We start from the raw sequence: 457,500 nt of genomic DNA, 5'->3' as shown, positions 1-457,500 counted from the left end.
AGGTGTTCGGAGTGTATCTGGAGAAGGACAGTGGAGCCGTGGAGCCTGGGAAGGGCTGGAGCAGCAGCAGGAGAGTCTGGAGAACTTCTGAGGGAGCTCTAGGGGGCTCAGCCTGGAGGAGAGGAGGCTCAGGGGGGACCTTCTGGCTCCGCACAACTCCCTGACAAGAGAGGGCAGCCAGGTGGGGCCTGGCTCTGCTCCCAGGGAACAGGGACAGGACAAGGGGAAATGGCCTCAGGCTGCACCAGGGGAGGTTTGTGTTGGACATCAGGAGGAATTTTTCCATGGAAAGGGTGGTCAGGTATTGGAAGGGGCTGCCAGGGATGTTTGGTGTCCCCATCCCTGGAGGTGTTCAGTCCTGAATGTGGCACTCAGAGCTCTGATGGGAATCGGTCCCAGCTTGGACTTGATGGTCTCTCAGGGATTTTCCAACATCAGGGATTCCACAGTTCTGTGGAACAAGTGGCAGACCTGATGGTGCTTGACAATGCTTGAGCACTCTTTCCATGAACAAATCCCGCCTGGTATCCATCCTGGACCTCTGCTGGCACAGCCTGAAGCTGTTTCCTCCTGTCCTGGTGTTCCCTGGGAGCAGAGCCCAGCCCCACCCGGCCCCACTCTCCCGTCAGGGAGGTGTGGGGTGAAAAGATCCCTCCTGAGCCTCCTTTTCTCCAGGTCCAGCCCTTTCCCAGCCCCCTCAGGACTTCTCCAGAGCCTTCTCCTGCTGCTCCAGCCCTTCCCCAGCTCTGGCCACGCTGCAGCCCCTCAATGTCCCTGTGGCCTCACGCTTTCCCGCCCTTTTTCTCCCCTCACGCTTTCCCGCCCTTTTTCTCCCCTCACGCTTTCCCGCCCTTTTTCTCCCCTCACGCTTTCCCGCCCTTTTTCTCCCCTCACGCTTCCCGCCCTTTTTGTCCCCTCACGCTTCCCGCCCTTTTTCTCCCCTCACGCTTCCCGCCCTTTTTGTCCCCTCACGCTTCCCGCCCTTTTTCTCCCCTCACGCTTTCCCGCCCTTTTTCTCCCCTCACACTTTCCACTCTTTTCTCCCCTCACATTTCCTGCTCTTTTCCCCTCCCATTTCCCACCCTTTTCCCCTCACCTTTCCTGCTGTTTCCTCCCATCATGTTTCCCACCCTTTTTGTCCCTCACATTTCCAGCAGCCCAGAGCTGCACCCAGTGCTGGGGAGGCCTCGGCAGTGCACAGGGGGGACAATCCCTGTCCCCATGGCTGGAACAGCCCAGGTGCCATCCTGGGCACACGTCCAGCCGCTGGCACCAGCACCCCCAGGGCTTTTCCCAGCTTTCCAGCCCCTCTTCCCCCAACCTGGAATGTTCCCTGGGGTTGTTGTGACCCAAATGCAGAACCCAACACTTGGCCTCGTCAAACTCAAGCACCTGAGTGAGTTTCCCTCTCCTCCAACCCTCCTCCGTCTTTCCTTGCACCTTCCCTTGAATCCCACGAGCTGGGAGCCATCCCTGCCTGGATTGCAGTCCAGGTGAGGGGTGTGGGCACAGGCTGGGGCCTCCCTCGTGCCGGTCAGCACCGGGATTCTCCTGGGCTTGTGGATCCAGGGGTTCCTGGGAAGGGCAGTTCCAATCCGGGAGCACGAGCTGTCTGTGTGCCGCAGGCTGAGTCACCACTGCTTCCCGGAGAATTTCTCTTCCCGGAGAATTTCGGGGATGATTGAGTGTGGGCAGGCCCAGCCCACTCGTCAGAGCAGCTCCGTTAAGATTTTTTAATGAAGTTTTAAAATTTTTGCTTTTGCTTTGACATATTTTTTCTTTGAGGAATTAATTTCTCCTGAGCTGAGTTTAGACACAAAATCCACTTTGTTTGGGAAGGTGTTATCCTGGAAGCTGACCTCTTTTGGGGAGGCTTCAGGCAGGAAATTCCATGAGGAAATGGGATCCTGTGCTGCCTGCTTCCCTGTGTTCAAAGAACCAGAAGCTTTGAGCCCAATCCTGTTGGGATTTGACCCTGGATGGGGAAAAAGTGGGGAGCATGGAAGAGGAAGGTCCAGAATGTTGGGAATGCTGTGTTTGTGTCCTGCCTCTGTGACTGGCTTGGTTTCTCCAGCCTCAGCCTGCTATTTAAATGTCTGTATCCCAAATTTTTGGGGTTTTCGTTTCCCAGCTCTCCCCTAGGTTGGCATCAGACAGGGACAGGGGATTTGTGGAATCAGTTGCTCTCCTTAGCACTGCCTGGATGGACATGAACTGCTCACACTGAGGGTATTCAAGGCATGATCCCAACAGCACAGAGCTTCCCAGAACAAGGAAAAATCTGAAATTCCCACTGGGATGTGGCTGGAAGGGTTCAGCAGCAGATTTGCTGGGCTGTTGAGATCAACTCCCTTTTACCAGGGAATTTTGGAATCCCAGGATGTTTTGGCTTGGGAGGGTCCTTAAAGCTCATCTAATTCCAAACCCTTGTCATCCTTGTGGGTATTCCCAGCTTCTGAACAATCTGGGGATGGATTCTGTGTAGATTCTGGATTGCAGGAGTCTTGTCTTGCCACTAGTGGGAGCATTGGGAGCTTCTCCTCCATCTCCTCACTGACCAGCACCTTTTGGGGAGTTTTGGTGTCCTGTCAGAGTCTCCTCACAGTAGCTGCTGCCATGTCTTCCCTGTGTTTATTTTCATGTTTGTTGGGAAAACTCAAAAATATTTATGGAAGGCCTCTTAAGTGCAGAGTTGTTAGTTTTTTAATTACCTACACATGACACAATTTTATTTTTCCTTGTAAAAACTCACTCTGTATCTTCTTATTAGTGGCAGTTTTCCGTCTCACAAGTCCTTGGGAAGCCAGGATCGTTGCTCACGAGGAAGCAGGGAAAAATCCGTGTCTTTCTGGAGCTATTTTTGAAGCTGAGAGAGGAGGGGAGAACGCAGCCATCTGGCAAAGTTTTGCTGCAAAACCTGGAAAGCCCATTTTTTCCTTCAGAGCATCCCGGTGGCAAACTGGGATAAAGGGGCTGTACCTTTGACTGAGGGTAATTAATAATTAATAGGGAATGAGAAGTGTTTTGTACAGGTGGAAGAAGCTGTTAATGATCTTCCTACATCCTTTCTGTGTTCTAATTCCCACCACAAACATACAGGTGACACCTACACTGTTCAGAGAGTTGGATATTTTAGGGTAGCACAAAGTTGGGTTGGTTTGAGGTTTTTTTAGGATGGAGGAAGGATGATGGAATCTTGAGACAACAGTTTTCTGCTTGTTGCCTGGCTGGGAGTGCTGTTTGTGTGATGATACTTGAATGGTTTTGATAGCTATATTGTATATTTATATATTTTTGTATATTATCTATATTTAGATATAATTTGGGGTAGAAGAATTGGGATAGTTGTGGTGTTATGGGTGATGAATGGAAGTGCCTGGGTTGCTGGCAGCTGGATTTGGGGTATTACCCACCTCCATCCTTCCTCCTGCTGGGGCTCATTTTTTGGGACTCTGCCTCCTTGCAGGGCTCTGATCCAGGAGAGGATCCAGCCCGGAATGCTGCTGCTGTGTTAACAATAATTGGGTGAAATTCCCAGTTAAAAGGGAATGTGAACACCTGTGCTGGGGTCAGGGTGTGGAGCGATCCCAGGCTGCTGGCACCCCTCGTGCTCCCGTTCCTGCCACCCCTCTCCTTCCCTCCATTCCTCTGGAGCGGCGCATGGTCTATTTTTAAATCTTGCTGGGCTCTGTATTGCGGCATTTCTCTTCCTGAATTATTTATCAGGGATTGGAGCTGAATGGAGCGTGCTACGTTTTCCCTGCTTGCTGCTGCCCACGTGTCTGTCTTGAGCCATTGACAGATTTGGTTCATGTCAAACCACGCCAGGCCCGGCTCAGAGAGGGGCAGGAGGGGTCGAGGGGTCACAGGCCAGGCCTGGACCCTCTGCATCTGTGGGTGTTTGGTGCTGGGGCAGACAGGGTGGCCATGATAATGAATCCACAGCTGAGCCAGGTTTGAAAGGAAAGGCCCTTTTTAAAATAGAGAATGGAATTAAAATTCTTTGGACTGCATGCAGAACGGCTGCAGCCATTCACCTTGGCGCACGTGCCGAGGAAAACACTGAATGGGAGCGTGGGCATGGAGGACTCGGGAAGGTCCTTGAGTCTCTGTGTGGTTCTGTGGTGTCTGTCTGAGTGTTCCGTGTCCTCGCTGATCCCTGCACTCCTCTGCTGGCGGGTACCTGGCAGCACCTGACGTTGAGTCACACCAGGCAGCCTCTCCATCTCCAGCTCCTCCCTGCAGTCCGCGTGTTCCTCGTGTCCTTGGGAGCAGATGCTGTCTGGAGCGTGGCTCTACCTGTGCATCCCAGTAATTAATGCTGGGAATGGCAGCTGCTGGATCCTGAGCAAGGTCAGGTCCAGCCTAAAGAATATCTCAGATCCAGCTCCTTGAGGATTTTCCTCTCCCTTGTCCCTGTGGTGCTGTGGGGGCTGAGGCTGAGACCTGAGGCTGTCCCAGATTTGGGGCTTTCTCCCTTTCCAAGGGGACAGGGAGTTCTCTGTGTGGATACATAGATGCATGGAATTCCCTTGGCAAAGCTCTTCTCCCTTTCCAGCCACTGTCTGTCTCTGGGAGATCCCAGTCCTGGCTGCTAGTGGGGACTTGCACCAGTGCCACCCCACTGGTTTAGTGTCGCAAGTCCTGACTTTTCCCTCTTCTGATGGAATTTATCCACTTCCTAATTGCCACGTCTCCTCTCCATGGGAGCTGGGCTGGCAGGCAGAGACTGGGCTCATCCACACGTGTCTGCCAGGGAAGGAGGGAATGTCTTCTTGCTTTTCCCTTTGTTTCCTCCTTGCTGTGGCTGTTGGGCACTGGCAGCCTCCCTGCCAGCCAGGAGCACCAGCAATACCTGGAACTGCTGCATCTTTCCCGTCCTCGCTTTCCCTGACCCAGTTTCACTGTGTGGCTGCAATTCCAGAGCTGAGGGCTCTCAATTTGAGAGGCAGGAACTGCTCCGTGGGGTTTTGTCCAGGCTGCTGGGGCTGATTCATTCTCCATCCTCTTCCTCATCCTCCTTCCACCCAGGATTTGCTGTCTCCCATGTAGGAGAGAGATGCAGCTCAGGAAATCCTCTCGCACACACTGTGCTCCGTGAGGATGTAACACTGCTGGGTTGCAGTGATGGACAGGGATTTTGGGAAGAGCTGGATGAGCCTGCAGGAGGCTGCACCTGTGCTGTCTGGGGCAGGTGCTCATGTCCTGGGGCTGGAGGCTTTCACATTCCAAAATCTGCTGATCCACCTGCCCATATGCCAGAGATCAGGTCTGCAGACTCTCACAGAGCTGCTTTTCTTCCTCCTTTAACTGCAAACACTGAGGCCTCGACAGAGGGTCTGAAGCTGATGGGATGTTCTTTGAAAATAGGGAGATCTGGAAGAAGGGGAGCAGCATTCCCAGTTTTCTCCTTGTACAGCCGCTGCAGGGCTCCAGCACCCATCCTTAGTGATCCTGAGGCTGCCTCTGACCACAGGATGCTCCTTAGCAAAATAAAGCTGTGGTCTCACTGGTTTTGTGGGAATTTGAAGGCTCTGTTTGGAGCAGTGATCCTTGCCCTGGGAATGCTTCCTCTGCCTCTTTCTGTCACTTCTTGGAAAATGTCTCCTGGAGCTGCTTCAGAGCTCAGAACTGCAGGTTTCACACTCCAGGGGCCTATTCCTGGGTGCCAGGAGTAACCAACCCCCAAATGGATTAAAAAATGGATTCAGAAGGGGGTAAAAGCTGGGACTGAGCTGTTGGGCTGATGCCTGGATCCTGCTGGTGGGGCTGCCACAGGGAGTCACTCTGAGCACGCGCTGCCGGCCACGGCTCCAGCCCGGCTCCCGCTGAGCAACCCCGGGGCTGCTGCAGCCGCAGTCGCTGCCTCTGGAGCTCCTGTGCAGCGGCAGAACCTGAGCTCAGCTGCAGCTCCTCATCCTCCTTAGACTGAGCTCAGCTGCAGCTCCTCATCCTCCTTAGACTGAGCTCAGCTGCAGCTCCTCATCCTCCTTAGACTGAGCTCAGCTGCAGCTCCTCATCCTCCTTAGACTGAGCTCAGCTGCAGCTCCTCATCCTCCTTAGACTGAGCTCAGCTGCAGCTCCTCATCCTCCTTAGACTGAGCTCAGCTGCGGCTCCTCATCCTCCTTAGACTGAGCTCAGCTGAGGCCCCTCATCCTCCTTAGACTGAGCTCAGCTGAGGCCCCTCATCCTCCTTAGACTGAGCTCAGCTGAGACTGCTCATCCTTCTCCCTCTGAGCTCAGCTGAGGCCCCTCATCCTCCTTAGACTGAGCTCAGCTGCAGCTCCTCATCCTCCTTAGACTGAGCTCATCTGCGGCTCCTCATCCTCCTTAGACTGAGCTCAGCTGCAGCCCCTCATCCTCCTTAGACTGAGCTCAGCTGCAGCCCCTCATCCTCCTTAGACTGAGCTCAGCTGCAGCCCCTCATCCTCCTTAGACTGAGCTCAGCTGCAGCCCCTCATCCTCCTTAGACTGAGCTCAGCTGCAGCCCCTCATCCTCCTTAGACTGAGCTCAGCTGCAGCTCCTCATCCTCCTTAGACTGAGCTCATCTGTGGCTCCTCATCCTCCTTAGACTGAGCTCAGTTGAGGCCCCTCATCCTCCTTAGACTGAGCTCAGCTGAGGCCACTCACCCTCCTTAGACTCAGTTCAGCTGAGGCCCCTCACCCTCCTTAGACTCAGCTGAAGCCCCTTGTCCTCCTCACCCTGCTCAGACAGTGGTGCTCGTTTCTCAAAGAGCCTGTGAGGTCATGGTTTGGTTTTCTTGTCCAGGTACCTTCATTGTAAAAGTTCTTTGCAGAATTGAGAGGAAAAAAACTTGAAGTGGCAGACATAAAAAGAACTTGGATCCTTTGGATCTGACTTCCTTGCATTTTCTGATGGGAAAATCTTGTGCAACATCCCTGGAGCCTTTGCATTCCAAGGCGTGGATTGATCAAGACCTTTGACAACACTGCAATAGCATTGCAGGTGACTTTTGTCTTCTTATCCTTCAAAATTCCTTTTTCTCCCATTTTCCATCCATGGGATGTGGAGAGGAGACTTCAATTGCCAGGTCTGGGGTGGAAAATCCCTTTCTGGGGAAAATTTAAACAAGTGAAAGGTTTCAAACTTCTCTGGGGCTGCTTGCATTTTTTGTTTTCTGTCTCTCCATATTTAATCATCAATAAATGAGCAAGAAAAATAAATAACTGAATTGAAATGAAGCCATTAACAAAGCAACCCCTCAGAAAAGCTCTGGCAGCAGTGACAGGAGCGGAGCAAGGCTGGCTGTGACCTACCTGGACAGGTTTGAGGTGTTTTGCTGGGTGTTTTCCATGCATGTGAATCCTTCTGGAGGCTGCTGATGCCTTGGGTGGTATTTGCTATCCCTTTTTTTATGCAGTCATGGGATATTCTGAGTTGGAAGGGATCCTGAAGGATCATTGATCCCAGCTCGTGGCTCTGTACAGACACCCCTGTGCATCCCTGGCAGCGCTGTCCAAAAGCTCTTGGAGCTGTGGCAGCCTCAGGGCCAGGACCATTCCCTGGGGAGTCTGGGCAGTTCCAGCACCGTCTGGGGGAAGAGCCTTTCCATGATCTCCGGCCTGACACAGCTCCAGCCATTCCCTGGGGTCCTGCCCTGATCACAGAGAGCAGAAATTGAAGCTGCAGCCCCTGAGGAATCTCCCCTCAGTCTCCCCCAGCTGAACAAGCCGAGTGCCCTCAGCTGCTCCTTGTGCAACTCCTCCAGACCTTTCCCCATTCCTGTGTCCCTCCTTTGAAGGCTCTCCATTATCTTCAGACCTTTTTCACATTGTGGTGCTCAAACTGCCCCCAGGACTGGAGGTGAGGCTGCCCCAGCCCAGAGCAGAATGAGACAATCCCCTCCCTCACTGTCCAGTGATGCTGGACCTGCTGCCCCCAGGACCTGCTGCCCCTCCTGGCTGCAGGACACGCTGCTGGCTCAAATCCATCTCCCCATCCATGAGAACCCCCAGGTCCCTTCCCGTGTGGCTCCGGGGCTGGCAGGGGACGGATGCTGCGTCTTTAGCGGCGTCTCGGGCTGCGCGGAGGCAGCTCCATTGAAGATTTGCAGGAGAGCAGGAGGGGGGTGTGGATGTGGCTATTGGCAGAGCTGTGCTGACATCCCTGGGAACAGCTGGGATCTGCTCCGCTGCCGAGCCGCTTGTCAGAGCCCCGAGCTCGCCGGAGCAGCCGCAAAGATCGCGAGCGGTTTTTATTTTTTATTCGGGAGAGCTGGCGGGGGCTTCCCAGGAGCAAGATTATCCTGGCAGAATTCCTCTTGAACTGGTCACGGCCATGGAGTCTCCGCTGAAATCGGGAAACAGCTGACGTGCTCAGAGTGCAGAACCACCACGGTGAGTTTATTTTTAGAATGAGGTTTTAATTATTTGGGGCTTGAGAAAAGAAAGATTGATCAGACTTTTCCCCTCCCTGGTGCAAAATGCGGCGTAAATGTGGGTGAATATTTCAAGGATGGGGACCTGGCAGTGTCCCTCTCCTGTTGGTAAGCGCCAGGATTTTTGCTGCTGGATGGGGTTAATTTAAAATGGAGCTGAATTAAATGAATATGTGGCTCTGGGATCCCAGTCAGGACTTGGGAGCGTGAGATGAGCTCTCCTCTTCCTCTCTTTGTGCTGCCGGGGATGCACCTACAGAGAGAGAGGGAATCCCCGGTCGGCATCCTGTGCTCTGCCATGTCATTAAGGAGTTCCCCTGACAGCATCATGGAATCTCCTTGTGCTCCAAGCGTCTGCAGTTTGCTCCTGGGTACTTCCCGTTCTTTTGCAAAGGCAGAACCTTCCCAGCTCTTCTCTTGGGTTATATTTTAATGGATTTACTTGTTTGGAGCTGGCTAGTTGATGGGGAATGTTGGCTACTCAGTTGGCTCTGTGCCATGTGACGTTTTCGGGGTGGCTTATGCAATTTGGTGTTCAGTAGGACAGTGCTTGATACATTAACCCCATTTTTAAATTAATTTAAATTTAAAAAAAATTAAATTTAAATTTTATATTAATTTAAACCCCTCGCTAAATTTGGTTTAGTGGAGTCAGGAGGTTGGATTGACTTTTTCCCCTCCTCACACGTATCCATCGTCCAGTTTTACCTAACACCCAAGAAGTTGTGCTCTCTTCATTACAGATTTAGTACTGGGAGCTGGGGTTTTTTGGGATTGAGGTGTGGTTGTTATACTTTGGGATCTCAGCATCACTCTGTCTGCTCCTCAGACTCCACACTCAATTCCAACTTCTGCTGGCTGCCAAGAAATAAAGTTGAGTTTTTTCTTCGAATCATTATTTCTCCTTTTTTTTTTTCCTAAGTTAAAATCCATTTCTGGGTCCCACCTGGAGAACACCCAATGTGATGAGTGGCTCTGTGTCCTCTGCCAGCGTGGGGAAAAGCAGGAGCAGCAGCTGGACAGCAGGAGGAGGGATACAGAAAACATTCCTGCCTTTTGCCTTTCTCCTGTGGAGGTTTTCTGGGAGCTGGGGTGCTTTGGGGCCGATAAACAAAGTTTGGGGATGTGCTTTACCAGCCAGGTCAGCTGAGGGAATTCCTTGTTCCCTCATTCAGATTTTTTTTAATGCTGCTACTCCTGCCTGGCACAGGCTCAGCACAGGAGCAGGTGCCAGCAGGAGAAGAGTTTTCCATGTTTTCCTGGTTGGTACCTCTGGTGCAGGTGCCTCATTACGGATGGGCTCAGATAGAAGGAATTCTACTTGGGGTTCTCTAAAAAAATCAGGAGCTGTCCCAGGGATTTCCGCTGAACCATGGAAGGGTTAACAGAATTCCCTGCTCAATGCTGTCCTATTGCATCCTGACACTGTGGAAAGTAGGTGGATAATTCCTTGTTCGCTTTTCAGGAAACCCCTGTGGTGGACAGCCCTCATTAATTGTTGCTGGGAAACTGCTTTGACGTCACTGGAGCAGTTCCCTGCTCTTTGGATGAATACAGGAATAGCTCGTGATGAGGAAGTGGGAAGTGGTGTGAAATGGAGCAGGGAGCTCTGACAGGGGATTCTCAGCCTGGATTTCTTTCCTCTCTCCTGTAGTTCTGCCCAGGAACCCTCAGGAACTGTCCACAAACCTTCAGTGCTGCATTGGGAGCAGCATTTCCCTCTCCAGGAAGCCCTTCGTTCTCCAGGGCTGTGCCACTGGTGATCATTCACTTTTTAACAGCTTTGGGGTTCTTTTGGTGTTGGTTTTGGGTTTTTTCCTCCCCCACATTTTGGAAAGGAGGGGTGAGAAGGTCGTTGCCTAAAGCAGCTCCCAGAAATCAAAGGAAAAGAGAGCAGCAGGGTCTCTGGTTCCTTTCTTTCTAACATCAAATCATTAATGTCCCTTTTCCTACCTGAGGGGAGAGCAGGGCTGAGAGTGGCCCTTGATGCTGGGAGCTCCAGGTTTGAACAACTTGGAATTAAAATGGTTTAATCCCACTTATCCTTAGGGAAATGTTCCTTAGGACTTTAAATCCTGGGGTGTTTGTGCAGTTGGTTCCTTTCTCCCAGTGTTAACCTGCCAGTGTCTGGGAGATGTGGCACAGGATAACTGCAGCAGGAATTCTGTGTTTCCTTTTCCACACATGGAAATTAGATTTAAGCAAAGTTTTCCCACCCAGGTCAGAGTATTTAAGAGATTTTTATAACCAGAAGCACTGGAGAACAGCTGGGGCTGTGGCTCAGGTGTGCCCAGGTGAGACATGAGAAAGCTCAAAAGGGGAGGAAAGTGAAAGAAAGGATCTGAATATGGAATCATGGAATGGTTTGGGTGGGAAGAGTCCTTAAAGTTCATCTTGTTCCACCTCCTTGCTATGGAGGGACACCACCCACTAAACCAGGCTGCTCTGACCTGGCCTTGAACACTTTCAGGGATCCAGGGGCAGCCACAGCTTCTCTGGGCACCCTGTGCCAGGGCCTCCCCACCCTCACAGGGAGGAATTTCTTCCTAAAATAAGAAATATCAATGTTTATAAAACTTTTATCCACCTTTATGCAATTCCTGGGTATCACATGCAAATTATTTTGGTAGGCCTGGTCACACTCCTGGAGTAGAGTGAGAACAAGTTGACAGCTCTCCTGAGTTTAGTCCTTGCCTTGATGGAGGGAGGTAACAAAATGTCAGAGTATTTTATTCCCCCTGAAATGTTGTTGTGCTTTGAGATGTTTTTCACAAGGAAACCTCCTGATTCTCCAGAATTCCCTTTGACTCACCTGCATTTCCTGTCTCCTTGTTCATATAAGGTTATTTCTCCCCTTTTCACCTAGAGTCGAACCCTTCCATCTGCATCATAATTTCAGAATTTGATGTCATGTGGGGGTGGAGATTAGGATTTAAAGCAATGACTAAGCACGGGCACTGTGCAGGCAGAGACGTCCGGCCTCCTGTGGGGAATCTTGCTGAGTTTTGTAGGAGCTGGAAGGGAGGGAGGAATTCAATCCCTCTCCAGCTGATAATAAGGAATAGGGAGAGAATTCAGAAGAGGAGGCTTTGGAGTTTGAGTGTTGCTGGTTTTGGGGTTTCTCACTGAACCAGGTGCTTGTCCCAGTGGGAGCTGTTACCTGACTGGGAGCAGGAGGGAAGGGGAGCGAGCTCCAAAGGTGCTTTACCTGTCGGAGTTCTGGCCGAGCCTGCAGACTCTCCCTGGGGTGCTGGTGCAGCAATGTTTTGCCTGAGTGGAGCTCAGGATGGAGCTGTTTCAGGAGCTTTTATCATATTAACACATCCTTCCATCCCTCTTGTTGCACCCAGCAGCTGCCCCTGTCTGCCGGGATTGTCCCAGCTGCTCTTCCCTGGATGAGGAGGAGCCACTGGGACAATCCCTGGGCAGGGAGAGGACCCGGCAGAGCCCGAGGGGCTTCGTGCCTGGAACGGCAGCCCCCTCCCCACCCCACCGCCTCCACTTTTCCCTGTGCGGAGCCTTTTCCGCAGCCTCTGCCGCGCTGGGGAGGGGGGACCTGAGTCACCCCCGGCCCGTTGCTCCTGGCGACAGGCCCCGGTTGCCATGGAGCTCAGCTCCCCATTGGCTGCCGGGCCGCCAATGAGCGAATTGCTCGCCAGAGCATCACCGGTACCCAGCGGGAGGGCGGTGATGGGTGCTGGGTGCTGCTGCCCCCAGACAGGGCAGAGGGGGACGCTGGGGGAATCGTGGCATGATTTGGGCTGGGAGGGCTCATAAAGGCGCTTGTGTGGCAGCTCTGCCAGGGACACGGCCCTGTTGAATGGCCCATGGAGCCAGTCTGGGACAGCCAAAGCAGAGCTGGTTAATAACGAAGGGAAATGGAGGGAAGGGAGGCAGGAGCCTTGTCTTGGAAGCCAGGTGGGAATGCTGAAGCACTGGCACTGGTTCCTGTGGCCATGGCTTGGGCAGGTGCTGGGAAGGTGAAGCCCACCTGGAATCCCGGAATGTCCTCATTTGCAAGGCGCCCCAAGGATCACTGAGTCCAACTCCCAACCCTGCACAAGATATCCCAGCAATCCCACTCTGCTCCTGAGAGTGTTGCCCGAACATTCCTGGAGCTCTGGCAGCTTTGGGGCTGTGCCCATTCCCTGGGGAGCCTGGTCAGTGCCCCACCGCCCTCTGGAGGAAAACATTTTCCTGATATCCAACCTAAACCTCCCCTGACACAGCTCTAGCCATTCCCTCGAGTCCTGGGTCGCCAGAGAACAGAGACTGGTGCTCATGAGGAAGCTGCAGGTTGGGATGAACAATCCAAGTGTCCACAGCTGCTCCTTCCAGATCCTTCTCTATCTCCATGTCCTTCTTTTGGATGCCCCCCATAGCTTTAGATCCTCTTATACTGTGGCACCCAAAACTGCCCCCACAGGACTGGAGGTGAGGCTGTCCCAGAGCAGGACAATGCCCTCCTTCACCTCCTGTTTCCTTAGCCCTGAAACCTGAGAGGGAGAGGCTGAGGCACCTCACATCCCTCCATGCCCACCTCACATCCCTCCATGCCCACCTCACATCCCTCCATGCCCACCTCACATCCCTCCATGCCCACCTCACATCCCTCCATGCCCACCTCACATCCCTCCATGCCCACCTCACATCCCTCCATCCCGCTGCAGCACCGGAGTCGTGTGTGGGCAGCTGCACCCAGCAGCCATATGTCTCCTTTGCACCCTCATTTAGCTCAGGAGCAGGTCTGTTCCCTGAGAAACAAGGCCAGGAAGAGAGTTTATTTAGCAGGAGCTTCCTGCCTTTTCCAGATCTGCTGCCAGATCCATCTGAACTGGAAATGCAGAACTTTCTTGCTTTTATTCCCTGCCCAACCAGGAGCTGCTGCTGCATTCCCGGGGCTCAGCAGCTGCAAACTGCGGGTGGCAAGAAGGCAGCAGAGGTGGAATTCCATGTTCCTTTCTGGAGTGAGGAGGAGGATTTAAATGTGTCCCGACTCCCTGGCCCTTGGCCAGCATTCCCAGTATGCCCAGTCACTGCTGTCACTGGCCCAGTTGCTTTGCCAATCCCCATCCCCAAACCAAAACAGCAACACCTCCCCCACCTCCTCCCTTCCACCTTCTCCCACCTTTGCTCTATCCTCTTTCCTGACACAGATTTGGTGTAATTCTTTCTCTCTCCCGAGGCCCAGCTCAGTCCCACCCGCCCCTGAGTCCTCTGAACTTCCACACTCTCCACAAGTCCCGTCTGTCACCGTCACTCGTGTCTGCCACCCCCTCGCTGCATCCCACGGCTGCCCGAGGGAGCGGGGCTGATTCATTCATCCCGCAAGGAATCCTCCTCTGGAAAGCAGCAGTGCACAGATCTTCCCCGGATTCTCCGTGCAGGGAAATGTCCTGGAGGCTGCCTGGTGGGGAAGGAAGCTGTAACAGGAGGGGGCAGCTGATAAATGTCAGTTCTGTGGTGCTCTGAGTTGTCTTTTCTGGGAAATCTGATCATATTCCCCGTGTGATGCTGAAGTTACATGGCAGCATGTCGGGAAAAGATCCTGTTATCCTTCTTAAATTTGGCTGAGGTGTTTGGCTTGGGGGGGAAAAGCTTGTTGGAGGGTGGGTGGTGCAAAGCTGTACAAAACCTGCTCCTTTATTTGAGTGTCATGTGTGCAGTTCCGGTGCTGCCTCCTCCCTCCCTTCCCCAAATCTGCTCCAGATCCTCTTGGAATGTTTAAGCCCCCAGCTTGGGCATGAGGTTGGAGCAGTTTCCTACAGTGTGGAGTGTTTTGGGGTGAGGGGAGGCAGAGTTTACCACCTTCACACCCTGCACAATCCTCCCACGAATGAGGCGCATCAGGCACAGTGTTCCCTTTTCCCTTCCTGACCTAAATCCTGGAGCAGCGTGGGATTCCCTCGTGTGGGGCTCGTCACCCTGTGCAGCATCCCTGGGAACAGCACTGCTGGATCTCAGCCCACTGGGGTGAGGACAGCCCCCTGCAGCTGGAGGATGGATGCTTTTTCCCATGAATTTTCTGGGATATTTCCCACCCACTCAAGGTGCTGCTTAGCCTTGAGTTCAGTAGCTTTTCCCTTTCCTGGTTGTCCCATTTGTGGCTCTGGACTGGCAGCAGCCTCACTCATGGCCAGCCTTGAGCAGGTGGTGATGGAATACAGGAAGCTGAGGTGGCCAAGCTGCCTCCCTGTGTCAGTCCTGTGCCATTGTCCCACTGGATCTGGCATTTTCCAGCCACCCCTGGCACCTGCCCTCCATGTCTTAACAAATTCGTTAAATCCCCCGTAAGAATCCATGGAATGGAGGCAGTTCACTGCATTCTCCTGCTTTCTGTGTCTGGAACCGATTCCAGTAACTTCATAAATTTCAAATACACATTTTGTGTTCAGCAGCTCCACAAATTAAAGGGGAATAGTCCAGGATTATAAGCTGTTTCTGTGCAGAGTCAGGAGTCAATAAATCTCCACAAATTTTGACTCTGTTTCAGCCACATTCTGCCAAAGGAATAGAAAATGAGATGTTGAACATGTGTTTTCTGGTACGAGGTGTTTTGTTTGAGCCTCGCTCTGATTTAGGCTCCCCTTTTTGAAAATTTGTCTCTCCAAAGGCATTTCCTGGTACCACATCCCTCCACAACCACGTGGAGCTGGTTTAGTCCTTGCTCAGACTCTGAGACCTGCTCTGAGCAACTGGAATCATAAAATCATGGAATGGTTTGGGTTGGGAGGGACCTTAAAGCTCATCCAGTTCCACCCCTGCCATGGGCAGGGACACCTTCCAATAGCCCAGGGTTCTCCAAGCCCTGTCCAGCCTGGCCTGGGACACTTCCAGGGATCCAGGGAGCCACAGCTTCCTCACAGGGAGGAATTCCTTCCCAATATCCCACCTATCCTGCCCTCTCTGGCAGTGGGAAGCCATTCCTGGCACTCCAGTTCCTGATGAGCTGTAGGGGCAGGGCTGGTGTTTTCATTCAAGGGAATCAGTTTGGAATTAATACTTAATTTGATGAGCAGGCCCTGGCTGAGGTACTCAGCACAGCAAATCACAGGCACTGCGCTGTCCAGGCTCCACTCTAATCCAGAGGTGCTTCCAGGGGCTCCATGGGCTGCCTATTTCTTGCTAATCAAAGAGAAGCAATTAAATGCAACTTTATCAGGAATTTTTGTCTTAATGTGTAATTTGAGTCCCACTTGTCATGAAGTATCTGATCAGAAGGAGATATTAGAGTTACCTTATCTCTCAGAGCATGTTTTTAGTACAAGGCTATTTTCTCACTGAAGATTTGACTGATTACAAAAAGAACTGGGCTGGGATTTGGGGAAATGCAGATTTTTGGTGGTGGTTTGCCCTGGGGCAGAGCACAGCTCTGGCTGTTGGAATTTATTTCACCTGTGTGATATTTGCCAGTTTAGAGCTGCCCTCAGTCTTTTCTCTCTCCATCACTCACGTGCCTCAGGACCTCTGTTCTACCTCAGGGACCTTGTCCAGCCCTGGTGGCTCCAAAATCCTGGTGAGAGCCACGGAGCTCCTGCCAGGTGGGCTCAAACTGGGGCTGCACCCAGGGCTTGAGTGGCTGGGCTTGATGTGAGTGCTTGGTTTGGGATCTGTGCATGAGGTGGGTTCCAAGGAAGTTCCAACCTGCGTGTGCAAGAATTTGTGTCCAGAGAGAAGCTCTGTGCACCCCCTGAGCTGTGGTGTCCCTTGTCCTGCAGGTGCCCGTCGCTGAGTCGGAGGGCTCTGAAGATGTCCAACAGCAACACGGCACAGGAGTCCCTGGAAATTATGAAGGAATCGGAAAAAAAGGTGGTTGAGGAATCTGTGAACAAAACCAAATATGTATCCAGGTCACCAAGCAAGGAGGAAGTGGAGAAGGATGGGGGGGAGGAGGTCAGTGTGCGCCAGGAATCTCAGGTGAGTGTGGGCAGGGAGAGCTGGGCCCTCGCCTGCTGGTTCCCATCCCTTCCCAAAGGATCCAGAGCTTGTGCCCCCTTTTCCACAGGGACACCACGCTGTGCAGGCTGTTCCCTGCCTCTTCAGCCAGATCTGTCCTGGCCAGAGTGATTGAAATATTCCCTGAGCCTGGGAGTGGAATAACTGAAATATTCCCTGGGGGACACTCGTGCTCCATCCCCAGGTTCTGGTGCCAGGGCTGTCACCTCCCTCTTACTCCTTTCTTTGATCTAAGGATGAGTTAATGACTTCATGTCAAGTGAAGGCATCCAGGGAGAGCTTGGTTTCAGGAATGCTGCTTGACTATTGCTTCGCTTCAGTTAAAAATAGGACGGGAATGTTTTGGGATTTCATTTCAATAAATGAAGAAAACCTCTGTGCAAGCATCGTTTGCAGGTGCTGGGACTCATTCCTGCTGCTCTGCTCTCCTGCCACCTGTGCTTGTGGCTCCTGGTGGAGCTTGATGCAGTTCCCACTCTCAGCTGCCTGCTGGATGCTGCTGCCATTCCAGCTGTGGGCTGGCACATCTGCCAGATGTGCTCACAGCTGCACGGGCAGACCCGGAGCTGTGCAGGGAGAGCCTGGCTGGGCACTTTGGAATGGAGTGGGGGAGATTTCTGAGTTTGGTGGCTCCCCAGACAGGGAGAGTTCTGTCATGATCCCCTTTTGTGTCCCAGGAATGGCAGAAAACTTCCAGGTTAAGCTTTTTGCCTTCCCTTTTCTCTCTCCACAGAAGCGAACGTCGGGTCACGGACACGCCAGGAAAAGAGCCAAGGTAGGAGCTCTGCTGCCATCCCAATTTCCCATCCAGATGTTCTGAATCCTGATCCCAGCCTTAGGATGCTGCCCCCGAGCCTTTCCTGTCTCTGGAAGCCACATGCAGCAGATGATGGTTCAGGACAGGGATTTCCACATGCTGGAGCTCCAGCGCTCCTTTCTAACAGGATAAAGGCTGGAACTGCTTTCTCTGGAAGTCAGGGAGGGCAGGGAATTTCCCTTCTAAAATTTGATTCAAAGGCTGAAGGAATAAAATAAGTCATTGTTCAGGGATTCCAAGTCATTGCATATCTCTGTACATTGAGGAGAATATCCCTCTTTTTGAACAGTTTAATTGGGAATGGCTGCACAAGTGCCTTGGGAGTGCAGCTGCAGGAATTCAAGTGAGTTTTTTGAGCTTTTTCAGTGAGTTTTGGCTGAGGTGTTGTAACCACTCCCTTTTTTTTACCTTTTCCAGTCTAACTCAAAGCTTAAACTGGTCAGGAGTTTGGCTGTGTGTGAGGAATCCTCGGGCCCCTTCGTGGATGGGCTGCTGGAGTCTCAGGTAAGCCCAGAATGAGACAAATTTAGGAGTGTGGAAGCCCAGGAAATCCATGTTTCGCTAGAAATGATCCATGTCTTTCTCTCCTGTGCCTTGGGGAGCCAAGAAATTCCCACAAGAGCTGGCTGAGACCTTCCCGTGGTGCTTTTCTCAGCCACCGGCATCTCCAGCCATGGCTTTGGCTCAGGGGATGTCTGAGGGACTCCATCCTCTTTTGTTTCACCCCAGGACATCATCCAGCTGCACGTGAGCTGCCCCTCTGACAAGGAAGAGGAGAAATCCACCAAAGATGGGGTGGAGAAAGAAGAAAAAGACAAGAATAAGGAAAAAACACCAAGGAAGATGCTCTCTCGAGGTCAGGTGCTGGTTTAAACTGGGCAGGTGCTGCTCACCTGCTCTGGGAATTCTCTGGAAGTGGGGCAGGTGTTGGACAGGTGCTTGGTTGTCTCTGCTGCTCTGCAGGACTGTGGGGTTGACAACATCAGGGAATCCTGGAATGGTTTGGGTGGGAAGTGAGCTTGAAGCTCATCCAGTCCACCCCTGCCATGGGCAGGGACACCTTCTACAATCCCAGGATGCTCCAAGCCCCCTCCAGCCTGGCCTTGGGCACTTCCAGGGATCCAGGGGCAGCCACAGCTTCTCTGGGCACCCTGTGCCAGGGCCTCCCCACCCTCACAGGGAGGAATTCCTTCCCAATCTCCCATCCAGCCCTGCCCTGTGGCAGTAGGGAGCTGTTCCCTGTGTCCTGTCCCTCCATCCCTTGTCCCAAGTCCCTCTCCAGCTCTCCTGGAGCTCCATTAGGCACTGGAGGGGGCACCAGGGTCTCCCTTGATTCTTCTCTTCTTCAGGTTGACCCACACTCATCCCATCCCACCCCCTGCCTGGGCAGGGACACCTTCCACTAGCTCAGGTTGCTCCAAGCCCTGTCCAGCCTGGCCTTGGGCACTGCCAGGGATGGATCCACATCCTTCCAGATCAGAGCATGGAGAAAGGGAGGGGTTCTCCAGGCTGACACATTCCAAACAGACTTTTTAAAGCCATAAAAATGGCTAAAAGAGACACATTGGATCTGGGGAATAAATTCCACCAAAATCTCTGTAGGGAAGCTCGGCACTGGTGCTGATTTGGTTTCACTGGTTTATTCTGCAATTATTTTTAAATTCAAAAGGGTGTGGGAAGAGGGGAAACACAGGCCAGCAGGGAATCCCAGAGCCTGCATGACTGAAGGATTGTAAGGCAGAAATTGCTTGGACCAAAGTGTGGAATATACACCTGCAAGGACGTGCTGTGACAGCAAGGAGTGTCCGGAGTGTGGTGCCAGGGGTGGTTTTGGGACCAAGGTGTCCTTCCACAAACCCAGCCCATCTCCCTCTCTGTGACATCTTCCTAACAGGGTCTTGGAGTGCCTTGTGTGCTGGTCCTGCTGTCCTGGGAAAAGGGGCCTTAATCCCTGGGTTAGACTGGGAAATGTGGGAACATCATCCTCAGGCACACAGAGACACAACCCTTCTCCTCCTTCTCCTCCTTCTCCTCCTTCTCCTCCTTCTCCTCCTTCTCCTCCTTCTCCTCCTTCTCCTCCTTCTCCTCCTTCTCCTCCTTCTCCTCCTTCTCCTCCTTCTCCTCCTTCTCCTCCTTCTCCTCCTTCTCCTCCTTCTCCTCCTTCTCCTCCTTCTCCTCCTTCTCCTCCTTCTCCTCCTTCTCCTCCTTCTCCTCCTTCTCCTCCTTCTCCTCCTTCTCCTCCTTCTCCTCCTTCTCCTCCTTCTCCTCCTTCTCCTCCTTCTCCTCCTTCTCCTCCTTCTCCTCCTTCTCCTCCTTCTCCTCCTTCTCCTCCTTCTCCTCCTTCTCCTCCTTCTCCTCCTTCTCTTCTCCTCCTTCTCCTCCTTCTCCTCCTTCTCCTCCTTCTCCTCCTTCTCCTCCTTCTCCTCCTTCTCCTCCTTCTCCTCCTTCTCCTCCTTCTCCTCCTTCTCCTCCTTCTCCTCCTTCTCCTCCTTCTCCTCCTTCTCCTCCTTCTCCTCCTTCTCCTCCTTCTCCTCCTTCTCCTCCTTCTCCTCCTTCTCCTCCTTCTCCTCCTTCTCCTCCTTCTCCTCCTTCTCCTCCTTCTCCTCCTTCTCCTCCTTCTCCTCCTTCTCCTCCTTCTCCTCCTTCTCCTCCTTCTCCTCCTTCTCCTCCTTCTCCTCCTTCTCCTCCTTCTCCTCCTTCTCCTCCTTCTCCTCCTTCTCCTCCTTCTCCTCCTTCTCCTCCTTCTCCTCCTTCTCCTCCTTCTCCTCCTTCTCCTCCCTTCCCCCTGTGCTGTCTCAGTGGTTTGTTAATTTGTTCTGCTGCCATTGTTGTTTTTTTCAGATTCCAGCCAGGAATATACAGACTCCACTGGAATAGATTTGCATGAATTTTTAGTAAATACACTGAAAAAAAACCCACGGTAGGTCCTGGTCAGTAAAACAACTCCCTGAGGGGTCTGTGTGTCCCTGTCTGTGGGTATTCCTGTATCCTAGGGGGTTACAGTACCTGCAAGTGTTCTTGGTTTTTCCTCTTTGGAATTCCAAGAGTTACCAGAGCTGGGACAATGTAGAAACTAAAAGTACGACTGTAATTTCATATCCTGTTTCATTCCAAACATGGAATTGTCTGTGATGGAGAGAGAGAAGGACAAATAATCTGTTTGAATGCAAAGAAATAATTCTGATTGCTTTAAACCCTTTTCTATAAATGGTTGTCAAGTGTCAGCCTGTGAAGGAGCTGCTGCAGGAATAATCAGTGGGATTGAGGGACTGGCTGGCAAAGGAATAGCAAAATTGGAGTCTCCAGCAGTGGAGCTTCCAGCAGAGCAGGGATTCAGGCTTTCCAGAGCCAAGCACTGTTAGCAAAACAACCTTAAAGTGGAAAAAATCTGGTGTTCAGTTTAGTATATTTGAAAAGCAGGGAGTTTTTAGCCCATTCTGTTAACACCTGAAATCAGGTGTCACCTGCTCCTGTGGCTTTTTCTGCTGCAGGAGAGCTGGGAGCAGGAAAGGCTGTTCCACTGTCCCTAAAGTGACCTTTTTCTTTCTTTTTTCCTGACAGGGACAGAATGATGCTGCTCAAGTTGGAACAGGAGATTCTGGAGTTCATTAGCGATAACAAGTAAGTGATCATCGAGTTTGTGTCGAGCAAAAGAGATTTGTGTGGAGAGTTTAGGAATTTGGGCTCCCAGGGGAGAAGGGACACGCTGGTGAGGAGGCTGTTCTCTTGTACATCCTGATGTGACTGACTGCTTGGAGCTCCAACCCTGTGTCCCTCTTGCCAGCAATCAGTTCAAGAAGTTCCCCCAGATGACCTCGTACCACCGGATGCTGCTCCACCGGGTCGCGGCCTATTTCGGGATGGATCACAACGTGGATCAGACTGGGAAGGCTGTGATCATCAACAAGACCAGTAACACACGAATGTGAGTTCCCTTCCCTTCCCTGAACTTCCCTTCCCTTCCCTGAACTTCCCTTCCCTTCCCTGAACTTCCCTTCCCTTCCCTGAACTTCCCTTCCCTGAACTTCCCTTCCCTGAACTTCCCTTCCCTGAACTTCCCTTCCCTGGACTTCCCTTTCCTTCCCTGAACTTTCCTTTCCTTCCCTGAAGTTCCTTTTCCTTCCTTGAGCTTCACTTCCCTTTCCTTCCCTGAACTTCCCTTTCCTTCCCTGAACTTCCCTTTCCTTCCCTGAACTTCCCTTCCCTTCCCTGAACTTCCCTTTCCTTCCCTGAACTTCCCTTTCCTTCCCTGAACTTCCCTTCCCTTCCCTGAACTTCCCTTTCCTTCCCTGAACTTCCCTTCCCTAAACTTCCCTTCCCTGAACGTTCTCTGTTTCCCTTCCCCTTTTTCCCTTCCCCACAGCCCAGGAATGCTCTGTAGCAGGATGGGTTCCACACCACATTTTATTTTTTGCCTCATAAGAAGGGGGAGATCCCTCTCTAGAAATATCAGGAACATGGAATGAAGGAACAGGGAGGAACCTTTTCCTTCCAGCCCTTGCTGCCTCTCCATAGTTCCTGGAGAAGGGACAGGAGCTCTTGTTGCTTTTAGCCAGAGCTGAAATTTCACACGACAAATATCCTGGCGTGTTCTGGGCCTGTTTTTTCCCTCCTAACAAGGGCTGGTTTTCTTGCAGCCCTGAGCAGAGGTTCTCTGAGCACATCAAGGATGAGAAGAACGCAGAGTTCCCGCAGAGGTTTATCCTAAAACGGGATGACACCAGCATGGATCGGGACGATAACCAGGTGAGGGGTGGCAGTGGGGCCTTTGGGAAGATGTGACTGGTCACAAGACAAGAACAGCTCTAAAATTCTCTTGTATTTCCTGAGGTAACACTTAATAGGAGCTCCCACCCCACCCAAGCAGCAGCATCTGAATTTCATGAAAACTTTTCTAAATATTATGGAAATGGATGAAGAATTTGTATGGGTTCTATGGGTGTATGTGTCCATATCCTGAAATCAGCTGGGGGCTAGGCCAGGTTTTAACGTGGAGGCTTTTTCCAAGGTTTCTTTGGGAATATCCCTCAGCTGAGTGTTGCTTTCCCTTCTTTTTTCCTGGGGCTTGCAGCAAGTCATGCCCTTTCCCAGGGATCTCGGGGTCTTGTAGCTCCCATCTTCATAGAAACATGGAATGATTTGGGTTGGAAAAGACCTTAAAGCTCATCCATTTCCACCCTTCTGCCATGGGCAGGGACACCTTCCACTATCCCAGGTTGCTCCAAGTCCCCTCCAGCCTGGCCTTGGACACTGCCAGGGCTGGGGCAGCCACTGTTTCTCTGAGCAGCCTGTGCCAGGGCCTGCCCACCCTCACAGGGGGGAATTTGTTCCCATCTGAGCCCCGAGTCACATCACCCCAGCTCTGTGCTGTGGGACCTGTTCCTGAATTCCAGTCGGGGTGAGAAGCTGGTCATTGCAGTCAGTGCCAGTTTTTGGTTTCCCTGTGTGGCGCTCAGGGGTGCGGCTGCGCTCGCAGCACGGAATCCACGTGGGAGCAGGAGCATCAGCACATGCTCCAAAGGGTGACCTTTAGCTCTTCCCCCTGGGACCAGACTGCTGGTGATATTCCTGATCAGCTCAGGCAGGCTGGTTGTGCTTGGGAATGTCCAGGGATGAACATCCTGGCACCTCTGGGAGGTTCGTCCCTGGACTCAGATGTCCCAAAGGTAGGTCCAAAGGCAGAGGTTGGATCACTGCATCCAGACACCACATAAAGCACATCCTACCCAAAATTCCCAGCAGCTGACTGCTCCCGCTGGCAACTGCTGACCCCTGAGCTGTGTTTGTCCCTTCAGATCAGACTCCCCTTGCAGGATGGGAGAAGGAGCAAATCCATAGAAGAGCGAGAGGAGGAATATCAGCGGGTCAGGGAGCGGATATTTGCACGAGAGGTAAGTTTGGATCACTCACCTGCCAGGATCCTCCTGGAGCTTTGGGGCAGAAGGTGGCCTTGAATAAGCCAAGAGGTCAGATATTGTCGTTGCCTTTTCTACCAATTTCCCAGAATTTTGGTGATGTGCCATTGGATGAATTCCAGCTGGATGAATTCCAGCTCCCAGCAAAGATGTCTGAGATACTGGGGTGGAGGAGCCACACCTGCAGCCTCCAATCTGCTCCTTCCCTAAAATTTAGGGAGGAATGGATGCAGTCCTGTTCCTTGTTACCCAGACTATTCTAAGTTTATGCAGTGGCATTTTTGGGGTGATCAGAAAACCATTTCCTGTCCCAAAGGGAGCAGCAGCTGCATTTCCCAGTTTCCTTCCAGTGTTGCAGCTTCCACCTCCTGACCCAGCAGTGCAGGGCTCTGCCTTTCCAGGAGGAATTTAGGCCTTCCTAGGAGGAATTTGGGCATTCCCAGGAATTGGCAGGGTGTTTATTGTCTGTCTCATGAAGTGTCCAGCTTGGTTATGGCTTCCTGAAATCCCTGCTCTGTGCTTGGAGCAGTGTCCCACATTCACATCTGGCTCAGAGGCTGCTCCAGAGGCACTCCCAGCTGGAATCCCATGCTGCATTTAGGACATAAAACCCCTTTGTATGCCTGGCCTTGACTGTCACATGGACAAAGATGCCATCAAAGCTGCCTCAGTGGAGGAGGGAGCTGAGGACTCAGATTTGAGAGATCTCAGGGTCACAGGGATCAGAAAAGGGCTTGGATGGAGATCCACAGGGAGCTGGTGTGCAGGAGGCTCAACACCACACCTCAACACACTCTGTGTCCCAGCCCCACCCTTTGGAATCACCTGGATTTGTTCTTTCAGAGTTACTAAGTCTCCCTTTTCTTTCCAGTCTGGCCAGAACGGATACCTCACGGACAGCAGGTGAGTGCTGCCCTGCAGCCCCTGGAGGTGTCTCCAAAGCCCTGCATGACTCTAAAATGGTTCTTTTTCCTCATCTGACTCTCCACAGAATGCTTTGCTTGTAGCTCTCACAGACAGAGGCAGATTTGTAGAGATCTCTGTGTGATTTATTTTGTGCCACGTCCTGCTGAATCCCCCTGTGCACAGCTGCTCCTGGAGTTACTGAAGGTGTTTTCTTTGCAACATCAATTTCAAGTCCTTTTTTGGCTGATTCATCAATTAAAAAAGAGGGTGGGAATGGCAGAGAGGAATTCCAGCAGTTTTCAAACCATTCCACCTCTTGTTCCCCAGAAGGATAGGAAATCCCTGCCCTTACAGTGCCAGAATAGCATTAGGATCAGGCAGGGTTGTCCCTAATCCCTGATTATCAAGGTTGGATGGCTTAATGGTGACACTGAAGTGTCTCAGGCTCCATCTCAGCCACAGGAGCTGCTGAGGGCACTGGGAACATGTTTGAGCAGCATTTTCTTGTTAAGCAGTTTTCCCATGGATGAAAGGGCTGGAGTGAGGCTGATGAGTCACCGGGCACAGCCCCGGCTGCTGAGGTGTGGGGACAAAGAATGGGATGAAAAGGGACAAAACCTCATCCCTGCTGTGCTCTGCTCTCCCAGCCAAAGCTCTGGAGATGGGGCAGCTCTGTGTGGGACAGGACAGGAGGATCTGAGCCAGGCAGGAGCAGCTTTGTCCCTCTCCTTGGGCTGTCACCTGCCTCACCAGGCTGTCCTGGAAAATGCAGTGTCCTCAGCACCGTCACAGGGGCTGTGTCCTGGGGTCTGCCTGTGTCAGGGCTCTTCAGGACAGCAAGGACAGTTCTCATATCTGTGGGGTTGGAGAAGAACTCCCCCAGAATGGAGCACAAACCCCGTTGCTGCTGCAGCTTTGGGAGCTGAGCTGCAGCCAGGGCTATGCCAAGAGCTTCCCTGCCTGTGGTGCCCAGGCCCTGAGGAGCTCGGATAATCTGCTCTGGGGTTCCAATGGGTGAGAGAGGGGAGAGGGCCTCAGGAGGATTTTGAGCTCTCTAGGGATGTAACCATTGTGCTGCTTTTCCAAGAGATGCATTTTTGGCCCCCACATGCTGCCAGCAGCCCAGGACATCACCTCAGGAGTTCCTTCCAAGCTTCTTTTTTCTGAGCCAGCTCAGCAGCTCTTTCTCACCATCCCTCCCCAGGGAAAGCCCAGGAACCCGTTCCCAGCCCTCTGCCCTTAACTGGGCTGATAAACCAGGCTCACTGCTTGGGGTGATGTGCTGATATCCCATAAAGTCCTGCTGTGGCCAGAGCTGGCCTAGGCTAAGGGAGGCACAGCTCTGGGAGCAGCAATATTCCGAAATCCTGGGATGGTTTGGATTGCAAGGGACTTTAAAACTCATCCCTTTCCACCTCCCTGCCTTGGCCAGAGACACCTTCCCCTATCCCAGATTGCTCCAAGCCCTGTCTGACCTGGCCTTGGATGCTTCCAGGGATGGGACAGCCACAACTTTGGGTGACCAGGCCCAGCTGGGCAGAAATCCTCAGCAGGGTTGGAGTGGGACATGGTCTCCAAGATCTCCATCAGCCTTGTCTCCAGGCCTTTAAAAGCTCCCTGTTCAGAGACAGGGAGATCTTCAGCACAGGACCTTTTTCTGACCCTGCTGGGGTCTCTCCCAGGCTGAGGAAGGGGCCAGGAGCTGGCTGTCACCACAGTGGCTGGGTCAGCACAAAAAGCTGTGCCTTGGCGAGATTTTTGCTGTCAGACTCTCCCCACACCCCCCAAAAAGGTCCCAAACCCAGATGCTGACTATCCCCAGCACCCTGCCCTGGGTGCAGCACCAGCAGCTCTGCCACTGTCCCTTCACCAGAGCCCAGTTTGACTCCTCTGCTCACTGCAGGGGCAACCGGGACGGGCTGAGCCGGGCCTCGGGCAGCCGCCAGAGCAGCACCGAGAGCGAGATCAAATCCCTGGAGCCGCGGCCCTGGAGCAGCACGGACTCGGACGGCTCCATCCGCAACCTGCGGCCACCTGTCACCAAAGCCAGCAGCTTCAGTGGCATCTCCATCCTGACCCGGGGGGACAGCGTCGGCAGCAGCAAGGGCAGCACAGCCAGCAGGACGTCACGGGCAGGTACCGTGCTGCTTCCAGGCAGGTGCCAAAGGACACCTGAATGGGAGATTTGGGGCTGAGGAACTTGGAGCTCTTTCCCTGCCAAAGGACACCTGGCAGAGAGTTTTGGGGCTGAGGAACTTGGAGCTCTTTCCCTGCCAAAGGACACCTGGCAGAGAGTTTTGGGGCTGAGGAACTTGGAGCTCTTTCCCTGCCAAAGGACACCTGGCAGATGGTTTTGGGTTGGGGAGATGGGGCTTGTGTTGCTCTGGTTAAAACAGGACATGGGTGGCACCAGAATTTTGGTACCCTGGCGTGGATGTGCCATCTGGTTGTGTCACCTGGTTCATCACCCACTTCTTCAGAACTCACCATCACCTCTCCCATCCCTTCAGCAGAGTTACCTGAGGCCAGAGTTTGCTCCCAGCCCCTGCAGCTCAAACTCCCAGTTTGCGTTGTTTTCTCTCTTCTCAAGTTGCGTTGCCATTCCCTTCTGCTCCCAAAATCTCTCCCCACCCTGAGGATCCTCAGGATGAACCTCCTGGCATTGTCTTGCTTTCCAAGGAGGAGGGCCAGGAAAAGTGTCACCCATTAGTCTCATCAGACATGCAGTTACCTTGTCAAGGACTCTCTAATTGGGATCTGCCTGTGATGTTCTCTCAGTGATTCACTGAAGTGCTGGGAGTAAACAGCAGGCTTGAGCTCCAGAGCTGCTGGCAGCCAAGGGGAATTTGGCTGAAGCCAAAGGGAATTGGGATCCTTAATGTCTCTGCTGCTTCAGCTCAGTCCCTCCTTGTCCATCCAGGTACCACAAAGCACGGGACGTTCCCCTGGGGTGTCACAGGGATCCTGTTCTGGCAGCAGCTTCCCAAGGGATGTGTGTGCTGGGTGGGCACATCCTCCCCTCAGTCAGGGAGGAGCAGAATCCTTTCTTTTCAACCTTGGCTGATACACCCAAAAGGTGTTTGTGGAGGAGGCAGCCCAGGTTTTGCTCCCATTTAATCGCAGCTGAGGAGCTGTGGGGTAGCTGTGTGGTATCAGTGGGCAGAACCTGGTGTTTTCCCACTGGTCAGTCCCAAACCCTTGGGAACCGTCACTTTTGTGGGCAGGAAAGGCACATTGGTGTCTGTAGGCAGGAACAAGAAGCCTTTCAGGGCTGGATTCCAGCTGCCAGCCTGCCTTTGAAACCACACCTTCATCTCCCAGTTTAGAGGTGCCCACGGTGCCTCCTGGGATCCTGTTCCCATCCCCAGCCCTGTGCTCACTCTGGGAGTTGCAGCCACCTCCAGGATTGATTCATGGAGTGCTGGGAGCACTTGAAGATCTGTCCCAGCATGTGCTGAGCAGAGTGAGAGAGAAGCTGCTTTTTGGCTCTTCCTGTAATTTTCCCTCCAGGTCCCTCCTGGGATCAGAACAGTTGCTTTCCAGGCTTTATGTAATGGCAAGTGATTAGAAACATCTTGGGAGAAAGACAAAAAAAAAATGCAAAGGAATTATCACTTGAGGGGAAAAAACACCAAGCCCACCTTCTTCCATATCCTCATGTTTATTCCATGGGGGTGGAAGTGCTTAGGACTCAGGGGCTCTTTTCCCATCCAGCAGCTGGCAGTGGAATATTCCCTCCTTTGCAGTGTGTAGCTGCTGTCAGAGCTCCTCAGCAGAATCCCTGGAGATCAGCTGTGGAAATGTGGGAGATCAGAGGCAGAATTGGTTAAACAGCAGCTACTGGGCATTGAGCAATAGTTGCACAACCCTTTTATTTCTGGAAGTAAGACCGGAATACTGAGGAGACACTTCCCAGCTGGGTGCCAGCAGTGTGGATCGTGCTCCTTCCCAGCCTTTTCTGCCATGGGAAGGGATTGGCTGCCATCTCCCAGCCTTTTCCTGGCAGAAAAGGGGCTCTGTGAGCCTGTGGAATGGGATCCCCCCACTCCCCTCTGCTCTGGGCAGGTCATGACAGTGTTGGTGTCCAGGTGGGGCTGGGAGCAGCTCTCCAGCTCCTTCCCACAGACTCTCATGGCCCTGAGCTGGCGCAGATGTTTTTGGGATCCCTGGTGAAGAGCCTCCACCAGGCAGGTGCTGCTGTTGGCAGCCAGATTCCTCTTCCTTTGTGTGAGGCAGAGGAGAAGATCCCAGGATCAGCTTTGGAGGGTCAGTGTGAGCACCTGGCCAGGGAGAAGAGGGAGCTACAACCCAGGGAGCTACAACCCACTGGAGTGTCAGCACCTCGCTTTGCCGTGAGCGGAGACAAACTGTGCCTGTTGTCCCCACGGAAGCTCCAGCGGTGACAGGAATCCCCCTTGCCCTCCCCTCTTCTCCTGGATCCCAGCCCTCCATGCCTGTCTCTGTTCCAGGTTTGGTGCTAGGTGCCCCTGAGGCCTGCAGCCAGTCCCCATCCTCGCAGCCCAGCCGTGGCCTCCTGCCCTGCACGGCCCCGCAGCCGCCCCCGCAGCCGCCCCCGGCAGCCCCCGGCCTCCCCCCATCCCAGCAGCAGCCGGCCATGAGCAGCCCCATGATGTCCCAGGTGAGTCCCACAGGGCACAGCTAGCGGGGAGGCAGGGCCAGAACAATCCCGGGGTGCTCTGGGCTCACGCTTGGCTTTGGGGGTCCCCACACTCGCTGTCCCTCTGTGGCAGAGCAGGAGAAGGTTGGGCTTTGGTGTTCCTGAGTGGTTCTGGGGGATATCCCACCTTTCCAGCTCTGCTGGCCAGCAGCCCCCTGGAAAAGGGGCTGTAGCCCTTGGATGAGTGGCAGTCTGGAAGCAGTTCCCCTCAGGACCATCCTGAATGTGTGTTGGATTTGAGCTCCCCAGGACTGAGCTGTAGTCCTGGGGGAAGGCAAGCCTGGAGCAACGCTGGGTGTGTTCTCCAGACCGTCCCTCCCTGAGTTAAAGCTGAGGGATGTTCCATGTCCCACAGCCTGCTGGGCTGTTTCCAGGGCTTGGAACCCTCCGTGACATTCCTGTGTCCTCGTTCTGCTCCTGAGGCTGTGACCAACCTCATCCCAGCCTTGTCCTGCTGCAGGAGTGGGGATGGGGTGGGAGCCATCCCAGTGCGGGGTTTGGGGTGAAAATTGTGATGGTGTGGGGGCATCCATGGCACCTTCCTGTCCCACGTTGGTGCTGGATCTCAGCCTGCCCAGGGATCCTTTGGCATCACTTTGTTGTTACACTGGAGGGGTTCAAGATGCAACAGGGCAGGGAAGTTGCTGGATAATCAGACCAAGGCTCCCTTTCCCATGAAAAGTTGGGCCAGGTGTTCTGAGGTTCCTCCTTTTAATCTGGGCCATTCTATGACTCTCAGTTTTTTCACTAGACTGCACTGAGAGAAAGGAAGAACCTTCTGGAAAAGCTTTTACTGCAGGTACAGGAGCAGCTGCTTGCTGGCTGTTCCCAGCTGCAGGAGAGGGGGGAGCTGGTAGTTCTTGGGCCCTGGAGTGGCTCCAGGGTTGTGGATCTGTTTGTGGAGGATTCTGAGACTTGAGGGATGAGCTGTCGTCCTGGGGCTGGAATAGCAGAGTGCCTGGGTGGGATCTCATGCAGGATCACTGGATTGTGTTGGGGTTTCAGTTTGTATCTTTGACTGTCTCATCCAAGGGTTTAGATCCTGGAAAAACTGATTTCAGGTGTTTGATGGTGAAGGGTCTGGAGATGCACCATCCCCATGTCCCTTCTATGTCACCAAAGGTCAAATCAAAGGATCAAACCCCCCATCCAGCACTGACTGTCCCTGGGTCAGTGCCCAAAGCACAGTGTGTGGGTTTTAGTGACGGGCTGTCATAAAGCAGGTGACAAAGCAGGGGTCCCTGTGGAAGGTGGGTGTACAGGAGTGGCCAAGGAGCACTTGGAATGCTGGAAACAGGAGAGACACGTGCTGGGAGATGTGGCTCTCCTGCTGCTGCTGGCCCTGGTGAACTCGTGTCACTCTTCCTGCCAGGCAAGAGCTGCTTTGGGGCAGGTCATGCCTCCCCAGCTCTGCAGAGCCTCTGGCTGGCTGTGTCTGATGGGATGGATGCTGCCCTGGAATGGTTTCTGTGCTTCCCAACCCCCTGCAACGCCCCTCTGTGTTTGCAGTTGGCTCACTTGACTAACCTTGTTGTTCCTTCTTTCTCTCCTTCCTTTTCCTTCCTTTTCCTTCCTTTTCCTTCCTTTTCCTTCCTTTTCCTTCCTTTTCCTTCCTTTTCCTTCCTTTTCCTTCCTTTTCCTTCCTTTTCCTTCCTTTTCCTTCCTTTTCCTTCCTTTTCCTTCCTTTTCCTTCCTTTTCCTTCCTGCCTGCCTTCCTGCCTGCCTTCCTTCCCTCCCTTTCCTTGCCCCGGATCTCTCTCCATTCCCTTCTCCGCTGGTCGTAGCCGGTCCCGGCGCTGCAGCCTGTTCCGTACTCTCCAAGCTCCTGCCCCCAAGTCCTCTTGCCAGTCTCTCCACCCCAGCAGTACAACCTGGTATAAACCCCAGTTCCTCTTCTGCACTGTCTGTTGTGCTCTGTGCTGTGTTTGTGTTGTGTGAGCTTGTGCTGATCAGGTATGTCCCGGACACCGACCCCCCTGGGGGTTGGGATTCACGGAGCTCTGCGATGCCTGAGGCCGTGGGAGCACCGCTGCTGGAGTGGTGGTCTTGGAAAGAGCCTGGGAAGAGCAAATTCTGAGCCCAGAGCTCCCCAGCAATGCTTGTGCTCAGTGCTGGGGTCTGTGGCTGCCCCATGGGCTCAGCCAAGCCCTCTGTGTTGTCTCCAGGGGGATCTTTTGGGAATGGTGTCCCCCGTGGGATGTGGCTGCTGGGCTGGAGTCACCCCTGCCTGCGTGGGACCCCACGTGTCCCCAACATCTGCTGAGCATTTGGCCCCCTCAGCTCGCATGTCCCCCTGTCCCGCTCTGGGTCTGTGGCTCGTGTGTGGGGGCCTTTTTGGGGGAGCTTCTCCCGGAGCAGAGAGAAGGGGTCTGCATTTACCAGCAGAGCTGTGTCCTACCTGCTGTTGTCCCACGTTCCGTCCTCCTCCATCCTTCCCCTTATCCCACTCCAGGCCGACGAGCTCAGCAGCCCCTTTGGGCAGATCAGCCTCAGCCGACAGGGCTCGACAGAAGCCCCGGATCCTTCCTCGGCGATGTTCCAGTCATCCCTCATTTCCCAGCACCCTCAGCAGACAGGATTCATCATGGCAACCCCTGGGCAGCCCATTCCCACCTCCAGCTACTCGGCCTCAGGGCACACGGCCCCCACTCAGCAGGTGCTGCAGCCCCAGGGCTACATTCAGCCTCCCCAGCAAGTAAGGACACGAGGGGACATCCCCAGAGCTGGCAGGCCTGGGGCTGCTGGGGAGTGGGTCCCTCTTTTTCTGCTGCTAGTTGGTGATGGATCCACCCACAGGGTTCCAGGCTCTGGATCTCACACTCCCCTGTTAGGCACAGGATGATCCCCTCAGAGCCCACGAGGCTCTTTCCTGCAACCCCCCCAGGCCACTCCTGGCTCTCAGCAGTGGGGGAGGGATAGTGGCCGGACTCAGGGCTGACACCTCTAAGCTCTCTTTGGGGTCCTGCAGGGCTTTATGACCTCTAGGATTGTCCCCTGAGCTGTGAGGAGAGTTGTGCCTACTGTGCTCTTGCACTGTGTGCTGGGAAAGGCTTGGATGAGGAGGCTGGGAGGCGCGGGAAGGGGCCGCGGTTCCCCGAGGAGCCATCAGCTGGCCAGAGCCAAAGCCCTGGGTGGTTCCCTTCGGCAGAAACCAGGCCAGGTGAGAGAGAAAACTGGTCCTGGGGGACCAGCTTTCTTGGTCCTGCTCCCTCCTGTGTTCTCACCACTGCGTTTTCTTGCCCCGATAGATTCAGGTTTCTTACTACTCCCCCGGGCAGTACCCGAACTCCAGCCAGCAATACCGACCCCTCAGTCACCCAGTGGCCTACAGCTCCCAGCGCCCCCAGCAGCTCCCCCAGCAGTCCCAGCAGCCAGGTAAGGGGGTGTAAAGGGGGGAAGGGGCAGCTTTCCCTTTCCAGCTGCTTTTGTTTGCTCCAGAGATCTCCTCTGTGCTGTCTGGGGCCAGGTCGCTCTTCCCTGTCTCCCACTCTTTGCTGGAACTGCCTCTTAGCTGGGAAGTTGGGGTGCCTCTGTCTGCAGAGGCTGTTGTGTCCTTCCCCTCCCTCTCCTCTGAGCTTGCTGGGGGAGGGGATGAGGTGGATTTAAGCCCCACTGAGGGGCTGCCAGGGGAATTTAAAGCCAGGAGCTTCCCTTGGGTGTGTTTATGTCTGCTCTAAGGGAAGCCCTTTCCCCACTCTTCAGCAGGAGGTGGGGACAGAGGCAGGATTTGATTCCCTTAATCCTAAATCTGGGGCTGTTTCCTGTGTCCAACTGGGAAGCTGCTCCATTGAACCCCTGTTCTGGCAGGTTTACAGCCAATGATGTCCAACCAGCAGCAAACATACCAAGGTGTGGTGGGGGTGCAGCAGGCGCAGCCCCCCGGGCTCCTCAACAGCCAGAGGAACAACATGGGGGGCCAGATGCAGAGCGTGATGGGGGTGCAGCAGGCACAGCCCCCTGGGCTCCTCAGCAGCCAGAGGAGTGGGATGGGGAGCCAGATGCAAGGTCTGATGGTCCAGTACACGCCGCTGCCTTCGTACCAGGTGGGCATCTGCTGCTCCCCAGGGTGGGGTGCTGGGAGGGGGCCTGGGCTGGGCAGGATGTGCCTCAGGGATGGAGCCAAAGGTGGGGATTTGCTCACAGGGCTTGCCTGCCAGCCTGGGGAGGGCACATCCATGTGGGGATCTGTGGAACACATCTGGAGGAGGAGGACTGGGAGAATCTCTGGGAGGGGCTGTGCCTGGCTGAGGTTGCTCTGGGCTGTAAGAAAAAAACACCTGGAATCTGTTTACTTTGCTGGTGTCTCCTTGGGCCAATTTCCCCTGCTCTGTTACCTGTTACCTGCTGCTTTCCTCCCTGCCCAGGTTCCCATGGCCAGTGAGTCCCAGAACGTGGTCCAGCAGCCCTTCCAGCAGCCAGTGCTTGTGCCAGCCAGCCAGTCTGTGCAGGGGGGGCTCCAGGCTGGAGGGGTCCCCATCTACTACAGTGTCATCCCCACTGCCCAGCAGAATGGCACCAGGTAAAGCTCTGGTGGCTCTGGCCTGCCTGGGGGAGAAAGGGGTGCTGTGCCCACAGTGGGGGCTTTGGGGGTGTCCTGTCAAGGGCAGGAGTCAGCCTTGATCCTTGCTGGTCCCTTCCAACTTGGGAGAGTTCATGATTCTCTGTGGTGGTTCCATGGTGATCCTGCTGTGAGCACGGAGCACCCTGCTCCTGTGGCTGGAGGTGGGTGGGTACCACAAGTGCTGCTCCTCCCTGAGCTTGGCCATTCCTGGCTCCCTCGGTCAGGACTTCCTGAGCACCAGCATGGTGTGCCCAGCCCTCTCCAGAGGCTCCTTGTGTGTTCAGCCATCCCAGTAAAGAGGGAGCTGGGAATAACCTGTGCAGGTGCCCCAGCTCTTCCTCCCCATCCCCATCCTCACCTGAGCCCTCTCTGCTCCGCAGCCCGTCCGTGGGGTTCCTGCAGCCTCCTGGCTCTGAGCAGTACCAGATGCCGCAGTCCCCGGCGCCCTGCAGCCCCCCCCAGATGCAGCAGCAGTATTCAGGTACGGGGGGCCACGGGCAGGGCTGGCTTCGACTCCGTGGGTGGGATCGGGTTTGGATCACGGGCTGAGAGCTGCCCCTTCCCAGCCAAGTCTGGCAGCTTCTGTGCAAGGGGATTCCTTAGACTGGGAGTGCCACAGGGAATGAGCAGGATGTGGCTCGTGCCTGGCATCTCCCTGCTGTGGTGGGAGCTGGGTGGGCTGTGGATTGGTGGGAGCAGGAAGAAGTGCAGGTGGGGAGGCTGGGGATTCCTGCTCCCTGGCACAGCTGCTGGGAGTGAGCTGGGAATTGGTGAGCTGATGCAGAAGCTGAACTGGGATGATGGAGGTCTGGACCTGGTGAGCTGCAGGACTTGAGCTGGGATGCTGGGGTTTTGTTCCTCGATTTGTGCTTGTAGCCTTTGCCTAGAGTTTTGTGGAGATGCTCAGAGCAGTTACTGAGCTGCCGTCTGTCAGCTTGGCCCCTGTGCTCCGATTTCTCCTGAATTAAACATCATCACTCCCAGATGTAACCTTTGCTGTTAGAGAGGAATCCCCAGAGGGTCCTGGTGGGGTTTTTTGCAGCTTGAGAAAGTCACGTGTGGCACAGGAGAGTCCAGAGTGGGATTGTGGGGAAGGGACAGGCCCTCCTGTGTCCCACAGCAGCAGAGCCTGGGCCATACACGCCTGTGTCTGTCCCCAGGGGTGTCCCCATCAGGCCCTGGTGTGGTGGTGATGCAGCTGAATGTCCCCAACGGCCCCCAGGCCCCCCAAAACCCCCCCGTGGTGCAGTGGAGCCACTGTAAGTACTACAGCCTGGAGCAGCGGGGGCAGAAGCCAGGAGACCTCTACAACCCTGACACCAGTGCTCAGGTACTGGGGGGACTGGGAGGGACGGGGAGGAGGCAGCTCAGCCCTGGGGTGGGCTGGGTGACAGCTGGGGGGTCCCACGGGGGTGTGGGAGCGGTCACAAGCACTGGGGGTGTCTGACACTGTCCCTCCCCCAGGCCAGCACCCAGCTGAACAGCCCCATCACGTCCCCCACCCAGTCCCCGACGCCGTCGCCCGTCACCAACCTCAACAGTGTGTGCACGGGGCTGAGCCCCCTCCCTGTCCTCACACAGTTCCCTCGGCCCATGGGCCCAGCACAAGGTAAGGGGAAGGCATGTGGGGGCAGCCCAGGGCTGGGAATGCTGTGAGGTTTCCTGGGATCCCCACAAATTCATGCTCCTTGTGCAGGTGATGGGAGGTACTCGCTGCTGGGCCAACCTCTGCAGTACAACCTGTCCCTGTGTCCCCCGCCGCTGCTCCACAACCAGCCCAGCTACACAGGACACCAGGTACAGCCGGGCCAGGTGTCCCTTCCCCGGCCCCTCTGTGGGCACTGTGAAGCCACAGTGTCCCCTGTGGTGACACGGTTCCCTTTGTCTCCTTCAAGGGGCAGACTGGAATGAAACACGGAAACCGGAGCAAGAGACAGGCCCTTAAATCAGCGTCCACCGACCTGGGGACAAGTGACGTAGGCAAGTGACCCCCTCGAGTTCCTTTGCCCTCTGATGTCCCCACAAACAGATGTTGGAGACTCCAGGTGCCATCCCTGCCCACAGCAGCATCCCACAGAACCCCGTGCTGGTTTTGGAGAGTGGTTCCTGCCAGTCCCTCCTCCCCACACCCACAAACACCAACCCCCAGCCCAGGTGAGTCCAGGCTGGGGGTGCAGCAGATCCAGCCCTCTGTGCCCGAGGGAGGTGGGTGAACAGGGAGTAAAACCTCTGAGGAGAAGGACACCTGGGTGTATTCCTGCCTCCCAGAGAGTGGAAATGATGGAGCAGGTGGAGCTGGAAGAACTGGGATTTTATTCCTCTTTATCAGCAGAAAGTGAGTGTCCAGACTCTTAGATGTCATTCCCACCACTGCTTTCCCAAGTCACTCTTCCCACCCATGCTTCCCTTTCCCATGGGGCCTGCAGCTTCAGAGCCTCATCTTTGATTTGGGATCTCCCAGGGTGGCTGCAAGGGCTGAGGGTTCCAGTGAATCATTTCTCTCCACCCATGTCCAGGATGTCTCCACTGGGTCCTTGGGAAGGGAGGGACCCACAGCTTGGATGGAGCAGCCCTCACTGACCCTCTGGAGACCTCAGGCTTGTCCCCCATGTCACCTCAGTGTCACCACCATCACCAGCTGGTTGTAGGGGCCCTTTAAGAGCTGCCTGCCCCCCTCCTGCCCCTGGCATGGTCTGTACGTGCCACGTTAATATTAGCAAAGAATCCCTGCAGCAGCTCTGCTAAGCCCAGAGCCAGGGCTGGAGCCAGGAGCTGCAGAGGGGTTCGGGTACCACCAGGCAGGAGCTGGGAGCTGCAGAGAGATTTGGGGACCACCTGGCAGGGATAGGAGAGAGCCAGGAGCTGCAGAGGGATGTGGGGACCACGGGGGCAGGAGCAGAGGTCAGAGCCAGGAGCTGCAGAGGGATTCATGTACCACAGGGCTGGAGCTGGGAGCTGCAGAGGGATTTGGGGACCACCAGGCCAGGGCCAGGAGCTGCAGAGGGATTTGGGGACCACCAGGCAGGACACACCCAGTGTCACCATCCTCCATGGGTGCAGCCATTCTCCCTCCCAGAGTCAGGGTGGGAGCGTGGGGTTGGTTCCCAGTCCTGGTACCTGAGGCTTGGGGTAGGAAAACGGGGCAGAACCCCCTGGGAAAGCCTGAAGTGTCCAGCTATCCAAAGGACACCAGGAGGACTTGGTGGGGAATACTGCTACGCTGGGAAATAACACTGGGAAATAACACTGGGAAATAACACTGGGAAATAACCTGCATCTCCTCCTGAGCAGAGCCAGCGTGTGGGCACAGGAAGGGATTGGGATGGGGCATTCCAGGGAGCAGGTAGGGGAGCTTTGGAGGGAAGTGCCTGGCTTAGAGGAGTAGACTCCTGCTGTGGGTGCAGCCTGGCACTGCACAGAGTTCCTGGGCCCAGGAGGGGTCGGTGCTCCAGCCCGGAGCCGGGGAGGCTCACGGGGCACCGGGCACCGGCCGGTGACAGCGGCTCCTTCCCTGCAGTGCTGGGCCGGGTGCTGGAGGTGACAGACCTGCCCGAGGGCATCACACGGACAGAGGCCGACAAGCTCTTCACCCAGCTCGCCATGGCCGGTGCCAAAATCCAGTGGCTCAAAGAGACTCAGGGGCGCCGCGGGGACGGAGGCGGCGGGGACAACAGCGGGACTCCGGAGAACGGCAGGCACAGTGACCTCGCTGCCTTATACACCATCGTGGCCGTGTTCCCCAGCCCCCTGGCTGCCCAAAACGCCTCCCTCCGCCTCAACAACTCCCTCAGCCGCTTCAAACTGCGCGTGGCCAAAAAGAACTACGACCTGCGGGTGCTGGAGCGGGCGAGCTCCCAGTAGGGCTCCCGTGGGCACCGGCCACTCCCCTGGGCCTCTTCTCCTCCTGCCCTCCCTTCCTCTGGCCCTCCTTCCTTGATATATTTATATGAACATAATTAAGAGACAAGAAGTTGATTTTTTTTTTTTTTTTTTTAATTATTATTTTTGGAGTGACGCCCGTGCCCGCCCCCCTCCCCTGTGTCTATGGTTTTGTTTAAGCACTGTGTTGGACCGCACATACAGGTGTTGATTGGTATGTTCACTGCACATTTTATTTAATCGGATTATTATTTTGCGGGGGGGAATTTTTGGTTTTATTTTATTTGGGGGGGGTTGTTTTTAAATAAAAAAAAAAAAGGAGAATTGTTCATCACTCGAATGTAACTTCCCGTTCTCTACCAGGGCTGGGGGCTCTGTGCTGCCTGAGTGGGGTGAGGGGACAGCAGAAGGGACAATCCTGCCCAGTCCTGCCCCCGAGCTTGGCATCTCCAAGGGCATCCCATGGGGTGCCAAAGTGGGGATCCGAGGCTGGGATCAGAGCATTTGGATTGGGGCCGGACTCCCCTGACAGATGTTCATGGCCTCTTCTCCCAGCTGCCAGCCCCATCCAGCTGTGGAATTCCAGGGCAGGAATGAGGGTGTGGAGCAGCCCCAGCTGTGTGCCCTGCTGGGAAACACATTCCAGGAGCAGCACCTGGAGCTGGCAGGTGCAGGTGGGGACAGGATTTGGGGTGGCACAGCCAGAGCCTCTGGCAGCAGTGGGCTGCTCCCAACCTTCCTGAGCAGGTGCAGCCGGACAGGTAAGAGCTGCCAGGAAGGGAGGGAGGGCTCCAACCCCAGGCTTGTGCCAGCTCCCACCTCGCTGCCATCCACAGCCAGGCAGGGACCCGAGGGACCCATTAACTCCAAGGCCCTGTCCCTGGCCACGGGCAGCAGTGGGATCCCAGCTCCCACCATCCCAGCAGAGCCTGCACCAGCAGGATTTGGTGCCAGAGGGTGCGAGGCAGCCACTCCACCCCATGAGAGACCCCACTGCCGCTCCTCTGCCCACCGAGCCCCCAGCAGCCCCCAGCGTGCCCAGCTCCTGGAACCCTCAGCGTGCCCAATTCCTGGAGCGCTCGCTGTGCCCGGTTCCTTCTTTGTCCCAGGCCAGGCTGGGGGGGCCCCTGGCACGCCCAGCAACCCACCAACGCAAATAGCCGGTGGCTCCTCCGCCCGCTGCCGCCCGGCGCACGCTGGGGCTCCAATTTCCCGGCGTCAGCCCCCGGCACCGCTCAGCTGTCGTCCCCCTGTGTCCTGTCACTCCGCTGGCCTCGGCACCGGGGCGGCTGCCGCCCTCCCCGAGCGCCCACCACGGAGGGCTGGGGGCTCTGCGGCCAAAGGGGCCCCGGGACCGGCCGCACTTCGGGGGCTTCTTCAGCGCACGGAGACTGCTCCAAGCACAGGGTGAGTGCCCCGCGTGTGCCCCCCTCCCTTGGCGTGGCCGTGCCCACCCTGGGCACCCCCGCTGCTGCAGGGCCTCGGGGTGCCCCATTCCCGCAGTGCCCCTCGCCCCAGCGCTCCCCGTTCCCATTGCTGCTTCCCGGTGCTTTTCCTGGGGGCTGGAGGGGCTTGGGACGTGGGTATCACCAAAAATAGTGAGGTTTGGGTGGAAGCCCTGCGGGGAGGGCTGTCAAAGGCGGCACCGGGATGGTTTGGGGGATGCGGGAGCAGGTCCTGCCCCCGTGGCAGCCGAAAGCCGGATGATGCCCATCGGTGTCCCCCGTGCGCTCATCTGAGGGGCCGAGAGCGGCACCGTTTGCAGTTTGACGGTGAGATGGAGATGTCCCGGCTAAGGTGGGCACGTGCGGAGAGCCCAGGGGCTGGATCCCAGCACTTGGCACCACATCCCTGGGTCAGCGGATGTGCCACGCTCTGGGCTGGGCACCGACCTCCTCCAGCCTGGCCCTGGGGCTCTCCGAGGCAGAACCAGCCCTGGCCGGGGCAGGGGCTGCAGGACGGGCAGTGGGAGCGGCCCCTGGCAGAACCAGCCCTCGCCAGGACCGGGGCTGCTGCACGGGCAGGGGAAGGGGAGACACTGCCCACCCAGCAGCGTCTGACCCCTTCAGCCCCTGCCGTGCTCCTGCAGCTGAACTGCCCCAGCCAACGCCATCTGTGTCTCTTCCCCTCGCAGCATGACGGAGAAGGAAGTGCCGGAGTCACCAGCTTCACCCGCTTCAGGTGGGAAAGCCAAGAGCCGGGTAAGTGGGTGCCCACAGGGCAGTTTGGGTGGGTGGGGGAAGCCCCCTCTCTATCATCACCCTGCCGCAGCCCCAGGAAGCTTTGGGAGGCCTGGGGTACCTGGTGGGACCCTGATCCAGCCGGGTGTGGGTGGGCATTTCCCTGGCGCCCCCACATCCATGAGGTGCTCAGGAATCACAGTTTCCTCTTTTGTGGAGACTTCACGGGACTGGGAGGAGGGTCCCCATCTTCAGAGCATTCCTTGGAGTCTCCTCCCGCTTGTGGGGGGGTCTCTGGGGGGAGGAGCCGGGGGTGTCTCCCCTCCTGCCTCCCCCACACCGCCACACACCGTCCGTCCTCTCCTGCCCCAGCAGCTGCAGAAGCTGAAGCAACTTTTCCAGCGAAAGCCCAAGGAGGAGCCGGCGCCGGAGCCACAGCCCAATGGGGAGCTGGTCAGCCCCTCGGGGGGACCCATCTACTACATCTATGAGGATGAAGAAGAGGAGGAAGAGGAAGAGGAGCCCGAGCCCCCTCCCGAACCCGAGAAACTTGTTAATGACAAACCCCACAAGTTCAAAGATCATTACTTCAAAAAGCCCAAATTCTGTGACGTTTGTGCCCGCATGATCGTCCGTGAGTCCTGAGGGGGCTGGGGACCACGGGCAGGGCTGGGGGCCACGGGTAGGGCTGGGGGCCAAGGCTGCCCAGGGCTCTGTCCCGGCCGTTTCACAGCTGCAGTGTCACATTCCCTCTCCTTTCCACCCTCCCCCCACTCCCCGACTGCCAGTCAACAACAAATTTGGCCTGAGGTGCAAGAACTGCAAAACCAACATCCACCACCACTGCCAGTCCTACGTGGAGATGCAGCGTTGCTTCGGCAAGATCGTGAGTGTCACCCCCCGGCTGCAGTCCCCAGGTCGGGCACCCCCGGCAGGACACAGGTGCCACCCCCCGCTGTCATTTCCTGGCTCTGAGGGGAACCTCGTCACCCCCGTCTCGGGGTGCCCCCAGCTCTGACAGGGGGGTCCGGGGGGTGGCTGATGCTCCGACCCCTCCTCTCTCCTCGCAGCCTCCCGGCTTCCGCCGAGCCTACAGCTCCCCCCTGTACAGTGACCAGCAGTACGCGGGCACCAAGGACCAGCTCGGTAATTCCCTCGTGTCCTTGATCCCCACCCCGGAGTGTCCCAACCCCTCGTGTCCCATCGCGACCCCCCCTCACCATTCCCCTGCCCCCCGCAGCAAACAGGAGCGACCCGGTGTTCGAGACGCTGCGGACGGGCGTCATCATGGCCAACAAGGAGCGCAAGAAGGGGCAGGACGACAAGAAGAACGTGAGTGTGGGGTCGGGCTCTCATCAAATTCCTGCTGGTGCGGTGCCAGCACCCCACTAACCCCAAAGCCCCCCATTCTGCACCCTCTGAGAGATCTCTCTGCCTTCCAGCCCCTGGCTGCGATGATGGACGAGGAGCCGGAGGCCACGAAGCCGGTGGGGAGCAAAGCTGAGGGTGGTGAGCGCGGGGCTGAGGGTTGGAGGGCCCAGCCCATGGGACAGGGAGGGAGCTGTGTTTGGGGGTGTCACCAGGGTGGGTTTGCCCTGCAGAAAGAGGGTCCCCAGTTCATGATGTGCCCACCCTGGGGCTCTCGCTGCATCCCCACGTTGGCTGAGGAGACCCTCAGGAGGCGCCACCAGGAGAGGTGTGACCCCTCCTCCCGTTCCCAGGTGCCTCTGAAGGGGACAAGAAGGCTGAGAAGAGCCCAACAGATGACAAGGTACTCATCATCCTCACCCTGCATCCCAAAGCCTTGAGCAGAGCCTGTGGGATCTTCCTGCTGGGATCCTCAGGGCTGTCTGCAGCCTCTGGGACTGCAAACCTCACTGTGTCCCCCAGAGCAAGAAGCCGCAGCCAGGGGGGTTCCTGCAGTCCCACTATTTCGTGGCGCTTTATCGCTTCAAAGCCCTGGAGAAGGATGACCTGGACTTCCCGTGAGTTCCCAGCCTCATCCTGGGCTCTTTCCCAAGGCTTTTGGGGTTCGGCTTGTTGTGGTTCTGTGGGTTTCCCAAGGCTGAGCTGCTCTGTGCAGGACCTGCCTGTCCCTGAGCCCACCGGCTGTGTATGTCGTGTGTCAAATATGGGGCTCGAGGAGCTGATTCTGAAGGAAAAGGGATTTTCCTTGGGGTGTCCCATGGCTGGGGGTACTGCCCCCCTCAGAGAGCCCCTCCTTCCCTTCCAGGCCGGGGGAGAAGATCACGGTGGTCGATGATTCCAACGAGGAGTGGTGGCGGGTAAGGCCGGAGCGCTGCGGGAGGGAGAGCTCGGTTGGGAACCCAAACCTGACGGGTGGGAATCCAGCCTGGCGAGGGGAGGGGGTAACTGCGACCCCCGGAGCGGCTCCAATCCCCCCTTGCACTCCCCCACCGCCTCCTTCCAGGGGAAGATCGGTGAGAAAGTCGGGTATTTCCCTCCCAACTTCATCATCCGGGTGCGGGCAGGCGAGCGGGTGCACAAGGTGACGCGTTCCTTCGTGGGCAACCGGGAGATCGGGCAGATCACTCTCAAGAAGGATCAGGTGAGACGGGACCCCCTCCAAGCCCCCCATCAGCACCCGGGGACCCCCTCCAAGCTCCCCATCAACACCCGGGGACCCCCTCCAAGCCCCCCATCACAGCTGCACCCCACGACCAACATCCCCATCCCCCCGCTTCTCACCTCCCCCAGCCCCTTGGATCAGAGCCCCGACCCCTTCACAGCTGGGGTTCCCCCTGCTCTGGGGGGGTCCCGGGGGTCTCACCGGATCCTCTGTCACCCACAGATCGTGGTGCAGAAAGGGGAGGAGGTGAACGGTTACGTCAAAGTCTTCACCGGCCGCAAAGTGGGGCTGTTCCCCGTGGACTTCCTGGAGGAGATCTGAGGGGGGCTGCGGGGGGAGACCCCTGGGATGGGGCGGAGAGACTCTGGCTGCGGGGTGGGGATGGGGACAGGGACGGAGAGAACGGCTGCAGGGCAGGGATGGGGTCGGGGACGCCCTCGGGATGGGGAATAGAAGGACCCCGGGATTGGGATAAGGGGCCCTGGCTGCGGGACAGGTATGGGGTCAGGGGAGGGCACCCCCATTCCTGCTGCCTCCAGCAATGGGGTCCCTGGGGTGTCTCCCAGGAGCGGGGCAGGATGGGGGGACAGGAGGTGCCCCAAGGGAGGTTTTGGTGCCTCCAGAGACACTGGATGCAAGCAGGGGGCACCCCCAGACTTGCTGTGGAGCCCCCCCCGACCGAGTGGGGGGACACCGGGTGCCGCGGGGAGGGTCGGGGGGGTCCTCCCCGCTGCTCCCGGGTTTTGGCAATACATGGCTGTGCCCACCCCCCACTCTCCGGTGTGGATTTAATGGGGTGGGGGCACTCCGGGGGGTCACTGTGGGGGCATCGACGACCCCTTGGGAGGTGCCACTGTTGGGGTGCCAGTGGGGGGATCACTGGGAGGGAGGTGGGGTTGTCACTGTGGTCACTGTGGGGGTGCTGGTGGCCCCCGATGGAGGTGTCACTGGTCACTGTGGGGGTGCTGGTGGCCCCCGATGGAGGTGTCACTGGTCACTGTGGGGGTGCTGGTGGCCCCCGATGGAGGTGTCACTGGTCACTGTGGGGGTACCGGTGGCCCCCGATGGAGGTGTCACTGGTCACTGTGGGGGTACCGGTGGCCCCCGATGGAGGTGTCACTGGTCACTGTGGGGGTGCCGGTGCCCCCCCGCGGGGGCTCAGCGGGCCCGGGCGGTGGGAGGGGATGGGGCGGAACCAGGACCCCCCCCCGTCCCGTCGCTCGGGGGGGCGGGGCTGGCGCGGGGCCCGGCGAGGTCCCAATAGGGGCGGAGGGTGACAGGTGCCGGTGCCGGGGACAGGACGAGACCTTGGAGCGCGGCGGGGGCGGGCGCAGAGCCAGGAACAGCCGCTCGAAGCGGGGGCTGCGCCCCGTGACGTCATGCCCCCGTGACGTCAGCGGTAACCACGGCGACGGGCGGGCGGGGTGGGCGGGGCCTGAGGAATGGGTGTGGCCCGGCTTCCCCGGCTCCGCCGCTAGGGGGCGCTGTCGACACGTCGCGCGCCCGCCCGTATGCAAAAATATGTAAATGAGGCGAGGAGGCAGCGGCGCCCCCTGGCGGGCGGCTCTGGGGGCAGCCCCATCCCGGTACCGGAATTGGGGGAGGGGGAACGGGGAGGGGGGTGCGGAGGGGTCCCCGTATTCCCCCCACTCCGTGGGGCCGGGACCGGGGAGGGGCGGCCGGGGGGGTAATGAGGGGTACAGGGAACTCCGGGGTGGGGGGGAGGGAAGCAGGTGTGTGACCCCCACACTGGGGGTCTCCCCCCATTCCCAGCACCCCGAGTACCGGAGCTGCTGCTCCGAGAACGATGGAAATGAGGAGGCGCCAAGTGGGGTGAGAGGGGGGCAATCCTCGGGACTGACCTCCCTCCCTCCTCCCCTCCTGTCACACAGCTTTAAATGCCGAACCATTAAAATTTTCCACCTCATTTGCGGCTCCTCACACGGTTAATTTTCCCGGGATTGTCTATTTATTTATTTGCGGAGCCCTGCGGGAGGGGGGGGAAAGGCGGGGGGGGGGGAGCAGCTGATTTGCTGCATCTGGGCGGTGGGGAGGGAAAGGGGGGGAACCACCCTGGGAAGGGGGGAGGGCTCTGGCTAATTTAACAGCTGAAGAGAACAACTTAATTAGAGTCAGCTGGAAAATTGGGTAGAACACCTTCTATCAGCCTCCCACCCCCCAGCCCCTTTCCCTGCTGGCTCCTGGTGGGATGCCAGGGTGGGATGCATTTTGGGATGCAGTTTAGGGTACGTTTTGGGAGGGAGGGAGAGCTGGCCCCAGCCAAGCAGCAGCCCTTCATTACAGCCAGGAGCTAATTGGATTGATCAGCAATTAATAGGGAATTAAGAGGTGAAGCGGCCCCCCCCAACCCCTCCATGTGCATCCCCCTCCTCACATCCCAGCTCCCGCTGCTTCCCGGGTGGATGTGGGGGGCAGGCAGAGGTGGGGAGTCACTGGCACCCGGCGGATGAACTGAGGAGAGGGCTGGGATGGGATTTTCCACCTCCCGTATTATGTCTGCTGAGCACTTTTGGGTTTGTTTTTTCTTATTTTCCCTTGGTTTTCCCATTCCTGGTGCTCCCAACCTGGTTTGTGACCTGGCTGCCCTTCCCCAGCGCGGTGTCACTCGGCATCTCCCTGCTCCTCCTCAGGTGAAGGGGTTGTTCCCCATCCCACCCCGTGGAATACACAGGGATTCAGCTGGAGGAACCCCCCTGACCTCCAGATTAATCACCTCCATTTCTCTCCGAATCCCATGAAAGGTCAGGAGTCTGCGAGGCTCAGGAATTAATTGAAATCCCACCGGTCTCGTGCCAGATCCATACATCATCCCGGGGGAGCAGCTCCGGGATGCGAGGGTGGGGGCACCCCCTCCTGCACCCCCTTCCTGCTGCGCACGGAGGACAGGGAGCAGCAGATGCAGCGCTCGGAGCTTGTTCTCCATCTCCAGGCAGGGAAATAAATGGATTAAAGTAAACTAAAGCGTCTGCGCTCCCCACCTGCCCCCCCGGCCATAAATCAGCATAAATGCAATTTCCATATTCATGGTATTTATCCAATAACTGTCCTGTCCCAGATTAAACGCGCCCCGGGGAGCGCCGAGGCTCCTTATCTGTGCCGGGGGGCTGGGGATGGGGGGGTTCTGCTCCTCATCCTCTTCCTAAGGGGCTGGAGAGGGGTGGGATCCTCATCCTGTCCCTGAGGGGCAGGAGGGAGCAGTGGGGGGGGGTTCTGCTCCTCATCCTCCTCCACGGGGGATCGAGATCCCGGAGGGTCCTGGGAAAGGGGCTCGGAGTGGGGGGCCCAAGGCTCGGCAGCGCTCCTGTCCCACTCCCTTTTTCCCTGGTTTTTTCCCCCTTTTCTATCTGTTCCTTTCCCCCTCTCCATCCTCTTCCTCTCCCCCAGGTGCTGTCGGGGACCCGGACCCCCTGTGCCCCCCCCCGGCCGTGCTCCTGTCCCGGGGGGAACACGGGGAGCTCCGAGAGCAGGAGCGGGGCTGGGGGGCAGCTGCCCCTCCCGGGGGTCCCCAGTGGCTGTGCCGGGGCTGGGGACACACGGCCACGTCTCCCACTGTGACAGCTCCTTGTCAGCCCTAATGACCCGAGCCCGGCAGGGCCGCAGGGCTCGGAGCTCGTTACGGGGGATTTAATGAGGGCAGGAGCAGCCACCGCCTCTGTCTGTTTGTTTCCACGGGCTGTCCCCTCCATGGCAGAGCAGCGAGTCCCCCGGAGCCCCCCGAAAACCCCTACAGCTCCCCCCAGCCCCTCAGAGCCCCCTGAAGCCCCCCACAATCCCCCCCCCCCCAGCCCCTTCTCTCTGCCCCCAGCTGATTCGGGGAGATGGGCAGCACCCCCCTCGCCCCTCTCAGGCTGCTCCAACCCCCGCGTGGGGGGGCAGAGGAGTTTGGGGGTTCTGGGGCTGCGGTTTAGGGGTGAGAGGCACTAGGAGAGGCAGATTTTGGGGGGCATCAGAGCCAGGGGCTAAGGGGGCTGCAGCCAGGGCCGGGGGCTGGTTCTGGGGTCCCCCACATGGCACAGCACCGAGCCTCTCACAGCCCCCCAGCCCTCCACAGCCCCTCAGACCCCTACTCAGATTTGGGGGGTGCCGGGGTCGGGGTCTGTGCCAGCTGCAGAGGGGCCAGCCTGGCTGTACCCCAAATCCTGGGCACGGCTCTCAGCAGTTCCAGGGCTGGGGGAGGGGCTTTTTTTGGGGGGGGTGGGTGACCCGTTCTGAGCCTGGGGGGTCTCGTCTGCAGCGCCTCTGCTCTGAGGCTGCCGCGTCCTTCTTGGCTCCACAAGAACTGCGCGAGCAGGAGCCTGCGGGCAGCGGGGATTTGTTAAATATTTGGCAAAGAGGAAGGCAAGAGCAGAATCTGAAATAAATGGCGGGGGGGGGAAGCGTTGTGAGCCCGCCCCGCTGCAGAGCGGGGCAGACCCCAGGAGTGGGCGCATCCTGCTGGGACCCCCGTGCAGACCCCACCCCTGCAGTTCCAGGGAGGGCGGCAGAGAGGGGTCCCCGAGGACCCCCGGTCCCTACTCCACTCTCAGCTGAGCAAAGCAGCCCTGGACCCCCGAGCGGTCGAGCTCTCTGGGTGGTGAGACCCCCGCCCTTGTCCCCCCCGGCACCTCTGTGTGCCTGCAGTGGCCCGGGGCCACCCCTCGGGCTCTAATGGAGGCAGGGACGAGTTTTGGGGCAGCTTGGGGTTCTGGGGAGCAGGGGGGAGACCTGGGGGGGTCCTGGGGATGGATAGAGCACCTGGAGCAATCCCTGCCCTCCTGCTGTCCCCCCACTGACTCCTGGGGACCAGCGGGGAGACCTGGAGGGTCCTGGGGAGGGACGAAGCATCTGGATCGATTCGTGCCTTCCTGCTGCCCCCGCTCCCGGCTCCTGACCCCCCCCGGCTGTGGGATCTGTCCTCTCAAACCCTTGACAGAGGATGAACCCCCCAAAGCCTGGCTGGGGCGCGCGGCCGCCACAGCCTCTGTCCCCACAGCCCCTGTGAGGTGAACTAAATCCATCCTAATTAGCGCTGATTTGCATGGGGAAATGAAAATTAATCTAGCTTGGCTTTATTGGAATTAGTGATTCCAGTTGGGCACATCAGGCAGTGGCAGACGTCTGGAGGGGCTGAGGGGCTGCTCCCCCTTCTCCCCCCTCCATCCTGCTTTGGGGTCCCTCTGTGGTGACGCAGGGGAGCATCTCTGGCCACCCCACACCCCCTCCCAGTGCCCCCAGTTGTGGGATCCAGCAAAAAGCCCTTTTTTTCCAGCAGATGTCACATCCCACAGGTGGGACGTGAGCAGGGATGACACCAGCGCAGGCACCGCTGGGGCGGGGGGCGCTGCAGGGACCCGGGGGTGTCACATTTGGGGTGGGGGGTGTCATGTGCATCCCTGGATTTCCACACCCTGCCAGCCTATTCCTGGGCATCTCCACTCGCGTGTTGGCACGTGGGTACCCACTCAGTGCCCTGAGCGCTCCGTGCAGGAGCAGATTCCCACTCCGCAGAGGGGGAAGCCCCGGCCGTGCCGCCTCCCGAACCCTCTGGCCCCGCTGCCTCCCAGCGCCGGCGCTCCGGGCCCGGGGGTGGCACCGGTGCTCATTGGTATGGGGTCCGTGATGAGGCGGCGTGCTCAATTCTCATCCCGCTCATCAAAAATTAACGAGGAGAAAACAGCTGGGCAGGAGCGGGGTCCGGCGGGCGGGTGGGGGTGGCACAGTGTGACCGGGGCGGGCACGGGATGAGGCTCTGCGCGTGGAACTTCACAGATGCCTTCGCCTTGGGGCCCCCCTCCAGCCCCAAAGCGGCCGCGTCCCTCTGGGATGGGGTCTCCATCCGAGGACACAGTCCTTGGGCAGGTTGTCCCCTGTCCCATCACCACCACCTCGGGGACACCTGGCCGTGTTCCCCTACCCCATCACCGCCACCTTGGGCACATCTTTGTGTGTTCCCCTGCCCCATCACCGCCTCGGGGACATCTCTGTGTGTTCCCCTACCCCATCACCGCCTCGGGGACATCTCTGTGTGTTCCCCTACCCCATCACCACCACCTCGGGCACATCTTTGTGTGTCCCCCTGCCCCATCACCACCACCTCGGGGACATCTCTGTGTGTTCCCCTGCCTGCGTGACCCCCCCAGCCTCCCCTCGGGATTTCATCCCGGCTGACAGGAGCGAGACCTGCGGCTCCTGCGGCTGCATTTGCAAGTCAACCAGGGGCTGAAGGAGCGGTGGCGGCGCTGGCAGGGGCCACCTGTCTTGTCTACCTGGGGACAGCGACGGGGGACGCCCAGGGGAGGGGGGATGGGGCTGGTTTTCCCCCCGTGTTTTCCCTGGCTGAGGGGGAGGGTTTTGCTTGTCTGGGGGGCTGTTTCCCCCTCCTCGCAGGCTGTAAACACTCAATTAAGCGAGAGCCGCGGTCCTGCCTTCCCTGTCGCTGCGGGTAATTATGTCGGTTTTTCGGTGTCAGGCGCGGCGGGGAATCACGATTCCAGCTAATTGGAGCAGCAATCCCAGCCCAGACCCTTCGGCAGCTGCTGGTGCTGCCGCTTGACAGCGGCCCGGGGCCCCCCCGGATGGGAGCCCGCAGCACGCCTGGAGCCACCTGTACCCCGCATCCAGCCCTGTCCCTGGATTCCAGCTGTTCCCTGGATTCCATCTTCCCTCTGGATCCCACCTGTACCCCGGATCCAACCCGTCCCCTGGATCCCACTTGCCCCTGGATTCCACCCAATTCTCTTCCTGAAGCCCCCTCCCCTGGATTCCGATTGTCCCTTGGGTTCCCCCCTCGAGCTCGCTGTCCCCACCCTTCGGTGCTGCGGGACTGGCTGAAATACCTGCTGGGTGCTGTCCTCTGCTCTGCTCCGTGGTGGCCTTGGATCCCCCTCCCACGATTTTTCAGGGATCCTTTTGGGCTCCCCGGTCCCCCCAGATACCTCCGGGGGCTGAGCCCGCCCGGCAGCTGAGGTGTGCAGGACTGGGGAGCCTTTGAGGATCCAGGGAAGGATCTGCAGAGAGACGGGAGCTGCCCAGCAGGGTGGGCCCTGCCAGAACCGGGGTCTGCTGGGGGAACCCGGATTTGGGGGTGGGGGAGGACCCGCCGCCGCCCATCCCAGGGGAGCCACACCGGGAGCTCAGCGTCTGCCATTGATTTCTTATTATGGAGTTCAGGAAGAAAAATGAGGTGCTGGGGCTGCGGAGCCGCCACTGTGATTTGTTGCCTTCTTGGCGTGTCCTGGCGGGGATGGGAATTGATTTTGGAGGCTCTGGAATCAGTCAGCAGGGCTGGGGAGGGGGAAATGTGGGGGCTGGAGAGGGGACAGCTGCACGGCCCCCAGGATGGGGGAGATGGGAACCCCCGGACCTGCTCCTGGTGCTCCCCACGCTGTGCTGGGGGTGGCGGCTTCCAGAGGGGTGGGGGGACAGACCCCTTTGTCCAGGAGGAAAGAAAGAGAAGGACTGAAGGAGAGAGAACAGCAGGAGAATGAGAAGGAGCAGAAGAAAAAAGAGAAGAAAAAAGAGGAGAAAGAGAAAGAAAGAAGGAGAAGGAGAAGGAGAAGGAGGAGAAGGGCACGGTGGAAGGCACAGGCCCCAGCCATGTCCCGCGCTGCCGAGTGCCCCCGCAGCCCCTTCCCGGTCCCTTCCCGGTCCCTTCCCGGTCCCTGGCCGGTCCCTGGCCGGTCCCTGGCCGGTGCCGGTGCCCCCGGGCCGAGCCCCGGCGCCGCCACCAGAGGGCACCGCAGGCCTCCCGCAGGCCCCGGGGCGGCCCCGAGCGGGACCGGGCGGGACCGGGCCGAGACCCCCGGGAGCGGCCCCGCCCCGTGCACGGGAATCCCTGCTGTGAGTGTCTGATACAGATGTGAGTGTGTGATACAGATGTGTGTGTCTGATACAGATGTGAGTGTGTGATACAGATGTGTGTGTCTGATACAGATGTGAGTGTGTGATACAGATGTGAGTGTGTCTGATACAGATGTGTCTGATACAGATGTGTGTGTCTGATACAGATGTGTGTGTGTGATACAGATGTGTGTGTCTGATACAGATGTGTGTGTCTGATACAGATGTGAGTGTCTGATAGAGATGTGAGTGTGTGATACAGATGTGTGTGTGTCTGATACAGATGTGAGTGTGTGATACAGATGTGAGTGTCTGATACAGATGTGAGTGTCTGATACAGATGTGAGTGTGTGATACAGATGTGAGTGTCTGATACAGATGTGAGTGTGTCTGATACAGATGTGAGTGTCTGATACAGATGTGTGTGTCTGATACAGATGTGAGTGTGTGATACAGATGTGTGTGATACAGATGTGTGTGTCTGATACAGATGTGAGTGTGTGATACAGATGTGTGTGTGTCTGATACAGATGTGAGTGTCTGATACAGATGTGTGTGTCTGATACAGATGTGAGTGTCTGATACAGATGTGTGTGTCTGATACAGATGTGTGTGTCTGATACAGATGTGAGTGTGTGATACAGATGTGTGTGTGTCTGATACAGATGTGAGTGTGTGATACAGATGTGTGTGTGTGTGCAGGTGTGTGTGACCCCGCCTGTGCACGTGTGTCTCACCTCTGTGCAGGTGTGTGTGATGAATTCATGCATGTCCCAGCCGTGTTTGTGTGTGTGTCTGAACCGTGTGTGTGTGTGTGTGTGTGTGTGTGTGTGTGTGTGTGTGTGTGTGTGTGTGTGTCCCAGGTGTGTGTGTGTGTGTGTGTGTGTCTCGTGTGTGTGTGTGTGTGTGTGTGTGTGTCTCAGGGGTGTGTGTGTGTGTGTGTGTGTGTGTGTGTGTGTGTGTGTCTGAACCGTGTGTGTGTGTGTGTGTGTCTCAGGGGTGTGTGTGTGTGTGTGTGTGTGTGTGTGTGTGTGTGTGTCCCAGGTGTGTGTGTGTGTGTGTGTGTGTGTGTGTGTGTGTGTCCCAGGTGTGTGTGTGTGTGTGTGTGTGTGTGTGTGTCCCAGGTGTGTGTGTGTGTGTGTGTGTCCCAGGTGTGTGTGTGTGTCCCAGGTGTGTGTGTCTCAGGTGTGTGTGTGTGTGTGTGTCCCTGGTGTGTGTGTGTGTCCCAGGTGTGTGTGTGTGTGTGTGTGTGTGTGTGTGTGTGTGTGTGTCCCAGGTGTGTGTGTGTGTGTGTGTGTGTGTGTGTCCCAGGTGTGTGTGTCTCAGGTGTGTGTGTGTGTGTGTGTCCCTGGTGTGTGTGTGTGTCCCAGGTGTGTGTGTGTGTGTGTGTGTGTGTGTGTGTGTGTGTGTGTGTGTCCCAGGTGTGTGTGTGTGTGTCCCAGGTGTGTGTGTGTCCCAGGTGTGTGTGTGTCCCAGGTGTGTGTGTGTGTCCCAGGTGTGTGTGTGTGTGTGTGTGTGTGTGTCCCAGGTGTGTGTGTGTGTGTGTGTCCCAGGTGTGTGTGTGTGTGTGTGTGTGTGTGTGTGTGTGTGTCCCAGGTGTGTGTGTGTGTGTGTGTGTGTGTGTGTGTGTGTCCCAGGTGTGTGTGTGTCCCAGGTGTGTGTGTGTGTGTGTGTGTGTGTGTCCCAGGTGTGTGTGTGTCCCAGGTGTGTGTGTGTGTGTGTGTGTGTGTGTCCCAGGTGTGTGTGTCTCAGGTGTGTGTGTGTGTGTGTGTGTGTGTCCCTGGTGTGTGTGTGTGTCCCAGGTGTGGGTGTGTGTGTGTGTGTGTCCCAGGTGTGTGTGTGTCTCAGGTGTGTGTGTGTGTGTGTGTGTGTGTGTGTGTGTGTCCCAGGTGTGTATGTGTGTCCCAGGTATGTGTGTGTGTGTGTGTGTGTGTCCCAGGTGTGTGTGTGTGTCCCAGGTGTGGGTGTGTGTGTGTGTGTGTCCCAGGTGTGTGTGTGTGTGTGTGTGTCCCAGGTGTGGGTGTGTGTCCCATCCATGTGTCCGTGCCCCAGCCATGTGTCCCTGCCACGTGTATCCATGTCTCAGCTCTGTCTGTGTGTGTCCCTGTTGTGTGTCCATGTCCCAGCTGTGTCCCATCCATGTCCCATCCATGTCCCATCCATGTCCCCTTCATGTCCCATCCATGTCCCATCCATGTCCCATCCATGTCCCCTTCATGTCCCATCCATGTCCCATCCATGTCCCAGCCGTGTCCCATCCATGTCCCATCCATGTCCCATCCATGTCCCATCCATGTCCCATCCATGTCCCCTTCATGTCCCATCCATGTCCCATCCATGTCCCAGCCGTGTCCCATCCATGTCCCATCCATGTCCCAGCCGTGTCCCATCCATGTCCCATCCATGTCCCATCCATGTCCCCTTCATGTCCCATCCATGTCCCAGCCATGTCCCATCCATGTCCCATCCATGTCCCCTTCATGTCCCATCCATGTCCCAGCCATGTCCCATCCATGTCCCATCCATGTCCCCTTCATGTCCCATCCATGTCCCAGCCATGTCCCATCCATGTCCCAGCCGTGTCCCAGCCGTGTCCCAGCCGTGTCCCAGCCATGTGCTCCTCTGTGTCCCCACCGGTGTCTTTGTCACGATGAAGGACGAGGCCATTCTGTTTATTAAATTGTAGCGCGGCGCGGCGCAGCCCTCGGAGCCGCTGACCCCGGTTATTTATAACGCGGGCGGGGAAATCGCAGCCCCGGGCTGGGGCTTTTCTGTGGAGAATTATGGAAAAGAGAATCGATAGTGCGGGCTGGGGCCGAGGTGGTGGGGAATTGTGGGGTCAGATCCAGGAATCGCTTCACTGCCGCAGCTGAGCTGAGCTGGGCTGAACCCCACGGCTCCCCAGGACCACACCCAGCACCCAGGATCTCCCCTGGCTCCCCAAGACCCCCTCGGCAGCTGCGGGGAGGCTCTGGCAGCAACACTGGGGGATGTCGGGGTATGGGGGGAGTCAGGGTTTGGGGTTTTCGAGGTCTGGGGGGGTCAGGGTGTGGGGGTATCAAGGTCTGGGGGGAGTCAGACTGTGGGGTTGTCAGTGTTTGGGGCTATTGAGGTCTGGGGATGTCAGGGTATGGGGGTACCATGGTCTGGGGCTATTGAGGTCTGGGGGGATCAGGGTATGGGGGGATCGGGATCTGGGGGTATCAAAGTCTGGGGGCAGTCACGGTGTGGGGCTGTCAGTGTTTGGGGGTTTTGGGGTCTGAGGGTCAGAGTCTGGGGTCTCTCAGTGTTTGGGGGTATCAGGGTTTGGGGTCAGGGTGTGGGGCTGTCAGTGTTTGGGGGTTTTGGGGTCTGAGGGTCAGAGTCTGGGGTCTCTCAGTGTTTGGGGGTATCAGGGTTTGGGGTCAGGGTGTGGGGCTGTCAGTGTTTGGGGGTATCGGGGTTTGGGGGGTCAGGGTGTGGGGCTGTCAGTGTTTGGGGGTATCGGGGTTTGGGGTCAGGGTGTGGGGCTGTCAGTGTTTGGGGGTATCGGGGTTTGGGGGGTCAGGGTGTGGGGCCGTCAGTGTTTGGGGGTATCGGGGTTTGGGGTCAGGGTGTGGGGCTGTCAGTGTTTGGGGGTATCAGGGTTTGGGGTCAGGGTGTGGGGCTGTCAGTGTTTGGGGGTATCGGGGTTTGGGGTCAGGGTGTGGGGCTGTCAGTGTTTGGGGGTATCAGGGTTTGGGGTCAGGGTGTGGGGCTGTCAGTGTTTGGGGGTATCGGGGTCTGGAGGTCTCAGAGTTTTGGGGTCTCAGGGTGTGGGGGTGTCCGGATCCGGGGGTGATCCCCCTCCCGGCGCCGCTGTGGGTCGGAGCTGGGCTCTCCCGGTGCTCCTCGTGCCGCCCGTGATTAATGGGGGGAATTAGGCCGATAATGGCTCTTAAACGCCGGTGCCGGTTGCAGGCGCCGCGCCCCGATGGCTGATGGATGGTGCCGGGCCCTGGGTGGGCGCGATCGGAGCCGAGTCACGATCGGGGTGGGAGTGAGGAGTGGGTTGTGACGTCATGCGGCAAAGTGACGTCACTGGGATGCGTGACGTCACACACCGGCTCAGGCGCGCTGGTCTGGAGCGGCCGGCGCTGCTCCCCCATTATCGGGCTGCGCAAATCGTCACGCCATGTCGCGATAGTGCTGCCGTGTGGTGCCCGTTCGCGTCCCTCGGAGTCCCCGGGATCCATCCCCTGCTCCAGGGCTGATCCCGGAGCGCAGCTCTGGCGGTTTTGGAACCCATCCCGTTAATTCTCCATTTAATTATCGGCTCTTTGGTTATTGTTTGTTTGCTTTACTCGGGATGAATTTTTTATGCCGGTTTCCATCAGGCCACGCCAAAATCCCGTGGGATTTACGGCTCTGGAGGGAGCGGAGCCGGATCAGGGGAGGGCCCGTGAGCAGAGAGTGGTGACTCCTGGGGGCTCCGGGGGCTCTGGGGGTCCCCAGGGGATGCGGGGACTGGAAGGGTCTGGAGAGGTTGTGACCTTGTCCTGTGGGATGTGTGGAGCTGGGATGGCGGCCTTGGACTCGTTCCGTGTGGATCTGGAGGGATCTGGAAGGGCTGGAATTTGAGCCGAGGGCTGTGCGGATCTGTGGATCTGTGATGTGAGGGGTCTGGGGGATGTGAGGATCGGGAGGGGGCTGGGGGAGCTGGAATTTCACCCAAGGGTTGTGTGGATCGGGAAAGGTCTGGAGCAGCCGTGAACTTGTGGCTGTGAACCGTGGGCAGGAGCGTTCTGGGGCCGTTGTGACACATCCCGTGGGATGTGCGGAGCTGGGATGGGAACAAGGGGGCTGCGGATTTATCCCGTGGGATGCACGGATCAGGACGGGGCTGGGAGGGCTCCGTGATCCATGGATTGCGCCTGGGAGGGGTTTTGGGAGGGGCTGTGGATTTGATCCATGAAATGTGCGGATCGGGAGGGGTCTGGGGGGGGCCGTGAACTTTTCCCATTGGATGTGTGGATCTGGAGGGATACGGAGGGGGGATGCTGTGGACTTTTCCCATTGGATGTGTGGATCTGGAGGGAGCCGGGGGGGCTCTGTGGTGCTGGGGGGGGCTCAGCCGAGGCCGGGAGCCGGAGGAAGCGTGTGCTCAGGTGCAGGCACGTTCATCCCGAGCCACAGCATCTCCCATTAATGAAGCACTTCATCACAGCTCCGTGCCAGGGGGGGCACCCAATTCCAGGTGATAAATTCCCGGCGACGGCCCTCGCTCGCTCGCAGCAGCCGTGATTCTCCTTCATCTTGAATAATATTTTTGGAGCGGTTGTAAAATAACCCAACGCAGCAGCTGCCAGCGGAGCCGCGGGCTCCAAACCTCCCACCCCCGGTCCCCCCCGGTCCCCCCCGGTCCCCCCAGCCCCCCCGATGTCACCTGTGTGTGTGTGGCTCACGTGTGCGGCCACGCGGATGCCGAGCGGGTGTGGCTGTGGCTTGTGCGGCTCGGTGAGAGCGCAGGGAGGTGCAGCTGAGCCCCCCAGAACCTCGGGGTGCCCCCCAGGCTGCTCCCTTGGAAATCTGATTTTTGTGGTCGTGGTCACCCTTGTGCCACTCAGATCTCTTAAGTCCTTCCCTGGGTCTCTGAATTTTGGGGTGAGGATACCCCCAGACCCTTGGGTGCCACCCTGAATCCCTGATTTTGTAGTGAAAGTCTACCCAGACCCTCTCCTGAACTCCTGGATTTTGGGGTGAGGGTCCCACCCAGATTCCTGTGTGCCCCACCTCAGACAGCTGGGTTCCCCCTGAACCCCTGAATTTTGGGGTAAGGGTCATCCCCAGACCCCTGGCCCCACCTTAAGACGCCTGAGTCTCTCCCAGACCGCTGAATTTTGGGGAGAGAGGTGATTTCCAGACCTCTGAGTCCCCTCCGGAGCCCTGAATTTGGGGGGGGGAGGATTCCTTCCCGGACCCCCAGCTCCCCCAGACGGGTTCCCATGCACTGAACGGGCAGAGCTCCCTGGTGTGGGTGGTGGAGCTGCCCAGATGTGCACATCTGTACACACATGTTCCCACATGTTCACACGTCCTGGGCTGCTGTGATTCCTTCCTTTCTGGGAAGGATTTGAGTGTTCTTCCCCCAAAATGCTGACCCCACTTGTGCCAGGCTGGAGAAGAAGCTCCGGTGGCACTTCCGTGCTGGTGGTTGTGGTGTCACCCTCGGGGGGCTGGGGCCCACCTTGGAGCCCCCCCAGTTCCCCATCACGGCTGCTCCCGAGGGCTCCTGGCACCCCCCCGGAACAGGAAAACACCGCACGGAATTAAACTCTTAATTACAGTCATTAATGAGCGTGGAGGCAGCTGGGCTCCGCGGGCAGGGAATCCCGCAGCATCCCAGGGGAGCTCCTGCAGGGAATGGGGGGTGCAGGGTGTCCCAAAGTAGAGCTGGGGGCGACAGCACCGGGGCTCCCCAAACCCTCCGGGTCAGCGATCCAGCCCTTCCAGGGTGTTCCTGTGCACACATCCCATGGATCCCTCTCGTACCCCCCCGTGCCCCCCTGGGCAGAGGAAGGTGATGAAGGACACGCGGGCAGTGCCCAGGGCAGGATGCTCCGTCTCGGGGAGTGGCGCTTAATCAATCACATTAAATCTCTAATTATATCACCCGGGGCCTTGGATGCGCCTCAGCCTTCTCTCGTGTCCAGGGTCTCCCGAGAAATTCCTCCCCTTTGTCCCTTAGCTGGAAGAGGAAAGGGTGGGCGGCACCGTGGTGGGGGGGACCCCACGCATGGCTGAGAGAGGGGAGCATCCCTGGGGGACTCCAAGGACCCCCAAAGTGGGGGTTCAGGGCTGTGCTGTCTCTCTCTGCTGCCATAGCATGACCCCCCACCCCCGCTGGGTCCCTGCTGCCCCTCTGGCCGCCCGCTCCATCCCTCTCGCGGTCCTTTGTTGGGTACTAATAGCCGGTTTCCATATGCACGGCAGCATCTGTTCCTGCCAGGGAGATTTGCATCGCTAAATGTAAATTGGGTGTTCTATCATTTATCATAAACGGGAGGGCGGGTGGGGTGGGGGGAGGCGAACCTCGGCCAAGTTGTCATCGGGAATCACACGGCTCATCCTTCGCCCCGGCACCAAAGTGCGGAGCCACCTGTGATGGGGCTGCGCGTGGAGGGACCGGGCTGGCCCCGCGTGGGGAGGGACGGCGAGGCCGTGTGGGGACATCGGGGGTCGCACCCAGCTCTCACCAGTCCCCCTGATATCAGGGTCATCCCGGGGGAGGCTGGAAGGAGTGGAGGGCGCCGGGGTTCAGGATTTGGTTTCCAGTCTCCCTCTCCCTTCCCACTGGCCGTGTCCCCGGGCCGGGATGTCCCGACCCGCCCCGTCCCTCCCAGCCCTGCCGCAGACGCCTCCCTCTCCTCCTGCCCACCCCTCCATCCTCGGCCGGACCTCGGAACCTCCGTCACCGCCGGACCGATCCCACCCTGGCCATGAAGGGTCCCCTGCGTGGAGGAATGTTCTCCCGGCATGTCAAACGGCACCCCGGAGTGAGTCACCCAGCCCCCCTTTCCTCCAGGGACCCCCTGTCCCCCCCTGCCCTCTCCCCCCGCTCCCAGGGACCCCGCGCAGCCCCCATCCCTCAGGCTTGTCCTTGCCCATCTCTCGCCACGTGCCCGGAGCCCCTGGGCTTCCTCACCTCTTTATCCCTCCATCCCATCATCCCACTCCCCATTCCTCCTGTTCCGTGCCTTTCATCAGCCTTCTCTTCCTCCCACTTCCCAAAACTCTCCTCAGCCCCCAGTCCCTCGTTATTCCGGCTTCCCCTTCCCGCTCTCACAGCGGCCCCGGGTGAGCCAGGGGTTCCGAGGATCCCCATCCCTCCTTTACCAAGGAAAGGTGACACCACACTGTGCTTCCCACCCCGTTACCTCCATCCAGCACTGGAGAGGGGCCAGGCTCCTTCACCGAGCCCGGCTGGGGCACCTCAACCCTCACCCACATCCGAGGGGACCTTCCCCGTGTCCCTCCCCACCCCCTACACCCATCTGGGGGCATCTTGGTCAGGGTGGATGGAAATGAAGCCCCCTCCCCACTCACCTCAGCAGCCCCAGAGCTGTCCCTGTTACCCCCCAAAATGTCAAGCTGAGGGGTTTGGGTAAAAAATGCCTCAACCCCGGGGCTGGGCACTGCCAGGGGGGTGCCAGCACCGTGGGCACAGGCGGTTGGGACCCCCAGGATGCTTCCCATGTCCTGGGATGGGCAACACAGGCCGAGGCTCCTGCGTCATCCTCACTGCAGAATGGGGAGTTTTGGGGTGTCTCTGTTCCTGCCACGGTTTCCCCAGCTGAGGAGCTGTGAGTGACTTGGGGGGCACAAAGAAGAGCCCAAACTGGAGGTGTAAAGGCATGGGGAGGGGGGCAGAGTGTTTGTACAGCTGGGTTGCTGCTGGCAGAGGTTGTTGGGGCAATTTTTGTGGTGTTACCCACCCTGTGTGGCGTCATCCATCCATCCATCCATCCATCCATCCATCCATCCATCCATCCATCCATCCATCATCCATCCCTGTCCATCATCCATCCATCCATCCATCCCTGTCCATCATCCATCCATCCATCCATAAATCCATCCATCCATCCATCCATCCATAAATCCATCCATCCATCATCCATCCATCTATCCATCCATCATCCATCATCCATCATCCATCCCTGTCCATCATCCATCCATCCATCCATCCATCCATCCATCCATCCATCCATCCATCCACCCACCCATCCCATGCTCTCAGCCGCGTCGTTGCCGGGCAGGTGTAGCCGCACTTTCCCCCAGCAATGGCTCCTCCTCGGCAGCGTGCCCGGCTGCCTGGCAGTGATGGATGTCCCAGGCTCACGATGCAGCACCGAGGCCGTGAGGCACAGCAGCTCTGGCAGGACCAGAACCCGCTGGCACGGCTCGGTAGGCACCGAGCGGGCACCGGGCAGAGCCTGGCACCGCTCCCCACCGCCCACACACCCCGTGCCTGGGGGAAATCGGGCTCCACCGCTGGCACCTGCGGCTTGGCAGCCTCCTCCTGCCCCTAATTCTTCCCAGCCATTAATTACCCAGACGGTGTCGGCAGCAGATGGTGAGACGGCCCCGCTGCCCCGAATCCTCTCCAGCAGCCACAGCAATTCCCGGCGCTGCGGCGGCTTCTTGATTCGCCAGCGCTTGGGCAGCGGCTGCTGCCAGCTCCTGCCGGCACTCGGTGCCAAGGAGCATCATCCGCTGATGGCCCTGACCTCCCGGATGGGCGCTGGCATCTGCCGGGCGCCCCATCACTCCAGCCTGGCTTGAGCTGGAGCTGGGCCATACTGGGAGCACTGGGAGAGGACGGCGGGGGGCCGGTGGGGAGCAAAGGCTGGGCAGGGGGACACATCTGTGTTCCCCCCCTTCCCGTGCATGGATGTGCTTGGCAGAGAGCAGATGGGTTGGACTGACCCTTTCCATCGTATTTCCCACTCGTGCCCCCCCCGCCCAGTGTCATCGCAGTGGGGAAACTGAGTCACGGAGCGGTGGGCGTTCGCTTCGGGGGCAGTTCCTCCGAGCTGAGGCTGCCGAGCAGAGCTGCGAGCGGAGCCAGGTGCTCGGCGCGGATCCATCGGCACCGCTCCCGTTAATGGGCAGGACGCGGCTCCCTCCAGGGGCACGGGCTGGCGCCGCTCTCATTTCGCTCCCCGCGTCCTCCCCGGCGCGGGGGCCGCGGCAATTTGGGGGAGGTCAAAGCCGCCTCGGCTCGGCTCCGATTGAGGCCGCGTCGCTCCGGGCACTGGGGGATTGGCAGCGAGAGCGGAGATGAGGAGATGGAGCCGCGCTGCGATGGGCGAGGAGCGGGGGGAGAGGGGAGTCGCTAGCAGGATGGATGTGGCGGGGCTGGGGTCACTGAGTGCACCCCAGGAGCCGCTCTGGACCTCCGGCTGCTCAGCCCCAGCGTGTCCCAGTTCATCCCAGTAACACGAACAGAGCCTCCTTGTCTCGTGCTCTGTCAGGAGATGGTGCAGGGGAGGGGGTGCAGAGCCTGGGGGGCTGTGGGGGACAGGGACTCTGTCCGGGGTCACAGCGTGGCTCGGGGACAAACCTTGCCCAGGGCCGAGTACCTCAGGGAGGAGCCACGAGTGGAGTCACTGGGAACACTGGGAATGCTGGAAATGGGGTGCTCAGCACCGAATCCTTCAGGAATGAACCATGAGCTGAGGTTCACTCGGACCAGGGGCACTGGCAACACCGGGAATGGGGTGCCCAGGACCAAATCCTCCAGGGAGGAGCCTGAAACTGAGGTTCAGCCCAGAGAGGGAACACTGGGAATGCCGGGAATGGGGTCCCCAGGTCCTCAGCAGCACCAGCACTGGGCAGCCACAGGCGGAGGAGAAGCGATTTCTCATTCCAAATCCAATTCCTCTCCAACACGAGCCGATTTTTCTCTCCCTCTTTTAATTCAGTCACTCAAGCTGACAGCTACACTGTGTACCGCAGCCCGGCTACAGGATTGCTCTGCCATATTCCCCCTGTAAATCTCCCGGCGTGTCAGCTCTCCCTTTCACTCTCCAGTCCGCCTGATAAATATTCATTTTATTGGGGTATTTTTCATTTCTCTCTCTCTCTCTCTCTCTCTCTCTGCAGCTCGTTCCCCTCATTGGCTTCATCAGCGTGGGCCTGGGCAGCGCAGTCCTGTACCTGCTGCGGCTGGCCCTGTACAGCCCAGATGTCAGGTACGGCTTGAGGTGCCCTGGGCACCCCCAGGCTCTCACCCCACACCCCCAGAGCTTGGGGGGACCAGCCCAGGTGTGGTTCCAGGTGCTGGGGTGTCCAGGCACACCTTCAAGGTGAATGATGGGGGAAAATGTGGGTGCAGAGGTGCTCAGAGGACAGGAGGGAATTTGGGGGGTTGTATCCCCTCTCCTTGGGTTGGGGGGATAGGAGAAGGGCCCCTCCAGTGCTCTTAGCCAGGTAAGAGCTGAATGTGGCTGATGGGCAAGGGCGTGGGGAGAGTGGGACTGAGGGGAATGGGAAATGGTGGGATGGATGGATGATGGATGGATGGATGATGGATGGATGATGGATGGATGATGGATGGATGATGGATGGATGATGGATGGATGATGGATGGATGATGGATGATGGACGGATGATGGATGGATGGATGATGGATGGATGATGGATGGATGATGGATGGATGATGGATAGATGATGGATGGATGGATGGATAATGGATGGATGGATGATGGATGGATGATGGATGGATGGATGGATGATGGATGGATGATGGATGGATGGATGGATGGATGGATGATGGATGGATGATGGATGGATGGATGATGGATGGATGGATGGATGGATGATGGATGGATGGATGATGGATGATGGATGATGGATGATGGATGGATGGATGGATGATGGATGGATGGATGATGGATGGATGATGGATGGATGATGGATGGATGGATGGACGGATGATGGATGGATGGATGGATGGATGGATGATGGATGATGGATGGATGATGGATGGATGGATGATGGATGATGGATGGATGGATGGATGGATGGATGTATGGATGATGGATGGATGATGGAGGGATGGATGGATGGATGGATGATGGATGGATGATGGATGATGGATGATGGATGGATGATGGATGGATGGATGATGGATGGATGGATGATGGATGGATGATGGATGGATGGATGGATGGATGGATGATGGATGGATGGATGGATGGATGGATGGATGGATGGATGATGGATGGATGGATGATGGATGGATGGATGGATGATGGATGGATGGATGGATGATGGATGGATGGATGGATGGATGGATGGATGGATGGATGATGGATGGATGATGGATGGATGGATGATGGATGGATGGATGGATGATGGATGGATGATGGATGGATGGATGGATGGATGGATGGATGGATGGATGGATGGATGATGGATGGATAATGGATGGATGATGGATGGATGGATGATGGATGGATGGATGGATGATGGATGGATGGATGATGGATGGATGGATGGATGATGGATGGATGGATGGATGGATGATGGATGATGGATGATGGATGGATGGATGATGGATGATGGATGGATGGATGATGGATGGATGGATGGATGATGGATGGATGGATGATGGATGGATGGATGATGGATGGATGGATGGATGATGGATGGATGGATGGATGGATGGATGGATGGATGGATGGATGGATGATGGATGGATGGATGATGGATGGATGATGGATGGATGGATGGATGGATGATGGATGGATGGATGATGGATGGATGGATGATGGATGGATGGATGGATGGATGATGGATGGATGGATGATGGATGGATGATGGATGGATGATGGATGGATGATGGATGGATGATGGATGGATGATGGATGGATGGATGGATGGATGGATGGATGGATGGATGGATGGATGATGGATGGATGGATGATGGATGGATGGATGGATGGATGATGGATGGATGATGGATGATGGATGGATGGATGATGGATGATGGATGGATGGATGATGGATGGATGATGGATGATGGATGGATGGATGATGGATGGATGATGGATGGATGGATGGATGGATGGATGGATGGATGGATGGAAAGGCAGCTGTGGAATCACAAAGGATGGATGGACAGGACAGCTCCACATGCTGGGGTGACCAGGCTGGTTTTTCCACATCCCCCACTGCCCCCCAGCTCATTTGTAATTGTTTGCTCCTAAAACCACCCATGGAATTAATCTGGCACCAGATGAGCTCAGCCCCACAATTAGCAGATCCAGACACCTTGGCTTGGAGGGTGGGAGCGCAGGGAGGGGCATTTGGGAGGGAAACCCAGCCCCCCACCCCCATCCCCCAAACACATGAACACCTTTAAACAGCTCCAGGGGGGCTGTGTTTGCAGCACAGCCCCCCCTCCATCCCCCGACACACACAAACATCCTCCCAGATGGAAAATTCTGCTCTTGGCCAGCACCAGCGGATGGGGGGACAGGAGAAGGGGGGGCAGCATAAACTGCTCTCTCCAGGGACCCCATCCCACGGCTCCTCTGGCCTCCCACAGCCCCTCCCGGGACAGGGATGTGTCCTTGGGGAAGGGTTCAAGGAGAACTGGGGATGGTGATGTTGGGGCTGGGGGCACGCTGGGGGTGGGGAGGGGTCTCTCCTCCGCTCCTTCCAGGTGCTGATGTCCCTGTCACCCCTCGCAGCTGGGACCGGAAGAATAATCCTGAACCCTGGAATAAGCTGAGCCCCACAGACCAGTATAAAGTGAGCACTGGGTGAACTGGGAGGGCTGGCAGCATGGGGGGAGGGGGAGGCAGCCCCATTTAGGGCAGAACACTGAGTTTATTCCAGGAAGGGGAAAGGGGGGATCAGTCCTGGAGCCCCTCAAATCCTTGTGCTGGAATTTGGGGAAGGGGCACAGTGAGACACCAAGGCCAGGCTGCAGTGACACTGGAGAAGGCCACGACCCCCCCTGACCTCCCTCCCTTCTCCAGTTTCTGGCAGTTTCCACTGACTACAAGAACCTCAAGAAGGACCGTCCCAGCTTCTGAGCCACCTCTGGGACGTGCTGCCGTGGAGGGGGAGACCCCTGCCCCAAGAAGGCCCCTGACAGCCCCCACCCCCAGGTCCCACTGCTTCCCCAGCACCCCCAAACCGCGTGATTGTGTCCCACCCCCCCAAAAAACCACATCCCTGTGGGTGCCCCCATGCCCCTCACCCTCGCCTGCATTAAACTCGTAGCACAGGAATAAATTATGGGGGGGCGCAGCAAACTGGATTCTTTATGGTTTCCCAGAGCCATGAATGCAGATTTTATCACCCCCCCGGGAGGGCTGTAAGCAGGACAAGCCCTCGGGTGCTGTTTCCGCTCTCTCACGCTCCACCATCCCCTCCTGAGTCCCTCTGGAGAGGGGAAGAGCTGGGAGGGGTGGAGGGGTCACAGCCACACGTGTGAGCCACGTCCTGGATGTGTCTGCAGTACGTGACACGGGGCAGGGTCCGGCTGGTGCCCATCTGGGCAGGAAGGGGGTGAGAAAGGATCCCAGGCTATCCCTCCCCGCTGTACCCCACGTGTTCTGGGGCTCAGCATCACCCCCTGCCCTCAGAGCCCACTGGGGGAAGCACCAGGATGGGGACACTGAGGCACGAGAACCCCGGGTCTCCTGGCACGGTGCTGAGGGGCTCCAGGGACCCATCCCCAACATCCCTCTGTCCCCCAGCACAGCACCCACACACCTCCAGGCTCTGCCCCTGCTTTTATTAGCAACCCCTCCCCATAGAAAAGTGCAAGATGAGGCTGGAACAAGCGGTGCCCCCCACCCCAAGCAGGGTCTGGGGGTTCTCTGTACCCTAACACTGAGAGCAGGGCGGGCGCGCGCCGCCCCCACCCTGGGGACGCAGCCCCCAAAGGTGATATCGAGGAAGAAGGAGAGGGGGAAAGGCAGAAGAGGGTGGGCCCCAGCCTCTCCTTGTCCCCCCCAGTGACCCCAGCCTGGCAGGAGTGGCGTCCCCCCCTCAGTGGTCGCTGAAGCCGGGCATGGGGAAGGCACGAGCGAAGGTCTCGACGCGCTGGCGAAGGTCGCTCAGGCGCCCCTGCGTCTCCGGGTCCTGCAGCAGGAAGGTCTTGAAGTCCTGGAGCTTACCTGGGGGTGGGGAGGAGCAGGTGAGGAGGGTGAGGATCCATGGCAGCCCCATCCCTTCCCAGGCACCCACAGCAGGGCTGGCACCAGTCTGGGGAGCAGGGCTGGCACCTCAAGGGGAGAGGGGCTGAGGGGCACCCAGGAAGGGGGAAATGGGGAGAGAAGGGTCCCCAACACTCACTGGTTTTGCTCTTGACGTCCAGGGCCAGGGCGATGCCCTCGTCAATGAACTCCACGACCTTCTGGAAATCCTCCTCGCGGAAGTGGCGGGAGGTCAGAGCGGGGGCACCTGGGGATGGAGCCCATCAGGGACAGAAACACTGTGGGGGCACCAGCCCCACAAGGAGCTCCCTGAGTCCCAGCCCTCCAAGGAACTCCCTGAATCCCAGCCCCACAAGGAACTCCCTGAGTCCGAGCCCCACACAGAGCTCCCTGAGTCCCAGCTCCTCTCCACATCACCCCAAGTTCTGGTCCCCATGGGGTCCTGCCCCCTTTCCCAGCCAAAACAAGCTCTGAATTCCCCTTCCCTCAGAGAAGGGTGAAACACAGTGGGGTTCTGTGGGGTGCAAACCTGGGGACTCCCACCCCAGGGATGGAGCCTTGCCAGGGCCTGTCCCTCACCAAGGCGCAGTCCCCCGGGTGTCAGCGCGCTCCTGTCCCCCGGGCACGTGTTCTTGTTGGCGGTGATGGACACGAGCTCCAGCACCCGCTCTGCCCTCGCCCCGTCGATGCCCTTGGGCCGCAGGTCCACCAGCACCAGGTGGTTGTCGGTGCCACCTGGGGAGCAAAGGACAAGGGTGAGGAACCCTGAGCACCCCCAGACCCCTCTGCCTCCCCCATCCTGCTCTGCACTGCTGCCTCAGTTCCGCCTCACCCCCACTCCTCTACCCCCCGATCCTCCTCCACTGCTGCCCCGAGAGCGAGCGGAGCCGCTTGTCCCCGCCACGGCTCACCCCTGCCCACCCCAGCCGGAGCTTTACCTGACACCAGGGTGTACCCACACTGCAGCAGCGCCTGTGCCATGGCCTTGGCGTTCCTCAGCACCTGCTGGCAGTACTCCCGGAAAGCCGGGGAGCCGGCCTGGGATGGGGAACACCCCATCAGCACAGGGGGGACAGCTCACCCCCCCGCCCCAAGCCCCCCACCCCGGCACAGACCTGTTTGAGGGCCACGGCCACGGCAGCAATGGCGTGGTTGTGGGGTCCCCCTTGCAGGGAGGGGAACACGGAGAAGTTGATCCTGTCCTCCAGGTCGTAGAGGGTCTCCTTGCCCGTCTTCTTATCCACGGAGCGCACGCCCTTGCGGTAGAAGATCAATCCCGACCTGGTGGCGAGAGACGCCGTCACCTCTCCTCCCCGGGGGCCACCGCCCCCCGTGGGCTCCGCAGACGCGTCCCCCGTGCCCGGGGGTCTCACCTGGCGCCACGCAGGGTCTTGTGCGTGGTGCTGGTGACCACGTCCGCGTGCTCGAAGGGCGATGGGATGGCCTTGGCGGCCACCAGCCCGCTGATGTGCGCCATGTCCGCCAGCAGGTACGCCTTGACCTCCTCGCACACCTGGGGACACCGCGGTCACCTGCTGGTCCCGGGCCCCCGCCCCAGGCCCCAGACCCCTCCCCACGCACCCTCTTGATGCGGGCGTAGTCGATGAGCCGGGCGTAGGCGCTGGTGCCCGCGATGATGAGCCGGGGACGGAAGAGCCGCGCTGTCACCTCCAGCTGGGCGTAGTCGATCAGTCCTGTGGTGGGCTGGGAGGGACAGACAGACGGACAGGTCAGTCCAGGGACAGACTGGTCAGTCCAGGGACAGATGGACAGACAGACTGGTCAGTCCAGGGACAGACTGGTCAGTCCAGGGACACACAGACAGGTCAGTCCAGGGACAGATGGACAGACGGACAGGTCAGTCCAGGGACAGACTGGTCAGTCCAGGGACAGACGGACAGACAGACAGGTCAGGCCAGGGACAGACGGACAGACAGACTGGTCAGTCCAGGGACAGATGGACAGACGGACAGGTCAGGCCAGGGACAGACTGGTCAGTCCAGGGACACACAGACAGGTCAGTCCAAGGACAGATGGACAGACAGACAGGTCAGGCCAGGGACAGACTGGTCAGTCCAGGGACACACAGACAGGTCAGTCCAGGGACAGACGGACAGACAGACAGGTCAGGCCAGGGACAGACGGACAGACAGACAGGTCAGTCCAGGGACAGATGGACAGACAGACTGGTCAGTCCAGGGACACAGACAGACAGGTCAGTCCAGGGACAGATGGACAGACAGACAGGTCAGTCCAGGGACAGATGGACAGGTCAGTCCAGGGACAGACAGACACACAGATTGGTCAATTAGTCCACGGACAGACAGACAGCTCGGTCAGTCATTCCAGGATGAATGTCCAAGTCCAGATGGACAGACAGACAGGTCAGTGAGTTCAGAGAAAGACAGACAGCCCAGTCAGTCCAGGGACAGACAGACAGATTGGTCAGTCAGTCCAGGGACAGACAGATTGGTCAGTCTAGGGACAGACAGACAGACAGATTGGTCAGTCAGTCCAAGGACAGACAGATTGGTCAGTCTAGGGACAGACAGACAGACAGATTGGTCAGTCAGTCCAAGGACAGACAGATTGGTCAGTCTAGGGACAGACAGACACACAGATTGGTCAGTCAGTCCAGGGACAGAAAGCTCGGTCAGTCATTCCAGGATGAATGTCCATGTCCAGATGGACAGACAGACAGCCCCATCAGCTAGCCCAGGGATTGGCAGACAGACAGATCATGGTCAGCTGTGAGGGATGGACACAGCCTGGTCAGTCAGCCCAGGGGCTGGTTGCAAGGGACAGACAGACAGACAGCCCAGTCAGCCCAGGAACAGACAGACAAATAGACCTTGGTCAGTCAGCCCTGGAGACAGACGGCTGGACAGACAGCTCAGTCAGTCCAGCAAAGACAGATGGACAGACAGCCCCATGGCCAGCTGTGAGGGATGGATGAACAGTCAGACAGAGCTCCATCAGTCAGCCCAGGGACAGACAGACAGAGCTCCATCAGTCAGCCCAGGGACAGACAGACAGAGCTCCATCAGTCAGCCCAGGGACAGACAGACAGGTCAGTCGGCCCCAGGGATGGCTGTGAGGGATGGACAGACAGGAGAGTTTGGTCAGTTAGTCATGGTCAGCCAGCTTGGTCATCCTGGGAAGGGACAAATGGATGGACAGACGGACAGCTTGCGGAGGAATCCCTCTGTCCCCTGCCCTGCTGAGCCCTGAGCATCTCCCTTGGCACTGGGATGTGCTGGGACACGGAGGGGAGGGAGGGCAGGGGTTTGACAGAGCAGCTCGGACACCTCGGGGACACCTTGGGGACACCTTGGGGACACCCTGGGGCTCATCCCTCACCCACACACCCTCCCTCTCCCCGGATCCTGCCCCCCAGCTCACATCAAGCTTGTAGGGCATCGACTCGAAGAAGATGGAGGTGGCCGAGATCCTCTTGACGTCGGTCATGTACCCGTGCGTGAGGCTGGGGGGAAGGCACGGGGTGAGGCCGGGACCCCCGGGGGGCAGCGGGCCCCACGTTCCCCCCACAGCTCCCCACGTACTGGCCCCCATCGGGCAGGTCCAGCCCCATCAGGCGGTCGTGAGGCTGCAGCAGGGCCGTGTAGGCGGCGAAGTTGGCCGGGGAGCCCGAGTAGGGCTGGACGTTGACGCCCCAGCGCGCCGGGTCCAGGTCGAACGCTTCCAGCGCCCGCCGCTCGCACAGCAGCTCGATCTGATCCACCACCTCGGCCCCCCCGTAGTACCTGGGGACACGGGACGGGGTCAGCAGGGGCTCCCCGCTGCCATCCCCGCCATGGGAGACTCCCACTGGGAGCACCCGGGGCTCTCCTGGATGTTTCCTGCAGCTGAATCCCAGCTGAACCCCCCCAGCGCCCCCCCAGCCCACTCCCCACTTTACCTCTTCCCAGGATACCCCTCCGAGTATTTGTTGTTGAGGCAGGAGCCCAGGGCTTCCAGTGCTGCCCGGCTGCAGAAATTCTGGGGGGAAAAGGTGGATGGGAATCGGAACAACCCAACCCCCCTAAGCAGGAGCTCCCCCCAGGCCCGACCCCTGCCCGAGCCCCCCGGCCCCTCACCTCAGAGGCGATGAGCTCCAGCCCCCGGCACTGCCGATCCTTCTCCTTCTGCACCAGGCTCCACATTTCGGGGTCGCTCTCGGCCAGGCTCTCCTGCCCCGTCCAGCCAGGGACGTGCCCGGGGGCGGCGGCGGCAGCGGGGCCGTGCTGTGCCCGCCGGCTGCCGGTGCCCACCCGGCCCCCCCATCGCTGCAGGGTCTGCACAGACAGGGGGGGACACGCTGGGACCCCTGGAGCCCCTCTAGCCCACCCCAGGACCTGCAGGTGACGGTGGCAGGCACGACACCCCCATGTTCTGTCTCCAGCCACTGGTGTCACCCCACCAGGTGGGGGCATGGGGACCCCAAAGACCCCCACAGGGCACATGGAGACTCCTCCATGGTCCCCATAAAGCACATGGGGACCCCCCAAGCTCCACACAGGGCACATGGTGACCCCTCCAAGGTTCCCACAGGGCACAAGGGGACCCCCAAGACACATGGCTACCCCCCAAAGCTCTCCACAGGGTATCTGGGGACCCCACAAGCCACATGGGGATCTTCCCAAGACCCCCACAGGGTACATGAAGACCCCCTCAAAGTCCCCACAAGGCACACAAGGACCCCCGAAGACACTTGGGGAGTCTCCAGTGCCCCATAAGGCACAGAGGGATCCCCCCAAGCTCAGGTATGCAGCTGGATTCTCACTGCTGGGACCCCCCCTCATATACGTGCAGCTGCCGGGGGGGGGGGGTGGCTGTGGGGGGACACCCGTGCACAAACAGGGGGGGCCCCAGCGCCCCCCTCACCCCGGTGCTGGATGATGTAACCGGCAGCACCCCATTGCATCACCCGCGGGGCCGCGGGCACCGGGCAGGGGCCAAGGCCGGTGGCGGCGGCTGTCCCGGCCCCGGGGACTTTGGGACGGACGCAAAGTCCGCGGGGTGGGGAGCGGGGGGAGCCGGGCTGGGGTGGGGGACACACGACACCGGGATGGGGGTCCCGGTGCCCAGCCGGGGGCGAGGAGAAGCGGGATGGAGTTGAGACCCCCGGGGGCGATGGAGGTTGGAGGAAGGGGTGCACGGGGGGGCACCGGGACACCCCCAACCCCCGCCAGCGAGGACCGGGAGCTCTCATTGGGGACCGGGAGATCCCACCGGGGACCGGGACATGCCGGGGACCGACTGCCCTGCGAACACCGGGGGCTGCAGCACACTGTGGGCACCGGGACCCCTGCGAGCACCGAAAGCTCCCCGGGGACCGGGACCCCTCTGGGCTCCGGGACACCCCCTCCGGGCACCGGGGCCCCAGTGGGTGTCCCCCCGGGGTACCTGGACTGTCCCCCGGGCACCGGGACCCTCGTGAGCACCGGGAGACACCAAGGGCCGGAGCGCCCGGCGCGCACCGGGGGATGCGGGAAGCGGGGGTCCTTACCGGGGATCCTTACCGGGGATCCCTACCGGGAACCGGGGACCCCACCCCCGGGCACCGGGCACCGGGCCCCTCTCCCAGCCCCGAGGCTCACCCTGCCCAGGCGGAGCGGCCACATCTCGGTCCGCGCTGCACGTGGGTCCCAGCCGGGACCCAGCCCCGGACCCGGTCCCGCTCCCGGCCCCCGCCTGGCCCCGCCCCCCCGCGCGCCCAGCGGGGAGGGCGGACCCACCGGAGCCGCGGGGCCGACGGGAAACGGGAGGTCCGAGACCTCCCCCACCCCCCCAGCCGGGGTCAGCCCGACCCCTGCACCCCCATATCCCCGATCCTGGGGTCCCCCGCCCCTGCACCCCCCCATATCCCCGATCCTGGGGTCCCCCGTCCCTGCACCCCCCCTATCCCTAATCCCGGGGGTCTCGCCTCCTCCCTCTCTCCCCATTCCCCGCTCCGGGCGGGATCATCAAACTCATTTTTTCTTTTTTCCCAGGTTTTTCTTTATTTTCCACTTTTTTTCCATTTTAATTTTCTTTAAAAAAAAAAAAAAAAAAGATGAAGAAGCCCCTCCCCGAGAGGAGGGGGCAGCCCCCCGGGACCCCCCCCATGGCATCCCTAACCCCCGCCTGGCACATCATCACGGCGTTGGGTGGGGGGGGGCTGCACACCTGCGGGGGTCCCCGGTGGGGGTGAGGGGTTCATGGGGGGCGGGGGGGCTCGGATGTGGCACCGGAGCGTGGCCAGTGGAGGGGAGGGGGCTTCAGAATAGCTGGGTGTGGCCTTGCACACGCGTGGTTCGTGTGTGTCACACGCGCACGTGGGGAGGATGAGGAGAGACCAAAACCCCGCAGGGTGAGGACTGAGCCTCCCCCCAGAGCACCCTGACCCCCCCCCCAGAGCACCCTGACCCCCCCCCAGAGCAATCTGACCCCCCTCACAGCACCCTGACCCCACTCCGTGTCACCCCAGAGGTGACATCGCATGGGGCTGTGCCCCCCAGTGCAGCGACCCCCGCCCAGCCTCCAGCATGGGGGGGCTCCGTGCCTGCACCCCCCCAGCTGCAGTGAGGGGGTCTCGGTGGGTGGGGGGCCGGGACCCCCAGCACCAGTTGTACCCGATGAGGAGCCGGGTGGGGCAGTGATGGAGTTTCAGTGGGTGGGGAGGGGTCTCAGTGGGTGGGGGTCCAGGATTCCCAGCACAGGCAGTGCTGCAGTGATGGGGTCTCAGTGGGTGAGGGGGTGGGGACCCCCAGGAACGGGTGTACCCCAGAATGGGGGGCTGCAGTGATGGGGTCTCAGTGGGTGAGGGGACCCCCAGGAACGGGTGTACCCCAGTGATGGGTCTCAGGACCCCCAGCACCGGCTCTACCCCAGTGATGGAATGTCACTGGGGGGGAACTGGGACCCCCAGCACCGGCTCTGCCCCACTATGGGGTACTCAGTGATGGGGTCTCAGTGGGTGGGTGGGACCCCCAGAACTGGGTGTACCCCACTGTGGCGCAGGGATGCTGCAGGGACGGGATGTCATTGGGTGGGGTCCAGGACCCCCAGCACCGGCTGTCCCCCAGCCCAGCATGGAGATGCTCCAGTGATGAAGAGGGAGCCGGTGTGGGGGTGACACAAGCCCCCAAGTGACAACGGGGCGCTGCAACCCCCCCGTTCCCCCACCCATCCCCTGCTCCACTGCCATCAGCCGAAGTAGGGGTTGTCGTGCTGGAAGTTGTAGTCGGGACAGACCTTCTGCACCAGCTTGTAGTCGATGCTGAGGAAGGAGATGAAGATGCAGATGACCTTGAAGGGCTTGGCGCAGAGCCAGGCCGCGTGGCTCTGCGTGTGCTCGGTGAAGCACACCTTGGACGGGTCGTACAGGCACGGTTTGTTCTTCCGAGCCCGGTTCGTCTTCTCGTACTCCACGTGGCAATTGAGCGCCTTGGCCGGGCGCCCCTCGGGGAGGGTGCTCTGCTGGGGAGGGGGCGGTGGTCGCGGCAGTGCTGGGGGGCCGGGCACCAGCACCTCGAAACCCACCGCCTTGGAGGGGGGCACGATGCTGACCGAGACGTTGCCCAGGCTGGAGGAGTTGTGTCGGAAGTAAACGCTGAAGGTGCCGTTGATGTGATCGACGATTTTCCCCGTCACCAGGAGGCTGAACTTGAGAGTCTTGATGTTGAAGTAGAAGTCGCCCCAACCAAAAATCTTCTTGGTGCGGCTCGATTTGAGGATGGGCTTGCGGTGGGCGCGGGGGCTCAGCAGCTCCCCCGCCGTCTGGTTCTTCTGCCAGTCCCAGGGGCTCCGTCCGGTGCCCGCCGGTGTCCCCGCGCCCCGGGGCGGCTCTGCCGGAATGAGCCGCCCGGGGTCGAGCACCGGGGGCTTCAGAGTGCCGTAGGGGACATCCTTGAGGAGGCCGGAGGTGCCCATCTCCAGGTACCCCAAGGTCTTGGCGACGTGACCGCCAGCACACACCGTCTGGGGGAGAGAGGGCAGAGAGCTGTGTCTGTGCCCTTCCTCATCCCTCTGCCTGCATCCTCCCGCCTGCATCCTCCTCATCCTCCTGCCTGCACCCTCCTCATCCTCTACCTAGTCCCCCCTCCTCATCCTCCTGCCTGCACCCTCCTCATCCTCCTGCCTACACCCTCCTCATCCTCCTGCCTGCACCCTCCTCATCCTCCTGCCTGCACCCTCCTCATCCTCCTGCCTGCACCCTCCTCATCCTCCTGCCTGCACCAGCCGGGTCGGGACCAGCCCCTTCCCAAGTCTCCCCCAGTCACTGGGATGGACACCAGTGAGCAGAGCCAGCTGCCAGCCCTAGCCTGGGACCCCAACTCTGACGTGTCCCCTGTCCCTCATCCCCCTGCCCACCTGCCCCCTGCGCCCCCATCCCTCATCCTACGGCTCCCGGGGTGCCCTCTGTGCCCTCCTGCCCTGCCAGCTGCTCCGGCATGCGGGATGCTGCTCCAGCAGCCCCGGCCTCGTCAATCACTGTCGCCCTGAGCTGGCAGGTGCTTGGCTGCTCAGGCAGTTTCTGCTCTGGATGACCTGGATCCCGGGGGGAACGAGGGAGGGAGAGTGGGGCAGCAGAGGCTCCAGCTGGAGGGGCTGGGGGGAGCGTGAGGGGCTGTGCTCTCATGGGAAGCTGAGGCAGGCCCAGGGAACGGCTCCTGTCATTGCTGGGGGCTCATCCTGGCATCACTCACCCTACAGAATGGCTTGATGCCATTTCCTGCTTGGGAATGATCCCCATGGGGAATGACGGGGGTCCCATGAGCCCCCTCAGAGAGGGGTGAGCCTCCCATGCCCCCTCCCCCATGGCCGGGCAGGTCTCAGTGCAGGGTGTCCCTGCAGAGATGGAGCAGCACCATGGGGGGAGCCCAGCCAGGGACCCCCACACTCTGCTGAGCCAGGGGCTCCATCTGATCCATCCCTGGATCCCCCGGAGCTGTGCCGGGCTGAGCTCCTAAATCTGCTCTGCTTGTGCTGCACCAGAGAGAGGAACCCTGGGCAGGGCACGCAGCCCCTCCGTGCCCGTGGGAAAGGGATTTGGGGTGTTTCAGCCCATCATGGGGGGGCCAGGGTGTGCAGTGCAGAGCTGCAGCTCAGCACCCACCCCTGCAGCCCCCAGCCCGGCCAGCCCCCCGCTCCCCCCGGCTCTTTCCGAGCGCGGCTGCTGCCTTCGCCCTTATCTATATTTCAACGCAGCTTCAAAGCCGGGCGCCTTCGCCAGCCGGAGAGGGGGGGGGCAGGACCGGGATGAGATAACGAGGGGAGCGGGGCACCCCTCAGCTGAGAGAGCTGCATTTTTGGGAGAGGGATGGTGTCTGCATCCCAGCTCTGCTCCGTCTCTCCATCCATCAAACCTGGGACCCCTCACACCGCGCTCTGGGGAAGCTAAGGGGCACCAGTGACCCCTCGACTGGGAGCCCCCCAAATCCTTCTGCACCCACGGCGAGGGGCTGGGGGCTGCAGCCCATGAGGAACACGCAAAGCAGCGCATCCTGCTGAGCCCCCACCACCGGGAAGGATTTCTGGAGGTTTCCGAGCTCTGCGCTGGATTTCCATCTCAGCCAGGGCTGGGAGCCAAGGCCGGTCCCCAGCAGTGCCGCAGGTGCCTGTGCCCTCCTCCCCTGCCTCAGTTTCTCTTCCCAATCCCCCCACGCCGTGATCCCGTGCAGGGATGAGGGGGCTGTGATGTGATCGGATTGGAGCAGGCTGTGATGGGAATCGCGGGAGGGACAGGGAAGGGACAGGGATGGGCAGGCGGTGGGGAGGGGACGCAGTGGGAGCAGATGGGGACAGAGACTGGCAGCGCCCGCTGTGCCCTTGGGGGCTGCGGATCCCCAGGCCAGGCTGGTGCGGGACAGAGCCAGGGGCTGGGGGGAACAGGCCGGGCACGGACAGAGCAAACATCCCCCATCCCTGCAGGAACAGAGGTGCCCCAGCCCCCGCGGGCGAGGGGCCAGATTGGCAGCCCCCCAACCCTTCCAGTCCCTCGGCAGGAGCTGCTGGGGGAGCGAGGGATGAAAGGGAATTGCAGAGCAGGGCAGCGGCTGCGATGCAGCCAAGGGCGATCGATTGCGGCACCAGCGCAGCCCCGGAGCGCGGGGGTCCCTCTCTGCCCGCAGCCCCCGCTGAGCCCAGGCCGGCCGGGGGGCTCGGAGCCTGCGGGCTCGGGATGAGCCAGGGACGCTTCAACCACGCCAGAGCCGAGGGGAGACAAGGTCACCCCCCTGCGCCCTGGCAGCGCTGTCGGCATTCAGGGCAGGTCCCGTACACCTCGCGTTAAATATTAATGCTCCCGCTGTGCCGTCGGGGTGCAGCCGCACGCACGTGCCCCTGAACCTCCGGGACATGCGGTGGGGGTCCCAGTGCCGTCCCCCTCCCACGCTGCTCTCCCCAGGAGCTGCGGGCAGTGCCGGGCAGGGCCGTGCCTGGCTCTGTGCTGTGAGGGGCTCTGCTACCGCGCACAGGAGACCCGAGATGGTGGTTTGTCACACGCACTGCTGTATCTACACATCCCTGCTGCTCCCCTCCTCATCCTCTTGCCTGTGACCCCCTCCTCATCCCCTTCTTGTGCTTCTCCTCATCCTCATCATGATCCCTGTGGTGTCATTCCATGGTTTAGCTGCTCTCAAGCCCCTCGTGTGCCCTTCTGTGCCCGTGTGGGGCTGCCATGAGGCCACAGGCACCGTCTGCCACCCCCCGCGAGCACACGGAGCCAGGCAAGGATGCGGGAAGGGCTTGAGGCAGCTGCAGAGGGACCTGGAAGGCTCTCGGTGCCGGCATCAATTTGGTTTGTCAGGCCCGGCGGTGATGGCCACTCACATCCCATTTGCTGTTGGGGCCAAGCGCCGTCAGCTGCTCCCCCGAGACCCTCGGTCACCTTGGTGGAGGGGAGCGGAGCAGTGGGGGGGTCCTGGCTGCCCCGGTGTGGGCTGGGATGGGCTCCAGCACCCCGAGAGCGGGGCTGGGAATGATGGGGTTCGAGCTCAAGGCAGAGCAGCCCTGCCAGCACTGGGTGGGGGAGCAGAGCACCCCACAGCAGCCCCCAACAAAGGCCTCATCTCCACCACCAGCCTGTCCCAGGCTTGTCCCCATCTCTGCTGCCAACCTGCTTCAATTCCTGAGGCCAGCCTGTCCCTGTCCCCATGGCCAGTCTGTCTCCATGACCACCATCAGCTTGTTCCTGTCCCTACCACCAGCCTGTCCCCATTGACACCATCAGCCTGTGCTCACCCCTACCACCACCCTGTCCCAATCCCCAACTCCTGTCCCCATCCCCATTCCCTGTCCCCATCTCCATCCCCTGTCCCCATCCCCATCCCCTGTCCTCATCCCCATCCCCATCCCTGTCCCCATCCCCTGTCCCCTGTCCCCATTCCCTGTCCCTATCCCCTTTCCCATCCTGTCCCCACACCTTGGCGGGGTCCCCAGGCAGCACAGACACTGCTCCCCTGCTCGGGGGTCTCCTGCTCTCCCCATGGGCGCAGAGTCAACCCAGCCTCTCCCCTGTCACCCCGACGCCTTCGTTAGCACGAGGAGATTAATTGGAGGTGGTGAGCGACAATCCCCGCGGGCCCGCTCCCCCCGGCACGCGCAGCCCGGGGCGCCGTGGCATTTCCAAAGGTTAGCAGCAAACAAGGTGCCTCTGACAGCTCCCATTTATCTCCCGGCGCCGCGCGGGTGCTAATGCGGTACCGGGAGGGACCCGGCGTGCCCAGGCGTGTCCGAGCGGCTGCGCGTGGGAGAGAGAGCACGGACAGCTCCGGAGCGGCTCTTCCTGAGCCTCCGGGTGAACGTGTGCGCCCATGGGTGCCGCGGGTGTGCGCCCGTGGGTGCCGCGGGTGTGAGCCCGTGGGTGCCGCGGGTGTGAGCCCGTGGGTGCCGCGGGTGTGTGCCCGTGGGTGCTGCGGGTGTGAGCCCATGGATGCCGCGGGTGTGCGCCCATGGGTGCTGCAGGTGTGTGCCCGAGGAGTGCGGAATGCCAGCGGCTGCTCTGGAGCGCAGGCACTGCTGCACACGCGGCTGGGTGTGCACAAACACCGCCATGTCCTGCGCGGCCCTGAGAGCGCTGCTGTGACACGCACGCGGTGACACGCGGTGACACATGAGGTGACACATGAGGTGTCACACACATGGTGACACACACACGGTGACACGCAGTGACACACACACAGTGACACACACAGTGACACGTGGTGACATGCGGTGACACATGCGATGACACACATGGTGACACACACACGGTGACACACACAGTGACACACACAGTGACACACACACGGTGACACACACACGGTGACACACATGGTGACACAAGCACCATGACACACACAGTGACACATGCACAGTGACACACATGCTGACACACGCGATAACACGCACAGTGACACACATGGTGACACAAGCAGTGACACACACCGTGACATGCACAGTGACACACACGTGCACGGAGTGAGGTGCTTGGTGTGGCTGCGTGTCCCCGCTGATGTTTTCCTGTGCTCCTTGCACACCCGCCCCCGTCCTCACCGCCATCCCATCCCCATCCATACCATGTGCGCCCGCCCCCATCCCCACTGCCAGCCTGTCCCTGTCCCTACACCCAGCCTGTCTCTGTCCCTACAGTCAGCCTGTCCCCATCCCCACTGCCAGCCTGTCCCTGTCCCCACTGCCAGCCCGTCCCTGTCCCTACAGTCGTCAGCCTGTCCCTGTCCTTACAGTCAGCCTGTCTCTGTCCCTACAGTCAGCCTGTCCCCATCCCCACTGCCAGCCTGTCCCTGTCCCCACTGCCAGCCCGTCCCTGTCCCTACAGTCGTCAGCCTGTCCCTGTCCTTACAGTCAGCCTGTCCCAATTCCTGCAGCCGGCCTGTTCCCATCCCTATCCCCTGTCCCCATCCCCACTGCCAGCTTGTTCCTGTCCCCATCGTTGTCCCTGTCCTTCCAGCCACGCTGTCCCCATCCCTAGCAGTCAGGCAGGAGATGTCCCCATCCCTACCAGACCAGCAGGGGATGTCCCCATCGCTGTCCCCATCCCTACCAGACCAGCAGGGGATGTCCCCATCCCTACCAGACCAGCAGGGGATGTCCCCATCACTGTCCCCATCCCTACCAGACCAGCAGGGGATGTCCCCATCACTGTCCCCATCCCTAGCAGACAGGTATGGCCATGCTGCTGCCACACAGAGCTGCAAGTGACCGTCCTGGGCAGTGCTTGGTGCCAGGGCAAGGGGCAGCTGTGCTGCTGGGCACCCCTGGGCTGGGGGCACTGGGGAGGTGACACCTGGTCCCTCCCCAGGATGGCTGCAGTCGAGGATCAAGGTGAGGGATCAAGGGCAAAAGGACAGCAGAAGAGGTGACACGGAGGGACAAGTCAGGACACACCCATGCATGGCCACCGTGCCACGTGTACCGTCACAGCGATGGCTGGATGGATCCTGCCTGGAGAGAGGCTCAGCAGGAACACCTCGAGGCTTCCTCAGTCCTTCCTCTGCCCCTTCTGTGCTGCTGAGACCACAACCCCTGACAGGGTGGTGGGCAGGTGACACCCCCTGCACCATGATGGGCACCTCCAACACAGGGATGGGCACCTCCAGGGCAGGGATGGGCACCTCCAGCGCAGGGATGGGCACCTCCAACACAGGGATGGGCACCTCCAGCACAGGGATGGGCACCTCCAGCACAGGGATGGGCACCTCCAGGGCAGGGATGGGCACCTCCAGGGCAGGGATGGGCACCTCCAGCGCAGGGATGGGCACCTCCAACACAGGGATGGGCACCTCCAGCACAGGGATGGGCACCTCCAGGGCAGGGATGGGCACATCCAGCGCAGGGATGGGTACTCCCAGCACCAGGATAGGCAACCCCAGCACCGCGAAGGGCACCCCAACATTGGGATGTGCATCCCCAACATTGGCCAGGCACTCTCAGCACCAGGAAGGGCACCCCAGCCCTGGGATGGGCATCCCCAGCATCAGGACAGGTGAATCTGACACCAGCACCTCCTCAGCCAGAGGAGAGCCTGGACGAGCTCACCAAAGCCAAATCCACCAAATCCACCAAATCCACCAAATCCACCAAATCCACCAAATCCACCAAATTCACCAAATCCACCAAATCCACCAAATCCACCAAATCCACCAAATCCAACCAAATCCACCAAACCACCCACCAAAGGCACCATGGGCTCCTTGCAGCCGTGGTCCTGCTGAGGTCCCGCTCCCGACACCGATGTGCTGAGTGCCCGAGGGCCGGTGTCACCTCGAGCAGAGCCACGACCCGCACGGGCCCGAGGGGATGGGCTTTGGATCAGCTGTGCCTTCACCCCCCAAACAGACACCTCGCTCCTCGCTGACAGAAAAAAATATGCAAATGCTGCAGCTTTATTAATGCGCTCGGCACGCGCTGGCTAATAAATATTTCATAGCCTGAGTAGGACTTTTTTTTCTCCCTCCTCCTTCTTTCTTTCGTTTTGGTTCCTTTTCCCTGTCACTCGTTTCCTGCCTTTTCTTTCCTCAGCCGTTGTTTTATTTATTTATTACTTTTAAGGGCTTCACCGTGAGGCAGGAGCTGGGAGGTGGCTGGGGGGGAGCCGGGGAAAAATGTACATCCCGAGTCTCTCCCCCCACGGGTGAAAAAGGAAAGTGCTGCTAAGAGCAAAGGAAAAAATATAATAGAAGGGAGGAGACGGCAGCAGGCAAAGGATTCGGGGCTTGTGTGACTCATTGGGCTGGAGGAGAAAAGGGAATGAATGGGAAAACAGGAGATAAACGGAGAGGGAGGGGGAGAGGGGTGCGGGCGGGTGGGCAGCAGAGAGGGGACACGGGGGCGGCGGGGGACAGGGACATGTGGCTGTTGGGCATCTGTCACCCAGCAGCTCCCTGAGCTGAGCAGAGGCCAACAGGCCTGGAACCCCCTCGATCGGCTTGGGAGGGACCCAGCTCCTTGTGGGGGTCGCTGGGGCGGGGGCTCCTCCTGGCCACCCCCAGTCACGCTGCGCAGGACGTGGGGACACGGGCAGCTCACGGGGATGGTGTGTGGGGACAGGGAAGCACAGCCGGCAGGGCCGGGTTCCAGGTCACTCCCACATCTCCAGTGCCAGGGATGCCCCCCCAGGACGCTCCCCCTCCTCGACCCTGCCTCAGTTTCCCTCCAGCAGAACAGGCTGCGGGGTTCTCTCTACCCCTCTCCCAGCTCTTCAGCAGGTGACGGCAGAGAGGCAGCAGCTTCCCCCGAGTCCTCCCAAAAATAGGGGGACCCGGGGCCCTCAACAACACAGCCCCCACCTTCTGCCCGGCTGCTCCCCCCCCCAGCCACCCCCACCCCTCGCCTCACCATTTCACTTTATTATTGCAATAAATGTAGCCATAAAAGTGGCAGGTATTGGCGCACACAGAGATCGCTGCTCCTGAGCTATGGAAATGTAATTTCGAGTGTGCCCGGGAAATTTTATAAGATCGTATCAGGCGGGATCATAAATCGCATTCCCAGCACCCCCCCACCCCTCTGGATGAGACAGGGCCAGTGAGAAGGTCACCAGAGAGGGGGTAAATGCCGGGCTGTGCCCTCGGTGGGACCCCATCCCTGGAGCCCCCACACTGCACATCTCCCCCCGACACTCCCAGCACCAGATGAGATCTGTGCCCCCCAGGAAGTGGGAGGCAGCAGCAAAGACACGGTGTCCCCCACACCCCCCGGCGGTGGACTTTGATTGAAACCCTCCAAGAGACCCCCAGGGACGCTGGGGACCCTCAAGGGCATCGCTGGGACCGCAGCTCCTTTGGGGTCACAAGGACCACGACCCACCGCAGCCAGGCACTGGCTCCTGTCAGGAGCAGGGAACAGCGTGTCCCTGCAGCCCAGGGTCCCCTGGGACCCTCCTCGTGCCCCCCAGGGCTGGATTCAGCCCCACTTTTCACCCACCACCAGCCCAGGCTCCGGCCTCTCTCGGGCGGGTGCCGGGTGAAGCTCTGCTCTGCCCGCTGCAGACGGAGGCTCTGCTGCCCTGCACCAGAGGGGGACAATGAGAGGGTGTCCCCCCCCACTGTGACATCGGCCCAGCAGCTGGGACGGTCACGGGGGTCACACGGGATCCGTGCACAGCGGGGTGCGTTGGGAACTGATTTGGGATTGATTCGCGTCCCTGCTCTGTTCCTCCACAATGACTTTCCTTTTGCAACAGGGAAAAAAAAAACCGGGTGGGGGCTGAAGGCGGGGGGGGGGCACGGGGATGTGATTATTCCTTCAGCAGCAATCCAAGCGGCAGGAGAGGAAGCTTCATCTTTCCTGGGCCATTTACCTCCAGCGCCCGAGCGCGAAGGCTGAGCCAGGCACCGCGGCGAGGCTGGAGCTCGGCCAGGGCAGGGCTGGGGGGGCTCCAGCTGCGGGGTCTCAGCGCGGCGTCACCCCACGATTGGGCCACCGGCTGCGGGGACCTTGGCTCCCTGAGAGGAGGAGCTGTGGATGCAGAAAGGGTGGGCAAAGTCATTAATCCGGGAGCGTTAATTGGCAAGAGTGTGATTAGCGGTGGGGGCTCAGCTGGGGGCTGCAGGGGAGAGCGCCCGCCTTGCTCCCCATTCCGGCTCGGCCCCCTCTGCCGGTCCCCAGCGGAAAACTGGCAATTAAAAACGGGAGTGAGGGGAAAAAGCAATAAAACCGGACCCGGCTTGGAGCCAGAACGGCACCGAGAAGCGCAAGGGTGGGTGGGTCTGGCTGGGGGGCACCCCTGGGTGCCCCCCCCTTCCCCAGCCACTGCTCCCCTCCTCGGTGAGGCTGCGCCAGCAACGCTCCAGGCTCCAGCCTTATTGAATCTCCCAGCTTAGGGTGCAAAGGGCACCAGAGGGAAGAGTTATTAAAAAAAGGGAAATGAGTCGCTTGGAAACCTTCTTTCGGAATAACAGTGTGTGTTTGTTTGGCGATAGATTAGCTCAGCCATGCTGAGCACACAGCACCCGCCGCAACGGCGAGAGGCTCAGGGAGCCGCAGGAGCGGCACCGGGGGATGCACGGAGCCCATCCCGGCCCCGCGGGCACCGGCCCGGCTCCGACCCGCTGCAGCCAGGCCCTGGAGCACCCCCAGGGACCCCCGGGCAGATGGGGCTGCAGGGCAGCAGCACCACCCGAACCCCATATCCTCTGCTCTGGCCCCAAATGTGATGCAAACCTCCGAGCCGCGAACCGGGTAAACCCCCCCTAAAAACGGGAGCTGGGAAGGTGGGAACTGGGGTGTCCTTGCATGGAAAGGGCTGGCAGCATCTGCTAAGAGCAAAGCCATCTGTCAGCCAGCAGCCCAGGAGACAGCTCCCGAGTGACAGCAAGGCGAGGAAGGGACAAAGTGGATGAGTTTGGCATCCCGGGCCATCGGGCTCCGGCTGGCATGGCCACCGGCAGAGCAAGGCAGAATTTCCTGCGAAGGGTTAATCCAAGCAGGAAAACCTGCCAGCAGCACTCAGGTGCTTCACAGACAGCCGCTGTCTCACCTGCCTGTGCCAGAAAGGAGGGAAACCGAGGCACGGGCGCAGGGAATGGGGGGTGGGGGGCACATTCTGGCGAGGGCAGCAGGGATGGAGCAGGGTGAGGAAGGACACCACTGTCCCCGTCCTGGTCCTGCTGTGGCACTCAACCATCCCATCGTGGCTTCATCGCGGTGTTCCTGCCTGTTCCAGCCTGTTCCTGCCCAATCCAGGGCCAGCATCACCCATCCCCTCCGCTGCTGAACCTCGCTCAGAACCGGGGGGGGTCACCCCATCACCAGGGCATGGGGCACCCAGTGCCCAGGGTGGCATCTGCCTCCCAGGAACCCCAGGGGATGCCGAGAGAATCGCCCTTCCTCCACCCGGCTGGGCCCAGCCGAGGCTCCTGGGTGCTCCTGGGGGACTGGCTGGGACCCTCAGCAGCGGGGAGCCAGGTTAGCCCCACCCGGAGGGACCCCCAAGATTTAATGCTCAGTGAACAGAAAATAATGGAATGCATAAAAATAACGCAGGAGCTTGGGAAGGGCTGGGGAGGGGGGTGTCGATTGCAATCAGAGGTGGGCTCGTCCTCCTGCCTGTGCCAGCACTGCCAGCACAGCAAAGCCCGGGAAGCAGCAGCCACCAAGGGTGGGGGGCCGGGGAGGGGTGGTCTGCACCCCCACAGTGGGAACAGGCACCCGCTGGGCTGGGAGAGTTTGTCCATCCCAGTACGGCTCGATCCCAACGCACCAGTGTCACCCAGCAGGCACCGACAGCAAACCCACACACGGGGGGGACACCCTGGGGGTCCCACACGCCGGGGGTCCCTCGCTCCTGCACGGGGACGAGGCTGTCACTGCTGCCCTGGGGGTGCAGCCCCAGCTGGCCCTTCCCCCAGTGCTCCCAGTACAGCCCTGATGCGGCACTGGGAGCCCCAGTCCAAGGGGTCCGCTGGAGCCGGGGGGAAGGCGATGGGACCCCCACCCATCCATCTGCCTCCTGATCCCCAAAAGAGACCGGGAAAGTTTCTCCCCATCAGGCCCAAAGAGCCGAGGGGCAGGAATGGCTCCATTACCCTGCCCTGGCACCCGGTGGTCCCACGGCTGGGCAGACCCCAGCCCCTCCCGGAGCCCTGGGAGGGGGGAGAGTCCTGGACCGCAGAGGGGTCGAGGCTCAGGGATCTCCTGGGGTTATTGCCGTGCAGGAGGCTCCTGCACCCTCATGCCCACCCCACGTTCCAGGCCATGTCCGTGTCCCCCGGCTTTGAGCCCCCCGTGCCCCCCCTCAACACCGCCGCCTGCGTGGGCAGGGGGTGGGGGCTGGGGGGGCCAGGGCAGCGCCCTGCTCCGGATTTCATCAAAACAAACCCATTTGTCTTGAAGCAGCTCCAGCACCGACAGATGCTCTGCAATGGATGGACACGGGGAGGGGGGGTCACGCCGAGCCACCCCCACACGCGGGCACACGTCTCCCCCTCCCCACGCAGGGAGCAGCGCGCCAGGGAGAGACAAGTTGAGGGAGCCTTTGCCTTGGGGGGGTCGGGTGGTGCAGGGGGGGGGTGGGGGGGGTCCCTGATGTGCATCCAATTCCCGAGAGGGAATTGACTCGTTTGATTTTATTCATGAAACACAGAAAGTAAAAATGGAGTGTCAGGAAATCAGATCCGCTGGGTGATGAGCCCGGCCCCCCCGGCTGGGTTGGGGGGGGGGCTCCATCCCTCCCTCCTGACCACCACGGCGCTGGATGCAGCTGTAGCCCCCCGAGGGGCTCCAAGAGGAGGTGGCGAAGGGGGGGACAAGCGGGGGGTGAGTGGCCTTGGGAAGCTTTGAGTATCTGGGACTGGGGGACATGGTGGGGGGGTCTCTGCAGGCGGGGGGGGTCTCTGCGGCTGCAGCCGCTCCTCAGCTTCCACACAGACCGAGGGGGGGAACAGGCAAAGCACCCCCGCCCCCAGGCCTGTCCCGGGGGTCGAGACCCCCGTGCGTCCTCCCCACGGCCGGGGGGCAGTGGGTGGGATGGGAATGGAGAACCCCCCGGCAGGGCTGAGCCCCCCCGTGCAGGGGCTGAGGCCGAACGGAGTCGGGACAGGAATGAGGCGTCGCCCCCGCAGGTGGTTTTGGGGCTCACGCCCTTGGCGGAACCAGGGGACAGCTGGGCCCCCTCAGTCCTGCCTGGGGACCCCCCCCCTCGCTCCCCGACACGGCGGGGAAGTCACCCCGCTCCCCCCTGCCCAGGTGAGCGGGACAAGGCTTCCCCCGACCCCCCCGCGGAGCCCTCGGGCAGAGGGTCCGAGCCACCCACGCGTGGCCGCCCCCACTCGCGCGGCTCCGTCTCGCTGCCCCCCCCGCACCTGCCAGACGGCGCCTCCCGCGCTCTGCAGCCGGGGGTGGGGGGAGAAAGCGGGGGGGCTTCACCGGCGACGGGACCCCCCGAGGCTCCCCCCGACACCACAACTCCGCCCGAGCTCCGGGGCAGCCCCCTGTCCCTCCAACTTGGGGGGGGCGGGGGGGGGGGCAGGATCCCCCGTGTGCAACCCCCGTCAGCCGCCCCCCAAACAACTCTGCCGCTCACCCCCCTACGACCCCTCCCCTCCGTGTCTGCTCGACCCCCCCGAGGGTCGCGCTTGACCCCCCCCAGCCGTCTGCTCTTTCCGTGACTGCCACAGCCCCCCCAATTCACGACACCCCCCCCTCCCGAGCCTCACCCCCCCCCAGGACCGAACCCCCCCTTCACTGCACGACTCCCCTCGGGACCTCCACGCCCCCTCCCCCGGATTTGTCCTACGCCCCCAATAACTGCACGACTCCCCCCTCCTGGAACTGCCCCCCCCCTCCCCCGGTAATCGCCCCCCTGCCCGGTAACCGCGGACCCCGCACGCCCCGCGGCGGCGGCAGCTCGCCCGGCCGGGGGTCGCGGATGCCCCGTACCTGCAGCAGCAGCAGCCCGGGCCCGAGCAGGGGCAGGCGGCGGCGGAGCATCGCGGGGCTCCGGGAGCGGCGGCGGCGGCGGCGGCGGCGGCGGTGAGGGGCGGCGGGAAGAAAGTGGGAGACTTGCGGGGCCGGGCGGTGCCTCGGCGGCCCCGCCAATCCCGACCGGCGGGGGGGCACCGGGGGGGCGGCTCCGGGGGCGCCAGGACCCCGCACCGGCCCCGTGCGCACCGGCGGCTCCGCCACAGACCGGGGTGAGGGACGCGGGGAGAGCCCCGCTCCTCGGGGTGCCCCCGCTCCCGCTCCCCCGCTTCCCCCGCATCTCGGGGTGCCCCTGGTCCTTCCCCCCACTCCTCCTTCAGCATCCCGGGGTGTCCCCGATCCTCCCCCCGCCTTCTCCATCAACCCGAAGTGTCCCTGGTCCTACCCCCCCCACAGCTTCCCTCCCACCCAGGGGTGTCCCCAGCTATGCCCCCCGCTCTTCTCCATCACTTCGGGGTGCCTCTGGTCCCGCCCCACTTCTTCCCCAGCAGCGACGGTTCTCCCGGTCTTGCTCCCCCGTTTTCTGGAGACCCCCGGAGCCCGGGATATCCCGGTCCTGCCCTTCTCTCCCGGAGACCCGGCATCCCCCCGACCCGGTCCTCGCCCCCGATCCTCCAGCATCCCGGGGTGCCCCCCTCCTGCTCCATCTTCCCGCTCCCCCGGATGCTCCCGGACTTGTCCCCCTCTCCCCCGGCCCCCCGGCACGCTCCCGATCCTGCAACCCCCCCGTCCCATCTCCCGGAGACCCCAGACCCGGTGGAGGCACCGGGGGGACACCGACAGTGCTGCCCTTCCAGGGGAGGGCAGAGGGTCCCCCACCCTGGACCCCCAAAACTTCAGCAGGAAGGGATGGGGGAGACCCTACGGAGGGTCCCTGGGGGGGACCCCATACCCTGCCCCACCCGAGGTGTCCTCTTGTCCTGCGACCCCCCCCCCCGCGTCAGGCTGGACACGCCACCTGCGTCACCTGCACGGACACGTGTGTGCACATGGACACGCGTGTGCTCAGCCCCCGGCGCGGTGCCGGGCCCCTCTCCCACCCCCCGAGGGGTTCTCACCCCCCCACGAGGGGTTTTCACCCCCCTTCACAGCCCCTTCCACACCCCATCCATTTATCATTATTCCTATTATTGCTGTTATTACTGTGATTATCCCGGGAAGCTGCCGGCGGGGACTTGGAATCGGCGGGGTTGGGGACATTCGGGGGGGTCCTGGGGGCACTCGGGGGGCCTGGGGGCACTGGGGGGTGGTGGGGGCACGCGGGGAGGGCACTGCAGAACCGCGCGGACATGCGGAGACGGAATGATAAAAGGTAACGGAGAAATGGGAAAAGGGAAGGGAGAGGACGAGGAATGAGGAAGACGGATCCGGGGAAGAGAGAGGAGAGAGCAGAGCCACGAGGAGCGGGGAGTCCAGAGGGGCTGGCGTCGAGGGGGTCCCAACCAGCCCCAGGCCAGCCCCATGGGGGCCCTGGGCATGTGGGCACGCAGCCGCTTTTGCCCGGGGTCCGGGGTTCAGAGGAGCCTCCCCCACTTCAGGGAGAATCCTTCCATCCCCCCAGCCCTTGCTGCTGCTGCTGCCCCGCTGCAAGACCCACTGGCAACCCCAGAGCCCCCCGCTCCTCCCTGGCCCCCAAATTCCCGCACTGCAGGAGCCTCCGTACCCCTCTCCCCTCCCACCGGGGTCCCCCAGCGCTGCTCCCCCCGGTGCCACGTTCACCCTGCAGAGGGTTGGAAGCCTGAAGGGGCTGCGGGGGCACCCAGACACCTCGGGACCCCCTCCCACATGGCCAAGAAAACTCCCCGAGTGGGTCCCGGTGTCCCTGATGGTCTCACCGGGGAGCAGACGCACACCGGGGTCTGAGAGGGGTTGGGGGGCTCTGTAACACCCCCCCCTCCCCACCTTAGCAGTCCACGGGCTGAGATAGGAGGGGCAGAAGCAGGCGGGGGGAGGGTGGGGATGAATGGGGAAGAGGGTGAAAAATAGAAAATATTGAAGGAAAAAGATAAAAAGGGTTTGGTGCGGGGGGAGAGGGGAAAGGGAGGAAAAACCTCGGGAGGAGATTTAAGGACCGATAAGTGAACAAAGAGCCGGTATTGAAATAGATCTGAGGCCGCCGGCACCCGGCGCGGGGCTGGGGGGGCTCAAAGGCAGCAGCTGCGGGGGGCCGGGGGCTGCGCCGAGCCCGGTGCTGATGGAGGAGGGGGCGAGGGGCGACCCGCTCTGCTGAGCCACCGGCCGGGGGGCACCAGGACCTGCCGTGGCTCTGGGGGTCCCTCAGAGCCACCGGGCACGTGGCGAGGCTGCGGCCGATGCCACGAGGGCTCGACGCTCCGAGGACTCGATGCCACGAGTGAGCTCGGCCTGAGCCCCCCCCCCCCGCAGCACGAACCCCCCCGGAGCGGCCGCGAGTCCCTGGCGGGGTCCTGTCCCCCGGTCCGGTCCTGCCCCCCGCCCCGGTCCTGCCCCCGGTCCTGCTCCCCGGTCCTGCCCCCCGGTCCGGTCCTGCCCCCAGGTCCGGTCCTGCCCCGGTCCTGTCCCCCGGTCCTGCCCCCCGGTCCTGTCCCCTGGTCCGGTCCTGTCCCCGGTCCAGTCCGGCTGCCCTGGGTGTAAGGGGCGTCCCAGCTGAGCCCCCCAGGTGCAGCAGCGGCGCTGTCCTGGGCACCCCTGTGGCCGTGGCCCCACGGTCGGGGGGACACGGGGGGACACGGAGTGGGGGGCACAGGGGAGGGACACGGGGGACATGAGAGGGACACACGGGAGGGAAAAAAGGGAAGAGAGGGGGACATGGGGGATACTCAGGGGACATGGGGGACACAGTGGGGGGACATGGGGGACACAATAAGGAGACATGGGGGACAATGGGGGGACATGGGGGTTACTAAGGGCGGGTTTATGGGGGGATCCATGGGGCCGTACAGGGGGACACATGGGGGGACAATGGAGGGAGTAGCGAAGGGGTAAAGGAGGGGATACACAGGACCCTCACGGGGGGAGACGCGCGTGGGGGGTCGGGGGGTGACACCGGAAGATCGGGGGGGTGACGGGACAGGAGACAGTGTGACACGGGGGGGACACACGGGGGGGGTCACACTTTGACACAGATGGGGGTCACACGGGGGGGTCACACATTGTCACAGATAGGGGTCACACGGGGGGGTCACACATTGTCACAGATGGGGGTCACACGGGGGGGTCACACATGGGGGGGTCACACAGGAGGACACGGGGATGCGCTCCCTGCCCCCCGCTCCGTTCTCGATGGCCGTGTCGCCACCTGGTGGCGGCTCCTGGGACTGCGCGTGCAGCCGGTGCCGGTTCCCGGTTCCCCGTTCCCGGTTCCCCGTTCCCGGTTCTCCGTTCCTGGTTCCCGGTTCCCCGTTCCCCATCCCCCATTCCCAGTTCCCCGTTCCCCGTTCCCGGTTCCCCGTTCCCGTTCCTGGTTCCCTGTTCCCGTTCCCGGTTCCGGTACTCGGTGCTCGGGGGTCCCTGTGCCCCCCTCACCCCAGCAGTGCCCCCCCAGCAGCGCTCGATGGAACAAGAGGTCCTGGTGGGATTCTCCTGCCCTACACGTGTGCCCCCCTCCCCATCACGAGACCCCCCCCGAGCCCCCTCCCCTCCACACCCCTAAACCCCCGACCCCCCTTCTCACTCCCCAGGGCCGGGCCTGGCCCCTCTGGGCTCTGGGGGCACCGGGGCCCCGCCCCCCGGTGCCCGGGGTCCCCCCAAGGACCCCAAAACTACCCCCCCACACTCCCCCCAATCCCCCCCCCAACCAGCAGCCTGTGCTTCAGTTTTTAAAAATTTTATTTATAACAATATCTGTTTTGTTTAGTTGTAAAGTAATCCAGCAAAAATTATTAAAACATTTCCCCCCAATAAAAGGATGGGGTCCCCCCCCGCCCCCCCACATGCGTTTATTTATTTCTACTATAAAAGCTAGGTCATTTCCAGGTTTTTTTTGTGTTTGGGGTTGGGGTTTTTTTGTGTTTTTTTTCTTTTTCCTGTTAAAAAATGTGCATGTTGGAGAGCGGGCAAGGGGCAGGTGAGGCCGGAGCAGGGGGGGCTGAGGGGCTGGGGACCCCCCCGCACCGCAGTGGGGCTGGGGGCTTCATCCTGGCCCCTGTAACAGTCGGGCAGGGAATGGGGGAAAGGGAGGAGGGGGGAGGGAGGGGAAAATGGGAGGAGGGAAGGCAGGGAGGGAGGGAAGGCAGGGAGGGAGGGAAGGCAGGGAGGGAGGGAGGGAGGGAGAGGGAGAATGGGGGGGGAAAGAGGGGAGGGAGGGGAATGGGGAGCTGGGGGGGACTGGGGGGGCCAAGCTGCAGGAGAAGGGGGAAGCCGGGGAGCAGCAGATTTAGGTGGGGAGAAGGAAAGGGGGTCCCTGGGGAGGGGAGCTGCTGCAGCTGGGGAGGGTTGGGAGCATGTGGGACCCCGCTCTGCCTCCCCCCGACCTGTGCCCCCCGCAGCAGTGACCCCACGGCTCCCACCACCCCCAGCCCCGATGTTCACCCCGGGACCACCTCACACCGGCCTGTCCTGGGGGCAGGAGGGGGGGAGAAGGGAGGAGAGGGGCAGGGAGGGAAAGGGAAGGGACGGGGGAGAGGGGGGCCCAATTAAAGAGATTTAAAATAAACCAAAGCCGGGTCTGGCAATGAAGACGCCGAGGCCTGAGACCGGGGAATATACAGGTAATAATACTGCTCACATAGAAAAGTAATAATCCTTCATTTGTACATTTATACAGCGGCTCGTGGCACCCCCCCGGCCCCTGCGGCGGGGGCTGTGCCGGGCCCGGGCACCGCAGCCCCTCTCCCCACGCCCCTATGCCAGGGGATCTGCCAGGTCATCGTCCCCCCGCGCCAGCAGCTCCCGCTTCTCGTCCGTGCTGGCCAGGGAGTTGCGGCTGTTGTGGGCGCCCATGTACAGCGTGGCATAAACCGGGTTGGTGAAGTTGGTGGGCTGCAGAGAGGGGGGAGCAGGTGGGAGGGGGCACGGACATCGCCCCTGCCCAGAACTGCCGTCCCCAGCCCTGGGGTGACTCGGTGAGAGCCCCCACCAGCCGTGACCAGGGGGACACGGGACAGCCCCGCTGCCCTGCCTGCAGCCTCCAGCCCCAAAACCTTCATGACCTCTCAGAGCCCCCCAGCCCCAAAACCTTTGTGACCCCTCAGAGCCCCCCAGCCCCAAAGCCTTTGTGACCCCTCAACCCCCCAGCCCCAAAACCTTCATGACCTCTCAGAGACCGCCAGCCCCAAAACCTTTGTGACCCCTCAGAGGCCCCCAGCCTCAAAGACTTTGCAATCCTGACACCTCCAAGCCCTGAAGCCTTCGCAGCTTCTTGGAGTATCCCCCTTTCTCCCACCCCAAAGTCTTTGTGAGCCTTTGGAGCCTCCCTCGGAGCATCCCCAGCTCCAAAGCCTTTGTGATCCCTCAGAGCCCCCTCATCCCTAAAACCTGAGACCACTCAGAGCACCTCCAGCCCCAAAGCCTTTGTGAACCTTCAGAGTTTCCACCAGCCCCAAAGCCTCTGTCACCCCTCGGAGTTCCCCTAGTCCCGAAATGTTTGCAAACCCACTCAGCCCCAAAGGCTTTGTGATCCCTCAAAGCCTTTGCAACCTCTCAGAGCTCCCAGTCCTGAAGCCTTTGAGACCCTCAGAGCCCCATCAGCACCAGAGCCTATTCAGCCCCTCAGAGCCTCCCCAGGACTGCTGCACAGCGAGCCCTGACAGCCTCAGCAAATTCCCCCCTGCACCTCCCACTTCGGGCAGGACCCTGCAGAGCCCACAGCCCCTCACCTTGTCAGGGTCCAGGGCAAAGTCGGCGTCCAGCAGCTCCCCCACGTCGTCATCGGGCTCCCCCTCGTACATTTTGTAGGTTGGGTTCCCGATCTCCACGTTCATGGCACCGTTCGTCATCCGCTGGTGCTGGAAGCCCTTGGCTCTGAGGAGGGGGAGGCAGAGGTTCAGTGACACCCCCCGGCTGTCTCCCCACAGCTCCCGTCCCCTCCATCCCACCGGACTCACCCTTTAATTCTCCACTTGTACCAGACAAAAGCCACCACGGTGAGGAGGATGAGGAGCAGCAGGATGGGGATGACGATGGAGGCTGTTCCTGCGGGAGGAAGGCACGGGAACAGTCAGGGGCAGCCTGGGCTGGCTGAACGGGGTTCAGGAGTCTCACGGGGACAGCCCTGGATCACCAGCAGCCCTCCAGGGGGGAAGGGGGGGTCACAGGCTGCCCCCCACTTACGGCTGCTCTGCTGCTCGCCCACGATGAAATCCTCGCAGCGCGTGCCCGTCATCCCCGAGGGACACCTGGGAGCGCAGGGAGAGCACCGGGATTAGCGGGGCAGGGCCATGCAGGGAGGGAGGGAGAGCTGTGGGGTCAGGGTGGGGTGGGGCACACAGATCGAGGTGTGTCAGTGATGTCTCGGGGGGCACACAGCCCTCCTGTCCCCCCCCAGCCCCCTCCTCTCTTACAGGCACTCGGGCAGCTGTGTCTTGTCGCTGATGGAGCAGGTCCCGCCGTGCAGGCAGTAATTGTCACAGGTCAGGCAGCTCGGTGCTATCTTCCCATCAGGGCAGCTGTGGGGCACAGAGGATCAGCCCCATGGGTACCCCCGAGTGCCCTGTGCCCCCCCAGCTGTTCTGTGCTCCACCCAGCCCCTCAGGACTCGGCTCTTGGCTCATCCCACCCGCACAGCTCATGGCTGGGACACCAGGATGGGCTCTGGGGAGACACTGAGACACCTCCACCTCCTCCCAGGACCAGCAGGTCCCCTGGATTGATCTGCCCTGAATTACCGACCCAGCTGTGGTGATCCTGCCACAGGGGGACAGGTTTTCCCTGGGCTCCCACCACCCCTTTTCCTCCCTCCAGCTCGACATTCCCAGCACCTACATGCAGGAGACCTCCCCGCTCTGCTTGTTGATGCTGCACTTGCCCTCCTGGCACCGGGAGCACTTGTTCTCCTGGCACTGGGCGCCCTCGAATTGAGGGGGGCAGCGGCACTGCTTGGCACCGCTGGCTGTCATCTGGCACACGCCATCGTTCTCACAATAGTCAAAGCACTGCCCTGTGGGGGACAAGGGAGTCAGGGTCTGACCTCAGCTGCCCCTCCAGATGCCCCAGGGAGCACCAGCCAGCCCCACCCAGCATCCCACCAAAGAGGGGGACCTGGAAATCCAATCCCACGGGTGCTGTTTGCAGGGATTCCCCCAAAACAGGGAGAATGGGGAGCCCAACCCCTGATCCTGTCCCCAGGGATTCCCACACAGCATCCCCCAAAAGAGGCTTGGGAGCCCAACCCTCTGGCACTGTCCCCAGAGGTCTCCCCCAAGGCATCTCCAGGTGTGGGACACCCACCTTTCTGACACCCTGTTGCTGTCCCCAGACATCCCCAGGTGACACCCATCCTCCCACCACCCCCACTGCTGTCCCCAGACATTCTGAGGTGACACCCATCCTCCCAACACCCCCACTGCTGTCCCCAGACATCCCCAGGTGACACCCACCCTCCCACCACCCCCACTGCTGTCCCCAGACATCCCCAGGTGACACCCATCCTCCCAACACCCCCACTGCTGTCCCCAGACATTCTGAGGTGACACCCACCCTCCCACCACCCCCGTTGCTGTCCCCACTCCGTGGCGCGGCGGGCGGCACTCACGGTACTGGCAGCGGTCCCCGATGAAGGTGGGCAGGCAGCGGCAGCTGGGCTGGTTGCCCTGGTTGACGGTGCAGCTGCCGTTGTGCTGGCAATAGTCCGTGCACACCTGCTGGTTGCACCGGGGCCCGGTGAAGCCGGTGGGGCAGCGGCAGGTCGGCATTCCTAGGGAGAAATCAATCCCGTTAGCTCTGTGCTCACTTGTCTGTCTGTCTGTCTGTCCGTCACCGACCCCCCCCGGCTCACCTGAGGGGGAGGCGGCGCAGGTGCCCCCGTTCTGGCAGTAGTCCCAGCACTGGTCGATCTGGCACTTGTCGCCGTTGTAGCGCGGCTGGCAGCGGCACTTGGCCTGCTTGCGGGCGTTGAGGAAGCAGCTGCCGCCGTTCAGGCACACCAGGTCGCACGTGTCGGTGGTGGGCACTGCGAGGGAGGCGTGGAGGGGATGGAAGTGAGCGGGACTGCGCTGGCAGCACCCAACCTCCCTCCTCATCCTCATCCTCATCCTCATCCTCATCCTCATCCTCATCCTCGTCCTCTCCTCCTCCAGTGTCACCTACCGACAGGGGAGACGGTGGGCGAGGGAATGACCACGCAGGTGCCGTTGTCCAGGCGTTTGCCGTTGGGGCAGGTGCACACGGGGCCGCTGGGGCTGAGCAGGCAGAGCCACTCGCACTTCTTGCGGTCACAGGGGTTGGTCACTGCGGGAGGGGAGGGCACAGGCGGTGAGGACAGCAGGGAGGGGACAGCGGGGTGGTGACAGCACGGTAACTCCCACCCTTCTTACTCCACAGCACCTCTAGGACATTCCTCTCCACAGCCCTGTGCTGTCCCTCCCGTGCCCTGAGGTCACCAGTGCAGTTGGACTCCCCCAACCCACCTCAGCAACCCCCTGCTCTGCCCACCCAGACACCCCCACTCCAGGCAGGGAGTTGGGGCTCTGAGCCCCCAATTCCCCAGCTCTGCCAACGCCCCCCTCACCCTCTGACACCTCACGTCAGGTATCGGTCCCTGCACCTCCCCACCACCCCAGGAGCAGGGTGGGGGTCCCGGGCCCCCACACACCCTCTGGCTGCTTGTACTGGTGGTAGAGCACAACGTCGGTGGCGTGGTTGAGGCCGGACGTCAGGTTGGTGACAGGCTTGTGCCCGAACTTGTGGATCTTGAAGATGCGGTTGTTGATGTAGGTGACGCCGTAGATGTAGTCCTCAAAGATGTCGATGCTGAACGGGTGGCTCAGCCCTGGGGAAGCCAGAAGGGGACATGTGGAGGCAGGGATTTGGGGTGGGTCCGAGGCCAGGGACCCCCACGGGGCACCCCTTACCCTTCTTGTTGTCGATGGCCACGACGGGGTCGGTGCCGTTGAGCCGGATGCTGCCGATGACGGAGAGCTTGGCGTCGGCCCAGTACAGCCTCTCGTTGTGGTAATCCACGGCCAGGCCTGAGGGGACACAGCCTCCAGTGAGCCCCCAGTCCACCCCAAGCCCCTCCTGACCAACTGACCCACAGAGCAGCCCCCCACCGCCCCATGACCCTTCTGCTGTGGGGCTCCGAGCCCCCAGAACAACCCTCCCCAACACAAATGGTTGAACACGTCCCCATTATGGCTTTTGTCTCCTCTCCTATCACCCGTCTCTGTCACCTGTTGGCCACTGGATGTTGTCCTGCACCAGGGTCTCCCGCAGCGTCCCATCCATGGCGGCCGTCTCGATCTTGGGGTGATTGCCCCAGTCTGACCAGTACATCGTTCTGTGAGGACACAGGCAGATCATTCCTGGGGAACAGCCCAGTGACCAGGGAGGAGAAACCCTCCCACCCTGTCCCCACGGCATCCCAGAGTCAGCAGCTAACTCTGGGGCAACTCGAGAAGACAGAGAGTGACACTGGGACACGTGGGTGGGCTTGTGGTGAGGGGAGTGTGCTGAGGGCTGCCCAAAGGGATGGGATGAAGGCTCAAGTCCCTCACCCCCGCAGTGGATCAACCACGATGGCGTGGGGCTCATCGATCATCCCTGAAATCAGCGTCTTGCGGTTCTCGCCCTTCATCTGCGCCACCTCGATGACGTCCCGCCCCGAGTCCGTCCAGTAGATGTTCCCAGCCACCCAATCGATGGCGATTCCCCGCGGCATCTTCAGCCCTGAGATCTGTGTGGGGCAGAGTGGGGACAGGTGAGGGGGGAGGAAACCATCAGCCCGTGCCCGGCGCTCCAGCCCCGGCAGAACTCGCTCACGTTCAGGTGGGTGACGCCGCCGTCGATCTGGCGCCGGTTGCGGTTGGAGGCGGTGGAGGCGGAGGAGGAGGCGGGCAGCTCCCGGTACGAGATCCGGCCCGTGTGCCAGTTGGTCCAGTAGATCTTGTTGCCCTTGACGTAGATGTCCATGGCGTCGATGCGCACGTTCTCATCTCCCTGGAAGGCTGGCTCGTAGGCAGAGTTGGGGTTGAAGGGGTACATGCTCCTGATCTTGTTGTCGTCAGCGATGTAGAGGATCTGGTGCTCGGAGCCTGCAGAGGACGAGGAGGAGGAGGAGAGGTTGGCATGGGCTGGACTCGGAACAGGGGCTCAGCCAGGAGTGGGGACACAGCCGGGAACGGGGGCTCAGCCAGGAGTGGGGACACAGCCGGGAATGGGGGCTCAGCCAGGAGTGGGGACACAGCCGGGAATGGGGGCTCAGCCAGGAGTGGGGACACAGCCGGGAACGGGGGCTCAGCCCAGCTCCCTGGTGGGACAGGGACAGGGTCACTGGGAGCTCGTCATCCCCTTGGGGCTCAGTCTGCCGGGGATGGGCAGACCAATGGCAGAGCTACAGGGGGTTAGAGGGAAGATCAGAGGATTCCCACAGGAGCTCTGGGGTGCACGGGGGGGTCCTGGGTACACACACTAAACTTGTGTGGGTCCCTGTTCCCTCCTGACCTTCTGCCTTGCACATGTTGTCCGTCTTCATGAAGTTCTTGGTGCAGCTGCAGATGTGGGAGCCCTTGGTGTTGTTGCAGAGCTGGGAGCAGGTCCCGAAGCGCAGGCACTCGTTGATGTCTGGGCAGCGGGAGACGGGATCAGGGGGAGACCCGGAGGGTGCCCCCACAGACCCCAACTCTGCCCCATTCCTGCCATCCCAGCCCCACCCCAGCTGTGAAATCCCATCTCACTGTGCCAACCCCAACAGCCCAATCCTGAGCCCTCTCCAGCAGCAGTGGGAAGCACCTTGGCAAAAATTCTTGTCCGGAACCTTCTGGAAGCCTCTGCGGCAGGTGCAGTATGAGGCTGACCGGGACTGGACGCACTGGGCCTCATCCCCACACATGGTGGTGTTGGTCATGCAGTCGTATGACTTGTGCTCTGCGGTGGGACGCGCCGTCACACGAGTGTCACAGCGAGTCCCCCGGCCCCCGCCGGGCCCCCGGCTCCCCACCCACCGTGGGAGCAGGATTCCTCATCGGAGCCGTCTCCGCAGTCATCGAAGAAGTTGCAGCGGAGGTTGGCGCTGATGCACTTCTTGTTCCCACACAGGAACTCGTTCTTGTCCTGGCTGCAGCTCTTGGGCTTGGCTGTGGGTGACTCTGCGGGTGAGGGGCAGCAGCTGTGACCCCCCACGTCCTGGGCACCCATCCCCATGGGACCCTCTGGGAGCAGGCAGGGACTTGGAACCCTGATCATCCACACCCTGATTTTGGGAGGGAAGGCTGGGCAAAGCCAACCCCAACACCTGGGCTGAAGCCTGGGCTCTGGGAGGACCATCCCGAGGGCCACACGCAGGCTCCCCGGCCGGGCAGGCTCAGGGCTGTGCCCACGGGCAGCCCCACTCACCGCAGTCCTTCTCATCCGTGTTATCTCCACAGTTGTCAATGCCGTCGCACTGTCGACCGATCCACAGACATACCCGGTCGTTCTTGCAGCGGAACGGTCTGTTGGGGGGACACTGGAATTTCACTGCACCAGCAAACAGAAACAAACGGTGACGGTGAAAGGAGACGCCGGAGCCAGGCTGTCACACATGTCACGAGCTGCTGCTCGGCCTCTGCCCGCTCTCCGGGGAGGGCTGTCCCACGCGGGCGAGCGGGCTCCGGAGGCTGAAGCAAAGAGACTGAAGCAAAGACAATCGCCCGGCTGCTGTGAGCCCTCTCCTCACCCAGCCCCGGCCCCCCCAGCCCCCTCCCCACTGCCAGCCCCTCGCCCCGCTCAGCCTCTCTGAAACTCCTTTCCCATAATCGGAGCCACCTCCAGCCCCTCGGCCCCGCCGGCCACCCCCGGGAGGAGCTGCTGGAGGTCCCCCCAGACCCTCTGGTCCCCCCCAGACCATCCGGTCCCCCCCAGACCCTCCGGTCCCCCCCAGACCCTCCGGTCCCCGCAGTGGTGCCCGAGCTCCGGGACTGCCCCCCCATCCTGGGGTGTGGGAGGGCTCGGGGCAGGGGCACCGCAGTGTCACTCACAGCACTCCTCGGGATTCTCGTCCGAGTTGTCCCCACAATCGTCCTCCCCATCGCACTTCCAGGCCAGGGGCTTGCACAGGGTGTTGTTGCACTGGAACTCGTCCAGGGGACACGTGCGAACTGCGACAGCGCAAGAGGGGACACGTCAGCTCAGCTCGTGCTGCTCTGCTGCCAAAACCCCGGCCTGGGGCTGCCATTCCAATTTCCAGCACGGACAGGGGGTCTCCAGGGCTGGGGGATTTCCAGGGCTCGGATACACATCCCGTGTGTGCTCCAGCGTGGGGCAGAGAGGGGTGGACACACGCGCAGGGGAGTGCTGCCACCCGCAGCGGGGACACAGGTGACACAAGGGTATTGACAACCAGCCCCAGGGGACACACAGAGCTGTGCCATCACCCCCGGGGACACAGGTGACACGAGGGCAGGGACGGGGTGACACAACCAGCCTCGGGGGACACACAGAACTGTGCCATTACCCCCGGTGCCGCAGTTCTCCTCGTCGCTGCCGTCCATGCAGTCGGCATCGGCGTCGCAGCGCCAGCGCATGGGGATGCAGTGCCCGTTCTTGCACTTGAACTGGTCCAGCTCGCAGCGGGGGGTGCAGTCTTTCTGCACGGGACAGGAGAGGGACACGGTCAGCAGGGACAGGGTGGCCACGGCAGGTCCCTGTCCTATCTCCACAGGCAGGCTCTGAGCCTCAGGACAGCGGCAGGGGCAGAGGAGGGGCTGTGTCCCCCCAGTGCTCCCTCGCCGGTGCCGTACCTCGTCGGAGCCGTCGGCGCAGTCGTGGTCCCCGTCACATTTCCACCTGCCCGCGATGCAGCGGCCGTTGGCACACGAGAACTCGCTCTCGGAGCAGGGCCGGGGTGCTGGGGACAGAGAACACCCGGTGTGCCCTGAGCATGGGGACAGGGGTGGGGACAGGGCCGGCAGCCGGGGGGGCACAGGTGGGCACACGGCCGGTGGCACTGGGGACAGGGGGTGCAGGCAGAGCGCTGGGAGCTGCTGGAGGGGCACAGCTGGTACCACCTCCCAGCCCCATCCCACCCCACTCCAGTGCTCCCAGATCCCTGTGGGGGTTTTGGGGGGCACTGGCTGTCCCCCAGGGCGCTCGCTCTCCACAGGGCAGCACCAGCCCCACTGCTGCCCACCCCGGCTGCCCCCCAGGCAGGAGGAACTGCAGCGGTGCCTGGGCAGAGCCTCATCCCCGTCCCCCTCACAGGGAGTGGGGACAGAACCCGCTCACAGCTCACTGGCACAGCCAGTGCCAAATCCAGGAGGACGGCACGTGGCACAGCCGCCCACCTGGGATGGCTCTTGGGACCCTTCCCCTCCCCACGGCCCCGGGGTTTTGGGGCACGGGGACCCTCTGGTCACGGCACAGGACTGTGGAGGAACAGGGGAACGGGGGGGTCCAGGTGGAGCAGGGAGAGCCAAGGTGGGGATGGGTTTTGGAGGTAAGTCCAAGCCATGCAGGGGTCCTGCAGAGCAGCAGGGTCGGACCCTCCCCGGCTGTGGCTCCGTGGAGGGAGATGCTGGTGCTGATGCTCAGTAAATCCACCTGGATTGCCCAGTCCCGACCCCTCTGCCCTCACCTAGAAATTACTGTCCTCATTGATTTTAGAGAGACTGTACATGGAATTAAAAGATTTTGGCAGGAACCTACCTCTGAGCGCCCCATAACGACAGTGTGAAAATGGAGAAAAACATAAGATGAAGTGAAATGGCACAAACTCAAAAACACGACGGGAAATCAACAGAAAAGAAAACAAAAGCTGCACCCTGAAGAGCTGTAGGATGACAGAGGGACCCAGTGGGCACTGTGGGGTAGGAGAGGGTCTGGCAGCAGACCCTGGTGCCATCCCATGGGCAGTCTGGAACCTTCTGGGTGCTGTGGGGTGGGAGAGGGTCTGGCAGCAGACCCTGGTGCCATCCCACAGGCAAGCTGAACCCCTCAGGAGGGACAGAGCTGAAGTGGAGCCCTGGGAATGGTCTTGTGCATGAGGACACTCGTGTTCCTTGGCTGCTCAGAGGGGAAGGTGCTGGCACACAAGCAGGAGCTCACAGAAGGGGCAGCACTGAACTGTGCCCCAGCTCTGGGATCAACCTCCTCCCTATGCACTGGCCCAGGCCTGAGGGTGTGACCTGGGTCCCTCCTGACAGCTCTGTGTGTCCCCACTGCCATCCCAGGTGCCACTGGCAGGCAGGGGGTGACACAGGGGGTGATGCTTGGTGGCAGAGCAGGATGAGGTTCCCTCGGGTGACTCTGGCCACGCTGGGCCCCCATGCTGCTGCGAGGAGTGTGCTGGGGTCACCTCTTCCCTGTCCCCCGTCACCCTTGGGGTGTCCCCCTGGCACAGCCTCCTCTCTGCAGGGCCAGGCTCTGCAGACCCCTGGAGCCAGGGGTGTCCTGGCCAGGGGACACGGTGGCTCTCCTGGCCACCAGCCTGACACTCCCTGGCAGCAGAAGAGGGGCTGGGGGGGACCCAAACCTGTCCCCCTCTCCACTGCTCCACCCCGGGGACAGCAAAGGCTCGGGGGTGGCACGTACTGCAGCTCTCCTCGTCAGAGTTGTCCCCGCAGTCGTTGTCGTAGTCGCACTGCCAGCGGCCCGGCACACAGCGGTTGTTCTTGCAGCGGAACTGGTACGGCTCACACGTGCGCTCGTCTGGGAGGGACAGCAGGGGACAGGACAGGGCTCAGCACTGCCCCAAATCAGGGGAGGGACAGGACAGGGACAGGGCTCAGCACTGCCCCAAATCAGGGCACGGATGGGACAGGACAGGGCTCAGCACTGCCCCAAATCAGGGCATGGATGGGACAGGACAGGGCTCAGCACTGCCCCAAATCAGGGGAGGGACAGGGACAGGTGTCAGCACCGCCTCACACAAGGGGACAGGATGGGGACAAGGACAAGGACAGGGGTCAGCACTGCCCCAAACGAGGGGAAACATGGGACAGGGACAGGTGTGAGCACTCTGCTGCATGAGGGGAGGGACAGGACAGGGACAGGGACAGGGACAGGGACAGGGACAGGGAAAGGGACAGGGACAGGAACAGGGACAGGAACAGTGACAGGGGCCAGTGCTGCCCTGCACAACGGTAAATATGGGATAGGGATGGGATCAGCTCCAAATGAGGGCAGGAATGGGACAAGGACAGAGGTGAGCACTGCCCTGTATGAGAGGATGAGACAGGGACAGGTGTCAGCACTGCCCTGAGCATGGGGAGGGACAGCACAGGGACAGGGACAGCACAGGGACAGGGACAGAGGTCAGCACTGCCCTGAGCATGGGGAGGGACAGCACAGGGACAGCACAGGGACAGCACAGGGACAGGGACAGAGGTCAGCACTGCTCCACACGATGGAAGGGAGGGGACCAGGACAGGGGTTAGCACTGCCCTGCACCTCTGAGCCAGCCCTGCCCACACCACTCGGAAAAGGAGCAGCTGCAACTCCCGGGGCACCCCAGAGGAGACAGCCAGTGCCAGGCCAGCGTGTCCCTCGGGGAACAGGGACACAAGATGACACCGGCTTGTCCCCACAGTCCCTGCTCACCGCATTCCTCCTTGGGCTCATCGGATCCATCCCCACAGTCGTCCTCCCCGTCACACTTCCAGCGTGCCGGGATGCACCGGCCCGAGTCCTTGCACCGGAACTCGTCCACACCACAGGTCATTTGGGCTGGAGGGGACAAAGTGACACAGGCACAGGGCAGGGATCAGCACTGGTCAGGCACGTGGTGTTCTCTGCAGGGCTGATGAACAGCCTGGAGCTGGGTGAGATCCCCCTCCCTTCCAAGCAGCTCTCCAGGGAGAAGTCAGGGGGAGGAGGATCCCAGCAGGACAGATCCAGGCAGAGCCACCAACACCATCACCCACTGCCCACAGGGACTGAGCAGGGACCGAGGTGGAACTGAGGAGGAACTGAGGGACTGAGGTAGAACTGAGCAGGAACTGAGGGACTGAGGCAAGAACTGAGCAGGAACTGAGGGACTGAGGAGGAACTGAGCAGGAACTGAGGGACTGAGGTAGAACTGAGCAGGGACTGAGGAACTGAGCAGGAACTGAGCAGGGACTGAGGAGTGATGGAGGAGGGACTTGAGGAGGGACTGAGGAGGGACCGAGGTAGAACTGAGCAGGAACTGAGCAGGAACTGAGGGACTGAGCAGGAACTGAGCAGGAACTGAGCAGGAACTGAGCAGAGACAAAACAGGGACCAAGAAGGGACTGAGCAGGGACCTGCCACCCCACCAGCACACAGAGGTGCCCGGTGTGGCCAGAAGCCCCTCCCCACACAGATCCCTTACTGCAGTTGGCAGGTTCATCGGAGCCGTCCACGCAGTCGTTGTCACGGTCACAGACCCAGACACGGGGGATGCAGCGCTTGGTGATGGCACACTGGAACTGGTTGGGGGCACAGGTCACCTCCGCTGCAGGGGGGAGAAGGGGTGTCAGGAAGGGCAGCAGGGCAGGCAGGGGCCAGCTACCCCTTTCCCCAAAAACCAGCCGTGGGGTTGAGAGGTGTGTGGATGCTCCAGGGATCACAAGGGGCTGGTGTGCTCGGTGGAGGAGACAGAGCACAGCCATAAAATGGCCCCAGAAGACTCCAAGCTATGGGGGGACAGGACAGAGGCCACCATACCCCTCAGCTGGGCAACAGGCTCAGCCCAAATCCACCTCAAGGGATTTAAGGATTTCATTTCCTCTAGGAAACAGCAGCGTCTGTAGGGGCAATGGGGGCAGAGGTTCCGCGGACACCAGGGACGTGGAGAAAGCTCTGGGACAACCCAGGGAGCCAAACACACCGAGACACGGACCTGAGCCCCTCAGTCTGGCCCACACTTGCTCCCACCTGACACCCTGAGCCCCCCACTCACGACAGTCCTTCTCGTCCTCGCCGTCCCCGCAGTTGTCCTGCCCGTTGCAGCGGAAGATGCCGGGGATGCAGCGGTTGGTGTTGGTGCACTTGAACTGGCTGGGCAGGCAGACGTGGATGTCTGGGGAAGAGGTGACACGGTCAGGGCGTGCCAGGCTGCAGCTCCACGCTGTGGGGGCCTGGGGGTCACGAGGGGACACAGGGAACCCACCACAGTTGGCCTCGTCGGAGTTGTCCTGGCAGTCGTTGTCGCCATCGCAGATGAAGGCGGGGTTGGTGCAGATCCCTGTGGAGCACTGGAACTGCCCTGGCCTGCACTTGAACTCAGCTGTGGGGTGACACAGGGCCACAGGTTTGCTCTGAGGAACACTTCTAGGGCAAACCTCAACCTCAAACCCCCGCTCCACCCCTCTGGGGTCCTCTGCAGGGACCCAGCATCCAATTCTGGGCTTGCTCCATGGGACGATCCCAATGTAGGGACACACAGATGTGTCCCACTGTTCCCTGAACCCCGTTATTGGACTGACCCCCCACCTCCACGGGGCTGTCCCAACATCCCAGGGGTGCTGTGTCACCCCCTGGCACTCACGGCAATCCTCTGGCTCGTCCGACCGGTCCCCGCAGTCGTCCTCGGTGTCGCATTTCCACCAGAAAGGGATGCACTTGTCGTTCTTGCAGACAAACTGGTGGAGAGAGGAGCTCGTGGGGTGGTTCAGGATGGGATGGGGGGACCCCAAAAGATTTCATCCCCAGGGGGCACAGCCAAGGGCACTGAACCTGTGCCTTCCCCTCCAGGTATCCCCAAATCCTGACCTGGAGCAAAGCCTTAACCCCCACCCAGGCCCTGGGGTTTGAGGAGAGGGGTAGAAGAACATTCCAGAGCTGGAGGGTCTCTGGCTCCCCTGGATATCCCCAAACATGAAGTGCCACAGGAGGGAGGTGCTGCCTTCACCCACAGAAGACCTTGCTACATCCCAGCACCCTCGGGGAGACCACAGCCAGAGGAACACAGGCACAGGGAAATTCCAGACAGGCAGGGACAGGGAGGGTCAGGGAGGGACACCAGGAACAATCAGGGACAGTCAGGGACAGTCAGGGACAGGCAGGGACAGGCAGGGACAGGCAGGAACAGGCAGGGACAGGCAGGGACAGGCAGGGACAGGGAGGGTCAGGGAGGGACACCAGGAACAGTCAGGGACAGTCAGGGACAGGCAGGAACAGGCAGGGACAGGCAGGGACAGGCAGGGACACCAGGAACAGTCAGGGACAGTCAGAGACAGGCAGGAACGGGCAGGGACAGGCAGGGACAGGCAGGAACAGGCAGGAACAGGCAGGGACAGGCAGGGACAGTCAGGGACAGTCAGAGACAGGCAGGAACGGGCAGGGACAGGCAGGGACAGGCAGGAACAGGCAGGAACAGGCAGGGACAGGCAGGGACAGGCAGGGACAGGCAGGAACGGGCAGGAACGGGCAGGGACAGGCAGGGACAGGCAGGGACAAGCAGGGACAGGCAGGGACAGGCAGGGACAAGCAGGAACGGGCAGGGACAGGCAGGAACAGGCAGGGACAGGCAGGGACAGGCAGGGACAGGCAGGGACAGGCAGGGACAGGCAGGAACGGGCAGGAACGGGCAGGGACAGGCAGGGACAGGCAGGGACAGGCAGGAACAGGCAGGGACAGGCAGGGACAGGCAGGGACAGGCAGGAACAGGCAGGGACAGGCAGGGACAGGCAGGGACAGGCAGGGACAGGCAGGAACAGGCAGGGACAGGCAGGAACAGGCCGGCAGGGGTTTACCTGGCTGGCTGTGCAGTTGGACACACAGGTTTTGCCATTGCTGCCCAGGTAGAAGTTGGTGGGACAGGCACACTTGTGCCCCCCGCCCGGCGAGAGCAGGCACAGGTTGCTGCAGCCGCCGTTGTTGGTCTTGCAGGGATGGTTGGGAACTGGGGAGAGCAGGGTGACAACGGCCAGTCAGACCAAACTGGGGACCCTCAGGGTGGCATGGGAGCAGCAGCAAGACCCTTGTCACCCTGCTCCTGCTCCCCCTGCCCAACCTGGCCGCCCCCCATGTCCCTTTCCCTGGCGGTTCCCCGGCCCCCCAGCCGTGCTCACCGTCGGGCTGGCGGTAGGGGTGGTAGATGTGGATGTCCATGGGCCGGTGCAAGGTGCTGATCAGCAGCGTCTTGTTGGCTCCCGTCGTCTTGTGGGCCCGGTTGATGGACTTGGTCTCCCAGTCTGTCCAGTAGATGAAATCCTCAAAGAGGGTGAGCGCGAAGATGTGCGGGATGTCCTGGCTCAGCACTGCGAGGGGAGCGGGCGCTCAGCGAGGGGCTGCGCCGCATTCCCCTCCCACGAGGAAGCAGCCACTTCTCTGGGCACAGAGGAGCTGGGGACCGTCCCCAGCAGCCCTGGCTGCCACTCCAACCCCTGACCCAGTGCCCGGAGCCCCCCGAGGCACGCCGGGAGCCCGGCGCTCTCACCCGTGTGCCGGTTGGAGCCGTCCAGGCTGGCGAACTCGATGTAATCCTCGCGGGCGTCGGCCCAGTAGATCCGGCTGTTGATGTAGTCGAGGGTGAGGCCATTGGGCCACGTGATCTTGGTGTCCACGATGACGCTGCGGTTGGTGCCGTCCATGCCGATCTTCCCGATCAGAGAGTGGTCCCCCCAGTCTGTCCAGTAGAGGTAGCTGGGGATGAAACGAGAGCAGAGAGAAGCTGAGTTGGAAACCACAGGAATTTCTCCCTGTGAGGATGCTGAGGCCCTGGCACAGCGTGCCCAGAGAAGCTGTGGCTGCCCTATCCCTGGAACTGTCCAAGGTTGGATGGGGCTCGGAGCAAGCTGGGGTGGTGGAAGGTGACTGCACAGAGCAGTGGCGTGGAACAAAATGATCTTTAAGGTCCCTTCCATCCCAAACCACCCTGCGACTGTGACAAACCAAGGTACATGGGCACAGGGTAGGGAAAACCTCCGGTGTCCCGGAGGCCGAGAGGGAAAGCTTCATCCCATCTCCCGACCTCCAGGACTATGGCAAGATGACCACAGCCCCCTCCCCAGCACAGAGTGGAGGGCCCCTGTCCCCCAGGCTCTCACCCGTTCTGCACGTCCACCACGAGCGCGCGAGGCTCGCGCAGGCCCGAGTTGACCAGCACGGTGCGGTAGGCGCCGTTGAGCTTCGACACCTCGATGGTGTCCCGACCCTTGTCACACCAGTACAGGTTTCCTCCCACCCAGTCCACAGCCAGCCCGTCGGGGTTGCTGAGCCCCGTGCGGTGAAGGACCTGCCGGGAGGAATGAGAGGTGACAGGGCTGAGCAGAGAGAACCAAACCCTGATTTCTCAGGGGTGACAGCATCCCCCTTCCCAGGCCAGATCTTCTTCACTCCACTCTTAGGTTTAGATGAGATATTGGGAGGAAATTCCTCTCTGCAAGGGTGGGCAGGCCCTGGCACAGGGTGCCCAGAGCAGCTGTGGCTGCCCCATCCCTGGAAGTGTCCAAGGCCAGTTTGGATGGGGTTTGGAGCAAGCTGGGATAGTGGAAGGTGTCTCTGCCCATGGCAGGGGAGTGAAACAGGATGAACATTAAGATCCCTTCTGACCCAAATCATTCCACAACTCCATGACTCTTCCCCCAGCCTTCCTTGCTCCAAGTTTCCGGGCAGCGTAGAGCCCACCCCTGCTTGTGGTGGGGCTGCAAAGCATCCCACAGCAACTGGGGCTGATTCCCAAAGCCCAGTGATGACCCCAGAGTGGGGCAGCAGGTGGGTGAGGCTCAGCAGCCCAGCCCAGGCGTGCCCCAGGGGCTGCCCCACGTCCTCACCTGGACGTTGCTGCCGTTGATGTGCATGCGGCGGATCATGCTGCCCTGCGTGGTGACATCTGTCCAGTAGATCATCTGCTCCCGGTAGTCGAAATCCAGAGCCACGGCGTTGTTCAGCCCCTGGAGAGGAGGGAGGGAGAAGGGTTGCAGCAGCCTCAGCAGCTGCTGTGGGCTCTGGGAGGTTTTATAGAGCCCACAGCCTCCCTGCCTACCCCTCGCTCAGTGACCTCCTGACATTTAGATGGATCTACCATTCCCCTGGGAAGCCAAGAGCCCAAACTCCTCAGCTGGCAGCTCCTGTGTCCTTCAGGGCCCACTCCATCCCCAAATCCCAGCAAGATGAGGCTGGAGTCCCTCCTGCTCCCAGCTCACCCCGTACCTGCTTGAGCAGAGTGTAGTTGGAGCCATCCAGGTTGAGCTTCCTCAGATAGTAGCGGTTGGCGAAGATGAGGAAAGGCTCTTCATCTGCACGGGAAAAGAGGGAAAAGTGGCAGGGGAGCACTGCTGGGATGTGGGCAGAACCCTGCAGACCTCCCAGCCCCACTCCTGAGCGGGGAGCAGCCACTTCACCCTCCAACTCCAGCGCCACAAGCATCCCACGGTCACCAGGAGCATCCTGGGCTCTGCGCCCACAGCTGCCTCTCACCTGTGACAACCTTGCAGCTGGTGGGGTTGTCAGGTCTGAGCTTGTAGCCCTCAATGCAGAGGCACTTGTAGCTGCCCAGGGTGTTGATGCACTTCTGGCTGCAGGGGTAGGTGGTGGAGCACTCATCGATGTCGATGCACGTCTTCCCGTCGTCCTTCAGCCGGAACCCGGGACGGCATCTGCACTGCAGGAGCAACCCGGAGCTGTCAGACACCTCCAAGGCCCGCACGCCGGGAGGTGGCAGGTGCTGGGAGGTGACAAGTGTCACCGTGGGACACGTGGACTCAGCAAGGACAGCTGAGATGCACAAACAGTGCCTGAAGCGCCAGTGTCACATCCCTGGCCCAGCTGGCACAGGACAGACACAACCCTCACATCTGCGGAGGAGGAAGGAGAGGGAACAGCAGGAGCTGTGCCAGGGGAGGTTTAGGCTGGATATCAGGAAAAGGTTGTTCCCCCAGAGGGTGGCCAGGCACTGTTGTTTGGCACAGCCCCAAGGCTGCCAGAGCTCCTGAAGCATTTGGACAACGCTCTCAGGCACAGGGTGGGATTGCTGTGGTCTCCTGTGCAGGGACAGGAGCTGGACTTCAACAACCATGGGAAGCCCCTTCCAGCTCAGGACATTCTATAATTCTACAATCTCTGCAGCCAGTCCCCCACCCCGTGGCCTCCTACCTTGTACCCAATCTTGAGGTCCTCACACTCCTGGGAGCAGCCACTCAGTTTCTTGTTGAGGCACTCGTTGATGAAGCAGTTGAGCTCGTCAGAGCCGTCGGCGCAGTCGTTGTTGTTGTCGCAGAGCAGCGCCTCCGAGATGCAATTCCCATTCTTGCAGAGGAAGAAGGAGTCGTTGCATTTGTTTTCTGCAGAGAGGAGGTGGCAGTGGTCAGTGGAGGGTGGCTGGGGCTCCTCCATCCCCCCCAGGACCCCAGGGTGACCCCAGCAGGTACCTGGGCTGCTGCAGCGCGGGTTCTTGGGCGCCTCGTCCGAGTGGTCGTGGCAGTCGAACTCCCCATCACATTCCCACTGCCGGTTGCTGAGGCAGCGGCCGTTCTGACAGCGGAACTCGTGGGGGCCGCAGGTGGGATACTCTGAGGGAGGGTGAGGGGCTCAGCTGGCATCCCACCTTCCTGAGCCTTCCAGAGGCACCATGGAGCCACTCAGAGCGAGAGAGGCACCATGGAGCCAAACCCTCCCGAGCTGCCAGGAGTGACGGGGACACCACAGAGCAGCTGGCCTGGGACAGGACTGCTCTGCACACACATGGATCTCTCTGGGTTTGGATCTCTCTGTGGGTTTGGATCCCTGTGGGTTTGGATCTTTCTGTGGGTTTGGGTCTCTGTGGGTTTGGATCCCTGTGGGTTTGGATCTCTGTGGGTTTGGATCTCTGTGGGTTTGGATCTCTGTGGGTTTGGATCTCTGTGGGTTTGGATCTCTCTGGGTTTGGATCTCTGTGTAGGTTTGGGTTTCTGTGTCAGGGCTGGGGGGCTGCTCTCCACCAACAATCCCCTTCTGCTGCCTCTCCGGGTTCCTTCTCACACACTCACACCAAACCCTCCAGGGTGATGAAGACCCTCCCAGGGTACTGTCCCAAAGCCCAGGAGGAGCCAGCATGGCTGGGTCAGCCCCCCTGGGTCCCACAGGCACCCACCACATTCCGGGGACTCGTCAGAGCCGTCACCGCAGTCGTCGTCGTGGTCGCAGACGAAGTGTTTGGGGATGCATTGCCGGTTCCCGCACATGAACTCCCGCTCGTCACAGGTGTTGTTGTACACTGCAATGGGGCACCACCACCGTCAGCCCCACCAGCCCCCGGCCTCCCCCAGCCCCCTGGCCTCCCCCAGCCCCCCGGCCTCCCCCAGCCCCCCGACCTCCCCCAGCCCCCCGGCCTCGGGCACTCACAGCAGCCGGCAGCGAGGGTCTCGTCGGCCCCGTCCGCGCAGTCCTTGTCCCCGTCACAGAGCCAGCGCTCCGGCACGCACACGTAGGTGCCCGGGCACTGGAAGGATCCTGAGCTGCAGGTGGTCAGCCCTGGGGAAGGGAGGAGCAGGATGGAGCCCGGTCACCCCACTCTGGGGAGCCCCAGGATACAGAGCCCAGGAGAGTGGTGAGACCACAGGAGAAGGGATGGGAACATGGATGCAGGAACACGGTGATGGAGCGGGCAGAGATGGGGAGAAGGGCTGGAGCAGACTCACGGCAGCGACTGTCCTCGTCAGAGCCATCCCCACAGTCATCAGCACCATCACACACCCACAGCTTGGAGATGCAGCGGTGGTTGTTGCACTCAAACTGCACAGGGTAGCAGAACTTGTCTGGGAGAGAGGGAGAGGAGGAGATGGGGGTCAGAGCGAGGTGATAAGGGGAGGAGACACCAGCAGAGCACAGCCAGGCTGGGCCAGGCTCCAGGAGCTCAGGGGGGTGTTGGGGGTACTGCTCGTGGTCCCACAGGCCTGGTGTGGGACTCCCTGCTCCTGCACCTGGGGAAGATCCCCAGCTCCTGAGCACTGTCTGGGGCTTGTTCCAGGAGGGTAGAACTAAAAATGGAACTGAAAGGAGCTGTAACTGGTCCCATTATGGGTGACAGACACTTGTGCATGTGCTGAGCAAACCAGCACACGAGGACGTTTATACTGGTCACAGCTAAAAGCCCAAGAGTGTGGAGTAAAACCACAGAGGGGGAATAATCTGGGGTCTGTCCTTGGCAAATGGATGTCAGGGAGAGAAGAGGGTCCTGCCCAGCCTCCAGCACCGCCCCGTGCCCTGGCCCAAATCCTGAGTGTGCCCACCCTGCCGCTCACTGCACTGGGTCTCGTCTTCGCCGTTCTCGCAGTCGTCCTCCTTGTCACAGGTCCAGGTCATGGGGATGCACCTCCCGCTCGGGCAGGCAAAGTAGTTGGACGGACATTTGGGCTTCCTCCCACCTACTTTGTGATGGAAACATCAGTGAGGATGAAAGCACGGCCACGTCCTGCCTGCTCCCAGCCCAGAACTGAAGAATTCTTCCCCAAAATCCCCCTGAGGTCCCACATCCCAGACCCCTGCAGCACCATCTGTGCTGGAGCCGCACGGGCCGAGGACAAGAGTGCCAAACAAAGCCTCCGCAGCCCAAGCAGACCCCAAAGGGGCATCCCTGCCCCCAGACCCCCTCTGCCCTTCCGCTCTCACCGGGGCAGTTGCGCTCGTCCGAGTAATCTCCGCAGTCGTTGGCGCCGTCGCACACCCAGCTGGGCGCGTAGCACAGGGACGTGTGCTCGCACTTCTGGAACGTGGTGCCCTTCACCCCCAGCTTGAAGTAGCTGCTGCAGTCGGTGGCAGCTGGGAGGAATCGCAGCAGGAGCTCCGGTGACACAGCAGGAACCACAGCAGAAGCCCCCTGGTCTGGCTCTGGCACGTGGCACCGAGCCCTCCCCTGCTGCCGGAGCCCACCACACCCCCCACACCCCCAGATGTGCCCCCCACGTGCCCCACACATGCCCAGAGCTGCAGGGATCCGTTGGGTGGTGGGTGCTGCACATGGCACAGGGGGGCTGCAGGGGTGGGCTGGGGCTGCCTCATCCCAGGGCTGCAGGACAGGAGCAGGACCCTCCTCTCCCCCTGATCCAGCCCAAATCCCAGAGACCCAGATCCCCGCTGCCAGCACCAAGAACAGGAGCATCTCCAGAGCTGAGGAGGGGCTGGGGGCAGCAGCTGGGCACTCACTGCAGTTCATTTCGTCCGATGCATCCTCACAGTCGATGAACTGGTTGCAGCGGCTGGAATTCCCGATGCAGGTCCCGTCCCGGCAGCGGAACTCGGTCGCGGCACAGCTGGTTTCTGCCAGGGGGAAGAAGCCCCCGCAGCCCATGAGGCAGGGTCCACACCCACCCCATGGTACCCACTGTGGATGGGCACCCACACCCCCACACTGCCCACAGTGCTCCCAGACCCGATCCCCGTCCAGATGAGACCCAGTGCCTCCTGGCTCACGCTCTGCCTGGCAGCCTGAGCCCCTCTCCCTCGCACAACCAGACCTGGACAGGACTCTGAGAAGCTCCCCACAGTTCTCCTGTCAGTTTGGAACCGAGCAGACCCATCCTGCAGCCCTGAGGGGGTTGTGCCTTTCCTGGGAGCCATGGGAGCCATGAGGAGCAGTGACACTGCACCCCGTGCCCTTCCTGGCTGTCAAACCACTCTCACTGGGAAGCTCTGGGTGCTGCGTGCCTGTGCCCAGGAGTTTTTCCTCTCAGCTGTCACTCTGTGAGCTCTACAAAGCAGCACAAGCTTGACCTTGACTCTCGGTTAAGCCCTGGCTCTGCTCTGCTCCTGTCAAGCTGACGGTAAGTCCCTCCTGGAACCGCTGTCCCTGTCCCAGGCAGCTGACGGAGCCCTGGCAGGGGCTGGCCGGGTGCCAGGCAGACACTCACTGTTACAGGGCACCTCGTCCGAGTTGTCCCCGCAGTTGTCCACGCCGTCACACCAGTAGCGACTGGCGACGCAGCGCCCGTTCATGCAGTGCAGGTACCCCTTCTTGCACTTGCGGCTGCCTGCCGGGGAGGAAGAGGAGGAAGACGAAGAGGAGGAGGTGAGTAGAAGGAGGGCAAGCACCCCTGAGGGTCTCGGACCCTTGGGGACCTTTCAGCAGGGGAAGAAACCATAGAGCAGGATCTGGGAAGCCACTCCCTCGTGCAGAAGGATGAGGGGCGGTGTCTGAGGGTGCTGCAGACCCCACTGGCTCAGCTCCAGGTGTCCTGCTCTCCAGTCTGTCCCCAACACTGGAAAAGGTCCAGAGACCTTAAAGCCTGGCTGGGTGCAGTTCTGGGAGGGCAGGAGGGACTGCGAGCACGTGAGGGATGGAAGGACACCCTGGAGTCCTGGTTCCCTTTGCTGAGCAGCCCTGGCAGTGTCCAAAGCCAGGCTGGACAGGGCTTGGAGCAACCTGGGCTAGTGGAAGGTGTCCCTGCCCACTTCAGGGAGTGAAATGAGATGAGCTTTAAGGTCCATCCCAAGCCAAACCATTCCATTATTCCACAAACACAGGAAAAAGGATTGATTTACTGGAGCGCCGTGAACCCTGCCTTTGTCAACTTCCATCCCCTTAAGATTTTGCCTCCATCCTCTTTAAGTTTTAATGTCAAATTTGAAGAGGTTCTAGGACTAATTAATGACAGACAGACCTTGCAAGGCTGTGGGGAGGCACCTGCCTCGTGTGGTTGCCTTAAAGGGGAAGTCCCTGAGCTTGGTCCCTTCCAACCCAAAGCGTTCCACGATTGTCTGAGTGGAGCTGGCAGCTGGGGCAGGGTGTCTGGGGGTGCTGGGGTGCGTGTGTGGGTGAGCAAGGCAGCAAGAGGAGGAACCTTACTGCAGTAGGACTGCTTCTCGTCCGACTTGTCCTTGCAGTGCACGACGCCGTCGCAGGTGCGGCTGAAGTCGATGCAGTCGCCGTTCCCACACTCAAACTCGTCCACGTTGCAGGTGGAATTCACAGCTGGACACAGCACAGGAATGTCAGCTCTGCCAGGCTGAGATCAGCCTCACCCCTTCCTTTCCTCACCCCCCTCACCTTTGCAGGTCAGATCCTCCTGCAGGACCCGCTCCCCGCGGCAGGAGCAGTTGACGTGGCCCTTGGGGGTGAGCAGACACAGGTCCTGGCAGCCGCCGTTGTTCACCCGGCATGGGGACAGCTCGCCTAGGACAGAGGGACAGCGGTCACACCAGGGATGGACACAGCAGCCCCTGCTCCTCGTCCTCCCTGCTGGGCCAAAAAGTAGGGATCCCTCTCCAGGCTCTTCCCATGGGGCTATGGAGGGTGTAGGGGGCTGGAGGCGCCCGATCCCCCCGGATTTCACAAGGAGATGCCCTGGGAAGAGCAGGGACAGGGGAAATCCTCTCTGTCATCAGCCTGCACTGGGTTTGGAGATGGACAACTCTGGTGTGAGAGACACGAGGGAGCAACATGCTGGGAAGGACCCACTGGATGATTCCCAAAGGGCCAGGAAGGACAGGGGGATGGATTCCCGAAGGGCCAGGATGGACAGAGAGATGGCTTCCCAAAGAGCCACGAAAGGATGGTGGGATGGATTCCCAAAAGGCTGGGAAGGACAGTGGGATGGATTCCTGAAGTGCCAGGAAGGGCACCGGGATGGGTTCCCAAAGGACCATGACGGGCAGTGGAATGGGTTCCCAAAGGACCATGAAGGAAGGTGGAATGGGTTCCCAAAGGACCATGAAGGAAGGTGGAATGGGTTCCCAAAGGACCATGAAGGAAGGTGGGATGGGTTCCCGAAGGACCATGAAGGATGGTGGGATGAGCTCCCCTCCCCAGGCCTGCTGCCAGGGCAGAGGGGCAGAGGGCAGGGACACTGCAGTGACACCAGAGAGTCCTCACAGCTGTCGGTGTCGTTGGCCACGGCGATGATGCCCATGGGCTGCTGGGGGATGTCCACACGCAGCAGTTTCATGTCGGTGCCCACGTATTTGTTGGCGCGTTGCACGGCCCGGCGCACCCAGTCTGTCCAGAAGATGTAATCCCCGTACACGGCCAGGCCAAAGGGGTGCACAGGCTCCGACTTCAGGATCACCTGAGGGGCACGGAATCATGGAATGGGTTGGGCTGGAAAGGATCTTCAAACTCATCCGGTTCCCACATCCCCGCCATGGGTGGGTACATCTTCCAGGGTTGCTCCAAGCCCCACCAACCTGTCCATGGACACTTCACAGAATCCCTGAGGTTGGAAAAGATCTCCAAGATCAAATCCAACCTGTGACCAACCCCCAAGCTGTGACCAACCCCCTCTAGAGCACTCAGTGCCAGGTCCAGCAGTTCCTTGGACACCTCCAGGGATGGTGACTCCACCACCAACCTGGGCAGCCCCTTCCAATGTCTGACAACCCTTTCCATAAAGAAATTCCTTCTCATGTCCAACCTGAACCTCCTCTGCTGTAGCTTGAAGCCATGGCCTCACTTCTCAGGGACAAACTGGGAGCAGGAGGAAGCCGCTGTGGGACGCAGCCCCCCAGACACAGAGCGGGATCCCTGACCTCCCCGGCCCCAGGAACAGCTCTGCCTCCCTCTGACCACACTCCAGCCCCCGTCTGGACACCCTCCTCGCCATCTCCAAGCCTCAGACTCACATGGCGATTGGAGCCGTCGTATTCGCAGCGCTCGATCTTGTCCAGGGTGGCATCAGAGAAGTAAATCTTCTCAGCCTTGTGGTCGATGGCCAACCCGTTGGGCGTCCGTATGTCCTGGTCGATGATGATGAGGACGTTGGCGCCGGAGAGGGTGGCTCGCATGATGCTGGGGTGCTGCTCATTCCAGTTGGTCCAGAACATCAGGCTGGGAGAGAGGGAAGGACACACGACGCCTTTGGAGCCCCAGCTCGGCCACATCCAGGCTGGCTCAGCCCATCCCTCCACGGCTGGGGGGCTTCCAGAGACTGGGGGATGTGTGGGACGTCATTCCCACGTAAAAAGAGTGGGGAGGGGGTGAATGAGGCTGCTGCAGCCAGCTGGGAAATGTGGCACCCCATGGATGGGGATGGGACAGGGGGTCTGGAGCTGCTTTGGGGCACTGAAGGATTTGTGGGGAGTGGGCTTTCCTCCCTGGGGGTCCAATCCTCTCTGTGCTGGGATCCAGAGCTTCCTCCCCGCGATGTCCACTGGGACCATGTGGATCCCTGGTGGGGCTGGCTGGAGCCTCAATGTCCACTCACTTCTGGCACTCGTCCAGCACGAAGGCCCGGGGGTGGTCGTCCCCTGACATGGTGATCACGGTCTCCCTCTCAAAGGCCCCGACGCGGCTCTGGTCCACGGTGTGGCGGGTGATGGTGGAGGTGGTGTAGCTGGTCCAGTACAGCGTGTCCCAGCCGCGGTGGTACGCCAGCCCCTCCACAGAGCCCACGTCTGTGGGGACAGTAAAGGTCACAGCCGGCCCCTGCAAGGCTGTGCCTCACCCTGCATGGCCCTGACACTGAGGATGTTGAAGTTAATTAAATTAAAAGTTTTTTGCTTTTAATTACAGCCCAAAAATCCCTCGGAGACCTTGGCTGCTGGGAAGGGACTCAGCAGGGCTGGGGGCTGTGCTCAGGGTGGGGAGCAGAGACCCCTGAGACTCTGGAGTCTCGTGGGTAGAGCTCTGTTGGAATGACCCACAAGAAGGCTGAGGGATGCACACCTACAGTGCACCAAGGACCTGAATTTGGCTCCCAAACTCCACACCAGCCAGAGATTGCTCTGGGTCCACAGCAGCAGCACTGGGAAGGGAAAGGTTTCCCTCTGCCAGGGGACAGCTGAGCCCCTGGGGCACAAAGTGACAAGGCAAAGCCTGGTGGGGACCAGGGAGCCCTTCCCAGCTGAGAACTTGAACTGTGCCCCCATCCTCCCCACTCATTAACGCTCAGCAAAGGGTTTAATGAGGCGGCTGTGAGAGCTGGGCCGTGCTCTCCCCTCCCAGGGATACAGCAGCGTGAGTGCCGCTGTGAATTCCTTCATTAGCAGCACGGGGAGCTCCTGAAGCAGCAACCGCGGTTCTTTGAAGCTGCTGCAGGTGCCAATAAACCCAACCAGGTGCAAGGTGAGGCCTGGAGGTGAGGCCAGGGCTGGGCACCCCGAGGGTCAGGGCTGAGGGCACTGAGTGTGAGCACAGAGCCGACCTCAACTTTGCTGCAGCGCCTGTTTCTAGAGTCCAAGCCTCGTGACACGCTCTCCGTGCCAGAACGAGCTCTGCAGGCTGCTCCCAGTGCCGTGCCCGCTTCCAGAGGCTCCTCAGAAACCTCACAGCTCAGCCTGGATCCACTGCCCCTCCAAACGCACCAAAACCCCTTGGGCACCAACAGAGGGAGTGCAGGAGGAGGTGGTGGGGAGAGAGACGGGTCTGAGGGCAGGCACAGAAGGGAGAACCCCACAGCACTCACTCTCCACGATGGTCTTGCGGCCCGTGCCGTCGTCGTTGATCTGCTGGATGTTGCCGAAGTGGATGTCGCTGTAGAAGATGCGGTTGCTGCCCTTGGAGCCGTAGCGGTAATCGAAGGCCAGGGCGATGACGTTCTTCATGTGCTCCGCGTCCTCGAAGGGCTTGATGGGCGCGTTGAGGTTGTTCTCGTCCGAGAGGTGGATGCTCTTGAGGATGGTGCGCTCCGAGTAGAGCAGGTACCCGTCGTAGTCCCGGCAGCTCACGCCGTCCTCCGACAGCATCCCGTGGGCGCAGGCGCACGTCCTCTGCCCGCCGCCGCGGAACAGGCACAGCTGCTGGCAGCCGCCGTTGTTCTGGGCACAGATGTTGGTGCCTGGTGGGGGGACAGGGGGGATTGGGTGAGGATGCACCCACTCGGCCACTTTCAGCACTCGGCACTCCCGGAGGAAGGAACGGGCTCGAAGCACGGCTCCGATAGGGACAGAGTGATCCGTTTGTTTCCATCCCCGTTCCCCACACGAGGAGGTGCCCCCATGCTCAGACCTACCCTTCTGCCGGGCCCGGTTGAAGACTTTGATGTCCTTGAGCTGCACGCCGATCCCGGTCCGCAGCGACACCGACTCGGTGGCGTTGTCCTTGTTGCCTCTTTTGATGGAGCCGTTGGCGTGAGTCCTGAAGGAGGACGGAGTCACCGAGTGACCAGCACAGGATCCTTCCCCACCACGGCACCCACCAGCTCCCCATGCCCTCCACACAGCCCCCAGCCCCCTTGGCACCGCACCTATCGCTCCAGTAAATGTATTCCTCGAAGACCGACACGGAGAACATGTCCATGTTGTTGCTGGACAGGACGACCTCCCGGTTCTCGCCCGTCTCCAGGTCGATCCGTTCGATCTTGTCTGTCCGGGCATCACACCAGTACAGCTTCCCATCCTGTGGGGATGAGAGAACATCCCAGTTGCTGTGGGGGCAGCACTCCCCTCAGCACCTCTGGCAAGATGTCCTGGGGTTCACACCACACTGGACAACCCTCATGAGACTCTGAAGCCCCAAGGAGGGCAACCATGTCCCCACCAGCAGGGCACAGGGACCCTTGGGAGCGGTACCCACCCTCCCAGATGCCAACTGTACCTCGTAGTCCACGGAAATCCCGTTGGGCCAACTGATGCTGACGTTGACCAGCACCATCCGCTCGGTGCCGTCCAGGCGCGAGCGCTCGATGCGCGGGTACTGCCCCCACTCTGTCCAGAACAGGTACCTGAGGGGACAGCAGGGATGTCACCACAGGGATGTCACCACAGGGATGTCACCACAGGGATGTCACCAGGAGCAGCACTGGCCATTCCAGTAAAGGACAGACACCACCCCATTTGTCCCCCTACACTGGGGCCTCAGTCCAGACCCTGCCCACTCACAGACCCTGCATCTCCATCCCTCCCCAGATCCAAACACCTCTGCTCTCCCTGGGGTTCTGTCCAAAGCTGGAGCTGCTCTGAGGAAGCTCCACTTGGATTTTCTGAGGTGCTGGCATCCACCAGGTCCCAGAGATTCCCAAGGTTTCAGCCCACCAGTGAAAGGAGGCTAAATCCAGGGCTTGGACTCCTTGGTGTGGCAGGGGACGTGCGAGCCCCTTCCTGCTGTGTGCTCACACACGGCTCTGCCAGGAGGTGTGGGGCTCTGGCCCTGCGCCCACAGGTGATGCCCATCTCTGGGGCCTGTCTCACCCCTTCTCTGGATGGACCGTGATGGCCCGTGGCTTGTCCAGCCCCTGCGAGATGACCACGTAGCGGAAGGACCCGTTCAGCCTGGCCACCTCGATGACATCGAAGCCCTGGTCCGTCCAGTAGATGTTTCCTGCAAGAGGGGACAGTGAACCCCCACACAAGCCCCGCTGTCCCCGCTGCCCCCGGCTCCAGAGCCCCATCCCACCAGCAATCCAGTCCACGGCGATGCCCTCCACTCGCCCAATGCCGTTGGTCACCACGTCCTCACGCCACGTCTGGTCCCGCTTGGCTCGACTGATGGTGCTCAGGCCCATGTCCACCCAGTAAATCGTGTCGTTCTCTGAGCGGGGCAAGGAGGGGATGAGTCAGTGACCACCTCTGGTCACTCCAGAATGGTAAAAACCTGAACCCAGGGGCCTCGAAATGTTCCGTCACCCAGCGCTGCCGAGGGGGCATTCCAGGGCAAAGCGCTGCCAAAGGGGGGTCTGGTGATGGTCCCCTCATGCTCCCTGTCCCCTGTCCTGTTCCCAGCACCCCCATCCTGTTCCCAGCCCTGCATCACCTGCATGGAAGTCGATTCCCACAGCCAGGGAGGTTCCTGACACCGGCACGAGAGCGTCCGACTTGTCATTGGGGTCCAGGGGAATGCCCCGGATCCCCTCGTGCACCGAGTACAGGAGGAAGGAGCCAACACCTGTGACAGAGGTGCAGGGACAGTCAGACACATCCCAAAACCCACAGGCTGTGCCTCCACCATGGAAAACTGTGACAGGGGAGGAGCATGGGCCTGGCAGGGTTCTGCAGGCCCAGCACAGACCTCCCTGGGGGCTGCAGCCCCTGGCACAGCCCGTTCCAGGCTCCTGCCCTGCTCCAGGGGGGCACGAGCGAGGCCCCTTCCCACCACTCACCACCCCCACCCCGTGCTGGCAAAGGCTCCGTGGCACATCTAGGTCAGGGCAGCACTTGTTATTCAGCCCCTGTCCTGACCCAGATGGTGCAGAGCTCTGCCAACCCCCCCAAAACCAGCCGGAACACTTTGCACACAAACAGCCTTTGAGAGGCCCTGGCAGCGCCCGGGGGGACGGCGGCGAACGCGGTGGGGACGGGGGATCTGCAGAGCGAGGGCTGTGCCTGGCCCTGCTCCTGGAGAGCCAAACCTGCTGCCCACAGCGAGGATCCCACCTCCCCCTGGGGAGGTCCCACTGTGCTGTCCCACTCCCCTCCTCCAGTGATGCCCTCGGTGGCCAGGCAGTGCCCCCACGCTCACCAGGGACAGCCCATGCGAGGGTCTTGCTGCCACCTGAGCCCACAACCCCTCCAAGCCCCCCAAGCCCCGCTGGTCCCCAGCGTTCCCCCGCAGCGATGTGGGACACAGAGCAGTGGGGAGAGGTCACCAGCTGGGGTGACCACAGGCAGGGCCAAGGTGGCCACGGGGTCTGGCTGTGCCGAGGGGTGGCTCAGGGAGGGGACAGGGACAAGCACACACCTTCACAGGACTGCTGCCCGCTCTTGAGGCTGTATCCCGCGGTGCACATGCAGGAGCGGGAGGTCTCCGAGGTGGGGAGGCACAGCTGCGAGCAGTCCCCGTTGTTTTGGCTGCAGGGGTTGGTCCCAGCTGTGGCAGAGAAAAGGGGGTGAGGGGCTCTGGGGACCAGGGTGCACCCACCAGGGCTTGGGCAGCCAGGGCAGCACCCACACGAGGCGTGGCTGCCCTGCACCAGACTTGGCACGAGGGCAAGGACCAGGCGGTCAGGGATGGAGCCACCTGGCCACCACAGAGACGCCGAGCAGCTGCCCAGCCCCACGGGGTCTCTGTGGGACTCCACACTGACCTTGCTGGATGCTCTCATCGTACACCTTCATGTGCATCACCAGCGTGGTGCTGTTGCGCAGCACCGTCACCTCCGTCCCGTCCTTCTTGTTGCAGGTGCCCATCCTCTCGGAGGCCTGGTCAGCCCACCACAGCTTGTCCCCTGCGAGGAGAAGGCAGCAGCGTGTGGCAGCGTTCCCCACCCCATCCTGCCCCAGCTGAGGTGGGAGAGGTGGGCAGGAGAGTTTGGGAGAGTTTGGGAAGGGCCAGGAGATGGGGAAAGGTGTCCCCCTCACCCATGATGGCCAGGGTGGTGGCTTTGCTCAGCTGGCTCCGCACGGACTCGATCACCTCCAGGTTGCTGCCATCCAGGTCACACCTGTTGATGGTGCCATTGCCAGAGCTGATCCAGTACAGTTTGCTCTCCGGGTAATCGATGGCCAGGCCTGGAAAGGACAGGAATGTCACCACGCTGGTGGCACACAGGGACCGGCACAGAGCAGGAGGTGGGATGGGATGGGATGATGGGATGGGATGGGATGGGATGGGATGGGATGGGATAATGGGATGGGATGGGATGGGATGGGATGGGATGGGATGGGATGGGATGGGATGGGATGGGATGGTCATGGTGACCCAGCACAGGACAGGTGTCACCCCCACAAGGAGCCAGAGTGGGGACTCGAGGCTCTGCAGGAGCTCAAGGCGAGGTGGGGGATCCCAGGGGCCATGGAGGGGTCCGTACCAACAGGTCCCTTCTGGTTGGTGAAGAGCAGCGTGCGGTTGCTGCCATCCATGTTGGCCACACTGATGTTGTCCCCATCTGTCCAGTAGAGCTTCCTGCAAGGTGAGGGGACAATGGGTGAGGGGCCACGGTGTCAGCATCCCCCTGCACCCTCCCAACCTTGCAGAGCCCCTTACCTGCTCATGGCACAGCCCCACAGCCCCATGTCCCACCAAAGGAGACCTTGGGGTGGCCAAAGCCCCGTGCACACCTGGACTGGCACACCCTGGTGGGTGCACATTTATCACAGCTCCCCTTTGCACGCGCGTGTACGGACACACAGCACAGCCCCACGTGCTGTGACACTGCTCCTACATGGTGACACACAGGGACAGGCCCCGTTCTCTCCCCCGTCACACACGTGCACAGTCACACACACACACACCCATGCCTGCACACACACCTCCTTCCCCTCAGCACTCACCCCCGCAGCGGGTGCACCACCAGGCAGTGGGGCTTGTCCAGCCCCTGGATCACGGCGTTCTTGAAGGAGCCGTCCAGCCTGGCCACGTTGATCTGCTTCTTGTTGGCGTCGTAGCTGGTCCAGAAGAGGTTTCTGGAAACCCAATCCACGGAGAGGCCGTGAGCGTTGGGCAGGTCTGCAAGGGAACGGAGACGGGAGCTCGTCAGCTGTGAGGACGGGGCTGCCATGATGCTCAGATGAAGAGGAAGGGCCAATCTCCGAGAGCTGAAGGTTCTGGAGGGCTGGGGGTCCCAGTTGTGGGAGCAATGATCCCCTCACCAACCTGCAGAGACGACGGTCTCCACGCCGGTGCCGTTGATGAAGGCTCTCTTGATGGTCTGGGTGCGGACATCTGACCAGTAAATCCGCTGCTCCAGAGCGTCGTAGTCCACCACGGTGACGTTGTCGATGTCGGGCACGGTGAAGGAGATGATGTAGTTGTAGTAGGGGTTGTCGATGTCCACGCCCCGGATCTCCATCTGCCGCGCGTACAGCAGGAACTTCTTAAACTCTGGGAGGAGAAGAAGGGCAGCGGTGGGATCCGGCTCCGGAGCAGCTGCTCATCCCCCCGGCTCCCCAGGCAGACCCCTACCATAGCAGGTGGTGTTGTCCTTGTCCAGCTTCATGAGGTGGGGGCAGGCACAGGACAAGGTGCGGTTGTAGTTGATGAGGCAGAGGTGGGAACACGGCCCTTTGCCGCCGTTGGCTTCGCAGGGATTAGGAGCTGCAAAGGGGACAGGACTCAGTGACATCCCAGCCTTTGGCGACACCCACCCAGGCGGCCCCAAGAGCTGCATCCCCCCCAGACCCTGCCTGCCCCATGGAGCATCACCCTCATCGCCTGATGGGGAAAAGGGGCAGCCACAGGGATGACAGCAGCATCCACCTGCTGCTCCGAGTGGGTGTGGGTGCAGACCGAGTGCCAGTGCCACCCTCCGTGGTGCCCCCAGCCCGTCCCCGCAGCTGCACTCACCCAGGGGCTGCCGGGAGGGGTGATACACCTGCAGGTCAAAGGGCTGCGTGTTGGTCCTCTGAACCACGGTCACGTTGTGCCCCGTCCACTTGTTGGCCTTGGCCAAGGTGTTGGTACGCCAGTCGGTCCAGTACACCTCCCCCCCGTACAGGGTGACAGCGAAGGGGTGGGACAGGTACTCGTGTCCCCGCAGCACCTCGATGTGCCCCGTCCCATCGTACAGGGCCGAGTAGATGGCATCCGACCTGTGCCAGGGGGAGATGAGGGTGAGGGAGGTGGGGAGGGGGCACCACGGGGTCTTTAACCCAACAGCAACAACCAGCAGGGTCCAAGCAGCTGTGGGACAGCCGCTGATTTACACCAGGACCCACGGAGGAGAAAAGCCAGAGCAAGGTTGGCACGTGCCAACAGACCCCAGAGCGTGAAGGCTTCTCGCTCCCAGCCCAGCACAACGCTGGAGCACGGGGAAGATCCAAAGTGGGAGGGACAGAGATGGGGAGACACAGGGAGGTGTCCTGGCCCTACCTGGCATCGATCCAGAGGATCCGCTTCTCCAGGTAGTCGACAGTGAGCCCGTTGGGCCACCCCCCCGAGCCCGTCTCCTTGTGGATGGTGCGTCGGCCCGCACCGCTCATGGAGGCGGCCTCGATGCGGGGCAGGCTGGCGTCCCAGTCCGTCCAGAACAGGATCCTGCCAGGAGGGACCGTGAGCAAGGACAGGAGACCGTGGCCTCGTCCCCCCGCAAGATCCCGCGCTGTCCCCTCCTGTCTCACCCGTAGCGAGGGTCCAGGGCGATGGCGCGGGGGTGCTCGATGTCCCCGGCCAGCAGCGTGGTCCTCATGGTGCCATCCAGCTTGGCCACCTCGATCTGGTCCAGGTTGCTCTCCACCCAGTAGATGTTACCAGCGATCCAGTCCACGGCCAGTCCCTCGGGGGTGGCCAGGCCGTACTGGATCACCACCTCAAAGCTGGTCAGAGCTGTGGGGCACAAGGTGAGGGTTCAGGCTGGTGCCCCTTCCCCAGCCCACCCGGCACCACCACCCCTGTGTCCTCACCAGCTCCACCCAGCTCAGCTGGGGTTGATCGTGGGGGGACATGTCCTCCTCAAACAGAGCCTGAACCACCCCTGTCCATGGTCCAGACCCCAAAGGTCACAGCACCCCCTATCCATTATCAGACCCCAAAGGGCTCAGCACCCATCCACAGTTCAGACCCCAAAGGGCTCAGCCCCCATCTATGCTCAGACCCCAAAGGGCTCAGCACCCCCTATCCATTATCAGACCCCAAAGGTCACAGCACCCATCCATGACCCAGGACCCCAAGGGGTCAGCCCCCCATCCCTAGTCCTGGCCCTGGGCTCCAGCAGGAGCAGCACTGATAGGGAGGGTGTCCTCTCTGTGCCCAGCTGCTGGGCTGCAATTACCAGCAGGGAAGCGCTGGGAATGCTAATTAACTACTGCATAATGAGAGCAGAACAGGCTCACTATCAGGGCTGTGGGCTTCAGCTGCCGCATCACCGTGGGGTGCCACAGAATCACTGACCCCAGACCTGCACCCCTGCTTTTCCTCCAACCAGCCCCCCCACCCCCAGGCTCCTCACCCCCGTTCTCCAGCAGCTTCCCCCTGTAGATCTTGTCCTCCACCACGTCGGTCCAGTACAGGGAGCTCTGGTTGAGGTGGAAGTCCAGGGCGATGGTGTTGCGCAGCCCGGGCACCAGCACGCTGTAGTCCCCCCGGTGCAGGTCGATGCGCCGGATCTCGTGGCGGTTGGAGAAGATGATGAACGGCTTGAAGGGGTCTGGGGGAAGCAGGGCAGGGTCAGAGGGGCAGGGACAAGGCAGGGCACGGTGCACCCAGCCCCAGCAACACCGTCAGCACGCAGATCCCACCAGCAGCCAGCCACATCCCTCAGCACACGAGAGGACAAATCCCCCTGAAGCAGCTGGGGGGCTGCTACCAGCCCCTGGAGCCCCCCAAAACACACCCAGGCTGCGGCAGCTCTCGCCATCAGGCTCCAGCATCCAGCCCTCGTAGCAGGAGCACTTGACATTGTACTTGTCCTGCTCGCACTTCTGGCTGCACTTGAGGTGCTTGGCACAGTAGCTCTGGATCTGGCAGGTCTTGTTGTCAGCACCCAGCTCCATGCCCAGGGGACAGGAGCACACGATGCCCTCGCCAGGGGCCACCGTGCAGTTGTGGCTGCAGCCGCCGTTGTTGAGAGAACACTGGTCTGTGGGGACAGGACATGCTCGTCACCTCCTTGTCCCACTCCCAGGTCACCCTGTGTCCCCACACCCGGGTCACCCCATGTCCCCACTCCTGGGTCACCCTGTGTCCCCACACCCGGGTCACCCCATGTCCCCACTCCTGGGTCACCCCATGTCCCCACACCCGGGTCACCTCATGTCCCCACTCCTGGGTCACCCCATGTCCCCACTCCCAGGTCACCCCTTGTCCCACTCCCAGGTCACCCTGTGTCCCCACACCCGGGTCACCCCATGTCCCCACTCCTGGGTCACCCCGTGTCCCCACGCCCCACCCCGCTCTCACCGCAGAGCTCGCCCTCGTCGGAGCCATCGCCGCAGTCGTCGGAGCCGTCGCAGAGCTTCTCGGGGGGCAGGCAGATGGAGGTGTTGTTGGCACAGGTGTGCGAGGGGGGTTTGCACACCAGGGACTCGCAGTTCTCCTCGTCAGAGTTGTCCTCGCAGTCGCTGTCCCCGTCACAGACCCAGGCCTTGCTGATGCACCGGGCTGATGGGGAGGGAAGGGGGCAGAGCAGAACCAGAAGGGACGTTATTCCAGGAATTTCCAGATGTTACCTCACGCACGGTGGGAATGGGGGTGTTTGAGTAGCTCAGGGCTCCCCAAAAGTTGGACCAGAGCTGGTCCAGACGGGACAGGTCAGGGAGGGCCTGGGGGGGCACTGGGGGCTCAGAGGGTCAGTCCCATAACTGGTGTCCCTCCACCCTTGTCCCCAACCCACCAAAGTGTCTCCCAGCCCCTTCCTCAGAGAAGAGGAGAAGGGATCTGAGGATGGCACCATCCATCAGGATCATGGTTCACGGGTTGGCCACTGGTGTTTCCCCATTATCCCGGCACCGAGGACAGTCCAGCACCCCCAGCTGGGATCCCCTGCCCCCCTGCTCTCACCCGAGTCCTTGCAGCCAAATTTGACATTGGGGTCGCAGACGTGGGTGACCCCCTCGCAGTTCTTCTCGTCGCTGGAGTCCATGCAGTCCGTGTCCCCGTCACAGCGCCAGCGCATGGGGATGCACAGCCCGTCCAGCCGGCACTGGAACTCGTCCGTGTGGCAGCCCCCGGGCGGGCGCGTGGCTGTGGGGAGGGCACTGCTCACTGCCTGCACCCCACAGAGCCGGGGGGCTCCAGGACTGGGCAGGGACCAGGCCCTCAGCCAGCAGGGAAACAGCTGGAGGCACCCAGAGGCACGGGAAGGGGATCTGGGCACCGAGTGTGGGCAGAGAAGGCTGCAGAATTCCCTGTCTGGAAGCAGGGCGGCTCTGCCCGAGGCAGGGTTTGGCTCTTTGGGCAATGCCTGTGGTTTGGGGTCCCTCCCGTGCGCTGGGGCTCACCCTGGTTGGTGCAGTTGGCGTGGGTCTCGTCGCTGTAGTCGCCGCAGTCGTTGTCCCCGTCACAGGTCCAGTGCACGGGGATGCAGCGCCCGCTGTTGCACTTGAACTGGTTGCTGGAGCAGGAGTGGCTGCAGCCGGCCTCGTCGCTGTTGTCCCCGCAGTCGTTGTCTGCAGAGGGAAGGGGGGCGGGCAGGGGGTCAGCAGGGGCCCGGCCAGGAGGGGCTGGCAGGAGGGAGGACAGCAGAGACCCCTCGAAGCGGGGAACAACAGGCACCGGACAGACCACGCCGGCAGACGGGACGTGGGGTGACTGCAGCCCCTCAGCGCCGGCGGTGGGACCCCCGCCATGGGCTGGAGACCCCCGGCCCCCCCACCCCACAGCACCAGCGGCACACAGAGAAAATGAAACACAGAAACTGCATAGATCAGCCATGAACCTGGGGGGCCCTGGGTGCCTGGCACCACAGGGGGCTCCGCTCCGGGGGGAGCGGGGATGGGGGACGGGCGCTCCTTTGGGGGTGCACCCATGGGGAGGGGGGCTGGGGCAGCCAATTGCGGGGGTTGGATCGTCTGGAGGAAACCCCCACGCCTGCTGTGGGCAGGGAGAGGTTTGGTCTGAGGGTACCTGGACACTGGCAATGCAGCCCCTCTGCCTGCCTGGCACAGGGGCCTGGCCTGGGCACCACCACAGCGCTCTGCTGAGGATGCCCCACCTGAGACTGGTCAAGGGGGGTTTCTTCCTGGTGCCTCAGGATGGGCACAAGGACGATGGCACTGATGGAGACAATGGCACTGATGGGGATGATGGCACTGATGGGGATGATGGCACTGATGGGGACAGTGGCACTGATGGGGATGATGGCACTGATGGGGACAATGGCACTGATGAGGATGATGGCACTGATGGGGATGATGGCACTGATGGGGACAGTGGCACTGATGGGGACAGTGGCACTGATGGGGATGATGGCACTGATGGAGACAATGGCACTGATGAGGATGATGGCACTGATGGGGATGATGGCACTGATGGGGACAGTGGCACTGATGGGGACAGTGGCACTGATGGGGATGATGGCACTGATGGGGATGATGGCACTGATGGGGACAGTGGCACTGATGGAGACAATGGCACTGATGGGGATGATGGCACTGATGGGGACAGTGGCACTGATGGGGATGATGGCACTGATGGGGATGATGGCACTGATGGGGACAGTGGCACTGATGGGGACAGTGGCACTGATGGAGACAGTGGCAGTGATGGGAACAATGGCACTGATGGGGACAGTGGCACTGATGGGGACAGTGGCACTGATGGGGACAATGGCACTGATGGGGACAATGGCATTGCTAGCTGCCACGTGGCCTCAGCAGCAGCTCAGCTCCTGCACCTGCACCCTTGACCTCTCCTGGCTCCCACCAAGAGGAGCTTCCTGCGTGGCTCTGCTCGGTGAGCTGGGACAACAGTGGCTCCCTGGCACCTGGCACATCCCTCCTGCTGCTGGGGAGCTGGGGGACATTGCCAGAGACACAGGGGGCGTTGCTGGAGGGGAAAGGGCATCACCACAGGCACCAGGGGCATCACCACAGGCACCAGGGGCATCACCACAGGCACCAGGGGCATCACCAGAGGCACCAGGGGCATCACCACAGGCACCAGGGGCATCACCCCAGGCACCAGGGGCATCACCACAGGCACCAGGGGCATCACCCCAGGCACCAGGGGCATTGCCAGAGACACAGGGGTGTTGCCAGAGACACAGGGGTGTTGCCAGAGAGGACAGGGGGCATTGCCAGTGTCCGGAGCCCCCAGGGCTCGCAGCCCTCTGGAGGGGGCAGGTCTGGGGGCTCGGGGGGCCAGGTGGGGGTCTGGTGCATGTTGATCTATGCACTAACCGGTAGGCTTTGGACAGTTCTTTTCGTCAGAGCCATCCCCACAATCTTTTTCTGAAACACAGAACCACCAGACAGGAGCGTGGGCACGGTGACAAACACAACACACCACAGTGACAAACAGGGCACACGCACAGCGGGCGGCACAGAGACGCCGGGACGTGGACACGGACACGGACACGGACACACAGAGGCACCGGGCAGCCTGGGAGGCGAGACCAGAGGGAGCACAGGGTGCTGGGGGAGTGGGGGGCAGCAGGGGTGGGGGTACCCTCGTGGTGCTGCAGCTCCCTAACCCTGCATGAGGGGCTCCACGGCCTGGCTGCCACTGTGGGGGATCCCAGGAGAAGGGACCATCCCTTGGCAGGGCCAGCTCCAAGGGAGCTCGGGAAGACTCCAAGGAGAGCCCTGCACCCACAGCTCTGCTCAGCCAGGCACCAGTGCCTCGCCTGCTCTGAAGACACTAATTATTCCTAACAAGGCAGAGCAGCTCAAAGACTGATATAAACTTGTGGGAAAGGAAAGCAACCTTGGGGCAAACCCTCTGTCCCAGGCCTGGCCCTGGAAAGATCCAAGGACAGACGGGAACTGGCTGGGAGAGCTCTCCTGCCTTCCCTGGGGCTGCAGGAGCTGGCTCAGCCCCGCTGGCAGCTCTGGCCATGCCACACTTGGTTCCAGCACCAGGGGACGGTTTTGGAAACCTTGCAAAGGATGCCAAGGTCTGGAAAAATCCCTGCTGGGTTATTCCTGCAGCTCTCCCTGCCCCAGCACAGCCAAGGGAAATACAGAGCTGGGGGCTGCAGGATGGGCTCAGCTCTGGCTCACGCCCGCTCCCCTTGGGGGCTGAGTTCTGCCCTTCAGCACACGCTGAGAACTGGCCCAAACTGCCAAAATGGGGTCCCTGCCAGGCTGCACCCCCTCCTTGGGTCTCGCCATCCCCTCGGGAGCACCCCGGGGCCGGGTCCTCACCGTTGTCACAGCGCCAGTTGATGTTGATGCAGCGCCCGTTGTTGCAGGTGAACTGTGTCAGGGGGAAGCAGGTCGGGTAGGCTGCGGAGGAGGCAGAGGCACCGTCAGCACCTCGTGTGCACCCCAACCCTCAGAGCCCCGGGGAGCACCCCACGCTCCCAGTGCCCCCAGTGCTCCCAGTCCCAGCTCACCACACGAGGCAGACTCGTCAGAGCGGTCCCCGCAGTCGTCGTCCAGGTCACACGTCCAGGAGATGGGGATGCAGCGGCCGCTGGCGCAGGAGAACTGGTTGGGGGAGCAGGTCCGGGCTGGCCAGGAGGGACAGATGGAGTGTTAGTGGTACCTTGTTTTGCCAGGGGAAGGTGGGGGACAATCCCCTGGCTCCTGCGAGGTCCAGGAGCAAAGCCAAGGTGCAGGCACACGTGAGACCCCAAAACCTCACGCTGCAGCCAAGGCACACATGAGACTCCAAAACCTCAGGCTGTGGCTCAACGTGAGCTCTCCCGTAACTCCCTTGAGGACAAGGCAGGGTCCTCACCTGAGCAGGTGGAGTTGGACTCGTCCTCGTTGTTCCCACAGTCGTTGTCCCCGTCGCAGAGCCAGCGGTTGGGGATGCAGCGGTTGTTCTTGCACTTGAAGCGGTCCGAAGGGCAGGTGTGCTGGTCTGGGGGGGGAAACCACACTCAGGACCTGCTCCTCATCCCACCCCATCCCTCCTCTATGTCCAACAAAGAGAAAAACCGGGACAGAAAAGGGCTGGAGCCTCAAACTCGAGATCAGAATCTCAACATTTTCCTCCTGTACCTCCTCCTCTCCTCAAGTTGGAGAGGGGACAGAGGGGTCCTGGCTACCCCACCCTGCCTCAACCACTGCCCCCACATCTGGGAGAGCCTTAGCCCAAATCCCACAGTGCAGGAGGGGTCACGCACGGCAGAGCTCGGGGGCTTCATCACTGTTGTCCAGGCAGTCGTTGTCCCCGTCGCATTTCCAGCGCTCCTGGATGCAGCGGTTGTTCTTGCAGGCGAACTCCCCGGGCTGGCACTGCGGCGGGGGGACGTAGGATGGATTGGCTGCCAAAGGGAAAGCGCAGGAAGGATTTTAACCAGGTGACCAAGTGCAGCTTCCCATGGGGAAAGAGAGGCCCCAGGAGGTTCCCAGGGCAGCCTACCCTGGCAGGTGACAGAGTCCAGCCCCAGGATCTGGTCCTCGGCACAGGCGCACTGACGGCCCCGGGGGGTGGCCAGGCACAGGCTGCTGCAGCCCCCGTTGTTGACACGGCATTTGTTGGAGCCCACTGCAGAGGCAAAGGGGTGAAGAGATGGCACCTCAGTGCCCAGAGACCCCTCCAGACCCGCGGGGGTGCTGCGAACCCCCAGCCCCCTGGACTCCCTCAACAGCAGCCACACTTGGAAGCCAGCTGGAGCCCCCAGGTGAGGCCACAGGGACCCCCGAGGGGACACAGAGCCCGACGGAATTCGGGTAGGAAAAAGAGTGAAGGCTGGAAGGGCAGGACACGAGCAACAGAGAAGAAAACCAAGGAGCACAGGGACAGTAAAAGGAAGCAAAAAGAGGTAGGGGGCTGCTCAGGCAGCTCAGACCCATCCCTCCAAGGCCAGCCCCTCGTGCCCTCGCACCTTGCTGCTGCTGCGCGTCGTACATGCGGATCTCGAAGATGGGCGGGCGCTCGTTGCGGAGCAGGCTCACGGCCTTGGAGGCCTGGTCCAGCCGGTAGATGCTGCCGCTGCGGTACTCGGTCCAGAACAGAAAGTTGCTGTAGTGGCACAGCCCAAAGGCGTGGTTCAGCTCCGGGCCCTCATACACGATCTGCGGGTGTGGGGAGGAGAGGCTCCGTTAGCTGGGATGGGAACTTGGGGACAGGGACAGGGACAGGGACAGGGACAGGGACAGGGACAGGGACAGGGACAGGGATGAGACTGAGACAGGGACAGGGACAGGGACAGGGACAGGGACAGGGACAGGGACAGGGACAGGGACAGGGACAGGAGAGAGGCCACAGCTCGGCTGCCCCAGTGCAGTGGGTGATCAGTGTCCCAGGGCCACGGGACCCCCACTCACCTTCCGCTCGGTGCCATTGAGATAAACCATCTCGATGCGGTCGTAGAAAGCATCCACCCAGTACAGGATCTTGGCTGGGATGTCCAGGCTCAGCCCGTTGGGCCACAGGACAGTCTTGGAGGTGATGAAGATGTTGCGGTTGGAACCATCCATCCAGGCCCTCTCGATCTTGCCCCTCTTGCTGTCCTTGGGATCCTCCTCCCAGTCTGTCCAGTACATCCACCTGCCACAGACACTGAGCTGAGCCCTGGCCTGGCCACCACAGCTCGTGACAAAACCCAGCCACGTCCTTGTGGCTGTGGCCCTGCCAGCCAGCCCTGCCCACCCAGGCACCCGCACCCGTTCAGGGGATCCACCACGATGGCGCGGGGATGCGTCATCTTCCCCTCGATCAGCGTCTTCCGTGTCTGGGCAGCCTTTTCCAGCCGTGCCACACTGATGGTCTTCTTGGGGCCGTCATCCGTCCAGTACAGGTTGTTCCCCATCCAGTCCACGGCGATCCCCTCCACATTGTGGATGCCTTTGAGGGAAAAGCAGAGTGGGCTTGTCAGCAGCCAGCAGCAACAGCCCCAAACGGTGCCTGATCCTGACCCAGAGCGATGGGGATGATGGACACCCGGCCCCAGGGGCACAGGCCAGGCCCCCCGGCCACGCACCGTCCTTCAGGATGGTCTCTCGCTCCGTGCCGTCAATCTTCTGGCGCCCGATGAGGTAGCTGGTGGTGTCGGCGAAGTAGATGAAGCCGGTCTCAGCGTGGAAGTCCAGGGCCCGGGGGTTCATGAGGTTCTCGATGGGGATCATGTGCTCATCCGGCACCTTGGCACCCATGTCCATCCCTCGGATGATGCCGGGACGCCCCTTCCCGTACACCAGGAACAGCTCGTGCTCGGGCTCTGTGCAGAGACAGGGACAGCTGTGGCCACCAGCAGGGCTGGGGCAGTGCCATGGGGCAGTGCCATGGGGACAATGACACAGGGACAGTGCCATGGGGACAGTGCCATGGGGACAGTGCCATGCGAGCAGTGCCACAGGGGCAGTGCCATGGGGCAGTGCCATGGGACAGTGCCATGGGGACAGTGCCATGGGGACAGTGCAGTGGGGCAGTGCCATGGGAGCAGTGCCATGGGGACAGTGCCATGGGGACAGTGCAATGGGGACAGTGCAGTGGGGCAGTGCCATGGGGCAGTGCCATGGGGCAGTGCTATGGGGACAATGACACAGGGGCAGTGCCACAGGGGCAGTGCCATGGGGACAGTGCCATGGGGACAGTGCCATGGGGGCAGTGCCATGGGGACAATGCTATGGGGCAGTGCTATGGGGACAATGACACAGGGACAGTGCCATGGGGCAGTGCCATGGGGGCAGTGCCATGGGGCAGTGCCATGGGACAGTGCCATGCGAGCAGTGCCACAGGGGCAGTGCCATGGGGCAGTGCCATGGGGACAGTGCCATGGGGCAGTGCCATGGGACAGTGCCATGGGGACAGTGCAATGGGGACAGTGCCATGGGAGCAGTGCCATGGGGACAGTGCCATGGGGCAGTGCCATGGGGACAGTGCCATGGGGACAGTGCCATGGGGGCAGTGCCATGGGGGCAGTGCAGTGGGACAGTGCCATGGGGCAGTGCCATGGGGACAGTGCCATGGGGCAGTGCCATGGGGCAGTGCCATGGGGACAGTGCCATGGGGCAGTGCCATGGGGACAGTGCCATGGGAGCAGTGCCATGGGGCAGTGCCATGGGGCAGTGCCATGGGGACAGTGCCATGGGGCAGTGCCATGGGGACAGTGCCATGGGGCAGTGCCATGGGGCAGTGCCATGGGAGCAGTGCCATGGGGACAGTGCCATGGGGCAGTGCCATGGGGACAGTGCCATGGGGCAGTGCCATGGGGACAGTGCCATGGGAGCAGTGCCATGGGGGCAGTGCCATGGGGACAGTGCAATGGGGACAGTGCCATGGGGCAGTGCCATGGGGCAGTGCCATGGGGACAGTGCCATGGGGCAGTGCCATGGGGCAGTGCCATGGGGACAGTGCAGTGGGGCAGTGCCATGGGGCAGTGCCATGGGGATGACACACAGCACTGGGGCTGTTGTGGGCTCACAGCAATGAGCAGCCCCAGCGCAGAGCCCGTGGCTCCAGCCCCTCGCCCCCCACGTGCCCCCAGGAAGGGCAGCGCTCACTCTTGCAGGATTTCCCGTCGCTGCCCAGGCTGAACCCGGAGCGGCAGCGGCACGTGCGGCTCTTGTGGCTGTTCCCGAGCAGGCAGATGTCCGAGCAGCCTCCCGGCTTCCCAAACTGATCCGGCTCGCACGCGTGGCTCCGCACTGCAACACAGAGAGGGGCTGCAGCAGCCAGGGACACGGGGGGGACATGGAGGGGACAGGGACACAGTGGGGATGGGGACACGGGGGGGGACAGGGACATGGGGGAGACAGGGAAACGGGGGGGGACAGGGACGGGGCGGGGACAGGGACAGAGGGGGACGGGGACACAGTGGGGATGGGGACACAGCGGGGATGGGGACACGGGGGGGGACATGGGGGGGACAGGGGCACTGGGGGAGACAGGGACGGGGGGGGACAGGGGCACTGGGGCAGACAGAGACATGGGGGGGACAGGGACAAGGTGGAGACGGGGCCACAGGGGGCACAGGGACACGGTGGGGACGGGGACATGGGGGGACGGGGACACGGGGCTGACAGGGACACAGAGCTGCAACCACGGGGACGTGGGGATGCCCTCATGGGTCCCCCCTGGCCTTTTGGGGGTTCATTCCTGCCAGGAGCTCCCGACCGATCAGGGAAGAGCTGAGCACAGCACAGGACAGCACAGAGATGGGAAAGGACTTTCCCACGGGAAGAGAAGAAGCCAGCATGTCCCAGCACACCACCACAGCCACACGGCCACACTGCCCCATCCTGCTGCGCCGGCAGGACAAGCCTCGGGAGCGGGGACAGCCAGCACCACCCGCAGAGCCCCTTAATCACACTCCTTCCCTGCTTAGAAATCTCCTGATTAATTTTATATTCTGGAAAATGCCGAGCAGGCTGCAGACACTGAGAGGATTTTAAAGGAGTAAATTGGTTAACTGCAGAAGGTGCTGGGGAGGCAGGGATGGATGCAGGGATGGATGCAGGGATGGATGCAGGGATGGATGCAGGGATGGATGCAGGGATGGGTCGGTGCAGCACTGGAGCCTTTCAATTCCCTGGAAATTCCTCGGTGCTTGGAAGCACCAGGTGAATGTGCTGGCAGTGGGGACAGAGAGTAAGAGGGACCATTAATATTTTAAGATGCCCCATCTGCTCCCACATCTCTGTACTCTCCATGATCCATCAGCCACGTGGCACAGCTCTCACAGGAAGAGACGCAGCGCTAGCAGGAAAAGGGGGCACCCCAGGATGTTCAGCAGCTCCCAGAGGCCTGGGAAGCAGGAATCCCAGAATCCTTGAGGTTGGAAAACACCTCCAACATCACCGAGCCCAACCTGTGACCAATCCCCACCTTATCAACCCAACCAGAGCACTGAGTGCCACATCCTTGGACACCCCCAGGGACGGGCACTCCACCACCTCCCTCAGCTGTCCCTTCCAATGGCTGACCATCCTTTCCATGGGAAAATTCTCCCTGAAATCCCACCCGAGCTGGGCTCGGAGCTGTTATTCCCGAGCCAGGCTCCCACCTGTGGGCTGGCGCCGCTGGTGGTAGATGTGCAGCGCTCCGCCCTTGTCCACGCGTGTCACCACCTGGTACTCGGTGCTGTTGAAGCGGTTGACGCGGATGACGCTGGTTTTCTGCTGGGCGTTGGCGTTGTCCGAGTTGGTGGCGTACAGGTAGTTCTCGAAGACGGTCAGCCCGTACAGGTGTTCGATCTGGAAGGTACCAGGTGGGCGTCCACAAGGGATTTAGGAGTTGTGAGAGCCGGGCTCTGAGATGTGCAAAACCCCTGATCCCACCCAATGGCTCTTGGCCATCACTGGCCACAGAGGGGTCTCATCTGCCAATGGCACAAGGTCATCCTTGGCAGGACCACGCTCAGCACGTTCCTTGCTGGACTTTGCTAAAGCCACCACTGCAGACAGGACACCGAGCTCCCATCCCAACCCTCTCCCCCAAACCCACTCACCAGGATGCCCTGGATGATGGTGTGCCTGTTCTTGCCCTCATAGTCCACCACCTCGATGTAGTCCAGGTAGGCATCAGCCCAGTACACCAGGCGGTTCACCAGGTCCAAGGTGATGCCGTGAGGGAAGACGATCTTGCTGTCCACCAGCTTGGTGCGGTTCTGCCCGTCCATGTCACAGCGCTCCACCTTGGGGATCTGCCCGTAGTCGGTGAAGAACACCTTGCTGTGAGAGAGGAGCAGAGGAGGGAGCTCAGAGCCAGGATGAGCTCTGGGAGAGGGAGGATATGGATGTGTGGATCCCCACGGGGATGACTGGGGTCAGGCACAGATCCCCTGGGAGATGTGTTGGTGTCACTGCAAGAGGCCCGCACGTGGGGTTGTTCATGTTCAAACACAACCTGAGGCAGCTGCCTGTGCATCCCAGAGCCGTCCTGCCCAGCTTCCCAACACAGCACAGCAGAGCCAGGGATCAGCACGGCCACCACAGAGCACAAGGGACTTCACTCAGTCACCTGTGGGGCTGTCTGCAGCAGTCCTGCTCGAGCCTGGAGTCTCTCTCCAGGATCCTCTGCCTTATTTGTTTGTTTATATGAAATACTCCCGATTTTCTGCTCAATAACACCAGCTTTTTCCATCTGAGCCAGGAGGGAAGTGCCCATCAGGAAAGCAGCTGGTGAGGGAGGAATTTTCCTCTTTAGTGGTTTCTCTGCTCTACCCACCGTGGCCTCAGCCACACCAGCTTCCAGCTCCCGGGGGCTGGCAGCTGCCACGTGTGCCCTGAGCTGCTCCCATGACTCAGCATCCTGCCATCCCCATCCTCGGGGCTGGGCACACGGGCACGAGAGAGCTGCTCTGGGCTGTGCTCGGAGCCACCTCAGCTCCCAAAAGCTGGAGCAAAGCTGTGACCACGCGGCCTGGCACGAGCTGGAAGCAGCAGCTTATCCCAAGCTGAGCCGGGGGTGTCCCAAAGGACTGAGCCCTGCACAGCTGCTGCCAGGGCAGGCTGGGTGGGAAGTGTCCCTGCAGAGGGGGCTCACAGAGGTACAGGAAACACCTCCTACCCCAGAGGGACAGGCCACCCTCGTCAGTTGTCCCCCAGGACTCACCCCATGGCTGGGTCCAGCGCAATTCCCTTGGGATTGTACAGCTCCAGGTCCAGCAGCGTGACGCAGGTGTCCCCGTTTTTGTTGCAGACAAAGATCCTGTCATCAATGTCATCCACGAAGTAGAAGTTGCCCGTGAGCCAGTCGATGGCCATCTGTTCCACGTCTGGGCAAGGAGAGGGAGGGAGGGAGGGGGGTGAGGCAGGGAAGGACAGAGCCAGGAGCCCCCCGGGATCACAAACACCGACACCAAGCCAAGGAATGAGACCATGGGGGCCATGAACGCACTGGGAGCTGCAAGGATCTGCCCTGGTCACCCCAGATGGAGCCACAGGGCACCCACAGCACCCACGGCAACCCATCCTCTGCTCCCCAGGGAGACTGGACTTGCTGCCCCCAGACAAGCCAGAGACATCACACACAACCAGGAGAGCGTCTGGTGTGCACACCAGGAGAGCATCCTGCAGAAACCCTGGGAGTTCATCCTGCAGAAACCCTGGGAGTTCATCCTGCAGAAACCCTGGGAGTTCATCCAGGAATAGCAGGAGAAGCTCTGCAAGGTGGGTGCTGGAAAAGGGAGCAGGCAGCAGGGAAGGGGCTCCAGCAGCAGCAGCCGGACGGGACACGTGGCAGCTGGGGGGGCCAAGGGCAGATCCTGCTGGGCAAGGTGGGAGCAGAGCTAATCCCGAGCTGCAGGGACCAACCCCGGGGCCTGGAGCAGGTGAGAGACAGCACCTGGCACGCAGCGTGTGAGTATTTAATTAAACCAGTGAAAGCCTGTTCAATCGGATAAACCCAACGCTCCTGAATTCCTGCCTCGCCACCGGGTCAGTGCTCGGCGCTGCTCAGCCTCTCCTGTGCCCGCCAGGCCAGAGGCTGGGCTGAGGGGCTGCAGCTCCCAGAGAGCCCAAGGGCTTTGGAGGGCTGTCCTTTGGATTAGTGCCCCCCAAGACCCCACATCCCCAACACTGCAGCCCCACAGCCAGCACAGCCAAGGCAGAGCAGGGACATGGGCACAGCAGCCCTGGTCAGAAGGAGCCAGAGGTCAGAGGACACAGAGAGCACTGGGGGAAGGAGCAGGGATGGGGCACAGCAGCCCCCCCACCCCAGGACCCCAAGGTCAGTGAGACCCAGAGAGCGCTGGAGGAGCAGGGATGGGGCACAGCAGCCCCCCAGCCCCAGGACCCCAAGGTCAGTGAGACCCAGACTGCCCCAGTGGAGCAGGGCCAGACACCACTGAATTATTAACCAACACAGGAGCTCGGGAGGGAAAACATGAATCAAGCCAGGAGGTTTTGCAATGCCCCCACCCACCCTGCGGCCAAGTCCATCCACGCTGCCGGGCTGGGATGAGGCCATGGGATGAGCACACAGAGAGTTTGGGGTGCACAAACCCCAAGCCCCATCCCTGAATTACCCAGGCCAGCCCTGGGTGTCCCGGCCCTGGGGACGGGGATGGGGACACGCGGCCGGCGGTGGTGCCGACAGTGACCCCCCTCCGGAAGGGTGAGGCTGCAGCCACCACCCGGCGTGAGGCAGCTCATAAAAACAAGTGGAAACAGCCCGAGCCAAGGAATGAGCATCAACCCCAAACCGAGTTGGGCGCAGAGCTCCCAACGCGCTGCCCAACGCGCCGGGGCTGGCACAGCGCTCGTGGGGCTCCTGCTCCAGCCACGACCCCACACCCCAACTCCTGGGGTAAAAGGGGTTTGTGATGAGCAAAAAGCACCTGAAAATGTACACTGGGGCGCCAAGGGCCACGTTCTACCCCCAAAACTGAGTCCTGCTGTCACAACCAGCACCCACCGCCCTCCCCTGCTCCCCAGCCAGCATCCCCAAACACCCCTGTGACGTGGGGAGGGGGCGGCAGGGCCCTGCCGGGGCGAGAAACACTTCAGCGAAGGGATGTGCAAGAATTCCCCAAAAAAAGCAGGTCTTGGCTGGCGCCTGCGTGGCTGAGTCAGAGTCACAGGACCGGGGGAGCGATCCAAGCAGGGGCGGATGGGGAGCGTTGGCAGAACGGCTCAGGGGCCCTCGCCCCCCACCCACAGCCACAGACCCCCGGATTCTCCTCCTCGAGGGGGTCCAACCCTCCCTGTCCCATCACCAGCGCCCCTTTCCCGTCGCTCTCCCGCCGCTCCGCATCCCTCCGAGCCGGAGCTGAGTCCAGCCCAACACTCCAAGAGGAATCCAAAGGGAAAACGGCCAAAACAATCCAGAGACTTCCAGCCCCACACTCCCCTCACACCCATCCTGCCACAGCCAGGGGGGCAGAGGGTCCTGGTCCAGCCGGGGGTCTCCGGACGGGCCCCAGCTCCGAGCAGGGCAGCACAGGGCAGGGGGCTGGGGGTGACGCAAGCACTTGCTCCTCTCCCAGGCTGTATTTTTGCAGCTGGAAAGCATTACCCTCCTCAAAGGCTTTTGTTTTCCAGCTTTGCTCCTTCTCTCCCTGCTCAACATGCTCCCCTTTCCTTTGCAGGAATCACTTTTTATTTTTATTATTATTATTATTATTGTCATCATTGTTATCATCATCATCATCACTATTATTATCATTATTGTTGTTGTTGTTATTATTACTATTATTATTATTTTCAGCTCTTTCTTGTAGCCTCAGCTAAACCTGGATTTCCTCTTGAACCTCTGGTGGAGGCTAATTTAGAAAATGTCTATTTTTAACCCCTGGCATTGGCCTGCAGAAACTTTACCCCCTCCTCCTTCTCAGTCTTTGGAGAGAGGAGGGGTGGGGGGCTCAGAGTCTCCCCCTGGGTCCCCCACCCAGAACGGGTGCCCAGGGATGGTGCCACAGCCACCCCTGGCCATGAAAACACACCTTGGACCCATCTGAGGGGAGCAGCAGGGATGAACCTGTGCCCTGGAGGGGTGGTAGATGATTTCCATGGAGAATCCGAGGGGCAGAGACCACCCCCCCTCCCTCCCAGAGCCCCCCACGGGTGCCTCTCCCCACCAATTCCCATCCTGGAATCAATCCTCCTCCTTGCTCAACCTCGGCGGGGCGTTGCGGGCGATTGCGACACGCCGAGCTCATTTCCCAAGGTTTATTTATTTGAGAGCGTTTGGAAGGGAGCTGGTGGGGGCAGAGCGGGGAATGTCGGCTTTCCAAGGCTCTTCCTGGGGGAGGCAGCCAAAAAACCTCACGGGGACGAGATCCAGCCCCACTGGGGGGGGAGAGGTGGCCTTGCCAGCACAGGGGGCAGATGGAGACAGGATGAAGGATGAAGGAGCACCGAGAACTTCATCAGAGTTGCTCAACAAGGGTGGGTTGGCAACTTCAGCAAACCCCAAAACCCACCCGCACAGATGTTTCCTGGTTTCACACCCGCCACGGCCCGAGTGATCCCGACCGAGCTGTTCCTGAGGTCCCTGCCACAAAATCCTGTGTGTCACACCACGCTTGGATTTTCCCTTTTCACGGAATCCCGGAATGGTTTGGGTCAGAAGGGGTCTTAAAGCTCATCCCATTTCACTTCCCTGCCATGGGCAGGGACACCTTCCACTAGCCCAGGTTGCTCCAAGCCCTGTCCAACCTGGATTGGGCACTTCCAGGGCTGGGGCAGCCACAGCTCCTCTGGGCACCCTGTGCCAGTGCCCCACTACCCTCACAGAGAGGAATTTCTTCCCAAAATCCCACCTAACCCTGCTCTGTGTCAGTGGGAAGCCATTCCCTATGTCCTGCTGGTCCCTGTCCCAAGTCCCTCTCCTGGAGCCTCTTCAAGCACTGGAAGAGGCTCTGAGCTCTCCTTGGAGCCTCTTCAGGCACTGGAAGAGGCTCTGAGCTCTCCCTGGAGCCTTCTCAGCCCCAGCTGAACACCCCCAGCTCTCCCAGCCTGACTCCATGGCAGAGCTACTCCAGCCCTCAGAGCACCTCAGTGGCCTCCTCTGGCCACATCCTTCTTCTGCTGGCACCCCAGAGCTCCAGGTGGGATGGTCCCACTTTGCCACAAGTGGGTCATGGACCCCACATTTCCCACAGGAGCTGCAGCCCGAGCTTCTCCCTCCCTTAACCCAGGCCACCCGATTTACCCCATCCCGGCGCGGCACTGCAGGGCTGTGGGTTTTTTGGGGAAGGAGCTTTGCTGACCCAGCACATAACTTTGCTCTGCATGAATCAGTTGCTGTGCAGTCTGCAAACACATCAATTGTGGCCTGACAGGAGGAGGAAGGAAACACACAATCTTCCCTCGGATTAAACCAGGGATTTCGACAGTCCCCAAACAGCTGCGAGGGGGACGCAGCCGCTCAGCAGCTCGTCCACACTCCTGCACAGTTGAGGTTGAACACAGAGGTTCAACAAGCTCAGGAACCAACACAGCAAAAAAATCCCTGAATTCCAGAATCCCTGAGGTTGGAAAAACCCTCCAGGACCATCGAGTCCAACCTGTGACCGATCCCTACCCAAGCCCTGAGTGCCACGTCCAGTTGTTCCTCGGACGCCTCCAGGGATGGGCACTCCAGCACCTCCCTAAGCAGCTCCTTCCAATGCCTGACAACCCTTTCCATGAAGAAATTCCTCCTGAAATGTGTGGATGTGGCACCTGGGGACATGTTTCAGCAATGACCTTTCAGTGCTGGGTTAATGAGGGTCTCAGAGGGCTTTTCCAACCTTAATAATTCCACTTAATAACTCCACTTGCCAGCTACCCCTCAAGGGAGCAGTCCCAGGAGAGCAGGACAGGGATGGTGGGCAGGAGAGCTCCCAGCTCTGCTTGAAGCAGCCAGAAACACCCTGGGCACAGAGCTCTGACACCAAATCCTTGTTCCCGTTCTGCTGAGGAGCATTTCCCCCCTTGCCCCAGCACGTGTGACAGAGGACAGAGATGGAGCGACCTCCGCTGCCAACATCTGCCTTTAAATAAAAAATAATAACGAAATAAAGAATAAATAAAGAATATCCATGTCCACATCGCACATCTACTGCAACAGCCAATTCTCGCTTCCCCAGGGTGAAGCAGCCCTGACACAAACCCCAGCGAGGCACTGGGAGAGCCGTGGAGTCCGTGCTTCACATCAGAGCTGCCCATCCACGGAGATCCCTCCGGAGAGCAGCAGACACCGCGTCCATCCCCTGCTCCAGGCACAACTCACCCCGTGGGGCGAGCAGGGCTTGTGGCCAGCTTGCCACCCAGCGAGAGGCCCTGGTGGCCGCCCTACGAGCCCCCCAGGCGCCCGGAGCCGCCGGCACGCGGCCTCGGCGCAAAAACAGCTTGGAAAAGTCGCCGAATGTTTCGGCTCAGAAACGCCGGCGGTGCAGGAACGGAGGCTCGTCAGGAATGCGGTCCCCAGGGCTGCTCAAATACATCGGTTTCCTACTTTCCTTTTTATAGGGAATGATCCGTTTGATACATTTACATAATACCATAATCTGGAGGAATTTCTGTCTCTTCCCTCTACAGACATCCTCTCCCCGGGAGAACAAGACCGTCTCTGTGACGGCACCGCGCTCTGTGGATAAACACTGCTCCTGGGGACAATTTTCCTTAATTAGAAGTATGTTAACAGGACGAGCACAAAGACAAACTCCCGCCCCAAAGGGCACAGGACGGCCGGACAGACACCCCGCGGCCCTGAGGGTCCAGCACGGCCCCCCTGCTCCCAGGAACAGCCAACTCCTTGTGTCTGAGCAGGGCAGGAGAGGACGGCCACCACCACACACGGCCACAGCCGTCACGTCAGCCTCGTTCCCTCAGCAAACCAGGCTCAAAAATAAATAAATTCACCCCCCCCTCTCTCTGCTGAGATGTTTCGCTGCGAGGAGGAACCGCTGGGTGGAAGGCGGTGGCCCACGGCCAGGACGTCTGACTCGGCTCTGGGATGGATCCCGAGGCTCTGAGCGCATTCACGCCCGCCCTGCACAAGCCAAACGTTCCTCGGGGGTGACACGGCAGCCCCCATGGAGGGACATCCCAGCCTGGGGACAGGCTGGGGAATGGCAGATGCTGGAGCACTGCCCTTCTGCAGGGAGCCCTGGGATCCCCAGTGCAGCACCACGGCTGCATCTGAACAGGGAACTGTGTCCAAGCTGTCACTGGCACCTCTCCAGCCCCTCACTGTCCCCCAAACTTGCCTCCTCTTCTGCCCCAGTGCAGCACCACAGCTGCATCTGAACAGGGAACCGTGTCCAAGGGATCACCAGCACCTCCCCAGCCCCTCACTGTCACCATCTCCAGCTCCCCAGGGTGGGGACATCCCAAATTTGCCTCCTCTTCTGCCCCAGTGCAGCACCACAGCTGCATCTGAACAGGGAACTGTGTCCAAGCAGTCACTGGCACCTCTCCAGCCCCTCACTGTCACCACCTCCAGCTCCCCAGGGTGAGGACACCCCAAACTTTCACTCCTCCCCATGTCCTGGCTCAACCCTGCAGCATCCCTGCAGAGCCTGGCGGAGGCACCGGAGGTGGGAAGAGCAGGAACAGGGATGGAACAAGCTCCAGGCTGTGTGGAGGGCAGCCAAGGGACCACTAATTACTCTGCCTTAATGAGACCATTCCATGGGCACAAATATTCCACAGAGGCCGAGGGAGGGACGGGGCACTTGGCTTCCTTCTGGGTGAGAGGAGAGAGACACAGGCTCGACAGGAACCCGGGCACCGGCACTGGGGTGATCTGGGGGCAGAGGGGATGAGAAAGCAGAAATGGGGCCAGCATGGGCAGGAAGGGTCCTGAGGGGCTCCTGCAGAGAGCCTGGCATGAGGCAGTGCAGGACAGACACACAGATGTGTGCTGGGACAGACAGATGTGTGCTGGGGCACCCTCAGGTCTGTGTGAAATCAAACCCATCCCTGGGCAGGAGCATCCTGATGCCTCAGGACATTGATGTCACCCTTTGTCTCCAGCAATGTGGGAATGCAGCTCACCCCTGCCACCACAGCCTGGTCAGGGGGGCTCTCAGCCCCCTTGGGGGATTTATTTCTGTTCCCTATGAGGGGAAACACCAGGTAAGGGGAGTCAGAGGTGCTGGGCAGAGCCACAGGAGGGTCCTGACTGTCAGATCTTCATTAACTGATTAAAATCACCATCGTGATGTCACACAATGAGCTGGTGTGTGTGCATGGCTCCAGACATGGCCCCCAGCTCCTGTTCCCTCTATCCCCTGCTCCCTCCAGCTCCTGCTCTCCTTCATCCCCTGCATCCACCCAATCCCTGCTTTCCTGTTTGGTCCCTGTTCTGTCCAACCTCTGCTCCCATCCAGTCCCTGCTCTCCCCATTCCCTGCTCTCATCCATCCATCCCCTGCTCTCCCCATTCCCTGCTCTGTCCAACCCCTGCTCCCATCCATCCCCTGCTCTCCCCATTCCCTGCTCTGTCCAACCCCTGCTCCCCTCCAGTCCCTGCTCCCCTCCATCCTGGTCCCTGCTCTCCCCTACCCCCGTTTCCCCCCATGTCCTGCTCCCCTTTATCCCCTGCTCCCCTTTATCCCCTGCTCTCCCCCAGCTCCCACTTCCCTTCCTCGCTGCAACAAGAACAGCCATAAACAGTTAAAAAAAAAAAACCAACAGAAAGGAACCAGGAGATGAAGTTACCAATCATCCCGCTCTCCTGCCAAGTGAGTTCACGTCGGAGCCTCTTTCTTGGCCAGGATGAGGCAGCAAGGAAGAAAAATAGCTTTCCATGCAAAGTGGGGGAAGAAATGTACTTGGATTCCTCTGCAGAGCAACATGGCCCTGAAATCAATCTGTCCCAGAGCCCACAGCTCCTGTGCCCGCTGGCACCGGGACAGGACACTGCGAGTGACACTGAAATGGAGTCAATGAAAACACCCCCCGAGCCGGGCGGGCTGGGATTGATGCTGCCCAGGAAGGTGTTTTAATGGTGGCCAGATTGCTGGCATTTAGGGTTTATAATGCACTCGGGATCAAATGTCCTGATATTTCAAACCCCTTCCCGGGGGCTTGTTTTATAAAGGAAAACAACAAACCTTAAACTGAGAAATAATAAATCATTGCACCTCTGCAGCCTTTTCTCAGCAGCCACACATGGATCCTGCTGAGCTGCAGAATTCCTGCCTGCTCTGACTGGGATGGAGCAGTGCTGGACTGGGATGGAGCAGTGCTGGACTGGGATGGAGCAGTGCTGGACTGGGATGGAGCAGTGCTGAACTGGGAAAGAGCAGGACTGGACTGGGATGGAGCAGTGCTGGGACTGGGATGGAGCAGTGCTGAACTGGGATGGAGCAGTGCTGGACTGGGAAGGAGCAGTGCTGAACTGGGATGGAGCAGTGCTGGACTGGGATGGAGCAGTGCTGGACTGGGAAGGAGCAGTGCTGGGACTGGGATGGAGCAGTGCTGGGACTGGGATGGAGCAGTGCTGGGATTGGGATAGAGCAGTGCTGAACTGGGATGGAGCAGTGCTGAACTGGGATGGAGCAGTGCTGGGACTGGGATGGAGCAGTGCTGGACTGGGAGAGCAGTGCTGGGACTGGGATGGAGCAGTGCTGGACTGGGATGGAGCAGTGCTGGACTGGGATGGAGCAGTGCTGGGACTGGGAAGGAGCAGTGCTGGACTGGGAGAGCAGTGCTGGACTGGGATGGAGCAGTGCTGAACTGGGAAAGAGAAGGGCTGGACTGGGATGGAGCAGTGCTGGACTGGGATGGAGCAGTGCTGGACTGGGAAGGAGCAGTGCTGGACTGGGATGGAGCAGTGCTGAACTGGGATGGAGCAGTGCTGGACTGGGATGGAGCAGTGCTGGACTGGGAAGGAGCAGTGCTGGACTGGGATGGAGCAGTGCTGGACTGGGATGGAGCAGTGCTGAACTGGGAAGGAGCAGTGCTGGGACTGGGATGGAGCAGTGCTGGACTGGGAGAGCAGTGCTGGACTGGGAAGGAGCAGTGCTGAACTGGGATGGAGCAGTGCTGGACTGGGAAGGAGCAGTGCTGAACTGGGATGGAGCAGTGCTGAACTGGGAGAGCAGTGCTGGGACTGGGAAAGAGCAGCACCAGAGCTGGGATGAAACAGTGCTGGCTCCAGTGCAATAAATGCATTCCCTGGCATCACCAAGTTCCCAGTTCTGACCATGCAAAAAACCACGGAAAAGTGGAAAAAGAAAGCGAAAGAGCATGAGAAGGGGAGGAGAGGGGAGGGGAGGGGAGAGGGGAGCCACCCCAAGAGCCACGGGGAAGCCCAGTGCCCTGGCTCCTGACACATTCCCCAGTATTTTTCCACAGTCCAAGCAAAGGACTCCTGCCTTCCCCTGGAAGCCGAGTGTCACCCGATCACAGCGCACCGGAGACGGGGATTTAACACCGCTGTCATCGCCGCTGTGCTGCCAGGGCTGACCGGCACGGCCTTGGGCTGCTGCCAGCTAAAGGTGGCCTCCAGAGGATGGTCCTGGCCTCTGTGCACGCTCCAGGGAGCTGTTCCCACCTCCTGGTGTCACCTCTAGGGGACTGGAACACAAATCTGATGGAAGGAGGCACAAATCCCCTGCCACAGCTGCTTCCCTCGCTGTCCCAGCCCCGGGACCGTGGCTGAGCAATGAGGATTGCTCAAGGATGTGATCCCTGACCAACGGCCCCAGGATGGAGGGACAAGGCCAGCAGGATAAGCTTGGAGAGCTGGGGGAGCAGAGGGCTCTGGCTGGGACACGAGAAGCAGCAGCACAAGAGCCCAGCAACAGATTTTAATTATTATTTTTTAGTGCTTTGTTTGGCTCTGAAATTCCTTGGAAGCCCAACTCCAAACAAACAAGGACATTGTCTGGGGAAACACGTGGAGGCTGGAATCTGGTTGAGAAAACCCACAGGATCACAAAGTCCCCGGAGGTCAAGGATCTGCCACGCAGCACAGCCGGTCCAAGGGGAGCTGTGACAGCCCTGCCTCACTCCCCAGCTGTCCCCTGCCCCACAGAGGGGTCAGGGATGATGGGGGGCTCACCCTGAGCCCCCCTGTGCCATCCCAATGCTCCGAGGGGCCGGAGCAGCCCCGGCACAGGCACGTGCCTCCGTCCTTGAGCTCGATGCCTGCCAGGATCCTCCCGGACAGGAACACTGCGGGATTGTCACAGGGAGCGGAGGAGAGGGACAGCGGGATGGGAGGAAGGATAAGACAAGCTCCTCTTGTTACAATTCAGTGCTGGCAGGAAGGACGAGCCCTGCCATCGCTTGTGCCTCATCCTCATCACGGGGGTGAGCACCGAGGGACACCGGGCTCCCGGGGCTGGCAGGACGGTGCCACTTCCAAGGTCCCTGTGGAGATGGGGACAGGCTGGACCCCTGCCCAGTGAGGGACCACATCATCCCACCTGTCCTGGCACCAAGCCCCACACATCCCCAGATCCCCCCAGCCCACTCTGACCGGTGGCAGAGAGAAACGATCCAATTCCAACACGAAGCAGGAATTTTTGTAAGAGAAATGGATGGAAAGCTTCACCAGCCTTTGGTTTTTAGTGTGCCCCCGGAAGAAGACCTGGGGGCAGGGAACCAGCCAGCTCAGATCAACTGAGAAAATCAGTGCCTGTGACAAATATCCACGGGCAGCGAGGTGGGAGCCGAGGGGGAGGCGCTGCGGGAAGCACCGCGGCTGCCGAGCCTGCGGAGAGCAAAAAGCTTTGGGAGTGTAAGGACCAGGGGAACAGCAAAGCTCTGAGGACAGCGGGTCGTGCCAAGGGCTGTTAACAGCCATCATTTAACACATCTCCCACAGCACAAGTGACAGTAATCTCTGCAGGAGCCGAGCAGGACAGGGAGGCAGGGGAGCCAGGCTGTGGCACCGAGCATCCCAGGTCCTCCCTGGCAGCTGGAGCTGCTGATTTCCAGCCCCTCAGCATCAATCTCCCCCCATCAGATGCCAGCTCATGCCCCATTAGCAGCAGGAACCAGGGAGGCCCCCGTTCCTGCTGGGGGAAGATAATGCCATAAAGAAGCAAATAAAGAGGGAAAGCACTAATTGGATTCGTGGGTCTCGCCAGTGTCCTGCTGGAGAGTGACATTATCTCTTCATCCCGACCCCCAGCACCCGACTCAGCACTGGGGGAATTCACTCCTCCACTTCCTTTGTGCTGGTGATCCAGCCTGGCTCTGAGGGAGCCTTCGGAGAGAGGCACGGGAAACAGAGACCCCCTAAATCCCAGGGACCCCTAAATCCCAGGGACCCCTAAATCCCAGAGACTCCCTAAATCCCAGGGACCCCTAAATCCCAGAGACCCCCTAAATCCCAGAGACTCCCTAAATCCCAGGGACCCCTAAATCCCAGGGACCCCTAAATCCCAGAGACTTCCTAAATCCCAGGGACCCCTAAATCCCAGAGACTCCCTAAATCCCAGAGACCCCTAAATCCCAGAGACCCCTAAATCCCAGGGACTCCCTAAATCCCAGGGACCCCTAAATCCCAGAGACCCCTAAATCCCAGGGACTCCCTAAATCCCAGGGACCCCTAAATCCCAGAGACTCCCTAAATCCCAGGGACCCCTAAATCCCAAAGACCCCTAAATCCCAGGGACTCCCTAAATCCCAGAGACCCCTAAATCCCAGAGACCCCTAAATCCCAGAGACCCCCTAAATCTGGAGAGGGGAGTGGGAGGCCAAGCCCTTGTCCTGCCCGACTCCGATATCGCCTGTGAGAGCAAAGGGTGAGGCCTCTCTCTAAAAATACACCCTGCCCTAAAAATACACAGGGTGAGCTTAAATTAACCATGTGCACACACCCTCGGCAGCGCCTGCAGCCCGCCTGGCCCAGCCACACACAGACCCCAGGACCCCCAGGACCCCCAGGACCCCCAGGACCCCCGGGACCCCCGGGATCCCCAGGACCCCCAGGATCCCCAGGACCCCCAGGACCCCCAGGACCCCCAGGACCCCAGCTCACACCCCACTGCCCTCAGCAGAGAATCGCTCTCGGCTCCGAGATCCACCCAGGACCTTCACTCCTTTGCAGAGATGAGCCATTGCTCATCCAACAGCACAGGGGGTGGGGTAAGGGGGTCCCTCTCATTTCAGGGCCCCCCTGGAAGCCTCCCCAATTTCAGGAGGCAGAAGACACCCCTGGGGGGATGACACCATTGAAGCAAACACCTGACAGAGAACCCCAGATCCCCCAATTCCACCTCGACCAACTCGGTCAAAGGATAAAACCAGTGACAGGAACTGTGTCCCACATCCCAGCTCTTCAGCTGTGGCACCCACCCCCTGTCCCCATGACCCCACCAGCCCCACTGCTCTGCACAGGCAGAGAAGGTGCTGGAAGCCCACAGGGACCCCTCTTGGGCCTGACTCAGAGAGCACCAAAATCCCCAACAGTAATTCTCCCTCCCATCCTGACTGCAGAGCTGGCACCAAACAGGACACGGAGCTGTAACCGTGCTCGTTCTGCCACGGAGCCACCAGCAGAAGGAAACTGCCAAAGTGGCACCCACAGAGACACCTCTGGGTTGGGAGCTTGTTCTTGGTCACTTTTTGGGGTGGGACTCGGTCATTTTTTGGGGTGGGACCAAAGGAAGCAAGAACAGCCATCCCAAAACCTGCTGCACAGGCAGCAGCTCCACTCCTCCCTGTATCCCTTCTCCTCATATCTGCGCACCAAAAAAACTACTAAACTTGTTAATAATAATAATAAGAAAAGAAAAGGCAACGACCTGTGGAAAGCTGCCTCCTTCCCAATTTCACCCACCACGACCTGGGGACATCAGGGCAGTCACAAGGAATTGGGGATGGAGGAGCAGGACGGGGGTCCCGAGGGGAGTGGGCACTCACGGTGCAGACTCAGGGAGATGTTGATGGACCGTTCTTCCACAAATCCCTTCAGGTTGGGGATCTTGGCGCACTTGAGGATGGTCTGGGAGGCACTGTCACCCACGTGGACCCAGCACACCGTGTCCTCCACGTAGTTGAAGTCCATGGCCGTGGTCTGCTTGGCGCTGGTGGGGGTGATGTTGGGCACGGGGGCTCCGCTCAGGTACGTGGCCAGGATGTTCTGGGAGTTGGCGATGAGCAGCACGGGAGGGCGATCCACGGGCTCTGGGGGCAAGGAGGGGACAGTGGGGGTCAGGGCACACCTCAATCCCATGGCTGTGACCCCAGGGAAGAGCCCAGAGCAGGGCCATGGTCTGCAGAGCTGCCCTGAAGCACCACACTCCCCTTGCCCAGGCTCTCACCGTTCTTGGCTTTGCAGGATCTGTTGTCTGGCTGCAGGAGATACCCCTCGACACAGCTGCATGTGTAGGAGCCCTCTGTGTTGGTGCATGTCTGGCTGCAGGTCCCATACACGGTGCATTCATCAAAATCTGGGAAAGACAGGAAAAATCCCAAAGTTTGGACCAGAAAAAAACCCTCCTTCACGGCCTGAAGAGGGAATGAAGCTCCACAGTTTCTCCAAGGTGGAGCTGGAGAGGAAGGGATGATCCCTCAAAGGGACCCTCACACCAGCCTGCCAAGGAATCCAAGGAACCCCACAACTTTCTGAGGAGCCAAAGGGACCCTCACATCAGCCTCTAGAGGAACTGAAGGGACCCTCACATCAGCCTCCCAAGGAATCAAAGGGACCCTCACTTCCAAGGCCACCCCATGAGCAGGCAGGCAGTCTCTGCAGCAGCACAACCCCTGCCTGGCCACTGAGCCTTCCCCCAGCTCTGCACCTCCATTCCCACTCCAAATCCCTCTAATCTCCAGCTCCCAAGCCCCTGGCTCGGCTGCTCTTTCTTCTGGCAGATGAAAGTGATGTATCCCCCAGAGCTCCACGCCAGAGCTGGGAATGGTCCCTTCCACCACATGAAAGGGATGGAGCCATCACAATCTCTCACTTCCAGATTTGCTTCCATCACACCAATGCCATCAATCCTCACCGTGACCCTCTCCTATTTCCCCATCCTCTCTGAGCCAGCAACACCAGGAGCATGCACCAGCCCCTGACTCTGTACACAAAGACAAAGCTTTTTCCTTGCTCCCAGTATTCCTCACTCAGGATTTTGGGAGCCACATCCACAGCAGAGGGAATCCCATCCCATCCCATTCCATTCCGTCCCATTCCATTCCATTCCATCCCATTCCATTCCGTTCCATTCCATTCCATTCCATTCCATTCCATTCCATTCCATTCCATTCCATTCCATTCCATTCCGTCCCGTTCCATTCCGTTCCATTCCGTCCCATTCCGTCCCATCCCATCCCATCCCATCCCATCCCATCCCATCCCATCCCATCCCATCCCATCCCATCCCATCCCATCCCATTCCATCCCATTCCATTCCATTCCATTCCATTCCATTCCATTCCATTCCATCCCATCCCATCCCATCCCATCCCATCCCATTATCCTATCCCATTATCCCATCCCATTATCCCATTATCCCATCCCATCCCATTATCCCATCCCATTATCCCATCCCATTATCCCATCCCATTATCCCATTATCCCATCCCATTATCCCATCCCATTATCCCATCCCACCTGCCCCGTGCCTGCCCAGTCCCTTTCCCACTCAGCCAAGCCCCTGTGCTGCTGCAGGACGGTGCCGTTGGCCACATCCCCGAGGAGCCCCGGTCCCCAGCGTGGAGCGGGGGCTCTGCCCACCCCAGACCCACCTCTGCAGCTCCTCCGGTCCTCGGCCAGCTGGAAGGAGTGGTTGCAGTAGCAGACGGGGCCGGACACCGTCGGTGCACAGTGGTGCTGGCAGCCCAGCGCAGAGCAGTTGGCCACTTGTTCTGCAGGGACGGGGAAGATGGAAGAGAGAGGATGTCACCCAGAGAGGAACAGGATGGACACCAAGGACCAAGGGTTGGGTGAGCAGGACCGCCAGACACCCCACCAGGATTTGCTGGGAAATTTCACACTGCTCCCACCTCTCCAGAGAGGAGAGAAGGACTGAGCCCCTCAGCAGAGGGAGGGAGGACGTGGGATCCACGGCTGCTCCAGGGAGGGGGCTCTGAGCAGCCCCTGCCATCCCCAGTGCTGCTGACCCTGGGCCACTTGCAGGGGTGGCTGAGACCTGGCACCCCTTGTGCAGGGAGGGGATGCAGGTCCAGGGCATCCTGAGGGATGTGGATTCATTAGAGAGCCCAGATCTCCCCTCCTGTCCAAGCCTGGAGTGCTCAGAGGGGTCAATGTGGGGGTTCAGCACCGGGGTTCCGCTGGCATTAGCACCCCCAGGATGTCTGCAAGGGCAGCAGAGCATCCCCAAATCCCTGGGGGAGCAGGATGGGGGCAGCAATGGTCCAGCAGCTGGAGCAGGAACAGGGGTTGGGGTGATTTGGGGTGATGGCTCAGGGTGACAGCTTGAGGTGATGGTTTGGGGTGATGTCTCAGTGTGACAGCTCGGGGTGACAGCTCACCTGCCCAAACCTGGGGCAGTGGCAGGCTGGGACTCGCCAGCAGCTGCGAGGAAATGAGGAAATGCCTCCCTGGGGCGGCACCGGCCGCAGGCAGGGGGGACTCAGCATCCGGCTCAAGCATCACCGAGGGCTGGCGGCCCCAGCGTGCCCAAACCTGCGAGCACCAGGTGCCCAAAGCCCTGAGCACCAGGTGCCCAAAGCCCTGAGCAGCTGCCCCAACACGGCTCACGTGGCTCATGTGCTGCCCGGCCGTGAAAAATCAGATCCCACTCAAGTAACAAGAACTCTTACTGAAATATTCATTCTCAGCTCAGGCACAGCTGCAGGAGCTGCCCCGGGCTGCTCCCAAGGGATCCAAGCAGCAGAGAGGAGCTGGTTCCCAGCAGGGAGCCCTTTGGGGCCAGGGGTCTTGGTGGAGCGGGACAGGAGCCCCCCAGCCCAGGCAGGGAAGGGCTGGGGAGCACAGAGGCTCTGGAGCGCAGGGTCAGCCCAGGACACACGTTTCTGAGCGATTAATCTGCACAGCAGCACGCTGGTTTAGGGAGTTTTCCAGCAGGATTAGCCACGGGGACAGGCCAGGAGGGGGGACAAAGCTCCTGGAAATTAGGAAAAAACCACAGTGGTATCTCTTATCTGGACCAGAACCCCAGGCCTGGAGCTTTTAAACCCAGGAGACAATGCAGTTATTTCACGGCTGCAGGCTCAGGAATGATGGGCATTTCACTTCCAAGCGGCTCTGGATAATCTCTGGATCTGTGACCGTGCTGAGCTGAGTGTGGTGGGGCTCACACTCCACAAGAGAAACCAGGGACCTGTTGGGGAGTATCCCATGGGGCAGCCCCCCCTTTCCTGGGACCGTTTGCCCCCCCAAACCTACCCCGGCAGTGCGGCCCCTCGTCGGAGCCGTCGAAGCAGTCGTGGAGGCCATTGCAGAGTTTGCTCATGTGGATGCAGAGCTCGGTGCCCAGGCAGTTGTGCTCGTTGGGTTGGCAGCGGGACACTTTGCTCTGGGGACCTGCAGGGCACCAAAGGGGACAAGGGTCAGCACAGGGACCGTGACCCCCCGGGTGCCAACACCCTCCTTGTCCCAAGGCCGTGGCACAGGCAGGTTCATGGGGGGCCCCTCTGAGCCCGGCACAAGGAGACTTAATCTCCATTATTAACTGGAAAAATTACAAAGGAAGCCAGGCTTTATTTTTAAGCTCCTCTGAAAAGAAGTGAGGCATGGAGACAAACAACAAACACACCATAAATCCATTAACAGCCTGAAACCCCGGGAAAAGCTCCTGCAACGGCTTCACCCCGGGCTGGAGGTGGCTGCAGGGGTGACAAGGAGCCCTGGCACAGCCCCTGCAAATCCTGACCCCCTCCATGGGGTCTCCTCCTCTCCCTGCCCCAAATCCACCTTTCAAGGCTGAACACACACAGCGTTTCACCAGAGCTACCAAGGCATCTCTGCCCAGCCAAAACACTAAAATCCCATTTTCCAGGGGCAGTTCATGCCTCACACTCCCCTCAGGGAGGCAGAAATAGCTCCGTGGATCCCCCCAGGCCCCCAGTGAGCGGCAAGAAGGGCACAGCACACACCGTGTCCAGGCACGGTCCCATTTTAGCCCAGTCACCTTCACCATACTCCAGCAGAGGAGTTTGCCCTAAATAAGCTCCAGCTCTCCTTGGAGAGGAGCGTTACATCACACACAGAGCTCCGTGTGCCGGCACATCCTCATCCCACACAGCTCCAGACACCTCTGAGGGACACTGGTGGTGATCCCACCGTGACCCTTGGGCTCCCAGGAGGGGATAAAAGCCCTTGGAAGCACATGGAGGTGTGGGAAGGGCACCACAAAGCCCAGGGTGTGTGACACCCACCCTCCCAAGCACAGGAGGCTGCCCCACACCAAGCAGGATCCTCAACACATCCCAGCCAAAACTTCCCTGTCCAGTGTGTCCATCCTGGCCAGTGACCCCCATTCCTGCTCAAGGGATGCCTGAGAAACAGGAATCTGACAGGCTCCAGGTGCCAGATCGCTCCCCTGGCTCTCCATCACATCCCAGTACGCTCCCAGTGAGGCTGGCCTGGCACTGTGGTGATGGGATCTGCACGCCCAGGCTCTGTCACAGCCAGCAGGGATCTCAGCTTCCCCTCTTCCCCAGCCCCAGGGCACCCAGCAGATGATTCCTGGGAGAATTTCTTACCGGGTGCCACTGCACAGATTTATTTTTGCGGAGGGTGGGCCCCCCGTAATTGCAAATTATGGGTTAATTAAGTAACGTCAATATATGAACCAGAAGAATGGAGGGGCTGAAGTGAAGAGCCCAATTCATCAGTCAGAACTGCTCTGCCGTGTCCATTATTCCCTGCAAAGAGCCTGGATCAAACCACTTATCCCAAACAGGGCAGGATTAATCCACAAGCCACTTTGTTTGCTTTTGACCGTGTTGGCGCTAATAAATGAGCCAATTTATTACATGTGACAAGCTTGTGGTACACCCCAAGGAGCCGAATTAGATAGGAATGTTTAACCTCGAAAAACCACTCAGAAAAAAAGAAAAGGAAAGAAGAAAAGCAATTCTTCCTCCTGCAGTTGATTTGGCAACAGCCCAGGGAGACGCAGATGGGGGAACACAATGAGGGAAGAGGATGGAGGAGCAGGGGTGGGATGGTCCCACTTGTCCTGTCAGGATGGACATGGATGGCAGCACTGAGGGCCTCTGGGTCACTTCTGAACTCATCAGGACCGTGCCAACAGCAGATCCAGCACAGCAAGATGAGGGATCTGAGGCCTCCTGAACGCTCAGATCAAAGGATGGACCAGCCAGGCACTGACCAAAGCTGAGCCATGGCAAATTCCTTCCTCAGAGCCCCTCATCTTTGATCTCCAACAGGATGGACACTCTTCTCCAAGTGTTTTCCTCTCAGGAAAGCTCCATGGAGCAAAAAACTGACTGTGCAAGAACCAGGCAGGAGCCACTCACACCAAATGAGCAGCACTGGGGACAGGAAGGGACCGGCTTCAACCTGAGCAAAGCCAGGGAATACTTCAAAGGATTCCCCAGAGAGGAAAACCTGGCACATGCCTGACAGCATTCCAAGAGGCTCGGGCAGGAGGACATCGGTGCCACGCAAACACCGCGGCACCAAAGGGCTCCAGAGCCTCGGCAGGAGCTGCGCTCGCAGCCCGGTTCGAACACGGATTAAAGCAGAGTAATAAAAGTCATTCTCTCCCTGCCAGAGAGATAAGGGGGATGAGAGGCTGCTGGAAGCCCCGGTGCTGGAGTGGCGTGAGAAAAGCCAGCCTGGCAATCCCGGAGATAGCGGGGGCCGTGCTGACAGGTCGGGCTCCACGGGAATGAGCCTGGGCAGGAGCAGGAGGGAGGCTCCACTCATCCCCTGGCCCATGGCAACGGCACAGATGTGCCCTGGCACCCCAATCTCCGTGTCCTGGGGGGCACAGCATCCCCCTGACTCCTTTCCAGTGTCTAGGGGTGCAAAGTGGGAACTGGAGGTGGGCAGAGCCGCTCAGGAAGGTGCAGCCCCTCCAGGTCTCCAGAGATCAGCTGGGGAGGGAACTGCTCCCGAAGAACTGAGAGATTCCAAAGTTTGGGGTCTGTGGTGGTGATGGAAACACACGGACTCAGTCCCATGGTGGTGAAGAGAAAGGAGATGCCAGGCCTTGGACTGTGTCTCACAGAGGCTCCCACCTCCCTGTCCTGTCCCTGCCAAGCGTGTTCCGAGGGGCACAGGGGCAGCGGGGGTCCCGTGTCCTCCAGGGATGAGCCCTCAGGAGGTTTGGACCAACCCCAAGAGTCTTCCAACATCCATGACCTCCACACAGAGGGACACGAGGTGCGTGCACAGCACCTGCTCCTGGCACCAGGCCCCTCACCAGCCCCAGGGGAGAGAGAGGAAGAAGGTGAAGAGGGAAGAGCATCCAAGGGATCCGTGCTCCGGTCACCTGCCCACGTGGATCGAGCAGGGATGCACGTGGCAAGCGGAACATGCCAATCAGGACGGATTTCTTCCAGCCTCCGAGTCCTCCTGCTGTAATTTTCCAGGGCTGCTGATTGACTGGAGCCAGCCAGCCCATCCCAGCCCCCCATCCCTCCCACGGAGGGGCCGTTGCATCATTTTGCCTTAAGGAATAAACAAACCCAGAGCAGAACCAGAAACTGCTCTGGAGGAGATGGTTCTGCCAAGCACAGCATGAAGTGGGAATCTGGGAGGGAGAGCTGGGACAGGGGACGAGGAAATTCTGCTGGGCCCCGTGGTGGATGTCCTGTGGCCCAGAATGCTGGGACATGGGGACAGGTGGGTCCTTGCTCCAGCTCAGCCAGAGCAGAGCTCCTGGCACAGCTGCCACCCCTGGTGTCACCACAGCTCTGACCCCTCTGCAGACACCCCCACATTCCCGTCCCTACACCTCACCTACCCCAGCCCAGCTGTTTCCTTCCAGAGAGGCTTCACCACCCCCAAAACACATCTGGGACAGCGATGTCGCCTTTCCAGCTGCTCCCAGGACTCCCAGAGATCTCCTTCCCTCACTCCCCATGCCCAGGAGTGCCGAGGTGCTGAGGACGGGGTGACACTGCTGCCGAGTGTTCCTTCCTCGTGCACATCCATTTTGATGGAAACAAACACAAATGAGTGATTCCCCATTCCCAGGAGGCTGGTTTGGAACCATGGACGGAGGGATGGACGGATGGATGGATGGATGGATGATGGATGATGGATGGATGGATGGATGGATGGATGGATGATGGATGGATGGATGGATGATGGATGGATGGATGGATGGATGGATGATGGATGGATGGATGGATGGATGGATGGATGGATGGATGATGGATGGATGGATGATGGATGGATGATGGATGGATGATGGATGATGGATGATGGATGGATGGATGATGGATGGATGGATGGATGATGGATGGATGATGGATGGATGGATGATGGATGGATGGATGGATGGATGGATGGATGGATGGATGGATGGATGGATGATGGATGGATGGATGGATGATGGATGGATGGATGGATGATGGGTGGATGATGGATGGATGGAGGATGGATGGATGATGGGTGGATGATGGATGGAGGATGGATGGATGATGGATGGATGGATGGATGGATGGATGGATGATGGATGGATGATGGATGGATGGATGGATGGATGGATGGATGATGGATGGATGATGGATGGATGGATGGATGATGGATGGATGGATGGATGGATGGATGATGGATGGATGGATGGATGATGGATGGATGGATGGATGATGGGTGGATGATGGATGGATGATGGGTGGATGATGGATGGATGGGTGATGGATGGATGGATGGATGGATGGATGGATGGATGGATGATGGATGGATGATGGATGGATGGATGGATGGATGATGGATGGATGGACAGGGATGGATGATGGATGGATGGATGGATGATGGATGATGGATGGATGGATGGATGATGGATGGATGGATGATGGATGGATGGATGATGGATGGATGGATGATGGATGGATGATGGATGGATGGATGGATGATGGATGGATGGATGGATGGATGGATGGATGGATGGATGATGGATGGATGGATGGATGATGGATGGATGGATGGATGGATGATGGATGGATGGATGGATGGATGGATGGATGGATGGATGGATGGATGGATGGATGGATGATGGATGATGGATGATGGATGGATGGATGGATGGATGGATGATGGATGATGGATGGATGATGGATGGATGATGGATGGATGGATGGATGGATGGATGGATGGATGGATGGATGGATGGATGATGGATGGATGGATGGATGGATGGATGGATGGATGATGGATGGATGATGGATGGATGGATGGATGATGGATGGATGATGGATGATTGATGGATGGATGATGGATGGGTGGATGGATGGATGGGATGGGATGGGTGGATGGATGGATGGATGGATGGATGGATGGATGGATGGGTGATGGATGGATGATGGATGGATGGATGGATGATGGATGGATGGATGGATGGATGGATGGATGGATGGATGGATGGATGGATGGATGGATGATGGATGGATGATGGATGGATGATGGATGGATGGATGATGGATGGATGGATGGATGGATGATGGATGATGGATGATGGATGGATGATGGATGGATGATGGATGGATGGATGGATGGATGGATGGACGGATGGACGGACAGACAGAATGGACATCCCCCACCCCAAGGAGCTGCAAGGAGAGCTGAGGTAGAACGTTGTGCACCAGCCTCTCGGTGCCCTGGAACACCCATGGAGCGATGGAGCAAACCCAGAGAAGAGGATTAGGAAGGAAAGGCATACATACATATCTCGGGAGATTCATCCGAGCCATCCGGACAATCCTTCTCCCCGTCACAGCGCCAGCCCTTAGATATGCACGTAATCTGATCTTTGCATGCAAACTGTTTGGGGCTACAAGTCTTCGGTGCTGGATGAGAAAAGAAATAACGATAATAAACAACATCAGTTTCTTCCCAAGGACAAGTTGTTTCAAAAGAAAAATCAAATTTCAATTAAAGGCCGAGATTGGTTTGGGGTTTTGTTTTTGGGGGGTGCGTGGGGATGATTTCTTTCCTATGGCTTGGCAGAAGTTTGAGCCTGGCACCGGATCCATCAAGCCTGCCCCTAAGGAAAGGAGGAAATTTAAGCTGGAGCATTAATTACACCGGGAGAAAACAGAAGTCGAGTGCTGTGATGCACTCGCAGATTTTAAAGATCATTTAACTTGGATGAATTAGCTCCTGGGAGCCAGAGGCGCTTCGTTTTCTGTGCTAGGCAAGAGAAAAACAGGGAAAAAACAAGAAATTCCAAATGAGAACAAATTAAAAAGTAATGCTTTTTTAAATCATGAGGACAACAGCGGGATGAGGATCCATCCATCCCATGTCCAGGACCCCAGGGCAGCCCAGGGAAGGGTGATCCCACATTTCTGACCGGACACACGGGGAGGGAAAATGGACAGAGTGAAAATCAACAGGAAAAGCCAAAATGCAGAGTCTGGGGAGGGAGAAAGGTTGGGAAGAACCTCCTGCCTTGGGGGGTCACTGCCATGGGGGTCACTGCCATGATGGAGTCACTGCCATGATGGAGTCACTGCCATGGGGGGGTCACTGCCATGGGGGGGTCACTGCCATGATGGGGTCACTGCCATGGGGGTCACTGCCATGGGGGTCACTGCCATGGGGGGGGGGGGTCACAGCGGTGGGGGGGCACTGCCATGGGGGGGTCACTGCCATGGGGGGGGGTCACTGCCATGGGGGGGTCACTGCCATGGGGGGGGGTCACTGCCATGGGGGGGTCACTGCCATGGGGGGGGTCACTGCCATGGGGGGGTCACTGCTATGGGGGAGTCACTGCCATGATGGGGTCACTGCCATGGGGGGGTCACTGCCATGGGGGTCACAGCCATGGGGGGGGTCACAGCCATGGGGGGGGTCACTGCCATGGGGGTCACTGCCATGGGGGTCACTGCCATGGGGGTCACTGCCATGAGGGAGTCACTGCCATGGGGGTCACTGCCATGGGGGGGTCACTGCCATGGGGGTCACTGCCATGGGGGTCACTGCCGTGGGGGGGTCACTGCCGTGGGGGGGTCACTGCCATGGGGGGGTCACTCTCCAGCCGCACCCCGGGGGTGGCCGGAGCTCTTGCAAACCCAAAGCAACTGCGAGCCCTTGCTCAAGCTAAGGCAGCCACACACGCAATTCCCAAAACATTCATCTCGTGGCATCCCTGCTCTCCTGCCAAATTCCCCGCTCCCAGGATCCACTTCACTTCCTGCTCAGCCCGGGAAAGGGGGGGTCTCTGTGTCTGCATCTTCCTCCTGCCGTGGGGCTGCTCCACAGCGAGGGAGGCTGCGAGGGGAGAGGATGGGGACGATGCTGTCCCTAATCCCAACGCCATCCCTGAAGGGTGGGAGGAAACTTCCCACCGTGTTACAACCCCGATTCCTCCCGGGAGCCGCACAGGGCTTTGCCTGATGCCGTTTGCTCTGATGGAAGCGCGGCTCCTCCTGCCAACCCTTCCCTGCCTCCCTTCCCTCCCTTCCCTCCCTTCCCTCCCTTCCCTCCCTTCCCTCCCTGCTCACCGGCGGCGTGGGAGCTGCTGCTCGGCACCACGGCAGGAGCTCGGCACAGCCAAGATGGAGACTGGACAGATCAAAATGGATGGAGCATCCCTGTCCTTCCCCTCCACCTTCCCTAGGCCAGAGGCACAGCCTGAGCCTGTCCCCTTCCTCCCACCGGGCTCAGGGACAGGATCCTCCTGGTCCAGCTCTGCTCCAAATCCAGCCCTTCCACCCCCTCTTCCTGGCGGAGCTCATCTGACGCCTCCATCTCCTGGCCACAGGCGCATCCAAGGCAGGATTCATTAAGAAAACCACAGCAAAGAACTGACACTCTCCTGGGTTTCCTGCTCCTCCTCATCCTCCCAGGTCTCCAGCAGCCACAGCGTGACCCACGGGTTTCACTTCCCGAAGGAGTAGGCAGAGCTACAGGAGGGCAAATCCCTGGGAACCCATTCCCAACTGGCTGCTCGTGGGATGGGAAACCAGGAGCTTGTTTTGCACTGGGGCCTCCAGTCCTGGAGCGGGGATGCTCGAAGGAGTCAGCACCAGCAACTCCAGCACCGGAGCGGAGCACATGGGATTCCTTCCAGCATCGACGCACGCTGTCCTTCCAGACAGACAGAAGGATGATCCCAGAGAGCTCCTGGACACCCAAACCCATCCCCTCCACCATTCCCAGCCACGGGAAGAGCCGGAGGCACCGCGGCAGCCACGGGAGAGGACGGAAGGCCCCGAGCTCCTCGGCAACCCCACGCGTTCCCTGCGCATTCCCCGTCCTCGCACAGCGTGTTCCCGGCGGGTTCAATGCCCTCCTCTGCCCGCCTCGGTGCCAGGTGGACAATTAGAGAAGGTGTCTCTGTTCATGCATCCCTCGCACGGAGCCAAATTCCCTTCCCGAGCCGGGCGCTCGCCCCAGCGGCGGCGATGGCAGCGGAGCTCCGGCTCCGGGATCGGGAATAAAGGCGCCTTCATCGGCGCACAATGGGCGGCTCAGAGCGCGGCCGGGGCAGCTGCAGGGACACATCCCTGCCTTGGCAGCCAGAGGAGAGACCCCGGCTCAAAAAGGGACTCAAAGGGGACAAAACTGTGCTAAAAACACGGCAGAAGTTTGTCAAAATAACCGAAAGATTGGGGGAACGGTGGGGAAAAAAAATCCACCCAAAGGAGGGTCCAAAATGAGGAAAAATGGTTGGAAAAAAGGGCACCAAAATGTGGCAAAAATAAAACAGAATTAAAAAAAAGAGACCTGGAAAGTGGCGAAATAACAGGGCCTCAAAAAAGGCACATAAGAAAAGAGGCCCCTAAAAGGCACAAAAATAAAGAGGTCACCAAAAAAAGGCCCTACCCCAAAAGAAAGGCCTCTCAAAAATGGGATAAAAAAAGGCCAAAAAAAAAGACCCTCAAAAAAAGGGCCCCCAGAAGGCCAGAAAAACAAAAAGGCCCAAAAAACAAAAAGGTCCAAAACCAAAGTAGTCCAAAGGTCCAAAAAAAGCCAATTTGGGTGCAAGAAAGGGGATTGCTTTCCAGGACAGGGTGAGAACAGACATCTCCCCAGGTGGGAAAGGGACCAAAACCATGACAACAGAATTCCACGGACACCCAGAGGCTTTGTGTTGGAGCGTGGTGTATTGGGAAAGAGGTTGGCAAACACAAACACCAAAAAATATCTGATTTTTTGCCTGAAATAAGAAATGGACACCAGAACGGGCTGGTGGAGAGGTGGAGAAGCAGATCCTGGAGCAAAGGCCACGTGACCTTCAGTGCACGGATGAGGACGACATAAAAACCTGGACAGACTGGGAGCAAAGCACAAAAATGTGAACTCCTGTCCTCCTTCCTCCTCAGCCCAGCTCCTCCTCCTCTCCTCGGGAGGAGGCGTCCGGCCAGGAAACGGCGCTGGCCATAAATACGGGCTGGGACGGACGCGATTCGCAAACCAGATGTTCTGGGGGAGAAGGGAGCACAAAAGGGAGGGAATAAACCCACTCCAGAGGGAAATATTCCCACTCTGTGCTCCTCCAGGTCTCCATCCCCAGCTGAGTTGGCTGCAGCACCCCCAGAACAGAGTGGGTTGTTTGTGTTTGGGGCAATTTCGGCCTTTCCTTGGCAGAAGCTGTTCCATCTGCCAGATGAACATCACATCTTCATCCCAATGTTCCTCCTCTTCCTCCTTCCCTGTGGATTGAGGCTGAAATTCATGGCCACTCTTCCCAGTCGGAGCTGAGACCCCATGGGACCCCCCCAGTGCCAGCCTGGAATCTGTGACACAGAACCTTCGAGGCACAAACCCAACCACATTCAGCACACAAAATCCACCAAAACCACATCAGCCACCTGAGGCTTCATTTCTCTCCCCCACATCGCCCGCCCTTTGTGCCCAAACTAAAGAAAAAACCAGGATTTGTTCCTTTTCTGTGTTTTCAGAACTTGCAGTGGCCTGGAGTTTCTCTGCAGCCTCTGGACAGGCGCTGGGAAAGCCAAAGCCTGGAGCCCATCCTGCTCCCTCCTCCCTGGGCTGGAGCTCCAGGCTGATCCTCAAACCCCAAATCCAGTAAATTTTCCGGCTCCCAAAAGCTGAACCGGTTAATAGAGACATTTAAAATACCAACCCCTCAGGTTTGAGGCACATTTTTCCAGGGGGGAAAGGGAAAGGAAAGCTCAGCTGTTTGTTTTGCATTTAAACACACGATACCAAAACAATTCAAATGCATTTTTGCAATTCTTCCATCCGGCCCCCTCCGAATAGGGAAGATTCAAACCAGATCCCTGCTCCAGAGCTTCCAGGGCCGACAGGGCTCCCGGCCATTCCCGCTGGAGAAGCCGCAGGTATGTGGCCGGGCTGGGGGAGGGGGATGGCCGATTGCTAGGTAAATATTGACTTTAAAATACGATTTTTCCCCACTTTTCCCTTCAATTCCGACTATGGCATTGGAATCACGAGGCATTCAACTTCCTTAAACAAAATAAAAAGGATTATTTGGAGAAGGCAAGCCTGGCAGTGCTGTGCCAGAGGTGTTGGAATGGCTGTTCTGTGCCATTCCTGGGACAGGCTCTGGCTGGATGTGGGTGTTCACTCCAATTCTCCCCCTTTTTGGAACCCCCGAGGAGACAACAACAAATCCAACCAAATCCAGACCCTGCCATCACCTCAGCCCCAGCATTCCGGTGCTTCTCTGGTTTTCCATCCCTGGTTTCTACCCACGTTCCCAGCCCTGACCAAGGGATGACGCCGATGGGAAGCAGCTGGAAGATCCCACCTGCCCCCAGAGCCATCCAGGGCTACGGGCAGGGCTGTCACCCCCTGTCACCCCCCTGTCACATCCCAGAGGGACATCCCAGGGCTCAGCACCCTCTGCTCATCCATCCCCAGGTCCCACCAGCACATCCCCGGCCCTTTCCCACTGGTCACGTTCCACACATTGTCCCATGCCTGCCCACCTGGACTCTCCCCACGGCAAGGGACACCCGTCCCTCCCCATGGGACACGGACTGGGAGCCACTGGAGCCCCACAGCGGCTACCCCGAGACTGGGAGATGCCACCCCAATGTCCCCCTTCGGGAGCAGCGGAGGTGACAACTCCAGAGCCCCCAGCAGCCCCACGACACCCCCACTGGGATGGGATCGCCAGCAGCCAGGACCTGCCTCCAAATCCAGACAAAGGAGCAGAGCGAGGATGGGGGGGACGGAGAGGAGGAGGAGGAGGAGGAGGAGGAGGAGGAGGAGGAGGAGGAGGAGGAGGAGGATGGACGGGCAAGCGCATCCCAAGGGAGGCAGGAGATGGAGGCAGGGAGCTGCCCACAGCATCCCCGTGGAGGGGGAAGGGGGAATAAAATCATATTGCGGCTCCCAGGGCTGCGTCCATCCCGCAGCTCCTCGTCACCTGACTTCAAACGCATCCGGGGGGAGACGATTTCCATGCAAACACATCAGGAAATCTGCGAGGAATGCGCTCCCCCCTCGCCCAGCCCCTTCCCCTCCCGCTCCCCAGGCTCCAGCAGCTCCGCCGCCTTCAGATGAAATCCATTAAAAAGAAGGGAAGAAAAAAAAAAAGGAAAATGGGGAATAAAGGAAAGATTTGCATTTTAAACCAAATTCAGGAGCCGGGAGAGCCGTGCCGGAGCGCGATCCCCCCGCGTCCCCTCCCGCCTCCAGCCCCACCGAGAGTCCGCAGCAGAACGAGCTGAAAAATGGCAGGAGATGGAGCCAGATGAAATGAAAGCTCCGGCATTGCCAGAACTGGGGATAATAATAATAATAATAATAATAAAATAAAAAATAAAAGAAAAGAAAAGAGCTGTATCATCCAGACTGAGGTGGGGAGGGGCAGAAGGGGCAGCTCCAGCCCCACAGCCGGGGGGATTCAAGGGAGAATCCCGCTTTTTTGGTATCTTTCTTTTTGCAGCTTATCTGCAATTTAAATGGGGAAAAAAGGCGGGGGGGGGAAAGAAAAAAGAGGGAAAAAAAAGCATTTGCAGCCAGGAGAAAGAGGTTTAAGTCCTCTGGGTGCAGTTGGATGGGCTGCAGCCGGCCTTGGCCTGTGGCCATCCCTGCCAGGGTGCCCCGTGTCCCCTTTTCCCTTCCTCAGAGGAGGGATGGGGAGGGGGCAGAGCCTCCCACCTCCCCTACCTGCCCAGGCTTTATTCCCTGTATTTATCCAGGAGTGGGATGTTTATACCCCGGGCAGTTGGGAACCCAAACAGGATCCGCAGTGGTTATTTATGGCCTGTGGCTGGAGCTGATAACGCTCCCTCCAGAGCCCTGCCTGCGCCGGGAATAAAGCAATTCCACAGGATAGATTAATAGGCATTTCATCCCGGCAGCTGGGAGGGAGGGGAGGGAGGGGAGGCTGCCGGGGGCTTGGTGGGGCAGGAGGGTCCGTGCTTCCTCCTGCCGGGCCGGGCATCAGCTCGCCAAGGCTTTCAAAGGGCTGGAGCCCGGCCAGAACCATTGGCCTTAATTCATTAGTCAACTCAATTTCGCTGCCTCCGCAAATAAGGACTTTGTCTGGGATGGGGAAACGGAGCAGAGCAGCTATTGTGCCCTGGGAGCGGGCAGAAAGGGCCCTTTGAGAGGACACTCTGCTGGAATAAAAGTCACTTTTATCCCAGAATAATTAGCATGCTCTGAGTACACTAATTATTCCGGCATAAAGGGACTTTTATTCCCAAGCAGCGCGGGCCGTGCGGGGAGTTGCTCTGGATTCAGCTCCACCTGCCCGTGTGAATGCAGCCAGGGATGATCCAGCTGGGATTTGGGATCCTTGGGGTGGCCACACCTGTGGGTCCTCACTGGGGGTCCCACCTCAGCCAGGGCAGGGAAATGTCACCCCCCAGGAGAAGCTGGATGCTCCGAGAGGCTGGAGAACAGCCAGAGGGGCAGGAGGACATGGAGATCCAGACCTGTTCCAAGCCTCCAAGTCACCTCCTGAGGTCCCCCTGGGCACCAGGGTCCCCTGGGGGACCTCAGAGCATCTCCCAGCTCTGGGGAGCACAAGGTCACGGAGCCACCGTCACATGGCGCAATCTCCTGGCGCTTCAAGGTCTCTCCAGGGATAACAACCCCTGGCAACACCCTGGCCCTGCCCTGCTCCTGCCAGGCTGTCACCAAGTCCCATCCCAGTCCCCAAAACCAAGCCCAACCAGCCCGCAGGGCACATCTCCTGTCACCCATCGGCTCCCTGGCACAGCGAGCACGTGCTGCCGGTGAGGGCAAAGCTCTGGGGATTCCTTGACAGCACATCCTGGAAAAGCAGGTCCTGCACGGCTTCCAGGTGGCAGCTGCTCCACTGGAAAAACATCCCTGGCATGGTGAAATGTCCCATCTGTCTGTAACTGGTACAAACGGTGGGAGAGGAATTGGCACAGCCGTCCCTGAGCTGATGCTGCGTCCCAGATGCCGCCCGACCCCTTGGCATCTCCAGCGGATGCTCCCGGGGGCTTCCTGCCGGTCAGGGATCCTGCTTTTGCTGGTTTTAACTTCTATATGTTGCAGGAGAAGAAAATTTAAGATTTTATGCAGCCGAAAGGGCGCAGGGCTGGGCAAGGGCCGATGGCATCAGGGCGGCTGCGGAGGAGAGCACGGCGCTGGTGAGTAAGCATCGCCGGGCTCCAAATCCGCTCTTCCCGGGGGAAAACGCGCTCCAGGCCGGCAGAGGAGAGGCTGAGCAAACCCATCTGGAAGGGCCGGGGGCTGCGGCAGGAAGCGGGGCCTGGGCGTGGGCACCGACCCAAGGATGCGGAGCCGGCCCCGGGGCGGAGGCGCCGGCACAGCCCCGCTCCACGCGGCGCTGGCCCCGGTGCCCCGCAGCATCCGCCCGGGCGCTGGGAAGGCGGCTGGAGCGGGAAGTATTAAACCCAAGTGCTTCCTTTTCCAAACAATAAAAAAGCACCGCGACACCCGCCGGGAGGAAACCCTTCACAGCCTTTCCCTGCGCTGGGGGCCGGAGGGGTGCAGCTCCCAGTGCCTGGAGAGGACGGGACCACCGTAAGCACCGTGGTTTGGGGTGTCTGTGCCCCCCAGTCAGAGCCCCCAAGTGTCATAAATCACCTGGAGCCGCTCGCCCGGCAGTGACAGAGCCAGGGACAGCCAAGGGGTGTTGACACGGGCAGCAGGGGATGGGAGAGATGCCCCAGCAGAGGCTGGAGTGGGTGGGCACGCGCTGGCAGCACTCAGGGTGGGCAGAGGAGCGTCCTGCTGCTCCCCAGCAACCAGGGCTTGTGTCCCTGTGCCATCCTTTAGGCCACAAAATTGCAATTCTGAGGAAATCACAGGGAAGCAGAGGCAGGGGACACCAGGAAGGACTCGGTCCTGAGGTGCAGGGCCAGGGGTGCAGACTCTCCTGCACGAGCTGTGGCCACGCTGTTGGCCAGCTGTGACTGTTGGTGGCCCGAATGAGCCACGTGTGACCCAGGAGCACCAGCCCATGCCCACGAACAAAGGGCTGCAGGTAAATGGGTGAGATTGATGCAATTCAAAGCTCTCAGCACATTTCAGTTTTTGCCTGGCAGCCCCCAACAAATAAATCCGGCCACCCCCAGGGAGGCTGGGGCATGGGGGCAGCAGCAGGATGGCTCCAAAAGCCTCCCCCAGCTGGAATCCTCCTCAACTCCGTCACAAGGGATGGATGGCCAAGCCCTGAGTCCAAGAGCAGTGACTCCTCTCCACCTCCTGCAACTGCAGCCCCTCAATTCAACAGCAGCCCCCACACTCGCCCCCCAGCTGCCCAGCTCTGGCACACCCAGGATGTGACCCCCAACACCTGCCCATCCTCACCATGGTCTCATTTGGAGAAACAGCATCTGGCAAGTGCCTAATTAGTCCACTCAATTAAAGATGCAACTTCCAACTCAATTAGACTCCCTCCCAGACATCCACAATTCCCACTGCTGCCCCAGTCCATGCGCTCTGGACATCACAGACCTGCTCTCACCTTGCTGACACTCCCCGGAGCCTGGGATGCTCTTCCCATCCCTCCCCTCGGTGTCACTGCAAGCACGGTCCCACCGGAGAAGCTCAGAGCTGCCAGCAAGGTCATTATCCAACAATTCTGCTGCCAACCCCAGGAGCGGTGCTGGGACCGTCTGTGATCCTGCACAGCATCTGCATGACTGCAGCTCCAGCCTGCTCCGTTCCCTGGCTCAGGAAGGACGCTGGAGTCTATATTTAGCCCTAAAAATGGTCAGACCACGTTGGGGAACACAACCTCTCACGATGGAACAACATCCAGAACAGCCTTCACAGCCCACCCTGTGCTTTTATTTCAAAAATAGTCACACAGCAAAGAAAACAACGAGTTTGAGCCGAATTAGAAAATGCTGAAAGTATCTGGTGCGGCCGCAGGTCGGGCTGCCCAGAAGCGCTGCGTGGAAAGGGCTGGAGAGTTAAAGTCAACAGCAAAACCTGGGCTGCAAATAGCTCGAAGTGGCTTTGGATTGCAAAATCCCAGGGAGAGGGGAAAAGCATCCCTTGGAAAACAAGCTGCAGTCAGGCAGACGCTCTGTTTGGGAGAGCCTGAGGATGGCAGCGCTGGATGCAAAACGTCCCCGGGCACTCGGCAAGGCCACGGCACCATCGGCCACCAAGCCCAAGTCCCTGGAGAGGGATGTCCATGGGAACACAGCTGGAGACGCTCTCTGGGAGGTGATGGAGATAAAATTCGTCCCAAGCACAAGGAGAGTCCTGTCTGCCTGGAAAAGGCAGGACTGTGGGAAGGAAACAGGCTGATGTATCTGCTGCTCACAGTCCAAGCCAACCGCCACTCCTGGGGTCAGCACCCACTCCAAGGAGCACATTCCCAACGCTGGGAATTCAGCTGGATTCATCCCAGGCACGTCAGGGGAGCCCCATGGCTGGGAGCACACTCGGCTTGGCAGGCAGCTCTCGCAGAGACTCAGGGCTCTGAGCCCGGCAGGGCTGGGAGGTCTGGGGGTCACAGAGAAAGGATTTATCTGCACCAGGAAAGTGCTTGGAGTGGATCTGGGAACTGAAATCATCTCCATGCCTGGAAGAGGAACCTCTTGCCCCATGACAAAGCCACGGGCTCATCGTTGTGCTGACTCAGCAGGATGTGGCACATCCTGTGTGTCCCCACCTCTCCCAGGCACTCCGCGGCTCCCGAGGGCCCGGCCCTGGCTGGGATTTCGGGAAGCACCTCCCGTGCACCCCCTTGCTGGGCAAAGGACACTTGCAGAACCACCCCGCACCGTTCTGGAGAGGCTCCGTCCAAAAGAACATCCGAGGGCTTGGGAAAGCTCCCCAAAGGCACAGCCAAAGCCCTGGAGTGCCATGGGGGTCACAGACACGGGCACAGCTCCTGCTGCCTCCCAGCACAGCCAAACCCTGGTGTGGACATCATCCCCAGGGACAGGCAGGGACCCCACGAGCTGTCCCATTCCTCGTGGAGCATCCCAGAGCTCACGAGATGGTGGCAAGGATCAGAAGCTCCACTTGATAGCTGGAGCAGGTCCCTCCTCACCAGGATGAGCCTCACGGGAGGCACTGGGCAGCCACGGGGCAGGCGAGTGCTGGCACAGACCCCAGTGCCCGATGTCCTCACCCTGCCACCACCACCACCACCCCTACAGATGCTACCAGTGCTCCCAGTTTCTACCCAAAGGCCCTCACCCTGCCCACCCTCCATCCCCTCCCCACCTCACTGAGCACTGGGAGGTGACCTGGACATTGTCACAGCCTTGGGGGGCAGCCAGGTCCCCCCATGCCCTCCTGGAGGGGAAGGAGTCACGGTCCTTCCCCAAACACCCTCATCCCAGCCAGTGGGAGGATGGATTTTGGGAGGCAACCATCTGTCCTCAAAGTTTCTTGTGCCACCACCCCATCCCCTCAGCTGACTCCAGGGCTGTTTTCGGGACCCCACCCAGCAGCTGGTTTACGCAGCTTTTCCCTTAATTTGTCTCTGATTTTCCGCTCCAATCCTGCTGTTCCTGTGAGGAGAGAGGAATGCCCGTGCAGCAGAGCAGAGCCTGGACAGCCCCATCGGGCAACCACGGGTCAGGCATGGGCTAGGGGCAAAGAGGAACCATGGAACGCCAGCTGGAGCCTCCAGAGGAGGATGCTCCAGGAACCAGGGCCTTGGAGGCACAGGGAGGACCTGGGTGGTTTTGCTCCCCATCATCCCAACCCATACTTAACACTGGAGGAAAAGCATCACCAGCTGGAGCAGCCCCCGCTCCTTCCCAGTTCGCAGGCTCCCCCGGAGCACATGGAAGCGGCACGGAGAGAACACGAGGAGCGAGTGGTGGGGCTGAGACACCGAAGGCGAGGGGGCTGCCACAGCTGCTCCCACCCCCGCGCCGCCCACTGCGCCTCAGGAGCTTCGGAAGCGGCGAGGAGGCAACGCCTCGGCTTCACCCCAAACCTGGCACCGCTGCCAGGGATGCTCCAGCGCTGCCCCATCCTCTCAACGTCAGCGCCTGTCATGGACAGGGAGCACGTGGGATGGGGGCCAGAGCCCGGCCTCTCACCGGACACCACAGTGGCTCCAGGCACCTCTCACGCCCACGGGGCTACTGGAGCCCCAAATGTCCTGCTGGGATGCTCCACACAGGAATGCCGGACACCCCTCCGGACACAACACGAAGGAACCCCCAGCCATTGCACAGGGACAGCCCCTCCAGCAGCTCCTTCTCCTCCCAGCACCCCAAACCTCCACTCTTCACCTCCACTGAACCCAGCGCAGCTCCTGGCGTGTCCGTGCACGCTCAGGGAAGCAGCGTGTGCACACCCACACATGTGCACACACACGGCAACACACGGAAAAACACCTGGGAACACACAGGTACGCTTGGGAACACCTGGGAACGCACACGGGCACACACAGGCATGCAATGGGACAGGCCAGACCACCAAGGTGGCAAGAGGAAAGTGCTGCACCAAAATAACCCAAGTCACCCTTAACCACGGGTATTTCCAAAACAGGAGCAGAGTGATCCCTGCCTGCCCTGACTCCACTCCTGGGGCTCTGCCACCACAGGGCCCAGGGATGCCCCACACCACACCGGGAAGCGGTGAAGGACCGGGCAGACAGGAGTTGCACACCGGTGCCCTTTGCTCCCCATGGAAGAGCTTCCTCCCAGCCCACGGCTGGACTTTGTCCTCCTCTTCTCCAGGAACAAGCAAAGAGCTTCCAGAGCTGCAAACAGAGGCAGTGAGTGTGAGGAATCGGCTCTCCAGACAAGGATGAGGACCTGTACCCTGCTCTCAATGACATCCTGGCCTCTCCCAGAGCTCCAGCTGGCTACATCAGGGAAACCAGAGCCCAGCCAGGGCCACCAGGGTTGAGGCACCAGCTCAGGTGGCACCTTGGTGGCACATTCTGCCTCCTAAGCAGCCCAACCACATGGTTACAGGGCCTTCACATCCGCCACATGCCTCTACATCCTCCCACCCACAGGTTCACGCAGCTCCCAGCACCCCGAGGTGCTGGAACAGCACCTGGTCCCCATCACAAAGGGGAGCCCCTCGGGAGGGGGACATGCACCAGGAGGGAGGGGTGTCTCTGCCCCACTCCAGCTCCTGGGATGTGCAGAAGAGGATGGAGGAACTTCCCTCCAGCTCATCATCTTTCCGCAGCCTCGTTTCCAAAGGCAACGCAGCTTATGCAATGAGCGATGCCTCCCTTCCGCCCCCACCAACTTCTGGATCCGCCGGCTGCTCCGAGCCACCTCCGAGCGGGGATGATGCCTCGGGTCCCTGGAGGGGTGACCCCAGAGGCCTCAGCTCTTGGCCACCTGCACCGCTGAGCTCACCAGACGGGTGCCAGCGGCTCAATCAGCCCTGCAGGTGCCACCGAGGGGGGGCTGCAGGGTGCCCTGAGCTGCTCCGCTCCTGTCACCTCCCTCCAAGGGACACAGATCAAGCGTCCGCACCCCCAGTAGGGTGAGGAGGGGCTGGAGGATGGAAACCGCAGGCTCCGGCCTCCTGCAGCCCCAGACATGAATCTGGGGCAGGGATCTGGCGTTTGCCCAAACCTCCTTCTCCTCCTCCATCCCTCTGACCCAGCGACGGGTCATCTACTGCCACGACACCAAATCCCTTCTCCCGCTTTCCTCCAAGGTGGGCAAAGAAATGGGACAGAAAAATTTCCCTCCAAAAAAAAACCAAAAACCCACAAAACCTCTCGTTCATCCATCATTCTGGCCTCTCATTTCTCCAGGCCATTCCCTTGCGGACAGAGGGGAATCCGTCACAGGAAAGCCGAGACCCCCCCCAATTTCCCTGCTTTTGAAGGGGAAAACAGCCCTGCGCGTCCAAGCGTTGCGAGGAACTTCGCCACGGCCGCCGGTTCCCGGCTGGATCTGCTGCCAGCGCGGAGCACGGGCGCTGCCAAGAGTGGCCCCTCGCACATTCCCAGCCTGGCCATGGAGCTGACGAGCTCAAGTATTTACTGAATAGATCAATAAGGGCCGGGAACGCGACGTGCACGGCTTGGGAACGAGCGCCTGGCAAGGAGCTGGATGGACCGATGGGGGGAGGATGGACAAACGGACAGACGGACAGGGGGACGGACAGCCCGCTCGCTGGATAAACACATTCCCAGTGCCACCAGGCCCGGTCACAACCAAACTCCGCAGGCGGGCGTCGCGGCTCCGGGAGAAGCAGCCCCGGTTATGCAAGAGCGGGAGCGTGGGGCGAGGCCGGGCTGTCACGGGCACCCCGGGGACCGGTGGGACCTTGGCCCCGGCCACTCCCGGGACACCGGGACCCCCGGCCCCGGCTCCCACAGCGGTGCTGAGCTCCAACTTTTCTGCTTGGCTGAGGGGAAAACTTCGGATTCCAGAGGAAAATGGGATGGAAGGCGGGTGGGAGCCACGGGAACGGGCAGAGAGGAGAAAACGGGGAGCGCCAGCGAGCGGCCCCCGCGACTGCGGGGGGACGGGGCGGGAGACGCACCGTGCGCTGCGGAGGGGTGCGGGGAGAACGCGCCTCCCCAGTCCGGCCCGCTGCCCCTCGCTGCCCCCCGGTCCCTCCGGTGTCCCCACGGCGCGGCGGGGCCGGGCTGCGCTCGCTCTGCTTTGTCTCAGCGGCGGCGGCGCCCCCCGCCCCCCCCCCGGCCGGGCGGAGCCCCGCGCCCCCGACAGCGGCTGCGGGGCCTCCCCCTCCCCGCCGGTGTCCCCCCCCCTCCCCGCCGGTATCGCCCCGTGGGGGTCCGGCCCCGCCGCCCCCCGACTCACCTTCGAGGGCGCGGGCGGCGGGCGCGGCCAGCAGGGCCAGGAGGCTCCCGGCGAGGGCCAGCAGCGGCCCCATGCCGGCGGCTCGGCGGCGGCTCCTCACGCCGTGCTGCCCGTGGGGCGGCGCGTCCCGGGCCCGCGCACCGACAACCCCGGGGGGCGGGCGGGGGCGGGCCGGCGGCCGGGCCGGGCCGGGCCGGGAGGCGGGCGGACCCTCCGGGCTGGGCGGCGGCGGCGAGGCCGGGGGGCGGCGGGGGATGGGGGGGGGGGGGTCTGCGCGCGCCGCCGCCGCGGCGGAGGGAGGGCGGTGAATGGCGGGGGGGATGGAGCGCGCGCCGCCGCCCGCCTGACGTAACCGGGCTCGAGCCGCCGCCGCCGAGGACGGGAACGGGGGGGGGGGGTGCGGGGGGGACACGCGCGTGGCGTTGGGGGGGGGTCCCTACGCGCATGCGCGTGCTGTGCCGGGGCTGCGCCCCCCGGTGGGTGTGGACAGGGTCCGGGCAGGGGTCCGGTATCGGTCTCGGTATGGCACGGGCAGGGGTCCGGTGTCGGCACCAGTATCGGTCTCGGTACAGTCCGGGCAGGGGTCCGGTGTCGGTCTCGGTATGGTACGGGCAGGGGTCCGGTGTCGGTATCAGTGTCACTATGGTACAGGCGGAGATCCGGTAGGAGTCTCGGTGTCAGTATGGTCCAGGATCCGGTGCCGGTGTTGGAGTCGGTATGGGTGTCGGTATGGTACGAGAAGGGGGCCGGGGCCGTGGCCGGATCCGGGGCCGGGGCGGGCGCCGGGGCCGGTGTGATACGGGCAGGGAGCCGGTGTGATCCAGGTCCAGCGCTGCGGCTCCCGCGGCCACACGCGGTGCCGGCCCGCGATGCCGCTCCAGCCCCCGGCCCGTCCCCGCTGTGTTGGCCCCCGTTCCCCCCAGGGGCGGGGGAGGCCCAGCTCCCCTCTACCTGCACACGGTACCGGCTGCGGGTCAGAGACGGACGAGGCAGCAGGACCCTCATCATTCCCGAGGGCAGCGGGACCCTCGCCGTCCTCTCAGGGCTGCAGGACTCTCACTGTCCCCCAGGGCAGAGGGCCCTTCACCATCCCCAAAGGTAACAGGAGCCTCGCCATTCTCCCAGGACGGCAAAACCATCACCGCCCCCAAGGGCGGCGGGACCCTGACCGTTCCCCCAGGGCAGCAGGACCCTCACTGTGTCCGAGAGTAGTGGGACCCTCACTGTCCCCCCAGGGCAGGGGGTCCCTCGTCACCCCCCAGTGCACAGGACCCTCGCCGTCCCACCAGCCGTCCTTGCGGGGGCTACAGGAGTGGGGCTCAGGGCCGGGGGGCCAGAAGAGCAGACCCCCATCATGGGGGTCCCGTTATCCGCAAGGCCGGCCATCACTCACCCACCTCCGGCTTTGACTGAGAACCGTGACGTCAGAGCCAGAACCGTGACGTCACCCACGGGCCATTCCGCTGCCTGCGTGGGCCCGGGGCCGAGGAGGGAGATGGGCAACGGTGCCGGCCCCGTCATCAGGCACCGTGCGACCCCTCCGTGTGATGTCATATGTTTTTTTAATTATGTCACACGCCTGTTCCGCCCCACCCCTGCCGCAGGCAGCTGCGGGGGGGACTTGGGTGATTCAGGCTGCTGCGGCGCCAGATGTTCGGGAGAAGGTCCAGATGTTCTCGGGACGCCGCCCCTGCAGAAGCGCCGGGGTGGCAAAAAGCGCGGTGTAACCCGGTGGGCTGGAGGGGTTCTGGGGCCGGCTCTGTACCCCTCATTCCCCTAGAGCTCCCAAACGTCCCACACGACCCGGGGAGTGGGTGCGATTCTAATTCCTACCACGCGTGGGTCCCGGCCACCCTCCAGAGCCCCATTCCTACTCGGTACCGTCCTGCACGGGGGCGTGGGGAGGCCGGGAAGCCCCTTCCCAGTCCCGAACAGCCCCGGCCGCTGTCCGCTCTCCCGGGATGTCCCGGTGCGCAGCGGGCGAGCCGCTCTCACGGGGCCCCCGGGCGGGTTTGATGCTCGAAATGGCAGCACGGAGAGTTCGCTGGCGCCACGGCGGGAGGAGCCGGGTGGAACGCAGGGACCCCGCGGCCCTGCCCCAGCCCCGGTACCGCATCCCCAGCCCTGGCAGCCGGCCTCGCATCCCCCGGTTCGTCCCGGGATGGCACCGGCGGTGCGGCAGCGCCCCCTGGCGGCCCCGGGGTAGCCCTGCCCGGTGCTGCCCCTCCGCTCCGGTGGGCGCGGGGGTCGGAGCGGCCGAAGGAGCGCCCCGAGGGCGGGACGGGTACCTCGTGCAGCAGCAAGCCCCCCCCAAGCAACGAGTACCCCTTTTCAGTGCCCCCGCTGCCGTCCTCGGCTCGGTACCGGAGGGCGCAAGCAGAGGCGGGCACAGCCCGGGACCAGCCACGGGCTCGGACCCCAGGACGGGGACCGGGATTCAAACCGCACGGTGAAGGTGCAGCCCGGGACCAACCGCCTGGCCCGGTGCACCCGGGAACGGCGGGGCCACGGAACCGGGCCTGCCCCGGTGCGAGAGCAGCCGCGGGAATGGGTGGGGGGCACCCACGGGGATGGGCGGGGGGCTTGGAAGGGCAGTAAAGAGGGACCTGATTAGCGCAGGAGCAGGGTCAGGAGCGGGTGTCACAGATGGGGCGGGGGGACACGCGTGGGTGCCACCAGTGGGTGGGTGGGGGCTGAATGGGGCAGATGTGCGGTCACGAGTGGGATATGGGGTAAGAGTGCGGTCATGACAGGGGACACGAATGGGGATATACGGAACACGAGTAGGGTCACGAGTGGGTGAGGGCTGATACGGGGCGGACGCGGAGCCGGTGGGTGCCGCAGCCCCTCGGTGGGGCCGTGCGGGGGTCCCGGGTCCTGCCGAGGCTGGTCCCGTTCCCGGTGCCCTCCCATCCCTCCGCTCGCGCGTCTCCTCCCCCTTCCTGCGCTCGGCGCTTCCCGGCGGAGCGGGGCCGCCGTGGGGACCGGACGCGCCCGACGCCTCTATGGAGTGAAGGAGGGCTCGCGGGGACCGGCCGCCCCCCGCCCGCGGCTGCTCTCGCCAGGTAACGGGGGACGGGACCGGGGACTCTGCCGCTGCTTGGCACCTCCCACTCCGGCCAGGAACTCGTGCAGGGGCACCGAGCTGGGAGCCAGGGGGAGCCGAGGCTCTGCGGGGCATCCCAGGGACCGGAGCTGCCCGGGGCTGGGGGGCTGTGGGGCGCACGTGTGATGTGTGACAGGCTGAGCCGGGCCTCTGAGGGGGAGCGGAGCGACTGACAGCACCTCAGTGGGGTGTTTGGGGATGGGGAAGGGACTCCGGGACCGGTGGCGCCGAGGTTGCATAGGCCGCCCAGGTGGGAACGCAGCCACGTTCTGGACCCGGAGTCCAGAGCACCCGCTGCTGGGAGGGTGCAGAGGATGGCACCCAGCTCTCCTGGCACCCCACTCTCCTGGCATGGTGCTGTTTGGGGACGGGGGGTGCGTGGGGGCCAAGGAAGACCCCTTCCCCCGTCCCGCCGGTGGACCCGGACAGCGAATTCCTGGGATGGGAGCGGCACCGAATCCAGCCCGGGCTCCATGAGCCGTGAGTCACTCTGGGCTGGGTCGTCCGGGAAGGCCCCGCTCCCCTTCCTACGCACCAGAACTTTCACTCCCCCAGCGGTCAGCAGTGGGCAGCCCCCCAGAACCCCCCCCAAAACCTGTGTGTCCTCCGCGTGGCACTGTCACAGTGTCCCACAGTGTCCTGTGTTATGGCCCCGGCCGGAGAACTGGCAGCAGTGGCGTCCCCAGCTCCCCGGGGAAACCGAGGCATGCTGAAGGGCAGCGATATCCCTCGGGCTCTTCCCGGCGAGGGCAGAGTCAGAGAGAAGTCCGCGTTTCCACAGCATTTGGAAAACGTCGGAACATGGAGAAAGCCCCGGAGAATCTGCCGGCACAGGGAGCGTGCTCTGAGGTGCCCCGCAGGATGAGGAGGGTGCAGAGGGACCCACCTGAGCCGGGCTGGGAGATCGCAGAGGGCAGCGGGCTGGGGTCCGTCCCCCCGACACAGCCCGCCCCCGAGGGTGGGGGGCTGCGGCTGGCCGCCAGGAAGGGCTGGTGGTTAATGATAACATTAATTTACGGTGGGATTTACGGCACCTCGGGACAGGGAAGGGGACGGGGAATGTACGGCGGCTCCAGCTCAGGGACAAGGTTTCTTTTTGCAGTAAGAGAGCACAAAGTCTATGCTGAGTTTGGGGGTCCCTGAGCCCCCTCCCGTGCTTGGGCTCCTCCTGAGGCACCTTCTCTCACGGGACACCCCACGAGGGTGGAGAAGGAAGCGAAAGTGGCTGCATCGAGGGGTTTGGGGACGGGGAGCGGGTGGGGGGCGGCTGCTCCCCCTCCCCGGGTGCCGTATCCTGCCCCGTGTCGAGCCGGTTTCCACAACGCAGCTGTATCCCTGCGACCTCGGCTTCCCGGCGTGACCTAGAGGAGGGTCCCCATGGGATATTGTCCCCAGGAGGGAACTGGGAAAAGCTCTTCTGCAGGAGAGGAAGAGGTAAACGTGGAAATTAGGATGGGAAGGATTCAGGGCACAGCTGGGCTGAAGGAACTGCTTTGACCGATGCCAGGAGGGGACATTATGTTCCCCCTCGAGCTCCTCCTGGGCTGTGGGAGGAGAGAGCAGAGCAGCTTGTCCTGCAGACTCTCAGCAGATCCAGGCACGCCTGGCTTAAGGCTTACACTCCAGGCTGGCGCTTCCAGCCAGCAGCTGCCTCCCAGGGCTGAGCAGAAATACAGGTTTAATGGAGCAGGAGGATGGGGATTAACCTCGAAGGTGGCAAAAGGAAAGGCTGTTTTTCCCCTCCTGCCAAAATCCCACTGGGACTGTGGGGAAAAACCCAGCAGCATTCCCAGAATTGCTGTGCGCGTTTCCCACCGGCCACAGATCCCTCCGAGTAACCTCATCCCCTGGGCGGCTCACTGCGGTGAATACCCGGGATCTGTTTGCTCCGGGCAGCGCGGAGTCGAAAGCAAAAGCATTTCTGGAAGGCGTCAGCCTGCAGCCACCACGGTTGGTCCCTCACGGGGATGGCACACGGGGCTCCGTGAGGCCTGGTGACCCCCGAGAGCCGCACCGCCGCCAGCCCGGGGTGCTCCCGCTGCGGTGCTCGGGGCAGGCCGCAGGCGTTTGTTTGCTCCGGCTGCGACGTTGCCCAGTGACGCTGGCTTCCTTCCCCTCGCAGGGTTCTCGGAGTCTCTCAGCTCCACCTCCGCCCTGCGCCTTCGGCGGCTCCGTGCGGCCCAGGCCCGTGGGGACCGCGCTGCCCGCGGGGGCTCGGGCCGTGCCGCGGCTCCGCGCCCGCCCGTTCGCCTGAGGGCCCTGAAGGCGAGGCCTGGGCCGCCCGGGGGTCCCGCCGGTGCACCGGCCCCTCGGCTGGGCCGTGAGACGCCGGGATCCGCCGCGGGATCGGGCCTTGGCTCCGGGCGGGGCCGACGGAACCGGCAGCGAGGTGTGTCTGCCCGGGGACCCCCCTGGCCGGCCGGGCCCGCGGGGCTGCGGCGGGGCCGGAGGGTGCGAGCGAGGCGGGAGGAAGGGCGGGAGCTGTCGGGAAGAGGCGCGGGCAATGCTGAGGGGACGGGGTGGGAATGTTGGGGTTCCACCGCCCACCTTGGGGTGCGGTGGGGCTGTGAGCCCCCAGCCCGGGCATTCCGGGTGGAATTCCCTATCTAGCACCTCATTCCAGTCCTCTTCTTGCTTTTCCTGATCTCTGGAGTCCACCGAGCGTGAGGGGCGGCCGGGGAAGGGGCCCTTCTTGCGAGGAACACCTGAGGAAGTTCAGCCAAGCCACCTCACTGGGATCACCCCGGTGGAACGAGCTCACCAAGCTCGGGGGAGTTCACACTTGAGGGCTCCACACTCTTCCAGCTCTTCCAGCTCTCCTGTGCCATGTCCAGCAGCTCTTGCCCATCCCTTCGTGTGTCCTTGTGGCAGAAGGAGCAGGGATTCCCCAGAGATACAGGAAACTGAGGCACAAATGGGCTGCCAGCTCATCTGGGATTGCCCAAGAGGCTGATCCTGGATCAAGTTTCCCACTCCTCCTCCCCAGCAGCCCCAGCCCAGTGAAGCAGCAGGTTCAGATGCAGAAGGAGAAGCAGCAACTCTCACCTCCTCCCTGAGGGGCACTCAGCCCTCGACCCCCCCCCAGGGCTGGGCTGGGCTGGGGGCTGCTTGAGTGGCCCTGTCCCCATCCCCTCGCCTGTTTGTCCACAGGTGACTGTTCCAAGATGTCCCTCTGGAACCTGGTATCCCACATGCCACCGGAGGAGTTCAGCAGCCTTTCCACAGAGTTTCCCCGGAGTCTGCGCTGTCTCCTGGCCGAGTGGCTGGAGAACCAGCCCTGGTGAGTATCCTGGGACCCTTCCTCCCTGGAGCAGTGCAGGGCTGGGGGTCACACGGGGGAGGATGGGGATCCATGCCCATTCTCCCCACTTTTCCCCGCTCCAGGGAGTTCATCAATGGCTCAGACGCCTTCTGCAGCAGCATGGCCAGCAGGCTGCTCTCGGCCATGCTGGAGAAGCTCCGCAGCGCTGCCGGCAGCGATGGGCAGCAGAGCCAGATCCTGCAGCAAGTCAGCAGCATCGAGGTGTGTAGGGACCCTGGGGCTGGGTCACACTGGGATTGCAGCCAGCTCCTGGGAAAACTTGGTTCTTTTATGCTGGAAGGGCTCGATGCCTTATGATGGTCCCTGTGTGACACCCATTTCCAGGCTTGTGAGCAATGAGCAGACTCAGAGATTGGATTTTTGGGGTGTTCCACAGGACAGAGGGGGTTTGTTTGCATTCCAGGGCTGACCTGGGTTCTGCAGCCCAGTGACTCACAGGAGCTGCTAAATCTTCCCTGAAATGATCCCATGGGGACCCTCCTGAGCCCCTCAGCCCCCAGGGCCCCACTGGCCCCCAGCTGTTGGCACCTGGGGAACATCCGTCTCACCAGATGTTCCCCATTTTCTGCTCAAGTGTTTGTTTGCTCCTTCCTCCATGCTGTGTGGGGCTGCGTTTCCTCCTGGTGTGAGCTTTGGGGTTCATTTTTGGGGCTTTCTCTTATCAAGGCTGTTGGAATTGCTCTGTCCTTTTCCCAACCCTCTGATTTATCCCCTCTGGCCAGCAGAGCTCAGAGTTCCAGGGCTGAGCAGGGCTCACTCCCAGAGCCCCATTCTGGTTGAAAACTCTGCTTATTTGGTAACAGACCTTTTTAATATCCAACATTTGGGAAGGGATCAGCTTTAGTCAAAACTTCTGGGGAGCAGGGTGGCTTTCCAAAACAAGACTGTTGCTTTTTGCTGTAGGAAACAAGCAGATGTTTCAGCTTAGGGATTTTTTATTATTTAAAATGTTGAAGCAGAGCAGCCCTCCTGTGTTCCCTCCTCCCTTCATCCCTCATGCCAGAACACCAAATCTTCATTCCTCCATGCCCAGCCAGGCTGTTTCCTGCTCTTGGTGCTGCTGTGGGCAGTGAGAGCAAGGTGGCCCCCAGGATGGGCAACCACAGGGCTGGGGCTGCAAGTGGGAGCCAAATCTGGGCCTCTCATCCCCTGAATCCCACATTTTCCCTGGAAGAGCCCACGGGGCTACCAGTGCTGCATCCAGACCCCCGCACTGGAGCTCCCACCGGCACAGGAACCCAGCAAGCACGTCATCAGCCATTCCCCCATCGTGTTTCTGCTGCTGTTTTGGGAAGTAGCTAATTTGGGAAATGCGTGAAGGCCGGAGGAGCTGGCACGGGACACAAGAGCTGGAGCCAGCAGGGGAATTCCTCTCCCTGTTTTCAGTGGAAAGCATTGATCCACCCAGGGCAGCTGGGAGAGTCTCCCCCAGGTGTCAGGCTGGAGGCTGGAAGAAATGCTCACAGGAATGGAGAATTCCTTTTGGTTTGGAATTTTTTTTTTTTTTTTCAATTTGAAGTTGATTCTTCTACTTTTTACACAAAAAAATTGAGTTGGAGACAATGATCCTGATGTTCCCTCCAACTCCAGATATTCCATGATCCTTTGCGCCATTTAAAGCGGTTTTAAAGCCGGAAATCAGTTCTGTGGTGGTTGTGGAACCGCTGAATTGCCTTGGCTGGGTGTTGTGGGAAGGGGCTGGGGTGGGAGGGGTCCAGGAACAGGGGGCACATGTCCTGTCCCCCTGACACCCCCCGTTTGTGTCCCCCCAGAACACCTTCCGTCGGGACCCTCTGCGGCTGGTGGCCGTCGTGAGAGCCATCCTGGAGGGTGAGAAGGCGGCCGTGCTCAAACGGGTGGGTGCTCCCTGTCCCCCTCCCGGGCACCCCGAGGTGCAGGACCGGCTGCAGCCCCCGCTGACCCCGCTCTGCCCTGCCCCAGGACCACCACCTGCCCCTCAGCTTCCACCGGCGGCAGGAGGAGCTGAAGTTCAGCCTGGGGCTGCAGCGGCTGCAGCACCGAGTCCATGAGATCCAGGCGCTCTGCGACGAGGGGCCAGGGCGGGACGCGGCCGTGCAGGGCACCATGGCCCCCAGGGAACTGCCCACCCTCATCCTGGAGGCTGTGAAGGAGCTGGAGGCGGCCAAACAGCAGGTGCTGAAGAGGATCCAGATCTGGAAGAGACAACAGCAGCTGGCAGGGAACGGGGCCATCTTTGAGGAGAATCTGGCACCGCTGCAGAAGAGGTGAGAGGGGAAAGGGCAGGGCTGGGGGACCCTGAGCAACCTCCTGTGCCCCAAGGGGCTCCAGGTGAGTGAGGGTGGGGTACTGAGGGTCCCCCTTTCCCCAGGTGTGAGAGCCTGGTCAAGGTTTACTTCCAGCTGCAGGAGCAGGTGATGGCAATGAGCAGCGAGCCTGACCTGCTGTCCCGGCTCCTGGAGCGCCTCAACGAGGTGTTGTCCAGCCTGGTCAAGAGGTAACTGGCTGAGGTGGCCAGGGGTTGAGGTGGGTCTGCAGGGGCTGGTGGCAGAGCTGCCAAGTGCCATGGTGTCCCTTTGTCCCTCAGCTCCTTCCTGGTGGAGAAGCAGCCCCCACAGGTGCTGAAGACTCAGACCAAGTTCCAGGCAATCGTGCGGTTCCTGCTGGGCCCGCAGCTGCTGAAGGCAGCGCCCAAGCCCTACGTGGTGAGGGCTGACATGGTGACAGAGAAGCAGGCACGGGAGCTGGAGCTCAGCAACTACAGCAACATCCTCAGGTGAGCAGTGGGTGTGGGGGCAGGGGGGCTTCCCCACCGCTGCTCCCCCCCTGACCCCCTCCTCTGCCCAGTGAGAGCACAGGGGAGATCGTGCACAACACAGTGGCCCTGGAGACCAACCCCACCAGCGGGACCTGCTGCGCCAACTTCAAGAACGTGGTAAGTGCCACCAGTGAGGGGCTGGGCTGGGGGCTGTGCTGGGGGCTCTCTTGGGTTTTTGGGGGTCCCGTGGCTGGGGATGCTCAGCTCTCCCTCCCAGCTGCTGAAGAAGATCAAGCGCTGTGAGCGGAAGGGCTCTGAGTCGGTGACAGAGGAGAAATGCGCCGTCCTGTTCAGCACCAACGTCATCTTGACCCCCAGCAACGTCTCCATCCACCTCCAGGTACCAGCTCCTCTGCCATGGGATGGGGCTGGATGTGCTGAGCCTTCCCCTGTGGGGCACCTGTGCTGCGCTGGGACAGTCCCAGGGTGGCCACCACACTTGGCTCAGGGCCACTCTCTGCCCTTAGGTCCTGTCTCTGCCCATTGTGGTCATCGTCCATGGGAACCAGGACAACAACGCCAAAGCCACCGTGCTGTGGGACAACGCCTTCTCCGACATTGTGAGTGCCACGAGCTGGAGGGAAGGAGCTGGAACCTGGGGTTCACTGGGCTCTGGAGAGGGGAGAACGGTGCACGTGGGAGGAGGAGCCCAGGGCTGGAACAAAGCGGGCATCATGTCCTCATGACCCCCTGCCTGGCCACAGGAGCGGGTGCCCTTCGTGGTGGCCGATCGAGTGCCCTGGGACAAGATGTGTGACACCCTGAACCTGAAGTTCATGGCAGAGGTGCAGACCACCAAGGGGCTCCTCAAGGAGCACTACTTCTTCCTGGCCCAGAAGATCTTCAATGATCACAGCACCAGCCCTGAGGACTTCCAGGGCCGCCAGGTCTCCTGGGCCCAGTTCAACAAGGTGACTGGGAGGGCTGGCCAGGGTGGTCAGGGGCCAGTGTGGCCATGGGGAGCCTCATGGCCTCTCTCTGCCTCAGGAGATCCTCCCTGGCCGGGGATTCACCTTCTGGCAGTGGTTTGATGGAGTCCTGGACCTCACCAAGAGATGCCTCAAAAGTTACTGGTCAGACAGGTGGGTGCCCTGGAGCTGGGCTTTGGGGGTCCTAATCCCACCCCACTGCCCTGGGTGGTCCTGATCCCACTTCCCCATCTGTGCACCCCTCCAGGCTCATCATGGGCTTCATTAGCAAGCAGTACGTGTGCAAACTGCTGAGCATGGAGCCGGACGGGACCTTCCTGCTCCGCTTCAGCGACTCCGAGATCGGGGGCGTCACCATCGCTTACGTCATCCGGGGCAAGGACGGTGAGACACGGGGTCAGGTGCCGTGCAGGGTGGCTCCTCACTGCCAGGGGATGGTACAGGAGCCACCACTGGAATCCAGTGATGTGTCTCCCCTCACCCAGGCTCCAGCCAGGTGGAAAACATCCAGCCTTTCTCTGCCAAGGACCTGTCCATCCGCTGCCTCGGCGACCGGATCCGGGACCTGGGGCAGCTCCGTAACCTGTACCCCAACATCCCCAAGGACCAGGCGTTTGGGAGTCACTACAACAGTGAGTGGGGAGGGCTGGGATGGGCCCTGGGCTGGCCCTCTGCACCCCTGCAACGCTGTGGGGGGAGGTCTTGGGTTTGCAGGGGCAACTGGGGCTGGCAAAGGTGGTTGGCAGGGCACGGTGGGGGTGGTGGCTCATGGATGCTTCTCCTCCCTGAGCAGAAGAGCAGACAGGCAAGGACGGCCGGGGCTATGTCTCCACTGCCATCAAGATGACTGTGGAAAGAGAAAGGTGGGTGCGAGGTCTGTGCTGGAGGTGTGTGCACATGAGCCAGGGTTTGCACAGACTCCTGGCTGGCCTGAGCATCCCCTGGGCATGGAAATCCCTGACTGGGAAAAACAGAACTGTGCTGGTGAGCAAAGAGCCCCCGGTGGGCCCCAAGTTGCACTGAGGCACGTGTGCACCTCCCACCCTCCCCCTGAGCACCAGTGGCACATATTCCCCTTCAGAGCCTGGACTGGCAGTGCTGATGGGGACCATGTGCTTTTGCAGGGATCAGCAGCCTCCAAGCACCGTGGGGGCCCCTCCCGAGGCTCCCCAGACACCGATGTTCAGCCTGCCCATGCTGCAGCACGAGCTGCACCCTGAGAGTCTGCAGCCACTGCTGGCCCCCATCTGGTGAGTGCCCTGCTGTGGGGCGTGGGGTGGGGGCTGTGGCAGAGCATCCCCCTCAATCTGACCCTCTCTGTGTGTGCTCTGCAGCCCCCCCACTCCATTCTGCCCCCAGCCCATCCCCACAGGCTACCCCACTGTTGAGAGCAATATCATGATGGTCCCAAACAGGCTCACCTCCCCATTCCACAGGTAGGAGCAGGGCAGGATGGGGGGGCAGGGTGGACACCCCTCCACCCCCCAGCAGGGTCGGGGGTGTTCCCCCCTCTCTGAGTGCTCCTGCTCCCCACAGCCCATCACCGATGGTCTCGCCTCCCTCGCTGTCCCACTGCCAGGACCCTGCCTTCAGGCCCCCCGGGTAAGACCTGGCACACAGGTGGATGGGGGGGAACACCCTGCCCTGTCCCCCCTTTCCCTCCCCCCAACCCTGGGCTGGCACACCTGGAGTGACCATCCCCAGCTGACCAGTGCTCCCAGTGCCCTGTGCTCCCAGGAGGAGCTCCCACACCAGCCCCCCACAAACCAAGCAGTGCCTTCCCAGTGCCTCGGGGCTGCTGAGTGCCCTGGGGGCAGGGTCTACACCATTCTTTGCCCCCCCAGACCCTTCATGCCCAACCAGTACATGCCCGGGGAGGTCTCGCAGCTGCTGCCCGCGGGTCCCTCTGCGGAGCCGCAGGACGAGGAGATGCCCGAGCTGCCCCCGTTCCAGGCCGTGGAGGATGCCTCGCTGCAGAGCCCCCCGCGGTGGTAAGCACGGGGAGGGGTCAGCAGGGGAAAGCCCCTCCCAGGCCCCCCCTCCCACCCCCGGTCACCCTGCTGCCTCTGTCCCCAGGATGTCACCCGGCATGGAGCAGTCATCAGCCTCGGAGTTGGAGCAGCTCCTGCAGGAGGTGCCCCTGCTGCCCCCCTTCACGCCCCTCCCGCAGCACAGCGGGTACCCCAATTCCAGCCTGTCCTCCTGGGGGCTGGGGGAGCCGCGGTGGGATGACAGCATCCGGCCGGGACACGCGTGAGGGGGCTGCTGGGGGGGAGCATCGGACTGGGACCCCCCCACTCCCTCCCAGCCTTGCCTGGGTTCATGGACTTGATACGACTCCTGCAGGGATGGAAACTCCAGCTGGGAAAGGCGGGGTTGGGGGGATTTGGGGTAACCCCCGCCCCCCCCACACTCCGTGCTTTGCTGCCCGCCCCCGCCGCTGCCGGGGGTCCGCGGGTGAGGGGGTGCAGGCACAGGGGCCCCGTCCTGCGTGGGGGGCACCGGCAGCCGCAGGCGGTGCCCCCGGCCCACGCCGCCGGGATGAGTCACCGCGGGGGCGGGAGGCGGCAGCGCGAACGGCGCCGGGGCGGAGGTGCCAGCCCGGTGCCCGGCGGGGGGACACCGGGACCCCCATGGAGGGGGACCCGGTCCCCGCGCACCCCCGCAGTCAGCGCTTGCTTTGGGGTTTTGAGCTGTTTCCCACCCCCCACCTCCAGGCTGGAGCAGGGGGCAGGAAGATAAGCCATAAAATAAAGTTTTATTCCAAAATAACAAAATAAATAATCTACTGTACACGGTACAAAGGAAGAGTCGCTAATGCTCTAAAAAGACACCACACAGTCCTAACGGGGGGAGTGGGAACCCCGGGGCTGGGCACGGCTTGTAGGGAGGGGGAGGGGGGGGGAAGGAGGAGGACCCCGGGGGGGTTGGGGGGCGGGGGGGGGGGGGGGGGGGGGGACACAACACCTCCCCAGTGCCCGTCAAACGCCGCCTGCGTCGTGCTGGGAGGGGGTGACACCCCCCGGCACGTGTGACACCCCCCGGACCATGCTTGGAGCACACGCAGGTATCGGGGTGCGGGGGGGGGGCGCGTGCGGGGGCAGCGGGGGGAGGGGGGGTATTTACAGCCGATGCGGTGCTGGGGGGTGGTCGCAGGGTGGGGGGGGGGGCGCACAGTGAGCTGGCACGTGCTGCGGGGAGGGGGCTGGCGGCTGGTGCGTGGGCGCTGCGGGTGGGGGGGGGACCGTGTGCCCGGCGTGGGCGGCAGCGCTGACGTGGGAGCGCACAGCGCGACGCGTCTGTCCCCGCGCGGTGACGGGGCCGGGGTGTGGAGGGGGGAACGGTCAGCACTGGGGGGGCTCTGCAGGGGGCTCCAGTCCATCGAGGGCTCCCCAGCCCTAGGGGGACGGCGGGGGCGCGGAGCCGGGCGGGATGAAGGTATTGCTGCTGCGGGGAGTCGCATCCCGCCGCGGCTGAGGTAACACCAGAGCGTCGGTGTGGGACGGGAGGGGGTCGGGGGGCTGTGGCTGAGACCCCCCCCTCCGCAAGCTCCCCGGGCCCGGAGTGCCGCCGCACCCGTCCCCCAGCACGTTATTGCTTCGTTAATGGTGGCGGGGGGCTACAGGGGCCTCACTGCCTGCTGGTCTCCTGCTCCACCTTGATGGTGCCCCGAGGGGGGTCTGGGGGGGCCGGAGGACCCCGTTCTGCCAGCCCATCCTCGAACTCTGTGGGGAGAACACGGACATGGCGTCAGGACACGATTCCACAGAAGAAGGCAGCGGTGCCACCCTGACCCCTGCCCACGGCGAAGCCCCCCCGGCGGCGCGGGGGCTCACCTGGACCCGGGGGCTTCCCCGGCAGGAGGGGGCTGAGCCTCCCCACGCGCTCGTGCGAGACCAGGCGGGCCAGGCGCAGCCCCTCGTCCATCAGCGTCTGCTGGAGGATGTGGCGGCTCCAGAGCCCGTGGGGCGCGAGGCCGAGGGGCACGTCCGGGGCCGCACCGGGCGGAGGGGTCAGCCGGGGACAGGCCCCCGCCGCTGCCGAGAGAGGGGTGACAGTCAGCGCCAGGAGCCTGCCACCGCCAGCCACCCGCGAAGGAAAGGGACCCCCACTCACCCTGCAAGTGGCCGTCGAGGCTCTCCCCGGAGAGGCTGCCCGTGTCCTCCTCCAAGCTGGCTCGGTACCCGGCCCCGGGGGGCTCCAGCCCCACCGGCAGTGCCAGGAGCTCAGGGCGGCTCTGCTCTCCCGCCTGCCAGAGCACACAGGTGAGCAGATCCCCCTGCACCACCCACCCCACAACACCCGCGGCCGTCACCCCGAGCTGGCATGGGCAGCCCCGGGCACGTTTCATGTCGCGCCCACGCTCGCAGATGTGCGCACCTGCACACGCTCCCCCTGCACCTGCACCCACCTCCTGCTTGAGCCGCTTGGCCACGATGGCACCGCTGTCCTCGGGATGGGCCCTGGGGGTGGAAGGAGGCTGTATCAGGCGTGGGGGTGGCCACAGCAAGGCCCCACATTGTAAGCGGAGCCACCAGGCAGGGCAATGCCAGAAGCCGGGGTTCTGGCACGGATGGAATCGGGGGCGGAAAAAGAGGGAAGCAGCTGGAGAGCAAAGGGAAAAGGCAGCCCTGGCACGGTGGGCAGGGGGCTTTGGGAATGGAGACAAGAGATGGGGTATCCCCAGAGGCATCCCTTTACTGCCTGGTGTGCCCCCCCCCCCCACGCCTGGCATCCCCGTCATTCCCATCCTCCCCACCTCCCACGCTCCGAGGTCAGGCAGAAACCACCCACGCTGCCAAAGGGGAACTGGGGGCCGCACGGTCCTGGCCCCATCCAGAAGCGCTGGATCACGGTGCAGCTCCCGGGGTGCAAGGGGGTGACAGCCAGGTCCCCCCAGGCCTACGAGGTGGGGGTTTCCCACGTCTGGGCTCACCTGGCAACCTTGAGCGAGGACAGGTAGGTGCTCTCCCGTGCGACCTGTCGTGACAGCGAGAAGAGCTCGACGCGCCGCAGCAGCAGCGAGTTGTCCCGCAGGCAGAACTGGGCGGCCGCCTCGTTGATGATGAGCTGGGGGCAGAGATGATGTGTGAGCGGGGACAGGGACGGCAGCGCCCACGGGACAGCAGCGCCCACACGACCCTCGGCTAAGGCAGCACCAGCTCCAGGCTGGCAGATGCCACCTGAGTAGGAGCAGACCTCGAATCCCACCCACCCCCACCTCCAGAGCTGCCCCGGTCCCTGTCCCAACCCAGCACATCCCAGGAACTTCAAGCACGGAGCCCACCTCGTGCAGGGTGAGCTGCTTGCCCTCCCGGCGCCGGGCCTCGCCGCGGCCGTAGATCGCGCTGTGCCGACGGATCTCCTCCTCCTTCTGCCGGTCACCGTCCTCCAGCTGGAAGATGTGCCCCACAGCCTTGGCCAGCTTCTTGTTGAGCTTCATCAGCGCCCGCAGCTCGGCCTCGCCGCCCCGGGGGCAGCTCTGCAGCAGCCGCTCCACGCTCTCCACCACCGTCCGTGCCAACTCCGGCTCCAGCTCCGTGCCCACCGCTTGCTCCCCGCTGCTCCCGCCCGGGGAGAAGGGGGGACCCCCCGGCTCCTCATCCCCACCACCCTCCGACTCGGGGGTGCTCCTTCCCGGCCACGGTGGAGCCGCTGACGGTGACAGCTTCTCCCCTGGCTCCGTGGGGCTGCGGGCCGGGGGCGTCCCGGCACTGCCACCCCCTTTGCCCGCGGCCTCGCTGGGGCTGGCGTGCCCGTTGCTGAGCGCCTTGCGCCCGCCGGCCTCAGAGAGCTTGAAGAGCGGGATGCTGCTGACCGGGACAGCCGAGACGGGCTGGCTGAAGAGCCCCGGGTTGGAGGCCCATTCACGCAGGGCCTTCTGGAGGCGGCGGACGTGGAGGGGCTTGGTGGCCATGCCCACCAGCGCCATGATCTCCAGGAACTCCTCCTCGCCCGCCTCGCAGAGCTGCTGCACGTCGTCCCCCCCTTGCTGGATGAAGGTCTCGTAGTAGCCCAGCAGGTTGGCGCGTTGCAGCACCCGGTACAGCTGCAGCTCCCCCAGCGTGCGGGGCAGGGCCATGGCGAGCCTGTGGTGGACAGAGGACAGACGGACTCACCACCGGGACGGACAGTCATGCAGGAGAAACCCCCTCCCCACCCTTGAGCCTAGGGATAAAGGGCAGAGGGAGCACTCCCGTGTACGGGTGTTCCAGTGTCCTTAAACCCCACGGGGCGCCCAGTCCCACCCATGTGCTCCGAGCTGGGACGATCCCTGCAGCCACAGCCCCGGGACATGGCACAGACATGAGTGGGGACACCCGCATCCCAGCCCAAACCCCCTACCCCGGGCTGTGCCCAGCCTCTGCCCCCCCCTGCAGCCCCTCCACGCCAGGTCCTCCTGTGGGGCAGGACACACGTGGGGCTTCCCCCAGCCCCGGGGATGATGTGCCAGTGCCAATTCCACCACGACCAGCATTCCCCAAGCCCCCTGCCCTGCCCTGTTCCTCTGTGGTCCCCTGGATCCCATCAGGGCCATCCTTCCCTGGTGACCCCGCCCCGCTCGGTGCCCCCATCCCCTCCCCGGTCCCACCAGGGCGATCCTCCCACAGCGTCCCCGCAGCTGCTTGATGCCCTCCAGTGCCCCGAACCCACCCTGTGCCCCATCCCCCTCATTCCTCCCAGACCCACCGGGGTCATCCCTTTCCGGGCTCTCTGTCCTGCCCGGTGACCCCCGGTGTTCCATCCCCCCCTCCGTCCCCACCGTCCCTCTGTGCTCCCACGGTCCCATCGAGGCCATCCCCCCACGAGCCCCCTACCTCGCCCGGTACCCCCCGGTGCTGCGGTGCCCCCGGTCCCACCGGGACCATCCTCTCCGCGTGCAACCCCGCGCCCCGGACCCGCCCGGAGCCCCGTGGCCAACACCCCTTGGACCCCCGGCCCTGCCCGCTGGCCCTCGCTGCTCCGTCCCCCTGCGGTGCCCCCAGTCACACCATGGCCACCGTTCCCCGGGACTCTCGCCCTGGCCGGTGCCCCCCGGTGCCCCGTCCCCTCCCCGCCGTCCCCCCCTCGCTCACCGCCGCCTGGGACCGCCCCCGTCCGCTCCGCCCGCCCCGCCCGGCGGCCCGGGGGGGGGGGGGGGGCTCCGGGCCCGGCTCAAGCCGGGGGCCCGGGGGGTGCCGGGGCTCGGGGGTCCCGCGGCCGGGCCGGGCGCGCTCCCTCCGCCGCGCCGCGCCGCTCTGCGCGCCGCCCACACGGGCGGGACCGTGAAATAGCAGCGGCCCCGGCTGCGCCGCGCGGGGGAGGCCCCGGGGGGGGGTCCCGCGCCCCCCCCCCCCGCCGAGCGCGGGGGGGGGGGGGCAGCAGCGGGGGCGGCGGCACCGGCCCCCCTTCTTTCCCCCCCGGCACCGGAGCAGCGGGAGGGGAGCGGGAGCGGCGCCCCGCACGGCGGCATCGGGGGTCCCGCAGCCCCGGCAGGGAGCGGGGAGGACACGGGGGGGGTCCGTGGGAGAGGCACAAGCCCCCGAAAGGGACGCGGTGCCCGGTGTCGGCGTGGACATCCCGAATCCCGGGGATCCCGCGGGCAGCGCACGCAGCATCCCCGCTTTGGGTGACAGCCCGGCCGGGCGCGGGGATGCTCCGGGTACCGGCAGCGCTGTCCCGGCAGTGCCCCCCCGGTGCCGGAGCCCTTGCGAAGGGCTGGCACTTGGTGACACCGGCAAGCACACGCTGCCATCCAAAGGCTTCGCGGTGAGCACCCCGGGGCAGCGAGAACGGGAGCGGACGGAGGTTTCTCGGGTGGGCTGGGGGGATGCTGAAGCCCCTCGCCCGCAGCACCGGGGTCCCTCCCGCGGGAGGGGGAGGGGGGGCGGGGGGTGTCACGACCCACACGCCAGTCCGGCCCTGCGTGGCTCGGCGCTATTTATACCGCGGCCGGCGCCTGGCGTGGGGCCAGAGCCGCCCCCGCGCGATCCTGGCCGGGGGGGCCGTGCCGGTGTCAGGAGCGCATCCCCGGAGCTGCCGGGGGAGCAGCCGGGGGGTCCCGCACGGGCACGGTCCCCACGGCGGGGGTCCTGCCCCAGACCTCCCGCTTCACCCCCCTTCCCCGCCGCCCCCCTGTCACCCCCCCCCCGCTCTCCACGACCAAGCGTCCGGCGCGGCGGGGCCGTTCCCAGCCCCGGCGCTGCCCCCGGCTGACGCACATCCTCCGCCCACGGCCCCGCCGCTTCCCGGCTCCGCCGCCCACGGCCCGCGGAGGGGGAGCGGGGGGGCCGCCCGAGCCCGCTCCCCGCTGCCCGCCCACGGCCGGCCGCCGCCCCACGGGGAGGGACCCACGCGGAGGGCGGCGCCCCCTTCCCGGGGCTGGGGGAGCCTCGCTGCGAGGGGACGGACGGTGCCGGCAGCGGGGCGAACCGGAGCCCCCCGGCCGAGCCGAGCCGCCCCTCGGCCCGTGGGATGCGGGCTCGGCCGCGCCGCGGGTCACCGGTGACCCTCGTGCCGCGTCCGCCCCGGCGGAGCCCCCGGAGGGGCCGTGGGGTCGCGGGGCCCGGGGCCGCGGGTTCGGCCGCCGGGGGAGGGGCGGGGGGCGAGGGGCGGGACTTGCGCGCACCCCACGCGTGACCCCATTCACACAAACAAAGCGAGGCCGCGCTCTGATAGGTGGAGGCGGTTGTCAATCACGCGGGATACAGGTGGGGGATGGGGCGTGGCCTGCTGGGTCTGCACTGTGATTGGTCGAGAGGTGTGTCTGTCAGAGCTGTTACCAGAGCGGGGCGTGGCTGTTGAGTGAATGGAGGGGCACGCTGGTCACCGTGGTAACCGAGGGCGGGAACATGGATGCTTCCTGCATGCCCACTGCTGATAGGTTAGAAATACTGTCAATCAAGGTGGCAGGGCACGGAGGGGCGGGAGCGAGATCGGAGATGATTCTTGATAGGCTAAATCAGCTGTCAATTAACGACAAAGCCCTGCCAGCTCCTCTCCTATTGGCTGTGGATGCTCCTCGGCGGCCGGGCCAGGCGGGCGCCGGAAGCGGAAGCCGGGGCAGCAGCGGCGGGAGGGATGAAACCGGCTCCGGGGCGACGGTGGCGGCTCCCGGGACTGCCCGTGCTGCTGTTGCTGTTCCTGCCCTTCCCGCTCCTGATAGCTGCAGGTGCGCGGGGCAGCGGCGTCCGAGGGCGGGGATCGGGGGGCGTCGTGGTGGGGAGCGGGGCGGCGACAGCCCCGGAGAGAATGGGACCAGCGGCGGGGGCTCGGGGAACTGCCCGGTGCCCGCTGAGAGACCCCCTGCGCCCCCAGGGAACTCTCTGAGCGCTTCCCGGGGCCTCCACGCTGCGGGGACCGGTGCGGCCCGGTAGGACCGGGATTTCGTGTCCCGCTGTCCCGGTCCCCCGGGACGATCGCGCTTTCCCTGCGGCTCGGGAGCCGCTTCACCTCGGGGGGCGAGTGCGTGCCGGTGGATTAACGCCCGTGAGGTCGGATTTTGGACCTGGGAATCGAGCTGGAAGGGCCGCAGGGGTGGGGCTGTGCTGATCCCCACAGCCCAGGCCACGGGATTATCCCAAAAAGGAACCGGAGGATGCATTCCAAGGAAAACAGCGGCAGGATCGGGGGGAATGTGCCTCAGTGGAAGATCCCAGGGGAGGGAAAGGGTTCGGTGGGTGAAGCAGAGGGCAGCAGGGCCTGAACCCCTCCCTGTGCACTTCCCAGGCACCAAGGATCCCATCATCCCGCTCCAGGAGGGCCACACCTCCCACCACAATGATTCCCAGCGCTTCTGCTACACCAACACACGCGTCCCGCGATGGAACGACATCTGGACGAGGACACAGGTGACAGGAGGAGGAGGAGGAGGAGGAGGCAGCAGATCCTCCCTGCTCCAGCCCCTCCATCCATTCCCCCCTGGCTTCCCGCAGATCCGCGTCACCAGCAGCTGGATGATCCGCGTCACCCAGGTGGACAGCGAGGAGGAGCTGGAGAAGTTCAGCGTGTGGAACGTGGTGTTCTCCTTCCTGCGGGGGAAGCTCAACGACACCAGCATCAACGTGGATCTCTACAGCAACAAAACCTGCCTCAAGGTCGAGCTGCTGGAGCCCGGCACCACCTACTCCGTCGTCCTCTTCCGACGTACGTCCCCTCCCCGCTGGGGAAAAGGGGTCTGGGGGCTGCCCAGGGGACAGCAGGACAGGGCAGCTCATGATCCAAGGACCTGTTCCTTCCTCAGGAAGGGAATTTGATCTGTGGAAGGGATTTGGGGCACTTGCAGGTTCACCTGGACGCTGCCCCATCCCTGTCCTGTGCCCCTGAGGCCGGTGGGAGCTTCCCACCGTGCCCCTCTCCACAGGGATTCGCTTTCTTTCCAGGCTTTGATCCTAAGCTGTTCCTTGTTTTCTTCCTGGGCCTGCTGTTGTTTTTCTGTGGGGACTCCCTGAGCAGGTGAGCTCCCTCCTTTCCCCAGGGGCTGGGGCAGGTGGGCAGTGCCCGGTGGCTGGGGCTGTTTGTGCACAGGTATCCATAAAGCACCTGCTGTGAGTGATTCCCTGTGTGATCATTGCAGGAGCCAGATCTTCTACTACTCAGCCGGGATCAGTGTTGGCTTGTTGGCCTCGCTGCTCGTCCTCGTCTACATGATGTCCAAGGTCATGCCCAAAGTAGGTGTCACATCTTGAGGGGGTCAGAGGCCTCGTGGCCCTTCCCATACCTGTACTGGGATGGACTGGGTTTGGTACAGGGCAGCTCAGCACCTAGGGGAGGTATCCACAGCCTGCTGCAACCCTCCCTGTGCTCCTCCAGAAAAGCCCTGTGTACTTCCTGCTGGTCGGAGGTTGGTCCTTTTCCCTGTACCTGCTTCAGCTGATCTTCAAGAACCTGCAGGAGATCTGCAAATCCTACTGGCAGTACCTGTTAGGTAGGTGGGAGCTCTGGGACTCAGAGGGTGAACGTCTCCCAGCAGAGCTGGGGAGCAATGCTGAGTCCCCTTGTCCCTGCTGCTGCTGCTGCTGCTCCCAGGGGATGGTGTCAGGTCCCCCCTCATCCTCACGGAGCTCCCCGATTTCTGCCCCATCCCTGTGCTCTCCCACAGGTTACCTGCTGTTCGTGGGCCTAGTGAGCTTCGCCGTGTGCTACAGGTACGGCCCCTTGGAGAACGAGCGCAGCATCAACCTCCTGTCCTGGGCCCTGCAGCTGCTGGGGCTGCTGCTGATGTACTCGGGCATCCAGATCCACCCCATCGCCCTGGGGCTGGTGCTCATCGCTGTCTGCACCAAGAACCTGGACTACCCCTTGCAGTGGGCCTTCGCTGCCTACCGGTGAGGATTGCAGCTTGCTCTCGGCTCCCAGCTGGGTTGGGATGAGTGTCACAGAACCAGGATTTATACTGGTTTATACTGGGTGGGGGACTGTGCCCTCTTTCCCCTGGGATTGGTGCAGGAGAGGGCCCTTGGGAGCAAGGAGCAGAGGCTAGAGGGGTATGTTCCACTTTCCCCACTGCCAGCTGGCCCCGTGTCCTGCTTTAGGGCAAATTTGGGAAGAAACCTCCAAATGGGATCCCTCCAGAAAGCAAATTCAAGCAGCCCCCTGACGGGTTCAGGAAAAGATTTCCTTGGAGAAAAGTGGAAAAAAACAGTTTATTTAACAGCAAATATTCAACAACAGCAAAATATTCACAAGCATAAAAACTGAACAACATTAAACAATAAAACCTCTCTCAGTTCTGAGGAGATGGCAAATTCAGGAAGTCCTTTTTGTCAGGGGTTGCTTTGCTTGGCTCACTCAGGCTCTGTTCAGTTCCTCTGGTGCTGGAATGCAGCTCCCAGGCCCTGCTGAGCTCCAGGTGGGAGCTCCGGTGCTTTTCTGGGTTTTCAGTCCAGAGCAGCTTTGAACAGATCCAAGAAAAGGAAAAACTTGTAAAAACTAAAAGCAAAGGAGAGCTCTGTCCTGTCTGTGCTGCAGAGCAGAATGCAGAGAAGTGAGTGCAGCTTCTGATAACAAACTCCACGCTTCTTTTTGTCCCCCTGCACCCTCAGAACCGGTGTTAAAGGTGTAGAAATTAATATCCAGCATCGACAGAGCAGCTGACTGGGGATAAATCATCATAGAGTCACCCTAGGATACCCAGGAGCTGGTCCTGTCCTGGGAGCTTGGTCTATCCCGGGGATTCATGTCTCAGGAGCTGGTTCTGCCCCAGAGATTTGTGTGCCAGGAGCTGATCCTGCCCAGGGGTTCTTGCCCTGGGAGCTGAGCTCCCAGATTTCCTGCCCTGGGAGGTGGCTTCACGTGCTGGTCTTGCCTTAGAGCTCCTGCTCCTGGGGTCCTGCCCTGGAGGGTGATCCTGGCCCAGGGGTTCTGTCCTGAGAGTTCTGCTCCTGGGGTCCTGCCCTGGGAGCTGGTCCCACCCCATCCAGGCATTAACTGGTGTTGCCCCCCTGGCAGGAGGGTGCAGAATTCCAGGCTGGGCCCGAGCCCTCCTCGGCTGCTGACGGAGGAGGAATTTCGGCTCCAGGGAGAGGTGGAGACCCGCAAGGCCCTGGCAGAGCTGCGGAGCTCCTGCCAGAGCCCCGAATTCTCTGCCTGGACCACGGTGTCCCGCATCCAGTCTCCCAAAAGGTAACATTCCCCAGCAGCGAGCTCGGGGTGGGCGCCCTGTGTCTCTCTGTGCTGTCACCTCTGTCCTCAGAGACACAGATCTGTGCTGGGTGGGAGCACAGAGTGCTGGGGGGATAGCAGCAGGTCCCAGCACCAAAATGATTTACCCTGTGTGTGTCAGGGCCTCTCCAGAGGAGACACCTGCCCAATGTGCTGCTCTGTGGCTTCTCCCAGGTTTGCTGATTTTGTGGGTGGTGCTTCTCATGTCACCCCCAACGAGGTGTCTGCCCACGAGCGGGAGTTCGGCCTGGGAAGTCTCTTTAACGAGCAGCTCTTTGAGGAGGATGATGATGATGATGATGATGATGATGAAGAGGAGGAGGAAAACATCAATGGCTTCTCTGTTGGGAATCACAGGAGTGATTCCCTGCCCCACAAGCATCTGGATGTCCAGTGAGGTCAGCTGCCCTGAGGAGCAGAACCACTGCTGGGCTGCTCCAGGCATGGTGGGGATGGTCCCTGTGGGGATGGACCCTGTGGGGATGGACCCTGTGGGGATGGACCCCTCTGACAGGGAGAAAAGGGGATCTGACCTCCCTTCCCCTGCAGCTCCTGCCTGAGGTGTGAAGGCTGCTGTCAGCACAGCTCTGGCTGTTGGGGGGCCGGGATGCATGGGAGCCTCCCCAGGCTGGGAGGTCACCTGGTCCTGGATGCAGCCTGGACCCACCCCAACTTTTGCAGTGGACTTTTGTGAGCTCCCAGGGTGGCACCCCCGGGGCAGGGACCCTCTCCCAAACCTGGGTGCTTCTCTGGCTCCGTGCCACAGCTGTGGGCTGCAGACAGGAGCCCCATTCCCCTCACTGGGCACCGGACAGCCTGGGGTGGGGATGGACCTTCCCCTCCATCCCCTGTGCAGGTGCCTGAGGGTGACACACGAGAGGAACTTTGGACCTGTCCCGCTGGTACCTGTGTGCTCAGCACCTGCCTGGAGCCGTGGTGAGGGAGCTGCCAGTGACCTCCTCCTCCTCCTCCTCCTCCTCCTCCTCCTGTTACAAATGTCACGGAGCTCCAGCTGGTCGGGCCACACCTCTGCCTTGGCTTCAATCGCGTGTGGATACCAACAACTCCGGCACCTCCCAGGTGGAGTTGTGGAGCCTCGGGGTCTGCTGGCTGCCCCCGGATGTGGTGTTGGGGTAGAGGCCATGCTCAGCCCCCTCTCCTCATGCCAGAGCTGAGGATGAGCGTGGATGTGCTTCCTCCCTGCCTGGCTGCCCTTCTGCTGTTACTCCTCTCCCGGTGGGTGCGGGCGGGGATTGGGGGTGACCCCACCGATGTTCCAGCTCCCAGTGCTGGCTGGGGAGCTCTGCCAAAGCATAAAGCTGGAGGGGACACCCCAATCTATGCAACTTCCTAAGCAATAACGCTGCCCTCAGCTCCTCAGCTGCCCTGGGGACCCCCAACCCAGCCCCTACCTCACCTGGAGCTTCTGCCATCAGTTTGTCCCAGTCCCAGGTCTGTCCCTGTCCCAGGTTTGCTCTCCAACCCTCGCTGTGCTTTCCTCCCGCAGACTCTGTTACTCTGTGCCCCCCACCCTCAGCGTGGTGAATGACTGATTGTATTTTTAATAAAGATGTATTTTTTAGGTCCTGAGCTTCATTTGTTCGTCCTGCTGCGACCCCAGGGCTCAGCTCACCCTCAGGTGGCTCTGCTGGGGATGGTGTGTGGGGACACAACAGCCCCTGGGTGACACATTCCCTGTGGCAGGACCTACCGCGGCCTCAGGCTGGGCTGGGGACAGGTGTCCTCTCTGGGGACAGGTGTCCTCTGAGCAGCCCTGGGCATTCCCGGTTCTCCAGCCCTGTACCTTGCCCCTGCTTCCCGTAGCCCAGGAGAGGAAGCTCCCTTTGTTTGCTGTGCTCCAGGATTTTCCCTGCTTGTTCCTGCTCTGAGCTGCCGGGTGGGGAAGGCACACAGACCCTGGGCAGGCGTGAGTGCCGGCGGCGCTCTTGGGGCTCATCCCCACTGGCTGCTCCTTCGTGCCTCAGTTTCCCCATCTGGGACCTCTGGGGGAGGGCCCTGCGGCCCCCCCGCCCCTCCGTGGGCTGGACGGGGCCAGCACCGGGCGCTGGGCTGGGCTGAGCCCCGCCGGTTCCGGGGCAGCTCCGGCTGAAGCCGCTGCAGCTGAAGCCGCTCCCGCAGCTGCTGCTCTGCGACCGGGAGGTGAGTCGGGGACCCCTCTGCTGCCAGACAGCCCCAGGAGCGCCCGAGCCCCCCCAGTCCTCAGCTGGATGGGGGTACCCTGTCCCCAGCACCCCCATCCCGGAGCACCTGCATCCCACGGGGCGTGGGGACCCGCTGTCATTGTCACCGGCGCTGCCCTGGGGCTGTGGGGGGCTCTTCCTCTGGCTCCCACCCACGGCTGCTGACCCTGGGGTCTCAACCCAGCAGCCCGGGGGAGCTCAGACCCCTGGAGGGCTCTGGCTGCTGGGGCCACCTCCATCACCCTTTTTGCCCCATCCTTCCCCATCTTCCCCTCGCTCGTGAACTTTCCCCGGGGCACAGATAAGTGGGGCTGGGTTTACAGCCCTGCAACCCAGCTGTAAAGTGGGGGTGAAGGTCACCCCCGGGAACGTGACCGTGCTGTCATGAGGGATGGGGCAGAGGAGGGAAGCAGCGCACGGGCTCCCGGCAGGGACCTGTCGGGGGGCTCGGGCTCCCCTCCCCGGCCCGGCTTCCCCCTGCCAGGAAGGAGGGAGGAAGCGGAGGCTGAATTAATCCCTGCCCCAAGAATAGGATCCAGGTGTCCGCATTTCCTGGCCGGGTCCCCGCTTCCCCCCAGCGTCCGGCTGCCCCCAGCCCCACCACGGGGTCCTGGGCACGGGGAGACCGGGAAGGTGCCCCCTGTGCCTCTGTGGCTGTGTGGCTGCCTTGTCCCCTGCCCCCAGGGTTGGGGGGAGCAGCGAAGATCCCAGAGACTGCCGAGGACCTGGTGGGGTGTTTTGGGGAAGGGGCTGCATGTCCGTGGCTGCTGCAGCCCCCAGCCCGTGCTGTGTCCCAGCTGCCCCGGAGCTGCCCGGCCATGGAAGGCACTTCAGCGCTGCTGGACGCCGGGGCTGTGGCGGACCTGGTGCTGCTGGACCCGCTGAGCGAGGAGTCGCTGGTCCAGACACTGCGGGAGCGATTCCGCCGCCACGACATCTACGTGGGCAGCGGGACGGGGGCTTGGGGAGGGGCGTGGGGTATGGGGAGTGGGATGGGGAATGGGAGGGCTGCAGGGTCTGGGATGGGGAATGGGATAGGGGGTGTGGGATGGGGAATGGTATATGGGGTGTGGGATGGGGAATGGGATATGAGGTATGGGAAGGGAAGAGGGATATGGGGTCTGGGATGGGAAGAGTATATGGGGTCTAAGATGGGGAATGGGAAGGCTGCAGGGTGTGGGATGGGGAGCGGGATATGGGGTATGGGAAGGGAAGAGGGATATGGGGTCCGAGATGGGGATTGGGAGGGCTGCAGGATCTGGGAGAGCTTCAAGGTGAGCAGGATATGGGGTCTGGGATTGGGAGCAGGAGAACTTTGTGGTCCAGAGTGGGAACAGGGCATGGGGCCTGGGATGCAAAGTGGGAGGGCTGCAGGGTCGAGGGTGAGTAGCGAAATTTGGGGTCTGGGATGGGGAGAAGCATCTGGAGAGCAGGAGGGCTGCAGGGTCTGGGATGGGGAGCAGAATAGAGGGTCCCAGGATGGGGAGCAGGATCTGGAGTCTAGGATGAAGACAAGGACCTTGGATGGGGATGGGGAGCACCAGGACATGGTCTGGGTTCTCCTGGTCCGGGTTCTCCTGGTCCCTCATCCCTGCTTTCCTGCTGTCCCACAGACATACATTGGGAATGTGGTGATCTCAGTGAACCCCTACCAGTCCCTGCCCATCTACACCCCAGAGAAGGTGGAGGAGTATCACAACTGCAGCTTCTTTGCCGTGAAGCCCCACATGTGAGGACAGGGAGGCTGGTGGTGCCCTTGGTCCCCTGGAATGTGCCAAGGGCTTCACTCCCAGGCAATCCCAAGGTGTCGGGGTCCAAGGGAATCCACTTGGGGCAACGCCACAGCCACAACGGGGAGGTCTTGGTGTTTCCTGAAGCCCCCAGATGGCTCCAGCCCCTTCCAACCCCTCTTGCCCCCAGCTATGCCATTGCTGACGATGCCTATCGCTCGCTGCGGGACCGGAACAGGGACCAGTGCATCCTCATCACCGGAGAGAGCGGCGCCGGCAAGACAGGTACAGCCAGGGCTGCGAGGGGGGCTCAGGGCACTGCGAGGGGCTGGTGGGGTGACGGGCACAGCTCCAGCACCCACGGCCCCACACCAATGACCCCCTGGCAGAGGCCAGCAAGCTGGTGATGTCCTACATGGCAGCCGTGAGCAGCAAAGGGGAGGAGGTGAACAAGGTGAAGGAGCAGCTCCTGCAGTCCAACCCTGTGCTGGAGGGTGAGTGCCCCACACCCTGAGCCTGCTCCAGCATCTCAGACCTACCAGGGTTTGGCACTGTCCCCCTGGACCTCACTGTGACCCCTGTCCTCTTCTGCAGCCTTTGGGAACGCCAAGACTGTCCGTAATGACAACTCCTCCCGATTCGTGAGTGGCCTGGGGAGGGGGGCTGGACCCTGCTGGGGCCATGTGGGTCCTGATGGGGCTGGGAGCACAGAGGGGACAGGGATGGGGACATGGGGAGTGGAGCTGCCAATCCCACCAGGAGCCCTTCCCTGACCCAGCCCCCTCCCCCAGGGCAAGTACATGGACATTGAGTTCGACTTCAAGGGGGACCCCCTGGGAGGGGTCATCAGCAACTGTGAGTACTCATCCCACCCATCCCGGGGGCTTCCACTCCACACACCCCGCTGACACTGACCCCTCCCCGCAGACCTGCTGGAGAAATCCCGCATTGTCCGGCACGTGAAGGGCGAGAGGAACTTCCACATCTTCTACCAGCTCCTGGCTGGGGCTTCGCCGCAGCTGCTCCGTAGGTCCAGACCCCACAGTGTGGGGGATTTGGAGGTGGAACAGGATCTGGAGGGGATCGTGGCTGAACTTCCACCTCCTCTCCCCTCAACCAGAGCAGCTGAAGCTCCGCCAGGACTGTGGGTACTATGGATACCTGAACCGGGAGAGCTCCAGCCTGCCTGGCATGGACGATGCAGCCAACTTCCACGCCATGCAGGTAGCCACAGGAAGACAGGACCCCTCCCCTAAAAATCCTGGAGCCCACCCCATCTCCTGAGCTGCTCTGCCCGTCCCCAGGATGCCATGAGGATCATCGGCTTCTCACCCGCCGAGGTGACAGAGCTGCTGGAGGTGACGGCCGTGGTGCTCAAACTGGGCAACATCCAGCTGAGCAGCAGCTTCCAGGCCAGCGGGATGGAGGCCTGCAGCATCACCGAGCCCCAGGGTAGGGACAGGGATGGGAATGGGGGGTTTGGGGACCCCCTCAGCCCCTCCTCAGCTCTGACACCGCCGTCTCCCCACGCAGAGCTGCGCGAGATCTGCGAGCTGATCGGGCTGGACCCCAGCACGCTGGAGCAGGCGCTGTGCTCCCGCACGGTGAAGGCGCGGGATGAGACGGTGCTCACCACCCTCACTGTCCCCCAGGTGAGCAGGACCACCCCCAGCCGTGGGGCTGATGCCTGGCAGGCCCCCATGAGCCGGCACCAGCCCCTCTCCTATCTCCCCAGGGCTACTACGGCCGGGACGCGCTGGCCAAGAACATCTACAGCCGCCTCTTCGACTGGCTGGTGAATCGCATCAACACCAGCATCCAGGTGAGCTCCAGGGGATCCTGGAGCCCTGGCAAGACCCTGGACCCCCACCCCACACAGGGTTCAACACCCCGTTATCTCCCCAGGTGAAGTCGAACGAGCAGAGGAAGGTGATGGGCGTCCTGGACATCTACGGCTTTGAGATCTTCCAGGTGGGTGAAGGACCCACCAGCCCCATTCAGGGGGTCGGGAACAGCAGTTGAGACATGGGGCAGGGCCAGGGGCTCGGGAAGCACCTGCCAGACAGGACCCTTCTCTCGCAGGACAACGGCTTTGAGCAGTTCATCATCAACTACTGCAACGAGAAGCTGCAGCAGATCTTCATCCTGATGACGCTGAAGGAGGAACAGGAGGAATACGTCCGAGAGGTACCTCCAGCCCCTGCCAGAGCAGGGCCCCAAGGAGCTTTGGCTCCCCCCGGGATGGGGAAGTGCTGGAGACAGCTCCGCCACACATCCCTCCCTCGCCCCACTCCCTGCCGAGAGCAGATTCAATGGCAGGAAGGGATTTGGGATCCTCATCCCCGTGGCCGGATGTCCGGTTCCTGCCCCACATCAGCTGGGGGTGTCCATGGGGCAGGGTCTGGCTTATCTGTGTCTGACCCACATCTACTCTCAGGGCATCCAGTGGACCCCGGTGGAGTTTTTCGACAACAGCATCATCTGCAACTTGATTGAGAACGTGAGTTGCCCGCCCAGTGCTGGGATCTTGGGGTTCCAGCTCCCCCCGTAGCCCAAACTGGGATTTGCTGGGGCAGTTTGGGGTGACACCATCCCTCACGGCACAGAGCACCAGCGGGATCCTGGCCATGCTGGACGAGGAGTGCCTGCGGCCTGGCGTGGTCAATGAGGACACCTTTCTCACCAAACTCAACCAGCTCTTGGCCACACACAAACACTACGAGAGCAAGGAGACGCAGAACGCCCGGCACGTCACCGACACCAGCCTGCCACCGCGCTGCTTCCGCATCCACCACTACGCCGGCAAGGTCTGGCAGCGCCTGCTCCTTTTCCCAGAACCCTGATCCTCTTCCCAGAACCCTGATCCTCTTCCCAGAACCCTGAACTTATTCCCAGTATCCTGGTCATCTTCCCAGTGCCGCTTTCTTCTTCCCAGAACCCTGATCCTCTTCCCAGAACCCTGGTCCCCTTCCCAGCACTCCAATCCTTTTCACAACACCCTGTTCTCTTTCCAGCACCCTGCTCCTCCTCCCAGTGTCCCAGTTCTCCTTCCAGCACCCCAATTCTCTTCCCAGTGCCCCAGTCTTTTTCCCAGCACTCTGGTTCTTTTCCAATCACTCCAGATCTCTTTTCAGCACCCCGGTCTCCTTCCCCACACCCCAAGCGTCTTCCCTGCATCTCAGACCTCCTCCTAATTCTCTGGACCTCTTCCCAGCACCCCAGACCTTTTCCCAGTGCCCCAATCCTCTTCCCAGCATCCTAGTCCTTCTCTCAGCACCCCAGTTCTCTTCCCAGTGCCCTGGTCCCCTGCCCAGCTTCACACAGGAGATGTGGGGTAGGACTGGGAGCAGGCACGGAGATGCTGAGCTGTGCCCCGCTCCCAGCCCGGGCACTGACCCCACTGCTCCCCCAGGTGACCTACAACGTGACGGGCTTCATCGAGAAGAACAACGACCTGCTCTTCCGCGACCTCTCGCAGGCCATGTGGGCGGCCCGGCACGCGCTGCTGCGCTCGCTCTTCCCCGAGGGAGACCCCCAGAAAGTCTCCCTCAAGCTGCCGCCCACCGCAGGCTTCCAGTTCAAGTCATCCGTGGCGATGCTGATGAGGAACCTCTACTCCAAGAACCCAAATTACATCAGGTACCAGCCCCAGCAGAGACCCCCGGGGGTGGCTTTGGTGCCTGTGAGACCCTCCCCAAACCACCGCTGTCCTCTGCAGGTGCATCAAACCCAACGACACCAAGTCAGCGATGGTGTTCACGCCGGAGCTGGTGCTGGCACAGGTCCGGTACCTGGGGCTGATGGAGAACGTGCGGGTGAGGCGGGCGGGCTACGCCTTCCGCCAGCTCTACGGCCCCTTCCTGCAGCGCTACAAGATGCTCAACCCCCGCACGTGGCCCCGCTGGGATGGTGGGGACAGGTACGGGGCGGGCACGGACCGTGAGGGCCAGGGGGCTGCCGGGGGGACTCTGACCGGCCTCGTCTCTGCCGCGGTGCAGGGAGGGGGTCGAGGTGCTGCTGGCAGGTCTGGCGTTCCCTGCCAAGGAGCTGGCGTTCGGCCACACCAAGGTCTTCATCCGCTCGCCACGCACTGTGAGTCTGGGAACGGGGGAGTCCAGGGGGTCCAAACTCGTCCTGGGAGGTCCTGGGTGATGCCACAGCCCCTGGAGCTGCTCAGTGACCCAGCGCTTGCCACGGTTGTCCCCAGCTCTTCGACCTGGAGCGGCAGCGCCAGGAGCGCGTGGCCCAGCTCGCCACCCTCATCCAGAAGATGTTCCGGGGCTGGCGGTGCCGGACCCAGTACCAGCTGATGCGCAAGAGCCAGATCATCATCTCTGCCTGGTTCCGTGGCCACAGGGTGAGGACGGGGCAGGTCCTGGCTGTGCTTCCCTTGCCCATCCCTCTCCCCCTGGCTCTCCACGCCCAGCCAACTCACCCCCTTGTTCCCCTGCAGCAAATGAACCGCTACAAGCAGATGAAGCGGTCAGCACTGATCCTGCAGGCGTACGCACGGGGCTGGAAGGTGAGGGCTGGGCACCCCAGGGCCACCAATGGGACTGGCCTGGTGTGGGGGACCAGGGTGGGTGGGGACAGGGCTCCGTGTGCCCCACGATGGCACCAGGAGCTCCGTGTGTCCCACACTGGGACCAGATTCACCCTTATCTCCTCTCCCCGTCTTTGCTCCATCTCTCCTGCCTCTCTCCTGCCTCTCTCCTGCCTCTCGCTCCATGTCTGTGTTGGTGTCTCCTCCTTGGGCTCCCTGGGCTCTCACCCCCGCAGTCTCGCCGGCTCCTCCGGGAGCTGAAGTCCCAGCGCCGACGTCACGCGGCCGCCACCACCATCGCAGCTCACTGGAGAGGGTACCAGGTAACGGGGCCACGCACCCTCCGGCCACCTCTGTCCTGCTGTCCGTGCCGCTGCGTCCGGGCTGTCTGTCTGTCCACCCCGCTCCTGCCCACCCTGTCGGGCTGGAGCCCCTGTCCTCTCCACTGGGACCAAACAGGGACGGGGGATGTGGGGGATGCGGGGGAAGGGACACCTTGTCGTTTGTGGGGCTGGTTGTGATGTCCGGTGTCCTCACCGCTGGCGCTGTCCCCGCAGGCTCGCAGGACCTACAGGAAGTATTTCCGTTCCAGCGCCAGCACCTGCTTGGCCAACTTCATCTACCAGCGGCTGGTGAGTGGGGCTGGGGGAGAGGGGGCCACGGTGCCTTCCCAGCCCCCTGCCCTGGGCCTGGACGCCCCTGTCCTCTCCTGACCCCCTGCCACGTTGTCACCCCCAGGTGCAGAGGTACCTGGTGGGGCTGGCAAAGAACCTCCCGCCGCTGTCGGTGATGGACCGGACCTGGCCCCCGGCGCCGTACAGGTTCCTGGATGACGCCAACCAGGAGCTGAAAAACATCTTCTACCACTGGAAGGTGGGAGCAGGGGGAGATGGGGAGAATTCCAGTCGGGATCTTGGTGCGCCAGCTCACCCGAGAGGTCTTCGGCAGCACCAAATCGCCCCCTCCCTCGGCAGTGCAAGAAGTACCGGGACCAGCTGCCGCCGTCGCGCCGGGCCCAGCTGCAGGCCAAGCTCTGCGCCAGCGAGCTCTTCAAGGACAAGAAGACCCTCTACCCCAAAAGGTGCCGGGGCAGGGGGCTGGGGGTGCAGGGGAGCTCAGGGCAGCAGTGGCTGATGGCCTCGTCCCCAGCCTGCAGCAGCCCTTCCGTGGAGAGTACCTGGGGCTGAAGCAGAACCCCAAGTACCAGAAGCTCCACGCCGTAGCCAAGGACAAGCTGGTGATGGCTGACACCGTGAGGAAGGTGAACAGGGCCAGTGGAAAGGTGAGATCCTGCTTCAGCCCCATGCCCTGAGCAGTGGGAGGGCACACTGTGACCCCCCAGCTCATGGTGACCCCCTGCCCACGCTGACCCCCACCCACAGACAGTCCCACGCCTGGTGCTCCTCACCACCGAGCACCTGGTCCTGGCTGACCCCAAGGCCGCCCAGCCCAAGACCGTGCTCAGCCTCAGTGACATCCGTGGCGTCTCAGTCACCCGATTCTCCGACGGCTTCCTGGCCCTGCATCTCAAGGAGGTACCTGGGCAGGGGGGCCCTGGGGGCTCAGGGGGTCCCCAGCAGGGCTGACCCCCCGCTCGCCCCACAGGTCTCCACAGTGGGGGCCAAGGGTGACTTCCTGCTGGTCAGTGACCACCTCATCGAGCTGGTCACTCGCCTGCACCAGACCTTTGAGGCCACCACCGGGCAGGCGCTGCCCCTGCACATCACTGACAGGTGTGGGCGTGGTCATGGTGGGTGTGGGCACAGTGGGCGGAGTCTGAGGGGCGGGACTACAGTGGATGGGGCAGGGCTGGGGGCACACAGGGCGTGGCTTCAGTGGGTGGGGTTGTTGTGGGTGGGGCAGGGCGGTGCCCAGGGTGGGATTGAGGTGGGGGTGGAGCCTCCAAGGGTGGGGCACCATGTGAGCGTCCTGACTGGCTGCAGCCAGCGAGGAGTGGGTGCAACCAAGGCAGCAATGGGGGGATGGGCCAGAGCGTGTCCCCTTCCCACCTCTCCATCCTGACCCCTCCCCATCCGAACCCCTCCCCTCCATCCTCCCACCCCAGGTTCTCCACCCGCTTCCCCAAGGGCGACGTGTCCATCACCGTGGTGGAGTCACCCAAGGCCGGCACCGACGGCCCCGTCTGCAAGAAAAAGGGCAGCAACAAGATGGAGGTCCTGGTGCACTGAGGGGAAGCTGCCCCTCACCAGGACCTGCACCCTCACACTGGCACCCCCGACCCCCCCTTGTGTCATCCCCCACCCCTGGCAGCACCCAGGCATCGCTCCAAACCCATTAAAAGGATGTTGAGGTGTCGGTACCGGGGCGGTGTCACCCCGTTACAGGTGGGGTGGGACCTCAGCTGCCCAAGCTGGAGGGCACAGCCCAGCCCGGTGATGCAGACCCTCATCCCGGCCTCCCGCTTTTCCTGACTTTTCCTGATACCTGACTGCAGCCAGCGCTCAGCTTGTGGTGATTGGAAAGGCTCCAAATTGTGGCCACTTTTCCCATCAAGTGGCTCCCAGCTCATGCTGCTGCAGAGGCAATTTCTTGGCGGCCGTGGGTGGCTGCATGTGAGGTCCCTGTCGTCCTCCTGCCTGTGCTGGACGTCCTGTCTCCCCCTGCCCAGGGTCCCCCCCACCCTGCTGCAGGACCCCCATGCAGGGGCTCCTTGCCCAGGCTGGCACTGGAGCTGCACCTGGGGACCAGGGACATGGAGAAGGGGATAGAGGGAAGTCACTGCACAGCCCCAGTGACACTGCTGCAGCCCAGAACCTGTGGGACCTCCATCAATCCTGCACCCCACCGGTGCCTCAGGACCTCCACCAGTCCTGCAGTGCCCAGGACTCTCTGGACCCCCATGAGTCCTGCAGCTCTCGGGATCTGTGGGACCCTGTCTTCCAGCCCTGAGAATCCTCAGGACCCCCATCAGCCCTGCATCCCCCAGTTCCTTCAGGAACTCCCTCAGTCCTTCAACCTCCAGGATCCATGGGACTCCTGCCAGCCTTACAGGCTCCAGAACCCTCCAGACCCCCATGAGTCCTCCAGCCCCCTGAACCCTTAGGACTCCCACCAGTCCTGCAGCCCCCCCAGGACCCCACAGCCCCCATGACAGGGTCTCCCCCCCTTTGCTGCCTTTTCCTCCTGCACTCATCAAGCTCTCGGAGAGGGTTTTTATCCTGTCCCCACACATCACCCGTGTTACCTTCGGGAGCTGCCAGCTCCCCGTCACATCACCATCAGCACCAGCTCCCAGGTGGGCCCCGGAGCGCAGTTTGTCGTGCAGGGGGAGCGTGTGCGGGCAGCTCCCGCACGTGGACGGGCACGTGCATGTGCACGGTGGCACTTTGGTGGCCCAGCCTTGTCCCAGCACCGAGGGCTCCGTCACGTCACGTCCCAGCACAGGGACCTTCCCCCGGCGAGGGGCGAGAGCCGTAAACAAGCCCGGGGCACCGCGGCTCTTCACAGCTGCGTCGCACTTGGCATCGCACAAGTAGGTGTTATTAATTAATTAGACCATCTCTGGCCAGGCTCCGATTTAATTAACGTTCCCGGCACTGCAGATGCTGCCCTGCCCCAGGCTGTGTTGCCACGTGAGCTGCCGCTGCCGGCCGCCTTCCCGGGGGGCTGCCGCAGCCACCGGAGCAGTCGCCACTGCCTGTTGCTTGGGATGGAGTCGGTGGCTCTCAGTTGTTGGCCCAGTGGTTGCCTCTTTCCTTATGCCACTCTGCTCTCCCCCAAATTTTCCTCCCCATCTTCCACCTTGGCACATCCTGGCACGGGAGTGAGCAGGCCAGGAGCGCTGCGATGGGGCAGGGTGTGAGGTACCTGCGAGTGTGTGGGCACACCTGTGCTCGCGTGTGCACAGTGGGAGCCTGGCTGATCCCCTCTCCCCCATGAGACCCCCAAATCCTGTCTGCAGAGCCCAGCATCCAGCCAGGACCATCCCTCCGTGCGCGTCCCCACTCGGGCCGACAGACACACGGTGACGTCCCCACAATGCAGGGCCGGGGGCTGCGTGAGCACGGTGCCCGTGCGCTGACCCCCCAGCCGGGGTGCCTGCGTGGGCACGCGTGTGCCGCTGTGTGACTCCGCGTGTGTCACGGTGCCTGCGTGGGCGTGAAGCTGCAGGGTGGGGGGTACCACCCCCCTGGCCCCCATTGGCAGCTCTCCTCTCGCCCACCCACGCCGTGCCATGGGCAGAGCCCCTTATTTAGCGCAGCGCAGCAGCCGCTGCCCCGGTACTTCACCTCCCGGCTGAGCCCGGGCCGGGGGAGCTGCCCACCGCTGCTGCCCACCGCTGCTGCCCACCGCTGCTGCCCACCGCTGCTGCCCACCACTGCCGACCATCACTGCCCACCACGCCTCAAGGAGTCCCTGCTCCGCAGCCACCGGCGACCAGGGTCCCTCAGGCCTCCGCTCCACCGGAGGGCTCGGCAGGTCTGTGTCCTTGTGTCCCACGGCCCTGGGGGCTTCCCAGGGTCCCGGGAAGTTGCCGTGCCCCGTTCTTACCTCGCTGGGATTAGAGGAAGGCAGAAGGAGGAAGCGGAGGTTGGAACAGAGCTGGGGAGGGCGCAGGCAGGATGAGAGAGTGAAAGCATCGCTTGAATTTGGGGAGGGTTTGGTGGCTCTGGAAGCAAGTCCGGCTGTGGGCAAGCACAAGCGTGCCAGGGAGCGTAACTGGGGCTGCCGGTGTGCCAAGGGAGTGTGTCAGGGGACAAGAGTGTGCTGAGACGTGTGAACGTGCAGAACGGAGCCCGAGCCGTGTCCGTGCCCCACACTCGGGAGTGTTTGCACGGCTCCTGTGTGCATGCACAACCGTGGCACCACGGGCACGAGAGGGGACACGGGTCCCTGGGGCCACAGCAGGACCGTGTCCCCCTGCACACCCCGTAACGAGACCCCCAGCCCTGTAATGCACCCGCGGGGTGCAGCCCCGTCCAAGGGACAGCGGCAGCCCGGGAAGCGGCGCGGTTCCTCCTCCGCACACCCGAGAGGGGGTCCCGCCGCCTCCGGCCCCCCCGTCTCCCGTCTCGCTGCTTTCCCTCCCCAGAGCCCGGTTCGGTGTCAGATTCTCCCGGGCCGCCCCATCGAGGAGTCGCCGTTCGGGACAGCCCCGGGCCCCTCCGCTCCGTCGCTGATCGCCAGCTCCAGCTCCCCCTGAGGATGAGGAACCGAGCGGTGCTGGCCGTCCTGCTCTTCCTGGCGCTGCCGCTCGCCCTCGCCCGCCGCGCTCCCGCCGCCCCGCCCGGCCCCGCGCAGGTACGGCCGTCGGGGAGGGAGCAGAGGGCGGACCCCGGATCCCCGGGAGCCCCCGGACCCCTTCCCATCCCTTCCCACCCCGCTCATGCGCTTCGCTCCTGCAGGGGATGCCCGTCCCGGAGCCGCTGCCGTGGAGCGCCCGCGGCAGCCCCGGGGCCGCCGCCGCCGCCGCGCTGGAGCTGCTGCGGGAGGAGGGCGCCGGTGAGGGGCGGAGGGGGCTCGGGTGGGAGGGTGTCGGTCCGCCAGGTCCCCGCTCACCCGCTTCGGTCTCTTCCAGGTCCCCCCGCGGCGCCGCAGAAGAGTAAGTCCCGCCCGGTGCCCGCGCCGGAGCCGCCGCCGGTGCCGGTGCCGCTGACGGCCGGTCTCTCCGCAGGAGACATGCACGATTTCTTCGTGGGGCTCATGGGGAAGCGAGCAGCGGGGCCCGGGCGAGCGGCGGGGCGCGGCGGCGGCGGCGGCCCGGCCCCCGGGTGCCCCCCGGGCCCCCCCGCGCCCGGCGAGGCCCCGCTGCGGGCGGCCTGAGCCGCGGAACGAGCCCCCCACGCGCGGAGGGGCCCGGGCGGGGTTGTGTCCGGTGTCCCGGGGACGGTGGGACCGACCGCGGGAGCGTCCCGGGCGCCGGCGGCCACGGAGCCGTGGTGGGAACCGGCGGGAGCGTCCCGCCCCACGCGCGCGTGTCCGTGCACCTGTGTACACCTGGACGTGCCCCGCTATACACCCACCCCACGGTGTCCCCGCGGGACACGCGCAAACTGCGTCTCTGTGTCTTGGCTGCGCCTCCGGGACCCGCTCGGGACGGCCCACGGGGTTGGGGGGATGAGACCACGGGACCTGCGGGGCCGGGGTTCGTGTGGTCTTGGGCTGCAGCGACCTGTCCCTCCCGCACAGCGGCCCCCGCAGCTGGGGAAGTGCCCGGGCCCCGGTCCCGTAGCCGGGCCCCGGTCCGTGTCCCTTCCCCTGCCCGTCTCCATGTCCCTTCTTGTGTCCGTGTGTTTCTGTTCGTCCCAGTGTCCGTGTCCTTGTCCCTTGCCGCGTCCGTGTTTGTGTCCGTGTGTCCGTGTCCATGTGTCCCGTATCCGTGCGTCCGTGTGTCCCTTGTCCCCTCTCCGTGTGTCCCTTGTCCTGCGTAAGGTGTGTCCGCGTGTCCCTTGTCCGGTGTCCGTGTGTCCCTCCCCGTGTCCGTGTGTCCGTGTGTCCCGTGTCCGTGTGTCCCGTGTCCGTGTGTCCCGTGTCCGTGTGTCCCTTGTCCCGTGTCCGTGTGTCCCTTGTCCCCTCTCCGTGTGTCCCTTGTCCCGTGTCCGTGTGTCCGTGTGTCCCGTGTCCGTGTGTCCCTTGTCCCGTGTCCGTGTGTCCCTTGTCCCGTGTCCGTGTGTCCGTGTGTCCCGTGTCCGTGTGTCCGTGTGTCCCTTGTCCCGTGTCCGTGCCCCTGCCCCGGCCGGTGCCCCCGCTCTGGGTCCTCCTGTCCGCTTGGGGGCGCTGTCGGCGGCGGGTCCCGGAAGGCGGCGCGGGCCGGGGCGGGCGCGGGGCGGGTCGGCGCCTTTGTGTGAGCCGGGCCGGGATGGTGCGGGGCGCCGGGCGGGTAAGGAGCGACCCCCGCCCGCGACCCCCGGCCCCCGCAGGGCCCCCGCGCCGCGCCCCCGCCGCCAGCCCCGCGGCCGACCCTCTCCTGCCCACCCGCCGCCTTTCGTGGCTCCCCCCGGGGGCCCTTCCTGCCCCCCCCCCACCCCCCGGGCCCCCCCGGGGCCCCGCTGTTCCCCCCCCCTCTCCTCCCGTTTCTCCCGGAGCAGCTTCGGGACTCCCCGTGGGCCTCCGGCGCGGAGCCTCCTGCCCGCCCGCGCCCCCCTTCCCGCTGCCCCCGGCACCCATCCCCTCTCCCGCTCTCCTCCCTCCTGCCCCATCCCCTCCTCAGGTGCTTTTTTGGGCTGGGGAGCGTTTCCCTTCCAGAGCTTTCCCCGCGGCATCTTCATCCTCCTCCTCCTCCTTCTCCTCGCCCTCTCCAGCTGCCAGTGGTGTTTGTCCCATCCCTCCGCATCCCGGGGGAGAACAGCCCGTCCTCTGGTGCCGGGGCTGGGGCAGCTCCAGCTCCCCCCAAACTCTGCTCTTTGCTGCCTTCTGGGCTCGCTGCTCCCCGTCTCAGGCAAGGAATTAGGAGTAGGGGAATTAAGGATAGAGCTCCCTGGGTAAGTTTGTGAAATCCCAAAAGCTGTTGGGGCGTCCGTGAGCAGGACAGGGGGACAAAGGCAGTGGGACAAGCTGGAAGGACACTGGGGGAGAATCTGAGAGGTGCTGCAGGCTCCTTTGGAGGGACAAGAAATCCCAGGGGAATCCACAAGGTTGGAATGCAGAGAATCCCACCTGGGAGCCTGAAGTCTCCTTGTGGGTACAGGTGGAATCCGAAGTGAAGGAATGAAGCAGCTGCAGCTGAAGGAGACCTAGAGGCAAATTCAGCTGGTGTGTCCAGCCTGAGTGACATCTCTTTGGAGAGAAGCCTCATCCCCAGCTCAGGAAGAGGGGAGATGTCGGGAACAGGCTCTGGTTGGGTCTCAGAGTCAGCAGGACCCTGCCCCAGACCTTCAGGCTGCCTCTGAGAGTCAGTGCCTTTTTGTTTTGACTTCACTACTTTGCACATCCAGCCTTTTACTTCCCAAAAGTTGGTCTGTGAGGTGATAAGACAGTTTTAGTCCATCTCCAGCTGAGCAGGTGCTCCGAGGCTCCTCAGAAAGGTGGAAACTGGGAGGTATGACCGGAATGGTGTTGCTTTGGTTGTTAAATAACATTTTTTTTTTGCATTTTCCCTCTGCAGAGCCCCTTGCCCTGCCAGTTCCTGCTCCTGCTGCGGATGAAAGCGTGAAGGCCGAGCTGACCAGAAGGGACTCTTGAGTAGCTGCTAAGATGGGCATGAGGATCAAGCTGCACAGCACCAACCACCCCAACAACCTGCTGAAGGAACTCAACAAGTGCCGGCTCTCCGAGACCATGTGCGACGTCACCATCCTGGTGGGCTCCCGCTCCTTTGCCGCGCACAAGGCCGTGCTGGCCTGCGCCGCCGGCTACTTCCAGAACCTCTTCCTCAACACGGGGCTGGACGCTGCCAGGACCTACGTGGTGGATTTCATCACGCCAGCCAACTTCGAGAAGATCCTGAGCTTTGTGTACACCTCGGAGCTCTTCACCGACCTCATCAACGTGGGCGTCATCTACGAGGTGGCGGAGCGGCTGGGCATGGAGGATCTGCTGCAGGCCTGTCACTCCACCTTCCCTGACCTGGAGAGCTCGGCCATCACCAAGCAGCCTGCCCTGGCTGTGGGGGAAGGCCGGGCTGGGCCTCTGAGCAGCACCTCCTCGGAGCAGAGCCACTCTTTGGGGGACACGCGGAGCGGCGCGGAGCACTTCGGCCCCGAGCGGAATTACCTCCTGCATGGGGACGTGGCGGGCAGCTACAAAGAGGATGACAGGAATCCTGTGGGGGAGGCCAGCCAGGCTCTTCCCCTGATGCACCCACAGCAGCCTCCCAAGACAGAGCAGGAGTCGGATCCGGGGCAGTTCGCTCCGGTCACGGGTCTGGGGGCCCAGCCCGGTGGGAATGTCATGGCACAGACCACCGGCAGCTCCTGCCCTCAGTACAAGCCCCAGAGCAACGGCGACTACAGCAAGGGCGGCTTCTTCCCCCCTGACCCCTCCCTGGATGTCTCCACGGGGAGCAATTCTTGCCCCAGCAACAGCGACCACTCCAAAGAGCAGGGATTCGAGCAGATGGATGAGCTCCAGCTGGAGGATTTGGGGGAGGCCGAGCTGCATTTTGAGGATGCTGGAGAAGAGCTGGTCCCATCTGAGGAAGTGATTGAGCTGAGTGATGACAGCGAGGAGGAGCTGGCCTTCGAGAGCGACAGCCGGGACAGCAAGGCCATGCCCTGCCAGGTGTGCAAGAAGGTGCTGGAGCCCAACATCCAGCTGATCCGCCAGCACGCCAGGGACCACGTCGACCTGCTCACCGGGAACTGCAAAGTCTGCGAGACACACTTCCAGGACCGCAACTCCAGGGTCACTCACGTGCTGTCCCACATCGGCATCTTCCTCTTCTCCTGCGACATGTGCGAGACCAAGTTCTTCACCCAGTGGCAGCTGACGCTGCACCGGCGGGACGGGGTCTTCGACAACAACGTCATTGTCCACCCCAGTGACCCCCTGCCGGGGAAAGTGGCCGTGTTTGGGGGAGGGCCCGGCCCCGAGCTGGCCTGCGCTGCCTGCGGGAAGCCCTTGGCCAAAGATTTCCACACAGTCCGGAACCACCTACTGGAGCACGTGAACCTGAAGAGCCAAACGTGCGGCGTGTGCGACCAACGGCACCTGAGCCTCTGCAGCCTGATGTGGCACACCCTGTCCCACCTGGGCATCTCCGTCTTCTCCTGCTCCGTGTGCGCCAGCAGCTTCGTGGACCGGCAGCTCCTGGAGAAGCACCTGGCCGTGCACCAGCACGTGGAGGAGGCTCTTTTCCAGTGCCACTTCTGCAGCCAGAGCTTCAAGCTGGAAGCTGCCTATCGCTACCACGTCAGCCAGCACAAGTGCGGGGGCAGCCTGGACATCCGGGCGGGATTCGGGGAGCGCCTGCAGCCTCAGGGGCTGCCCAAGAGGAAACTGCCCGAGGAGTTCCTGAGCGAAGAGCTGGCGCTGCAGAGCCAGCCGGGGAACAGCAAGTACAGCTGCAAGGTGTGCGGCAAGAGGTTCGCCCACACCAGCGAGTTCAACTACCACCGGCGCATCCACACCGGGGAGAAGCCGTACCAGTGCAAGGTGTGCCACAAGTTCTTCCGCGGGCGCTCCACCATCAAGTGCCACCTGCGGACGCACTCGGGGGCCCTGATGTATCGCTGCACCGTGTGTGGCCACTACAGCTCCACGCTCAACCTCATGAGCAAGCACATAGGGGTGCACAAGGGCAGCCTCCCGCCGGACTTCACCATCGAACAGACTTTCATGTACATCATCCATTCCAAAGAAGCCGAGAAAAACACGGATAGCTGATGGGGCAGGGCCGGCGGAGGAGCGAGTGTTAACGATGGAAGCTGTGGAGGAAAACAAAAAAAAAAAAGAAAAAAAGGAAAATAGTTTTGTTTTATTTAATGGTCAGGCGTCATGGATGGGATTCTTTTTTGGTTTTGGTTTAATTTTATTTTTTTTTTTTTGGTTTTTGGGGCCTTCCTAGGGCTTTTTAGATTGGTGGCGTTGTACAAATTAACAGCACGTGAGGTACATCACTGTTTCAAGGAGTCTGTCGTGTTTACTTACCTCTAGTCCTGTTAGAGGCCATCGAGTTCTGTGCTTTTAGCATTTCTCACTAGTTTTTGAGTCTAGATTCTGGGTTTTTTTTTTTGAACCTTTTAGCCCACTTGACCAGGCTACCCCTGAGCTTGTCCACAAACTGATGCTGCTAAGATTTTCACACCTGACCTCAGTGGAGAGGGGCAGAGCCAGAGCAGGTGCTGGACTCGAAGGAAAGGAACAAAACAGAAGGAAAGAAGGAAGGAAAAAAAAAAAAAAAAAAAAAAGACGTTCTGGGCATCCTCGGTGTTCTGCTGCTACTGCCAGGAGACGGGCAAAGTGTGCTCTGGGATCACCGTGCGCTGCTGGGGAGAGGAGCAGCAAGCACCTGAGTGTGTAAACAAGGAGGAATCCCAGCAGGGAAGCAGGAGCAGGGGATTTGCAGATTCCCAGGCCGTGTTTTCTCTGCCGTGGCTGGGACTCAGCCGTGCCCTGGAGAGCCGGAGGAGGAGATGAAGGAGCCGCACGACCTCCGGGCGGAGGTGGCTGCGTGAGCACGGGGATCTCCCGCAGGACTGGAGAGGGAGGGAAGCAGGTCCCTGCTCCCTGGGAGGGGATTTGTGGTGGCCACGGAGAGCCAGGAGTCTCCTGGTTCCGCTCTGCCCCAGCCTCACGCTGTGCCCTGGGCAGACGAGTCAGGATGAAGCAGTTGCCTTAACTCCCTGGAAGGAGGAGGGACCCTTCTCCTGCCAGAGGGATCCCCCCTCCCATGCCCCGGATCGCCGCATCCCGGACGCGTTCCGGCGGCAAATGTGTGTGCTTGGAGTGATGTGAGTTTGTTCATGGACTGGGAGCCACGGCAATGGCTTGGCCTCTCCAGCTGCGTGCTGGGCACTCCTGGGGGCCCTCCTGGGTGTGGGGGGCTCTCCTGGCCATGAGTGGCTCTCCCCCTCTATGTTTCGGTACCCCTTGTGCAGGAGGCTCTCCTGGGCACAGGGATCTCTCTCTTGGCCCTATGTCAGGTCCACCTCAGCATGGGGGGCTCTCCTGGCCACTCCTGGGGGTCTCTCCTGGCCACCCTGGCGAGGTCAGCTGGTGCCAACAGCATTAACTCTGGGAAGGGCGTGGATTAGCTCCTCCCTGTGTTATCCTGCTGTGGGGCAGAGGTGGGGAGGAACAGATATTTCTGAGCTGGGACTGCCCTTGGGTAACTCATTCTACCTCACAAACAAGGAAGTGCTCGGGGCTCTCCAGCCTCGGTGGTCGTGGATCGGCTCCTGCGCTTCTGTCAAGTTTTGCTGTTACAAAACAAAACTAAACTAAACTAAACTAGTGATTTGCAAACCCTGGAAACTCAGCCCGCTGCCCCCTCCCTGGGAAGGGACACCCGGGAAGGGACACCCGGGAAGGGACACCCGGGAAGGGCCATCCTGCAGTGGGGCTGGACTCAGAGAGCTCAGAGCACCCGGGGGTCTCTCTTCTGGCTCCGCCGTGGCCTTGGGCAAGTCACTTCACCTCTTTGCCTCAGTTTCCTCATCTGTAAAATGAGGGTGGTACCTCCCGTGGTACCGACCTACCTCCGGGAGCGGGGAGGGGGCCTGGAGCCTGGCTTTGGAGGAGGGGAGGCACCAGAGCCAGGGTCTGCTCTGGGTTTGCCTGGCTGCTGTAGCTCTGAGTTCTGAGCTCTGGCCTCGTGGTCCTGGCATCACTGTGGAGCTGTGGTGAGCTGTGTTAGGTTTTACAGGAGAAAGGGTAATTTTGGGAATGGCGTGGTGCTCTGGGAAGTGTGGGAGCTGGTGGCACTTCGCTGCAGGCTCCTCTGAGCTGCTCTCTGTGTTCCAGGGTTTCTGTCTGGAATCGTGGGATGGATGAGGCTGGAAGGGACCATCCCAGTCCCACCCCCTGCTCGTGCAGGGTCCCCTCGGGAGCGGAACTCAGGGCTGTGCCTGGCTGATGGCAGGCTGGGGACAGGGACAGGGACAGGGATGGGCACTGCTCTGGAGGTGGCTGTGAAGGGTGTGAGGGATAGACAAGGCTGGGAGAGCCTTGAGACCCTCCTGGAATGTTCCAGAAGCCGTGGTGAGCTTCAGGGAGGGTCTGCAGCCCCGGATCTCAATAAGCTGAAAAGCAAAAGCCTTTTGTGCACATAAACCAAAAAGAGAAGCTTTTACACCGAAACACCAACAGGCACAGCCAGCCCTCACTCCTGGCCCTGGGGGGAAAGCAGGGGCTCCCCCCTTGCTGCTGATGCAGGGAATTTCTGTTTCCCTGGATTAAAACGGATCATTCCCACATGGAACATCCCAAAATCAGCAGTGGAGGGGCTGCAGGGGTGGGTCTGGACCTGCTGCTGCTGCTCCTGGGGGGTGATTCCCAGAGGGGTCAGGGACCTGAGTGCTCCCCCCAGGGAGGTTCTGGGTGTTCCTGAGCCTTCAGGGTTGGCAGGGATGTCATCCCTGTCCCCATGTCCGGCCAGCCTGGCTGGGAGCTCCAGTTCAGCGCTGGGAGAGCCAGAGCAGTCGCTCCGTGCTGGATTTTGTTCCTTTTCCACCACCATGGGCAAGCCTGGCTCTCTCCTGTCCCCACTGCCCTTGGTGACTGTGGGGACACCGACCTACCTCCCCTGGGGCAGCCTGAGGTGTTTGCAAAGTGCTTTGGTAACCTGGGGTAGGAGAGGGAGTTACAGAGGGGAATTTCTGGCAGCGTCCAGGTCACGGAGCCTCCTGGGGAGCCCGGACAGGGAATCCCCTCTGAGGGCCCTGCTCTGAGCCCAGGCTCACCCCCATCCCCAACACAAAATTCACTTTTCCCTCAGTGGATCCAGGTCCCTCATCAGAGTAACTGAGCAGAAGAAAAAAACAAGAGTTGAACTTGCTGTCTAACCTTTTTGTTAAGTTAATCGTAGGTACTGACCTCCTGCTATTTAAGTGTTTACTATCTATTTGCTGTAAAGTTTTGTATATTTTGTAAACTTTCCTCCCCAAATCGTAGATGTCTAAAATCGTTGTACATCGGGTTCTTTTCTACTCCATTGTTCAGCACAAAGTGTGTTTTTTATTTAGAATAATAAAATGGAAAACATTGACCTCTTGTAGCTGTTTCTTTATAAATCATTTTCCTCCCAGGAATGCCTGGGGAGCAGCTGAGGCCATCCCTGTGTCGTGCTCCCAGCAGATTTGTGGCTCCAGGACTGGGAGGGGAACAGGTTGGGACATTCCTGCGGGATACAGGAATTGGAGGGAGCGAGGGGTGCAGCAGCAGGGTGGGAACAGAGCCCGTCCTTTTGGGAATCCTGGAGTTTGTGTGCCTGGATGAGCCTTTCCTGTGCTGAACTGGAGCTTCATGGGCTTGGAACTGAGTTCAGCAAGGACAAGGATTTACTGGAGCGGGTCCAGCAGAGGCCAAAATGGTGTTGAGGGGTCTGGAGCAGCTCAGTGATGAGGAGATGAGTGGGATGATGATTAGTCTGGAGATGAGGAGACGGAGAGGGGATTCTTTCAATCTACAAAAATATGTCAGATATCCATATAAATATCTCATTTGAGAGGGGATCTCATCAATCCAGTACCTCAAAGGTGGGTGCCAAGAGGATGGTGCCGGAATTTTCACTGTGGCAGGACAAGGAGCAACGGCCAAAAATGAAACCACAAGAAGTTCCACCTCGACACAAGGAAGAAATTCCCGTGGAAGTGGCAGAACATGGGAACAGGGTGCTCCAGCCCAGGTCACCACATGGTGACAGTTTATTTGAGGCCACTCTGGCCCTAAGGTCTATGGACAAAAGCACAAAGAAATTAAGACAGCTAAAAATTTAGTTTATTAGGTGAAACACCAAATTTTACATGTTTAAGTGTCTTGAATATGTTTTTGCCCTGGTGTGTGGCTGATTGTGTATTTATAATCCATTTCTCCATTGGAAACGGGAGGGAATTAGCAAAGGGAGGATTTGGGATCAGGGAATGAAGAGGGTGCAGATCTCTGGGGTCTCGCAAGCCCCTTGGTTCTGCACTCACAGGTGTGAGGAACAGAGGAAGGGGAAGCCTGAGCTGCTGCCCTGAGCAGGGAATTCTGATGGAGGGGCTGGAGCCTTCCCTGGGTTTCTGTGTAAGACGTGGATTTGGATTTCTCCCTCAGTGCTCGTGTCCCAGGATACAGAGGAACATCCCTGCAGAAGGAACCCGGAGGTATTTAGGGTTTTACCCCATCAAGAACCCCTGGAACTGGCAGAGCTTTCCCAGCCAGTCCCACGATAACCCCGTATCCATCTTAACCCCTGGTCATGGACTTCTCCCGGGACATCCTGCTCCCTCCCCCTGTGCCAGCATCCTGTCCCCAGAACTGCTTACGCTTTGCTTTTTCCACGACGTGTTCCTCGAGCAGCTCAAGGCCTTTGGTAGATTTATGGGCTCCGGTGCCTGTCACTGTCACCTTCCCCCAGCGAGGGCTCAGCCCGCAGCACGTGACTCAGATCAGGATCCAGATAAGAATGAACTTTCTCCGGATGCTCCAGTTCCTTGCACAGCACAAGCCCAGCCCGTGCTCCAGCTCCAAGGTTTTCTGCACGTGCCTGTGCTGCCACAGGGGCTTTGGCGGAAGGGGAAGGGGCTGTTGGAGCCTGATGGAGTTGAGAAATGCACCCAGTGGCCACAAAAACCTGCCAGGGGATGCTCCAGAGGAGGCTGGAGTTAACAGGATGGGGAACCCAGAGTCAGTCTGGAGCAGCCCTTGCCAGTCAAACCCAGTTTAGCCATCGCTAATTTACCACTGGGTTTGCAAAATTGTTCTGAAGGAGTGGCTGATGTGGAATCCAAATTGTTCCTCCCCTCAGGTCTGTGTCCTGCTCAGCTCCTTGGGCTGCTTTGCCTTCATCTCTCAAAAATCAGGCTCTGGATGTTGCTGGGCACAGCGAGGGGAGGTTTGTGTCCCAAAGGAACGATTCCTTCTCTCTCACTCGGGATGGCACTCACCAGGCAGTGCCGTGCCCGGGGCTGAGGGTCAGGGACAGTTTGGGGATGCAGGAACACCTGAGATGGGGCAGATCATGCTCTCCACCCCACAGCTTGGGGCAGGATCTGATCTGATCTCGGGGCTGGCTCGTGTCAGACACTGAGTGGAGTAACAGGCTTTATTATTTCACTTGTCAAACAGGGAATATAATTTTATCCTTTCTTTAGTTTGGACACAGCAGCACCCCAGAGGCAAGATGTCCATAGCTCCCAGCTCTCCTCAAACCTCGCACCTCATCCTGCCACGGGAGGTGCCCAGCCAAGAAGGGCCGTGCCAGAGCAAATTGTGTCCTCAGCAACAGGAAAACCGATGCCACTGTCCCCAAAGAGCCACCACGACGGAGGCTGGGAGAGTCCGACCCCCCTTAGTTGGGAGGGCTGTTGTCCTTGGCGATGACTATGGAGTGCTGCGTGCTGGAGGAAGAGCTGCCGGCGCCCTTCTGGCCACCGTGGTCCTTTGGGATGTACTTGACCACGGCGGAGATGAGTTTGCTGCGGAAGTTCTTGCTGAGGAAGTTGTAGAGGATGGGGTTGATGACGCAGTGGAGCAGCGTGAAGCAGTCTATGACGTCGTAGAAGAAGTAGAGGAGGTGGGCGAAGGTGCAGTTCAGGATGATGTGGTTGCCCTCGAGGGTGAGCAGCGTCAGCACCACGTGGAAGGGCAGCCAGCTGAGCAGGAACACCCCGATGTAGGCGTAGATGAGCAGGCAGTGCTTGCGGCTCTCGGGCTTGGTGCGCCGGACGAAGCGCGCCGTCAGCACGTTGAACACCGCCATGATGGGGAAGGGGATGAGGAAGCCGATGGTGGTGGTGGCCAAGCTGACCGCCAGCGCCCACTCGTCGTAGGTCTCGAAGGGGGCCATGAAGATGCAGATGGGCTCCCCGGTGTTGACCAGCTGCATGTGAGTCACCTCCACCACGGGGATGGCGGCGGCCAGGAGCCAGCTGCAGGCGCAGACCGCGCGGCGCGCGCGGTGCTGGTGCCGGTGCCAGAACGGGGAGGAGCTGCTCAGGGTCACGTAGCGATCCACGCTCAGGCAGGTGAGGAAGAAGATGCTGGCGTACATGTTGGCAAAGTAGAAGTAGTGGGTGAAGCGGCAGAGGAAGCTGCCCCAGAGCCAGGTGTAATCCAGCATCACCTCCAGCATCCAGATGGGCAGCGAGAGCAGCACCCCGAGGTCAGCGATGGCCATGTTGATGATGTACAGGTTGACCAAGCTCTTGTTGCCCCGGGTCTGCCAGTTGACCCAGATAACGAGGAGGTTCTCCACCAAGCCCACCACAAAGATGACCAGGTAGAGGATGAAGAGAATCACCCTCTTGACGTTCTCATCCAGGCTGAACTCACAGTAGGTGTAGGTGTGGTTCAGGAGGTAGAACAGCTCAGAGAAGTTGTGGTAGTCCGCATACTCGCTCGGGACAGTGCGTGTCTCCATGGGGACAGTGGTCACCTCGGTCATCCTGGTGGCTGCAGGGAAAGGGAGAGCATTGAGCTGTGAAGCCTGAAACACAGAGCCCTTGTGTGGGGCTCGAAAAGATCCTTCTGGGGTCTTCTAACCCAAGTTTTACTCCCTGGTTGACTCCCTACATCAACCCTCAAAAGATGCTGTGTCCACCCAGGTGATCCTCTCACATCCCAAGATAAATGCCACAAACAAGGGTCACCACATGTGGCGGCTGCTCCCTGTCCCAGAGCCTGGGACACAGCCAGGTGCCGGTGACTCTGTCCCAGAGACTCAGCTCCAGCGGGAAAACCGCCGCTCCCACCCGAGCCCCCGGGGTGTGGTCACTTGCCAGCCGCTCTCACTCTGCCGGGAGCCATCGGGACGTCCAAGTAGGTGAGAAAATTATAAATTTCAGGGAAATGCGGTTGACCTGAACATCCTCTTATTGCCCTAAGTGAGAGCTCCGATCCCACCGCAGCTGCATCCGCACAGCGAAGACGCTGCGGACCCCGTCCAGCAGCGCTGCTGGAAGCGCTCAGGAGCAGCCGTTCCCTTGGGAATGCTGCGGGAGGCCGAGCTCCCAGAGGGGTCTTCCCGCTTCACTCGGAGCCTGGCAAGCCGGGACCACAGCCGGGTGTCCCCCGTGAGAGCGTCACGCCTGTAGCACCCACCCAGGCTGACACACACCGGCCCCGAAACCAGAGAGAGTCTGGACCTGCCGCCCCCAGGGTTCCTGGACATCCCGAGCTCTCTGCGCTGCAGGTCCTGAGAGCCGCGGGGACCCGGGAGAGACAGATGGAAAACCGGACAGATGGACGGGAGAGGGGACAGATGGACAGGAGAAGGGACAGAGACACGGCAGAGGGGACAGATGGACAGGAGAAGGGACAGAGACACGGCAGAGGGGACAGATGGATGGTTAAGGACAGAAGAAGGAACAGGCGGACAGGACCAGGGACAAACAAACGGGAGAAGGGACGGACGGATGGGAGAGGGGACAGACGCTTGGTAAAGGGGACAGACGGACAGGAGAAGGGACAGGAGGGAGGAGGGACGGTCCTGGCTCACCGGCGGCCGAGGGAGGGCTGCGCGGGGGCTGCTCGGGAGCGCGGGGATCCTCTGGGCTCGGCAGCTCAAGCGCCTCTGGGCACGGAGCTCGGGTGGGCTCGGTGGCCGCTTGCTGGGCAGGAAATGACCATCGTGGTGCAACATCCTGAGACAGCCCAGCGCGGGTGACATTTGACTGGATTTCCAGCCCCAGAACTCGGCTCCCATTTGATTTCGCCGCAGGGTGGGGACGGGAGCCGCGAGGCTCCGGGCAGGTGTCGGTGTGGAAGCCGCAGGTGATGCCTGGGGATGGACGGGGGTCCCCGAGGCTTCCCGAGCGCCCCCTCCACTGTCACCCCACTGGGCTCAGGGGCTGGATCCTGCCTGGATCCTTCTGTAGGAAAAATACATCCCAGGTCCTGCCGCAGCACTGGGAATCCTGAGGGGCTGGGGTGGGTTATGACAAAGCTGCCAAAGCTGTCCCCGATGCCACCTCGATATCAGGGTGAGCTCAGGGTTCTCTTCGGGGGAAAAGGGCTGAGAGCTGAAAGCTGCTCTGCCCGGGCAGCGCTCCCGCAGGAGCCGATGGCAGATGGATGTCGCCAGAGAAGCACCTCTGGCCAGGCAGTAATTAATCACCGAGCCGTGATTGCCCCGCGGTCTGGCAGGGGAAGCAAGGGGGCTCAAGCCTTGCCCCGGAGCTGGGGAGGGGGCTGATAGGCAAAAATTTTGCATCGGGCTGCAAGTCCTGCGAAACAATTGCAGGAAATCTCCTTTTTTTTCAGTGCGGACAAGACTGCGGGATCAACAATTGGCTCGGAAGGAAGGCACAGGGAGCGGGGAAGCACAAGGGCACTGATAAGTCGGGGCTCACAACAACAAGCCGAGAGCTGGTGACCCCGTGTGCAGGTACCAACCCCGGCAGGACCGGCTTCTAAACAGGAACTCAGCAGCTTCGTGCTGGCTCCGGGCACATTTTGGCTCAGCCGGGGCCGTGGGGGCGGTGAGGGGCCGCTCTGCCACCGCGGGCTTGCGGGGATTTGGGGCAAGCAATGCTCTACTGGTTCGATTTAACAGGTCAGGGAATTTCCACACCGAACTCCGGGGCCGAGGAGGATCTGGGAGCCGTCAAGGATTGTGCAGAGGCTGCTGATCTTGGTGGGAACAGTGAGAGATCTGGGAGCCGGTTGTATTTCCAAGCCGGCTGAGCCGCGGGCTTGGGACAGGCGGCTCAGCCCCTTCTGCCCATCCCTGCCGCAATGAGCCCGAAGGCTCTCAGCACCCCAAATGTGTGCCCAGGAGCCCTCAGCCTCCCTCAGGGTCAGGAGAGGTGGGATCTGCTGTTCTTCCCTCCTCGGGCAGTGCTCCCGGGGGCTCGGCACTCCTCATCCCGGCCCCTGGGGACACGCGGGCCCCTAACGCGATGTGCGGGGGCTGCCGGGGTTGCCAAAGAAAGCTCTTTCTATGCTCTTTCTAAGCCAAAGAAAACACTTCGGAGAAGCCTCCTTGGCTGGGGAAGCAGCTCGGCGAGCTGAATGCAGCTTGTGCAATGTCCCGGGTACTCCTCATCCCTCTCGCCCTCCCCGTCGCATCTCGGGGGTCGCGGTCCAGCTGTCCCTGGCTCGGCCTCTGCCAGAGCTGGGGGCTGCATTAGCGCTGAGCTGGTCCCGCAGGCAAGTGCACAGTCTCAGATGCCTGCCCCTCAGCTAGTGATCGCTAATCAGCTCTTAATTAGCTCCATGAGTGACGCAGGGATCACCGCCCACGAGCCCAGGGGATGGATAAACACCGCGCGGCTTTTCCCAGTTGCCTGGCAGCTCAGCCGGGCCATCCCTGGGTACGCCGTGCCCAGAGGATGGATAAATTCCGCTCTGCCTTTCCCAGCTCGTTCCCTGCCAGCCGAGCCGGGGGATCCCGGGATACGCGGCTGCTCTGGGAGCAGGCAGCAGCCGGGATGCTGCCACGGGACCCCTCGGTGGGATGGGTCACCAGCAAGTGGCCACCGGACACCTCCGAGGCCGGAGACCCAGCATTGCACCACTTTTATTGAGCACTTCTCAAGGGCGTGAGGCACCCACGGACCCACCCTGTCCATGTCCCCGCCCTGGTGGTCCCCATCAGGGGGTCCCGTTGGCCGGGATGGGCAGGAAGAAGCCAACGATGGTGTCGGACAGCCAGGCCGGGCAGTAGCTGAGGGGCAGGAAGATGAGCCGGGCATCCCAGCCGGCGGCGTAGCGGCTGTGGGGGCAGCGGGAGAGCAGCGCGTGTGTCATGGCATCGGTGACACGCGACAGCCGCGAGCTGCTCAGGCGTGCAAGCATCGTGGTGCTCTTGGCATCTGGGTGGGCAGAAAGGGGTCAGCCCCATGGAGCTGGGGTCACCGGGGGTGATGGTGAGGTGTGGGGATGGACTCACATTTGTCCGGGTAGTGGTGGCCGTAGGCTGCCTGGGTTTCTGCCGGGAGCCGCTCCCAGAGGTGAAAGAAGACCTTTTCCAGCGATGCGGGGTCGGTAATTCCCGTCTGGAAGCCTCCAGGTTCGATGATGGAGACCTGCACCCCGAAGGGACGCATCTCCCGCCTGCCCAAGGTGGGGGCGTCAGGGGGAGCCCCGAGGAGGGCAGAGACCGGGGGGGAGTGAGGGGAACTCGTGACACCCCCAGGCATCCCCTCATGGGAGCAGGGGAGCCTTGTCCTTGCTCCAGGGACCCTCTTGCATCCCGAGACATCCCCAGACCTCAGCGCTCCAGGACCCATCTGGAACCCGGAATCCTGGAATCCCCCTGAACCTCAGTGCCTCGGGACCACCCGAGACCCCAGAGCATTCCCGGATCCTGGGGCCTCCCCCAATCTCAGCGCCCCAGGACTCCCCTGGACTCCTAAACCCCACACCCTGGGACACCCTGGAACCCCAGGACCACCCAGACCAATCCATCCCCCCTGCCCCAGGATCCCTCTAGTGCTTTGCTCCAGAGCTCCTTGAAACCCTTCCCCTGGTTGCACACCCACGGCTCCAGCCCTGCCCACGCTCCCAGCCCGCTTGTGCTCAGTGTTTCTCAAGGTCTCTGGGGAAAATGTGACGGGGAGATGCATAAAACCCTGTGTGAGGACAGCGGGGTAACGCCGGGGCTGCTGGACGAGCACCGGGGAGAGCTCCGGGGGCTGCCAGTGCCGTACCTGAGGCTGTCAGAGAAAGCCTCCACGCCGTACTTGGAGATGCAGTACCCACCACCAAAGAAGGACACACGGCCCATCACGCTGGCCACGTTGACCACGCGGCCCCGCGCCCGCCGCAGCAGCGGCAGGAGGCTCAGTGTCACCTCCACGACCCCGATCAAGTTGACATCCAGCACTTTGACAAAGTCCTGCTTGGTCAGCCACTCGTTTGGGCCGGTGGGGATGACGATCCCTGCGTTGTTCACCAGCCCCCAGAGCCCTGGAGAGGGGATGACATGAGCTGGGGCTGTCCCAGGGCCCTGCACCACCTCGCCTGTGCAGGCACAGGTGGGCGAGGTGGAAGCATGACCGGTGGGGTGACAACAGTGGGGCCGCCCCGTCCTACCTTGATCACCCACACGCTCCCGGACCCAGGCGGTGACATCGGCGATGCTCTTGCTGGAGGTGACATCCAGCAGGACGGTCTGGAGCCGGTCGGAGGTGGCCGCCCGCAGCTGCGCGGCCCCGCTGTCGGTCAGGCAGGCGGCCAGCACCCGCAGCCCGCGCGCGTCCAGCTGCCGTGCCAGCAGGTTCCCGAAGCCGCTGTCACATCCTGTGATCAGCACGTGCTTCTCCGAGAGCCGCGGCACCGTCTGCCGCTCCCGGTGCCATCGCCGCAGCAGGAACAGCCCCAGCAGCACCGCCACCGCGTACAGCCACATCCTCGGCAGCGGCTCCACCCGTGCCAGCCGCGCTCGGGCCGCATTTATAGAGCCAGGATTGCGGCAGCACCCGGGGTGAATTTTGTCCTCCTGGATTTTAATTTTTGTAATCCCCGGCTTTGCTTTGCATCACTCCCTGTGCCTGGGCCTCTGCTGTGCCCTTAGCAGGTGGATCCCCATGCCCTATGGAGCTGGATTTGGTGGAACCCTGCAGACACCGTCAGCAGCACCAGCCCTGGACCTTTCCCTCTCACCCAGTGTTGGTGGGGGACGGTGTCCCCAAATGTGGTGATGAAGCAGGACAGCCTCCCACAGCCAGGTCTGGAGGAGGAGGAGGAAGAGGAAGCAGAGGAGGAGGATTGTATAAGAGGCTGCTCGGTTCTTTGCCTAGAGGGAAATCTGCGCAAGTCGGAACAGGTCTGAATTTTACTTGTGTGTCAATACCTGGGGTGCCAGTCTGGGCAAGTCCCGTGGCAACTTATCAGGGGCTGAATCCTGAGCACAGCAGGTGCTCAGGGGAACAGCCAGAGCCTCCAGGCACAGCCTTGGTGCCACAGCCTGAGAGTGACACCAAGCTCAGCCAGGAGGGGACAGGGGGTCTTTATTCAGGACAAACCCATCATGAGCAGGGGACAGAGGGTCAGACGTACATGCAGTTACAAATTCAGGGACTTCGGTGTGGCCTTGGCTGCAGCCGATTCTGGATCCCACCGTGTGCCATTGGATCCCACTCTGCTCTTGGCTGCCTGCTGCATCCCCACCTTAGGCTTTCCCAACAGATTTGGGGTAGAACAGGCTGAACAAGGCATCGCTGAGGGCTGAGGGCAGGTAGCTGATGGGGAGGTAGAGCAGCTTGGCGTCCCAGCCGGCGGAGTAGCGGTAGCGGGGATGGAGGCTGGTCAGAGCGTGCTCCATGCAGTTGGTGACCAGCGACAGGTCGGTGTTGTAGGTCTTCTCCAGCACCTTGAGCGTTGACACAACTGCAGAGGCAGAAAATGCCACTGAGACCCTGGAGCTGAGCAGAGCCAAGTGGCTCCATGGGATTTTGGAGCACCGGGAACCCCCATGGGAGCCTCGTGGCCCTGGGGATGTGCCCTGTGTCAGGAGAGAAAGAGGATCACTCAGCCTTTGAGGGAGGTACTTACGCCTCCTCAAGTAATTCTCCCCGTAACTCGCTTTGATTTCCTCTGGAAGCTTATTCCAGATGGAATGAAAATTCTTCTCCAGGTTGTCAGTGTTGGTGATCATTGTTTTGAAGTAGCCCGGCTCGATCACACAGACCTTCACCCCGAACTTGTTCATCTCAAGCCTGGAAGGGATTCAATCCTTTGGAACATGGGAGCAGCACCAGAGCAGCACCACATCTCCCATGGGATGCAGCCTCGTGCCAGAAGCGTGGGAAGGAGCCTGACCACGCCAGTGAACTCTGAGCCAGCCTGGCACATGGCTGAGACAGTGTGTCAGTAAACATCTGCCACATCTGGATGGGCTGGGAACAAAGCAAAGCTTGGGATAGAGGGGCCACATCCTGCAGGGTCTTGGGCAGGGGCAATGTCCACAGGGGAGGCTCCATGCCAGTAAAGGAGCTGTTCACACCTCAGCAGCAGATAGGAGTTTAACCTGTGCTCAGTTACGTGAGGATGGGAGTTGACAACTGTGCCAAACAAAGTCCAGAAAAACAAATTGGGAAATCAGGATGGAATTTGTTGTGTCAGACTTACCTGAGGCTGTCAGAGAAAGCCTCCACGCCGTACTTGGAGATGCAGTACCCACCACCAAAGAAGGACACACGGCCCATCACGCTGGCCACGTTGACCACGCGGCCCCGCGCCCGCCGCAGCAGCGGCAGGAGGCTCAGTGTCACCTCCACGACCCCGATCAAGTTGACATCCAGCACTTTGACAAAGTCCTGCTTGGTCAGCCACTCGTTTGGGCCGGTGGGGATGGCGATCCCTGCGTTGTTCACCAGCCCCCAGAGCCCTGGAGAGGGGATGGCATGAGCTGGGGCTGTCCCAGGGCCCTGCACCACCTCGCCTGTGCAGGCACAGGTGGGCGAGGTGGAAGCATGACCGGTGGGGTGACAACAGGGTGACAACAGTGCGGCCGCCCCGTCCTACCTTGATCACCCACACGCTCCCGGACCCAGGCGGTGACATCGGCGATGCTCTTGCTGGAGGTGACATCCAGCAGGACGGTCTGGAGCCGGTCGGAGGTGGCCGCCCGCAGCTGCGCGGCCCCGCTGTCGGTCAGGCAGGCGGCCAGCACCCGCAGCCCGCGCGCGTCCAGCTGCCGTGCCAGCAGGTTCCCGAAGCCGCTGTCACATCCTGTGATCAGCACGTGCTTCTCCGAGAGCCGCGGCACCATCTGCCGCTCCCGGTGCCATCGCCGCAGCAGGAACAGCCCCAGCAGCACCGCCACCGCGTACAGCCACATCCTCGGCAGCGGCTCCGGGATGGGGACTGGGGAGCGACCAGGAGCGGCTTGTCCCGACCTTGGTCTTGTCAGCCGGCCTCTGTTAATAATTGATTACCGGACTCCGGGGCAACGATCGCGGAGATGCCGCTGGGCCTCCCGGCACTACCGGGATGCGGGATCGGCTCCGCCCCGTCCTCTTAAGGGGCTCGTCCCGGTGCTGCCGCCTGGAGCCCGCCGGGCTGCGGGCAGTGCCCCGGGATGTGTCCCGAGGCTTCGCTCCCGCCGCTCTTGCGGAGAAGAGTTAACGGGAGCGGGGCAGCGCCCGGGAGTTCCCGCACGGCTGCGCTTGCCCTCCCGGGGAGCCACGGGACCCCGGGACCACCCCGGAGCCCGGAACATCCCCGAGCCCCCCCCGCCCCACGAGGCTGCCCCGGGACTCTCCCAGATGCTGGGACCACCCCGGAACCCGGCATCTCCCCGGACCTCAGCAGCCCAGGGTCTACCGGACCCCGGGACAACCAGGACCGCGCGCCCGGAGACCCACCCGGACCCCGGGACAATTCCTGACAGCCCCTTCTGGGACCCCCTTGGACCCCGGGACACCCCCTGGACACCCGTGCCCCCGGACCTCTCCGGATCTCGGGACACCCCCGGACACCGGGACATCCCGGGACCTCAGAGCTCCCGGACCCACCCGCCCCGGGACACTGCGGGACCCCGAAATCCCCCCAGCCTCAGCGCCCCGGCTCCCACCCGCCTCGGGACCCCCTCGGGCCCCCGCCCATCCCCGGACCTCAGCACCCCGCCACCCTCCCGCATCCGGGGACCTCCCCGGTCCCGGGACCCCTCGGACCTCCGCGCTCCAGGACCACCCCACGACCCCCGACCCGGGACCTTGCGGACCCCGGGGCATCCTCTCCCCTCCTTCCCGGGACCGCTGCGGTGCTTCGCTCTCCTCCCACTCCCCCCGAGCGGCGCATCCCCGCCCCCCGGTGCCCCCCGTGCCCCGGGGCTCGGGGCCGGACTACATCTCCCGGCGGCCCCCCGGCCGCCCCCGCCCCTTCCCGCCGCCTCCCGCCGCTCCGCTCCCGCCATGGCGCGGTTCGAGCCGGCGCCGCTGCCCGAGCTGCTCCCGGTCTTCTACCGGCGGCTCTTCCCGCACGGCCCCTACGGCCGCTGGCTCAGCTACGGCGGCGGTGAGCGGGGAACCGGTACCGGGCGGGAGGGTTCCGCCGGGGACCGTGATACCGGATGGTGGCATCGATACCGAACTGGGGCACCGATACCGGGCCGGGGGTGTAGCCAGGGACACCATCGGGGACAACGATACCGGGCCGGGAGAACCGTCCGGGTCACGATACTGGAGGAGACGCACCGATAGTGGCTGGGGGAGCCGTCGGGGGTGGCGATACCGAGCGGTGGGCATCGATACCGGGCGGGGGGCATCGATACCGGGCGGGGGGCATCGATACCGGGCGGGAACACCGCGATCCCGTGTCCCGGAGCACGTTGGGGTACCGGGGCCGGCGGTGGGTGGATGCTCTGACCGGGACACCGGGAGGAGCAGGAAGCGGAGCCTGGGGGTGACTGTAATGGGGGGATTTAGGGGGATTAGGCATTGATCTCCCCGCATTCCCCGACCCTCCCGCGTCCCTGCAGTGGTGAAGAACTACTTCCAGCTGCGGGAATTCTCCTTCACCCTGCGGGATGATGTGTACCTGCGGTTCCAGTCCTTCGGCAGCCCCCAGGAGCTGGAGCGGGAGCTGCAGAAGATCAACCCCTACAAGATCGACATCGGGGCCGTCTATTCCCACCGGGTGAGTCCCGGCCACCGTGACCGGGGGTCCGCAGGGGTTCCTGGCCACGCTGAGCCCATCCCATCCCTCGTGCAGCCCAACCAGCACAACACGGTGCACCTGGGAGCCTTCCAGCCGCAGGAGAAGGAGCTGGTCTTTGACATCGACATGACAGATTATGATGACGTCCGGACATGCTGCAGGTTCCCGGGGGGGCTCTGGGCTGGGAGGGAGGTTTGGGGATGTGGAGTGTCCACCTGACCCCCCTCACTCTGCCCCCAGCTCGGCCGATATCTGCTCCAAGTGCTGGACGCTGATGACCATCGCCGTCCGCATCATTGACCGCGCGCTCGTGGGTGAGGGGCTCGCGAGACACGCTCGGCCCCGCGGCGATGCCGGACAGGCAGATTTGTGGCACCATCAGCTTTGGGTGGTCGCCACAGCCTGTCCCCATATGGCCCCTGTGCCCCCCAAAACCCATCTGTGCCCCCCGCAGAGGACCTGGGCGTGCGGCACCGCCTGTGGGTGTACTCGGGCCGGAGGGGTGTGCACTGCTGGGTGTGCGACGATGCAGTGAGGAAATGGTCCCCGGCACTGCGGGCGGCTGCTGTGGAGTACCTGAGCCTGGTGAAGGTGGGTGCAAAGCGGGCCAGGAACCCCCTGCCCACCCCTGACCCTGTGGAAAAGTGGGTTTACGGAGCTTTGGGCACTCCTGAGCCTGGAGGAGGTGGGTTTAGGGGGCCAAGCACATCCTCACCCTGATAAAAGCGGTTTTGTGGGGATCTGGGCACCCTGTAGCACTGGTGAGGGTGGGTTTGTGGGGGTTTGGGCACTCCTGACCCTGGAGTAGATCGGTTTAAGGGGCTTTGGGCACTCCCTCACCCTGATAAAAGTGGGTTTGTGGGGGTCTGGGCACCCTGTGACACTGGTGAGGGTGGGTTTGTGGGGGTCTGGGCACTCCTGACCCTGATGAGAGTGGGTTTGTAGACGTCTGGGCACTCCCTGCCCCTGGAGTAGATCGGTTTAAGGGGCTTTGGGCACCCCCTCACCCTGATAAAAGTGGGTTTGTGGGGGTCTGGGCACCCTGTGACACTGCTGAGGGTGGGATTATGGGGGTCTGAGCATTCCCTCACCCTGGTGAGGGTGGGTTTGTGGGGCTTTGGGTACTCCTCACCCTGGAGTAGGTGGGTTTGTGGGGGTCTGGGCACTCCTGACCCTGGACTAGGTGGGTTTAAGGGGCTTTGGGCACTCCCACACCCTGATAAAAGTGGTTTTGTGGGGGTCTGGGCACCTTGTGACAGTGCTGAGGGTGGGTTTATGGGCCTTTGGGCACCCTCAACACCCTGATAAAGGTGGGTTTATGGGACTTTGGGCATTCCTCACCCTGGAGTAGGTGGGTTTTTGGGGGTCTGGGCACTCCTCACCCTGGAGTAGGTGGGTTTAGGGCACCAAGCACCCCCTCCCCACCCCCCCAGACTGACCACCACTATCCCCCAGGGCGGTGCGGACACCGTGAAGAAGGTGAACCTCTCCCACCCCATCCACCCCTTCATCAGGTGGGTGAGGACCCTTGTGCCCATCCCCGTGGGCACCGGCGGGCGCTGAGCCCACCCTGCTCCCCGCAGGCGCTCGGTTGGCGTGGTGGAGAAATACTTCGAGGAGTACGCGCTGCTGGGGCAGGACATCCTGGGCAGCCCCGAGAAATGGAACAAGGTGCTGGCGCTCATCCCGGAGGATATCCTTCCTTCCCGGAGCTGGGGAGGGAGGGAGGGCACGCAAGGGGTTAAAATGGGGTGAAAATATGGGGTTAAATGGGGTTAAACATGGGGTTAAAATTAAAATATGGGGTTAAAACATGGGGTTAAATGGGGTTAAACATGGGGTTAAATGGGGTTAAAACATGGGGTTAAAATTAAAATATGGGGTTAAAATGGTGTTAAAACATGGGGTTAAACATGGGGTTAAATGGGGTTAAAACATGGGGTTAAATGGGGTTAAACATGGGGTTAAATGGTGTTAAAACATGGGGTTAAATGGGGTTAAAACATGGGGTTAAATGGGGTTAAAACATGGGGTTAAAATGGGGTTAAACATGGGGTTAAATGGGGTTAAAACATGTGGTTAAAATTAAAATATGGGGTTAAAATGGTGTTAAAACATGGGGTTAAACATGGGGTTAAATGGGGTTAAAACATGGGGTTAAAATTAATATATGGGGTTAAACATGGGGTTAAATGGGGTTAAAAATGGGATTAAAATTAAAATATGGGGTTAAAATGGGGTTAAAACATGGGGTTAAATGGGGTTAAAACATGGGGTTAAATGGGGTTAAAACATGGGGTTAAAATTAAAATATGGGGTTAAACGGGGTTAAATGGGGTTAAAACATGGGATTAAAATTAAAATATGGGGTTAAAATGGGGTTAAACATGGGGTTAAAATTAAAATATGGGGTTAAAATGGGGTTAAACATGGGGTTAAATGGTGTTAAAACATGGGGTTAAATGGGGTTAAACATGGGGTTAAAATTAAAATACAGGGTTAAAATGGGGTTAAAACATGGGGTTAAACATGGGGTTAAATGGGGTTAAAACATGGGGTTAAATGGGGTTAAAACATGGGGTTAAAATTAAAATATGGGGTTAAAATGGGGTTAAACATGGGGTTAAATGGTGTTAAAACATGGGGTTAAATGGGGTTAAAACATGGGGTTAAAATTAAAATATGGGGTTAAACGGGGTTAAATGGGGTTAAAACATGGGATTAAAATTAAAATATGGGGTTAAAATGGGGTTAAACATGGGGTTAAAATTAAAATATGGGGTTAAAATGGGGTTAAACATGGGGTTAAATGGTGTTAAAACATGGGGTTAAATGGGGTTAAACATGGGGTTAAAATTAAAATACAGGGTTAAAATGGGGTTAAAACATGGGGTTAAACATGGGGTTAAATGGGGTTAAAACATGGGGTTAAATGGGGTTAAAACATGGGGTTAAAATTAAAATATGGGGTTAAAATGGGGTTAAACATGGGGTTAAATGGGGTTAAAACATGGGGTTAAAATTAAAATGGTGTTAAAACATGGGGTTAAACATGGGGTTAAATGGGGTTAAAACATGGGGCTAAAATTAAAATATGGGGTTAAAATGGGGTTAAACATGGGGTTAAATGGTGTTAAAACATGGGGTTAAATGGGGTTAAACATGGGGTTAAAATTAAAATACAGGGTTAAAATGGGGTTAAAACATGGGGTTAAAATTAAAATATGGGGTTAAAATGGGGTTAAATGGGGTTAAAACATGGGATTAAAATTAAAATATGGGGTTAAAATGGGGTTAAACATGGGGTTAAATGGGGTTAAACATGGGGTTAAATGGGGTTAAAACATGGGATTAAAATTAAAATATGGGGTTAAATGGGGTTAAAACATGGGGTTAAAATGGGGTTAAACATGGGGTTAAATGGGGTTAAACATGGGGTTAAATGGGGTTAAAACATGGGGCTAAAATTAAAATATGGGGTTAAAATGGGGTTAAACATGGGGTTAAATGGTGTTAAAACATGGGGTTAAATGGGGTTAAACATGGGGTTAAAATTAAAATACAGGGTTAAAATGGGGTTAAAACATGGGGTTAAAATGGGGTTAAACATGGGGTTAAATGGGGTTAAAACATGTGGTTAAAATTAAAATACGGGGTTAAAATGGTGTTAAAACATGGGGTTAAACATGGGGTTAAATGGGGTTAAAACATGGGGCTAAAATTAAAATATGGGGTTAAACATGGGGTTAAATGGGGTTAAAAATGGGATTAAAATTAAAATATGGGGTTAAAATGGGGTTAAAACATGGGGTTAAACATGGGGTTAAAATTAAAATATGGAGTTAAAATGGTGTTAAAACATGGGGTTAAACATGGGGTTAAAATTAAAATACGGAGTTAAAATGGGGTTAAAACATGGGGTTAAACATGGGGTTAAATGGGGTTAAACATGGGATTAAAATTAAAATATGGGGTTAAAATGGGGTTAAACATGGGGTTAAATGGGGTTAAAATTAAAACATGGGGTTAAAACATGGGGTTAAACCAAGGTTAAAACATGGGGTTAAAATTAAAACATGGAATTAAAAATAAAACGGGGTTAAAATTAAAATACGGGGTTAAAATGGGGTTAAAACATGGGGTCACTGGGGTCCTGAGGTGTAAATGAGGTCCTGGAAAAGTAAAGAGGCTTGTCAGCATAAATGGGGTCCTGGAAGGGTAAATGGGGTCCTGGAAAGGGTAAATGGGGTCCTGGAAAGGGTAAATGGTGTCCTGGAAGGGTAAATGGGGTCCTGGAAAGGGTAAATGGTGTCCTGGAAGTGTAAATGGGGTCCTGGAAAGGGTAAATGCACTCCTAGAAGGGTAAATGGGGTCCTGGAAGAGTAAATGGGATCTTGGAAAGGGTAAATGGGGTCCTGGAAGGGTAAATGGGGTCCTGGAAAAGGTAAATGCACTCCTAGAAGGGTAAATGGGGTCCTGGAAGTGTAAATGGGATCCTGGAAGGGTAAATGGGATCTTGGAAAGGGTAAATGGGATCTTGGAAGGGTAAATGGGATCCTGGAAAGGGTAAATGGGGTCCTGGAAGTGTAAATGGAATCCTGGAAAGATAAATGCACTCCTAGAAGGGTAAATGGGGTCCTGAAAGTGTAAATGGGATCCTAGAAGGGTAAATGGGATCTTGGAAGTGTAAATGGGATCCTGGAAAGGATAAATGGGGTCCTGGAACAATAAAACACGGGGAAGAGTCCGGGATGAGCCTTGACCCTCCCCAGCACAGCACCGGGAGCCGCTGCAGGCCGAGTTCCCCAAGAAGAAGGACTCTGTGCAGCGCTGGGAGCTGCTGCGGGCCCGGCTGGAGCGGCTGCGGGGCGGCCGGGCCGCGGCCCTGGGGCCCAGCTACGCCGACTGGGAGGTGATGCTGCAATTCTGCTTCCCCCGCCTCGACATCAACGTCAGCAAAGGCCTCGGCCACCTCCTCAAGAGCCCCTTCAGCGTCCACCCCAAAACAGGTGAGTGTGGGGTGGGTGCCTGGAGAGGCTCTTGGAATAAAGTAGGGATTTGTTAAAAAAGGCCGTCAGAGGATGCACCTTGGGCAGTGCAAGAGTGAGCCCGGAGTTTTCACACTTGGATAAGTTTTGGTTTCCAAATTCAAAATTCCATTTGCATACTGGGGTGCAATTGCAGCTCCAGGTTTTGGAGTCCCGTTCTCCCAGTTTGCTCTCCTCAATTCCATTTTTTGGGGCTGAAAGTGCAGCGGTGCCCTTGGCTCTGGGGCTGGAAAAGGATTGGTGTGTCTGAGCTGTGAGGGGAATTCGCTGACACTCTGTGGGAAGCTGAGTTATGCACCAATGCAGGCAGAATCTGGAAAATGTGAAAGCCAAATCTGAGGGAAAAATCTGGAAAATATAAAAGCCAAAACAGGGCATAATCTGGAAAATATAAAAGCCAAATCTGAGGGCAGAATCTGGAAAATGTGAAAGGCAAAACTGAGGGCAAAATCCAGAAAATATGAAAGCCAAACTGAGGGCAGAATCTGAAAAATAAAAAAAACAAAACTGAGGGCAAAATCCAGAAAATATAAAAGCGAAAACTGAGGGCAGAATCTGGAAAATGTGAAAGGCAAAACTGAGGGCAGAATCTGGGAAATGTGAAAGGCGAAACTGAGGGCAAAATCTGGAAAATATAAAAGCCAAAACAGGGCAGAATCTGGAAAATGAAAGGCAAAACTGAGGGCAAAATCCGGAAAATATGAAAGCCAAAACTGAGGGCAGAATCTGGAAAACGTGAAAGTCAAAACTTAGGGTAAAATCTGGAAAATGTGAAAGGCAAAACTGAGGGCAGAATCTGGAAAATATAAAAGCCAAAACTGAGGGCAAAATCTGAAAAATATGAAAGGCAAAACTGAGGGCAAAATCTGGAAAATATGAAAGCCAAAACTGAGGGCAGAATCTGGAAAATGTGAAAGGCAAAACTGAGGGCAAAATCTGGAAAATATAAAAGCCAAAACAGGGCAGAATCTGGAAAATATAAAAGCCAAAACTGAGGGCAAAATCTGAAAAATGTGAAAGGCAAAACTGAGGGCAGAATCTGGAAAATGAAAGGCAAAACTGAGGGCAGAATCTGGAAAATGAAAGGCAAAACTGAGGGCAGAATCTGGAAAATATAAAAGCCAGAAGTGAGGGCAGAATCTGGAAAATACAAAAGCCAGAAGTGAGGGCCCAGGCTGGGCAGTGACCCCGCTCTGTCGCAGGCCGCATTTCGGTGCCGCTGGACCTGCAGAAACTGGACCAGTTTGACCCGTTTGCCGTCCCCACCATCACGTACGTGAGCTGGCAGCACCGGGGGGGGGGTCCTGGTGGTGCCAGAGCCCCCCCAGCACATCCCGTTTGTCCGGCAGATCCCTGTGCCAGGAGCTGGACACGGCCGGCAGCGACGGGGAGCAGGAGGAGGTCGGGGAGAAGGAGCCGAAACGGCGAGCGAGGGGTGAGAGGGGCAGGGGTTTGAGGGTCAGGGATGGGGTTTGGGGTCAGGGATGGGGTTTGAGGTAAAGGGATGGGGTTTGAGGGTCAAAGGGGATGGGGTTTGAGGGTCAGGGATGGGGTTTGAGGGTAAATGGATGGGGTTTGGGGTAAAAGGGGATGGGGTTTGGGGTAAATGGATGGGGTTTGGGGTCAGGGATGGGTTTGGGGTAAAGGGATGGGGTTTGAGGGTCAGGGATGGGGTTTGGGGTCAGGGATGGGGTTTGGGGTAAAGGGATGGGGTTTGAGGGTCAGGAATGGGGTTTGGGGTCAGGGATGGGGTTTGGGGTAAATGGATGGGGTTTGGGGTCAGGGAATGGGGTTTGGGGTAAAGGGATGGGGTTTGGGGTAAAAGGGGATGGGGTTTGGGGTAAATGGATGGGGTTTGGGGTCAGGGATGGGGTTTGGGGTAAAGGGATGGGGTTTGGGGTAAAAGGGGATGGGGTTTGGGGTAAAGGGATGGGGTTTGGGGTCAGGGATGGGGTGTGGGGTCAGGGATGGGGTTTGGGTTAAAGGGTTGGGGTTTGGGGTAAAGGGATGGGGTTTGGGGTCAGGAATGGGGTTTGGGGTAAAGGGATGGGGTTTGGGGTAAAAGGGGATGGGTTTTGAGGTAAAGGGAGGGGGTTTGAGGGTCAGGGATGGGGTTTGAGGGTCAGGGATGGGGTTTGAGGGTCAGGGATGGGGTTTGGGGTCAGGGATGGGGTTTGGGGTCAGGGATGGGGTTTGGGGTCAGGGATGGGGTTTGGGGTCAGGGATGGGGTTTGAGGGTCAGGGATGGGGTTTGAGGGTCAGGGATGGGGTTTGGGGTCAGGGATGGGGTTTGGGGTAAAAGGGGATGGGGTTTGGGGTAAATGGATGGGGTTTGGGGTAAAGGGATGGGGTTTGGGGTCAGGGATGGGGTTTGAGGGTCAGGGATGGGGTTTGGGGTAAAAGGATGGGATTAGGGGTAAAAGGATGGGGTTTGGGATAAAGGGATGGGGTTTGGGGTCAGGGATGGGGTTTGGGGTAAAGGGATGGGGTTTGAGGGTCAGGGATGGGGTCTGGGGTAAAGGGATGGGGTTTGGGGTCAGGAATGGGGTTTGGGGTCAGGGATGTGGTCTGGGGTAAAGGGATGGGGTTTGAGGGTCAGGGATGGGGTTTGGGGTCAGGGATGGGGTTTGGGGTCAGGGATGGGGTTTGAGGGTCAGGGATGGGATTAGGGGTAAAAGGATGGGGTTTGGGATAAAGGGATGGGGTTCAGGGGATCAGGGATGGGGTTTGAGGGTCAGGAATGGGGTTTGGGGTAAAGGGATGGGATTAGGGGTAAAAGGATGGGGTTTGGGATAAAGGGATGGGGTTCAGGGGATCAGGGATGGGGTTTGGGGTCAGGGATGGGGTTCAGGGGATCAGGGATGGGGTTTGGGGTCAGGGATGGGGTTCAGGGGATCAGGGATGGGGTTTGAGGGTCAGGGATGGGGTTTGGGATCAAGGGATGGGTTTGGGGTTTGGGGCCAGGGTTTGGGGTTCAAGGCTGTGGTTTTGGGGTTTAGGGTTTGGGTTTGGGGGGTTAGGATCAGGGTTTGGGGTGTCAGGGTTGGGGTCTGGAGCTCAGGGTTGGAGTTTTGGGGTCCCCAGCACCCACTCCTGCTCCTGCCCACTCCCCAAATCCTCCAGACTATAGGAAGACAAGCCTGGCCCCTTACGTGAGGGTCTTCGAGCAGTTTGTGGAGGGGATGGAAAGCGCCCGGCGGGGAGAGCGGATCCGTCAGAGCGGTGAGTACCCCCAAAAAGGACCCCAAGTGGGGCCTTCTGGCTCTGAGAACGGATTTAGGGGTCTCCTGTTGGATTTGAGGGTCTTTCATTGAATTTTGGGGGTCTGGCCCGTTGGATTTGGGATCTGTCCTTTTGGATTTGGGGGTCTTCCATTGAATTTGGGGTTGGATTTGGGGGTCTCCCATTGGATTTGGGGTCTGTCCCACTGGATCTGGGACCACGAGGGTTGGTGACAGAGAGGGGACACAAGGAAGAAGCTGAGTGATGGCTGTTGCTGTGACAGCTTTCCTTTGTCTGGAAAAAACTTCCCATTTCTCCTCTTTGCAGATCTGCAAGGAGATTTCTGAGGCCTTGTCGCTGAGGGATCCACTGCCAGTGTCACGTCTTGTCATTGTCACCTCTGCTGGCCATGGGGGTCCCGGTGCCTCGGAGCAGCCAAACCTCACGGCCTCCCTGCCCCTTCCCCAGTTTTTGTACCTTTTGTACTGTTTTCTACGCAAAGACCATTAAATGTTTCTGGTCACCCGTGTGCTGTGACCGGGATGGGCTGAGGGGGGTGAGGGTCCCCTCCCTGTGGGGAGGAGCTGGGGAAAGGGGTCCTTGCTCTGTGGTGTGGGGCCACTGCCCTGGACCCCTGCCCTGACCCCCTAACCCTGCCTGGACCCCTGCCCTGACCCCCTCACCCTGCCTGGCCCCCCTAATTCTGGCTGGCCCCCTGCCCTGACCCCCTCACCCTGCCTGGACCCCCTGACCCTGCCTGGACCCCTGCCCTGACCCCCTCACCCTGCCTGGACCCCTGCCCTGACCCCCTAACCCTGCCCTGACCCCCTGACCCTGCCTGGACCCCTGCCCTGACCCCCTAACCCTGCCTGGACCCCTGCCCTGGCCCCCTAACCCTGCCTGGACCCCTGCCCTGGCCCCCTAACCCTGCCTGGACCCCCTGCCCTGACCCCCTGACCCTGCCTGGACCCCTGCCCTGACCCCCTCACCCTGCCTGGACCCCCTAACCCTGCCTGGACCCCCTGCCCTGACCCCCTAACCCTGCCTGGACCCCTGCCCTGACCCCCTGACCCTGCCTGGACCCCCTGACCCTGCCCTGACCCCCTAACCCTGCCTGGACCCCTGCCTTCAGAGATCCTGCCAGAACCAGGAACCCCTGCCCCACCTGCTGAAACCGGTCCCCACATTCCCAGCACCTCACCCCTCACCCGGAGGGCTCCTCGCCACGTTCCCACGGGGGTCCCACCCCACCCCGGGGGATCCCAACGCCCACCCGGGGGGCTCCCCGCACCCGCGGTGGGGCCCGAACAGAGCCCGGAACGCCGGAGCGCGGCCGTGGGGGCCGGGCCGGGCCGTGTTGCCGGGTACTCCCCCTGCCCCGGAAGTCCCGCGCTCCCGGAAGTCGCGCTGCCCTCTCGGTCTCTTTCCGCCGCCATCTTGGACCCCGCTCCCCGCACAGTGAGTCCCGCGCCACCATCCGCCGCCATCCGCCGCCATCAGCCGCTTAGGGCGCCGCTCGCCGCTAGCGGGACGAGCGGGTGGCCGGGAGGACCCGGTTGAGGCCATCGATGGGGTCGTGGGCGCGCCGGGCAGGGCAGAGGGGGCGGCTCCGCGCACCGGTGGGGGGTGGGGGGGGAGGAGGTGGCCTAGGCCCAGGACCGGGACCGGCACCGGGCTCGGGCTCGGGCTCTGTCTCTGCCGTTTGGTCGAGTTGTCTTGGTAGATTTTCCCGGGCTTGGGAGGCGCGCGGTGTCCGAGCGGGGTGGGAAGGACGAGTTAGCGGTGGTCGCCCCCGGGCTGTCCCGGAGCCCCGGCGAGCCCGGGCCTGTCGGTTTGTCCATTCCCGTAGAAATGCCCGGCGAAGCCACAGAAACCGTCCCGGCCACGGAGCAGGAGCTGCCGCAGCCGCAGGCGGAGACAGGTGAGGCCGAGGGGGTTTTGGGGGTGATTCCCGGGATCCTCCCGCCTGCCGGGATCTGCGGGAGGGAGCGGGCGGCTGCCGCTATCCGGGGAGGGTGGGCCGGGGCTCTCCCGGTGGCGGCGGGGGCTGTGTGACCCCGGCTCGAGTCTTGTCACCTCCTCCGCCGTGGTTTTGGGGTGTCCGTGTCCTCGTGCTGTGGCCAAAACAAACCGGGCCGGTTGTGTGGTTTCCCACCCGAAACACGCGGATTATCCCGCAGGGAACGTGACCGGAGTCACGGGAGTGGGGACCCCTCGTGTCCCCAAGTCCCGGGGATGGCTCGGAGCCTGCTTTGGGTGGTCCCCGGTTACGGGGGGCAGTGGGAGGGAAGCGGCTGTGGCCAGGCCGGGCTGTTGGATTTGGGGGCCCGTCCCATTGGATTTGGGGGATTTTCCTGCTGGATTCGGCGGTTTCCCGTTGGAATTTGGGTCTGCTCCATGACTGGGTGTTGTTACCCCATCTGAGGGGGCCGTTCAGGGCACGAGGGTGACCGGGGCTCTCCTGTTGGATTTGGGGGTCTCCCCAGTTGGAGTTGGGGGTCTTGCCGTGGATTTGGTGATTTGCCGTTGTTTTTGAGGGCCTCCTCCACTGGATTTCAGTGTCTGCCCCGTTGGATTTGGGGGTCTCTCACTGAATTTTGTGGGTCTGCCCTGTTGGATTTGATGTCTGTCCTTTTGGATTTGAGGGTCTTTCATTGAATTTTGGGGGTCTTCCCTGTTGGATTTGGGGGTCTTCCCTGTTGGATTTGGGGGTCTGCCATTGGATTTGGGCACTGTCCCATTGGGGGACCATGAGGGTTGGTGACAAGGGACACAAGGAGGAAGCTGAGTGATGGCTGTTGCTGTGACAGCTGCACCGATGATTCCCAGGGAGCTGCTGAGCTCCTTATCCCTCCCGGCGTAGCTGGAATTCCTGTTTGGGGCCTCCCCCCTCCCTGGAATGGCTCTTCTGTCCCTCTCAACTGACAACTCCCAAAATTGGGCTGTGCTCAAGTCTCTGATGGTGTCCTGGGATTCCTCAGGCAACTCCTTGGATTTTCATCTTGTTCCATGGAGGTCAGCTGGTCCCTGGAAAAACCCTGGAGATGGGACTGGTGCATGCTGATCCAGAGGGGCTCTCAGCAGGCTCTGCCACCCAGGTGCTTTGAGCATCTGTTAAAAATCCTGTGGTTTTAGGGAATATTTTGTCTTGGTGATGTTTAAGAAGGGACCAAGGAGAAAGGTGGGGCTGTGGGGAGAAGCAACGAGCAGGAATGATTGTGTTTATCAGGAATGTGCTCAAGCAGTGCCAGTGGAGCTGGCGAAGGAACAGGGAGAACAGGCAGGGATAAAGGATTGTTCTGGAGAGGGTGGCTCTGAACAGCCTGTTCTGTGACGGGCCCAGCACAGCCCTTGGCAGGACTTGTTGCTCCTTTTGGAGGCACCAGGACATTCCCTGGGGCAGGAAGTGTCCTGGCACCCGCTGGCACTGATGTCCAGCTCCAGGCCTCCCACAGTCCCATGGTTTGGGGTAAAACAGGGCAGTAGAAGCATCTTCCAGGACCCCATTCCTGGAGCAGGGATGTCATTCCCTGAATTCCATGCACATGTCATGTTGGGTGGCAGGACACAACTGTGACCCTGATCCCACAGCACATGGCAGGGACAGGATCCATGGAATGGGGCTGGCTTTGAGCTCCCGGTGCTGTGCCAGGACACGCTGCCGAAGGGCGGCACCATGGCTGGGCCGGCTCTGCTCTCCCAGCCGGCAGCACCGGTTGGACCAGCACTGCCCTCCCCAGCTCTCGTGGGCTCTTCCCTCGGTGGTGCCCTTGGATCTCCAGTGGGTGCTGGGAATTTCGTTGGGAATGTCAGGGCTCTCTCCAGACTCTCAGCTCTGGCTCAGGAGCTGGGAGCTCAGCCCTGTCATGGCCTCTTCTCTAAAGATTGCTGGCTGGCATTGGGAATCTCGTTGGGAATGTCAGGGCTCTCTCCAGACTCTCAGCTCTGGCTCAGGGGCTGGGAGCTCAGCCCTGTCATGGCCTGTTGCCTGAGCGGTGCCCTTGGATCGCCAGCTGGCGTTGGGAATGGCCAGGCTCTCTCCAGGCTGCCTTGGACCTGGCTGGGGAGCTGGAAATCAGCAGGACTTGCCTTAATAAACTGTTGTTCTCCCCGTTCAGCTCCAGCTGCCCCCGTTCCTGCTCCCACCCCTGCTCCAGGTACTCGGGACCCTCCTGTAACCCCTCGTGTGCCGCATTAACCAGCGTGTGCCATTATGGGGGTTGCAGTTCCATTAACCCTAACAGCTTCCAAGGAACTGGGGGGCCTGGCCCCACCACCCCCAGGTCGTTGTGCCCTCAGGGCTCCTGCCTATGTCACCCATGGCTTGAGGGAGGGGGCTCCCAGGTAACTCCAGGAGTAATTCCACGGATTATATTTGACTTTCCTTTCCTCTAATCAGGTGGGTCTTTGTTCCCCCATGCTCCCAGCAGCTCTGGGGCTCCACAGAGGTTGTGACAGCCCCTTTGGTAGGGCAGAGCCAGTGCCAGAGCTGGATCTTTGCATCCCTGGCCTGATGGAGCTTGCTGGTGGTTCAGGGAGTGCCTCCTGCCATTCCAAGGCTTTTGGGAAAATCGGTGCTGTGTTCGAGAAGGGGATGAACGTCCTGCTCCGTGCTGACCCTGGCAGGCCAGGCAGTGCCTGCTGGGCCAGAAGCCAGGCACAGAGGCCAGAGGAAGGCCAGGGCTGGCCACCTGCCCCCTCCCTGTCTTTCCTTTTCTCCCTCCCTCCTCTCATGGCTCACTCTGTTTCTCTCCTTCAGCTGTTCTTCATGCTGCTCATTCCCCACCTCTGACTCCATCTCCATCCACCCAGGCTCTCCCAGCGCAGCCTCCCAGCGCTGCCACGGCTCTGCCGGGCCCCCCTGGCCCCGTGTCCCCCCCTGTGGTCCCGGCTGCAGCCATCCCCGTGTTCTCTGTGCCTCCCCAGCCCCCTGCCCCGGCTCTGCTAGGCCCAGTCACCACTGCCCCTCCTGCAGCTCCGCAGGCCCCGGTGGGTTTTGCAGCCCCAGGATCTCCAGGGCCTGTCCCGGTTAGCCCGGCTTCTCCAGGATTCCCAGCTCCGGTGTCACCTGGCCTGGCTGCTGCTTCTGCTGCAGTGACAGTGGCCCCTCTTGCCCCTGCAGTGAGCCCCAGTTCTCTCCCAGCTGCTCTCGCCTCTCCCATGAAAACTGTTCCCGCTGCTGCCTCTGTGGGAGCTGCACCTCTGGCCCCACTCCCTACCCCTGGAGCAGCCCCAGCTCCTCTCCTGCCTCCCCCATCCCGTCCCCTTCTGGCATCTCCCCCACCAGTGTCTCCCACTTTGCTGCCTGCTCCCACTGTGGCAGTGTGTCCCCAGAGTCCGGGATCACCCGCACTTCCCACAGTCCCGGTGTCTCCTGGAATTCCTGCTTCCACCCCGCTGGCTTCTGTTCCAGCCTCTCCCCGAGCTCCAGCTCCAGCCCTGGTTGGTGCCATCTCTCCCCCTGTCTTCCTGGCTGCCCCCAAAGCTCCCTTGTCACCCCCTATCCCTCTGCTGCCAGCTGGGGTGTCCCCTGGGCATCCTGCAACTGCCCCACCAGGCCCAGCCCCTGGTGCCCCAGTCTCACCACTGGTCCCAGTTGCTCCTTCTGTTGCCAGGGCCTGTCCCGTGGGCCCTGCCCCGGTGGTCCCATCTGTGGGACACCCAGTCCCTCCCTCGGTAGCCAGGACCCCTCCTGGGAGCCCGGCCCCTCGGGCTGCACCTGTGGCTGCAGCGGCTCCGGTGGTTCCTGCCCTGTCCACACCTGCACTGGGAGCTGCCAGCTCTGTCCCAGGGCCTCTCACGAGCCCCGTGTTCCCAGCAGCAGCTCCTGTGTCTGCTGTCCCCTCTGCCAGCTGTCCCCCTGTCACACTGGCCATCCCTCCTGTGGCCAAACCAGCTCTTGGGAGCCCGGTCACTGCCCCAGCTGTCCCCTCTCCTGTCACACCGGCCATGGCAGCTCCAGCCACCTCTCCTGTGGCCAAACCAGCTCCTGGGAGCCTGGTCACGGCCCCAGCTGTCCCCTCTGTCCCTGTCACACCGGCCATGGCAGCTCCAGCCACCTCTCCTGTGGCCAAACCAGCTCCTGGGAGCCTGGTCACGGCCCCAGCTGTCCCCTCTGTCCCTGTCACATCAGCCATGGCAGCTCCAGCCATCCCTCGTGTGGCCAAACCAGCTCCTGGGAGCCTGGTCACGGCCCCAGCTGTCCCCTCTGTCCCTGTCACATCAGCCATGGCAGCTCCAGCCATCCCTCCTGTGGCCAAACCAGCTCCTGGGAGCCCGGTCACTGCCCCAGCTGCCCCCTCTGTCCCTGTCACATCAGCCATGGCAGCTCCTGCCACCTCTCCTGTGGCCAAACCAGCTCCTGGGAGCCCGGTCACTGCCCCAGCTGCCCCCTCTGTCCCTGTCACATCAGCCATGGCAGCTCCTGCCACCTCTCCTGTGGCCAAACCAGCTCCTGGGAGCCCGGTCACTGCCCCAGCTGTCCCCTCTCCTGTCACATCAGCCATGGCAGCTCCAGCCACCTCTCCTGTGGCCAAACCAGCTCCTGGGAGCCCGGTCACTGCCCCCTTTCCTCCTGTCACACCGGCCACGGCAGCTCCACCCTCTCCAGCTGCCCCTCCCTCAGCCAAAGATGATCCCAAGGGCTCTGTTGCTGCCACTCCAGTTCTCCCCACCGCAGCTCCAGCCACCCCACCTGCAGCCAAAACTGCTCCCAAGAGCCCTGTTGCTGCTCCCTTGTCCCCTGCCACCGCAACTCCTGCAGCTCCAGCTGCGCCACCAGCAGCCAAAACACCCCCAAAGAGCCCTGTCAAAGCCACCCCAACTCCAGCCACCCCCACTGAGGACAAGGCACCCCCAAAGAGCCCTGTCAAAGCCACCCCAACTCCAGCCACCCCCACTGAGGACAAGGCACCCCCAAAGAGCCCTGTCAAAGCCACCCCAACTCCAGCCACCCCCACTGAGGCCAAAGCACCCCCAAAGAGCCCTGTCAAAGCCACCCCAGCTCCAGCCACCCCCACTGAGGACAAGGCACCCCCAAAGAGCCCTGTCAAAGCCACCCCAACTCCATCTACCCCCACTGAGGCCAAGGCACCCCCAAAGAGCCCTGTCAAAGGCACCCCAACTCCAGCTTCTCCTGGAGCAGCCAAAAAGTCTCCCAAGGGCAGCCCCATCACTTCCCCATCTGCTCCTGTGGCTCCAGCACCTTCAGCTGCCCCTGCTGAGGTCAAAGCACCCCCAGAAAGCCCTGTCACAGCCACCCCACCTCCAGCAGCCAAAACACCCCCAAAGAGCCCTGGCAAAGCCACCCCAACCCCTGCAGCTGAGGCCAAAACACCCCCAAAGAGCCCTGGCAAAGCCACCCCAGCTCCAGCAGCCCCTGCAGAGGCCAAAACACCTCTGGTTCCTGCCCAAGTGCCTTCCAAGGACCCTGTTACAGCCACCCCATCTCCTAGTGCCCCCCCAGCAGCCAAAACACCCCCAAAAAGCCCTGTCAAAGGCACCCCAGCTGCCCCTTCTGCAGCCAAAGGACCCTCAAAAAGTCCTGCTGAGGCCAAGGCACCCCCAAAGAGCCCTGTCAAAGCCACCCCAGCTCCATCTACCCCCACTGAGGCCAAGGCACCCCCAAAGAGCCCTGTCAAAGCCACCCCAGCTCCATCTACCCCCACTGAGGCCAAGGCACCCCCAAAGAGCCCTGTCAAAGCCACCCCAGCTCCATCTACCCCCACTGAGGCCAAGGCACCCCCAAAGAGCCCTGTCAAAGCCACCCCAACTCCAGCCACCCCCACTGAGGACAAGGCACCCCCAAAGAGCCCTGTCAAAGCCACTCCCCCTCCAGGCACCCCCACTGCAGCCAAAGGACCCTCAAAAAGCCCTGCTGAGGCCAAGGCACCTCCAAAGAGCCCTGTCAAGGCCACTGCAGCTCCTGCAGCTCCAGCCACAGCTTCTGCTCCAGCCACGGTTGTTTCTGGTGTCCCTCCAAAGCCCCCAACCCCAGCAAAAGCAGACACTGGCCATCCCGGCTCTGCCCCTGCCAAGAAGCAGCAGCCCCCCACCAGTAACAAGGTGGCCAAGCCGGCCGCTTGCCCACCCCAGCCCAAAGCTCCCTCGAAGGCCCCGCTCAGCGCTGACGATGAGGACCTGCCGCCTCTGCTCCCCCCCGAGCCGCCCGTGCTGCTGGAGCTCTCTCCACCCGCGGGGGTCCCGGCCCCCCTGGCGCCGCAGCCCATCCTCAAGAATGACAAGGGTATTTGCGGCCGCGGTTTGCCGTGTGCATGGAGTGTCACTGGCTGCCCACGGGATACTAACCCCGCCCGGGGCCCCGGCGTGTGGGGATAGACCGAGCCGAGCAGCCGGTGAGCCGGGGCGCAGGGAGGGACGGGGCTCGGCACGGTCCCGGCGGTCACTAACGCGTGTCCTCGGGCACGGAGCACGGTGTGGTTTGTTTGTGGCATGGGCACTGCGAGCTGAGCTGGCTTCACACGGAGGAGCTGCCACGTGCCTGTCCCTGCTGTGTGTGGTGTCCACGTGGTGTCCCCGTGTCGCAAGGGGGGACGTGGGCAGTGCTGGTGACAAACTGGGCTGTCCCCACGCTCTGCCTGAAGTGTTGGGAACCCCAGGAACACCCTGACACCTGCAGAGAGCTTTGTCAGGGCTCCTGTGTGCCGTGGGCATGGAGGCCCTTCCCAGAGCAGGAAGAGGGACTGAATCCAGGTAATGGCTGCACGGGAGCATCACGGTCACCTCCAGGTGACCTCCGGCCTCCAAGGTTGGGGACACCTGGCTCTCCTTCAGTAACTGGTGTGGTCGGTGCTGTGGGTCACGAGTGGTGGTGACGCTACAGCTGGTGGCCCTCTGGGCACCCAGAGGTGCTGTTCCCTGAGGGGGGTTCAGGGTTATCCCAGATCATCCCTGAAGTGAAGCCATGGTTGTGCAGCAGCCCTGGGGGCTTGGTGAGTGGGGTCTCCATGCCGTGTGTTTGAGGGGAGTCAAGATGGGCCCTGACACACTGGGCTTCTGCCACCTCAGCACCCTGGGAGTGACACCCACCTCCTCCTCGAGCTGGTGCCACAGGCTGGAGCTGGCTCGGGATTCATTCCAGAGCCTCTGGGCACTTGCGGGGCTCTGGCACCTGGCTCCCAACACAGTGAGAGGCTGAGGACCCACTCCTGCCACCCTGCTGATGTCACTTGGGGTGCAGTGAGAGCTCCTGATGGCATTCAGAGTGCAGGGAATGCTCCATCCACCACCTAACTGGGTTGACTGGTGGCTGCACTGGGAGCCAGCAACAAAGGCTGTGTCCCCTTGATCTACCGGAGGTGGGAAGAGTGAGGGGTGTGTGTCTCTGCAGGGTCTGGCACAGAGTCCGACAGCGATGAATCCGTACCAGAGCTCGAAGAGCAGGACTCCACACAGGCCACGACACAGCAGGCACAGGTAGGGCAGGTGGCACACGCCATCCGTGGTGGATCAGAGTCCCTGAGGTGTCACTCCAGGATTGTCACGGATCCCTCTGGTTTTCCTTCCCTGCAGCTCGCGGCAGCAGCCGAAATAGATGAAGAACCCGTCAGCAAAGCAAAACAGAGCCGGAGCGAGAAGAAAGCTCGGAAGGTGAGGCTTCTCCTGTCCCTGGTGAACAGCCCCAGGGTTCAGAGTGACACTGGGGATCTCACCAGTCCTGGGATTGGAGTGTTCCCTCCAGCTGACAGCCCGGGAGTGCTGCTCCGTGGCAGTAGATGCACATTTCCATTTGTATCCATGCAGCAAATGTTGGATCTGGGACTCTGGAGAGAGGAGTGGGCACGTCTGGGCTGGTTCCAGAGCTGCTCTTCCCTCGCTGACCTTTCCCTCATGTTTTTCAGGCAATGTCCAAGCTGGGCCTTCGCCAGGTGACGGGAGTCACCAGAGTCACCATCCGGAAATCCAAGAACATCCTCTTTGTCATCACAAAGCCAGACGTATACAAGAGCCCGGCGTCAGACACCTACATCGTCTTCGGCGAGGCCAAGGTGAGCCCACCCTGGAGCCAGCAGGACGCCGTGCCAGGGCTCCTTCCTGTCACCTGTGCGCTGTGTGGCTCCTGCCAGGGAATGTGCTGGCACTGCCCAGGACAGGCCTCATTGCTCCTTTCCTTCCCTCCTGCAGATCGAAGACCTGTCCCAGCAGGCTCAGCTGGCGGCCGCCGAAAAGTTCAAAGTGCAAGGAGAACCTGTTTCCAACATCCAGGAAAACACACAGACCCCCACCGTGCAGGAGGAGAGCGAGGAAGAGGAGGTAACGCCTTCCCCGGCCTGTCTGTGGGGTTTGGGTTAATCCATGGATTCCTCTCCTTCATCCGTGTTTCTGCTGTGGTGGTAAAGGGAGAGCACAGGGTTCTGCCCTGGGGGTGTTTACAGTGCATGCTGGCCTCCTGGCTCCCAATCCAGACAACCCCAGCCCGTGCCAGGCCTGGAACTGGCACCAATCCTGGGCTGTTTTTCCTTCAGGTTGACGAAACCGGCGTGGAGGTGAAAGACATCGAGCTGGTGATGTCCCAGGCAAACGTGTCGCGAGCAAAGGCCGTGCGAGCCCTCAAGAACAACAGTAACGACATTGTAAACGCGATAATGGTGAGTGTTGGGGGGCAGCAGCTTTGGGGGGTCCCTGGGGGAAGCTGCCGGCTCCGGGCTGGCTCCTGACTCCCGTTCTCCCCACAGGAGCTGACGATGTAGCCGCCGGAGGGAGGAGCCTTTTTTGGTGTTTCAGAGAAGAGTAAAATACAACTAAATTTAAAATTTGTACTATTTCTATCGGTTAATAAAAGTTGTGGCTTATTGTTGGTGAAACCGCTGCTCTGTGGTGCTTTGCTGCCTGCCCTTCCCTGGGAGTTGTGGCCCCAGGGTGGAGCCTTCCTCCCGGGAAGATCCTGGCGCCGATATCCCGTCCTGGAACATCACCTGCCCGTTCCCTCCTTTCCTTCCTGTCCCAGAGCCTGGCTGGACACGAGCCCGGGTCAGCTCAGTCAGCTGCAGGGTCACCCCTTCATCCCCTCAGGGCTCCCTTCAGGGAGGGCTCCTCACTTCCATGCAGCAGGCAGGAATGGGGAATCATGGATGAGGGAAAAGCTGTGGACTCCAGTAAAGTCTTTGGGACAGGTGAAGTCCTCAGGTTCAACCCTGGCTGCTGGCCGGGCCCACAGGGTGGTGGGAAGATGGGCTGTATCCAGGTGGTGACCGTGTGAGGGACAGCCCTTTATCCGTGATCTGGGTGGGGGGATCGAGGGTGCCCTGGTTTGTGGATAACACCAGCTTGGGTGGGATATTGATCTGCTGGAAGGCAGGAAGCTCCACAGAGCCATCTGGACAGGACAGATCCCATGGAACACTCCAGGTTGGGGGAAGAGGGGCTGGAAAGCTGAAAAAGGCCCTGGGGGTGCTGGTGCCAGCGGCTGGACACGAGCCCAGGTGTGCCCAGGATGGCACCTGGGCTGTCCCAGCCATGGGGACAGGGATTGTCCCCCTGTGCTGGCACTGCTGGGGCTCCTCCAGCGCTGGGTGCAGCTCTGGGCTCTCAGGGCCACAGAGACATTGAGGGGCTGGAGATGGGAATGGAGCTGGGGAAGGGCTGGAGCAGCAGGAGAAGGCTCTGGAGAAGTCCTGAGGGGGCTGGGCAAGGGCTGGGCCTGGAGAAAAGGAGGCTCAGGAGGGATCTTTTCACCCCACACCTCCCTGACGGGAGAGTGGGGCCGGGCTCTGCTCCCCGGGAACACCGGGACAAGGACAGTGGGGGGGTCCCGGGGGTCTCCTCCCCGCTCCGCACTCCCCCGGTCACCGGCCCGCACTGCGCATGCGCGCCCAGAAGCTGCTGGAAGGGCAGCGGGCGGGGGCGCGCGCGGGGCGGGGGCGCGCGCCGGGGGGGGCCGCGCACGCGCGGTGGTGGCGGCGGGAGGAGGCGGCGCGCGCGGGGCGCGGGGATTTTGCTGCGTCACCACGGGCCGAGCGCGCGCGGGGCATTGTGGGAGCGAGGCCGCGCCGAGCCCCGAGCCCGCCCGGAGCCACCGGAGCCGCCGCCGGAGCCCCCGGAGCCCTCCCGGCACCGCCCGACCGCCGCCGCGCCGCCCGCAGAGCCCGCGACACCGCCCGGAGCCCGACCCGCACCGCGCAGGAGCGCCCGCCACAGCCGTCGCAATCCGCCATGTGAGGCCCGGGGGTGGGAGCGGCGCGGGAAGGCCCCGCCAGGCCCCGCCGGGCCGCGGGCGCTACCGCGGGAGCCGCCCCGGCGCCGCCGAGCGCGGGCTCCCGCCGCGTGCTGACCTTGGGCGGCCCCGCCACCGCGCCGGTGGGTCTTGTCCCGGTTATCGGTTGGGCCCGGCCCCGGTTACCGGGTGAGGGCGGAGCGCCCCGGCTCGGCCGCCGGCCCCGGTTCCCGGCTCGGCCCCGGCGTTCCGCGGTGCGGGCGGGATCTCCCATCCCCGCTCTGGGCTGTGTGGAATGAATGGGGCCGCGCGGGTGGCGGGGGGTGTTCGGGGGGTGTTGCGCGTTTCCCGGTGGCTCGGTGGCCACCGGCACTCGCCGAACGGTGGCGGCCGAAACCGCGGAAAACTCCCGGTAAGTAACGCGTGGAACCATCCAGAGCGTGCAGGCGAGCGAATCTGTTTGTAAACTTCCAATTTTCCACGTAAAATCCATCCCTGGGTTTTGCGCTGTCCCTGAGCGTGTCCAAGGCCAGGCTGGACAGGGCTTGGAACAGCCCGGTGTGGGACGGGATGGGCTTTCAGGTCCTTCCCAAGCCGAACCGTTCCAGAATTCCCTGAAATTCGAGGAGCGAAAAGGTCCCTCAGGAGGAGGCGGAATCGCATGGAAACCCCCGGGGCAGCCGTGGTGCTGCTCTGCCCGGTGTGGGTGAGCTGCTGGATCTCCCAGTGTGTCCACGTGCATCCCGAGCGGAATCCCGTGCTCCCGGCTGCTGCACTGCCAGGGAGCCCTAGTTATCCTCCTTCCTCGGAATTCTCCCGGGGCCGCTTCAGCGACCCAAAACCAGCTCATGGCAGAGCTCCGGTCGACGTGAGTGTTCCCTGGCAGAGCTCAGGAAAGAAGAGCCGGAGTTTTCCGTGTGCAGGGTGACACTCAAGAGGGAAAAGTGGCTGGGAAAGAAGAGCTGCAGTGCCCTGGGAGCTGCAGGCAGCATTCCCACATCTCTGGTGGCAGGACAAGGGGAAAGGGCTTCCAACTGCTAGAGAGCAGGGTTAAGTGGGATTTTGGGGGGAAAAATTCCTCCTCAGAGGGTGGTGAGGCACTGGGATGGATTTTCCAGAGGATGCCCCATCCCTGGAGGTGTCCAAGGCCGGGTTGGACAGGGTTTGGAGTAGCCTGGGGTAGTTGGAGGTTGCACATGGCGGGGGGGGAGGCTGAATGAGCCTCAAGGTCCCTTTCAACCCAAACTATTCCATGATTCTGTGACCTCCACGTGTCTGACTGGAGGGACTGGAGGCAGTAGCACTTCCTGAGGTTTTGTTTTGTCAGGAATTTGGTCTGAGGACAGTGTTATGGGGACCGGTGGTTTTCGGTCCCTTGTCCCCAGCCAGGCTTTTACTTTTGTTCTCAAACCGTAAGCAGTGGAGGTGCTTCATCTTAACATGAGTGAAAGAGAGAGAGTGATCAAGCTGGAGCTTTTTGGTGTAATTTCTGTAGATTTCATCATCCTGAAACTGCAGCGCTGCTGCATCTGTGTAGAATCGTCTAAAATCTAAAATGAGGCTTTTTTTTAATGAAAAAAACACCTTGCCAGGGTTTCTAAATGAAAGGAAAAGTCACTTTGTAAAACAGGTTTTATTGCTGTCTGGGAGGGGAAAATCTGGTTGAGGATCTGACTCCTACAGCGTCCTCGAGCTGGGGGAGCTGTCAGGATCCTTCCAGGAGACAAAGATGGGATTCCATAGGCACAGGATACAGACAGAGAACACGAGAACAGGTCTGGAAACTTCCTCAGAGCCACAGATGGGGAGATTTGAGATTCCACAGGCGAGTTCAGCGTGTCAGAAGCTGCTGCTGCTGTGCCAGAGACCAGGATATATCCAGGGATATCCAGTAGAGCCCCCGTGGATCAGGCAGAGCCTTGAGGGCTCTGCAGTGAAACTGAGCCTCCACATTGCCCATCAGTGCTGCTGGGAAACTTCTAGAACCTGTTCCACAGTGCTGGAATAACGATTGCCATCGGAATGTGGGGACTGGAAGAGCCAGAGGAGCTGTGGGGGTGGCCGTGGCTGCTCAGGAAGTCCCCAAAACACAGGTGGATGGGACAGAGGAAATCCTCACTGGAATGGAGCGCTGGGAACCACCCAGGATGGAGCACGTTTAAATTCCCTTTTTCCAAATCCCATGGGGGTGCTGGATAACCAAAACACCCTTGGCATGAGGCTGAGCTCCCTTGGGATTTGGGTAACAGGTGGTGGGTCAGTGCCTGTGAGAGGAGATTTTCCGTGGGTGTGTGGGAGCACGTGCACGGCTCCCCATGGGCTGCTGCTGTGTGTGGTTGTCTCCTGGGAATCTCCGTGTGGGCAGGAGACAAAAAGCAGCTGCGGCTTCCGCCTCATCCCAACTCTCCGGTGGGTCCTGCGTTACTGGTCGGAACGGGTGAGTCCTGACTGAAGCTCACAGGGAGGTTTCCCTCCTCCCTTTGGGAGGTTGAGATTGGAAAAGCAGATAAAAGGAGGAGAGGCAGCTCCAGCGCATTCCAAGCGCACTTGGGGTGGATTCCCAAGAAAGCAGCACAGGTTTAGGTTCAGAAACGCGAATTATGGCCGAGTAAAACTTAGCTGGGATCTCGCTGCTCTGCAGCTTGGACGTGTGTGTGTGTTGCCTTGAGCTGAGTGGGATTTCTGGAAGTGCTGGGAGTTTTGTTGGTGCCTCAAATCCCCAATCCTGGCGGAGATGCCGAGGTCAGGGCCGGCAGCCGGGACGCGTGCGGCTCCCTGGGAAGGCTGGAGATGTCTCCATTGACATTGAGAACTGGGAAGTGTTAACACCATTCAGCCCCTGCGTCATCCAGGCAGGGACACTGAGATTTCTGTTGGATAATGGGGCTGGAGCGACGTTCCAAGTGCCCCACGCTGGGGGGTTTTGTCTCCCAGCACAGAGGGAACAGAGCAGGGCATTTCTCATCTTCCTTTCCTCTTGAGAGTCTTTCATTCCCCGTTATAAGAGAAAATCTGTGTCCAAGAAGGGTTTAAAAATACCACAGTAAGAAAATTGCTGCTCTGCTGCTGCACTTCACCTGAATAAGGTGATAATTAATATTCCCTGAAATGCTGCTATGGGGAATGAGGGGAAGCATCAGGTTTTCACCCCTGGAAACTGAAGGCTGAATTCAGAATCCACTTGTTTTTATGCTCTTGGAAATTAAATCCTTGGACATTGGTCTCTGCTCAGGTGTTGTGGCACCTACAGGAGGCTGTCCAAGGCATCGTGGCCATTCTGCTGCCTTTCCCTGAGCTGGCACCAGTTTGTCCAGGACTGTGGCACTGGGGGAGCTCAGAGGTGACTGGTTTGGGGTTCAGCTGGAGCTGGGCTGTGCCATGGTTGGGTTCATCCCTACGAAATGTGGATGGGAGCAGTAGGAGCTTTTGGGTGAGTCCCTTTGCTAAATGTGCCGCAGCTCAATGCCAACAATTGATGGTCAGGTGAGTCAAAATCTTGATGTGGAAGTTTAGCAAAAGATTCCTTAATAAAAGACACCAACAATTAATTGATGATCAGGTGAGTCAAGATCCTGATGTGGAAGTTTAGTGAAGGGCACCTTAATAAATGGTCTGAAAGGTTATTTTTTGGTCAGATACTGGCTGAGAGAGCAGCACCAAGGGCCTCACCTTGGTGAGCTGGCAGCTGCTGTCACAGGCTGTGTCATATCAGCTTCCCTGGTTTAGATCCTTGTCCAGCTCAGAGCCTTCCACCTCATCCCACTGCACATCTCTGCAGGGGCATCAGCTGGGAAAAATTGCTCCCTGTGAGGCTGGGGAGGCACAGGAATGGCAGATAAAGGGGGTTAAAGAGGAGATTAAGATGGGCTGTTGGGATGAAATACCTCCCTGCGAGGCTGGTGAAGCCCTGGAATGGATTTCCCAGAGGATTCCCCGTCCCTGGACGTGTCCAAGGCCAGATTGGAACAACCTGGGCTAGTGAAAGGTGTCCCTGCCGCGGCAGGGGGTGGCACTGGCTAAACTTTAAGGTGCCTCCCGACCATTCCACGATTCCCTGAGCTCGGGAAGACAAACGAGCGTGAGGAGCAGCCATGGCCTCTGTGCCTTAGCAACAGCCCTGCCGGGAGACTGTTTGGTTCTCCTGGAATGCAGGCCCTGGGCTCGGCCTCAGTTGCCAGGGGAGGACTGGAAGGGGGGAGGAGGTGTCCGAGCCCAGCCAGGTCGTTTTCCCCGCTCCACAGAGCACAGAGAGTTGCAGGTGAGTTCTCAGGGTGGAACTGCAAACACAGGAGTTGGTCCAGAGCTCTGTGGCTTTCCCAGCTCCCCTGGACACGCTGTTGCTTTTTGGGATGGTTGTGCAGAGGCAGAATTCCATGGGAGTCCCAGTGTGAGTGTTTGGGAGCTTGTAAAGAGGCTGGAGCAGAGATTCTCCAACCTGTGCTGGCTTAATTGGGTTACTTTGGGTTTTAACTCTTTGCATGACAAAAGCCACTCTGAAGTCTGCCCATGCAGCTGTTGGAGGTGGTGGAGCTGCTGCCACAGTCTGTAGTAGCTCATCTTGAAGTTTATCAGAATTTTGATCGGCTGAAACGTTTATTTCAGTCTCAGATTTCAGTGGCTCCTCCCAGGAACTTTCTGGGGGCGTCACACACCAAATGCATCATTTCTTTTTATTCCTGCTCTCTCCTTTCATCTTAAATCACCTTTCAAGAACGACAGGAAGCTCAAAATGCAGGTTTTAAGCGCAGAAAGAAGTGTTTTTTGGTTGGATTTCTTGATGCAAATCAATGCCCTTGTGTCCCTGCTGTGCCCACAGGCAGCCTGCCTCTGCAAAGTGGTACGACCGGAGGGACTACGTCTTCATCGAGTTCTGTGTTGAAGACAGCAAAGACGTAAATGTAAATTTTGAAAAGTCCAAACTCACGTTCAGGTGAGTAATTCAGGCCTAAGGAGGGCTGAGGAGAAGCAGATTTTTTTCTACAAGATGTTTGCAGGTTAAATACGGATTTCTTTTTCTCTTGCAGCTGTCTTGGAGGAGGCGATAATTTTAAACATTTAAATGAAATCGATCTTTTTAATAATATCGATCCAAATGTGAGTATCCTGACTCTTCTGAGTTCTTGATGCTGGGGAAGGGCTGGCACAGGTTGTCCAGAGAAATTGCAGATATTCCATCCCTGGAAGTGTTCAAGGCCGTGTTGGAGCAACCTGGGCTAGTGGAAGGTGTCCCTGCCCGTGGCAGGGGTTTGGAACTTGGGTTTTAATGTCCTTTCCAACCCAAACCATGGCTCTGTGATCCTAAAAGATACCGTCTGTTCTTTAGGCTGCTCCCTGGGTTTTGGGAAAAATTGTTCCTTAGAACGTAAAAGCTCCAAGTCAGATCCAGGAAAGCTTCTCTGGGTGGTATTTTCCAGAACAAGGAATAAGGGAAGAGGTGAAGATAAAGGAGGGATGTCAGCAGTTCGTGGTGAAGGTCATCCTGATGGTACTAATGGATATTTGGTCTTTTTCAGGAATCAAAGCATAAAAGAACAGACAGATCCATCTTGTGTTGTTTACGAAAAGGAGAGTCTGGTCAGGCATGGCCAAGGTTAACAAAAGAGAGGGCAAAGGTGGGTCTGGACATCTGCTGCCTCCCTGGCTTTTAATTCTGTGAATATTTGGGTCATGTTCAAATTCTGGAGCAGTTTTGGGTCACTTTGCTGCTCTTTATGCCACGGCAGCTCTCGTTAACCTGCCTGTTCTAACTGACAGCCAGTTACTTCCTTGTCCTTAAATAATTCCTTGTCCTTAAGTAACTCCTGGTTTTGGTGCAGCTCAACTGGCTCAGCGTGGACTTCAACAACTGGAAAGATTGGGAAGATGATTCAGATGAAGACATGTCCAATTTCGATCGCTTTTCTGAGGTAGGGAACGACAAATTCCTCAAGTTTTGGGAGTTGCCAGGCGATGAATCTGCGGCTTTTTTGCACCATCACTTTGTAATTCCTTCTTTGGGACAACTGATGTGTTAAAGCAAGGGGGGCCTGTTGGTTTAGGACAGTTTTGGGTGGAGAGTGGGGTTGGATTCACCCCAAAGTGTGACTGTTCTGTCTCTGAGCAGATGATGAACAACATGGGAGGAGACGACGACGTAGACTTGCCAGAAGTAGATGGGGCAGATGATGTGAGTATGTGGGTGTAGTAAACACCTGCAGGGCTGGCTCACAAGTCCTGCACTCACCCCTCAGCGCTGAAAAAGGTTTAAATAGCCCCAAACCTTGTTTGCACAGGTGATGTCACCTGGGGAGGCTCCTTCCCTCCCCTCTCAGTGGTGCTGAGGGTGCTGGGGACACCAGTTTGGTGTCCGTGTCTCTCTGCAGTGACTGGGGGGTCACTGTGGGTCTGCAGTGAGACCAAACTGAGCTCACTGAGACTTCTGGAACCTCAAAATCCAGATTTGGGAGCAGCAGCTCTTTGCTGATGGGTGGGGTGGCAGAGGAGCTGTCTGCTCCACTTAAAGGTTGTTTGTTCTCCTTTCCAGGACTCACCAGACAGTGATGATGAAAGTAAGTTGTTGTTGTTGTTTTCCCCTCACACACCTGCTGAAGGCTCTGATGCAGCCTCGGGCAGGGCCAGCAGATGTTCATCCTGGCTACCAGCTAAAGCCAGCCCTGGGAGACAAATCTAATCTGGGAAAGCCTCTCCATGCAAGCCCCAAATACCAGTTTGACCTTCCCAGGCAGCTGCAGTCCAGGGAGGCTTTGGCTTTAGGAGCAGCACGTGCTCAGGGTGGCTCTGGCACGGCTTTCCCTTGGGAAGAGCCAGGGGGGAGGGCAGAGGCCCCAAACTGCCCCGTGACCTCCTTGGTTGGAGGCCAGGTCCTCTTGCTCGTGTCCCTTGTGACATAACAGTGCCCTGGGAGCTTTTAAAAACCAACCAAGCAAAAAATAAAACCCACAGACCAAGCCTAAAACCACTAATTCTCTCTTTTCCCTCTAGAAATGCCGGATCTGGAGTAAGGCAAACTGTCGTCTTCAGGGTTTTGGGGAAAGAAGTTCATCACAACATTTCATAATTGAGATAAGAATTCCTGAGTTGATAGCCCTAAAGGGAGATCCTGCATCCTTTAACCCATTTTCAGTCCATTTTAAATGGCTTCACTGATGGTAGGTGTGTCCCATGGCACGGGGCGGTCTTAAAAGCCACGAGAGGCAATAACGTTATGCATGAACCGTTTTCCAGACTTCCAAAAAAACAAAAAAAAAACCAAACCAACCCAATTGAGGTGTAGGCAATCCGTTCAGAGCAGTTGCAATAAAGTTTACAGAGCCTCCTTGCCTCGTAGCAGATGTAATTGTAATGGGAGAACCCTGAATTAACACTGAGTGGTAAAAGAGCATTTTTTTTTCCCCCCTCTCTCCACGGCCTGAAATTGTCCGTTTTTACCGGGAACAAAAACTGTTGTCATTGGCTCCCCAAATTCAGCAGGCGAGGCGCATCCCTCTGTGGTGTCTTCAGGTCTGTTCCACTAAAAGTTTGTATTGAAAAGGAAACTTCAAAAAATTCTCCTCGTTTTGGTGTTCGCCCCCGAGCCCCGAGCGGTGCCGGTGGCCGGAGCCTGCCCCTGGTCCCGTGTGACCCCAAACCTTTCCACCTCCTCGCCCGGGGTGCGAGTGGCTGTACATTGTTGCTTGTCAATCTGTACATTTAGACCAAATCGTATTTGCACTGTGGGTTTGGCAGCAAGTGACAGACCGTGGGGCGCGCGGGCGCCTGCGAACCGGGCTGAAAAACCTCAATTTATGTTCAGAGCAGCTGGGATTTTTTTAATGTCTGCATTCTTTCTAATAAACTGTTGAAGACTCCCTGGCTCTCCTTCGGCCTGGGCCCTGTGCGTTCCTCAGCGCCGTGGGGGCAAAGGGGGGTCACTGGGGTGGGATCCCCTCCCGGGAGGGGTCACTGGGGGGGGATCCTCTCCCTGGAAGGGTCACTGGGGTGGGATCCTCTCCCGGGAGGGGTCACCGGGGTGGGATCCTCTCCCTGGAAGGGTCACTGGGGTGGGATCCTCTCCCGGGAGGGGTCACGGGTGGGATTCCTTCCCCTTGGGGACAAGAGTGGTTAGTGGGGCAGGTTCCCCTCCCTTGGGGGGCAGGAGAGAAATGGTGCGGTGGTCCCCAGTGCCCAGGTGGAGTGGTGGGGTGGGGTTTTGGCCTCCGAGAAACAGCAGGGGCCGGTGCCGCGGGGCCAGCCCGGTACGGGGCGGCCCCCGGGGGCGCTACAGTGACACGGTGTCCGGGCGGAGCGGTGCGGGACAGACAGGGGCCCGGTGAGGGGCGGCGCGGCGGGGTGGTGCTGCGGCGCGGGGTGGAGCAGAAACGCAAACGGAGCAGAGGCGGGCCCGGCCCGGGCCCGGTGCGGCCTCGGCCGCGGTCACAGCGCCCGCCCAAGGACAAGCGCGGGACACGTGCGCCGCCACTTCCGCTGACCTTCGCCCGGGACACGCCCCCTCCCACACCCCGCCCTATCAGACCGCAGCTCGTTTTGATGGATGGCTCCAAAACCCAATCGTGAGGAGACTCAGAGCGGGCGCCGCATCGATGTGACCAATGGGAGCGCGACTTCGCCCGGCGCCTCTCGGCGGTGCAGCCAATGGGTGCGCGGTGCGGCGATGACGCGCGGCTCCGTGGCCCCGCCCCGCGGGGGCCGTGAGGGGCGGGCGGGACGCGGGGCTCAGTCGGCGCCGCCATGTTGGGGCTCGCGGGTCGTTCCGCCGCCGCCGCCGCCGCCGCGGCCCGGCCGCTGCTGCCCCGCGGGGCCGCCCCGGGCCGGGATCTCCTCCCGCTGCTCCTCGGCCGCGGGGCCGCCCCGGCCGTCGCCGTCGGGGCGCGTGAGTGCGGGGCGAGCCGGGGTCACCTTGGGGCCTGCGCGGGCGGTGGACGCGGCTTGCCGGTGGCCAGGCCCCGGTTACCGGGATGGGGTGTGATGTGCCAGGCGGGCAGGGCGAGGGGATGGGCTGCGGCAGAGGAGTAGCGGCCCTGGGGGGTGGGCATGGGGGCACTCATGGGCTGCAGGGACTGCGGTTGTACCGGGGGACGGGGTTCAGGGGGTCCCGGGTGCGCTGAGGGAAGGGGGTTCAGGGGGTCTGCGTGCACCGAGGGGTGCGGGTGTACCCACAGTGGGGTGCAGAGCTCCTGGCTGCACTGAGGAGGGGCCAGGGGGTCCTGAGTGCATCGAGAGAGGGGGTGAGGGGTGCACCGAGCGGGGGGTGGGGATCCAGGGTGCGCTGAGGAAGGGAGTTCAGGGCGTCCTGGGCGCACCGAAGGAGGTTCAGGGGTCTCGGGCACACCCCAAGGCCTGCAGGGGACCCCCTCTCCGCACCCCCAGGGCCCACGGAGCCCGGAGCTGCCCTTCCCCGGCCGACCTTGACTCGTCCCTCTCCCCCCAGGACGGGACTATGCCGCCCATGCAGCCCCTGCCGCCAAGGCCGGCTCCACCACCGGCCGCATCGTGGCCGTCATCGGGGCCGTGGTGGATGTGCAGTTCGACGAGGGGCTGCCCCCCATCCTGAACGCCCTTGAGGTGCAGGGCAGGGAGACGCGGCTGGTGTTGGAGGTGGCTCAGCACCTGGGTGAGCAGCTGGCACGGGGAAGGAGGGGACGGGGAGGGGTCCTCCTGTGATGATGTTTCCAATGACTTTCGTTCTCCTGAGCTTGCTGAAGCCACGGATTTCGATCTGAGGAGGAGGAAAATGGCTGCCCGAGGGCTGTGGCTGCAGGGCTCGATTTTCCTCAGGGCTATTTTATTCCTGCTGCTCCTCTTAGTCCTTCTGCCAGCAGAATGTCCCCTTGGCAAGCGCTGGGGAGGCCACCAGCAGCTGTCCCCAGAGTCAGCCTGAGGACACTGTGGTGACTGCTGTCCTTGGGCCTCGGCAGGAGAGAACACTGTGCGCACCATTGCCATGGATGGTACAGAAGGGCTGGTGAGGGGACAGAAGGTGCTGGACTCCGGTGCTCCCATCCGCATCCCCGTGGGCCCCGAGACCCTGGGCAGGATCATGAATGTCATCGGGGAACCCATCGACGAGAGGGGCCCCATCACGACCAAACAGTGAGTGATGAGGGGCTGGAGGACGCACCAGGTGTGAGCAGGGAGGTGGCTCTGGCTCTCCTGGGTCACAGTGGGGACTGTCCCCTGCCACCCCCAGCCTGGGGGGCTCAGAGCAGCTGCCCACCCCCTTCCTCTCCTCTTCCTGCTCCAGGTTTGCTGCTATCCACGCCGAGGCTCCTGAGTTTGTGGAGATGAGTGTCGAGCAGGAGATCCTGGTGACAGGGATCAAGGTCGTGGATCTGCTGGCTCCCTATGCCAAGGGTGGCAAGATCGGTACGTGACCCCCAGAGCAAGGGTGGCTCTGGGAGGTGGGCACCTGATGGTTCCTCTGGGGAACTTTTCCTTCACTGATGATTCACTCCATGACTTTCGTTCTCCTGAGCTTGCTGAAGCAACGCTTTTTCTGTCTGAGGAGGAAAGAGCTGAAGGGAGACCCTGAGGGCAGCCAGGCTGGCTTGGGGCTGAGCAGGACCCTTATTTCCCCCCCTCCCAGGTTTGTTTGGAGGTGCTGGCGTTGGCAAGACTGTGCTGATCATGGAGCTCATCAACAACGTGGCCAAGGCTCACGGTGGTTACTCAGTGTTCGCCGGCGTGGGCGAAAGGACCCGTGAGGGCAACGACTTGTACCACGAGATGATTGAGTCTGGGGTCATCAACCTGAAAGATGCCACTTCTAAGGTGTGCAGAGACCCTGAGGGGGTTCTGGGTCCCCTGGGAAGGTTCTGGGTCCCTTGATGTAGTGCCAGGCGTGGCAGTGACGCCGTGCTGACCCCAGGGTCCCACCCGCAGGTCGCCCTGGTCTACGGGCAGATGAACGAGCCCCCGGGCGCTCGCGCCAGGGTGGCCCTGACGGGGCTGACGGTGGCCGAGTACTTCAGGGACCAGGAGGGTCAGGACGTGCTGCTCTTCATCGACAACATCTTCCGCTTCACCCAGGCCGGCTCCGAGGTCTGTGCTGGGCACAGGGGTTGCACCTTCCCCCTTGCTGCACAGCCCCTCGTGCTGTGCCCCTCACGCTCTGCCCCTCACAGGTGTCAGCCCTGCTGGGCAGAATCCCCTCGGCCGTGGGCTACCAGCCCACGCTGGCCACTGACATGGGCACCATGCAGGAACGCATCACCACCACACGCAAGGGCTCCATTACCTCGGTGCAGGTGAGGGCAGGACCAACCCCAAGGTCCAGGGGGGCTGTGTCACCTGCCTGGGACCGACTGTCCCCACTCCTGTGTGTCCCCAGGCTATTTACGTGCCGGCCGATGACTTGACTGACCCTGCCCCCGCCACCACCTTTGCCCACTTGGACGCCACCACGGTGTTGTCCCGCGCCATCGCTGAGCTGGGCATCTACCCGGCCGTGGACCCCCTGGACTCCACCTCCCGCATCATGGACCCCAACATCGTGGGGCCCGAGCACTACGACGTGGCTCGGGGTGTGCAGAAGATCCTGCAGGTGAGGGGGCTGGGGCAGCCCCTCCCCGTGGGGTGCTGGGCTGGGGGATCAGCACTGACCACTCAGCCACCCCCTGTGTCCCCCTCCCCAGGACTACAAGTCACTGCAGGACATCATCGCCATCCTGGGCATGGATGAGTTGTCCGAGGAGGACAAACTGACCGTGGCCCGTGCCCGCAAGATCCAGCGGTTCCTGTCCCAGCCCTTCCAGGTGGCCGAGGTCTTCACGGGCCACATGGGCAAGTTGGTGCCACTCAAAGAGACCATCAAGGGCTTCAAGCAGATCCTGGCAGGTGAGGTGGCCCCTGGGGGGCCTGGGGAAGCCCTCTGTGCCTCCCACTCCCCCTGTGACACATTGTGTCCTCCCAGGTGAATACGACCACCTGCCTGAGCAGGCTTTCTACATGGTGGGGCCCATCGAGGAGGCGGTGGCCAAGGCAGAGAAGCTGGCAGAGGAACACGCCTGAGCCCCCCCTGAACACCCCCACCCCCGGCTCCGCTGGGGCCGGACCCCCAGTATTTAACATTTCCAATAAAACATCGGTGAAAACGTTCGCGAGCTTTGTGTGTTGTGACTCCTGTTCTTAGGGGGCTGGAGGGATCCAAGTGCTGTGAGCCCCCAGCCCTGGGGGGACCCCAGGAGAGGGAAGAGCCCCCCTTTGTCCCTTGGGGTCTCCAGGAAGGGGGGAACCCCCTCCTCCTCCTCCCCACAACAGCAGCGTCGCCCTTGGTCTGCAGGGACAGCCCGGGGTGACAGATGCTGGTTGTGTGTCTGCCCAGCCCTGTGTCCGTCTGTCTGTCCCGGTCCCTGTCGTTCTCCCCGCCCCCCCCGCGCAGCTCCAGCTCCACCATTTCGCAGCACAAAGAGCCGCCCCGGCCCGGCCCTGGCAGCTGCCACTTTGTCCCCGGGGTCCCGGGGGGGGCCGCTCCGCCCCGACCTCGCCCAGTGCGGGGCTGGATCCCCCAGAGGGCACCAGGACCACCCCCAACTCCCGACCCCCTCCCCTGCTCCGCCGGTGACCCCCCGGTGCCGGGCTGTGCTCAGCCCCACGGAGGAGCGGGGTCCCGGGGGGGTTCCCGCGGGGGTGGCAGCCGGGGGTCCCGCGGTGCGGCCCCGCTTGGGGGGTGTCCCCCGCTATCCCCCCCCACCCCACGGAGGGCGGCGGTCCCTTTAAATGGCGGCGCGGCCCCGGTGGCGGAGGGGGCGGCGGCGGTCGCTGACATCACGCGGGGCCGGGAGCACCTGCGCCCCGCCCGGCTCCGCCACCGGCACCGGCACCGCAGCGCACCGGGCCGGGCGGGCACCGGGGCTGGTGCGGGCCGCCCCCGCCGCCCCCCCAGGTACGCACCGCGCAGGACGGGACCCGCGGACGGGGATACCGGGACCCACCGGGACCCCCTACGGGGCTGGGATGGCTGTACAGGGACCCCCGGATCTGTACCGGGGCCCCCTGAGATCGGGCCAGCTGCACCGGCACCCCCGGCTCTGTACCGGGACCTCCCCAAGCCCCCGGGAGCCTCCATCAGACGGGGAACCCCCGCACCCGGCTCCGCTGCCCCGCACCCGGCTCCGCTGCCCCGCACCGGGCTCCGCTGCCCCGCACCGGGAAGGGACACCCCCCTCCCTTCCATTGCAGCCGCACCGGGGCAGCCCCCCCGTACCGGGACCCCGTTCTGTCCCCGCCGCCCCCGGAGCCGGTGTCGCCCCCGGGCCCTGCGCAGCGCGGCCCGGCCGGTGCCGCGTGACGTCACCGGGAATCCCGGGGGCCGGGGGGAGCTGGGGGGGGCCGGTGTCCCCCCCGGCAGAACCGGGGAGCACCGGTGTCCGGCGGGGTCCCGGTCCCGGTGCGCCGCCGTTCTCGGGGGTCGAGCCGAGGCTGCGAGGAGAGCGAACGAGAGAGAGCGGGGCGGGGAGGGGAACGGGGGGGGACGTTCCCGGGGAGTGCCGGTAAGGGGTGGGAGAGGCCCGGGGGGACCCGGGGGTCCCGGAGCCAGGGGTGGGGGGGCGCCCGCGCGGGGGGATCCCCCCCGCCCTGACCCCGCCGGGGGCGGGGATCCCCCTCCCACGTGGGCGCGCGCCCGCCCCCGGTGACGCCACGGCGGCGCCGCCCCCGGTGACGCCACTGCGGCCGCCGTGGCGTGCGGGGGGAGGGGGGGGGAGGACGGGACGGGACGGGGGCGGTCCCGGGACCGCCCGGCGGCGGGAGGCGCTCCCTGCCGCGCCCGCGGGTTCGGCCCCGCGGCCCGGCCGGGTACCGGAGCGGACCGGAGGGGCCCCGCCCCGGCCCGGTGCGGCGGAGGGGCCGCGCCATGCCGAGCCGCCCCCCGCCCCGCACCGCCTGAGCGGGCCCCGCGCCGCCGCCTGCCAGGTGCGGGGTCGCGGCGGAGAGGGGGGGGGGGGGCGCTAAGGGGCCGTAAAGGGCCGGAGCGAGGGGGGCGGCGGCGTGGGAGGGTCGGTTGCGGCGGTTTGGGCCCGGCGGCCGCAGCACCGCGCTCCCCTCTCCTGACCTCGGTGAGACGCCGTCCTCTTCCCCGCTTCCCCATGCGCATCCCGGTTCTGTGACGTGACCCCCCCCCCCTCCTTCCTCCTCCGTTACCGGCTCCCGGTGACCCCCCCCTCCCCCGCTCCCTTCCCGGTGCAGCGGTCACGGGCCCAGATCCGCAGGGAGCCCGAGCCCCGTCCCCGGTGGCCGGTGCGGCTCCCCCGCAGCCCCGTCCCGGAGCTCGGGGTGCGCCCCCCCCCCCCAAGCCCCGCCCGTCCGTGCCCCCCCCCCCCCCCCCGCACTCTCCGGGACCACCCTGCTGCAGCGGGGGGGGCGCGGACACCGAGCCCCCCATCCCCGGAGAGCCGGCGGGGGGCTGCGAGAGGGGGGGGTGGGGGTGTCCTTGCCGCAGGGACCGGGGGGTCCCCGCCGGGTGCGGCGCAGCGGGGCCGGGGGGGGCCGGGCCCGTGTCCCCCCGTGTGTCCGTCCCCGCAGGAAGTGGCCGGGAAATGGCAGCCGGTTGTTGCGTCTCGTTGTTTTTGAAACGTCCTTTTTAATCAGGTCGCGTCACGCTCCCGGGGCCTCCCGGTGCCACCGGGCCGGGAGGGCCGCAGAACCGGGCGGGGGGGCCGAGATCTTTGCCCGGGGAACGGCAGCGGCTCCACGGCACCGACAGTTCCCCCCCCCCCCAGCCTGGAGCTGTGTCCCCCCCCAGCTCAGCCCCCGGGGCCAGTCCTGGCCCCGGTGTCCCCGCGGGGATCCCGGGGACCGGTGGGTGCCGTCTGACACCCGGGACAGCGTCGCTGCCACGTTGGCCGTGCCCGGTGTGACAGGAGCCGGGGTCAGCCCCGGGCTCAGTGCCCGCCGTGTCACCCACCGTCCCCGAGGTCCCCGCAGTGCCGCCATCCCCAGGCTCCTGCCCCTCGCCCTGCTCACCTCGCCCGGCTCCGGTTTCGTGCCGTGGCCCAGTTTCAGCTCCGCACTCGGTGGCTCAGGGCGGGGGGAGCGGGCCCGCAGGAGCCCCGGGGCGGGTGGGAGGTGATGGGTGGCCGTGGGTGGCCCTGGATGACCGGTGTCCACAATGCACCTGGCACTGCCTGAGCTCCCAGCAATGCCAAGGGCGGCTCTGGCCTCTGCAGGGCCTGGGGTGTCCCTGGAGCAAGGGTGACATTCCCACCTTGCTGGCTTTTATTTTCTCCCGGCCCCCTCCTCACACTGGCACGCACCCAAACCATCCCAGTCCAGTCTGCGACCTGCAGTCGCCACCTGCCCGCTTCTGGCACGTCCCTTGGCCGCCTCCTCTGACCTCCAAAGCCGGCAGCGCGTTCCTGGCCGGCGCATCACACACGGGGTGGGACCGGAACGGCTTTTCCTTATCCAGCCCCGCTGCTGCCGGTGTCCCCACGCCCGGGGGTCCCAGCTGGGTCGGGGCAGAGGCCGCTTCACGGCTCGGGGGAGGCGGCCGTGGGTCCATCCTGGGATGTCCGGGAGCCACGCGCGTGTGGCAGCCGCGTCACCGCCCATACGGGTTTCTCCAGTGGATGAATCACCGGTGGCCCTGGCCAGGCTCGGTGGCCCCTCCGGCCCCTGCCAGGGCACCAGCTGAGGCTGGTGAGGGTGTGATGAAATCCGGGTTTCGACACGGGCCGTGCCGCCAGCCGCTGCTGAAGCGCCAAGTGCGGCAGCCTTGGCCCTTCCGGAGAGGTCGGTGCCACCTTGGCCAGCAGTGGGCTTGGCAAGTGTGGCACAACCAGGAGTTGCCGACGGTGGCAGCTCCGGGGGGTGTCCCTGTGGGTCCCCACCAGCACTGGGGGTGGGGAACTGGGGCTCCCACCTCATCTGCTGGGCTTGCAGGGCCTCAGCTCCCCCGTGTCCCACCAGGATCCCTCCTTGTGGCCTCGGGTTTGAGGGAGCATTTGGGGTTCCTGGAGGATGACGGTCACCAGGCTCCTGCCTGAGCCAGGGCTGGGGTTTCAGCTTGTGGCTGTTCCCAGCACTGCTCTGGCCTCAAACCCTGGAGCTGTGCCTGGGGGATGTGGTGTGGGGTCCCCTCCACCTTGGGGGAATGGCAGGAACACTGCCTGTCACCGCAGGGTCATTCCTGTGCCAGGAGCGTTGGGTTCTGCTGGGTCCTCATGGGCTCACAGAGCTGCTTTGTGGGGGTCTCTGTGGGTCCTTGTCTGGGAGCCCCCACGGTCTCACCCCAGGATGGTGGCACATGGTGATGACACCTTGGCAGTGGCCGTCCCTGGGGACGCTGGTGGCACGCTGTGCTCCAGCAGGTGGCAACTCGTGCACCTGGGGTGGCTGGGCCTGCGCCAGAGCGCAGCACAGGTGGCATCTCAGTCCTGGGGGGGCTTCACTGTCACTCCTCACCCTCGGCAGCCCCCGAGCCCCGGGCTGGGCACCGCAGGGAGAGGGAACGGAGGGTCGGTGGTGGCTGGGTCACCGCACTGGCAGCCCCAGCCCATGCCAGTGACCGACCCCGCTGCATCTTCTCCCCCGTGCAGAAATGGAAACAAACAACCATTTTAACTTCACTGGCCTTTCCTCTGCACCCGCTGCCTCAGGACCGAAACCCACGCCTGCCTCAGGGGACTCCCCCTTCACCCACAGCTCCCCGCTCAGCTTCCCCCCACAAGGGAAAAGTAAGTGACCCCACGGGGACAGGGATGGCGAGGTGCAGGGACGGGGTGGCCATGGGGCCGGAGGGGACACAGGGATGGGAGAGGACACAGGGATGGGAGAGGACACAGGGATGGGAGAGGACACAGGGATGGGAGGGCTGCAGGGATGAAGGGCCCGCAGGGATGAAGGGGCCGTGGTGGGCGGCAGCTCCAGCGCGGGGGGCCGGGGTCTGCGCGTCCCTGCCGCCGCCTTGGCCTAGAAAAGCAGCCGCGCCAGCACAGGGGCCGCGCGTGGATTTGGCCGGTCAGCTGATCCGGCACGGCCCTGCCAAGCGCTGGCTAATCCCTGGCGTCCTGCGGCGCTCGGCCCGGTGCCGGCAGAGCCCGTGGCGGAGCCGGTTTGGCAAACGGGGGCCGTGTGACTCCCCCACCCCTCCTGCTTCTATCCAGGCACGGCAGGGGGGCGCGAGCAGGGCTTCGGCAGCTGCCGGCCCGGTCATTGATCCATCCTCAAACGCCGCGGCGCTGACCTCGCCGTCCCTCTGCTCCCTCGCAGGTCTGAACGGGGGCATGAATGTCAATGGCTTCTCTACTGTATCACACCCCGGTACTTCAGGGACGTTCTCGCCCGGCTCCGCGCCCGCCGGGGCCCAGCCCCTCCGCGCCTACGACTGCCTGTGGGACTACGCGCCCTACGCGCCCGCCGGCGGCCTCAAGGACGGGGGTCCGCCCGCCCTCGGACAGTTCCCCCTCAACGGCGTGGCCGGAGGGTCCCGGCCGGCGTCGCCGGGGCACGGCACCAACCTGCGGGCGGCCGGGCAGGAGTTCTGGGGCAACGGCACCGCCGGGCCCATGGGGCTGAACTTCGACTCGCAGGAGCTCTACGACTCCTTCCACGACCAGAGCTTCGAGCTGATGCAGAACGGGCCCGACGGCTTCTACGCGGCGGGTCAGTCCTCACCCATCCTGAGCTCGGACACGCAGCCCTTCCCGCTGGCTCCGGACGAGCCGGACCCTGGCCAGGGAGACGCTGACGGCGCAGCCAAAGAGATGCCCACCACCACCACCACCACCACCATCGCGGAGAACGGGGGTGGGCTGGTGGGCAGCCAGGAGCTGGAGGAGGCACAGCCAGGTAGGAGCCCGGGAGGGCTGGCAGAGCTCTGGGATGCGGCGCTGGGGCCCTGGCGGGTGGGTGCTGGATCCTGTTGGGCATCACGTTCCTTGGGGAATCCCAGCTGCTCTGACCTGCCTGCCCGGTGTCCTGGACGGGGTTTGGCCGGTCACAGCTTGGAGAAGGCGTTGGGATCTCGTACAGCCAGGCTGGGCACGACCCGGGGTGTCAGCGCCCAGTGCCATGGAGGGCTGGGTGTCCCAGAGCGGGGTATGGCAGTGGGGATCCCCCGGCTCTGTCACCATCACATCTCACCGTCTGTTTTCGGTCGATTGTTCCCTTCAGACCTGAAGATCTGCAGCTACAACGGGGCTGCAGCCGCTGGCACGGGGTCGCTGGGGCCGGAGGGGCCCGTCCTGGCACCCAGGGACAGCGGGTGCCTCGGGGACGCGTCGCCCATCGCCCCGCGGCTGGAGGACACCCACATCCTCAGCGAGGACCCCCTGGAGCCCTTCGAGTCCCTGTCCAGAGGTAGGGGGGTGTCGGGGAGGGGGTGTCGGGGCAGGACGCGGGGGGCACAAGCGCTCCCCGGTGCCCGGGCAGCAGCGGCAGCGCTTCTCCATCCCCGTGCGGGGATGCGGCGATGGAGGCGGCGATGGCCGTGGCCTCCTCCGGGGGCAGGGGCGGGCCCGCGTCCCCGCCGCTCTGCCGGCCTTCCCTGCCTGCCTTCTCTGCCTTCCTTCCCGTCCTTCCCAGCTCCGTGACGAGGCGGTTACTCAGCGCCTGAACTTCCGCGCTGCTGAGCATCGCCTCGGCCATTTTGGGCTCCTCCGCTTCCCAGAGGAGGAGGCGGAGCTGGGGGGGGGTGGGGGAACCCAAACCCCTTTTAACCCCTCTGCTGCCGGAGCCTTTTCGGCCACTCCACACCCGCGCCCCCCCCCCCCCAGCACTGGAGATGTGGGTCCGTGTGCCCCCAACCCTGGTGCTCACCCCCGCTCCTCCCCAGACCCCGGCACCGGCGACCTGTACGCGATGGACGACTCGCAGCTGGTGAGCGACAAGTCCTCCTTGGAGGAGCCCCCCGACCTGGCCGCCAGCCCCCCACTCCACGCCGGCCCCTTCAGCCTGCTGCCCGCCAGCCCCTCGCCCGCCCCGCTGCTCGGTGGCCCCGGCTCGCCGCCCGCCCTGCCCGGTACGTGCGGCCCCGGGCCGGGCCGGTGTCCCCCACACCGGGGATGGGTTGGGGGGGTCACCCCGCCATGGCCCGGGGAAGGAAGGCGGGAGCCCCGCGGGGTCTCGGTGGCGGCACCGGCGCCCCCGGGCAGCGCAGGGAGGGGACGCGAAGCCCCGGTGACGTGTCCGGTGACGTCCCTGACCTTGGCTCCTCAGGCGACAACGCCGAGCTGAACAGCGGCGACCACGCGGGGCTGCGGGAGTCGGGGTCCCTGGAGCTCGACCCTCCGCTGGAGCCCGAGTCTCCGGCCCCGTCTGCGGAGGACGAGGAGGAGGAAGAAGAGGACGAGGAGGAGGAGGAGGAGGCTGCCGACAGCTGCCCGGAGACTTCGGCCGCGCCAGAAGGAGAGAGCGAGGAGACCGCCCCGCTGAGTGCCTCGGGGGCAGGTATGGGCGCCACCTTCCCCCGCCGGGCTGAGCCCCCCGGCGCCCCCCGCCCGCCAGCCCAGCGTCCCCTCTGTCCCCTCCCCGCAGGTGATGTCCCTCGCCGGCGCATCGCCACGCAGGAGGAGGTGCGGTTCCCGCTGCAGCACGGGTACGTGGGGTGTTCCCTCCGCCCGTGCTGCCCCCGAGCCTGTTCCCTTCCACCGGCCCCCTCCTCTCACCGCCCCCTCCCCAGCCTGCCTCAAAAACACCGACCCCTTCCCACCATCCTGCTCCTGAAACTGTCCCCGTCCTGTCCTCTCCCTGTCCCCTTCCCATCCTGTCCCCATCCCCTTCCCATCGTGTCCCCATCCCCTTCCCATCCTGACCCCTCCCCATCCCCTTCCCATCGTGTCCCCATCCCCAGCCCCTCCCACCGCTCTGTCCCCGCCGCCATCCCCTCCTGTCCCTGATCCTGTCGCTTTCGGGCCGTCCCCGCCCCGTTCCGCCCCCATCCCGTCCCCATCCCGCCCCCTCCCCATCCTGCCCCACGGCCCCGGGCTGACGCTGCCGTGCCCAGGTGGAGGCGGGAGGTTCGGATCAAGAAGGGGAACCATCGGTGGCAGGGCGAGACCTGGTACTACGGCCCCTGCGGGAAGAGGATGAAGCAGTTCCCGGAGGTGATCAAGGTACGGCCCCGGGGCACTGCGGGGTGGCGGCTGAGCCGAGGGGGGAGGTTCTGCTCCTCTGCAGCCCCTCAAAGGCCAGGATTGCAGCTGATGGAACCCGGAGCGCTGGGCCTCGCTCACAGCCTTCCTCCTCCTCCTCCTCCTCCTCCTCCTCCTCCTCATCCTCCTCCTCCCTGTGCCCAGTACCTGAGCAGGAACATGGTGCAGGATGTCCGGCGCGAGCACTTCAGCTTCAGCCCCCGCATGCCCGTGGGAGACTTCTACGAGGAGCGGGACACACCTGAGGTGGGTCTGGGGGCGGCTGAGCCCCCCCTGTGCCCCCCAGCCCCGCGCTGTGCCGGGGGGTGACCCCGACTCGTGCCCCACAGGGTGTGCAGTGGGTGAAGCTGAGCCCCGAGGAGATCCCCGGGCGCATCCAGGCCATCACGGGCAAGCGCGGCCGGCCCCGCAACGCCGAGAAGGCCAAACCCAAGGAGCCCCCGGCCACCAAACGGGGCCGGGGCCGCCCTCCCAAGGTCAGGATGGTGGATTTGCTGAGCAAGACGGACGCGCGGCTGCTGAAGAGACTGGAAGCACAAGGTACCCCCTGGCCAGCCCCGGTGTGGGGGAGCTGGGGAAGCCCCTCAGCCTGGCCCCGGTGGGATCCCAGCGCCTGGTTCATGTCCGCTCTCCCTCTGTGTCCCCCCCAGAGGTGCTCAGCGAGGAGGACAAGTTGAAAATGAGCAAGATCAAGAAGAAAATGAGGCGGAAGGTGGGGCTCGGGGGCTGCTCAGGTTTGGGTGGGGGTTTCCCTGGCACAGGGGGGCCCTGAGCTGCTCTTGTCCTCTGCTCAGGCCAAGAACAAGCAGAAGCAGGAGGCCAAAGCCCCCAGGGCCAAGGAGGTCAAGAAGAAATCCAAGGTGAGTCTGTGGGCACGAGTAGGCCGGGGAGAGGGAGGAGATGAAAAATGAAGATGGATTTTCCCTCTTACCTTATTTCCCCACACATCCGGGCTCTGACCCAGGCCAAGGAGAAGAAGGGGAAGCCAGAGAAGGGCAAGGACAAGGCCCGGCCCAAGGAGAAGAAGGGTAAGGGGGCTCGGAAGGCGGACAAGGGGCTGCTGGCCCAGCGGCGCCTGGAGGAGCGGCAGCGGCAGCAGCTCATCCTGGAGGAGATGAAGAAGCCCACGGAGGACATGTGCCTGGGGGACCACCAGGTGGGCTGTGCCAGGGGGGCTCAGAAAGGTCACCCTGGGGAGCCACCAGCCGGCCCTGACCCTCTCCCTGCTTTTCTCCCTGATCCACAGCCCCTTCCAGCCTTCTCCCGCATCCCGGGGCTCGTCCTGCCCAGCCGCGCCTTCTCCGACTGCCTGACGGTGGTGGAGTTCCTGCAGAGCTACGGGAAGGTGCTGGGGCTGGAGCTGGCGCGGGACGTGCCCACGCTGGGCGCGCTGCAGGAGGGGCTGCTGGGGGTGGCCCCCGGCGCGGGGCAGCTGCAGGACCTGCTGGTGAGGCTGCTGCAGGCAGCGCTCTGCGACCCCGGGCTGCCACCCTACTGCCAGGTGAGACCCCCTTCCCTGCCAGGTGAGACCCCCTTCCCTGCCAGGTGAGACCCCCTTCCCTGCCAGGTCAGACCCCTTTCCCTGCCTGGTGAGACTCCTCCACCAGGTTTAATGAATTCTTCCCTTCCCTTTCACCCTTTTTCCCCTTTCCCTTATTTTTCTCCTTTCCCTTATTTTTCTCCTTTCCCTTATTTTTCCCCCTTCTCCTTTCCTTTCTCCCCTTTTCCTTTCCCTTTTCTTTTTCTTCTTTCCATTTCTCCCTTTCCATTTTCTCCATCCCTTTTCTTCCCTCCTCTTTCTTCCCCACCTTCTTTTTCCTTTCCTCTTTTTCACTTTCTTCTTTCCCTCCTCTTTTTCCAATCCTCTTTTTCTACCTTCACTTTTCTTTTCCCATTCTCTTCTTCCCCGCATTTTCCCTTTCTTTCCACCCCTTTGTCCTTTCTTTTCCTTCCCTTCCCACCACCTTATTTTTTTACATCTGCTTTCGCTTCCCTTTCCTTTCCTTTTCTCTCTCTCTCTTTCTCCCCTTTTCACCACCTTTTCCCCTTTTTCTCTTCCCCTAGCTGGGGCAAAACTCAGGACAGGGAATCCTAGATTTGGGATGTGCTTCCCTCCCTGCTCTCCTTCCTTGTGGCCAGCCCCCTCCTCACCCCCAGCAGCATTTGGGGTGTCCCCACATCTGTCCTTGTGGTGGGAGCACCCAGAACACCTCTGGGCAGGAACCCCCTCCTGGCAAACCCCCCACGGGGACAAGGAGGGGACTCCCCAAACCTCTCCCTCTGCTCTTCCCAGTCCCTGAAGATCCTGGGGGAGAAAGTGTCGGAGATCAGCCTGAACCGCGACACGGTGTCCGAGGTGCTGCGCTGCTTCCTGACGGCGCACGGGGCGGGCGCGGAGCTGTGCGAGGGGCTGCGCACCAAACCCTTCCAGGCGCTGCCCCCCGAGCGCAAAGCCGCCATCCTCGTCTTCCTGGTCAACGAGCTCAACAGCAGCGCCCTCATCATCAGGTGGGGCTGGGCGTGGGGCACGGAAATCCTCTGGGTGCTGGGGTGTGGATGCTGCTCCAGTCCTGGAGCTGCCCCTCTGCAGCCTCCCCCATCCCCTGTTCTGCAGCGAGATCGACAAGACCCTGGAGAACATGTCCAGCTACAGGAAGAACAAGTGGATCATCGAGGGCCGACTCCGCAGGTTGGTGGGGAAGGGGCTTCGCTTGCAGCCTCGGCACCTTCCCCCCGGCCCTGGCACTCGTGGGGTGGGCAGGGGGACAGGGACCCAGCACCTCCAACCGTGTCTTGGCAGGCTGAAGGTCGCCCTGGCCAAGAGAACGGGCCGTCCCGAGTCGGAGATCACGGGGCTGGAGGACGGCCGGCGTCGGCGCAGCTCCCGCCTGACCGAGGACACGGGGCTGGAGATGGAGGAGGAGGAGGAGACCCGGGGGCGGAAATCACGCCGGGAGGAGGAGGTGGGGTGCTGCGGGCTCTGCCGGGGGGCAGAGGTGGGGGTGCCACCTCGGGGGTCTCTTCCCTGACCGATCCATCCCTTCCCCAGGTTGACACGTCCACGTCCAGCGTCCCGGAGCTGGAGCGGCAGATCGAGAAGCTGGCCAAGGTGAGCGGGTGCTGCAGGGCCGGTGTTCAGCCCTCAGGGGGGCTGCAGCCCCCTCACCACCCCCCAATCTCCCCACAGCGGCAGATGTTCTTCCGCAAGAAGCTGCTCCATTCCTCCCAGACCCTGCGTGCAGCCTCCCTGGGCCAGGACCGGTTCCGGCGGCGCTACTGGGTCCTGCCCCACCTGGGCGGCATCTTCGTGGAGGGCGCGGAGGGTGAGCGGGGAAGGGGCTTTTGGGGGGTTTGTCACAGCTGGGAGAAGCCCCCAGATCTCACTGCTCTTCCTCCTCCTGCCACAGCAGCTGAGCCGGTGGCTCAGGAGCCCCCGGAGGAGAAGGTGTCCCCGCACGTGTCCCCGGTGAAGGAGGAGCCGGCGGCCGTGCCCGTCGCCAGCCGGACGAGCTGCCCGGCCTCGGCCTCGCGCGCCCGCGGGCGGCCCCGGAAGAGCAAAGAGGAGCTGGCCCAGCACTGCGGACCCTGCCCCGCTCCGGTCAACGGGGTCCTGGAGGAGCCAGAGCCCCTGGGGCAGAGCCAGCACGACCTCAGCCAGTCAGCCTTCCTGTCCTGGCTGAGCCAGACCCAGTCGTCCCTGCTCAAGGACTCCGTCCTCACCCCGGCCAGCAGCCCCGGCAAGGGGGACACGGGGCTCCCGCCGCCCGAGGCCCCCTCGGACCCCATGGAGGAGGAAGAGGAGGAGGAGGAGGAGAGAGCCCTGGAGGCCGTGGCGAAGCGGGGGCCCTGGTTCAACCTGCTGCCCCGCACGCCCTGTGATGACCGAGCCCCCCTCGCTACCTCCTCGGCCGAGCCCTCGCCGCGAGCCCCCGCAGCCCCCCGCAGCCAGAGCCGTGGGGAGCCCCCCAAGGGCCCGGCACGGCAGGTACGGGGTGGGGGGGCCGCGCCCAGCACTCACACCCCGACCCGAGGGGTTGTGTGGGGAGGGGGATTCTCCCTGGGTGGCTGCAGGGAGTGGGGTGGGACCCTCTGTCTGACCCGGGGAGGGGTGGTGGGGGCTCAGTCCTGCTGCCCTTGACAGGCTGGTGAGAAGGGAAACAGCTCCAGGGCTGGGGGGCTGTGGGATTGAGGGGCTGCAGGACTGGGGGGCTGTGGGATTGAGGAGCTGCAGGATTCAGGGGCTGAGGATCCCGGAGTGGTAATCCTTGCTGATCCCTTCCAAAGCAGGATATTTTATAATTTCCTGACAGTTTTCTCTGACATTCCCCCTGTCCCTCCAGCTGAACGGCCTCCCCGCAGACGACCCCACGGCTCCCCTGCTCGCCTCCACGCCGGTGCACGCCGGCCCCAGGGCCCACGGCGCCTGCCCCCGCAGCCAGGGCAGCCTGGAAAAGCTCCAGGACGTGCCGGGACAACCCAAGCGCCGAGGGAGACCCCCCACCAAATTCTTCAAGCAGATGGAGCAGAAGTACCTGACGCAGCTGACGGAGCAGCCGGTGCCCACCGGTGAGAGCCGGGAGCCCCGTGGCGGCGGTGCCGGTGCCCCGGCAGGGTGCTGAGCTGTGGCACTGCCCTTGCAGAGATGCAGAGCGGCTGGTGGTGGCTGCGGGACCCCGAGGAGCTGGAGGCCGTGGCGCGGGCGCTGCACCCGCGCGGCATCCGGGAGAAGGCGCTGCACAAGCACCTCACCAAGCACAAGGAGTTCCTGCGTGAGGTTTGCCTCCGGAGCACCACCGGTGAGTCTGCCCCAGAGCCCACCTGCTGCCCCCAGACCCACCGTCCAGCTGGGATTGGGGGCTGCTCCCGCCTGTCCCCCTGTGAGCCCCTCCGTGAGCCCCCAGCTCTCGTCTTCTGCCCAAATCCCTGGGGCAGGGGATTCCTCTGTTCTCTCCCACCCTTCACCCCCCCAGACTTCACCTTGCACCCATGCCCTGGGGCGGGGGGCTGCTCCCTGTTGCCCCCCAAGCCCATCCTCTGGTTCCCCAGGCTGCATCTCCCAGCTGCTCTCTAGGTTGGGGGGCTACTGCTCGTGTGCCCATCCCGAGCCCACCCTCTGCCCCCCAGACCCCCCTTCCACCCACTCCCCAGGGTGGGGGGCTGCTGCCTGTCCATCTCCTGTGCCCCCCCAAACCCCATCTTCCCCCCGTGTCCTGGGGTGGGGCTCTGCTGCCCGTCCCCCCTCCCTGACCCCCTTTTCTCTCCCCCAGACCCCATCTTCCACCCGCGCCCAGAGTCGGCCGCTGCCGCGGTGTCTCAGGAAGCCCTGGCGCAGTGGTCAGTGCCGGACAGAGCCTACGAGACCGACCTGGGGGTCCTGCAGTGGGTGGAGGAGCTGGAGCAGCGCGTCCTCATGGCCGACCTGCAGATCCGGGTGGGTGCCGGGGAGGTGATGCTGGTGCTGGCTGACCCCCTGCCCAACCACCCAACCCTGACCCCCTGCCCAACGCTGACCCCCTGCCCAACCACCCAACCCTGACCCCCTGCCCAACGCTGACCCCCTGCCCAATGCTGACCCCCTGCCCAACCACCCAACGCTGACCCCCTGCCCAACGCTGACCCCCTGCCCAACCACCCAACCCTGACCCCCTGCCCAACGCTGACCCCCTGCCCAATGCTGACCCCCTGCCCAACCACCCAACGCTGACCCCCTGCCCAACGCTGACCCCCTGCCCAACCACCCAACGCTGACCCCCTGCCCAACCCTGACCCCCTGCCCAACGCTGACCCCCTGCCCAACCCTGACCCCCTGCCCAACCACCCAACCCTGACCCCCTGCCCAACGCTGACCCCCTGCCCAACCCTGACCCCCTGCCCAACGCTGGCCCCCTGCCCAACGCTGACCCCCTGCCCAACCCTGACCCCCTGCCCATCCACCCAACCCTGACCCCCTGCCCAACGCTGACCCCCTGCCCAACCCTGACCCCCTGCCCAACGCTGACCCCGCCGTCCCTCCTGCAGGGCTGGACGTGCCCCAGCCCGGACTCGACGCGGGACGACCTGCGGTACTGCGAGCACAAAGTGGAGCCCCTGGAGGACATCACGGTGCGGAGCCGGCGGGACCGGGACGGGCTCCCGCTGCGCCGGGAGCTCACCAACCCCCTGGACCTGGCCGTGCTGCGGCTGGCGGCGCTGGAGCAGAACCTGGAGCGCCGCTACCTGAAGGAGCCGCTGTGGCCTCTGCACGAGGTGGTGGTGGAGAAAGCGGTGCTGAGCGGCCCCGAGGAGCCGAGCCTGGGCCCCACCGAGATGTGAGCGCCCCACACACCCTTCCCGAGCCCTGGCCTGGGTCAGGAGCCCCCCGGGAATGTGGGAGGGCCAGCAGGGTCTGTCCTGTCAGAAGCCATCGGGGGATCTCTCCCAGGGATGGGATTCCTTCCTGGGGATGAGGGTCCCTTGTGGGTCACCGGTGTTCTTCCCGGGTTAGGGATCCTTCCCAGGAGTGTGGGAATCCCTCAGAGGTCCATGGGGTCTCTCTTTGGAGATGAGAGTCTTTCCTAGGGGTCCTTCACAGGAATGGGGGGCCATTGAGGTTCCTCTTGGGGATGACAGTCTCTTCTGGGGATCAGGACCCTTCCTGGGAATGTGGGGGGCCAGCAGGGTTTGGCCTGGGGGTGGGGGGTCTTTCAGAGGCCAGAGTGGTCCCTCTTGGGGATGAAAGACTTTCCTGGGAATGAGGATCCCTCCCGGGGGTGTGGGGCTCCCTCAGAGGCCGTTGGGGTCTCTTCCTAGGAATGGGATCTGCCCTGGGGACGGGGGTCTCATGAGGGTCATCGGGGTCCAGGACTCCTCTCGGGGGTTGAGCGGGGCCAGCAGGGCTTGGGATCCCTCCTGGGATCACCCTGGTGGGGTGTGGGGGTCAGGGCAGGACCCCCAGGCCGGGCTGAGCCCCCCGCTGTCCCCGCAGCTCGTACGAGATCACGCCGCGGGTGCGGACGTGGCGGCAGACGCTGGAGCGGTGCCGCAGCGCGGCCCAGGTGTCCCTGTGCATCTTCCAGCTGGAGAAATCCATCGCCTGGGAGAAGTCTGTGAACAGAGTGGTGAGAGCCCGCGCTGCGGGGGACGGAGGGGTGGTCCAGGGGGGGGATTCCAAGGCAGCTCTGAGCCCCCCGTGTCCCCCCAGACCTGCCTGGTTTGCCGGCGAGGGGACGACGACGAGCACCTGCTGCTGTGCGACGGCTGCGACCGCGGCTGCCACCTCTACTGCCACCGGCCCCGCATGACGGAGGTGCCCGAGGGCGACTGGTTCTGCTCGGTCTGCGTGGCACGGGTAGGTTGGGGGGCAGCCCCCACACCCCAGCAGGGTGATCCAGAAGGGATCCCAGACCCTGCTGGGCCCCCCGTCCCCGGGAGAGGTCCTGGTCTCCAGAAAAAGCTCTGGTTCCTGAGGGAGATCCTGGTGGCTCCTGTGGGACCCCCATTCTTGGGAGAGACCCCGATGGTCTCTGAGGGGCCCCCTTTTCCTTTCCCAGGAGAGATTCTCATCTCCAGGGGGGGACCCTGATGGGAGGGTCCCTGAGACTCTGGGTGAGACCCCCATATCAGTGGGAGGGATCCCCCAGCCCAGGAGGAACACTGCTGACCCCAGAGGTTCTCCCACCCCTGGGGCAGGACTTGGTCCTCAGGAGAGACCCTGCTGGTGTCTGAGAGACCCCCACCCCTCGGAGAAACCCCGGTTAGATCGCTCTGAGGGGTCCTGACCCCACAAGAGCCTCTCATCCCCAGGAGACCCCGATGCAGCCCCGATATCCCTGGGAAGGACCCCTGGGGGTCACCTCGGGGCTCAGGGAGTGGTGACACAGGCTCTGAGGGGACACAGGGTGTGACCCCCTTTTCCCCCCCCCACAGGCAGGGCAGTACCGGGACCCCGTCTCTCCCCGGCGGGGCAAGAAGCGGAAACGGGGCCGTGCGGTGGCGGGGAGCCCCGGCGAGGAGGAGCCGAGCCCGCGGCGCCGCGCGGCCCCACGGCGCCGGGAGGGGCTGCCCGTGTCCCCCCGGTACCCGGGGGAGGCTCTGGCCCCACCCCGGCGGAGGAGCTCGGCCCTGCGGGGCCAGCCCAGCGACCTGACCTTCTGCGAGTGAGTGGGGCGGGGGGCGTGGGGAGGGGGCTGCGGCCGCGGGGTCCAGCTGATCCCTGATCCCCCTCCCCGATCTCCCCCCGCTGCCAGGATCATCCTGATGGAGATGGAGTCGCACGAGGACGCCTGGCCCTTCCTGGAGCCCGTGAACCCCCGGCTGGTCCCCGGCTACCGCAAGATCATCAAGAACCCCATGGACTTCGCCACCATGCGCACGAGGCTGCTGCGGGGCGGGTGAGTGGGGCTGGGGTCCCTCCTGGGGCTGGGGTCTCTCCAGGGGCTGGGGTCCCTCCTGGGGCTGGGGTCCCTCCTGGGGTCCCTCCAGGGGCTGGGGTCCCTCCTGGGGCTGGGGTCTCTCCAGGGGCTGGGGTCCCCTCCTGGGGTCCCTCCAGGGGCTGGGGTCTCTCCAGGGGCTGGGGTCCCTCCTGGGGTCTCTCCAGGGGCTGGGGTCTCTCCAGGGGCTGGGGTCCTTCCTGGGGCTGGGGTCCCCTCCTGGGGTCCCTCCAGGGGCTGGGGTCCCTCCTGGGGCTGGGGTCCCTCCTGGGGTCCCTCCAGGGGCTGGGGTCTCTCCAGGGGCTGGGGTCCCTCCTGGGGTCCCTCCAGGGGCTGGGGTCTCTCCAGGGGCTGGGGTCTCTCCAGGGGCTGGGGTCCCTCCTGGGTTCCCTCCTGGGGTCCCTCCTGGGGCTGGGAGTCCCTTCTGGGGTTCAGGTCCCTTCTGGGGCTGGGGTCCCTCCTGGGGTCCCTTCTGGGGCTGGGGTCCCCTTCCTGGGGCTGGGGGCCCATCCTAGGGCTGGGTTCCCTCCTGGGGCTGGGGCCCCTTCTAAGGGTGGGGGTCCCTCCCAGGGACTGGGGGTCCCTCAAAGGCCATCAAGGATCCCTGCCCAGGAGATGAGGTCCCTTCCCAACAATTGAGGGTCTTGTGGGGCCCCTCCCAGGGACTGGGGGTTCATCCTTGGGATGGAGGTTTCTGTTGGGAATGGGAATCCCTCCTGTGGGGGTCTCTCCTTGGACTGGGGGCCTTTCCTGGGGATCCCACCCCTCCTGGGAATGGGGTTCCTTGGGGGTCGATGGGATCACTCACGGGGATGGGGGATGGGTTCCCTCCCAGGACGGGGTTCCTTTGGTGCTGATGGGGGTCCCGTGGGGGTCCCGTGGGGGTCCCGCCGCCCCCCACCCACCCCGTGCGTGCCACCTCAGGTACTCGAGCTCGGCGGAGTTCGCTGCCGACGCGCTTTTGGTGTTCGACAACTGCCAGACCTTCAACGAGGACGACTCGGCCGTGGGCCGCGCCGGCCACGCCATGCGCCGGTTCTTCCAGAGCCGGTGGGAGGAATTTTATCAGGGAAAACACGCTCCGAACCCGTGAGTGGGGGGCTGCTGCCGCCCCCCCCTCCCCGGGGCTGGGGGGGGGGGGTCTCCCCACGAACTGCCTCCTCTGGAGCTGCTCTCGCTGCCTGCTGGTCCCACACGGGGGGGGGTCTTGCCCCCCCACCAAACACCCCCCCCCCCCCCAAAAAAAACCTCCGGCAGCGTGAACGGGCCCCCCCCCCCCAAAACCCCCTCCTCACTCTGTGCGGCCCCTTCCCGCTGCCAGGACCACCCCCTCCCCAAAAAATCCTGCCCGGTTCCCCCATCCCCCTTCTTTTTTTTGGGGTTTTTTGGTTTTTTTTTTTTTTTCCCCCCCAGCACCACAAACTCACAAAATTTTGTGTAAGCCAAAAAGAAGGAAAAAAAAAAAAAAAAAAAGGAAAAAAAAAAAATAGGGTTTTTTTTTTTTTTTTTTTTTTCTTGCTTTCTTTCAAATTTCATTTTCCAATTAAGGAGCAGAAAAAGCCCCCTCCCCCCTTTTTCTCCCCCCACCCCCCCAAAAAAAGGGGAGGAACCCCCCCCCCACCACCACCACCACCCCCACCTTGGGAATATTTAATGATAGCAATAGTTTAGTGAATGTCCGAGCACTCCTGTGCATCGTCTCATGCATTAACGGCCAGTAAAGTGGACTTAGCCCCCCCCCCGCCCCAGCCGGGACCCCCCCCCCGCCCACGCAGACACTTTACGGGGAGGGGGACCCCCGGTGCAGCCCCCTCCCCACCCCGCTCTGCCCTCGGACCCCTCCCCACCCGGCTCCAGGGACCAAACTGGGGAGGGCTGAGGGGTGGGGGGGTCCCGGCACCCCCTTTCCCTGCCTCCACTTCTCAGGAAGAGCCCGGCCCCCCCTCCCCGGCATGAGGACCCCCCCCCCATCCCCCCCCGCCGCCTTTCCTCCCCCCGCGGGGGCTGGGGAGGGGTCCTGGCCGCCCCCTCGCCCCCCACCCCCCGACTGAGCCCCCTCAGGGATGCTACTGCAGGCCCCGGGGGGGGGGGTCCAGCCCCCCCCTCCCCCCCCCACCATGGACTTGAAGCCTCAGGCGGGTGTAGCCCCCCCCCTCCCCAGACCCCACCGGGGGGGTTGCACTGGGGTGTGGGGAGGGGTCCCGAATTGGGGCAGGGGTCCCCCCCTGGGTCACCCCATGTTGGGGGGTGGCCAGGGAGAGGGGTCAGGACCCCCCCCCCCCCCCCCTCCCCCACCTCGGCGCCCCCCACCCCCCCCGGCCAGGATATTACGGGTACTCGCTCTGGGGGTTCTGCGGCCGGAGGGGCTTTTTTGGGGAGGGGGTCCCAGCGTGTCCCCCCCAGCCCCACAGAGCACTGAAAACAACTCACCTACCTGGGCAGGGGGGGGTCCGGCCGCGCCCCCCGCCCCCCACCCCCCTCCCCCGTCTCAAAGTAGCCTTTTTTCTATCAGATAAACCTCAGAAACTTTTTATTTTATTTTATTTTTTTGCTTTGAAACTAAGAGGTGATTTGAAGTCTATTTGAACTGACTTTATATTACGCATAAATATTTATATTTTATCTAAATAACTGCGCTGTAAACGGACTTTTTTTGTGGTTTTAAGTCACGTTTTCGGACCCGTCAGGTTTTGGGGTTTTTTTTTTGGGTTGGTTTTTTTTTGTTGTTGTTGTTGTTTTTTCCTTTTTCTTTTTGTTTTTTTTTTTTTTTTGTTTTGTTTGTTTTTTTCTGTTGTTGTTTCATTTTTTTTTTTCCGTCGTGGGAAAAGTTTTTTCGGGAGTCTCCGTATCGTTCTCGTGTTCGTTCAGTTCAAAGTTGCTCCCCCTTCCCTCTCCCACCCGCCCCAACCCCGGTTTGACACCCCTGCACCCCCCAAAAGCCCCCCCTGGCTGGCCCCCACCCCCTCGGGGGGGCCTGGGGAGGGGCTGGGGAGGGGGGGGGGTCTCTCTTTATCCCCCCCCCCCTCCTCCTCCTCCTCCACCACCTTTTCTATAACCAGCCGTGTTGTTTTAGTGACTTTTTTGATAATTGTACAGGTTTTTGTGAATTTAAATTTATTTCTTTCTATATTTTTAGGACCAATCTCGTTTTTAATAAGGTTTAGAGGAGGGGGGCGGATTTCTCCCTCCCCCCCCCCCCCCATCGCCCTCCTCGCTGTTGCCTGTTGATGTCCCCCCCCCTCCCCACAAAAGTTGTAGGACCCCCTCCCCTGCCCCTCGACCCCCTCCCCAGCCGCGTGTTGCGTTCGAGAATAAACAACTCACGTTTGATAAACACACCATGCTCCGAGCCCTTTTTTTAAGGGGGGTGGGCTTCTGGGGGGAGGGATTTTGGGGACCCCTGGGTGGGGGGGTTTTTTGTGGGACCCCCTTTTCTCACGACAGCAAGGCTTTTTCTTTTTCTTGCCGTTTTTATTTAAAAAAAAAAACAAAAAAAAAACCAAAAAAAAAAAACAACCTCGAAGGGGGGGGGGGGTGTGGGGGGTGGGGAGGGGTCGCGGGGGTTTTTGAGGGTGGGGGGTCGCGGGGGGCGGGGGGCGAGCGCGGAAGCAGGAGGAAGAAAATACAAAACTAGAAACCTCTCGAGATTTTTAAAAAAAAGCAACTTAAAAACCTGTACAAAATGCGCTACGTATAAATTAAAGGGGGGGCTTGGGGAGGGGGGGGAGGGGGCCGGGGAGGGGGGCGAGGTTTTGGGGGGGGGGGGCCCCGGCTTCCCCCCCCCCCCCCCACCTCTCTCCCCCCTCCCCAGGACCGATGGGACCCCAAATCTCAGCCCCCCCTCCAAACCAGCAGCGGGGCAGGGGCTCAGCACGGGGGGGGGGGGGGGGGCCCAGCGCCCCCCCCCCCCGCCCCGGGGGGGGGGGTCTGAGTAGGGGGGGGGGTCTCTCCCTCTTTGGTTCCTTCCTTGGGGGGGCCACAGCCCCCCGACCAAAGGGGCCGTGCCCGGGGGGGGCCGGGCAGTAGCAGCAACGGGGGGAGGTGGGTGATGGCTGGAAACCGGGGGGGGGGCGTCACCCCTGGGGGAGGGGAGGGGAGGGGGGGGGGGCAAAGGGCTGAAGACCCCCCCCCCCCCACCCCCGACACACCCAGAGCGGGGCTGGGCGCCCACCCAGCTGTGGGGTGAGGGAGGTGTGTGGCGGGGGGGGGGTCCCGCTTCCCCGGGGGGGGGGGTGTCCTGGGGACCCCTCTGGGGACCCCCCTGCATTTGGGGGGGGGGGGCGGGCTGGAAGAACCGGGAGGCCCCTGGGCAGAACCGGGGGGAGGGGGGGGAAATGGGGGGGGGTGGGCACGGCCGGCCCCGCAGCTGGAAGCAATTTGGGGAGGGGGGCTTGGGGGGGGGGGGGGGGCTGGTCCCCCACTGCGGGAAGGGACGGACGGACAGACCCCCGGCGAGGGGGGTGCGAAGCCTTTTTGGGGGGGGGGGGGAGACGGGGCTGCTCAGCTTCACCCCCCCCCCCCCCCCGCGACCCCCCCCCCAATCTTTGGTTGCAAGAGCCGCCCCGGCGGGCCCCCCTGATTGTGGCGGGGGGGGGGGGGGACAGGGGGGAGGGGGCCGGGGTCCCCCCGGGGGGGCGCGGGGGCTCTAAAGTGCCTGATTGACCCTCGGGGCACCCGTCCAAGCTGGGGGGGAGGGAGGGGGGCTTTTCTTTTTTTGGGGGGGGGGGTTATTGCACTTGACCGACCCCCCCGGGGTAGGAATGGCTGGGGGGGGGGGGGGGGAGGGGGGAAGCACCCCCGGCCCCGCGGGGGGGCTGGGGCCCGGAGTTTGGGGCGGGGGGGGTCTCCATGGCCCCCCAACACCCCCGACCCCGAGCCGGGGGCACCGGGCAGCAGAAGGCACGGGGGGCACCGGGGCCGGCGGGGGCCGCGGGCCCTGGAAGCACGAGGGGGGGGGCGGCCGGGACCCCCGGCCCCCGCCGGGGGGGCGGGGGCGGCTTTTGCCTTTTTTTTTTTCTTTCTCCTTTTTTTTTTTTTTTTTTTTTGCTTTTTTTTATTTTTACATTTTTTCGCCTTTTTCTTTTTTTTTTTTTTGTTTGTTTGTTTGTTTGTCTGGGTTTTTTGTCGTTTTGGGGTTTGTTTTTTTTTTTTCCTTTTTTGAGTTTTTTAGAAAACGCGGGAGGAAGAAAAGCCCTCCGAGGGGGGGGAGGGGAGGTGGGGGTGCAAGGGGGGGGGCAAAGAGAACACCCCCCCCCTCCCCTCCCCCCTGCCAGCGCCGGGACCCCCCCCCCTTACCCCACCCCGGGCTCAGGGACCCCCGGAAGGGGCTCGGGGCTTTCCCGGTGGGTCTGGGGCCCCCCGGGACGGGCGGGGGCCCCGGCGCGGCCCCTCCCGGGGGATTTGGGTGGGTGGGGGTCCCTCGGGCCGGGCCCCCCCCGCCGCTACTTGGGGTAGGGGGAGGGGAAGGCGCCGGGCTCGGACGGGGACTCGATGGGGCCGTGGGTCGGGGCGGCTCCGCCGTCCTGCGGGGAGGGGTTAATGCACCCCTAAACCCTGCACCCCTAAACCCTGCACCCCCGAACCCTGCACCCCCGAACCCTGCACCCCTAAACCCTGCACCCCCGAACCCTGCACCCCTAAACCCTGCACCCCTAAACCCTGCACCCTTAAACCCTGCACCCCTAAACCCTGCACCCCTAAACCCTGCACCCCCGAACCCTGCACCCCTAAACCCTGCACCCCTAAACCCTGCACCCCCGAACCCTGCACCCCCGAACCCTGCACCCCTAAACCCTGCACCCTCAAATCCTGACCCCCCGAACCCTGCACCCCTAAACCCTGCACCCCTAAACCCTGCACCCTCAAATCCTGACCCCCCGAACCCTGCACCCCTAAACCCTGCACCCCTAAACCCTGCACCCCCGAACCCTGCACCCCCGAACCCTGCACCCCCAAACCCTGCACCCTCAAATCCTGACCCCCCGAACCCTGCACCCCGAACCCTGCACCCCCAAATCCTGCACCCTTAAACCCTGTACCCTGAACCCTGCGCCCCCAAATCCTGAAATCCTGCACCCCCAAATCCTGCACCCCCGAACCCTGCACCCCCAAACCCTGCACCCCCAAAGCCCCTCCCGGCCCCCCGCGCACTCACCTCCAGCGGGAGGGCGGGGGGCACCGGCGGGTACGGTGGGATGAAGGCTCCGGGGACGGCGGTGGCAGCGGGGACGTACTGGGGACAGCGGCGGGGGGGGGGCAGGGGGGTCCGGGAGGGGCTCAGGGGGGTTTGAGGAGGGGTCTCGGGGGGGTCTTACCGTGCCAGCGCTGCCCAGCGAGAGGTGGCCGAGCTGCTGGGCCAGGGGGGCCACCACGGAGGGCTGGAGGGGGACAGCGTGGTCCACGGCGGGGGCCAGCACCGCGCCCTGCACGGCACCGTCAGCGTGGGGACACCGGGGGACAACGGGGGGACACGGGGGGGGCCCAGCACCGCGCCTTGCACGGCCCTGGCAGCGTGGGGACTCCGGGGGACAACGGGGGGACATGGGGACACTGGGGGGACACCGGGGGGACACGGGGGGGGCCCAGCACCGTGCCTTGCACGGCACTGTCAGTGTGGGGACACCGGGGGGGACACCGGGGGGACAGCGTGGTCCACGGCAGGGCCCAGCACCGTGCCTTGCACGGCACCGTCAGCGTGGGGACACCGGGGGACATGGGGACACGGGTGGGGGACAGGGCCATGGGGACACGGGGGGCACCTGAAGAGCCATGGGGAGATGGGGGGACATGGGGACAATGGGGACACAGGCACCAGAGCCATGGGGACATGGGGGAGATGAGGGGGGACACGGGGGAACATGGGGGTGACAGAGGGTCAAGGCCATGGGGACAGAGGGGGACACAGGGACCAGGGCCATGGGGGGACATAGAGGGGGACACAGGGACAAGGCCATGAGGACATGGGGGGGACCATGGGGTGGCACTGGGGGGACACAGGAGGGGGGGTACAGGGACGAGGGCCACGGGGACACACGGGGGACACAGGGAGTGGGACATGGGGACACAAAGGGGACACAACAGGGGAGGGCACAGAGGGACCGGGGCTGTGGGGACACTGGGGACATCGGGGACACCGGGGACATCAGGGAGGGGACAGGGCCCAGGGCCCACCAGGTGAGGTTAAAATGGGCGGGGTCTGTCACAGGTGGGTGTGGCTTCCTTGGCTGCAGCGGGTGGGCTCCAGCAGCCCCTCCCCCACCGGGGCGGGGCAGGAGTGGGTGGGGCAGATCCAAGCGGGGCTCCCGCCACCCCTCCCCCCCTCCGGGCGTGGCCCCGGGCGTGGCCCCGGGCGTGGCACCGGGCGTGGCTCACCGTGGGCTGCACGAGGTAGGACTGGTGCATCCAGGTGGGGCCGTGGACCTGTGGGTGGCACCAGGTGGGAGCAGGTGGGGGCTCCCCTAAACGCTCCGCCCCTTTCCCAGGTGGGGACCCCCCCCCCAGGCAGGACCCCCCCCAAACCCCCCCATACCTGGTAGGAGGACACCGGGGAGGGCAGGTAGGGGGCCAGGGCGGCGGGGGGGAGCATCCGGCCGGGGGCCAGCCCGTAGGGCGCCGGGTAAAACCTGCGGGGTGGTGGGTCAGGGTTGGGGGGGCCACGGCCGGCAGCCCCCTCCCCACCAGGGCTGGGGGGGCCCTGGGGCACCCACCCGTTCTGCAGCGCCGTCGCGGGGTCGTAGGCCAAGGTCACGGTGCCCTGGGGTGGGGGAAAGGGTCAGAGCTGCCCTGCAGCCCCCCCCCAGCACCCCCAAAGCCCCCTCCCCAAACCCCTGTGCCCCCCTCACCGCGTCGCTGTCCCGGGCCCAGGCTCTGCTGTTGGACACGAACTTGCCCTGGCTCTGCCGCTTCTTCTGCCCCCCGTCAGCGAATTTGCAGAGTAGGGGGTCTGGGGGGGCTGGGGTGGGGGTGTCAGTGCCGCCAGCCCGCCCCCGGCCCCCCCAGAATCCCTTCCCGGGACCCCCCAAGCCCACCTGGCACCCCCGGGGGGGTTTTGATGAACTTCCCGTTGAAGTGGGTGATGACAGCCTCGCACTCCTCCGTGGATTCCATCCTGGGGGGAGCGGGGCTGGGCCGGGGGCCACAGGCGGGGCCCCCCCAGCCCCCCAGATTCGTGTGGCCCCCCGCCAATACCCCTTCAGGTTCCCCCATCCCTGTGTGCCCCCCCCCAGCCCCGTGCAGCCCCCCCACCCCCACACATTCCCCATCCTCCCAAGCCCCCCCAGCTCTGTGTAGCCCCCCCAAATTCTACGCCCCCCGCAGCACTCCTCACTCCCCTGGGCCCCCAAACCCCGTGTGCCCCCCCCATCCCCTGCAGCAGCCCCCCCAGCTCTGTGCACCCCCCATCCCCATGTGTCCCCCAGCCCTCCCCATCCCCCTGAGCCCCCCTAGCCCCATAAACCCCCCCATCCCCTGCAGCCCCCCCAGTTCTGTGCAGCCCCCCAACTCCCTGTACACCCAGCCCTCCCCATCCTCCTGGGCCCCCCCAGTTCTGCGCAGCCCCCCCAAGTCCCTGCCCCCCAGTCCTCCCCATCCTCCTGAGCCCCCCTAGCCCCATAAACCCCCCCATCCCCTGCAGCCCCCCATAGTTCTGTGCAGCCCCCCCAGCTCTGCGCATCCCCCATCCCCATGTGTCCCCCTGCCCTCCCCATCCCCTGTAGCCCCCCCAGCTCTGTGCAGCCCCCCAACTCCCTGTACACCCAGCCCTCCCCATCCCCTGCAGCCCCCTCAGTTCTGTGCAGCCCCCCCAGTTCTGTGCAGCCCCCCAAGTCCCTGCCCCCCAGTCCTCCCCATCCTCCTGAGCCCCCCAGCCCCCTATACCCCCCCATCCCCTGCAGCCCCCCCCGTTCTGTGCAGCCCCCCCACTCCCTGCCCCCACAGCCCTCCCCATCTTCTTGGGCCCCCCCAGCACTACCGATCCCCCCGGGCCCTGCCAGGCCCCCCCGTACCGTGCGAAGCCCACCCCCCGGCTGGCCCCGTGGGGGTCCCGCAGGATGCGGGTGGAGACCACCTGCCCAAAGGGCTTCAGCAGCGCCTCCAGCTCCTGCTCGTCCACGCCCAGCGGCAGGTTCGAGATGTACAGGTTGGTGGGGTCCTGCTCCTGTTGCTGTGGGGAGGGGTCAGGAGGCTGCCTGGGCTCGTGGGGGGGTCACGGGGGGCTCTGGGGGTCGGGGGGGGGGGGTCCATACCTTGGCCATCTGCGCCTGGACCCCGCTGGCCTTCAGCGCCGTGACGGCCTTTTGGGCGGCTGTGGGGCTGTCAAAGTCCACAAAACCATAGCCTGGGGAGGGGGGAGAGGTCAGAGAGACCCTCCAGAGCCCCCCCCGGACCCCCCCTCCACCCCTGCTGCCCCCCAACCTTTGCACTTGTTGGTTGTCTTGTCCAGGATGGCTTTGGTGGAGACGATCTTCCCATAGCTGGGGGGGTGGAAAAGGGGGAGTCAGAGCTCAGTGGGACCCCCAGCCCTCCCTGGGGGGCTCTGGGGGGGGGGGAAAGGGCAGGACCCCAGCCCCCAGCCCCACTCACGGCTGGCAGAGCTTGACCAGGTCCTGGTCTGTGGTGCCGGGGTGCAGCCCCCGGATGTAGAGGTTGGTCTTGCTGAGCTGGTCCGGGGCCCCCCCGGCGGGGCTGGGGCTGGGGGGTCCCAGGGGCTGTGCCGGGGGCACATAGGGCTGCTGGGGGGGTGGGAGGGGGTCAGGACCCACCGCGGCTCTGCTGCAGCCCCCCCAAAATCCTCCCCCTCAAGGAGCCAGCGCGGATGTGGGGAGGGGCTGCCAGAGTGGGGGTCTGCCCATCCCGGGGGGCTGCACCCCCGGGAACCCCCCCGCCGCTCCCGGGGACTCCCGAGGCAGCGGAAACCTCCGGGCTGATGTCAATGTGCAAACGTGAATCAGCCGGACCCCCCCGGACCCCCGGGAACGCCGTCACCTCTCCCAGGACCCCTGAACCCCACCATTTCCCCCCGACCCCATTATCTCACCCCCAGACCCCATCTCTCCCCGCCGGGGTCCCCATCATCCCCCCAACCCTCCCCTCCTCCTCCCCCCGGGGGCCCCCTCCCCCTCCCCCCGGGGGTCCCCATCTCTCCTCCCTCCCTCGGGACCCCCAGACCCGTCCCTCCCTCCCCAGGCTCCCCAATTTCCTCTCCAGCGGGGCTCCCCTCAACCCATTTGGGGGTCCCCATGTCCCCCCACCCCGGGACCCCTGCACCCCGTTACCGCCCCCCTCCAGGGTCCCTGTCATCCCCCTGTCCCGGGGTCCCCATCACCCCCACAGGGGTGTCCCTGTCGCCTGCCCCCCGCCCCAAGTGCCACCCCCACGTCCCCCCCCAGCTCCCGGTATCCCCCCCAAATCCCGGCCGTGCTGCAGCTCGGGGTGTCCCCCCGGGGGGAGGCGGGGATGGGGGTGACCCCCCCCCCCTCCCCTCCCGCAGCACTACTGAGGGGGGAAAGAGGGAAACTGAGGCACGAACGGGGCGTGGGGGGGGAGGGCGGACACACGGGACCCCCCCCCCCCGGAGCCGCGCCGGGAGAACCGGAGAGAGGCGATCAGCGGAGCTCCGAGCGCTGCCGCTCCCGGGGGTCTCCCCGCTCGGTGCCCCGGTGTGTGGGGGGGGGGGGGGTCAGCAGGGGTGTCCCCCTCCCAATCCCGGGAACCCCATTCCCCGCCCCCCCTCCCCCCCCCGGCCTGTCCCGCCCGGCCCGGCCCCGCGCCGGCCCCCGCCCGCCCCCCCCCGCCGGACGGGGCCGGCCCCCCCGCGGGCCCCCCCGGCCCCCGCCCCCCCGGGCCGGTACCTTCTTGCCGCCCTTGTTGTAGGCGAAGGCGGGGAGCCCCGAGCGCGGCGGCACCGAGAGCAGCATTTTCCCGGGCGCGAGGGGCCGGGACCGGGCGTGGCGTCACACCGGGGGCCAGCCTGGAATCCCGGCGGGGCCCCCCACGCCGGGGCCTCGCGCCGATCCCCGCCCGGTGCTGCCGCGGCCCCCCCCGCTGTCACCCCCCCCCCCCCCCCGGTGCTGCCCGTCCTCCTCCGGTGTTCCCCGTTACTCCTCCCGGTGTTCCCCGTTACTCCTCCCGGTGTTCCCCGTTACTCCTCCCGGTGCCACCCCGTCACCCACCGGACGTGCCCCCATCACTCCCCCGGTGTCACCCCCGGTGCCGCCCGTCACCCCTCGGACCCCCCCCATCATTCCCCCGGTCCTGCCCCGGTGACTCCCCCGGTGTTGCCCCGTCACACCCCGTGTCACCCCCCGGTGCTGCCCCTCGCCGCCCCCCGGTGTCACCCCCGGTAGCCCCACGGCACCGACGAACCCCCTGGGGGTCTCTGGATATTGCCCCCTCCCCCACAAATGAGTCCCCCGGTGAGACCCCCCCCCCCCCCAGACCACCCGGGACACCGGGGGGACACCGGGGGAACACGGCGGGGGGAGATCCCGCACCCATCCTCAGCCGCATCGGCGTCAACCGGGGGATCGCTCTCACGAATCCCCGGGGGGGGGGCTGCACCCACCGAGCCCCCCCTCCGCTCCGGGGGGATGTCATGGACCCCCGCTCAACCATTGAGCGGCCCCTTTAAGTGAAGCCCCGCCCACCGCCGCCATTACCCCCTCGGCCCCGCCTCCCCGCCCGCACCGTGGGCGCTGCCATTTTGGAGGCGCTGGTCACGTGGTGCGACACCACACCCCGCCCGTCGCCATATTGGCGCCTTTCCTCCGTCACGTGACTGCAGCAGGCCCCGCCCCTGCTGAGGCGAGGCTGGGGGCCGCCATATTGGAGCCGGGAAAGGGGGAATTTGGGGGGTACCTGAGGGGTCTGTGGGACGGGATTGGGGGTTTCTAGCGGGGTCTGGGGGCCTGCAGGGCAGGATTGAGGGGTGCTGGCGTTCTGTAGAGTAGGATGAGGAGATTCTGGGGGTGCCTGGGAGGTCTCTGAGGCATCCTGGGGACACCTGAGTGTCTGTAGGGCAGGATTGGGGGACCCTGAGGGGGGTCTTTGCGGCAGGTTGCGACATCTTGAGGGGCTACAGGGCAGGACTGGGGGTGCTGGGGCACCTCGGGGGGGGGTCTGTGAGGCAGAAAGGGGCAGCTGGGGGCTCCTGAGGGACTATGGGCAGGATTGGGGGTGTCACGGGACACCTGGGGGAGCTCTGTGGGGCATCTTGGGGGCACCTGAGATCTGTAGAACAAGCTGGGAGTGCTGGGGGGGGGGCTGTGGGGCAGGATGGGGCACCTGGAGGGTCTAAAGGGCAGCATTGGGGGGGTTATAGGGCACCTGGGGGGTCTACAGTACAAGATGAGGGGAGGTCTTGGGGTGACCCGAGGGGTCTGTAGGTTCTGGGGGTCCCCAGAGGGTCTGTGAGGTGACAATCCCAGGAATGTTGTGTCAGGGGCAGAACGGGAGGGTCCCAGCCCAGCTGAGCCCACCCTGGCACCAGCTCAGCCGGGGGGGCCGGGACAGGGTCTGGGGGAGCCCCTCCACTTCTCCCCTTCTCTGCAGGTCCCCTTGTCCTGCTCGGTGTCCCCCTGAATGTCCCCCCCCCGTGACTGGCCACATGTCCCACAGCGTCCCCCCCGCAACACTTGTCACCCCAGTGTCTCCCCCGGGCTGTTCCCCACTGTCCATCTCGAGTGTTCCCCCTCCCCATTGTCCCCCCGCGTGTCCCCCATTGTCCCCCCCGTATTCCCCCTAGAGCCCCCCCCCCCCCCCCCCCCCCCCCCCCCCCCCCCCCCCCCCCCCCACCCCCCCCCCCCCCCCCCCCAGTGCTGTCCCCCCGGTGTCCCCCCGGGTGGCCCGGCGCTGTCCCAGCTCTTTGTGGCCGCGGATTGTTCTGGCTTTGCCGGGCTCAGCAGCGCCGGGGCCCCCCCGTGCTGAGCCAGGGCTTCGCCCGCTGACTCACCCCACGTGCGGGGCCGCTGCTGAGCCGGCAGAGCCTCGGCCCGGGGGGGCACCGGGGCTGGCCCCCCCAGACCCCTCCCGCCACCCCCGCACGGTGGGCTCAGCCCCGAGCTCGTCCCGGGTGTGTGATCACCCTGGGATACCCCTGTCCCTGAATTGTGTCAGGTGTGTCACCCCCCCGTCCCTGAACTGTGTCAGGTGTGTCACCCCCCCCGTCCCTGAATTGTGTCAGGTGTGTCACCCTCCCGGGGACAGCCCTGTCCCTGAATTGTGTCAGGTGTGTCACCCCCCCGGGAACAGCCCTGTCCCTGAATTGTGTCAGATGTGTCACCCCCCCGGGGACAGCCCTGTCCCTGAATTGTGTCAGGTGTGTCACCCCCCCGGGGACAGCCCTGTCCCTGAATTGTGTCAGGTGTGTCACCCCCCCGGGGACAGTCCCATTCCCCAGCTTGTCCTGGGTGTGTGACCCTCTCAAGGGCCCTGTCCCCACTCTTGTCACGTGTGTGAGACCCCCTTTGCTGCTGCCCCCTCCGGGACCTGACACAACAGTGATAGCCCGGACCCCAATTCTTGCCCCAGGTGTGTGACCCCCCCCGGGGTCAGCCCTGTCCCCGGTTCTTGCCCCAGGTGTGTAACCCATCTTGGTCCCCCTTCCAGGGACAGCGCTGTCCCTGTCACGCTCCACATGTGTCACCCCTCCTGTTGCCCCACCAGGGACCCTGTCCCCACTCTTGTCTCAGGTGTGTGACCCCCTCAGCCCCTCCCGGGGTCCTGTCCCTGTGCTCATCCCGGGTGTGTCAGTGTCACCCTGTGACCCCCTCAGCCCCTCCCGGGGTCCTGTCCCCGTGCTCATCTCAGGTGTGTCAGTGTCACCCTGTGACCCCCTCAGCCCCTCCCGGGGTCCTGTCCCCGTGCTCATCTCAGGTGTGTCAGTGTCACCCTGTCCCCTGTGACCCCCTCAGCCCCTCCCGGGACTCTGTCCCTCTGCTCATCCCAGGTGTTTGACCCCCCCAGGGACAGCCCTGTCCCCACTCTTATCCCAGGTGTGTGACCCCCCCTCATCCCCCCCAGCCTTTCATCCTGGCCTTTCATCTTTTGTTGTCCTGGCAACACCCCAAAGTGTCTCGGGGGTTGCCATGGCACCCAAGGGATGCTCCAAGCCAAGGACCCCCACAGCTCCCTCCCAAAGTCCTTCCCCACCCTCAGCACCTCAGAGGTGCCCAGTGCCAAGGGGGTGGCAGTGCTGGGGGGTGACAGGAGAACGGGAGGGTGACAGGGACAGGGGTGGCAGTGCCAGGGGGCAGGAGGTGCCCCCAGCCCGGTGTGCTCTGTGCTCCCCTCTCCCACAGCTGCACCATGGCCATCGGGGAGGTAAGACCCTGCGAGCGGCCCCGACCCCTGTCCCCCCCCAAAGCCAAAACCCCCCGAGTCCCTCCCTGCCAGGGGGATGGGGGAGCAGCCCCTAAATCATGGGGACTCCCCAAGCCTGTCACTTGAGTGCCCAGCCTGTAGTCCCTGCACAGGGGTCTCTGTGTGCCTCTCACCGTGGCCCCTGGCCCTGCCATGGCTGCTGACCCCACCTTTATCCCTGTGACTCCATTGCCAGGACATCCTGTCACTGCAGTGCCCAGGCACTGAGGGGTCCCATCCCCAAGGTACCCCATCTCTGAGGCACCCCATCCCCGTGGTACCTGGGGCATCCTGTTTCCATGGCACCCCATTGTCCCAGTACCCCCCACTGCGGTACCCGGGTGCTGAGGGGTGCCATCCCCAAGGTACCCCATCTCTGAGGCACCCCATCCCCGTGGGTACCCCAAAACTGGGGCATTCTGTTGCTGGAGCACCCCATCACCGAGGGACCCCCCCACAGAGGTACCCAGGTGCTGAGGGGATCCCCTCACGAAAGTGCCCCATCACTGGGGCATCCTGTCACCATGGCACCCCAATCCTTGGGCACCTCCCCCGAAATACCGCATCCCCAAGTCCCCCGTGTCATCCCCTCCCTGTGCCACCCCCTCCTGGCAGTGCCTGTGGGGTGACCCCCGGCCCCACTGTCCCCCCAGGAGCTGCGCAGCGGCCGCTTCTGGCGGGGGGTGCTGGCGGAGCTGGCGGCGACCCTCATCTTCGTGGGGATGATCCTGGGGGCTTCGGCAGCCCCGGGGCCAATGGCACCGGCGCTGGCCGGAGGGTTGGTGGCCGGGGGGCTCGTCTGCACCCTCGGGGGGCCCCAGGCCAACCCCGCGCTGACTCTGGCCCTGCTGTGCACCCGCAAGCTGAGCGCCCTGCGTGGGGCCGCGGGGGTCCTGGCTCAGTGCGCGGGGGCCACGCTGGCCTCTGCCGCTGCCCGTGCAGCGCTGCCGGACGACACCGGCCTCGTCACCAGGGTGAGTGTCCCCGTCCCTGTTCCCATCCCTGTCCTCATGCTGTGACACTGGACAGGTGTCCCTCCCGCAGGTGAGCGCGGTGGGGACAGCAGGGACAGCGCTGGCCTGGGAGACCTTCGCCACCTTCCAGCTGGCGCTGGCCGCCTTCGCCGCTGCTGAGCACGCGGCCCCGCAGGCCGGGCTGGCCCTGGGCAGCGCCGTGGCCGCCGGTGCCCTGGCCGCAGTAAGGACCCCCCATGTCCCACCCGCCCAGGGGGTCCCCACCCCACCAGCCCCTGACCCCCATCTCCCACAGGGGCCATTCTCGGGGGGCAGCATGAACCCCGCGCGCTCCCTGGGGCCGGCCATCGTCACCGGCGTCTGGGATGACCACTGGGTGAGTTGGGGGCACCCCCGGACTCCCCCAGAGTCCCCAAGTAAGGGAGGGTCCCGCGGCTGCAGCGTGTGACCGCTGCGGTCCCATCCCCGCCCCAGGACAGCGGTTCCTGGTCTTCCTTTCCCTCGGGTGAGTCCCCCGGGGACCTCAGCTGTGTCCCCAGCTTGGGGCCCTCATGGTGCCACCATCGCAGGACGGTTGTCTCCCCCTCTGCCACCTTTGGGACAGACCCCACCTCATCCCCATCCTTGCGATGGGCCCCCTTCCCCAATCCCCCTACCCCCAACGTGTGACGCCCCCTCCCCACAGCTCCTCATCCCTGGGGCAGGTTCCTCCGCTCAGTCCCCACCACTGGGGTGGGGTCCCCTGTCCTCCCACCCCCCCGGGCAGCCCCCATCCCTGGGACACCCCAACACTCTGTGCCCCTCCAGGTGTACTGGCTGGGGCCGGTGCTGGGCGCGGTGCTGGCCGGGCTCTCCTACGAGTTCATCCTGGCGCCCGGAGCCTCCCGGGAGAAGCTGGGTGCCTGCCTCGCCTGCCGGGACGTGGCTCTGGTGGAGACCCCCAGCCTGTCCCCCTCCTCAGTGGCCCACGGCCCCCCGGTCCAGCAGCAGGAGCAGGGCACTGCCTGAGCCCCCCCACTCCACCCCAGCCCCCCGATCCTCCACACCCTGACACCGGATCCTCGCTGCCGCCAGAACCTTTCATGGGGCACCCGCAGGATGGGGGGGCTCTGTGCCCCCTCCCCTTTTACTGTCCTCTCCCCCGTGGGGGGATTAAAGGTGTGTTGGGGTCGCAGGTGGGTGCGGAGTGATGCTGTGAGGGGACGGGGGGGGGGTCTCGACCACCGCCCTGCGCCCTCGGTGTGCGGCGGCACCGCGGCACCGGGGCTGCGGGCGGGTGGGTGCCCCCTCCCCGCGGGCCCTCGGCGAGGGCGGGGGCCGGGACCCCCCGTCAGCCCGTCCCGTGCCGGGGAGCTGAGCGCAGCAAAGCCCTTTGTGGTGGCCTCTGCAGCCCCGGCAGATTCCGGCGGGCGCCAATGGCCGGGCCGAGCCCTAATCCCCCCGGCCGGGGACTCAGCGCCCGCTAAGCCGGGCTGAATAAACCCTCCCGCAGACAACAGCACCGGGGCGGGGGGGACACCCCGCGGCCCCCAGCGGGGCTGGCCCGGGGGGCCCACCCATGACCCCTCCCGAGGGGTGGGGGCGGCTCCCAGCGGGGCTTGCCCCAAAGCGTCCCCAAAACATTTAGGGGGGGTGGGAGGTGTGTCAGTGCTGACCCCGAGCGAGGGGGTCCCCCAAACCCCCCTGAGGGCACCAATGGGTCACAGCCCCCCCCTCCCCAGGCAACCCCAGGGGTGGGGGCGGTGCAGCTCTGGGGGGGTCCCCACTATCGGGGGTGCGGGGCTGCTCGGGGGGCTCGGGGGGCGTTCCTGGCCGCGTGTCCCCTGTCCCGTGTCTGGGGCAGCGAAGCGGTTAACGGGGGGTGGCGGAGGTGGGGTCCCACCCCCGGGGCCGGCCCGGGGGGGCCTTATAAAGGTGGGCACGGGCGGCCCCCGGGGAGGGGAGCGGGGCCGTGGAGGGCAGCGGGGCCAGGCCATGCGGGAGCTGCGCTCGTCCGCCTTCTGGAGGGCCGTCCTGGCCGAGTTCCTGGGCAGCCTCCTCTATGCCCTGCTGGGGCTGGGGGCCTCCCTGCGCTGGGCTCCGGGCCCCCCCAGCGTCGTGGGGGCCGCCCTGGCCTTCGGGCTGGCCCAGACCACCCTGGTGCAGGCACTGGGCCATGTCAGCGGGGGCCACGTCAACCCGGCCATCACGCTGGCCTTCCTGATGGCCTCGCAGCTCTCCCTGCCCCGTGCCCTGGGCTACCTGCTGGCCCAGGTGCTGGGCATGCTGGCCGGCGCCGGGGTGCTCTATGGGGTGACCCCGGGCCCCGTCCGCGGCACCCTCGGCCTCAGCGCGGTGAGCAGGGGCTTGGGGAGATCGGGGGGCTGGGGGTGTCTGCAGGGCTGGGGGACCGTGGGGTGTGGAAGTGAGGTAGGGGCTGTAATGAGGGTTTGGGGTCTGAGGTACTTTGGGACTGTAATGAGGGTTTGGAAGGATTGGGGGCGTCCAGGGGGTGTTTTGGGATCTGCGGTACCGTGGGGCTGTAATGGGGGTTCTGGGGTTCCGAGGTATTTGATGGGTCTGACTGGGGGGGTCCGGAAGATGTTTTGGGGTTCGGATTGATGAGGGACAGTAATAGGGGCTGGGCATCAGGGAGGAGTTTGGGGATGAGAAGGGTTTTGTGGTACAGTGGGGTTTTGGGGTGTGGAAGGATAACGAGGCGGGGTTTGCGGTGCTGGGGGGGAATGGGGGGATGCTGAGCCCTCTCCCCGCGCAGCTGCACCCCGGCGTGGGCCCGGGCCAGGGCACGGTGGTGGAGCTGCTCCTGACCGCCCAGTTCGTCCTCTGCGTCTTCGCCAGCTTCGACGACCGTCACGACGGGCGCCCGGCCATGGCCGCCGTGCCCGTCGGCTTCTCCCTCGCCCTCGGCCACCTCTTCGGGGTAAGGGCGGCCGCGGGGACCCCGGTGCCGGGACCCCGGAGGCTGGGATGGGGCTGGGGGGCAGTTGTGCAGCCCCCCACCGCCCCATCCCCCCGGAATAGATCCACTACACGGGCGCCAGCATGAACCCCGCTCGCTCCTTCGCCCCTGCCGTCATCACCCGCAACTTCGCCAACCACTGGGTAAGTGGGGGGGGACGGGGACCCCCAAACCCGCCCCGGGCCCCCCCAGTCCCTCCCCGCTTGTCCCTGTCCTGCCCCAGCCGCTGCGTCCGGTGTCACCACGGTGACAGCAGCACCCCGGCGTGCTGAGTACCCTCCGGTATCCCGGGCGGAAAGAAGCGGCCGCCCCCCACTCACCGGGAGACGGATCCTGCCCCCCCGATATCCCGGGGAGGGGCACACGCGACGCCGCCCCCCGCTCACCGGGAGACGGGTCCGGTGCCCGGGAGTCAGCGGGGAGGGTGCCGTGCCCCGTGGGGCGGGGGGCCGGGGGTCCCCCGGTGCCGGTGCCCACGCCGCCCCCCCGCAGGTGTACTGGGCGGGCCCGCTGCTGGGCGCGGCGCTGGGCGCGGTGCTGTACGAGTTCGCGCTGTGCCCGCGGCCGCGCAGCCTGGCCGAGCGCCTGGCCGCCCTCAAGGGAGAGCCGCCCGCCCCCCCCGCCGTCACCGCCGTCACCGCCGCCGCCGCCGAGCCGCCGCCCGAGCCGCCGGCAGAGCCGCTGGAGCTGAAGACGCAGGGGCTGTAACGGGGCCCGTCCCGGGGCGCGGCCCCGCGCCCGCCGCTGCTTTGCTGTGACGGGGCCGCCGCGGTGCGTGTGGTGCGTGTGTGTGCGGCGCGGCGCGGCGGGCGGCGGCGGGGCCCCGCTGCCGGGAACCGGCCACCGGGCTGCCCGGGGCCGCCCGTACCGGGCCGGGGCCACCCCGCCCCGCCGCGGCGGGACTTCTGTGTTCGGTGAATTAAACCTGCTCTTTTATTTTGGTAACCGCTCGCGGCCGTGCCCGGCGCCGGGAAGCGGGAGGGACCGAGGTGGGGGGACACCGGAGCCCACCCGGTGGCCACGCGCGTGTGGCGGGAGGTGCCGCCCGTTCCCGCGCCCGGCGTAGGCTCCGCCCAGCCGGCATCGTTCTTAAAAGGGCAACGCCGCCACCGCGTCCCTTCCTCGCAATGAGCCCCTCCAGTCTTCCACCCGTCAGCGCCGCGGGGCGGGGGGCGAGGGCAGGGGGATCAGGGGGATTCGGGGCGCACCGAGCCGCCCGACGGCAGGGGGGTGTGTGGAGGGAGGGGAGGGGTATCTGCGGGACCACCGGGCAGCTCGGCGGGAGTTGCCGCTTGAAGGGTGCGGGGGGGCGGGGTCTCGGCCCGCGGGAATTGGGGCGGTTGTGTAACGCCGCCCCCGCGCCGGGACCGGGAGCGCGGCCGTGAGGGCGGCGGGGACGGGGCGGCGGTGAGCGGGACGGGGGCCCGGGAGCGGGGGAAGGGGCGGTTCGGGGGCGGGGAGTGTCCCGGGACCGGCGGGGACCGGGGACTGGGGGTGATCCGGGGTTACCGAAACCATGGGGTGATTCGGGATCGGAACGGGGGGGTTGATACGGGATCGGGGAAACCGGGACCTCCGGGTGCTGCGGGCTTTGAAGGGTGTTCCGGGATCGGGGAGACCGGGGAGTGCTCCGGGATCAGGGGGGGATTCGGGGCAGGGATCCGGGATCGGGGGGGGGCGGTTCTGAGATCGGGTAGTGGGGGGTGGGGAACACTCCGGGATCGGGAAGGCAGCGGGGCCGACTGGGATCGAGGTGCACTCCGTGACTGGGGGGAACCGAAACCGGGGCCTGGTATGGAACCGGCGGGGCTCTGGGGTGCGCCGGTGCTGGGGAGGACCGGGACCGGGAGGTGCGCCGGAATCGAGGTGGTACCGGGGCCTGGGGGTCGCCGTGGGGTCCGGTACCGAGGGGAACCAGGCATGGGATGTTCGTCGGTGTTGGGGAAACTGGAACTGGAGGGTGCCCCGGGACCTGGGGTACCGGGACCGGCAGGTGGGGCTGTACCGGGGGAGCCCAGAGCGGGTGGGAGAACCTCGGGCGGCAGCCGGTGCTGACAGTGGCCCGCAGGTGGCCCCCGGTGCTGGTCCCGTGCGCAGCCCCGCGCTGCATGGACTGGTACATGATGAACTGCGAGCTCCTGGCTACCTGCAGCGCCCTGGGCTACCTGGAGGGCGATGTGTATCACCGGGAGCCTGACTGCCTGGGTAGGTGGGCACCGGGAGGGGGGCGGTGGGGCCGGGGACGGCGGGGACTGACGGCCCCGTGTCCACAGAGAGCGTCAAGGACCTGATCCGGTACCTGCGCCATGAGGACGAGACCCGGGACGTGCGGCAGCAGCTGGGGGCGGCCCAAATCCTGCAGAACGATCTCCTGCCCATCATGGTGCAGTACCCCCAGGACAAAGTGCTCTTTGACGCCGTCATCAGGTATCGGGGGGCGGGTTCATGGCCAGGGGTGGCCCTGCGGGGGCTCCTTGCTGGGCAGGGGTCCTTCACACCCCTCCACCTCCTCACAGGTTGATGGTGAACCTGACACAGCCGGCCCTGCTGTGCTTTGGGAAGGTGCCAGCAGATGCCACCTCCCGGCACCACTTTCTCCAGGTGCTGTCCTACCTGCAGGCCTACAAGGAGGTGAGTCCACCCGGGGACGTGCCGTGGGCAGGGGGCTTTGCCCACGTTCCCCTGCTCACGTGGGGTCTCTGCAGGCTTTTGCCAGTGAGAAGGTGTTTGTGGTGCTCAGTGAGAAGCTCTACAGCCTCCTGCAGCTGGTGAGTGCCCTGTCCTCAGAGGGCTGCGGGTGGTGTCCCTGCTGGGGATCCCCAGGGGCTGCAGGGTCTGTCCCGGGTGGGGGGGTCCTGTGGGGGCTGCAGGGTCTTTCCTTGCTTGGAATCCCCGAGGGGCTCCAGGGCCCATCCCTGCCATGGGTCCCTGGGGGCTGTGGGGTCTGTCCTTGTCTGGGATCTCTCAGGGGCTGTGGGGTCTGTCCTTGTCTGGGATCTCTCAGGGGCTGTGGGGTCTGTCCTTGTCTGGGATCTCTCAGGGGCTGTGGGGTCTGTCCTTGTCAGGGATCTCTCGGGGGCTGTGGGGTCTGTCCTTGTCAGGGATCTCTCAGGGGCTGTGGGGTCTGTCCTTGTCAGGGATCTCTCGGGGGCTGTGGGGTCTGTCCTTGTCTGGGATCCCCAGGAGGCTGCAGGGTCTGTCTTTGCCAGGAGTCCCTGGTGGGCTGTGGAGTCTGTTTCTGCTGGGGGTCCCTCAGGGGTTGCGGGGTCCTTCCTTGCCCAGGACCCCCAGGGGGGCTGAGGGGGTTCCTGACAGCTGTGTCCCCCCAGGACTGGGAGCAGCGGCAGGAGGAGGACACGCTGCTGATCGAGAGGATCCTGCTGCTGGTGCGCAACGTGCTGCACGTGCCCCCGGACCCCACGGAGGAGCAGGTACCGGGACAGGGCCCTTCCCTGGCTCCCTGACAGCTCTGGGGTCACAGAGGCTCCACGGGGACCCCGACACCCCACCACCATCCCCAGCAGGGCGTGGACGGCGACGCCAGCGTGCACGACCGGGTGCTGTGGGCGCTGCACATCAGCGGCATGGACGACCTGCTGAAATTCCTGGCCAGCGCCCAGGTGGAGCAGCAATGGGGCCTGCACGTCCTGGAGATCATCTCCCTCATGTTCCGTGACCAGGTGAGCTGGGGCAGGGGCGGCAGGGCAGGGACCCCCCCGGAGCCTCCACGGTGCTGACGGAGCCGCTGGCAGAGCCCGGAGGAGCTGGCGGCGCTGGGACAGGGGACGGCAGGTGTCGAGCACGGGGAGGACACGCGGGAGCTGGAGGCCCTGCGGCAGCGGGAGCTGGCGGAGAAGAAAGCCCGGGCACTGCAGCGCCCGTCCAGGTGAGGAGGGGACACCCCCATGGCAGGGATGAGACCCCCATGGTGGGGACAGCATCACTCAGCCCCTGTCCCCTGCCCAGGCACTCCCGCTTTGGTGGCTCCTACGTCCTGCAGGGCCTCAAGTCCATCGGGGACCGGGATGTGGTGTTCCACAAAGGGCTGCACAATGTGAGAGCGGGGCGGTGGCGAGGGCACACGGCTGGGGACGTGGCAGGGGACATGGGGACAGGGATGTGGCAGGTGGTGCTGGGGGTGTGGCGCAGGATGGAGGGCGAGGACGTGGTGGGAGGTGCAGGAGTGTGGTGAGGGGCACGGGGCTGGGGATATGGTAAGGGGTAGGGAAACGGGAAGGTGGGTGGGACAGGATAAAGATGTGGCATGGGGCACAGGGACAAGGACACCTGTGGGGTGCAGGGTCAGGGATGTGACAAAGGTCATTGGGATGGGAATGTGAATGAGTGACACAGGGCAGGAACATCGGTGGGACACAGGACTGGAGGTGGGGTGTGGAGCACAGAAATGAGGAAGGCGGTGGGGTTACAGGAACAGGGATGTGGACAGGGACATGGTGGGTGGCACAGAGCCAGGGAGGCAGCAGGGGGCACTGGGATGGGACATGGCAGGGAGCACTGGGATGGGACATGGCTGAAGGCACCGGGATGGGACATGGCTGAGGGCACTGGGATGGGACATGGCAGGGGACACTGGGATGGGACATGGCAGGGGACACTGGGATGGGACATGGCTGAGGATACTGGGATGGGACGTGGCTGAGGGCACTGGGATGGGACATGGCAGGGAGCACTGGGATGGGACATGGCAGGGGACACTGGGATGGGACATGGCAGGGGACACTGGGATGGGACGTGGCAGGGGGCACTGGGATGGGACGTGGCAGGGGGCACTGGGATGGGACATGGCTGAGGACACTGGGATGGGACATGTCTGGAGGGCACCAGGACAATGCCACTGGGATAAATCGGGCCACTCCATCCCCTGCAGCTGAAGAGCTACACCCACGACCTGGGCAAGGAGCCGCAGCGGGTGCCCCGGCGCCGCCAGGCCGCCCCCGAGTCCGAGCCCTCCCGCCGCTCCGCCCGCAACGTCCGGCTCTTCCTGCGCCGCTTCTGCCAGGACTTCCTGGAGGACTGCTACAACCGCCTGATGCTGCTGGTCAAGGTGAGGGGCTGGGAGAGCCGGGATCCCCTCTCCAGGCTGTGGGACCCCCACTGAGACCTTCTGGTCGCCCCCAGGACCAGCTGGTGCGGGAGAAGGCTCAGCAGCACGATGAGACCTATTACCTGTGGGCCACCGCCTTCTTCATGGCCTTCAACCGGCTCCACGGCTTCCGCCCCGAGCTGGTGTCCGAGACCGTGGGGGTCCGAGCCTTCCACTTCATCGAGCAGAACCTCACCACCTATTATGAGATGGCACTGATGGACAAGAAGGAGGCAACAACCTGGGCCCGCAGGTGAGCACCTGGGACCCTCCGGGGCAGCTGGGACACCCCTTGGTGCCTGGGACTCCCAGGACCTGGGATTCTCCTTGAGTATCTGAGACTGCCCGTGGTACCTGGGACCTTCTGGGACCCCCACAGTAGCTGGGATACCCCCAGTGCCTGGGATCCCTTGGACACCTGCGAGACCCCAGGGCACCTGGGACACCCCTTGGTTTCTAGGACCCTCAGCTACTTGGGATCCCCTGGACACTTGGGACACCCTGTGGTGCCTGGGACCACCCCCCAGTCACCTGGGACCTCCCTGGTGCCTGGAACACCCTGGGAACCCAGGAGCCCCTGGGCACCTGGGACCCCCTTTTGGGATTTTTGGAGTGCCTGGGACCCCAACAGTGCCTGGGACCCCCAAAGTACCTGGGATCCCCATGGCACCTGTGACCCCCCCTGGGCACCTCTGACCGCCCCCACTGCCATCCCCAGGATGCACTTGGCCCTGAAGGCGTACCAGGAGCTGCTGCGGACGGTGCAGGAGATGGACCGGTCCCCGGAGCAGGCGGTGCGGGACAGCAGCCAGATCATCAAGAGTGAGTCCTTCTGTCCCTCTGCCCGTCCCTGGGGTGTCCCTGACCCGCCCCTTCCCACTGCCACCCTCCTCCCCAGGCAACATCTTCTACCTGATGGAATACCGGGAGCTCTTCCTCACGCTCTTCCGCAAGTTCGACGAGACCAAGCAGCCGCGCAGCTTCCTGCGGGACCTGGTGGAGACGGCCCACCTCTTCCTCCGCATGCTGGAGCGCTTCTGCCGCGGCCGTGCCAACCTCGTGGTGCAGGTGGGATGTGGCTGCCCCGCTTCGGGGGTCCCTGGGGGTCAGGCAGCCCCTCCTGACCCCGTCCTCGCCCCCCAGAACAAACGTGTGCGGAGGAAGAAGAAGCCTCGCGCTCCCGCGGCCCCCGCCCCACCCAGCGCCGCGGAGCTGGAGCAGCTGTGGGAAGGATTGGCCCCGCGGCTCCAGGCCTGCCTGCAGGTACCAGGGAAGGGTCCTGCCCCACGGGGGGCTCTGGGGGTGTTGGTGGGGCAGGGGCTGACCCTGCCCTGCCCCAGGGCGAGGTGTCCCTCCCCGAGGACGTGGTGCCCTTCGACGCCGCCTCGGAGACGCCGGTGGAGGAGCAGCGCGCGGAGGCTCTGCTGCGCATCCAGGAGTGCCTGCGGGATTCCCGCGTGCCCCAGGCCCTGCAGCTGCTCCGCTCAGCCAGGTACCGGCACCGCGACGCCCGTCCCGTGCCCGGCAGGGCGTGGGGACGCGGTGCCAGCCTGTCCCCACTGTCCCCAGGGAGGTTTGGCCCGAAGGGGACGTGTTTGGAGCCGCGGACGCGGGACCGCCCGAGGAGACCCGGCTGCTGCGGGAGATCCTCGTCGCTCCCCTGCCCAGTGAGTCCCCGTCTGTGACACCTGGAAGTGGCAAAACTTGGGGCAAAAAAAAACTGCAGACCCTCAGCACATCCCACCGCAGGGCACGCGCCCGCCGAGCCCGAGGAGCCGGAGGAAGAGGAAGAAGAGGAGGAAGAAGAGGAGGAGCGGATCACGCAGGTGTCGGAGAAGGAATTCAACTTCCTCGACTACCTGAAGCGGTGAGCAGGGTTTGGGGAGGGCCGGGGGGGGGTCCCGCTGCGGGGCGGCTGCGCTGACGGGGCCGTGGGGCAGGTTCGCCTGTGCCCCCGTGGTGCGGGCGCTGGTGCTGCTGCTCCGAGGGTACGCACGGAACAGCCCCCGCACCAACCACTGCGCCGCGCGCCTGCTGCACCGCCTGGCCCGCGACCTGCGCATGGAGCCCCTGCTCTTCCAGCTCTCCCTCTTCGCCCTCTTCCACCGCCTGCTCAGCGACCCCGCGGCCGCCGCGCACCAGGTCGGACCCTGAGCCCCCCCCGAGAGGGGTCTGTCCCTGCAGCCCCCCGCCCGGCTCTGTCCCTGCAGCCCCCAGCCCCAGTCAGTTCCCTGCTGCCCCCAGCCCTGCTCTGTCCCCAACATTTCCCAGCCCTGCTCTGTCCCTGCAGCCCCCAGCCCCAGTCAGTTCCCTGCTGCCCCCAGCCCTGCTCTGTCCCCAACATTTCCCAGCCCTGCTCTGTCCCTGCAGCCCCCAGCCCCAGTCAGTCCCCAACATTTCCCAGCCCCGCTCTGTCCCCAACATTTCCCACCCCTGCTCTGTCCCTGCAGCCCCCAGCCCCACTCTATCCCTGCAGCCCCCAGCCCCACTCTATCCCTGCAGCCCCCAGCCCCACTCTCCATCCCTGCTATCCTCCAGCCCTGCTCAGTGTCTGATGTCCCCCACCCCTACTCTCTGTGCCCACATCCCCCAGCCCCTCTGTTCAGCCCTGGTGTCCACCAGCCCTGCTCTGTATTCCAAGTTTCTGTCACCCCCACTCTCTGTCCCTGGTGTCCCCCATCCCCACTCTGTCTCCAGTGTCCCCCAACCCCTCTCTCCCTCCTGCTGTCCCCAGGAGTTGGTGGCCTTGGCCAAGTTCATCCTGGGCAAGTTCTTTGCGCTGGCAGCCACCAACAAAAAGGCTTTTGTGGAGCTGCTCTTCTGGAAGAGCCCGACTGTCGCCTGGGAGATGACCAAGGGCTACAGCTCCCTGCAGGAGGGAGAAGGGTGAGTGGGCCTGGGGAGGGGGCTGCCACCCCCTCTCCCCTCCCCTCACCTCCCTTTTGCCCCTCCCCAGCTCTACCCGGAGCCGGGTCCCCCCCTGGACGCCCCAGGAGGAGCAGGAGCTGCGGGAGCTGTACTGGAAGTACAAGGAAGTGGAAGGTACCGGGGGTCTCTGGGGTCTCAGTGGGACCCCCGGGGGGTGGCAGGGGCTCTGTCCCTGCAGCCTCCCTGTCCCACAGGTGGGGACATCATCGCTGCCATCCTGGCCCATCTCCCGACGCCCGGGCGGACGCGGAGGCAGGTGGTGAAGCAGCTGGTGCGGATGGGGCTGGCCAGCAGTGCCAAGGACTTCCCACGGGAGAGGTGGGTCAGGGACCCCCGGGGACAGGGCAGGGACCCCTGGGGACAGGGCAGGGACCCCCGGGGACAGGACAGGGACCCACCTTCCCCCAGGACAAGGACCCACAGCTGTTTCCCACCCCCCAGGAAGGGCACCCACATCGTGCTGTGGACGCAGGAGCAGGAGGAGGAGCTGACGCGGCTCTTCGAGGAGTTCCAGGGCTCGGACGGTGAGCTGGACACGGGGGGCAGACCCCTAAAAGCCGCCTGTAGCCCCCCACCCTGACCCCCCTCCCCACAGATGTCCTGGGGAACATCATGAAGCACCTGACGGCGCGGCGCTCACGGGCTCGGGTGGTGGAGAAGCTGCTGGGGCTGGGGCTGGTGGCCGAACGCAAGGAGCTGTACAAGAAACGCCGGAGGAAGAGCCACGGCCCCGGGCAGGTACGGGGGGCTGGAGGGTCCTGGGGAGGGTCCTGGGGGTGCTGTCCCACCCTGGGGGCACCCAAACACGGCCTGTCCCCATCCTGGGCACCCAAGCACTGCTGGTTCCCACAGGCTGCCACAGGTGTCCCGGCCATGCCAGCTCAAGACAGCTCAGGAGAGGATGACAGCGAGGAGGAGGAAGAGGAGGATGAGGATGAAGCAGAGGGAGACCCCATGGAGGAGCACTGGGTGCCCGAGGAAGGGGCTGGGCAGGACCTGGCGCAGCGCCTGCAGCAGGAAGGTGGGCGAGGGGCTCCGACCCCCCCAGCTGGGCTCGGCTGCGGGGCCGGACCCTGTGCCACCTTCTGCTGTCCCCAGGCCTGGCCGGGCCCCTGCGGTGGCTGGAGAACTGTCTGCGGAGGGTGGCAGGGGACCGCGAGGAGGACGGTGAGTGGGGTGGGGGTCATGGGGGGGGGGCTGTGGGGTCGGGGTCCCTCTGACGGTGCTCCCGGTCCAGGCGTGTCCCACCCGGTGCCGCTGGTGCCACTGACGGAGGAGAACGAGGATGCCATGGAGGACCGGCGCTTCCGGAGCCTCCTGCGGCAGCTGGGGCTGCGGCCCCCCGCCAGCGAGCAGGTGAGGTCCCTGTCCCCATCCCTGTCCCCATCCCTGACCCCGTCCCTGTCCCCATCCCTGACCCCATCCCTGTCCCCATCCCTGTCCCCATCCCTGTCCCCATCCCTGTCCCCATCCCTGTCCCTGTCCCCTTGCTCCCAGCACAGCCCTGCAATGTCCCCCCCCCTCTGCCCAGGAATCCTTCTGGCGCATTCCGGCCGCCCTCACCCCGCAGCAGCTCCGGCGTGCGGCCGCCTCCATCGCCCACCGTGGCCCCTCAGGGGCCCCCCAGGACCTGCCAGAGCCACCCAGGTGCCCCCAGGACCCGGCTCCAGGTGAGGGGTGGGGCTGGGGGTGTGGGGCCCCCAGGTGTGGGGCTGGCTCTGAGCCCCCCTCCTTGTGCCCCTCAGCAGAGCCGGCAGGGCTGGGATCGGACTCGGAGAGGTGAGACCGGGGTCCCCTTCTCAGCTCGGGGGGTTCTCCCTGGTTTGGGGGGTCCTCTCTCCCTAGTTTGGGGGGTCTTCTCCCTGGTTTGGGGGATCTTCTCCCTGGTTTGGGGGGGTCTTCTCCCTGGTTTGGGGGGGGTCTTCTCCCTGGTTTGGGGGAGAGGATCCAGCCCCCTGCGTTCTCCCCGTGTGGGGCTGAGCTGTGCCAACCCCTGCAGCGAGGAGCCCGTCCCTGTCCCCAGCCCAGTGCAGCCGCGCACCAAGCGGCGCCGGGAGCTCGCCAGCGAGGATGAGGATGAGGACGGTGGGAGCTCAGGTGGGTTCAGCCCCTCTGTTCGCTCCTGGGTGTCACCACGGGCACGGCTGAGTCGGGGTTGTCCTGTCCCTGTCCCCTTTGCCACATCCCTGGGGGGCTCAGCCCTCTCCCTCCATCCCCAGGCACCGAACCGGCCCCTGCGGCTCCCTGCTCCGAGGAGGATGAGGAGGATGAAGGTCCACAGCCCCAGGGGAGGCGGAAGCGCATCCGCTGCCTGGATGAGGAAGAGGAGGACGATTGAGTGGCTCCCCATACCATGCCTGTGCCCAGGCCCTGTGCTGTTTCCTGGGCTTTTTGCAGATTTTATTGGATTTCTGCAGGTTTTCTGCAGTTTTTCTGGTGTTTCTACAGGTTTTCTGGGGTTTCTGCAGATTTTCTTCTGCAGGTTTTGATGCTGCTTTCAAAGGCTGCACAAGCAACCAGTTTCTCCACGTTCCCCCACCTTCCCTTGGTGTCACCATCTCCATTTTACCCCAAATTCCCTCTTTTTTTTCAGCTCTTGGGGTTTTTTTTTCCTGAAACTTTTTACGTCTGGACAGGGCCTAAGTAAATAAAGGTGACTTTTGGCCTTCTTGGGTGTGTGGGTCTGCAGGGAGGCTGGGGCCTCGAGCTGCCCTGGCCTCAGGGAGTGTCCGGTCCCCGTCCCTGTGCCGGACATGTCGCAATTCCCTGATAACAAGGGCTATAAAGGAGTCACGGGGCCGGCTGCGGCCGCAGTGGCCGGACAGGGCAGGTGCCAGCAGCGAGTGGGTGAGCCGGGGCCCAGGGGGGTCACGGGGGGCTGCAGCCACGGGGGTCTGACGGGGCTCTGCCCTTCTTCTCCCACCTCCACAGACCCTCCCAGAGCCGCCACCATGCCCCGGGTTCTGCTCTTCCTCCCGCTCCTCATCCTCGGCCGTGCCATCGCTGCGTCCGTCGTCCCCCCTGGGCCGGCTGCCGGTGACCGGGCGCTGCTGGCCGAGCTGCTGGGGCCGGCAGAGCCCACCCCACCGCAGGCACCGCGGGTCCCGTGCCGGGCCCTTCTCCCCGACGCCCTGCCCGGCTTCTCCGGGCTGCCGCCGCTGCCCCGCGGGCTGGCCCGTGCTGCCATGGTCCTGGCGCTGCGCGGGGCCGGCTGTGCCCCGCAGGCCGAGGCCGAAGCGCTGGAGCTGCTGCGGGAGCTGGGCACCCCCACGGCCGCGGCGCTGCTGCGGGGGCTGGCGCGGCTCCCGGGCGCTCCGGCCCCCCGGCCGCTGGCCCTGCTGCTCCTCCGCTTGGCACGGCCGGGGGGCTCCGCCTGCGCGGATCCCACCCTGCTCCGGACCCCCGCGCCCGGCCAGGGCGGCCGGGCGTTCCCGGGGCTCCGGCCGTGCCGCGGTGCCGTGCGGCGCCGGCGGGAGGATGAGGATGTCTGCAGCCCGGCGGGGGAGCGGGAAGCGCACCGGGTGCTGGACTGGGTGCCGGGAGTCAGCATCTTCTACAACCTGGGCACCAGCGTCTACTTCGCCTTCCAGGGCTGCGAGGCCACGGCGTCCACGCGGGCGCTGGAGGCCGCCGAGGACCTGGGCTACGCCGGGCTGGCCGCGCTCACCGGGGGCCTGGGGGGCCCGGTGGCCATGGGGGTGCAGCTGGGGCTGCAGCCGGGGCTCAAGGCCGGCGTGCGGGCGCTCGTCGGGTACCTCACCTCGGCCGGGGAGCCCTCTCCGGTGCCCACCGCCCACAGCGGCCCCGTGGTCATCGTCTGAATAAAGGCCACGTGTGGTAGCCGGCGCCGGGTCCCTGTTTGGGGCGGCTGGGGACGGATCGATGCGGGGTCACCCCGTCCTGGGGCACTCGGACCTTGGCCACGTGGTGGCCCGAGCCACGTGGTGGCAGCTGGGCTGGGCCTGTCCCCATGGCGTGTCCCTGTCCCTAAAGCCCCAGCGCTGGCCCCACAGCCAGTCCATCCCAGTGGCCACACTGCCTTGTCCCTGTCCCCATGGCTCTGTGTCAGCCTCCCCGTGGCGCTGGCCCTGTCCCCATCCCTGCAGCTTCTCCCTGTCTCCCTGACCCTGTACCCCCGTCCCCACGGCTTGTCGCTGTCCCCACAGCTCTGCCCCTGTCCCCATAGCTCTGTTGTCCCTGTCCCCACGGCTGTCCCCACCCCCTGGCTGTCCCCACGACCTGTCGCTGTCTCCCTGGCTTCATCTCCCTGTCCCAGTGGCTCTCTCCCTGTCCTTACGGCCAGCCCTTGTCCCCACGGTCTGTCCCGGTCCCTCCGGCTCTGTCCCGGTCCCCCCCCGCCCATCCCGGGCCGCCGCCGTTCCCTCCCCCGGTCCCCGCTGACCCCGCCCCATGACCACGCCCTCTCAATTAGCACCGCCCACAAGGCAACGCCCCGCCCCCCCGTGTGACGTCAACTTGGGGAAATGAACCATGCTGCGGCTCTCCGCTGCTCGCGGGGGCGTGGCCTCGGAGTTAGCATACACCAATCACCAAGCAGAGCTGGGAAGGGGGCGTGGCATCTGCCCGCAGCTCCGCCAATCATCGCAAGGGGGAAGGGGGGCGTGGCCATCCCGCCTTCCTGCTCCGGTAGCGGCGGAGGTGGGTCCGGGGCCCCGGGGGGCGACCGGGGGTTCCGGAGGGGACATGGGCGGTTCTGGAGCACGGGGCGCCCCGGAGAACGGAGGCACAGGCAGGGGATCTCGGCTGGGGCACACAAAGCGTCCCTTGGAGGGCTGTCCCGCCGGGGCGGGGGGTGTTTAGGGGCGCCCATCCCTGCGGGAAGGACACTGGGGGTGCCCGGGCTTGCCCGAGGGGTTCAATGGGGGTCCGGTCTCGGGAGGCCTCTGAGGAGGGGCCTGGGGTGCTGTATAAGGGCTGCCGGGGACCTTCGTGGTGGGCGTTATGTGTGTGTGCCCCCCGCCCCGGGTGGGGAACCCACCTCGGCTCACCCCCTGCTCCCACCGCAGGACACGGCTGCCGGCCCGCGGCCACCCCAGTGGGAGCGAGGGGACCCCCGGGAGCTGCCGGGGCTGAACCAGAACAGAGGAATTCCCGAGACCACCCAGAACCGAGCAGGAGAACCCCCGGGACCACCCAGAACCGAGCAGGAGCAGAGGAACCCCCAAGACCACCCAGAACCCAGCAGGAGAACCTTTAGGACCACCCAGAACCGAGCAGGAGCAGAGGGACCCACGGGACCACCCAGAACCGAGCAGGAGAACCCTCAGGACCACCCAGAACCGAGCAGGAGCAGAGGAAACCCCAAGGCCACCCAGAACCCAGCAGGAGAACCTTTAGGACCACCCAGAACCGAGCAGGAGCAGAGGGACCCCCGAGACCACCTAGGACCGAGCAGGAGAACCCTCAGGACCACCCAGAACCGAGCAGGAGCAGAGGGACCCCCGAGACCACCTAGGACCGAGCAGGAGAACCCCCAGGACCACCCAGAACCGAGCAGGAGCAGTGGGACCCCCGGGCCGCCCGTGCTGCAGGCAGGTACGCGGGGCTCAGCGCTGCCCAGCCGGGACACGCGGGTGTTTCTCGTCCTCTGCTCCTGCCGTGACCGGGGGGGTCCTCGGGACGCCCCTGAACCGCTGTCCCCCCAGCATGGCGCAGTGGCAGGAGGTGCAGAGCCTGGCCAACACCTACCTGGAGCAGGTGCACCAGCTGTACGCGGGCTCGGCGCTGCCCATGGCCGTGCGGCAGTGCTTGGCCGCCTGGATCGAGGACCAGAACTGGTAACGGGAGGGGGAATCCGGGGCTGGGGGCGGCACCGGGGGGGCACGGGCAGGGCCGTGCCGGTGCTGAGCCCCCGCTGCCGCAGGCGCCAGGCGGAGGAGCCGCTCTCCGCGCACGCCCCGACGCTGTTCCACTCCTTGCTGGTGCTGCTGGGCGAGCGCCTGGGCAGCCTGGGCTCGGGCTACGAGGATTTCATGCTGAAGCACAACCTGCGCAAAGCCCACCGCGACCTCCAGGTGCGCTTGGGAGCTTCAGGGGGAGCGCAGTGAGGAGGGGGCTCTCCGCGCCCCGCTGAGCCCCCCAACCCCTCCGCAGGCCGAGTTCGCGAAGAAGCCGGAGAAATTCGCCAACCTGGTGGCCAACCTGCTGCAGGAGGAGCGGCGGATCCTGCGCCTGGGGCAGGCGGGGGGGCAGGTAGGGCAGGGCTGTGTCCCCCCCGCACCCCGCGGGGTCCCGCGGCCGCTGCCCCCACAACACCCCGTGTTTCCCTAGAGGGGTTCGGCCCCCGCGCCCAGCCCAGCCCCGGGGAGCGGCCGGGAGCAGCAGATCCAGCGGCGCTTGACCGAGTTCCACACGGCCCTGCAGGTACCCCCCCCCACCCCGAGACCCCCGCCCAGCCCCCCGGGGGCTGCCCGGCCCCTCCTGACCCTGCTGTGCCCGCAGGAAGCCGACCGAGCCTTCAGGCACCTGGAGGATTTGCAGGATGCCTTTGACTTCTGCTACAAAGTGCACTACCAGCCAGGTGAGCCCCAGGCGGGGCAGATGGGGGGGTGGCACTGCCCTGCACCCCCTCCAGGCCCCCCGAAAGCCTGACCCCTCTCCCGTGCCCGCAGGGAGGGAGAGGAGCGGGGACCCCGAGTACAGGCAGGAGCTCCAAGCCCTCCAGGCCAAGCTGCAGAACCTGGACCGGCAGCGGCGGGTGAGGAGGGGGTCGGGGTGGCCGGGCAGGGTTTGGGGGGGGGGGCCGTGACCACCCTGAGCGCCCCCCTCAGACCCACATCTCCCCCCAGGAGGTGCTGGCTCAGATGCAGCAGCTCCTGGGGCGCAGCGAGACCCTGCAGGAGCTGCTGCGGGAGGAGCTGGGGGACTGGCGGGTGCGGCAGCAGCGCCTGTGCCTGGGGGGCCCCGGCGACACCAACCTGCGCCCGCTGGAGACCTGGGAGGGCTGGGGGGCTCGGGGGGCTCGGGGGGCTCGGGGGGGCTGCCCCCAGACCCCTCTGAGCTGCCTGGCTCCCCCCAGGTTCACGCAGCTGGGCCAGGGGCTGTTCCAGCTGCGGCAGCTGCTGCGGGCGCTGAACGACCTGCGACAAAAGGTGACCTACGAGAGGGACCCGCTGGTGGCAGAGACGCCCCTGGTGGAGCAGCGGCTGCAGGAGCAGCTCACGCACCTGCTGGAGAGGTGTGGGGCGGGATCTGAAGGGCTGGAGAGGTGTGGGGTGGGATCTGAAGGGCTGGAGAGGTGTGGGGTGGGATCTGAAGGGTTGGAGAGGTGTGGGGTGGGATCTGAAGGGTTGGAGAGGTGTGGGGTGGGATCTGAAGGGCTGGGCCAGGGGGGAGATCAGGAAAAGATTCCTTCCCCCAGAGGGTGGTTGAGCACTGGAACAGCTCCCCGGGAAAAGGTGACACTCCCAAGGCTGCCAGAGCTCCGGGAGGGTTTGGATGGCGTTCCCAAGGCAGGGTGGGATTTTGGGGTGTCTGTGCAGGGCCTGGAGCTGGGATCAATGATCCTGATGGGTCTCTTGCGGTTTTGGATGGTCTGTAATTCAAGAGGTCAGGGGGTGTTTGCAAAACGCTCTCGGGTGTTGGGATTTAGGATTTTTGGGGATGTCCTGGGACTCACAGATTGCTGTGGGCCCCTTCCCACCTCAAGGAGCATTTGGAGAACACTCTCAGGGACAGGGTGGGATTTTGGGGCGTCCTGTGCAGAACCTGGAGTTGGGATTTGATCCCTGTAGGTCCCTTCCAGCTCAGGATATTCCAGAATTCCAGGAGCCAGGGGGTGTTTGAACAACTCTCGGGTGTTGTGGGGGGACTTTTGGGGTGTCCATGGAGGGCCAGGAGTTGTTCTTGATCCTTGTGGGTCCCTTCCAGCTCAGGATATTCCAGAATTCCAGGGGTCAGGGACTGTTTGGACAATGTTCTCAGGTCCTCAATGCTCTCAGGTGCTGGGATTTGGGAACTGGGGGAATTTTGGGGTTGTTCTGTGCCAGGCCAGGAGCTGGACTCGATGATCCTGATGTGCCCCTTCCAGCTGTGGCTATTCCACAGTTCTGTAGCTCAGGGAGTGTTTGGACAACACTCAAATGTTGGGATTTGGGACCGGGCAGGTTTTGGTGCCGAGCCAGGAGTTGGATGATCCCCCTGGGCTCCCTCCAAATCGGGATATTCCGTCATTTTAGGAAGTGGGGGCAGCACGGGGGGGACAGGGGGGTCTCGGGGCAGCCCTGACCCCTCCTTTTCCCCAGCGCCTTCGTGGTGGAGCAGCAGCCCAGCACCCCCAACCCCAGCAAGCGCCCGCTCGTGCTCCGCACCGGCAGCAAGTTCTCGGCCCGCGCCCGCCTGCTCGTGCGGCTGCACGACCGCAACCACCGCATGGAGGCCAAGATCCACATCGACAGGTGGGACCCCCCACCCCAGAGACCCCCCCCGTGTGTGCCTCACCGCCCGCGGGGGTCCCGCTGCCCCTGACACCCCCTTGTGTCTTGCAGGGACCCGCCCAGCATCAAAGGGTGAGAGCTGGGAGAGCGCTGGAGGCGGCAGCGGGGGTCCTGAACCCCCCCACAACTCCTGAGGGAGGGTCCTGAACCCCCCCACAACTCCTGAGGGAGGGTCCTGAACACAACTCCTGAGGGAGGGTCCTGAACCCCTCCCCAGCTCCTGAGGGAGGGTCCTGAACCCCCCCACAACTCCTGAGGGAGGGTCCTGAACCCCCGCACAACTCCTGAGGGAGGGTCCTGAACCCCCCCCAGCTCCTGAGGGAGGGTCCTGAACCCCACCTGCCATCCCTGGGGGTGTCCTGACCCCCACCTGCAGTAGAGCTGCCTCCCCCAGGGGTCTCAATCTCCTCCCCGCAGCCCCTCTGGGGGTCCTGACCCTCCATCCTCAGCTGGGCTATGCCCTCTCCTGGGAGGGGTGTCTTGGCCCCCACCCACAGCCCCCCCCAGGGGTCCCCGACATGCAGCCCCGTGTGCCCTCGTGGGGGTCCCGACCCCCCTCCCAGCTCCTGTCTCTGCCCCGCAGGTTTCGCAGGTTCAACATCCTCACGTCGAGCAGCAAAACGCTCCTGGCCGGGGACAGTCCCCAGGAGGGGCTGGTCTGCGACTTCCAGTACCTCGTAGGGACCCCCAGATCCCCCCCGGGGCGGGGAGCAGGGTGAGGACCCCGCCCCGGGCTGACTCTGCCGTCCCCACAGACGCTGAAGGAGCAGAAGGACAGCAGGGCTGGCAAGGGCAAGGGCACCGGCGGCGAGGTGGGCGCGGGCCGGGGGCCGGGGGGCTGCAGGGGGCCGGGGCCAGGCGGTGACCGCGGTGTCACCTCCTCGCAGGGTCCCCTGGCCGTGACGGAGGAGCTGCACCTCATCACCTTCACGCTGGCCTACGCCTACTGCGAGCTGGAGCTGGAGCTGGAGGTGAGGGCCGGGGGCGCTGGGGGGTTTAGGGGGGGGTGGGGATGGCCAGCCTGACCCCTGTCCCCTCCCCAGACCACCACGCTGCCCTTCGTCATCATCTCCAACAACAACCAGTTCTCCAGCGCCTGGGCCTCCATCCTCTGGTTCAACATGCTCAGCTCTGACCCCAAGGCGAGCGAGACCCCCCGGCCCTGAGCCACCCCCGGTGCTCCCAGCCCTGCCCCCCCTCCCCTCGTGTCCCCCTGGGCTGCCCCTTGGCCCATCCCTGTCCCTGCCCCTTGCCAAACCTCCGTCCTGCTGTCCTGTCCTGGCTGTCCCCTGCGCTCTGCCCCATCCCTGCACATCTCTGTCCCCTGCTGTCCCCTGCTCTGCTTCATGTCCTTGGTCCCTGTCCCCTGCTGCATTTCCCCGTCCCTCGGTCCCTGTCGCACCCCTGTCCCCTGCCCTGGTGCATGTCCCATCCTTTGAACCTCATCCTCTGCCACTTATCCCCATCCCCGTCCTGTCCCTTGATCCCCGTCCCATCCCCTGCTCCCTGTCCCCTGCCCTGGTGAATGTCCTCATCCCTTGTCCCTGTCCCCTGCCATGTCTCTGTGGTCCCTGTCTTGTCCCCATCCCCTGGACACCACCCCTGTCACATGTCCCCGTCCCCTGGTCCCTTTCTGATCCTGTTCCCTGCTCCAGTGCATGTCCCCATCCCCTCCCTGTGTCCCCAATCCCCTCCTCATGTCCCTGTCCCCATCCCCTCCCTGTGTCCTGTCCCCAATCCCCTCCCCATGTCCCCATCCCCTCCCCCTGTCCCTGTCCCCATCCCCTCCCCATGTCCCTGTCCCCATCCCCTCCTCGTGTCCCTGTCCCCATCCCCTCCCTGTGTCCCCATCCCCTCCCCGTGTCCCTGTCCCCATCCCCTCCCTGTGTCCCCATCCCCACTCACCCCGTGTCCCCCCGTGTCCCCATCCCCACTCACCCCATGTCTCCCAGTGTCCCCATCCCCACTCACCCCGTGTCCCCCCGTGTCCCCAGGCCCAGCAGTTCTTCTCCTCACCCCCACCGGCCCCGTGGCCCCGGCTGGCCGAGGTGCTGAGCTGGCAGTTCCAGAGCGTGGCCGAGCGGGGCCTCAGCCAGGAAAACCTCTTCATGCTGGCCGAGAAACTCCTGGGTAAGGCCAGGACCGCGGGGGACACCGGGGGACACGGGGGGACACGGGGGGACACGGGGGGACACGGGGGGACACGGGGGGACACGGCTGCACTGGCCTCCGTCACCCCGCTCTCCCCTCAAGGCTCGAAGCCACCACCGGACAGCACCGTGGCCTGGCCCAAGTTCTCCAAGGTGAGTAGGGCCTGTCCCCTCTGTCCCCTCTGTCCCCATGGCCCTGTCCCAGCTGTCCCCTCATGGCCCTGTCCTGCCATGACCCTGTCCCCCTGTCCCTCTGTCCCCAGTCCTGCCCTGTCCCTCTGTCCCATCAGTCCCTGAGTGGCCCTGGCCTTCCACGACCCTGTTCCCTGCTGTGGCCTTGTCCTGTCATTCCCCCATGATCCTGTCCCTCTGTTCCCCTGTCCCTCATGTCCCCGTGTCCCCGTGTCCCCGTGTCCCCATGTCCCCCTGTCCCTCATGTCCCCATGCCCCCATGTCCCCGTGTCCCCATGTCCCCGTGTCCCCGTGTCCCCGTGTCCCCGTGTCCCCGTGTCCCCATGTCCCCGTGTCCCTGTGTCCCCATGTCCCTCATGTCCCCGTGTCCCCATGTCCCCGTGTCCCCGTGTCCCCATGTCCCCATGTCCCTCATGTCCCCGTGTCCCCGTGTCCCCGTGTCCCCGTGTCCCCATGTCCTCACGTCCCCCTGTCCCTCATGTCCCCATGTCCCTCATGTCCCCATGTCCCCATGTCTCCATGTCCTCATGTCCCCCTGTCCCTCATGTCCCCATGTCCCTCATGTCCCTCATGTCCCCGTGTCCCTCATGTCCCCGTGTCCCCGTGTCCCCATGTCCCTCATGTCCCCATGTCCCTCATGTCCCTCATGTCCCCATGTCCCTCATGTCCCCATGTCCCTGTGTCCCCATGTCCCCGTGTCCCCATGTCCCCATGTCCCTCATGTCCCCATGTCCCCGTGTCCCCGTGTCCCCGTGTCCCCGTGTCCCCATGTCCCTCATGTCCCCATGTCCCCGTGTCCCCATGTCCCTCATGTCCCCATGTCCCCGTGTCCCCATGTCCCCATGTCCCCATGTCCCCGTGTCCCCGTGTCCCCATGTCCCCATGTCCCTCATGTCCCCGTGTCCCCGTGTCCCCGTGTCCCCATGTCCCTCATGTCCCTCATGTCCCCATGTCCCCGTGTCCCCATGTCCTCACGTCCCCCTGTCCCTCATGTCCCCATGTCCCTCATGTCCCCGTGTCCCCATGTCCCCATGTCCCCGTGTCCCCGTGTCCCCATGTCCCCATGTCCCCGTGTCCCCGTGTCCCCGTGTCCCCGTGTCCCCCTGTCCCTCCTGTCCCCATGTCCCTCATGTCCCTCATGTCCCCATGTCCCCCTGTCCCCATGTCCTCATGTCCCCCTGTCCCTCATGTCCCCATGTCCCTCATGTCCCTCATGTCCCCATGTCCCCATGTCCCCGTGTCCCCGTGTCCCCATGTCCCTCATGTCCCCGTGTCCCCGTGTCCCCGTGTCCCCGTGTCCCCATGTCCCCATGTCCCTCATGTCCCCATGTCCCCGTGTCCCCGTGTCCCCATGTCCCTCATGTCCCCGTGTCCCCGTGTCCCCCTGTCCCCCTGTCCCCCTGTCCCCCTGTCCCTCATGTCCCCGTGTCCCCGTGTCCCCGTGTCCCCATGTCCCCGTGTCCCCGTGTCCCCGTGTCCCCGTGTCCCCATGTCCCCATGTCCCTCATGTCCCCGTGTCCCCGTGTCCCCATGTCCCTCATGTCCCCATGTCCCTCATGTCCCCGTGTCCCCGTGTCCCCGTGTCCCCGTGTCCCCGTGTCCCCGTGTCCCCCTGTCCCTCATGTCCCCATGTCCCTCATGTCCCCATGTCCCCATGTCCCCATGTCCTCATGTCCCCCTGTCCTCATGTCCCCCTGTCCCTCATGTCCCCATGTCCCCATGTCCCCGTGTCCCTCATGTCCCCATGTCCCCATGTCCCCGTGTCCCCATGTCCCCATCCCCTCTCCCACAGGACGGAGCCGCCGGTTTCTCCTTCTGGGCGTGGCTGGACGGGATCCTGGGGCTGCTGCAGGAGCACCTCAAGCAGCTCTGGAAGGACGGGTATGAGCAGGGCCGGGGGGCTGGGGAGGGGTCTGGGGGGGCCGCAGGGGCTGACGGTGCCTCCCCCAGACTCATCCTGGGCTTCGTGAGCCGCAAGCAGGAGAGGAAGCTGCTCAAGTCCAAGCTCACGGGGACGTTCCTGCTGCGCTTCAGCGAGAGCATCCTCGGCGGGGTCACCTTCACGTGGGTGGAGCACCACGAGAAAGGTGAGTGACCCCCCCAGGACCCCCCAGGAGCGCGGGGTGCAGCCCCTCACCCCTCTGGCTGTCCCCCCTGCAGGATCCCCCTCCTTCCACGCCGTGGATCCCTACACGGCCTCGGAGCTGGTGTCGCTGGCGCTGCCCGACATCATCCGCGACTACCAGATGATGATGGAGGAGAACATTCCAGAAAACCCCCTCAAGTACCTGTACCCCAACACCCCCCGGGACGAGGCTTTCGCGCCCTACTACAGCCAGAGGCAGGAGGGTACGGCCTGGCACGGCCTGGGACTGAGCTGGGGTCACACCTGACACCCCCCTGACCCCTTTTTATCCCCAGGGAACCTGAGCGAGTCCAAGAAGTACCTGAACCGGCGCCTGATCCGCGTGTCCTCCAGGTGAGGGGCTGTGGGGACACCTGGGTCCCTCTGTGACCCTGTGGGGTCCCTCTGTGACCCTGTGGGATCCCTCCCTGATCCTGTGGGGTCCCTCCCTGATCCCGTGGGATCCTTCTGTGACCCTGTGGGATCCTTCCCTGACCCTGTGGGATCCCCCCCTGACCCTGTGGGATCCCCCCCTGATCCTGTGGGGTCCCTCCCTGATCCCGTGGGATCCTTCTGTGACCCTGTGGGATCCTTCCCTGATCCTGTGGGATCCCTCCCTGACCCTGGGGGATCCTTCCCTGATCCTGTGGGGTCCCTCCCTGATCCTGTGGGATTCTTCTGTGACCCTGTGGGATCCCTCCATGACCCTGTGGGGTCCCTCCATGACTCTGTGGGATCCTTCTGTGACCCTGTGGGATCCCCTGACCCTGTGGGATCCTTCCCTGACCCTGTGGGATCCCTCCCTGACCCTGTGGGATCCCCTGACCCTGTGGGATCCTTCCCTGACCCTGTGGGATCCTTCCCTGACCCTGTGGGATCCCCTGACCCGATCCCCTTGGCTCCAGGCAGCCCAGCAAGTGGCAGACAGAAGAGGAGCTGGTGGTGGCCACGGAGAACCTGGAGACGCTGCAGCTGCAGCCCGGAGGGCAGGGGACACAGCAGGCTGGTGGCCTGGCATTGCCACAGCCCCAGAGCTTGGGGACACCCCAGGTCACCCCTGGGAACGTGGAGACACCTCAGAGCGTGGCCAGCAGGCTGGGGATAGCACAGGTGACACTGCCGGTCACCCCTGGGAACCTGGGGACACCACAAGTGGTGGCCATGAGCCCAGGGACCCTGCAGCCCACGGGCTTGGGGACGCTGCAGCCACAGCCCCAGCGCTTGGGGACACCACAGGTGGGATCAGGGCTCCCCGACCTCCAGGGGACACTGCAGGTGGCACCGGGGGCCGTGCAGGTGCTGCCTGGGGGGGTGGGGATGCTGCAGGTGGGCTCAGGGGGCTTGGGGAGCCTGCAGCTGCTGCCGGGGGAGCAGGGGACAGTGGCTGTGGACACGGGGACGCTGCAGCCGGTGCCGGGGGCTGCGGAGCCACCGCAGCTCCCCGAGGAGCAGGGGACACTGCCACCGGAGCTGAGGGACCTGGAGCTGCTGCCGGGCAGCCAGGACATGCAGGAGCTGCTGCAGTCGCTGGAGGGGCCGGACCTGGGCTCGGGGACTCTGGAGACGCTGGAACTGGCGGAGCTGATGCCGAACATGGAAACCTTCGAGGAGAATTTCCAGCTGAGCCCCGGTGAGTGTCGGGGCTGGGGTGGTGGGGACAGAGGTGTCCCCTGGGCACTGGGCTGTCCCCTGGGCACAGAGGTGTCCCCTGGGCACAGAGGTGTCCCCTGGGCTCTGAGCTGTCCCCTGGGCACTGAGCTGTCCCCTGGGCACACTTTGGGCACAGAGGTGTCCCCTGGGCACAGAGGTGTCCCCTGGGCTCTGAGCTGTCCCCTGGGCACAGAGGTGTCCCCTGGGCTCTGAGCTGTCCCCTGGGCTCTGAGCTGTCCCCTGGGCACAGAGGTGTCCCCTGGGCACTGAGGTGTCCCCTGGGCACAGAGGTGTCCCCTGGGCACCTCCCTGTCCCCTGGGCACACTCTGGGCACTGAGCTGTCCCCTGGCACCTCCCTGTCCCCACCCCAGGCAGCGCTGCTCTCCTGGACCACCACGACCCGTTCCTGCCGCAGTCCGAGGAGCTGGCCCTGCCCGCCGCCCCCTCCCTCTTCTCCTCCACCGACTTTCCCCCGCTCCACATCGACGCCAGCGACTTCCAGTGACCCCTCCCTGTAAATAACCCCCTTCCCACCCCCTCCCTGTAAATAACCCCCTTCCCACCCCCTCCCTGTAAAAAAACCCCTTCCCCCCCCCTCCCTGTAAATAACCCCCTTCCCACCCCCTCCCTGTAAATAAACCCCTTCCCACCCCCTCCCTGTAAATAACCCCCTTCCCACCCCTGCCCGCGCTGCCCCTTGCGCTGCTCGCTCGTCTCCGTCGGAGCTTTATTAGAAACCCATAAATACCCGAGATAAATAGGGGGAATGTCGCGCATCATAAATAACCCCTCGGCGAGGGGGAATAAATAAGGGCTGGGGGGCGGTGTCCGGAGGGCTCAGCGGGCGCTGTGGTTGAAGACGCGGCTGATGACGGCGGCGAAGGAGCGGAGCCGCTTCAGCGCCAGGTGCCGCGCCAGGTGCCGCGCCCAGACCGCGGTGGGGGCCAGGGGGTGCCGGGGGGGGCGGCCGTGCCCCTCCTGCGGGGGGACAGCGCGGTCAGGGGAGGGGCTGAGGGGCGCCTGGGCTCCCCCCGGGATCCCTGCGAGCCCCCGGGATCCCTGCGAGCCCCCGGTTCCTCACCTGGACGTGGCGCAGCAGCTGCTCCATCGTGGTCTCCAGCTGGGGCTGGGGCTGGTCCTGGAAGATGTCGGAGCCCAGCAGGTCCCGGTAGTGCTGGAGCGCCTGGTGGACCCGCTGCAGGCAGCGCTGCGGAGAGCGGGGGGTGAGATGGGGGTCCGGGACCCCCCCAGCTGCACCCCGGGACCCCCGGGCACTCGTGGGAACCGCAGGCGCTTTCCTCGGCATCCCTGGGACCCCTCTGGGACCTCCAAACGCATCCTCAGCACCCCTGGGACCCTCAGACATCCCTGGGACCTCCCAAGCGCGTCTTCCAGCATCCCTGGGACCCCTCTGAGACCCCCCAGGTGCATCCCTGGGACCCCCAGGCACCCCTGAGAGCCCCAGGTGCATCTTCAGCATCCTTGGGAACTCCCGGCACATTCCACAACATCCCCGGGACCTCAGAGCATCCTTTGGACCCCCCCCGAGACATGTCTGAGAGCCCCTAGGACCCCCAGACACCCTTGGGAACCCCGGGAAAACCCCTCAGCATCCCCTGAACCCCTGGGACCCCCAGGGACACCTGGGATGCCCAAGCGAACCCCCAACATCTCTGACCCCGCCCCGGGACCCCCGCAGCCCCCCTCGGTCCCCCCGGCTGCCCCCCGGTCCCCCGGTACCGTGTTGTTGGTCTCCAGCGTCAGGGGGTCACAGGCGTCGCTGCAGCGGATCCGGGGGGGCCAATTCTGGGGGTCCTCCTCCAGCAGCTGCATCCCGTCCTGGAGCGGGGATCGGGGGGGTCCCCACGCGTCCCGGCACCGCCGGGGGGACCCCGAACCTCCGGTCCAACTCCGGCCCGCTCCCCCCGGTGCTTCCCGCTGCTCCCGGCCGAGCCCCCGGTACCCCCGGCCGAGCCGTCGGTACCCCCGGCTGAACCCCCCGGTGCCCCCGGCCGAACCCCCCGGTATCCCCGGCTGAACCCCCCGGTACCCCGGCCGAGCCCCCCGGTACCCCGGCCGAGCCCCCCGGTACCCCGGCTGAGCCCCCCGGTATCCCCGGCTGCACCCCCCGGTACCCCGGCCGAGCCCCCCGGTATCCCCGGCTGAACCCCCCGGTACCCCCGGCTGAACCCCCCGTTATCCCCGGCTGAACCCCCCGGTACCCCGGCCGAGCCCCCCCCGCTGCCCCGGCCTGAGTCCCCCCGGTATCCCCGGCCGAGCCCCCCGTTATCCCCGGCTGAACCCCCCGGTACCCCCGGCTGAGCCCCCCCCTATCCCCGGCTGGACCCCCCGGTACCCCGCCCGCGCCCCCCGGTACCCCCGGCTGAACCCCCCGGTACCCCCGGCTGAACCCCCCGTTATCCCCGGCTGAACCCCCCGGTACCCCGGCCGAGCCCCCCGGTGCCCCTGGCTGAACCCCTGTGTCCCCGGCCGGACCCCCCGGTATCCCGGGCCCAGTCCCCCGGTACCCCCGGCTGAGCCCCCCGTTATCCCCGGCTGTACCCCGGGGTACCGCCGGCTGAGCCCCCCGGTCCCCCCGGCTGAACCCCCCGGTACCCCGGCCGAGCCCCCCGAGCTCACCAGCGCCGAGGGCGGCTCTTTGACGGCCGCCAGCAGCCGCGACAGCTCCCGGGACAGGATCCTGCAGGCGGCCCAGTCCGGGCGGCGGAGCGGGGCCGGTGCCGGTGCCGGTGCCGCGGGAGGCGGCAGCAGCAGAGCCAGGAGGAGGCAGAGGCGGCGGAGCGGAGCCATCGCAGGTCGGTCTGTGCCGCCACCGGCGCCGCCACCGGGCTCTTATGGGGCGGCGGCAGGTGGGGAATCCCGGGGCAGGTGGCTCCCGCCCCTGCGAAATCGCCGCCGCCTCCCCTCGAAAGCAGAACCGATACCGGGCCGGGGTCCCCGGGCTGAGCCCCGCCGCACCGGGACGGGCTGGGATGGGATGGGACGGGCAGGAAAACCCGGGGCAGTTCCTGACGGGATGGGAGGCACCGGCAGCGGCACCGGCACCGACATCCACACCCACCGGCACCGGGGCTCCCCCTCGCTCCACCTGGGCTGCCCCGGTGAGAGCCCCGCGGCGGGGTCACCTCGGTGGATCCCCGGCGTGTCCAAGCCGGTGTTGTGCGGGTGTCCCCTCGCTGTCCCCTCGCTGTCCCCTCGCTGTCCCCTCGGTCACCGGGCCGTGCAATCCCGGCGGCTCCGGTCCCCGGCGCTTCCCGCTCCGCCCGCCGGGGCTGCCCCCGGCCTTCCCCGGGCACCGCGGGCACCGGGGGCACCGGGGAACGGGGATGGCACCGGGCGGGGACACTGCCGGGAGTTTGGGACACTCGGGGATCTCGTGGGGCACTCAGGGACACCGTGGGGACACCGAGGGGACACCGAGGGGACACCGAGGGACACCGAGGGGACACCGAGGGACACCGAGGGACATTGAGGGACACCGAGGGGACACCATGGGACAGTGAGTGACCCCACTGGACACTGAGGGACACTGAGGGACACTGAGGGGACCCCATAGGACACTGAGGGACACCGAGGGACATTGAGGGACACCGTGGGACATTGAGGGACATTGTGGGATGCCAGGGGAGTGCAAGGGACACTGAGGAACATTTGGCACTCACTGGAACTCAGTGAGGTGCCGGGGGACCCCGTGGGACACTGAGGGACACTGAGGGACCCCGCGGGACACTGTGGGGCATTTGGGGACACTTTAGGATCCTGTGGCGTGCCAATGTCACTTTGGGACCCCGTGGGGCACCGCGGGACCCCTTTGGGCGTGGTGGGACCCCGTGGGGTGGCAGAGGACACCGTGGGACCTCGTGGGGCACCGATGGACACCGTGAAATGCCAGGACATTGGGGACGCTGGGACATTTTGGGGACACTTTGGGATTCCGGGGACCCCGTGGGACACTGCGGGATGGCAGAGGAGAGCAAGGGACGCTGAAGGGGATCTGGGGACACTTTGGAACCCCATGGGACATTGTGGGACCCCAGTGCACGCTGTGGAATGCCAAGGGACACTTGGGGACACTTGGGGACCCCGAGGGGTGCCAGAGGACGCTGCGCGACACCCGCGGGCACCGTGGATGCCGCGGGCTGCTCTGTGACATCCGTTGGACACCGGAGGCTCTCGTAGGGTGCTGCGTGACACCCGTGGGACCCTACAGGCCGCACGTGTCACCAGTGCCACCTCTCAGGGGTCTGAGAGGGGCCCGGGGGTCCCGGGACTCCCCCCGGGGCGGCCCCGCCGCGAAACCAGCCGATTTCACACTTTTTGACCCGTGCGCCGCCCCGTCCCGCCGCGCCGCTTAGTCCCGCCCCCCTCGGGCGCCGATTGGCTGGCTCCCAGCGCTCGCCGCTGCCATTGGTCGGCGGCCCGGGGCGGGCCCGGTTTACCGGGCAGGGGGCGCGGTTGCCGTAGCGACGGCGGGAGCGGCCCCGGCCCCGGCCCGGCCGCGGCGGCGCAGCGGGACGAGCCCGGCAGCGCGGCCCTGGCGCGGCCCTGCCCGCGGCGGCTCGGTAACGGCGCGCGCGGCGGCTTGTGGGTGGCGGCTCCGGGCTCGGTGGGAGCGGCCGCTCGGGCCGGGCCCCCCCCGCCCCGCCCGGCCCCGCCTGGGACTGCGGCCGCTGATACCGCCGATCCCGCCGGCGCGTTCGGTGTGGGGCAGCGGTGATAAAGGCGGCGGGTGCGGAGCTGGCCCGAAGCCCCGGGGGCGGGCCGGGGCCCGGTTTGGCTCCACGGGAGGGTGCCCGGTGCCCAGGGACCCCTGCCCGGTGCCCAGGGACCCCTGCCCGGTGCCCAGGGACACTGCCCGGTGCCCAGGGACCCCTGCCCGGTGCCCAGGGACCACTGCCCGCTTTCCCTGGAGTTTGCTCCGTGCTCCGGGACCGCTTCCCGGTATCCCCGGGAGGCTCCCTGGTATCTTGGGCTGCCTCCCGCTTCCCCTGGATGCTTCCCGGTGCCCTCTGACCCCTTCCCGGTACTCTGAGACCCCTTCCCGATGCCCTGAGACCCCTTCCCGGTGCCCTGAGACCCCTTCCCGGTGCCCTGAGACCCCTTCCCGGTGCCCTGCGACCCCTTCCCGGTACCCTGCGACCCCTTCCCGGTACCCTGAGACCCCTTCCCGATGCCCTGAGACCCCTTCCCGGTGCCCTGAGACCCCTTCCCGGTACCCTGCGACCCGTTCCCGGTACCCTGCGACCCCTTCCCGGTGCCCTGTGACCCCTTCCCGGTACCCTGAGACCCCTTCCCGATGCCCTGAGACCCCTTCCCGGTGCCCTGTGACCCCTTCCCGGTACCCTGAGACCCCTTCCCGGTGCCCTGCGACCCCTTCCCGGTGCCCTGAGACCCGTTCCCGATGCCCTGAGACCCGTTCCCGATGCCCTGAGACCCGTTCCCGGTACCCTGTGACCACCCCAGGCCCCTTCCCCCGGCAGCTCCCGGCGCTCTGATCCCCGATCTCCGGGATTTCACAGCCTCATCCCCCGGGAGATTCCCGCCGCCGTTCCCACCCCCCATTCCAAGCTCTCCCGGTGTCCCCGAGCACCGATCCCGCTCCCTTTTCCCTCCCCAAGGCCGGCATTCACCATGAATTTCGAAGGGCTCAACCCCTCTCTGGCCGAGTTCGCGCCGCCGCTTCACCCCGCGCTGGAGCCGGTGCTGGACCCGCACCTGAACCCCAACCTGGTGGAGCTGGACCCCGAGGGGGTGTCCCTGGAGGGGCTCCCGGTGCCGGAGTCGGTGCACCTGATGGAGGGGATGTACAGCGAGCTGCACACCGCCGTCTCCGAGGTCGGCGTGCCCGTCTCCGTCTCCCACTTCGACCTGCACGAGGAGATGCTGTGGGTTGGCAACCACGGGGTAGGTGGGAAGCTCGGGAGAGGTTTGGGAAGCTTGAGAGGTTTTTTATGGAAGCTCTGGAGAGGTTTTATGGAAGCTCTGGAGAGGTTTTTGGGTGTTCTGGAGAGGTTTTTGGGTGTTCTGGAGAGGTTTTGGAAGCTCTGGAGAGATTTTGGAAGCTCTGGAGAAGTTTTAGAAGCTCTGGAGAGGTTTTTGGGTGTTCTGGACAGGTTTTATGGAAGCTCTGGAGTGGTTTTTGGGTGTTCTGGAGAGGTTTTGGAAGCTCTGGAGAGGTTTTTGGGTATTCTGGAGAGGTTTTGGAAGCTCTGGAGAGGTTTGGGAATCTCTGGAGAGGTTTTGGGAAGCTCTGGAGAGATTTTGGACGCTCTGGAAAGGTTTTAGAAGCTCTGGAGAGGTTTTTGGGTGTTCTGGAGAGGTTTTGGGAAGCTCTGGAGAGGTTTGGGAAGCTCTGGAGAGGTTTTAGAAGCTCTGGAAAGGTTTTTGGGTGTTCTGGAGAGGTTTTGGGAAGCTCTGGAGAGGTTTTGGAAGCTCTGGAGAGGCTTGGGAAGCTCTGGAGAGGTTTGGGAATCTCTGGAGAGGTTTTTGGGTGTTCTGGAGAGGTTTTGGGAATCTCTGGAGAGGTTTTGGGAATCTCTGGAGAGGTTTTGGAAGCTCTGGAGAGATTTTGGACGCTCTGGAGAGATTTTGAACGCTCTGGAGAGGTTTTAGAAGCTCTGGAAAGGTTTTTGGGTGTTCTGGAGAGGTTTTTGAGTGTTCTGGAGAGGTTTGGGAAGCTCTGGAGAGGTTTGGGAAGCTCTGGAGAGGTTTTAGAAGCTCTGGAAAGGTTTTAGAAGCTCTGGAAAGGTTTTAGAAGCTCTGGAAAGGTTTTAGGGTGTTCTGGAGAGGTTTTGGGAAGCTCTGGAGAGGTTTTGGGAAGCTCTGGAGAGGTTTGGGAAGCTCTGGAGAGGTTTTGGGAAGCTCTGGAGAGATTTTATAGAAGCTCAGGAGAGGTTTGGGAAGCTCAAGAGGTTTTATAGAAGCTCTGGAGAGGTTTTTGGGTGCTCTGGAGAAGTTTTCAAAGCTCTGGAGAGGTTTGGGAAGCTCTGGAGAGGTTTTGGGAAGCTCTGGAGAGGTTTTATGGAAGCTCGAGAGGTTTTATGGAAGCTCTGGAGAGGTTTCTCGAAAGCTTGAGAGGTTTTTGTACACTTTGGAGATGTTTGAGAAGCTCTGGAGAGGTTTTTTTGGAAGCTCTGGAGAGGTTTGGGAAGCTCTGGAGAGGTTTTGGGCAGCTTTGGGGAAGTTTGGGAAGCTCTGGAGAGGTTTTATGGAAGCTCAGGAGGTTTGGGAAGCTCAGGAGAGGTTTGGGAAGCTCAGGAGAAGTTTGGGAAGCTCTAGAGAGATTTTGGAAAGCTTGAGAGATTTTTTTGGAAGCTCTGAAGAGGTTTTGGGAAGCTCTGAAGAGCTTTTTGGAAGCAATGGAGAGGTTTGGGAAGCTCTGGAGAGGTTTGGGAATCTCTGGAGAGGCTTGGGAAGCTCTGGAGAGGTTTTTGGGTGCTCTGGAGAGGCTTGGGAAGCTCTGGAGAGGCTTGGGAAGCTCTGGAGAGGTTTTTGGGTGCTCTGGAGAGGTTTTTGGAAGCTCTGAAGAAGTTTTTGGAAGCTCTGGAGAAGTTTTGGGCAGCTGTGGGGAGGTTTTGGGTATCCCTGGGGAGGTTTTGGGTATCCCTGGGGAGGCTCTGAGGTTTGATGGGGTGGCAGGACAGGGTGGGTTGGGAAGGAGAGCAAAACTCATCCGGTGATGCCTGGAGAGGTTTCCTGGACCAGAACGAAAGGATAAAAACAGGTATTTATTGAAAACCCTTCAAAGGAAACACCTTGGGCGGTGCAGGAGCCTCACAGAGGCCACAACAAGCACGAGTGTCTCAGATCAAAGTTGAATTGAATGACAGCTGCAGGGAATTCAATCACATTTCGCTCCGCTTTGCTCCCCCCAATTCACTTTTTGTTTGCGTTTTTCAGGGCCTGAGCCAGTCAGGTGTCCTTGAGTTTCAGGCCCAGAGAGGAATTGTTTTGTCTGAAGGAAAGGGGAGAGCAGCAGCTGACAGGCTGTGGAGTTTTAGAGTTATGCACAAAGCACTACAGGAGCTGAAAAATATAGAATTTTTAATTTTAATATGGATATTTTAATATCTAAATAATGAATTTTTAAAATTTTAATATTATTATTTAAATAAGAATTTTTAATATTTAAAATAATATTTAATATTATTTTATATTATTAATAGTATTAATTATATTAATATTATAATAGTATTATTATTAACTAATATAAATTAAATTTCTATTAATATAAAAAACTATTATTAATATTTTAATATTTAAATAAGAATTTTTAACATTTAAAATTAATATGTTAACATTATCTTTATATTATTAATAGCATTCATTATATTAATAATATAATAATATGATTAATTAATATTAATTAAATGTTATCAATATAAAATATTAATATTAATACTTTAGCATTAAAATAAGAATATTTACAAATAATATTTTAAATAATATATAATATAATAATTACATAATTATAATTATAAGTATTATAATAATGATAATAATAATTATTATAATTAATTATATATTATAATTATATATTATATAATTATAATAAGTATAATAAGTATAATAAGTATTATTATATAATATATATATTGTATATAATTATATAATTATAATTGCAAGTATTATAATAATTATTATAATTCTTATAATTAATTATATATTATAATTCTATATTATATAATTATATTATAATAACTATAATAACTATTAATTAAATGTATAATTACATATATAATTATATAATAATATATAATATATAATTTTAATATCTATTTATAATTAATATTTATATTTATAAATAATATATATTTATATATTTAATATATAATTATGTATTAATATATTATATAATTATATAATTCTAGGGATCAATTAGCCAGGCTGGGCTGTGTCACACCCCCCTGGCACGTGGGGTTGTGACATCCCTGTCCCCTCTGCTTTCAGGGCCACGCCACCTCCTTCTTCGGGCCGACGCTGGAGCGCTACTCGTCCTTCCAGGTGAACAGCAGCGACGACATCCGCCAGATCCAGAGCCTGGAGAACGGCGTCCTCTTCCTCACCAAAACCAACCTCAAGTACCTGTCCCGGGGCGGCCTCATCATTTTCGACTACCTGTGAGTGCTCCTGGCCCTTCCAGCCCTTCCCGGATCCCTCCCGGAGCCGGGCAGGAGCCTGAGGGTGTCCTGCGTGTCCCCCAGCATGGATGAATCCGAGGACATGCACAGCCTCCTGCTGACTGACAACAACACCCTGCTGGTGGCCGGGCTGCAGAACCACGTCCTCGAGATCGACCTCGGCACCGTCCAGGAGACGCAGAAGGTGCGGCCGGGCTGGGGGCTGCTCCCTGGAGCTTCGCTCTGGGATTTCTCCCTGCTTTTTTCTGCTCTTTTCAGCTCTTCGCTGTTCTACCCTGCTCATCTCTTTTTTTCTCTTTTTTTCTCTTCTCTTTTATTCTCTTCTCTTTTATTCTCTTCTCTTCCCTGTTCTTCCCTGCTCATCTCCTTTCTTCTCCTTTCTTCTCCTTTCTTCTCCTTTCTTCTCCTTTCTTCTCTTTTCTTCTCTTTTCTTCTCTTTTCTTCTCTTCTCTTCTCTTCTCTTCTCTTCTCTTCTCTTCTCTTCTCTTCTCTTCTCTTCTCTTCTCTTCTCTTCTCTTCTCTTCTCTTCTCTTCTCTTCCCTTCCCTTCCCTTCCCTTCCCTTCCCTTCCCTTCCCTTCCCTTCCCTTCCCTTCCCTTCCCTTCCCTTCCCTTCCCTTCCCCTCCCCTCCCTTCCCTTCCCTTCCCTTCCCTTCCCTTCCCTTCCCTTCCCTTCCCTTCCCTTCCCTTCCCTTCCCTTCCCTTCCCTTCCCTTCCCTTCCCTTCCCTTCCCTTCCCTTCCCTTCCCTTCCCTTCCCTTCCCTTCCCTTCCCTTCCCTTCCCTTCCCTTCCCTCCCCTTCCCTCCCCCCCCCTCCCCTCCCTTCCCCTCTCCTCCCCTTCCCCCCCTTCCCCCCCCCCCCCTCCCTCCCCTTCCCCCTTCCCCCTTCCCCCTTCCCCCTTCCCCCTCCCCCCTTCCCCCTTCCCCCTTCCCCCTTCCCCCTTCCCCCTTCCCCCTTCCCTCCCTTCCATCCCTTCTCTTCCCTTCCATCCCTTCTCTTCCCTTCCCAGTACACCGTGGAGGTGCCAGGCATCACCATCATGAGGCAATCCAACCGCTTCTTCTTCTGCGGTCACACCTCGGGCAAGGTAACTCCAGTTCAGGGGGGATATCCCGGGATTTGGGCTCTTCCCGGAGCTCCAGAGGCCGGGTGGCCACGGCCAGGACGTCCCCTCTCAGGTGTCCCTGCGCGACCTGCGCACCTTCGCGGTGGAGCACGAGTTCGACGCCCACTCCGGGAGCTTGTCGGACTTTGACGTGCACGGGAACCTGCTGGTGACCTGCGGCTTCTCCAGCCGCATGAACGGCCTGGCCTGCGACCGCTTCCTCAAGGTGTACGACCTGCGGATGATGAGGGCCACCACCCCCCTGCAGGTCCACATCGACCCCTTCTTCCTCCGCTTCATCCCCACCTACACCTCCCGCCTGGCCATCATCTCCCAGACAGGTGCGGGGAGCTCCGCTGTCCCCAGGTTCAGGGTTGGATCCCGTGGGATGATTCAGCCTGGAGCAGAGCAGGATGAGGAGAGACCTCGCAAGAAGGGGTTTAGATGGGATTTTGGGAAAGGGTTTTTCCTCCAGGATCCCGTGGGATGATTCAGCCTGGAGCAGAGCAGGATGAGGGGAGACCTCGCAAGAAGGGGTTTAGATGGGATTTTGGGAAAGGGTTTTTCCTCCAGAGGGTGGCTGGGCATGGAACAGGCTCTTGGTCACGGTCGCAAGGCTGCCAGAGCTCCAGGAGTGTTTGAGCAGAGCTCTCAGGCACAGGGTGGGATTTTGGAGTGTCCTGTGCAAGGACAGGAGTTGGACTTTCATCCTTGTGGGTCTCATGCAGCTCAGGATATTCCGTGATCCTGGAGGTCAGGGAGTGTTTGGATGATGCTCTCAAATCCTTAAACAGGTGTTGGGATTTGGGGATTTGGGGAATTTTTGGGCTTGTCCTGTGCAAGGACAGGAGTTGGACTGGAGAATCCTTGTGAGTTCCTTTCCACTCAGGATTTTCCATGACTCTGGAGGTCCTGGAGTGTTTGGACAACACTGTCGGGTGTTGGGATTTGGGGACCGGGGAGGTTTTGGGCTTGTCTTGCCCAGGACTTTGATCCTTGTGAGTTCCTTTCAGCTCAGAATATTCCATGATTGTGGAGGTCAGGGGTTGTTTGGACAATGCTCTGAGCTATTGGGATTTGGGGATCTGAGGAATTTTTGGGCTTGTCCTGTGCTGGGCCAAGAGTTGGACTCGAGGATGCTTGTGAGCTCTTTTCAGCTCAGGATATTCCATTATTTGAGAGGTCAGGGAATGCTTGGAGAACGCTCTCAGGTGTTGGGATTTGGGGACCGGGGAGGTTTTGGGCTTGTCTTACCCAGGACTTTGATCCTTGTGAGTTCCTTTCAGCTCAGAATATTCCATGATTGTGGAGGTCAGGGAGTGCTTGGAGAACGCTCTCAGGTGTCGGGATTTGGGGACTGGGGAGGTTTTGGGCTTGTCCTTTGGGCCAGGAGCTTGTGGCTCCCTTCCCACTCAGAACGTTCCACGATGATCGTCCGAGTGCCGCTGCCCCGCGTCCAGCCACTTCCCGTGGCGCGAGACCTGCGTGCCACCAGGAGCCGATTCCCACTTCGCCGTGCCCCTTTTCCCTCTTGCCAGGCCAGTGCCAGTTCTGCGAGCCCACCGGGCTGGCCAACCCCGCCGACATCTTCCACGTCAACACCGTGGGGCCGCTCATCATGACCTTCGACGTGTCGGCCAGCAAGCAGGCGCTGGCCTTCGGCGACTCCGAGGGCTGCGTCCACCTCTGGGCCGACTCTCCGGAGGTGACCTTCAACGCCTACTCCCGGGAGACCGACTTTGCCCTGCCCTGCATGGTGGACACGCTGCCACACCTGGACTGGAACCAGGACCTGGTGCCGCTGTCGCTCATCCCGGTGCCGCTGACCAGCGACGCGCTGCTCTCCGACTGGCCCGCCGCCAACTCCGCGCCGGCGCCGCGGTAATGCCCGGCTTCTCCCGGGAAAACGGCTCGGGAAAGGGTAGCTCTTGCCTTGGAGTGGCTGCCTAAAACTGAGGCTAGACAAGATTAAAGAGAATAAAAGTGGGGATTTGTTGAAGGTTTTCAGTAGGTGCACCGTGGGCGCTCAAAAGCCTCCGAGGGGTTACACTAAAGATGGTTTTTCAGATGATTTTAAGTTTGGTCCATTTGCAAATCAGGGGTTAATCCTCCAGTTAGTTTCAGGTAATGAAGTAATTTACTCCAAGTTTCCCCCCCTCCCTCAATTCACTGTTGTTTCCATCTCTGGGGGCCTGAGACAAGCAGGTGTCCTTGAGTTTCAGGCCTAGAGAGGAATTGTTTTCCTGAATAAAATGGGAAAACAGCAGCTGGCAGGCCATGGAGTTTAGAGTTTCACACTAAAGCACTGAAGGCATCGTTCCTGCTTGCCTGTAAACCCCAGATGAGGTCCCTGCAGTGGAGCTGTGCCTGGGCAGGTGTGAGGATGGTGGGACACGGTCCAAGCTCCCTCCCTCCCACTGGGATCCTGGCTCTGCCCACGTGGGATCTCCTTTTCCCTCTTCCCAACACCTCTGCTGCCCTGGGAGGGATGGAAAACAAGCCTGGGGAAGGGCTGAGGAGGGGGCAGTGCTCAGGACCACCCTCAGGGTGGGTGAGAGATGCTGCTCTGAGTCAGGGGGTGTTTCCAGGCGAGCCCCCCCGGTCGATCCCGAGATCCTGCGCACCATGAAGAAAGTGGGATTCATCGGCTACGCCCCAAACCCCAGGACCAAGCTCCGTAACCAGGTACCCACTCCCAGGAGGGAATTTTGGGCATTTTGGGAGGGTGGAGCTCTGCAGCCTGGGAAAGGACGGAGCTCTCCGTGTGCTGAGGGATCCCCGAGCTTTCAGGGATGGGGACAAGAGGTGGAATTCCCTTGGGACGCTGCAGGTGTGGTTTGGAGACGGCAGCTTCTCCTGAGCAGGGAAAGGGATGGAGTTTTCCCAGTCCCATCCCTCCGTGGCTCTGTGGGCAGGGAAGGTCTGAGCTGTCCGGTTGGGAGGTTCATGGCACGTCCCTCGCCCTTGGGAAAGCACTGCCCCTGTGCTTTCCCACAGTGACAAATCCCTGCGAGCAGGAAGGTGCGGAGGCCTCGTGCAGGTCCAGGGAGGGCCCCACTCCCTTCTGGTGGATCCCTTTGCTCATTCAGGGAGGCAGGAAAACCCAGGAGTTGCCTGTGGGGCTTCTCCTTGCCTCAGGGTTCAGCTGCTCACCCCTTCTCTCTCCCTTCTCCAAGATTCCTTATCGGTTAAAGGAGATGGACAACGAGTTTGACACCTTCAGCCAAGTCCCCGAGTCCCCGATCGGGCGCGAGGAGGAGCCGCACCTCTACAGGGTGGCCAAGAAGTACAGGAAGGTGGTGGCCTTGGGGGGTGCTCTGGGGCACGGTGGGGAGCACCGGGGGTCCCACGGGGGGCGTGGGGAGGTGTTTGTTTCACCTCTCACCTCTCTGCTCAGGTCACCATCAAATACTCCAAGCTGGGGCTGGAGGATTTTGACTTCAAGCATTACAACAAGACGCTGTTTGCGGGGCTGGAGCCCCACATTCCCAACGCCTACTGCAACTGCATGATCCAGGTGGGAGCTGCTCCGGTCCCACCCAGACCCCCGTGGCCCCCCCAGAACCCCCCTGACCGCTGGGTCTCTGCCAGGTGCTGTATTTCCTGGAGCCAGTCCGCTGCCTGGTGCAGAACCACCTGTGCCAGAAGGAATTCTGCCTGGGCTGCGAGCTGGGTTTGCTCTTCCACATGCTGGACCTGTCCCGAGGAGACCCCTGCCAGGTCTGGGCTGCCCAGAGGGTCACGGCAGAGGAACGGGAGCGGTGCTGGTGATGGAAACTCCCGTCACTTGACCTCGGTGACACGTTGCTCTTGCCCCATGCCCAGGGGAGCAACTTTCTGCGGGCTTTCCGCACCATCCCGGAGGCATCGGCGCTGGGCTTGATCCTGGCAGACTCGGACGAAGCCACGGGGAAGGTGAACCTGGGGCGGCTGATTCAGAGCTGGAACCGTTTCATCCTGACTCAGCTGCACCAGGAAACGCAGGAGCAGGAGGGACCCCAGGCCTACCGGGGGGCTGGCAGCAGGTGAGGCCCGGGAATGGCACCGGGAATGACCCAGCTGGGGAGGGGGACAGGTCCCCAGAGACCCCCACCCATCCCTGGGGAAACTTTTGTGCCACTCATGCCCCGAGGGATCCATGATCCGTGGGAACTGCAGCCTCTGCCCCGCTAAAGGAGGTTTGGGGCTTTACAGAGGGCACCAGCTGAGCTTCCAGAGGGGCTCAGGGGGTCGGGATTGCTTGGATGGCTGATTCCCCAAAATCTGCTGGAATTTGGGAGCCTGTGCAGCCTGAGCTGTGGGTCCCCAGCTTAGGGATCTCTGTTGATCCCAGTGCTGTTTTTCCAGCAGCTTTGGCTCCTCGGGGGACTCGGTCATCGGGCAGCTGTTCAGCTGTGAGATGGAGAACTGCAGCATGTGTCGCTGCGGGAAGGAAACCGTCCGTGTGTCCTCCACGCTGCTCTTCACCCTCTCCTACCCCGACAGCACCGGTAACAGCAGGGCCCAGCACCCCCAGCTGGGTGGGGTTCGTTATCCGTGATTTTTCCAGCTGGAACACACCCGCAGCCAGGAGCTGCCTCAGCTCCAGGGGTGGGTTTCCAACCAGCCCAGCTTTTGGCTTCAGAAAGACACGTTTGGGGCTTGACCTTCTGGCTGGTGGTTGCGAGGAAAACCCCAGAGGTTTGGCTGAGCTCAGCTGGTCAAGGTTTGTGTGCTGGGGAGGTGACGTTATTCTCCTTTCTCCCTCCAGAAAAACCAGCCAAGGATTACGAATTCGCCCAAATTTTAAAGCGCAGCATCTGCTTGGAGCAGAACACGCAAGCCTGGTGTGAGAACTGTGAGAAATACCAGCCCACGGTGAGCCTGGGAGTGGGGGACAGGCGTGAGGGGTGTGGGACACGGGCGTGAGGGGGGCAGTTTTTTCTCCGTGAGTCACCAGGAAACCTCCTGAGCGGATGCCAGAGATTCGGTTCCTGGCAGCCACGGGGTATTCCCTGGGTTCTGTGAATTCCTCTCGCAAGGGCAAGGATCCAGCAGGGAGAAACAACCCCCCAGGAGCTGCTGGAGCAGCCCTGTTGTCCTGGAAGTGCCCCCAGGGATGCACGCCGAGGTGTCGGCGGATGTCCCAAATCCTGCTCGTTTCCATCTCCCGCTCTCCCCGCAGGTGCAGACCCGGAACATCCGCTGCCTGCCGGACGTGCTGGTCATTAACTGTGAGGTGAACAGCTCCAAGGAGGCAGATTTCTGGAAGACACAGGCTGAGGTGGGGGAGACACTCGGGGGCCGGTTCTCCTGGCCCGCGGGGGTTGCGCTGCCCGGCCCCGCCGAGGTTTTGGCTCTGCTCTCGCTGTCTCTGGCCTCTCTCCCTCCACCTGAGCCGTGCTCACAGAGGACCCCGGTGCAATCAGGTCATGCCTGTGGCACGGTCTGCACCTTTGCAGTTGGAAAAGACGAGATCTCCTGGCGTGGCAGAGCTGAAGGGACTGCAGGAGTCACTTTGTCCTTCCCCCCCAGTCCCCCGGGAGCACCGAAGCGGTGACCTTGGGACTTTGGGTTTCCCTTGCTTTTTCCCCTATCACCAACTGTCACACCCTGTGTTTTCCCTGCTCCTGGCCTGGCTGTGTCACCCACGTGTCCCCGGGGCTGGCCTGTCACCGTGTGCTGATGCTTGCCTGTGTTTCGTTGCCAGTATTCCTTCCAGAAAGCCATGATGAAGAGAGGAGGCTTCGACATCACCAAGGGAAAGGAGATCACTCTCGGGGAGTGGTAGGTAGAAATTCAGGAGGAATTTCTTCATGGAAAGAGTTTGGTCCTGCCCAGGGAGGCGCTGGAGTCACCATCCCTGGAGGTGCCCAAGGAATAACAGGATGTGGCACTCTGGTCTGGGTGACAAGGTGGGGATTGGCCAGAGGTTGGACTTTTGATGGTCTTGGAAAGCTTTTCCAACCTCAGGGATTCTGGGATTCTGTTCCTGGGGTGGTGCCTCTGAGCAGTGACACCTCCTGGGTGATTCTCTGGGCTATTTCACATCTAAATTACGTTGATTTGACACCCTGCCTGTCTGAGGCTGCACCACATCCCCTTTGTCACCCACCTCTTTTTGAGCCCCCAACCTCGTGTCCCTTTTCTGACCGACAAAAGCCCCAAAACCACATTGGCTGAGCACCTCCAGAGTCCTGCTCCAGGCAGCTCCAGCTTCCCACAGAAATTTTAGGATTCAACTGGGTGGGGAGTCCTGGCCTGGGTGACATCTCCCTCCAGCTCAGCTTTCCATGATTGTCTGTGCAGGAAGGATCTGGGGAACCCCGACACGGGGCATTCGTATGCTTCTGTGGAGGAACTGAAGAACATTTGGATCCCTCACGCCATCAAGATGAGGTTGACCAAGAGCAAAGAGCTCGACGTGAGCAACTGGAGCGAGAGCGATGAGGTAAAGCGACAGGGGCACGTGGGGCTGTGGGAACAGAGCTGCCTCAGAACCACTTTCTGCTGAGAGAGATGATGAGGAGTTAACTCAGGGGAGCAGGGAAATGTCCAGGCCGGTGGTCTGGGGGCTCGGACGCTCGCGGTTCCTCCCGCAGCTGAGCCCGATGGACGACCCCGAGTCCGTGTACATCTACGACCTGATGGCCACCGTGGTTCACATCCTGGATTCGCGCACCGGGGGCAGCCTGGTGGGGCACATCAAGGTGGGAGAGACCTACCACCAGCGGAAGGAGGTGAGAGCCTGCAGGACCCCCACGGGCTCCGGGAGCCTCACCGAGGGGGATCCGTCATTCCCGGGTCTCTCGAGCCAAGCCTTGAGTGTTTGGCTGAAGGTGCCAAGAGCTGCTGGGGCCCCTCACGGGGAGGGAAGGGCTGGAGAAACCCTCTTCCCACACCCACTCAGGCTGGTTCCTCCTGGCCACGGGCACGGTGCCAGCTTGTCCTTGTACTTCCAGGTAAGGGCAAGGACGTCATCTCCCTTCCCGAGGAAAGGGCTGGTCTGGGCAGTCCTGGTTTCTGCTGGAGATGCCCAAGCCAGGAGTTCCCAGAGTGTGTCAAGGCCCCATCCCGGTCTCTTATCTCTTGCATCTCCCTGGAGTTTTGCTCGGGAGCTGGGCAGAGCCCGGAGCCAGTCCAGCCCAATCCTTTTGTGTCCTTTGTCACCACCCAGGGCAGCAGGGATTTCCCCACGGTGTCCCAGGAAGGGCGGGGGTTCCCACATGGCATCGTCACACCCTCCTTTCCCTGGTAACTGGGCAGAGGAGTCACTGCTCCGGCCTGGGGGGGCCCCTAAGGCTGTGCCTTTCCCCCCAGGGAGTCACACACCAGCAGTGGTACCTCTTCAACGACTTCCTCATCGAGCCCGTGGACAAGGTGAGCACCGAGGTGACACCGTGGCCACCCCGTGGAGCCACCCAGGCCGCCCCTGACCGTCCCCCCTCCCCTGCAGTGCGAGGCTGTGCAGTTTGACATGAGCTGGAAGGTTCCAGCCATCCTCTACTACGCCCGGAGGAACCTCAACGCCAAGTACAACCTCGTCAGTGAGTGCCCGGCGTGGAAGTGGCGGCGGGGCCGGCGCCGCCGCGGCTCCGCTGAGCTCCTTCCCCTTTCCCTGCACAGTCAAGAACCCCATCGAGGCCAGCGTCCTGCTGGCTGAAGCCTCGCTGGCCCGCAAGCAGCGCAAGTGCCACGCCACCTTCATCCCCCTCATGCTGAACGAGATGCCCCAGGCAGGAGACCTGGTGGGGCTGGACGCCGAGTTCGTCACGCTGAACGAGGTGGGGGGGCCCTGGGGTGGGGACAGGGGGGACAGGGGGACAGGGACGGCCCCTCTGGGGCTGTTGGTCACCACGTCTGCCGTCCCTGGTGGCAGGAGGAGGCCGAGCTGCGCAGTGATGGCACCAAGTCCACCATCAAGCCCAGCCAGATGTCGGTGGCCCGGATCACCTGTGTGCGTGGGCAGGGCCCCAACGAGGGCGTCCCCTTCATCGATGACTACATCTCCACCCAGGAGCAGGTATGGGGTGTCCACCTGGCCTCACGCAGCTCCCCAGGTCCCCAGGAAGGACATGGACCTCCTCTACCAGTGACAGTGACCTCACCTGGGCACCTGTGTTCTCCACGGTGAACTCACCTGGGCACCTGGGGGCTCCCCATGGACACCTGGGTGCTCTCCAGGGACTCCTTTGTCCCCTTTGGTGACCTTACCTGGACTCCCGTGTTCTCCATGGTGACCTCACTCAGACACCCAGGTGCTCCCCATGGACTCGTGTGTCCTCTGTGGTGACCTACCTGGACTCCCATGTCCTCACCTGGACACCTCTGTGCTCCAGGGTCACCTGGGGCACACCAGCCCCCTCCTCAGGGTGCTGACAGGGGAACTGGGGGGGAGGAGGAGCCCCTGGGTCCTGCCAGCCCCCTCCAGGTGCCCTGGTCTCTGCAGGTGGTGGATTACCTGACCCAGTACTCCGGGATCAAGCCAGGAGACCTGGATGCCAAGATCTCCTCCAAGCACCTGACCACCCTCAAATCCACCTACCTGAAGCTGCGTTTCCTCATCGACGTGGGCGTCAAGTTCGTGGGCCACGGGCTGCAGAAGGACTTCCGTGTCATCAACCTGATGGTGACAGCCTGAGCCCCCTCCCTGGCCACGGTGGGGGGCTGGGGTGGGGCTGGGAGGGGTCAGGTCGGGTCTGCAGCCCCCCTGCCCCGACAGCAGGACCCCGTCCCCTCCCCAGGTGCCCAAGGACCAGGTGATCGACACCGTGTACCTGTTCCACATCCCGAGGAAGAGGATGATCTCCCTGCGCTTCCTCGCCTGGTACTTCCTGGGTCAGTGGCCGAACCCTTGGATCCGGGAAGGGGCGGATCCCCCCCGGATCCCCCCCGAGCTGAGCGAGGGGTGTCCCCGCAGACCTGAAGATCCAGGGGGAGACCCACGACAGCATCGAGGACGCGCGGACGGCGCTGCAGCTGTACCGCAAGTACCTGGAGCTGAGCCCGCAGGGCTCGGAGCCCGAGGAGTTCCGGAAGGTGCTCAAGGGGCTCTACGAGAAGGGCCGCAAGCTGGACTGGAAGGTGCCCGAGCCCGACAGCCAGAGCAGCCCCAAGCGTAAGATGGCACTGCCACCCCCTCCCTGTGTCCCCTCTCCCCCCGCGGTGTCCCTGCAGAGGGGGCTGTGTTCCCCCCTGGCCACTGCCCCCTCCCCCTGTCCCTTCTCCGTGTCCCTTCTGTCCCCGCAGTGTCACCTTTGTGCCCACCCTGTCGCTTCTGTCCCTGCCGTGTCCCCTCTGACCCTTCTCCGTGTCCCCGCCGTGTCCCCTCTGACCCCGCCGTGTCCCCTCTGTCCCCACCCTGTCGCTTCTGTCCCTGCCGTGTCCCCTCTGTCCCTTCTCCGTGTCCCCACCCTATCCCCTCTGACCCCGCCGTGTCCCCTCTGACCCCACCCTGTCCCCTCTGACCCCGCCGTGTCCCCTCTGACCCCGCCGTGTCCCCTCTGTCCCCGCCGTGTCCCCTCTGACCCCGCCGTGTCCCCTCTGACCCCGCCGTGTCCCCTCTGACCCTACCCTGTCCCCTCTGACCCCGCCGTGTCCCCTCTGACCCCGCCGTGTCCCCTCTGACCCCTCCCTGTCCCCTCTGTCCCCACCCTGTCCCCTCTGACCCCACCCTGTCCCCTCTGACCCCGCCGTGTCCCCTCTGACCCCGCCGTGTCCCCTCTGACCCCACCCTGTCCCCTCTGTCCCCACCCTGTCCCCTCTGACCCCACCCTGTCCCCTCTGACCCCGCCGTGTCCCCTCTGTCCCCACCCTGTCCCCTCTGACCCCGCCGTGTCCCCGCAGACGGGGCCGTGTTCCCCCCCGTGCTGGCCCTGTGACCGGAGCCCCCGCTTGGAGCAGCGCCGGGAGAGGCGGACACGGTGGAACTGGAACCAGCAGCGGGGCCGGGGCTGTCCCCGACCCGCCCGACCCCCGCCCCGGGCCCGGCGCCCCGGGGCTCCCGTTTTCCTGCCGGTACCGGGAAGCACTGCCCTCCCCCCGCCCCGCTCGCCCGCCGGCCCGGGCGCCCTCATAAAGCAGCCTCGGACCCCCGTGCCACCGTGTCCTGCTTGGCTCCGGGGGGCGGGACCGGGAGCACGGCGGGAATGACCGGGACCGGGGTCGGCTACACGGCACGGGGGAGCCAGACCGGGACAAGACGGGAGCGTCCCGGATCGGGGCTGGCACCGGGGACACGGCAGGAAAGACTGGGACCGGTCTCGGATCGGGGCTCAGACCGGGAGCAGGGCGGGACGGACCCGGACCCGGTCTCGGATCGGGGCTCAGACCGGGGGCACGGCGGGACGGACCCGGACCCGGTCTCGGATCGGGGCTCAGACCGGGGGCACGGCGGGACGGACCCGGACCCGGTCTCGGATCGGGGCTCAGACCGGGGGCACGGCGGGACGGACCCGGACCCGGTCTCGGATCGGGGCTCAGACCGGGGGCACGGCGGGACGGACCCGGACCCGGTCTCGGATCGCTCCCGGTCCCGGGACGCGGCTGAGCCGGGGCGGGGGCGTGGCCAGGCCGGCGCAGGGGGCGGAGCCACAGCAGACCCCGCCCAGTCGGGGCCGAGCGCCACGCGGCCGGGGGCTGGCAGCGGCGGGGCCCTCAGCGCCCGTCCCGGGCTGCCCGCGGCGCCGCCTGCTCGCGGGACGGCCCCGCCGCCGCCCGAGGAGCCGCCCCTGCCGGTCCTGACCGGTCCGACCGGCTCCTCCGCCCTGCCCGGCTCTGTCGCCGCCCGCTCCGAGCGGCCGTGCCCCGCGGCGGAGCGGGCCGGGGGGGCGCGCCGGGACGGGCGGAGCCGCGGGCAGCCCGGGGGCAGCCGGTCGGTGTGGGGGGCGGTGGGAGCGGGACGGGAGAGCGGCCGGTACGGGGGGCGCAGGACGGGGGGGACTCGGCCGGGCCCGGGGCTCGGGAGGAGGGGCGCTGCACGGGACGACTCGACCGGACCCGGGCCTCGGGGGTGCGATGGGGTCCATAGGGGGCGGTGGGGGGATCCCGGAGGGGAGGGGGCTCTGTGGGGGCGTCTGAGCGCTGCCCTATAGGGGAGGGGGCTCTGTAGGTGCTCCGGGCTCTGTCCTATAGGGGAGGGGGCTCTGTAGGTGCTCCGGGCTCTGTCCTATAGGGGAGGGGGCTCTGTAGGCGCTCCGGGCTCTGCCCTATAGGGGAGGGGGCTCTGTAGGCGCTCCGGGCTCTGGGCTGCGGAGGAGGAGGAGGGTCTGTGGGAGTTCTTGGTTCTGCTCTGTAGTGAAGGAATCTCCGTGGGGGTTCTGGGCTCTGTCCTATAGGGGCTCTGTGGGGCTCCATGGGGCTCTGGGCTGTGCCCTATAGTGAAGGAATTTCTGTGGGGCTCTGGGCTGTGCCCTGTAGTGAAGGAATTTCTGTGGGGCTCTGGGCTCTGCCCTATAGGGGAGGGGGCTCTGTGGGGTTCTGGGCTTTGCCCTATAGGGGATGGGGCTCTGTAGGGTCCAGGGGCACTAACGGGACTCAGAGCAGACCGGGAAGGGGAACGCCGTGGATGAAGCCCCCAGGAGAGCCGGGCTCTGCGGGGCTCGGGGGTCCGGGAGGGGCCGGGCAGGGCAGGGATGGCCCTTGGGCTGTGGGGACAGCGGAGCCGCTGGAGCTGCCCCGCGTCCGCAGGTGACAGCGGAGCCCTGAGGATGCGGGGCCGGATCCCGGGAATCTGCGGAGTCCTGAGGATGAGGGGCCACATCCTGGCCCTGCTCGGCCTGGCCCTGGCCTTGGCATCGCTGCTGCCCACGGCCGGAGCACGCCGGAGCCAGGACCTGCACTGCGGAGGTGCAGGGGGACACGGGGGGACCGTGTGGGACACGGGGGACCAGGTGGGGTGGGACAGGATGGGGGGACAGGGTGGGACAAAGTGGGAAAGGGGAGAAAAGGCAGAACAGGGACAATGAGGACAGGGACAGAGGAGACAGCAAGACAGGACAGGGGGACAGGCCAGGGTGGCACAGTCCAGGGCGGTGGCACAGGGCTTGGGGGCGTCCACTGGGAGCAGCTCACCGTGCCTGGGGACAAGCTGAGGGTCTCCCCACACACGCTCCATCCCAGTCTGCCCCAGTCACACCAGTCTGGCTCTGGGCAGCCACAGGAGCGCGGGTGCCGGGTCTCCCATGGCGCCGTGTCCCCCGCAGCCTGCCGGGCGCTGGTAGACGAGCTGGAGTGGGAGATCGCCCAGGTGGATCCCAGAAAAACCATCCAGATGGGCTCGTTCCGCATCAACCCCGACGGCAGCCAGTCGGTGGTGGAGGTGAGGCCCCTGGCGGTGTCCCCGCTGCCCGTGCCGCTCCTGGGGACGCCGCTGACCCCTCCCCGGGGGCTGCAGGTGCCGTACGCTCGCTCGGAGGCGCACCTGACGGAGCTGCTGGAGCGCGTGTGCGAGAAGATGAAGGAGTACGGCGAGAAGGTGGATCCGGCCACGCACCGCAAGAGCTACGTCCGGGTCATCTCCCACGACGGCACCAAGATGGACCTTTCCGGAGTCAAATTCGACGGGGATGTGACCTCCAGCCTGAAATTCGCGGTGTGTGAGGGGACAGGGGAGTCCTGGGGGCGTGGGTGGGACTGGGGCTCCTGCGGGCCGGCGGTGTCACCGCTGCCGTGTCCCGTTGCAGTGCGAGAGCATCGCTGAGGAATACGAGGATGAGCTCATCGAGTTTCTCTCGCACGAGGCTGAGAACGTCAAGGACCGGCTCTGCAGCAAGAGGACGGGTGAGCTGGGGGGCTCTGCTGCCGCTCCTGGGGTCGTGGCTGCTCTGTTGGTGCTGAGATGCCTGCCCAGAGCAGGGGCTGTCCCAGGGGGTCTCTCCTGCTCTTCTGGGGGTCTCATCAGTGCTGGCATGGGAGGAGATGCCAGCCCAGAGCAGGGGCTGTCCCTGGGGATCTTTGCTGCTGTCCCAGGGGGTTTCTCCTGCTCTTCCAGGGGTCTCTCCTGCTCTGTCAGTGCTGGGATGGGAGGAGATACTGACCCAGAGCAGGGGCTGTCCCTGGGGGCCTTTCCTGCAGTTCCAGGGAGTTTCTCCTGCTGTTCCAGGGGCTGGATCTGCTCCATTGCTGCTGGGATGGGGTTTGCTGCCGGCCCAGAGCTCAGGCCGTCCCAAGGGGTCTCTCCTGCTGTTCTGGGGGTCTCTTGTGCTCCATCAGTGCTGGAATGGGAGGAGATACCAGGCCCAGAGCAGGGACTGTCCTGGGGGTCTCTCTTGCTGTTCAGGGGTTGTGGCTGCTCTGTCGGTCCTGGGATGGGATTTGCTGCCAGCCCAAAGCAGGGAGGAGCTGCAGGTTCTTCCCCAAATCCCAGCACCCCATCGCAGCCCAGTGCCCGGACTCTGCTGCCACTGGGGTTTTTTTGGGATGCTGGGGCCGAGCCAGGGCAGCTGCTGTGCTGACTCTGTGGCCTCTCCTGGCACATCCAATGGCCCTGTCCCCGTTCTGGGGCTATTTCCAGCTCACAAACACCCAGGTCAGGGCACGACGTGACCTTTGGGCCACTCCAGTCCTGGATGGGGCCCTGGACGGGGCCAGGGCAGATCCCTTTGTACCTGGCACAGCCATCAGGGCAATCCCAGGGGATCCTGAGGGTCTCGACAGCTGCTCCTGGGGCTCCTCCTGCATCCGGCAGCGCTGGGGCCAGAGCAGGGACAGGCCAGGCTGTGGCTGTGTCCAAACAGCCGCATTTGTCATTTGTCATAGGGGCTCTGATGTGTCCCACAGGGCTGTCATGTCCTGGAGTCTGGTACATCCTGAGGGTCCCACGGGGCTCTGGGCATGGAAGGTCCCACAGCTCTGTCATATCCTGGGAGTCCTATGGGCCTCCAGCATATCCCAGAACTTCCATTGGGCTCCACCACACCCTGAGGGTCCCCCAGGGCTCCACCACACCCTGATTGTCCCCTGCTGTCCCCGCAGACCTGTGTGACCACGCGCTCCACATCCCACACGACGAGCTGTGACTGCCTCCTCCGGAGCAGGGACCGGGACAGCGCCGGGACCCAGCGGGGTGTCCCCGGGACCCAGCGGGGTGTCCCCGGGACCCAGCGGGGTGTCCCCGGGACAGACGGATCTGCCAGGACCTCCACAGCTCCGGAGCCGCTGCCTCACCCCGTGCGGAGCTCCCGTCCTATTTATTCCCCGTCCGGGGACACCGGGACAGCCACGGGGCCGGGGCCACGTCCTCGCTCCTGCAGGGACATTTCAGGGACATTCCTGCCCCGCTGCTGGGGGACGCGGGGGAGACGCTGGGGCTCAGCCCCCCATGGGTGGGGGGTTTGGGGACCCCCCTCCCTGCTGCAGGCAATAAAGGGGCCGTGGGCCCACCCGAGGGCAGCTCCGGTCTGGTGTGCGTGTGGGGTGGGGGACAGCAGTGTCCCCACGTGTCCCCAGTGGCTCGAGCTCCCTCGAGGGCAGTGTTGGCCCCTCGTGGCTCAGCCGTGGGGCAGGGACAGTGGTCGGCCCGTGGCTCTGTGTCATCCCCAAGTCACCCAGCCCTGCCACTGCGGGAGCACCACGGGGGTCCGGCCCCTCGGCTGTGGCTGGTCACCCCGTGTCACCCTGTGTCACCTCGTGTCACACCCCCGTGGGGGTTCTGGCTCCGAGCTGGCACGCTGTGTCATGGCAGCCCGCCATGTGAGGGCTGTGTGAGGGTTCTGGCCTCTGGGCCGTGGCCGGTGTCACCCGATGTCACCCGGCCAGGGTGCAGGAGCAGCAGGAGGGCTCTGCCCCTCTCCTGGCACCCGTCACCCCAGGTCACTCCATGGTGTCACCCGCGCCACCGGGGCCAGCGGGACAATGCCCTGGGCTCAGCGGGGACGGTGACACGTCACTCCGTGACGTCACCGCGGAGCCAGGGTCATGCCACAGCCCATTGCCTCAAGCCACCGTGCCCACATGCAGGATGACGTCATGGGCTCAGGTAACCTCATACCGCCCGGTGACGTCACAGGGCTGCCCCCCACCCCCGCAGCCGAACCCCACCGAGACACTGGCGCGGCCGCGGCGATGACACCGGACCATGACGTCACGCACCGCGGCCAGTGACGTCACGAGACGGGGCGGGCACTCCCTCGCCCCACCCCTGTTCTTGATCAGGCGAATGCGGAGGCCACCTATAGCTCGCGCCCCCCCCCGCCGTTTCATTAGCGTAGCCCCGCCCCACGACGCGCCACTTGTCCAATAGGAAACGGCTCTGCCCCGAGAGGGGGCGGGATTATGCTAATGACCAGCGCGGCGCTCTGCCCCGCCCTCACGTTGAGGACCCCCGGCCGCCGCCGCTCCGGCCCCGCTCCCGCCCCGGTCCCGCTCCCGGCCCCGCTCCCGGTCCCGGTCAGTCCCGGCCTGTCCCGCCCCGGGGCCGCCATGACGCTCCTCCCCGCCGGCAGCCGGGCGGCCGCGCGCCTCCGCGGGCCCAAGGTGAGCGCGCCCGGTCCGGCCTCGCCGCGCCTTAAAGGGGCGACGCCGCGGGGGGAAGGGAGAGCGGGGGGGTCCGGTTCTTAAAGGGGCGACGCGGGGGGCGCTGCCTTAAAGGGGCCGCGCGGTGGCGGCGGAGGAGGGGGATGGGACGGGGGTGATGGGGATCGCGACCGGGATGGGGACCGGGGTGGGCGCGGGGCCGCAGCGGCAGCACGTGGTGGGCACCGGCGCCGGGCGCTCCCTCCGCGGCCTTCTCAGCGCCGGGGGCACCGGGAGTGGCTCGGGGGGCCCCGGGCCCGCTCCGTTCTCGGGGGGCTCCGCCGCTGATTCAGCCCCGTGTCGGGGCCCCCGCCCCTGGGCAGCCCCCGCCGGAGGCTCCGGTCCCGCCGTTCCCCCCCGTTGTGCAGCGCCGAGCTTGGGGGGTCCCGGGCGCCCCCCGGGATCCCCGCACCGGTCCCGGGACCCCGCGCCCGGCAGCACCGGCAGCGGGGGTTGGAGGCGGGGAGCCGTCCCTCCGCCGCCGCCGCCGCCCTTCCCCAGCTTCCCGGTGCCGTAGAGGACAACGGGGTCACAGCGGGGGGACCCCCGTTGGGGCCGAGCGCCGGTACCGGGCCGGAGCGACCCCGGCTCCACCGGTGTGTTTCCCCTGGTCGCGGCCCCGGCGTTTCATAAGGGGCGTTGCGGTGTCTTTATCGACCGGGCGATATTTTGGGATATTCACGGTGCCCCACTTGGCTCTGCTCACCCCTCAAACCGGGCGGAGCGGGGCCGCGATCCCGACCGCCGTTCTCCTGGCCTGGGGCTGCCCCCGCAGCCCCGAGCACCGCGGGAGCCCTCGGAGGGTCCCGGTGTGCCCCCCCGCGCTCCCCCCAGCCGGTGCCCGGTGTCACCACCGACACGTGTGACCTTGAGCCAGTGGCACCTCGGTGACAGCCGGGGCGAGCGGCGGGGACCCCCAAAGCGGGGTGACACGGGGGTGACACTGGGGGTGACACGGTGGGGGGGGGAAGGGGCCCCCGCGGCGGGGGCAGCGGCCGCCTTGACCTTGGGCTTCCCGCTGCCGCCTCCATTGTTCCGCCGGCGTTTTCCCTTCCCGGAGCCGCCTGTTGCGGGGGGACGCGGCCTCGCCTCCCGCCACGGTCACACCGGGGGTACCGGGGGTACCGGGGACCCCCCTGTCCGGGCCGGGGGCTGGCGGGGCCTGGGGGACAGCCGGGGGGGTTCTGAGCAGCGCGGCCCCCCCGCGTCCTCCCGGCAGCCAGTGGAAAAACCGAGTCATGTTCTGGCTCTGCCGCAGGCGCTGCCGCAGCTCCGGGCCCCGGGGAATCTCCGGGTGTTCCTGTGGATGGCAGCCCCGGTGTCCCCCGGTGTCCCCCGGTGTCCCCGTCCCTGCGCGCTGCCAGGCCCGGGCTGTTCCCGGTGTGTCCCTGCCGGCCGGAGTCCCCGCGGTTCCCGGTTCCCACGCGTGGGCGAGGAACAAAGTTCGGATTCCCCGGCTCAGGAAAACCGCGGCCGTGCCTGGCCGGGCTCGGCTCCAGGCAGGAGAACGCGGCCGCAATCCCTGTGCCAGCTCCGGGTCTGGCTGCGAGGGCAGCGCGGGGCCACCCCGGCTGATCCCGGCTCTGATCCCGGCTCTGATCCCGGCTCTGATCCCGGCTCTGATCCCGGCTCTGATCCGCGCCCGCGTGGGCGAGGGAAGCGGCTCCGGCCACGGCGTCCTTGGGAACCGGGACCTCAGCTCCTGCCACGGGGCTGGGGGGGCTCATCTGGCCGGACCCCCCAAAAAGAGGCTCTGTCCTGGTGACAGGGGGTCTCTGTGTCCGTTGTCCCACAGAATGCACCGTGTGTCCTTTTTGCTGCTCGCCACGCCAGCGCCGCCACGGTAAGGGGGGTCCTGTCCTGTGCCCCCTGTCCTGTCACCTGTGACCTCTCTCCTGACACCTCTTCCCTGTGGCTGCCTCTCCTGAGACTCCTCTCCAAGGGGAGACCCTTCAGTTGTCATCCCCTTTCCTGTCCCCACCTCTATTGTCACCCTGTTTCCCATGAGCCCCTGTTCTGTCACCGTGTCCTGGCACTCTTCTCCAATGGGAACTCCCTTTCCTGTCACCCCCTTTCCCGTCACCCCCTTTCCTGTCACCTCTTTCCTGTGGCCCCTCTCCTGTCACCTCTCTTCAAGAGGGGAACCCTCTCCCATCAGTCCCTCTCCTGTCAGCCCTTTCCCTCTCCTTGTTTTACTGCCCCTTCTCCCATCACCCCCTTTCCTGTTCCCACCTCTTATCACCCCCTCCCCATCCCTGCTCTCCAAGGGGAGTCCCCTCTCCTCTTTCCCTCTCTCGTGTTGCTCCCTCTCCTGCCCCAGCTCTTGTGTCACCCCTGTCCTGCCAGCGTCTCGGTTGTCACACCCTTTTCTTGTCCCCCCTCTCATGTCACCCTCCTTTGTCCCCAGAACCTCAAAGACGTCCTGGCCACCATGATCCCCAAGGAGCAGGCGAAGATCAAGAGCTTCCGGCAGCAGCACGGCAACACGGCCATCGGGCAGATCACGGTGGACATGGTGAGTGTGCGGCCACCGCCGCCGCGCTGGGGCCACCGGGCCCCGCCACCGGCCCTCACCATGGCCTCCCGGCCCCTTCCAGGTGTACGGCGGCATGAGGGGCATGAAAGGGCTGATCTACGAGACCTCTGTGCTGGATCCTGATGAGGTAGGACCCCATCCCACCCTGTCCCACCCTGTCCCATCCTGTCCCGTCCCGTCCCGTCCCATCCCATCCCATCCCATCCCATCCCATCCCATCCCATCCCATCCCATCCCATCCCATCCCATCCCACCCTGTCCCATCCCATCCCATCCCATCCCATCCCATCCCATCCCATCCCATCCCATCCCATCCCATCCCACCCTGTCCCATCCCATCCCATCCCATCCCATCCCATCCCATCCCATGGATCTCATCTCCATCCCATCCCATCCCATCCCATCCCATCCCATCCCATGGATCCCATCCCCATCCCCATCCCATCCCGCCCAGCCCCACTGACGTTCCCAGCTCCGCAGGGCATCCGCTTCCGTGGGTACAGCATTCCCGAGTGCCAGAAGAAACTGCCCAAAGCCTCCGGGGGAGAGGAGCCGCTGCCCGAGGGGCTCTTCTGGCTGCTGGTGACCGGAGAAATCCCAACCCAGGAGCAGGTACCGCCGGGAGGGGGCTGGCGATCAGCCGAGGAGGGGCTGACAGCCCCCGGCCCCGCAGCTCAGCCCCGGAGCGTTCCCGTAGGTGACCTGGCTGTCCCGGGAGTGGGCCAAGCGTGCGGCTCTGCCCTCCCACGTGGTGACCATGCTGGACAACTTCCCCACCAACCTGCACCCCATGTCCCAGCTGAGCGCCGCCGTCACCGCCCTCAACAGCGAGAGCAAGTTCGCCCGCGCCTACGCCGAGGGCATCCACCGCGCCAAGTACTGGGAGGTACGGGGGGAGCTGCGGCCTCCCGGGGGTGGATTTGGGTGCGGGGGCTCGGGGGAGCACGGTCTCACCCCTCTGGTCCCAGTTTGTGTACGAGGACGCCATGGACCTGATCGCGAAGCTGCCGTGCGTGGCCGCCAAGATCTACCGCAACCTGTACCGGGAGGGCAGCGGCATCGGGGCCATCGACCCCAACCTCGACTGGTCCCACAACTTCACCAACATGCTGGGCTACACCGACCCCCAGTTCATCGAGCTGATGCGGCTCTACCTCACCATCCACAGGTGGGGAGCTGGGAGCTGCACCTGGAGCAGCTGGGGACGTGGGATGGGCGGGGGTTTGGCCCCGCTCCCAACCTCGGGGCCAGGGATGCGCCCGGGCTGCTCCGGGGTGTCACGATAGCACGAAGGGCTGGGGCGGGGCTGAACCAGGCTGGCAGCATTGTTCTCCCTGCCTCCAAAATGCCGTGGGAGGCGTTTGGTGGGGCTGGGGGAGTCCTGATGGCCCCCTCGCCCCGGCAGTGACCACGAGGGAGGGAATGTGAGTGCCCACACGAGCCATCTCGTGGGCAGCGCCTTGTCCGACCCGTACCTCGCCTTCGCCGCCGCCATGAACGGGCTGGCCGGGCCCCTGCACGGCCTCGCCAACCAGGTGGGCACCCCTCCCTGTCCATGTGTCCCTCTCCCTGTCAGTCTGTCCCTACTCCTGTCCATGTGTCCCTCTCCCTGTCAGTCTGTCCCTACTCCTGTCCACGTGTCCCTCTCCTTGTCTGGCTGTCTTGTTCATGCATCACTCTGCCTGTCCCTCTCCCTGTTGGTTTGTCCCTCTCCCCACCCATGTGTCTGTCTGTCCCTCTCCCCATCTCTGCATCCCTCTCCTCATCCCTGTGTCCCTGTGTCTCTCTGCTCATCCCTGTGTCCCTCTGTCCCTCTGCCCATCCCCGTGTCCCTCTGTCCCTCTGCCCATCCCCGTGTCCCTCTGTCCCTCTTGCCGTCCATCTCCCCGCGTTCCCCGGGCCTCACTCCGGCCGTTCCCGCAGGAGGTGCTGCTCTGGCTCACTGACCTGCAGAAGGAGCTGGGCCAGGACGTGTCGGACGAGAAGCTGCGGGATTTCATCTGGAACACGCTCAACTCAGGCAGGGTGAGCCTGGGGGCCGTGCTGGGGGTCAGGGGCTGTTCCAGGGCTCGGGGGCCGTGCTGGGGGTCGGGGGCTGTTCCAGGGCTTGGGGGCCGTGCTGGGGGTCAGGGGCTGTTCCAGGGCTCGGGGGCCATGCTGGGGGTCAGGACCAGCTCTGAGCCCCCCGTCCCTGCAGGTGGTGCCGGGGTACGGGCACGCGGTGCTGCGGAAGACGGACCCGCGCTACACCTGCCAGCGGGAGTTCGCCCTCAAGCACCTGCCCAAGGACCCCCTGTTCAAGCTCGTGGCGCAGCTCTACAAGATCGTCCCCAACGTGCTGCTGGAGCAGGGCAAGGCCAAGAACCCCTGGCCCAATGTGGACGCCCACAGCGGGGTCCTGCTGCAGGTGAGTGCAGGGTCCTCTGTCCCTCTGTCTGTCTGTCTGACCCTTTCCCTGTTAGTCTGTCCTTTTCCCTGTCCGTGTGTCCCTTTCCATGTCCACATCCCTCTCCCTGTCCTGTCTGTCCCTCCCGTCTGTGTCTCATTCCTCCTGTCCGTGTGTCCCTCCTCCTGTCCGTGTGTCCCTCCTCCTGTTTCTGTCCCTCCTCCTGTCCATGTGTCCCTCCTCCTCTCTGTGTCCCTCTCCCTGTCTTGTCTGTCCCTCCTCCTGTCTGTGTGTTCCTCCTCCTCTCTATGTCCCTCTCCCTGTCCGTGTGTCCCTCTCCCTGTCCCGTCTGTCCCTCCTCCTGTCCCTGTCCCTCTCCCTGCCCTGTCCATCTCTTTCTGTCCCATTCCTCCCTCTCCCATCCTGTGTTCCTCTCCCCATCCACCCGTTAGTCCTTCCCCTCTCCCTGTCCTGTCTGTCCCTCCTCCTGTCCGTGTGTCCCTCTCCCCGTGCCCTGGAGGGGGTGGCCGGGGGTCTCCTGGCCGCCCCCCGCCCACGCCGAGCCCCCCGTCCCCGCAGTACTACGGCATGAAGGAGATGAATTACTACACGGTGCTGTTCGGGGTGTCGCGGGCCCTGGGCGTCCTCTCGCAGCTCATCTGGAGCCGGGCGCTGGGATTCCCCCTGGAGCGGCCCAAATCCATGAGCACCAAGGGCCTCATGCAGCTCGTGGGCTACAAATCCGGGTAAAGAAGGGACGGGGACCGGGCTCCCCCAGGGAACGTCGCGCTGCCGGGCCCGGCCCGGACGCCCTCGGCACTGAACCCCCCTCGGGTCCCCCCCGGCTGCTCCCCCTCCCCTCCCGCCCGCCTTGGGGAGGGGCAGGAGCGGCCCTGGGGTCCCCCCCCCTCCACCCCACCCCCAGAGCCCCTGCCCTGGTGGGGTGGGGGGGGCTCCGGTGCCCCCTCCCCACCCCAGCAGCTCTCACTGCGCACACTGGGAGCCCCCCCAAAGGCTCCCCACTCTGGGAGCCCCCCCAAAGGCTCCCCACTCTGGGAGCCCCCCCAGGCTTCCCCACTGCTGGGCCCTGGGGGGGCACAGCCCCCTCTGCAGCCCCCCGAGAGGGGTTCAGTCCAGCCCCGTGTCCGGGCCCCCCGCAGGGACTCGATACACTCCTCCCCGGCCGTGCCCCCGTGTTTGTGTGACCCCCCCCTGCCGGAGCCCCCCGGGAGCCAGAGCGGGGACCCCCCCCCAGCCCCCCCACCCCGGCTCCTCACAGCTCTCGGGCACTTCTGTACAAACAACAACAAAAATGCAAAATAAATGTTTTTATTAACAAACCCCCAGCCTCCCCTCTCCCTTCTCTGGGCAGGGTTTAGGGAGGGGGGGGGTCAGGGCATGGTGCCCCCACCCCACCTGGGGGGGTCCCGCAGTGGTGGTGGCACAACTGGCCTGGTTTGGGTCTGGGGGTCCCACCATGCAGCCCCCCACCCCCAAAATCCCTGAATGAGGAGCAGGAGGCCGCTGACCCTTGGAAAATGCTCTTTATTGGCCTGTCAGAGCCCTTCCTTCCTTCCTTCCTGGGGCAGCACGGGCAGGCTCGGGGGGCTCAGGGAGCCCCTCACCCCCCCGCGCCCCCCGCCACAGGTGAGGGGCCGGGGGGGCTCTGGGGTGGGGTGGGGACCGTGGCGGTCCCTGCGGAGGGTGCTGGGGGTGGGGGGCGGCGGGGGGGGGCAGCGGGAGCCGCCCCCTCCCCACCCTGTGCGTGTGGCTTGTGCAAAGTGTGCGACGACATCAGGGGGGGCTCGGGGGGCTCCACCCTGCGCCGGCTCCTTCCCTTTTGTTCCTGGAAGAGCTGGGGAGGAAATGGGGGGGGGGGGTTCCCATCAGCTTCCCCCCCTCCCTGTTCTTCCCGCTCTCCCGGAGCACGGCGGGGCCCAGGCACCGGAGCTGCCCCCGCCGGGACCCTCCGGCCTGGCCGAGGAGTTTAAAAAGAACCAAAAAAATTAAAAAATAAAAGGGTTAAAAAAAAAAAAAAAAAAAAAAAAAGAAAAACTCAATCAAAAAACAAGAACTAAAACAAAACTTAAAACCCCAAATCAGCTACAAAACCAGGGAGTCCAGCGCCGGGACGCAGCTCCAGGGGGGCTGACGGGGCAGCCCCGGGGGGCGTTGAGGCAACAGCAGCGGAGACGCACTCGAATAAATATTTTGGGGGGTGGGCTCGGGGCGGGCCCGGCACAGTCCGGGGGTGCCCGGCCCGGCCGCCCTCACGTCTGGTGGACCTCGTGGAACATGAGCTCCCGGGGGATGCGGGTCTCGGGCCCGAAGTTCTTGGCCGCGCGGCGCTCGAAGGCGGCCACCATCTGCTTGACCACCTCATCGAAGAACACGGTGGCCAGCTGGGAGTGCAGCAGGGAGCGGAACTCGAAGGAGATCTGGGCAGGAGGAGGAGGAGGAGGAGGAGAGCAGGTGAGCCCCGGCAGGTGAGCCCCGCACTCCCCGGGGATCCCGGGGCGGGGTCGTACCGAGAAATCCACCGTGCTGGTGCGGGGGTAGCCGGGGATGCCGGGGCTGAAGCGCCAGTTGGTCTCCAGGTGGTTGAAGAGGCGCCCGTCGGTGCAGACGGCCTGGGGAGGGGAAAAGCAGCGGTCAGGGGGCCCAGGAGCCACCGGGATCACGGAATTCTCGAGGCTGGAAAACCCTCCTGGATCGAGGCCAGCCTGGCATCCCCAGAGTGTCAAATCCTCCAAGGATGGGGACTCCAAACCTCCCTGGGCAGCTCCAAAGCCTGACAGCCTTTTCCATGGAAAAATTCCTCCTGCTGTCCCATCCTGAACCTCTCCTGGAGGAATCTGGGGCTGTTCCTTCTCATGCCGGTGTTCCCTGGGAGCAGAGCCCGGCCCCACCCGGCCCCACTCTCCCGTCAGGGAGGTGTGGGGTGAAAAGATCCCTCCTGAGCCTCCTTTTCTCCAGGCCCAGCCCTTGCCCAGCCCCCTCAGGACTTCTCCAGAGCCTTCTCCCCACCCCTGATGTGCAGCCTGAGGTCCCTGCTCACCTTGACGAGGTGTGGCCGCACCAGGGTGACGATGGACGTGTAACGCTCCAGCACGGGTGGGAACCCCACCTCCAGCTGCGCCTTGATGTGGCCCGAGCGCCGCGACACCACCACGGACTTCTTGCACCAGGGCACGAAGTTCTTGTAGTCCTCCACGTTGGCCACCACGTCGTACATCTCCTGCATGGAGTACCTGCGACAGGACGGGGTTGGGACCAGGGTTGGGGCTGGGGTTGGTGTCAGGGGCAAGGTTGGAGCTGAGGTTGAAACTGAGCTTAAGGTTGGGGTTGGAGCTGGGATTGGGGCTGGGATTTGGGCCAGGGTTAAAGTCAAGGTTGGGGTCAGGGTTGGAGCTGGGTTTAGGGCTGGGATTGGGGCTGGGGTTGGGGCTGGGGTTAAGGTCAGGGCTGGGGCTGGAGCCAGGTTTGGGGCGAGGGTTGGGGCTGGGATTGGGGCTGGGGTTAAGGTCAGGGTTGGGGCCAGGGCCAAGGTTGAGGCTGGGGGATGGGGCTGGGATTTGGGCTGGGGTTAAGGTCAGGGTTGGGGTCAGGGCCAAGGTTGAGGCTGGGGTTGTAACTGGTTGGGGCTGGGATTTGGGCTGGCATTGGAGCTGGGGTTAGAACTGGGGTTAAGGTCAGGTTTGGGGCCAAGGTTGGGACTGGGGTTAAGGTCAGGGTTGGAGCTGGGGTTGGAGCTGGGGGTCCGAGCAGCACTCACCCGATGATGCGGCGCTCCGAGTACTCCTTGCGCTTGTTGGTGAGGTTCAGGAAGCCCCGGCTGGGCTGGGCTCGGGGCTCCCAGGCCACAGGGCCCGGCCGGCCCAGCCGGGCGAGCCGGAGGCCGCACGGGGCCGTGTGCCTGCGGGGACACGGGTGGCACCGCCTGTCACCGGCGGCACCGGGACTGCCAGGGCCTTGCCCAGGGGACAGGGGCCCTTCTGGAGCTTCCCAAATCCCTCCAGAGCTTCCCAGGTCCCGTCCAGAGCCTCACAGGTTCCTCCAGACCATCCCAAGCCCATTCCCACCTGGCCTGGGTCCCTTCCTGATCAACTCAGATCCCTTCCAGTCCTTCCCTGGTTCTTTCTGGACTGGTCCAGGTCCTTTCCTGACCAGCCCAGGCTCTCCCCAGACTGGTCCAGGCCCCTTCTTGACCTGTTCAAGCCTTTTTCAGACCTTCCCAGTCCCTTCCTGACCAGCCCAGGTCCCTTCCAGACCCATCCAGGTCCCTTCCTGACCAGCCCAGGCTCTCTCCAGACTTGCCCAAGCTCCTTCCTGAAATTCCAGGTCCCTTCCAGACAGGTCCGGGTCCCTTCCTGGCCACTCCAGGCCCTTTCCAGACCTTCCCGGGCCCCTCCCGGGACGGGAATCTCCCCCGGGGGCTCTGGGCCGGTGCCCAAGGCCGGGAAGGTCCCGGCGCTGATGCCAGGGCTGCTGTTGGCAGGAGGAGGAGGAGGAGGAGGAAGGCCGGGAAACCCGACCTTGGGGACACCTAATCCAGGCGGGGACAAGTGCCCGGTGCCCCGGGGCCCCCCCGGCCCCGTCCCGTCCCTCCGGTGGCGGCGGGGGGACAGCAAGGGGAGATCCCACCTTTCCCATGGGAATTGTCACCCCCGGAGTCACCGGGGGCGGTCGGTCCCGGTCGTGTCCCCGAGCAGAGGTCACCGCCGTGGGGTGCCCCGGTGCCCCGTGACTACCGGGACTGTCCGCTCGCCCCGGGCACGGTGACACCGGCGCCCGTCCCCCGACGGGGCCCGGGCCCCTCGCGACCCCACGGGCGGGGCTGGTACCGGCCCGGTCCCGCTGTCCCCACGCCGGGTTTGCTCCAAGGTCAGGCCTCCCCCAGCGAGTGTTCCCCACCCAGAGGCCTTCTACGGGGACCGGGACAGCGGCGGCGCCGGGACCCCCGAGCCCGCAGCCCCGGGACCCCGGCCCGGCCCCGCCTGCTCCCCCCGGGCTGCCCAAGGTGCCCCCGGACCACCCCACCCCGCGGGGCCGGGAGCGCGGGCGGGCCCAGAGGAGCCCCCGCAGCACGATCGCCTCCCGGGGCCCGCTCCGGTGCCCCCGGGGCTGGTGTGACCTCCGGGCCCCGCCCGCCCGGGGGCCGCCGCCCCGCCGGGCCGCCGCCGCTCACCCGGCGGGCGGGGCCGCCGCGGCCCGCAGGCGCTGCCGCGCCCCGAGCTGGAGGGCGCCGCGGAGCCGCCGGGCCGCCATGAGCGGGGCGGGACCGGGGCCGGGCCGGAACCGGGACCGGGCCGGGCCGCGGCGCCGCCGCCGCCGTGACCTCTCACCCCGTGACGTCACCCGTCGCCATAGCGCCGGGTACGTCACGGGGCGGGGCGAGGCGACGCCCCCCGAGCGAGGAACGATGGGAGTTGTAGTCTGCGGTGGCGCGGGGTACGATGGGAAATGTAGTCCGGGGCTGCGGCTGCCCCGGGACCGACCGGGACTGCCGGGGTTGGGCTCAGGCCCAGGGGGCTCCCGGCCCCGCCTCTCACGTGTGGGTCGGTGAGTGGGTCCGGAGAGGGACGGGGAGCCCCCGGTGCCGTGTCCCGGTAACGGCCCCGCTCCGAACCGAGGAGCTGAGAGACCGGGAATTCACCGTGGCTGCGGGGCCCGTGTGGCCCAGTGCCGGCCAGTACAGCCCAACACACCCCAGGGCCTCCCAGTGCCTCCCAGTACAGCCCAGCACTGCCCGGTGCCAACCAGTCCCAGCCAGCACTGCCCAGTCCAGTTCAGCCCAGCACAACCCAGTTCAGCCCAGTACAGCCAACACAGTGCAGGGTATCACCAGTTGCCAGCCCGAACACAATTCCTGAGCTGGGAATGCCGGCCTGGCACCGCTCGGAGCCTGGGGGAGCCCGGAGCTGCAGCCGGGCCCGGGATACCCCCGAGACCCGGGACCCTCGCCCGGAGGTCACAGGATGGGTTTGGGTCGGGAGAGTCACTGCTCAGGGACCGGGAGCACCGGGAGCTGCCCCGGGGATGGGATTCCCTCTGGGACACCCCAAGGACCCTCTCCCACCATCCCAGAGCCCTTTGGGCCGGGAGATCCCCCAGAACCAGCAGCAGCAGCCTGGGGTCGGGATTCCCACCCGAGAGACCCCCGGGATCCTCTCCCACCATTCCAGCACCTTTTAGGATGGAGGAATCACTACCTGGGACCCCTGGGACCACCGGCAGCCACCCAAGGACGGGATTCCCATCTGCCAGATCCCACAGAACAGCACACGGAAACTCCTGGGATCCTCTTCCCCTGTCCCAGGGCCCTTTGGGCCGGGGGAGCTGCTGGTCAGGGACCCCCGAGACCCCCGACAGGTGCCTGGGGATGGGGCTCCCACCGGCAGACCCCACAGAGAAGAATGAAAGCGGCACACGGGGACCCCCGGGACCCTCTGCCATCACCCCACCACTCTCTGGGCTGGGGGAGCCCCTGTGCCGGGAACCCCCGGGATTACCGACAGCCGCACCTGGATGTGATTCCCACCGGGCAGATCCCAGAACGGCTCAGAGCAGCGAACCCCGGGACCCTCTCCCATCATCACCCCACCGCCCTTCCGCTGCCCGGTGACCCCTGCCCGCCCCCCCGGCCCGTTCACCCCCGTCCCCCCGGGGTGCTGCCGCTGCCCCCGGGCCCCCCCCCCTGCCGCTGCCCCCGTCGGCGGCGCCGCTCCGGGGCGGTGGGCGGCGCATCCCCGGCGCTCCATCCCCGCCCCGCAGCCGCCCGAGCGGAGCCGCCGCGGCCGGACCCGATGCCGGGAGCTGGGCGCTGAGGGCGGCCCCGACATGGGGGTTCTCAGCATCACGGACCAGGTACGGCCATCGCTCCGTCCTCCCCTCTCTGCTCCCGGCCGCCGCCGCCGCCGCGCCGCGCCCGGGCCGCGCCGCCACGGCAGCCCGGGGATGTGCGGCCTAGCGCGGCTCCGCCACCGGGCCCAGCCCGGCGCCGCCCCAGGCCACGGGCCCCGCTCCGCCGGGCCCTCCCCGCCGAGCCCGGCCCCGCCGCAGCCCCGGGACGGGCGGGGGTCGCCGCTCGCACCCGCTCCGCCCGTGCCCGCCGGGCCCAGCGCGGCCGGGACGGCCCGGACCGGGAACGGGAGAGCCCCGGGAACGGGAGCACCTGGAGCGGCAGCGGGAGAGCCCCGGGAATGGGAGCCTCGGGAAAGACCCCACCCGAGCCGGGAACGGCGGAGAGCCCGGGGATGGGACCCCCGGAGAACCGTGGGGTTCCCTGAACCGGGAATGTGAAGGGTCAGAGGGGGATCCTGCCCCGGGAGAACCCCGAGAACGGGACCCCCTGAACCGGGAACGCCGGAGCCCCCGGGATGTGAAATCCCGGCCCGGGAATGGGAGAACCCTGATGTTGGGACACCTGGATCGGGAACGGGAGAGCCCCGGGAACGGGACCCCCTGAACCGGGAATGTGAAGGGTCAGAGGGGGATCCTGCCCCGGGAGAAACCCGGGAATGGGACCCCCTGGTCCCGGGGACGGGACCCTCGGGAACGGCGAGCCCCCGGGAACGGGACCCCCTGGATCAGGAACAGGGGAGCCCGCAGGGATGGGATACCTGGATCGGGAACGGGAGAAGCCCGGGAACGGCAGAATCTCGGGAATGGGATCCCCCGGGCCTGGAACAGGAGAATCCCGGGAATGGGACACCCGGATCGGGAACGACGGGGCCCGCAGGGATGGGACATCCCGGTCCGGTAACCTGGGGTTGGGACACCTGGATAGGGAGCAGGAGAATCCTGGGAATGGCAAAATCCCATGACTGAAACCTCCTGGATCAGAGTTTGGAGGATCAAGGGGGGGATCCCGGACCCCCGGGATGGGACCCTGGTCCCAATGCCCTTCCTTCCAGCGGCTCCTGGATTTTCAGGGTACCCCTGGGGCACAGGGTGGCCTCAGAGAGGTTTTGGGGACAGCAGTGGGGTCCCTGTCAGGTTTTTGGGGTGGCCCTGGCTTGCAGAGTGTGTCCATGGAGTTTTGGGGACACCCCTGGTGTGCACAGCATCCCTGTAGGGTTTTGGGGACACCCCCAACATGCAGAGTGTTCCATCAGGTTTTGGGGATACCCTTGGGGTGCAGGAAGCCCCTGCTGGGTTTTGGGGGTGCTCCTGGGCTGCAGAATGTCCCTGTTAGGTTTTGGGGATGCTTTTGGGGTGCAGGGTGTCTCCATCAGGTTTTGGAGACACTCCTGGGCTGTTTTTTGGACTCTTCTGGGTTGCAGGGAGTCCCTGTGGTGTTTTAAGGACACACTTGGGGTTCAGGGTGTCCTCATTGGGATCTGAGGATGCTCCTGGGTTCCAGGGTATGCCTGTTATGCCTTAGGGACTTTTTTTGGGGTGCAGGGTGTCCTCATTGGGTTTTGGGGACAAATCTGGGGTTCAGAGTGTCCCCATCAGGTTTTGGGGACACTCTTGGTGTGCAGAGTGTCCCTGTCATGTTTTAGGGACAGTTCTGGGGTTCAGAGTGTCCCCATCAGGTTTTGGGGACACTCTTGGTGTGCAGAGTGTCCCTGTCATGTTTTAGGGACAGTTCTGGGGTTCAGAGTGTCCCCCTCAGGTTTTGGGGACACCCCTCCCGTGGCTGTGCTGTCCCCAGAGCCGTGACCCTGGGGTCAGACCCTGTTCTCCCCACAGATTTCCCCAAAACCACCTTTATCCCCTGGATTTTGGGGTCAGGGTCTGCCAGAGCCCCCCAACCCCACACCGAGCCCTGGTTTCTCTCCTGCCATTAATCCAGGGGTGAATTTTGGAGCCCTGGGAGGAGCTGAGGACGAGGGAGATGAAAAAAGGGGGAATTTGGGATTGGGAGGGGATGAAGGAAGGAGGAATCGGAGGGATCAACCTCTGATTTAAACAGAACTTAATTTTTTGGGATATCCCAACCACTCCCCTCTCCTGTGTGCCAGACCTGGAGCGTTTTGGGGCACCATCAGTGTTTTCCAGCCTTTCCTTCAATACTTGTTTAGTAATAAAAAAAAAACTTATTTTTTTTTAAAGTACCTTAACAAACGATGCCGAGGCTGCTGCATTCCAGGGGGATGACACAGCCTTGCCCTGACCCAGGATGTGTTCCCGGGGTTGGAAGTGCCCTTATTTCACGGCTGGGAAGGAGTCACTGCCAGGCAGAGCTCGGAGAGGCTGAAAAAAAGCAAGATTTGGTGTTTTTGAGCTTTAAATCCGGCCTTGGGAGGGGGTGAGGGTGGGAAGAGCTTGGGAGGGGTCACAGCACCCAAATCCCTCCATCCCAAAAAGCCTCAGTGGGGCCATGGAGGGGTTTGGCCCCAAGGGCAGCTCTGCCCCTGTTTTTCTGCAGGAAAATGGAATTTTTAGGCCTGGGAAGAAGGAAGGGGTTTCAGGGGTCGTTACTGTGCCCAAGTTTTGGGTAGCAGGAGCTGGGGCCTCAGAGAGCTCGGCCCTGTTGTGGTCAGCGCTTTCCCAAAGATTCCCAGTTTTGGTTACCAAGGAAAAGCCAGGAAAAATGTCTGTGCTGGCTGGAAAATCCATCCCCGGGGCTGGTTGGGGTGAGGGAGCTGAGAGTGGGGATTTTCTGCTGGTGTGGGGCTGCAGCCGTGTCCCCTGTCACTGTCACCTCTTGTGTCCCCTGTCACTGTCACCCCTCGTGTTCCCCATCACTGTCACCCCTCATGTCCCATCACTGTCACCCCTCGTGTCCCCTCTCACTGTCACCCCTTGTGTCCCCTCTTGCTGTTACCACTCGTGTCCCATCACTGTCACCCCTTGTGTCCCATCACTGTCACCCCTCGTGTCCCCTCTCACTGTCACCCCTTGTGTCCCATCACTGTCACCCCTCATGTCCCATCACTGTCACTCCTTGTGTCCCCTCTCACTGTCACCCCTCGTGTCCCATCACTGTCACCCCTCATGTCCCATCACTGTCACCCCTTGTGTCCCCTCTCACTGTTACCACTCTTATTCCATCACTGTCACCCCTCATGTCCCATCACTGTCACCACTCGTGTCCCATCACTGTCACCTCTTGTGTCCCATCACTGTCACCATTCGTGTCCCCTGTCCCTTGCAGCCCCCTCTGGTCCAAGCCATCTTCAACCGAGATGTGGAGGAGGTTCGGTCGCTGCTCAACCAGAAGGAGAACATCAATGTACTGGTGGGTTTGGAGCCAAACCATTCCTGTCCCTCCCTCAGGGCTCCCCAAATCCCTCCCAGCCTCATCCCTCGCTTGGTGCTTCCAAAATCCTTTATATCCCTCAGCCAGGACTCCCCAAACCCTTCCCATCCCCATCCCTCACTTGGTGTTCCCCAAACCCTTCCCATCCCCCGTCCTCTCTTAATGCTTCCAAAATCCTTTATATCCCTCACCCAGGGCTCCCCAAAATCCTTCCCATCCCCATCCCTCACTTCGTGTTCCCCAAACTCTTCCCATCCCCATTCCTTGCTTGGTAATTCCCAAATCCTTCCCGTTTCTCACCCAGCACTCCCCAAATCCTTCCCATTCTGTACCTGGTGCTTCCTAAATCATTCCCATCCATCACTGGGTGCTCCTCAAATCCTCCCCATCTCCTTCCCCATCCCTCGCTTGCTGCTTCCAAAATCCTTCCTCAGGCACCTCCAGGGATGGGGACTCCAAACCTCCCTGGGCAGCTCCAAAGCCTGACAGCCTTTTCCATGGAAAAATTCCTCCTGCTGTCCCATCCTGAACCTCTCCTGGAGGAATCTGGGGCTGTTCCTTCTCATGCCGGTGTTCCCTGGGAGCAGAGCCCGGCCCCACCCGGCCCCACTCTCCCGTCAGGGAGGTGTGAGGTGAAAAGATCCCTCCTGAGCCTCCTTTTCTCCAGGCCCAGCCCTTGCCCAGCCCCCTCAGGACTTCTCCAGAGCCTTCTCCTGCTGCTCCAGCCCTTCCCCAGCTCCATTCCCATCTCCAGCCCCTCACAGCTCAGCCCTGGAGGAGGAAGAGGAGGAGGAAAAAGCTCTCCCTGCCCTCTCCCAGCCTTTCCCAGCCCTTTTCCAGCCTTTCCCTGCCCTCTCCAAGCCTTTCCTGCTGTTTCTCAGCCCTTTTTCAGCCTTTCTCTGCCCTTTCCCAGCCTTTCCCAGCCCTTTCCCAGCCTTTCCCTGCTCTCCAAGCTCATGGATGGATTTTCTCTCTGTCCCCAAGGACCAAGAACGCCGGACTCCCCTCCATGCTGCTGCCTACATCGGAGATGTTGCAATCCTCGAGCTCCTCATCCTGTCAGGTGAGAGCCAGGGATGAGCCCCCGATCCCCCCCAAACCTCAGGATGGGCTTTGCTTCCCTCCAAGCCACCCCGAGCTCACGGGGTGGCAGCCAGGAGAGGATTAGGGAATGGTGCCATAATCCTCAGAGCTTTCCACATCTTGGAACCAAAATAGCCAAGGTGGAGACAGAGCCAGGAGGGGGATGTGTGATGCTGGAGGAGGGGGATGCTCAGAAGGGCAATTCCAGAGAAAATCCCCTAAAATCCAGGGGGTTTTGCTCAGTTTTGGGTTGTGTCACCCATCACTCTCTGGAAAAACTCTGTGCTTGAGCCCTATGTGTGGAATTTTGAGTGTCCTCATCTGCTCCTCACCCTCTGGAGCCTCAGGACACCGGCAGGAGAGAGGGAACCCCGAGGCTGCCGTGATCCTGCGTGACCCCAACAGGGATAAACTCCGGGAAAATTCCCAGCCAAGGCCTTGTTAAACAAGATTTGGGATTTGCAGAGCCCTGTGGGGGTTTTCCCTGCCTCGTGTCGGGCTCTGGGCTGCAGGGAGAGGCAGCTGAGGGGTTTTTGGGGTGTTTTGGGGCACTGGGTCCCCCCTGAGCTGCTGTGTGTCCCCACAGGTGCTAATGTGAACGCGAAGGACACGGTGTGGCTCACGCCGCTGCACCGCGCCGCGGCCTCGCGCCACGAGGTGGGTGCTCCGGGGAGAGCCCTTCCCTGTGGGAATGCTGGGGGGAAAAAAGGGAGTTTATCCTCCTCTTTCACTGGTTTGGGGAATGCAAAGTTCTGGAGAGAGCTGGGGAAAAAAAAGCTTCCTTGATTGCTTTCCCTCCATCCCACAGGGATTTCCCCATTTCCTCCTCCCGGGCTTCACCCCTTCCCCAGGGCTTTGTTCTGGATTCACCTCTCCTGGAGGGATGTCGGGGCTCCCACCCTGTCCCTCAGGAGCTGATTCCAGAAGTTTTCCCAGCCTTCATCTTCTGTGGGTTTGACTTCATCCACGTAACTTTTCCCTGGTTTGGAGAGGCAGGAATGGGTTGGAGCCGGGAGATCCGAAGCCCTGAGTGGAATTCTCCTGCTCAGTGGGGTGGGACAGGAGTGTGAGCACCTCTCCTGAAGGTGTTCGTGTGTGGAAAATCTCTAAAACATGGAGCTCCTGCTACTCCTCTGGGAATGTGGGAGTCCATCCACGTTTTTCCACCTGGGAAGTTCTGCTCAGTTCTCCTCAGAGGAGCCTTCCCAATGCTCTCCCTGCCTGGAGCCTGCTCTGTGAGGTGGCTGGGTTGGTTTTTTGGGGCCCTGGGAGTGAAGATCCATGGGGTCGGGATCCCTGGAAGCTCTGCCCCCATGGCAGAGGGAGGAGAAGCCAGGAAGCCAAAGCCTGGGCAGGAACAGGGGGAAATAAATGTCAAATGTAGGTCAGTGGGTCAGGTTTGTCATCCCCCGGGCCCTGCTGAGTCACCGGGGAGCATTCACTCCTCGTTCTTCACGTGGTTCTTCCCGTGGCTCTGGGATTTTCTTTCCCCCAGCCAGGATTCATGGCTGGAATCAGGTGGGATGAGCCCACCTGGCTCAGGTCCCCCCTGGAAATGGAGCTGGAGCTGCCCAAGTGAGGGCTGGGGGACTTGCAGAATCCCAGGAGGTTTGAGGCTGGGAAAGATCTCCCAGTCCAAGCTGGGACTGATCCCCACCAGGGCGCTGGACACCTCCAGGGATGGGGACTCCAAACCTCCCTGGGCAGCTCCAAAGCCTGACAGCCTTTTCCATGGAAAAATTCCTCCTGCTGTCCATCCTGAACCTCTCCTGGAGGAATCTGGGGCTGTTCCTTCTCATGCCGGTGTTCCCTGGGAGCAGAGCCCGGCCCCACCCAGCCCCACTCTCCCGTCAGGGAGGTGTGGGGTGAAAAGATCCCTCCTGAGCCTCCTTTTCTCCAGGCCCAGTCCTTTCCCAGCCCCCTCAGGACTTCTCCAGAGCCTTCTCCTGCTGCTCCAGCCCTTCCCCAGCTCTGGCCACGCTGCAGCCCCTCAATGTCCCTGTGGCCTCACGTTTCCCGCCCTTTTTCTCCCCTCACGTTTCCCGCCCTTTTTCTCCCCTCACGTTTCCCGCTCTTTTCTCCCCTCACATTTCCCGCTCTTTTTCTCCCCTCACGTTTCCCGCTCTTTTCCTCCCCTCACGTTTCCCGCTCTTTTCTCCCCTCACATTTCCCACCCTTTTCCCCTCACATTTCCCACCCTTTTCCCCTCACCTTTCCTGCTGTTTCCTCCCCTCATGTTTCCCGCCCTTTTTGTCCCTCACATTTCCAGCAGCCCAGAGCTGCACCCAGCGCTGGGGAGGCCTCGGCAGTGCCAGCACAGGGGGACAATCCCTGTCCCCATAGCTGGGACAGCCCAGGTGCCATCCTGGGCACACCAGCCCATCCCCAGCACCTTTCCCAGTGGGAATATCCCTTCTCCCAGCTCTCACCCTTTGAGAGAAAATCTCACCCACAGCTTCAGGGTGGACACAAACATCTCCTACCCTCAGCGTCACGGGGAAAATCCCGCAGCTCTGGAATCATGAGGGATTGGGATCCGGGGGTGGTTCGTGGGGCTGCGTCCAAGCCTCTCTTCGCTCTCGCTCCCCACAGAAAGCCCTCCACCTGCTCCTGAAGCACTCGGCCGATGTCAACGCCCGCGACAAGCACTGGCAGACGCCGCTGCACGTGGCCGCGGCCAACCGGGCCACCAAGTGCGTGGAGGCCCTGGTGCCCCTGCTGAGCACCGTCAATGTGGCCGACCGCACCGGGCGCACGGCGCTGCACCACGCCGTGCACAGCGGCCACCTCGAGGTGTGCCGGGAGCGTGGGGTGGCAGCCATGGGTGGGCAAGGACAGGGGTAGGCAGCAGGGACATTGGGGTGGGTCAGGCTACAGGGACACCAGAGTGGCCCCAGATGTCAGGGTGGGCAGGAACAGGAATGGGCAGGGATGTTGGAGTGAACAGGAACATCAAGGTGGACATAGGGGTGGGCAGGGACATGGATGGACAGGGACATTGGGGTGGGTCAGGGGCAGGGACAGTGGTGGGCAGGGTTGGGGTGGGTCAGGGGACAGGGGTGGACAGGAACCGGGGTGGACAGGGACAGGGATAACCCCACTCATGCTGTCCCACCCCCCACAGATGGTGAACCTGCTGCTCAACAAAGGCGCCAGCCCCAGCACATGTGACAAGAAGGACCGGCAGCCCCTGCACTGGGCGGCCTTCCTGGGTAGGTGTTCCCTGCTGGTTTCACCTCCCTATCCTCCTCTCCTGCTCTCCCATCCCTTCTCTCCATCTCTCCCGTTCCTCCTCTCCACCTCTCCATCCCCTCTCCCTTCATTCCCAATCCCACTCAGATTCCCTTTGAGCTCTTCCATTTTCTCCCATCTCTCTTGTGTTTTCCATCTCTCCTGTGTTTCCCCATCTCTCTGGGGTTTCCCACCTCTCCTGTGTTTCCCCATCTCTCTGGGGTTTCCTGTCTCTCCCATGTCCCAGTCTCTGGTGTTTCCCACCCCTGTTCCCATCTCTCCAGTGTTTCCCACCCCTGTTCCCCCATCTCTGTGGTGTTTCCCATCCCTGTTCCCCCATCTCTCCATTGTTTCTCACCCCTGTTCCCCCATTTCTCCGGTGTTTCCCATCCCCGTTCCCATCTCTCCGGTGTTTCCCATCCCCTGTTCCCATCTCTGCGGTGTTTCCCATTCCTGTTCCCCCATCTCTCCGGTGTTTCCCACCCCTGTTCCCCCATCTCTGCGGTGTTTCCCGCCCTGTTCCGCTCTCCATCACGGCTGTCCCCACCAGGTCACCTGGAGGTGCTGAAGCTGCTGGTGGCGCGCGGGGCCGATGTGGCGTGCAAGGACAGGAAGGGTTACACGCTGCTGCACACGGCGGCCGCCAGTGGCCAGATCGAGGTCGTGCGTCACCTCCTCAGGCTGGGGGTCGAGGTGAGACCCCGGGAGCTTTCCTGAGGATGGGAAAAGCGGGGACAGGAGCTGGAGAGGGGCTGGCAGGAGCTCTGGGTGCTTCTCAGCTGCCTTTCCCTTCCTAAATCCCAAATCCTCTGGATGTCATGGCTTCCACAGAGCTGTGAGCCGAATTCCATCCTGAGCAGTGACGGGAGCCCAGGGTGGTTTCCAGCTGCCTTTTCCTTCCTAAATCCCCAAATCCTGTGGACTTTTGCTGCTCATAAAGTTCAAGGAACTTTGAATTCCTTGAAATTCCTTCCCCCTGGGTGGTGACAGGAGCCCTTGGTGGTTCTCAGTTGCCTTTTTCCCTCCTAAATCCCAAATCCTCTGGATTTTGTTGATCCCTGAGATCAAGGAACCAAATTCCTCCCCCTTGGTGGTTCTCAGTTGCCTTTTCCCTCCTAAATCCCAAATCCTCTGGATTTTATTGATCATTGAGATCAAGGAACCAAATTCCTTCCCCCTGGGTGGTGACAGAAGCTTTGGGTGGTTCTCAGTTGCCTTTTTGCTCCCTGAATCCCAAAATCCTCTGGATTCTGTGGCTCCCACATATCCATGAACCAAGTTCCTTCACCGTGGGTGGTGACAGGAGGGACAGTGACAGGATCCCGGGATGGTGACAGGATCCTGGGGTGGTGACAGGATCCTGGGATGGTGACAGGATCCCAGGATCATGACAGGATCTTGGGATGGTGACAGGATCCCGGGATGGTGACAGGAGAGGTGTTGACAGGGTCCCAAGATGGTGACAGGATCCCAGGATGGTGACAGGATCCCTGGGTGGTGACAGAATCCCAGTATCATGACAGGATCCTGGGATGGTGACAGGAGGGACAGTGACAAGATCCCAGAATAGTGACAGGAGGGATGGTGACAGGATCCCAGGATGGTGACAGGATCCTGGGATGGTGACAGGAGGGACAGTGACAGGATCCCAGAATGGTGACAGGAGGGATGGTGACAGGAGAGGTGGTGACAGGGTCCCAAGATGGTGACAGGAGGGACAATGACAGGATCCTGGGATGGTGACAGGATCCCTGGGTGCTGACAGGATCCTGGGATGGTGACAGGAGGGACAGTGACAGGATCCCGGGGTGGTGACAGGATCCCAGGGCACTGCCAGAACCTTTGGCTTCTCCACATCCGCTTTCCCCATCGCGAAGCCCCGAATCCCATGAATCCCATGGATCCATGAATCCCATGAATCCCACGGATCCCTCCTCTCCCGCAGATCGACGAGCCCAACTCCTTCGGGAACACGGCGCTGCACATCGCCTGCTACATGGGCCAGGACGCCGTGGCCAACGAGCTGGTCAACGTGGGGGCCAACGTGAACCAGCCCAACGACAAGGGCTTCACGCCCCTGCACTTCGCCGCCGTCTCCACCAACGGCGCCCTGTGCCTCGAGATCCTCGTCAACAACGGCGCCGACGTCAACTTCCAGGTGCAGATCCTCGGGATCTGGGGTTGGAGGGGTGGGGAAGGTGTTGGGGTGTGGTTCCAGGTGCTGGATCCTAGGGATTTGGGGTTGGAGGGGTGGGGAAGGTGTTGGGGTGTGATTCCAGGTGCGGATCCTCAGGATTTGGGGTTGGAGGGGTGGGGAAGGTGTTGGGATCTGGGGTTGGAGTGACAGGGAAGGTGTTGGGGTGCGGCTGAACCCCAGGATCCTCAGGATTTGGGGTTGGAGGGGCAGGGAAGGTGTTGGGATCTGGGGTTGGAGTGACAGGGAAGGTGTTGGGGTGCGGCTGAACCCCAGGATCCTCAGGATTTGGGGTTGGAGGGGCAGGGAAGGTGTTGGGATTTGGGGTTGGAGGGGTGGGAAAGGTATTGGAGTGTGGCTCCAGGTGTGGGGTCCTTGGAATTTGGTGTTAGGATTTCGGAGAAGGTGTTGGGATGTGGTTCCAGCCTCAGGATCCTCAGGATTTGGGGTTGGGATTTTGGGGAAGGTGTGGGGGGCAGCTGAGCCCCTCAGGATTTGGGGTTGGGATTTTGGGGAAGGTTTTGGGGTGCAGCTGAGCCCCTCAGGATTTGGGGTTGGGATTTTGGGAAGGTTTTGGGGTGCGGCTGAGCCACTCAGGATTTGGGGTTGGGATTTTAGGGAAGGTTTTGGGGTGCGGCTGAGCCACTCAGGATTTGGGGTTGGGATTTTAGGGAAGGTTTTGGGGTGCGGCTGAGCCACTCAGGATTTGGGGATTTTGGGGTACAGCTGAGCCCGTCTGGGGCTGTTTTCCACAGAGCAAGGAAGGGAAGAGCCCCCTGCACATGGCGGCGATCCACGGACGCTTCACGCGCTCGCAGATCCTCATCCAGAACGGTCCGTGCGTTCCCGCCTTATCCTGGGTTTTCCTGGAAGCTCAGGGAGGGGCTTGAGGCTTTCCCGAATCATCCCAAATTCCCACGTGGCTCTTCCGGCCTCGTGCAGCCGGGGAATTTCAGGGAGCTGAAATTCCAGCCGGCTCCAAGCTGAATGTTCTCAGAGCCGCAGCCTGAAAGGCAAAATTCCTTCCAGATCCTCCAAGATTCCAATGTTTTTCCTAATGTTCCCATCAAATCTTCCAATATTCCAGTATTTTTCCCAATATTCCTGTCAGATCCTCCAAAATTCCCAGCGGATCCTCCAATATTCCAATATTTTTGCCAATATTTTTCCTAATATTTTTCCCAATATTTTTCCCAATATTCCTGTCAGAAATCTGCAATATTCCAATATTCTTCCCAACATTCCTGTTGGATCGTCCACCATTCCAATATTCCCATCACTCCCATTGTCTCCTCCATAATTCCAGTATTCCCAATATTCCTGACATTCCCATCAGCTCCTCCACCATTCCAATATTCCCGACATTCCTGACATTCCTGTTGTCTCCTCCCCCTCTCCGTTATTCCCAATATTCCCAACATTCCTGACATTCCTGTTGGCTCCTCCCCCTCTCCGTTATTCCCAGTATTCCCAACATTCCCAACATTCCTGTTGGCTCCTCCCCCTCTCTGGTGTTCCCAATATTCCCAACATTCCTGACATTCCCGTTGGCTCCTCCCCCTCTCCGTTATTCCCAATATTCCCAACATTCCCGCCATTCCCGTTGGCTCCTCCCCCTCTCCGTTATTCCCAATATTCCCAACATTCCCGCCATTCCCGTTGGCTCCTCCCCCTCTCCGTTATTCCCAATATTCCCAACATTCCCGCCATTCCCGTTGGCTCCTCCCCCTCTCCGTTATTCCCAATATTCCCAACATTCCCGCCATTCCCGTTGGCTCCTCCCCCTCTCCGTTATTCCCAATATTCCCAATATTCCCAACATTCCCGACATTCCCGTCGGCTCCTCCACCATTCCAATATTCCCGAATTTCCCGCCATTCCCATCGGATCCCAGCCAGGCCGCGGGCGCTGCCGCCCTGAACATTCCGGAACTTCTCCCGCGGGTGCCGGGGTGGGAGGGGGGGTGTGTGGGGGGGAATCCCGGGATTTGGGAGCCGGGAATGGCGGCGAATCCCGGGATCCGGCCCCGCAGGGAGCGAGATCGACTGCGCCGATAAGTTCGGGAACACGCCGCTGCACGTGGCCGCGCGCTACGGCCACGAGCTGCTCATCAGCACCTTAATGACCAACGGCGCCGACACCGCCAGGTCAGCCCGGACCGGGGGATTCCGGAATGTTCCGGGGGGGTCCTGGGACAGGGTTCCGGAATGTTCCGGGGGGGTCCTGGGACAGGGTTCCAGAATGTTCCGGGGGGGGGTCCTGGGACAGGGTTCCGGAATGTTCCGGGGGGGTCCTGGGGGGGGTCTTGGGGGCGGGGGGGCCGTTCTGGAATGTTCCCGGGGGTCCTGGGACAGGGTTCCAGAATGTTCCGGGGGGTTCCGGAATGTTCTGGGAGGGTCCTGGGGGGGGGGGGAGTTTCTGGAATGTTCCCGGGGGTCCTGGGACAGGGTTCCGGAATGTTCTGGGGGGTCCTGGGAGGGTTCTGGAATGTTCCCGGGGGTCCCGGGACAGGGTTCCGGAATGTTCTGGGAAGGTTCTGGAATGTTCCAGGGGGTCCTGGGACAGGGTTCCAGAATGTTCGGGGGGGGTTGGGGGTGGTTCTGGAATGTTCTGGGGGGTCCTGGGAGGGTCCTGGGGGTGGTTCCAGAATGTTCCAGGGGGTCCTGGGACAGGGTTCCAGAATGTTCTGGGTCCTGGGAGGGTTCCGGAATGTTCGGGGGGGTCCTGGGAGGGTTCTGAAATGTTCTGGGGGGTCCTGGGAGGGTCCTTGGGGGGGTTCCAGAATGTTCCAGGGGGTCCTGGGACAGGGTTCCGGAATAGTCTGGGTCCTGGAAGAGTTCAGGAAGGGTGCTGGGGGGTTCCAGAATGTTCTGGGCAGTCCTGGGGGGGTTCTGGAATGTTCTGGGGGGTCCTGGGAGGGGTTCTGGAATGTTCTGGGGGGTCCTGGGAGGGTTCCAGAATGTTCTGGGGGTCCTGGGAGGGGGTCTGGGGGGTCCTGGGAGGGTCCTTGGGGGGTTCCAGAATGTTCCAGGGGGTCCTGGGACGGGGTTCCAGAATGTTCTGGGTCCTGGGAGGGTTCCGGAATGTTCGGGGGGGTCCTGGGAGGGTCTGGAATGTTCGGGGGGGTCCTGGGAGGGTCCTGGGGGGGGGGTTCTGGAATGTTCCAGGGGGTCCTGGGGGGTCCTGTAAGGGTCCTGAGAGGGTTCTGGAATGTTCTGGATGGTTCTGAAGGTGTTCTGGGGTGTCCTGGGAGGCCCCCGGGAGGGTCCTGGAAGGGTTTCCAGACTGTTCTGGGTCCTGGGAGGGTCCAGGAAGGGTCCTGGGGGCGTTCCGGGATGTTCTGGGGGGTCCTGGCAAGGCCCCGGGAGGGTCCTGGAAGGGTTTCCGGGGACAGCTGGGACATTGTGGAATGAGGGTGGGAAAGGCCTCGCGGGGCAGCAGGTCCAGCCCTAACCCCGGCCCCGCACAGCGCCCGGGGCGGCGATTCCCACCCTCCCGGGGCACTTCCAAAGGAGGGAATTCCTCCCTGGAATGTCCAGCCAGGTGGAATCTGGGGCTGTCCCCGGGAGCAGAGCCCGGCCCCGTCTCCTGTCAGGGATTTGTGGGATGGAAATTCCCTCCGAGCTTCCTTTTCCCTGGGCTCCCTCGGGAGTTTTCCAGAAGCTTCTCCAGCCCCGTTCCCAGCACTGCTGACCCCGGCTCCTCCCTGCAGGCGCGGGATCCACGACATGTTCCCTCTGCACCTGGCCGTGCTCTTCGGCTTCTCCGACTGCTGCCGCAAGCTGCTTTCCTCAGGTGGGACATGCCTGCCACGGCCAGGGGCCTTGGGGACACCAGAGTGACCCTTGGGGACACCAGAGTGAACCCTGGGGACACCCAGGTGACTCTTGGGGACACCAGAGTGAACCCTGGGGACACCAGAGTGACCCTTGGGGACACCAGAGTGAACCCTGGGGACACTGAGGTGACTCTTGGGGACAGCAAAGTGACCCCTGGGGACACCAGAGTGACCCTTGGGGACACCAAAGTGACCCTTGGGGACACCAGTGTGACTCTGGGGACACCTCGGTGATCCCGAGGACACTGAGGTAACCCTGGGGACTGGTGGTGACCCTGGGGACACCTTGGTGACCCTTGGGTACCTGCGGTGACCCTTGGGGGCACGCGGTGGCCCTTGACACATGGTGACCCTGGGGACACCTTGGTGACCCTGAGGACACGCAGTGACCCTTGGGGGCACACAGTTATCCTGGGGACACCTGGATGACCCTTGGGGACCCACAGTGACCCTTGGGGACACCCGTGTGACCCTGGGGATACCTGAGTGACCCTTGGGGACACACGGTTACCCTGGGGACCCACGGTGACCCTTGGGGACAGCCGTGTGACCCTGGGGACACTCGGTGACCCTTGGGGACCCACGGTGACCCTTGGGGACAGCCGTGTGACCCTGGGGACACTCGGTGACCCTTGGGGACCCACGGTGACCCTTGGGGACAGCCGTGTGACCCTGGGGACACTCGGTGACCCTTGGGGACCCACGGTGACCCTTGGGGACAGCCGTGTGACCCTGGGGACACTCGGTGACACGGGCTGTACCCCAGGCCAGCTGTACAGCATCGTGTCGTCGCTGAGCAACGAGCACGTGCTCTCGGCCGGCTTCGACATCAACACCCCCGACTGCCTGGGCAGGACCTGCCTGCACGCCGCCGCCTCCGGAGGGTGGGGACACGGGGACACCGGGGACATGGGGACAGCTGGGGACACTGGGGACATGGGGACAGCTGGGGACACCGGGGACACCGGGACAGCTGGGGACACTGGGGACATGGGGACACCGGGGATACTGGGACAGCTGGGACATGAGGGCAGCTGGGGACACTGGGACATCTGGGGACACTGGGACAGCTGGGACATGGGGACACCAGGACAGCTGGGGACACTGGAGACACTGGGGACACCGGGACAGCCTGGGGACATGGGGACAGCTAGGGACAAGGGGACACTGGGACAGCTGGGGACACTGGGGATACCGGGGACATAGGGACAGCTGGGGACATGGGGACACCGAGGACAGCTGGGGACACCGGGGATACTGGGGACACCAGGACAGCTGGGACACAGGACACGGGGACATCTGGGAACAGCTGGGACATGGGACACGGGGACATGGGGACACTTGGGATACCTGGGACATGGGGACAGTGCTCTGAGGGAGGGCATGGACCTGCTGGGAGCAGGGACGGACACCTGGGTCCTGGAAGGGTCCTGGGAGGGTCCTGCAGGTCCTGGAGGGGCTCTGGGGGAGACACTCCTGGGAGGGACACTCTGGGTGCCTGGGTGACATTTTTGGGTGCCTGGGTGACACTCTGGGTGCTTGGGTGACATTTTTGGGTGGCCAGGGGGACATTTGGGTACCTGAATGACATTTTTGGGTGCCTGGGTGACATTTCTGGGTGCCTGACCCCTGTCCCCTTCTGCAGGAACGTTGAATGTCTCAATTTGCTGTTGAGCAGCGGTGCCGACCTGAGGAGGAGGGATAAATTCGGGAGGTGAGCGGCTCCTGGGCCGGGACATTCCCACATCCCCGAAATCCTGGGGGCAGGAAAACCCCAGAGCCGCCCTGGGCTGGGGGTTCTGAACTCCTGCTGGGTCCTGGAAGGGTTCCCAAAGTGTCCTGGGAGGGTCCTGGAAGGGTTCTGGGGTGTCCTGCTGGGTCCTGGAAGGGTTCCCAAAGTGTCCTGGGCTTCTGCTGGGTCCTGGAAGGGTTTCTGTGATGTTCTGGGTCCTGGAGGGGTTCTCAAAGTGTCCTGAGAGGGTCCTGGAAGGGTTCCTGAGGTGTCCTGGCCTTCTGCTGGGTCCTGGAAGGGTTTCTAGGACGTTCTGGGAAGGTCCTGGAAGGGTTTGAGGGTGTCCTGGGAGAGTCCTGGAAGGGTTTAAAGGTGTCCTGGGAAGGTCCTGGAAGGGTTTCTGGGATGTTCTGGGTCCTGGAAGGGTTGCTGGGGTGTCCTGGGCTCCTGCAGGTCCTGGAAGGTGAGTTTGGCAGGCCGTGCTGAGCCCGTGTGTCCCCTCTGTGTCCCCAGGACCCCCCTGCACTACGCGGCCGCCAACGGCAGCTACCAGTGCACGGTGACACTGGTGACAGCCGGGGCCAGCGCCAACGAGGCCGACGGCAAAGGCTGCACCCCCCTGCACTACGCGGCCGCCTCCGACACCTACAGGAGGTGGGCAGGGGTGGCACCGGGGGTGGCACTGTGGGCATTGTCACCAGCCCCAGGTGGCACCGGGGGTGGCACTGTGGGCATTGTCACCAGCCCCAGGTGGCACCGGGAGTGGCACTGTGGGCATTGTCACCAGCCCCAGGTGGCACTGGGGGTGGCACTGTGGGCATTGTCACCAGCCCCAAGTGGCACTGGGGGTGGCACTGTGGGCATTGTCACCAGCCCCAGGTGGCACTGGGGGTGGCACTGTGGGCATTGTCACCAGCCCCAGGTGGCACTGGGGGTGGCACTGTGGGCATTGTCATCAGCCCCAAGGTGGCACTGGTGGCACTGCGGATGTCCTCATGGGTGTTGTCATCAGCCCCAGGTGGCACTGGGAGTGTCCCCATGGGTGCTGTCCCCAGTGGCCCTGTTGTCCCCGCTGTCCCTGTTGTCCCCAATGTTACCATTGTCCCTGCTGTCCCCATTGTCCCCATTGTCACCTGTGCCCCTGGTGCTGTCCCTGCTGTTCCCAGTGTCCCCATTGTCACCTGTGTCCCTGGTGCTGTTGCCATTGTCCCCATTGTCACCTGTGTCCCCGGTGCTGTCCGCAGTGTCCCCATTGTCACCTGTGCCACTCGTGCTGTCCCCGGTGCTGTCCCCACTGTCCCCATTGTCCCCGGTGCTGTCCCCGGTGCTGTCCCCCCTGTCCCCATTGTCCCCATTGTCCCCGGTGCTGTCCCCGGTGCTGTCCCCACTGTCCCCATTGTCCCCATTGTCCCCGGTGCTGTCCCCGGTGCTGTCCCCACTGTCCCCATTGTCCCTGGTGCTGTCCCCGGTGCTGTCCCCACTGTCCCCATTGTCCCCGCTGCTGTCCCCATTGTCACCGGTGTCCCCGGTGCCGTTGCAGAGCAGAGACTCATTCGGGAGCCAGCGACGAGGAGCCCCTGAAGGAGTCCAGGCTGAAGGAGGCGTTTTTGTGAGTGCTTTGGGTGGGAACTTCCCGGGAATTCCCTGGGAATTTTCCTGGGAATTTTCCTGGGAATTAACTGGGATTTTGATGGGAATGTGATGGGAATTAAATGAGGATTTAGTGGGAATTTTGCCAGAAGCTTGCTAGGAATTGACTGGAAGTTTGCTGGGAATTTACTGGGAATTTGATGGGAATATTGCTAGGAATTTTGATGGGAATTTTGCTGGGAATTTACTGGCAATTTTGTTGGGAATTTGGTGGGAATTAACAAGGAATTTTGCTGGGAATTTCCTGGAAATTCATTGAGAATTTGCTGGGAATTTCCCAGGAATTTCCTGGGAATTCCTCTCTCTGGATCCTCAGCAAGAGGAACCATCTGCCGCCATTCCGGGCCAAGCCCGCCCCTCACTCCATCTGGGAGATTCCAGCGCCTGCTCCGGGATTTTGGGGCTTTCCCTGCGTTTTCCTGCCCTTTTCCTTCATTTTTCCCCCTGTGTCCCGTTCCAGCTGTTTGGAATTCCTGCTGGATAACGGTGCTGACCCTTCCCTGCGGGACAAGCAGGGCTACACCGCCGTCCACTACGCGGCCGCCTACGGCAACAGGCAGAACCTGGAGCTGGTGAGCGGCTCCGGGGGCTGGGAGAGAGGGAAAATCCACTGGGAAAGAGGGAAAATCACCCAGGAGAGAGGGAAAATCCTCAGAGAGAGGGAAAATCCCCCGGGAGAGAGGGAGAATCCTCCTGGGAGAGAGGGAAAATCCTCTGGGAGAGAGGGAGAATCCTCCTGGGAGAGAGGGAAAATCCTCTGGGAGAGAGGGAGAATCCTCCTGGGAGAGAGGGAAAATCCTCTGGGAGAGAGGGAAAATCCCCTGGGAGAGAGGGAAAATCCCCTGGAGAGAGGGAAAATTCTCCGGGAGAGAGGGAAAATCCCCCAGGAAATGAGGGAAAATCCTCTGGGAGAGAGGGAAAATCCCCCGGGAGAGAGCGAAAATCACCCAGGAGAGAGGGAAAATCACCTGGGAGAGAGGGAAAATCACCAGGAGAGAGGAAAAATCACCCAGGAGAGAGGGAAAATCACCAGGAGAGAGGAAAAACCACCCAGGAGAGAGGGAAAATCACCAGGAGAGAGGAAAAACCACCAGGAGAAAGGGAAAATCACCCGGGAGAGAGGGAAAATCCTCTGGGAGAGAGGGAAAATCCCCTGGGAGAGAGGGAAAATAACCCGGGAGAGAAGGAAGATCCCCTGGGAGAGAGGGAAAATCACCTGGGAAAGGGAAAATCCTCCAGGAGAGAGGGCAAATCCGCTGGGAGAGAGGGCAAATAACCCGGGAGAGAGGGAAAATCACCCTGGAGAGAGGGAAAACCCCCCAGAGAGAGGGAAAATTCCCCAGGAAAGAGGTAAAATCCCTCAGAAATCCCCCCCAGGAGAGAGGGAAGATCTCAGGAAAAGAGGGAAAATCCCTCAGAAATTCTCCCCAGGAAAGAGAGAAAATCCCTCAGGAAAGAGGGAAAATCCCCAGGAAAAAGAGAAAATACCCCTTAGGAGAGAGGGAAAATCCCTCAGAAATCCCCTCAGGAAAGAGGGAAAACCCCTGTAAAAAAGAGAAAATCCCTCCAAGAAAGAGGGAAATCCTGAACTGGAGAGAAAAGTCAGATCTGTCAACCTGGAATAGAGAGAAAGAAGGGGAATAAGAGTCCGGAAAAACGGGATTTGGGGAGCTCCACATCCCGAATTTTGGCTGTTTGGGGTGGGAGAAGCTCTGGGAGCAGCTCTGGAGTTGCTTTGGCCGTTGCAGCTCCTGGAAATGTCGTTCAACTGCCTGGAGGACGTGGAGAGCAGCGTCCCCGTCAGCCCTTTGCACTTAGCTGTGAGTGCCTGCAGGTCCTGCAAGGGCCTGGGGGGTCCCAGGAGGGTCCTGGAAGGGTCTTGGGAGGGTTCTGGAAGGGTTTCCAGAATGTTCTGGGCTTCTGCAGGTCCTGGAAGGGCTCTGGGGTTGTCCTGGGATTGTCTTCGGTTCTTCCTGGGAGGTTCTTGGGGTCCTGGGAGGGTCCTGGAAGGGTTCTGGGGGTTCTGGAAGGGTTCTGGGGGTGCTGGGAGGGTCCTGGAAGGGTTTCCAGAATATCCTGGGCTCCTGCAGGTCCTGGAAGGGTGCTGGGGGAGACATTTCTGGGAGGGTCATTTTTGAGTGCCTGGGGGACACATTTTTGGATACCTGGGGGACACTGGATTCCTGAGGGACACAGGGTACCTGGGGGACACTCTGGATTCCTGAGGGACACAGGGTACCTGAGGGACACTCTGGATGCCTGGGGGACATTTCTGGATGCCTTGGGGACACTCTGGGTGCCTGAGGGACATTTTTGGATACCTGGCTGTCCCTCTGGGTACCCAAAGGACACTTTGGCTGCCCAGGTGACCCTCTGGATGCCTGAGGGACATTTCTAGGTACCCCAGGGACACTCTGGGTGCCTGGGGGACATTTTTGGATACCTGAGAGACACTCTGGGTACCCAAGGGACACTCTGAGTGCCTGGGTGACATTTCTGGGTACCCGAAGGACACTCTGCGTGCTTTGAGGGCACTCTGGGTGCCCGGGGGACACATTTTTTTGGATACTTGGGTGACACTCTTTGTGCCTGGGTGACATTTTTGGATACCTGGGTGACACTCTGTGTGCCTGGGTGACATTTCTGGACACCTGGCTGTCCCCTGGCTGCCCCCCGGGTGTCCCATCCTCTCCCCACCGTGCCCACAGGCCTACAACGGTCACTGTGAAGCGCTGAAGGCGCTGGCCGAGACTCTGGTGAACCTGGACGTGCGGGACCACAAGGGCCGCACCGCGCTCTACCTGGCCACGGAGCGCGGCTCCAGCGAGTGCGTGCAGGTGCTCACCAGCCACGGCGCCTCCGCCCTGCTCAAGGAGAGGAAGAGGAAGTGGACGCCTCTCCACGCTGCAGGTGAGCCCCAGCCCAAACCTGCGGGGTCAGCTCCTTCCTGTCCCTGCGCTGCGGCGTTCTGACTTTTCTTGTGCTGCTTTTCCTCGCCCCTGTTTTACTTCTGCTGTTTGTCCTTGTCCCTCTTTTCCTTGTTCCTCTTTTCTTTATCCCATTTGTCCTCATCCCTCTTCTCCTCACCCCTGTTTTCCTTATCCACCTTCTTATCCCTCTTTTCCTCGTCCCTCTTTTCCTCGTCCCTCTTTTCCTCTTCCCTCTTTTCCTTGTCCCTCTTTTCCTCGTCCCTCTTTTCCTCTTCCCTCTTTTCTTTATCCCATTTGTCCTCGTCCCTCTTTTCCTCATCCTTCTTTTCCTCTTTCCTCTTTATCCCATTTGTCCTCGTCCCTCTTTTCCTTGTTCCTCTTTTCCTTACCCCTGTTTTCCTTTTGCCATTTGTCCTTATCCCGCTTTTTCTCATCCGTCTTTTCCTCATCCCTCTCTTCCTCATCCATCTTCTCATCCCTCTTTTCCTTATTCCATTTGTCCTCATCCCTCTTTTCCTTGTCCCTCTTCTTCATCCCTCTTTTTCTCATCCATCTTTTCCTCATCCATCTTCTCATCCCTCTTTTCCTCATCCTTCTCTTCCTCATCCTTCCCTTCCTCATCCATCTCTTCCTCATCCCTCTTTTCCTCGTTCCTCTTTTTCTCATCCCTCTTTTCCTCATCCCTCTTTTCCTCATCCCTCTTTTTTCATCCCTCTTTTCTTTCTTTTTTCATCCCTGATTTCCTCATCCCTTTTCCTCATCCTTCTTTTCCTCATCCCATTTTTCCTCATCCCTCATTTCCTTATCCCTCTTTTCCTCATCCCTATTTCCTAACTCCTCTTTCCCTCTCATTTCCTCATCCCACTTTTTCTCATCCTTCTTTTCCTCATCCCATTTTTCCTCATCCCTCATTTCCTCATCCCTCTTTTCCTCCTCCCTCATTTCCTCCTCCCATTTTTCCTCCTCCCCATTTCCCGCTCCCCCCATCCAGCTGCCAACGGGAACACGGATTCCCTGCACCTCCTGATCGACAGCGGCGAGCGGGCCGACATCACCGACGTCATGGACATCCACGGCCAGTGAGTGCCGGGGCCCCCAAAGCCACTGCGGGATCGGGGAGGGAATTGGGATGGGAATTCCCAGGATGAGAGAAGGGCTGGGAGAGATCCCGCAGCGAGCTCCAGCGCAGGCTGGAATTTGGGATGTTCAGTGAGCGAGTTGGATTTGATACTGATAAAATAATCAGGGTGATGAGAGAGAAAATGCTTTAGAAGCGGCTTCTCCTCGCTCTTCCCAGCTCCTCCTCCTTCCCAAGGGAGCGGGGAGATGGAATGGGCTGTGCTGGGTTCGTCCCACATTCCCTGGTTCCTGCTCAAATGTCTGATCCCAGAGGTGTCAGCACCATTCCTGATTGTCCCTCACCATGATTCCTGATTACCCCTCACCATTCCAAATTATCCCTCACCACCATTCCTTATTGTTCTTCACCACCATTCCCAATTATCCCTCGCCACCATTCCTGATTATCCCTCACCACCATTCCCGATTATCCCTCACTAGCATTCCTGATTGTCCCTCACTATCATTCCTGATTATCCCTCACCACCATTCCCGATTATCCCTCACTATCATTCCTGATTGTCCTTCACCACCATTCCTGATTGTCCTTCACCACCATTCCCAATTACCCCTCATCATTTCAAATTATCCCTCACCACCATTCCCAGTTATCCCTCACCACCATTCCTGATTGTTCTTCACCACCATTCCTGATTGTTCTTCACCAGCATTCCCGATTATCCCTCACCATTCCCAATTATTCCTCACCAGCATTCCCAATTATCCCACACCACCATTCCTGATTGTCCCTCACTATCGTTCCTGATTATCCCTCACCACCATTCCCAATTACCCCTCATCATTTCAAATTATCCCTCACCACCATTCCCGATTATCCCTCGCCACCATTCCCGATTATCCCTCACCACCATTCCCGATTATCCCTCGCCATTCCCGATTATCCCTCGCCATTCCCGATTATCCCTCGCCATTCCCGATTATCCCTCACCATTCCCGATTATCCCTCGCCACCATTCCTGATTATCCCTCACCACCATTCCCGATTATCCCTCGCCATTCCCGATTATCCCTCGCCATTCCTGTGTCCGCCGATTACCCCAGAAGCAGAACCGCAATCCCAACCAGCCGCAGCTGCCTCTGCTGGCCAAGGGGGTGACGCTTCCAGCAGCTCCCAACACCTTCCCAGGCTGTTCCTGGGAGCAGCATTCCCGGGGAATCCTGGAATTCTGCAGCCAGCCCCTTTTCCCGGCGGCAGGACCCCGCTGATGCTGGCCATCATGAACGGCCACGTGGACTGCGTCCACCTCCTGCTGGAGAAGGGATCCACGGCCGACGCCGCCGACAAGAGGGGCCGCACCGCGCTGCACCGAGGGGTGAGGAGACAAAAAAACCCCAAATTTCCCTTCTGGAGATGTGGAATTAGGGGGAAAACACGGGTAAAAAGGCCAGAAATGTGCTGTTGTGTTGGACAGCGCTCTCGTTTAATAGGGAAATTAATAGGGAAGTAGGATAAGGTTTATTTTCACGTCTGAAATTTAATTTTTTGAGGGTGCAGCTCTCACTGCTTTGTTTTGGTTGGTGTACTGGTTTAGGGCAAATTTGGGATAGAACTTCCAAATAGGAGTCCCCCCAAAAAAGCAAATTAAAGCTGCCCCTCACAGTTTGGTCATTTTACTAGAGGTGCTTTGTGTCTCTTTTTAGATATTATTTGTGGGTTTTTTTTGTTTTTTAATGATTTGAGATAGTTTTTTATAGGTGCTTAGGTTGTGTAAACAACCTTTCTGTAGGTTATTACAGCCTTGGAATTGTTTCTTACAGTCTTAGAATTGTTTCTTACAGTCTTAGAATTGTTTCTTATGAGAAACGAGCTGTTTTCTACTCTTAGGGATTTCATTCCTATAAAAGCTGGTAATTCTTTAGGGGTACAGAATTTAGTCTGTGAGGCTGTCCTGGTTTAGGACAAATTTGGGAAGAAGCCTCCACATGGGGTCCCTCCAGAAATCAAATCCAACTGGTAGGGGAAAAGATTTCCTGGGAGAAAAGTGGAAAAAACCAGTTTATTTAACAAGCGTAAAAACGGAATAATATTAATAATTATTAATTAATTAATAATATTAATAATAATACCTCTCACAGTTCTGAGGAGATGGCAAATTCAGGAAGTCCTTTTCGTCAGGGGTTGCTTTGCTTGGCTCACTCAGGCTCTGTTCAGTTCCTCTGGTGCTGGAATGCAGCTCCCAGGCCCTGCTGGGCTCCAGGTGGGAGCTCCGGTGCTTTTCTGGGTTTTCAGTCCAGAGCAGCTTTGAACAGATCCAAGAAAAGGAAAAACTTGTAAAAACTAAAAGCAAAGGAGAGCTCTGTCCTGTCTGTGCTGCAGAGCAGAATGCAAAGAAGTGAGTACAGCTTCTGGTAACATAAAATGACAAAGCGGAGTCACCATCCCTGGATGTTTTTATAAAAAGCCTGGATGTGCAGAGGTTTGGTTGAGGTGTCAGGGCTGCACTCAATGACCTCGAGGGTCTCTTCCAAGGCAGTAATTCCCTGAATTCCATGGATGCAGGCCGTGACAGGCTGTGAGGATTGCCTGGCTGCTCTGCTGGACCATGATGCCTTCGTCCTGTGCCGGGATTTCAAGGGCCGGACCCCGATCCACTTCGCCTCGGCCTGCGGCCACCTGGAGGTGCTGCGGACGCTGCTGCAGGCCGCGCTCTCCACGGACCCGCTGGACTCGGTGGTGGACTACAGCGGCTACTCGCCCATGCACTGGGCTTCTTACAGTGGTGAGAGCCTCCCTCCTCTTCCTCATCCTGATCCTCGCCTCCCGCGGTTCTGCTGCTGGGAAAGATGGCAGGAATCGCTTCGCTCCCCCCTGCCAGGGTCCTGAGAGAAGGGGGAGGTTTTAAAATGGGGAGATGGGTTTTAGGGTGGCTGCGTGACTGGGAGGCCGTCAGGGCGTGTGTGGGGTTAAAAGCCTCCTCAGGCTGCTGCCAGCGGGGAAATGGATTCTCTGGGAAGGGTTGGATGCTTCTTTTGGGCCTCTGGATTTTTGGGAAGCTCTTTTGTCCTGCTGAGGCCCCTCCAGCGCTGGGTGCAGCTCTGGGCTGCTGGAAATGTGAGGGGACAAAAAGGGTGGGAGACATGAGGGGAGGAAATAACAGGAAAGGTGAAGGGAAAAGGGTGGGAAATGTGAGGGGAAAAGAGCAGGAAATGTGAGGGGAGAAAAGAGCGGGAAACGTGAGGGGAGAAAAAGGGCGGGAAATGTGAGGGGAGAAAAAGCGGGAAACATGAGGGGAGAAAAAGAGCGGGAAACGTGAGGGGAGGAAAAGAGCGGGAAACGTGAGGGGACAAAAAGGGCAGGAAACGTGTGGGGAGAAAAAGAGCGGGAAACGTGAGGGGAGAAAAAGAGCGGGAAATGTGAGGCCACAGGGACATTGAGGGGCTGCAGCGTGACCAGAGCTGGGGAAGGGCTGGAGCAGCAGGAGAAGGCTCTGGAGAAGTCCTGAGGGGGCTGGGCAAGGGCTGGGCCTGGAGAAAAGGAGGCTCAGGAGGGATCTTTTCACCCCACACCTCCCTGATGGGAGAGTGGGGCTGGGCTCTGCTCCCAGGGAACACCGGCATGAGAAGGAACAGCCCCAGATTCCTCCAGGAGAGGTTCAGGATGGGACAGCAGGAGGATTTTTTCCATGGAAAAGGCTGTCAGGCTTTGGAGCTGCCCAGGGAGGTTTGGAGTCCCCATCCCTGGAGGTGCCTGAGGAAGGATTTTGGAAGCAGCAAGCGAGGGATGGGGAAGGGGATGGGGAGGATTTGGGGAGCAGCCAGTGATGGATGGGAATGATTTAGGAAGCACCAGGTATGGAATGGGAAGGATTTGGGAATTACCAAGCAAGGGATTGGTTTGAAGTCTCCATCCCTGGAGGTGTCCAGGACGTGGCACTTGGGGCTGGGGATCGTTCCCAGCTTGGACTCGATGCTTTTCCAACCTCTGGGATTGTGGGATTCAGTGGGAAAACTGCTCCAAGCCTGTCCCTCTCTCCTCAGGGCACGAAGATTGTCTTGAATTGTTACTTGAACACAACCCGTTTGCGTACCTAGAAGGAAACCCCTTTACTCCATTGCACTGTGCAGTGTAAGTGACACCCCAAAAACAATTCCAAGCCTGGGGGGCCCTGAAAAGGGAGTTTTACCCCAGAAATTCCAGGTCTTGGAGCCTCTGGGATGTGCTGAAAAGGGAGTTTTACCCCAAAAATAATTCCAACAATTCCAGGCCTTGGAACCTCTGGGATGTGCTAGAAGGGGAATTTTATCCCAGAAATAATTCCAGGCCTTGGAGCCTCTGAAGGAGGAGTTTTATCCCAAATAACTGAAGGCCTTGGAGCCCCTGGGATGTGCTGAAAGGGGATTTTTACCACAGAAATTCCAGGTTTTGGAACCTTCGGGATGTGCTGAAAGGGGAGTTTTAACTCAAAAATAATTCCAACTATTCCAGGCCCTGGAGCCCCTGGGATGTGCTAAAAGGTGATTTTTACCTCAATAAATAATTCCAGGCCTTGAAGCCTCTGAAAGGGATGTTTTCCCCAAGAAATAGCTGAAATCCTTGGAGCCCCTGAATGTTCTGCTGTCAGCCCAGACCTGCCCAGCCCTTTCCTGACTTCCCTTCTCCTCCTGTTCCCGCAGAATTAACAACCAGGACGGCACTGCTGAAATGCTGGTGGAAGCATTAGGTGCCAAGATTGTTAATAGCAGAGATGCCAAAGGAAGGTGAGCATGGCTCTGGACAGAGTTAAAGGAATAAAACGGGGATTTAGTAAAAAAACACGTGGGCAACAATGAGCCCGGAGTTTTCACACTTTGATAAGTTTTGGTGCATTTCCAAATTCAAAATTCCATTTGCATATTGGGGTGAATCGTGCAATTACAGCTCCAGGTGGTGGAGTCCCATCCTCCCAGTTTGCTCTCCTCAATTCCACTTTAATAATTCCAGGCCTTGGAGCCCCTGGGATGTGCTGAAAGAGGAGTTTTACCCCAGAAATAATTCCAGCAATTCCAATCCTTGGAGGCTCTGGGATGTGCTAAAAGGGGATTTTTACCCCAAAAATAATTCCAATCCTTGAAGCCCCTGGGATGTGCTGAAAGGGAATTGTTACCCCAAAAATAATTCCAACAATTCCAGGCCTTGGAGCCTCTGGGATGTGCTGAAGGAGGAGTTTTACCCCAAAAATAATTCCAGAAATTCTAATCCTTGAAACCTCTGGGATGTGCTGAAAGGGAATTGTTACCCCAAAAATAATTCCAGCAATTCCAGGCCTTGAAGCCCCTGGGATGTGCTGAAAGAGGTGTTTTACCCCCAAAATAATTCCAATCCTTGGAGGCTCTGGGATGTGCTAAAAGGGGATTTTTACCCCAAAAATAGTTCCAATCCTTGGAGGCTCTGGGATGTGCTAAAAGGGGATTTTTACCCCAAAAACCAATGTCAAACATTTTTAACAGCGTTTAACAGCTCCGTGTTTAACCCAGCGTTTCTAACCGGTTTTTAACCCCAGCACTAAATCACTGCTCGCACTTCACACGAATTTAGAGTTAACCACCAATGCAAAAATGAGGAAAACACAAAAGGAACCCCAGAGCATTTCCCTGCTGCTGACCCCAGCCCTGGCTGGGTTTTTTTGTTTTTTTGGCTTCCCCAGGACACCCCTTCACGCTGCTGCCTTCGCAGACAACGTCCATGGTTTACAGCTGCTGCTGCGCCACCAGGCCGAGGTGGACACCCCGGACAAGCTGGGCAGGACCCCCCTCATGGTGGCTTCGGAGAACGGGCACACGGCAGCAGTGGGTGGGTGCCACGGGGACACAGCTGTGCTCCTCACCTGGGGGGTGTTTTTGAGCTCTTCCTCACCTCCTCTTCCTCCTCCTCCTCGTTGCAGAGTTCCTGCTGTTCCAAGCGAAAGCGAATATTACTGTGCTGGATGTCAACAAGAACACAGCTCTTCACCTGGCCTGCAGCAAGGTGGGGACAGGGTTAAGGGTTGGTTTTACCCCCAAATAACTCCGGGTCTTGGAAACTCTGGGATGTGCTGAAAGGGGTTTTTATAACCCAGAAATTCCAGGCTTTGGAATCATTGGGATGTGCTGAAAGGGGAGTTTTACCCCAAAAATAATTCTAGCAATTCCAGGCCTTGGAATGTCTGGGATGTGCTGAAAGGGGTTTTTATACCCCAGAAATTCCAGGCTTTGGAATCATTGGGATGTGCTGAAAGGGGAGTTTTACCCCAAAAATAATTCTAGCAATTCCAGGCCTTGGAACGTCTGGGATGTGCTGAAAGGGGAGTTTTACCCCAAAAATAATTCCAGCTATTCCAGGCCATGGAGCCCCTGGAAGGGGAGTTGTACCCCAGAAATTCCAGGCCTTGGAGCCCCTGGGATGTTTTACCCCAGAAAGTCTGGTCTGGGTGGCACCTCCAGGCGTCCCCCTGGGCAGTTTTGGCTCTCTGTGCTTTTCCTGGGGAGCTCCTCTCTGAATTTCCAGGCTCATTTCCATGCCTGGCTGGGTTGGACGGGGCTGGGAGCAGCCTGGGATGGTGGGAGGTGATTGGGATGAGTTTGTGGGACATCATCTGGATGAAGGGAAGGCTCCAGGGAGAACTTCCAGTGCCCAGAGGGGCTCCGGGAAATCTGGAGAGTGACTTTGGAGCGATGGGACAGCTGGGAATGACCACAGTGACACAAGGCAGGGCTAGGTGGGATTTTGGGAAGAAACTCCTCTCTGTGAGGGCCTGGAATGGATTTCCCAGAGGTTTCCCCATCCCTGGAAATGTCCAAGGCCAGCTTGGCCGTGGTTTGGAGCAGCCTGGGCTGGTGGCAGAGGGGATTTTTATGGTCACTCCCAACCCGAGCCCTGCGGTCACTTTGTCCACGCCAAAGCAGAAAAGGTGGAGGGACAACCTCTGCCAAGGTGACCTGTGGGAGGAGGACAGGTGCAGGGAATGATTCCACATCCACATTCCCTGGCATCAGGCCTCTCCCCAGCCCCCTGAACCCCCCCTGTCTCCTCCCCAGGGCCATGAAAAGTGTGCCTTGTTGATCCTGGGGGAAACCCAAGACCTTGGCCTTATCAATGCAAGTAACAGTGCTCTGCAGATGTGAGTATTCACACAGGGGGGAAACGGGAAATGTGGGAACGGGCGAGCTCGGGGGCAGCTGAGCTCGGGCCTGCCCTTGAATCCTCTCCAAGGTTTTGGCACGGGGCGCTCCCCGGGGTTTTTGGGGTTCTGATGGCGTTTTCCCCCCCGGCAGGCCGCTGCACATCGCGGCACGGAACGGCCTGGCCGCCGTGGTGCAGGCGCTGCTCAGCCGAGGGGCCACCGTGCTGGCTGTGGATGAAGAAGGTGCGTGTTTTCCCAGGATTGCAGCATTCCTGGGAAGTGCCCAGAGCCCGGGAAATGCTCACCCAAAACATCCTCCTTACCCGAAGCTTCCATTCCCAGTTCATCCCCTCCCAAAAAATTTATATTCCCAGTTCATCCCCTCCCCAAAAAATCCATTCCCAAATCATCCCCTCCCCAAAAAACTTCCATTCCCAGTTCATCCCCTCCCAAAAAAACTTCCATTCCAAATTAATCTCCTCCCAAAAAAACTTCCCACCCCAATAATCCCACCCCACACCCCAATAATCCCACCCTACACCCCAATAATACCACCCCACACCCCAATAATCCCACGGCACAATCCCACCCCACACCCCAATAATCCCATCCCACCTCACAATCCCACCCCACACCCCAATCCCACCCCAATAATCCCATCCCACCCCACAATCCCACCCCAGTAATCCCATCCCACCCCACAATCCCACCCCACGCCCCAATCCCACCCCAATAATCCCACCCCACACCCCAGTAATACCATTCCATACCCCAATAACCCCACCCCACACCCCACTAATCCCACCCCACACCCCAATCTCCCACCCCAATAATCCCATCCCACCCCACAATCCCACCCGACAATCCCACCCCAATAATCCCACCCCACACCCCAGTAATACCATTCCATACCCCAATAATCCCACCCCACACCCCACTAATCCCACCCCACACCCCACTAATCCCACCCCACGCCCCAATCCCACCCCAATAATCCCATCCCACCCCGACAATCCCACCCCACAATCCCACCCCATGCCCCAATCCCACCCCAATAATCCCACCCCACACCCCAGTAATACCATTCCATACCCCAATAATCCCACCCCACACCCCACTAATCCCACCCCACACCCCACTAATCCCACCCCACACCCCACTAATCCCACCCCACGCCCCAATCCCACCCCAATAATCCCATCCCACCCGACAATCCCACCCCAGTAATCCCACACCCCAATCCCACCCCAATAATCCCACCCCACACCCCAGTAATACCATTCCATACCCCAATAATCCCACCCCACACCCCACTAATCCCACCCCACACCCCACTAATCCCACCCCACACCCCAATCCCACCCCAATAATCCCATCCCACCCCACAATCCCACCCCAGTAATCCCACACCCCAATCCCACCCCAATAATCCCATCCCACCCCACAATCCCACCCCACAATCCCACCCCACGCCCCAATCCCACCCCAATAATCCCACCCCACACCCCAGTAATACCATTCCACACCCCAATAACCCCCCCCCCACCCCCCAACAACACCCCCCATAACCCCTCCATCACCTCCCCCCACTTCAGGTCACACCCCAGCTCTGGCCTGTGCCCCCAACAAGGACGTGGCCGACTGCCTGGCACTTATCCTCTCCACCATGAAGCCTTTCCCCCCCAAGGACGCCATCGGCTCCTTCAGCTTCAACCTCCTCAAGAACTGCGGCATCGCGGCCAAGGCGGCGGCGGCGGCGTGCGGGGCCCTCCCCAACGGCTCCTCCTGCCCCTACTCCAAGGAGCGCCACAACGCCCTCGGCCTGGACGGCTGCTACTCGGAGTAGCCCCCCCCCCGGTGACCCGCTAGCGCGTTCTATTTATTTAGGAATCCTATAAATATTGGGCACTTTGAAGGAGAACAAGACTGGGAGGGCTCTGCGGGGACACAGGGGAGGCGAAGCCAAGAGTTCTGGAGCTTTCCGCGCCCGGCGCGTTCCCCATCCTCCCTGCCCTGGGAGGGGCAGGATTTGGCCTGGCACGGGGCAGGTGCTGCTGGATTTTTCCCTTTGGGGTTGGTTGGAGCCGTTTCCTTCCCGGAATTTTTGTTTCCTTCCCAGCATTTTTGTTTCATTCCCGGCATTTCCGTCCCAGCGTTTCCTTCCCGGCGTTTCTGTTTCATTCCCGGCGTTTTTGTTTCATTCCTGGTGTTTTTGTTTCATTCCCAGAGTTTCCTTCCCAGAGTTTTGTTTCCCTCCCCATTTCTGTTTCCTTCCTGGCGTTTTTGTTTCATTCCCGGCGTTTTTGTTTCATTCCCGGCGTTTCCTTCCCAGAGTTTTGTTTCCCTCCTGGTGTTTTTGTTTCATTCCTGTCTTTTCCTTCCTGGTGTTTCTGTTTCCTTCCCAACATTTTTGTTTCATCCCCAGCGTTTTTGTTTCCTTCCTGGTGTTTTTGTTTCATTCTCAGTGGTTTTGTTTCATTCCCAGTGGTTTTGTTTCATTCCTGGCTTTTTTGTTTCATTCCCAGCATTTTTGTTTCCTTCCTGATGTTTTTGTTTCATTCCCAGCATTTTTGTCTTATTCCCAGTGTTTTTGTCTTATTCCCAGTGTTTTTGTCTTATTCCCAGTGTTTTTGTCTTATTCCCAACATTTCTATTTCCTTCCCAATGTTTCTGTTTCATTCCCAGTGTTTTTTGTCCCGTTCCCAGCAGTTTTGTCTCATTCCCAACGTTTCTGTTTCATTCCCAGTGTTTTTTGTCTCATTCCCAGCAGTCTTGTCTCATTCCCAGTGTTTTTTATCCCATTCCCATCACTTTTGTCTCACTCCCAACCTTCCCCTCCCATTCTCACTTCACCCCACCTTTCCCTTCCCGGAAATCCCAGGACCTCCCTTCCCATTTCCCATTTCCATCCGTGCCCAGCCGGGACGAGGAAAACCCCGAACTCTTGGCAGGGGGATTTGGGGTGGGAATCCCTCCTCTCCTCTCCTCTCCTCTCCTCACCCCAAACAAACACTTGAAAAATCCCAAAATCTGCTGTACCTGGCACACCCCGACCCCTTTGGCAGCTCATTCCAGGGAAAGGAAAAACGGGTGCACTGCTGGAGCCTCCTCCCCACACCAGGCACTTTAGGGATTCTGTTGGATTTTGATTTTTTTTTTTTAGGGTTTTTTTTTTTTATAAATTCCCCTCTTTTTTGGCAATTTGTCAGACCCTAAAAACGTCTTTTTTTCCCCCACCTCGGTTTGCGTGGCCGTTCCCATGAGAGAGTCGGTGTCGGTTGCTTGCTTGGTTGATTGTTTCTTCTTTCTTTTTTTTTTTTTTAAAACAAAAAAGAGAATTATTTATAGAGAAACCTTTAAAAAAAAAAACAACAAAAAAAAAACATAAAAAAAAATTAAAATTCAACATTTTAGCCTTTACTAAGGAAACGAATGCACTTGCAAATCCTTATTCTTGATATTTTTTATTTTATTTTTGGGATGCAGCATCCTGGCAGATTTTGTGGATGTGAGTGGGATCGTTGTTTTTTGGTCTAAAAGGTTCTCCTTTTTTATTTTTATTTTTTAATTTTTATTTTTAATTTTAATTTTTATTTTTAATTTTTAATTTTTAATTTTTATTTTTTATTTTTAACTTTAATTTTAATCTTTGGAAATCCCGTTTATGCTGCAGGTCCGAAGCATCCCAGAACGTTGCACTGTTGGTTTTTTTATTTTTTATTCCTTTGCCATTTTTATTTTGTTTTTCCTTCCCAATTACTGTAACAGCATCAAAAAACAATTTTTTCCCTCCCTCCCACGAGTCTGCTCAAAGCCAAAGACTGGGATGCAGAGAGGAAGGGGCTGGAAGGGCCGAGGAATTTCGGGAATTTCAGGAATTTCGGGAATCTCCGAGCTCCTCTCCCTCCTGTAACAACAAAACCCCGGAGTGTCAGAGAGAAAAGGGCATTTCTGTAACCAAAATTAATTTCTTTGTTGGTTTTTATTTTCCTTTTCCATCATTTCGAAATGAAGGTGGCTCCATGGGAGCCGTTCCCGGTTTTTTTTTTCCGTTCCTTCCTTATTTTTTTTTTTTTATTTTTTTGAACCAAAGCCAAACTTTTTGAACCAAAAAAATGAAGTTTCAGTCTTTGGCCTTTGGGTGAAAAAGCACATTTTTTATCTCGTTGTTTCCTTCGGGGCTCCCCCGCCCCAAGCACTCAACAAAACCCATCCTGGGTGAGATCCAGGCACTTGAGAGGGGCAGGGAAAAGTGGGATTTTCCCATTTTTTTTAGGATAAAACCCTAAATCCCTGCTCCCCCCCTCCCCATCCCAAAAGGAAGCGCTGCCCCTTTTTTTGCACCGGATACCTCAGCTCAGAACCAGAATGAAACTTGAATTAAAACAAAAAAAAAACACACAAAAAAAAATAAAAGCTTCTCTTTTTTTTTTGGAAAATCCTTTTCCTTTTTTTTGGAAAATCATTTTCCTTTTTATTTTTGGAAAATCATTTTCCTTTATTTTGGAAAATCATTTTCCTTTTTATTTTTGGAAAATCATTTTCCTTTATTTTGGAAAATCCTTTTCCTTTTTATTTTTGGAAAATCATTTTCCTTTTTTTTGGAAAATCATTTTCCTTTTTTTTGGAAAATCCTTTTCCTTTTTATTTTTGGAAAATAATTTTCCTTTATTTTGGAAAATCATTTTCCTTTTTATTTTTGGAAAATCATTTTCCTTTATTTTGGAAAATCATTTTCCTTTTTTTTTTTGGAAAATCATTTTCCTTCTTTTGGAAGCTCCTTTTCCTTTTCTCAGAACCTCCTTTTTTTCCTCTTTTTTAGAATTTCCTTTTTTCAAAAAGCTCCTTTTCCCTTTTTTTTTTTTTTCTTTTTCTGGAATTGGAATTCTTTTGGAATTTGGAAGCTCCTTTTCCTCTTCTCAGAAAATCCTTTTCCCTTTTTTTGGAAGCTCTTTTCCCTTTTTTTGGAAGCTCTTTTCCCTTTTTTTGGAAGCTCTTTTCCCTTTTTTTGGAAGCTCTTTTCCCTTTTTTGGGGAAGCTCCTTTTCAGTATTTTCACAGAGGAGAACTGGAAAAAAAAAACAAAACAAAACCACAAAAAAGAGAGAACTTGTTTACATTTTCCCCTTTTCCCGGCAGGAATTCCCTCCATCCCCCTCTCCCAAAACACCCCGAGCCCCTCCCAGGTTTTCGGCTGCTTTTCCGGGATTCCCGGATTTCCAGGATGGGAATTCTCCCCATCCCACCCCTTCCCCTCCTCTGCTGGGATGGGAGAATTCCTCTCCCTCTCCCTTTTTTCCCTGCTTTTCCCTCCCTCTGCACCCCTCATTGTTTGGGATTTTGGGTTGGGATTTTTTTGGGGCGGTTTTCCCGGATTTTGGGTTGGGATTTTTTGAGGTTTTTCCCGCTGTTTTCCGGGATATTTTTTTTTTTTTGGTTTTGGATCCCTCCACCTCCGCTCAGAGACAATCAGTGATCTCCCAAAGGGCTCCTCCATCCCTTCCCTCCTCCCTTTCATCCCTCCTCACACCCTTCAAAAAAAAAAATAACAATAATTAATAATAATATTAATAATAATAACGAGAATTAATAAGAATTGAGGGGAGCGAGGTTCCAGCGGCACATCCGGAGCGGAGAGGGGAGGGATGAGGATGAGGAGTGGGAGGAAGAGGGTGGGGAGGGACTTTGTGTGGCCTTTTTATTTTTTGTGGGGAGAGGTTTTATCCCAGTCTTGTTCTCCTTTAACGCTGTATCGTTATCGTCGACAGCACAGCTTGACAATTTCAGTAATAATCCAAGTGTTTGGTAATAATTGCGTTTATTTTGCTAAACGAGATTGAATTTATTAATTTTTTTTCTTTTTTTTTTTTTTTGAAATTTTTTTTTTTCTTTTTTTCTCGTGATGGTTTTGCCCCGGTGAGTTGTTAAAAAAAAATATATATATATATATTAAAAAAAAAAAAAATAGGGATGGAGGGAAACTTCCGCTGCCCCGCCCGCTCCCCTCCCAAAAATTCCCAAATTTTCCATCCTTTTTTATGCCAAAGTTGGACCATTCCCCTCACCCCGACACCGGATTCAAGGAAATTTTAATTTCAGCTTTCTCTTTCACCCGAATCCGATCGGTTTGGAACGCTCAGATCTCCTTTTTCCCCAAATCTCTGGAAAAAACCCAAGAAAGAAGAAAACATGAAACAAAAAAAACCACACACAACCAACAACAAAAAAAACAACAAAAAAACCCACAATTAAAACAAAAAAAACCAACAAAACCCCAATTAAAACAAGAAAGAATCAAAAAACCCAACAAAAAAACCAATTAAAACAAAACCCAAACAAACCAACAAAAAAACAATAAAAAACCCAAAAAAAAAAACCAATTAAAACAAAAAACTCAACAAAAAAGCCAATTAAAACAAAACCAAACAAACCAACAAAAAACAATAAAAAACCCAACAAAAAAACCCCAATTAAAACAAAAACAAACCAACAAAAAACAATAAAAAACCCAACAAAAAAAACAATTAAAACAAAAAAACTCAGCAAAAAAAACCAATTAAAACAAAAACAAACCAACAAAAAAACAATAAAAAACCCAACCAAAAACCAATTAAAACAAAACAAAAAAAAACAACAAAAAAACCCAATTGAAACAAAAACAAACCAACAAAAAACAATAAAAAACCCAACAAAAAACCCAATTAAAACAAAACAAAAAAACAACAAAAAAACCCAATTAAAACAAAAACAAACCAACAAAAAACCAATAAAAACCCAACAAAAAAACAAATTAAAACAAAAAAAAACCCAAAAAAACCAATTAAAACAAAACAAAAAAAAACCAACAAAAAACCCAATTAAAAAAAAAAAACCCAACCAAAAAAAAAAAAAACCAACAGAAAAAACCCAACAAAAAAACCCCAATAAAAATAAAAAAGGAAGTTTCTCTCCGACCCCTTGGTCCAAAGCACTTGCTTGAAGTAAAAAGCACTTTTGTTAAAAAATAAGAAAAGCATGAGTCTGGATTTCCCTTTAGCATCCCACGGGATAGAGAGCAGCAAGAGGGAGGTGAGAGTGTCTTTGGCTTTATTTTTTTTTTTTTAATTTTAATTTTATATTTTTTTTTTTTTGCCAGTTGGGAATTTTTTAAAAGAGAGAAAGGAAGAAAAAAAAAAAAAAGAAAAAAAAAAAGAAAAAAAAAATTTTGTTTCTAGGGAATGAATGGACAAAGGGAAGTTTGTGGTTTTTGAGAGAGAGGAAGAAGGGAAAAACAATGAAAAAACGTTTTAAAAAAAAAGTTTAAAAAGAAGGAATAAAAAAAATATATAAAAAAAATGAACCCAACAGCACAAAAAAAAGAAAGAATTGACATTTCAGTCAGCGGCTGTTTTTGCACTGCCATTGCCCGAGCGAGGGGCACCGCCCCCTGAGCCATAGACCCTGTGACAAACACTGAATGTACCGGGACAGCTGGGACAGCTGGGACAGCTGGGGACAGCTGGGGACAGTGTGGGACAGTGTGGGACAGTGTGGGACAGTGTGGGACAGTGTGGGACAGTGTGGGACAGTGTGGGACAGTGTGGGACAGCTGGGACAGCTGGGGACAGCTGGGGACAGCTGGGACAGCTGGGGACAGTGTGGGGACAGTGTGGGACAGTGTGGGGACAGCTGGGGACAGTGTGGGACAGCTGGGGACAGCTGGGGACAGTGTGGGACAGTGTGGGGACAGTGTGGGACAGTCTGGGACAGTGTGGGGACAGTGTGGGGACAGTGTGGGGACAGCTGGGACAGCTGGGGACAGTGTGGGACAGTGTGGGACAGTGTGGGACAGTGTGGGACAGTGTGGGACAGCTGGGGACAGCTGGGGACAGTGTGGGACAGCTGGGGACAGCTGGGGACAGTGTGGGACAGTGTGGGACAGTGTGGGACAGCTGGGGACAGCTGGGGACAGTGTGGGGACAGCTGGGGACAGCTGGGGACAGCTGGGGACAGTGTGGGGACAGTGTGGGACAGTGTGGGACAGTGTGGGACAGCTGGGGACAGTGTGGGGACAGCTGGGACAGCTGGGGACAGTGTGGGGACAGCTGGGGACAGTGTGGGACAGTGTGGGACAGCTGGGGACAGTGTGGGGACAGCTGGGGACAGCTGGGACAGCCTGGGGACAGTCTGGGGACAGCTGGGGACAGCTGGGACAGTGTGGGGACAGTGTGGGACAGCTGGGGACAGTCTGGGACAGCTGGGGACAGCTGGGACAGCTGGGGACAGTGTGGGGACAGCTGGGGACAGTGTGGGGACAGCTGGGGACAGTGTGGGGACAGCTGGGACAGTGTGGGGACAGCTGGGGACAGTGTGGGACAGCTGGGACAGTCTGGGACAGCCTGGGGACAGTCTGGGGACAGCTGGGGACAGCCTGGGGACAGCCTGGGGACAGTCTGGGGACAGTGTGGGACAGCTGGGGACAGCTGGGGACAGCCTGGGGACAGTCTGGGGACAGTGTGGGACAGCCTGGGGACAGCTGGGGACAGTCTGGGGACAGTGTGGGGACAGTCTGGGACAGCTGGGGACAGCTGGGGACAGTCTGGGGACAGTCTGGGACAGCTGGGACAGTGTGGGGACAGTGTGGGACAGCTGGGGACAGTCTGGGGACAGTCTGGGGACAGCTGGGGACAGCTGGGGACAGCCTGGGGACAGTCTGGGGACAGTGTGGGACAGCTGGGGACAGCCTGGGGACAGTCTGGGACAGCTGGGGACAGTCTGGGGACAGTGTGGGACAGCTGGGGACAGCCTGGGGACAGTCTGGGACAGCTGGGGACAGCTGGGGACAGCTGGGGACAGCCTGGGGACAGCCTGGGGACAGCTGGGGACAGTCTGGAACAGCCGGGGACAGTGTGGGGACAGTCCTGGGGCCGCAGCTGCCGCCACTCCCCAGCCGCGGGCACCTGGGAACCTCGGGTTGTTAGGGCAGTGTGTCCCTGTCCCCCTGTCCCTCTCCTGTCCCCTGTCTTGTCCCTCTCCTGTCCCCCTGTCCCTCTCCTGTCCCCCTGTCCCGTTCCTGTCCTGCTCCTGTCCCCTGTCCCTCTCCTGTCCCACTCCTGTCCCCTCTCTTGTCCCTCTCCCGTCCCTCTCCTGTCCCTCTGTCCCTCTCCTGTCCCCTCTCTTGTCCCTCTCCTGTCCCCCTGTCCCTCTCCTGTCCCCTGTCTTGTCCCTCTCCTGTCCCGCTCCTGTCCCCTCTCCTGTCCCTCTCCTGTCCCTCTCCTGTCACCCTGTCCCGTTCCTGTCCCTCTCCTGTCCCTCTGTCCTGCTCCTGTCCCTCTCCTGTCCCTCTCCTGTCCCCTGTCCCTCTCCTGTCCCCCCGTCCCTCTCCTGTCCCTCTCCTGTCCCTCTCCTGTCCCCTGTCCCTCTCCTGTCCCCTGTCCCTCTCCTGTCCCTCTCCTGTCCCTCTCCTGTCCCCTGTCCCTCTCCTGTCCCTTGTCCCTCTCCTGTCCCTCTCCTGTCCCTCTCCTGTCCCCCCGTCCCTCTCCTGTCCCTCTCCTGTCCCTCTCCTGTCCCCTGTCCCTCTCCTGTCCCTCTCCTGTCCCTCTCCTGTCCCCTGTCCCTTGTCCCCCCTGTCCCATCCCATCCCCAGCCATTCCTCATCCCCGTTTTTCCTCCTCCTCCCTTTCCCACCCTTTTCCCTCCCCGGCCCATCCCTCACTTCCACCCCCTCTCCCTTCCCTTCCCTCCCTTTCCCATTCCCGGATCCCCCCGAGCCCCCCAGGAGCAGCCCCCAGCCCCACCCGGCCACACCCCGGGGCTGAAATCCGGCAGGTCAAAAAATAAAAAAGAAATAAAAAATAAAAACAAAGTAGCACTAAAAAAGCCAAGCAAAAAAAAAAAAAAAACAAAAAACAAAACCCACAAAAAAAAAAATTCTCCAAAAACCTGGAATCGGTTTTGGTTTTATTCCCGTTTTGGGGGGCTCCGTGCAGATCCCAATTCCCAGCACGGGGAGAGAGGAGAGGAACAAAGGAAAACCCCAAACCAACAAAAACCAGAGACCCCCAGAAAAGAACCTTGAACCCTTTATTTTTTAAATTTTTATTTATTCCTTGATTTTATCCCGATGTTCCGGGGAGCTCCCGGGGCTCCTCCCCGGGTGGGAATGTCGGGGTGGGATCCACCTTTGCCTTCAGTGAGAAACCAAAGGAATAAAAACCGACCCTTTCCCACCGGATACCGGCACGGATTCCTCGGTTCGGGCTTTTGGTTTTGTTTTCCTTTCCTATTTTTTTATTTTTCTCCCCCTTTTCCTCCTTTTTCTTTATTTCCCTCCAAGGACACAAGGAGCTGTTCGATCCTCTTCTCCTGGCTGGAATTTTCTGGGCTCGGCAGTAGTGAAATTTAACAAATAATTGAATTTAATTAAAAAAATTAAATTTCATTTTAAAATTGAATTTAATAAAAAAATTAAATTTCATTTAAAAATTCAATTTAATAAAAAAATTAAATTTCATTTAAAAATTTAATAAAAAAACTAAATTTCATTTAAAAATTGAATTTAATAAAAAAAATTCAATTTAATAAAAAAAATTCAATTTAATAAAAAAATTAAATTTCATCTAAAAATTCAATTTAATAAAAAAAATTAAATTTCATTTAAAAATTCAATTTAATAAAAAAAACTAAATTTCATTTAAAAATTCAATTTAATAAAAAAAATTCAATTTAATAAAAAAAATTAAATTTAATAAAAAAAATTCAATTTAATAAAAAAATTAAATTTCATTTAAAAATTCAATTTAATAAAAAAAAATTAAATTTCATTTAAAAATTCAATTTAATAAAAAAATTAAATTTCATCTAAAAATTCAATTTAATAAAAAAAATTAAATTTCATTTAAAAATTCAATTTAATAAAAAAATTCAATTTAATAAAAAAAATTAAATTTCATTTTAAAATTGAATTTAATAAAAAAAATTAAATTTCATTTAAAAATTCAATTTAATAAAAAAAATTCAATTTAATAAAAAAATTAAATTTCATTTAAAAATTTAATAAAAAAAATTAAATTTCATTTAAAAATTTAATAAAAAAAATTAAATTTCATCTAAAAATTCAACTTAATAAAAAAATTAAATTTCATTTAAAAATTCAATTTAATAAAAAAAATTCAATTTAATAAAAAAAATTAAATTTCATTTAAAAATTTAATAAAAAAATTAAATTTCATTTAAAAATTTAATTAAAAAACCTAAATTTCATCTAAAAATTCAACTTAACAAAAAAAACTAAATTTCATTTAAAAATTTAATAAAAAAAATTAAATTCCATTTAAAAATTTAATAAAAAAAACCTAAATTTCATCTAAAAATCCGATTTAATTAAAAAATTAAATCAACAACAACAACAACAACAAAAAAAACCTATTAAAAAATCAAACAAAAAAAAAAAAAAACGTTTAAAATAAGAAAAAATAAAAGCCGAGGCTCACCCAAAACATCGAGGGGAGCTCCAGAGCTGCCCCAAAATCCTTGGAATTGTGGAGTGAGGCTGGAGGGAGCCGGAGCCCCCGCGGGGCAGTTGGGGATGGAGGGGACGCGTCTCTAAGGCATCTGTAGCAACTCTGTGTCTTTAATATCCTCCGTGTCAATGCTGCACCTCTGTATTTTATGCACATAAATGTTCCTTTGATGCCGACAGGACAAAAAAAAAATATATATATAAAATATTAAAAAAAAATATTAAAAACAAACAAAAAAAAAAACAACCTCATCGTCACCTGTCAGGTACAGCCGAATCCTCCGTGTGCGGGTCCGTGTCTCGTCCGGGCCTTGTCCCCTCTTTTTCCCGTGCAGGGGGACAAAAAGATGAGAGGGGGGGAGGGGGAAGGGTTTAAAAAAATAATAAAAAATTTAAAAAAAAAAAAAATTTAAAAATTTAAAAAATTAAAATTGAAAAAAAAAAAAAAAAAAAAAGAAAAAAAAAAGAAAAAAAAAGGAAAATAGCCTTACTCGACCCAGTCGTTATCGATATTGTTCTTCGTCAACTTGAAAATAAATAAAGGAAACTTCGCATGGAAAGCTTTGGCTGTGGTGATTTCGGGGAGCTCAGGGGGTTCCTCTGGAGCTTTGGAGAACCCGGGCCTTCCTCCTGCCCCTTTTTTTTTCCTTTTCTGAGCCAAATTCCTCACAGCTTGGCCCAAAAAAGTGCGGGGTTTTGGTGCTCTGTGTTGATTTTGGGGGTTCTGCCCCAGGAATGACCCGCGGGGATGGGTCAGAGCCCCAAAAATGCGGTGGGAGGAGAGGCCGGAGGCACGAGGGGTCCTGGACCCCCCTCAGTGGTCCCAGAACCTTGGGGGATCCCAGAACCTTGAGGGGTCCCAGAACCTTGAGGGGTCCCAAAATCTTGAGGGGTCCCAGAACCTTGAGGGGTCCCAGAACCTTGAGGGGTCCCAGAACCTTGGGGGATCCCAAAATCTTGAGGGGTCCTGAACCCCCCTGAGGGATCCCAAAACCTTGGTGGGTCCCAGAACCTTGAGGGGTCCCAAAATCTTGAGGGATCCCAAAACCTTGGGGAGGTCCCAGAACCTTGGGGGATCCCAAAATCTTGAGGGGTCCTGAACCCCCCTGAGGGATCCCAAAACCTTGAGGGATCCCAAAACCTTGGGGAGGTCCCAGAACCTTGGGGGGTCCCAAAATCTTGAGGGAATCCAAAACCTTGAAGGCTCTCAAAACCTTGGGGGGGTCCCAAAATCTTGGGGGGTCCCAGAGCCTTGGGGGGTCCCAGAACCTTGGGGGGTCCCAGAGCCTTGGGGGGTCCCAGCCCTGCTGTGGGATGGGGTCCCATCCCCCTGATGGGTCGAGGGCTCTGTGTCCCCGAGTTCCAGCAGCACCTTCCCATTCCGGAATTTTCCCTTTTTCCATTCCAGAATTTTCCCTTTTTCCATTCCGGAATTTTCCCTTTTTCCATTCCGGAATTTTCCCTTTTTCCATTCCGGAATTTTCCCTTTTTCCATTCCGGAATTTTCCTTTCCATTTCAGAAGCTGCTCCTGCTCTTTCCCTTTTCTCCTCATTTTCTCCTCATTTTCTCCCCATTTTCTCCCCATTTTCTCCCCATTTTATCCCCATTTTCTCTCCGTTTTATCCCCATTTTCTCCCCATTTTCTCCCCGTTTTCTCCCCGTTTTCTCCCCATTTTATTCCCATTTTCTCCCCATTTTATTCCCATTTTCTCCCCATTTTCTCCCCATTTTCTCCCCATTTTCTCCCCGTTTTCTCCCCATTTTCTCCCCATTTTCTCCCCATTTTATTCCCATTTTCTCCCCATTTTATCCTCATTTTTTCCCCATTTTCTCTCCGTTTTCTCCCCGTTTTCTCCCCATTTTCTCCCCGTTCACTCCCCGTTTTCTCCCCATTTTATTCCCATTTCCCCCCTGTTTTCTCCCCATTTTCTCCCCATTTTCTCCCCGTTTTCTCCCCATTTTCTCCCCATTTTCTCCCGCCCCGTGGCTCTGGAGCAGGGCCAGGGCCGGGGGGGATGTTCCCGCTCCTGCCGCTTCTCTGCTCTTCCCAAGCCTGGAATTGGGGTCCGGGAATCTTCTGGAAGCTTTCGGGATGGATCCCGACACGGGTGAGCGCGGCCTCGGCTCCTTCCCTGGAGCTCCGGGTCTGGAGGGTGATAAAATCCGGGATAAAACCCCGAAAAACATCCTGGATAAAATCCCCATAAAATCCCCATAAAATCCCGGGTAACATCGAGGATAAAATCCAGGATAAAAGCCGGAAAAACATCCTGGATAAAATTCCGGATAAGAAGCCGGGTAATATCGAGGATAAAATCCTAAAATCCGGGATAAAACCCTGAAAAATATCCCGGAAAAAAACCCGGATAAAATCCCGGGTAACATCCCGGATAAAATCCCGATAAAATCCCGGGTAACATCGAGGATAAAATCCCGATAAAATCCCTATAAAATCCCGATAAAATCCCGATAAAATCCCGGGTAACATCCCGGATAAAATCCGGGATAAAATTCCCGGATAAAACCCCGGGTGACATCGAGGATAAAATCCCGATAAAACCCAGGGTAACATCCCGGATAAAATCCCGATAAAATCCCGGATAAAATCCCGGGTAACATCCCGGATAAAATCCCGATAAAATCCCGATAAAATCCCGATAAAATCCCGGGTAACATCCCGGATAAAATCCCGATAAAATCCCGATAAAATCCCGATAAAATCCCGGGTAACATCGAGGATAAAATCCCGATAAAACCCAGGGTAACATCCCGGATAAAATCCCGATAAAATCCCTATAAAATCCCGGATAAAATCCCGATAAAATCCCGGGTAACATCGAGGATAAAGTCCCGATAAAATCCCGATAAAACCCCGATAAAACCCCGATAAAACCCCGGCTAACCCCGCTCTGGGGCTGGATTCGCTGCGGGGACAGCGGTGACCCCGGGAGGGCTCTCGGGGTGTCCCCGTCCAGCTGCAAATTTGGGGAGCGGGCGCTGCCTGGGGGTCCCCGGAGCCTCGCGGGGACCGAAGCCGGGCTGGAACACGAATCCCTGGGTTTTTTTGGGGTTGTTTTGGAGTTTTTTAGGAAGCGCAGCGGGGTCTGGGCTGATTCCTGCCCCAGCTCCGGAACCATCCCCGGGCCGGGTCCGCTCCGTGCGGGATCTTCCCGAGCCGGGGCCATCGCGGGGTGCGAAATAACGAAAGGCAGCTTTAATTCTTGTCTTTTTCCACCTTTCCCTGCTTTTTTTCCGGGCTGAGTAAACATTTTCCCACCTCTCAGCATCCCCTGGGCTGGATCCTCCTTCCATGGGGTGATCGGGGGGAGAAAAGCACCCCCGGCCCCGCGTGTCCGGCTGTAGCAGCTGCTCCTTCCCCCCAAAATTGTCTTTTTTTTAACCCTCCGGGCTCCGTTCTGCCCTGAAATGTGGGATTTGCTGATCCCAGCCCATCCCGGGGGATTCCTCAGCTCCCTCCCAGCGCCGACCCCAAAGCGAGGGGTCCCCAGCCCCTCGCCCCCTCCAGCCTCGAGCCGGGCAGAGCTTTGGGGTGCAATTTAAAAGCAGAAATAAAACAAATTGTGAAATATCGGCCGGGCCGGCTCCAAACCGCGTCCCCCCCTCCCCGGATTCGCTGATTTCTCGTCCTTCCTCTGCGAGCAGAAGCCCCAGAGAACCCCAAAATCCGATTTATTGTGTCGGGTGTCCCATATCTGTATTTTTCAGGAATCCTGCATTATTTTCGGGGAAGAAGGACGGGAGGAAAAGAATTTTTAAAAGGAAAATAAGGAAAAAATAAGGAAAAAATAAGGAAAAAATAAGGAGAAAAAAAGGAAAAACCATTCAGACTTGATCTCTTTTATACCCTATAAGCTGTGACCAAATCGTGTTTTTTTGTTTTTTTGTTTTTTTGGGTTTTTTTATTGCGGTTGTGGATCAATTCTCTTTATTAAACCGCTCTTGCTCTGGGGGCTGCTGTCCTTCCTCAGCTCCTCCGGAGGCTCAGCCGGGGGAACCCGCCGGGGTTCGGAGCCGCGTGTCCAGCCCGGGGCAGCGAGGGGACCCCCGCGTCCCCTCCCTCGGGGACCCCTGGGGGTCTCGAGGAGGAGGAGGAAAATGGAACCCCGGGGTGGGGCTGGGGGTCAGGGCTGCAGCCAGGAGCGGAGGTGACCCTCGGCCAGCGCGATGCCCAGCATGATGCCCGCGCCCAGCAGGAACCCCGCGTTCTGCAGCAGGAAGCGGCTCCAGCCGCCCCCGGCGGAGCCTCGCAGCGCCTCGGGGAGCTGGGGCAGAGCAGGGGGCGCTCAGCGGGGTCACCGCGACACCCCCAAAGCCCCCCGGATCCCCCTTACCATGTCGGCCAGAGCCACGTAGAGGAAGATGCCGGCGGTGGCGGTGAGGAGCCAGGGGGCGAGGGGGGTCCCGCTGCGGCCCAGGGCGACCCCCGCCAGCACCCCCAGGCAGGAGAGCAGGGCCGAGAGCAGGTTGAGGAGCAGGACGGAGCGCGGGGCCGTGCCCGCCCGCAGCAGCACCGCCAGGTCACCTGCGGCCACGGGAGGGTGGGAGAGGGGTTCAGGGGTGTCCCCAACCCCGGGGGGGACGGGGCGGGGGACAGGGACTCACCCAGCTCGTGGGGCAGCTCGTGGCAGAGCACGGCCAGGGCCGTGCTGAGCCCGCTGGAGAGGCTGTGAGAGAAGGCGGCTCCTGCGGGGAGAGGATCGCTCGTCCCGGAGCTGCGCGGCCGCTGCGCCCCTCGGCCCCCTGTCCCCGTCCCTGAATCACGGGCAACCCCTGTCCCCTTGTCCCCCTGTCCCCCGTCCCTGAATCACCGGACAGCCCCTGTCCCCTTGTCCCCCTGCCCCCGTCCCTGAATCACGGGCAACCCCTGTCCCCTTGTCCCCCTGTCCCCCGTCCCTGAATCACCGGACAGCCCCTGTCCCCTTGTCCCCCGTCCCTGAATCACCGGACAGCCCCTGTCCCCTTGTCCCCCTGCCCCCCGTCCCTGAATCACCGGACAGCTCCTGTCCCCTTGTCCCCCTGTCCCCCGTCCCTGAATCACCGGACAGCCCCTGTCCCCTTGTCCCCCTGCCCCCGTCCCCGACGCACCGAGCACCCAGACCCCCCCAAGCAGCCCAAAGCCCCTGAGGGGTCCCAGGTCTCCAGAGGGGTCCCAGCCCCACTGTAGGACACTGTCCCAGCCCCCTGAGGGGTCTCACGCCATTGAGGGGTCCCTGTCCCTCTGTCCCTGATGCGCTCCTTGTCCCCCTGTCCCGATTCAGCGTGTCCCTCGTCCCCCACCCCTGCTGCACCTTGTGCCTCTTGTACCCCTGTCCCCTCTGTCCCCAACATCCTTCTGTCCCTGGGGAAACCTTTTCCCCCTGTCCCTGTGCACTCCTCCTCCCTCCACCTCCGTCCCGGTCCCGGTCCCGGTCCCGGTCCCGGTCCCGGTCCCGGTGCCGGTCCCGGTCCGCACCGATGGCCAGCCCGTCGGTCAGGTTGTGGACGCCGTCCCCCAGCACCACCATCCACACGATGTCAGCGGCCGCGGACGCGAGGGGCAGCGCGGGGCCGTGGGAGTGTCCGTGGGAGTGTCCGTGCGGGGGTCCCTGGGGGGGTCCCTGGGGGGTCTCGGGGGGTCTCAGCTCCAGCTCCGGGTCCGGTGCCGTCAGGTGTCGCAGCTCGGTCCCTGCGGCGGGACGGACACCCCGAGTCCGGTGGGTGCAGGGACCGGGACCGGGACCGAGACCGGGGGTTCTGCGGGGTGCGAGGGGTCGTACCTGCCCGTGACGGTGCCAGGACCCCCGCGGGCGGGCCGGGGGTCTCTCCATGGGGGCGTCCCTGGGGACAAGGCAGGCGTTGTGAGCAGAGCCGGCGCCGGTGGCGGCCCCGTGCCCGCCCGGTGCCCGCCGCTCTCACCGTGGCCTCCCGCCGGTGCCGCAGCATCCCCAGGAGCAGCTCCAGCAGGAAGAGCAGGTAGATGCCCCCCAGCACCGCCAGCCCCTGCAGCACCGCGGGGCCCGGTTCCCCCGGTTCCCCCGGCTCCTCCGGGTGCCTCCCCTGCGCCTGGACACGGGGACACGGCGGCTCAGGGGACCGGGACACCGCGGTGTCCCCCCGGTGGGACACGGGGAAGGGACCGGGACACCGTGGTGTCCCCCCGGTGGGACACGGGGGAGGGACCGGGACACCGCGGTGTCCCCCCGGTGGGACACGGGGGAGGGACCGGGACACCGCGGTGTCCCCCCGGTGCCACCCCCGCGGCGGGGCGGGGGTACCTACGTGCGGCCAGAGGTGCAGCAGGGCGTCCCCGCAGAGTGTCCCCACGGCCAGGGCCACCAGGAAGGCGAGGAGCGAGCGGAAGGAGCCGCGGCTCAGCAGCGGCAGCAGCAGCACGGCCAGCGCCGAGGGGAGGCTCACGGAGAGCACGGCCAGGAGCCCCCAGCCCAGCGCTGCGGGGACAGTCAGCGGCACGGCCCGAACGAGGGGGGCACCGGGAACGGGGCTTGGGAACCCAGGGATGGGAATCCAGGGATGGGAACCCAGGGATGTGGGAATGGGGGATTGAAGGGATGGGAATCCAGGGATGGGAACCCAGGGATGGGAACCCAGGGATGGGAACCCAGGGATGTGGGAATGGGGGATTGAAGGGATGGGAATCCAGGGATGGGAACCCAGGGATGGGAACCCAGGGATGTGGGAATGGGGACCCAGGGATGGGAACCCAGGGATTTAGGGACGGGGACTCCAGGGATATGAGTATGGGAACTGCAGGAATGTGGGAATGGGAACCCAAGGTACGGGGACCCAGGGATGGGAACCCAAGGGATGGAGACCCCAGGGATGTGGGAATGGGGGACCCAGGGATGGAGACCCCAGGGATGGGAACCCCAGGGATGTGGGAATGGGAACCCAAGGTATGGGGACCCAGGGATGGGGACCCAGGGATGGAGACGCCAGGATCAGGAAAGGAGGGGCGGGGGAGCGCGGCTCAAGTAGGAGGGCACAGGGATGGGGGTGGGGAATGGGGGCGCCGTGGGGGTTCAGGGATGGGATCCCCCACACCACAATGGGGACACAGGGATGAGACACGGGGATCCCTGGGGATGCAGGACCTGGGGACCAGCCTGGGGACCGCAGGGAGGTGGGGCCGGGGGCCAGCGAGGTGCCCCGGTTGGGGTTACCTGGCCACAGGGCCCCCCCCGGGGGAGGCAGCGTCACCTCATCGCTGTGCTGGATGCAGACGCGGCTGTCGATCTGATAGAGCAGCGCCGGGCACAGGAGCGTGAACTGCTCCGGCGTCAGCTGCGCCGCCGAGTCCAGCCCAAAATTCACCAGCAGCTGGCTCACGTTCAGGCACTGCTGGGCGGGGGTCGCGCTGGGCGGCGCCGGGGGGGGGACCCGGGGCTCCCCGCAGCTCCCAGCGCGACCCCCCCGGCCCCACTCACATCGTCGTGCGGGTGCTCGGCGCCGGAGTGCTCCAGGCCCAGGACCCTCCCCAGCAGGCTGAGGGTGGGCTGGTACTGCCGGGGGACGCCCCCAGCCCCGGCGGGCTCGGCGGGCACCGGCTCGGGCCAGCTCGGCGGCTCGGAGGGCGGGGGGCTGCGGGAGATCGGGGTGCTGAGCCCCCCGCCCCAGCGCAGCGCTCCCGGAGGAGCGGAGCCGCTCTCGGGGGAGGGGAGCGGGGACCCGCCGGTACCTGCGGGGTCCGGCAGCGCTCGGAGCTCCGGGAGCCGCGTCCCCGCCGTGCTCCCGCAGCGGGTGCCGGTGCCGGTGCTTGTCCTCCTGAACCTCCAGCAGGTCCAGGTGGCTGACGTGGCCGTGGCCCAGCTCCTCGTGCTGGATCTGGACCACCTGGACCCTGCCCAGGCCGAGGCTGCCCAGGAGCCGCGCCAGCCCCTCGAAGGGCAGCGTCCCGTTCTCCCCGTACTGCCCGAAGAGCTGCCGCAGGTAGTAACCGTGCTCCTGCTCCGCGTCCTCGGGGAGCCGCCCCGGGACCCCCCCGGCCCCCGGAGCCGGCGGCCCCAGCAGCCCCAGCAGGAGCAGGAGGAGCCCAGGGCGGCTCATGGGGCCGGATCCCGCAGCTGGGGGACAGGGCGGTGTCACCCCGCGCTGGGGAGGGGGCTCCGGTCACCCCCGGTCACCTCCCGGGACGCGAGTGGCGCACCGGGGCTGGGGACACCCGCGGGGAGCGGCGGCTGCCCCTGCGACCCCCCCGGGGGGCTCCTGGGGTGGGATTGGGGGTCGCGGGGGGCTCGGGGTGGAATTTGGGGTCGCGGGGGGCTCTTGGGGGTCGCGGGGGGCTCTTGGGGTGGGATTTGGGGTCGCGGGGGGCACAGGGTGACCCTCGTCCCCGAGGGGAGGTTTTGCAAGCGGCGCGGGTTCGGTGGGGAGTTAATGTTTCACCGCGAGCGAGATAAAACCCTCGGCACCCCCCGGCCCCGGCCCCCCGCCCCCGCCCGGCCGCCCCCCCCCCCACCCCCAAGCCCCCGCCTCAGGGCACGCGGGCCCCCCCCGCCCGCAACCGGCCGGGCCGCTCCACCCCCCCCCCGGCCCCGCTCCACGTGGGATCGGATTTTGGAAAATCCCGGGAGCCGCCGCCCCCCGCTGCCCCCCCAAATCCCACCCCAAGCGCCCCACGGGGGCCCCCACCCTCCCCGGAGGCGACCCCCGCCCCCCCCGAGCAGCGTGGGACCCCCGCGGGTGCGGTGCTGGTGTCACCCGAGCCCACCGGGACCCCTCCCGTGCCCCCCGAGACCCCTCCCGTGCCCACCTGAGCCCCCCCCGAGCCCTCCGGGACCCCTCCCGGGACCCCTCCCGAGCCTCCCGCGTCCCCTCCCGGGACCCCCGGGACCCCCCCCGAGCCCACCTCATCCCCCCCGGGACCCCTCCCGTGCCCACCGGAGCCCCCCCGGGACCCCTCCCGTGCCCACCGGAGCCCCCCCGAGCCCACCTGAGCCGACGGGGACTCGCCCCTGGCCCTCCCCGCGCTGTCCCGATCCCGTCCCGCGCCTGCCGCTCCCGCCCCGGGGGGGGCCAAGGGTCACGGCGGAGCTGCTCCCGGCCGGCCCCGGTACCGGGAGGGGCCGCGGGGAGGGCCCTGAGCGCGGCGGGGGGGTCCGGGCAGAGCCGTGGGCAGAGCTCGATTCTTTATTAACCCCCCGTGATGGGGGGGGGGGGTGGTCCCGGGACCCCCGAACACCGCACCGGGGGGCACCGAGCGGGGCGGGGGGCGGTTCGGGACCCCCGAACACCGCACCCGGGGGCACCGAGCGGGGGGGTCGGGACCCCCGAACACCGCACGGGGGGGCACCGAGCGGGGGGGGGGGGGTCGGGACCACCCCCGCCTTTCCCGGAGGGAAACACCGGGCACGGCGGTCCCCGCGGTGGGGGCGGTCCCCGGGGGGGGGGGGTGTGTGTTTTTTGGGGAGGGGTCCCCGTTATCTCTTGCCGCTCCGCCGCGTCTCTTTGCCGTTGCGGACGGGCCGGGGCTGGCTGCGGGTGATGCGCCCGCCGGGGGGGTGCGCGGGGGGGCCCCCCGGGCCCAGCCCGTTCCCGTTCTGGCTGTCGGGGGCTGCGGGGGGAGAGCGGGAGGTGGGCGGGGGGCGGCGGCACCGGGGATGGGGGGGGAGGGGGGGATGCGGTACCGACCTGGGGGGGCGGCGGGGGGGCCCGGGGGGGGCGGCGGAGCTGCCGGGGCCGCGCTCTCGGGCTGGGCCTGGGGAGGGGGCGAGAACCGGGAGAGTCACACGGGGGGGGGTCGGGGGGGAAATTTGGGGGGGTTTGGGGGGAAATTTGGGGGATTTGGGGGGTTTTTGGGGCATTTGGGGGGAAATTTGGGGGGTTTGCGGGGTTTTTGGGGGAAATTTGGAGGGATTTGGAGGGGTTTGCAGGGTTTTTGGGGGAGTTGGGGGGAAATTTGGGGGATTTTGGGGGAAATTTGGGGGATTTGGGGGTGAAATTTGGGGGGGTCTGGGGGACATTTGGGGGATTTGGGGGGTTTTGTGGGGTTTTTGGGGGGAAATTTGGGGAATTTGGAGGTGTTTGCGGGGGTTTTTGGGGCATTTGGGGGAAATTTGGGGGATTTGGGGGGAGTTGGGGGAAATTTGGAGGGTTTTTGGGGGGGTCTTTGGGAGGATTTAAGGGGTTTTGGGGGGTTTTGGGGGATTTGGAGGGTTTTGGGAGGAAATTTGGGGAGTTTGGGGAGTTTGGGGGAAATTTGGGGGATTTGGGGGAAATCTGGGGTGAGTTGGGGGGGTTTGGGGGGAAACTTGGGGAGTTTGTGGGGGGTTTTGGGGGGATCTGGGGGGTTTGGGGGAAGTTGGGGGAAATTTGGGGGAGTCTGGGGGGAAATTTGGGGGAATTTGAAGAAATCTGGAGGGGATTTGGGGCATATTTGGGGGAATTTGAGGGAAATTGTGGGGGATTTGAAGGGAATTTGGTTGATTTGAGGAAATCTGGGGCAGATTTCGCGGAATTTGAGGGAAATTGGAGGGGATTTGGGGCAGATTTGGGGGGATTTGAGGGAATTTGAGGCAGATTTGGAGGAATTTGAGAGAAATTGTGGGGGATTTGAAGGGAATTTGGTGGATTTGAGGAAATTTGGGGGGATTTGGGGCAGATTTTGGGGGGATTCAGCTCTGCCCCCCCAGAACTCACCCCTTTGCCCTGCGCCTGCTGCGCCACGTACTCGGGGTTGGGCTCGCTGAAATTTGGCACCTCGGAGTAAACCATGCAGAACCTGCGGGCACAGCCGGGATTTTGGGGTCCCCCTGGACCCCACAAACCCCCCCAGGACCCCACAAACCCCCCCAGGACCCCACAAACCCCCCCAGGACCCCACAAATTTTCCTTGAATTATCCCAGAATTTTTCCTCAATTTTCCCCGAATTTTCCCTGAATTTTCCCTGATTTTTTTCCCCATTTTTTCCCCAATTTTCCCTGATTTTTCCCCAAATTATCCCTGATTTTTGGCCCAATTTTGCCCAATTTCCCCTGAATTATGGCTGAATTTTTCCCCATTTTCCCCCAAATTTCCCCTGAATTTTCCCTGAATAATCCCTGATTTTTTGCCCAATTTTCCCTGTTTTTCCCCCAAATTATCCTTGATTTTTTCATCAATTTTCCCCAAAATTTTCCTCAATTTTCCCCAAATTTTCTCTGAATTATCCCTGATTTTTTCCCCATTTTCCCCCCAATTTTCCTGAATTTCCCCTGAATTTTCCCCAAATTATGCCTGATTTTTCCCCATCTTTCCCCCAACTTTCCCAAATTTCTGTTTTTTCCCCAATTTTCCCGAATATCCCCTGATTTTCCCCCCATTTTTTCCCATCTTTCCCCCAATTTTCCCAAATTCCGTTTTTTCCCCATTTTCCCCCCGTTTTTTCCCAATTTTTTCCCTGTTTTTCCCCATTTCCCCCTGTTTTTCCCCCATTTTTTCCCCATTTTTTCCCATTTTCCCCCAATTTTTCCCCATTTTGCCCCATTTTTTCCCATTTTTCCCCATCTTTTCCCATTTTTGCCCGGTTTTTCCCCATTTTTTCCCGTTTTTTTCCCCATTTTTTCCCGTTTTTTTTCCCATTTTTTCCCCATTTTTGCCCCATTTTTTCCTGTTTTTCCCCAATTTTTCCCAATTTTTTCCCATTTTTGCCCCATTTTCCCCCATTTTTCCCCATTTTTTGCCCCATTTTTTCCTGTTTTTGCCCGGTTTTTCCCCATTTTTTCCCGGTTTTTCCCCATTTTTTCCCGTTTTTTTCCCATTTTTCCCCATTTTTGCCCCATTTTTGCCTGGTTTTTCCCCATTTTTTCCCAAATTTTTCCCAATTTTTTCCCATTTTTGCCCCATTTTTCCCCATTTTTGCCCCATTTTTTCCTGTTTTTGCCCGGTTTTTCCCCATTTTTTCCCATTTTTGCCCCATTTTTCCCCATTTTTCCTGTTTTTTTCCTGTTTTTGCCCGGTTTTTCCACATTTTTTCCCGGTTTTTCCCCAGTTTTTTCCCGGTTTTTTTTCCCATTTTTCCCCATTTTTGCCCCATTTTTTTCCTGTTTTTGCCCGATTTTTCCCCATTTTTTCCCAGTTTTTCCCCATTTTTTCCCGTTTTTTTTCCCATTTTTTCCCCATTTTTGCCCCATTTTTTCCCATTTTTGCCTGGTTTTTCCCCATTTTTTCCTGTCTTTTTTTTACCATTTTTCCCCATTTTTGCCCCATTTTTTCCCATTTTTTGCCTGGTTTTTCCCCATTTTTTCCCATTTTTCCCCATTTTTATCCCATTTTTCCCCAGTTTTTTCGCATTTTTCCCAGTTTTTTCCCATTTTTTCCCACCGGTTTTTCCCATTTTTTCCTATTTTTTACCATTTTCCCCATTTTTTCCATTTTTCCCCCTTTTTCCCCGTTTCTGCCCCATTTTTTCCTGTTTCTGCCCCGTTTTTTCCCATTTTTCCCCATTTTTTCCCCTTTTTTCCCCATTTTTGCCCCATTTTTCCCCGTTTCTGCCCCATTTTTCCCCGTTTTTTTCCCCATTTTTCCCCATTTTTCCCGTTTCTGCCCCATTTTTTCCCGTTTTCCCCATTTTTTCCCATTTTTCCCCATTTTTCCCCATTTTTTTTTCCCCGTTTCTGCCCCATTTTTCCCCATTTTTTCCTGTTTCTGCCCCGTTTTTTCCCATTTTTCCCCATTTTTCCCCCTTTTTCCCCGTTTTTCCCCGTTTTCCCCCATTTTTCCCTTTCCCCCGTTTTTCTCCTCACTCTCCGATTTTCTGCAGGTCTCCTCCCCGGCCGGTGTAGAGCGTCAGGCAGCCCTTGAACACCGAGGCGTAGCTGGGGAGGAGGAGGGTGAGGGTCAGGGAGGTCCCCAGGTGTCCCCAGGTGTGTCCAGGTGTGTCCAGGTGTCCCCAGGTGTGTCCAGGTGTGTCCAGGTGTGTCCCCAGGTGTGTCCCCAGGTGTGTCCAGGTGTCCCCAGGTGTGTCCCCAGGTGTCCCCAGGTGTGTCCCCAGGTGTGTCCAGGTGTGTCCCCAGGTGTGTCCCCAGGTGTGTCCAGGTGTGTCCAGGTGTCCCCAGGTGTGTCCCCAGGTGTGTCCCCAGGTGTGTCCAGGTGTGTCCCCAGGTGTGTCCAGGTGTGTCCCCAGGTGTGTCCCCAGGTGTGTCCAGGTGTGTCCAGGTGTCCCCAGGTGTGTCCCCAGGTGTCTCCAGGTGTGTCCCCAGGTGTCTCCAGGTGTGTCCAGGTGTGTCCAGGTGTGTCCAGGTGTGTCCCCAGGTGTCCCCAGGTGTCCCCAGGTGTCCCAGGTACCCCTTGGTGAGGCGGATGATGTCCCCAGGTGTGTCCCCAGGTGTGTCCAGGTGTGTCCCCAGGTGTGTCCAGGTGTGTCCCCAGGTGTGTCCCCAGGTGTGTCCAGGTGTGTCCCCAGGTGTGTCCAGGTGTGTCCCCAGGTGTGTCCCCAGGTGTGTCCAGGTGTGTCCAGGTGTGTCCAGGTGTCCCCAGGTGTGTCCCCAGGTGTGTCCAGGTGTGTCCAGGTGTGTCCAGGTGTGTCCCCAGGTGTGTCCCCAGGTGTGTCCAGGTGTCCCCAGGTGTGTCCCCAGGTGTGTCCAGGTGTCCCCAGGTGTCCCCAGGTGTGTCCCCAGGTGTCTCCAGGTGTGTCCAGGTGTGTCCAGGTGTGTCCAGGTGTGTCCAGGTGTGTCCCCAGGTGTCCCCAGGTGTCCCCAGGTGTCCCAGGTACCCCTTGGTGAGGCGGATGATGTCCCCAGGTGTGTCCCCAGGTGTGTCCAGGTGTGTCCCCAGGTGTGTCCCCAGGTGTGTCCAGGTGTGTCCAGGTGTGTCCAGGTGTCCCCAGGTGTGTCCCCAGGTGTGTCCAGGTGTGTCCAGGTGTGTCCAGGTGTGTCCCCAGGTGTGTCCAGGTGTGTCCAGGTGTGTCCAGGTGTCCCCAGGTGTGTCCAGGTGTGTCCCCAGGTGTGTCCAGGTGTGTCCCCAGGTGTCCCCAGGTGTCCCCAGGTGTGTCCAGGTGTCCCCAGGTGTGTCCAGGTGTGTCCAGGTGTCCCCAGGTGTGTCCCCAGGTGTGTCCAGGTGTGTCCAGGTGTGTCCCCAGGTGTGTCCAGGTGTCCCCAGGTGTCCCCAGGTGTGTCCCCAGGTGTCCCCAGGTGTGTCCAGGTGTGTCCAGGTGTGTCCAGGTGTGTCCAGGTGTCCCCAGGTGTGTCCAGGTGTCCCCAGGTGTGTCCAGGTGTGTCCAGGTGTGTCCCCAGGTGTCCCCAGGTGTCCCAGGTACCCCTTGGTGAGGCGGATGATGTCCCCAGGTGTGTCCCCAGGTGTCCCCATGTCCCCAGGTGTCCCCAGGTGTCCCCAGGTGTCCCCATGTCCCCAGGTACCCCTTGGTGAGGCGGATGATGTCCCCAGGTGTGTCCCCAGGTGTCCCCAGGTGTCCCCAGGTGTCCCCATGTCCCCAGGTACCCCTTGGTGAGGCGGATGATGTCCCCAGGTGTGTCCCCATGTCCCCAGGTGTGTCCCCAGGTGTCCCCATGTCCCCAGGTACCCCTTGGTGAGGCGGATGATGTCCCCAGGTGTGTCCCCAGGTGTGTCCCCATGTCCCCAGGTGTCCCCAGGTGTCCCCATGTCCCCAGGTACCCCTTGGTGAGGCGGATGATGTCCCCAGGTGTGTCCCCAGGTGTCCCCATGTCCCCAGGTACCCCTTGGTGAGGCGGATGATGTCCCCAGGTGTGTCCCCATGTCCCCAGGTGTGTCCCCAGGTGTCCCCATGTCCCCAGGTACCCCTTGGTGAGGCGGATGATGTCCCCAGGCTGGATCAGGTTCCCCACATCGTCCCACACCGAGATGTTGATGCTGCCGCTCTTGTCGGCCACTTTGCAGGTGCGAACCTCGTGACCGTCCTTGGTCTTGGTCACCCGGCCTGGGGACAGGGACAGGGACAGGGATGGGGACAGGGATGGGGACAGGGATGGGGACAGGGACAGGGACAGGGACAGGGATGGGGACAGGGATGGGGATGGGGACAGGGACAGGGATGGGGATGGGGACAGGGACAGGGACAGGGACAGGGACAGGGACAGGGATGGGGATGGGGATGGGGACAGGGATGGGGACAGGGACAGGGACAGGGATGGGGACAGGGACAGGGACAGGGACAGGGATGGGGACAGGGATGGGGACAGGGGGACAGGGACAGGGACAGGGACAGGGATGGGGACAGGGACAGTGGATGGGGACAGGGACAGGGACAGGGACAGGGATGGGGATGGGGACAGGGATGGGGATGGGGACAGGGATGGGGACAGGGACAGGGACAGGGACAGGGACAGGGATGGGGATGGGGACAGGGACAGGGACAGGGACAGGGATGGGGATGGGGACAGGGACAGGGACAGGGACAGGGGACAGGGACAGGGACAGGGACATGGGGACAGGGATGGGGACAGGGGATGGGGACAGGGAGAGGGGACAGGGGGATGAGTGGGGTCAGTGGGGACACGGGGGTCACAGGGGGGTCACAGAGGGTCCCCAGGGGTCACAGGGGGGTCACAGGGGGTCCCCAGGGGTCACAGAGGGGTCACTGGAGGGTCCCCAGAGGTCACAGGAGGTCCCCAGGGGTCCCCAGAGGTCACAGGGGGGTCACTGGAGGGTCCCCAGAGGTCACAGGGGGTTCCCAGGGGGGTCAGTGAGGGTCCCCAGGTGTCCCCAGGTGTCCCCAGGTGTCCCCAGGGGTCCCTGGTGGCACACACCGGTCTCCAGCACGATGAAGATGAGGTTCAGGTTCTTGAGGCCCGGCTTGACGTCCTTCACCAGCGTCTCTGCACTCATGGTGACAGCGCCACCCGGGAACGGCACCCTGGGGACAGGAATGTCACCCTGGGGACACCAAATGTCACCCTGGGGACACCAAACGTCACCCTGGGGACAGGAATGTCACCCTGGGGACACCAAACATCACCCTGGGGACAGGAATGTCACCCTGGGGACAGGAACGTCACCCTGGGGACACCAAATGTCACCCTGGGGACAGGAACGTCACCCTGGGGACACCAAACATCACCCTGGGGACAGGAATGTCACCCTGGGGACACCAAATGTCACCCTGGGGACAGGAATGTCACCCTGGGGACACCAAACATCACCCTGGGGACAGGAATGTCACCCTGGGGACAGGAACGTCACCCTGGGGACACCAAATGTCACCCTGGGGACAGGAATGTCACCCTGGGGACACCAAATGTCACCCTGGGGACACCAAATGTCACCCTGGGGACAGGAATGTCACCCTGAGGACAGGAATGTCACCCTGGGGACACCAAACATCACCCTGGGGACAGGAATGTCACCCTGGGGACAGGAACGTCACCCTGGGGACAGGAATGTCACCCTGGGGACACCAAACATCACCCTGGGGACACCAAACATCACCCTGGGGACAGGAATGTCACCCTGGGGACACCAAACATCACCCTGGGGACACCAAATGTCACCCTGGGGACAGGAATGTCACCCTGGGGACACCAAATGTCACCCTGGGGACACCAAATGTCACCCTGGGGACAGGAACGTCACCCTGGGGACACCAAACGTCACCCTGGGGACAGGAATGTCACCCTGGGGACAGGAACGTCACCCTGGGGACAGGAATGTCACCCTGGGGACACCAAACATCACCCTGGGGACAGGAATGTCACCCTGGGGACAGGAATGTCACCCTGGGGACACCAAATGTCACCCTGGGGACAGGAATGTCACCCTGGGGACAGGAATGTCACCCTGGGGACACCAAATGTCACCCTGGGGACAGGAATGTCACCCTGGGGACACCAAACATCACCCTGGGGACAGGAATGTCACCCTGGGGACACCAAATGTCACCCTGGGGACACCAAATGTCACCCTGGGGACAGGAATGTCACCCTGGGGACACCAAATGTCACCCTGGGGACACCAAATGTCACCCTGGGGACAGGAATGTCACCCTGGGGACACCAAATGTCACCCTGGGGACACCAAACGTCACCCTGGGGACACCAAATGTCACCCTGGGGACACCAAATGTCACCCTGGGGACACCAAATGTCACCCTGGGGACAGGAATGTCACCCTGGGGACACCAAATGTCACCCTGGGGACAGGAATGTCACCCTGGGGACACCAAATGTCACCCTGGGGACACCAAATGTCACCCTGGGGACAGGAATGTCACCCTGGGGACACCAAACATCACCCTGGGGACACCAAATGTCACCCTGGGGACAGGAATGTCACGCCATGGGACACTGGGGACATGAAATGTCACCCGTGGGGACACCGGGGATGCTGGAGGGGACACGATGGACAGGGTGGCGCTGGGGGCACCGGGACTGTGGGGGCTGGGAACGGGGAGGGGACACCGGGGACAAGGGACCGGAGGGACCCGGGGGACACCGGGACAGGCGGGGATCGGGGGACCGGGGGACACCGGAGGTGGCACCTCTGGGACAGGAGACGGGACGAGTGGGGATGGGGACACCGGGACAGAGCACCGGGGACACCGGGACAGAGCACCGGGACACCGGGGATGAGAGCACCGGGACACCGGGACAGAGCACCGGGACACCGGGACAGAGCACCGGGGACACCGGGACAGAGCACCGGGACACCGGGACAGAGCACCGGGACACCGGGGATGAGAGCACCGGGACACCGGGACAGAGCACCGGGACACCGGGACAGAGCACCGGGGACACCGGGACAGAGCACCGGGACACCGGGACAGAGCACCGGGACACCGGGGATGAGAGCACCGGGACACCGGGACAGAGCACCGGGACACCGGGACAGAGCACCGGGACACCGGGACAGAGCACCGGGGACACCGGGACAGAGCACCGGGGACACCGGGACAGAGCACCGGGACACCGGGGATGAGAGCACCGGGACACCGGGACAGAGCACCGGGACACCGGGATGAGAGCACCGGGACACCGGGACAGAGCACCGGGATGAGAGCACCGGGGACACCGGGAATGAGAGCACCGGGACACCGGGACAGAGCACCGGGGACACCGGGACAGAGCACCGGGACACCGGGAATGAGAGCACCGGGACACCGGGACACCGGGGATGAGAGCACCGGGATGAGAGCACCGGGATGAGAGCACCGGGACACCGGGAATGAGAGCACCGGGACACCGGGACAGAGCACCGGGACACCGGGACAGAGCACCGGGACACCGGGACAGAGCACCGGGACACCGGGATGAGAGCACCGGGATGAGAGCACCGGGACACCGGGACAGAGCACCGGGACACCGGGACAGAGCACCGGGACACCGGGAATGAGAGCACCGGGACACCGGGACAGAGCACCGGGATGAGAGCACCGGGGACACCGGGAATGAGAGCACCGGGACACCGGGGATGAGAGCACCGGGATGAGAGCACCGGGATGAGAGCACCGGGACACCGGGATGAGAGCACCGGGAATGAGAGCACCGGGACACCGGGACAGAGCACCGGGGACACTGGGGATGAGAGCACCGGGACACCGGGAATGAGAGCACCGGGACACCGGGAATGAGAGCACCGGGACACCGGGACAGAGCACCGGGACACCGGGAATGAGAGCACCGGGACACCGGGGATGAGAGCACCGGGATGAGAGCACCGGGATGAGAGCACCGGGACACCGGGATCAGAGCACCGGGAATGAGAGCACCGGGACACCGGGATCAGAGCACCGGGAATGAGAGCACCGGGATCAGAGCACCGGGACACCGGGAATGAGAGCACCGGGATGAGAGCACCGGGATCAGAGCACCGGGACACCGGGACAGAGCACCGGGAATGAGAGCACCGGGACACCGGGAATGAGAGCACCGGGATGAGAGCACCGGGACACCGAGATCAGAGCACCGGGATCAGAGAACCGGGCACGGGACCACCGGGCTGTGCGGGCACCGGATCGCCAGCCTAGGAACGAGACACCGAGAACGGCAACGCGAAGGCACCGAGAGCATCTCCCTGCTGGGCACCGCGACCACCGGGGGCCGCCGGGACACCGGGGACAGGACCGCGGGAAACGGGACTAGCCACGAACGATACACCGGGGCCACCGGGACCGGGAGCGGCACCGGGAGCGGCACCGGGAGCGGCACCGGGAGCGGGACCGACCTCCCTCCCCTCCCGCCACCAGGGGGCGCTCGCACCTCCCGCCGCGCGCGCTCACCGGGCACGGCGCCGCCGCCGCCGCCGCGGGCGCTCCCGGAAGTGCGCGACAGCAACCAATCAACGCGCAGGGAGGGCGGGTCACGTGAGGAGCCTCCAACCAATAGCGATACTGAAAGGGCGGGACTTTGCGGGGGTTAAGCCACGCCCCCTCGCTCCGCCTTTACCATCGAGTTGCGGCTGGAGAGGCACTTCCGGTTGGCGCGGTACTTCCGGTCGGAGCGGCACTTCCGGCGTGGCGGGGCCGGGCGGGGACACCGGGAGGAGGCCGCGGCCGCCGCTGAGCCCCGAGCGGGCCGGGCCCGCCGCCCGCGGTACGTGGAGCTGGGGGAGGGCGAGCCCAGAGGGTCATGAGGCGGAGTTGGAGGCTTTTCCACGCCTTTCCCCGCTCTCCCCGAGCTACCGGGGGCGCCCCACGGGCGGCCCCGGTAGCACCGGGAGAACGGGGAAAGGCGAGGGGAAACTTCCATGGGGTAACCCCGGGGGGATCCCGGTGGATGGAGAGCACCGGGCCGGTGTCGGGGGGGGAATGGAACGGAACGAGCCCCGGGAAAACCGGGAGCGGCTCCGGCCGGGAACCGGGACAGGGAACGCGGGGAGAATCCCGGAGAATTCCCGGAAAATTCCAGAGAATTCCAGGAGAATCCCGGAGAAAGCTGGGGAGAATGCGAGGGAATCTGGGGAAAATTCAGGGAAATTTTGGGAAAAATCGAAATAAATTGGAATTCCCAAATTTCCAGGCCAGAATTCCCAAATTTCCAGGACCAGAATTCCCAAATTTCTGGGACCAGAATTCCCAAATTTCCAGGACCAGAATTCCCAAATTTCCAGGACCAGAATTCCCAAATTTCCAGACCTGGAATTCCCAAATTTCCAGGCCAGAATTCCCAAATTTCCAGGCCAGAATTCCCAAATTTCCAGGACCAGAATTCCCAAATTTCCAGGCCAGAATTCCCAAATTTCCAGGCCTGGAATTCCCAAATTTCCAGGCCAGAATTCCCAAATTTCCGGGACCAGAATTCCCAAATTTCCAGGCCTGGAATTCCCAAATTTCCGAGGCCAGAATTCCCAAATTTCCAGGACCAGAATTCCCAAATTTCTGGGACCAGAATTCCCAAATTTCCGGGACCAGAATTCCCAAATTTCCGGGACCAGAATTCCCAAATTTCCGGGACCAGAATTCCCAAATTTCCAGGACCAGAATTCCCAAATTTCCAGGACCAGAATTCCCAAATTTCCAGGCCAGAATTCCCAAATTTCTGGGACCAGAATTCCCAAATTTCCAGGCCAGAATTCCCAAATTTCCAGGACCAGAATTCCCAAATTTCCAGGCCAGAATTCCCAAATTTCCAGGACCAGAATTCCCAAATTTCTGGGACCAGAATTCCCAAATTTCCGGGACCAGAATTCCCAAATTTCCAGGCCAGAATTCCCAAATTTCCGGGACCAGAATTCCCAAATTTCCGGGACCAGAATTCCCAAATTTCCAGTCCTGGAATTCCCAAATTTCCGGGACCAGAATTCCCAAATTTCCAGGACCAGAATTCCCAAATTTCTGGGACCAGAATTCCCAAATTTCCAGACCAGAATTCCCAAATTTCCAGGCCAGAATTCCCAAATTTCCAGGCCAGAATTCCCAAATTTCCAGGCCAGAATTCCCAAATTTCCAGGACCAGAATTCCCAAATTTCTGGGACCAGAATTCCCAAATTTCCAGACCAGAATTCCCAAATTTCCGGGACCAGAATTCCCAAATTTCCAGGCCAGAATTCCCAAATTTCCAGGACCAGAATTCCCAAATTTCCAGGCCAGAATTCCCAAATTTCCAGGCCAGAATTCCCAAATTTCTGGGACCAGAATTCCCAAATTTCCAGACCTGGAATTCCCAAATTTCCAGGACCAGAATTCCCAAATTTCCAGGCCTGGAATTCCCAAATTTCCAGGACCAGAATTCCCAAATTTCCAGGACCAGAATTCCCAAATTTCCAGGACCAGAATTCCCAAATTTCCAGGACCAGAATTCCCAAATTTCCAGGCCAGAATTCCCAAATTTCCAGGACCAGAATTCCCAAATTTCCAGGCCAGAATTCCCAAATTTCCAGGCCAGAATTCCCAAATTTCCAGGACCAGAATTCCCAAATTTCTGGGATCAGAATTCCCAAATTTCCAGGCCAGAATTCCCAAATTTCCAGGCCAGAATTCCCAAATTTCCAGGACCAGAATTCCCAAATTTCCAGGGCTGGAATTCCCAAATTTCCGAGGCCAGAATTCCCAAATTTCCAGGACCAGAATTCCCAAATTTCCGAGGCCAGAATTCCCAAATTTCCAGGACCAGAATTCCCAAATTTCCAGACCTGGAATTCCCAAATTTCTGGGACCAGAATTCCCAAATTTCCAGGGCTGGAATTCCCAAATTTCCGAGGCCAGAATTCCCAAATTTCCGGGACCAGAATTCCCAAATTTCTGGGACCAGAATTCCCAAATTTCCAGGCCTGGAATTCCCAAATTTCCAGGACCAGAATTCCCAAATTTCCAGGCCAGAATTCCCAAATTTCCAGACCTGGAATTCCCAAATTTCCAGGACCAGAATTCCCAAATTTCCAGGACCAGAATTCCCAAATTTCCAGGGCTGGAATTCCCAAATTTCCGAGGCCAGAATTCCCAAATTTCCAGGACCAGAATTCCCAAATTTCCAGACCTGGAATTCCCAAATTTCTGGGACCAGAATTCCCAAATTTCCAGGGCTGGAATTCCCAAATTTCCGAGGCCAGAATTCCCAAATTTCCGGGACCAGAATTCCCAAATTTCTGGGACCAGAATTCCCAAATTTCCAGGCCGGAATTCCCAAATTTCCAGGACCAGAATTCCCAAATTTCCAGGCCAGAATTCCCAAATTTCCAGGACCAGAATTCCCAAATTTTCTGGCTGAGAATTCCCAAATTTCCAGACCTGGAATTCCCAAATTTCCAGGACCAGAATTCCCAAATTTCTGGGACCAGAATTCCCAAATTTCCGGGACCAGAATTCCCAAATTTCCAGGACCAGAATTCCCAAATTTCCAGGCCAGAATTCCCAAATTTCCAGGCCAGAATTCCCAAATTTCCAGGACCAGAATTCCCAAATTTCCAGGACCAGAATTCCCAAATTTTCTGGCTGAGAATTCCCAAATTTCCAGGCCAGAATTCCCAAATTTCCAGGACCAGAATTCCCAAATTTCCAGGCCAGAATTCCCAAATTTCCAGTCCTGGAATTCCCAAATTTCCGGGACCAGAATTCCCAAATTTCCAGGCCTGGAATTCCCAAATTTCCGAGGCCAGAATTCCCAAATTTCCAGGACCAGAATTCCCAAATTTCCAGGACCAGAATTCCCAAATTTCCGGGATCAGAATTCCCAAATTTCCGGGACCAGAATTCCCAAATTTCCGGGACCAGAATTCCCAAATTTCCAGGCCAGAATTCCCAAATTTCCGGGATCAGAATTCCCAAATTTCCGGGACCAGAATTCCCAAATTTCCAGGCCTGGAATTCCCATGGAATTCCCCAAACCCCCCAAACCCCCCCGCGGAGCGTGCAGGATTTCTGGGAATTCTCCATTCGGAATCTCACCCCAACTTCAGGAATTTGATTCTCCAGGGAATTCCGGCCGGGCTGGATCTTCATTTTCCCGTTTTTTTCCTTTTTCCGGGATCAGATCCCAGCAGGAGCTCGCCAGGAGAGGGAAAAATGGGATTTTGGGAGGAATTCCGTGCACGGAGCGAGGCCGTGGCCGCCCCTTCCCGGAGGAATTCTGCTGCGGGAGGTAAATCCAGGATCCCTTTTTCCCGTGGGAATTCCTTCCCTTTTCCCGGGATTTCCTCCTTTTCCTTGGGAATGGGAAGGGATCCAGGGCGGGGATGGGGAATTCCCGGGATTCCCGAGGTTTGGTTGGAATTCCCGGCTCCGGAGCTGCCCCTGCCGGGTTTGTGTGGCCGGGATTCGGCTTGGGAGGAGCTGGGGATTCTGAGATTCCCGGGAAATCAGAGGAAAATCGGGAATTCTGAGATTCCTGGGAAATCAGAGAAAAATTGGGAATTCCTGGAGATTCCCGGAAAACTGGGGAAGAGCTGGGAATTCTGAGATTCCTGGGAAATCAGAGAAAAATCGGGAATTCCGGGAGATTCCCGGGAAATCAGAGAAAAATCGGGAATTCTGAGATTCCCGGGAAATCAGAGAAAAATCGGGAATTCTGAGATTCCCGGGAAATCAGAGAAAAATCGGGAATTCTGAGATTCCCGGGAAATCAGAGAAAAATCGGGAATTCCTGGAGATTCCCGGAAAACTGGGGAAGAGCTGGGAATTCTGAGATTCCTGGGAAATCAGAGAAAAATCGGGAATTCCTGGAGATTCCCGGGAAATCAGAGAAAAATCGGGAATTCCTGGAGATTCCTGGGAAATCAGAGAAAAATCGGGAATTCTGAGATTCCTGGGAAATCAGAGAAAAATCGGGAATTCTGAGATTCCCGGGAAATCAGAGAAAAATCGGGAATTCTGAGATTCCCGGGAAATCAGAGAAAAATCGGGAATTCCTGGAGATTCCCGGGAAATCAGAGAAAAATCAGGAATTTTGGGAGATTCCCAGAAAATCAGAAAAACTGGGAATTCCAGGAGATTCCTGGGAAATCAGAGAAAAATCGGGAATTCCTGGAGATTCCTGGGAAATCAGAGAAAAATCGGGAATTCCTGGAGATTCCTGGGAAATCAGAAAAACTGGGAATTCCAGGAGATTCCTGGGAAATCAGAGAAAAATCGGGAATTCCTGGAGATTCCTGGGAAATCAGAGAAAAATCGGGAATTCTGAGATTCCTGGGAAATCAGAGAAAAACTGGGAATTCCAGGAGATTCCTGGGAAATCAGAGAAAAATCGGGAATTCTGAGATTCCCGGGAAATCAGAGAAAAATCGGGAATTCCTGGAGATTCCTGGGAAATCAGAGAAAAATCGGGAATTCTGAGATTCCCGGGAAATCAGAGAAAAATCGGGAATTCCTGGAGATTCCTGGGAAATCAGAAAAACTGGGAATTCCTGGAGATTCCTGGGAAATCAGAGAAAAATCAGGAATTCCAGGAGATTCCTGGGAAATCAGAAAAACTGGGAATTCCTGGAGATTCCCGGGAAATCAGAGAAAAATCGGGAATTCTGAGATTCCCGGGAAATCAGAAAAACTGGGAATTCCTGGAGATTCCCGGGAAATCAGAGAAAAATCGGGAATTCCTGGAGATTCCCAGAAAATCAGAAAAACTGGGAATTCCAGGAGATTCCCGGGAAACTGGGGAAGAGCTGGGAATTCTGAGATTCCTGGGAAATCAGAGAAAAATCGGGAATTCTGAGATTCCTGGGAAATGAGAAAAATCGGGAATTCTGAGATTCCTGGGAAATCAGAGAAAAATCGGGAATTCCTGGAGATTCCTGGGAAATCAGAAAAAAATCAGGAATTTTGGGAGATTCCCAGAAAATCAGAAAAACTGGGAATTCCAGGAGATTCCCGGGAAATCAGAGAAAAATTGGGAATTCTGAGATTCCTGGGAAATCAGAGAAAAATCGGGAATTCTGAGATTCCCGGGAAATCAGAAAAACTGGGAATTCCTGGAGATTCCTGGGAAATCAGAGAAAAATCGGGAATTCTGAGATTCCTGGGAAATCAGAGAAAAACTGGGAATTCCTGGAGATTCCTGGGAAATCAGAGAAAAATCGGGAATTCCTGGAGATTCCCGGGAAATCAGAGAAAAATCGGGAATTCTGGGAGATTCCCAGAAAATCAGAAAAACTGGGAATTCCAGGAGATTCCCGGGAAACTGGGGAAGAGCTGGGAATTCTGAGATTCCTGGGAAATCAGAGAAAAATCGGGAATTCCTGGAGATTCCTGGGAAATCAGAGAAAATCGGGAATTCTGAGATTCCTGGGAAATCAGAGAAAAATCGGGAATTCCTGGAGATTCCTGGGAAATCAGAAAAACTGGGAATTCCTGGAGATTCCTGGGAAATGAGAAAATCTGGGAATTCCAGGAGATTCCTGGGAAATGAGAAAATCTGGGAATTCCAGGAGATTCCTGGGAAATTTGGGGAGAATCCCGAGGAATCTTGGGAGAATCAAAAGGAATTTGGGAGGCAATTCCATGGAATTTTGGGAGAATCCTGAGGAATTTTGAGGGGAATCCTAAAAAATTTTGGGATAATCCCAAGGAATTTTTTGGGAGAATTCTGAGAAACTTTTGGGAGAATCCTGAGGAATTTTTGGGATAATCCCAAGGAATTTTTTGGCAATCCCAAGAAATTTGGGAAAACCGGGATCTGGAGCCGGGAATTTTTGCATTCCCGTGTCCCAGGGGAAGCTCCCGGAGGGATTCCAGGAGGAAAATCCGGGATCCGACCCCAAATCCCGAATTTTGGGATCGTCCAAAAGGAGGGAAATGAGGAAATTTGGGGTTTATTTTTGAGGAGTCAAATTCCAGCTGGGGCTGATCCCGGGATTTGGAGGGGTTGGGAATGCTGGTGCGGCTGCCAGGGTCGTTAGCAGGAGGATTAATGAGGGTTAATGAGGGTTAATTAGGGTTAATTAGGGCTGGGGGTGTTGCACGGGCAGAACTGGTTGTTCCCAGTGGGGAATGTGGAGTCGGGAAACTCCTGGATTGTCCCAAATCCATCCTGAATATCCCAAATGTCCCAAATCCGTCCCAAATCCATCCCAAATGTCCCAAATCCATCCCAAATCCGTCCCAAATCCATCCCAAATGTCCCAAATCCATCCCAAATACCCCAAATCCATCCCAAATGTCCCAAATCCATCCCAAATCCGTCCCAAATCCATCCCAAATGTCCCAAATCCATCCCAAATCCATCCCAAATGTCCCAAATCCATCCCAAATCCATCCCAAATGTCCCAAATCCATCCCAAATCCATCCCAAATGTCCCAAATCCATCCCAAATCCGTCCCAAATCCATCCCAAATGTCCCAAATCCATCCCAAATACCCCAAATCCATCCCAAATGTCCCAAATCCATCCCAAATGTCCCAAATCCATCCCAAATGTCCCAAATCCATCCCAAATCCATCCCAAATGTCCCAAATCCATCCCAAATGTCCCAAATCCATCCCAAATCCATCCCAAATCCGTCCCAAATCCATCCCAAATGTCCCAAATCCATCCCAAATCCGTCCCAAATCCATCCCAAATGTCCCAAATCCATCCCAAATCCATCCCAAATGTCCCAAATCCATCCCAAATCCATCCCAAATGTCCCAAATCCATCCCAAATGTCCCAAATCCATCCCAAATGTCCCAAATCCATCCCAAATACCCCAAATCCATCCCAAATACCCCAAATCCATCCCAAATGTCCCAAATCCATCCCAAACATCCCAAATCCATCCCAAACGTCCCAAATATCCCAAACCCATCCTGAGCCCATTCCAAATATCCCAAATCCATCCCAAATATCCCAAATCCATCCCAAATATCCCAAACCCACCCCAAACCCCCAAATCCCCCCTCCCCACCTGTGCGATTCACCCAGCCTTGTGAATGTGGTGCGAGGGCAGCAGCGGGGACATCACGGAGGGGCCGAGACCCCTTTCCCCTCCAGGAATTTCTGGGAATTCGGGAATCCGGGGGTCGGGATGTGCCCTGGAGCATTCCCGGGATTCTGACGCTGCCGCCCCGCAGGGTTCTGGCGCCGGTGACGAGCGATGGGGTATGATGTGGCTCGCTTCCAGGGGGACGTTGACGAGGACCTGATCTGCCCCATCTGCAGCGGGGTCCTGGAGGAGCCGGTGCAGGTAAGTCCCACCTGGTGTCACCTGGTCCCACCTGGTACTGCCTGGTCCCATCTGGTCTCACCTGGTCTCGCCTGGTCCCACATGGTCCCACATAGTCCATGGAGAAAAAGAGCGGGAAACGTGAGGGGAGAAAAAGGGCGGGAAACGTGAGGGGAGAAAAAGAGCAGGAAACGTGAGGGGAGGAAACAGCAGGAAATGTGAGGGGGAAAAGGTTGGAAATGTGAGGGGAAAAGAGCAGGAAACGTGAGGGGAGGAAACAGCAGGAAATGTGAGGGGGAAAAGGTTGGAAATGTGAGGGGAAAAGAGCAGGAAACGTGAGGGGAGAAAAAGAGCGGGAAACGTGAGGGGAGAAAAAGAGCGGGAAACGTGAGGGGAGAAAAAGAGCGGGAAACGTGAGGGGAGAAAAAGAGCGGGAAACGTGAGGGGAGAAAAAGAGCAGGAAACGTGAGGGGAGGAAACAGCAGGAAACGTGAGGGGAGGAAACAGCAGGAAATGTGAGGGGGAAAAGGTTGGAAATGTGAGGGGAAAAGAGCAGGAAATGTGAGGGGAGAAAAGAGCGGGAAACGTGAGGGGAGAGAAAGAGCGGGAAACGTGAGGGGAGAAAAAGAGCGGGAAACGTGAGGGGAGGAAACAGCAGGAAATGTGAGGGGGAAAAGGTTGGAAATGTGAGGGGAAAAGAGCAGGAAACGTGAGGGGAGAAAAGAGCGAGAAACATGAGGGGAGAAAAAGAGCGGGAAACATGAGGGGAGAAAAAGAGCGGGAAACGTGAGGGGAGAAAAAGAGTGGGAAACGTGAGGGGAGAAAAAGAGCGGGAAACGTGAGGCCACAGGGACATTGAGGGGCTGCAGCGTGGCCAGAGCTGGGGAAGGGCTGGAGCAGCAGGAGAAGGCTCTGGAGAAGTCCTGAGGGGGCTGGGAAAGGGCTGGGCCTGGAGAAAAGGAGGCTCAGGAGGGATCTTTTCACCTCACACCTCCCTGACGGGAGAGTGGGGCCGGGCTCTGCTCCCAGGGTGAGAGGGAGAGCTCTGAGGCAAAGTCCTTCCGTGATTCTGGGGGGAATTTGCAGGGTTTTGGGGAAAATCATAGTTGTAGCCAGGTGGGGATTGGCCTCTTCCCCCAGGGAACAGCAGGAGAAGAGGAAATGGCTCCGAGCTGTGCCATGGGAGGGTCGGGTTGGCCATCAGGAGGAATTTTTCCATGGGCTGTTACACGTGGGAAGGGAGGTTGGGAGCCCATCCCAGAGGAGTGGAGGTGGCACTCAGGGCTCTGGCAGGGATCAGTCATGGGTTGGACTTGATGATCTGGGAGGTTCTTCCCAAACTCAACAATCCCATGAGCGATCCCATGTGTGATTCAGTGACAATCCCATGTGTGATCCTGTGAATGATCCCATGAGCGATTCCATGAGAGATCCCATGAGCAGTCCCTTGAATGATTCTGTGAGAGATTCCATGAACAATCCCATGTGTGATCCTATAAGCGATCCCATGAAGGTTTCCATGTGTGATCCCATGTGTGATCCCATGAACGATCCCATGAGCAATCCCATGTGTGATCCCATGAGCCATCCTATGAATGATCCCACGAACAATCCCATGAACGATTCCATGAACAATCCCGTGAATGACCCAATGAACAATCCCATGAGTGACGATGAGTGATCGCATGTGTGACCCCATGAACCAATCCCATGAACGATTCCATGACCAATCCCATGAGCAATTCCATGAGCAATCCCATGAATGATTCCATGGTGATCCCATGAACAATCCCATGACCAATCCCATTAACGATTCCATGACCAATCCCATGAACAATCCCATTAACGATTCCACGACCGATCCCATGAACAATCCCATGAATGATTCCATGGTGATCCCATGACCAATCCCATGAACGATTCCATGACCAATCCCGTAAACAATCCCATTAACGATTCCATGACCAATCCCATGACCAATCCCATGACCAATCCCATGACCGAACAATCCCATGAGTGATGATGAGTGATCCCACGTGTGACCCCAAGAACAATCCCATGAGCGAGCCGAGGCGCCACTCAGGGCTCTGGCAGGGCTCATTCTCATCTCGAACTCAACGATCCGAGAGGTTTCTCCCGATCCCAAGGATCCCACCGGTGACTCCGGCCTCGTTCCCCGCAGGCCCCGCACTGCGAGCACGCCTTCTGCAATGCCTGCATCACGCAGTGGTTCTCGCAGCAGCAGACGTGCCCCGTGGACCGCAGCGTGGTGACGGTGGCCCACCTGCGCCCGGTGCCGCGGATCATGCGGAACATGCTCTCCAAGCTGCAGATCACCTGCGACAACGCCGTCTTCGGCTGCACGGCCGTCGTGCGCCTCGACAACCTCATGGCACACCTCAACGACTGCGAGCACAACCCCAAGCGCCCGGTCACCTGCGAGCAGGGATGCGGGTGAGGAGGGGCACGGTGTGGGGGCGGGCATGGGGTGGGGATGGACACAGGATGGAGATGGACACAGGATGGCACCAGGATGGCCATGGGATGGGGATGGGAATGGGAAGGGCCCTGGGATGGACACAGGATGGGGATGGACACAGGGTGGTACCAGGATGGCACCAGGATGGCCATGGAATGGGCATGGGAAGGGTCCTGGGATGGGCACGGGATTGGGATGGACACAGGGTGGCACCAGGATGGCCATGGATGGACACAGGAAGGCTCCTGGGATGGACACAGGATGGAGATGGACACAGGAAGGCTCCTGGGATGGGCACGGGATGGAGATGGACACAGGGTGGCACCAGGATGGCCATGGAATGGGCACAGGAAGGGCCCTGGGATGGCCATGGGATGGGGATGGACACGGAATGGGCACAGGAATGGTCACAGGTTCAGGGAAGGAGCCTGGGATTGGGATCCCACAGGGTTTGAAGTCCAAGATCCTGCAGAGAAAGGGTTGGGAAGGGCTTTTTAAATGGAACCCATTTCTCTTTTAGCTCACTTGGGTGTTGGAGCTTTTTGGGTCTTCCCAGAGCCATTCCAGCTCCTGGGATTGGGATCCCACAGGCTTTGAAGGCCAAGATCCTGCAGAGAAAGGATTGGGATGGGTTTTTAAGTCTGTCCCCCTGTGCTGGCACTGCTGGGGCTCCTCCAGCGCTGGGTGCAGCTCTGGGCTCTCAGGGCCACAAAAACATTGAGGGGCTGGAGATGGGAATGGAGCTGGGGAAGGGCTGGAGCAGCAGGAGAAGGCTCTGGAGAAGTCCTGAGGGGGCTGGGCAAGGGCTGGGCCTGGAGAAAAGGAGGCTCAGGAGGGATCTTTTCACCCCACACCTCCCTGACGGGAGAGTGGGGCCGGGTGGGGCCGGGCTCTGCTCCCAGGGAACACCGGCATGAGAAGGAACAGCCCCAGATTCCTCCAGGAGAGGTTCAGGATGGGACAGCAGGAGGAATTTTTCCATGGAAAAGGCTGTCAGGCTTTGGAGCTGCCCAGGGAGGTGGTGATGGAGGAGGAAAATCCTCATTTATTCTCAGAATTCTCCCCCAGTCTGGCACTCAGAGGTTTCCACGCTTGGATTAGCTCTGGAAAGGTATAAATTCCCCCTGATTTGGCATCTCCACCTTTATTTCCCCGCTCCTGGCAGCTTGGAGATGCCCAAGGATGAGCTGCCCAACCACAACTGCATCAAGCACCTGCGCTCGGTGGTGCAGCAGCAGCAGACCCGGATCGCCGAGCTGGAGAAGACCTCGGCCGAGCACAAACACCAGCTGGCCGAGCAGGTGGGGCCAGGAATGCCGGGATTGGCTCAGGAATGGGCAGATTTGGGTTGTTGGATGCTGAAATCGTGGAAAAAATTGGAGAAAAGCGGCTGGGGGAAGGTGTGGGATGAATGTGGCTGTGTGGGGATGGGCTGGGGGCTCCAGGAACGCCAGGATTGGGATGGGAAGGAGCAGACTTGGGGGCTTGAGCACTAAAATCCTGAAAAAACAGGAAAAAACAGGCAGATTTGGGTTGTTGGACACTGAAATCCTGGAAAAAATGTGGAAAAAGCGGCTGGGGGAAGGTGTGGGATGAATGTGGCTGTGTGGGGATGGGCTGGGGGCTCCAGGAATGCCAGGATTGGGATGGGAAGGGGCAGACTTGGGGGCTTGAGCACTAAAATCCTGAAAAAACAGGAAAAAACAGGCAGATTTGGGTTGTTGGACACTGAAATCCTGGAAAAAATGTGGAAAAAGCGGCTGGGGGAAGGTGTGGGATGAATGTGGCTGTGTGGGGATGGGCTGGGGGCTCCAGGAACGCCAGGATTGGGATGGGAAGGGGAAGATTTGGGGGCTTGAGCACCAAAATCCCAAAAAAACAGGCAGATTTGGATTGTTGGACACCAAAACCCTGGAAAAAATGGGGAAAAAGCGGCTGGGGGAAGGTGTGGGATGAATGTGGCTGTGTGGGGATGGGCTGGGGGCTCCAGGAACGCCAGGATTGGGATGGGAAGGATCAATTTTAGGAACTTTGACACCGAAACCCCCCAAAAAATAAAGGCAAAAACGAGCTGAGCGTGGCTCTCTGAGGCCAGGCCGGGATCTTTGAGGTGATTCCCATTCCCAATCCCGTTTTTCCCTGCCCTGGCAGAAGAGGGACATTCAGCTGCTCAAGGCCTACATGAGGGCGATCCGCAGCGTCAACCCCAACCTGCAGAACCTGGAGGAGACCATCGAGTACAACGAGATCCTGGAGTGAGTGCGGGAAAGAGGGGAATTGGTGGGGTTTGTGAGGGAAAATTGTCATTTTCTGGGGGAAATGGATTGTTTTCTGAGGGAAATTTGTTGTTTTGTGAGGGAAATGTGTCATTTTTTGAGGGAAATTCGTTGTTTTCTGAGGGAAATTTGTTGTTTTGTGAGGGAAATTTGTTGTTTTTTGGGGGAATTTGTAGTTTTGTGAGGGAAATTTGTCGTTTTTTGAGGGAAATTTGTAATTTTGTGAGGGAAATTTGTCGTTTCTTGAGGGAAATTTGTTGTTTTCTGAGGGAAATTTGTTTTGTGAGGGAAATTCGTTGTTTTTTGGGGGAATTTGTAGTTTTGTGAGGGAAATTTGTCGTTTTTTGAGGGAAATTTGTAATTTTGTGAGGGAAATTTGTTGTTTCTTGAGGGAAATTTGTTGTTTTCTGAGGAAAATTTATTATTTCTGAGGGAAATTTGTAGATTTTGAGAGAAAGTTGTTGGATTTTTGTGGGGAATTTGTCATTTTTTGAGAGAAATTTGTAATTTTGTGAGGGAAATTTGTGGATTTTGAGAGAAATTTGTTGGTTTTTTGTGGGGAAATTGTCATTTTGTGAGGGAAATTTGTTGTTTTCTGAGGGAAATTTGTAATTTTTTGAGGGAAATTAACGATTTTTTGAGGGAAATATGTTGGGTTTTTTGTGGAGAATTTGTCATTTTTTGAGGGAAATTTATTATTTTTTGAGGGAAATTTGTAATTTTTTGAGGGAAATTGTAGTTTTTTTGAGGGAAATGTGTCAGTTTTGGGGGAGATTTTGTTATTTCTGAGGGAAATTTATAGTTTTTGAGGGAAATTTGTCATTTTCTGATGGAAATTTGTAGTTTTTTGGGGGGAAATTGTAGTTTTTTGAGAGGAAATTTCTAGTTTTTAGGGGGGAATTCGCTGTTCTTCTGGGCCCTGGTGGGGATGGGACTCAGGTTGAACTCAGTGGTCACAGAGGTCTTTTCCAGCTTCAGCAATTCCACAATTCCATCCCAAAACCCCATCCCTGACCCTCTCTGAGTGTCCCCAGCTTGGTGAACCTCCACAATTCCAGAATCCCAAACCCCCTGTGTGTCCCCAGCTTGGTGGCCCTCCCCAGTTCCACAATCTCACCCCAAACCCCGTCCCTGACCTGCTCTGACTGTCCCCCAGCTCCATGACCCTCCCCAATTCCAGGATTTCATTCCAAAACTGCTGTCCCTGTCCCCCAGCTACGTGACCCTCCCCAATCGCAGGATCCCACCCCAAAACCCCTGTGTATCCCCCAAGGTGGGTGACCCTCCCCAATCCCAGAATCCCAAAATCCCACCCCAAACCCCCCCGTGTGTCCCCGCAGGTGGGTGACCCTCCCCAATCCCAGGATTTCACCCCAAACCCCCATCCCTGTCCCCAGCTGGGTGAACCTCCCCAACCCCAAAATCCCACCCCAAACCCCCCGTGTGTCCATGCAGGTGGGTGACCCTCCCCAATCCCAGAATCCCACCCCAAAACCCTTGTGTATTCCCCAAGGTGGGTGACCCTCCCCAATCCCAGAATCCCACCCCAAACCCCCCGTGTGTCCCCACAGCTGGGTGACCCTCCCCAATTCCAGGATTTCACCCCAAAACCCCTGTCCCCAGCTGGGTGACCCTCCCCAATTCCAGGATTTCACCCCAAAACCCCTGTCCCCAGCTGGGTGACCCTCCCCAATCCCAGAATCCCAAACCCCCATCCCTGTCCCCCAGCTGGATGACCCTCCCCAGTCCCCAAATCCCACCCCAAACCCCCATCCCTGTCTCCACAGCTGGGTGACCCTCCCCAATCCCAGAATCCCAGGATCCCACCCCAAACCCCCCCGTGTGTCCCCGCAGGTGGGTGACCCTCCCCAATCCCAGAATCCCACCCCAAACCCCCCAATGTGTCCCCGCAGGTGGGTGACCCTCCCCAATCCCAGAATCCCAAACCCCCCCATGTGTCCCCGCAGGTGGGGGGCCCTCCCCAATCCCAGAATCCCAAACCCCCCAATGTGTCCCCGCAGGTGGGTGACCCTCCCCAGTCCCAGAATCCCACCCCAAACCCCCCAATGTGTCCCCGCAGGTGGGTGACCCTCCCCAATCCCAGAATCCCAAACCCCCCAATGTGTCCCCGCAGGTGGGTGACCCTCCCCAATCCCAGAATCCCACCCCAAACCCCCCAATGTGTCCCCGCAGGTGGGTGACCCTCCCCAGTCCCAGAATCCCAAACCCCCCGTGTGTCCCCACAGCTGGATGACCCTCCCCAATCCCAGAATCCCAGGATCCCACCCCAAACCCCCCCGTGTGTCCCCGCAGGTGGGTGACCCTCCCCAGTTCCAGGATTTCACCCCAAAACCTCTGTCCCCAGCTGGGTGACCCTCCCCAATCCCAGAATCCCAAACCCCCCGTGTTTCCCCACAGGTGGGTGACCCTCCCCAATCCCAGAATCCCACCCCAAACCCCCCAATGTGTCCCCACAGGTGGGTGACCCTCCCCAATCCCAGAATCCCAAACCCCCCAATGTGTCCCCGCAGGTGGGTGACCCTCCCCAATCCCAGAATCCCAAACCCCCCAATGTGTCCCCGCAGGTGGGTGACCCTCCCCAATCCCAGAATCCCAAACCCCCCAATGTGTCCCCGCAGGTGGGTGACCCTCCCCAATCCCAGGATCTCACCCCAAACCCCCCAATGTGTCCCCGCAGGTGGGTGACCCTCCCCAATCCCAGAACCCCAAACCCCCCAATGTGTCCCCGCAGGTGGGTGAACTCGCTGCAGCCGGCGCGGGTGACGCGCTGGGGCGGCATGATCTCCACGCCGGACGCGGTGCTGCAGGCGGTCATCAAGCGCTCGCTGGTGGAGAGCGGCTGCCCGGCGTCCATCACCAACGAGCTGATCGAGAACGCCCACGAGCGCAACTGGCCGCAGGGGCTGGCCACGCTGGAGACACGCCAGATGAACCGGCGCTACTACGAGAACTACGTGGCCAAGCGCATCCCCGGCAAGCAGGCCGTGGTGGTGATGGCCTGCGAGAACCAGCACATGGGCGAGGACATGGTGCTGGAGCCGGGGCTCGTCATGATTTTCGCTCACGGCGTGGAGGAGATCTGATAAGAGCAACGGGTCTCGGAGCCGCGGGGATGGCCTGGACTCGGGTTTTAGGGTTCTCCGCTTGACTGGAGTTGTTTGAAAGCCGTCTCGGCTCCTTCTCTGTTTCAAGGAGAGAGGGGGAGCGGGGGCTCCACGCACTGCCAGACCCTCTCGGGGGTCCCCCCCCAAATCCTGCCTCACACCCGGTGCCCCCACCCAGGACAGCTCCGTCTCCTCGTCCCCTCTGGGATTTCCACCTCGCTCGGCGTCCCCAAGTGGGGTGCTGGTGGTGTCACCGACCCTGGAGTGAGGGGTCCTTGGCCTTGGGGACCCTCCTGTCCCCCCTCGCTTCGTGCATGCCCCATTCCCTGGCCCCGGGAGCCACCGGATCCCCCCGGGCATCTCCCACCTCCTCCCAATCCGTGTTTGGCTCTGCTTTCTCCGCCCTCGGTGTTACTTTTCCAGACACTCGTGATTGTGGTTCTGTATTTTTTTTATTTTATTTTTTTTTTTTTAATATACTTTTATTTTTTTTTCCTTGATCTTTTCTCATTTTTACTCCCCCTTTTTGATTTTCCGAGTACCGTGGGCAGGCGCCTCTGGCCTGGGTCCCTGGGACTCGTTGGGAATTTAATTTATTTACATTTATTTTGTTGGAATTTATTTTTTTTTTTTTTTTACCATTGTTTCTCCTCCAGTGCCGGTCCCTGTGGATCCGGCAGGAGGCAGGGATTGAAGTGATCAATAAACAGAATTCTGGTTGCTTTATCCCTGCTTTGGGGGCCTCCTCCTGCGCCCCAAAACCCTTCCCATGTTGGGGGGCTCAGTCCTGGGGTAAAAATGGGTGAGTTTGGGGGTGATCTCCCCATCCTGGGGGGATCTGGGGATCAATAAATGTCACTCCTGGGAGGCAATGGGGGTGGCTGAGGTGGGTTCCCACAGCCCTGAAGCCCCCCAGATGTGCTCCCCAAAAAGGGCGAGCCTGTCCCCAAAAAGCTGGGAACAGAGTGGGGTCCCAGCTTCTCCTGCCCTTAAAAGATCCGGGATCAGAGGGGGGGCCCTGCTGCTCCCACCCCAAAAAGATCCGGGATCAGAGGGGGGGCCCTGCTGCTCCCACCCCAAAAAGATCCGGGATCAGAGGGGGGGCCCTGCTGCTCCCACCCCTTAAAGAGCCGGTACCGGGGCTGGGGGGGGGTCCCCGCTGCTCCCACCCCAGAAAGAGCCGGGATCAGAGGAGGGGTCCCCGCTGCTCCCACCCCAGAAAGAGCCGGGATCAGAGGTGGGGCCCTGCTGCTCCCACCCCTTAAAGAGCCGGTACCGGGGCTGGGGGGGGGTCCCCGCTGCTCCCACCCCAGAAAGAGCCGGGATCAGAGGAGGGGTCCCCGCTGCTCCCACCCCAGAAAGATCCAGGATCAGAGGGGGGGGGTCCCCGCTGCTCCCACCCCAAAAAGAGCCGGCATTAGAGGGGGGTCCCTGCTGCTCCCACCCCAAAAAGAGCCGGCATTAGAGGGGGGTCCCTGCTGCTCCCACCCCAAAAACAACCGGTACCGGCGCTGGGGGGTCCCCGCTGCTCCCACCCCTTAAAGAACCGGTACCGGGGCTCTGATCCTCGCGCTGTTAGGAGTTGGTACCGAGCGAGGATCCCTGTGGTTATCCCCGTTAGAAGAGCCAGGAATTTGGGGGGTGGTCCCCCACTGTTCCCACCCCTTAAAGAGCCGGTGCCGGGGCTGGGGGGATCCGTGATGCTCCCGCCGTTAAAAGAGCCGGTACCGGAGGAGCAGGGTGTATTTAACCGGTACCGGAGGAGCAAGGGCGTGTCCGCCGGTACCGGGAAAGCTCCGCGTGTGTTCCCCACCAGCAAAAGTGAGCGTGGCGTCACGGACAGGATTCGAACCTGTGCGGGGAAACCCCATTGGATTTCGAGTCCAACGCCTTAACCACTCGGCCACCGTGACTCTCGCGCCTCCGTCCACCGCGCTCCGCATAGACCCGGCCCCGCCGCCGCCGCTCCCGGCCCCGCCCTGACCGGGGCTCGGTGCCCGGTGCTCGGTGTTTGGTGCCCGGTGCCCGGCGTTTGGTGCCCTGTGCTCGGTATTTGGTGCCCGGTGTTTGGTGCCCGGTGCTCAGTGTTTGGTGCCTGGTGCTCGGTGCCCGGTACTCTGTGCCTGGTGCCCGGTATTTGGTGCCCGGTGTTTGGTGCCCGGTGCCCGGTGTTTGGTACCCGGTGCCGCTCCGGGGCTCCCGCCGGGACTCATCCCTCTCCAGTCCCTTCCCCTATCCCAGGCTGCTCCAAAACACTCCCAGGGATGGGGAAATCCACTCCAACCCCTCACAGGGAGGAATTTCTTCCCAATATCCCATCCGAACCCAATCTCCTTCCATTTGAACACGTTTCTCCAGGTCTTGCCTCTCTTGTCACACTTGCGGGCGGCGGGGCCGGGAACGGCGCCCGGGGGCAGCGGGGCCAACAACGGGCGGTGGAGCGGGGGCCCGGGGCCGGGAACGGCGCTCGGGGCCGGGAACAGCGCTCGGGGCCGGGAACGGCGCTCGGGGCCGGGAGCGGTGCCCGGGGCCGGGAGCGGTGCCCGGGGCCGGGAACGGCGCTCGGGGGACAGCGGGAGCGGCGGGAGCGGGACCAGCAGGAGGCGGTGGCGGGCGCGGCGGGACCGGCGGCGGGCGGTAGAACGAGGCCGGCGGGGCCGGGAACGACGATCGGGCCTGGGAACAACGATCGGGCCTGGGAACAACGATCGGGCCCGGGAACTACGATCGGGCCCGGGAACTACGATCGGGGGCGGCGGTGCGGGAGCGGGAGCAGCGGCCGGCACCGGCAGCAGCGGGCGGGAGCGGGGGAGGCGGCAGTGCGGGAGCGGCACCGGCAGGGGGCGGCAGGGGGGGCGGCGGGAGCGGCAGTGCGGGAACGGGAGAGCCCCGAGAGGGGCGGCGGGGCCGTAACAGCGAGCGGGGCCGGTGCGAGCGGGGGGGACGGCGGAGCCAGCGAGGACAGGGGGGACAGCGAGCGGAGGCGGCGGCGGCGGGCGCGGCAGTGGCGGCGCGGGGCCGGCAGGGGGCGGCAGTGGCGGGCGGGGGCGGCGGCGCGGCCCGGCCCGCTCAAGATGGCGGTGCGGAAGAAGGACGGCGGCCCCAACGTCAAGTACTACGAGGCCTCGGACACCGTCAGCCAGTTCGACAACGTGCGGCTCTGGCTCGGCAAGAACTACAAGAAGGTAGGTCCGCGGAACCGCGGGGCCGCCGCCGCCCCCCGCCCCGCCGGGCCCGGCCTGTCACGGCGCCGCCGCCGCCATCGCGCCCCCCCCCTCCCCTCAGCGGCCCCGGCGGCCGCGCTGAGCCCCCGGCCCCGCAGTACATCCAGGCCGAGCCCCCCACCAACAAGTCGCTGTCGAGCCTGGTGGTGCAGCTGCTGCAGTTCCAGGAGGAGGTGTTCGGGAAGCACGTCAGCAACGCGCCCCTCACCAAGCTGCCGGTGAGAGCCGCGGGGGGACGCGGGGACGCGGCGGCCGGGCCCCGGCGGGGCGGGAGGGGGACACGCGGGGAGCCGGGGACAAGGCTCAGAGCAGGGACGGTGCCCCGGGGGAGCGGGGATGGACCCTCGTGGGCCGGGGGTGAGCTGGGGAAGAGCCCCGGAGAACGGGGGGACAAAGCCCAGATTGGGGAGAGCACCTCAAAGACGTGGGGACAGCACCCCACAGAGCTGGGGACATGGCCCTGATGGGCAGGGACAGCCCCACAGAGCTGGGGACATGGCCCTGATGGGCAGGGACAGCCCCACAAAGCTGGGGACATGGCCCTGATGGGCAGGGACAGCCCCACAGAGCTGGGGACATGGCCCTGATGGGCAGGGACAGCCCCACAGAGCTGGGGACATGGCCCTGATGGGCAGGGACAGCCCCACAGAGCTGGGGACATGGCCCTGATGAACAGGGACAGCCCCACAGAGCTGGGGACATGGCCCTGATGGGCAGGGACAGCCCCACAGAGCTGGGGACATGGCCCTGATGGGCAGGGACAGCCCCACAGAGCTGGGGACATGGCCCTGATGGGCAGGGACAAGGCTCTGAGCAGGGATGGTGCCCCAAAGGTGCAGGAATGGCCCTGGAGATCCAGGCAGGAGCCCCAGAGAAGCTGAGCCCCAAAGCCCTGATTGGGGACAGCACCCCAATATCCAGGGAAAGCATCCCAGTACTCGGGATGTCCCCTCAATAGCCAGGGACAGAGCCCCAGTAGCTGGGGACAGGGTTCTGCTGACCAGGGACAGGACCCTGAGCAGGGACAGAGCCCCAGAGATGTGGGGACAGCACCCCAGTACCCAGGGACAGAGCCCCAGTGATTTGGGGACATGGCCCTGATCACCCTGCTGAGCTGGGACAGTGCCCTAAAGGCCTGGGGACAGACCCCGGTGACCCTGACACAAGGCCCCGGTGACCCACAGGCAGCGCCCCAAAATCCTGGGGACAAATATGAGTGGGAAGGAGGCCCCAGAGCCCCCCCAAAAAAGCCCCAAAGAACAGGGGATGAAGCCCTGAGCGGGGACAGCACCCCAATACCCAGGGACAGAATCTGAGTCCTTGGGAACAGACCCCCAGTACTTGGGGACAGAGCCCAGGGACAGGGCCCCAGTGAGGTGGGGACAAGGCCTGGATGGGGACAGCATCCCAAATATGCAGAAGCAGCACCCCAAACCTTGGGGCAGAGCCCCATGGAAAAGGGGACAAGGACAATAATGACCAGGGACAAGGTCCTGAGCAGGTACGGTGCCCCAGAGACAGGGGGACACCCCTGGGGACATGTCCCCAATGTCCCCAAAGACCTGGGGACAGCCCCAGAGAACTGGGGACACAACGAGCAGGACCAGCAGGACATGGCACTGGTGACACCGTTCAGCATTCGGGTGACTCGGGGACAGCAGCTGACCATGGACAGCAGCCAGTGGCAGTGCCCTGCTCGGGGACATGCCCTGGCGTGCTGGGGACAGCGGGAACTGTCCCCAAGGCACAGGGGACAGCGTCCCCACACAGGGACAGTGCCCTGCCAGGAGCACCCCAACAGCGCTGGACACTGCCCTGGGGACCCCAGGACAGCCCCCCAAAAGGAGCTGGGGACAATGTCCCCGTGCAGGGACAGGTCCCCAGCTGGGGACAGCACTGCGGGGACTCCATCCCAGCTTGGGGACAGCCCAAGGAGGTGGCACCTGGCAGAGGGGATGGCACCCCAGTGAGGGGGTGTCACCCTGACAGGGGAATGTCACCCCAACAAGGGAATGTCACCCTGACAGGGGAATGTCACCCCAACAAGGGGATGGCACCCAATGAGGGGGTGTCACCCTGACGAGGGGATGTCACCCCAACAAGGGGATGGCAGCCAGAGATGGGGATGGGACAGCTGGACGAGGGGATGTCACCCCGGGAGGGGATGGCACCCTGATGAGGGGGTGTGGCCCCAATTAGTGGGGATGTCACCCTGACAAGGGAACGTCACCCGGACAGGGGGATGTCACCCAGACATGGGAATGTCACCCTGACAAGGGAATGTCACCCAGACAGGGGGATGTCACCTAAACACGGGGATGCCACCCCAACAAAGGGATGGCACCCTATGAGGGGGTGTCACCCTGGCATGGGGATGGCACCTAGACATGGGATGTCACCCTAAAATGGGGATGTCACCCTGGTATTGGGATGTCACCCAGACACAGGGATGGCACCCAGACACAGGGATGTCACCCAGACATGGGGATGTCACCCTGGTATCAGGATGTCACCCAGACACGGGGATGTCACCCAGACATGGGGATGTCACCCTGGCATGGGGATGTCACCCAGACATGGGGATGTCACCCTGGCATGGGGATGTCACCCTAACAAGGGGATGTCACCCCGAGGAGGAGATGTCACCCCCCCAGCGCAGTGTCCCTGTCCCCCTGACCCCCTCTCCTGTTCCAGATCAAATGCTTCCTGGATTTCAAGGCGGGGGGAGCCCTGTGCCACATCCTGGCAGCCGCCTATAAATTCAAGAGCGACCAAGGATGGTGAGCACCCACCTGCACCCATCGGGGGTCCTGGGGGGGACAGGGGTGGGGGTCCCCTCCCTGGGAACGCCCCGGGGTGGCCTCGGCCGGGGGTGCCCGGGGTGGGGCGGTTGTGGGGCTGTCACCCCCAGAGCAAACAGGCGCTGGGACGTGTCCCCCTGTGTCACTGTGGGGACCCTGATGGGGTCCAGGCACGTGGCCCACCTCCCCTCCCCCCAAATTTCGGGTGCTGACGAGGAGACCCGAGCTGTGGCTTTCATGAGAGTCGCTCTTTTCTTCCAATAAGGCGGCGTTTCGATTTCCAGAATCCCTCGCGCATGGACCGCAACGTGGAGATGTTCATGACCATCGAGAAATCCCTGGTGCAGGTAAGAGCCCACGGGCCTGACCCGCCCCCCCACCCCTGGGACCCCCACCCCAGGACCCCCACGCTGTGCCCCCCACCCTGCTCAGCTCACAGGAGCTCTGTCTCCTCCTCCCTCCCCAGAACAACTGCCTGGCTCGGCCCAACATCTTCCTGCACCAGGAGATCGAGCCCAAACTGCTGGGGAAGCTCAAGGACATCGTCAAGAGGCACCAGGTGGGTGGCAGTGCCGGGCTGGGGGGCTCGGGGGGGGCTCATCCCAGCCCTCACCCCGCTATTTAGCCCTGGGATCGTCCCCTGGCTGTCACAGGGCACCGTGACCGAGGACAAGAGCAACGCGTCCCACATCGTCTGCCCCGTGCCCGGGAACCTGGAGGAAGGTGGGGAGTTTGGGGGGCTCTGGGGGGCTCTGAGGGGCTCACAGGGGGCTCCAGAGGAAGGTGGGTGTGGGAGGGGAATTTGGGGGGGCTCTGGGGGGCTCACGGGGGGCTCCATAGGAAGGTGGGTGCAGGAGGGGAGTTTGGGGGGCTCACGGGGGGCTCTGGGGGGCTCCAGAGGAAGGTGGGTGCAGGAGGGGAGTTTGGGGGGCTGGAGGATGCCGAGGATCCCTGCTCAGCCCCGTGTGCCCCACAGAGGAGTGGGTCCGGCCCGTCATGAAGCGTGACAAGCAGGTGCTGCTGCACTGGGGGTACTACCCCGACAGGTGAGGGGGGGATGAAGATTTCGGGGACCACCCCCAGTCCCCCCAAATCGCTGTGGGTTCCACACTGACCCCATCCCCTCCCCAGCTACGACACCTGGATCCCGGCCAGCGAGATCGAGGCGTCCGTGGAGGATCCCCCGACACCGGAGAAGCCCCGGAAGGTACCGGGGGGGACCCCCAGGCTTGGGGGGAAGCTGGAGCCCCCCTCCCTGGGCTGACCCAGCCACCCCCCTGCCCGGCAGGTCCACGCCAAGTGGATCCTGGACACGGACACCTTCAACGAGTGGATGAACGAGGAGGATTACGAGGTGACGGACGAGAAGAGCCCCGTCACCCGCAGGAAGAAGATCTCGGCCAAGACCCTGACGGACGAGGTCAGAGCAAGCTCAGAGCCCCTCGGGGAGGGGTCCTGGGGGGGTCTCACCCTGCTCAGCAGGACCCCCACGGTGCCCCCCAGGTGAACAGCCCCGACTCGGACCGGCGGGACAAGAAGGGGGGCAACTACAAGAAGAGGAAGCGCTCGCCCTCCCCCTCGCCCACCCCCGAGGCCAAGAAGAAGAATGCGAAGAAGGGGTGAGCTGGGGGGATTTGGGGGGGTCTGGGGGTGTGGAATTCAGCCCTGGGGGTCTGTGGTGACTGGGGGGGGGGGTCTCTCCCTCGGCAGACCCTCCACCCCCTACAACAAATCCAAGCGTGGGCACCGCGAGGAGGAGCAGGAGGACCTGACCAAGGACATGGACGAGCCCTCGCCCGTCCCCAACGTGGAGGAGGTCACCCTGCCCAAAACGGGTCAGTGTGGGGGGCAGCAGCCACCCCCCGGGGTCCCCAGCAGTTGTGGGAGGGGTCCCCAGGGTGCTCAGCACCGCTTTCCCCCCCACAGTCAACACCAAGAAGGACTCGGAGTCGGCGCCCGTCAAGGGGGGCACCATGACAGACCTGGGTGAGTCTGAGGAGCCCCAGCAGAGCCCCAGGACCCCCGGCCTGGCGGTGCCCAAACCCACCCCTGTCCTCCCTTCCAGATGAGCAGGAAGACGAGAGCATGGAGACAGCCGGCAAGGTGAGGAAGGCGTTCCCAGCGTTGCTCAGGGATCACCCGCTTCTCTCTCAGTCCTCGTCCCTCTTTTGGGTGGAAAAACGCTCTTTTCTGCCCTTCCCCTCACCCCTGGGGCTGCAGCCGGGGCCCTCGGTCTCATCCCGCTGTGGGTGAGGATGATGAGGGGCGCTGAAGGGGGTCCCTTTGCCCATGGGGTGCTGCTGTGTGGGGCAGGACGAGGAGGAGAACGGCACGGGCAGCAAAGGGGAGCAGGCCAAGAACCCCGACCTGCACGAGGACAACGTGACAGAGCAGACCCACCACATCATCATCCCCAGCTACGCCGCCTGGTTCGACTACAACAGGTACAGCCAGCACGGCCAGGGGCTCCCGAGCCGCCCTTCATCAGCTGAGGATGAGGAGGCTGCTCCCGGAGCCCTCCCCGAGCCTCTCCTCCCGCAGCGTCCACGCCATCGAGCGCCGCGCCCTGCCCGAGTTCTTCAACGGCAAAAACAAATCCAAGACCCCCGAGATGTGAGGCCAAACCCCCACCCCCGTCCCCGCCTGCCCGCAGCCCCCCGGGGCCGTGCCCGGCGCTGAGCCCACCCCCCGTGCCCCCCACAGATACCTGGCCTACCGTAACTTCATGATCGACACGTACCGGCTGAACCCGCAGGAGTACCTGACCTCCACGGCCTGCCGGCGCAACCTGGCCGGCGACGTCTGTGCCATCATGCGGTGGGTCCGGCCGGGGGCTGGCCACGGGCTGGGCACCCCGGGGCTGCCAGGGGTCTGGTGTGGGTGGGGGTTAGGGGTTGGTGTGGTACCCCAATCCTGCTGCTTGTGGTTAGGGGTTGGTGTGGCACCCCAATCCTGCCAGGGGTCTGGTGCTGGTCATGGTTAGGGGTTGGTTTGGCACCCCAATCCCACATGGGGCTGGTGCTGATTGTGTTTAGGGGTTGGTGTGGCACCCCAATCCCACAGAGTCCAGTGCTGGTCATGGTTAGGGGTTGGTTTGGCACCCCAATCCTGCCAGGGGTCTGGTGATGGTGGGGGTTAGGGGTTGGCACCCCAATCCCACAGGGGGCTGGTGCTGGCAAGGTTGGGGTTCAGCACCTCAGTGCTGGTGGTGATGGTCAGTGTGGCACCCAGGGCTGCTGGGTGGTCAGTGTGGCAGCCAGGGCTGGCAGAGCACAGTGCTGAGGGGTCAGTGTGGCACCCCAGGTGTGGCAGGGATTTGGTGTCAGTGGCACAGGGGGATCATTTTGGCACCCTGGGGGTGGCAGTGGCACTGGGGGGTCCACAGGGTGGTCAGCTGGCACCCTGGCACTGCTGTCTGTCCAGTTCCGTGGATCATGGTGGTCAGTTGGCATTGCTGACTGTCCAGTTCTGTGGGTCACAGTGGTCAGTTGGCACTGATTTCTGTCCAGTTCCGTGGATCATGGTGGTCAGTTGGCATTGCTGACTGTCCAGTTCCATGGGACACAGTGGTCAGTTGGCACTGATTTCTGTCCAGTTCTGTGGGTCACAGTGGTCAGTTGGCATTGCTGACTGTCCAGTTCTGTGGGTCACAGTGGTCAGTTGGCATTGCTGTCTGTCCAGTTCCATGGATCATGGTGGTCAGTTGGCACTGATTTCTGTCCAGTTCCATGGGACACAGTGGTCAGTTGGCACCCTGGCACTGCTGTCTGTCCAGTTCTGTGGGTCACAGTGGTCAGTTGGCACTGCTGACTGTCCAGTTCCATGGATCATGGTGGTCAGTTGGCATTGCTGTCTGTCCAGTTCCATGGATCATGGTGGTCAGTTGGCATTGCTGACTGTCCAGTTCCATGGGACACAGTGGTCAGTTGGCATTGCTGACTGTCCAGTTCTGTGGGTCACAGTGGTCAGTTGGCACTGATTTCTGTCCAGTTCCATGGGACACAGTGGTCAGTTGGCACTGATTTCTGTCCAGTTCCATGGGTCATGGTGGTCAGTTGGCATTGCTGTCTGTCCAGTTCCATGGATCATGGTGGTCAGTTGGCACTGCTGACTGTCCAGTTCCATGGATCATGGTGGTCAGTTGGCACTGCTGACTGTCCAGTTCCATGGATCATGGTGGTCAGTTGGCATTGCTAACTGTCCAGTTCCATGGATCATGGTGGTCAGTTGGCACTGCTGACTGTCCAGTTCCATGGATCATGGTGGTCAGTTGGCACTGCTGACTGTCCAGTTCCATGGATCATGGTGGTCAGTTGGCATTGCTGACTGTCCAGTTCCATGGATCATGGTGGTCAGTTGGCATTGCTGACTGTCCAGTTCTGTGGGTCACAGTGGTCAGTTGGCACTGCTGACTGTCCAGTTCCATGGATCATGGTGGTCAGTTGGCATTGCTGACTGTCCAGTTCCATGGATCATGGTGGTCAGTTGGCATTGCTAACTGTCCAGTTCCATGGATCATGGTGGTCAGTTGGCATTGCTGACTGTCCAGTTCCATGGATCATGGTGGTCAGTTGGCATTGCTAACTGTCCAGTTCCATGGGACACAGTGGTCAGTTGGCATTGCTGACTGTCCAGTTCTGTGGGTCACAGTGGTCAGTTGGCACTGCTGACTGTCCAGTTCCATGGGACACAGTGGTCAGTTGGCACTGCTGACTGTCCAGTTCCATGGGTTGTGGTGGTCAGTTGGCACTGATTTCTGTCCAGTTCCATGGATCATGGTGGTCAGTTGGCATTGCTGACTGTCCAGTTCCATGGGACACAGTGGTCAGTTGGCACTGATTTCTGTCCAGCCCCACGGGCTCTGACCGCAGCTCTCCACAGGGTCCACGCCTTCCTGGAGCAGTGGGGCCTCATCAACTACCAGGTGGACGCCGAGAGCCGGCCCACCCCCATGGGCCCCCCGCCCACCTCTCACTTCCACGTGCTGGCCGACACCCCCTCGGGGCTGGTGCCGCTGCAGCCCAAGACGCCCCAGGTGGGTGCCGGGGACCCCTCCCAGCCGCGACCCCCCCCTGCCGCCCCCCGGTCCCCGCGGGGGCCGGGCGCGGGGTGGGGCGGGGGGTGGGCGATGCACAGCTTCGATCCGTGCCTCAGGGCCGGCAGAGCGACGGCGACGCCAAGACGGGCCGCAAGAGCAAAGAGATGGAGGAGCTGGTCAGCGAGACGGTGAAGGGGAAGCCGGAGCTGGTAGGCGGCTCCTTGGGGTCCGTGCCCCCCGCCGCTGGCCGAGGAAGGCTCCTTCCCTCCTCCCCCTCGCATGCCGCCCCGCCCCGGGGAGCAGGGACGCGCGGGGGAGCGCCGTGATGGGGACACCGTGACACGAAGGCTTCTCCGGGATCAGCGGGGAGGAGGGACACGCCGATGTCCTGCCCCGCCGCCCCCCGGCCCAGCGCGTCCCCCTCTCCCCACCAGCAGCAGCCCACCTCGGCCTCGCAGCAGATGCTCAACTTCCCGGAGAAGGGCAAGGAGAAGCCGGCGGACATGCAGAACTTCGGGCTCCGCACCGACATGTACACCAAGAAGAACGTCCCGTCCAAGGTGGGCACCCCCCGGGCCTGGCCCCGGCCCCCCCGGCCCCCCGGCCCCCCGCCCGCCGCCGCTCACACCCCGTTTCACCCCACAGAGCAAAGCTGCCGCCAGCGCCACGCGGGAGTGGACGGAGCAGGAGACGCTGCTGCTGCTGGAGGTGCCTGGGGACCGAGGGGACGTGGGGACCAAGGGGACGTGGGGACCAAGGGGATGTGGGGATCAAGGGGACGTGGGGATGTGGGGACAGGGGACATAGGGACAGGGGATGTGGGGATGGGATGTGGGGATGTGGGGATGTGGAGACAGGGGACATGGGGACAGGGGACCAAGGGGACATGGGACAGGGGACATGGGACATGGGACAGGGGACATGGGGACAGGGGACCAAGGGGACGTGGGACAGGGGACATGGGACAGGGGACATGGGGACAGGGGACCAAGTGGACAGAGGACATGGGACAGGAGACATGGGGACATGGGGACATGGGGACCAAGGGGACATGGGACAGGGGACATGGGACAGGGGACATGGGGACATGGGGACAGGGGACCAAGGGGACGTGGGGACAGGGGACATGGAACAGGGGACATTAGACAGGAAATGTGGGGACAGGGCTGCCAGACCCCACTGACCCCTCTCCCCCGCCCCACAGGCCCTGGAGATGTACAAGGACGACTGGAACAAGGTGTCGGAGCACGTGGGCAGCCGCACGCAGGACGAGTGCATCCTGCACTTCCTGCGCCTGCCCATCGAGGATCCCTACCTGGAGGACTCGGAGGCCTCCCTGGGACCCCTGGCCTACCAGCCCATCCCCTTCAGCCAGTCGGGCAACCCCGTCATGAGCACCGTGGCCTTCCTGGCCTCCGTGGTGGATCCGCGCGTGGCCTCGGCCGCTGCCAAATCGGCTCTGGGTAACGCGGAGTGGGCAGGGGCTGGGGGGCTGGGGGGGATGGACGGGGCGGGGGGGGATGGGGGGGCTGGGGGGGGGTGGGGGGGATGGGGGGGATGGGGGGATTGGGGGGGTGGGGGGGGGTGGGGGGGGGGGCTGGGGGGGATGGAGGGGATGGGGAGAGGGACAGGGACTGTGAGGAGTCCTGCAGGGAGAGGGACAGGGACTGTGAGGAGTCCTGCAGGGAGAGGGATGGATCCTGTGGGGAAGATGGGATGAGCCCTATAGGGAGATGGGAAGACTTCAGCTGGGAGAAGGGCTGAGTCCTATAGGATATCCTACAGAAAAATGGGATCAGTCCATCAGATCAGTCCATCAGATCATGGGAGATGGGAGGAGGAGTGTGGGGAGAGGGATGGGTCCTATAGGGGTTCCTCTAGGGAAATAAGGAGAATGTGGCAGGGAGAAGGGCTGAGTCCTATAGGATATCCTACAGAAAAATGGGATCAGTCCTATGGAGATGGGATGAGGAATGTGGGGAGAGGGATGGGTCCTGTAGGATATCCTACAGAAAAATGGGATCAGTCCTATGGAGATGGGATGAGGAATGTGGGGAGAGGGATGGGTCCTGTAGGATATCCTACAGAAAAATGGGATCAGTCCTATGGAGATGGGATGAGGAATGTGGGGAGAGGGATGGGTCCTGTAGGATATCCTGCAGGGACCTGAGCTGAGGCTGATGGGGAGACAACCAGATCCTGTGGACATCCCTCTGGGGCCACGGAACAACTCCCGTGGAGATGGGATGAGCCCTCCAGAACATTCCATAGCCAGCCAGGACAGTCCTGCAGGGAGCCAGGACGAGCCGGGGGGGCCGGGCTGAGCCCCAGCCGGGATGTGCGGGGCTGGGGGACGCAGGGCCGGCTCCCAGGGGTCCCGGGCTTCCCTCTGGGGGTCCCGCTGAGGAATTCTGCCCGCAGAGGAATTCTCCAAGATGAAGGAGGAGGTGCCCACGGCGCTGGTGGAGGCCCACGTGCGCAAGGTGGAGGAGGCGGCCAAGGTGACGGGCAAGGCCGACCCCGCCTTCGGGCTGGAGAGCAGCGGCATCGCCGGCACCACCTCGGACGAGCCCGAGCGCATCGGTCAGCGCGGCCGGGGGGTCCCGGGGGGTCCCGGGGGGTCCTGGGGTGGGTGACACCGCGGTCTGAGGCCGGGCTTGTGTCCCCAGAGGAGAGCGGGGCGGAGGAGGCGCGGGCAGAGGCGCAGCCGGCCGAGGAGAAGAAGGAGGCGAAGGTAAAAGGGGTCTGGGGGTCTGGGGGGGCAGACGGGGCAGGATTCGGGTGCCCACGGGGCCGGTCCTTCCCCAGGAGCCCCGGGATGGCACCGCCGAGGAGGAGGCCAAGGAGAAACCCGGGGAGACCCCCAAGAAGGAGGAGGAGAAGGGGAAGGAGGTGGAGGGAGAGAAGGAGCCCGACAAGGGTGACGGTGACAGCGCAGGTGAGCGGGGAGCCGGCAGGGCCGGGGGGACGCTGAGCCCCCCCCCCGGAGCTGCTGACACGGCCCCACCTGGCCACAGGTGAGCCCGAGAAGGACAAGGAGGTGAAAGAGGGGCCGGACGAGGTGCCCAAGGAGCCCCCGGAGCCCGAGGCCGAGCGCAAGGCCAAGGTGGAGCGGGACATCGGCGAGGGGAACCTGTCCACGGCCGCCGCCGCCGCGCTGGCCGCCGCCGCCGTGAAGGCCAAGGTGAGCCCTGGGCTCCGGGAAGGCGGGAGGGGAACGCTCCAGGTGTGAACTCTGACCCCTCCTCATCCTCCCCCGGCAGCACCTGGCGGCCGTGGAGGAGCGCAAGATCAAGTCCCTGGTGGCGCTGCTGGTGGAGACGCAGATGAAGAAGCTGGAGATCAAACTGCGGCACTTCGAGGAGCTGGAGACCATCATGGACCGCGAGCGCGAGGCCGTGAGTGCCCGGCCGGGGTGGCGGCCGCTCGTCCCCGTCCCTCCCTGCCCCGCTGACCCCTGTCCCCCCTTCCCCAGCTGGAATACCAGCGGCAGCAGCTGCTGGCCGACCGCCAGGCGTTCCACATGGAGCAGCTCAAGTACGCGGAGATGCGCGCCCGGCAGCAGCACTTCCAGCACCTGCAGCAGCAGCAGCAGCAGCAGCAGCCCCCGCTGCCCCCGGGGGCTCAGCCCCTGCCCGCCGCCGCCGCCCCCCTGGCCCCCGCCGCCCACCCGCTGGCCGCTCCGCCCGCCCCGGCCATGGTGGGCCCCGCCGAGCCCGTGGGGCAGCCCCTGCCCGGGGCCCCCCCGCCGCAGCCGCCGCCACCGGGAGCCCCGGCCGTCCCGCACGGTCAGTCGGGGATCCGGGGGTGGCTGGGGGGGCTCAGCGCTGGGGGGCTCAGCGCTGGGGGGCTCAGCGCTGGGGGGCTCTGGGGGTGGCTGGGGGGTCTCATCACTGGGGGGCTCAGCGCTGGGGGTCTCAGCGCCGGGGGGCTCAGCACTGGAGGGCTCAGCGCTGGGGGGCTCCGGGGGTGGCTGGGGGGTCTCAGCGCTGGGGGGCTCAGCGCTGGGGGGCTCAGCACTGGGGGGCTCAGCACTGGGGGGGTCTCAGCGCTGGGGGGCTCAGCACTGGGGGTGGCTGGGGGGGCTCAGCACTGGGGGGCTCTGGGGGTGGCTGGGGGGGCTCAGGCTGGGGGCTCAGCACTGGGGGGCTCAGCACTGGGGGGCTCAGCACTGGGGGGCTCAGCGCTGGGGGGGCTCAGCACTGGGGGGGTCTCAGCGCTGGGGGGCTCTGGGGGTGGCTGGGGGGGCTCAGCGCTGGGGGGCTCAGCACTGGAGGGCTCAGCGCTGGGGGGCTCTGGGGGTGGCTGGGGGGTCTCATCACTGGGGGGCTCAGCGCTGGGGGGCTCAGCACTGAGGGGCTCAGCACTGGGGGGGCTCAGCACTGGGGGGCTCAGCACTGGGGGGCTCTGGGGGTGGCTGGGGGGGCTCAGCACTGGGGGGGCTCAGCGCTCGCTGGTGCTCTCCAAAGGGGGTTTTTTTGGGGGTGGGGGGCTCGCTGATGCTCTGGCCGGTGAGCAGGGTTGGGGGTTGATGGGGTGAGGGGGGGTCTCGGTGCTGGGGTCTGTCACTGGTACCATCCCTGCAGCCCCGGTGCTGGAGGGGTTTGGGTGGGGGTCTCTCCAGTCGGGTTTTGAGAAGGGGGGTGCTCCCTGACACCCCCTGCAGCCCCAGCGTTGAGTGGTGGGTGGGTAAGGGTGGGGGTCTCACAGTGGGGTCTCAGTGCTGCTCTCCCTGGTGCTCAGGGCTGAGGCCGGGGGTCTCAGGGGTGCTCTGGGGGGGGTCGGTGGATAAGGGTGGGGGTCTCGGGGGTGCTCCAGGGGGTGTCTGGGTGAGCCCAGGGGGTCTCAGGGGTGCTGTCCCCCACAGCCCCAGCTCCAGGGGGTGTCTGGGTGAGCCCGGGGGGTCTCAGGGGTGCTCCGGGGAGCAGATGGATAAGGGTGGGGGTCTCAGGGGTGCTCTGATGGGTGGGTGGATAAGGGTGGGGGTCTCGGGGGTGCTCTGAGGGGTGTCTGGGTTAACCCGGGGGTCTCAGGGGTGCTCCAGGGAGCAGATGGATAAGGGTGGGGATCTCGGGGGTGCTCTTGGGGGGTGTCTGGGTGAGCCCAGGGGGTCTCAGAGGTGCTCCGGAGAGCAGATGGATAAGGGTGGGGGTCTCAGGGGTTCTCCGGGGGGTGTCTGGGTGAGCCCGGGGGTCTCAGGGGTGCTCCAGAGAGCAGATGGATAAGGGTGGGGGTCTCAGGGGTGCTCCGGGGGGCGTCTGGGTGAGCCCGGGGGGTCTCACGTTCGCTCTCCCCGCAGCCCCGGCACCATTCCCCGGGCAGCAGCCGCCGCCCTCGCAGAGCCTGGCGGGGACCCTCGGCGGTGGCAGCGGCGGCGGCAGCAGCAGCAGCAGCAGCAGCAGCGGCCACCCCGCCGTGCCCGGTAATGCCACCGCGGCCCTGCCCTTCGGCTTGCCCGCGCCCCCCGTGGCCCCGAGCATGGCTAACCCCCCGTGCGACCCCTTCCCCTCTAACCCGGCCCCCCTCCCGCTGCATGGGGCCCTGGCCAGCAGCATGCCGGGGGTGGGGGGGCTGCCCCCCAACTCCCACCCGGCCCCGCCGCCGCTGCCGGGGGGCTCGGCCGCCGCGCACAGCCCCGCCATCGTGGCCGCCGTGCAGGGAAGCCTCCTTCCCAACCCCGGGCTCCTCGCAGGTGAGAAATTTTGGGGGTATCGGGAGCGCGAGGGGCGGGCGGGGGTCGTGCATGGACGGTGGGGAAGGGGCGATGCTCTCCTGTGCTCCCCCCACCCCCCGGTTTGACCCCCCTGCCCCCCGTTTTTTTTTTTTTTCTTTTGTGTTTTCTCCCCGCAGACCAAGGTCCCCCCCTGCCGCCGGACCCCATCGTGCCCACCCCCAGCACGGCCACCCCCGTGCCCCCCACGCAGTGAGCCCCGGGCCGGGACCCCCCCGGACACCGCAGCCCCCCCGCCCCGACCCCTCCCCCCCCCAAAAGGCGCCTCCGAGGACCCCTCCCCACCCTCCCCGCCCTCCCCCAGCCCCAGCTTTGGTATTTTTTTATGATTGTCCCGGATTTTATTTAAGTGTTGGTCTCCCGGGGGGGCCGGGCCCCTGCTCCCCCCGGTTATTTATGAGACAGCTCCAATCCCACCTGGCACATGGGCATTTCCCCCCCCTCCAAAAACCCCCTCTCCACCCCCCCTCCCCGCTCCTCCTCCTCCTCCTCATCATCCTCATCCCTTTTTTAGTTCTTGTTTTGTTTTTTTTCCCGTTTCTTTTTTTAAAAAACCAATAAAAATAAAAATTCCAAGTCCCCGGGGCGGGAAGAAGCGGCCTGGTGGTGCTGGGTCTGTCTGGGGGAGGGGGTCACACACACACAGGGGGGGCTTGGGGGGGCACAGTGACCATTCCCAGATTTTATTGGATGCTGTGGGAGCAATAATTTAGCCGGTGGGGCTGAGGGTTGGGGGTTTTGGGGGGGGCTGTGGTGGCGGAAATGAGGGGAAAAGGCACAAAACTGAGTGAGGAGGGGACAGAAGATGCGAGGGGTGGGGGGCACAGAATGATGGGGAGGGGTCTTCAGCCGCTCAGCACCATCCGGACCAGCTCTGCGGAGAGAAGAGAGAGAGGGGGGGGTGAGGAGGGCTCTGCCGGCGCCCCCACCCCAAAATCCCGGAGAGAGGAAGGAAAACCAAAAAGTCAAAAGGGCTGAAGAGCGCAGGGAGGACCCGGCAGCCCCGCGGGCAGAGGGTGGGGGGCTCCTGCAGCCCCCTCCCCAAAAGGGGGGGGCTCCATGCAGAGGGGCATGCGGGGCTTGGGGGGGGACGGGGGGGCTGCACCAAGGGGCGAGAGCGCAAACCAGGAAAACCAAGAAAATCAGGAAAACCAAGAAAAACAGGAAAAAACAGAAAAAAACAGGAAAAAACAGGCAGCCTTTTTTTTTCCGTATTTTTTTTTAAATATTTAAAAAAAAAAAAAAAAAAGACGTCAGGGCGAGAGAAAAAAAAAAACAAAAAAAAGGGGGGGAAAAAAAAAAGGAAGGAATGGTAAAAATAAAAATAAAAAATCAAAAAAGGACTGGAAATAACTGAGGAGGGGGCGGGGGGAGGCGTTACCCCTGCGGCGTCACCCTGACAAGATGTGTCGCACAAAGGCTGGGGGGAAGGAACGAGACATGATGGTCAGGGAGGGAGTGGGGGCTGCGGGTGGCCCCCCCCGGGACCCCCCCGGGACCCCCCCCGGGACCCCCCCGGGACCCCCCCCGGGACCCCCGAGCCTCACCCTCGTAGTTGATGCAGCCGTTGCTGTCCTCGTGCCCGGCCACGAGCTGCTCCACCTCTTCCTCCGTCATCTTCTCCCCTGTGGGACACCCGAGTGTCACCCTGGGGGTCTGGGGGGGACACGCCGGGGGTCCCCCGGGGCTGCCAGGCAACCCCTGGGCTTTGGGGGGGACTCAGAGCCCCAGACTGGAGCCACCAGGACCCCCCAGGCAGCACCTCCGGGACCCCTCAGGACCCCCCCATCACTCAGGACCCCCCATCAGCCTCTCCAGGACCACCAAGACACCGGGACCCCCCCCCAGGGACCCCTCAGGACCCCCATCAGCATCTCCAGGACCACCAAAACACCAGGACCCCCCCAGGCAGCACCCCAGGGACCCCCACTGCACCGGAACCCCCCCATTTCTGTCCCTCCAGGAGCCACTGGGACCCCACACCCAAATCCCCGGGATCCCCTCCAGACCCCTCCCCGCTCCTTTCCCAGCAGGATCCGTTCGCTGCTGGAAACCCCGGGGATTTGGGGGTCCCAGGGGGTCCGAGGCTCACCCAGGGTGACGAGGACGTGGCGGATCTCAGCCCCCATGACGGTGCCGTTGCCCTCCTTGTCGAAAACCCTCAGCCCCTCCACGTAATCCTCGAAGCAGCCCTGGTCCTTGTTCTTGGCGATGGTCTGCATCATGGGCAGGAACTGCTCGAAGCTCAGCGTCTTCACGTTCATCTCTGCGCGACAGGGGCCGTGGGTGGGGGTCCCGGGGGTCCTGAGGGGGGTGAAAGGATGGGGGGAACCCCCCTACCCCAGCTCACCATCACTCTTGGGGTTGCCCAGCACCTTCATGACCTCGGCGTTGGTGGGGTTCTGGCCCAGCGCCCGCATCACGTCCCCGCACTGGCTGTACAGGATCTTCCCATCGCCCGTGCGGTCAAAGAGCTGGAACGCCTCCTTGAACTCTGCCGGAGCCCCCCGGTCAGTGCGGGACCACCGGGACCACCCCCGGGTCAGTGCGGGACCACCGGGACCACCCCCGGGTCAGTGCGGGACCACCGGAAACATCGGGACCACCCCTCGGGTCAGTGCGGGAATACCGGGAACATCCCCCCGGGTCAGTGCAGGAACACCGGGAACATCGGGGCCACCCCCCGGGTCAGTGCGGGAACACCGGGACCACCCCCGGGGTCAGTGCGGGACCACCGGGAACACCGGGACCACCCCCCGGGGTCAGTGCGGGAACACCGGGAACACCGGGACCACCCCTCGAATCAGTGCCGGGAACACCGGGAGCACCGGGATCCCCCCGGGTCAGTGCAGGAACACCCCCGGGTCAGTGCGGGACCACCGGGACACCCCCGGTCAGTGCCGGGATCACCCCCCGGGTCAGTGTCGGAACACCGGGATCCCCCCCGGGTCAGTGCGGGACCACCGGGACCCCCCCGGTCAGTGCGGGACCACCGGGACCCTCCCTGTGCACGGGACCACAGAGGCACCGGGACCCTGAACGTACCGGGACCCCCATGGCACCCCGACTCCGGTACAGCCGGGACCCCCCGGGACACCGGGACCCCCACGTCAGCACCTCCGAGACCCCCGAGACCCCCGGCTTTGTTCCTCCAGGTCCCGCCGGCCCTCCCACCCCGCTGCAGCCCCGGCACCGCGGGGACCCCACAGCCGCACCCCGGGACCCCTTCAGAGCCCCCCTCTCGGCCCCGGGTCGGGTTTCGCTCGCCGGCGGGATCCGGTTCCCGGCGGGATCCGGTTCCCAGCGGGATCCCGTTTCCCGGTGGATCCGGTTCCCGGCGGAACCCGACACCGGCCGGGATGCAGATCGGGCCTCCGCCCTCGGGGATGCTGCCCGGGCCCGATGGATCCCGGGGGACCGGGAGGAGCCCGGCGGGTCCCGCGGAACCGGGAGCGCTCCGGGATCCGCCGGCGCCGCCCCGCAGGAATGCGCGGCCGGCGCGCGCCATGCCCATATAAGGGCAAATTGCGCAGGAGGGGCCGGAACCCCCCCGGTCCCGGTTCCTGTCCCGTTCCTCGGCCCGGTCCCGCACCCCCGATCCGGCAGCCCCGGGCCCCGCATCCCCCATCCCCCGGTACGAACGGCCCCGCCCGGGCCGGACCTTGCCCCGGGAAAGGCCCCGCCCGAGGCCGCGCAGGAAGCGCCGGGAGCGGCGGGAGCGGCGGGAGCGGGCGGGGGGGTCCCTTCGCCGCCCCCGAGCTTGAGGGGGCTCCGCTCCCGGTGCCCGGTGCCCGGTGCCCGGTGCCGATGACTCACCCGCGGTCTGCTCCTCCGAGAAGTCGCACTGCGGGGAGAGCGCGGCGGTCAGCGGGCACCGGCGGCGGCACCGGCATCTCCCGCGGATGGGGCGGCCGCCCGCGCTCGGTGCCCCCCCCGGGCCCCCCGGTCCCCCCCCGCCCTCCCCCCCTCTCCCCGGTGCGGCCCCCCCCCCCGGTTCCCCCGCGCCGCCCCGCCCGCGCATCCCCCGCCCCGCCCGCGGGTCCCGCTGCCGGTGCCCGTCCCGGTGCCCGTCCCGGTGCCCGTTCCCGGTGCTCGCTCCCGGTGCTCGCTCCCGGTGCCCGGTGCCCACCATGGCGGCGGCCGCTCCCGTCCGTTCCTGCGCGCTCGGGCGTCACCGCGCGGCTGCGTCACCGCGGTAATGAGCGTGTTAATTATTCATGAGGGGGCGGGGCCGGGCGGGGCCACGCCCCTTTCCCGCGGGGGATGTTTTGGCTATAGATGGGCACGGAGCGGTCACCCCACCCCCCACGGGGACACCCCAGACCGGGGGGGACACCCCAACCCCACGGGGGGCATCACTGGGGGACACCCCAGGGGACATCACGGGGTCACCCCCTGTCCGGAACCCACGGGGGACACCCCAAGGGTCACCCCAAAGGGACACCCCAAAGGGACACCCCAAGGGTCACCCCAAAGGGACACCCCAAAGGGACACCCCAAGGGTCACCCCAAAGGGACACCCCAAAGGGACACCCCAAGGGTCACCCCAAAGGGACACCCACCCTCCCACGGGGACATCCCCAAAGGGACACCCCGGAGTGGTCACTCACTGTCCTGAACCCATGGAGGACACCCCCAAAGGGTCACCCCAAAGGGACCCTCCACAGGGACACCCCAAAGGGACACCCACCCCCACGGGGGACACCCCGGAGTGGTCACTCACTGTCCGGAACCCACGAGGACACCCCCAAAGGGACCCCCCAAAGGGACCCCCCAAAGGGACCCCCCAAAGGGACCCCCCAGCCCCCGAGGCCACACGAAGCCACCGCCGTGTCCTCCCTCCTTTATTAGCGCGGGGAGGGGACGGGGACGCAGCCCCGGGAAGGCAGCGAGGGGGTGGCGCGGCGGTGGCGGCGCGGTGACATCCCGGTGACATCCCGGAGATATCCCGGTGACATCCCGGAGATATCCCGGTGGCATCCCGGTGACATCCCGGTGACATCCCGGCGGTGACATCCCGGTGACATCCCGGTGGTGACCTCCCGGTGACATCCCGGTGACATCCCGGAGACATCCCGGTGACATCCCGGTGACATCCCGGTGACATCCCGGTGACATCCCGGTGACATCCCGGTGACATCCCGGTGACATCCCGGTGACATCCCGGAGACATCCCGGTGACATCCCGGTGACATCCCGGTGACATCCCGGAGACATCCCGGTGACATCCCGGTGACATCCCGGTGACATCCCAGTGGTGACATCCCGGTGACATCCCGGTGGCATCCCGGTGGAGACATCCCGGAGACACCCCGGTGACATCCCGGTGGTGACATCCCGGTGACATCCCGGTGACATCCCGGTGACATCCCGGTGGAGACATCCCGGAGACATCCCGGTGACATCCCGGTGGAGACATCCCGGTGGCATCCCGGTGGTGACATCCCGGCGGTGGCAGCAGCAGCTCGGACAAGCGTCCCCCGGGGGGTGCGGGGGGGACCGGGGGACAGAACCCCGGGGGTCCCCGCGGTGCCGGGGGGGTGTGAAAGGCACGAGGTTCGTAACAGTCGGGGGGGCTCGGGGGGGCGCGGGGGGGCCCGGCCCGGAGCGTCTTTGGTCGGCGGGGGGGGGGGGGGGGCGGCAGCAGCCGGGGGGGTCCCGAGCCCCCCCGAGCCCTCCCCATGGGGACTGGGGGGTCTGGGGGGGTCCCCAGGTTTAGGGGATGCTCCGCTCGTCCTGCAGCTCGTACCTGTATGGGGGGGGGGAATGAGGGGGTGCGGGGGGGGACACAGCCCTGGCTGCACCCCAGAGACCCCCCCAGACCCCTCCCATCCCCTGAGCCCCCCCAGAGACCCCCACAGCCCCCTCCCACCCCCAGAGCCCCCCCAGACCCAGAGACCCCTCCCACCCCCAGAGCCCCCAGCCCCACAGACCCCCAGCCTCACAGCCCCCTCCCACCCCCTGAGCCCCCACAGATACCCCCAGCCCCACAGACCCCTCCCCACCCCCAGAGCCCCCTCCCACCCCCTGAGACCCCAGCCCCACATCCCCCCCAGCCCCACTCACCAGCGCGGTCCCCCCTCGGACAGATCCACCTGCGCCAGGTCCAGCTGGAGCTGCGGGGCACCAAAGGCTCAGGGGGGCTCCCCGCCGCCCCCAGACCCCCCAAACCCTCCTCAGGACCCCCCCAGACCCCCCAGACCCTCCTCAGGACCCCCCCAGACCCCCCAGACCCTCCTCAGGACCCCCCCGGACCTTGCCCAGCGCCTCCTTCTCGCGGGTCACGAAGGACAGCGTGGTTTTGACCGTGGCCTCCAGCCTGCGCCGCGCCGCCTCCTCCGGGGACAGCTCCCACTCGAACCTGGGCACAGCGGGCTCTGCTGGGCCGGAGCGGGCGGCACCGGCCGGCACCGGGGGACCCCCGCACCCCCCTCACCTCTCGTTGAAGTCGGGGTTCAGGCTCCTCCTCTGCACGCCCGTTTTCCTCTTGGTGCCGCGGCTGCGGTCGGGGAGCAGCACCAGGGACACGTAGGGGTCCGGCAGCTCCTTGCCCGCCGCCCGCAGCTCCCTGGGGAGGGGTCGGGGGGCTCAGCTCGGGGGTCCCAACCCCGGGGGTCGCGGTCCGGAGCGCCCCCCCCGCCCGTCCTCACCTGCAGGAGTGCACGATGGCCACGAGCTTGCGCTGCTCCTGGTGGTACCAGAGCGAGAGCTGCAGCCGGGGACCCTCCGGGGGCTCGGGGCGGCTGCGGGGGCGCAAGGTCAGCACCCCGAAACGGGGTTTGGGGGAGGCTGCAGAATTTGGGGATTTTGGGGTTGGGATGTCCGGGGAGGGGGGGATTTGTCTCCACCTGTCCGCCGGGGGCAGGCGCTGGCGCAGCCCCCCCACCCCGCGCTCCTCATCTTCACCCTCCTCCTCCTCCTCCTCCTCCTGTCGCGGCTCCGTGTCCCCCCCCTCGGGGGCTCTGCTGGCAGCGCTCGCCTCCACCCGCTGCGACACCAGCACCTGCCGGGGGAGGGGGCGCTCAGCGGGGGTCTCCCCTCGCCCCCCACCATCCCCTCCCCGGGACCTCCACTCACCCCGAGCTGCGCCCGCAGCAGGAGCTGAGCGCCGGGGCCGCCCCCGGCCAGCGGGACCCAGCCGTCCATGGCCAGCCCCTCCCGGGCCAGCAGCTCCGCCAGGGGCAAGCTGAGACTGCCCAGAGCTTGCCCACCCTCGTCCTTCACCTGCGGGCACAGCGCAGCTCTGAGACCCCCGGAACCCCCCCGAGACCCCCGGGACCCCCGGCCCGGGCACGGACGGGGCAGCACCTGCAGCTCCAGAGACCCCCGGAGCCCCCCCGGAACCCCCCCGGGACCCCCGGGACCCCCGGCCCGGGCACGGACGGGGCAGCACCTGCAGCTCCAGAGACCCCCGGAGCCCCCCCGGGACCCCCGGGACCCCCGGGACCCCCGGCCCGGGCACGGACGGGGCAGCACCTGCAGCTCCAGAGACTCTCGGAGCCACCCCGGGACCCCCGGGACCCCCGGGACCCCCGGGACCCCCGGCCCGGGCACGGACGGGGCAGCACCTGCAGCTCCAGAGACTCCACGTGCGGCCGCTTGATGAGGAAGGAGAAGCCTTCATCCCACACGGGCTCGGTGGAGGGGGCGCAGGTCTGGGGGGTGTGAGGGGGGACGGCAGGGGGTGAGAGACCCTCCGAAACCCCCCCAAAAAAAATCCTCCCCGAGCCCCCTCCCCTCCGCGCCTCACCTTGGTCTTGAAGGAGACGTCGCGCACGGCGAGGCTGGCGAAGGCAGCGGGGGGCTTGGAGCCCTTCCGGAGCTGGGGGGACAGCGCGAGGGTCACCTGGGGGATTTGGGGGGGACACCTGGGGACATTCGGGGGGTCTCCTCTCACCGGCAGGTCGGCGGCTCGGTCCAGGAAGACGGAGAGCAGCGCGGCCGAGAGCTCCGGGCCGTGCGCGGGCTGCAGGAGGCTGTTGGTGTGCACGACCTGGGGGCAGCCGGGTGGGGCGGGGGTCGCAGCGGGGCGGGGAGACCCCCGGGAGGGCGGGGAGGGGATGGGGCTGTTGAGGTGGGGATTGGGACTGGCGGGGGTCTGGGGGTTTGGGGTTTGTGGGGAGGGGGTTTGGTGTCTGTGGGGAGGGGGTTTGGGGAGGGGATTTGGGGTCTGTGGGGTTTGTGGGGGGGGGTTTGGGGTCTGTGGGGTTTGTGGGGGGGGGGTTTGGGGTCTGTGGGGAGGGGGTTTGGAGTTTGTGGGAAGGGGTTCGGGGTCTGTGGGGTTTTGTCTGGGAGGGGGTTTGGTGTCTGTGGGGTTTATGGGGAGGGGGTTTGGTGTCTGTGGGGTTTATGGGAGGGGTTTGGGTGTCTGTGGGGTTTATGGGGAGGGGTTTGGGGTCTGTGGGGTTTATGGGGAGGGGTTTGGGGTTTATGGGGAGGGGGTTTGGGGTTTATGGGAGGGGTTTGGTGTCTGTGGGGTTTATGGGGAGGGGTTTGGGGTTTATGGGGAGGGGGTTTGGGGTTTATGGGGAGGGGTTTGGGGTCTGTGGGGTTTATGGGGAGGGGTTTGGGGTTTATGGGGAGGGTTCGGGGTTTGGGGTTTATGGGGAGGGGTTTGGGGTCTGTGGGGTTTATGGGGAGGGGTTTGGGGTTTATGGGGAGGGGTTTGGGGTTTAATGGGGAGGGGGTTTGGGGTTTATGGGGAGGGGGTTTGGTGTCTGTGGGAAGGGGTTCGGGGTCTGTGGGGTTTGTGGGGAGGGGGTTTGGAGTTTGTGGGAAGGGGTTCGGGGTCTGTGGGGTTTTGTGGGGAGGGGGTTTGGTGTCTGTGGGGTTTATGGGGAGGGGTTTGGGGTCTGTGGGGAGGGGGTTTGGTGTCTCTGGGGTTTATGGGAGGGGTTTGGGGTCTATGGGGAGGTGGTTTGGGGTTTATGGGAGGGGTTTGGGGTCTGTGGGGTTTGTGGGGAGGGGTCCGGGCTCGGCGGGCCCCCAGCCCCGGTGTGGGGAGGGGTCGGTACCTGCTCGAGCAGGGCGGGGCTGGGCCGCGGCTCCAGAGCCTCGAGGCGCACGTGGAGCCGGCCCGAGCGCACCTGCTCCAGGGGCAGCCACTGCGGGGGGAGCCGTGAGACCCCCGAACGGGGGAGACCCCCGGGTGAGACCCCCGGAACGGGAAACCCCCCCCGTGAGACCCCCCTCAATCCGTGAGACCCCCCCTCAATCCGTGAGACCCCCCCCGTGAGACCCCCCCTCAATCCGTGAGACCCCCCCCTCAATCCGTGAGACCCCCCCCGTGAGACCCCCCCCCGTGAGACCCCCCCCCTCAATCCGTGAGACCCCCCCCCCCGTGAGACCCCCCCCCAATCCGAGAGACCCCCCCCGTGAGACCCCCCCTCAATCCGTGAGACCCCCCCCGTGGAGACCCCCCTCAATCCGTGAGACCCCCCCTCAATCCGTGAGACCCCCCCCGTGAGACCCCCGCAACGGGAGACCCCCCCTCAATCCGTGAGACCCCCCCCGTGAGACCCCCGCAATGGGAGACCCCCCCTCAATCCGTGAGACCCCCCCCGTGAGACCCCCCGCAACGGGAGACCCCCCCTCAATCCGTGAGACCCCCCCCGTGAGACACCCCCCCAATCCGAGAGACCCCCCCCGTGAGACCCCCCACGTGAGACCCCCCCCTCAATCCGTGAGACCCCCGCAACGGGAGACCCCCCCTCAATCCGAGAGACCCCCCCTCAATCCGTGAGACCCCCCCGTGAGACCCCCGCAACGGGAGACCCCCCCCTCAATCCGGGAGACCCTCGGACCGGGAGACCCCCGTGAGAACCCCCCCCTCAATCTGTGAGACCCCCCCCAATCCGAGTGACCCCCCCCGTGAGACCCTCCCCAATCCGTGAGACCCCCGGAAAGGGAGACCCCCCGTGAGACCCCCGGAACGGGAGACCCCCCCCCTCAATCCGAGAGACCCCCCCCGAGACCCCCCCACTTGGCGAGACCCCCACAGTCCGGGAGACCCCCCCCCAATCTGAGACCCCCACCTCGATAAGATCTCCCCTCTTGAGCCCCCCCCCCTCAGTCAGAACCCCCTTGAGTGAGGACCCCTCCCCTTTAAATCCCCCCCTTTGAGACCCCCCCCCCACTCCATGGGACCCCCCCTCCCTTGAGACCCCCCCTCAGTGACCCCCCCAGCCCCTCCCCCACCTCATCCAGGACGCGTCTGTTCAGGACCCCCCTCAGGGGCACCCTGCACCTGGGGGGGGAGCAGGGGCGGAGAACCCTCCCCAAAAACCCCCGGACACCCCCAGAACCCCCCTGACCTCCCCAAAACCTCCCGGACCCCCCCCTTCAAAAACCCCCCCCCGAACCCCCCAAAAACCTCCGGACCCCCCCCCCAAACCCCTCGGATCCCCCCCAGAACCCCCCGGATCCCCCAAAAACCCCCGGACCCCCCCCAGAACCCCCCATCCCCAAAAACCCCCGGACCCCCCCCCAGAACCCCCCCGGATCCCCCCAAACCCCTCTCGAACACTTCCAACCCCCCCCTAAAACCTCCCCAAAAGCCCCCCCCAAAACCCTCTCAGAGCCCCCCAAAATCCCACA

General features: G+C 61.7%; 38 protein-coding genes and 3 non-coding genes across 69 annotated transcripts in view; 26 read left to right on the top strand and 15 right to left on the bottom strand.

The window, feature by feature from the left end:
- The first annotated feature begins 7,082 nt into the window (after window positions 1-7,082).
- On the top strand, window positions 7,083-37,398 carry R3HDM2 (R3H domain containing 2). Of its 3 annotated transcripts, none has more exons than XM_088068780.1 (24): window positions 7,083-8,360; window positions 16,120-16,318; window positions 17,091-17,132; window positions 17,592-17,678; window positions 17,904-18,030; window positions 20,016-20,094; window positions 20,736-20,795; window positions 20,959-21,099; window positions 21,812-21,920; window positions 22,988-23,065; window positions 23,961-23,992; window positions 25,899-26,131; window positions 28,465-28,634; window positions 30,458-30,547; window positions 31,126-31,368; window positions 31,922-32,048; window positions 32,481-32,716; window positions 33,038-33,192; window positions 33,615-33,715; window positions 34,395-34,564; window positions 34,699-34,843; window positions 34,931-35,031; window positions 35,130-35,214; window positions 36,752-37,398. In XM_088068780.1, the coding sequence occupies exons 2-24, from the start codon at window positions 16,151-16,153 to the stop codon at window positions 37,093-37,095; spliced, it is 3,123 nt and encodes a 1,040-aa protein (XP_087924906.1). In that variant the 5' UTR covers window positions 7,083-8,360; window positions 16,120-16,150; the 3' UTR covers window positions 37,096-37,398. The 3 variants fall into 3 exon arrangements, with proteins under 3 accessions (XP_087924906.1, XP_087924905.1, XP_014116128.1); XM_088068779.1 differs by having other exon boundaries at window positions 7,087-8,360; window positions 22,970-23,065; XM_014260653.2 differs by lacking the exon at window positions 30,458-30,547 and having other exon boundaries at window positions 7,092-8,360; window positions 22,970-23,065.
- A 947-nt stretch (window positions 37,399-38,345) lies between these two features.
- On the top strand, window positions 38,346-42,641 carry STAC3 (SH3 and cysteine rich domain 3). Of its 2 annotated transcripts, none has more exons than XM_014260618.2 (12): window positions 38,346-38,520; window positions 39,248-39,314; window positions 39,666-39,927; window positions 40,082-40,179; window positions 40,364-40,439; window positions 40,534-40,625; window positions 40,736-40,802; window positions 41,015-41,064; window positions 41,184-41,278; window positions 41,527-41,578; window positions 41,725-41,862; window positions 42,106-42,641. In XM_014260618.2, exons 2-12 carry the CDS (start codon window positions 39,249-39,251, stop codon window positions 42,202-42,204), a joined length of 1,095 nt encoding a protein of 364 aa, XP_014116093.1. In that variant the 5' UTR covers window positions 38,346-38,520; window position 39,248; the 3' UTR covers window positions 42,205-42,641. The 2 variants fall into 2 exon arrangements, with proteins under 2 accessions (XP_014116093.1, XP_005532028.1); XM_005531971.3 differs by having other exon boundaries at window positions 38,347-38,520; window positions 39,669-39,927; window positions 42,106-42,640.
- A 14,489-nt stretch (window positions 42,642-57,130) lies between these two features.
- Window positions 57,131-63,465, top strand: COXFA4L2 (cytochrome c oxidase hypoxia associated subunit FA4L2). Of its 2 annotated transcripts, XM_088068824.1 has the most exons (6): window positions 57,134-57,236; window positions 58,780-58,813; window positions 60,165-60,244; window positions 60,346-60,434; window positions 62,940-63,000; window positions 63,231-63,465. In XM_088068824.1, the coding sequence occupies exons 1-6, from the start codon at window positions 57,180-57,182 to the stop codon at window positions 63,285-63,287; spliced, it is 378 nt and encodes a 125-aa protein (XP_087924950.1). In that variant the 5' UTR covers window positions 57,134-57,179; the 3' UTR covers window positions 63,288-63,465. The 2 variants fall into 2 exon arrangements, with proteins under 2 accessions (XP_005532027.1, XP_087924950.1); XM_005531970.3 differs by lacking the exons at window positions 58,780-58,813; window positions 60,165-60,244 and having other exon boundaries at window positions 57,131-57,236.
- Window positions 63,466-63,975: 510 nt separating this feature from the next.
- On the bottom strand, window positions 63,976-70,120 carry SHMT2 (serine hydroxymethyltransferase 2). Its single transcript, XM_014260596.2, has 12 exons — window positions 70,019-70,120; window positions 68,516-68,713; window positions 68,338-68,417; window positions 67,982-68,182; window positions 67,821-67,902; window positions 66,000-66,122; window positions 65,792-65,931; window positions 65,534-65,699; window positions 65,357-65,456; window positions 64,998-65,153; window positions 64,558-64,665; window positions 63,976-64,379 (listed from the first exon to the last, which is right to left on the bottom strand). The coding sequence occupies exons 1-12, from the start codon at window positions 70,040-70,042 to the stop codon at window positions 64,252-64,254; spliced, it is 1,506 nt and encodes a 501-aa protein (XP_014116071.2). The 5' UTR covers window positions 70,043-70,120; the 3' UTR covers window positions 63,976-64,251.
- A 1,384-nt stretch (window positions 70,121-71,504) lies between these two features.
- On the bottom strand, window positions 71,505-84,841 carry NXPH4 (neurexophilin 4). The gene is made up of 2 exons (XM_088068816.1): window positions 84,783-84,841; window positions 71,505-72,380 (listed from the first exon to the last, which is right to left on the bottom strand). Exons 1-2 carry the CDS (start codon window positions 84,831-84,833, stop codon window positions 71,607-71,609), a joined length of 825 nt encoding a protein of 274 aa, XP_087924942.1. The 5' UTR covers window positions 84,834-84,841; the 3' UTR covers window positions 71,505-71,606.
- Window positions 84,842-89,096: 4,255 nt separating this feature from the next.
- Window positions 89,097-170,872, bottom strand: LRP1 (LDL receptor related protein 1). 2 transcript variants are annotated; one of them, XM_088068757.1, is made up of 89 exons: window positions 170,744-170,872; window positions 156,293-156,415; window positions 150,816-150,953; window positions 149,192-149,311; window positions 147,766-147,894; window positions 147,365-147,628; window positions 134,665-134,827; window positions 133,559-133,781; window positions 133,115-133,304; window positions 131,613-131,756; window positions 130,091-130,327; window positions 129,774-129,954; window positions 129,435-129,657; window positions 128,993-129,182; window positions 128,527-128,652; window positions 128,288-128,428; window positions 127,897-128,022; window positions 127,550-127,666; window positions 127,359-127,439; window positions 124,494-124,661; window positions 124,054-124,236; window positions 123,454-123,654; window positions 122,888-123,133; window positions 122,504-122,701; window positions 121,677-121,881; window positions 121,429-121,593; window positions 120,904-121,148; window positions 120,523-120,654; window positions 120,214-120,441; window positions 119,892-120,066; window positions 119,429-119,523; window positions 118,980-119,129; window positions 118,706-118,846; window positions 118,360-118,488; window positions 117,436-117,567; window positions 117,079-117,213; window positions 116,874-117,003; window positions 116,281-116,407; window positions 115,931-116,082; window positions 115,697-115,821; window positions 115,151-115,522; window positions 113,951-114,140; window positions 113,370-113,574; window positions 112,624-112,816; window positions 111,799-111,924; window positions 111,598-111,723; window positions 110,663-110,782; window positions 109,959-110,072; window positions 109,425-109,574; window positions 109,046-109,183; window positions 108,455-108,571; window positions 108,159-108,287; window positions 107,908-108,030; window positions 107,207-107,347; window positions 106,932-107,119; window positions 106,257-106,440; window positions 105,990-106,075; window positions 105,611-105,730; window positions 104,885-105,072; window positions 104,275-104,480; window positions 103,907-104,095; window positions 103,589-103,737; window positions 102,382-102,475; window positions 102,004-102,120; window positions 101,794-101,913; window positions 101,224-101,346; window positions 100,473-100,598; window positions 99,465-99,581; window positions 97,676-97,782; window positions 97,390-97,522; window positions 96,914-97,033; window positions 96,291-96,413; window positions 95,900-96,043; window positions 95,688-95,822; window positions 95,400-95,519; window positions 94,719-94,990; window positions 94,454-94,632; window positions 94,130-94,236; window positions 93,812-93,928; window positions 93,553-93,729; window positions 93,048-93,188; window positions 92,737-92,910; window positions 92,494-92,655; window positions 91,725-91,899; window positions 91,304-91,408; window positions 91,074-91,138; window positions 90,848-90,935; window positions 90,620-90,764; window positions 89,097-89,783 (listed from the first exon to the last, which is right to left on the bottom strand). In XM_088068757.1, the coding sequence occupies exons 1-89, from the start codon at window positions 170,814-170,816 to the stop codon at window positions 89,646-89,648; spliced, it is 13,629 nt and encodes a 4,542-aa protein (XP_087924883.1). In that variant the 5' UTR covers window positions 170,817-170,872; the 3' UTR covers window positions 89,097-89,645. The 2 variants fall into 2 exon arrangements, with proteins under 2 accessions (XP_087924883.1, XP_087924884.1); XM_088068758.1 differs by having other exon boundaries at window positions 109,046-109,180.
- Window positions 170,873-173,679: 2,807 nt separating this feature from the next.
- Window positions 173,680-183,689, top strand: STAT6 (signal transducer and activator of transcription 6). Of its 3 annotated transcripts, XM_088068786.1 has the most exons (22): window positions 173,680-173,808; window positions 175,674-175,799; window positions 175,972-176,238; window positions 177,000-177,129; window positions 177,234-177,372; window positions 178,944-179,027; window positions 179,113-179,417; window positions 179,522-179,647; window positions 179,738-179,926; window positions 179,998-180,085; window positions 180,186-180,308; window positions 180,436-180,528; window positions 180,673-180,879; window positions 180,956-181,050; window positions 181,145-181,281; window positions 181,383-181,529; window positions 181,691-181,760; window positions 182,022-182,147; window positions 182,232-182,333; window positions 182,434-182,499; window positions 182,742-182,888; window positions 182,974-183,689. In XM_088068786.1, the coding sequence occupies exons 4-22, from the start codon at window positions 177,014-177,016 to the stop codon at window positions 183,152-183,154; spliced, it is 2,541 nt and encodes an 846-aa protein (XP_087924912.1). In that variant the 5' UTR covers window positions 173,680-173,808; window positions 175,674-175,799; window positions 175,972-176,238; window positions 177,000-177,013; the 3' UTR covers window positions 183,155-183,689. The 3 variants fall into 3 exon arrangements, with proteins under 3 accessions (XP_087924912.1, XP_014116097.2, XP_087924913.1); XM_014260622.2 differs by lacking the exons at window positions 175,674-175,799; window positions 175,972-176,238 and having other exon boundaries at window positions 173,701-173,808; XM_088068787.1 differs by lacking the exons at window positions 173,680-173,808; window positions 182,232-182,333; window positions 182,434-182,499; window positions 182,742-182,888; window positions 182,974-183,689 and adding an exon at window positions 182,334-182,352 and having other exon boundaries at window positions 173,837-175,799.
- Window positions 183,690-184,113: 424 nt separating this feature from the next.
- NAB2 (NGFI-A binding protein 2) lies at window positions 184,114-187,455 on the bottom strand. 2 transcript variants are annotated; one of them, XM_005532035.3, is made up of 6 exons: window positions 186,185-187,455; window positions 185,834-185,967; window positions 185,309-185,360; window positions 185,014-185,146; window positions 184,734-184,934; window positions 184,114-184,622 (listed from the first exon to the last, which is right to left on the bottom strand). In XM_005532035.3, the coding sequence occupies exons 1-6, from the start codon at window positions 186,977-186,979 to the stop codon at window positions 184,528-184,530; spliced, it is 1,410 nt and encodes a 469-aa protein (XP_005532092.2). In that variant the 5' UTR covers window positions 186,980-187,455; the 3' UTR covers window positions 184,114-184,527. The 2 variants fall into 2 exon arrangements, with proteins under 2 accessions (XP_005532092.2, XP_014116094.2); XM_014260619.2 differs by lacking the exon at window positions 184,734-184,934 and having other exon boundaries at window positions 186,185-187,454.
- A 941-nt stretch (window positions 187,456-188,396) lies between these two features.
- NEMP1 (nuclear envelope integral membrane protein 1) lies at window positions 188,397-195,121 on the top strand. Of its 2 annotated transcripts, none has more exons than XM_088068799.1 (11): window positions 188,397-188,646; window positions 189,871-190,048; window positions 190,606-190,727; window positions 190,812-191,022; window positions 191,259-191,331; window positions 191,453-191,546; window positions 191,689-191,803; window positions 191,978-192,203; window positions 193,327-193,500; window positions 193,714-193,937; window positions 194,396-195,121. In XM_088068799.1, the coding sequence occupies exons 2-10, from the start codon at window positions 189,892-189,894 to the stop codon at window positions 193,934-193,936; spliced, it is 1,395 nt and encodes a 464-aa protein (XP_087924925.1). In that variant the 5' UTR covers window positions 188,397-188,646; window positions 189,871-189,891; the 3' UTR covers window position 193,937; window positions 194,396-195,121. The 2 variants fall into 2 exon arrangements, with proteins under 2 accessions (XP_087924925.1, XP_014116070.2); XM_014260595.2 differs by having other exon boundaries at window positions 189,862-190,048.
- Window positions 195,122-195,221: 100 nt separating this feature from the next.
- On the top strand, window positions 195,222-204,333 carry MYO1A (myosin IA). 3 transcript variants are annotated; one of them, XM_088068777.1, is made up of 29 exons: window positions 195,222-195,699; window positions 196,538-196,681; window positions 197,354-197,469; window positions 197,661-197,755; window positions 197,893-197,964; window positions 198,065-198,111; window positions 198,262-198,325; window positions 198,398-198,496; window positions 198,591-198,694; window positions 198,775-198,922; window positions 199,004-199,122; window positions 199,206-199,292; window positions 199,376-199,441; window positions 199,553-199,657; window positions 199,908-199,970; window positions 200,077-200,277; window positions 200,883-201,109; window positions 201,189-201,389; window positions 201,469-201,562; window positions 201,678-201,827; window positions 201,924-201,992; window positions 202,250-202,336; window positions 202,571-202,645; window positions 202,752-202,886; window positions 202,988-203,094; window positions 203,163-203,295; window positions 203,396-203,548; window positions 203,619-203,746; window positions 204,079-204,333. In XM_088068777.1, the coding sequence occupies exons 2-29, from the start codon at window positions 196,559-196,561 to the stop codon at window positions 204,200-204,202; spliced, it is 3,192 nt and encodes a 1,063-aa protein (XP_087924903.1). In that variant the 5' UTR covers window positions 195,222-195,699; window positions 196,538-196,558; the 3' UTR covers window positions 204,203-204,333. The 3 variants fall into 3 exon arrangements, with proteins under 3 accessions (XP_087924903.1, XP_087924902.1, XP_005532024.2); XM_088068776.1 differs by having other exon boundaries at window positions 197,860-197,964; XM_005531967.2 differs by lacking the exon at window positions 202,250-202,336 and having other exon boundaries at window positions 197,860-197,964.
- Window positions 204,334-205,197: 864 nt separating this feature from the next.
- On the top strand, window positions 205,198-207,797 carry TAC3 (tachykinin precursor 3). The gene is made up of 5 exons (XM_088068825.1): window positions 205,198-206,453; window positions 207,067-207,275; window positions 207,380-207,476; window positions 207,553-207,576; window positions 207,649-207,797. The coding sequence occupies exons 2-5, from the start codon at window positions 207,180-207,182 to the stop codon at window positions 207,795-207,797; spliced, it is 366 nt and encodes a 121-aa protein (XP_087924951.1). The 5' UTR covers window positions 205,198-206,453; window positions 207,067-207,179.
- A 962-nt stretch (window positions 207,798-208,759) lies between these two features.
- Window positions 208,760-215,619, top strand: ZBTB39 (zinc finger and BTB domain containing 39). Its single transcript, XM_005531966.3, has 2 exons — window positions 208,760-208,854; window positions 210,079-215,619. The coding sequence occupies exon 2, from the start codon at window positions 210,168-210,170 to the stop codon at window positions 212,295-212,297; it is 2,130 nt and encodes a 709-aa protein (XP_005532023.1). The 5' UTR covers window positions 208,760-208,854; window positions 210,079-210,167; the 3' UTR covers window positions 212,298-215,619.
- A 775-nt stretch (window positions 215,620-216,394) lies between these two features.
- On the bottom strand, window positions 216,395-220,237 carry ACKR5 (atypical chemokine receptor 5). 2 transcript variants are annotated; one of them, XR_001332090.2, is made up of 3 exons: window positions 220,054-220,237; window positions 216,881-219,008; window positions 216,395-216,699 (listed from the first exon to the last, which is right to left on the bottom strand). XR_001332090.2 is itself a non-coding variant. In XM_088068809.1 (2 exons), the coding sequence occupies exon 2, from the start codon at window positions 218,998-219,000 to the stop codon at window positions 217,906-217,908; it is 1,095 nt and encodes a 364-aa protein (XP_087924935.1). In that variant the 5' UTR covers window positions 219,001-219,008; window positions 220,054-220,237; the 3' UTR covers window positions 216,395-217,905. The 2 variants fall into 2 exon arrangements, 1 of the variants encoding a protein (XP_087924935.1); XM_088068809.1 differs by having other exon boundaries at window positions 216,395-219,008.
- A 1,819-nt stretch (window positions 220,238-222,056) lies between these two features.
- Window positions 222,057-224,344, bottom strand: LOC102113964 (retinol dehydrogenase 16-like). Its single transcript, XM_005532033.3, has 4 exons — window positions 223,593-224,344; window positions 223,208-223,466; window positions 222,448-222,611; window positions 222,057-222,370 (listed from the first exon to the last, which is right to left on the bottom strand). The coding sequence occupies exons 1-4, from the start codon at window positions 223,906-223,908 to the stop codon at window positions 222,150-222,152; spliced, it is 960 nt and encodes a 319-aa protein (XP_005532090.2). The 5' UTR covers window positions 223,909-224,344; the 3' UTR covers window positions 222,057-222,149.
- A 148-nt stretch (window positions 224,345-224,492) lies between these two features.
- Window positions 224,493-226,492, bottom strand: LOC102100504 (retinol dehydrogenase 16-like). The gene is made up of 4 exons (XM_005531964.3): window positions 226,026-226,492; window positions 225,630-225,888; window positions 225,054-225,217; window positions 224,493-224,888 (listed from the first exon to the last, which is right to left on the bottom strand). Exons 1-4 carry the CDS (start codon window positions 226,339-226,341, stop codon window positions 224,671-224,673), a joined length of 957 nt encoding a protein of 318 aa, XP_005532021.2. The 5' UTR covers window positions 226,342-226,492; the 3' UTR covers window positions 224,493-224,670.
- A 910-nt stretch (window positions 226,493-227,402) lies between these two features.
- Window positions 227,403-236,954, top strand: PRIM1 (DNA primase subunit 1). The gene is made up of 12 exons (XM_088068800.1): window positions 227,403-227,519; window positions 227,983-228,140; window positions 228,216-228,322; window positions 228,402-228,475; window positions 228,616-228,752; window positions 229,617-229,675; window positions 229,745-229,855; window positions 232,938-233,170; window positions 234,412-234,481; window positions 234,559-234,644; window positions 236,333-236,431; window positions 236,759-236,954. The coding sequence occupies exons 1-12, from the start codon at window positions 227,417-227,419 to the stop codon at window positions 236,776-236,778; spliced, it is 1,257 nt and encodes a 418-aa protein (XP_087924926.1). The 5' UTR covers window positions 227,403-227,416; the 3' UTR covers window positions 236,779-236,954.
- An 861-nt stretch (window positions 236,955-237,815) lies between these two features.
- On the top strand, window positions 237,816-247,254 carry NACA (nascent polypeptide associated complex subunit alpha). Of its 2 annotated transcripts, XM_088068766.1 has the most exons (9): window positions 237,816-237,889; window positions 238,281-238,352; window positions 241,191-244,676; window positions 245,781-245,866; window positions 245,963-246,040; window positions 246,292-246,438; window positions 246,575-246,703; window positions 246,916-247,038; window positions 247,126-247,254. In XM_088068766.1, exons 2-9 carry the CDS (start codon window positions 238,283-238,285, stop codon window positions 247,138-247,140), a joined length of 4,134 nt encoding a protein of 1,377 aa, XP_087924892.1. In that variant the 5' UTR covers window positions 237,816-237,889; window positions 238,281-238,282; the 3' UTR covers window positions 247,141-247,254. The 2 variants fall into 2 exon arrangements, with proteins under 2 accessions (XP_087924892.1, XP_005532020.1); XM_005531963.3 differs by lacking the exon at window positions 241,191-244,676.
- A 1,633-nt stretch (window positions 247,255-248,887) lies between these two features.
- Window positions 248,888-256,450, top strand: PTGES3 (prostaglandin E synthase 3). 3 transcript variants are annotated; one of them, XM_088068818.1, is made up of 8 exons: window positions 248,888-249,015; window positions 253,420-253,533; window positions 253,628-253,697; window positions 254,117-254,215; window positions 254,420-254,509; window positions 254,707-254,769; window positions 255,127-255,151; window positions 255,585-256,450. In XM_088068818.1, exons 1-8 carry the CDS (start codon window positions 248,903-248,905, stop codon window positions 255,602-255,604), a joined length of 594 nt encoding a protein of 197 aa, XP_087924944.1. In that variant the 5' UTR covers window positions 248,888-248,902; the 3' UTR covers window positions 255,605-256,450. The 3 variants fall into 3 exon arrangements, with proteins under 3 accessions (XP_087924944.1, XP_014116100.2, XP_087924945.1); XM_014260625.2 differs by lacking the exon at window positions 248,888-249,015 and adding an exon at window positions 250,313-251,040; XM_088068819.1 differs by lacking the exon at window positions 248,888-249,015 and adding an exon at window positions 252,962-252,990.
- Window positions 256,451-257,330: 880 nt separating this feature from the next.
- On the top strand, window positions 257,331-260,696 carry ATP5F1B (ATP synthase F1 subunit beta). Its single transcript, XM_005531962.3, has 10 exons — window positions 257,331-257,472; window positions 258,031-258,213; window positions 258,518-258,692; window positions 258,844-258,965; window positions 259,186-259,370; window positions 259,482-259,640; window positions 259,724-259,846; window positions 259,930-260,142; window positions 260,234-260,435; window positions 260,512-260,696. The coding sequence occupies exons 1-10, from the start codon at window positions 257,331-257,333 to the stop codon at window positions 260,607-260,609; spliced, it is 1,602 nt and encodes a 533-aa protein (XP_005532019.1). The 3' UTR covers window positions 260,610-260,696.
- Window positions 258,254-258,327, top strand: LOC148182352 (small nucleolar RNA SNORD59). The gene has a single exon (XR_015774783.1). It is a non-coding gene; the product is annotated as a small nucleolar RNA SNORD59 (small nucleolar RNA).
- On the top strand, window positions 259,034-259,108 carry LOC148182351 (small nucleolar RNA SNORD59). The gene has a single exon (XR_015774782.1). It is a non-coding gene; the product is annotated as a small nucleolar RNA SNORD59 (small nucleolar RNA).
- A 731-nt stretch (window positions 260,697-261,427) lies between the features above and the next one.
- Window positions 261,428-278,235, top strand: BAZ2A (bromodomain adjacent to zinc finger domain 2A). 2 transcript variants are annotated; one of them, XM_014260575.2, is made up of 29 exons: window positions 261,428-261,483; window positions 265,136-265,273; window positions 265,809-266,387; window positions 266,712-266,897; window positions 267,373-267,558; window positions 267,756-267,986; window positions 268,074-268,134; window positions 268,543-268,651; window positions 268,835-268,936; window positions 269,020-269,230; window positions 269,341-269,402; window positions 269,485-269,550; window positions 269,655-269,846; window positions 269,937-270,191; window positions 270,984-271,198; window positions 271,305-271,379; window positions 271,491-271,653; window positions 271,740-271,799; window positions 271,878-272,013; window positions 272,098-272,675; window positions 273,031-273,256; window positions 273,331-273,486; window positions 273,958-274,121; window positions 274,709-274,998; window positions 275,655-275,787; window positions 275,871-276,017; window positions 276,596-276,825; window positions 276,916-277,059; window positions 278,023-278,235. In XM_014260575.2, the coding sequence occupies exons 2-29, from the start codon at window positions 265,138-265,140 to the stop codon at window positions 278,189-278,191; spliced, it is 5,262 nt and encodes a 1,753-aa protein (XP_014116050.2). In that variant the 5' UTR covers window positions 261,428-261,483; window positions 265,136-265,137; the 3' UTR covers window positions 278,192-278,235. The 2 variants fall into 2 exon arrangements, with proteins under 2 accessions (XP_014116050.2, XP_087924889.1); XM_088068763.1 differs by lacking the exon at window positions 261,428-261,483 and adding an exon at window positions 262,454-262,511.
- A 4,255-nt stretch (window positions 278,236-282,490) lies between these two features.
- On the bottom strand, window positions 282,491-288,057 carry RBMS2 (RNA binding motif single stranded interacting protein 2). 2 transcript variants are annotated; one of them, XM_088068804.1, is made up of 13 exons: window positions 287,946-288,057; window positions 286,678-286,826; window positions 286,510-286,568; window positions 286,341-286,432; window positions 286,101-286,258; window positions 285,126-285,205; window positions 284,940-285,049; window positions 284,805-284,851; window positions 284,627-284,720; window positions 284,470-284,517; window positions 283,413-283,520; window positions 283,253-283,330; window positions 282,491-282,620 (listed from the first exon to the last, which is right to left on the bottom strand). In XM_088068804.1, exons 1-13 carry the CDS (start codon window positions 288,009-288,011, stop codon window positions 282,540-282,542), a joined length of 1,170 nt encoding a protein of 389 aa, XP_087924930.1. In that variant the 5' UTR covers window positions 288,012-288,057; the 3' UTR covers window positions 282,491-282,539. The 2 variants fall into 2 exon arrangements, with proteins under 2 accessions (XP_087924930.1, XP_087924931.1); XM_088068805.1 differs by having other exon boundaries at window positions 286,678-286,823; window positions 287,946-288,028.
- A 2,424-nt stretch (window positions 288,058-290,481) lies between these two features.
- Window positions 290,482-293,506, top strand: LOC102112835 (aquaporin-2-like). The gene is made up of 5 exons (XM_088068817.1): window positions 290,482-291,414; window positions 292,107-292,427; window positions 292,498-292,650; window positions 292,723-292,803; window positions 293,235-293,506. Exons 1-5 carry the CDS (start codon window positions 291,400-291,402, stop codon window positions 293,433-293,435), a joined length of 771 nt encoding a protein of 256 aa, XP_087924943.1. The 5' UTR covers window positions 290,482-291,399; the 3' UTR covers window positions 293,436-293,506.
- Window positions 293,507-294,401: 895 nt separating this feature from the next.
- MIP (major intrinsic protein of lens fiber) lies at window positions 294,402-296,094 on the top strand. The gene is made up of 4 exons (XM_005531961.3): window positions 294,402-294,761; window positions 295,183-295,347; window positions 295,449-295,529; window positions 295,879-296,094. Exons 1-4 carry the CDS (start codon window positions 294,402-294,404, stop codon window positions 296,092-296,094), a joined length of 822 nt encoding a protein of 273 aa, XP_005532018.2.
- A 626-nt stretch (window positions 296,095-296,720) lies between these two features.
- On the top strand, window positions 296,721-306,052 carry TIMELESS (timeless circadian regulator). 3 transcript variants are annotated; one of them, XM_088068774.1, is made up of 30 exons: window positions 296,721-296,793; window positions 297,455-297,591; window positions 297,660-297,813; window positions 297,903-298,017; window positions 298,092-298,154; window positions 298,716-298,817; window positions 298,911-299,066; window positions 299,139-299,272; window positions 299,353-299,440; window positions 300,275-300,451; window positions 300,526-300,743; window positions 301,209-301,312; window positions 301,389-301,558; window positions 301,634-301,753; window positions 301,831-301,982; window positions 302,060-302,157; window positions 302,240-302,357; window positions 302,431-302,632; window positions 303,225-303,376; window positions 303,447-303,532; window positions 303,613-303,736; window positions 303,860-303,942; window positions 304,014-304,156; window positions 304,271-304,439; window positions 304,517-304,585; window positions 304,656-304,774; window positions 304,950-305,088; window positions 305,164-305,197; window positions 305,418-305,515; window positions 305,638-306,052. In XM_088068774.1, exons 2-30 carry the CDS (start codon window positions 297,495-297,497, stop codon window positions 305,754-305,756), a joined length of 3,603 nt encoding a protein of 1,200 aa, XP_087924900.1. In that variant the 5' UTR covers window positions 296,721-296,793; window positions 297,455-297,494; the 3' UTR covers window positions 305,757-306,052. The 3 variants fall into 3 exon arrangements, with proteins under 3 accessions (XP_087924900.1, XP_087924901.1, XP_087924899.1); XM_088068775.1 differs by having other exon boundaries at window positions 298,908-299,066; window positions 305,167-305,197; XM_088068773.1 differs by having other exon boundaries at window positions 298,908-299,066.
- A 93-nt stretch (window positions 306,053-306,145) lies between these two features.
- APOF (apolipoprotein F) lies at window positions 306,146-307,418 on the top strand. Of its 2 annotated transcripts, none has more exons than XM_088068813.1 (2): window positions 306,146-306,265; window positions 306,350-307,357. In XM_088068813.1, exons 1-2 carry the CDS (start codon window positions 306,172-306,174, stop codon window positions 307,237-307,239), a joined length of 984 nt encoding a protein of 327 aa, XP_087924939.1. In that variant the 5' UTR covers window positions 306,146-306,171; the 3' UTR covers window positions 307,240-307,357. The 2 variants fall into 2 exon arrangements, with proteins under 2 accessions (XP_087924939.1, XP_087924940.1); XM_088068814.1 differs by having other exon boundaries at window positions 306,229-306,261; window positions 306,350-307,418.
- Window positions 307,419-307,950: 532 nt separating this feature from the next.
- STAT2 (signal transducer and activator of transcription 2) lies at window positions 307,951-318,557 on the top strand. Its single transcript, XM_088068783.1, has 24 exons — window positions 307,951-308,077; window positions 308,446-308,974; window positions 309,085-309,216; window positions 309,303-309,453; window positions 309,533-309,631; window positions 309,710-309,802; window positions 309,881-309,959; window positions 310,051-310,136; window positions 310,228-310,377; window positions 310,459-310,616; window positions 311,683-311,835; window positions 311,926-311,946; window positions 312,458-312,551; window positions 312,630-312,686; window positions 312,762-312,845; window positions 312,918-313,016; window positions 313,869-314,004; window positions 314,128-314,177; window positions 316,009-316,097; window positions 316,167-316,303; window positions 316,377-316,565; window positions 316,638-316,695; window positions 317,247-317,971; window positions 318,364-318,557. Exons 3-24 carry the CDS (start codon window positions 309,086-309,088, stop codon window positions 318,495-318,497), a joined length of 2,973 nt encoding a protein of 990 aa, XP_087924909.1. The 5' UTR covers window positions 307,951-308,077; window positions 308,446-308,974; window position 309,085; the 3' UTR covers window positions 318,498-318,557.
- Window positions 318,558-318,826: 269 nt separating this feature from the next.
- On the bottom strand, window positions 318,827-320,837 carry IL23A (interleukin 23 subunit alpha). Its single transcript, XM_005532024.2, has 4 exons — window positions 320,633-320,837; window positions 319,733-319,831; window positions 319,074-319,199; window positions 318,827-318,970 (listed from the first exon to the last, which is right to left on the bottom strand). Exons 1-4 carry the CDS (start codon window positions 320,801-320,803, stop codon window positions 318,830-318,832), a joined length of 537 nt encoding a protein of 178 aa, XP_005532081.1. The 5' UTR covers window positions 320,804-320,837; the 3' UTR covers window positions 318,827-318,829.
- Window positions 320,838-321,385: 548 nt separating this feature from the next.
- PAN2 (poly(A) specific ribonuclease subunit PAN2) lies at window positions 321,386-338,333 on the top strand. 6 transcript variants are annotated; one of them, XM_088068769.1, is made up of 26 exons: window positions 321,386-321,512; window positions 323,632-323,917; window positions 326,963-327,132; window positions 327,217-327,337; window positions 328,161-328,238; window positions 328,330-328,597; window positions 329,795-330,137; window positions 330,845-330,941; window positions 331,433-331,552; window positions 331,654-331,773; window positions 331,848-331,976; window positions 332,082-332,281; window positions 332,607-332,746; window positions 333,007-333,113; window positions 333,421-333,519; window positions 333,946-334,022; window positions 334,545-334,686; window positions 334,838-334,975; window positions 335,556-335,615; window positions 335,692-335,782; window positions 335,862-336,019; window positions 336,115-336,258; window positions 336,685-336,864; window positions 336,980-337,073; window positions 337,156-337,353; window positions 338,082-338,333. In XM_088068769.1, the coding sequence occupies exons 1-26, from the start codon at window positions 321,505-321,507 to the stop codon at window positions 338,114-338,116; spliced, it is 3,603 nt and encodes a 1,200-aa protein (XP_087924895.1). In that variant the 5' UTR covers window positions 321,386-321,504; the 3' UTR covers window positions 338,117-338,333. The 6 variants fall into 6 exon arrangements, with proteins under 6 accessions (XP_087924895.1, XP_087924894.1, XP_005532017.1 ...); XM_088068768.1 differs by having other exon boundaries at window positions 332,604-332,746; XM_005531960.3 differs by lacking the exon at window positions 321,386-321,512 and adding an exon at window positions 322,500-322,575 and having other exon boundaries at window positions 332,604-332,746.
- Window positions 338,334-339,086: 753 nt separating this feature from the next.
- CNPY2 (canopy FGF signaling regulator 2) lies at window positions 339,087-342,626 on the top strand. 2 transcript variants are annotated; one of them, XM_014260620.2, is made up of 6 exons: window positions 339,087-339,150; window positions 339,924-340,082; window positions 340,439-340,554; window positions 340,630-340,827; window positions 340,919-341,015; window positions 342,210-342,626. In XM_014260620.2, exons 2-6 carry the CDS (start codon window positions 339,944-339,946, stop codon window positions 342,251-342,253), a joined length of 594 nt encoding a protein of 197 aa, XP_014116095.1. In that variant the 5' UTR covers window positions 339,087-339,150; window positions 339,924-339,943; the 3' UTR covers window positions 342,254-342,626. The 2 variants fall into 2 exon arrangements, with proteins under 2 accessions (XP_014116095.1, XP_005532016.1); XM_005531959.3 differs by lacking the exon at window positions 339,087-339,150 and adding an exon at window positions 339,166-339,246.
- Window positions 342,627-343,550: 924 nt separating this feature from the next.
- On the top strand, window positions 343,551-350,011 carry CS (citrate synthase). Its single transcript, XM_005531958.3, has 11 exons — window positions 343,551-343,709; window positions 345,544-345,591; window positions 346,156-346,263; window positions 346,346-346,411; window positions 346,765-346,896; window positions 346,982-347,170; window positions 347,253-347,452; window positions 347,690-347,819; window positions 348,208-348,309; window positions 348,482-348,691; window positions 349,250-350,011. The coding sequence occupies exons 1-11, from the start codon at window positions 343,656-343,658 to the stop codon at window positions 349,418-349,420; spliced, it is 1,410 nt and encodes a 469-aa protein (XP_005532015.2). The 5' UTR covers window positions 343,551-343,655; the 3' UTR covers window positions 349,421-350,011.
- Window positions 350,012-350,075: 64 nt separating this feature from the next.
- Window positions 350,076-355,512, bottom strand: COQ10A (coenzyme Q10A). The gene is made up of 6 exons (XM_005532023.3): window positions 355,183-355,512; window positions 353,859-354,106; window positions 352,446-352,586; window positions 351,729-351,921; window positions 351,199-351,300; window positions 350,076-351,108 (listed from the first exon to the last, which is right to left on the bottom strand). Exons 1-6 carry the CDS (start codon window positions 355,510-355,512, stop codon window positions 350,941-350,943), a joined length of 1,182 nt encoding a protein of 393 aa, XP_005532080.2. The 3' UTR covers window positions 350,076-350,940.
- Window positions 355,434-385,669, top strand: ANKRD52 (ankyrin repeat domain 52). Its single transcript, XM_088068778.1, has 28 exons — window positions 355,434-355,537; window positions 358,776-358,859; window positions 359,865-359,943; window positions 360,550-360,620; window positions 362,556-362,756; window positions 363,088-363,175; window positions 363,745-363,887; window positions 365,140-365,352; window positions 366,144-366,222; window positions 367,421-367,535; window positions 369,101-369,183; window positions 369,993-370,110; window positions 370,872-370,940; window positions 371,472-371,612; window positions 372,499-372,567; window positions 373,069-373,180; window positions 374,357-374,428; window positions 375,317-375,518; window positions 376,530-376,617; window positions 377,874-377,991; window positions 379,179-379,398; window positions 380,657-380,744; window positions 381,293-381,376; window positions 382,303-382,448; window positions 382,540-382,622; window positions 383,672-383,754; window positions 383,909-384,000; window positions 385,353-385,669. Exons 1-28 carry the CDS (start codon window positions 355,511-355,513, stop codon window positions 385,601-385,603), a joined length of 3,219 nt encoding a protein of 1,072 aa, XP_087924904.1. The 5' UTR covers window positions 355,434-355,510; the 3' UTR covers window positions 385,604-385,669.
- A 13,528-nt stretch (window positions 385,670-399,197) lies between these two features.
- SLC39A5 (solute carrier family 39 member 5) lies at window positions 399,198-404,275 on the bottom strand. The gene is made up of 11 exons (XM_005532022.2): window positions 404,208-404,275; window positions 402,954-403,338; window positions 402,703-402,856; window positions 402,439-402,613; window positions 401,537-401,706; window positions 401,174-401,320; window positions 401,035-401,095; window positions 400,731-400,943; window positions 399,881-399,961; window positions 399,610-399,800; window positions 399,198-399,540 (listed from the first exon to the last, which is right to left on the bottom strand). The coding sequence occupies exons 2-11, from the start codon at window positions 403,319-403,321 to the stop codon at window positions 399,400-399,402; spliced, it is 1,701 nt and encodes a 566-aa protein (XP_005532079.2). The 5' UTR covers window positions 403,322-403,338; window positions 404,208-404,275; the 3' UTR covers window positions 399,198-399,399.
- Window positions 404,276-404,658: 383 nt separating this feature from the next.
- NABP2 (nucleic acid binding protein 2) lies at window positions 404,659-414,499 on the bottom strand. Of its 2 annotated transcripts, none has more exons than XM_088068820.1 (7): window positions 414,442-414,499; window positions 410,978-411,084; window positions 410,010-410,148; window positions 407,999-408,070; window positions 405,914-405,995; window positions 404,906-404,972; window positions 404,659-404,828 (listed from the first exon to the last, which is right to left on the bottom strand). In XM_088068820.1, the coding sequence occupies exons 2-7, from the start codon at window positions 411,054-411,056 to the stop codon at window positions 404,695-404,697; spliced, it is 573 nt and encodes a 190-aa protein (XP_087924946.1). In that variant the 5' UTR covers window positions 411,057-411,084; window positions 414,442-414,499; the 3' UTR covers window positions 404,659-404,694. The 2 variants fall into 2 exon arrangements, with proteins under 2 accessions (XP_087924946.1, XP_087924947.1); XM_088068821.1 differs by having other exon boundaries at window positions 414,422-414,466.
- Window positions 414,500-414,634: 135 nt separating this feature from the next.
- RNF41 (ring finger protein 41) lies at window positions 414,635-430,836 on the top strand. The gene is made up of 7 exons (XM_088068815.1): window positions 414,635-414,754; window positions 418,131-418,238; window positions 422,139-422,251; window positions 424,413-424,684; window positions 425,875-426,010; window positions 426,861-426,964; window positions 429,738-430,836. Exons 3-7 carry the CDS (start codon window positions 422,162-422,164, stop codon window positions 430,087-430,089), a joined length of 954 nt encoding a protein of 317 aa, XP_087924941.1. The 5' UTR covers window positions 414,635-414,754; window positions 418,131-418,238; window positions 422,139-422,161; the 3' UTR covers window positions 430,090-430,836.
- Window positions 430,837-431,941: 1,105 nt separating this feature from the next.
- Window positions 431,942-432,023, bottom strand: TRNAS-CGA (transfer RNA serine (anticodon CGA)). Its single transcript has one exon. It is a non-coding gene; the product is annotated as a tRNA-Ser (tRNA).
- Window positions 432,024-433,164: 1,141 nt separating this feature from the next.
- Window positions 433,165-447,162, top strand: SMARCC2 (SWI/SNF related BAF chromatin remodeling complex subunit C2). The gene is made up of 29 exons (XM_088068767.1): window positions 433,165-433,295; window positions 433,433-433,552; window positions 436,029-436,114; window positions 436,401-436,482; window positions 436,602-436,694; window positions 436,789-436,858; window positions 437,112-437,181; window positions 437,267-437,342; window positions 437,424-437,555; window positions 437,639-437,754; window positions 437,846-437,970; window positions 438,062-438,121; window positions 438,201-438,238; window positions 438,449-438,579; window positions 438,677-438,748; window positions 438,839-438,952; window positions 441,017-441,170; window positions 441,290-441,382; window positions 441,611-441,733; window positions 441,819-441,881; window positions 442,378-442,636; window positions 443,595-443,756; window positions 443,843-443,907; window positions 443,982-444,111; window positions 444,191-444,357; window positions 444,437-444,571; window positions 444,649-444,961; window positions 446,473-446,865; window positions 447,024-447,162. The coding sequence occupies exons 1-29, from the start codon at window positions 433,185-433,187 to the stop codon at window positions 447,098-447,100; spliced, it is 3,630 nt and encodes a 1,209-aa protein (XP_087924893.1). The 5' UTR covers window positions 433,165-433,184; the 3' UTR covers window positions 447,101-447,162.
- Window positions 447,163-447,571: 409 nt separating this feature from the next.
- MYL6 (myosin light chain 6) lies at window positions 447,572-451,146 on the bottom strand. 2 transcript variants are annotated; one of them, XM_014262348.2, is made up of 7 exons: window positions 451,034-451,146; window positions 450,721-450,748; window positions 449,255-449,398; window positions 448,997-449,170; window positions 448,452-448,529; window positions 448,286-448,324; window positions 447,572-447,778 (listed from the first exon to the last, which is right to left on the bottom strand). In XM_014262348.2, exons 1-6 carry the CDS (start codon window positions 451,034-451,036, stop codon window positions 448,296-448,298), a joined length of 456 nt encoding a protein of 151 aa, XP_014117823.1. In that variant the 5' UTR covers window positions 451,037-451,146; the 3' UTR covers window positions 447,572-447,778; window positions 448,286-448,295. The 2 variants fall into 2 exon arrangements, with proteins under 2 accessions (XP_014117823.1, XP_005533906.1); XM_005533849.3 differs by lacking the exon at window positions 448,286-448,324.
- Window positions 451,147-452,513: 1,367 nt separating this feature from the next.
- Window positions 452,514-457,500, bottom strand: part of ESPL1 (extra spindle pole bodies like 1, separase) — a 24,849-nt gene continuing 19,862 nt past the window's right edge. The window contains exons 19-31 of the mRNA XM_088068722.1: window positions 457,218-457,243; window positions 457,102-457,150; window positions 455,919-456,008; window positions 454,802-454,897; window positions 454,655-454,726; window positions 454,473-454,559; window positions 453,982-454,128; window positions 453,753-453,907; window positions 453,555-453,647; window positions 453,341-453,472; window positions 453,160-453,265; window positions 452,971-453,020; window positions 452,514-452,653 (exon numbers count right to left, since the gene is read on the bottom strand). Of these exons, the coding sequence (XP_087924848.1) occupies window positions 452,620-452,653; window positions 452,971-453,020; window positions 453,160-453,265; window positions 453,341-453,472; window positions 453,555-453,647; window positions 453,753-453,907; window positions 453,982-454,128; window positions 454,473-454,559; window positions 454,655-454,726; window positions 454,802-454,897; window positions 455,919-456,008; window positions 457,102-457,150; window positions 457,218-457,243 (1,137 nt within the window). The 3' untranslated portion in view covers window positions 452,514-452,619. The remainder of the gene's footprint in view (window positions 452,654-452,970; window positions 453,021-453,159; window positions 453,266-453,340; window positions 453,473-453,554; window positions 453,648-453,752; window positions 453,908-453,981; window positions 454,129-454,472; window positions 454,560-454,654; window positions 454,727-454,801; window positions 454,898-455,918; window positions 456,009-457,101; window positions 457,151-457,217; window positions 457,244-457,500) is intronic.

The sequence above is a fragment of the Pseudopodoces humilis genome, chromosome 32 (assembly GCF_049639895.1).
Source record: "Pseudopodoces humilis isolate 2021_Gansu_Grassland_sample_001 chromosome 32, ASM4963989v1, whole genome shotgun sequence".
NCBI lineage: Eukaryota > Metazoa > Chordata > Aves > Passeriformes > Paridae > Pseudopodoces > Pseudopodoces humilis.
The sequence above is the reverse complement of the archived record's forward strand: the minus strand, read 5'-3'. Positions and strand labels throughout refer to the sequence as shown.

Excerpts from the sequence above, each read along its gene's own strand:
- R3HDM2 (XM_088068779.1), top strand. The coding sequence starts at position 16,151 with ATGTCCAACAGCAACACGGCACAGGAGTCCCTGGAAATTATGAAGGAA. Across the intron at positions 32,049-32,480 it reads CCAGCAGTCCCAGCAGCCAG|GTTTACAGCCAATGATGTCC; the intron begins GTAAGGGGGTGT and ends CTGTTCTGGCAG. Across the intron at positions 34,565-34,698 it reads ACCCTGACACCAGTGCTCAG|GCCAGCACCCAGCTGAACAG; the intron begins GTACTGGGGGGA and ends TCCCTCCCCCAG.
- STAC3 (XM_014260618.2), top strand. The coding sequence starts at position 39,249 with ATGACGGAGAAGGAAGTGCCGGAGTCACCAGCTTCACCCGCTTCAGGT. Across the intron at positions 40,626-40,735 it reads GGCAGGACGACAAGAAGAAC|CCCCTGGCTGCGATGATGGA; the intron begins GTGAGTGTGGGG and ends TCTGCCTTCCAG. Across the intron at positions 41,863-42,105 it reads TCACTCTCAAGAAGGATCAG|ATCGTGGTGCAGAAAGGGGA; the intron begins GTGAGACGGGAC and ends TGTCACCCACAG.
- COXFA4L2 (XM_088068824.1), top strand. The coding sequence starts at position 57,180 with ATGAAGGGTCCCCTGCGTGGAGGAATGTTCTCCCGGCATGTCAAACGG. Across the intron at positions 57,237-58,779 it reads ATGTCAAACGGCACCCCGGA|CCATTAATTACCCAGACGGT; the intron begins GTGAGTCACCCA and ends AATTCTTCCCAG. Across the intron at positions 60,245-60,345 it reads TTCCCCCTGTAAATCTCCCG|CTCGTTCCCCTCATTGGCTT; the intron begins GCGTGTCAGCTC and ends CTCTCTCTGCAG.
- SHMT2 (XM_014260596.2), bottom strand. The coding sequence starts at position 70,042 with ATGTGGCCGCTCCGCCTGGGCAGG. Across the intron at positions 68,714-70,018 it reads GGCCGCTCCGCCTGGGCAGG|ACCCTGCAGCGATGGGGGGG; the intron begins GTGAGCCTCGGG and ends CTGTCTGTGCAG. Across the intron at positions 66,123-67,820 it reads CGATGCCCTACAAGCTTGAT|CCCACCACAGGACTGATCGA; the intron begins GTGAGCTGGGGG and ends TGTCCCTCCCAG.
- NXPH4 (XM_088068816.1), bottom strand. The coding sequence starts at position 84,833 with ATGCTCCGCCGCCGCCTGCCCCTGCTCGGGCCCGGGCTGCTGCTGCTG. Across the intron at positions 72,381-84,782 it reads CCGGGCTGCTGCTGCTGCAG|ACGGTGTGTGCTGGCGGTCA; the intron begins GTACGGGGCATC and ends TCTCTCCCCCAG.
- LRP1 (XM_088068757.1), bottom strand. The coding sequence starts at position 170,816 with ATGGGGCCGCTGCTGGCCCTCGCCGGGAGCCTCCTGGCCCTGCTGGCC. Across the intron at positions 129,955-130,090 it reads AGAGACCATCCTGAAGGACG|GCATCCACAATGTGGAGGGG; the intron begins GTGCGTGGCCGG and ends TTTCCCTCAAAG. Across the intron at positions 119,524-119,891 it reads GTGGTGCACCCGCTGCGGGG|GAAGCTCTACTGGACAGATG; the intron begins GTGAGTGCTGAG and ends CTCACCTTGCAG.
- STAT6 (XM_088068786.1), top strand. The coding sequence starts at position 177,014 with ATGTCCCTCTGGAACCTGGTATCCCACATGCCACCGGAGGAGTTCAGC. Across the intron at positions 179,418-179,521 it reads CTGGCACCGCTGCAGAAGAG|GTGTGAGAGCCTGGTCAAGG; the intron begins GTGAGAGGGGAA and ends CCCTTTCCCCAG. Across the intron at positions 180,529-180,672 it reads ACAACGCCTTCTCCGACATT|GAGCGGGTGCCCTTCGTGGT; the intron begins GTGAGTGCCACG and ends GCCTGGCCACAG.
- NAB2 (XM_005532035.3), bottom strand. The coding sequence starts at position 186,979 with ATGGCCCTGCCCCGCACGCTGGGGGAGCTGCAGCTGTACCGGGTGCTG. Across the intron at positions 185,147-185,308 it reads CCAAGCGGCTCAAGCAGGAG|GCGGGAGAGCAGAGCCGCCC; the intron begins GTGGGTGCAGGT and ends GTGCTCTGGCAG. Across the intron at positions 184,623-184,733 it reads GGGGAAGCCCCCGGGTCCAG|AGTTCGAGGATGGGCTGGCA; the intron begins GTGAGCCCCCGC and ends TTCTCCCCACAG.
- NEMP1 (XM_088068799.1), top strand. The coding sequence starts at position 189,892 with ATGCTCCTCGGCGGCCGGGCCAGGCGGGCGCCGGAAGCGGAAGCCGGG. Across the intron at positions 191,547-191,688 it reads TGTCCAAGGTCATGCCCAAA|AAAAGCCCTGTGTACTTCCT; the intron begins GTAGGTGTCACA and ends GTGCTCCTCCAG. Across the intron at positions 192,204-193,326 it reads TGGGCCTTCGCTGCCTACCG|GAGGGTGCAGAATTCCAGGC; the intron begins GTGAGGATTGCA and ends CCCCCCTGGCAG.
- MYO1A (XM_088068776.1), top strand. The coding sequence starts at position 196,559 with ATGGAAGGCACTTCAGCGCTGCTGGACGCCGGGGCTGTGGCGGACCTG. Across the intron at positions 197,756-197,859 it reads GAGCGGCGCCGGCAAGACAG|AGGCCAGCAAGCTGGTGATG; the intron begins GTACAGCCAGGG and ends ACCCCCTGGCAG. Across the intron at positions 200,278-200,882 it reads TCCACCACTACGCCGGCAAG|GTGACCTACAACGTGACGGG; the intron begins GTCTGGCAGCGC and ends CTGCTCCCCCAG.
- TAC3 (XM_088068825.1), top strand. The coding sequence starts at position 207,180 with ATGAGGAACCGAGCGGTGCTGGCCGTCCTGCTCTTCCTGGCGCTGCCG. Across the intron at positions 207,276-207,379 it reads CCCCGCCCGGCCCCGCGCAG|GGGATGCCCGTCCCGGAGCC; the intron begins GTACGGCCGTCG and ends TCGCTCCTGCAG. Across the intron at positions 207,577-207,648 it reads CCCCGCGGCGCCGCAGAAGA|GAGACATGCACGATTTCTTC; the intron begins GTAAGTCCCGCC and ends GTCTCTCCGCAG.
- ZBTB39 (XM_005531966.3), top strand. The coding sequence starts at position 210,168 with ATGGGCATGAGGATCAAGCTGCACAGCACCAACCACCCCAACAACCTG.
- ACKR5 (XM_088068809.1), bottom strand. The coding sequence starts at position 219,000 with ATGACCGAGGTGACCACTGTCCCCATGGAGACACGCACTGTCCCGAGC.
- LOC102113964 (XM_005532033.3), bottom strand. The coding sequence starts at position 223,908 with ATGTGGCTGTACGCGGTGGCGGTGCTGCTGGGGCTGTTCCTGCTGCGG. Across the intron at positions 223,467-223,592 it reads GGAGCGTGTGGGTGATCAAG|GGCTCTGGGGGCTGGTGAAC; the intron begins GTAGGACGGGGC and ends TCCCCTCTCCAG. Across the intron at positions 222,612-223,207 it reads GCTTTCTCTGACAGCCTCAG|GCGGGAGATGCGTCCCTTCG; the intron begins GTACGGCACTGG and ends CACCTTGGGCAG.
- LOC102100504 (XM_005531964.3), bottom strand. The coding sequence starts at position 226,341 with ATGTGGCTGTACGCGGTGGCGGTGCTGCTGGGGCTGTTCCTGCTGCGG. Across the intron at positions 225,889-226,025 it reads GGAGCGTGTGGGTGATCAAG|GGCTCTGGGGGCTGGTGAAC; the intron begins GTAGGACGGGGC and ends TCCCCTCTCCAG. Across the intron at positions 225,218-225,629 it reads GCTTTCTCTGACAGCCTCAG|GCTTGAGATGAACAAGTTCG; the intron begins GTAAGTCTGACA and ends AATCCCTTCCAG.
- PRIM1 (XM_088068800.1), top strand. The coding sequence starts at position 227,417 with ATGGCGCGGTTCGAGCCGGCGCCGCTGCCCGAGCTGCTCCCGGTCTTC. Across the intron at positions 233,171-234,411 it reads CAGCGTCCACCCCAAAACAG|GCCGCATTTCGGTGCCGCTG; the intron begins GTGAGTGTGGGG and ends GCTCTGTCGCAG. Across the intron at positions 236,432-236,758 it reads AGAGCGGATCCGTCAGAGCG|ATCTGCAAGGAGATTTCTGA; the intron begins GTGAGTACCCCC and ends TCCTCTTTGCAG.
- NACA (XM_088068766.1), top strand. The coding sequence starts at position 238,283 with ATGCCCGGCGAAGCCACAGAAACCGTCCCGGCCACGGAGCAGGAGCTG. Across the intron at positions 244,677-245,780 it reads CATCCTCAAGAATGACAAGG|GGTCTGGCACAGAGTCCGAC; the intron begins GTATTTGCGGCC and ends GTGTCTCTGCAG. Across the intron at positions 246,041-246,291 it reads GCGAGAAGAAAGCTCGGAAG|GCAATGTCCAAGCTGGGCCT; the intron begins GTGAGGCTTCTC and ends CATGTTTTTCAG.
- PTGES3 (XM_014260625.2), top strand. The coding sequence starts at position 250,919 with ATGGGCTGCTGCTGTGTGTGGTTGTCTCCTGGGAATCTCCGTGTGGGC. Across the intron at positions 253,698-254,116 it reads TTAATAATATCGATCCAAAT|GAATCAAAGCATAAAAGAAC; the intron begins GTGAGTATCCTG and ends GGTCTTTTTCAG. Across the intron at positions 254,510-254,706 it reads ATTTCGATCGCTTTTCTGAG|ATGATGAACAACATGGGAGG; the intron begins GTAGGGAACGAC and ends GTCTCTGAGCAG.
- ATP5F1B (XM_005531962.3), top strand. The coding sequence starts at position 257,331 with ATGTTGGGGCTCGCGGGTCGTTCCGCCGCCGCCGCCGCCGCCGCGGCC. Across the intron at positions 257,473-258,030 it reads GGCCGTCGCCGTCGGGGCGC|GACGGGACTATGCCGCCCAT; the intron begins GTGAGTGCGGGG and ends CTCTCCCCCCAG. Across the intron at positions 259,641-259,723 it reads TCACCCAGGCCGGCTCCGAG|GTGTCAGCCCTGCTGGGCAG; the intron begins GTCTGTGCTGGG and ends TGCCCCTCACAG.
- BAZ2A (XM_014260575.2), top strand. The coding sequence starts at position 265,138 with ATGGAAACAAACAACCATTTTAACTTCACTGGCCTTTCCTCTGCACCC. Across the intron at positions 268,652-268,834 it reads AGTTCCCGGAGGTGATCAAG|TACCTGAGCAGGAACATGGT; the intron begins GTACGGCCCCGG and ends CCCTGTGCCCAG. Across the intron at positions 276,018-276,595 it reads GCTCGGTCTGCGTGGCACGG|GCAGGGCAGTACCGGGACCC; the intron begins GTAGGTTGGGGG and ends CCCCCCCCACAG.
- RBMS2 (XM_088068804.1), bottom strand. The coding sequence starts at position 288,011 with ATGCTGCTCTCGGTGCCGCCGCGCTCGGGGCTCCCCGCCTTCGCCTAC. Across the intron at positions 284,518-284,626 it reads CCCCGGTGTCCTCCTACCAG|GTCCACGGCCCCACCTGGAT; the intron begins GTATGGGGGGGT and ends TGCCACCCACAG. Across the intron at positions 282,621-283,252 it reads CCCCCGCCCTCCCGCTGGAG|GACGGCGGAGCCGCCCCGAC; the intron begins GTGAGTGCGCGG and ends CCCTCCCCGCAG.
- LOC102112835 (XM_088068817.1), top strand. Across the intron at positions 292,651-292,722 it reads CCGCCGGTGCCCTGGCCGCA|GGGCCATTCTCGGGGGGCAG; the intron begins GTAAGGACCCCC and ends CATCTCCCACAG. Across the intron at positions 292,804-293,234 it reads GCGTCTGGGATGACCACTGG|GTGTACTGGCTGGGGCCGGT; the intron begins GTGAGTTGGGGG and ends GTGCCCCTCCAG.
- MIP (XM_005531961.3), top strand. The coding sequence starts at position 294,402 with ATGCGGGAGCTGCGCTCGTCCGCCTTCTGGAGGGCCGTCCTGGCCGAG. Across the intron at positions 294,762-295,182 it reads GCACCCTCGGCCTCAGCGCG|CTGCACCCCGGCGTGGGCCC; the intron begins GTGAGCAGGGGC and ends CTCCCCGCGCAG. Across the intron at positions 295,530-295,878 it reads GCAACTTCGCCAACCACTGG|GTGTACTGGGCGGGCCCGCT; the intron begins GTAAGTGGGGGG and ends GCCCCCCCGCAG.
- TIMELESS (XM_088068773.1), top strand. The coding sequence starts at position 297,495 with ATGGACTGGTACATGATGAACTGCGAGCTCCTGGCTACCTGCAGCGCC. Across the intron at positions 297,592-297,659 it reads CCGGGAGCCTGACTGCCTGG|AGAGCGTCAAGGACCTGATC; the intron begins GTAGGTGGGCAC and ends CCGTGTCCACAG. Across the intron at positions 301,754-301,830 it reads GGCTCCAGGCCTGCCTGCAG|GGCGAGGTGTCCCTCCCCGA; the intron begins GTACCAGGGAAG and ends GCCCTGCCCCAG.
- APOF (XM_088068813.1), top strand. The coding sequence starts at position 306,172 with ATGTCGCAATTCCCTGATAACAAGGGCTATAAAGGAGTCACGGGGCCG. Across the intron at positions 306,266-306,349 it reads CAGGTGCCAGCAGCGAGTGG|ACCCTCCCAGAGCCGCCACC; the intron begins GTGAGCCGGGGC and ends CCACCTCCACAG.
- STAT2 (XM_088068783.1), top strand. The coding sequence starts at position 309,086 with ATGGCGCAGTGGCAGGAGGTGCAGAGCCTGGCCAACACCTACCTGGAG. Across the intron at positions 309,632-309,709 it reads TGGGGCAGGCGGGGGGGCAG|AGGGGTTCGGCCCCCGCGCC; the intron begins GTAGGGCAGGGC and ends GTGTTTCCCTAG. Across the intron at positions 317,972-318,363 it reads GAATTTCCAGCTGAGCCCCG|GCAGCGCTGCTCTCCTGGAC; the intron begins GTGAGTGTCGGG and ends TCCCCACCCCAG.
- IL23A (XM_005532024.2), bottom strand. The coding sequence starts at position 320,803 with ATGGCTCCGCTCCGCCGCCTCTGCCTCCTCCTGGCTCTGCTGCTGCCG. Across the intron at positions 319,832-320,632 it reads AAGAGCCGCCCTCGGCGCTG|GACGGGATGCAGCTGCTGGA; the intron begins GTGAGCTCGGGG and ends TCCCCGCTCCAG. Across the intron at positions 319,200-319,732 it reads CGCTGGAGACCAACAACACG|CGCTGCCTGCAGCGGGTCCA; the intron begins GTACCGGGGGAC and ends CGCTCTCCGCAG.
- PAN2 (XM_088068768.1), top strand. Across the intron at positions 331,774-331,847 it reads ACTGCAACTGCATGATCCAG|GTGCTGTATTTCCTGGAGCC; the intron begins GTGGGAGCTGCT and ends GGTCTCTGCCAG. Across the intron at positions 334,687-334,837 it reads ACTGGAGCGAGAGCGATGAG|CTGAGCCCGATGGACGACCC; the intron begins GTAAAGCGACAG and ends TTCCTCCCGCAG.
- CNPY2 (XM_014260620.2), top strand. The coding sequence starts at position 339,944 with ATGCGGGGCCGGATCCCGGGAATCTGCGGAGTCCTGAGGATGAGGGGC. Across the intron at positions 340,083-340,438 it reads CCAGGACCTGCACTGCGGAG|CCTGCCGGGCGCTGGTAGAC; the intron begins GTGCAGGGGGAC and ends TGTCCCCCGCAG. Across the intron at positions 341,016-342,209 it reads GCTCTGCAGCAAGAGGACGG|ACCTGTGTGACCACGCGCTC; the intron begins GTGAGCTGGGGG and ends CTGTCCCCGCAG.
- CS (XM_005531958.3), top strand. The coding sequence starts at position 343,656 with ATGACGCTCCTCCCCGCCGGCAGCCGGGCGGCCGCGCGCCTCCGCGGG. Across the intron at positions 346,412-346,764 it reads CTGTGCTGGATCCTGATGAG|GGCATCCGCTTCCGTGGGTA; the intron begins GTAGGACCCCAT and ends CCAGCTCCGCAG. Across the intron at positions 348,692-349,249 it reads ACAGCGGGGTCCTGCTGCAG|TACTACGGCATGAAGGAGAT; the intron begins GTGAGTGCAGGG and ends CCGTCCCCGCAG.
- ANKRD52 (XM_088068778.1), top strand. The coding sequence starts at position 355,511 with ATGGGGGTTCTCAGCATCACGGACCAG. Across the intron at positions 358,860-359,864 it reads AGGAGAACATCAATGTACTG|GACCAAGAACGCCGGACTCC; the intron begins GTGGGTTTGGAG and ends TCTGTCCCCAAG. Across the intron at positions 382,449-382,539 it reads CGGGCACACGGCAGCAGTGG|AGTTCCTGCTGTTCCAAGCG; the intron begins GTGGGTGCCACG and ends TCCTCGTTGCAG.
- COQ10A (XM_005532023.3), bottom strand. The coding sequence starts at position 355,512 with ATGTCGGGGCCGCCCTCAGCGCCCAGCTCCCGGCATCGGGTCCGGCCG. Across the intron at positions 351,301-351,728 it reads TGCGGCCACACCTCGTCAAG|GCCGTCTGCACCGACGGGCG; the intron begins GTGAGCAGGGAC and ends TCCCCTCCCCAG. Across the intron at positions 351,109-351,198 it reads CCAGCACGGTGGATTTCTCG|ATCTCCTTCGAGTTCCGCTC; the intron begins GTACGACCCCGC and ends CCTCCTGCCCAG.
- SLC39A5 (XM_005532022.2), bottom strand. The coding sequence starts at position 403,321 with ATGAGCCGCCCTGGGCTCCTCCTGCTCCTGCTGGGGCTGCTGGGGCCG. Across the intron at positions 402,614-402,702 it reads CCGAGCACCCGCACGACGAT|TGCCTGAACGTGAGCCAGCT; the intron begins GTGAGTGGGGCC and ends CCCGCCCAGCAG. Across the intron at positions 399,962-400,730 it reads GACCGACGGGCTGGCCATCG|GAGCCGCCTTCTCTCACAGC; the intron begins GTGCGGACCGGG and ends CTCTCCCCGCAG.
- NABP2 (XM_088068820.1), bottom strand. The coding sequence starts at position 411,056 with ATGAGTGCAGAGACGCTGGTGAAGGACGTCAAGCCGGGCCTCAAGAAC. Across the intron at positions 410,149-410,977 it reads CTTCATCGTGCTGGAGACCG|GCCGGGTGACCAAGACCAAG; the intron begins GTGTGTGCCACC and ends CCCTGTCCCCAG. Across the intron at positions 404,973-405,913 it reads AGCAGGCGCAGGGCAAAGGG|GCCCAGCCCGAGAGCGCGGC; the intron begins GTGAGTTCTGGG and ends CCCCCTCCCCAG.
- RNF41 (XM_088068815.1), top strand. The coding sequence starts at position 422,162 with ATGGGGTATGATGTGGCTCGCTTCCAGGGGGACGTTGACGAGGACCTG. Across the intron at positions 424,685-425,874 it reads ACCTGCGAGCAGGGATGCGG|CTTGGAGATGCCCAAGGATG; the intron begins GTGAGGAGGGGC and ends CGCTCCTGGCAG. Across the intron at positions 426,011-426,860 it reads AACACCAGCTGGCCGAGCAG|AAGAGGGACATTCAGCTGCT; the intron begins GTGGGGCCAGGA and ends CTGCCCTGGCAG.
- SMARCC2 (XM_088068767.1), top strand. The coding sequence starts at position 433,185 with ATGGCGGTGCGGAAGAAGGACGGCGGCCCCAACGTCAAGTACTACGAG. Across the intron at positions 437,556-437,638 it reads CCAAGACCCTGACGGACGAG|GTGAACAGCCCCGACTCGGA; the intron begins GTCAGAGCAAGC and ends GGTGCCCCCCAG. Across the intron at positions 438,953-441,016 it reads GACGTCTGTGCCATCATGCG|GGTCCACGCCTTCCTGGAGC; the intron begins GTGGGTCCGGCC and ends AGCTCTCCACAG.
- MYL6 (XM_014262348.2), bottom strand. Across the intron at positions 448,530-448,996 it reads CCACGTCCTCGTCACCCTGG|GGGAGAAGATGACGGAGGAA; the intron begins GTGAGCCTCGGA and ends GGTGTCCCACAG. Across the intron at positions 448,325-448,451 it reads CGGCTGCATCAACTACGAGG|CCTTTGTGCGACACATCTTG; the intron begins GTGAGGCTCGGG and ends CCTTCCCCCCAG.